Consider the following 481287-nt stretch of genomic DNA (forward strand, 5'->3'; position numbering starts at 1 on the left):
TATTATATGTGGCATGATGCTTGTGGTATCTGAATAGCATAGAAGAAATACATACAAAACATTAAAAATTATTTTATAAAATATCATATATATACACCTTGAAACAGATATGTTATTTTATTGAAAAACATTTACGTTTCAAAATTTATTTTTAACATCTTTATTTATGTCATAAAATTAATTTTTATTCCCATGACATATTTGAGTTTGATAAACATATTTTCTTCTTTCCTTCCAAATAAGGAAGATAAATTTGTCAGTAGCATTCATTAAAGTATAACTGATGAAATGATCTAAAACAGTATTTATTTTATTATTCAATCTCACCCTCTTGAAATGGGTAATTTTTTATTTATTCAAGGCACTCAAGTCTCATTCATGAATTATTTATTAACTGCAGTTGTATCTGAAATACTAATTTTAGGGTTTCTACTATTTAATGCAAAGGCTAACCGATCCAAATGGCTAAAAGAATTTTTATTATGAATGTCTTCAGTCTGCTTTCAAATTGAGATCAAATGATACTAATATCTAGAAATAATATTAATTAGAAATTAAAAAATTTTATTTTATTTTATTTTATTTATTTATTTCTACCCATGGTATTCTTTGTCATATTAGTAAGTGGGGAATCTTAGCAGAAATTAATGAAAGGGAAAATATTGAAACTTTAAAAAGAAAATCAGGTACCTTTGCTCATTTTTGCTAGTCATCAGTTTTGTTGTGGAGAAGGAGGCTGGCTAATTCTCAGCTTTTCTGGATTCTGCTCAGTTCCAAGAAAACTGATCACCATTTAAAAACCACCTTAATAAAAGCAGAACATGTTTTTGATAGTAAGATATTTGAGACATATTAACAGGATTTCTGTAGATATGGTTTAGGGGTTTCCTGTAGGTATGGTGAAGGGAGGACGGTTAGACTAGATGATCTTATAGGTCCTTACCAACCTTGTGATTCTATGATTCTCTTCCATTGACCAACACAGGAGAATGCTGGTATTTATTTAAAGAAAAGAAAAGAAAAGAAAAGAAAAGAAAAGAAAAGAAAAGAAAAGAAAAGAAAAGAAAAGAAAAGAAAAGAAAAGAAAAGAAAAGAAAAGAAAAGAAAAGAAAAGAAAAGAAAAGAAAAGAAAAGATTTCAGAAATGTAAATTCTCTTTCTTTCATAATGATTTTAATACCTTCAGAAATCCATTTGAAAAGATGAACCTACAGATAGATATTTAATAGCCTTTTCTCTATTAAGAGCCTGTCAAAATGCCTCATATTAAATACAGTAGAGTATTTACCATTGCAAGTTTAAATAAAATATAAATCAGTGCTAATATCAGCTGATAGTAGTAAAATAGAAGTAGTAAAATAGAACTACTTTAAATGTCAAGGACAAGACTATCACACTGACCAGTATTCTATTCACATTACCATAAAGACTCATAATCTTCTCTCAGTAGATTATTTAATGACGAGTTGCTAGTATGAAGCAGCAGTAGATTTTCTGATATTACATTTTAAAGCAATTGTCCATATGCCAAATATTCTTCCATAATGATTAAAACGTGAAAATAAAAAGTAAAATGAATGCAAAAAGGCAAGCTGTGGGGTTTTGTGTGTGTTTGTTTGTTGGCTTGTTTCTTTTAGTTCTTCAGTATAATTCCCACAGGATAGAAAGGTGAACTGTCTGATTATAAACCTCCAGACTAAAATCATTCTTTGCCAGTATAGCCTCGATAATATTGATATCATTAAATAAAATAAGCAAAGTGAAAAGTGGTCTTCAACATTTTTAAACAACCTGCTAAAGTTGAGCTCTCTGATGACCATATTTCAGAGACAGTGTTTCTCAACTGCTTCAATCACCAGAATTCTTAACATCTATTTCACTGACTTTGCATCCTGACTTATCCCGTGTTGTTTAAGTAGTTGAATTCATTTCTCTAAAAGGCTGACACTGAATATCTTTAAAGTCTGACATGAGCAATCAATGAATAGTTAGATAACAGCATAGAAGTTGAAAACAAAACAAAGCATATCAATCATAAGAAATAATGTGAACTTAAAAGGACGAATGGCCTTGATGATGGCCACATGAATAATCAATGATATTTTATTAGAAAATATTAATCATAATGTGAATGAACATGCTTTGGAACATGTATCACGTGCAAGTCCTTACAGTTTTATGTGTAATTAGGAGGCAATTTCTTCTGCACTAGTGCTTGTCACATCATTGTATGTATATATTTTTTGTAGTTAGCCAGCACCCTAATGACCCATAATGATGAAAGATACCTTTCTACCGCCTTTCTCCAGAAAAACTCGAAGAGAAACAATACAACTTCCTGCTGTTCTGGAAAGAAAGAAAAGAAGGAGAGAAGTTCGTGATTTTGCTAATGGCATAGAGAAGCAATAAAAGAAACTCTCTTTTTACCTGGAAGTTCAGCTGTGAAAGCTAGAAGATTAATGAAGATGAGATAGCATTTCAGCCACTGAAATCAGAAAGCACAGAAGAGGTTGTTCTTCCTTCTCCTTACATCCCACACTGGAATTAAAACCAGAGGAAAACAAATTACTATGTCCTCAAAGACGATGAACAGAAAATTATAGACCTCTGACATATGCTTTTACACTCTGGCTCTTATTTTCATTCTCTTATAATGAAATAAATGATGTGGATATTTTCTTTTAATTACTTTTTTTTTTTTTCTTTTAAAGATACATTCCAAGTGAGTGACAAGATAAGAAAAGCTTCCCTAGATAAATATTATCATGTGTTTGTCAGATAGTACTTTATCTCAGAATACTCTAAGAAAATGACATAATTAACTCAGCAAGAATTTTGTTAGGATATTTTGTTGAAAGACAGGAAGTGAGAATGCTACACAGAGAGAGCAATGGGAGCACACTGCCTACCTGTCACCTGCTAGATTGGCGATCTCTCTCCTGAATGATCAATGCTCTTTGATCCACAGCCAAGCAATGACCTGGCATTACTGTGTAAACTCAGCACAAACAAAAGAGAAAAGCTTAAGAAAACTATTCCTGCTGAGGACACAGTAAGAAAAGATACTAATGAAAACCCAGTGAGGTAAGTAAAACTGCAAGCAAACATAAGCCAGTCAATGTAAGATTGCAGTTCAGGGATTCAAGCGTTAAATAGAAAGGAAGTGGGAAAGTATCCAAAAACTAAAGGGAGACCTGTGGAGCTGGAAGATCTTTTCAGCAACACTGATGGTGAGTACATTCTAAAGAGCAGCTCTTGCTGACCTGCCTCCACCTCATTTGGGCTGCTGGGCTTACAGAGACTTGACGGCAGAGCCGCACATTACATTAAGTTTTCGGAGCTGTGCAGGTGATTAAAGCTACCCTTAAACTGCCTACACAGCCTTTTTGTGTGTGGTAGCCATTGCCCCAACAAAGGGACCAAAAGGGAGAGATCTACAGGTTTTTGCTTATCCAAATGTCTTTCAAGAAAACAAATGAGCCCATGTAAAATCTAACATTTTGCTACATTTGAATGGGAATGGTAATCTTGGTGAACAGCCTCTCCCTTTCTTTATGAATGATTTATCTCAAAGTGATCCGTATAATATTTATCCTGAGTCATGCCGCATTTTTTTACTTTGAAAATGGGCTGGCAGTGACTGGAGTTAAAGCTTGTCAGACTAAGTATTGCTGTTTCATTTGTTACTACTGCACAAGATTTCTTTGCAAGTGCTGCTGAGTGTTGTTACAGACATTTCACTAAGTTTTAGCAAGTTCATTTAGGTAACTAGAGTCAAGAATTATTTACTGCTACCTGTGATGATTTTTTATATCAGATAAGAATAGTACTAAAGAAAGTTTTTCTCTGACAAATCAACAAAAGGTCTGTACAATAAAAGGCCTCATGATCCTCACTACTAATTACTGGCCCGTTGGTACAGACTGTACATAATCTTGTGATTTTGACATTTTTGCACATCCAGGCTCCATTGAAAATAAATAACAGCATGAATTAAACTTAGTCTTATAAAAATACATGTAGTGTTATTTTTCCAAGAGAAACCTTTAGTAGCACCTGGTAAAAGAAATTGAGATAAATCTATTTACTACAATATCTGATTGCCAATTTCAATGAAGGTTGGATAGAAGTAAAGACTAACTCTGTCCTAACAGGGTAGAGGTCTATCACAACAATGAGAGGCAAGTGGCTGAGTGGCATTTGGAAACAATGCAGAGTCTCCACCCCTGCCACAAGAAAGTCCAGGGACAAGGACAGTCGTTAATTTATTGCTACATTCTGTTCTCACTGTGCAATCAGCTAAGAGTATGTCTGGATCGTGCTTTGTTTTGGTTTGGTTTTTTGGCCATAGTCTTCTATTTACTGAATATATTCTGCATATCTGACTCTGGCATTATTTGTCTTGAGATTTGAACTGGCAAATAACAAAATTATTACTGCTTAGATGTTCTTTGCCCAACAAATAGTAACAGATGCTCATCTGCAATAAAATAACTTGAGACTTTACATGATTTAAGATATTTGAAGAAGAAAAATCTGTGAATTTTTTAGTTTTATTAGTAGTTACATACTCCTTGCAAAATAATCATATTCTATAACACAGTATAATTTACAAGGCATCTTAAAATTAGTGAGAAACTAGATTCTTGCCTGTTTTCTCTTTAACGCTTTTTACCAATCATTTGATTAAACTCCTTCAATACTATTTGAATAATCTCCACAGTATTTTTCTAATGCAGCATTGCCCCAGTTTTAGAAATGACCTACTTGATGCAAAGAGACATTTTAAAGTAAGTTTTCCAAGCTTATCTTTCTAAAATCACATTACTTACCCATGGATATAATCAGTTAGTACGTTGTTAAAATACTTCCTGCACATGTTTTAATTTCATCAAATTCAGTAACAGTATATTTGACATTCAGAGTCTGTAAATTCAGGTCATATTCTGGTGAAGGAATGTGCATCAGATAAATGGAACAAAGCACAGCATCTCCTCCTAGATCCTCCTAAATCCTCCTAGACTCCTAATTTAGTTGCTTGTTTAACATTGGGTTTAAAGCTCTCTCATGAAGACTTCACACTTACTTGAGAAAAATCATATTTTTTTCTTAATACTATGCTAAAACCCAATTTCCAAAGAGGTGTTAATCATTTTTCATACATGAAGCAGTCATTTAAAAGTGATATTAAAGTAGAAATTGAACAATCTTTGCATATTTATCATTATTCCTATCAAATATTTACTAAAAGAAACCAACACAAAAAAAAAGATAATTATTAGTTGGTTTCCAAAAACAATTTTATTGCTGGAAGCCATTTCCTCTTTAAGGGAAGGCAGTGAACTGTGACAGTGAATGTGCCACATGTGTAGCATGGAAGGACATGATTGTGGGTGATCAACAGTGGTGACATCCAGGGGAGACTTACTTCTCAGATCAGGATAGAAATCCTTGGTGAAAAGGCCTGCACATACTACAGCAGTGCAGTTCTAATTTCTAAATGAAGGACATATTGAGCACAGAATATGTAGGCAGTATTCATCATTTGAATTAATCTTCACTTGGTTGACTCCTAAAGCTGAGGTGACAGCACACAGGCCAAGAATGAGTTTTCCTTTTGCCAGCCTTGGCTGATCCCCTTGTCACTCACACAAAAAGCAGGTGTCACATCAGTCAATAGCCTCCTCCATCCAGCAAGCTTCACGGCAACAATGGAACAACTGTCCAGCTAGAAGAGAGAAAGAACAAGGCAATTTAATATATTCTTCTGTTTGTAACGCCAGTTTTCTTTGCTATTTCACTGAGACAATGAACATGATAAATATTGTACATTTTGGTGCATGTAACCTTGGAGATTTTATTCAAACTATGCAGACAGTAAAGGTAACATTCCTATCCTCTACTAGCTCTCTAAATAAATCTGTTTCTATTTATTAAATTAGTTACTTAGAGCCAACAGTTGTCTTCTCAGAAATCCAACTAGGCAGAAGCAGCAAATTCATTCAAGTGCAGTACATTTGGGCAAATCTGAACCAGAACTGATACCACCCCAGATGATCTAACAGCATGACAACTTTACATTTTGCAGAGGTCATTCAACTGGTGCTGTTGCAGCTGAGACAGTGATACAAAAAAAAGTTTTTTTCATTGGACACTAAAAGATTCTGTTCTTTTTCTAAACTTGCACATAGACATACATGTTCAATGAAAAATAACACTTAAACCACATACAAATAAAAAATGTAAATACATTTGTTTCTATTTCGTGTTCATCTTCAAATGTCACAAGGTCTCTCACCCAACCACAATAAAAAAAGGTTTTTTTAGTTTTGTTTTTGACAACTACACTATGCGGTATATACTTTTAGCAGCTATCAGTTACAAGAGCAGCAAGGAGTTTCATGTAACAGATTTATTCAGACTAAATTTGTGATCACAGAGATAGAATGAAATACAAATGCTAACAAGAGTAATAACAGCATAGCTGGATGTCAAGCAAGTTTTCTGTAAAGTGGCCACTCATTCATCTCAGATAGTTTAGTTATGATTGATGGGACCGTCAGACCTGAAAAAAGAATAAATCACTGCAACGTCACTGGCCACTGAGCTTGACGCAAGTCAGATCAGCTTTTGTCAGAGAATAGGTATTTGTAGAGTTCAGCTTCTTTCTAGTGGAGTAAGCAAACCATAAGTCAATTCTTACAGTTCACAAGGTGAATGAACAAATTGAGGAGAAGTGCACTTGTTTCAAGCCAGGGCAGACTCTCTAAGCCAAAACAGCACTTTTCACTTGTGACAGTACCCAGATAATCCAGTACTTTATTTTATTTATTATATGCTGGAACATTAACTTACTGTTTTGGTTAGATCTTCAAAAACAGCAAACTGTAGCATTACTGTGCACCTTATACCAAAGATGTGCAGTATGATAAGAATCAGAGAACAACATGTGGTCAGGACTCAGGACAAAAGAGAAAGTGTGTAGTTTTCTGAATGCCTCTGCAGTTCCATAAAATCTTACTTTGACTATATTGGATACCAGGTCATCATTTTTATTTTTATTTTTTTTTAATTTTTCCTTCCCAATATACAGACTTGTAAAGGACCTACAAGAAAGATGGGTTTACATATACCCTCAGAAAGCTGATCTGACATTTTAGAGAAAAAGTGTGAAGAAGGATAGGCTTGAAAAAGTATCTGTAGGGAAAGAAGAAGGTGTCATAAGAGGGTAAACTGAATGACCTTCTGAGGGTGTTCCTAGCTGATATGGAGAAAAAAGTTAATTTACTCAGAAAGTAATAATAAACTGACCTGAGATTTGGTTGGGATTCTCTTTAGATGTCCTTTGCAGTGTTCCCTTCTGTCTCCACCCAACTGTCAGAAGTTAAGAAGGGACTCTAAATTCCAGACCCCCTTCTTCCAGTTATAGTTGAATCCAATATAAATACTTAAATGGGAAAACCCACAGAGGCAGGTGCCTTTCTCATTGACCTCTAAGTTCCATGAAAACTTAGGGTATGTCTTCCTGTTCATTCTGTTTTCCTCTCTTTTCCCCATTTTAGTAGATTCAGCTGTTTTCCTCCAGAGGATGTTGATGATATGTCCTCGTCCCAGCCTGACAACCATGAATTCACTTTCCATAGGGTATGCTGCACAAGCAGAAGCTTCTGTCTGTATGGTACTCCTGCAGCCACTAGCAACCATTTCTGTAAGCTTACTCATTCCTCCATTTGTGCTGTCCAAATGTGAGCTTTACTTATTTCTCTTTAGCTCACACTGCAGATTCTAATATCCACTCTTCACATGTAGAAGACCAGAATGCTGGAGTTTAAAAAACAATCTTCTCGCTACACATCTGAGACAGGCCTTCATCATGCATTTGTTACATATGAACATGAAAAGACCTTTCTAATCACGTAAGAATCTATACCTTGGAGGTAAGACATACCTTGTGTGTTGCAATCTCCACATTTCTTTCAGAAGTTTCAAAACTTATCTTCCATGTTTGTAATGAGGATGCATAGGAAATTAATCAATAATTATTATAAAAAATATAATGAAATAAACTCCATGCTCAGTAAAAGTGAAATGCCAAACATGCAAAAAATATAGATGCATTCCACTTAAGCAGAAAACAAAATAGATGAAAAGAGGGAGAACACTTTCAGATTGAAGTCAGCCACTAAAGCTTCTATATCACAGACACTTTAAGTTTTAATTTTTATTTTCTGACTACAACAAAAAAAGAAGGTTACATCTACATATTAGAACAGCCTTAGTAATTTCAAGGATCCCAGTCAAGCTCTAAGTACACCACAATAAATAATTCATATATAGTTGTATTAAAAGTTAAATTCAAATCTTATTTTCATAACACAGAAGGGAGAAATAAAACGTGATTCTTCTGCATAAGTTAAATATCTCTCTTGCCCACTTCAGTCTGTGGTTAAGCTAACATAAACATCTAATACCAAGCATTTAATTTAATGTTAAAAACCTTAGGATACTCAATAGGATCTGTACTTGAAGAACTGATAGAAAACAAGAAAACAAACAAACAAAACTTGGTCTAATTTTCTTTAAAGTTGAGGAAAAAGAAATAAGCTTTAACATCACTTCTCTGAGAGACCAAAATGCTACTGCTGCACACTGCCAAGGAAGAATGGTACTTCAGCAAATGCAATAAATCATAGCTGGATAAAAGCAGAGTTTTTCATTTTTCTTTTTTTTTTTTTCCTTCCATGTTTTTTTCTCCCATTAATTTCCTGAGGAAAGAAAGAAGAAATCACAGCATCCAAGAAGTTAACAATGCTACATACTACTGGAATAAAGTTCTGCAACCTGCTGTTTAAGTAAATTCACTAACCATATGTTATTTTTCTTCTCTTTGTTTTTGATGTTTCATAAACTATTCCTCCCTAGCCTTTTGGCATAAGCCAAAGGAGGAATGATTCATATGTTCTGGGATTTAAAAGGTATATTTTGAAAGCACAGTTAGTGAGTCTTACCTGCCAAAAATAAAGCTCTCTGAAGTTTCTTCAGAGATGAGTTGTCCAGTATCACTTAATCTCCTGACTTCAATCGTAGAACTAGTATTTTCTTTTACTTGTTTTTGAGCTTCTTTTGAACTGGTGCCACAGAGAAACCACTGTGTCGTGCCTACTACCACCACTGTAGGAGGTAACCTAGAAAGAAATCAATGACATAGCAATAAATGCTAACCCATGAAAAAACAGAGAATAATTGAAGCAGTGTGTGAAATAGAACATGATGAAAAGCAGTGAATGTGCAGTTGTTCAGCATTACTGATTCTGAAGGAAAAACATTTTTAAAGCATTTGATACTATGTGCCTGCATGCTGTTTCCATAACCAGATGAATAGGTAATAACTTCTCACTGCTGACTCAGAAGCAAAAGACCTCAAAATTTCACTTGATGCAACACTAATAAAGAGAAAACGTTGGGCTTCACCCATCACTTTTAATATTTTCTTCCCTGAGCCTTGAAATTCCTACTTTGATACGTGAAAAGAAAGTTTGTCTGTCATGTGGTAATACACAACAATGGAAAAGGTGTTAACTGAGATAAATGGGATATAATCTCATCAGAGCACACTGCATTTCACCCTGTGTAAATTGGCATCCACTTCAGAGCATGGAAATCTGTTGTTTGATTAGGCATATGTGTGAGAAAAAACATGTAACTCTGAGTACAATCAACAGGAGACTACAAAAGGCATCAATCACTAAGCAAAGGAGAACGGGGTAGGCAAGCTTCTTTCAAAGTGGAAACTAAGAAATGTTTTCAGTGGAAAAAAAAGGTAAAGTCATTCAAATGGTGGTATTATCACATGTTTATATTTCATCTGATTTGTTGAAAACATGCCCAGTTTTTCTCCTACACTGGGGAAGAACTACAGTTGTGAATAGAATAATTACAACAATACAACAATGATATACACTTGCCAGTGTTCAGAAGGAGAGAAAGGAAATACGACAGACAAGAATAATAGTTTAGGGTAAGGTTAGTGCAAATTTATTTATCCTGCTGTTCTACACCTGAATCCTCTTCTGTTCAAAACTGACCTGACTATTCAATTCCAATAACAGAAGTTCAGCAACAGCAGGTATTTTCTTAATTGAGATCTAGTGGGTATTCATAGTCAGCTGAGGACTTATCCATTTACTCACTTTTTTTTTCTTTTTTTTTTTTTTTCCCAATTAGCCGTTTTTTCTAGAAACTTGGAATATTCCTTTTGTTCCAGAAAGTTTGCTTCTGTGCACCGAGTTGCGCAAAGATACTGTCATACAGAAATCACCAGGCAGCTTTGGCTTAATGTCCTGTGGAAATACTGAAATGAAAGAGAAATCCAACAAGAAAGCATGGTAGACTCAGCTACAATGTCATTCCTCATTCCTTTGGATGACACATAAAATGACTACGCAAATGTTAGTTTTGATGTATATTTTTTGCATATGAGAAAGCATTTGGCCATGACCCCTCAATTTCTCATGAGCAGTTTTGGGAAAGAAACAATTACAGATATAAGTTCAGGTAGGTTTCCCTCTAATGGACAGACAAAAGAAAGGAAAAAAAAGCGACATGGAACTTATACATAATACCAAACTGGATCTCACTCCTACTTATTAAATGCTGAATGGCTACATGACAGTAAGCAGAACATATTAGATCCTACATCAGTGAGAGGGACAGCATTTTTTTGTGTCTGTTTATGTTCAGAATACTATTCTGAGGCTTTCCCTGCAAGGTCAGTCACTGCTATATGTCACGTCTTTAGTCACAAGACGAATCCCAGAAAACAGAGAGTTATAGAAATTCTTTGCTATGTTGTGACATAAAGGTATTTACAACACATGTCTTCTAGAACAGGTCTTGGATTAAAGGTGAGAGCACAAGGTATGTTTTTAAAAAGCTATTGCCAATTATTTCACAAATATTTCAGGATTATTGCACAGTACTTGGAAAACTCTCTGTAAGATATCAACTATAATCACACACAGAACATCACGCAGCTTCTGAAAACAGATGGTATTTTGGACCTTGGCTGACTTTTTGACTAGAATTTAGACATTCCTTGATCATTCCAACTCATAGTAAAAAATGAACAGGATTTTTAATTTTGTGTGATGCAGTGCAATCAAAATGAAGGATAATGTGTTTTGTCTCTCAGTATTAACTGTTAGACCACCGTGAATTACTCTTAAAGCAAGAATCTACACATTTTACAGGTATACTCTAAGACATGCCTATGATTAGATTTTAGTAATAGCAGTTTTGGACTTTCCAAAGCAGGCTTGCTATGTTTTCTCAGCTCCTTTTCAGGTCAACATGCAGAAATTCCTAGGTTCATAGACATTAGGCTAAGTATAAGGTCTAAGTTTTAATCATATTTCTTTGGGCTGTCACATGATGGAGAGAGTTGGTTGTAACAATCTGAGACAGTGGATGACCTAATTACTATGAATCACAGATGTTTGTGCTTGCTATTTAATCTTTGTTTTACTTAGCAGCACAGATGAGTCTTTAAATCATGCAACTATATAACAATAGTCTCCTGGCTATCTTTCTGCTTTCACTGTGTTTTTTTTTTGTTTTTTTGTTTTTTGTTTGGTTGGTTGGTTGGTTGGGTTTTTTTTAGCACTGCGATCCAATTATCATTCATCATTCAAAGATAACTTGGCAGGAATTTGTGGAAGGGAGATAGTTACAATAGCAAATAAAGGAAAATGAGAACACTTGTTAAGCAAAATTATTTCCTTTACCTGTCAAATAAAGAGAAAAAGCAGACAAAATTTAAAACTGACACTTGGATGTATTCTTTAAAATATAAATCTTTCCTAATACAGACAAATTACATACTTAGGTTTTTGTAACACTGCAGGTATAACTTGATACCTGAAGGGCAAGTACTGTAGAAGAACTTCATTTATTTTGACTTCTACAGTAATAACTATCAGCACCCCTTTCTCAGCTTTTTTATTTATATACAATCCCCTTATTAATTCTGGATTGTTCCCTCATTTGAAAGATGTAATTTTCTTTGCCATTCCTATAACTGGTAGAAACCTGATTTTCTTTTGAGATATCTTAGCTGTTTAGACCCAGGGGGGAGTAGGAAAAAACAACCCATGATTTCCTTGTCACTGTTTCCTCACTAGAATCCATGTTGAACTGAGACTTCCCAGGCACATGAAAACCTCCAGACTCCATAAATTTGTTACTGTTTTCTAACAGTTTCAGTATATACCAATAAAGATTCAGAAGTTCACTAAGCTGTTGGTTTCTTTGTCTGGGCTATTTCTTGCAAATACAACAGTTATAATACCTGAAAGACAATATTCTGTGATACAGTATTTTAAAAAATGACATACCCAGCCTGACCTAACACAAACATGAAAATCTTCTGTAACTAATCTGATGCTAAGAACTTTCCACAGTTCTTTGCTGATTATTTTTAGCTTCACCATAATGTATGTACCATAATGTAACACGGATTCTTTGGCATAAGAATAAAATTTGTTTCAGAGGTTTTATGTCTTGGAGCTGATACTGTGGAGGATTTCACATCATCTCGCAGAATAATCGTCCATATGTTTTATTTTAGAGGGTCTCTGCAAAAAAGCAAACAAATTGAAAGCCTCATAGAAAAAGAAATTCTGGAATCCTTTCCAGAATCATAGCTCCCATTGTGGATTGATACTATTTCCTCCTCAAAGGGAAAGTTTTAATTAAAGGTGAACATGCTGGGATGTTACTCACAGAGCAAAATTCATTCAGAATGTACTGTGGATAAATTCCCAAACTGTCAAAACTTTGAAAAGTTGTATTACATATTCTTTTGGGTGGATAAAATGAACATTATCCTCTGAGAAAACGAATGATACTTTCTACTGCGTTATACTTTGGAAAACATTTTTCTAATGGTAAAAATAAGTTAAAACAACCACATTTTCATTAATTTAAAGAAATGGAACTGAATGGAACTGGAAAATACTCTGCTTATAACTTGTTCAGTGGGGAATCTATAAGTAATAAATGAAATGGGCTCATAATAGATGCTTGAGCAGATCATTTATTTAGATCTCAAGAAAATGGATTAAGCCATTATAATGAAATAAAAGTGCAGAAAAGGTGAGTTTAGAACTTCAGGCAGACTTCAAGTTAAGAGAGTTAATCTAAGTACTCAATGATATAATTCTTCACAGATCAGCAATGAGAACACAGTAACTCACATTCTGACTTTTACACTCCAACACATTAATTGTACAGAGCCCACTCAAGGTGGTCTAAAATTGGTACAAATGACTGTTAAAAAAAAAAAAAAATTAAAAATCTATTTTTAACTACCAAAAGTGAGCAGCACCCACTAGGAGCACTTGCCTCTCTAGTCTTCTATACTTATATAATTTAGAACACATCCATCCTACAATTACACACATTCAAGTTCAATACGTTCTTCACTTGCAAAACTACAAGCAACAGATCAGGACTTAAGAAAGAAAGACTGATTTGTAATTTTGACTTAATCTTCTTTGTTTCCTAGGTCTGTAGCTAGGTGTCTCAATAATATAAAATATTTTAAGTATTACATTTCTGACTGAATTATATTATACTGAAGTATAAGATACTGTTTAAAGCATGTGCTGCAGCAAAGCATAAGTTTTGGTTTTATTTGTCTTCAGCTCAAGCTAGAGAATCTGCTCCAAAAAAAAAAGTTTACTAAATCAGATGCGATCTATAGGAACAGTAAAAAAATTTCTCCTTTGTTTATGACCTTCAAGTACTAAGGCACTATCTAAACACCTGTTTAGTGTTAAAGAATTTCTGTACATGGGACTCAGATTGCCCAGAAAGATAACTAAGGAATATCTGAATGCCCAAGATACCTTTTATGTCTGATTAGTTACCTTTGTATACAGAACTCAATGCTTAAGTTGTCAAGGACTTGATCTTAACAGTTGTCTTTTTATGACTGCACAATAGGATGCATAATGTGGAAAAGGTCACCTGTAACAGGATGAGCTGCACACTGTGCTCTCAGTACAGTCTTTGCAGTTAACACAATGGTTTTATTCCTGCTCTACTCCATGCAGTGGTTCGGGACTAGCATGAATGCCTCCATGAGGGACCTAACAGAAAGCTACTTTCCTTAGCAAGGCAGCTTTTTGACACAGTAATTCTTCATGTTAAAATTCAGTGACTATTGAGAGGAAAAGTATTGCCTTAGTTAATTAATAGTAAATGCCCTGACAAATATCCAATGAGATTTTAAAGAAATTACTATGAGCAAGTGCCAAGGACAAAATTCTACTCTTCTTACCTTTAATAATTCCTTACTCCAGACTCACTGCTATAATTCACTCCTTTTATTCATACAATTGATATTTCCTATGAAAATACACATGCAAAATATAAATGTATTTAAATAATATACATTCAATTTTTATACCCAAATAACATTTCTTCTGATACTGTAACATAGCTTGTATAAAACCTTGATAACAGCAGATTTTTTTTTTTAAAGAAAAAATATGAATAAGCAGCAAGATGCATAAAAACAAAGAAATACATCTATAATACAAAAAGGCCAAGCACAGTATAGAATGCTGTCCTGGCTCCTACAGATCACAAACCAGCATTACAACAATGCTGAAAAGTCTAAACAATATAAGGTCAAGACCTTTGTTCTTTTTCCTAAGAAAATATAGAGATCTTTCCTCTCTCCCACCCCACAGGATGCTACCAAATTATATGCTGAACAGAATCCAGGCTGCTACAAAGAAAGCATCCCATGGTGTATTACTGTCAACTTACTTTCACTGTGTTTGGTTGTATACAATTTGATTAGCAGCCATCAGACTGCAGGTAGAAGTAGGCATCTTTCACACTTTTTACTGTCTGGTGCACATGTGGCCAGAGAAGTCAATTGTTTCATTAACCCTTATTATATCAACTCCAGTTCTCACATTGTATTGAATTGCACCTCATTCTGCCATTCTGATCTCAAATCATTTAATAGACACCTTAAAGTTAATGGAAAAAGAAGAACAATGGCTGATAAATGTTAATCTTGTCATTTAATGTGAATAAAAGGCATTCATTATATTAATGAATGGGTTCTTAAGAATTTTATGCAGAACCATAACTTCCCAGGTCTAGAGACTGATAGTTTGAAGAATTTATTATCCTACCAAGTGATAACTGAAATAGAAGATAATCTCAAATTATCTCACAGGGCTTCTTATATGATAGCACCAATTCTGAATAATTTTTACAGAAAACAAGGAATTTAAGAAGAGTAAAAATTAGTATTTTGGAGCACTTTCTAGAAAGTAATGCGGGAAATATTCCCAGCAAACCACTACATCTCACTGAAAACACCAAGATGGTGCTGGCATTCTACTAATAATTTTCCTCTTCAAAACTCTAAATACCATGGTCAAGATGTGTTCAAATTCATCTCTTCGCTTATCCAGCATTTTTAAAAATGCTTTAAGTGGAAAAATTGAAGTTCAGCACTAGAAGATTCCATGGCTCACTGGCAATTTTTGAACTTGCCATGTGTGCCATAGTATTTTTGAATACTAGCCATGGGAATCTTTTGACTATTCCATAATGTAAAATTTCTGATGTAAAGTACAACAGATGTCCATAACATAGCACCACTGTGCTCCATTTGGATTGATTTTCCTGAGTTTCCTTTTTTGGCTGCTTTTGAGGGCAGAAAACGAAAATTTAAAGAGCATTTGGAATTGCAACTCCAGAACATAAAAACAGATCATAGATCTAACACTTTGCTTGGTCATTCATATGCCAAACAGCGTATACGGTACATGAGAACTGTCATTCAAGGATAACATTAACTCTGTTAATTTTGTAGTTTTCAAGAGAGCTGTGTCAAGAAGAGTTTCACAGTTTTGAAAAATGTTGCCACCTAAAAATTGTTTAAATACACTGCAGAGTGAGAAGGGAATAGTTTTCATTTTTTATTTGCTTGTTGAGTCAGCAACACTTGTTTATCTACTTCTCACTTCTATTGTTTATCCTTGGATGAGTGCAACATCACACTAAGTCTCTGAATATCAAAGTGTCAGTAGAAAAAGATAGCATAAACTTCATAGAAATTAAACTAAGAAAACCTTTCACATCTAGTCTTGTACCATCAATAAAAAAAAAAAAGAGAGAGAGAGAGAGAGAAAGAGAGAGAGAGATAATTAGAAAACAAATGGAAAATACTCACCTGTGTAGGCTCACAGGGAAAACTCCCAGAGAAGCAATCTCCAGAAACAGATCCTTCCCTGGTGGCAGTCAGTCCTTAAATGGGTCTAGGAGAGGTGAGCCAGGCTGTGCCATCTGGTCACACAAGTGAATTGCCTTCACCTGTGCTCCCACAGCTGACTCACTGCTCACCTCGGGTGGCCAGTCAGAGGTTCAGGCCATGATACATCAGTTCCCAGACAAGTCTTCATATGGATGTTCAGGCAATTGCTTTTACTGCAAGTGTGGGGGAAGATGTAACTGTGAGCAAGTCACCAAAGAGCTTATCAGATTCTTTAGTAGACCTTATCACTGTGAAACCCTGGAAGACCGGAGTGTGAGACAAGAGCAACCAGTGTCTGTTTGCATCTAAAGTGTAGACAGGAGGTTCCATTGATATGCATTGTTAATCCTGTTACTTTGGAGAAACCTTTCATCCTTTATCACTGTTGTCTGGGAGAATTTAAGACCAATTAACTGATTAGAGGAACTGTTAGATGAACAGGAATGTCTTGCTTGTAAGTGAATGGTATATAAGATATACATTGAACACAATAAAGACACACTGTTCTGATGCTACAAGAAACTAAGAGAGCTCTCTAACTCAACTGAGCACTGACATTCAAGTTCTCCCTAGCACTGCCCCCCTTCAAACATTATGTCATGGTTTTGTAATTTTGATATTGGTTTTCCACATCATAACATCACATGCAGTGTGGGTAATTAAAGAATTAATACTCCAGTTCCATGGACTAACAAGAACTACATATCCCAGAGGACCTCACGGTCAGAGCAGGAAGATACATCATGGAAGTCATGGGATCTCTTTCTCTTGCTGGCTGGCAGTGGGTGTGGTTGTGTTTCCAAGCTGCATGCCTTCATTCAAGTTGGTCTTTCGGTTTCAGAAACTCTCTCTCTTATTTTATTTGCCTCAATTTCAATTAGATCATATTATATTGTGTTATCTTGCATTCCAATATCATAGTTAGTAAAATAAGTTTTCCTCCTTAGATCGTTGTCACTGCTCTGTTTGTTTTCCTTGAGTCCAGCTCCCATCTCCCTACTCCTTTCCCTTTTCATTCTTTTCTGGGGCTGGCAGGCCCATGGGTTTACTGCCACCCTATCAAGGTCATTGATTGATCTAGATAACTCTGACACATTAATGGACCCATCTTCACTAGCCCCTTGCAAGGCAGGAGAAAATAGAGTATACCAAGTTGGAAGGGACCCATGAGGATTGCCAAGTCCAATTCTTGGCTCCACACAGCACCACTCGAAATCCAAGCCCTATGTTTGAAAGCATCATCCAAACAATCCTTGAACTCCAGCACTTTGGCCTTCACCACTGCTCTGGCCAACCTGTTCCACAATGACAGCCTTCTGCTGATTCCTGGCACCTGACCTGGCTCCCTCCTAACTCAGTTCCATGCTATTCCCTCAGGTCCTATTGCTGTTATCAGAGAGCACTATCAGTGCCTACTGCTCAATATTTGGCTATGGCAAATGTAGCAGAGACCGAAACTGAACCCAGACCTTTCATATCTCAGAGTACCATCCTCAGAGCAAACAGATCAGATTTGATTTTCCAGGAAATTTATTAGGCATTATACTTCTGGTAACCTTGTAGTGCTCCTGCTGTAATTCACTGCCTCAAAGGCATGACTGTGCAGTAATCTCACTCTAAACAAATACTGTCCTCATGGAGTTTGCGTATTTGATACAACAAAAGATAATTTCTTCTCCAAAGAGATAACATTTTAGTCAAATTGCTCCATAAGTTCACCTGTTAGTCAGCAAACTACCACATTATACTGTTAAGTACTTTTTTTTTAGAACCATTTGTCACCAAAGTTATATAAACACATTTACAGGAGTATTTTGAGTGACATTTTTAGACGTTAACATAAACTCTGATTTTTTGATTTCTAAGTCTACTCCATGGTTTCATCTAACAGCAATGGTAAACTGAGATGAACTGCACAGGTTTGATGAGTATGAACTGCAAATGCCATTCTGTTAGTTCTGACTACAAGAGAGGCACTTACAGTTTATACTTACAAGACCAAGGATTCCATACCTAAAAAGAAAGAATGTGTTGAAGGGATAGTACAGTCATACAATAGCTAAATTAATGACTCATTTTCTATTATCAGTGCGCATAAGGATATTCATATTTAAACAAATCATTCTGCATTTGGTATATTGCAGAGTAAGCAATCATCCCCATGTTTAATGACTCATTTTAGAAGAAGGTAAAATGAGCAGTTAAGAAAGAGCTCTCAAAGTTTTAAGAAAAGAGAGAGGAAGAAACCACTGAAAAAAAGTCAGAAGAAAAATTGAAAGGGGTGATGCTTCAAAGTCAGAAACAGCATGGACAACAGGGAAAGTGCAGACAAAGTAGTGGACGTAGGATTAAACTAAAAGAAAAGACCCTTAAAACTCAAACAGGTATAGTTACGATCAGGAGAAATGGGAGTTTAGTGGGTAAAAGCATACAGAGTGTATAAGACTGGTTAGCTAGGGATTCCCAAAATAAGCAGTAGGAAATAAGGTTCAATAATAAATAACAGAATACGGAGGCTCTTCTTAACTCTACCTTAAACAACTGTGCATATGTTTCAATGCAGCAGTTTTGGGCTTAGCATTGGCAAACAAATTCAGTTCAATTCATGATATTAGCTGAAAATATTTTTTACTGACATTGTAAAGCAGAAGAATGACTTTTCCACTTTTACTGAGGATCCTTTGTCAAAGCACTCAGTGCAAGTGCAGTTGTCAGCTCCTACACTTCCCAGATTGGAAAGGCTTTGGGTGGCATTTCTAAGCTGACAGAGATTCTGCTCTGGAGAGAGAAGAGATCTGAACTTTCCTGTTTTGCTTTCACATGAATAAGCAATGAAACAGTACTTGAAATACAATATATAAGTAACTATGAGTTCATACGCCTATATCTGCATACATAGATATAGACTTATGCATACATACATGTTTATATATACACATAGTCTAAAAATTAATAATTGCTGCAGTGCAAATCTAAATTATCTTCACCATGGTCCTGTGCACAATGTGTCGCAGTATGACTTATTAAGCTTTTAGAGCAAGGAAGAGCTATAACTCACTTCTTTTAGAAAGCTCACATATTTACTTGGCTTTTCAAGTTAAACAGAACACTTCATATTAAACTAAGTGCTTTTTCTCATGATTTTTCTTCAAAAAGAAGAAAATATTTTTGATTAGAGTAATTTTGTTTATTGTTATTTTGGTTTTACAGCAGAAATTCAAAATCTGCATTTTCACAGGCTCATTTATAATTGTAGAAAGTGGTCAAGTGCTAGCAATAATGAACAATGAACAATCCACCCACAAAACCAAATAGAAAAACTAATAAAAAGAGGCAGTAATCTATCACACTGAACAAGAAAGTCTCCTTAAGTGAAAGTGGGCAAACAATCAATCCAGTGGAAGTGTAAGATGTTGCATGACATTTAATTGGAAGGTTAGTGAAAGGATTGACTAAATTAATAGAAAGCAGTAGTCAGTAAGTCAGACTGCAGCAGCACTTCAGATAGGATGATGTTTGTGGGGGCAACAAAAAGAGAAGTTCTCTTAGGAGGAATAATACCTCTGGTGTGCAGAGGTGCTAAGAGAGAAACCTGCTGCAGGGAAGGCTGGACAACTAAGAAAAGGAGCTTTGCACAAGGTTGTTACTGACCTTTTGTCAGCATATTGAGAACAATCTCTTAAAAAAATAACTACAGAATTGGTGACTAAATTTTTTTTTCATGAACTCTGAGACACTAAGCATGACTTTTAAACAGAGAAACAACAAATGTAAAGATATATTCCCTTCTTCTCAACAAGCAATCCAGGGAGAATTTGTTATTCATGAAAACAGATGCACCTATAGCACAGCTACCACAACAAAAAGATATCTTTAAGTTTTACACAAAGTTTTTTAACACGGTTTCCATCTAATTAGAAAGCTTGTTAAAAATTTATCAGGAAAACACCTAGACTTAGCACAATTTTTAGCAAAGAGTCATTTGGCATGGCAGACTGCACATCCCTAACACAAGGGTACTTGACTCCTATGTGGTAGTGGCTACGACATCTTAAGGAAAAGTCTTGTACCATTTACTTTTATAACAAAAATCTTATATGACTTCAAAAAAATAAAAAAATAATAATCCATAGAAATAATAATTTAAGTCACTCAAAATTCAAAGTTTCATTGTCCTCTCTTCGTTCTTTTTTCTCCACAAGTATAAAAGACAGCATGTAAAGTGCACTCATTTCAAAAAAAATAAGGACAACAATATAAAATGTTTAAATAAATATATTTTCTGAAAGTGGAAATCTTATTTAATATTTTTTGTTCTTACAGTTATCTCATCTTAATACTTCAGGGTTTATTCACTTGTTAGTTCAAAGCACAGAATCCTTAGAGTTGAAAAGGACCTTTTAAAGGTCATCTAGTCTAACTCTCTTTCAATGAACAGGGATGTGCACAGATAGATCACGTTGCCCAAGGCCTGATCCAGTCTCACCTTGAAAGAGCATCCACCACCTCTCTCCTCTCTGGGTGGTGTGTTCCAGTGCCTCACTACCCTCACAGTAAAAGACTTTTTCCTTCTATCTAACCTAAATCTACACTCTTTGAACTTGAAAACCTTTTCCCTTGTTCTGTCATGACAGACCCTGCTAAAGAGTCTGTCCCCTTCTTGCCTGTAGCTCTCCTTTAGAACCTGAAGGACCACTGCAGCTCACCTCAGAGCCTTCTCTACTCCTAGCTGAACAGCCCCAGACCTCCTCTGGATGGACCCTAACAGGTTAATGTCGCCTCAATACTAAGAAATGAAGATTCAGTCAAGTGGAAGACACAAAGTTCTCTTTGTTCTGCAGATTCCTCAGCAAGACTTTCCCCATTCAAATTGTTCTCTAACCTATTTTTGATGTAAGCTCATTCAGGGTATTGACAGCCTCATTCATGAAGCTGAGCTCAACAATTGCAGAAACAGCTTCACTGAGTTCTTTTGGTTTTTCTTTTCAATTATTTTTCATTATTCTTGAAACCACAGATGCTGAAAGGAAAAGATTCAGTGGCTGGCCCAGAGACTCAAAATAAACATTACCTGTAGAAATATTTGAAAACATAAGCCAATTACATCCTTACAATTCTCAAAGGAAATATTAAAAGAATAGGCTGTCATTTATATTATAAGACTCAGCTTTCTAAATTTTGGAATCAAGTACTGAAAAACTACAAGGCACCTGGAAATTAAAGAAAAACCAGCAACCATCAAAAAGTTGTGTTTCTTTTTAAAAGATCATGTCTGGGAAAGGAGGAAACTGCATTCTGTGGCAGCTAAAACATCTGCTTAGTCTCCAGGCACGATTCCACTTAGCCTGGATCAATATAATTTAAAATTGTCCTGCAAATGCATTTAGGAATAAAGAACACTAAACAGCATCAGTATCAAAAGTTATGTTTTTAAAACCGTGTATGTGCCATTTACTCTGAAAAAAATACCTCCTATTTATTTCCATAGAAATTATAACAGACACAGAGAGCATGATAACACTAATTTTTAGAGCAGATTATCATCTACAAAATACTGTTTTTCAATGTAGTCACCATCAGTAGCTATGTGTTCTTGTGGGTGGTAAACAAGACTCCCTATGCCATACTTGAAAAATCAGCACCAGTGGAGGTGACCCACTGTCACTGTCACCACTGCTGAATTGCATCACACACACCATCTCACTACGTTCAAATTCACTCTTCAATCTGTAGAACCATTCAGTATGTGTCAGTGAATGTCAGTAGGTACAACTTTTTTCTGCGTGGAAGAATTAAATTCCATACCTTTGCTGTATACACACTTCCATGTCAAATGCAATTTTGTCCATCTGCTCTTCTGTTGCAATCTGTCACACAGCAATAGGATACTGACAGGAAGGTTCAGCCCACTGAGAAACCACCATCATCCACCTCTGTTGCCATAGACCAACATAATAAAATCTTTTCAGAGCTGCTCTCATACATTTCCTTCTTTGTGATTCACAATTCACATTTGCTGGAAAGAAGAGAAAAAATATGTCTTAGAGTTAGCACAACTGCTGTGTGTACAATTGTTTTAAAAAAATTTAAGCTAACAGAAAGCAAGCCGAGGAAAGTTTTCATCCTGTGGCTTAGCTGTATCCTCACAGCAGACGAACTATTTTCTTCTTGATCTTAGAATTACAGATCTCAGAACTCAGTTGCTGGAGTTACAAAGATGTCAGCGTGAGGTAATAGTCTCCAGCACTCCAGTTCATTACTTCTTTGAGGTAAACCCAAGCTGTTATGGATTCTGTAAGTGTGGATTTTCCACAAAAGACTATGATTTATTTATTTATTTATTTATTTTTTCCATACAGACTAGATCCTGCCTGCATTATAACACCTGAATTCACTTTTCCACAGTTCAAGACACAAAGGTTTTGGTGCCAATATAAATGTAAAGAGCATGTCAGAGAAAAATTGCTCTAACTTTGATTTTCCTTCAACATTTAAGCCTTGTTGTCATTGCATATAGTTTATTGTAAGCAATCCCTTGCTAACAAGATCTGAATGTAAAGAAAGTTCTGGTTTGATAACCTTAGAGTCTCTTCAGATCTTTTTCTGACTCTTGGAAAGAAAAGTAGTCATTATGCCATACAATGTCTTAAGCAAAATATTCCTTATGAATTTATGCAGACCTTGCTTTATAGGATCTAGATACACAAACGAAATTCAGATCTATTTGTACTTCACTGTGCTAAATCATACATTCAGTTTTTCAGGAAGAACAGATAGAACATATAATTTGTTAGCCTTTCTTTGCTCTGCCATGTGCAAGAATCATTAAAAAGTTGATTAAAGTTCTGGTTAAATTTGCCAGTTGACTTTATCAGAAATAAATTTTATAACTAAATTTAGCAACTATATCTTCACTGAAGTACTTGACTAAGTATCCTGAATTTAATACTTAGAGAGAATTTACTATCTGTAAATCATGTTAAGATATGAATATAACTCCAAAATTTTAATATTTAACAAGCTGATAAATCTTGCTGGAGCGCAATCACAGTAATAATTAAATAGAGCAATCACTCAGAAAGACATCAGCTTCTGCATCCCTCTTTTTGGTTTTCTTATATGTAGGTTGACAAAAAACACACAAGGGACAGATTGGAGGACAGGACAAATTTCTCTTTAATTGGTGTTAGCTCTCAAAATGAACTGTCATCTTCTGATCTCTAGCAAATCCTAGATTTAGTATCTGGTGGTGCAGTAAAGGATAAATGAATCCAGCCTTCACACTTTTTTTGAAATACGGAGCAATCAGGACTATGTTAATTATAACTGAGCTCAGTAAATGCAAAATCACAGAAAATGAAGTTTTCCTACTTCCCATCTGATCAAGGTTTCCAACTGTTATTTATAGTACTTATAAAGATGTTAGAAAGTATTTATATAGTTTGATGTGCTAGAATACAGTACAGTGAGTATTTAGCATAAATTGTAGAATTAGAGGTTGGAAAAGACTTTAAAGATCATCAAGTCCAACCATGACTTAACCATACTACCTTAACAATAGAAACTCACTGCTAAACTGTGTCCCTGAACCTTTCTTCCAGATGGTTTTTAAACATATTCAGGGATGGTGACTCAACCACCTCCCTTGGGAGTCTATTCTGGTGCTTAACAACCCTTTATGTTAAGAAGTTTTTCCTGATATCCAACCTAAATTTACCCTGGTGCAACTTGAGGACATTTCCCCTTATCCTGTCACTTGTGAGAAGAGACCAACTCCACTCTTGCTGTAAGCATCTTTCAGGTATTTGAAGAGAGTAATAAAGTCTCCCCTCAGCCTCATTTCCACCAAACTAAACAGCCCCAGTTCCTTCAGTTGCTCCTCACAGGGTATATACTCCAAGCCCTTGGCAAGCTTTGTTGTCCTTCTTTGGAACTGCTTCAGCACTCTAATGTGCTTCCCGTACTGAGGTGCCCAAAAATGAACAGAGTACTCAGGATGGAGCCTCACCAGTGCTGAGTATAGGAGCAGAATTACTTCCATAGTCCTGCTCACTACACCATTCCTGATACAAGCCAGGATGCCACTGGCCTTCTTGGCCACCTGGGCACACAGCCAACTCATATTCAGCCAACTCAGCATCAGTACAGCACTGTCTGCTTCTGTCAGGCAGCTTTTCAGCTACTCTTCACCGAGCCTGTAGGGTTGCCTGAGGTTTTTGTGACCAAAATGCAGGATCTGACACTTAGCCCATTTATCCAGTCTACCCAGGTCCCCCTGTAGTGCCTTTCTTCCCTCAGGCAGATCAACACTCCCTCCCAACTTGGTGTCATCTGCAAACTTACTGAGGATGCACTCAACCCCCTCATCTAGATCACTGATAAATCAAGTAATTTAAAATAATACATTATCTTCAAAGAATCACCAAGGTTGGAAAAGATATTCCAGTCCAACCATCCACATATCACTGATAGTTCTCACTAAACCACGTCCCTTAACATAACATCCAAGTGTTCCTTGAACACCTCCAGGGTCAGTGACTCCACCACCTCCTTGGGTGCCCCATTCCACTGCCTGACCACTGTTCAGAAAAGTAGCATTTCCTAATGTCCAGCCTAAATCTCCCCTGGTGCAGCTTGAAGCCATTCCCTCTAGTCCTATCACCAGTTACACAAGAGAAGAGGCTGACCCCCAGCTCACTACAACCTTCACTCAGGTAGTTACAGAGAGCAATAAGGTCTGCCCTGAGATAGTTAAAGAGCTCCTCCTCCACCTGGAGTGCCACAAGTCCATGGGACCGGATGGGCTTCACCCTTGGGTGCTGAGAGGGTTGATTGCTGAGCTGCCATCTACCAGTGCTCCTGGTTAACTGTAGAGGTCCCAGAGGAATGGAGGCTTGCCAATGTGACTCTCATCTACAAGAAGGGCCGTAAGAGGATCCAGGCAACTACAGGCCTAATAGCCTGACCTCGGTACTGGGGAAAGTTATGGAAAAAATCACCTTGGGTGAGATCACATGGTATGTGCATAGCAACCAGGGAATCAGGCCCAGCCAGCATTGGTTCATGAAGGGCAGGTCATGCTTGACGTACCTCGTTTCCTTCTACAACTGCATGATCAGACTGGTAGATGAGGGAAAGGCGGTTGATGTAGTTTACCTAGACTTCAGCAAAGCCTTTGACACTGTCTCTCACAGTATTCTCTTGTGGAAACTGGCTGCCCATGGCCTGGACATGTATACCCTCCTTTGGGTAAGGAACTGGCTAGAGAGCCATGCCCAATGGGTAGTGGTTAATAAAGTCCTTCTGGCAACCTGTTACAAGTGGTGTCCTCCAGGGGTTGGTACTAGGGCCCATCTTGTTTAATACCTTCCTTGATGACCTAGATGAGGAAACTGAGTGTAAGTTTGCAGATGACACCAAGATGGAAGGTAGTGTTAATCCACCTCAGGGTAGGGAGGCCTTTCAGAGGAATCTGGATAGGCTGGATCACTGGGTTGAGGTGAAAGGAATGCGGTTCAACAAAGCCAAGTTCTGGGTCCTGCACTTTGGCCACAATAACCCCATGCGCTATACACTTGGGGTTGAGTATCTGGATGACTGCAAAGAGAAAAGGGACCTGTGGGTGTTGGTCGATGCTCAGCTGAACATGAGATGACAGCCTTATTGGACTGGTGTCATGTTCACTCAGCCCAAGTGTTTGATAAATTTCACGGATTTCTGAATGTAAAAATTCTGGATAAGATTTTTTACTACTAATAAGTTCCAGGCAAACACTTCAGATGAACTGCAGTGCTCCAAAACATTCTCATTTTAAACATTCATGTTTTCCCTGCCAGAGCTGACCGATTCATATAATCACTTGCAAAAACAAATGGCAGAGCACTCTAGAAACTCTCCAGCATGGACTGAATTAATGATAGTGATGAAAAGAAAGAACTGGAAGTAGGAGACAAGTTACTGAAAGTAACATAATAACAAAAACAAACAAACAAACAAACAAAACCAACAAAACCAACAACAACAAAAACCCTCTAAAGAATAGGGTGGATTTGTTCCTTTGCATTAGAAACAGTTCACTTTTTTATATAATCTGTTAAGTGAACAAATGTTACCTTATGCAATTGGAAACATCCAGGACCACAGGAAGGATGCACCTGTGAAAGTTCCTTTACTTGCAACACAGTAACCACAGTTTTATCACCTAGTACTTAGAACTGCTGAAAACTCAGTTCTAATTTTCTTGGACCTGGATTTATTCACATTTACATTCAGATGGTACTGCTTGTCAACTTTAGGGTCAGATGTAGTTCAACTATTGTTTGCAATCTACAAACTCCTCGGCTTTGAAATTCTCCTATTAAATATAGTGAAAAATATTTTCCCCTAACACTTGATGGAGATGATTCTGTCTTGATCTTGTGTCCCAACAATTAAAGGACTGAGCCCAACTCCTTTATTTTTTTGTATTTTATCACCATCTCTGATTCAATGAAGGGTCATTTCTATAATTCTACTGTATTTTCAACAGTTCTAAGTTCTGTTCTAAAGTGCTATTTGTAAAGCTGAAATTCAGTTTCACTGAAATGTAACATCTCTCAATGTTGTGTTTAATATTTTTTCAGTAGCTATAATGTACACCAGTAAACATCTATGTAAACATTTAGGTGTTCCAAGTACCAAGTATTCAAGGCTGAAATCCTGCATCCAGCCTGCTTCCATGAAATCTGTCATCCCCACAGGCTACCCCACCCTGATTGTTCAACAAATGGCAGCACCTGCATCTCTGCTAACTTGGACCAGCTCACCTTACCAGCCCAAATAGATTGTGTTGCAAAGCACTTCACCAGTGTTACCTGGGACATATCGTATCACTTCAGATTTATTATGTTTTCTTCTTCTTCTTCTTTTTTTCTTCTCAGAATCTCCTCCACATAGGGTTGTATGAACAGGCACAGCAGGCTCTAAACATAAAACCAGAGAAAATCTCTCACAGACTATTAGGGTTTGAATGAGTGAAAAGAAAGCTGACTGGCATGTATCTAGAAATCTGACAAGTTTTCCTTATTCATAGATGAGCACATTTTTCACTCAAAAGGGTTGCTTCAATTAGACCAGTTTGTCTTACCATACATTAAGTCTTTCATTCAGTTCTATACTTTTGGCCCTTAGTAACTTGTATCAGCACAGCTCCAATTTGCCTATAGAAGTGTCATCTCACCTTTTCTCTTTCACTGCTTATTCTGCTTTACTTCCCCTGGAGATCTCTCCAATTTTATTTTGTTTACAACTGGGACTCCCATTTTTGTTCTTGAAATATGTAAGAATTCTTCTCCAAACCACAGAATCTACTCAGTTTTGTTTGTATGGACTGTCAGTTGTCTCAGTATTTTCAGAAATGTACTTTCCTTAAAAATTGCTCTCTATGGTGCATGATAGCATCATCTCCCAATTTTCATTTCCTTGTCATTTTCATTGACAGTTCCTGGTTCTCTTTCTTCTACTTCAGTAGTTTAATTCTTGGTGAAGTTAAATCACAGAATAAATAAAGCATTCTTCCCCCCCCCCCCCCCCCCCCCTCCTTCAGCCTCCCAGAGCTTTGATTTAAATGGTTCACATTAATTAGTTTAGAAGCATAAACATTTTTTATCTTGTTGCAACACATTGGTGACTGCCAGGAAAGGGAATAGATAGAAAAATAATCAGCTGGCCATAGTGAGCAGAATATTTTGAATTTCTGAGTGATCTCAAGCCCCGTATTGTATTAATAATCAGAGTCATGGAGGGTTCTGACAGATGAATCTTGTGAATTTAGGCAAGACAGTTTCAGAGGTTACTCTCCCATCTGTTTACCCTATCTTTCTGCCAAACACTGCTATAATAACAGCAGCAGAAAAAGAAGGGAATGCATTCCCTGTTGACAACTGATCTTTAGCCACCAGCAAGGCTAGTATCACAGCAGTACAACAGACTAAACTGCAGTGATGAAGGCATATACACACATTTTCTTCTCGCTTCCAAAATATCTGTAAACAGTGCTAAGGAGGAAGATGGGTTATTAGAAGATAAGGACTATTTTAAACCATCATGTTTGCTTTCCTGAAGTTGAGTTAAAACATCACCATACTCTCTTTTCAAACCCTTCTCTTCTACTTTTGAAGCTGCATCACGTTGCCTGGGTCAGTTCTGGGGATGAGCACAACTGATGAAGAGACCATCCATGCTCTTTCTCAGAACTGTTTGCAGCCCGCTATCCAGTGAGTGGAGAAATAAATCCATGCTTAAATATTTGACTTTGCAAGACACAGCACTCCCTGCATATTTTGAGTGTATGCAGTGCTCACTGACCTGGGATGACCCAGATGAATCTGCACACTGCCTGAGTTACAGTGTACAGTGATAAGTTGACAGCCTCCCCTAACTAGCAAGATGTGGTCACCACTAGGTTATTAGTACATAAAGTAATTATTTAAGTTGTATATTTTACACTATTTTAAAATGGTAATGACTTGCACAGAGCACTAATTAAACCTAATTTCTTTGTGTTTGCAGTCATTAGTGCTCATTACTGTGGAATCCATTATTTGTCTATTAAAACTGTTCTGTTCTTGGCAAAGAGTAATTCCAGATGAAAGGTTAATTTTTGCATGTTTAAAGTTCAGAGAGGAGAACATAAGCACAGAAACAGATCTCTCCAGTGAGGCACAGAAACGGTACCTAATTCTGTTGCACAGAACTGTCCTTTACTCCCTAGACAAGGAGATATGAGTAATTTCACAGAATGAAATCCATTTCTTGAGTCATTCTTGTCATATTATGTGATATACTCCCATCTGCACACCCACAAAAGAGCAAAGAGTTAAAAGTTTAAAAGTTCTTGAACTGTCATGCTAAAAAAAAATCTGGTACAGAGCAAGCTTCTTCCTGCCTGACATAACTGTTCAGCTTTTTCTGTTGTCATTAACCATTCATTAATGAAGGGAAGGATGAAGCAGGATGGTGGCATCCAGGAAACAGGTTCAGCCACTTAGCGGTCTCCTGATGGCACAAAGTAATTAAACACATGCCACGACAAGGATTTCTCTTTTACATGATTTCTTCAGGATATTGTTCAGCAGTTTTTCTCTGTGGCTCAACAGTTAATTAACCCATTATAAATTAAATGGTTTCCACTCTAGATTTCTGCCTCTGAACCTATTAAACTCAAATTCCTGGTCTGATTCTCCTAGTTCTGCCACTCACACTAGCCTCTTAAGGTTAGAAAATACCCTGACACAGCTAAGACAAACTCTTCTTGTTTGAGTTTGGTAAGTGTACATTGTCCTCCTTGTGGACTGATGAGAAGTCATAGGCTTTTCAGAAAGCATCACAAGAGTATGAGGAGGACTGGTGAACAAGTATAGGGAATGGAAAAAGTCCTAAGAATCCCAGAACAGATGAGATTGATGGCTTGGAAGATCTTGGATTGAGGCTTTTAAAAACTGTAAAGACTGATCACAAAGATGAGTAAAAAAACCTGAGTGCCTGAGTGTGAAGAACAGATAAAACATGAGAAGAACATAGATAAAAATTTGTTAGCCAGACTAGCCCTTTATTTTTTAATGACAATAAAATAAGCAAATCACAAAGCATGAAAAAAAATGGGCTGCTATCAGAGGCTTTCAATTGCTATTCCTTAACGTTGTGTTGGAAGAAGCAAGCCATTGCTGCAGAGATCAAGGCAAGCAATGCATCTGAAAAGGGAAATGTAGAGTTGGTGCATATTTTAAACAGTATTTCTGTTCTCTTTCTACAAATGTGTTATTTTGTGAAGGTGATGGTTTCTGTTTATGCCTCTTTGGTTCATTTTATTTGTATCAACATGGCATTTTCCTCATTTGACATGGTCCATTGTCCATGGACCATTTGACAAGGTCCTCAAACAGATTGTGCAGTTCAAATTCTGAACTTAATAACTCCAAGTAGACAATGGCCTGTGTTTGTCATGATTTCTGAAACTTTGATTTTATTATTATTATTATTATTATTATTATTATTATTTAGTTTTGTTTGTGATCTTAACTGTTATAATTAGGAAAATGAAGAATTTAAGTCAGTGCAACAGCAGACATTTTTTAAGTTCAAAAGCTTTTTGATAAATAATGGAACGAAATATTTATACTACACTGCTATTACATTTCTCCTGGTGACTGACCTGAAGAGATTATTATCTCTAGGCATGCGTACAATCCACTGTGTTGAATTTTCAAAGAAATCTAATTTGATGAAAAGACAACATTACGAACATCAAGACTGGCTGTTTTGCATAAGGAATGCTTGGCAGACATTTTACTTTCATATAATCTAATTTATGAAGCCTCAGAAACATTGAAAGTGATTTCTTTACACATTTACGCTGGTAAAAATGGCAAATTATAATACAACATTGTTAGTGAAAACCTAAGGAATCAAGTAAATAATCAAGCTGTCATTCTACATTTCTTGTTGGAAAACACAAAAAATTTTGTTGACAAAGCACATGAGACTTGAAAACACTTCTGACAGAGGGAGAGTATTTCTTACTTTGATGCTGTATGTGAGTATGTCTAAAATTACACTTAAAACTCAGATGTGCTGCATCAGAAATGTCATGTCCTACGAAGCCAAGATATTGATTTTACTTTCTTAAGTTTTTCAGTTAAAGTCAGATTGACTGAAAAGCATTTTTTCAGGTAAAACCTAAGGTAGTTTAAGTTTAATGTTGTTCTTCAGGACAGAGTTTTAAACCACCATTCCTGTTTCCATCCAGAGTAGAAAATGATCTTAAAGAATTTAAAATAAATGCTTTGCTGCTTAAGAACACGTTCATAAGAATAGTAGTTAATGCCAAAATATCTAGGTTTTCTTCTGTTTTATTTAAAGTCTCTCATTCAGACATATCCCCTAAACAGCTCTTTCTTGTTGGAACAAGTTATGCATTAACATTTTCTCACGCTTTATAAAAGAGTTATATACTCATGAAATCAATAGAAAACAAAGTTTTCTTGTGCTTTAAGTTGTCTTTTAGTGTTCTTATTCTTTGAATTTATTATACCATTGAAATTCTAAGCACAGTCCCTGTAAAACCAGGTATGTATTGGTAAGGTATCTTTTCTTTCCTAAGTAGAACAGCAAATAACTGTATCAATACAAAGCAGTCTTTGAACTTAAAACCAAGGAAAAATAAAACAGTATAACCTTGCACAAAAAAAAGCTTTGATTTCCACTGCATTTCAGTGAGCATGTATTGAACATTATTTTTCTGGCAATTCTATAGAATCTACGTTCTGTGTATGAAGAAAACATTAAGCATTATCAGTAGATACGACATTCTCAGACATTTAATGTTGTGTATTTGGAGAAAAGCTCAGGATCTACTTACCTAACAGAAATAAGCTTTACTCCTGAAAAGTTGATTTCCAGTCTAAATTTTTCTTCTAAAAAACAGAACTAAACAAGAAGCAACCCACATTCTGTCTCATCTCTGAATTTATCTAGAAAAAAAAAAAAAATCAGAATCATATTTTCAATTACCACTTATTGTTCCAGATGTTTTTCATAAGCTATAATCACATTAAGGGTGATATTAATATAGTTTTATTGCATTTTAAATATTTGTTTTTTGTCAGGTTGGCCAGGACATTGTATCATCTATGCCAAATGAACTGTCATCATTTTATTAATAATTGATTTACACCTGGAATTTCTTCCTTTTCTTCTTGGGCTATTTATTAATGTATGCTCCAGTATCAGTTCTCTTTAAGGATAATACAGACATAGAACCACTTTTACAGATGAGAATGAAATATGAGATTGAGTTTAGACCTCCAGCCAGCAAGGGGGTTGCCCCAGGTCAGTTCAGAATTAGATCTGAAGCTTTTAGGGTAAGTTGGAATACTGCCCTTTAAAAATAGCAGACTTTGACTGTACATGCCTCAAATAAGCTATATTTTAGTCACAAGACACCAAGGAATTACTTCTTTTCTACTTTCCAAATCCAAGTCTAACTTTAGCAATCATAAGACAAAAGAAAACAATATAAGGAGTGTAGGATTAAGTTTAGAAAAAACTACTTATGCCAAAGAAAATGCTTAAAATACTAATGAAATATTTTAAAATAAATGACCATATTTGGATAATATATTTTTCTTAACAACTCACACTTTTTGTACATCAGGATTCTTCTTGACACTTATATTCTTAGGCTCATGAAAGGTAAGGCATCTCTTTCCGTCTCTTATCCTAATACACTATCTATTGATATGTCCATCAATCCTGATGTAAGTTTTACATTTTTTAGATACAGTTATTTTGTTAGCTTTTCAACCATCAAAATTAATTGCCTTTCCACTTTGACCATGACTCCTCAGTTGTCTTTCAGGAGTGTTAGAGAGGGTGTTAAAAAATCATGATGATATCTGCAGTGACTGACAAAACCACAGGTTCAGCAGTGTCACAGATTAGCCCCACAGCACTTTTCTCACCTTATCCACACTGAGTCTTAAATAGCTATTCCTTATACCTTCCCCTGCACATTCCAGCACTCTCAGTGATTTAATCATGTCTTTGATAAATTTCAGAGAAAAATATCAAGATGGTTGAGCTTTTAAGTTAAACTGAATGATCACTCTTCATCTAGATACTTTCTAGATGAAAGATTGTTAAATGCCACTGCTGACATACTTCAGTCTTCCAAAACTTTGGTAGTTACATTTTGGGGATAAGCAATATAATCCTTTTTCCTACATGGAATTATTATGCTTCTGACTGGCTCTTTATGTACATAGACACATGCACGCATATATGAATCTAAGTATTACCAGAGATGAGCATGATGGGGAATCAGAGCGAATACAATATTTCTTGCACAGAAACTCATCAAAGACTAGCAATTAAGAAAAAAAGAAACAATATCTATGTCAAAGACAGTTTAAAAGTCATTAGATTATATCCACAAAACACGTACACAACTTGTAGAGCTTGGCTAAATACTCCAGAGCTTTACTTGACAAATCAGTAGGTATTTTCATGCAACTTGAAAAGGACTAGATTTAGCATTGGAGACAATCCACTGAATTAATTAGTCTATGTATATGTAAAGGCACTATAAAGTGTTTGTGATAAAACTGAAAATACACAGTTCTATCCTTCTTTGTTTCTATAAAACATGCTGTTTACTTGAAGAACGTACTTTTTCTTATTGATTATCTTATGCCAATTATTTCCCCTGGGAATTAGTAAATTATTCCCTTCTGATTTTGGAGCTTTGATTATGTCAATTCATACCAAAAATAAGTCAGAATATATCACAAAAATCTGATTGGAAAAATGTTGCTCTTCCTACACGTAGTATTGCAGCTGAATAGTGAATTGATTCAAAAGGATATTTGCAAAAAGTATTACTAGACAACAAAGGAATTGCAAATGTTTCATGGAGTATGTTCTAAAACAACTAAAACTGTCCACAACTTCAGTAAAGTCTAATCCAACAAAATTATATTAAAATCTGTTGTAATTATTTGCAAGGCTGGATCACTATTACTGCTTGTAATTTTGTGCTGAGAAATCCAGCAAACAAAACTCGATCTTCTGAGCAGCAAAGCATTTCCACTAAGTCTGAAACTAAGAATCAGTGTCCTAGATTGAAAAATGGACATATCTGTTAGACAAACTTCTTACACAAGGAAATGTCATTTCCTTTAATATTTTCTAGAAGTATCAGTAATAATTGTCACTTACAAAGCTTGTTTGGTCAAATATTAACAGGAACTTTGCAGTAATTTAAACTCTGTAAACCTTTCCAATTTTCATTGGTCAGCTCCTGAATTCAGATTTGCTCATGGTATTCACTGACATCTTCCTGAAAGAAATCAAAGAAAATGTTAAATAAGCTGTGCTGTAGATATGACTTTGTTACTCATCTTAAATGCTGCATATTGTCATTTTTTTTTTCTAATGAAAAGTTAATGAATTTATAATGAAAGAGCATTATTAATTGTTTCTACATCAGTTTTTGAATATAAATCAGCAGCTTTCAGAGATCATGTTGGAAATATTTTTACTTCTCAATTAAAATTAAAAACTAAGAATTAAAAGTATTAGTTAACCCAGGAATTCTCAGAAAATTCTCTTTCCAATCACAAAATAGTATGGATGTAAGTTTTTATTAACAACAATGGCAATATGCAAGGGAATCTTGATATACATAGAGAAATAACTCCTAATCTTAATATATTTTACAATAAAACATTATAACTCCAGAGAAAGCACCCATTCTGTTAGAATCCTAATTATTTTGTTATAAATCATTATTTATTCAAAATAAATGAGTGCTAGAAAAGAAAATGCATAACCCTGTAGGCCAAAAAAATGTGTTCTAAAAGTTTTTGAAAGGCTATTTTTGAAAGTGAATGACAGAATTATAATGGAAAACTGCATATGGTAAAACATGTAGTAGTTTATATTAAGAAACCATTCAGGATAGAGACTGCACAGAAAATAATGCTCTGGCAGGCAACATGGTTTGTGTTTCCTTAATAATAGAAACAAATATCTATTCTTATAGTTACTTGATTGAAAACATTCCTTTAAAATAGTATCTTGATAATTGTGAGCAGATCCACTTGGTAGCACGAGTGTATGTTCTTTCAAATATGAAAAGGATTTGGCAAATATGCTTATTCTGTTAGTTTACAGTATCTAAATAATTGTGCACTAACCTCAGAGAGAGCAGACTTTGCATTCAAGATGATACAATAAATTCTACCCAAGAGGCAGCATTGATGAGGCTGGTCTTTCATGTTGACACATTTTTCCCATGGACTTGCAAATTTTTCCCTGTGATGTGAATTGTTTTTAAGCTACCCCTTTCTGCCTGGAATGGCCATTAAATTATTAGATAAATAAAAGGAAGAAAAAAGACAAGATTTATTTATTTATTTATTTATTAAGAAAATGATAGATGATAGGAAGAGAATTGCTTGTGTTGCTTGTGAATACAGTTAAACTACAAAAAGACTCTTTTTTTTTTATCTTTTTTTTTTTTTTTTTTTCCTAAGGTAGTTTACATGCTTACCCTAAGCCAACATCACCACACAATTAAGTGACGAAGGTATTAACCATAAATTACTAAGTAACAAACCTATATAAACTCTGATTTTAGGAAATATAGAAGTTTTAAAAAATATATGCATTTTTTCAGTGTAAAGCTACTGTTCTAAATTTGCTGACATTTTCCTTTGAAGTGTCAGAATCTGAAAAACTTCACAATTTACTTACTATTTAGATGAGAAAACTAAGTTCCTTTCTGATGCAAACAAATGTAATTACTTCTACCACTGAGGGTGAAAAGGTAACACTTTCCACATCCAATGAAAACAGTTGGTCTACTGGATACTGTATTATTTTTAACCACAAGTTGTGCCCACTATAAAAGAAAGCAAAGGAAATATTCATTCCCTGCCTCCACCTAAATGCATTTTTTAAATTAATTAATTAATTAATTTAAACTTCCTTAGTTTCTATACACTATGAAACAAATGGCTTATACAGATTTCTGGCAGCACAACTCTGTTCAAAGTGTTTTAAGACAGTAGATATGACAAAAGAAATAGCATGTGCTTGGTAATCTTATTTTTATAAAATTATTTACTTGAAATTCTTAGCCTTTCTACCCTTTAGGAACAGACTAACTATTTGAAGCCTTCTTCTCCCTGCTTCACATGGAAACAGAATTCCAGTTGGAGGATATTTTCTCAGTTCATTTCCTCTCAGTGTAAAGCTGCTATATGTTTTCACTACAATATCTTCCTTCAAGTTATTCTGCTTCCCACACTGACTGAGGAAAGCAGGCTTATATTCTGCTGTCAGTACGACAGCAGATGGCCAGTTAAAAAGACATACAGCCGTGTTCCCATTTTAATTGGTCACATAAAATTTTCTGCTCAATAACAACTATAACAACTTCAAGCTTGTTAATAACCTCACTGATGCCATTCTATAGCCTAAAAGTTAGATATGCTTTATAATATGATTTAAATCTGAGACAAGTATTCAAAATGACCAAGTCTCTGTCATACAATCACAATGAATTAATAAACCCTCTAGACCTCTCCATTTTTAAGTAAATGAACCTTCTTCACTTGTCTGAAACTTTGGATGATTTTCAAGACAAAAATATTTAGTAAAAAAATGTTACACCTGAATGATGAAAAGACTATTTAATAAACAAATAGTCATTAAAAATAATTTAAAAATACTTGCTCTTTCATCAGATACTGACAGAGTTTTGACTGTCTGCCATTTCCTTTTGTTTATGTCCTGCAGGTGACAAAAAGCTTGTCAGCAAAATGGTTAGACAGAGATCCATCTGCAGTTGGTCGCATGTTCTTTTTCCATGTCAGGTGGAGCAGAAGACTGAGAATTACTCTCAGCGGCAGTGGTGTCACAGATGGCTGTGGCCCAAAAAAGCACAAGCATCTTGTGCTGCTAACCCATCCTATCCCATGAGAACACTCTAAACCAAACTTCTCACTCAGTACATCCTCTTGCAACAGTTTATAGAACCATGAGTTAGCAAACTTGAATCATATGATGAGATGGAAGAAAGAGACTGAAATAGATATCTTTAAGTTAGAAAGAAAAAGAAAGTGCTGTAACATCCAGGAGAAAATTTCTTTTCCCAGTTCATGACTATAAAACTTACTAACATGATTTCTGAGACATTACATAACAGAAAAAAAAGCTCATTATCTGTATCAGTGAGCAACAAAAAGTGGGAGATAAAGGTTATTTGGGAGAAAAAAGAAAAAGATGTGCCACTCAGTTTGCTTCACATTACTTTTTATCTTTAAGATCTTGACTTGTCCTCTGGAGTCTTTGCCTGTGTAAGATCCACAAATCACTCTGCATTCCAAAAATCAGAAACAAATGTCTTTTGGGAATAGCCTTTCAAGATTTATGAATGCCAATATGTCTCCAAATAACTCCTGCAGCAGTCAAGCATTGTATTTGCTGTCAGATATCCTTCTAGTCATATTTGTTCAGTTCATGATGTAACACTGCTAAGGTAAGCAAGAAAAGCTACATTCAAGCATCAAGCATTCTCTAAATCTTCAAATAAGAAATCTATCAGCAGTTTCTGAATTTTAACAAACTCCATTAACAAGCATATTCACCTCTACAATGGCTGGAGGGTATCAGAGACAACACAAACTGAGCAAAAAACTATTTCATTAACTTGAAGAAATAGATAAAGGTGTTCTGGGTTATTGTTCTACTACAGTCCTAGTTCTCCTGTTCAGATACAGTGTTGCTGCCTTGTCTTCTCTACTTGAGTCTGATATTGTTTTTATCTATTATACAGTGTTTTATGTCCACACTTAGAGGATGGCCTTTTTTGCAACATTATCTGCCATAGTTGCAATGGATACGTTGTTATTATAGCTATCCACACACGCTTTTATTTTTCCACATGGCTCCTGGAGAAATCCACAAATCTAAGCACAAATGTTTACACAAGAAATTGTACTCAATATTCACTAATCTTTCAGTCAACTATACAGTACTTCAAAAAATAACACAGGAATAAACTCAACAAAACAAAAATTTCATACCTCTTCAGCATACCACTGTATCTTCTGGACTGCAGCCAAACAGGCACAGCTATCAACAAGACAGCAGTAGTCTGTAGAGATATGATAAGACAAAGCACTCACTATTTGAAGATGGTTATCATTAAACAGAAGTGCAAGTAATTCCACTTGAGAGGAGAGGAAGGACATAGTGCCACATTGACACATCCCTAGACAGGTAGCAGAGTAAGATGTACCTGATAACAGCTACCACCTGAGAATAAATGTTCCTCGTCTATGACAACACAGAGTACAGGGTAATTGGAATCTGATCTTGGATGCCTTAATAACTTGTATAAATTCAGTTGAATGAGACTAAGCTATGAGTCTTATTCACAGTTCATTACTGTGTTTCCAGAAATGTTGAAGCTGTGTAGAAACAGTAGCAATCATGGTCCTTCCCACAGACACTTGCGATCGAAGTACAGAACCGTCTGCACAAATGCAGTCAACTTAGCAATGTGACTCACTTCACAATGGAAGGAAATAGCATATGTGAAAATTCAGATGTTTTTAATTGCTAGTAAACTTACATAATCATTCAATCAAGTGATATACTAAATACAAATAAAATTGTAGTTTATGAAGCTAAAAACAAAACTTGAATTTAAGACACTAAACTGGAGGTGTTTAAACCTGTAATATGTTTGCACTTTTAAAAAAAAGTCCATATGCCTTTGCAATTCTTTTCATTTTGCAATCATAAATAATTTTGAAAATTTGAAGAGAGATTTCCTTCCTTCTGCTTGTTTTAGGACTTACAAGCTGTCTAATTCCTTTATCAGTCTGAGTATGCCTTTCCATTTTCTTGAAGTAATATGAGTGACACAGCATTCTTTTATGATGCCCTGTTAAAAATATTTTCTAAAAACAAAAAGTCCAAACTACCATTTAAAAAATTACCTTAAAAAGAAAGTCTACTTGTTGCATAGTCTTCTATCAACTGCATTTTTAAGAAATCTACTTCCTCTGTCAAACCTCTAGGTTTTTCGTTGTTTTTATTCCTCTTTATATGCCTTCCCTAAGAGATGTGTGCTTAGATACACCAGTAAGGAGCAAAGAAGGGGGAGGTTCATTTAAAATCCAATCGCTGCAGCTCCCTGAGATGCCTTATCTCTGATGTCAAATGGAAAGAACATGTATGGCACTTTATCCAGAATAACAATTATAGAATAATTACTCCTGTACAGATATTTGAGATGCTCATAAAAAGTGCTGGGGTTTGTCCAAAGTTGTCCAAAGACATCTTTATTCATTTTCTTTCTCTTTCTCTTCTGTACGTATAGAAGTTTTGCAGAAAAAACAGGTGAGGACCACTGCATCATAACTGTTAGGACACTGAACCTGCAGCATTCATCTCTATTCAAAAATCAAAACATTTTCCAGAATTTGGTTCATTTCTGCAGGAATTTTTATGTCCTCTTAACATCATTATGGTAAGCAACACATTCCTTTAAATGTGACCATTCTATTTCATCAGTGAAGTTTGCTTTTACTATTAGTACCTCATCTCTAATTCTACATCTATTAATGAAACCATTAAAATTCCTTTGGATAGGCATTTCTCCTTACTGAGGAACTGAAATAGGAAGGGCTTTCAGAGAGCAAAAACGGAGACCATATAAATCCATATGTGATTTTGAGGCTTTTTTCCCCTCTGGCTTATCTTCTAAAAGTAAAGAAAATAACCTGTAACATACATTGAACATCTGCATGCAAATTTTCTGTGAATAAATTGTAATTGTACAGAAACTGCCTGCACAATCTTGTGAGATTGATCAATTACTCCCAATAAAATAGTATTCCATGGGAAAGTATCACAGTCAAAACTATATAGAGATCATGATTTTATGTTTAAAGTTAGACAAAAACCATTCAAGCCAGTTATAAGTCTTCAGTAAACATCAAAAAAAGAGGAGTGAATTCATCCAATCTACTTGCAGACTTATTTTCTGCAAGAATTCTAAACCTAAAGCAACAGGTAAGAGCATGGCTAAACTATGGGGGACATCATGTGGCTAAATGGCAAAACTTCTTGCTTTGCAAAGTACCCATGAGCCTGTTTCCACTGAAACAAGTTGGATTTTAGGTGTTCTCAGAGTTAAGTACTTGCTTGAGTACTTTCCCCAAATGAAGGATTTGAGCTTAACACATAGATGCAGCATTTGAACAGCAGCTTGATTGCTTCTTGTCCTGAAAAGTCAAATCAAATTTACCTGCACTTGAAAAGTAAAAATAAAATATGGAAAAAGCTGAATAGGAGATTTCACAAAAATCATTAGAAAAGGAGAGTGTATACCAAGAATATTACTATACAAGAACTCAAAGCTTTTCCAAAATGAGTACTTCTCTTTGTTTCATGGAATGAGTCACCAAACATAGAAGTACCTGTGTATGTGATAACTGATAACTGATTTAAATATTAGTATGATTTTATGTTAGTTAATGTGATCATGGTTCTGTGGCGCAACTCACCATTTGACATACATATTTCTGTCTGCTAGGAGATCTGCTGTAATTTGAAGTGACGCCCATTCTATATGAAAACTTAAAAGTGGAAGGAAGTAGTGCACATCTTCAGCTGCTTTTTGGTTATCAACTTAAAAAAGACAAATTTTTCTTTCAAAGCAAAATGCTACCTCACAGTAAGCCAGACGCCATAGACAACAGACACATAAAATAGAACAGCTAGCTACTACCCAGTAGACGCAAGTAAGTGTGAACTGTGCAGTCAAATGAGCTACAGCTGGGACTGACCAATCTTTAAATGGGATTGAGGACAAAGGTATGAAATTATTTTCTCTTACCTATGTGACTTACCTTGGTATTCAAAATTCAGCATTACAGCTATAACCAGTAGCAATACTTCTACCCATTTTGGAAGAGCTCATCTTATTCCAAAAAACTTCTCAAACATGACTCAAAGCAGCAAGAATGAAGGAACATTTCCCACTTGGTTTTCAATAGATATTAGCTCAAAATGAAGTGGAAGGAAAGTAACTTTGACAGTACAGTTGCCAGACTGCTCCATACTTGTAGCAATTTATAATATATTGCAGTATATCCTACAGCAATTTTCTCTTTCCTGTAGCTAAGAATCTATTGAAAGATTTCAATACCTTTTTTGGAAGGCCATGGATATAAACAGTTCATCTCAAGAGAAATGTAAGAGATACTAACAGATTAAATGTGAATTAAATATATAAAAACAAATGTATTTTATACATATATATGAACTAATAGGTAGTATTTAAATAATAAAAATATATTTCTCAATACATACTTTCATCAAGATACATACAGAATTTTTCATTAGCACAAATTTAGTTAAACTTTTCAGCACTTCACCTGTATTCAAAAAGGCTTTAAGGACAAATCACTTCCTACAAATAATTAAATCCATGTTCAAATCAAAAAACCAAAAAACTAGCATGAAGTAGTATCATGCTGCTCTCATGATTATAGGGAAATCCTAAGGAAATGCATTTGAAAATTCTCCTTGCAATATGCAGCAGGGGAGCTCAGTAGCAAAACATTTTCTGAATAGCAGTAAAAATAGATACCTTTGTGCTACTCCCAAATATATATTATAACTCAGCTTCTCCTTTCCTTTCAGTAAGCAATTAAGCACATATTACAGTACTTTCTAGGATGTGTATTAAATAATAATAAAAAGAAACAAAACCAGAGTTTAAAGTAGAAGACTTGCCCCTTCCCCCCTTCCTCCCTTCCTTCCTGCCTTCCTGCCTATTTTGACTATCCTAGTTTACAACTTGTAGTTTCTGACTTTACACTGGAAGACAAAATTCAAGACATACAGATAAAGCTCCACATGTCAAAGATGATGTCCTTCCCATACTGAGGTGCCCAAAACTGAACACAGTACTCGAGATGGGGCCTCACCAGTGCTGAGTACAGGGGCAGGATTACTTCCTTAGTCCTGGTCTCCACACCATTCCTGACACAAGCCAGGATGCCATTGGCCTTCTTTTTTTTTTTTCCCCCTTGTAGTCAAAACATTCATTTAAACAACTTCACTGCTTACAAAAGTGATGTGTATGAAATCATCCTCCCTGCTTTCAATTTCTGAAAGAAATTCCTATAGTTTTTCTTTGTTTTCCAAAGAACTGCCTTATTCTAGTTCCCTCAAAGAGAGTGTTTTTCATCCTCTACTGATTCCTAAACATAAGGCTGTTCTTTCATGTCTGGATTTTGTCTCAAACACTAGTCACATCTGAAGCCTTGCTAAGTTATATCTCACTCTTCTTTTTTTTTTTATTAATCAGCATAAATAAATAAATAAAACAGAGTGTTTGACATTCTGATCTTCATGTCCATTAAAAAATTAACTCATATCCATATACTTGTTATCCCAGTGTCAACTACAAGACAGAACAGGATTTTCTCATCTACCCAGTTTAGCAGTGTCTGACTTAGAGTGTGATTACTTCTTCATTGTCAATGGTAGGTCTTATCACACCAGGATGGCGCTGACTGCTGGTTTTATAGTCCACTCAGACACTGTAATGCAGCGAATGTTAGATCCCCTTTTTTATTTTTCCTTTTGCTTTCACTGATTAGTAAACAGGATTAGTAGCTTTGAAAGTGAAGTTCTTAAATTCATAGCCCTCTTGAAAAATCTAAGGAACTAAACAAATGGATCCAACTAACTAGAAAGAAAAAAAAAAATTAAAAAAATGATAACACCTCTCAAATATATATTCCTGTTTTGTTGAAACTAAAATTCCTTTTCTGTGAAACTGTTGTGTTCTTTAGCTCTCTCACTTTCCTCCAGTTCTAATTAATAGGTACCAACTAATTCAGTGAATGCTTTTCCACACAATTTGGCAATGATCTCTCTCTTCTCTGTGTAGATGGAAGTAACATAAAAGGGAAGACAAAGTAAGAAATTACCACATAGTCTTTTCCTTGATGATTGGAACTATGTTGTTTGCCTTTTTTTCTGTTAGAACAAGCTTTTGAATCCCAACCAGAGGCCTATGGTTGGCACTATGAAGATAACCAGATGAGAGTGAATGCTCCAGAAGGCTTGCCAAACTAGTATACACACATTCTTTTGGCACATGCTCCAGTTAAAAACCTTAACACTCCCAGATGACATCAGTTGGAAGACACTGCTCAGTTCCATCTGCTGACCAGCCTTTCTGAGGCAATCACTCTACAATTTGTTTTACTCAAAATGAGTTATGTTGGTTTAAACAGTCAAGACACAGTATTTATGCAAGCAAAGTCCAATGAATTGGAGCAAGACTGAAATCATATAAGAAATTTCACTGGTATGTGAGGCAAATAATGATTTCTGAAAGAACACTTGTACTGAGCAGTTAAGGCAGTAACAAATTACATGAATGCCACGAGTTTTCGTTTATATAATCATCAGCTGTGAATAATCACAGATAAGGGAATTTATTACCCTTAGAACATGCATGTGGGATTCAGGAGACTGGAGCTATGACCAAAGTGTCACCTTTGCCCCAGAGTGTCCTTGAGATCAGTAATGATCTCATTAGAGGTCATGGGATTAGAGGTCATTAGGGATGAGGCTAATCCCTCTCATCCTAGTGAATATCTGTAAAATCTTAAGTGGTGGTTGTGTTCTAAAACCAGAAATCACTGGGCTCTACCTGTTACACCTGAGATGCACTTACATAGAGCCTGTGAAGGCTGAAATACAGTGCCCTGCACTGATCTCAATTGGGACAGCAATGCAGATCCTCCAGCATGTAGCAGGAGGTGCACCAAGCAAAAACATGGCATGAGAATTAACTGTAACCCTTCATGGTGACTGGCATACTAATTCCATGAAGCACATGAGTTCTCCAAATCAGGGGAACTCCCTCACATAGCACAGAAAAGGCAGAATGACAGCAGAGTTCTGACCCACAATGAACATACACATTCCAGCAATCAAACATGGATTGTAAGTCATGCTTCCTTTGTCTCTGGCTGCTTACATAGGAATGGTGAATGACAGCCTATGGACAGATGTTTGTTATACCAATTATGTTCAAATTGTAGGTTTCTGTGAAAATTCAGTCTGTCATATCAAATTGACTATAGAGAAGATATCATTTGATTTGTAATCTGTGTATTGTTTGATGTATTTGATTTAAAATTTCCAATGCTTAAAACAAAAGGAAAAAAAAAAATAGAGAAACAATATTAGCCCATTCCTTCGTAACTTCTGGCAGCTTTCCGTTGCTTCAACAGCATGAATAAGACAAACTCTGATGAAGCATCACGCAGACAGAGCATTCCAATAAGCCTTATCCACACTATTTTACTATGCTAGTCTGTTTTCAGTAGTATTTTGAATTTGTCAACACTAACCCAGTTATGAATATAGTATATAATCATTTTGCATATGCTGTTCAACATTTTAATCTTTGACCACATCTGCATCAGACAAAGTATTATCTTCATGGGAATTTGAATTTTCCCATATCCTACACAATTTTGTGGTTACTGAAGAAGAATTTGGTATTTATAGAATGAGCAAAGATTCAAAATCATAGTTCAGAACAATTTTTAATTATTGGGGTCAAAGTGATCTGTTGTTTATTCATTCAACCCGACTGCCGAAGTGTGAGCATCTGGCAAATATACGCATTCTTTTCATTTAAATACATATGTGTATATATATGTATATATATAAAATCTTTATGCATATATTCATTTTTTGCTTGTTCAAGACTTAAATGCAGTGTCTGACACTGCTGCCATTCCTCTCTCCTGCTTTCTGTATTTTCAGTTACCAACTCCACTTGCCTTATTTATCCCTGTCCCTTCTTCAGAGTTTTTCCTGGGCTCCTCCTCTTCCCTTGGCCTCAGAATGCATTATTCCTTTCCAGAAGCAGCAACTGTCTTTCGGTGAGCAGGATTTTATTTTTAATGCTGCTGGCCATTTCCTTTTCACTCTGAATTGTTAGTATCTGACCAGACTTGGCTTTCCTACAAAAAGGAAAATAACAAGCAAAGATGAGCTGCTAATTACAGAAATTTAACTTCTCAGAGCCACTTTTAAATTACAACCTTGGGACAGCCCTGTAGCTTGAACACCAACTCCAAGTTGTTTGACTATATGTTCCAGTACAGTTTTTCAACATTTTGATTTTTTCCACATCCTTCTCTGCAAAGATGGTTCTTAATAATTTTAGGACGGGTGATCTCACAAAGCTAAAGAGATCCTTGCAGATGTTAGAAAACAGACTGCCTCCTTATTTTCTAATAGGAAAACAGTCACATAAATTTTTAAAGATCTTGAACTTACTGAAACATAAAAACACACCGTCTGCCAGGATAATGGGGGAGAATTTACCCAAGAGCAATCACAACTGCTTTCTTTACTGACACAGTCCAAGATGGTCTGTGCTGCCAGCCATTCGACAACCTGGTCATGCAGCAGCAGGATCCCACCCTGGCTTTGTACAGAACAGACATAAATCACAAAGAAGGCCAAACACAACTCAAAATAAAACGCTGAATCACTTGCACTATTTCTGAGGTAAATAAACTATGGGTTTTTTTTATAATCATGGTGACACATGGACCAGCCTGGAACTGTGGACAGCACAGCCATGATGTGCAGTAGGCAAAAGAAATTTTTTTAAGCTTATCTTTGCACAGGGGTCTCCATCTTGTAGATGTGTCCTCACAGAGTTGATGTAAGTAACTGTCCAAAACCATTATTTTTCTGTTGTTGTTGTTGTTGTTTTGCTTGTTTGTTTCTTTGTTTAAACTTATATTACCAAAGCAAATCAGTTCCCAGCCATAGTTCTTTCTCTAATAGGCACTGGCACATACGGAAGAGATGAGAGGTAGAGACAGATTATTTTTCTCCAGAGAAACAAGGGTATTAAATCCTACTTATATATAACTCAGTGGGTCACTGACTCAAAATAACTGCTCAGCACAATCAGGTAAGACATCTGGCTATCTGACCTCTATGAGCAGAAAGATGAAGTAGCTAGGGTTTTTTTCTGTTGCCCCCCAGATTTCTTCTCTTTTGAGACTACTATTATGTTCGCAGAAATAGTGAGTGGCCACATTCCAGATCATTTCTCTATTATACCAATATCAATTATGTAGAAGAAAGAAACATTTTCACTATTACTAGCAGAGTGGCAAACCAGAAGAGGTAAAGGAAATGTAATGAAAGCAAATACTAATGCAAAATTAAGGAAAAGTCTGATAAACAATAACAGAAATAACGCTTGATAAAAATTTACCAGTCCTCCAAGCACAGGAAATTTTCTCATAGGTGACAACCTAAATTCAATGGCCTGGATTTCAAATAAAAGACATTGCACTAAATGAAATTTATTTACCACTTACTATATAACCATCTGGTATACCTGAGTAATACATAGCTAGTTCTTTCTCTCAATTTCCTATGCAAGCTTCAATTACTAACTTACCAAGTCTCACATCACAGTCTTTTTATTTCTTAGTTAAGTATCAGGGTGGGTCTTTCATGGTGTATCTGCTAACTGAAGTCCATAGCTGGTAACCTCATTTTGCTCTACCATGCCTGGATTATATATGCAGTGAGTCACTTAAGCTATTCCTTCCTTCCACATTGTCACTGTGCAAAAGATTGTCTGCATGAGAAGGCAGCCCAGAGCTCTGGATATCTTCGCAAGTTTTTGACTCAACTGTTTTCCTGAGATATACAGTCTAGAAGTGCCAGGTGGGATGGGATCCTCATGAAGAGGATGAAAAGAAGACCTTTAATGTGCAGAAGGTAAGGAAAATCATCTCACAGAAAGATGTTTATCTCACACACGTAATTAATAAAGGAGTGTTGCAATATTGTTTCTGCTCACAGAGACCGAATTTCAACTCAGATAGATAAATTAATGAGCATACCTCATCAGATTAAGACCAGATACTTCTTACTCATGGATTCCTTTGACTGCACCCTAGTTAGTACCTTTCTGCATCCAACAGTGACATTTGCTTATGAATTTCTGAAAAAAATGCTCAACTTCAGCAAGAAGCAAACAAGCATACTGCCTGGAAGGAAACAGTAGGATATGGAAAGAGCAGCTTTAGCATATAATAGCAGCTATTTAACTGATAAATCTTTTTATACCCATGACAGTTCCCTCCCTCTTTTCTCCATTCATTCATATTTAAAATGGGAGTAACTTTGAACTGTCTACAAACATCAAAGAATCATCATAAAATATTTTCTCCAATTACTGCAGATAAGTCTCTCTTCTGTCTGCCAATTAATATATCGTTACCAGGTGGACTGTATCTGGGGAATGTGACAGGCAGAGAAGCCAGTGTCCTGATGGCTTAAAACAATGTGAAATGCACAAAGTTTAAGAGAAGCTGTCTCTCCTTAAACATTCTGACAAAGAACAGGCTTTGGAAGCAATGTACCCAAATTATCAAAATCCTGGCAGTCCATCCCAGAAACAAAAGTGACATAATAAACTAATCTTTGATGACATAATTGTACCAGAAGCAAAAAGCATAAAACACAAATAATAAATACTTAACAAATCCCAAGTGCTTTTAATGGGTTATTTTCATATTCTCTTCAGTAACTCATGGCCTGAAAATATTATTTCATTCCAAGTTTTCATTCTATAGCTTTCTCAGCCTTTTTTTTTCTATTAATTCCTACCCTATTCCTAGAATGACCTTTCTCCTGTTTATCTGCATTGTTTGCTATTCAGGGATAGCCTGCGCTTCGGTTCATAATAACTGAATTAAAAATGAAAGCTTGGTTAAATTAAAAATTAATTTGCTGAGAATTAGATTTACTCCTACTCCTGTAGCCTTGCTGAATACTACCAGTACCATAACCCCTCAAGAGCTTGCTCAGCAGTAGCAGTTCCTGTATGGTCTGCTGCCCAGCCCATCACTGGTTACCAAACAAGACTACATCTTGTCTGCTGTACCATAGTTTTTTGCAGCTTCCTTGCTCCCAGCAAGGCTGCTTCACTTCCCTGGTGAGCATTCCCAGGCACTGAGTCCCACCAGTCCTTCTGCGCATACCTCTTCCTCAGGATCTTTTGTGTCCAGCAATAGTAGCTGACAGCCCTTTCTACTCCCAGAAGATATCAGATGATGGAGGTTACAAGATGACGGAAATTTGCAGTTACTTGTAATCATAGCGTGCTTGAGGAATGTGAGCACTCAATTCTTTGGCATTCCAAGAAGAATTTTGTGAAGCAGCTGCCTTTAGATTCAGGGCAGCCTTGTTTTCTTTAATTGCCACCAAAAAAGGCTCCCACTGAACATGCTTTTCTTCCTGAACAAGTTCTAATTAGGACAATCTCTTGAAAACAGTTCCTTGGCAGCATTTGGCACTGTAGCTGTTCAGATTCCCTAACTTAAACTGGAGTGTTATTTTGTCAGTTCCTAGCAGATCCAATTCTCCTCTAGTTACAAATATTAACACAGCTCCAAATCTTGTTTTTTGTCCTCACAGTTGAACTCGGAATGAGCAAAAAATGTCCTCTATATCCAGTTCAGACGCTGTTCAGATTCTGCTCTCTGACAAATAATTCAGAAATCTTGAATCACCTCTACTTTCTCTGCTGGGTAAACAAGAGACAATTGAGTAAAATCAGGGTGTCAGAAAAACAAAACTCAGGGACAGGAAGAAATGGCCCTTGAGAAAATAGAAGCTTTGAATTTCTTTAAGAGAATAGTCTCCAAGCACAACCATCTTCACAGCAAATCCTTTGCTTAAAAGCGCTTTCCATAATTTCTGGTATATTACAAACTGTGATTCACAGCCCTGCTTCAGGAGATTTGACATATTTATAATTTTCTTGTGAGGCTATTGCATGAGAAACATTTTTTGAGTGACTGTTACACAGTTGCAATTTTTCTCATGCAATTAATCAAAATGAATCTTCAAGCACATATTGATATCCCAATTCTTTATATATATATGTACACACACACACACACACACAATTGGGTTTTTTCTTTGTTTGTTTTGTTGTTTTTTCCTATAAGCAGAGTGATAGAGCTTCAATTTGGCAGAAATAACAACCTGCTTTTTCCTTTGAGTGTTTTGGGAAAGGAGTTGCAAAGAGGACTCTGGTTATATCTTCAGCTTACTTTGACAGAAAACACCTTGCCCAAGTGCATTCTTAGTAAGTCAGGTTGCATCACAAAAGGCAGTTTCAAAATGAAAATGAAAAGTGGAAAGAACTAAACTAGTGGGAAGAACTAAGTATATTACCACATATTTTAGTGCAACTCAGAAGCCACAAAATAAAATAAAATTAAATTAAAAAATTTAAAAAAAAATTCATTGTGTAGGTGTTCTAACATACTTCACAATAAGTTTGAATCCATTCTAATTAAAAGTGAAGTCCTCTGAAATCTTTCCTCTTGTATTAGGCGAATCTGTGCTTTTCGAGCTGTGACACATTAGGTCCTTCCCCATGCCATCTAGATATATGATGTGTATGTTCCCAGTGGGCGTACACGAAAGGCATAGGGTATATATATGTGTGTGTTAGCTTCAATAAATCGCCATTTTACTGCTCACCCCATTGGTGTCACTTCAGTGATTGGCCAAGCTGCAATCTTCCAGGGAACTCGGACAGATAAAGGTAACACTTTCCTTACAAAGAGAGTTTCACAATGACAGCTTGTTCCTTGCTTCTCTGAAAGCATTAGAGATATACTCCATTTTTCAATTACACTAGGAAAAAAAAAAAAAATCAATAAGTCAGAGTGTGCTAACTCTTCTACATGGATTTTCAACAAAGGTATTAAATAGCACGAGATTGGTAGCAAATATGGGAGGGCCTGTGATCCCAAATAGTGTGCTCTATGACTAAAATCTGTGTGTTATTATCCACATTGTGTGATCTTAATTTTAATACAAAAAAAGTGCAACCTAAAGGCTTTCAATGAAAGGCAGCCTGAGTATGATCTGATATGCAATCAATTGCCTCTAGAACAGAGCTGTTCTCTTCAGCTCCTGATGAAAAGATGAAAAAAAGTCCAGACCCCATGCAACCTCTAAAATATACACTAGCATACTTAAATTAAAACTATTTTGATGTTGTGTTTTCATAGACTTGAATATAAAAGAAATTTTCGCATGTTATCTAACTGTAAGATATGTCTAGTACGTCCCTCCTCATTTATATGATTAGCAGTCAAGGAGTGTACAGTCTCACTGAAAACATCCATGACACAGAAAGTCAGTGTCCATAATGCATGCTAATGTAACATAAAATGTCTTCAAGTGAATATTTTATACATTAGATTACATGTACAGAGGACTCTATAATCCCCAAGAGCACTCTGATCAGATCATGAAAACATGCCTATTTTTAACCCTGTCACTGTGATTGCAGTGAACAAACTATTGAACCTAAAGTCGAAAGAGCTTATTTGCAAGCTACCGATGTGATATAAAGCATTAGCAGAACGAACGGTGAGGAACTGAAGATATATTAGTATCATATCAGTGGTTTTCCATACTAGGTGTACAGCAATAATTAACACTATTACAATGCATTTTAAAAATATTTCTTACTGTAGAATAAGTTATCCAGAAGCAAAGGTAGATAAAACTGCAACATATTCATTATGACCAGCTAACTTGTTAACAAAAATAGAGCAAAAACCTTTAGAAATATGGTCTGATTTTGAGCGCTGAATATCTAAGATCCAATCATGAATATTTTTCAGCACTTGCTAATTTCAATTTCAGTTATAATTCAGATTTCCATTTTTGTTTCAAAATTTAACTTGGAATTGACTATATAAACAAGCAATGATGGCAATTCTGACATAAATAATTGTGATAAAGCTTGAAGAAGACTCAAGCAGGTTGAATACATGGAGGAAAATCTACAGGATTTATGTTAAACTCTCTGAATTTATGGAATAGTTTTTCCCCATGTGAAATATGCCACAGAGTAATCCTGCCTATATTTTAACCTAAATATGACAGTAAGCACTAAAACCATTCATAAATTTTCATAATAATAATAATAAATATACCAGGAGGGTTGTGGATTCTTCTGTGGAGATGCTCAAGACAAATCTGAATGCCTACCTGAGCACCCTGCTGTAGAGGGCCTACTTTGCAGGGGAGTTGGACTCGATCTCTGGAGATCCCTTTCAGCCCTTACAATTCTGGGATTCTCTAAAATAAATATAAAGCTCATGAGAAAAAAAATATTAAAAAAAAGCTTTACAAAGATTTATGGTGCTCAGTTCTCTAGTTACAGTATTTTTACAGCAAACAACACAAAATGTTTCAGCATAAACTCAATTTCTGAATGCAATGTTTTTATGGTTACAGAAGAAAAGAAGTTTTCCCACATAAACAATAATTATTGTATTTAAAGTTAGTATTTACTAAACGGGGATTATTCCTCCTGCTCATTTGTGTGATTTCCTCTCTGTAAGCAATAGAAAGTTCCAATACTTTTCTTGGTGTGCAACATACCTGGCTGTCAATGGCTTCCAGGGTGGAATTTTGGGCATTAGTTCTTGAGGGAGGGTAAGGGTTTTCCTAGAGGAAGTTGTGATTTTTCCAGATGAGCAGTATTTTTCACTTCCTATGACCTATCCTTGATTTGAATCTGATCAAGGACACTAAACTCCCCACGTGAGTAATGTTTCCAAATTTGAATTCAGATGCATACAAGCATCAGACCTGCACAACAGAAAAATAATAAGAGGAAAATATGAGAAATGCCACTAAGACAATATTCTGTCAACCAAAATAAAGAATGATAAACTGTGTTTTCAAAACTAGTGATTACCATGTATCAGTAAGGTTTATCTTGTTCTTCTCATCCCTAGTTCCTGTAGTTTGTGACTGTTATCACTTACTGACAACAACGAGGTTGTACAGAGCCTGAAGTTTTTTCTTGGCTCACACACTGAGCTGTAGGACACAGTTATTAAAACTCAGCACTCACAAATCTGTTCATTCAAGAAACAGGAATGCTCACAGACGATAACGCATCTGGTAGATTTACACTGAACAAAGTGCAGAATAATTAATTGAAACAACTTCTGAGCTGCTGATGTACAGGTAGTAATCAGTAACTACATTTATTTTAATTCACACTGGCTTATGAATTAATTAACCATGAATGTAGTGAAGAAAAGCCAATTATAAAGATACTATTAAATAAAATAAATCCACAAATCTGTATTCTCTTTCACTGGTTGTGGAATATATGGGATGAAACTACTAAGCTTATGTCAATTAGCATAACACTGAGAAATCGATGGTGTTACGCTAAGTTGCATCATTTGAGACTGGAGTAGCTGACATTTAGCAATGCATTGGAACAAGACATGCTAGCATTAAAAAACATTATTTTTAAAATATATGCTTGTTTTAACATTAACACATTAGAACATTCATTCTTGTTTTATGGATCATAAATTAAATTAGTGATTTAAACTGGAGAAAATTTAAACAAGGATACTTTTCTAGACAATGTCAAGTATAATTGTTTCATTTTAGAAAGGCAAGAAATTATAACGGCAGTTGATCTAGTGCCTGTGACTCTAATAATGTTAAGTAGCTATCAGTGTCTCTCTGCTCTTTTCAGTCTTTACTGTTCTGGGCTGAGTGCGTATCTGTTACATTACATGGTTGAACAATGCACGCTGGAATGTACTTTATAATCTCCTAACAAGATGTGTATAGTTTACCACTAGTGATCATCCGGGGGGAACTAGATAGTCACTTAAGGTATCCAAATGAATATGTTGGGGACGTTATAATTTAAACTGTCTAATTTGACGGTTTGACATAACTGAAGTAACTTTTTTCCCTTAACATTGCTCCAAAGGACAGATCTGGGAACTGTCTGCACTAGCAAAACATTATAACATACAAATTTTCTCCTTCCACACATGGGCTTAAAGAAATGCCACAGTTAGCTCAAATAATATTTGAGGTCAGAGAATATATTTGAGCCTTCTGAAAAACATAGTCTTATTAATGTTAAGTAGCACTTCTTTTCTTTGCACTGTATACAAAATGGAAATATAAATACAAGCATGTTACAGCAGGAATTTTATTCAGATAGTAGGATCACGAAAACTCAGACTACTCCAACAAGAACTTTTTCTCAATCTGATGTTCATCAAACTTCAGATTTTCAGCCAGTGGTAAGATGCGTATTTCAACACTAGCTCTTTGCTTAGACAAAATTTAGAAAAACAATTTTCATATATTAAGACAATTTTGTTTGAATTACACTGAAATGCTTCATTTTAAAAGTGTTGAACAAATGGATGTTCAGTTCAGGACTGATGTACAACATTTCATTTTAACTACATTAAAATGTGGTACATAACATGACTTAAAATTCAAATTACCTCATCAAGCTATATCTTCATAACTGTTCCCATCTCCAAGCATTTTATATAATTTTATTTAGAGGGGATTTCTTCATTGTGTCCTAAACTGTGTAATCCTCCTAAGAGTTCAGCTCACACAGACAAGTGCACTCCCAAACAACACCCTTGGCACTGCTAAGAAATATCATTTAGTTAACTGACCAATTCAAAGCCTTTAGATCTGAGTTGAAACAAAACATTCTGGTTTTATTTTCTCAGCTGAAAAGCAAACACATCAGAAAACTGCTGTTGTTTTTTGTTTGTTTGAAGACAGAGTAACTATCTTTATCTCCTTTCCTCTTAAATTTGAACATTAAATAATATTATGAGGAGTGGAATCATACTAAGTATCTCAAGATCAGTAGATTGTCCTTTATCTTTCCACTATATTATCTTAAAGAAATGCAGCGAAGAGGCAAAGCCTCTTATAGAATGTCCTTCAAATGATGGGGTGGAAAAACTGACTCTTTAAGCTAGTTACTTCCATTAAACATATTCTTAGAGCACAATTCTATATTTTACAGATATTCTTAAAGAATTTTATTCTTTTGCTGCTGAGTCTACAAATTCTATCCTGTTTTGTAAGCAGAAAGAGTTCTGTTTGTTTGTTTGTTTGAAAAGCCTAAGACTTGGCTTTCAATACCTTTCATGGACACTGTAGATCAATAATTCAAACAGTGCAGAGTTTGGTCATCAGAGTTTTTTTCCACCCTCTATAAAAATATCTTGTGACATACAGGAAGTTAATGGCTATGGTCCAATTACCTACCAATATCCAGGGAGAAACTCTGCATAATACTCATTAACACTACAAGTGACACTGATTAACATTAACATCCTTAACAGCACACAGGATCACATGAGTCCCAAGAATGAAACAGCAGTAATTCTCCACCATGAAAGCTGAGCACATACAAACAGGCTAACATGTCACCAGATTTCTTCATTTTTAATGTGCCATGTTGGCAGATATGTTTGCAGCAGTTCTAATTTTCTAAAGTAACACATCTTACTGTGCTTGTGCTTTAAGGCCAGTATATCTTCAAACACGCTTGTACGCTCCAAGTTGAGGCTATTGCTAGTGTCTTTAGTAGACATGTAAGTATACCAGCTCTCCAGAGGATTAAAAGATTTACTTTAGGTATCTTTCAGTAAAAGGAAAGATGCCAAATGAAGGTCCAGTGGAGCTGCAATTATTTCTGCCTTCAGCCCAAGCTAAAATTACCCATCTTAATTTCAGTGAGACAGATACTATCAATCAGCAAACAATTCTGCATAATGGTAAGTGATACTATTCACTTTCTCAAATGGTGAAGATGGAATATGCTCCTCTGTAAAGGTAATGCTGTTGCAGAGCATGATACAGTTTTTTGACACCAAGGAAGATGAAAAATAGCAAGTGATACAAAATAGAACAGAAGCTCTTTATGATTTTTATGTCATCTTTTGTTACTCCGTAATACATATTAACATAAAACATACATTTCTAGATCAGAACTGTCTTTTCATAAAACCAGACTTTCTGATAGATCTAGATTTAATGACTGAAAATGGGGGGTGCATTTTATAGTATGTTCTCATTTCAGAATGCAAATTATACAGATAGGTAGCAATACCAATATCCTTTAACTATTTAAGCATTCTTATTTTGAGATCCCTGCTCTTTTCAAATTATGTACGGATTTAATTGTCCCCGTTTTACAGCTAGCAATGCTGCAGTAAGATGAAATATATATGCATCGAGTAACAGAGATATATTTATGGTTCAGCTATTTTAAATTCCACTGCCGCAGACACTTATTGACACTCATTTCTAACATAAGTAATCCAAATAAGTAACTTTAAATAACTCATCCTCTTAACAAATATTACATTTTATGAAATTATTTAAAGAACCTTTACATTTTAATTATTTCTACCTTATATTTATTTTAAACCAATTCACACATTCCCAGGTAGAGAAGGCAGTTAAAACATTAAATTTAAAATGAACAAAACAATTTCTACTTTGCTGTAATTTTTGACTTCTTACAAATGAGAGTGGAAAATAACAGAAGTTTTTCCCAAACCCTCACATTTCTAAAAATAAGTATATTTCAAATTACAAACCAACCTGCAGATTTGATGAACATTTAAGAAGCTCTTACTAGACTTTCTGACAAAACAAAACCTAAAAATAACCTACACAATATTTTTATCTCTATTTATATTATAGTTGGTGTGGAATAGTTATTAATCTCGCTGCTGAAGAAACATACAAGTACAGAACACAGCAAGAAAATCAGGACAACACAAGGACTGTATGGTAATTTAAAAGGAAAAGAAAAAAATAAATCTGCATTTAGATTTTGTATCTTTTTACACTCTTGACCGCATCTGCAGACCTTTCATTAACAATAAAAATCATTTTGATTGCTTTATGCTGTAGAAACTACCTATATCTGCTCACATGACTGATGCCCTTAATCACAGCCAAATAAAATGAGCAGTACAACCATGTGTACAGTCATTTCTTAAGGTGTTTTGTTGGAATTATGATAGAGTTATGAAAACAACTGTATAAATTATACAGGATAAAATGTGTTTTCTTGCTGAATTTCCTCTTGAGGTCTTAGCTGTAAAGCAGAGGTAGATTTGCTTTATTCTACCATTACTTCCTCAGTTATTTCAACAGAGGAATGAACCCAGAATCTAAACATACCCTTCATTTCATGATATCAGGGCACACAGAGGTCTTGCCATTGCATCTTCATGGCATTGCATAGTGTCTACTTGACACACTGAAAGTATTCAGTTTAAAACAATAAGTGATAAAAGCTATAATCTCTGCTAATGTTGCCTCTTTTGATTTTGAAAGTACTGAAATGATCACTAACATTTAATAGCAATCAGGTGAGGAAGCAGCCTGTGGTGCATTGTTCCAAGAATTGTGTTGTCTTTTATAAGTGAATGTTGCACAAAAATTTCTAGCTGTACCTATCTACAAGATATATCAGGTTGTAGTCTAACAACTATTCAGAGGTGAATTACACAAAATTCTGTTCACTTTATTTCTAAAGGCAATGCATATGTTGCTTGTTAATTCTTTCTCAGTTCTTTATGCCATATAAGAAACAAATGCCCTTTTTTTGCAGAAGTTACATATCTTAGTATTTATTGTCAGCTAGGCACTTTCACTGAGTTAGTGCAAAGTTCTTTAATAGGCTGAATTACAATCTAATGAGCAGTAGAATACTGCTGGATATTAGGTAGATGTACCTTGGCACAACTCCCTCCATTTGATTCACATCATCTAAATTTCTCCTCATATTCTTAAAACAGATGCAAGAATCTGAGAGCATATATCAAGTGCTCTTGTTAAAGTGTGGCTCCACTCCTGATCCCACTGAAGTAGAAGGAGCTTCTGTATCTGTGTTACAAGTTTACTAACATGGCTTTGCAGCTTTGAAAGTATCACTCACGTTATCATTAGAAGCACAATCTTTCTTACAGTACTTAGGAACTTGCTTTGCAAAAGTCAGGAAGGGAGGTGCTATGAAAATGGAAAACAATACAAAATAGGGAAAGTGACTCACAACATACCCAGATCTTAAAAGATCCTAGATGAAATAATAGAAACACCCCACACTTTCAAATAACAGAATGTTGTGGAATTCTGACAACAGAAATCACGAAACCACATCAGAACATCGTGCAGGACAGTGGCAGTTAAAGAGTTCATGTTCTGGTTCTGTGTTACCACCCTTTCAGGCATTTTGAGTTCCTGAAATGGAGGGGCAGCATCCTTGGAGGACTTTGCATGAGGAGAAAGCAGGGTGGGACTCCAGACCGGACCCCAGCTGCTCTCTGCCTCTGTCTGTCATCTCACCATGGAGAAAAGCACGTTCTCCCATCACACTGTCATGGTTTGACTTGTACTTTGGGTACTCTTGTGTCTCTTCTTTTGTTTGATTTGATTACATTTAGTAAATTCCCATTCCTCCTCATATCATTGCCATTTTGTATTCTTTTTGCTATTCTTTTTTATTTTTCCTACCTTCTCTAAAAATTTGTTTCATATATGGCACCCAATTCACTGTGCAGCAAATCTGCATCTAATATCTACCTGAAGAAGTTAATACACTGTGAAAACAATTTCTTGTAGAATTTAGAGTTATAAAGGAAAAATAAACACTTAAGTGTTTATTCCCTTCCCCCCCACCTCTCACCCTCCATACAACACAATGGATGTTTCATTTGGACTTTAAAGCCAATACCTGGTTGTTTTGTTCTCATGTACAACTATGTTGGAAGGATCAAGCTTTTTTAAAAAAAAAAACAAACTATGTCAGCAAGGCTAGAGCCACAGATAGCCAGATGTCATAAAGATGCAACGAAATACAGAAGCTTCAATCATAAGATTTTGTTCTAGACAAGTTTGTTTTGTAACTAGCCACAACAGATGAAGATAAAGCATTGTGCAGCAGTACTATAACACTTGTTGTATTTTTTTCCTAAATGAAATTGTTCTTTCGCATTTGAATAATTCACATGCAGAACTTGAGTCAAGTCTGGTAAAAATGGTAATGGAAGATTTCCAGTGCACTGAAGCCTTCTAAGGAGAAAAATCACCTGTCACCATTACAACAACTTATATTCTATTCTTTCATAAGGAGGCAGATCCAGACAGACTTTTATCCTTGTCTACCATGTTACTTGCTCTTGCCCAAAACACAATTCCCTGGCTTTCACAGATCATTAAGGATTTTAAAGTACTAAACAAGTTCTTTGATTTTGTTCTGTGTAATTCCAACTTACTACTGTAAGGGAACTTAGGATAAATATCCAATCAATTAAGCGTTTGCCTAGTTTAAGTACAAGCCATTGCCTGAATCTAAAGGAACAGGTGGAATAGTTTTACATATAATATATTTATACAGATATACACGCACACATACACACATATGTATTTGTGAGTACCTAAGGATTGAGGACTTGTGATGCGCCTTTTTACCTGTCAGGGACGCATAGGGAAATGCGATTGAGAGTTTGCAATCAACTACTTACTTGAGTGAAAACGACTAATGCACTGAATTATATATCAGCTTGACTTCCTCTGTTGAAATGAAGCCAGAGAAATTAAGAAAGATCTCCAGAACTTTTAATTACAGTTAACCCCAACTCTTGCCGTGTTCCTCTTACAATTAGCTGAGCTACTGCAATAAAGTCAGAGGCCTTCCACTGCAGCAACTATAGAGGAAATGGAGAGAAAGGAGTCTGAGATACGACAAAAAAACATTCGTAATGACTACTGCCGATCTCTCTCCAGCCCTGTCTGATAACAAGGAAACAGTTCCTCCTGGCTTCATGCCAGGCACACTCAGCTTGGCATGGGAAAGGAAAGGTTCAGTGTGATTTGATACAACAGTTAGGGCAGGGCCGGGTGACGCAGATCTGCTGGGATATGGCTGCTCATTTCCCTGTATCAGCTGTACCTGTCAGAGCTCTTGGAAAAACACCAACATATAGAAAACACAGAAATGTCTCCATTTTACAAATTTCTCTAGCAAATTCCACCATTTACTGCCTAAGCCTTAAAAATTTGTTTCTGGTTAAGAAAGAAAACACCTTTACCTGACACTTGAGTCCTTACGAACAGGAATCGGGTCATGAAAAGACAATGTTTTCTTCCCCCTTCTGATTTCTCTTTTGTCAGTCACTGACCATTCCACGCGCAGAGCTGCTTTTTAGCATTAGGGATGGATCCAGTCCTGAAAGAAGGAGTAGGAACTGATACTTGTCACCTGGCTTGTGCAGCTTGCTTTCAGAGGTTGCACTGCAGAGCCCATGACTTTGAGTCACAGATGATGGGATGCACAGAGAGCTCAGATAGCAGGAGTCTTACCAGAATCACATTGCCCTTTCTGTGCTGGTGATTGTGTTACAGAATAAACAATTTCTAATACCATTTTCATAGTTTAATCAATGTTATGATGAATATAAATACAGTTTTATTTTGCAAATATAGCAACAAGTCCTTAGATCTTGGAACAACCTCTAGCTTGGAAAATTAAAGAGTATTGTCAAGTACTCACAAGCAACTGAAACCTGTAATAAAACTCTGCTTCACATGCTTTGTCTTCAAAGCTGCATGTTTTCCTAAAATCAGAATCAGTAACAGAAGAAAATCAGCTGCATTCATTAATTCATTATGGTATCACAGTTCATGAAAGAGATCTGAAATTGCTTCTTAAATATATATATATACACATAGTGAGGTATAGGATAACAGTTATGACAAACAAAAATCATAACAATTACATCTATTATGCTTTACTTTCCATCAGTAGAGTCTGACATTGTTTTCTACATAAGGAAAAGAAGACTGAAGAAGTGACTGCTCAGGTTCCTCTCTCAAGGCTAACACAGCTTCAGAAGTGAAATCCAGGTTTCCTGAATCTCAGCTCAGTTTTCTGCCCTTAGTAGTAAATTAGGGGCTTTCAATAGTTTAACCACCAGAGGACAACTGTACCAAATCATTCATATATGTGACATCAAAGGCTCTCTGGAAAACATAATTTACATCCAGTAGTCTTTGCAGTGTCTGACATTTCCAGTGTCTGCAAAATAATTTTTAAGAGAACTTGGCAATGAGGTGGGGAGAGAAATAGCTGATATCCACGATTATATTGCTGTAACAAAAATCACTGCTCATAATAGATCCTCTCATCTATCTTAATACATTTTTGAATATTTCTCTTTTGAGATTTAGGTATCTAACCATTGATAGCTTACCTTTTATAGGCCAACTTTTAAATCAATAGTAATAACTGAAACAGCAGATCCAGCAAATAAAGCATATGTACAATTTCTCTGTGTATTTTTCACATGGGAAAGGCAAGTCTGAGACTGTCATTGAAGAAATTATGACTGCATGATTCTGAAGAAAGTATTGTAGAATCATTTCAAATGATCTCTCCCTCTTCTTCGTGATAAAAAAGCATCTTGTAGGTAGATGTCACCATATTATGAAAGGCTGTAGACCCAATTACTTTACAGAGTAATTACTAGATAATAAAATTATAATCACTGCCTGGACCATTAATCTTTGGTAAAGGTGGCTGAAATAATCTCAGAGGAACCCTGAGATTGTTCAGAGAGTGGATATTAAACAGCAGTAATTAAGTAACACTGTGGGAGTTTAAGTCCCAGGAGTAAATATGTAACAAAGACAATTTCATTACACTTTCCAGTTACTTCTTACCTTACACTTTCCTGTTTTCTGCAGTAGAAATCCACAACTATTTAATACCCCTAGAAGCCTAAAAACCAACATTGATGCTGAGGTAATGCCAGAGCCCCTTCATTCATCCTCAGACCAGCTGGCATGCTCTGGTCCCATTCGTGCTGTTAGACTTGGCCTGGAATTAGGATACTTACATCCAAACTGCCACAATTGGTAGTTTCTCCACTATTAATTCCTAAACTCTTCCAGGAATTACCTGGCAGACTGTTAGCAAACTAAGTGCAGGACAGTTTGAAGAATTAAGTACAGTGGACAGTGATTTCTGCACTGTCTCCTGTGTGCTGGCACAGGACAAATCCAGTAATGACCACCTACCAAAATGTTTGTCAGATGTAATGGACAATACAAAGCTGAAAGAATGATACTTGGAAAGGGAAGATAGGTCCAAAGCTTTCAAGAGGGAAAGCAGTGGGACTAACTAGTGCAGTGGATAAAAGTAAGCAGAACAGGATGAGCTCTGTCAGACAAAGAGGACAGGATGTTGCAACACACAAGTTTGGAAAGAATGAGGGATGGATCTAATGGAGGGAATGGAACGGTGTCTGCATTTTAGAGCCATTAGGCAAAGAGAATCTTTTAAGTTCAGAGCCAGCCTTCGGCTGAGGCTTGGCTGAAGATGATGCTAAGGATTCCAGGCCTGCATAGTAGATGGGATGGTGAGCTACTCCTGGCAAGCAGAAAGTACTAGAAATGTTGAAGAGATGGTGCAAAGTTGTTACTGGCACCACTGAGCAAGATCCCCAGAACCTAGAGGTAAGTTGTGTGTTTAGCTCTCATACATGAATTAAAATTAATCTACCCCGATTTAGATACTTGAGCGACTGATTACAGATTGTCTCAGAGATGGGGAATCCGAGATCTGGGAAGGAAGCCACCAGACTAATTTTTCAAATCATCCAAATAATACATGCCTCAGTCAGAAAGGAGCCAGAGGGCAAAAGAAAAGTAGAAATGTCTGAAGAAGCTGCCCAGACAATCCAGCAACCTTCATTAAGTTGATTATTGCTGTGTCCTTCCAGTGTACTACCAAGGTGCATTCAAGCTCAGGAACCAATAGCAAGAGCTAGAGTAATTCACACTGCTGTCTTGGCTAAGAAAGTTAGAGTTCATAGTTGTCACAGTTCAGCAAGTCCCTATCCACAGGAACTGTCAGGAACACCTATGGGTATCTGAGCAATGGGCCTCCACCCAGTCATTATCATTGAAGGGATTGTGGGAGACGGGAACAATACTTATTGCAGTAATCTTGCCAGCAGGATTGGTGACCAGAAGAGAGCTTGGGAAACTTAACTATTTTGTCTCACTTTTGAGAGTAGGCAGACCATAAAAATAAAATAATAAAATAAGTTTGTTTTCTTTTCTAAAAAGTAGATTGCAGCACTCTTTGACACATGTACAAGTGAATGTGAACACAAGTGAATGTGTGCACACTCAGATGACTTTTATGTTGGAATTAGCCCAGAATCCTGAAATTGCATTTTCAGAGTAATACAACTCTTACTGGCTATATCTAAATCGGTAAATTCAAAAGTGCCAGCATCATCATATTTAACCATAGTCTCTTTAACTGCATAACCACTGGAAAATTATTAACATGTTTTCAAACTAGCAGCCAAGTAACACAACTCCTGGAGGTGATCTGAGATTTGTCATGGGCCAGAGACATTTCCTACAAGACCATATGGCCACAACCACTCTGTTTTTAATAATAAGGTAGCGTAACAACACCCATTGGTTTCAGAGCTAGACAGTGGGTCCCTGGGATTATTCATTACGCTGGTTTAGATTACCTTGACTTGAATGGGTAGAAGCTTTCCTACCAGCAGTTTTACTGGTAACTTCTCCAACAGAAGTCTGAAGTGTATATACTGCATATTGGTGGCTAGAAGCACCATCTAGGAACATGACATAAGTAGTCAAAAGTAGTGATATGACATTCAGTTCACCAACAGCTGACACTTTTCTGTTCTATGAATACTGCAATATGAATGTAAACATTCGGCAAAGAAAATGTTATGACATTAAACTTTGTCTAGTGAAGCACTATACAATTCAGAGTGTGTCAGCTTCTTTCCCAATATTACCAGATAATCAAATGGATGGACATAGTTCTGGGAATTTATCAAGAACAATTGCCAGGAAAAGAAGTAAGGACTAACAAAACTCCAGAAATCTCTTCCTGATATACGGTGCCAAAAGAAGACTGCATGTTCAACAGCTGGATCCATTAAGGCTTGTTATTATCTTTTCTGTCAGCATAGAGATACAGCTGTTATGCTCTGCTGAACTAGAAGTAATAAGGAGGCACAGTAATATTTGCTTTTAGTAGCTGTCTGCTTATCCTGATGCAGTTGTTCACCAGCAATAGCTGCAAGTATTAACAGGAGTAGCTGTGGTCTAATGCTGTCACAACTAAATGAATGTATCTACAAGTACTTAACAACAGTGATAATGTTTCTGAGGCTGAAAGCTGTTGTTCATATGCACAAATAATGCTTACCAGGTTGTTCCTGCTTGTTGCATCTTTAAACTTTAAAGCACTCTGCTTTCCAGTAGCTATTTTCCATGCCATTCAGAACCAATTGCTCTGCTCTAGAGGAAGAAACAGAAACTCTTTGCTTTCAAGGGCAACTCTGTGCTGTTCTGAAGCAATTCACAGTCTTTCCATATCTCCTGAGAGGAAAAACAATCTGTTTGTTTCTTCTCTCTAGAGAGTTACAATCCAACCTGATGGGCAGACATCCAAATCTCATTGATTGCACTGTTTCTTGGAGCTTACAAATGCAGCTATGAATTTAAAGGTTGGTCTGAGCTTCTTCTCAAAAGCTAGTTAAAACTAGATATAACGTGAATTTTACAATAAATAATGTATTCATCACCCTTTAGGAAAATGGGTGACTTTGATCCTAAAACCTCATATGTGTTATATGTTTGGTCCAGAAAATTCTTATTTATAGGACATTACAAAATAGCGGTAATGCAGATACTTGCAGGTAGCTGAAGAGTGATGTTTATGGCTCCAACTCTTATTCATAATACACATTATTTATTATCCCTATAATAAGTTCTTATGCCATTACCTTGCCTGATATTTCTCAAGGAACAACATAACCATAAATATTTGCTGCATTTTTATGTATTTCTCCAAATGAAAACACTACATTGCACTCAGCATCCTTATGCTCCCCTTGGGTTGTGCCTTCCCATCTCTTGATTCCCCATGGTGCCTGCACAGGACTTTGTGTGTGGGATGATTTAGTCACTGAAGAACACTTCAGAGACATAGAAATACAGGACTGTATTAAAGGGAAGATAGAGGCGAACTAGAAGACAGACCGTAATGTTTAAAGCACAAGAAGTTCCCACACGTGAAGAAAAGACAGTGAAAAAGGTCCTACATCCTTTTTTTAATAAGATAGCCTAGGATTCAATCATAGGAAGTTATTTACCAAAAGGTTCCACTGGCTTTAGGACAGGCTATATAAGAAACTTTGTATTAAATACAACTATTGCTACTACTACTAAAATATAATCATTCTTCATGAATTAACAGGCTGCTAAAAGTCCTCTTATGTTTCCAAAGAAACAAATTTCCTTTTTCAATTAAAGTTCTTTTCTGATGCAGGAGGACATTCCAGTCTTTAGTCCTTTGTTATCTTTCATATAGACATCATGAAAAATGGTATAAATATTCAGAGTTAAAATATGCTGATCCAGATTCTGTACAGAATGACATTCTCTAAAAGCACATTGGCAAGGGAGAAGATAGGGTATATAACTGCTCACCACCTGGAAGAGCTTTTCTCACTGTCTGCATTCAAAGCATAATTTAGAATAAGGAAATCTAGGTCTGCTAATTGCATGTCTGTTTACAGCTCAAGAGTAGCATCGCTGTTAGCCACAGAATAATAGCCAGAGCTTTCCATACATGAACAGCATCCTTGCTTAGAGAGTAGAATCGAAGTAACAGTATCACAGCAGAACAACAAATTCATCCCAAGGCACCAAAAAACATGAGTAATAAAAGGGAGAGAAGTACACAATTTTTGTTTAATCTCCTATGTGACTCACTACTACCTTGGCAAGCCTGCCTTATTTGTTTGTGGTTATTTCTATTTATGACCAGAAATAAATAAAGTATGAAAATGACCTGGGAAGATAGATCTGCAAAAGGTCAAGTGAGTTATTAGGCTTAATCCTCCATGACCACAAAAAAAACGTTATTAAATAACTTATGGGTCACAGTGAACATCTATTCCCCTCAGCTACATACAAAAAACATGATATACTTTTCCAACAGCACGAGAGTCAAACTTTGAGTACCTGCAATATATGAAGGGCAGAGAGATTCAGAGACTGGAATCTGGGCTGCTATCATCTGTAGAGATGAGCCATCATCTCCTTCGAGCACCACAGCTTCCCCAGGCAGGAAGAAAAAGAAACAAACATATATAATGGAAGAAAAGTTGTGTTCTTGAGGACAAATAATAGCTACTGCCATTAATGGAGAGTAGGAATCATAACAGCTTAAGCAGAGACAAGCATTTCAGCATTACTGCATCTAGCATAAGATATAGTCATTACCTAATCATATCCAGCTCAAGATAGGTGTTTCTTTGCCTGCTTATATTTCAAAAAGGCTGAAAAAATCCTTCAGCACCATTTCTTAGTGCTGAAGCATCCAGTTTCTCTTTTCCTTGCCATCAGTCTACGCCACACCTTGTATCACACAAACTTGAAGTACCGATCAGAAGTAGGGTTCTGGTCTGGATCCAGGCTTGAACATACAAGCCACTACAAAAGGTCAAACATAATTCTAAAGCTCAGATTCAGCTCTGAAGGTGAGTCTCTGGGGACACAGTTTAATTTGAAGGTATAAGAAAAATGCCTGCGTTTACCATTTACTGGCTGGCAGCTCCTTCAGCTGCTGGAGATACTAAGAAACTCCAGGAGACTACTGAATGCATCCAGAGTTTGCTTTGAATTTCTCCTCTCTGTCTTGGAGTATTTGGAGAGATCACCACACTAAAGTGACAGACAACATTTTCAAGTGAAAAATCAAAGTAATCCTCTGAAGTCTGAAGATCTCTTTTTGTACTACAGCTACATACAACTGGAGTGTCTCATTTTTCAATGGCCAAGGGAAATTATGCAATTCATGAGCTCTGAGAATTACACCAGGAGTAGCCCAGTAGCACTGGATCTACACTTATAATGATTGCTACTCATAACATTAAAAACAAGAAAGTCATGACTCTACTTTTTGTTTTTATGCATACAATCTGTGAGTATGCAATTGTACATTTCTGAATGCATGAATTAAAGTGGGGACCACACACAGTTAATGATTTGTAATTCCAATCTGTATTCATTTTGCAGTCGTATCCAAAAATGAAGAGGCTTACAGATGTGGTAGCACCTGCTTGCTGATTTCATTTTACAGGGTATACTAAAACCATGCATTAGTGTCTTAATGCATTCCTATTCATACAAGATACTCATTAGTTTGTGCAAAATCCCCTGAAAGATATGCAAATATGGTAAGTAATGCAATGACACTGCTGTCTCATAATTAAAAAAATAAAAAAATAAAAAAATTACTAATGTACTCAAATTACAATACCAGACCCTTTTACCTCTTGCTTTCTAGACACAATAGTTTAAATAAATAAATAGATAAATAAAATCAGTTCAAAAACAACAACAAAAAAAAACCACAAAAACAAACAAACAAAAAAAAACCTATCTCTGATAAGGGAATGCCTCTGCAGGAATAAACAGTAATCATAGCTAATTTATGAGAGCCTTTTCTTTCACATGTGCCAGATTACCTCCTGATCACTGTGACAGTTCCTAGGGGGTTGGAGAGACACATTCTCAAACACATAAATTGCTATTTCTTTCAGCTCAACAGTTTTTTTCTTTACTTGCTTGAACAGAATATTATTCAGTTTAGAGAACGGGGGGAAAGAGAGGAAGAAAGAGATATATGCTTAGAAGACCCAGAAGAAGAAGAGAATGCAAAGAAAAAAGCCTAATTGTAAACCTTTGGGGGTTAATGAGGTGGGAATTAAGAAAACAAAAGCAACAACAAAAACAAAACAACAAAACAACACATTTCTTCTGGAGTAGGGATGTCTCTTTTTTTGCCCAAGACACCACCTTATGGGTGTATATCCGCAGGCATGTTGTGGTGGCACTAAGGAGGCAGCTCATACCAGCTAAGATTCTTTCCAACTTGAGGCAAAGCCAGGAGTTCTGGTCTCAATAGGTTTTTTGAAGGGTTTGAAGTTTTGGATGCTTCAGGGATAAATTCAATCCAAGCTAAAGCAGAGTGGATATCCAACCAGAAGGCTGTAAATGCATTGTTTCATTTTGCACACAGATTTTATTATGTGTCTCTCCAGGACATTTGCCACTGGTTATTTTAGTCTAATATGCTCGCACATAGAATACATGTGTATCTCACTCCGAAAGAAAACACAATAGATACAAAGAGCACAATAGTACTATTTGATATAGCAAATCCTCAGCTACACACAGGATTGTAGGGATTGGAAGTGAACTCTAGAGATCATAGAGTCCAAAATCCCTGCTAAAGCAGGTTCCCTAAAGTAGATTGTACAGGAAAGCATGCAGATGGGTCTTGAATATCTCCAGGAAAAGAGATTCCACAACCACTCTGGGAAGCCTGTTCCAATGCTCTGTCACTCTCACAGTAAAGAAGATTTTCCTTGTGTTTGTATGGAACTTGCTACGTTCCAGTTTTGACATGCTGCCCAATTTTTATATGCCACTGAAAAGAGCCTGCCTCCATCAACTTGATTCCCACACTTTAGATAAACAACTTGTAAGTCTCTCCTCAGCTTTTTCTTCTCCAAGACAGACATTCCCAGGTCTGTCAGCCTTTCCTCATATAGGAGATAATCCAGACCAGTCTTCATCTTTGTGGCTCTCCACTGGAAGTTCTCTGTCTCATTCAAACTGAACATAGTATTTCAGATGTGGCCTTACCAGGGCAGAGTAGAGGGAGAGGACCACCTCCCCTCTGGTCCCCTCAGGGACCTGCTGGATACCTTCCTTTTAATACATCCTATGATCCCACTGGTTTTCTTGACCACAGGTAGACACTACTGACACATGGCCAAACTGTTATCCACCAGGACCCCCAGATCCTTCTCCTAAGAGCTCCTTTTGAGCAGGTCAGACCCTAACCTGTACTGATGTGTTTGGTTATCCCTTCCCAGGAGTAGGATTCTATAGGTACTCTGGTTGAAGTTCATCAGATTCCTCTACACCAAAGTCTCACTTTCCAAGTCTCAGTGAATGGAAGCACAGATCTCTGGTATGGCAGCAACTCCTCCAGGCTTTGTATCATCAGCAAACTTTCTGAGGCTGGATTCTATCCCTTCATCTAGATCATCTACATTAAGTAAACCAAATCAGACTGGACTCAGCACTGACCCTGGGGGAACACAACTAATTACAGGCTTCTAACTAAACTCTGTACCACTGACCATGACCCTCTGAAATTCGTACAACTTAACTTGAAGCACATAGATTACAGGAACTAGCGGTGTAAATCTCAGGTCATATCCTGATTTTTTCTGAAGTACAGCTAGGCTGGACATCAGACTCACACCTTCTGTCTTCTAAATATGTACACTGAAACAGTATAAAGAAATAGTACTTTTTATAAAAGGTAGTGGAAGACAGTAACAGAAGAAAATTACTGCTGATGACAAATAAGGATAAATACTACTAGAAAAAGAATTGTGGTGGAAGAATCTGTGTTGTGTGGGGGAGGTTATCTTAGGTGGAATAAGCTTTATGACAAAAGATGTAAGACTAGGAGGAGATTATATGGACTGATTCATGTGAAACAAATCAGACAAATGGCTTGTTCAAAATATCACAGTGAATCATACCATAATGAGAATGTGTTCAAGAAGAAATAAAGGGCTGAAGTGACTGAAAGTGGAGGATGAGAAAGGGCAGAGGCTTGATAGTATAAGTGCTGGCAACCAGCACATTGAGTGTTGCTGGCAGAGAAGGCACGCACAAGCAGGGCAGTAGATTGGCATTATGAATACATGCAAAGATGAAGTCTGTTTTTTCTAGGTTATTTCTTCACAATAATTGTGTTTCTTTCTTTTACAGCGCTTTTGAGACTACATCTTAATGGTTGTGGGTTAGTTATTTCTCCTGAAATACGTCTCCAAAGCTGTTTAATTTGATTTCACCTATTCTGCATGTTGCATGCTAAAAACAAAATATAACAGAAGAGAGACTGCCTTTAAAAGGAAAGTAGAAACCAGAGAGAAAGAGAACTCAAATAGAAAAGAGAGGCTGTGTCACTGTCAACAAAGAGAGAAAGAAAAAGACATATAGAAAGTTCATTTCTGTTTTATAATGTCTGCATTTTCTAAAGTACTTCCAAATAAACAGTACCCAAGATTTGGTGAGACATTCATACTTAAAAAGCCACTTCATCACATCTAGTAAAAAAGTATCCAGAGGGCAGCATAAAGCCTGTGAAATATAAACCCAGTCATTCAGTTTCCTAGTCAAAGAGGAAAGCTCTCAGATTCTTCTACAATTGTGATCAGTTCAGCTTTAGCTATTTCAGTAGTCCAAATCTGAAAGCAGGATAAAAAAATGCACTAGTAGAGACATCTAGGAAGACACCTAGGATTTATTTCCTCAGGCAAATAAATGTTTAGGTTGCATACAAAGAACTCATACTTCATGAAAATTATTTACTGCCTTTGACAAGTCTGTGACACTTGAATCCAGTGCCTACCTTTATTTTATTAGCGTTCCAAAGTTTACCATATTTGTAACATTTTTACCCTCAGAAAATGTATGAAATACAAAAAAGCAACATACAATCAAAAACTATCAAAAGGAAAAGGGTAAAAATAGAAGGAAGAAAATAAAAATCAGCATTTCCACTGGAAGGAAAAAAAAAAAAAAGTCAATTTGCCAATATCCTCTCCCAAACAATATTCAAGCAGATATCAACACATTAATTTAAATTACCTTTCCAGTTGGTCACACAGGAAATTCTTATTGTTTTTGAATATAAGGAAGGTTATATGAGAGGAAAAAATTAAAAATAGTGATATTTTTGGAACATTTATTTTTGCCACTTTGCCAAGAACTGTATTTGCACTATTCTATTTGAAGTTTCTAAGGAAATATGGGACATTAAATATTCTCTCCAGGGACTATATCAGAATATAACAGCTGCCAGACAGCTTATGCCATTGAAATTTTCTGGTTAGCATACATCTTATATTTACAATGTTACTTCTGTTTAACACATCTAGTCAATGTCACAAGATGTCTCTTTCCAATACAACTTGAGAAACAACCATCTGCGATGCCATATGTAAAAAGTGTCTATAAAATAGCCAAGCTTCATTAATCAATATTGAATGGAATGTCATGATATGTGCATATACTTACCTACAAAGGGAACAAGACACACACCACCTTCTTCAAACTGTTATAGTGTAAGTGTTGTCCTCAAGATTTCAGAGGAAGTTACGATCCAGTACATCAAACAAGCCAGAGATTACTTCCCTGCAACCATCATCTTTATATACCAGTAAAAGTGCACTTTGGTCTGCTCTCATACAATCCTGTGAATATGGAATGAGTTACAGAAAAGGAAGCTCTACCTTTCTGCTCACTATATGATTTTTATTACTCTCACAAAACCTTAATATCTGAACAAAGTTTGTCAAATGTACTCTCGAGACTTTGTTTCAATCTTCAGTGAATTCTTTCTTGACCATGAGAGGCTTCAGCTGCTTTGATAGTCTCACGACTAGTGGTAAGATTTCAGTTCTCCAGCAGAAATAAAGTCCAATCTGTTCTTTTGAAATTGATTTCATTTTTAATGAGGAAAGACATACCAATCTGTTGATGCCAGTTTGTCCTCCACTAAGGGCGAAATGTGGCATAGTGATTGCTAACATGAAATGCTGACATCTCAAGAGATATAATTATTATTTTTTATCGATTCTGTTGTTGAGAACATAAAAATAAACTTCAGTTTGGGATATCCATCTCAGATCAGTAATTGATTCCTTTCATTAATCTTCCGTTTGTATTTTAGAATGGTGAGGCACAGCCTTCTTGGTATTACTTCACAGGAAGAAGAGAGAAAAAGAAATGACTCCAGCGTATTTAGTATTGAATCATACTGAACTATTCCCTCCAGTGTTGAAGTGTTCAGATGTATGAGTGATATTGTTATTTTTCCAGCAGATCTATTAAATGGCCTGCAGCATCTCTAAGCATAGGCAGTTTCCCACCAGGAGACAAGACAGACCAGTAATGCAGTATTGCCAGTGCCAGCTACTGGCCTCAGGCATGTATTGAGTTTGTAAAGCCCTTATTCCAAGGATTGTCAGATTGCTCTGCGCTCATCATGACCTCTCTGCAGCATTGCTGTTGGTTTAGCTGTAACAGCAGTTCATCACATGAAAAATTGACTAAGAATAAATATTTTTTTAAATTTTTCTGGGTTAGAATCACAGTTTCTTGTACAGATAACAACATAGAGTAATTCTTCTGTACAGAATAATGAATTTCTTACAGAAAAAGAAAACTTCAGAGTAAAGAAACAGTGGTCTGGTGTGGTAGGCAAGAGCTAAAGAAGCAGAGAACATGAGGAGCACAAGAACAGGATGGTGGGATATAGGTCACTAAGGGGGCACAACAACAAAATCAGGCCAGACAATAAACTACAGACCTATAGACCAAGAAAAACAATTGTAGAAGCAACGAAGAGAATAAAATATGAATAACTTCTATTAGGAAAACAAACAAACAACAACAAAAAAATTTATAATAAAATTCAAACAGCATAAACTTACAGAACAATGAGGAAAGAATAAGCTGTAAACATGCATTAGCAAATACATAAAATGACTCTAAGCAGATTCCAGAGAAAGGAAGAGGAAAACAACACTATTTTACTTGAAGCAAAGGGCACAGGATGTTAATGACTTATTCTCCCTTTTACACCCTGCCTGCAGCCTTGGAATACAGAGAAGTAGTGGAAAAGTGAAAATAACACCAGGAAAAGGGCAAGATACTAGGAAAATTTAAACTTTATTCTTACTACTATATTTTTTTCCATGCACTAACATCATTCTTCTTTTTCTTTTGCTTAGATATGTTAATAATTTTTTTTTCATATATTAAGGTTCCAATTATAATGCTATCATTCTTAATTTTACATTTAAGATGGTTTTCTTTTTTGATTCTAGAAAAATCCTGCATGTAAAACTAACTAGAAGTGAATTTTCAACTCAAACATACATTAACTGCAATGCAGCAACACATACTCTCACATTTACTGACTTATATAAGCCGTTGTGATGATTAATGCATTAAAATGGCTGTTTTCAACACAAAGATTAGTCTGAACTGCAAGCTTATTTCCAGGATATTCCAGACTGATATGGAGGACACTTCAGTGTGGATCCAAACCACCTGGCTTCAAGAAATGAACTGTTACCTGTCTCAGTCAAACCTGAACTTCACAGTGAACCCTTCCACTCCAAGCTACTTGAAGTAATCATTTCTGAGATTCTGGATGTTCACAGCAATGTTTGTGAGTATATCCTACATTTAAAAAACAAATAAACAAACACAGGTAGGTATTAAGTAATCTTAGCCAAAAATCATATCTCTCTAGCAAACCAGCTTTCCCCAGAAGAGAACATAAGCTCTGAATACTTTCCCACCACTTTTCCAATCTCCTTTGGATAAATCCTGAACTTTGAGTACTATAATTTACTATAATTGAATTGAAGTCCTTTCCTCCTAAAAAAAAAAAAAAAAAAAAAAAGGTGTTAGTTTCTATGTTACATGAAGCGACTCCTTACAGAAACAATTGACAGGCACACGACATTCAGGATCAATGCAATCTTCCCTTTTCTTCTCCCTTTAATTCTCAAGAATGTCTAACAAGGACAGATGCCCTTAGAAATTGGTTAGTAAAACAGCAGGCAGGATGCAGTTGTGTTCTTTCTTAACAATAATCTTTACAGAAATAAATCTTTCATCAGGGAAACCTAACACAAATCCTCTTATTGCAGAGGAAAACCTCAAGGTCTCCTATTCCAGAAAAGGTCACATTCATTCATCCTTCATTCATGCATCCAGGATTTGTCCTACAACCTGAACTTAAGCCAGTAAACTTGACATTAAAAATGCCAGCCTGGAAGAAAATTAAACTCCAAAAATTCTCCCCTGAAGACTTGACATCGTACACCATTGCAGCCTCCAGATTCTATACAGCATAACTACAAATTATACCATTTACCAGCCATATGACAAAACACAGTTGAAAATTTTATCAGGGCACAACATGAACAGTTACCTGCTAGCAGTGTACCCAGTCAAGGGCAACATACCCCACGCACCTGGAGTCCTCACAGTCACTACACCTCTGATCCTATGTGGGAGCAGAGAGCCCCTTCTTATCCTCTCCTTCAAGCTGCATAAGTATCTTTTTCTTGCAAAGGAAGACTTCATGCCCCAAAAGCCATCTCTGAACACCTTCCAGTTCCAAAAATAATGAATTAAATATAACCATTAGGCTGGCACAATATTTATCTAATTATAGTGGTATAAATGTCACTGAAGGCTCTTTTGTTTGAGCATACAGACAAATACTTGGGCTGTAGAGCCTGTTTGGAAGTGATTTCCAAGAGTCAAACATTTGGTTACTTAAGAGTTTTTGGTAATGAAAAGCTTAAAGAAGAATAATATTTACATTGTTAAGAGTATTAGCATCTTAACAACAATAAGAGTGAACAACAAATTCTAATGAAACACAGGGCATCAAGACAGTCCCTATAAAGCAATAAAGAACACAGTTGTTGTCTTGATTTCTTCCACTTAGCTATAGCCATTTACATTAGCATAAGGGAGCCTTTAAAGTTATCCAGTCCAGCTGCCTTCATTGAGCAGGGAACTGTATGGCCAGCACAAGTTCCTCAGAGCCCTGTACAGCCTGACACTGACCATCTCCAGGGACAAAGCAACCTCTCTTGACAACCTGCACCAGGGCCTCACCACACTAATAGTAAAAATCTTCTTCCTTATTCCAATCTAAATCTTCCCTCCTTTAGACTGAAACTGTCTCCCCTTGTCTTGTTAACACAGACACTGCTAAAACGTCTGTCCCCTTCTTTTCTAAAGCCCTGCTTCAGATACTGAGAGGATGGAATCAGGTGTCCCTAAAGCCTTTTTTTTTCTCCAGGCTGAACAGCCCCAGCTCTCTCAGCCTGTCCTCAAAGGGGAGGTGTTCCATCCCTTAGCTCATTTTCGTGGCCTTCCTCTAGATGGCCTCTAACAGGTCTACATCTCTCCTGTATTGAGGACGCCACATTTGGATGCAATAAACTGTTACCAGCTCTTAATTTCTTAGGGCTTCTTGAGTTTCATGCAGATTTTAAGTATTGAGTGTTGTAGAAGTCAAAGCTTCTTGATTTGATTTCTGACGCTACATGTTTTCAGGCCTTGTGCATACTGATCCTTAATTCAGTAATACATAATAATAATACTTGTCTGTAAGAGATTCTGGTGTATATGACAGAGACACCCACTTATTATAACTACACTGGTGATGTCTTTGTACATGGTCTTTTGAAGAGAAATAGCTTAGAAGCAGTGAATATTTTAGAGCAAGTGAGGACTACAGACCAATGAAGTTTTGTAAAGTACATAGGAAAAAGCAGTATCTCTAGTGCTGTAAACAAAAAGATAAGTATTCACTTGACAGGGTCACTTAAATCTACAAAAACATCTTTATATCTAACAAAGCAGCTAAATCAGATGTGTGAATTGAGTTTTAATTGGTTCCAAAACACTAGGTTCTTTACCATTTACCATTACTTTAAATGTAAACAATAATTCTAGGTGAGAAGATATGTTGTGTACAGTTTTTGACATCCTTCTAACACTTTGATTCATTTTCTTGTTATATCTACAATCACTGCAATACAGTCTTTTCTTATGTTTGTTCTGCATTTCTTATAGATGGGGATTCTGCCCATACAGATGCTAAAAACACAGGAAATTACGTAATCCCTACATCTACAAAATGATCATCATTCAACTGGGTCTGAATAACTAGTATTTTTAAAGAGTAAAATAAAATTCACAAAAGACATTTGTAGTAAAAAGTTTCTAACAGATAACTTGAAAGTTTTTTCTGTTCTGATAGCCTTCATCACCAAATGAGCATACCTTAAAAGTTGTGATGAGAATGACATCATGCAAAGGGTGCCCACAACAAGAATTAAATATGCCCAGCCAGAGCCACTAGAATTAACTTCAAAAGTTTACAAGACACACTTCAATGCCATGAGGAGTAAAAAGTGTTAATATACTGATCTGAGGTCTGAATTTTAGGGTGAAAAATTAGAAGTTTTAGTTAGAAACCATAATTTTTTTGGCAGGGTAGTGTCCCAAGTCTTCTGCGCCATATCTTTCTGTCTCTCAATCAATGGAAAGAAAATAACACTCATATACCACACTAAAACATTTCACTTCAAACTGACTGGAATTAGATAGCAGAACACATATACAAACCAGACAAAATGAACACTACCGTTACCATCGTATTAAATGTTTCACAATCCAATTTATTTATACCGGATGAAAATTCATCAATACTAATGAGTTGATTAGCATGTGAAAAAGGTAAGCGATGAGTTTACTAAACCAAACAGCCTAAGATTTTCAAATTGCAGCCTCTGGCCTAGATAAAATAATTTTTACCAGGGGAAAGCTGGTGATGACAATTCTATAAATATGATCACAAGTTTAAATGAAGGAAGGGCTTTGCCCAAGTACAAATTTCCAAAAACAAACAAAAAACTATTGTACCAAATACAGAAAGCTTGATTACGATCACTACCTTACTATTCTGTCACACACCCAGTATTTTGTGATATTTGTATGAAACAGACAGCTTAATTAACCTATTTCTGGTTTCTCTGGTGCAAAGTGAACTTCAGAGATTATAAAACAGCAACAAGGTGCACAACAGCATATAAATACTCTGGTGGCTATTTAAGAAGTTGCAGAATATGGCATAATGCTGTTCCCAGAAATATTAATTAAAAAGATCTGTGTCTCAGACAGCAACCAGCTGTCAGAGAACCATCCAAACTTTCCTTGTCCCACAACACACAGAAAACGAAAATAATGTTTTAATCTATAAATAGATCAGTATTTACTAGCAAGAGACTTCTTGGCATGTAGAACAACACTCAGTTCCCATCACTGTTATTTCCCTATCTCTCAATCTTCAGAAGACCTAGTGCACAATAGAGGTATTTGATCACATACCATATCTTTCCCGGGCAATGTTATTTTTGTTACTCTGCTGTTTTCTTAATTTTATGGAAAGGTACCTTTACACACTACGAAACATAAAAGAACATTCTGAAAATACCTAGCAAGGTGCTAGGTATTTAGAAACACTAAGAATATAATCTTTATACAACCTATAGGTGAATATTTTTAAGTTAGCTGTATAAGCAAAGCCTCTGTTTTTGTTTTAACCTTAAAAAAAAAAAAAAAGTAATAATTTCAAAATGTAACGTCCATTTCAAATCAAGTATTGAATACTTAGCTTGAAAACTGAAAAAAAACTCATCCATTTCTTTTCTTTCTGCCTTCCCCAAAAATATGATGAAGGGAATCCTAGCTCACTGAAACCTCATATTCATTTCTTTATTAGGAAAATGTCACCTTCACTTACTAGTGTTGCAATTTTTCTAGGGAATCTGGTTTTAAATGTCACATAAGTAACTCTGCTGAATACCAAGCTCCATGATGTGGGCTGAGCAGCTAAGAATCTTCCCCCACACAGACAAAGGTGTCAGTGTCTCATATGCCTGTTTTCATCCAAAACTGCTCATACCCTGACTCTCCTGAGCCTTATTAGCAGAACTTTTAGATCAGTTTCAGTACTACCTGCCAGAAAAGCCTCAGCTTTTTCCTCATTCAGTCTGTCAAAAAAAAAAAAAAACAAAAAAAAAACCCAATGCTAAGAATTTCAAGGTTAATTTGAATATTCAAATCCATAGTACTTGGAGAAGTTTTAAAGAAAGAAAAAGAAAAACAAACAAAAAACACCAAAAAAACCGATGTCTGCTTCATATTTTATCATTAAAACAGTGGGGCAGATCTCAGGAGAATAATGTGAAAAAAGCAAAATTTGCCTGACTTAAACAAGGGAGAAACCTTAAAGAAGAGAAAAAAAAGCAGTGCCATGCTCTGAAAAGAGTTACTAAAGAGGATACTTTTTTTTCTTATTTTTTCAAAAGTAAAGATTTTTTTGCAGGTATAAACATTCCTGCAGATAAATAATTGGCTTAATTTTTCTCAGCTCTTTTTTTAGAACCTTTAATAAGCTCTCAAACCAAAGTTTCATTGCTACGCTGGTATTAAACCTTCCATTCCAAATGCCTACACAGATCCAATAGAGAACATAAAGAATTTAACATTACCATTTGGTTTAAGCTCTCCAGTATAGCACCCAGCAGTGAAAGCTGTAAACCACAATTGCTGAAGCAAACACTCCACACAAGAGTAATGGCTGTCATAGAGTACAGGCCTCTTTTAACCTGATAGCTTCTTCCTAAAGATACTTTAATCACTTTCCCATAAAACGGTAGCTTTTTGGAAGCTGCAACATGATAGAAAGCACATCAATAAGAGCAGAGCAGCAAAGTCCCAGGCTACAGAAAGCAGGGATTTGCTCAAATACAACAGCCATGGGCACAGAAACAAAAGAAAGAAACCACTTACCTTCAGAAGGCCTCAAGCACAGAGATCTCCAGCAAAATACCCTCTCTTCCACTGACAACCTCTAAATGAGGTCTAAAAAAGGGTGCATCCTGGCTACACATCTTCTAGTCACTTGGGTAAATTGTATGCACCTGAGCTCCCCGAGGTTAGCTCTGACTTCCTACCATGTGCTAAATCTCTGGTTCAGGCCAAGACTTAGCATTTCTGCTACAGAAGTATTCTCTTTCTGTAAGTTTTTAGAAGTATATCACTAGAGGTTGTCACCTGAAAACTGGAAAACACATTGGAAATACATGATCATCATTAAACATTTAAATAATTTATCTTATAAGTGGCAATCAAATAATTTACTCTTTCATAGATCTAGAAAAACTCAATGTACCTTGTCCTTCTTGCAGGGATAGCTGATACTACAATATATACAATATATTAAAAAAAAAACACCCAGGATGTAACTAGTCCCTATTTACAATTCTTTCTTTTGAGAAGTGCTGATAACTAGTCTACACCAGTAACAGTATTACAGCTGCCTTTTGAAGTAAACCTCATTTTTTTTGCTGGTACTTTACTAATTCCTGGTAAAAATACAGTTAAGTGGCTGTGACATCACCATGGACCAAGTGCTTTTGCCGGTAACTTTTACCTGAAAGGTTTGTGAAGTCCTCAAGTAAATTCCCAAGTTGCAGGACTTTGTGATTAAACCTCAAGAGAAGGAATACTGAGATACCTTTCCTGAGAGAATGCTGCATGGTTAACCAACAGTTATAGTCACTTATAGGGACTGCAAAATCTTGCAGGCGAGAATTTGGTTGTAGCTGAAGATATTTTGCCAATTTTAACAGTCTTGAATCCATTCCATCTGTGTTTCAGTGCATGAGTTCCTCTATTTTACTACTCTGTGGTACAATGATGAGAGAAAATACAAGTTACAGAGTAAATACATCAAAGAGGATGAATCATTCCTTTGACCTGTGACATTTTTTCATTAACCTATATTGCTAATAAATGACTGCATCATCTCTCTGATAGTACACTGTGGCAAAAATAAAAAACACCCAAAATTGCTTTTCTCCATTAATCTGATCATGCAAACTTTGCAGCACCTAAGGGTATCAAAGAATAGTTTCAATAAGAAAACCTCACTATTTCTGCAAAGAATTTTTTGGACCCATCTTCAAGTTAGACTACCAAACTGACCTGGATAAAATCATCAACATAGAAATCTGAAATTATTTATTTGGTTTATTTCAGCAACAGAAACTCAGTCATTTTACATTGCTAACTTCAGTTGCAGGCCTCAGTAAAACTTTAGCAGAAAAAATCACTGCTACTGCTAAAGAAGAAAAAGAGCCCAGTCAGAAAAACACTGAAAGACAGATGATGCCCTGGCTAAAGGCCGTAAGAACCATAACAGTTACTGAGCACAGATCTGTTCCTGCTCTGAGCTCATAGCAACTCTGATCCAAATTGCCATTAGAAGCTCCCCTGTTCTGACAGGGGAAAGTGATAGAGAGGGACATTGTCAAGACCATGAAGGTAACTTAAATGCTGAAATTGTTGTGGTAGATTTGTAATGTGCAATTTACAGAAGCAGGGGGCAGAGGCCTTTTGGGCAGACATCAGTCAGCAAGAACCTGTTCTCAGGGGACCACTCAAAGTATGACATGCATATCAGTACTGCTGTAGGCAGCCAGGCTATAACTGCTTCAGCCTCAGGCTGCACTCACTGTACTCTTTCAACTTTGCTGCAGATCAGCATCTTTCTGCATCTAAACACAGAAGTAAACTCAAGCAGTTCTACAGCCAAGTCAAAAAGACACCAGTGTGGGGCAAGGATCTGCCTGACTCCTTTGCTCAAGCAGGAGTCAAGGCCCTGATACTCCTGTAGCCAGTAGCTTCCCACTCATAACCACACAGATTTGTGCCTGAGGTTTCACCTCTGCAAAGCAGGCTGGATGTTTTCCAGAGCATTCATTGTGTGCATTACAAACCCTGAACTACTGTAAGTGCAAATAAATAGTTTAATCATTTGACATTTTGAGCTTTCAAGTCTGATCAGTGAGCTGTAAAAACACAGGTATTTTATGAATTTTTTGCCGAGAGAATATTAAGCTGATAAATTGACACCTGCAACAACAATAAAATCACTGTAGTGGAAATGCTAAGTCACAACATTCAAAAATGATTTTTAAATAAATTATTTTGAAATAATTTGGGGGCTAATTGTAAGCCATAGCCTAATAAATAATCTTTAATTGTAATCAATCCTGGCATCAGATAAGTGTAAAGATGTCAGTTTTGCACTAAGCTGGCCTTGGTACTCACCAGCAATAGCACAAGGGGCTCTATGTAGATGATGAATTGCTTCATTGCAGAAACTGTACTTCATTTGGAAATGTTACCAAAAGCCTCTGGCATAGATTACATGAAAGGTCTTAGAGCTAATTAATGAGTAATTTTGGCTAATGTCATCTTATGCTGTTAAGTAAGGCTTATGCTGGAGTGAAAGCTCTCTTCAGAAATATCTGTGCACTTTCAGGACATGTCTTAGAGTTTGACAGGCCAGATACTGGGAGGTGGTGGATGCCATGGACTTTTTCAAAAACAGTACAGATAAGACGTTCATTTTCTACAGTTAATATACCTTTGAAGATGTTAAACTTTACTATTTTTGTCTGAATTCACAGAACCTACATTCTACATCAGGTTAAAAATACTTAATTATAGTAAATAGGGTAGAGAAGTGCTATCTAAAAATAATTAAGCAGCTGTATAATAAGCAGGTTGCACTGAATTTCAGGACCATATACTTGTTCTTCTAACAAACTTAGTGATAACTTTGTGTTCGGTTCTGGGTTCCCTAGTTTGACAAAGATGGGCATCTCCTAGAAGGAATCCTACAGAGGGCTACAAAGGTGAGCAAGATCCTAGGAGCATTTGCCTTATGAGAAAATGCTAACCTGGGTCTGTTCAGCCTTGGGAGAGGAAGAGGTGGGATCTGATAAATTTTATAGATATTTAAAGGAATTCAGGAAGGATGAAACCAGACTCCTTTCAGTGCTGCATAGTGAAAGGACAATGAGTAAAGGCCTAAAACTTGAACATAGGAAGTTTCATACTAACATGCAGAACTTCTTTACAGTAAGAGTGAAGGAGTTCTGCAACAGGCTGCCCAGATTGGTTACTGAGTCTCCTTCTATGGAGATATTCAAGACCCAGCTGATGACCTACCTGTGTGACCTCTTGTAGGGTACCTGCTTTAGCAGAGATCTGGACTTGATGATCTCTTGAGGTCCCTTCCAACCCCTGCAATTCTGTGTGATAATCATTCTGGGAAATGGGTACACATCACATCTGACACCAAACTTCTATTGTTACAACTACCATAGCAAGGAACTGGAGAATTGTATGCTTTCATAATGTGCACAAGATTTTTAATCCAAGTTAATTGACAGTCTTAATTTAAATTTAGCCTCCTGTAAGCCACATTTAAAACCTGCCTATGGCAGAATCACATATTGATAGAGATGTCCAGACAGGGTTGTAAACAGATTTCTCAGAGGCCACCTAATGTGAATTTTCAGCATCTTTGTGACCCCTGAACACAATGACAAGGCATCAGCCATTTTCCATACAATATGCTCTGTGAACTACAGACACCGACATACATTTATAGAAATTCACTGGGCATTCAGTAGCTTCAATGTGAAAATCAGTAACTGGCTTCTTGACAATGTCAGATACTAAGCAGAATTATGGCCCATTTAATAGAGGAAAAAGAACTGAAGGATCAGCATGGATTTGAATAGTCAAAAAAATTAAGCATGACAGCACAGACTTGCCAGAGTATTCTTGCATTCTAGTCCAGCTTACACAACAAACATACCTGCAGGAGCTGTCAGCTCATCACCAGAGGGAAAACAGCAACATCCAGGAGACTGCCCTCCATTTTCAGTAATAACTTCAGGATTTTTGTTTGTTAGACTGTTTCTGGTTTTTAAATTACTTCCTGAAATACTTAACCAGAAGTATTAAATTATCTTTTTCCCAAGAATTAGTCCACAACTATGTTTTAGAAAGAAACACACATCTGAAATGGGTCAAAACACACAGTGACTCATGATGACTAACATCATGGTACATATACTCAGAGAAAGAATCAGTGCATTCAGTCCATGCTTCTGGTGTTATAGAATGTCAAATAAATGAGTCAACCACTTACTTCAAGTAAAATGGGGAAAAAATATTAGCAACACAAAGTTGTGCATCAGTTCCAGCAAAATGTTCAAGTTAACACAAAGCAATACATTCAGTCTCCTGAAATCATTTCCCAGGTTTAACACTGCTGCTTCAGACTGTACATTTGCTGCACCATGAGGAAAGTAGCACACAGTTTGCTTTCCTGTCCCCAAAGTGAGATATGTACCTTGATAGAGAATGGCTGCTTGCGCATTTCACATTCTCTTTGTCATTATCATTAAGGAGATTTTTAGCATCAGCTTGTAGCAACTGCAAAGGATTCTAGGCCAAACTCTTTGACCTGTGCTTTTCAAAAAGACTCCAAGGGCTGATTATTGATCAAGCAATGGATATGTACAACAGAGTCAAATTACATTCTGAAATTCTGGTATTTTATTCCTGTTCAGCTCTAGAGTTTAGTCTCCTTTGAACATCTTTTTTGGAACAGTGATCTGTTTTCCTTTTCTTCATGTAACTAGAATATTTCTGTTTATGATCAAAATTTTTTTTAAATGTTATTTTTGGGTACTTACCATTCCAGAAAGAGTTTCATATCCCACAAGTAACTTTTACCCCTTCCAGGTCTATATTTTCTATGTGCACAGGAGACTTTTCATGAATATTGCTCTGCAGCTGAGCACTGAAATTGCATATCATCATGGTGATTCATCCATATAAAATTACTTCCAAAAAAAGGGAATGGAAATCCTCACTGCAGGTAAGAGACCCACAGGTCTGTTGGAAGAGAGATTTATAGAAGACTATTTTTACCCTACCTCTGTTCATGATATAATTCACTGTGTTTTTAACTTGCAGCATAGTGCAATGATAACAGTTATGCCAGAAATCCAACTCCTGAAACTCCTCAACTTCTGTGCTCCAATATCAGAATTAATAGCTTTTTATGTCAAGCTACTTAAAAGTTGTGGCAGAAGCTGCTGCATAAAAGCATTCAAGAATGGATTTTAAAAAATAAAATGCAACAAAGAAAGTATCTGTTGTGTAAAGCTGGAGAATTGATTATGATCTCACTTGCATTGGAAGAGTTTTAAGAAGGTGCCAGGAGCATCAATGGGATGTTTCTAATAAAGAGACAGTTTTTCCTTTGAGTTTCCAGATGATATCAGTTCCTCATGTGCTCTTGTAAAGGATAGTAGCGGCCCAGTAGTGAAAACCAGGAAAAAATTGTAAAATAAAAATGCATATTTTTCACCAGAGGATGATCTCAAAATCTACAGTGCACTTCATTAATTAACTGGAAGATTAAAATATATATTAATTTACATTAGAAAGGCGAACATTTTGGGGCTTTGATTGCTGCCATACACTGTCATATGCATTCAAAGACTTCTTTTAATTTTGTGATTTAAGTGATACTATATCTTGACTTGCTGTTCCTCAGAGTATCTTAGAGAAGCATAAAGAAATCCAACTTTTGTCTTCCGGGAATGCACAACCAAATTCTAGCACAGGTTCCACTCTCAAATTGTCCTAGTATCTTATTTGAAGGACATTCCTTATTTTTAGGGACACTTCTCTTTCCATTCCTTTAACATGTAATGGGAATATACAATAATATGTTTGCAGAGTCAGTGGAGTAGTCATTGATCTTTGTAATTTTTTTCCCCACAGAGCATTCAGTCTGAAGAAACCTGGTATTTCAACAAAAGGAAACAACTGGAGATTAGAAGTAAATACTCATCCTAACAAGAGCATCATCTGCTGACCTCCTTCACATTTCAAATTCCCACAATTGTGAATCACAGGAGTCCCACTCTAACTTCTTACACCATCCACAACTACAATTTTATTCCATTTCAATGAACTGTTATTTATTTAAAAATCAAAACAACAATGCACTGAAATAAAGAAAAAAAACAAAAAACAGTAAGTCCCATTTGGCAGAATGAATAAGGTTTGTGGTAATTGTACACTTAAGAATACTGAAGATACTTTGAGAGGGAAATAAAAGTGTTCGTGTCACTTCAAGTAAGATGTTTTCCTGTACTTTTGATTTTATTTCATAGCTCTTATTCTATGGATATTTTCTTTCTGTGTAGCCAGTTTTTTTTGTTCCAAAGGACCCTGAGAATCTCTAAGGTGGTGCTATCTCATGCCTACCATGCCACAGGGACACACAGAGACATGCCAGAGGTATAAAAAATATATCATGAGGGGCTATCTGCAATTGGCATTAAAAGGGAGTCCTTTTTCATGATAAAATTTCTGAATAATACCTCTATGGGTGTAATTATTCTTCTACCCTGAAGAGCAGGGAATCATGCAGAATTTATTCTCATTACAGAACATGAAAGATCTTGATCTTTCAGTTGCTGCTTTCTTTGGTTGTATTTGCTGTTCATTCTTCCAGCAGTCCTAATGCTCCATCTTTGGATTCTGTTGAGTAAAATACCCTGCAACAAAGGAAAACAATATTTTGTTTTAGTACAGGAATTATCTGCTCCCCCTTGTGGTCAATTAATGATATACTGCTAAATACATAATAATATTTCATTTAGAAAGCACTAGCTGAACACAAGGGCTTAATACTTAATGACCCCTGAAGAACTTGACACCTACCCTTGCTCTTTTCTTGTGCCTTTTGGCATTTGCAATCAATATTTGTCTTGTTTGTCAGCCCACTGCCATCAAGGTCAACCATTACAAATCCACCTTGTAAAGAAATATTATGTGACAGGATTTGCTCTAAGTCGTGTTTTACCTAGCAGTAATTAGGTAAAACAGAAAAGATGGAAGGGATACTAAGCGATACTTTCCCTGCTGATTCAAAAATGAAAAATAAATAATGAAAGAAATTGAAACTTTTCTGTTCCCCCCCCCCGTCCCCTCCCATCCCCTTTCTGTCATCCTTTCATCCTTTGTTCCTAGTAAAGGCATAGACGTGCCCAAACTTTTGTCCAGCATCTTCCTCTTACCTTCTAACAGGGCCATTCAAGGAGGGTACATCACTGCAAACTTCAGACTTGTGACTAGATATATGCTTGTCCCAGTGTTGATAGGCACATTTTCTAGAAATTCATCTGTCAAGAGCTATTATCCAGTGGGTAATCATCTCTCAATAGTACACCAGCAGTGTGGTCAGGGAGAGGCGTATGTATTGGGTCATACTGCTGAAGACCACTCAGGAAATAGGGCAGAAATAGTCAACTATCAGAGAGGTGGACTGTTTGTATAGTTTGGCTTTGGCACATAGGCAGATGTTGACCACTCTTTCTAGTTTATCTGTTCCCAGTATTGCAAGAGAAGAATATTTATGTTCTTAAGAAATCAAGTTTTAGCCTCTCTGGTTTCCTTGTTAGACTGCTTGAAGAATGTTTGTAAAGCTTGTGATCTGAATATATAAGGGTTATTTTTGCAGCACAGGGGGAGGTTCAGCTATTGAAAATAAAATCATAAAAACTGAGTAAATCCTAAGAAGAGGAAGATGTAGAACTGCAATAGAGAATAATTTAAACACATTTTCTTATACTAAGAAGCCCACATCTATTTTTATTAAAACTATGAAATAAAATAAAATAAAAATAAAGGAACAAATTATCTCCTACTCTAGATAAAAATAGAACCATTGAGGTTTCCATTCCTATTCTTGTTGCATGAATACATCTTGAAAACTGTCCTTATTTCTCTACTTCACCCCCATACACTCAGAATAGCACTTGTTTCTTACATCCTCCCATTAGTCAGTTTGTTCTATTTGAAAATTTATCACTCTCACCTGCAATGTGTAACAATTAATACAATCTTACTTCATCAGTAAAACCCTTTGAACCAAACACTCCTTCCTCCAAGACCTGAAATTTTGCTTTAATAACATTCACTAATAACATGTATCGGAAAGTGATCTCTGGAAACAGAAAAACCAAATACATTAATGTAGCAATTCACCTGTGCATTGCTTTCGACAGAAATTACCTAATTCTTAGAACTGGTACAAACTGCACATGAATCCAAATGTACAACAGTTAGGAGCACATAGTAGGAACTTCCGCTGTAAGCTGCATCCTTGGCAACTGGCAATGATAAAAGAGGAAGATGAACTCTGTATATAGTAGTCATGAATAGAATAATAATTAAAAAAAAAAGGCTTCAATGTAGTACGAAATTGGAAAGATCAGTTTTAAAAGCTATTTCCAGAGATACAGGAAATTACTTGAGTCCCTGGTGAGGCTTCTTCAGGGAAACTATTTACAATTCTTATCACCTATCCACAGCAAAGAGGAACGTAGACTAGAAAAAAGATATAGGGGCATGTAGAATAAAGACATGGGTAACAGCTTTAAATTCTCCCTGAAATTTGAAAGCTTTTCCTGTGTGCTGACATTTTGGTATAATGTTTCAGTTGAATTTGCAAAGGTGAAAAAGAAATAAAATAAGGTTTCTTAAAATAAATAAATAAATAAATAACACTCCATGGGGTGTTATGTGTATTATCAAAAGACAACTTTTTCCACAAGCACCTTTAAAGAGAGTGGGAATTACTCAGTTACACACTTGCTGAAATCAGTGAAGTCCTTCTTAGCTCAGCCCCTTAGTCCCTTTGTGCTGTAGATCTATCAAATGAGGCACCTGGAATGCAGAGGGACTGCCAAAAGTCCATGCTTTTGAAAACCTGAGGGGACCAATGATGTGAAATCTCAAATTCGGAAGTGTCAGGCTAGGGCAGGCTCCTTATCAAGACAGAGAGACAGTTATGGATAAAAATTAAGTTGCATATTTATTGATCACTGCAATACTGCTGTATTATTTTTAATTACTGCACTTCTCTATAGTCATACTCATCAGAGATATAAGAATATAGCTCAGTAAAGCTGGTAACACCAATTCAACTAATTGATGTTTAAATTAGTTCTCTCTCCTCATCTTCTGCAGTTATTTATCTCTAAAATACCTACAACAATAAAATCATATTTAATCCATGAATCACACTGGATTATCTAGTGATAATCACAACAATAAAGAAAAATGATACTCAGTAGAAACTTGGTTCTCAGTACCAAACAAGATATCAGCAATAAAATACTAATGAATAATACACTTCATTACAGCCAAAATACTGCTCCTCATCAAAAAGACCATTAAATTATATGACATTACTGGCTATGGTATTTGAAATAACATAATGAACAAGAAATTCCAAGAAAAATGTTGTCTCTTTATCTGTATATTACTGCTGAAATACAACCATTCCATCTTTATAATGCTGAGCTCTATAGGAGAAAGAGCAAAAATTCTTCCTACATGCAGGAAGACAAGTATTAGCAAAACAGTAGCTGATAAGTGTCAGCATGTCATGCTGCTTTTTCTCTTCCATTCCTATTTAATTTTTCCTTTAACTTTAGAATAAGTCAGGCTTCTTATAGATTTTCATTTTTTTTTCTGTGAGCATATAAGCCAAAAAATATCCCTGCTGGAGACTAAACTAATCACCTGACCAGAGAGTCAGGCTCTATTTAGTTTGTTATCCAACAAGTCTCATTATTTAGTAATTTGAGATAACAGTGCTATATCTTCAGCTGGACAATATAAAAGTACTCTGATGCCTTATCCCCAGCTTTTCTGCCTGAACATTAGGGTATTTTCAACAATGAAGACATTTAAACCTCTCTGGGCTGGAAAACCTGAATCACCCTTATTTCTATTTAGCAGCTGAGATTATTACTGTATACAATTTTCATTTCCACACTGGGCATTTAAGTCTACTCATGCACATTCTAAGAAGACAAAAACACTTTCAGAGGAGTTGGTTAAGTCGCCTCTCTTCCTGTGATTTTCCCAGTGGCTGCTGGGTTAAGATGAACTCCTTATTAAGCATACTGCTTTAGCTCACCTTTCTGAAAGGCCTAATTTTTCAGATGCATCACACAGAGCTTTGCACAGTCTGGGCTATGAACTCTTCACGAGTACAAAAGGATTAGGTATCTTTTGCTCCATTCAAAAATACACTACAATGGACTACAAAGCAAATACAAGGCATTGCTTTCCTAAAATGTATAACTGACATTTTATGACAAGCTAGGAAATGAGCAACATATCACTTTCTGGATAGCTTGCTAAGCTAGTGATGGAGTAAACTCTGTGCTTATAAGCAGAGTTTGACCTCAATTAATGAATTATACTTCAGGCCATAAGAGAACACATCTCACACTGTGAAGTACCAAAGTAATGAGGTGCAAAAGTGACAAAATCTTAATTATCCCAAAAGCTGTGACAATTTTAATACAGCAAACTGAACACGGAGGAGAAGGCAATATCATTTCTTTCCTTGTTCCTGTGGGAATTACATTTTTCAGAATTTGGTGTGAGAAGAGTGATTGTGCAGATCGTTGGCTTACATTCTCTAATCACAGTGTGCACTTGTAGGAAGTAAAATTCAGTGTAACATAACATAAATGCTGCCCATGAGGAAAATGGCTACAGTTCACTTCGTGTAGGAGTAGAGAGGAATTAGCACTGAAAGTACTCTGTATATAAAATGTCTCTACTGAACAGCCTGGAGGTCTGAGAGTTGAAGAAACCAACCCTTGGAATGTCTGACTTCACTGACCAACACAGTGATCACAAAATAGCAGAAAGTGATGACACTCATCAGGTTCTGAAGCTTCACAAAAAGACACGGGTCACCTGTGTAACTGGAAAATGACAGCTTATATCCTGTTTTCTCCTGGCTTATGAATTGGGTGAGTATCTTTCAATGGCATGTGGCTGCAGGGGAGATGTGTGTTGCGGTGGCTAAATATCAACAAGCTGAAAAAATATTAATCATTGTGCTGGGTAAACCACTCTCCTAACTAGGACATATCATGAAAATCTGAACTACTATAGAAAGTGACTTGTTTGGCAAAACTGGAATGTTTTGAGGCAATAGGGCAGTTTTGATGAAAGGAGATTTTTCAGGTTCAGTAGTAGAATTTCAAGAGGGAATGAAGGCAGAACCCAACTCAAGCAGTGAAAATTTAGAGCTGACTTCCATGACAAACAGGGCTGTATCCCTGCTGCAGGTCTCTTGAAAACCTTATTTGAATACAAACACATCTTTCTCCATTCATTCTAATACAAGCTTGTGCCAATCTTCAAGTATTCTTTGTTTTTCAAAGTGCTTGCTTTGTGCTATATGATAATCAGAATCCTAAATTTCTTTTATTTTTTAGGGCTGTTAACATCATATTTTATTGAACTAAAATACCAAATTTGGAAAGAACAACCTCCAAAAAAGAAAGATGCTGGATTGGTTCCTGTACATGGACAAGAAAAGAGTGGTTTTGGACATGATGTGTTACATAATAAATTAACAAAATGTTTCACCATATGATTACACTAAAGAAAGTAGCCTACAAAGAACTTCTGTATTGATTACTGAACAAAAAATATTTTTCACATGTTTCCTATAGAAACAAAATATCTTTATGTCTCATTCCATTATTTGAAAATTGAAATGTTTTGTAATTTATATTTACTATCTCTGAGGATTTAACAAGACTCTCAATTGTGAGTTTCCTTTGATATAATTTTTAAAACCTGCACATATACACAGAATTTATTTTTAGAACTTCTAGGGTCAAACATACTTTTTCAAATGAATTAATTATTGCATACAGAAAAAAGGGAAAACTCAGTTGCTGACAGCCATCACTTGGATAGCAGATTTCAGCCCTGTCATTTTTGCTAATGGTTCTTGCAGTACCTTGCACAAAAGGGCAGATAAATGACAGATGTTTAGATAAATATTCTTCTATTAGAATAAAAGCTTTACCATTGAACTCAATTTGAAAGAAAAAGTGTCCTAAAATTCACTCAGAAAAACAGAACTAAATATTAAAAATACATCTCATCCAAGGAAAGAGACTTAATTCACTGCTTGATTTAGTTTTCTTTTATTATTCTGGTTTGCTTTAACTATAACAAAAGAATTTAAAAATCTTGAAAAATGAACTAAGTTGGAAAACCATCAAGTAATAAAAGAAACAGAAAAATAAAATAAAACACCCAACTCATTCTACTCGACTAAATCTTTTCTGAATATTGCAAAAAAGACAAACAAAAATGATACCCACTAAGTCTCCTTGCAGTCTCAAAGAAGATGCACTTCAAAAATAAAGGTCATCCTTAATCTTCACAACGAAGTTTCCAAAGTCTTATTATTCATGCTTAGGCAATTCCGTACTTCCTTTGATTCTCCTGAAACATTAGGGAGAAAGCTTAAGATACTTCCTTCAATATCAAGAAAGAATTAAAGTGTAATTTTCTTGATCAATTGTGAGCTCTTTGGGAATCATTGGTATAGTTCTTCATGGAACACATAATTTTATAGAGAACAGTCATTTTGCATCAGAAATTAACAACGAAAAAATAAAGGAGGGCATTTCACCACATTTTGTTGTTTCAGAACCAGCAAGAAGCTCAGACCTAATGCCTTGCCCTTATTTTTCTAACTTGCTGTGAAAAAAATAATTGCTATGCCAGGCAACCAAGCTACTCCCTGGTCACAGTCACAGGTGCTCCGCAGGGTGCAGAATCTGTGGCACAGGCTAGGCTGCTGCCTCCTGTTTCTTCAGCAGCCCACCTGGCTGGAAGCAGCCGAGCAGGGGCTCAACGCATTTCCCTAGATGGGCAGAAGTGGAGAGGAAAGCCTGGGAAAGAAAACATGTGAAGTGGAGGGACAAAAAAAAAAAAAAAAAAAAAAAAAAAAAATCAACCAAAACAAACAAACAAAAAAAACCAACAAAAAAAACAGTTGCCCCACCTTACTGACTGGCTTTATTGGAAAGTTAGGACAGAATTGGAATTGATACATTGTCACAAAACACTTTGGTTTTGTCAGATTGGTACTTCCCAGTGAGCATTGCTGGGATAGGGATAATACACAGAGTTTGTGTAATGCTTTAAATAGCTTGGAGGGAGCATGATCTAACATAGCTGCTTTAACTTGAGTCTCCAAATGAAATTACATACATCTGATCACATTCATTTTGACCTCACTTCGTGGTGTGAATAGCAGGGTAAGGACCAGGTAGGAGGAGATGCATGTGCTATCACACCAATATGCATAAGATAAGCTGGCCACTGCTTATTTGGGGCCTTTCACATTGGCATGAATGTCAGTTCTCAACTTCCCCAGGGAAGAGAGAGAGGGTGAGAAAGAAAAAGAGAGACAAAGGTGCCTATCATGTCATTTCCTCTTTTTGTAACGCTAGAAGCAAAGCAAGATGAATAATTTATGCTGGTGATGATTGCTGGAGCTCTCCTCTGCCAGTAACCTGACCTTCTAAAGCCTGTCAGCTTTGGCAGGAGCAAAATATCTCCAGGATATGTCTGCAGCCTGTCATGGCAGAGCGTTCCTACTGAGCCATGGGAGGAAGTGAAAATGAGCTCCAGGTCTCCTAGTAATGTAATGAGATATGCCCTGACCTGCAACCACACAGAAAGTGGGCTAATGCAGGCTTATCCAGTGCCAAGAGAAAACTAAGCATATACCACCACCAAGGTGTTCAAGTTGATGATGACTTGAGATATCCTGTAGGCAGCCAAGACTGGTCAAGCAGCAATTTCGCCTGCCATGTAGTTAGAGGGGAGCAGGCCTTGTTGAACAGCATTCTTTAAGCTGCCCTGAAGACACTCTCAGTCCATGCAGGTGTGGATGAAGAGAAACCCTGGATAACTGAACAAAAGGCCTAGATACAAAGGACCCAGTGTCCTCAAGAAGGAAGGAAGGGAAGAAAGAGAAGGAAGATAGGGGCTCAAATTCTGAATCAAATGTGATCTCTTATGAACTCCTACTTTTGTAATGCATTTACCTATTTTTGTAGCTTTTTATTTTTTTGAATTCAGCATAGTAATGAAGATTTAAAATTAGTGTCTGTAATAATTATGAGCAATAAGTAGGAATGAAGGAAAGATTTGAAGTTAGATAACCATTTTAACTATGGGTTTTGATCTAGCCTACCTCCTTTCTTGGCTTTCAGCTCTAGTTCTGAGCTGTCAGATTATTGAAGTTTGTTGGAAAATGGAGGTCTGGGGTCCAGTTTATGAAATGGGGAAGACAGTGGAGACCAGCAGGCTAAACTTGCTGGCTGTAGTTCTCTTCCCCCATAATATCCACTTCCCTTATCTCTGTCCTGCAAAGGAAAAGGATCATAAACTGAGGTACAGTAACAAGAGATATAGAATTTTTCCTTTTTTCTTTTTCTTTTTTTTTTTTTTTTAATTCCTCTTGCCTTCCAGGCAAGGAGAAAACTGCTTTCATTTTCTTCAAGAAAATAAAACTGCTGCATGAACCCAAGAGATAAAAGATTTGTCTGGGTTACAGTGTAAAAAATACAATGGACAAAGTAGCTGTCAAGAAAGAGTGAGAAAGACTCTTGGGTTCTTTTCTTGACACAAAATGGTAGGATTTTGTTTGTTTGTTTATTCCATTACCTTTTTTTTTTCTTTTTTTTTTTCCCCCACTCAAAGTTAATGAAAAACTTCTCTCATACAGTTCATTCTCAGCTGTGATCTGGAGAAGCTCCAGCTGAAATTAATACTGTGGCTATATTCCCAGAAACTAGGTTCTAAATAGAAAACAGCCAAAGAAAGGCATAACCACCCAGGACTTGTAAGATAACTGCATCTACCTGAGATGGCAACAGGACACTTGTTTTACATTAAAACTGTGTTACTTTCAAGCAGTTATATCACTAGGCATGTAAAAATATATAAAAATTATTCCTCAAATATAACTATATTCCTTGCTACAGTCAGGAAGCTTAAAAATTTGTTAAACATTTTGACGTTCTGTTTGAAAACAGTTATTATTCATAGACATAAAAGAAGTTTGAGCAAAAACAGAGTTATCTAAATAAAATTCAGTACCAACTATGCTGTTTACAATTGGAAGACAATATGTTCTACTGTAATTGCAAATAACTGTAATTATGCCTTCAGGTTACAGATTAAGGTATTTCCACAGGAAGATACAGTGAACTTAAGCTAGATGCATACTAGCTTACTAGAGGAGTCATGATTTTGTTTTCCTTTTAAATCAACATAGTACACTGTACTTTAACAGGAATAATAGTTAAAAAAATAATATTTCATACAGTGAAAGCATAATTCAGTTTGGAAAGCATATGAATCATCTAGAAATAACAAACTTTTTGACTTCAGTACAGGCCTACCATATAGGAAAGATATGGGAAATCACATGCCCTCTCTTCCAGTGCAGAGGCTGGAGAACATGTAGGATGCCTTAAAGCAATTAGGGTGGCACAAAACACTTTTAAGCATACCATGTCACAAAGTGTAGCCACTGACTTGAGTGGGAAGGTGTACTTTACTTAAAATATATTATCTTTAGTTTGGTCTGTAATAAATAATAAAGGATATTAAAAGCCCGTTACAAATGAATCGGTGGCTTTTTATTGACCTGAAGATGCAGAGCATCCATCTCATTAAAGTTTGTACTAGGCAGTATTCCGACTTAGCTTCTTTGATTTGTCAGTAGAATATAGCCCTTTGTCTATGTTTCAATGAGTCATTTCTTCAGCTAAGTAACAAACAAAAACCGGAAATAAATAAATAAATAAATAAATAAACAGTCTATCCAGTGAAGATGCCTTCATCATCATGAGAGTTGTAAGAAATAAGCCCATTTTTCTCAGAAGAAATGACATGTCAATGAGTGATAGATTGTTTAACCAATACTTCTACTTCCCATGGATACTTAGGATTAAATATACTCCAAAAACTGTCCTTCTGATATATTACTTGAATTGTCACAGCAACAAATGTCCATGGCTGTGGGGTCATAGATAGTAATATGGTCACAACTGACTTTCTGAAACATAGGCCTTAAATGCTGAACTGCAGGAACACATGGAAAAGACAGTAAGAGTGTTCCAGAAACCTCATTTTTTCCATTTGTTCAAAGAATACACAGACTTAATATTTATAAATTTTGGGGTGTGAGAGCCCTTCTTTGTTTTCTGGCTCAAAGCTTGTTTCCTGAGTTATTTCTTGTGATAAGACTCTCACAGATTTATGGAGGAGGCAAGCGATTGGTGCTACCATGTGACAATCTACATCACTTTATGGGCATTTGAAAGCACCTCCTTTCAGAGCTGTTTGCCTCTGGAAGAGAGTGCTCAGGAGTGTTTACTGGCAGAAGATCTGGCCTGGGACTAAATAGCTCCAGCTTGGTATGGAAAAATTGGGGAGTTATACCATTGTGTTAATATATCAAAGAACTTCCCCACTCTCCTATATCCCTATATCCCTCTCGCTCCCATATTGGAGTGCGACGTGTAGGAAGATTAGTGACTTGAGAACAGTCTATTAAAAAGCATGGCTACCAGATCGTGCAATCAATTTTCAGTTACTCACACTAATGAACAAAGCAAATTGACCAAATTTAGATTTCTTTAACACTTTTGTAGGAATATTTGAATGAAGGTTAAGAAGAGCAACTAGTTCACCAAGTCAACTTTTTCATAGATATAATAAGTAAAAAATCAGTTCTTATTCAGTAGTCCTACCTCCTTATGCCACCATTCATTTGTTTAATACAGGAAAAATCATTATATATGCCCGCTATAAACTGACATAAAAAATAATTTATTAATGATGAGAAACATTGAAAAACTATTTTTTTCAATTTTTTTTTTCCATATACAAATGGAAAAAAAAATAAACTAACAGTAAAAAAGGCTACAAAAAAGTCTGTTACAAATTTTCACATCTTTTACTCTGGTACGTTTTCTGCAATACTGTTCATTTCTAAACATTGAAAAGATTGTACACAACAAGCCTGGAACTTCAAAATTCATATGTCTTATTTTATTTAAAATAGATTATTTTAAACTATTCCTTGATCTAATTTTAAAGTCATTGATTTGACAAGCGAGTTTCATTCTGCCATGTTTCTTAATCTGAGCTCTAAATCCTAGAAGAACTGTTAGCCATTAGACATACATGCACATGCCTGAGAATAGATTAAGTACACCTTTCAGAAAGGATGGGAAAAAAAATCCTATCACCTGGGTGGTTTGATATTGATGAGTACAAGTGACAAAACAAATGGGAAAACAATAACACTTGGCTCAGTGCATGTCTTCTTTGCCCTTAGAACTGCAGGATTATTATCTTGACCGAAAAAAACCCAAACATTGAAAGTGATCCACTCATTATAGACAACATAAGGTATTGAGCAAAACATGGATAGATGGCATTCTGAAGAAATATGGAGTAATTTCTCTGTAAGTAAAATTTGATTATAACTTTATTTTCAACTAACTCAGAAAAAAAAAAAATATTGAAATTATCTATGCCCTGAAGACAGGAATCTCTTTTCAAAAAATGTGGACTTATTTTGTTCTTGTGACTAAAATAGTGAGATGTAATTATAGGCAATCTATGAATGCCCATTTTGTATTTTCCATTGTTCTTAGGAAAAATAGTGTTTTTCCCTGCCAAGTTTTCCTGCTAAATGTGAAGAGATTATGATTCCACAATTGAGACCACTTAGCTCATGATGTAGTGAATATATTACATTAAGACAGAGATTGACAGGAGCTGATTGATACAGGGCAAAATAGATTAGAAGGTACATTTAAAAAATCATTAAATGTCAGTAAAAAGCTTTACAGGTGAAGGATCTTTGCATTATTTTTCTAATGAGTTATGAACAGTGAATTTCTACCAAATATCTGTTGCATGTTTCAATAATGGCATGCAAAAAAAGTATAGTGCTCTAAAACATTGGCCTATGGCCTTTCTTACTCAGGAGATGAATCTTTTTTCATTACTCAGCCTTGTCCTCAGAATCCCTTGGACCTGAGCTCAGAGTGCTCTCTGTTTAATTTCAGTTTTCAGTTAACATACCTTGATGTGTTCTTCACAAAAGCTCCAGTGAGTACAGTTAAGTAATTCTACAAAAAAAGAAAAGAAAGACCCTTCACAGAGTATACAACTGCTAAAAAAACTTATTTCTGGCTTCAGCTTTTCACAGTATGATGCCCTGGGGATTAGTTGTTTTCTGTAAGACTTAACTGGGGTGAAAGATATAGCTTAATAGATTTGTGAGAAAGTTAACCATGACATCCCAGACAGTCACCCTGGACTTCGCAAGCACTTTAACTTTCTTTTTCCTTCCAGGTTTCATTTTAAAACTGCATTTAGGCTCCGAATGTTCTGAAATTCCATGTCAAGCTGCTTGTGACATCATCCATCTTTTGCTCACCAACCTTCTAGTTCAAATTTTCTGCTAATATTAACTATTTTTACAGTAGGAAATCAATATGATCTGCAGAGAGCAATTGCAAACAGCTACTACATTCATCTCAGGCTCGGGTTCCACTTCAGAAAATATTTATTCCTTCTATTGACCAACTATGCGATGCTTAGGATAATTAACCAAACTACTTAGCCAACAATAGGATGGTTGATGCAAATACACACAGATCATTTACATCTTCTGTATGCACTCGATAGCACTGATAAGAACACTGTAGGAATCTGAATCACCCTGAAAAGGAATGAGAGAAAAACACAATATGATCATAGACCGACACTCTGCTCTGAACCCTTGTACAGAATGGAAGTCTTAGTGGTTAGAAAAATTCCTAATAATTTCTTCTTCATTAATCATTCTCGTCATGCAAAATAAACCAGAGTTTATTCTTTTACCTCTTTCTATGATATCATGGATGTAAGATGGATTTACTGCTCGCAATAAGACTAAGGAAAGTCCAGACTAAGCCAGACCCTTATCAGACTTTCACTAATAATACAAATTCATTTTAGAAGGCCACAGTTCCAGTACAATTCCTCTAAATGCAATCTATAAAAGGATTCATTATCATAAATTAGCCAGTCAAGAAAAATGCAGCCTTGTCTGGACTAATGGCTGGTGGGAGCAGTCCTGGACATAATGGAAATATTGAATATCAGCTCACATATAGTATCTTTGCCCTTGCTGCTAGTAAAAATGATGTCTAACATATTTAAGTTGTTACATAAAAAGAAATCTGAATCAAGAAAAGCATTAAGAGAGACTTTTGCAAATTAGTATTTGGCAAAATTAATATCTAATTTATCATCGCAATTTCAAGTTACTGGAACCCTATCTGTTCTCTGTGGGTTGTGTTACATGGTATTAAGAATATAATTACTTTCTGCACGTAGTATTTTTGGTAGTTTTAAAATAATGACATAGCAAGTAGGGAAATGCTTTATGGCATGCAGTCAAAATTCAGTTGGTTTATTCTTCTTCAATGAATATTTAATTTATATGTAATAATGGCTTTATTAAATCCTAACGAAGAATTAGTGGGTTATAGCTTTACCAACACACAAGCTAATTTAACTGCATGATTCTGAAATTATCTAACACTTTTTTTTCTTTTTTTTTTTTTTTCAATTTGGAGAGCTTGTTTATCAGTAGAGAGAGATTTTTTTCCTTAAAGCTTATTGTCATCCAACTTCAGTATTATATGTTGTCCCCACAGATTTCACAGACAGTGTGTCCCTGTGGTATTATACTCAAGTAAATCCCCTTTTTGAGAGGCACTGGAGATTTCCTCTGCATTCACACTGATCTTTCTGCACTAATAAGCTCATGACAGCTGTGTTCAATAGAGGAAATCATAGCAGAGACTTCTGGCACAGCAGAAAAGCATTTTGCAAAAGATGTGAAAAATCCAAAAGAATAACTAGATAAGTGACACATTGGAGAACATTACAAAGTAAAGTTCTTACCTTTGGCTTGGGGCTGCTGTAGTCCATTAAGAATGACAGGGAGCTGTCCCTTGCCAGTGAGAATTTTGAGGCCAAGCATAGCACCTGAGCAGAAAGCTTTTGCTGTTCAGTGACTGTTAGCTGTCTGCCAGAAAAAAAGAAATAAAATACTTGCAGCATTAATTCAATCTCTCCCTATGGTACAGAAAATCCTCAAAAATATAGCATCAAAACTGAGGAAAAATGGAAATGTTCCTATTCAGCATCAGGGCAATGGCTTTTCTTCCCTGTTACTGCCTTTCTTAGTCATGTATATGTAAGAATGCAACTCCACCAAAAAGGACTGAGAAAATCCAGGACTAAGCCAAATGAATACTTCAGCTAGGCTAAATTATTTATCTCTCTTTTATTAGTAATACCTCCAAAAGGAAAATCTGAGCAGTTCAATATTTGTCAAGTCTCAACAACATACTTCTTTCTAACCACCATCACCTGTTAAAAGAGATAAGTGAACTTGACCACAGTGTAAGAGGCCATGCTTTTGCACTATTGCCTAGAAGTTTGCTGAGGATGAATAAGTCCAAGCAAGTCCTGGGCAAGGGTTGAGGGGGACACAGATGGAAAAGGCCAGGGGCAACGAGAGAAGTAAGCTGCAGATGAATGGCCATGAAGTGGTCTTCTGTGTGGGCTTATCTCCAGGAAGATGGCCGTCTCAGGGGGTGCTGCATATGACTCTTACCCAAGCACCCAGGAATGTCATGTAGGCAGGAGAAAGGAGGATAAGAGGGATCAGCAACCATGGTTAGATTTTCTGACATCAGATTCCTCACAATGTGAACAAGGAGGTTTTCTGACATTAGATTCCTCATGACCTGACATCTGCATGCTGAAGAAGATGCCTCCATGCTGAAGAACAAGATAGGTCTCTGGCTTCAGATCCCTCACTGCTGCTCTGCTGCTGCCAACAGACTCTCCTTCACCTGCTGCATGAGACCCTGCTGCTTCCACAACCTTGCTGCTTGTGGCCAGACACTCTGATGCTGCTCCCTTCTGCTGCTGCTCTCGCCTGCACTTTTGCCTTGGTCCAACAGAATGACGTGATGGGATGCTGCTGCATCCAGGTGGTGACTATCCCTGCTTTATGCAATTCTTGCTTTCTTCCTACCTTTCCTATAGCCCGCTTTCCCCTCCCCATCACCCTAATTCTTAGTAGTCACCACTCTCCCTTCCCCATCTTCTCTGCTGATTATTATTTGTAATAAACTGGTTGGACCACTTAATCTCATGCCAGGTATAATATATCAAAGAACCTTGCCTCCCTCATATAAATTGGAGCGAGTCACACAAGCATAGATATTTACGGAAGATTAATTAAAAGTGTACAAGAAAAGGTGTAATAAAATACATGTTCTATTCTGGATATTCTGAAGAAAATATATAGGATTTCTTTTCATATCTTCAAAAGTATTCTTGTCTGTAGAGCATTAATTTCTTTGCAGTTATAATTGGACAACACCACACATATGTCAGCATACAAAAGTTTCCTAAGCAGTGCTATAAAGACAATGGATTTAGCAACATCTCAGCTGTTACTTTGTGAGATAGTTAATATAGACTATTCAGTTTGAGATTAAGACTTTTTACACAGAATAATTTTGCCAGATGGTTTATCGTTATTCCAATTAAAAATTCAAAGTTTATTTATCCTAGACTTTCACAACACTTATAATTAGGTTTCCTGACAGCTCTCATTGTAGAGCTTTGTTTTCAGGTATTTGTCTTCTCCACATTTTGGCATTCAAATTAAATATCTTCTGTTAGATTAAGATTTTATGAAAAGATTAAACTAATTTCATTTAGCAATTTTTGAGGAAATGTATGTGTTTTTTGTTTCGTTTTTAATATATTTGCCTTTAATAATACTTTAATAATACTAACTAACAACCCTCTGCTAAATCATATCCCCGAGTACCACATCCAAAAGGTTTTTAAACACATCCAGGGATGGTACTCAACTACCTCCCTAGGTAGCCTGTTCCAGTGCTTAAATTGAAGAGTCCCTGCCTTTAGAAAGACTCTGTTTTACCTCAACATTTGTGAGACATTGCTTTACTTCAGCATCCTGAATTGCTGTGTTAATTTTTTACCAATTTATTAGTGGGAATTAAAGAAGAAGCTGACATGAGTTATTTCAACTGAATGTTAAATTCTACTTGGAATTGTATATTATTCATTATTATTATTAACCTCACAACTTTTAAAATATTTGCAGAAACTGCTTCTTTGTGATTTGCTAGTTTATTACCGTGATTTTAATACCAAGAGATCTCAATTGTACATAAATTTCATTATGCTTACAGTTACTAAAAAACTTGAAAAATACATTTGCTAATGTGAATAAAAACAAATACACACACACTGAAAAACAAAAAATCTGGTAGATGAAGAGGTAGCATGTTCTTCTTTGGTCATATGAGTTTGTAGTGTACTTTTGCTCTATTTCAGTTTATTGAGCACTAACCAACTTTGACTATATTGAAAACATTAGCCTAAGTCTTAGAGTCTTGGATTCCTATGGCATTTTGCACCTTCATTATAAAATCTGACTTTAGTTAACAAGTTTTGTATACAGTTCCCTTATTGACTGACATCAGGAGTTTCTACAAAGTGAACAAGAGGGAAGAAAATGGGCTGCTATGCTTCAAAAAGATTCACCATGAAGATTAAAGTACCGCCTTTTTGCAGTCACATACTTTCTGTTTTCTCAGCAGCTTGAATAGCTTCTACGGTGGATAGCAAATTCATGCTAAGATTAAGCTAAGGGCAGATTCATGATTTTATTTGTAGTGTTTAGTGCCTGAAGCTAAACATCAACCTAATTTAAGTATTTGAGAACAACCCAGGATATCTTTTCAGTAAAACAAAAGAGCTTGTATGTAACAAGCTCTTTGCCTTTTTCTTTTTCTTTTTTTTTCTTTTTTTTTTTTTTTTTTTTTGTGTATGTATTTGTATTCCTGCAGATGGTGAAGGAATCACCACTCTAATGCATAAATAGGCACCATTAAATCACTTCTTTTCTATATTATTTGGATTGTCTGACCAGTAAAAATCTTGGTGATTTGTTTCTCTGTTCTTCTTTTGGTATGCTTGGTTCATTTTCAGATCTGCCAAGCCAATCACACAGGAATGTGCCCTCCCATCCTTCATTTACACTGTTGAAAGCAGACTTCAGGTCAGCTCCCCAGTCAGCATCACCAGCTGTTCATTAATTCATACTTGCTAAGGTTAAAGCTCTTAGTTTCCATTCCTTTTCAGGAAGAGAAAGGAACTTGGTTTTGTTTTCAGAAAGAAAAAATTCCAACTATAACAATACTGACTTACTTTGAAACTGACATGCTCTACCAATCGCAGCATATTCTTCCCTCTCTACTGCTAGATGATGTTAATTTGCTGCTGAAGTCTTACACACAGAAGAATAAAGCAATATTTTTTAAATGCATATTGCAAAAGCACAAGAAGCAGTGAGCAACCTGAAAAATAAAAATAATCATAATTTTAAACACAGGCTGAATTTTTCACTCAGAGAGTGTTCTCTGACAATCTGTGGTCTCACCTGTGATCTCTACTCTCGTTAGGAGTTCTGCATGAACTCGTATGAAAACTGTAAGATAGATACAAAAATACAAAAGGTAGAGTGGAAAATGTGATCACAAGTGAAAAATTAAGTGACTCCCTCTTGACTCTAGTAATTCAGGATTAGCCCGAGGGGAAGCATTCACAATTTGCTTGTCTTGCAGCTGGCTGGGCATTTTATGGAATATAGTCAGGGACAGATGACCACTATGGGAACCAAAAGATTTGAACTACAGCAAATCAGAGCTGAAATTTGAGTCCTAAGGGAAGCTCTGATATTTCAAGTTTTGCTTTGTCCTGCAGAGAAAGAAAAAGCTACCATTGTAAATCTATTTGGTGGCAGATTAACAGCCAGCTAGTGTTAGACTGGAATGTTGTTGGATATTGGCTAAGCTATTTCCCTCAATTGTTCAAAACATTACAAGTCCCCTGTTAAGTTCCACTGATGTCTGTTAAACATTTACAATTCTTCAGTGTCCCTAAAATAACAACAATGAAAACTGTAATACCTGCTTTCTTAAATATTATGAAATAAATTTTAAATATAATTATTCATAGAAACTGAGGAGTAAATTAAACATTTTCACACTCTAAAATCAGAACAGAAATCAAAATATAACGCAGCAGTACGGGGATATGTAAAAAAATAATAATATTTTAAACACAGAGCCAGGTTTTTGTCTTACCTGTTATATGCCAGTGAGGAAACCAAAGACTGAAAAAAAAGAGCATATTTTGCCATGAGCATTTGAATACCGAGTGAAGGTCTATCACAAAGATAATTGAGAACATATCAGCAAATGGTTTGTCACTCAAGCTTGAATATAAGGCCTCAGCATCAGTAGCAAAAACTTGAAGAAAGTTGAAAAAATTTCCTTGAATGTGAGCACGAAAAGGCAAGCCAGCTGAAGAAGGAAGATATTAAAGGTCTACTTTTGAAGAATAAAGTGGACAGATCCTGTTCTCCACAAGTTAGTTCTCACACTCTTAGAGCTAGATCTGCTTCTAGAGCCCTCAGAGCTACATTCAGAGTCTGCCTGATATGATGGGCAATGAGGTTCAAGAAGACTGTCCCGACTTACAGGAGAAAGGAGACAAAGTATATACATGAATAAGGGACTCTGTCTGAGAAAATTAATTATCAAATACAGCAACAAATATTGTTTTAAAATGTTTTTACTGAAAGAAAAACTTTCTCTCTGTCTTTCCTTCTTTTGTCATTTGAAGATTAAAAAGGGAATGGGGAGGGGATAAGGTGGGGGGGGGGGGGGGGGGGAGGGGGGAGCAGAGCAGAAGGGGAAAAGAAGAAAAATGAAAATTGAGAAGAAATGTGTTTCATTTTGTTGCAAACACACAGTATAGCATTCCTTTGTTCTTAGTGCTAATGGTGTGAAAGGGAAAAAAATATTTTTTCTGCCTGCATACAGCTGTGCAGCCTATTTTTTCCATGGGCCAAGAGTCATCACCATTGTATGAAATGAATGAAACAGGGTAGGTCAGGACAAACACATAATCATAATCAGATGCTTCAGGGATCTAGACCATCAGGGGAAAGGCTTCATCACACTTCAAGAAAGCAGACAGTAATGTGAAACAGGAGAGGAATAAGATGATGTCTTTCCCAGGAGCCTCAGAAAAGCAACTAGAAAAATAATAGGCAGGAAATAAGGAAGACCAAAGTCAGAGAAGAACAAAGATGATACTGAATCAGGAAAAGAAGGAAATGGATCAGGGATAGGAGATGCTCGCTAGCTACGGAAAGATCATCGGGGGAAATCACTTATTTGGTGCTAAGAAGAAAAAATAAAATCAAACTAAAGAAAAGAAAAAGCAGTGAACCACTGAGTCACACAAGTAGTGCAGAGTAAGTAGCATGCTGTTTCAACGTGATCAGGCAAATACGGTGATAGACAAGAATCCATTGGTATAAGAGATGGCAAGAGTCCCTTGGAGAGGGGATATGTGGATGCAAACATGTCACTGCTATGAAAGCAAAAAGCTTGTAGTGGTTCAGTTGCATTGTTGAAACATCTAGAGCTACGGCTAGAGATATATGCAATGCAAGATGTAAACAGCCACAAGTCTTTAAGTAATAAATCAAGTCACTGACCCGACTTTCAGCATGAAATATATATATACACATGTATATATATGATGGTACTATGCATGTACTGACTGCACAATCAACAGCTGCAGATCTAGATATTTAGTGTGCTACATAATCATTCCCCTGCATCAGTCAATTAAAGAATCCCTAAGTTCACATTAACATAGAATGCACTAACTGCACCCAAGGAACCACTAGAAATGCATCACATTAATATGAAAGAGTCTAATGTCTCCCAAAACAGACATTGTCAGGATACACCCAAAGGGCCACAGTGAAGTTGTTACAGCATACTACATCCAAAATTTGTGGATCAAATGCTTGTTTAATAGGCTGCAATGTGAAAGAATATAGGAGGTATTTCCCATAATACCAGGCATCCATGGATAATAGGAAAAACTAATAAACTTCCAGAAGGAATGACAGATTAGATTTAAACTGAGAACATGCCAACATGATGTTTTCTTGGGAAAATTTGTACTCTTCTTTCATATTGTACTCTTCTTTCATATTTTCAAATGTGAAAGGTTTACTGGTGGTAGAAGAGTTGAAGCTGTATAATTTCATAGGAGGGATCACAGGATTGTTCAAATTGGAAGGGACTCTTTAAAGACCATCTAGTCCAACTCCTTCATAATGAGCAGAGATACCTACAGGTAGATCAGGTTTCTCAGAGCCCAGCCCAGCCTGACCTTAGCCATTTCTTGGGATGGGGCATCATCCGGGCACACCTGTTCCAGTGCCACAATAAAATTTCCCCAATACACATTCATTTTCATTCAAAAGCATGTACAGTTTCACTCAGAAGTTGTTTAACTCATAATAATGCTTTTTCAATATCTTCTGGGTCTGTCCCTGTAAGAAGACGCTATTTGATATCATATAGAAATTGCACAATTGCAAATACCTAAAAATACAGTTTGAATCCTTCTGCTTTCCACTGTTAATAATTTAGGTATCTCTGAAGGACTTTGAAAAATTTGCTGTTCCTTTGGTTATACACAGTGACTTAATATTGCGACAAGATACTGCATCATCTTATGTTGATGAAAGTAAATGATTTTTCTAAACACCATTCGGAAACTTCATAGAAGTATCTTGAAAGGAAAAAATGAGGGGAAAAAAACATGAAAAGGGGAACAGTCCTTCTCCCTAACAAAACTTGACCTTAATGAAATAGCTGGATGCTACAATACAAACCTAAAAACTGCATTCAGTTACTGTAACTGATCTCAGCCTACTCCAGCAATCTTACTACTAATCAAACTGCAGAAATTGTTCGAACTGAAAAGTATGTTTCCAGAGCTCTCTTTGTTCGTGAGCTGACTGCTTAAGTTTTATTTTTGCTTATTGTCAAGGACCATGTTTCTGGTGTAAACTAGTTAAGGCCTTCTAGCACAGCAATGTAAGCAAATCCACATAACAGAGGTGGAATTAATTCTGACCAAAAAGTGCTTTTGCTTACAATGATTTATAACAACCTATTGAGACAAATCTGTTATCTCAAGAAAAATAATGGCAGCAAAGAAAAGATTTGTTACCATGTCACATAAAACAGCAAGGCTTCTAGAATGGAAATGTCTTTAGTAAAGCTTCAGCCTCAGGATAGTAATTTCAAATGATTACAGTAATTTAAATAATTTCTTCTTCAGGAATAGAGAGTTGCTATCCTAATTATTCTTTTAAACCTTTGACAGATGTACTTTGGGGCAGGGGAAGAAGGAATTACTAAATTTAAGTTAATGTACATGCTGAAACTGGTTTCCTACTTTTTCTCACTGGTTTGATATAAAGCTTTGCCAGCAAAGGCACTTTGATGTCAGGATCTTTTTCCTGTATCTGTTCAAGTATACATCAACAAGCCAAGCAAAGAAACAAACAAACAAAAACAGAAAAGAAAAAAAAAAAACAAAAACATGGAAGAATACCCTGTAGATTCCTTCCAAAGATAAACTGCCCGAGGTGATAAGTACAGCCAAAGAATCCAGCTGATTTGCAAATGATAAACTTTTTTTCAAAAGTGCATAAATAATTTAGAAGCCTAAGTTACATATTTAAAAGAAAAATAATTTTCTTGGTCCCACTGACCTCTGTTGAAATCTGTGATATATATTTCTAAATTACTGGTACTGAAAATAGAAATAGCATCTTGGTGAATCTTCATTCTGCCCATCTGGCCCTGCCTCTGATCATACTGCTTTTCTTAGCTGGATATCCTTCTTTAGAAATCCCTAAGCAAAGCCCTACTTTCACCTTCTCTAAAAACTCTGGAAGCCTGACATTTTGTCCAGAAAAATTCAAGGTATAACAAACCACTACAGACAATTAAGTGTTTACAAACACTTATGCATAATTTGGCTTGACACATCCCAAGCCATACCTGAGCTAAAGCCCATGAGCATTCAGTGCCATGTAGATATTTTAAATGAGGTCTGGAAGCAGAACCTTTTCTTGGTTACTCTGCACTGGGAGGGAGGGAGTATTGATCTACCAGAGGGAAGAAGGGCACTACAGAGGAACCTGGATAGACTGAATCGATGGGCCAGGGTTAACGGCATGATTTTCAATTGGGCCAAGTGTCAGGTCCTGCATTTTGGTCACAACAAACCCAGGCAACCCTACAGACTTGGGGAGGTGTGGCTGGAAAGCTGCCTGATGGAAAGGGACCTTGCTGTGCTGATGGACAGTTGGCTGAATATCAGCCAGCAGTGTGCCCAGGTGGCCAAGAAGGCCAGTGGTATCCTGGAATGGTGTGGTGAGCAGGACTAGGGAAGTCATCCTGCCCCTGTACTCGGCATTGGTGAGGCCTCACCTCAAGTACTGTGTTCAGTTTTGGGCACCTCAGTACAAAAAGAACATGGAGGTACTGGAGCAGATCCAGAGAAGGGCAATGAGGATTGTAAAGAGCTTGGAAAATTAGCCCTATGAGGAGAGGCTGAGGGAGCTGGGGCTATTTAGTCTGGGGGAAAAGGAGGCTGAGGGGGAGACCATATTGCTTTCTTCCAGTATCTGAAAGGTGCTTACAGTGAGAGTGGGGCAAGTCTCTACTCACTGGTGACAAGTGACAAGATGAGGGGAAACAGCCTCAAATTGAGCCAAGGTAAGATTAGGTTGGATGTTAGAAAACATTTCTTTACAGAAAGAGTAGTTAAACCCTGGAATAGGCTGCCCAGGAAGGTGGTTGAGTCACCGTCCCTGGATGTGTTTAAGAGCCATTTGGATGTGGTGCTCAGAGATATGATTTAGCAGAGGGTTGTTAGAATTAGGGTACTATGGCTAGGCTGTAGATGGACTTGATCTTTGAGGTCTTTTCCAACCTGAGTTATTCTATGTTTCTATGATTAGAATTTGTATGTGGAACTGTTTTGATAACAGTCCTATTCCAGAATCTGTTTGCATAGCCCTTCTTCCATGATTTGGATATGCCTTGAGAAAGAAAATACTTCTAAATAAAAATGCTTCAATGTACCAGGAGGTAAGAGTGGTTTGTTTGTTGTTTTTTCTTTGCTTTCTTTCTTTTCTTTTTTTTTTTAATACATTGTTGCAGAAAACATTAGAGCAGCTGTCTGAGGGATACTAGACAAATTCAACACTGTATAACAGCCAAAAGGCACCTTAATTACTTGGAGAGTCAGGACTCCATAACAGAAAGAAGTGGCTTTCATCTTGTGACATCAAGGAATAGCCTTTTGCAGAAGACTGCAAAGATTTTACAAGTGCAAAGAAAATAAACCTCAATTCCCAGCATGCGTCCCCTCTCAGCCACATACTTACTTCTTATATCTCCACAGGGATACCAAAAGCCAGCACAGTTAATACTCAAACACAGCTACTGAATCTTCTTTAGAAGCATTGCTTGAACTTTATTTTCTGCAAAATGTCTTAAAACAAACACTTTAGGTCTGTCAGTATGCAAAAACCTGCCTGACATCAATAGTGAGACTATACAAGCTGGAGGCACAGAAATGTTTGTGTAACTATCATTTCTTTCATGTTGTACACAGGGGTTACTTCTTTTGAACTTAAGGTCTCAGTTCAGGCCCTCCTAGGGCAGCCAGCCTGTCATGTGGTTGAGGGTCATGCAAAGCAAACCCACAGAGCTGTCACTGTTTAAAAGTCCCTAGTATTTTCCAGTACACACCCCAGGCTAAGTTCTACAGCTATGCTAGCACAGATGCTTAAGTAACAGGAATAGAAGAAGGCGAAAATAAAAGACATACTTTTCTACACAGTGAAAACTGAATAATTTGGGTTCATCATAAGGCAATAACATCACTGACTCCAGCACAGACTTCCACTGTCACCAGCTGAGAAAACAGACAAGGCCACATCTGAAAGAATACAGAAAAGGAAATGGTCTTTGTATACACCTACTAATATCTACTTAAATACTTTTTACTTCTCCATTATTTCCAAAGGAAAGAGAAGAAAACAGGAAGAAAACAGAAAGAGTTGCTCACCTTCAGTACTTAGTCTAGCTATTCTTGCTTATCTTTTCCTGGTTAAAATTTCAAGAACAGAAAATTTGATTTTAAAACATTTTTGTTTTACCCTTACCACATTAAATACTGAGAAGTGAGGATATAAAGCAAGGAAATTAATAGATTAATGGATTAATCTATATCTTAATTAGAACAGTTGCATGATGGAGAGCTAGGTACATATCACCTGTTTCAGTGACATTCAATATAATCAAATTTTCAATAATGCTGAACTTTGATCATTAGACATTGAAATTCTCAAATTTCCACAAAGTTATCAAGATAAATGAGCTAAAAATGCTTCAGAGGAAAAAACAAAAAACAAACAAACAAACAAACAAACAAAAAACTAAAACAAACAAACAAAAAAAACAATAACAACCCAAAACTATCTATCTTTAAGCATCAAACAGGAGCTTTGGTGCCAGGTTCACTTCCCACAGCTTTCATCTTCTCTGTGCTTAAAATTGGCTGCTAATATTTTTTTTCTACTCATCTTTTTCCTCCATGTAGAATTTAAATTTACAACTCTGAGGGAAAAAATCTACTGCCTTATTAAATATTTCTACATCATGCACATTATAGGTCTATAATAGTTTTGAGAATTTGTGCAATAATAAAAAAGCTTGGAGTCTTCAGAATGTTAAAGTACCTGTATGTTTTCCTTCTACCACATGAACCCATCATTATTTCTTTCTGAAAAATAGGGCAGAAATGTAGAATTGAGCATTTGGATTTAACTGTGAACGGACAAAGTCCAGATCATACAACAAAACCCAGTGACGTCACTGATTTACACAGCATGGGTACAGCTATGATTACCTAAAATTCTAAAAGACAAAATGATTCATCAATGACTTTCATTCAAAAATGGAAGGACCTGATCTGTACTTCTAAGAGAGCAGCCCTTCACAATCCTGTAGGGTGACACTCTGGATTGTGTCAGACACTGCAGGAGTTTTGTCAGGAATAAATTACCCAAGGGACTAGGCACAAAAACTTTTCATAGAAGACATCAAAGGATAAGTACTTTATAGTGAATTTTGACTATTATGCATGCAAAATGAATCTAAGCAGCAATTCCGATAGTAAAATACTCCAAAACTTGTTTCAAAGCTCTGAACTGAACTCGTCTTTCACTCCTCTTTAGAATGACACCCTATATTCAACAAAGTATGCAAATAAATAATGAATATTGTGAAATCCTCCTGTATGCCTATATAACTTCTAAAATATGTTCAGGGAATAAAATCTTTACTTAATTCAGCAGCAGACAAATAAATAAATAAATAAATAAATAAATAAATAAAAATCTGAATTCGTAGTAAAAATTCAAGGTTAATATACAAACACATCATGGTAAAATACCCTTAAAAAGAGGAAGCCACAAGACAGCACATTATCAGGATCAAGCACTGAGCTGTAGCAGAGAGCAGCCAAGGCTGACACTTCCCCACCTGGCTGATGGCTGCCTTCCCAGCAGGATCTTGCACTGGGGTTGTGTGCACAGCAGTGTTTCAGTCTCAGCCAGTCACTGTCATCCTGTGTGCTGGTCAGGAAAAATACTTCTCTGTGTGCTTGTAGTTGGAGTATGATCCTGTTTGGAAGTTTCCACAAATCTGGAAAATGCCCAGAGAAGTGTGTTCTAAAGAGCTATAAATGAACAAAAGGCAACAAATGAACAAAAATCCATGCATTCAGAATTCTTATATTTTACTTAGACAACCATGGCTACTGTTCATTTTTCATCACATGAAAAGGGTTGGATCCTATACAGTGCTTATTGTTCTGGCCGCAATCCAGTAAAGCACTCAAAGGAGTGCTGGGCTTAAGTCTACGAGTAATCTACAAGGGAACTATTTACAAACTTACAGCAAGTAGGTGGCTAAGTGAATTGCTTGATAAAGGTAACAGTCATTGGTGATTCTTTACTGGCAGGTTTTAGTACATTATGTTTCCCATCAGTCTCACTTAGCCTTTTAGCTTAAAAGGAATAAAAAATATTAGAAGAAAATATAAGATCTTTCTGAATAATCAGGAGATGTACTTTTTCTTAGATTTTCTACATGAATTATACGCATCATCTTCATGGTAACCTTTTCAGGGAGAAGAAATAAAGAAAATTATGTCTATGTCCTTTGCTATCCTCTAGTTATACCTCCATTCCATTCAGTTCTGTTTGTCCCCTCTGGTACTATAGCAATCCAAAGAGAAATACAGTACACATAGAAATTATAATAACATTATCTGTGATCTAACAAGCTGCAGAGCTGTAGTCACTTGGACCTGATCAGCTAACATTAAGAGGATAAGAAATATTTATGAAATCATTCCTACAGAAATATCACTGTGGTGGCAGTATTTGTTGTTACAAGACATTTCCAAAAGAGGTCTCTGTTTCACATACTAGGAAGAACACCAGAGATATAGGAAAGAACGTATAGCCCAATTCAGTATCTGGTTTAAGCAGGGCTTTCAGCTTCCTTGAATGAGAAAGCAGCACAAATATGCACACCAACTGTACTGGTGGAGGGACTGATGATATATCCCAATGTGAAACAAGAGTCAGGCCCTGTATGTTCTTACTTTTATTTAAAAGTTGATTTGGCAATGGAATTATCTCATTCTTATTTTTATGTATTATTTTTCTCTTTTTCTTTTCTTCACATATATTATATTTCTCTGACGGTAAGAAGAGTCTGAAGTTTTGGTTCCCAAAATTAGAATTAATGGAAAAACTCCAGTTGCACTTAATAGAGATTTCCTCAGAAATGCAACAAGCACCTCAGAAAAATCATGCTAAGCTTTCCCAAATATCTACAGATTGTTTCTTCTTCAAATCTTCATTCCTAGATCATTTGTATTTCAAGTATGAATGATGCTTTATAGGTAAGCATGTGAGAGCTTGAAAGAAAGACTAGAAATCCTGCCTAAAAATATATCATTTATGTCTTAAGTTCTAAATCATTTTTATTTATTTATTTATTTTTAATGTTAAATCAGTTACATACAAACTCATAATGAACTCAACACAAACTGCTGCCAGTTTTTCTTCATTTATACCAGAGTGCAATTTCAGAGATGCCAAAGCAAAAAGCTAGTATGTACTTCTAAATAGAATCAAAGACTTACTCAGTTCAGGCTCTAAGTGAGTTCACATTCAAAGTGCCAGTTTTGCACATTTGATTATAACTGCAATGTCCATAGATAATTGGACTGCAAAGTCATAAATAATTTGTCTCATCTGTTTCTATGTCAGATTTATTCAATTATAAATAGAATAATTTATTTTGCAACCCCTACAAAATTAACACTCTTGCAAAAAAAAAAAAAAAAAAGTCAAGGCACTCTCATTTCTGGCTGGTTAACAAAGCAGTGAGATCCTGAGGTTCGAGGTAAAAATTCATTTCATTATACAAAGGTTCAAATTCAATTCTTTTTCTACTTTTTCTAGACCTGTACTGTCTCTACTGATCCAGTCAGAATGTTTATTTTTTGTCTGTTAACAATTGTTTTTTTTCGTTAGAAGAGAAATGTGAAAGATTTTCACAGATCTGCTGAAGGGAGAATTTAATTGTTTAATCAATGAATTTTTGACCTTGAATACCAATAACGAAAATTTTTTTCCTAAGTGACCAAGTTTTTTTTTAATCTGTAATTGGATAAGCAGGGGAGGCAATGATGCAAGGGAAAAAGACGGTCCCTTTTAGAGTTTGCTTTTCATGTGGGGTATTTCAGTGTCTTGGAAAAAAAACCCTCAAACAGCAAAAATTTTACACGGCTGATTTTGACTTCAAACTCACACTGAGTTAATGGGACACCAAAACTAATGTTCCATGTCCTACAAAATGAATAACTGTGAACACATGTTAAGGGTGTAATGTTAGATAAATTAAAGACGATTTTCATTAATGGATAGCTGAGATGACAAAAACCTTTTTATGCTAAGTGTAAGAAATAGAAATGTGTTGAAAATCTTCTTGGTCCTCTATTCTGTTACAAAAAGCAAAAACAAAAACAAATGAAATCAAGGGGATTTCTGATTTTGATGAGCATTCTTTGATTATGTACGTAGTGACTCAATGAATTACCATTTGTGATTTGATCATTGCTACAGTATGACATTGAAAATACTCATCCAGATACATAATTACTTATTAGTTTATAAACACTATATAAATTACAAACATGGTCAAAAAGATCTGAAGTATTTGTTGAATACCTCACTTAATATATTTAGGTTGGATATATGTGTGTACATAATTGTATATACAATATTGTATACAATACCTTATTGTATAAAATATTTATCTTATATTCAACTTAAATCTCCCCTCTTTTAGTTCATAGCCATTTTGCCTTGTCCTATCACTATTAGACTGTGTAAAATGTCAATACTGGAAGACTGCAATGTGGTCTCCCCAGAGCCTTACCTTCTCCAGGCTGAAAAAGTCCAACTCCCTCAACCTTTCATCATAGAAGAAGTGCTCCAGCCCTCAGATCATCCTTGTGGCCACCCTCTGAATCCACTCCAATATTCTGATCTATTCCAATTAAGTTTCTACATACAACACCAGCTTTGTAAAGATGAGTTGTGGTGTCAAAGCCAATAACCTCTTATTTCAATGCCTTAGGAGCTGAAATACTGATTACTGAAGTCTGAGGGAAAAGTGGAACTGTGCTTCAAGAAAATGCAATTTGAACCCGTCTCCTCTCCAAGGAGAAATTATATGATGGAATGTTTCTCCACAAATGAGAGAACGTGAGGTATGAGAATAAGTATTATTGCATGAGCTGACACTAGCCAATTCTAAACTGCAGATATCTGCTTGCTGTGCATGGATATCAAATAGACACTTATACCACAAAACATCCGGATAACATTGAGAAGTACTGATTCTGCTGAAACTACAACTTTTCCTCCTGACTTGGCAGGAAGGGCTGAAATAATTTATCTTAAAAGAGCTGAACCAGCATAATATAGCTCTGTCCTTCATTTCAAAACATGGGGAGAAAAAGTAATGGACAGAAATAGCCCTAATAGTGCTGGCACACAATTGGCCATATTCATTAAGGATGCAGATGAAATCTCAGGTTACTTTCAGCTCTTTAGATCTTTTCAGTTGTAAGGACTATTGCTATATTTACTTAATAAAGAAGGCTTATTAATCTCTTGATTCTTGTAAAATAAATACTTTTTTATGTTTGTTGATGTTCAAAAGCAGAAATGAATGTAAATGTAGAAAATTTAATCTGCAGCACATACTGTTTAGCTCAAAACTGTATTAAGACTACCCTGAAATTACTTTTTATGTGTTTGAATAATAATAAACCTTTGCAATGCACAATTAATACTCATTATAACTGGCTAATACAGTAACAGAAATAAAACCTGCTTAATGAATTTATATCACTGGGCTTTATCAGCAAAGGAATTGTAGCACTTCTACATATGTCTGTAGTATCTACTCTGCAATCTGCAAACATTTTCCAAGTATGATCTTTAAGTCTATCTTTAAGGTATCTTTAAGTCTATAAATCAAAGTGACCCTCACAGTTCAGTATCTTCCCACTGTCCCATTTAGAGAAATAATTTGGCCCATATTTGCTACTGGGTGAGAATTTTGTATAACCAGAGTCCAAAGTGAAGAAGCTTTAGCAGATGAGAAGAGGTATGTTTGCTGCATGAATTCCAGTCTAGTACTGCCATAGTAGTTATGGCTTTACACTTTGTGGTAATACTTACTGAGAGTAGTTCAAGTCCTTGGACAGGATTGTCTGCTGCTGTATTTTATTCATTGAACAAGATCTTCGTCTGGGGACACAGTTGCTTTTGTCTAATTGCTTTGTAACTTCTCACACTTGACATTCCCCGAAGACATTCACATAATCTATCACTTACCTGAAAATAAACAAAAAAAAATCTCCTGAAAGCTAAGACAATAGCTCATGATACTTAATTAAAACCTCTACATTAATTAAACTCTTGGTTTAAAGATTCCTCTAGATGGAAGTTTCTTACTTCAGTACATCACGCAAAACTAGTGTTTCATATTAACAAATTCATGCAGAAGGTACATTTAGTATTTTTCATTTATAAATTTCATAGGCAGCCATGAATTGTGTTAATTGTTAGTTCTCTACATGGAATAGTTATGAAGGCAGCTCCTAACATCAGGGATTAAAATAGTGCTTGGTGAAATCGGTAGAGAAAATGAAGTAAAATGTGGTACTTTACACAAGAGAAAAGAGATCTGTAAACTAAAGATGAATTGGTTATTTTCATGACACACAACAGAGTCAGGAAGAGAGCACAAATGTCCTGAGTTTGAGACCTATTTCTTAAAAGATAAAAAAAAAAAAAGTCTTTCAAAGAATAACAGTGTACTTGCTTTCAGAAATCTATCTCATATTACTAATGTTCACCAAAGAATGCAAACAAAATATAGGAACTCTTTATTGAAAACTGGCATTTTAGTCATAATGAGCTCCTTAACCATCTCAACAAATTAAGGGTAACAACCTTTTCTTCTGGTTCAGCTAACCTGTTCTCAAGAACAGTCCTCTATTCCCAGATAAGCAAGGAAAAGGTAACAGATTTTTCCTTCATGCAGTTCAACAGTATGAACTCACAGTACATACTGCTTACCCATGGAATTACTTCCATTATTCATTCTCTTAAACTTTCATTTACATAACTGCTTATAATTTTATTCCACAAATTCAATTTTTACCAAACTCTATCCAGAATGCACTAAAAATAATGAAATCTTTGATTAATCTAGTGCCAGCAAGAATGATATACTCTTCCTCATTTCTTAGAACCATTAATTCGTCTTTGCACTAGCCAAGATAATTAGCAAATCTTTCTTTTTCCATATGCATTCAGTCCCTGGTGATGCCAATAAAGCTTCAAATTTGAAACTCTTTCTGTCAGAAAATCCTATATTTTCACTTTCTAATATGCCCTTTTTATTCCTCTAATTCAGATTTGATAGGCCCTGGATCTCAAATCCAAGGCTTCAACCTGGGGTTAATAGGAATGAACAGTTGGCTCATAACTGCAATTTTTGCATTATGTTGCCAAATTTATTTTTAGAGTCCTGTTGACTTCAAGGGGACTTTCCTCAATGAATCAGTCCCTCCTCTCTCTTGACAGATTTCGTTCTCGAGTCAAAGTTCTAAATTTCATCAGTATGTATTACTTCTCTTCATCACCTTAACAAGAAGATGGTAATTAGTGTTGGCAATTTTTCCATCTTAAATCACACGGGAGCAGGAAGTCATTCATTGTAATTCAGGTGTTGTTGCAGGATCACTGCTGAAATGATTTATTTTACTTTATTTTACTTTGTATTTAAAGTTGGTATAATCTTTGCTGAGCAGAGATCTGACTGAAGTGAGTCACTTCAGTGCAGATGTGCTGAATTTTTATTCTGGCTTCCATCAGCCACCTGTTTAGCCATTCTTAATGTGTTTCAAAACTGACCACTCTAGCTTGCCATAGAATCATCACAAACCTTTGTTTGCCATCTTGTGCGGGACTCAGAGATGGAAAGTTGTATAAGAAGTATGTTTTGATTTCAACAGATACATTAAGATATACAGAAGCAAATCTTCACCTCCAGTACTACACAAAACATACAGCTGGAGATGTTGCTAGTGTTCTGATAATGACCCTGTCCCCTCTACACACTGGAAGTATTCCCACTTCAGAGAGAGTTAAAGGTGGAGCTGAAGAACTCAGCAAGAGTGGCATTTTAGGAAAAACTATAGCCATTATAATTTTTTTCTGCTCTAATTCGTGACTTGGATCCACTCATTTCCAGTATAAGGAAAGGTAGCACTAGACTGCATTTTGCTCTCTGCCATTCACATATGATCTGGCTGCTACTTGTAACATCACGGAAGAGTCTAAGGTTAGAAATATAAACATCCTGTTCAACTCAGCAGGCCATAAACAGAGCTCATTAGAGTAGTGTCAACAGGTTACACTTGTACAGGACATCAGTTCTTCATTAAAATTAATAGAGCCAAAAGCCAGGAGGGAACAATGTTATTTAAAAACTCTGGCCTTGCATGTAACACTTGACCTTTGCCTGCATTCATCTAGGTGTCAAATCCAATCCGAGCTTTGAACTTAATTTTCAAATTTCCACTGACAAAGAATCCATCAAAAACCTATGTAAGCTGTTCCGATGCTTAAGCAACTTCTCAGCTAAAGATAATATCTGACTTTGTCTAATTTCAGCTTCCCCATACTGGATCATCTATTAGCCACTTTCCTGCTTTCCAGAATGGCCTGTGCCATTATCAAATTACCACTGAAACTGACTTCTTGAAAGCTTCATTTATTTAAGTCCTCTAGTTTGTCATGTTAAGGCATACTGTCTATGCTACATTTAGCATGTTGGTCTCTCATGCAGTTTCCCATTTAAACTTATCCTGTTTTTTGTTTTTGTTTTTGTTTTTGTTTTGAAATGGTAAAACCAGAGCTGTGCACAGATTTTAGTAGCTTAAATACAAGAAGGACCAGAGCCCTCTGCTCCACACTGCACTCTACTCCTGGAGATGATTCTGACCTTTAACACTTACCAGAGGTATCTTCATTCCCATTGCTGTGATATAAAGAGGGAAGTCAAACACACTGAAGTTTGATTCCATAACTTGTCACACTATATGCCTTCAGTTCCACATGGCCTTTTAACCAGCAATGGTTAAGCTGATTTGACAGACTTAGATATGTAAAGATTTACACACCTCAGGACCTTGTGTCCAGATTACAGATGAGGTGCTCTAGGCAATGTCATTAAACATGACTTCAACCTTGCTTCCACCAGGAGGGAATCTACATCAGCTATGCACATGGGGTAAATTCACACCTAAAGTGTACCTGGTTATTTGTAGAAAGGTAGTGCATAGTCAAAAGAATTCCTAAAAGACACCTAGTTCTTGGCTTACATAGTCTTAGCAGATTGACAACTGACAATTTTATTTTTTAACAAAAAAAGAAAAAAGAAAACAAGAGAAAAAAAGAAGACAAATGTTGGACTCTCTTGTCTACATCATTCATCTAACCCTACGCTGCTCACTTATGAGCTATAACCCTACAGAAGTTTTACAGAAGGGTTATTCTTTTACCTTTGGCATAGTTTGCATAGTTATTCTTTTCTCCAAGGCTAGGCCCCACACAAATTTTGTCTTTTGTTCTGTTAACAAAAGAGAAATAAATCACATGATAAAAATGTTCATGTTGTCTTATTCCTTATATAGAGTTTTAACATTCCAAAGCAAGTTTAGTTTCCAACAGAAATAACTAAAAGCATAAATCAGTAAGCATAATGTTTGACTGCTTCTTCAGGGACAGTTCATGTTTCATGCTCATTCAGGTTCAAAAAATGTGTCTAAAGCAACAATTACTTTATTTCATGCTGTGTAAGAGCTAATCACAGACACCAGCCCTTTCTACAACAAGGTACTGTGGGGGTAACTGGTGGTACTTTAAAATAGCTAAATAAGAAGTTTGAACATTTTTTTTTAAACATAAAATTCAGATTTATACTACTCGTTAGTTTAGAAATTCTTTGGTGAAATAATGACATATAGGCTAGTATTTTAAAATAATAATTTTAGAAAGTGAGGGAATCTTACATATTTAGTATCTCCCATTTTCACTTCTCATATGGAGTAAGAGGCTGTTGCTGTAGCACCCAAATCTAACACTCGGTCACACCATACATTATGCAGCAGATAGTGCTGCCCTGCTATGCAACCATGTGCAGAACAAGACAGACATTTTTCATAATTTGCTTAATTTTAAGCTTCAAGGTATAATTAGCTATTTTCTCATAGTCACAATGCTATAGTTTTCTTCACACTACTTTAACATATCAGCTGCAAACTGTTTATCTATAATGCAAGCAGTGACAAAATAATTATTTTTCTTAGACATCTGTTACCAAATTACTAAAAATTCACTAAAGAAAGTAGTAAAATACTCTTTCTTAAAAATGTACTAATCATTATATATTTTCATACATAAATATTATTGCTTTTGTTTGAAATTTCAAGCAGACAATATGCAATCATAAATGTAAGGCAGCATGGTTACTTAAATAATCAGTGGGATGGGAGGTGTTGAGGAGACATTTTGTTTCTTAAAATGTGATCAGCAAATTATTGAATAGCTTATTGCTCTTGCCATGAAGTTGAATTTGTCTCATCATAGTCATATCTAGAGCAATAGATGCTCTCACAAATGTGGAATGATGACTGAAGGAGCAGGCAAAAGCTGGGCTGTGAGTGGTATTATGAGAAATGACTGCTGGGCGCTGCAATAATACTAACAATGACTGCTTCAGGGAAATCACTTTCTATAATCATATTTTCTCACTGTAAGATTACTGTACCATGAAAGTATTCTTTTCAAGTAGCAGGGCATAGTCAGCAATTTTTTGCCTTGGGTAAAAGCTGCATCCTATCACTAAACTCTACGGCAATACTGATGTCAACAGGACCATTTCCAGCATAGCTTTCTAGAGTTAAAGTATCTGAAGGAATGCAGGAGAAGTAAAAGAGGATAAACACTAGAGAATCAAATTCTCCCTTATTTTGTTGGCACACTTATTGACATATCTAAGACTTTTATAAATTGTGACTGAGCACTTGCATTTATCTTTGAAATAAATAACTTTCAGCACATGTTTGAGGGGGTCTGCTCAGAGAAGGAGGAATGGGCAAGAAACTGGGACAAATATAAGAACTTCTAGCTAGCACAGAGAGACAATTTCTTTCTGGCAGGGATCATTATCTCAGTAATCTGGCATGACTTTATCATACTTTAAGTATTATCACACAGCCTCCAAATGAAATTTTTCCTTAATGGTATCTTGTGAATAATAGGGGAGGAGGGAAGACATCTGGGATGCCTATGGTGATAGCCATAAGTATAGTAAAATCATCAAAATCATAGCTAGAACAGATGTTGTATTTGCCAAAATATTTCATAACAGTGCTCTCTGCCATTGTATTTAAAGCAGCAAGGAAAAAAAGATAGTATTTTTCAGCAACAGCGGCTGGGGATGCGTATTAAGAAAGATGGGGAAAGAAACACAAAACATCTGTACTAATGCCAGCCTTAGCAGATTGAAGTTCTTCTTCTCTTTGGGCTGGTAAGAGGACTTCGAGACAGTTCAGCTAAAAGAGGACTATTAGGAAATATTTTAGTATTGAATACTACTGCTGTTGTTTTAAAATATATAGCCAGAATATATCTGTCCTGTCCATCAGGACAGCATATAGAAATGATTCTTGTATTTCATCAATAATCAGGAAAAGCAAAATTCACATACATAAAAGATCATCTGTAGGTAATAATATACCATCTCAGTTTCGCACAGCAATAATCTTTCAGCTTTCTCATTTTCTTGATTTTACTTTTAGTAGAATCTCTTCATTTCATCTGGTACACCAAAATAATATCAACCTATGAAAGTTCCCTAACCTTTGTAATCACAAGAGGAATCACATGCCACTGATCTTCTCTGAATGGCAATCCTACTAATGTTCCAGTACTCTGAATATTATCTGAAGTTCCTTTAATTCTTCATCTAAAAAGATTCCTGGGTTTAGAGAACCTATAAGGCAGAATTGGGAAAAAAAATATACTCCAAGTGTTTTCAGTTGGTTGTTTGTTTTAGGTTTTGGTTTTGGTTTTTAATCCTACAAAATGTGGAGCCAATGCAATCATTTATATTTGTATAAAGTTCAATCACATTTCTTCATCTGTTTGTATATATCAAAGTAGTCAGATCAAGATGAATGTCAGTCATTTGTGTGTATGTCTAACTCATATCAGTTCCTCAGTAGAGGTTCTTACAAATGAATTGACCAGAGCCTAATTTAGAAAGACTGATATTAGGGAGTTTCAATATTTTATCTTTTTGAAATTTCTGAACTCAACAATGTGTATACATACAAAACAAGTTCCATTTTATACTGAGAATTCCCCAAAATTATCTTCAGTGACAGACAGAAATCTTTCCCTTCCTCAAGAAGCTCTTGTTTCAACCTGATAGCTGTCCTGAAAATAAATAAATAAATAAATAAATTTACCTTCATTCTAGAAAAACATTTGTGAAAAAAAACAGCCATAGTCACATGGACAGAAAACAGATCCCAACAGTAAGTATAAAATATTACTTCAGAAATAAACAAGTCTAAAAGAAAGGAAGTGTCCTTTAAAAACCTTAGTAGTAACAATACCATTTGCCACCATAAAATTTTCTCTGCTCTTTGGTAAATAATGCAGCTGTTATTCTCTCACTAGTAGCAATCTGAGTTGCTTTTAAAACTGTCAAAGGAAATGCTACTGCTCAACTAAGCAACATCCACAAGTGCATCTATTACTGTATGCTGATTCTCTGCAACAAGGGAAATTTTGAGTAGCTTTAATCATGGTTTAAATGCAGAAGAGTGATTCCTGAAAACAGAAAATTCTTTATATATTTAATTCTCTATGCTATACATATATCTCTGTTGCTTGACAAAGTTGCTTTGCCACCATAACCAGACAAGAACCAAATTTCTTCCAGAACTCTCCTGAAATATCCAGTGCAGTTGTACTGTACGTGTACAGATGGAAAACAGTGACTGATGAAACTATTAAGAACTCATATGCCATTGCATGGCGACACCATTAAGCCAGATATAATACTATACAATAGAAACATGCTGGTCTAGTGGAGCACAGCAAAAGGATTGGCAGAATACCCAGGGGAAGGGGGAAAGAGACCACGTGTGGTATATATGCATTTTTGACTGATTTCTATGATTTAAAACAATAAATTAATTTTATTATGAATACAGTTATCATAATTAGAATAAAAATATTTCTTTGAAAATATTTAAGCCATGAATAGTTTTATATGATATTTTTTTCATTTTGAATGGTCCTCTAAATTAAATAGTCCTAAACCACTGTTGTAATTCTCATTATTGTGGAGCACTTTCCCTCACTCTAAGCAACTGCTCTCTCATTACTGTACAGTACTTTCCCTCTCCCTACACCATTCGTTGTTATCAACTCCACTAGGCTGATATATTCAGACATTTTAGTCTGTAGCTATGGCAGGCAGAGAAGTAATAATTAAATTAAGCCACAGTGTCATTTTTCTTTACAAAGTCTTTGAAATGAGAGCAAGTACAAGTCAAACCCCAAGAACTTTTTCAAATTCACATCCAAATCCAGATCACACTACTGAAGACAATATCTCAGTTTGAAAAAGGTGCTTGCACAAGCAATGTAGAAGGTGTTGGCAAATGAAGAACGAAGTATATCATTCAGCCATAATAGAAGGTAAAAGCCACATTAACATTCATGATGCTTTAATGGAAGGATGCATAGCAAAAAACTGAGACATAAGTTCACATGACTGAAATAAATTGTTCTCTGCTGTACATCCATCTGTTATTGCAGGGAAGAAAAAAGCATCACTTTCATCACTTTAATAACGCAAAGGCATTTCATGATTGCTCAGCACTTAGAATGGAAACCCTGACCAATCAGTCCCTCTCACAAAAATGAAGCTGAGAAGTACCACCTCATATAATAATTTCATCAAGATGACTGAACTGACCTCTATTCTGAAGTAAAAAAAAAAAAAAAAAAAAAAAAGAAAGAAAGAAACAATGGGCCATTACAGTTCCTCAGCATCACATCTAAAATCCAAATACCAGATCCAAGCAATGTGAAATGAATTAATATAGGCTTATATGCATTAATATAGGAGAATATATCTGCTCCATGACTATAATTTATACATGTGCCTACAAAGTCTTTTACCTAGACATTGGTTGAGCTTGACTTTGCTTATTTAGGTCACTACTACAGCATTATGAAAATTAAATAAAACAGGAGACACATGCAGAAATCTCATCAAGGAAGCTGTATTGTTGCAATGTCCTTACAACTTTAGAGTAACCCATGATTGTTTCATATATTTCTCACCCTTTTCTTCCCCTTCATTTTTCTTCGGCTTTATCATTTTTATCACTTTATCATTTTTCATTTCTACTAGTAGCATTTACAGAATAATCTGATAAGAGACAGTCCTACAAACTGCACAAAAATTTAAATGCAACCTTGATATAACATTTATTGATATAACTATTGGAAGGCACATATAGCTGCATCTCAGGACCTTGCAGGGCAGTCTAATCAGTGGGTATACTTCTTGTCTCCAGTAAAGGAATACTTCATACTGGGAAGGAAGGTAACAACACTCGTCTACACCATTCATCTAACCCATAACATAAACTGACAGTGAGACTTTTCTTGACTTCTCAGTTTCTCTTCTGAAGTGTAATGCTTGATTTCCTTTATTCTATTCTGGATAATATTTTGCCACTTTTACAAATCTGTTATAAGAAATATTTGGTGACCTCCAATGGAAATGTATTCCAGAGTTTTCTCACTGTGTGAAAAAAACAGAGCTTGGTAAGATGGTGCATTTGTTACACATACATCCATACAGATGGAATGTAACCCTACAATACAGTTCACAGATATGATTCAATAATATGCATTATATCACTTTTATCCTCTCAGCTCCTTTCTCTGGCAACAAAGCTTACCAATATATCTCTGATATTCCAAATGATGGACAACTTCAAAGAATCACCTTTAAAAATATCTCTCTGATGTAAGTTTTCCCCCTTCCTCAATATCTTTGCATACTATTATGCATATGTATGCTGAAAAGGGGAAAATAATACATGCACTTCATATCTACCAGTTACTAAAGCAGCATACTATCATGGGATAGAGTCAACTTTCATCCCAGTAGCTGGTATGGTAATGTGTTTTAAGAAAAAAAAAATGATTTAGGATGAGAATAATTCTGATAATATACCAAGGATTCAGCTGTTGCTGAGCAGTACTGCACAAAGTCAAGGTCTTTCCTTTTTCTTACTCTTCCCTGCCAGTGAGGAGGCTGGGGCTGCACACAGAGCTGGGAGGGGGGCAGAGCCGGGCAGCTAACCTAAACAGGTCAAAGGGATTTTCCAACACCATATGGCTTCATGATGAACTAATGAAGATAAGGGGAGTTGGCCGGGCATTGGTCTGAAGGTGGGGAGAAACTGCACTGTGTATCATTTTTTTTTGTTGTTCGTTTACATTACTTTATTATCATTCTTATTTTCATTTATTTATCTGTCTTTGCAACAGTCTTTATCTCAACCCACAAGATTAATCATTTTTCCATATCATCTCCCCCATCCCACTCTGAGGAAGCAGTTGAACAAACAGCTGTGTAATGCTGAGCTGCCTGCAGGATTCAATCACAACATTTAGTTACTTTAACATCTTCAGTTTCACACACCATAAAGCTGATATTGCTACCACAGCGCATGTTAAAAACACTGGTATGACACCCTTAAAAAACTAACATAAGGAAGCTAACAGCAAATGAAGTCTACTTAAGGTATTTAAAAATAAACTTTGCTCCTGAGTTTGTGGTTGCTACAGAAAAAGATGCTCAGGCTTTTATACTTATTTCCATCCTTCATTGATTCAATGATTAAACACTTCTGCTGACACACCTCAGGACATGTGATAATAAAAAAAAATCTTCCCTGTCCAAGGTCACAAAAGACTTCACAGTTTTGGAAAAAGTCTTTGTCAGGGACATCTGCATTCCCCAATTTCCCTACCATTCCACAATTTCTATGCAAATTAGAAATAGGGTTTCAGTTTATTAGCTGAAAAAGGTCTGAAATTCTCTTGCATAAGTTCCGATGAGATGTGTCATACTCAATAAACAGGGAGAAGGAGGTTTCTCTGAAGTTTTGCAATCTTTTGCCCTCATTCAGTAGGGCAAATCTTGCACTTTTCATGCTTTATTTCTCCCCCTACCCATAGTCCATAAGAAGTAAGTGAAAATACTATTAAATAACCCAATGCTCATTACTGTGCTTCAGAAAATAAACAATTACAATATCTAAAGCCTTAGAGAATTAAGACAATTTGTCTATAGAAACTATGAAAGAAATATCTACTGATTATTAATATTTCTTACATATTTAGAGGAGACAAGTTACATTTTCACACTTACGTTTTCTTTATAGAACTATACCTCCTTTAAGCCACTACATTGTGGAAAAATGGAATATGTTTTCTAGCAAATAACTATATAAACAAGACGTTATTTCCACTTGCAAGAGTAATAGGTTTGTTGTTAGAGCAAAGAGTATAAAAAAAAAAAAAGAAAAAAAAGAAAATAAATGGTAATTATAGACTTGAATCAGTCAGGAGCTGCAGAATATTAATGGTTTTATGCCAGGAGTAATTTTTAAGCTGACAACTATACCTGCAGGCACTCTCTATCACTCCTGTTTCAATCTGTTGAAAGTGCATCCATCATCTGATAAAATTGCTATAATTCTATATGCCTATTCTTCCAATTTACCCCAAAGCAAATAAGAGACAGCTGGTAAATCATATTGAAACCCAATAGTACTGATTCAACTCCTTAAATGCTAACAGTCTGGAGCATTCTGAGTTCACATAGCTAACTTTAGCAATAGAGAAAGTTATAAGAGAAAGGCCTGCAACAAACATTCTTGAAAAATATTTGTGGGAGCATCTGTACAGTTTTAATTGATTTGAATGTAACTATTCAAGAAAACTAACTTTACTTCCTTGCTTGACCTTTATTACAGCAGATGTATGAACTCAAGTTGCAAATCCAAAAGAGTACTCAATTCTTTACCTATGAAGAGAATGACTCTCTATCACAAACACAGCGAGGCTCATCATCTCAATTTATCATACTGGCTGAAAAACCTCCACAGTCAACATGTGCACAAATGGGAACTCACACTTTGCAATAATTAAAGAGCTACCTAGAAGAAGTTTCCTGGTACTGTGATACTGAAAATGTAATTTGATGAAGATTTGCCAAACCTAATAATGAAAATGATAAGGGTGAGAAGCAACATCTCTTCAGCTTTGCCCAGCTTAGTTTGTCCAGAAGAGAGGAATTAAGAATGTAGCAGTATTTCTTAATATTCATATACATATTCAGAGCAGAAAAAGATCCTGAATAATTCTTTGCTTTCTCACGTTAAGCAAAACAGCAGCGTGTGCTGAAAAACTTCGTTTTCTACAGATTTAGTGTAATGCCACCTAAGCTGTCTCTACTATCATAGTAATGCAGCTTCTGCACATACTGTGTATGTCTCCATCCAACACAGAGACACAGCCTGCCCCAGCACTATTTCCACTTTCCTCTTTGTTCAACCAAGACCCACGAGCAAGATCCAGCAAACCCGTGCGCTTGCATAGGGCATCATGCCACGCCCCAGTGCCAACTGAGCACAGCAGACTAGGAAAGAACAGTGATGACTGATCTTATCATTCAGCCTCTTGATTAGCATGGGTGTGAATTGTCGTCTCTAATCTACATAAGATGCAGCTTGTGGAAGCTTGGAAGCTTACTACCCTTTATTAAATGCAGCAGAATAGGTTGGAGGGCCATTAAGATTATTATCAAAGGAGCAACAGATCCAACCAGCCAGTCTGGTGGGCAGAGATGTGAGCAAACAATCTGCAACAGGCAGACTGAACAGAGATAATGACAACATCAGATAGAAAAATTTTCATAATGTGACACTCTTCCAGTATCAGGGGATGATTCGCTACTAGCGCTCTTCATGCTTTATCTGACTTCTTAAAGAAATAAATGGACACTAAGGAGAATTTAATATTTATATTCCTTTAAATGAGGAAATTAGAGGAAGCTTCTTAAATGTGCTTATATATGATCTTCCACCTAGAAAATAAAATAAACAAGGTCTAAAAACTGAAGATCAATCTTTCAGACTTGAAGATCTTCAGAAAATTTAGGTCAAAAGCAAGACTTCTAGAACTATTATAATTTAGTTCCAGAAAAACTTACTTAGGGAAGGGAGCAGTAGAAAAAAGTGGGTTGCTAGGGGGAAGAAAGGTGGAATTTGGTAATTATTTCATTCTCTTATTTTCTATTCTAGGGGGATAATGATATTTTGAGGAACAAACTGAATTATTAAATAGAGTATATTGATTCCACCTGCCAAAAAGACATTGCAATATTCATTATTCATTAACAGCTTTTTTAATATACTGCATGATATATCCCAACAAAGGTGTTTATCAAATCAGTGCCAATGTGGGGGATTTTAATAAGGTAAGCCTTTACTATTGCATAGATTACATCCATTTATTATCTAGTATCTCAGCCAATTTTAGTCTCAGTTCCCAAAACAATTTGCCTCCAGCTGTTATCCAAATTCGTCCTTGTAAAATGTTTTCATGGATCCTAAAAAATTTTGAAAAATAAAGGGAAAAGAATGCTGTATCGGAAAGATAGATGTGTTGGGGACAAGTGAAAAAACACAATTGTACCATATAGGCGGTAGTTCACTCCTGAAGACTCTTGCACAGATACTGACATCCTTTAGTTTAATTGTAAGCACATTATCATATCCTAATGACTTCTGCGGGTCTTAATAGGCAACTTACGGTTAACCATTCTTCAGAGCACAACTAATTTTGGTTATGTACTATGACGCTTTAACTGAATCAGGAGTGTAGTGCCTCTATGTGTTCATAAAGGAAATGTTCAAGTAAATACTACTGGCCATGACTTTCCATTCCACGAAAGTGAAGCCATGGTAGCCAAAATATCAAACAACAACATCAAGAGAAGTAACCTCTCCACTCTCATCCCTTCCTGGCAAGACTTACCCTATATGATTCCTACAGCTTCAAGTGAAGAATTAATAGCTGCATGTTTTGAGATATGGGTAATGAATTGGTCTAATCACCCCTTGCCAAGACATCTTTCTTTTCTGTTTCCCCATTTTTCCTTCATGTGTATAGATTTTTAAAAGGATCGAATAAACTAAAATTTGGAGCATTTCCCATGTCTTCTTTTCCTTTGTTCTCAACAGGAATTTGATCTGGGTCATGCAAGCTACAGCTATCACTTCTGGCTACTGCAATAATTCCCGCCTTTGTAGTGCTTTGATGTTATTTTGAAACAATTAGGTGTAAACATAAGAAGCTGGAAGGCTCCATGAAAGCTTCTTTTTTTGGCTAAGTTCACAAGAAAGGCAAATTTCAAAGGCTGCTTAATTTCCAGCCCACGATGAATGAATATTTTATGACAGGACCTATGCAGTGGCTGACTTACCAAACTGAACCCTTCATACTGTTTTTTGAGATTCTACCGTCGTTGTCTTCAGCACACACTACAGATTATTTGCCACAGAGGTCACAAATTCCCTTCAACTCTGATGAGCAGCAAGGAGGACCTCCCATCTACATCATTTAGTTACAGAGTTGATTACTGTTAATTACAAGTAAATCTAGACTCTCACTTTAAATCATATTTGTTAAAGGGGAAACATATAAAAAGATGAAGCTAAATGAAGGCTGACAACTTCTCCTATAATAAAATTTTACTAATTGCAAATACATGCTGATTGCAGCTGGATATCTTCTCTCCTCTTCATAATACAATGACACACTGAGTTCACCTTTTTGCAGTTAGTTGAAATGTTGATTTTGCACTTTATAAGGAAGGGTAAAGGGACAAAAACAATGAATGTGAAAATATAGCTCACAGCATGAATTCCTCTTGTAGGGAAGAAGAAATCCCCATGCCTCCACTGAATGAGAGGCCAGTCTATGTGCTAGTGGTACTTATAACACTGTCAACAGTAAGAGAACATGGAAAAAGGACATTAAAAAGCATTAAAAACAAAAGGAAAACAAACAAACAAAAAAAAATCCCCAAAACATCAGCTTTAAGAGCGATTGTGCTGTGTTGATTTACTACATTTGTGTTTATGTGCTGCTATGGTTCTTATTTCCATCATCCTACAATTTTTTTCCTTGAGGCTTTTTTTGCATGTGATGGTACTCACAGAGTGAGCAGCTATAATGTATTTTGATTAAACGTGGTGGTTCAATGTGCTCCTTTCTATACATCATACTCAGGCCCTGCTCCTTAAACAGAAGCATTCAACACAAGTTTTCCTGGGGCAATCTCATATAACATTATTTTTGTTAAGTTTGGTTATTTCCACAGCAAACATCCAACAGTTGTCTTGGGGGAAGAAACTAATTTCATCTCTTAACTTTTTGTTGTCTGGATTGGCTCTGTAAGTCCATTTTCTTCCAAATTTTTTTTCAAACAACTCTATTCCAGAGGTATCTTTTTGGATGGAAAAGCATTTTCTATATCATCTTTTTTTGAAGTAACTAGAAATATTAAAAACATTTTCATAAACTGCCTTGCCTTGAATTGTCACTTAGCTGGAAAACTTCAGTTCAAATAGCTTAAATCCTATTAAGTTATATACACCATAAAAATGCATTAATGCAGTATATGTAGTACATAGGTTGCTTAAGTCTCATTATGTGACTATTTTTGAATCAAATGTTTGACCATTAATAACTGCTGCTCCACAGAAATGTGCTGATGAGAGTACTGCACTGTACTCTCATCTTACCATATGAAGCCAGTGTTCTACCATGTGGTCAGCTGATATTTCTTTTGTTGTTCAAAACAAGTTTGAAATTAAATTTCAAGAAGTTAAAGAACATATATAGATAATTTCTAAAAGAACTATTATTGTTTTTTGTGGTGTTTTTTTGTTGTTTTTTTTTTTTTCATTTGTTTGGTTTGTTCTTTTCCCCCCTATACAAGATTTCACGGACCTTTAATTTCCTAGTACTTAATAACTTCCTTCTGTGGTAAAGAGTTCTTTAAAAGTGGTCTAGTTTAACCATTTTACTCTGAGATTCTCTTTCATTTAACTGTTGCAATGGAAAAATTGATATATTTTTTGTTAATTTTTTGAAAAGTTTACACACAGATTGTTATATATATCTGCTTCTTCCATAGATAAATTAATATATTCCATTTCTGAAAAAATGTATTGTAGGTGGCATTGTTCATAAGGTACTTTTTTGATCTGGCAAAATTTTGTTCTGAATCTTTTTACATAAAGACCGTAATGTTACCCACATTTTAACATATATCTCAGGAAGGGTTTTCAATGTTTTATAAATTGCTCTATGAATATGTGTGGAACTGTGTGGAAACCTAATGTCGTTATCAGAAAACAGATGCTTCAGCACTGAAAATAAATAAATAAATTAAAAGGGTAGAAAGGAAAAAAAGGAGACTGGAAGGACAAGATCTCTAATATTTCAATATACTACATCCAAGGGCAATGCACTGTAGTTACACAAGTAAGGCCACAATTACAGCTGGGCATCATTTCAATGGATTTGCACCACTAGCTGGGCTCAGGTGAAGCTCAGTTCTGAATTTCTCTCCAATTTCTCTCCAGCATTACAGTCTGATGTCAGAAACAGTAAACCAAACTTTGTGATGAAAAAAGTTTTCAAAGGTATCCAAGAGATAATGCAAGGAGAGATAATATTTACACAGACCCATACATCTTCATATCTACCTGTTTATCTGTGTGTCTTTCTATATTTCTCTGCTCTATAGAAATTTAGTTTCCAAAGTTTAAATATATCAAGTTAAAACAATTTTCTTTCTTTCTTTTTTTTTTTTTTTCCCCACACATTTTTAATACCTAATTAAATAAGTAAACATAGTAATGTCTTTCTTGAACTTGTGTTCGTAGTGGTCATGATGAAAGCCCCAGAAGAAAGCAAACTGTTCTCTCAACACAGATCATGGTCCCTGGTTAAGAATAGAATGCTGTAAAACAAATGATACCAGAAATTCACCAGTGAAAGACTGAAGCTTTAATTTCTGTTGGCTAAACTAACAGGCAATTCTGCCTTCAGTTTGTTCACTGTAACACCAACAAAGACCTTAGCAATTATAGGAAGATAATTAAAAATAGGTTTATGATCTGGTACTTTAAATAGAACAGATTATACATAGCACTGCTCTTAAAGCATTTAACATTTCTAAAAAGGAGATAAATACTTTTCTTTAAATAAGCATGCTCTAATCAAGAGTTCCATTGGTCAGCTATCCTGAGCAATTAATGAGAAGGTAGGAGACAATTTTTGTCTCTATATCTAAACGTGATTCTATGGTAGTTAAATTACCATCAAATGATCTTCTGCTTTCCAGCAGAGGGTATAATTTTTTTTCTATTGAAATCAATGCCAGCGTGACAACCCTTCCCTGTAGATTATCAAGGCTTGGAACCAGTGAAATGTGCAATCAGGTGATTAGAAAATTTTGTCTTTGAACACCTGTGGAGTCACTGTCATTTTCTTTATAATTAAGAGAATTAAGACTGCATTTTAATGAACATAAGAATGTCATGAACACATACGTCTGGGAAACAAGGTACTTGTCTGAGTTAATAGTATCTTTTAAGATTCTTAATAAATAGAACCTAAAGTCTTGAGATCACAAAAATCTTAGTAAAGAAGCATTAATATAACACTGACTGAAATAACCAAAAATGAAATTCAAGTTTTATACCACTTCCTTATAGTTGTGCATATGGTGCACATATCCTCACTGAGATCAACTACAACACAGTGTATGGTCAGCATCAGACACTGAACGCTTAAAACAGGATATTTGGGGGAGTTATGCTTTTGGTGCTGGGAATTAAGATTTATGAGGCATAAATGCTGCAATTTAAAAAAAGCCTGATAAACATTTGTTCATAATTTCCTTGTACATTAAAGATCTTTGTCACAATGACATTGAACCAGTGAGCTTTTGACAGGGTGAAGGCAGTAGGCAACCACTGGATAAATTAGAAGAGTATTACAATTAAGGGCATTTTGGGCTTCACTAATCGCAATAGCTAGAGTACTTGCATTACAATTGCTCTGAATAGCTAGAGTACTTGCATTACAATTATGTATTTCCATACAAGGTGAAAATAAGAACTTCTTTAGAATTCTGTAATGTAATTAATGACTTAATGCCAGCTAACTCCTGCCTGAAGAAATAAATTACCAACAATAAATGGAAAAGGAGCTACATTTGGCTGGAGACAGGTGGGGTGGCAAGAATAGTAGTAGAAGGAAAAATATTTTAAAAAGGATGTTTAATCTGGAACAGAAAGGATAGACTTTCTGACCTCTCTGAATAGAGCAGACTTCAGATCATGAGGAGAAAAAACATTTTCCTCAGAAAGAGATGCCAGCCTACCAAGGAACACTGAAAGAAAGAAAAAAACAAAAAAAACCCCAAATACCCAAAAAACTAGTTTTTTCACAATCCATCATTCATTAGCACTGGATTTTGAACAAATTTCAGTGACCACTCTGCCTGCATTTGTAGCCAGATGACCATGACATGATGCATGGAATTTTTCTCTAATTGCTTGCTTTTTTCAGTTCTGGATTCTCCAGCACAAACTGTCTTCCAGTTATTGATGATGTACTACTCCTTGCACTCTAAGTCGTTACTATGTTTTATTCATGAGCTGAAATAACAAAATTACTTATTGTATTTGCTTATTTTACATACTATTAAAGTAGCAATAGAGAAAACTATTATTTAAATGACCTCAATTTTTTTTTTCCCCATGACAATAACTTCTTTGAGTCCAAGTGATATTGATATTTTGAATCGTACAAAGAAAAAAAAAATCTGTCAAAAGACTCACAAAAATATAACTAGTATGATCCTCTCAGAATAATTACCTGGTTGCATATAGTAACTGATTTCACACAGACTCTCTTTTTTTCTTCCTCCAGGCATACATCTAATAGCAATATTAACAACATAAATACACTTTTTATCGAGCTGCAGTCCATCTCTACATCTGAATTTCCATAGAATTCCCATAAACTTGCTTTAGCATGAAAATCTGGAAAATAGCTCTTTGCTTCTGAAATTGATATGCACAATTTTATTTCTAGAGTTTAAATAATGCATGGATTGCTCCAAAAGTAATGCCTCGTCTTTATGTCACTGGAAACATAAACAGATAAAAAAGCATGATAACTCTATTAGATAGAGCAAATTTTCAGCTACAAAGCACTATTTTTCCCCATAGTGACCTCCATTAGAAATGCATTTTTGCCAGCAAAGAAAAGAGCCTGCATGCCTCACTCATAAAATTATACATGGCCATATGAAACATCTTTTGTCTTTCACATTGCTGTTGTTGCTTGTGAAGTATACTACTCAGAACCTCACTGTGCTCACTGTTTGGTCTCCAGAAACATTCACCAAGCATTGATGTATGTAAATGGGCACAATTATTTCCACACGGAGGAATTCTGTTCCACACTTTTGTTTCATAGAAAATTCCATGTCAGGTCAGATGGCATTCTGTCAGACAGTCCTTCTTCTGCTATCAGTTGCACAGCAACAAAATATAACAGATTATTGGCAGAAAGGTTTAACCTCTACTACTATATCACCAATGTCTGCCTCTGACATTATGCTACGGGACAACATAATAAAACAGGAAGCATTGCTTTCAGAGCAGCCATCATGCTATTTCAAATTATTTCAAATCATTTCCATACTATCAGTCATGACCTTGAGACATCATATTGAAGATAAATCATTGGGTTCACTTCTTATACGTCAAATAAATATTACAAGTAAATTATATACATGACTAGATGTCCAACAATCAGCAGCCCTGAGGCCAAAGCTGAGGAAGGTAACAAATCAATACAGCCCATAAAATTTCCAGACATGCTATATGCAATATGCTACAAGTAGACCAAGGTGCTACTCTCATGCCATGTAGTCCCCACATTGTGCAGCCACATTCTGGGTTCTGCCTTTGAACAACTGTTTTGCCTGTGTTTTTTGTAGTTTCAGTTCTAGTGAAAATGGACGCAAAAGTATGTATTCAGGGCACAGCTGGTTTTCCTTCACAAAGCAGCTCAGGTTTACAAAAGAGGCAAGTTCCTTGCTGCCAGTCCAAGCTCCCTCTCTCTCCAAAACCTGTGCTCTCCTCTTTTGAGTCAAAGACACTCTTATTCCCACAGAGGCAGATGAAGCAGCCAGGCAGCATGTATTTTTCAGCCTGCTCCAAGAACATCACAGTTCAGAGGCCTTATAGATTTATATACAGATATAGAACTTTAAAGGCAGGTGCAAGCTAAAGAGATACTGAAAGCAGCAGTTTTTAAGTAAACAAGGGGCAAAATATTGATAGCATCAGGTATTTCTGGGGGTTCTGTAAAATGGTTGAGGATTTTTTTTAAACTGTATGTCTAAGTTTGTTAATTTATTGAGTCTACAGTTTCACTTAATATTTACAAAATTTGCTTTTATAAATATAAAAAGAAATTTTTATTCAACTTTAACCACTGAGTCTACAGTAAAACAGCTTTCTGCTATAGAACAAAAATCTGTTCTTCCATCTGCTTAGCAGCTCTCAGATCAGTTTTCTCATCCCTAGCCCTGTAGTTATGGATGGTACTATCTTACCTCTTCAGACCAGAACAAAATAATCAAGAGCAGCTACAAGAACAAAAACCCCCTACCTACTGCATAGATTAATCAGCAGAAATGTATTCTCCTATTGTTTACCTGCAGCAGTTTCTCCAATTTCCCTATAGCAGCAGGCAAGGGCAGAACAATGGAAATTGACAGCAATATTCCACTGGGACTCAACGTTACATCAGCAAGCAGACAAATCACAAAGTGAAGGCAAGAGAAATGGAATTAAAACTAATCTCTGTAAAATTAGAAAAGTAGATCTTAAGCACGTCAATTACCTTATCTCTTCTGATAATGGCTTTTTTTTTTTTTTTCTTTCTTGGTGCAGGGTAAGCATGGTTTCCTTTTCCAAAACAGGTTTTGTCTTAGTATTAGCCACCACACACATTTATTAGGTTAATTCTCCTAACAGGTATTTTCACCAAACAATCTCATTACAAGCAGAAACAGAGTATAACCAGAATTGTATTTTGCAACACTTCAATGCCCTAAACCAATTTCAATCTCTTTCTACTTTTCTTGTTTAATAAGACTTACTAAAATATGTCATTTTAAAATATGTATATATTTATCTAATGCCCAAAGATCTGCATGAACCTTGGCACTGATAAGCACTTCAGCATGTCTCTATGGAATAATTTCTTACTACAGGTAAGATCCTCCACAATAATTGGTTTAAGGAAGAGAGGCTGTTACCACTGCTGCAGCCTTCACAGGTGAGCAGTTAGTCTTCCTCAACAAATGGAGAGAAGTCTTGAGCATATCCATAGAACAAATGTCATAGCCATTACCTACTCGGTTACTGGGCTGCTCTTTCCCTGTTCAAGCTTCCATTTTATCTACCTCATTTTGTATTTACTAGACTAGTAAGAGAGAAAAGTTAGAACTGAGACATTACAGTCTAGTACTGAGGCAAAAAGGAAAGATTTTCTCAGAGGATTATCTTTCTTTCCCCAGTGGCTCAACAGTAAATGTTGAACTAACATTTCCTTAGTGGAACTGAAATTATTTAGGAAAAACGTAGATAAAAAACAGTTCCCACTTGAGGGATTTGAAACAAGATTGTATGTTTCACCTTTGGTCACTGACCACAGCAGGATATCAAATAGAAACTGGCCAGCAAAAATAAGCATCAAACCTTACAAAGTACCACACACAAATTATAGCATGTTGTCATTATATTTTAGCACAAAATTACAATTGTTTCCAAACATACAGGTCCAAAGTTGCCCCTACTTTAACTGCACTGAATTCTACAAATTTAGACTGAGAATGAGCTAAATTAATTGAAATAAAAAATAATTTCAGTTGTGAAACAAATATTTTTCTTACCTTTAACCTTTCTAAAAACTTCCAACATATGACACAGCTTTCAGCAGACATTTTTCTTCTTTCCTTTGCATGGAAATACAATGAACACAGGATTGACTCAGTGATGGGTAGGGGTAGCTAGCACTGGAGAATCTAGAAGACAAACATCTTGCTATGTCTTCATAGCTCTAGGATTAAACACAGTTTTATGCTAAATGCAAACTATTTGAATTCATTAGTTTCAATATCTAAATAACAAAAAATTCCAGTGTCTTCCAATGATTCCAAAAATAATTATTAAGAAAATAAATTCAGGGAGATGGGTAAGGTAGGAAGAGTTGTAAAAACTTGAGCATCAGCAAGTCATTTAACAAACTTAACCATTAAGAATTTCATTCCTTATGAAAGCTTGTAAACACTGGTTTAACAACATGAACTCACTAAGGAAAATCAATCTAAATGCACTGAAGTTTTTTCCCTAGTTGTGCATATACGCCATGTTAAAGGCTAATTCAGAATAGAACTAGACAATTAAACCTAGTCTAATTCTTTCCAAAGTCAATTAAAGTAAGTAGAATTATAATAATTTCTGGTTTGACTTGGATCATGTATACAACCATTCAGCATTGCTTAACTAATCCACTTTAAAAAACTTGTTAGGTTTAATTTTTCTGAGCCTTCTCAAGTAGATAGTACCAACTATATCACACCTCAGTATAAGACATCAGAGTGAAGATACAAGAACAAAAATGCTTACACCATGTTCTGTCACAGGAAAGAAATTAGGGATTAATCACTGAAATGAGCAGTCAAGAGGCAAGCATTCTTTCCAGTTCTCCTTCAGGGATATATTATTCTAAGTTAATAGGACTAGTTCTAGTGGAAAGGACAAGTATATAATCTTCTAAATGCAGAAGTCAACTTCAAGCTGAAAAATGTTCATCTTATATAAATCTATTCTGACAATGTCAGAAGACCAGGGCTCCTAGTGATACTTCAGACACAGAGAAACAAGTAGAGTGGTGAAGAACAGCAGTTTTCACAGACTTCAATCATCCTTTTCCAAAATCAGCAAAAATTGTTGCCATGATTTTAGACCTCTGTATTCCTGCTCTCTCTCCCCTGGTAGGAACAGCTCAGCATTAACACCTCACGTGTGGGGAAGAAAAATTCATTTTGCTCACTTTGTTGAGAAGCCTCAAGCTGGATCTCATTCTGAAGTTCTGGATCTCATCTTGAAGTAAGAATGATTGTTGTTTCATGCTGCACTGTGGGTCAGCTTCTGGCATGAAAGTGAAAGCAGGTGTGAAAGGAAAAACACAACTAATGGTATCATCCATCCTCATAATACAACTGTCAAGTGAAACTGCATTTTGCTAGCCTGAAGTTTATTGAACTCCTATTACTGCTTTGAGGGTCTTAAAAATAATCTTTGATGTACTTCCTTTCAGCTTCTCACAATTTAGTCTACAGGATCCAAATGCAAAATGATGAGTAAAATATTGTATGATGCAAAATTCAGTAATGTCATTTAAAGTTCCTAAAATCTCATTTAGTATACGCTCACTGCAGCCATTTTCCATCATGGATCTGGATGTCTCTAATAAGCATTTGTATGCTGCTATATGAATACGAATACATATGAATACACATATTACAGAATTGCTGATATTAAGATATCTGTTACATCTTGAAGTAATAAGATAATGAAACCAACAAGTACCAGAAAATGAGCAAATGGAAAAACAGCAAGAAAAGAGGAAGGTGGAAAGACCTCCTCCTCTATGCAGCATAAAGTGAGGTCCAAACTATACAGATCAGGGGATGGCTTTAGGTGGAAGGAATGTTCATTAGGACAACATCACATTGTGAATCTTCTGAGGACAATGGATACAAGATAATAGGATGGAGCTAAAAGATTATTTCTAAAAGTCAGTTCTGTTGAGCCAGTTCATACTGTCTGTGGCTCCTCACATCCTTCTGTCAGAAAAACAGTTGGAAATTTTGAAACTTCTAACCAGTTTCATTAGTAAGGAGGAACTGCTGTAAGGAAAGGTAAAAACAAAATAAAATAGTTTCAGAAAAGGTGGTAAGCATGAACTGACATTAAGATAGATCTGTCTTCTAATAAAATAGATGATAAATTTATTTACCAAAAAGGTAATCATAGGATGGACTAGATTTTCTGAGGCAAGTAACAGAAAATCATTTCTGAATAAAACGTGGGGAAAAAAAAAAAAGGGGGGGAGGGAGGAGGGGGGAAGCACATGTCAAGAGACACGAGATTTAGAAACCTGTAGCGATCTGGATTTTGGTAGATTATGTGAACTCCTATTGACTTCAAAAGCTAATTTTTTGAATAAACAGACAGACAGACAGAGAATACTGCACTAAGCAGACATAAAGTTTGCCTAGAGGGAGTTTGGGCGGGTGGGGGAGAGGAGTGAGGAAGGGGGAGAGAAGACAATGCTAACTAAAGCAGTCTACAGTCAATGGAACAGAGTGAATAAAGGACATACATTTAACATTAACATACATTAGTGCTGAGACCTAGGGATGAGTTGTCTTATGACTATTTGAAAACAGATCTGTAGAAATTTTATTTATTTTCTGCATTTTGAAATATTTTGCTTATTTGAAAGAAATATTACTATTCTCGTAGACCAACTGTCATATGCTGTAGGATAAAATGGAATATGCGGAAACTTTGGAGTAAAACTGAAAAAATAAATAAATAAATAAATAAATAGTAAAAAAATCCTGTGCACCCTGGATATAGTATACAGTTTTTCTCCCACAATTTGCACTCTGGCTTTCATCATTTCCATGTTTTGTGAAACTTTGACAGTATATTATAAGTCCTTGTCATGGTTTTGTAATTTTGCTATCAGTATCAGTATTCCACATCATAACATCATGTAAAGTATGGATACTTCTATTGAATGTGCAGTCCACAGAAGAAGACTACATATCCCAGAGAACAACAGGGTTAATGATAAGTCACGGGACCAGGACGCTGTATAATCTCGTTCCCAGGCTGGAGTGCCCTCCTTCTTCTTCTCTCGAACTTCTCGGAGAGTGGGAAGCGTTCCAGCCGTGTCGCCTAGAGTTCACAGTAGGCCTCTCGGTTTTCGGGGACTCTCTCTCTCTGTTTCGTTCAATTTGTTAGCCTCAATTATATTATATTGTGTTATCTTGTATTTCGGTATCATATTTAGTAAAATAAGTTTTTCCTCCTTAGATTGTCGCTGTTTTATCCCACTCCCTTTTTCCCCCTCCTTTCCAGGCCCCGGGAGGGGGGCCCACGGGGTGGCTTCCCCTGTCACGGGCATAGGTAAATCTAAGTAACCCGTGACAGTCCTAAATTGGTGTTTTAGATTTCTTTATCCTCAGTGGGATTCCTGCATACAAGTTTAGGTACTGTGACCTAGTTACCAAAATCAGCCAGACAGTTACAAATTACAGTAGACCTAAAAGTGAGGAATAAATAAATTATCTAAAATACTAAAAACAAATGTAGAAGGTTTTTTTTCCAATATCAGTCTGCAAATATAATTAATGAAACTGAAGGCAGCAACAAAAGGTATTGTGTGTGTGTGTACATACATATATATCTGTCATTAAAGTATTACAGTATTCCATCAGAAAACATTTTTACCCTTCCTAGTGTAAAGTGTGAACACAGTGAAGTGTGTGATCATTTGTTGCACTGGCTTCCATTCGGTTGCTTTTAGGCTCCTCCAAATAAAAGAATTCAGACCTCAGACACCAGAAGAAACAATCAAAAGTAGTCCAGCTCAGAAAATGATCAGTTGTTTCAAAACTCAGTGTAATCCTAATAAATAATCTGAGCTATCAAAAGGGAATGCACAGTCTTTGGAGCAGATGCTGACTGAGAGCTTTCTGCAATCTAAAAAACTATTAATACACAGGCTCATTGCATTTCCACGAATAACGAGATGCCTGAGAAAGCAGTACCTGAAAGGATAGAACATGAGTTTGGAACAGGCTTCAGAGTGAAAGGAGCCTGTTCTTATCATAAGTTAAGGGCTTTAAAACTATTAATAAATGAATCTGCTATTAAAACAGAAAAGGCAGGTGGCAAGAAGAAGCACTACAATGCATCCACTGAGGAAATGGAAGATGAAAGAAATGTTATCCTATAAAGAGCAAGAAAGCTATCCGGTACATAATAAGGTACTTATCCATAATGATTATAAGGTTAAGGACAGAAAGTTGAAAAGAGAATGAGATTTTTCCATAGTACAATTAAAATGGAATAAAAATAATTAGTTAATTACTCAGAAGAGATGACGATTGAGATCTTGATGCTTCACTAAAGAGAACACATATGGCTACTTAGAAATTACTCATAGGTCATTATCAAACATAATAGTGAATGGCTACATTACATTATGCTATGAAGTGCGCTACTACTTGCCTATAGCATAATGATTCAAAATGAAAGAGATGTATAAGATGTGAACACAGAATATTTAGCAAAATTGAACAGTTAAAATTCTAACAAGAATTGGAGCAAGCAGTACCAAGAGATTACATTAGAAAGTGTTAATAATCTTTAATGACTACTATGACTTATATAAGGATTAAAAATTATAGGACTTCTTCTCAGTTTTGAAAATGAAATGCAGGAACTACTGGGGCTCCAGATGGAAATCAGCCAAATTTTAGATGATTATTTCATGCAGTCTAAGACATAAATGGACAAAGAAAAAAACAACAAAACACTTCAAAAATAAAATATTGAAAACTTACTGAAGTAAGATGAGTGAGTATCTATATTGAAAAGAAATACTGTAAGAAATCCTGAACATTCTATGAAGAGTCAGAGTCATGTCCTACAACCAGCACTATAAGTAGCTATTTGACTGCATGTCCAGATATAGCCTCTCCCAACACAAGAAGCATAACAGGATGATGTCCGTTTACAGTAGTGCTCACGTGCACATATTTCTTCTCTCACTGACTATGTCTATGTTTATTATCATTAGTGGAAAAACTTCATCCTTAAAAAAGCAATGACTCCAATCTGTAAGGACTGGGCTTTGAATTCACATACCAGAATAATATCTGAGTTTACTATCAATGATGGGTCTGTGGGCTTTACACATCTCCACCCATTGGCAAAAAGTTCATAGAAATAAAGCAAGATGCATTCCCATTGGGAACAGAATCAAGTAATGGTTACTACCACATACCTACTTTAAATCTTAAGGAAAAGCATGGTAACATTTTTTATTTTCATTATTGCACTGCTTCCTTTGTGTGCCTCACACTGGTTTACAATGCTAAAATAAAATATCATTCAATGTAATGTGATGAAAAATCACGATTTTCAGCTTCTTTATTTCAGATAGGGATCTGTATTTATAACTTCATTATCCTTCAGTTACACATTTACACATTTTAAGTTAAAAGAAACAAATCTGGGCTTACATGAATACTGATGAGAACATTTTGTCAAATGACAAAAACAAATGAGAAGTCAAGAGTTCTCTGAAAGACACACTGGCAAAGAAATTTGGGATCTTCAAGACTTGAGAAGACAGAAAATTTACACATATTTAGTACATACCCATCAAATTGCAACATTCCATTGACACCACTCCTGTGTAAATAAGCAAACACATCAGGATGAAGCACGAGGAGATGAGAGGTCCTGTTTCAAGACATCTTCCTGATAGGAAACACCTGAGAAGGTATTGGATTTAATAGATAAAATTGGAGTTGCACTGCCTATTGGTAAGCAATATGTAACGAGTTTGCTAGCAACTTTCAGTCAAAAATACTGTTCACATTCTGCACAACATCCAACTCTCATAGGAGAGAGACACTACATTTTACACACCCTAGGAGGATTCCATGGGCACATGCTGCCAAGATCACATCAGCCAATAGCCAGAAAGAAAGCAAGTGACAATATAATCTGCTTCCAGATGAGTTTAACTGTGATGTATAATACATTAAAAATCATAGGAAGCTGAGCACCCTGCGCTCTTTCTTAGCCACAAAACTTAACTACAAACTAGTCGGCCTTAAATTTTTCCTGCTTGAACTAATACCTTACTATCTGGAGAAAAGCTAAAATGCATTCCAAACGGATAACAATATTTTTTAAGCCATTATATCACAGATGAGCAGCTATTATCCAGACAAAAATGAAAGACAACATGCAAGAATTACTTTAAATCTCCTCAGAGTCACAGGTAGAGAAGTATTTAGAAATAAAACAGAGAAATACAATCTTTTCCAGAAACATTCACTTTCATTCATTTCTCTGCAAGTTTTTTCCTTAACAAGGTAAGTCTGAGGCAAATTCACAATGAGATCAGAGGCTTAACACAAGTCACCTAAGCTCTTTAAAATCATATTGACAGAAAGGGAAGCGTATTTTAAAAAGGGGGTATTAAAACAGCTTCTAGGATTTTATCATCAATATATATAAGATTCCCAAGGCCAGCTGGTTTTAAGAAGAAGCATTTTTCCAGTAGACATTCCTCTACTCTTTAAGGCTAATTGGCAGTATGCATAGAAGAATTATCAAATCTTGAATTAGCCAGTTCAGATAGAGCATCACATCTGTTTGTCTGTCATTCTGGTGATACACTGGGGCTGTTGAATAATCTGTTTACAAATAGGGGAACAATCACTGCTGAAAGTTTTGCAGATGAATAAGTACATCTAGAGAACAGCAACATTGCACTGATTGCCTCAGAGTGGCCTGGGCATACTGAAAAACATCTTTTGCAGGTCATTAATCAACAATACAGTTTATCTTCATAGCTCTGTTAGCTCAAGCAATAATTCAAATCTTGACTCTAATCGAGTAATGGTGCTTCTCCCCCTGTCCCATTTAAAATTAGTGACCATTGTAGAGTCAGTATACATCTTTTCCCTGTAAATCTAACATTACTCCTCAATTGCACTGTTTTGCAGCACACCAACACTAGCCATTACCATTCCTGACCACATTATACGCAGGTTGCTACATTATATGGTTGGTTTCCTTTGCTTTCACATGTCTAAATACTGTGTTTTTACTAATACATATAAAAATATGTTGAGCTCCAATTTCACTGCTGCTGACAGGAACAAAGCTTCAGAGTATTAAAAATTTACAGAGCAGAAATGGAGAAGAAAGTAAACAAAGGGAGAGACTTGGGTATTCTGACGATGTGATATCACAGGCCAGAAACAGGGAGCTGCTTGATAACATGAGCAGGTGAGAATAAGGAAATGACTGGAATAATGATCTGAGGCTCCACAGACCAACTTCACACATTAAAACAAGCACAGTACAAAGGAATTCCTATCAAATAAAATGTAAAAGAGAAAACCTCTCTCTTGAGTAGCTTGTCCAAATCCTAATTACAGTCAAAGCAAATGAGCTCTTGTTCAACATAGAGATAATAAGCACATCCCTTATTTTAAAAAGATATGAGTCAACCAGAGCCACAGGTACTAATGTCTAGCACCATGTCACTAATCAGCATCCTCATTTCAGACACATAATCAGAAAATGTTGGGGGGGGGGGGGTGGGGGAGAAGAAAGGAGATAAAAAAAAAAAATGATGTTGATTTTTTTTGCTCTAAGCGCATTTTAAACACTCAGAAAATAATTAGCCTTACATTGATTGATGCACAAAACAAAGCAAGGACAAAGAAGCAAGCAGACAGATGTGAGAGAAAAGATAATGTATAATTCATATATGTCAACCTGATCCATAGAAAGTAGCACGACTAAGGCAGTTATGGAAAAGTAATTTTACATAAACTAAGGGGTCTTGCAAATAAAGTACAACAAATTCTCTGCTGGAAGGACATTGCTGGAAGTAGAGGTAAAATCAACATAAAGGAATGTAAATAGAAGGGGGGAAGAACAAAGTGAAAAGTAAGAACTCAGGTTTAGTAGCAGCAGCTAATATGAATAAAGGAAAGATTCAAAGGTAGCAAGCAGTAGGATCTTGAAGACTATCCTCAGTGAAGCTACACTGAAGTTCACAATACAGCAGAGTGAGCTGCAGGACGCTGCAGAGGTAGCCAAGTTAGTACTGGAAAGAGATCAACAAGTTTTCATTGAGGATGTCCTCATCCTGAGGATGTCCTCAGAGGACATCTGACCAAAGCGACCTGAGCATAACATGCTCATTACATGCAGCATTGCAGAAGTGTCAACAGCAGAGGACAGAGCTGGAGGATGACTTCAGCAGAGATGGGCACAAAGTAGGGCTATCCCAACATGTCATTCAAGCTGCTGACCTAGTTTCTGCATGCCCTGATCGCAAAATACGTGCCTTTCTCTCCTTATACATTTGCACTTTACATGTGACTGCTACACTGTCAAGCTTTAAGCATTGCACCAGCTCTCCATGTGCTGACAAAATCTGGAGCAAGTGGCTACATCCTTGCCATGGGCCTTGCAGAAGCCAGTTTCTCCAGCAGCCAGCACAGACCTGAGTGAGCAAACCACAAGAATTTTTTGGGACAGATTAACATAACAAAAACACATAGAAGAGAATAATCTTACCTATTATAGGGTTGTGTTATGGACTTAAAACTTTCCACAACTGCACATATATACCATAAGGTATAATACAGAAAAGTACTGCATTCCCTGTATTTTTTTTTAATTTTTTTTTTCCCTGTTTTGATCTATTATTTACCACTGAGTTAAAATCCTATGAGGAAAATACTAGCAATTTGAGGATAAGCACATGGACTGAAGAGTCCATAAAACCACAATCATAACATACTGTCTTTCTTAGAACAGATCAGATAATCTAAAGGAAGCTCCACAGGCAAAGTCTATCAAGACTGCTTGGCTTCTATCACCTCAGTTAATGATTAAAAGTTAAGCAATCTGAATTGCTTTCAACATGAATAATGTTTGGAAAAATTCATTTAAGTTGCAGGGTTTGGAGTCCTAGTTTTAGTGTGCAATACTATAATGCAATTCCAGAAGAGTCTGAAGTACCTGAATTATTGTTCCATTAGCATGTTCTAGCTTTTATCTTGGCACAAAAGTAGGTTTTTAACTGATCCCACTGAGTTCAGTGGATGACCAGGAGAACAAACACCTAAAATCTTATGTCACACTTCACTGATATCTGGTTGCATGCTTAGGTATAGTTTTACATACCGAAATACATTTTTAAAATGTTGGCCTTTACCTTCCCTTACTAACAGCCTTGAAATTGAAATAACAATTATCTTTCTTTCAAATACTTTCCTGTTCTTGGACAAAAATTTTTTATGAAATAAAAATTCTTCACATTTCTCAATTCTTATGCCATTGAAAGTAAGTATAAATCCCCTAGGAGCAATCGCCCTCATGTTTCGTGATACATCAAATTAATATTTCTATTCAACTTACACAAGTCTGTGATTTGTATTTTAAATGGATTCCACCCCCACATACCTGGTATCAACCATATGGTAGCAAGGCAACAATTACTGTTTATTAAGCCTGCATTAAACTTTTCAGAGACTAATTTTATGAGATCCCATAAGGTCTTATACTTACTGCAGTCATTAATCTTCTCTGGGAATCTTTAATCAAGTAGGTCTGTCAGAATCATTAAATGATGTTAGGCCTCAGATCTTTAATTATTATGCAAGATTTAATTTTAAGAACCGATACATTACAGGATTATTTTGACACATAAAATTGCTTTCTTTCCAGCACTGGATGACCCTTAGAATTAGGTTATCTTATTTATAAACATAATGAAGATATTTAAAACTATTTCGTAGTCAAATGGAAACACCATTTGGGTTACGACATTCTTGCTTTAGAATTACAGTGAAGTGCTCACGTCAAGTGGTCAGAAAATAAATACCACATTTCTAAAAGAAAAACAACAGAAATGAAATACTTGATACATTTAAAGTTCATAGCCAAAGTTCACAGAGCAATATAAAATGTTTAGAAGAATAGCTTTAGAATGTAGAGCAGAAAAATTTAGGTGTAATTGGGATTGTTGCATGATACTTACAAAAGGAGCCAGATGAATGGTCCACTAGTTGGCTAACATAATCTTTTCCATTCATTATGGATTCTCTGAAATTAATGCTAGGTTGCTGCTGTAAGTTATGCACACATACAATTTATTGTCCCATATTAAATACTGCAGATCCAAAATAGTCTCTGTCACATAAATCAAAAAGTACTCAGTGAGAAGCAATTTCCTTCTAATTACAATTTGAAAATAAAATACATACCTTACTTTATAACTCAACTGAATATTACAGAATAGCAAAGGAACTAAACAAATATAGAAAGACCCAAACTACAGCAAATAAATCCAAGATATATTTTCAAGAAGAATTTTTAAAAGGTTTAATATTCTTGAAGTATGAGGAAGAAAATGATATTAATAATGATTTTTAGGAAGTAGACACTTTCAATGAATTGTAAACACCAACAATATTAAAATATTGAGAAAACCCATTATATTCCAACTCTGCTTTAAAAGTTGAATGTTTGCCATACTACATTATAATGAATGAACATTGACACTCATTATTTTTCCAAGTGCAGGGGAAAAACAGAATTTGTATTAATGTTACCAGCACATGAGTTCAGTTGTTAATTTTGCTGATGCAAAATACAACTGTTTATAAACATAGGATCCAGGATGTGCATGCTGGTGATATTCTCTCTATATTATTTTTAACAGATCTTTTTAAATTATCCAAGCCCATTAAAAGTAAAAGTCTTCCTAGCAACAAGAATATTAGAATATATTCAGTACATATTCACACTTTAAGACACGAAGATATTAACATCTACATCTCCAGAAGGGAAATTTGGCAGAAGGTGGTATTGTTACGATTTTCACAAGCATAATACAGCTTACGTGGTCTAGTGGTAAGATAGCCCAGGGAAGGCAGGTAATCCTGGCATTTGGCCATTTGCTTTATCCCATATACAGTACAGCATTTTCTGAACATGTCATTGCAGCTACAAGGCTTCAATGGGGGGAATTCATCTGATAGTCTGAAATAACAGTCAAAATACCAGCAAAACTAAATACAAAAGAATTAATTTGGATGGAAATATGAATAACAGGAATGAAAACCTAAGAACAAATTAAATAAGTAAAAAAAAAACCTGCCTTCCAAATGTCATCTAAAATGTCTTTTCCTCATGGATTTCTAAACATTCTGAGAAGAATTCAGAAAAGTAAATAACATATGTCAATGGAAAGACCAACTACTTTGAAGATAAAGTGTCATCCACCGAAAGAGATGACTAATGCCTCCAATTCATTAAATGACTTTGGAAAAGACATTTCTCAGAAATCTCAATTCTAAATACCCCTACTATTTTAATGAAGTTCTTAGGGTAACATCTCTGTCATTACCAAAATGTCCTCCAAATGAGGTACAAAGGCAGTAAAAAAGAGCAAGTTTTCCCTGTTTGAGAAGAACTTCCTAGAAAGCAAATGCTTACTCTTCTCAGAGGCATGGCCTTGAACAAAGAGGAAGCATAAGCTGTTCACAGTTTTGATAAACTTACCCAGGGCATATTCTTGCAATATTTTTGAAGATCTTAAAGTGAAAATATCTGTAAGGGGTTCTACACGAACTGGCTTTAGGTTTGTTAGCCAGCAATGGAAATTACTTTTAAAATCACAATCAGAGGCCACACAGCTGAAAAACCCTTAAATCTGCAGTAACAATGAAAGGACAGTCATACAAAGTTTTAGCTCTTTGACAATTTGGTCATCAAATACTCTTATGTTTACAATCTAATTAACAGTGAATACAATCTCACCTCATCCTGGAAAAGAGTGTCTCTGGAAAACATGCAGATATCATGCTTTTCAAGAAGATACATTCATATTTTCAGCATGTCTCTTCAATAAAATCAATTTAAATCTAGCAGCATATATAATCCATACATATGCCCATCTGATTCAGTCTATATAAACTAAATAGAGATACACTAAAATGCTTCTACAAAACATATGCTTCTGCTGCCCACATTATATGCTTTTCAAAATCCACAGTTAATAAGGTCTGAATAAATGATCTAACAGAAAAAGATGTGAAGATCTTAGTGAACTTTGCTGATCTAAAGAAAATTGAGAGATGACTCAATAGAGCATAAGTACCTTCGTGGGCATGAAAAACAGGATATGAGAAGGTGCTTTAGATAAGCACAGAAAAAAAATACTTTTTTACTATTCTTGATGCTGTAACATTATGAATAAGAATTTAATTTCCCTAACTAAGCATAGGTCTATGCTATACAGAAAATAGTCCCAGAATCTAAATTTTATCATGATTTATGATTTCTTCTGTGATTTCAGAAGTTTTTCATATCAAGAACTTGGATTTCAGTTCCATGCACGAAAGAGTTCAAATCCATTTCACACCAACACCTGGAACATTTCTAAGAGGATTAAATGAATATTAAATAAGCATTTATTGCTTTTATACTACATAACCATCAGTATTAGTGAGTGAAATCAACCACCAAAAAAAAAAAAAAAAAAAAGTAGTAAACAAAATAAGCAGGTTTTTATGTTCCTCTTCATTCTTCTCTCTTGCCTCCCCTAATGTGTGAACAGAATCCAACAGAAACAAATATGTTTATTATTTGGGTTATATTTGAAGATTTATGTGTAAGTACTGTATAAATAACCTTACACATAGTTGACATTAACTGAGCAGGAACATTATGCTGTATTGGAGATGTATTTTTATTATAGCTGTAAGTATGTAATAACAATCAAACTTAAGTGGTTGCTAGAAGTAATAAAGAATTAGGAGTGGTGTTGGATTTTTAATTTACTTTAAATTACTTTCTTTTCTGTCATATATGATTTGCATTACAGTGGAGCGTATGTTATTCTGAAATGTTTGTTTAGCCTCCAAAGAGACTCCACAGATTAAAAAAATAAAATAAAATTGGTAGAGAAGTATGGTATAAAGAATACAGTACTTTCTAATAATATTTGTTCCAGTCATATCCCCAAATAAATAAAACTTTAAGAGACGTACAAAAAATTTATATATAAAAGTGAGAAAAAAGAAATTTTCAGCTAAAATGTTGGAATTCAGTCTTTCATGAAAACAGCTGAATAACTTTGAAATTGATGGAAGCTTCAGCACGAAACGTTTGAGCACTAACAAGAAAAATGAATAAAGGAAAAAAAATATAACATATGAAACAAAAATTGATGAGAAAAGGAAGTATGTGATGCTGATTCAAGGAAATTCACTTCAGCTTTTTTATTTTATTTTTTTCCCAAGAAAAATATGGAGTACTCAATAGGAACTTTTCCCCCATTTCAATAACTAAGATATTATTTAGCAAAATTCTAACATCAGTTTAAAACCACAAATCAACAAACTGGAAAAAAAAAAAAAATGTAAAATGACTTTGCAGAGCATGTAAACCATAGAAAAGGGTTTCTAATCTGTCTTTTAAAAAAAACCAAACTAACAGAGAGGAAGTAAGTATTGTGTAGCAACTCAGACTACACAGCTTTAGAGTTCAGTGGTTCCCTACATATTTAAATTGATGTTAACTTCCATTAAGCTTTAGATGGCATTTATTTTCTGGTCTGTAATACCAGTGCTACCTGTTTTGAATGATCCATATGGGATTCATAAACACATTACTCTAAAATTACTACATCAGGTATGCTATTGCCATAATATAACACAGCTGAGTGCTTCTCTGTGTAAAGCCATTTTAATTGCATGGATCAAAAAAGAAAAAACACTCAAAAAGCCTCTTAAGCAACCAGCACTAAAATTAGTCAAGAGACAATAAAATTGGTTGCTTTAGAGGCACTGCACAAAAATGCTAACAACTAATATCTGAACACTGAAAGCACATGAGAATGTGTTTGTCGTTAATACCAAAGCACCAGACCTTAGCAGATGATGGCAGGCCCACATTCCTTGATGTCATGAACTCTACCAGAGCATGGTCAATGTAGTCCAAGCTGCCTTTGATCTTAACCTCCTGTGCACTGGTGAGCACCAGGTCCAGTAAAACTTCAGTAACCAACATGCACTTCACATGGATTTGCTGGAAATTCATGGAGGAATGCGACCTGTTAAACTATGCAGGTCCTGAATTGCTGCAGAATTTGTAGGCATACTAGAAAACTGCCACACAAAATGCACTCCACCAAATTCAGTCATTTCTAGAATTGTTGAAACTAATAATTTTTCATTGCGTTTCATTTTTATTTTGCAAGTGTCCCTGCAGGTTGCTCCCTATTCTTCTTACAAAAAAACTATTCCAGAAAAGTGTCACATCTTAACATTATTTTTCCTACAGGCAACAATTATATTTCAGAACATACTTTGTAAATGAGCTTTCAGTTTTGATTGCTTTTCAGTACTTCTACAGGAGACAACTAATTACCCACGTCATTAAATATGTGTCTCCTAAAGTCATTCCCTTCTTCCCTAAGAAAGTTTTGATCATAATTGCTGATCATCTTTCCTACACTGATTATGATTATCAGACAGAATAGGTTTTACTGAGTTCACCTATTTATTTTTGTGATCACATGGCTGCTTAGATTGCCAATCAAGAGAACCAGTCACTATCACATAAACTCTTGTAAATTTTGACTACTCACTGCAACAAATCCCTCTCTGAGCTAGTACCATTATGAAACACTTTTCTGAAAGCCTCTTAAAAATACTAATAGCTTGAAACTGAAGAATAGGTGGAGAAAATGTATGTACTAATATGTCTTCTCTATAATTATTATCCATTAATTTCATATTTGAAGAAAAATTAATATTTCTTATGGAAAATAAATTCTGATCTGCTATGACATGACTAATAAGGATGACAGTGTAGCAGTCCTTTCATTTTTTGAGCAGATTACACTGTCAGGAATAAACAAAAAGTAAGGCCTCAATAATGCTACCTATCAAAGTATTTTTGCCAGGGATGAACAGGAGCCTGCATGCTGTGTTCAGAAAAATGTGCACCAGCAGAGAAGTTCCACAGTCACTGCTGCCATGGCAGAAAGGCACCATCTACTGCCTCATTGTACTCACATCCACTGTTTGGTCTCCACTGATGTTCAGCAAGTGTTGATGAAGGTCAATGGGTGCCAGTTTTTTTGCATAGAGGAATTCAGTTCCACAGCATTACTTCACATGCACTTCCATGTCAGTCTGCACCTCTGCTGGCATCTATCACAAAGCAACAAATTGAGATGGAATACTGGTTAGAAGGTTCATCTTCTACTACATATCACCAACATCTGCCTCTAGTGCTGTAGGTCAACAGAATAAAGTAGGAGACATTACTTTTACAGCCCTCGTACAACAAGTAACCATAATCTTATTTTGCTTTAAAATAAATAAATAAAGTTAACATTTCTGTCCATAAAACAACTCTATACTTTGAAACAGCTTACTCTTCTCACTTCTCACTTTATAATACTACTGTACAGGTTACAAAATCAAAACATCAATTTAACTGAGAGTGTATTAGTGTTATGTGGTAGCCATTCCATGGGTGCCACCTAAGAACAACTCTAAATGGATTTCCTATGAGAAACTCAGGCATTTTCCTTCTAATAAAGTAGATCGATCTGAGTTTCTCAAGTTAATGCTGAAGTTGTGATACTGAAAACTGGCAACAACCATACTTACAGAACACACATGGGATTAGAACAGTGACAAAGTAATGGTATAAATGATGTTTTTTGCTACAAATCAGAAACTCATTTCAACTTAAGAAACACAAAACCAGGTGAGTAATGCCTACTTAGTCAGTGCCATATTTTCTATCAACACAATTTTTATATGATCTTGTTGGTGCAATAGATGCAACAGTGTGACTGAAATCTCATGTTCTCTGAACTGCTATAAGCACCCAATTAAAATGAATGAAAACGTTTTCCAGAGATTAAAAGCAAGCATACCCTCCAAATGCCATACACTAAGTGGATATTGATAACAAATGGAACAAAACAGCAACAATAAAAATATAACAATTTAAAAAAAAAAACTGTACTGAAATAGGGATTGAGGGATATTATGAAGTGGCAACTTAATGAAGGAAGAAAAAATAATAGGAAAAATTTACTGTGAATAAGGCCAAGTGGCTTTTTTCCAGAAGTGTAATAAGTTTAATAATCAGGCAGGAGGCAATAAGGCAGATTTTTTCACAGTTACCTGTTGTATTCATGACATTATCCCACACTTACCTTGACCTTTCATATACATATGCTGTATCTGTATTTTCTCCCATCTTTTGTTCAGGCTTTCTGTTTTCAAGTCTAGATACCATTGCTTCATTACAAACATATATTGTGGCTGACACCATCAGGCCTTATATCATGATCGGGATGATGAAGCTCAGTTACAGGGCAAAATAGTTTTAAAATAATTCATGAAAGCCTTAAAAATGAGACTCTGTACCTACACCAAAAAGGTGCTTTATAAAAATTTTACTTTTCAATCCTTTTTACTTATAGACCAATTTTCAGAAAAACTGTTAGCTGTAAATTTTGCATAGAATCACAGAATCACCATGGTTGGGAAAGACTTCCAAGATCATTTTGTCCAAATGCTCACCTACCACCAGTATTTCCCACTAAACCATGTACCTCAGTGTAACATCTAAATACTTCTTGAACACCTTCAGGGTTAATGATTCCACTACCTCCCTGGGCAGTCCATTCCACCGCTGTTTGACTCTTAGAGAAGTTTTTCCCAACATCCAAACTGAATCTTTGCTGGTGTGACTTGAGTCCATTCCCTTTAGTCCTATCACTAGTTACATGGGAGAAGAGGCTGATCTCCGCCTCACCACAGCCTCCATTCAGGCAGTTGTAGAGAGTTGTGAGAGGCCCCTGGGCCTCCTCTTCTCCAAACTGAACCATCCCAGCTCCCTCAGCTGCACATCATAAGACTTGTGCTCCAGACACCTCACCAGCTTTGTTGCCCTTCTCTGACCACCCTTGAGGGTCTCAGTGTCTTTCTTGTATTGAGGGACCAAAACTGAAGACAGTACTTGAGGTGCAGCCTCAGCAGGGCTGAGTATAGGGCAAAGATTACCACCCTGCTCCTGCTGGAAACACTATTTCTGATACAAGCCAGAATGCCATTGGATTTCTTCATCACCTGGGCACACTGCTAGCTCGTGTTCAGACAAGCACCAACCTACATCCTCAGGTCTTCTACACAGTCTTCCAGCCACTCAGCCCCAAGCCCGTAGCATTGCCTGGGGTTTTTGTGGCCAAAGTGCAGGGCACGGTACCTGGTCTTGTTGAACTTCATCCCACTGGCCTCAACCCAGCAATTTAGCCTGGGCTTCCTAGCCCCAGGTTGATCAGTACTTTCTGCCAACTTGCTGTCATTTGTGAACTTACTGAGGGAGCACTTAGTGCCCTCATCCAGATAATCAATTAAGAAATTGAACAGGACAGACCCCAGTAATGACTCTTGGCAAATACCAATTGTGACCTGTCACCAGCTGGATTCAGCTCCATTCCTCACTACTGTCTGGGCCCAGCCACGTAGCCAGTTCTTTACCTAATGAAGAGTGTATTTGTCCAAGCCATGGGCTGCCAGCTTCTCCAGGAGGATACTAGGTGAGACAGTGTTGAAGGCATTGCTAAAGTCTAGAGAGAGACTGTAAACACAGCCTTCCATCCTCCACCAGGTTGGTCAAAAAGGATCTGCCTTCCACGAACCCATGCTGGCTAGGCTGGATCCTCTGGTTGTCCCACACATGCTATGTTATCTCCCTCAAGATGATCTGCTCCATAACCTTACCTGGCACTGAGGTCAGGCTGATAGGCATGCAGTCCTCTGGATCCTCCTTATAGCCTTTCTTAGATTGGCAAGCCTCCAACCCTCTGGGACATCTCTGGTTGACCAGAAACGCTGATAGATGATGGAAAGTGGCTTGGCTATCAGCTCCACCAGCTCTCTGAGCTGGTGGATCCTATTTGACACCATGGACTTGTAGCAATAGTCTAGGTGGAGCAGTAAGTCTCTGTTTCCACCTGAATAGTGGGGGGTTTATTCTGCTGCCCATTCAAGACTTCCAGATCAGGGGGTAGAGTACCCTAAAAAAAAAACTGGGCTGGCTTTTAAAGACAGATGTAAAGATGGCATTGAGAATCTCAGCCATTTCCTTATCCTCAGTGGCTATATTCCTTATTGCATCCAGTAGATGATGAAAATTTGTAAAAAAACTTTTTTTGTTCTCTTCTATCCCAAAGGGCAAGTTGAGTTCAAGATGGACTTTTGCCTTTCTAATTTTCTCCCTGCACAGACCAACAAATTCTCTGTACTCTCCCCAAGTTGCCCATCCCCCTATCTTCCACAGGAGGTACTTTCTCTTTTTCTCCTGGAGCCTCAGGAAAAGCTCCTAGTTTATTCATGCTTGTCTTCTTCCCTGCCAGCTCATCTTGCAGCTCAGCCTGCTCCCATGCCATTAAGACTTCCTTCCTGAGCAGTGACCAGCCTTCCTGGACACCTTTTGCCATTTCTGGACTGAATCTAAAGGGACTCTCCATACCAGTATCCTGAACAGTTCAAAGTCCACCTTCCGGAAGTCCAAGGTAGCAGTTTTGCTGTCCCTCCACTTGGCTCCACCAAGAATAGATAGATGATAGATTCAGTCTCTCCAAGATAGCTTCCAGTATCCACATCTCCCACTAGACCTACTGTGTTTGTTAACAGCAGGTTTACTAGGGGACCTTCCCTGGAAGGCTCTCTAACCAGCTGTGTCAGGCAGTTATTTTCTGTATACTCTAGAAACCTCCTAGATGATCTAATATATCAGAAGAATACTAACAGTTTTTAAAGAGTTTGATCAAATCAGTGTAAAAGCAGAACTACTGAAGGTTTCATGACCAAATCCCACTTCTCAGAAGTTAAAATCTTTCATATTCTGTTATTCTTTTTACTTCTACTTCAGAACTTTCTATGCTCTAATACCCTGTATTGTTTTGTGCTGGTTTTCTTTGTGTTTTTTTGTTTGTTTGTTTGTTTTCCTTCCCAGAGTATATTTCATGCAGATTCCTTCTATTCCACTAGCGCTGCATAAGAAACAATTAATAAAAACCTATATATTCAGTATAGGTATATATTCAGTAGAGATATGTAACTGCAAATTCTACAAAGCATCACAGCAATCGCATCTTCAAACTTGGGACATTTACATCATGGACAGACAGCAAAGACTTTCTATTTCTTTACAGTTCTTTTCACTTTTTTTTTTTTTTTTTTTTTTTTAAATTCTAAACAAACAGTACTGACTGATATCTCAGTCTAAATCATGTACCAGGTGACCTGCCTGAGTAGTATTACCCTGAGTAAACATGGATGGCCATCAGGGTAAGAAATCATATGAATTACAGGAAATACCTACTTTCAAAATGAACTGTTTTCCTATGTCACGTACTCTAAATTTCAAAGCAAGTTTCTTATCTTGAATTGGACATATTAGGCATAAAGAAAGGAGAAAAGCTTCTAATAGCAACTTTTTGTGCATTGAATCAAAGAGGAAAGGCCTTGCATCAGGAATCCAAAATTCCAGTTATTCCACATGGGGCTGCAGGACCGGGCTCCAAGGTTCTGCTAAAGCCAATTCACAACCACTTTCAGCAAGCAACACTCATCTTGCAAACTCTAACAAACCAGTTCTTAGTTGCTGGAAGTCCCTTCTGTGAAAGCTATTAATTAGCTTCATTCAATAAATACTTTTAATACTGACAAGGAAACATCTGTCTCACCAAATAATCGGTAGAAGCCGTACTGAAATAGTGCAGTGCTTAATTGTTACTTTAAATGTATTTATCTCACATTACACAGCATTCAGAAGCAGTATGTTCCAGAAGCCTTGAGACACAGAAGTTCCAGTGTTGGGGCCCCCGAGAGAGGAAAGATATAGAGCTTTTGGAGAGAGTCCAGAGGAGGGCCTCTCCTCCAAGGAGAGAGATCCAAGGGCTGGAACACCTCTCCTGAGAAGACAGGCTAACAGTACCAAGCTTGTTCAGCCTGCAAAAGAGAAGTCTGTAGACCTCAGTGCACCTTTCCAATATTTAAAAGGAGTTTATAAACTTGAGGAAAATTAACTTTTTACGAGGCTAGATAGTGATAGGACAAGTGGGAATGGTTTGAAACTAAAGGAAGGTAGATTTAGATTAGATGTTGGGGGAGGGTTTTTTTTCTGAGAAAGTGGTGAGGTGCTGGAACAGGTCTTTAAGGCCAGGTTGGAAGGATCCCTGGGCAACCTGATCTAGTTCTTGATCCAGCAGCTGGCACACCTACCTGTGGCAAGGGGCTTAGAACTCAATGATCCTTGAGGTCCCCTTCAACCGAAGACATTCTATGATTCCCTGAAACAGAAGCTTAGGCCTGTGTCAAAGTGGGTGCAATTAATACAGGGATTAATAAGAAGACTCAATAAGAAAAACCTCAAATGCTCCCAAGACCATCTTGTTTCCATTCTGAATCTCTTTTTTTATTTGTAAAGACTGGCATTACAGTTGAAAAGGACTCAAAATGGAGTGACGTACACATCATTGGTGTTTTATGATGCAATTGATGGGATCCCTGAATGGATATTGCTTCAGCTTTGATTTTAAAAAATAATTTAACAAGAATATCTTCAACTCCACTATCAATCACAGGTGGCAGAAATGAAAGAAAGAAAAACAAAAGAAACCAAAACTACGATCAGATTCATAACATATACATTGTTGGCTGATGACACTTTTTTCAGATGTACAATAAAGCCCACAACACTTTATTACTATGGAGATAATTATTGTGAATGTTTTTTTTTTTCATGTTAATCAACGTACTTTTGAAGGTTGTTTCTTTGATTGTTTTAAACTTGCATAATAAACATGCAATGAAACATTTCTTGTTAAAGTGTTTTGTGTTTTTTTTGTTTTTTGTTTTTTGTTTTTTTGCAGTCTTCTCATCTTCATACAAAGATTTCATAAAGTTGCAGTGTTGTATCAGAGCATTACCAAAATAAGAGCAAAAGCTAAAGAGGAAGGTAAATGTGAACTGAACTCAATGAGAATAACCTAATCTTGTCCTGAGACACTCCAGTCTTGATAAAAAGATGTGCACAATCAAGTCCCTTCCTCCCAAACTCACCAAAATCACAAAATAAATATTAACTAGGAAGAAAAGGAAGACAGAAAGAAAAATAAAAATACAATGTCATCATGCACTCATCTTCTGCATAGCTCAACCCACATATAGTAAGGCACTATTTCCCAACAACTTTGTGTCCACAACAATCTTTTACAGTGCTCTGTGAACTACATATAGTTCCTTCCAGGATGATGAAATAAATAGATTGAATGAGTGTTGCTACTGTGTCACCCCATGTGAGACTTTATAGATAAGGGCATAATCTGGCAGTTTCAGAAAGAAGCTGACTCAAGTCTCTTCTTATGTGTGCATGTTATCTAGACGGATATTGTTTGTCTGTGCAAGTGGTTGATCTGTTTTCCAGAGTTGCTGTTGTTTTAAATTGTTCTTTACTCCAGTATTCTCAAAGCAAATACACAAGAAAATAAAAGCGCAGTTGGGTCATTAAAAACAGAGCTTTGGTGCTCCAAAACCACAGAGCTTTGGGGATTTAAGAAATCCATTGGACATTCCCAAAGGACTTGGAAAACACAAGGAAATCCTTGTCTTTGCTTAGTTAAGCTGGTCTTCATACTGTTTTCGGAAACAATCGCCAGCAGGAAAAAACTCCCAGCATCGTTCCTGATACATTTTCCACACATAGGATTCCTGAAAAAAAACAAAATTTAAGCAACTTAAATTGATTCAGTGTGAAGGAATCAAGCGTGCCCCTTCAAAAACAAACAAACAAAACAAAATATATTGCTTCCCTTACTTGATTCTTTGGTTTCTATACATCAGTTTATAAAATCATGTTAATTTTCAGATGAGTTTAGAGTAGATTTTACATATAGTCACCTAGTCAAAAAAAAATGGAAAACACGTAGAAGACGATCAGGTCATTTCACACCCAGGAGCACTGCAAAGCTTAAGTAAAACAGGTTACAAGATCAGATACTAGCATAATATTTTCCATCACAGAAATGTGACTGAATTTCTGCATCTGTCCTTATAAAGCATGAAAAAAAAAAAAAAAAAAAAAGCATAAAATAAAATGGACTTAAAGATTTGAAAGAATATTAAACAGCAATGAAAAAAAAATTCCTCTTATTCCCAGCTTTCATTTCAAATATATGTGTAAGTTCTTTCATATTGATCTAACTAGACATGTGGATACAGAAGACCATATAACTGATTAATATTACTAAAGGTCAAATACAATAATGAGAGATTCAACAGGGGAAAAAAATGCTAATTTCACAGAGTGCTTAAATGTTTCTCATTATTTCTGTTTATAGATTCTATTTATTTTTTGTGAAAGTAATACTTCAAAAAGTTGGATCAGATAACAAAAGCATTAGAGAATTGATAATCTAAAATTAAGCAACCAAGGCCCAATAAATGTTCAGAAGAATACAATTAAGTTACTTACCACATAGAGTGCTATTCATTAGAATACTCTTAGTCATGGCAAGCCTGAATGTTTTTTATTTTAGAATCAGTTTCATTTATTAACTGTTGGTATTCAAAGAGTTGTTCACTTACCTGTCCTGTATGCTCTGTTTCATCTTTGTTAATAAGATACATCAGAAAAAATCTACAAGGGAAAAAAAAAAAGAGTTGTGAATACAGTATTTGGACGCACTAGGCATTCTACAGATGCAAGGGAATTTCTCAACATGTCATGTACAGTGAAAAAAAAGCTGTTCCTGGGTTTACAAGTTCCTAAATTATACTTATGATGATATCCTCAGACATATTAAATATACTTTCCCCGCACTTATAAAACACACTTATCATTCAATGAAAAATACGCCAAAATGCACAAGATTTCATTTGACTTGCAATAAATAACTACTTACCTTATATGAAGAATTCCTAAGCTTTCTGTAAGAAAATTTCTAGACTTTTCTTGCCTACAAACACTAACTTGGAGGTAAAGAATAGTAATCGGATTATTTTTTAAAAAATAACTAATAAAGCCATAATATAACTAAGAAATTGGGGATATTTACTAGTCACATATCAGATTTTCAGTTTTTATCTCCGAGCTCACACAAAATGGGTGTTTCACAATCAAATTGGAAAAAAATATATTGAAGTTTGTAAAGTTCCTGCTCCTACCTCCACAGAAATTCTCTCACTTCAGTAAGGAAGAGAAAAACTCAACTCTGCTAATAGCAAAAAATTTCTCTCTCACAGACTCTACTAATGGAATTTAAAGGTCTTTTCAAATCTATGAATGCAAAAAGAAAAAAATAAAATTAAATAAAAAAAAAAAAAGGAAATATCTCTGTTGTTCATTAAGGCAACATGAGTGCACATCAAAGCCAATCTATAATGAATCTTCTTTATGTAATAGAGTTAATCAGGGGCTTGCAGAGTTAAGAAGTTCATTTTTACTGTACTTACAAATAATTGGCCAAGTTGTGCTCCTGCAGTGTATGAGTTTCAAAGCCATGAGGCACTGTATCAAAATAGTCATTTCCTATTCCACATATAAAGCACTTTGTCTAAAAGAAAGAACACAGAACACACCAACACTTATTTATAATGCCTCTCTGCACTCCTTTGAGAAAAGACACCCCAAATGCAATAATTTTCTTCAAAATACCAATGCATCAACTATACTATAATATGCACTAAACAGAAAAACTTCTCTTTTGATGATTGAGGCTGGGTCCTTCACCTAAAATGCCCAAAGATAAAATTAACTGCTTTCAAAGTAACATATTAATGTTCAATCAACCAATAAATCCTGATACCAGTAGGTGACCAGGTATAAGGAGAATGAATGGCACTGAACAGCCAAAGCCAATTTTTTTTTTCCTTTTAACACTGTCAGCAATACTCATTGTAGTGCAAGGCAGTATCTACCTTAGTGCTTGAGTTTTTAAGCTGAATATACTTTTATATTACACAACACATTAGCTCTCAACATATTTCTGATTTCTTATATTCACACTTAAATGGCAGAACAGAAAACCAGCAAGTACTGGACATTTGCACATATAGATAATCGAAGAAAAACTACACCTGAGATGAACTGTATTATCATAGTGTTAATGATGTTAGACACCTCTAGTCACAAGATTCAAAAGACTTAAATAGTCATGGATATGGAATCCATTATACTGAACAACAACAAATATTTTTTGTTGTTTATACAAGTGAAAATACACAATCTAAAGCTTAAAAGGTCATGAAAAAAATAAAAATGATGACTTTTTATTGATTTATCAGCAAAAAGCTGGCTATACTTACAAAAGGTATTAAAGAACACTAGGAACTGGCAGATAAAGCCAAAATATGCTAAGAGCAGAATTACTGTGCAGACAGAGTTTTTGCCCCATACAAGTTAAGAGCTGTCAACAGCATGCCTCTTTCATGGCGTAGACCAAAGAATGGTAAATGTTATTCAGAACCTGCATTCTAGCAGAGTTTTCTCATCAAAAGAAGTATGACCATCAGAACAAGTAATTCTGCTCCTCTATTCTGCTCTAATGAGACCACAGCTAGAGTACTGCATCCAGTTTCAGAGAACCAACATAATGAAGACATGGAGCCATTGGAGTGGGTCCATAGAAGGGCCACAAAAATGATCAGAGGGCTGTAGCACCTCCCCTGTGAGGAGAGACTGAGAGAGCTGAGGCTCTTCAGCCTACAGAAGAGAAGGCTCCTAGAAGATCTTACAGTGATCTTCCAGTACCTGAAGGGAGCCTACAGGAAAGCTGGGGAGGGACTTATTATAGTGACAGGATAAGGAGAAATGGTTTTAAACTGGAAGAGGGTAGATTTAAACTAGATATTAGGAAGAAATTCTTTACTGTGAGGGTGGTGTGACACTGGAACACGTTGCCCAGAGAGGTTGTGGATGCCCCCTCCCTGGAAGCATTCAAGGCCAGTCTGGATGGGACTCTTAACAATCTGGTCTGGAGGGAGGTGCCCCCAGCCTGTAGTAGAGGGGTTAGAACAAGATGATCTTAAAGATCCCTTTTGACCCAAACCATTCTACGATTTTAGGATGAGTACTTACAACAATTAAATAAAACGGAAAATAAAAACAATAAGTAAATTCTCTCTCATTTACTTTTTCCATCAGATGAATTGAGATTTAAGAGCACTAGATTCTGTACAGAATCATGTATTTACTCTCCTTTCAGTATCACCCTTAGACTGAACACAGATGTTCAGAAAACCTGAAAAGAAGGATATAGCTCAGAAATCACATATTATTACCTCCATGTCTTCCTTAACTTGCTCTTGCTGATCTCTTAACTCACCAAAAGCATCAATGATTAACCCTAGAAATTAAGATACAATAATAATTAATGTTAGTCACTGTTAGTTGACAGAAGATAATTCTTTTTAATCACTTCTCTTGTAACATCAGTACAGGGGTATTTTAGAAGGGAAAAAGAGAAAATAGGAACTCAACTGACATCAGTGTTCTTATGTTTTTTCTGTTTCTTCTGATCCAAGCAGAGCCATCTTGGTGTGATTTACCTTATAAATCTGATTTTTGATCTGCCCTAGTGTCCCGATTTAAACTTACACATGCAATATCTGCAGCACTAAAATCTGTGTACTGTTAAATTGCGCTTTCACTCACTGCAAGCTACAAACTTATACCTTGAATAATGGCAAGCAGGATGACAATCACAAAGAAGAAGAAAGTGATGTCAAAGATAATTCGATAGATTTCATATTCATCTCCTGCTGGATCCTCTATTTCATCACCAATGCCTCCACCTGCACGCACTCCAACATACATGTGAAACATGTAGCACTAAAAAAAAAAAAAAGAAAAAGAAAAAAGGCTAAAAAGTTTTCTTCATCTGCAATTTAAAACATCCACTATAGCAAATTCAGTAATTAGCAGAACTGTTGAACATTTTAGCATTTTAACTCATGTCCCAATTCAAAAAGGTTTCAGCATGCAGTAATGTAGTACATATCACTGCCATCAAATTCACCCCCTTTTTCCACCCCTAGGACTAGAATGAGTGGTCTGAAGTCGCACTGGGGGAGGTTCAGGTTGGATAGCTGTAAAAATTTCTTCTCTGACAGAGTGGTCAGGCCCTGGAATGGGCTGCCGAGGGATGTGGTAGAGATACCATCCCTGGAGGTGTTCCAGAAACATTTAGATGTTGTATTGAGGGACACAGTTTAATGGGAAATATTGCTGGTAGGTGGATGGATGGATGGACTGAATGACCTTGGAGGTCTTTTCCAACCTTGTTGTTCCTATGAAATTCCCAGGAAGTAGTTCAGTTTGCATTACATTAAACATACATTTGATTTTGTTCTAGGTTACTTTTAGACTGATCTTAATAGTAATACATCTTAGATATCTGTGAGGTTTAAGCTCTAATTACTGTCCAAAGCCTGGCACCATCTCAGAATGTAAGAAGTAATTTTCAGTAACAGAATAGTGAAATGAAGATAATCTCAATGACTCCTGGTAAAAGAAAGTACTGGATTTTAAAAATTAAACCATAATTTCAGAATTTAAATTACTTATGAAATTCCTTGCCTGTAACTGATCATCCTCCTGAATGACCTACAGAACCTAAAGATTCAGCTCTTTAACTGACTGAGATTGTGGCTTTAATTGGTTTTCATTTTTGAAGAAACTATGATAAAGAATACTATCATGTTTATATCATCAGTTTAAAGAAGCATTTGTTTAACATGCACAAGGAATATCTGGTTGTTCAAGGGATGTTCATTAATTTATTTACTTCGCTTACATTTGTCTTTCTGTTGATGGCCAATAATAATGTAATATTGTTCTATGAACAGGAATTACATAAAGGAGAAAGACAAAAAAAAAAAAAAAAAAAAAAGTAGAAAGCAAACTAAGACTTACTGTCAGCATATCATCGCATTTCATATCTGGCATATCACCATCTTCACTTTTGTTGTAGAACTTTCGGAAAAAATTGAATGCCACTACTGTGTACAAGTAAACCACTACAGCCAGTAATCCCACTGTTAGGACAAGCTGGAAAAAAGTACAATTATAGTTGTCTTCCTAGAAGGTCTTCTGAACAGACCAATGAAAAAAAGATGACACTTGATACCTGTTTGCCATTGTGGGTCACTGATGAGAGAATAGTTCGTAATGTCTTGAATCCCATTGCAATGTCAAGGAGATGAGCAGCAAAGAAAAAATTGTTGTAATGGCCAAGGACTGACATGGTCATGTACCAAGCTAGGTAAAGGAAAGACTAACAGAAAAAACAACTACATTACAGAATAAAATGACGATCATGTCTAACTTATTTCACAGTGCTAATGAAAAGAAAAAATTGCTTGAACATGCTTTCCAACTAAATAGAAAATTGTGACTCTTACAGAATTTTGAGAAATTTTCTTTTGTTCAAAAATATGATATCTGCTAATGCAGAGTCAAGAAAAGGTCAAAATCGACAAATTCCACATTTCAATTTTGAAAAATTCATTTTGACATGATTTTTTTTATTTTAAATTGTTTACCTTTAAATATAGTTACACTAAGGAGGTTACTGACACACAAAAGAATAAAAGGTAATTCCCAAACCAATTCAAAACACTAAAACTGCTACTTAACTGTGTAATACAATTTATTGTTTACTACTCCCACAAATGTTCATTTCACTTTTTCTTCTATCATTTCATTTTTATTGGACTAAAAGCCAAGTATGTACTTACAAGAGAAATTTCAGACACTCTGCTAGAGGAAACATAATCCTGAACAAACTCAAACTCTTTACAGGTCATGCATTCTGTGGACTTGGTGAATTCCCATCCCAACTTCAAACTGCAAATTTCAGTCTTCCTGACTGAAGACAGATTACATCTTCATTCTCCAGCAGTCCTTGTTCCAAAATTTGTTACCCAACAATTTTTGCACCAGAAAAATTAGCTGAGACAGGTGAACCACGATCATGAGACCGTTTGCATTCATAAGATGAGCAATATTTTAAACCGTGAGATATTTAAATGGCCTTGTTTATCATTCCTTTTTTAAGACTCATTTTTCGAATGAGTAAAATCATTTGCCTCATTCTGCGTCAAATCCTACTAACAGCTTCAGTGATATAAATTACAGTAATTCCACAAACATTAACTATACTGATATGACTGGTCCAGAAATATTCAAGTGACTTCAGGTGTAAAGATTATGAACAGCATGAAAAAATTTAATTGGAACGTATACAGATATTTTCCCAATTTTACAGCACAATACTTGCTTATTCCTCATGAATAAATAAATAGTTCAAAATGGTAGAAGCAGGAGGGAGTAAAACAAACTGAGATTCTTAATACTAAAGTAAACAGGGTAAAGATTTGGACATTCTCCTTTCAAACATCCCAGATCTTTACGTAGTCAATTAAATATAATTCAGAATATTTCATATGCTCTCTGAAGCACTTCAAGTTAGGATGGGTATATTTTTAAGAAGGTATAAGTGTGTGCATTTATACACATTTATATACTGATAAACTTACATTATCAGTGAAAACAACTCCTAATTTCCACATCTGATACTTAACATCAATGGAGTTTAGCCTGTAAAAATAAATCAATCACATTTTATATAAGAACAATATAAGAATTTATGCAACGCAATCTACAGGAAGAGTATTATAAACACAGGACATTTCAGCTGATTTATTTCTCTCAAGCTGAAATACATAAGAACCTTTTCCTACTTTACTTTGACTCTGGAACGAACCTACTTGAAACAAAAGCAGAAAAAAAAAATACTTCACACTATTTTAGAGTCATCAGACCTGGAACTGATCAATGTCTGCATTGCAAAGTCATTCTGTCATAGAGGAACTTATCTGCTAACACTGAACCCAACTGAGCTTGAGGACTGCTTCTACTGATTCTACACTCTTCATTCTGCTGTAAATATTTAAATGCTGGATCTACTGGATGCTTGAGTTTGGGTAGATTCATACATGTTCAGTTTTTAACCTGGTATAAAGTAGATAAATGTAAATTTCTGAAGAATGTGATTTTCTGCAAATCTCTGTCACAGCTGTTTATCTTCTCACAGCACATTCAGCTGCTACAAGTATAGAAAGATTTCTCCAAGGAGGGTATGAAAGATGCCATTAAATCATAATTTATTTTTCTTGCTGTTAATGTATACGACATAAAACAGACATTCAGAATCTAACAGAAAGGTATAATTCTAAAAGAAGCATTTAATCAGTCTCCTCCCACTACCTCATTCTGGTCTCTCTTTTTCCAAGAATATCAATAGAATTATTATTTTAATTTTCTTCCTAAGTAAGAGTCATGAATACACAGGGAAGATTAGGCAGTTTCACTGTCTTTTTCAATCAATAATAACAAACCAAAACAACAACAACAAAAATCAAAAAGAAAAAAAGAATGAAAGAATATTTTCTAAATCCAAATATGCGTTCTCCTGCTGAACAGTAAAAAGGCAGGAAAGAAAGTTTTCTGAAAAGTAATTCTGCCACATGATTAAATTGTATTGCTATGCCACAGAGCCTTTGGATCCCAACACTACAGTTTTGATTGTTTAGTGGGAGTCCTCTTTCTTGCTTTTACTCTTCCAGGTTTATTCTTCAGTTTCATCTTTACAAAAACAGCCCTTTCCAGAAAGCAATTCTTATCTACTAGCAGCCCTGCTATTTCATATGATTTTTGTAAATACATTGGTAAGTGCTACTATTACAGAATAAATTTGTCCTTACATTATAATCTCTATAGCGTTAAAAGTGTTCTACAAAAACTGAGGGTATCTCTTCATCTCTTCTGTAAGAATGCAAATGATTACTATTACTCTGACTACTTCAATGTCTGGGAGACTCTTCTCATGTCTGGCAAGTACAGACAAGTATGTAGTTTAGGGAAAACAAATTATGAGAAGATGTGCAAACTAATAATCATCGAACTTCCAAGATTTTACTAGTCACAATCAACATCACTTTAATATATTCCACCATTTCCTTGAAACCAAAATGTATAGTGTCAATTTTCTCCTTTCATTCTATATTAGCTGAAAAATAAAAAATGTGAGTTTCTAGTCCAGCTAGATCAACACTATTAGAACAGAAATAATGTGATGCTTTCAAGAAGCTGTGCATTAGCTTGAATCTTCATACATAAGAGGATTCTTTTTTATAAAAACTCTATAATGAATTATTTCACAATTAATGAATAATTTCACAAATTAATTCAATTTGCAAATTGTTCTATCTTATATAGCCATTTTTTTAATACAGAAGTCATGCAGTAAGGAAATTAAAACTTAAATGACAAACTTTGAGTTCACAGTTTTAACCACCTACAAAAAACACCACAAAAAGCCCTCAAAACACATCAAAATAAACAAACAAAAACCAAACAAATCCAAACAAGAAGCAAATACTTACACAGCAGATAAGGAGCTATCCTTCTTTGGTTTCTTCTTTTCTCTAGCATCGCTAAAATCGAGAGCAGCTTTGTCCATTCCTAGTAACTCACTGATTCTGTCTCGGCCATAGAACTCACCGTATTTATCCATGACCTAAAGTTAGGAGGAACATTCAAGAGAAGCAGTGGGTAGAAGTTTGGTTTCTGAAGACAAGAAATTTAACACGCATCATCTTTTTCATTTGTTTGTTTCTATCTATCATATAATTTAGTAATATTTCCTGCTTAATATCAATCACTTCGATAGATCCAGGAAGGCTTGACAAAAATGAGATGTTTCATTTAATGAATACAGGAAAACAACTCAGCAGAAACAGAATAACTAAATTGTCACTGGCAAATAAAAAAAACCAAACACATCAAAACACATATTTAGCTCACACAGGCAAAAGATGTTTTGACTATTCATGAAAAACTCATTAAAGTAAGATTTCTTGTCGGAAGTATTTGACCTTTACACATTATTTTAAGATACAAAGTACAGAAAAAATATCATTTAAATTTTCTTTAAATAGCTTAAATATCCCTGATTTTTCTTTAAGGGAAATACTTCAAAAGTGAAAAAGATATGATAAATGTCCTCACTTACTAACTAGTAACATTGCATAATTTTACAATTTGATGATAGTTAGTAATGCAACAAATAAAATAATATAGATAGAGTATGTAGGAATCAGAAGATCTCTAACAAAAAGATTATAACTGAATGACTCCCAAAGGTGAGAGATGATATTTTACCAGAATTGTGTGTATAATTAGAATGGTTTATATGGAAATACATATACTGAATCAAAATTTTATTTGAAGAAATGTGGAGTACACACACACAAAAAAAAAAAAAAATAATAATAATAAGCCTCACCTTTCTTTTCACAAATTTGTCCCAATAGTTGTTTGGAAAAGACCTGAAAAACACATGTGAAAAAAAGAGCACATTTTAGATGGCTCTGAAGAGATAGGTTACTTACTGTGATACAGAAATTATATACTGATTTTTTTTCGAAGACTGTTGTTACTATCACCTGGCAATCCAGGTAGTCACTGCAATGAAAGGCACTAAATGGTGCTGAGCCTATCACACTAGCATGTCTGCAAAAAGACAACTGAGCTGATGGCAACCAGACAAGTCTCCAAAGCATTTGGAGTCACATAATTACAAGAGGCAAAGAGTCAGACTTTTAAATATATTCCCAAAAGAGAGACTTCAAGAGCCAATAAAAGTATCCAAGCCATAGCTCACTCGAACTGACAGCAATAAACAATCATCACTGTGCTTGTCAAAACAAATTACTTGGTATTTTCTTCTCCTTAATATGTAAGCTGCTCCAAGACAGAGAAAAATAAAGGGTGACGATTACCTCCCTTGTTGTGCTGGTCACTCCTTTCTTCATGCAGCTCAAAAGTAAATAACAATAAAAAAGAATAATTCCTTACAAAACTATAGACTAAGCAAAAACTCACTGTGTGTTGATTACAAGTCTATCCCACTGTCCTTTAATATCATCTTCTGAGGGCTGTTCAGTGATATATAGCCCATCAAATTCCAGCTTCCTTGCTACTTCCTTTTCTCTCTTAAAAATTACCAGTGGGACCTGCAGTTGAAAAACGTATCAGAAAATAGTAAAAAATGCAATGAGATATCTGAAAACTCAGATAAAAGGCTGTTTCTTTAGAAAAATTAAATATGCAAACTGAACATGTATAAAATAATAGTCCAAAAAATTAAAAGAATTGACAACTGCCCAGAACACTCTGAGGTAAAGATGCACATGGACCAGTTAGTTCAAGAATCACTGAATTAAGAATCTTTGCACAGCTATAATAAGATGGCAAAAAAAAAGTGAATGTCCTTCCAATAAAAATGGTTGCATGATTCCACAGAACTATTAGAATTACTAATACAAAAAGAGAGATAAAATAAATATAACAAATTATATATCCTAAAATCCCTAGAAATTCTAGTTCTAAAATATTAATTTGGGATCAGACTTTTGGATTGCATTCTGGCACCTGAAGGTGTTAGACATTTCCTTTCATTTGTTAAAGAATTCTTGAAGTTTCACAGCACAGAGAACAGATTGTGAGCAGTTAAAATTAAAATCCTTAAACACTGTTCACATTCTGTGCATTTGATTTGTTATCTGTGCTTCTTTGCCAGGAAAGACACCTGAACAGCAAGGATCAAGCTTTTCTTACAACTCATTGTTGTGTTCTGGATGACAATCAAAAGTACATTCTGAGAAGGGAGATGTAACTAGCGGTCTCGGTAGAGCGTTTTTTACTTAGAAGTCTGTTTCCAATGGAAATGCATGCTTTACTTTGTTAACACTTATAGTGGATTGTTTCATTGGGTTTTTATTTTGAAAATAAATACTGCTGTAATTACTTAACAGGTTTTCAAAATGCATCCACGTTGCAATGACCAGTATGACTGTTCACAGCTATACTGAAAAAATAACAATGAAAAGTAGACTAAATTAAGATTATCATTGTATTACATACAATAACAACAGTACTGATCTTATTTTCATAGAACTAATTGAGAAAACTATAGCAGATTTCAAGTGGAACACTCTCCAGAAACAAATGTACATAGAATTGCAGTTAAAAATATTTTTAATACCGAAATCAATGCATCTCCAAAGACAGAGACTGAAACCACATTTGGTCCTTTCCTCATTTTCAGATTTGGAAAGAATGTAATTATTATCATTATTTGTTATAAAGAATGCTCATCACTTCCAGTCAAAAAATAAATGCAGTTGTAAAGAACACTGTGGGACAAGAGGATAATAAGCTGTGAAGTAGAAGAGGACATCTCCATACCCAGAAATCTGAGACTTCACTGTTCATGCTAACCAGTGAAACATGAAAATGTTTTTAGAATTTACTGATCTGCAGAGAAACTTAGAGTGGAAAATCAAACAATGCTAGACAGTCACAAGAATTTCCTGCTACACTTGCTGGCCTGATGTGGTAACTGTGGAAACACTGAACTTATGATCCAATGCCAGACCAGCAATTTAGGCTCTGGCCTGGAATCTTCTGAATTCACAATTCACCTAATTCAGTTGTTGTTGTAGATTACAATAGCAGAACAGTATTCATATGATTTCTCAACTTGTTTAAGAAAAGGAGCTACAACTTTGTTTCAACCTATGCTACTCAGTGGATAAAAAGTTGGCAGCTAGCAGAAAACACAGTGATTAGTTTTTCTTACTTTCAAACAGTAGTATCCAATGATGCAGAAGAATGAGATGACTGTGTGCAAGATGGCCAAAATTCGCAGTGTGGGCTCCATGTAGCCACTGCTTTCTTCCAGGACATAATGCACGGCAATGACCCTCTGGCTGTCACTCGCCAAGCTGTCCAACTTCATACTTTCTCCAGTAGACACTACAGGAATTTCCTTTTCTTCTGTCACAGCAGAGGTGGAGACCTGTTTAAATCACTTAAATCTTAATATTACAGGTGTATTCCTTTGACAGATGTTTCATACTACTACAAGCTAAATAGTACAACTGAAAACAATCCCATTAAGGACAACAGAATTGTGAGGAAATCTTCCCACCCGCCTTCCCTCCCCTCCCCCCCCCCCCCCAAAAAAAAAAAAAAATGTTCACAGATAATATTTCACAGAGACCACTTTATCTTGTTACACTAACCTATGACAACGTTGATTTTCTTTTACACTTTTCCCTTTGCAAGTGTGGGCCATGCTGAATTTATCACCTTGAATTCAAGAAAGGGCATGGTCCACCTGGAAAAAACTCCATGAACTCCTGACACTGCTGCGTGCAATCTTTATAAGCAGAGTTGTTCCAAGAACTGAAAAATCTTGATTTCTATAATATTTACTACAGGCCTTGACAAAGGTTATCCATGACATTCTACACAGCTGTACTCACTCTCTCAGGGGAGCGTGAGGACACAGGAAGACATCTCAGCTGAGGTGTATTAAACTAAGTTGCCAGTGAAAATTGGAGTTGGCTGAGTCACTGTACACATGTATGAAATGGAGCATCTGAGGCAGAGATACTTTTACTCTGCTGCATTTGTCACAGCACAGAACTCAGGAAATAGCCATTTCCGTGTTTCATGCAAACACATCGCTGTTAGATCTCTGAAGTATCAGTCTGAAGAAGGTATTTACTCTGTTAGGTTGGCAGTTTTTGGTGGTTTTTTTTTGTTTGTTTTTTACAGTAGGACACAGTCTAAAAAGCCTGAATGTTTTTCAGAATGCAGCTTTAAAAGCAACAGCGTGATGAACATACCTTATAGAAAAGCAGGATGAAGTTGATGGCAAAGGCAACAAATAACGCCAACATCCTCATGTTATAAAAGTTTCGAGCAAAATAGTTCTGAAAACATAAATAAAGCTGAAATACACCCTTGCCTCATAATGATACCACAGTCCTGAATTTCATTTTTAAGCATTATTTTAGGGAAATTAAGCTACACAACTAATACAATATCAATAGTGTAATGAACGTTCAGTCCCACTCTGAAAAAGAAATTATTTTTTCACACTGCTTCAGAATTTCCCATGATTTCAGCCAGACTATACTAGTATGTAGGATATGAGCCATGCTCATTTTCTTTAGTGCCTTCCATGTCAGAAGACTGGAAAATTATGCATTAAGTAAACTTTCCATGTTTTTCTATCCCTTCTGATTTTAAAAACATCAAAAATTAAAGTTGAAGCACATGAAACAGTGAGAAAAATCTCGTTCCAGTGAGCAAATTCTTGCTTAAACCTATGTTCTATGGTGGACTGAATATTTAAGTTTCAAAACAATATCTAAATTTATAGTCATTTCATCTTGTCAATTGGGCCACTTCGTTTTAAAGAAGTTTCACAAAATACATCATGAATCACCTTCAAAGTTTCTAACTTTACCTTTCCAATTGTCTATAAAATAACAGTTTAAAAAATGAATAAATTAACAGTTTAAAAAAAGCAAAAATCTCAAGGGTTCAAAATAGTGCTATTAGAAAACCAGAAAAAAATTGAAGAAAATGTACTCATAATTTTGCAAATGCATTTCCTTTACCCACATAACTCTTACCACTTACTTCTCATCATATAATTAGTTAACACTAAGAAGTCTGCACATAAACAAGCACTTTTAAAAGAAGGCGACATTATCTTTCTGAGAGGTTATCTTTGCCAGTTGTAACATTTTTTTGATGTAGGTCACTGCATATTCCCAGTATACTAATATTCTTCCATTTGCTTTTTACAACCTGGGAAATGGCTATTTTTCACGGTTTTGACTGGGATTTCAGAGATTCTTAAGATGCTCTATTCAGTATATTTTTACTAAAATAGTGGTGACAGAACACTGATGTTTTTAGCTGTTCGTAAGCAGCGCTTGCCCTGAGCCAAGGACTCTTCTATTTCTTCTGCTGCCCTGTGAACAAGGAGCTTGGAGTGTACAAGGAGCTGAGAGGGGACACAGCCAGAACAGCTGGCCAAAGCTGGAATAAATACTATACATGCCACACACCCAACAGTAAGTGTTAGGGAAATAGGGAGGAAGCAAGCAAGGGATATTCAGATTGATGGCATCTGTCTTCCCAAGCACCCATTAAATATGATTTGCCCAGCTTTTCCGGGAGTGGCTGAACACCTAGCTGCCTGTGGAAGACAGGAAATGAATTCCTTGTTTTGCTTTGCTTTGCTTGCATGTGTTGCTTTCGCTTTGCTAGTGAACTGTCTTTATCTCAGACCGAGTTCTCACTATTTGGCGCTTCCAACAATCTTCCTGGCCTTATCTGGGGGCAGTGGGTGCGCAGCTGCTTTTTTTCTGTTGTTGTTGTGTTTGTGCTTTTGTTTTTCACTTATCAATCCAAATAAACCTTTGCCTTTATATCTAATTTATGGATGATTGTGGAAAGAAGAATGAATGAGACTTATCAGATGTAAATATGTCTTTTTCAGTTTGGTAGAATAATTTTGTGGTACATCAGTCTCATAATATGTAAGTCACCGTGTAGAAAACAACTTACAAGAAGCTTCTGTTGATATGCAATGATTTTCTTCCAGAAAGCTGATTCCTGAATTTCTGGTTCTCCATATCTGTGAGTATGAAGCTGTCTTAACTTCTGTTTTACTTTGTCTTCCTTTGCTTTCTCTTCTTTTTCTCCATCCTCTCCTCTTAGGATATGATTAAAATGAAAATAACATAATTTAATAAAATTGACAAAAAACTGACACTGTATCATTCCATTCAAGTAGTCGTGATTCATGCAGTGCATACAAATTGGTAATAAGTATAGATATCCATCTTCAGCATAAAGCACTAGCAATTGTGACATTCTTGTTAAATCTACAGATAATTGAATTTACTGGTTTGTCACCTTGAAGTTATAATTGCTAACTGGTAGAGGCAAGTAACCAAGAATCTTCCAACCTTATTACCTGAAGCTCCTCTTCATAATTGTGCAGTTCATATTTGCCTTGGCAAATGTCTGCCCAACTGCCTCTGTATGTCCAAGCACTCTCATCCAACCTCATGCACTTGAACAATCTGATTTTCACACAAACTGAAAAATACTGTTTTTTTCTTATATTTACAAACCAAGATTAATGTTTTAACTTCTGCTTTTCTGTCCAGTCAAGGATGATGTAAGTACTCCCTCCAGGAGGAGAGAGGAATAAGGAAGCTTGACAGCATTTCAATCTGTGATTATCACCATGATGCTTATAAAAAGTCATAGCCAGTGGGCTGCCTTCTTGAAGCACAACATCTTAGGAATTATTCTCAGAATTATTTTGGAAGCTAATGAGATTTGACATCGTGATAGATGAAAGGATTACAGAAGACCGTTTGAGGCCAAATCAGAGTGAGAGGCAACTTATATGTTACATTATTAATCCATCTATCTACAGACAGAATAACTGATGTCCTAAGCTGCTTCATAGTAGAATATTTTCAGCAAACTTTCACTTGAAAGTTTAACATACACTGGGGGTGGCTTCAGGGCAGGTAGCAGCATCAGACACTTGCACTCTTTGCAAAGAATACAGGCATCGCTGCAACTCACATAGCCAAGCAGTGCAATCGACAGTGAACTTCAATAGTCAGAAAGACTCGCCTTTAATCCAGACAGTACGAATTTGTAGAAATTTGCTGTACTGATTACAAAGAAGAGTATTAATTACTGGCAAGAATTTACCATACCATGAGGGCAACATGGAGATAGCTTGAGAGTAAGGGATGCACTCAGAATTTGGTAGTGATATATCAACGACAGGAACCATACACTTAGCAAGAACCACAGAAAAGGGGGATAGAGTGCCATGTTTTCACTGGTTAAAACAAAGTCCTATGTTTTGCTTTTTTATTCTCAATAATCTCATTAACATTAGATTTTATTGTGTCTTAAAAGGCCTCAAATTATTATTTATGAAATACAAATGATCTCCATAAAAACGTGCAAGTATTCAGTAATTCATTAAAACCATAATGGAACAATAAGCTTCTGCAAAATCCAAATAGCTCTAAGTATGAGACAGTAAATAGGATGAGCAAAACAGATTCAGTCTCTACCACTGATAGATAACCACTCTGAAACACAAATGCTCTTAAAATTTTTCCAAGAAATTTTCTTCTCATTTTCATACTTGCCAAGAAAACATTAAATGAATAGATGAAATTAAGCCCAATTAAAACAGACCTGTATAAAATGATTTGTCAGATTCAAGATATTTTCTACAAGTGTATTCATTTCAGTGAAACCTATATTTATAAAATCTTGGGGTGAAATTATTTATATGGGCTTCGCTTGTAAATGTGTCTTGATGATGAAGATGGATTAAAAAAAAACAACTGTGGTATTTGAATGGAAATAAAATTAAAGGCAAAGGAGTAACTATAAATCAAGTTGATTTTTCAGTGAAACAAATCTATTTGCAAGATCAGTGGTTAGAGTTATACATACTCTGCTTTTTCAGGTTCAGATTTTGTTTCTTCTTTCTCTTCCTTTTCATCTTCTTTCACCTGTTCCTAAAGATAGTCAGATATAATTTTTAATGTATCTAAACACTATTATACAGAACAAAGTTAGTTAAAAAATATACAGAGTGAAAAATTCTAACTTTGGGAGGTTTTTTTTTAACAGTTGAAGCTCTGAGAAAAAAAAAAAAAGAAAGAAAAAAAAAAAAAGATCCTTCATTTTAGCCCTGAATTATAAGCAAACCAAATTACCAAGTACTTAAAGAAAGCTACAATCATTTCAGTTTATGATGTCAGTAAAGACAAACTTTACAAACAAAAAAGCCACACAAAAATAGTTGCGAGTTTTGTTTCAAGACTATACTTTACATATGAAAAAGAGAAATGTACAGCACAAATAAAAGGTATGGTTACCTGGACTTTTTCCTGTGCCTCAGGCATTGGTGCTACAGAAGGACTGCTCAGTAAATCACTCAAACCAGCATTTGGGTTGTGAGGGATCAATTTATACTGTCCACCTTCTCGTTTCAAATCCAAACCAAATATATCTGAGAGCAGATCACTTTCCTCTGATAAAGTTCTCAAATCAGTCAAGTCTTCAGTAGGCAGTGCAGTTTCTGCTGGCTTCCTCTCCCCCTCTTCTCCTTCCCCACGCACCTCATCCTGAGTGGGATCTGGCATATTAGCTAATAGCTCAGCCACTTTGATTTTCTTTGCTCCTTCTACTAGGCTTCCTCCAAGCAGCAAACTGCAAATGATGCGAAAGAAGCCCCGGAAGACGCTATAGGCAAAATGCAGTAAACCCATTAAAATGCTCCAGTAGGAAGAAAATAAAGCCATAACCATGTCCTTCATGGTCATTTTCTTCACTTTTTTCATCTGTTTCTTTAGGCTCTTCATGCTGAGCATTTTCATAAGAGTCATTAAATTATACTTGAGCGCTATTAATGCTGACTTCATAGTTACAAGTGAGAAGAAACCCATTCCAGGATCCTGTTCCTCAGGCTTATCTTTCTCATTGTCCTCTTTATTTGCTGACCTTTCATTCAGATCTGACTCAGAGATTTGGGCAGCCAGTTGCATTTCAAAGATGGTATCTTCACAGAAATTAACAAAAAGCTCCATCTTTTCTTTCTCCCCACCTTCATTTACAACATCAAATATAAACTGTCTCTTTGACTCTTTTACCTGAGGTTTTTCCCACTGAGTCCGACTTGACTCACTTATTTCAAAATACACTCGTTCAATGCGCTTTGCACTGCCCATAATTTCTATACGTCCGAGAAAAGGCTGAAAGTAATTCAGCACACTTTCTGACAGTTCAAGAAAAGTTTGCAAGCGAGTATCATGGGGCATGTGTTCGGAAAGGTTGGTCAGGAGAACAGCAACATTGAAACCAATGTCTTTGGCAGGCTCATGGAATCGTTTCACAAACTCCTCGTAGTCCAGAGTCTCATTCTCATCCGTTTCAGCACACGATAGCAAAAATTCAGTTTCAGACTGGGTGTAATGCTTATGGCTTTCCATTGCTTTGTGGAAATCCCTTTTTGAAATTATGCCTTTGCCATCAGGATCATACTCTTTGAACGCATCAGAAGAAGTCAGATCCTTCAGTTTTAAGAACATATCAAAAAACTTCAGAATCATCTCCACATTGTTGGACGATTCCACAAGCATATCAACCATTTGCTTGCCAATAGTTCCATTCACAACATTACCTAGATGTAACAACATATTACATGAAGATCGAGATATTCATAACAGCAAACATTTTGGCAAAGAGGAAGATTGGTAAAGCATTGGCAAACACACTCTTATATGGAAACCAGCTGTAAAATCAGAAAACTTTTACAAATACCACTACCCTAAGACTTGGGAGAAAATACGACTGAATATTTGCAAACAGAGAAAGAAAGAACAAAAATGCCACAGAGAGATACATTTGTTACATTTAATAAAGTGTTAGACAGGGGCAGATTTTCAATACTAACACTACACATTTTACTGTGGTGCCAGACAGAATTAGCGTCACATTAGTGAGGATGACTAGTTCAGCAGGTCCCTCATAGAGTGCTGTCTACATGTACTAACAATTCACATTGCTTATCAGTTACTTCATTTGAGGAAACCGTAGCAACCCAGGTTACACTGCAATTTAGGCTTCATTTGCCCTTCTAGTTCTTTCAAGGCAATAAATGTACATGAAAGAAGCAAAAAAAACCCCTATCTTTCAATTGTCTATGTTTGTGTATTTCTAAGCAGAATACTACTGATAGCCTCTAGACAGGAACTACGTAAATGTATTCCTTGACACTGATCACGTTCTCTGTGGAATGATAATTTTCAATTATTAGTTTTAAAGGACTTTGAACTAAGTTACTAGAGGAGTTGAAGCCTATTATTTATGGCCAAGATGGCTATAAAAATAATTGAAACCTATTAAAGCTGTTAATGAAATAATAATTTGTTCAATTCATTGAATTCAGGATTTCAACTCCAACAGTAAAATTTCTCACTTAAAGCCAAAAGATAAGCCAAGTTCACAGAAACAAAACATAACTTCTGTTATAGCTGGATTTTATGCAATTATGTCATGAGGAAGCAATATAAATGATATCAAACACACTATAGAAATCTCTCACACAATTTATGACCTAAGACCTCTCACAATTGTCTCATTAAAGTTAAAAACCTAATCATTAACAAAATAACTGTAAAAGAAAACAAACATTAAATTTTATCTACCTTCCAGCATAGACAGCAACATTACAACCATATCCTTCTGAAGATCCATTAATTCTTTCAGTAATTCAATTTGACTGGAATCCTAAATAATGGACACAAACATATAAATAAGATGTCTATCAACTTTCTTATCATTCATACATGTTTATGCAGATGCAACACTGTAAAAATAAGACTTAAAAATTAAGAAGCTATTAGTATTGAGAGTGGTAATAAAGGAATAAAGCAATAACTGAGTACGTCAAGCCCATAGGTGATGCTTCTGTAATGATTAATGACATCTGAAATAGCATTACTGTTGATGTAATCAAATTCACAGCCTAGAAGCCTTGCAAAAAACAACCATGGCAGCAGCATATAGGGCTCCAAGTGAAACGTGATTATAAAAGGAACTAAACAAACTCCCAAAAGCTACGAGTTTGAGCTCCACACAAGAGAAAGGCACTGTCTCTACTTATCATACATTCAGAGCAAGCTGTTTATGTCATTGTGCAGAACAGCATGAGAAACTCCACACACTGCAGTGGATCTTTTTGAGCAAAGGTTCTTGGCTTTGTCTGAAGCAGCATAGTATCATCATTTTCTAGATGTACTAGCTAAAAGACAGTTTGAATTCATGCTGGAACAGCTCAAATCATATTCTTGTCATTGCTGTGAAACCAGATCTTGCTCATAATCAAATCAGGTTTCTTAATCAACAATTAGCTTACATGTGTTTGCCTGGCTGTCTGTAACTACTTATGTATTACTTTCCACACTGCTTTAGTGGTTCACGAAGAAAGAACAGTAGTCACTACTGTGGACTACACAATCACAGACTTTTTTTTTTCTATTCTGAATATAATAAAGATAATCCAAAATCATTATAGTATGCATGAAGATTGGAAATAAATAAATAAATAAGGAAATCGTAGTTCCCTTCAGAGTTAAATTGCTTAACAACTGAAACTTATTCATAATTATGACACTATTCTCAGAAAACATCAAATTATTTCAAAAAATTGAGAATTATTACATTTGATTAAAAATGTGTAATGTAAAGTGAACTGCATTATTTTAAAAAAATTAAGAAGCTGAAAAACACAGTGTTTAAGGATAGGATTCTTCTTCTCTAACTTTAGTCCTCATCAGAACTGTCTGCGCTAGTCTCCCATATGTTCTGTAGTTCATGAAAGGAGTACTCACATCCAAAAGCAATTAACTCATTCTAAAGATTAGAGTTTTTCCCCACTGAGAACAGAAAAGGCTTAGATGTCCGCTTTGAACTAGGCACCTAAATGGGGAAGATAGTTCCTGCATAAAAGGCTTTTGCAAAATTGCAGAAAACAAGGAGGCATAACTTTGATAGGCAACACTTGAGCTGGCTAAGTTGTTTTTTTGTTTTGTTTTGTTTTTCTGATTTCAGGTGATAGGCTTCATTTTCAGCTTCATTTAATCAGCTTTGAGATCGTGGACAGTAATTCTTTTATAGGCCTGCTATTCACATGCACTGCAATTCCATAGTTTACGCCTTGAAATGCTTTTTTATTATTTCACCTCTTCCTTATTTTTCCTCTTGCCTCCAACATCAACTGTTGTTATTATTTACTCACAGTAACAAATACAGTTAATCTTTGGTAAAAAGTCATTAACTTTAAAAGGAAGAACAAAAAGATACCTGAGACAGCTTCATCTGCATGTGAGCAAATACATGAAGAAAACCAACTACAGCATCCCATAGCCTGCTGTGTGCCAGGCTTTGCTGATTCCCAGTACATGGCCCCTGTTTTTTAACATCGCAATAAGAGAAAAAAAAAAAAAAAAAGAAAAAAAAAAAAGCAGGTTTTAACTAATAGAAACTCAATTTAAAAAACAAACAAACAAACAAATAGAGAGGTATAGTATTGCCCTTTAAAAATGCTTTGAAAAAAGAAACATAAACATAATTACCTAATTCATAAGCACCACCAACCATGAGCAATGCCAATTGCTAATAGCCATTCCAACCCTGCTTTAGCCAAGAGTCAATTAACAAAAGAACATAAAGTAGGGGTTAGCTATTCAGAACTTTAAACTACACATGTTAGAGGAGCACAGATCTTCAAGCTGATGCACATGTAAATTAGAAATAACCATACGCAGTACAGATGCAAAATTGTTATAAGAGATTTGAGACTAGGATTCCTGATTTGTTGGTTTAGCTTTCTTTCCAGTATATCTACTTGTAGAACACGGAGTTAAAAAAATATTATTCTAAAAAAAAAAAAAAAAAATCCAATTTCCAAAAAGCAATATTATAAAATCTTTTCAAACCTCAGACAAAAGCACATTAAATATTTACTAGCTAACAATATTTCTTGTGATTTGCCATATAAGTATACAATAAACACGTGTATGCACATGTATATAAGTTGCTGCTACTTGTACTTATTCAGCAGTTATTACACTTCAGTATAATACATTTGGAGATTAATCATTTAGTGAAACATTCCATTTTTCATTTTTTGTGAGGAAATGAATGTTGCCTCAGAAATAATTAACTAAAAAGTCCACCCTACTATCACAGAATTGCTTCGGCTGAAAGGGACCTCAAAGATCAACAAGTCCCCAGCTCCTCTGCTACAGTATCTGTAATTTGTAAACAACCGAAGGACAATTATTTACTAATAGCTGTAAATTAGCCTGCATTATTAAGGCCCTGAAAGAGCAGTGCCAGTAACACAAAACTTCACTTCCTATTTGAATTAATGCACTAAAATCATTTTTGAAGTACAGTTCCATCTATTTTATATCCCTAACTATACCTCATTTTCCCTGCGTTATTTTCATATTTGAAGTATTACTCATTTTCTTGCAAATCCATAAGATTACAATGAAATATTTTACCTGGATATACTCCGTGAGTGTATTGAAAACTTGTTTTGCAACCTGGATGGCTTTGGAAAAATTTCGTTGCCCTTGTTCATCAATAACATCCTTCCCAGAATAATACCAATAGAAATCACTAATGGACTCCTAAAAACAGTTGTGAGAAGCACAGAGATTACACAATTCGTTTCTTTAATAAATTTTTCATCAAGAAAAACATTTGCTAGGAATATAGTTTCAAAAATTAATTAGCTTATGTTTTTAAATGATCCCTCACAGTTTGTCAAGTATTACTTCAAGGATTCTCATCTCAAGGGAAATGATAGGAACAATAATGAACTGGCAAAAAGAAAAAAAAAAAATTAAAAAAAGGAAAAAAAAAAAAGGAAAAAAAGAATGAGATTGGTTGCCATCTGCTCTTAGAGATGAAACTGTTTGCATTCTGTGCAGGACACAATATTACTGTGATGTTGCAAGCTGATCATGAAAGAATCTCTCTTTGTACTCTGTGCTTGATACCCATTCAGTAGTGGGAACAAAGGCAGTTTTTTATGCAAGATGCCTGTTTCCGTCTTCCCCGAAGGAAATATCATAAAAGTTTCAACAAAGTAAGCAATGGAATAGAAATTTCTGTATTACCCCTAAAACTTCTACAGAATGTGTAAAGATAAATAGCAATATTGATAACAGCAGCAACTTAAAGAATACTTATTTTAATAGCCTGGAATTCATAGTCACAATACATAAATGGTTAAGAGAAAATTTTGCTAAATAAATAAAAATGAAATGAAACTGATTGAGTATCATGTACAGTGATTAATTGTTACTGGTAATAATTGTAAGCTTTCATATTTAAAGACTAAGGATAATCTTCAAAGTAGAGGCTTGAAAGGCTTTTAAATCAGCCTTCTGTTTTCCCTCCTCCCCTTTACCCCAACATATATCCATTAGGAAATACTAGCCATCTTTGTCATCTAATTAATTTGTACAGGAGTTAACCTACCTGAACTCTCAATAAGTAATCCACAGTGGAAATGATAATATTAACAGTTGTGTTGTTACCAGTCTGAGTTCTCAGGTAATTCTGAAAATCTAAAATTTCAAATAAAAGATTTAGTCTAAATTAAAGTACAAAATTATTTCTAATTAAATTCTGAATAAACACGATCTAGGAAAGTGTATCTTAAAGGAATGGATTTTTATTATTTCACTAATTCTATTTGAGAATTTCATCATTTTATTGCAAAGATCATATCAATTTATCAGCAAAGCATGAGCCAGGAATTTGATTTTTATTTATTTCTTTTTTTATTTTTTCTCATCTGTAGAAGTTGAACTCGGCCATATTTATGACTAATTTCACATCCTGAGAATTCCATCAATACTAAGAGAATGATGCATAATACATATTTTCCAAAGTGACAATGAAATCAAGTCTCAGATTTACACAATTCCTAACTGCACCGTCATATATACGACCAGTGGTTAATGTAAATTTTTTTCTTCTCTCAATCACTGGCCAGAAGTTATAAATCATGTGCATTTTCCAATGCCGTTTATCTTTTCCAGTCCAGTCATGACTGAAAATTCATCAGTTTGGAAACCAGAACCTTTTCTACAAAGCTTAAAGAGATTAAATGGCCTGACAATTTATCACATATAAATATATTTATTTTTTATTTTTAGCAGCTTCAATACATTCTATAATATTTCAGGAAGACTGCCCAACTTACAGCAATGAAGAGCTTTTATCATTAGTTATCTTACAATTAGTGCCACCTTGGCTTATCTGGAAGGCTGCCCACAAACCTGAATTGTGTCCTTCACAAAGCAATTGAAGAAAGCGAAAGAGGTCACAGGTGAACTCATCATCCTGCATCACCTTTTCTCCTGCAGAAAGTCCAGATGGAAGCACAGATTATCACAGGCTGACAGCTAATACTGCATGCCCCCTGCTGAAAATCTCCATATTTAATTTTAAGGAAGATGGAAAGAGAAAATTTATAGCCTACAATCTACCTGAAGCACATATGACTTGTGCTTGACAGATAGTTTGTTTCAAAAAGTCTTAATTAAAAATAAATAAATAACTTTGGATTTATAAGTATGGTGACATGAGCATGGCAACATTTTAGAAATAATCCATGATTTACATTCTTGTTTGAGTATTCTAGGCATGAACGCTGTATGACAAACAAAGGTTAGGATAAGATGAATTTTGTTACCGTCCGCAAAACACAGTACTTAAAAAGAGGATTAATTGAATGGTAATGAAAATCATTCCTCAAGTAAATGATAGGATTTTAAAATATCTTCAAATAACCCAGGATTTATAGCTATCTGCGTTCTCAATAATCAATTAGACAGGATTTAGTACCTGTTTGCTGCCAACATAAAATGGATCTTGGGCTTTTGTTTCCCTTGACAAAATAAAGCAATAAACTTAAGATGAACTAGAACAAATGCCAGTGGGCTTCACTGACCTAGGTTCATTTTTTGGTAGACAAATAAAATCGTGAAGTATAAATCTTAAAACAATTTTCATGATCCTTCAATAGACAACAGTATACTAGTAAGCCTCGTATTAAAACAATGCTATTTCAATTATTTCAACACCTACACTTAACTGCACATGCTGAACTGAGATGAGAAGAAACAAACATTCATTAGTGAAAACAGTCAAAACTGCGAAAAAGATAGAACAGCAGCCAATAAAAGTTAATAATAAGATAATAATACTGGTGATTAAAACAAATAAAGGGTCTACAGAAAATTCCCCTTTTAGGACTTTGGACAATTATTTGGAATGGAAATAAAAATGGAAACCACAAAACTTAATTTCTTTGAGAATATACATCATTTGAATATGTGGCTAGGTGTTATTTTTAGACAGCAAAGGGGAAGAATGAAAATATGTAGGACAACTGTAGAGAAAATGGTTTATATACTACAGCTTGTGAAATCAAGTTCATGAAGGGCCCAACTATGTGTTTTTTACATATCAAGACATCACTGAATCAAAGCCATTTGCATGAATAAGACTACAAAGTAAGTTAAAATATTTTTAAATCCCTTCTGGCTTTTAGTTCACCCACTGATATTTATAAATGTTATAAAACAAATCCCAATTTTAATATTTTAATGGTTGGGGAGGGCACTTTATTCAGCTATACCATACAGGAATTATAAAACGAATACAAGTTATGGGACAGTTCTGCAAAATAAAATTGTATGCATGTATGCAATCTCACATATGCTGAAAAAGTTAATCCTTTTGAAAATAATCTTTTTCTCTATTTTAAAGTAAATAATAAATAAAAAGCACTGCTTCCAACAGCTCGGACATGCAAAGATTTTAAATAATGCTAGTTATCCATTTCTACAGCTGACTAAAATCTGACTAAAACCAATGCTGGTATTGTCAGGAGTTTTATTTTTCAGATGTTACTGAAAGAGATGCCTAGTTGGAAACTACAGAATTGAAGTGCAGATTGATTTCTTTCTATAAAATCTAATACAACCTTTGCTGTTGCACACACATATTCATGCCACTTCACAAAAACTTTAATTGAGAAAATGTACTTAGAAATATGCAAACCACATACAACATGGCTCAGTTTGTCCTGACACTGTCCCCTTTGGCTTTTGTTGTTATGATGTATATTCTGGCACATATTTGCTTACACACATGTAACAATAGTCAAAATGCTGCCATTGCTCATGTTGGATGTAAATGGTACGACCACACACATGAAAAATTTATGTGTGTAGTTTTGGAAAAACTGATATCCTGTGTTTATGATGTATAAGAACAGAAGTATAACTATACAGGAAATGAAAATAAGTTTGATTGAAAAAAATGAAATATGTCTGTTTCCTTGAAAGTGCACGTGTCCAAGTTTGATAATTCTCTGTTTTGTTGTTGCCTGATTGTTTATAATAAATATCCATTGTGGAATACGTTTGACTTCTATTACTCAGAAATACTGATACATTAATCTTCCAGAAAGGATCAGGAATTCATTTAAGGCAGCTAAGCAAGAGCAAAGATCTCTCATAGTAAATTTATTCTTACTGCATGCCTTTGACGTTTCAAGAATCTGATTCAAAGAAGAAAAGCACAGATTTCCAAATTCAAGCTTCTTAAGTACCCCTTATAAATGCAAACACTGATTCAAAAACAGTAATATAAATGTAGAAAACATCACTGAAATGTGGGCTACAGAGAATTACAATGGACTTAGAGAACCACATTAAGTGGGACTATGTCAGAGAATGACAAAAACTTATACACTGATTTCACATAATCACTGTCTTCATTACAAAACATTTGCATAATTCCCAGTTTAATAACACATCCTTTGCTATCAGATTAAATTCAAATGCTAAAATTATATTATTATATTTTATTACAAATAAGCTTTCTGAGAACTTATGAAGGAACAAAAAATGCCACAATATAATATTAATAGCTAAAAATAAAAAGAGTTTTCCTAAAAAAAAAAAAAAAAGAAAGAAAGAAAAGAAAAACAATTTACTGACACTATAGCCCTATTCAGGAAAGATGTGTATCTTACCAGTATTAATTATAAATAAAGAGTTTTGCCATAAGATAGTATTACAGTAGTAAGCTAACACTTGCAGTTTAAATGTTCTTTCTCTGTCTGAATTCTGGACTGTTTTCTGAAGGATGAAATCAACTAGCCCGATCCCTTAGGTGACACAATAGCACGTGACAAAGACTGTCAAATATGATGCAAAACATTATAAATGGTCCTCTTGAAATTTCCATTTGCATGTTAATATTTTAAAGATGTCTCACACATTCAGTACCAGTTAAATGCAATAGAATTTTATCCTTACATTAATTTAGACAGATAAAAAGATTAGACTAAAAACAGTCTAAAACTTCAGAAGTTTGTAGTTCAATATACTAGCATGAACATAACACTGAAGACAGTGTTTTCTGAGAACAGTAAAAACATTAGTACAAATTTTATCAACATGAAAGACTGGTACATTATGTTTCCATAGATATGCTAGCGAAGTTCTCTTTTAGATAAAGCAGAAGAAAATGGGATGGCAAATCAAAATGAGTGAAATTTCAGGTGCAAAATTTCCCTATCAACTCTCACATTGCTCACATGGGAACTTATTCATCTTTCTACATGTCAAAGAATAAGCTGGCATAATTATATCTATTAAAGAGAACTACCTTGTTTAGCTATATTACATTTCTTTAGATTAAAAAAAACTTGGAGAAATACTTTTCATTACAATACCTAAAAGACTGGAAAGGTATTACTGTTTCAGCTAGAAGCTATTGTTTTGTAGAAATTCTAGCTGAGTTTTAGTGATCACACAGTGATAGAGTGGTTTGAGTTGCAAGCAATCGTCAAAGGTCATCTGGTCCAACTCCTGAGCAGAGTCTGTCCCAACTATCCTTACTATCATTTTCTATCTGTACAATTGGCCAGATGTATTTAGCACATTTCATTGAAAACAGCAATTTAAAGCAAACTTTCTCCTAAGTATTCAGAAAACAAGAAATTTCAAACTACAAGTGTGCAGAAGTAGGATTATCCTGATTGTGAATTACAATTGGAAGAAAAATAATTTCATCCTAATATACATAAGTGTATTTATGAATTCTTAAAACAATTAGAAATTAAAAATAGCTTTCTGGAATATTGCCTACCAAATGTAAGATTAACTAAGCATAAGCTTTCCACATGATATGAGACATAAAGCAAGGCACTTAAAAAACACTGCACTTTCAAGAATATTTTGACTCACAGTGAAATGACAGAGTGAGTTTTAAATGAAGAATGAAAAACCATCACAAAATAGTAAGCATTTATACACTGGTTTGGTTTAGAATCCTTCTTTTTTTTTTTTTCTTTTCTTTTTTTCCCAGAAAGGAAATGAACAATCAAATCAAAACAGCATACGTACAGAAGAAACAACATCGAGTACATCACAAGAACAAGAAAGAAACACATTTGCGAAAGAACCATTGATGTTTTTACCAGTGGGGGTTCCAGGGTTTGGAAAGGGAAGGTAGTACCAGTCTGAGGAATACCAGGACAAGGAGCTTAAAATGTGGACAGCACAAAGAAACAGTTGGAATAGAGCAATGAATCTCAAATTCATGTTGACTAAGTATAGGGCTTTCTGCCTATTGCTGAAGTTGATGTGGGACCAGAAACAAACTTATATAGCACTGGCCTTCATGAAAACATGAATGTACTCTCACAAGAGTCAAGAGAAGTCTTTCTTTGAATTTGGCAAGAATAATTTGACTTACATGTAGTAAACTCACTTATAGTTAGTCATTAATATGCTTCTCTGCCAGATTCAGAAGACATGAAAAACAGGCTACAATGTACATTTTATATTATGCCATTCCCATGGGAATCAATAAAATGATTGTTAATGAGTAGTAATTTGTTACTCATAGAATAAGTATCTCCCTTGAAGAAAAAGAATGGGAGAAAGTTCCACATCTGTCATTGGTACTTCCTTGGAGGTATTTTTACAGGTGGCTACTCATACAATTGCAAACAGACATATAATGTCATGTATCCCATAAAATCTAGGATACCTGAAAAATGTTCATCTAAGGATTTCCTCAAACAGGCACTGGCTTGGCTCTCATAATGCTATCAGGTTTTAATACCAGCAGCTAGACAGCTCTTTTGTATATTTCTTTTCAGTGAATTGAGAAACGTGTGCTTTATAATACAGAAAACACTATAATTTGAAGGGATCATAATCTCATAGAATAAAGTAACTCTAAGAAGAAAATGAGAAACCTTTCTTTTGTTTGGCTTAGTGTAATTACTCTATCTTGACAATGCTGTCACTGCTTGTCAATAACAAAGAAAACCAAAACACATGATCCTAACTGTAGAATTCTCTTAGTTTGCTAAATGGAAATTTTGACTGAGAATACAAGCAAAAATTGAGATTTTCACTTTCCTCCTTCAACATTTTGCTAATCAAAAGACGTCTCCTGTGTTTGAGCTTAGTGTTTCTCTGAAAGGTATATCCATTTTTTATTTTTAATTCTTAGTTCTTGAGGTTGATGGTAACATATCATGGCAACTACTCTTACAAGACATTTTACAGTATTTTAGAGTACTGTTGAGGTATAGGAACATTTAAACGTCAAGTAGTTTTCAGAGCAAAGACGAGCCACCCATAAACATTTATACCTCTATATTAGAGAAGAACCATCTCTCCCCTGGTATCAACTCCTGACCACATTAGATAAACCTAGCCAGTGGCTGGTCCTCTCCTCACTAACCACCCTCAAATCCTCACTGGATCCACCACTGATTTCCTGTGTTTGCACAAACCAATGCAGCAATAAAGCTACATTCAAAACACAACATAAATACTACAGGAGGACTATAGCACAAGACTTGGTGTATGTAGAGGTACACTTTTTTTGTTGTTGTTGTTGTATTTATTTTTTAAACAAATACTGGGAACACTAAAATAAAAAGAAATAAAAAGGAAAAAAAAATTTTAAAAAGCTTGCTGCTCTTACATCTAGCATGCCAGTTACTGTGCAAATCCTGAGAAAGGAAGGAAGAACAAAGCAGGGAGAGTTGACGCAAAAAATCAAGAAGTTTAGAATACATAATTATAATAGGAGAGAACCACTGGTTTAACACTCTTACAGAAACAAAAAATTCTAATGGTGTTCAGGAGCTGTACAGTGCTGACACAAAGCTAACAACAGAAAAAAATAAAGAAAAGGCAGATGTGTTTAATAATTACCGCGCTCATTAGTGATGACTGAGGAAGGGAGGACATTTAGTTCAACGAAAAGGAAACAGGAAAAAAAAGATAAAATTGATAAATTGTTTTCAGCAAACACAGAATTGATTTAGTATTGCTTTTGGCAAAATTAATACTATACTAAAATATAAGGACCAAATAAATGGAAAACAAACAAACAAACAAAAATTCCCTGAAATGAGGAAGAAAATACTTCAGCATCAGTAGAGTTAATTATGCAATGCTCAAATAATTGTTTTTATCTGCATTCAATAGCAGGAATTTCTCGAAACAGAGGTAGCTGTTCATCTTAAAAATCAAATTATAAACAAATATTTAGTAACAGAAATATTGTCCAAAATCTTAAAAGATTGTGCAAAATAGTTTTCAGTAAAATAGTAAAGTAATGGTTAAAAAACTTGTGTGACAGATAATTGTATCAGTGTTCAATTTACAATCATGTGACCAAAGTTTAGCCATTAGAGTTCACTGTATTATTATTATTATTTTTTTACTCACTTAAATCTAGCTGTCTATATTTAACTTATAATTTTACTGTGCAGCACTTTTGGAGAAACAGCATTTCATTATCAGTTTTGAAGCAATCCAGCCAAATTTAATATTCTATTGTACTGATTTGATACAAGTAATTCAATAGTCAGGAAATAAGCTACATAAAAGATTTACAGACACAATAGCTAATGAGATATGAAGTGTTGCAGGTATGATCTATGAGCCCCAAAATGCAATGATGATTATGCAGTCAAGCTTTTTTACCTGGTTTTTAAGATAAAAACATGTTAAAAGATTTGGTCACTGTAGGATTCAAACACAAAAATACACTGTAAAAAATATTGTACATAAGGGGAGAAACTGTGCTTTGGTAGCCTAATAGTCATGTAAAAATGAGACTAACCATTGCAGACAACATAGGAAGGTAATCAAAGCACTTACTGTCAAACAGAAGAAAGAAACTGACAGTGAACTGACAACACAGGGGGTAGAAAGCTGAAGTTGTACAAAGTCAAAAGTGAAGCACTTTTTTATTTTATATTTTACAGATAAACATAAATGCTTATTTCAAAGAAGCAGCTTTCCCAGAAGACCTTTCTCCAAACATCAAATAGAGTTTTTTCTTGAACTTCACTATTTAACCTATTGTTTAACTAAATTGTCTGATTTAAAGTCTGGCCAAATCACGTGGGAGCTTTTAAGTTCATTTTATGCTGAAACCGGTTAAGGACTTCTGAAATGCTATAAATGTATAAACATTGTTTGTAACTAGAACCTGCTTTCAATTTTACATGCAGTCTCTTCTTCACTTCTTCAAAATGATGGGTAAGCCTCCTTTGAGACAGTTCTGAAACTTATTTACTATTGACAAGTATGGGCTTAAGTAGATCAATTACATATAAGACACTTCCAGATATCATATCTTAGCTTCAGACTCTAGATACATATTTAAAGGTTTCTTTCAAATTTTCTTCTACAAAATGTAAACGAGAAATGTTTGGATATCATTTCAATTAAATTATTACCTGATCCCTCTTCAGTCACCATGCCAAGGCCTTCTGCTTTGTTTTGACGTTCAAATGCATTTAGATCAAGAACACTGAAATGAAAAAAAAAAATAATTGTATTTTTGAAAGGTAGAGAAGGATTTGTGATTTCATTTAAGCATATAATCATACTAGTGTCAAAGCAATATATTTCAGTGGCATACTATACCCATCTGAATTTTTAAAGTAGATATTTTCTTACCTACAGGACTGCATAAGACCAGCAAGACTCTGAAAGAAACCCACATCTTTCTTATCCTTGAGGTAGTCAAGCATTTTCTGCAGTAAAAACAGATCACATGTTCAGAGAATTAATATTTACACTACACGTTATTCTAGTTTTCATAATACTATACCAATCCTAAATTACTAATGATATTGGTGTTTCAAAATATCTCTAATATTTACAAATTATAATGAGAAAAGTGGAGGTGTCAAAAATAAAAAGAACAATTAAAGCCCATATCCTTGAAAGAAAATGCATCTATTTTGTTTGCTTCTCCTTAAAACATGGAAAATAATTAAAGTCAACTTAGTCAGCAGAATTTTAATGTTTAAAATACATAGGATGTAACTACTACTCAGCAATGCATTTCTATTCACTTCTATTTCAGCACGAGCCTGAGATTTTCATGGCTTTAATTTATTTTAGCTTATTTTAGATGCAATAGCATGTCAGTAGTCAGAGGAGTGTTTTTACATTTGTTTTAGCTGCAGTGTAATCAGTATTACTTTTCTGATAATAAATTACAATAACAAGAAGTTATTCACTGGAGTGAACTCTGATTCTAGAACGAATATGCTGTCAAGTGAAGATACAGGATCAAACCAGAGGCCCAGATGCAAAAAAAAATCACAGTGGTCAAAGATCATTTTCAGCTGGAATGCTGTAAGAATTCACTTTGTGAATGAGATAAAGCTCTTTTTACTTTTACAAGTAATAAAAAGAATAGGAAAAAAAGGTAATAAGCAAATTCCAAAATGAGAAAGAAAAAAATCAGACACTGTTAACAGAACGTATTTTCACAACCTTACACAGATCCAAGATGGTGGAAAAAGAACCCACACCATCAACAGAAAACTAATTGTAGTAAAGAATGCCAAATGATGATGACTTTTCAAAATTGCTTCCACATTTCTTCCTCTGCCTTTGCCATTATTCCCAAGGAAGACTGAGGAGTTCATGCTAGGGCCCCAAAAAATTGGAAAGGTGAATATAACACCTGAGAAAAGGAGTAGAAATGAGGCAATTGAAAAATAGCAATTCTTACTATACTAGTGATGCTTTTATTTTATATATATGTAATTTAGACTACAAGGATTAATATATTAACCAGATTCATAATTGTCCTGCATTCTGTTTAAAAATTTTAACTTTTTTTTTTTATTATTATTATTTTAAAAAACTACATTGTTGCATTACAAATTCAGATTAAATAACTATATACACATCATATAAGTCCCTTTTTGTCAGGACAACACAAAGAACTGGCAAACATTCAAGTGGATACTTCTCTAGATAATTTGTGTACTTTCAGGTCACTTACTAGAAACTGGCTGTCCTCAACTTCTTCAATGGCTAGTTAACAGAGGAGCCTAACTATTCCCAGTTTCCTGTAAATGTAGTAATGGCATGTCTGAAACCTTCCCGACTCAGGAATCTTGAACTACTACAGAACACTGAATGCAGTCTGTATGAGGCAGACAAGTAATAATCAACAGTGTAGAATACCATCAAAATACCAGACGTGCCCTCTGCTCACTACATTATGTCACCATAAACTAAAAAATCAAGTTTGAGTTCTCCAGTTTTATCACAAAGACTGTCCACAGTATAAACTAGGGACTTCTGATGTGTAAAAATTTCTCTGTGAATACCGAGACCAGTGATTTTTCCCTGTTGTCTACGAGACACCTCCCAGAAATTATTTCGCAAAATTTTCACAGGATATAACAATTTAACATAATTTTTCTCCATTCCAGATATACTGAAAAACATTTTATTCTTTCATGGTTTTATGATTTCTGGTTATTGGTACTTCACATCATAACATTATGTAGTACACTGGGAGATAAAAAGTTAATGCTCCAGTTCTGGGCACCTGTCCAGAATAGAATAACTATGTTCCTCGGAAGACTGTTTGCTGTTCTGTTAGCAATCCTGCTCAGAGAGAATGCATATAATATCTCTGTAGGTCACCTGACAACCCTCTTTTCAATAGTCAGGCTCTCTCACTGCTGTTTGTCCCGACTGCACACTATTAGTATAAGGACTTCTGTGGTGGTTTGGTTTTTTTTTGTTTTTGTTTTTTTTGTTTTTTTGGTTTTTTTTTGTTTTTGGACACTCTCTCATTATATCTGGTTTATTAGCTCCAATTCTAATTATATTGTATAATAGTGTGTCATTTTGAATTTCTGGTGCTATATCTAGTAAATTAGTCTGTTTCTCCTCAGATCATTGCCACTGTTTTTAATTATTTGGGGTTCCCTGTCTTTCTTTTTCTACAGGTACGTATCTGCAGATCTGTCCACCCTGCTAGTCAAGGGAATCAGGCCAAACCAACTCATAAATTGTCAACAAGCCTTGCATTCTACAGATTAATTATATGTAGAGATAAAAATAATATATCTAACAAAAAAGGTATTATTTTGTAATCTGTTTTCTTTTGGGGATGATATTAAGAGTATAAATAACACTTGAAAATAGTCTTACTACATAATTAATTACAATAATAAAGACTTAATTATAAAGTTCTGTACCAACTAGAATAAGTGAAAATAGACAAATACTGTACCTGCTGAACAGTAGAATTTCCTCCATTTAAAATGGCAATTCCTAGCTTCAGGGTAGCTGCAACCATTGGCCCCATCTCACCTTAAAATAATAAAAGATATTTTTAGATCACACTTTAAAACAAGAATATTCTATTAACTTACCCATGCATTGACATAACTGGCAGTTATCAGGAGGGGCATTTCTGTTTCTCATGTAAAATAGTATGTTTCATGATAGCTAGCTTGAGTTAATACCTTTGTGAGCACTTTAAGTTCATCAGAAATAACATGAAATCAATTTTAAAAGAAAAAATTACCTTTACTAGCACTGATTGTCTGAAGAACCATCTCAGCAGCACCCCGGTCATGCAGTCTGGCTTGCTGATACAGAAGTTTTTGCTTCTCCATTTCTTTTTCCTGAATAAAAGTTTTAGTCATTTAAGATGAAGACTTCAGTTACTACCAGTTCTCCAAAGGTTTTCTCTTAGTATATGGGCTCTATGGCAACATCATGGACCAACTTAATACAGACAGTGCTATTCAACAGATATTTAACATAGTCAAGAAATATTATCCCCTTGGTATTTTTCTTTAGTATGTTTTTAGTAGTTTATCTGAAAAGAGTTATTTCAATTGTAAATAATTAGGTTAGTTCGAAGCCCATATTAATTATATATATATGTATATATATAACGTATAAAAATCTTGCACTTTTGTGCAACAGTTGACTCTCAATTATCTTCTACAGTGGGACCATAACTTAATACTGCTCAGTATTTGGCTCTTGAGTTGCAAGTTCTTGATGAATACCAGAGTAACCGAAGCATTTCCCCCCCCCCCTTTTTTTTTTTTACAACTCATTACAATACAATAATACAATACAGATTGCCCACCCTACCAACAGAGTATTTGACAGAACGTACTGTGCTTTTATATTTCACATCCTATAGCGGCAACAAACAATACTGCATGGCACTGCTTGAGCAATGGTGAAGTTTGTTCTTTATAATTTAAACTACTACTAAAAAAAACAAAGAAGAGCATAAGGAGCAAACATAAAGGCACAGTTAACTCCAGATGAATTTAAAGTTTCACAAAATTAATTGAAGTCTGCTGGAGAATTGAGGATGACTAAGCAGTATAAGTTGCAAAATGGACGTTGCATAGAGCCCTATGACAGTGAGTCCATCAGATGGCGTGGTAGAAAGCTTACTCAAAAGGAACATGACACAGTCAGTTAGTATCATGTCCAAAAACACAACGCCCAAAACATGTATGACCTAAAAGCAGGAACAGCTGCAGCAGAAGTAGCCGGAATGACAGCTTTGCTGCCATAAACTTTCCATCGAAGTTACAGAAAAAAAGACATTGGAAGATGGAAGAGGTTTAAAAAATGAAGGCTTGCTATATAGAGAATATGAATAATAAAAGAAAAAAAGAGGGAAAAAGATAAATGCATTTAAATGAATGAAGAAAACCTTTAACTCAAAAGCAAACCAACACAGACATTTATGCTGTTACCAGAGAGTTCTCGCCGAGGCTGGCAAATTTGTTTCTTAAATCTTTGATATTATCGTGCTGCGGAAACAAAATTCATCAGGGTTTTTTTTTTTCACACTATTAGCTCTCCTATGGTTAAATTGTATCTTTTTTCCTTAAATTACGTGACAGTGCTAGATGGAGTCGCAAAAAAGGAAAAAATAAAAATAAAAATATGGCAGCTTTGCTTTATATTTAGCCATGCTAAACTTTGAAAGTTTTGCCTTCATGTTTAAACCTCTTCCTGGGAGTTCAACAAAAACAAAACAGAAACATACACACATATACACCTATATGTGCTCACACACACACACACACTATCATAAAACTGTGACATCATGGATTCAATATACCTACAATAAAATATTTTCCTTTGCTTCAATCAGTGTTTAGTTAAAAAAACAAAAAAATAAAAAAAAAATCCTATTTCTTATTCATAGTTACTTTTTGTTTTAGACCCAACAATCTTTCAAGTTGTCTTTCATTGCAAGCTTTATTATTCACAAGCCTTCTACCAGCTATACTACTTTCATTATACAATATTTTTGAGGTGTTAAAAATGGGTACACTAAAGACATACTGGTAGTCTGGTACACTCCAGACTAAAAAAGTAGGTATGCACAATGCTGGCAATGGCACTACAGAAGAACGGAAGAAAGAGATATTGCTGAGGAACTTAAAGTTAGAAGGATGGTATTTCCCATGACACAACAAGCTGTTTAGGTAGCCAGAGTAGACAAAAACAACACAAAACACACACACAAAATAAACACTTCTTCCTAAAGCCATTTGGTGATAAGTCCCACCAAATAGCATGTTGCCTTCTTCAGCTTGACAATGCATTTTCACTATAGATTTCCCTATGCAACATTAATACATAAACATATAAGTCCGGCTGGGAAAGTAGAGTGGTATAAATTCTGCTACCTGGCAGCACTGATTTTTAGTGAGTCATCCATAATACACAAGGTATGCAACATTAATAGAGCTGCTGGCTGCTCAGGTTATACATTTTTCCAGAGGGTATACTTTTTGCTAATAGCTACCTGCGATAACAGGTTGGGGTTTTGTGCTTTACTGTGTCTGTCAGTTAACATCAAGAAAACTACCAAAATAACAAACCAGTGGCTTGAATTTCCTGGCATTCACTGAAATCATGACAACAGTAAGTAAAAATGTTTCATGTGACCTGAAATACTTAAAGCAATTAACCCAAATAAATAAATAAATAATTTTAAAACAAATCTTATGTTTCTTGAGAGCATTACATCTGTATGGAAAAAAGCTGATCACTTAGATATGTATTCACACATTACAAATGTTCTCCAGCAAACTCCCATGACAAAGAGGTATTTTCATCACGCTCTGAAAGCAGAGACTCAAACTACAGGCAAAAAATACAAATTGGGGAAAATGAAAATAAATTCTTTTAAAGTACAGATGACAAAATGTAGTAACAAGATAGAAAGAAAATTACTAAATTCCTAGAAGAGAAAATTATCCTTAAGGTAATTTTTAGTAAAACTGTTCTTTACAATTCTAAAGCCATTTGTCTGTCATCTGCTGTACTTTCTTCCTCTATGTATTTTTCCATAGTTAGAGAATACTGATATATCACAATACCAGACATTTCTATCATTTCTATCATTCTATCAGTAATAACCTTCTATCTAGTAAAATATCAGTAAATACTTTGAAAACCTTTGAAAATGCTCTTCAAGCATCATCACTAAAAGTGATAAACAACTTTACAAATTAACTGCCATTTTCTTAGATACATGCAGCCTGAAGCAATTTTTTAATTTCCTCAAAACTAAATCTATTCAATTTGGATGTAGTAATTCTGGTAGAATTCCTGCAGTAGGGTGTTTATTAAATATTACTAAGCAAACATGCTTTGATCTACTCTATCTTAATACCTTATAGATTCAAAAATATTCCATACAATCCCTCACTATTCATTTCCTTTTTGTAAAAATTTCTCCATTTCAGCTTGCAGCAGTATCCTTACTAATGTCATCCCGTTTACCTTGTCATTCAATTGTATTTTCCTTTCTTGCAAAGAAATTTTCTTTCATACAATACTGCTACCATATTCTTGCTGTACCAATAACGATATCTCTCATCACATTGATTCCCATTTGGTTAGGTAGGAATTAATATTGTTATGAGTCTTCAAGAGGAAAAATACTATATTTAGGGACTTTCAAAATCTGTGTGTTCTCAGCTTCCTGTTGTTTGGTTTTTTTTTCCTGTTGACACAAATCATAGATATGTAACTACGCATTACTTTCAAACTGTGTGGGTAACAAACCCAATGTACTTGGAATAGTTGAAACAGATTTTAAAATATATATGTGAATTAAAAATGAAAAAAAAAACCAAAATTAGTGGATCATTTAGAATATTTTACTATGACTGGATCTGAATTCTGAATTCAGCATATCTGCCAAAATAATCACTGAACCATGTGGCATGCTGGGAAGTACTTTTGCAGAGTACCACACCAATGCAGCTGGACCATGGTAGCATGAAGCAATGCTGATAGACACAGAAGACAAAAGCAGGCAGAAAGCATGAATTATCTTAATGAGTATCCTCAAATCATCATTTATCACCATGTTCCTGATTCCAGGACCTCACGGTCAGAGAGGGAAAAACGTCATCGAAGTGACTCTCACTCTCTCTCTCACTGCCTGGCAGCGGGTGTGGGTCAGTTGCCAAGCTGTGTGCCTTAAAATTCAAAGTAGACTTCTTGGTCTTTGGAAAACTCTCTTTCTCTTATTTTACTTAATTTATTAGCCTCGATTTCAATTAGATTGTATTATATTGTGTCATCTTGTGTTCCAATATCAAAGTTAGTAAAATAAGTTTTCCTCCTTAGATAGTTGCCGCTGCTCTCTTTGTTCCTACAGTCCATTTCCCATCTCCCTACGCCTTCTCTTTTTCCCTTCCCATTTTTGGGGTCAGAGGCCCCACAGCCTACTGCCCCCCCTGTCACAGACATAGATTGATCTAGGTAACTCCATGACAATTGTTTAATTCCTAAGATTTGACAAATTGATCCTAACATTCTTCAAAAGAAACACTAGTAACACTGCGTATGGCACTCACTTTACGCAGGCTTTGTGACAAAGAAAGGTAATAGTGGCTATCTCTGGTAGGCTAGATCCTCCATTAAGAGCCTGCGTTATTTTTAAGTACAGGGGCCTGAAATAAGTGACAGAATAATATATAATTTTTACAAAAATTTACAAAGTTGCTACCAGTAACTGAAATTAAGCTCTTACTGCCCTGTATCTTCATGGAATTAACCAATTAATTTTGAAAAGATAAACTAGGTTTGATTCTTTTTCTTGAGTCACATATTTAGAGCACACTAATATGTAGCAAACCACATGAATTAGTGACTCAAATGTAGAAATCAATTTGCACTCAATTAGTAAACAAACTTCAATTTGAAATAATTTCCTGTCAGATAGAATCAAGGAAGACGCATTCATTCTACAAGGAGTTATTTGCGCAACTGTTCAGAAGGGTAGAAAGTTAACTTAATGACCAAATCTTGGGTAAAGATTTAGTACTTTAAACATCTTTCACATTCTTGAAGTGTAGAGGACTTGTAGAGCTTTATTTCCAGTCTTTTTTACTTGCATATGAAGCATGGAATAAAATATAATCATAGAACCACCAAGGTTGGAAGAGACTTCCAAGACCATCCAGTCCAACTGCCCACCAACCACCAATATTTCCCACTAAGCTATGTCCCTCAGTACAACATTTAAACATTTTTTGAATACCTTCAGGATCAGTGATTCCCCCACCTCCCTGGAAGTCCATTCCACCGCTGGTTGGCTCTTTTGGAGATTTCTCTAACACCCAAACTGAATCTCTGCTGGTGTGACTTGAGGTCATTCCTTCTAGTCCTATCTCTAGTTACGTGGCAGAAGAGGCTGACCACCTCACCACCACCTTCCTTCAGGGAGCTGCAGAAAGTAATAAGGTCTCCCCAAGTCTCCTCTTGTCCAATCACAGTTTCCTCAGCCACTCCTCACAAGGCTTGCACTCCAGACCCCTTACCAGCTTCGTGGCTCTTTTTTGAACACGCCACCCCAGGGCCGCCTCAGTGTCTTTCTTGCAGTGAGGAGACCAAAATGAAACACAGTACTTGAGGTGCAGCCTCACTGGGGCTGAGTATAGAAGGACAACCACTTCCCTGTTCCTGCTGGAAACACCATTTGTTACAATCCAGAATGCCACTGACATTCATGCCCACCTGGGCACAACTGCTGGCTCATGTTCAGACAAGCATCAATCATCATCGCTAGGTCCATTTCCTATGCACAGTCACTCTGCCCCAAGCCTGTAGACCGGCATAGGGTTGTTGTGGCCAAAGTGTAGGACTCAGCACTTGATCTTGTTGAACTCTCAATGGGCTCAACTCAGTAATCTAGCCTGCCCAGATCCCTTTCTATAGGGCCTTCCTACCTCCAGGCTGATCAGCACATCCTGCCAAGTTGGTGTGATCTGCAAACTTACTGAGAGTGTACTCAATACCCTCATCCAAGTCATCAGTAAAAATACCAGACAGGACAGGACCCAGTACAGACTTAACTTTGTACTTCAAGATAGGCAGGCAGGCAGACAAACACAAAGGCACACAAAGGCATATATGGTCTTTACAACAGTTTCCTGTCAAGCATGAAGGAAGCAATAATTAGTATCTTTTTCCTTCTGAAAGCACTTCTCCATCAGAAAGACAGGCTAATTTCTAAGGAACGTATAGCATTTAGCATATGGAAACCATGTAGGGAAAGAGCTAGACAAGTGGTGTTTGAATAACTCAGCAGAAGAAATAAAGATAAGACTGTACTTTATAGACTGACTGCATACTTTCTTTTGGACTTTTTTTTAGTATGTATGATGCGGTTGTAGCAGTTAGAATACTTCTTAAACAATTCTTTGCAGTTCTGGATGAGTACACTCACCTTCTAGATTAATGCTTTTAATGTATGAAGGTGTAACAGAACTGAAGAAACTTTTGATGGAGTGAGAATGAAATAGACTTTGAAGTGTATCTTCTCTTTCTGAAGTTCTGTGGGAAACTCTTTCTTTTGGAAGCTGAATGTTAGTAAGTGCTAGCACCCAAAGCCACAAAGATCTTGATATTTTTTCAAGGTAGAAGTCTAGATCCCCATATTGCCATATGCACAGAATTTTGAAACCACTTAGAATCACAGATTCACAAGGTTGGAAAGGACCTACAAGATCATCTAGTCCAACCTTCCTCCCTTTACCATACCTACAGAAAACCCCTAAACCATATCTCCTAGCTCCCTATGCAGACTCCTCTTGAACACTGCCAGGGATGGCTGCTCCACCACCTCCCTGGGCAGGCCATTCCAGTGCCTGACCACTCTCTGAGAAAAAGTTCCTTCTTATGTCCATTCTAAACCTCATCTGATACACTTCTTGGAACCTGACCGTTAGGCAAATCTGAGCATTCTTATCTCAAGTAAGTCATCTCTACTTAGTTTAGCCTCCATTAGCCTCAAACCAATTAACTACATTTAAAAGTTTAAGAACCAAAAATTATCTACCACACATGCTACAGCTCTGCTCAAAGCATCAACTTTGCAGTATTATCAGCAAGGAGTTTGATTCAGCATTGGAAACTGAGTCCTCTACATGCATGAAGTACGCTGTTAAGTTGGTGCTTAAACTATGTGCCAATTTTTTGTTGAGAGTCATATAAGATTAGGTAAGAAATTGAGTCACTGTACTAATTAAAGCTGCAAAATTTTACACCAATTGCCTCTAAGTTTTTAGGGAAAGCATGGAACAATAAGAAATCATTGCAGTTATGGAGGAGTTTCTATCAAGAAAGACTAACATCTCCATCTGCTCCAATGATTTAAACCATAAATAAGCTACCATAAAACTGTGACAAATATCGAATGAACAATTCTACTATGGTATCATAAATGTGTATCTGCTAACATACAGAAGAAAAGTCCCTTCAGAGCCATATATATCAGTTAAATCATCCAAATTAAGTTATAAACAGAAGGTAGATAACTAAAGTACAGAAAGCAAGAAAAATAATATGAACAAGCCAAGTGACACTCAGTTTTCCCCAAAATGGCAATGTGTTTTTGTATGAACTTTTCCTAAGTATTTCTTGCTGTCTTTAATAAGATTCCGCGCACAAGAAGGGTTTGGTGGAGAGATGTCATGCTAGAACAAAAGCGTTAGAAATGTTTTCAAGAACTTTTAGATGAATTATTCAAGATGTTGGGCCTAAAAGCCACAAAACTAGACCCAGACAAATACACACATATTTTTTTTTTGTTTTACCTTGCTGCGTTGGGATCCTGTGACCTTAAGGAAGGGCAAGGACAAGAAGCGAAATAGCAATAAGAAAAAGAAGTCCAAAATTTTTTTCTGCAGGTGACTGACCAAATACATACACAGAATTGTTTTTTGAAGAGCTAATGCATTATTTGAGTAGAAATTTCATAGCTACAGAAAAAAATAATGTAAAAAAAACAAGAATAATCTTTCAAAGGATAAATTCGAATACTAAACAAGGAACTCAGTATAACTCAGATAAGGAGAACTAATAAAACCCTTGCTGGTAATGTTGTACATTCAACTCAATGACTTTCCATTTATGTACTTCTGCATTTACACACATAACTCTTTTAAATATCTAATAAGCACGTATGAGCATACTGACAAAAACCTACAGAAAGATTCTTTGTTTAGTCAATGATAATGTCATACGTTGCATTTCCAAAAATAAAACTAAAAAAATGGAGCATGGAAATTTGGAATCAGACTTAGTTATTTATCACAAAACAGAAAATAACTTATTACTTTAGTTTGTAATTCAGCTGTTCTACAATTCCTGAGGGACTAAAAGGAACTGGTGTTCTGTATACTGGAAAACAGGGAACATACACTACAGTAGTTCCTTACTATCTCATACAGCATTTAGAAAACAAACATCATTTGATATGTACAAAACAATAAGAGTTAGTTGTAAGCATGCCCCAAATCCTTCCTCAAAAATCAAAACCACATAAGTAGTTTCATATCAGATAAATAATTAATTTATTGTAAATATTAAAAAAGAATATCATCATGCATTGCCTGTTTCTGTGCTTTAGTAAATGCACTAAATACAGGTATTAATTGATTAGCAAATACAAGACATCTTTTAATGCTAGGATCTATATCCTCACAGTTTTCACAACCTAACTCTCATCACTGTCCTTCAGAATAGCAAATTTCTCTTGATTTTCATTTTCTTGGTGGAAAAAGAGAGACAGATCACAGAGCAAATACATAACAAGGGCTCACATCTCTTACTGTTGCAATAAACTCATGTATTTGTGTTTCCTCTTACAGAGGATAGCACTAAAAGCTCTATATTAATCCACAATAAATACAGCTTTCCTACTTTCAAGATAAGAAAATGCTTGGCAGTGTTAATTTAAAAAATAATAAACAACAACAAAAACAAAAACAAACAAACAAAAAAAATCTTTTATTAAAAAGTACTGATGTATATACAAAAATAAAAATATATGTAAAAACTGAAGTTGAATCTGATACCTTGCAAGATAGTCTGTTAGTATCAGACTTCTAAAATAAAATACCATAATATTTCTCCTCAGTAACTAGACAATTAAAGTCAATCAACTAAACATGCAAGATGTATTAAGCTACTACATATATAGAAAACCTTTTGTGACAAAACATGTTTTTGTTTCACTGCTGTGAGTCTGATGACTCATTTTTGCCAATTCAGTTTCTGACTTTTTCATAAGCTGCAATAAGCAATAAACCAAGAAACATAAATGTCAATTGGAAGCTATGAAAAATATCTATTATGAGGGGAAAAAAAATACAGGAAAAAAAAAAAAATCCCAAACATCAACAAGAAAAATACTACCAAGGAAAAAGAAGTATAATCTTACTTCAAAGCTCTTCACTTCTTCTTCACCATCATCATCTTCTTCATCATGGCAACTCTGATAACATATGAAAAGAAAACAGTTACTAACAATCTCACGAAAGGATAAGGATTAGTTGACTTAATACAGAATTTCTCTTGATCTTCATCAATAATGTTATTAAAACAGAAAAAACGAAAGAGGTAATGAAAAAGTTACCTTTGCCATAATGTCAGCATAAGCCATATAGAGAAAATCTTCCTCCAATTTGCTGGGTAATGAAGGAAAGAGAAAAGAAAGAATCTTAGAGCAATAATAGTAGAACTTGCACTCCAAAATATTTTTCAGCACCTTAAAAATCACTTAAAGTATTTCCATACTCATAATTACAAAAACCTGTTTTGAAAATGAGGACTTAATTAACTAATATAAAATGGAAAGTAAGGCTACCTACAAACACAGTGCCCAGATATTAAAAAGCAGATTCCAATGAGGACAGCGTGGTTAATTTTTTAATTATTTCTAGAAGTATAATTAATAATTAGAGTATCATTTTCAATAAGGAAGTCAGATAGAAGAGATAATAATTCCAGAGCACTGCCAGAAGTACAGCATCCACATCTATGAAAAAGTTTCTGAGTCATCTGCATGTCTCTGTAAAACTTATTAAATGTTATTATCAGTCATGTTATAATCTCTCCTATGTATACATATTCACACGTTCTGCCCTAAACCATGCAATCTGAATTACATACACAGATAACTTCAAACACAGACGTAATCTGAAACTATGCATACACTCTGCAGAGCATTTCACACTATTCCTACCATTTTTCAGTTAAGGCTGTTCGACTGAATAGCAGAATAAGTTGATGTAATGGGTCCACTCTTTTAAGGCTTTCATCTTCTTCTGGTGGCTCCTCTCCAGGTTTCTTTAGAGAAAAACAAGATAAAGAAAACAAAAAAAAAGAAAAAAGAAAAAAGAAAGAAAAAAAAAGTATATTAAATTATCCATTGTGAAAATTATTTTTCTCTTCCCTAAGTATTAAACACTTGTGTACATTATCTTGACATGGACAGTCAGGAGAAGACAAGCAACTACACCATGAAGCCTGTATTATGTGCAAAGCTTGGGAACTCCTCTCTTCATAAAGATCAACTCTCGTTTTCAAATTCATAGTCCCTCTCTATGTTAACAAGCTTAATCAGTGACAAGTTAAAATCCATTGTCTGAATTGCTATTCCATGTATAATGTTCCCTGAGGAACAATATTCAAACTCAAAGCTCACCAACAGCTTTGGCCAGAAGGACCAATGTCTACCAACAACAAGAGGGTGATGAAACAATAATGTATAATAAATGATTTATATTAATCAATTTTTATATATGTATACAAATACATACAAATGACTGTTTCACAAACTATCATACTTCTATTATTAGTAAAGACAGTTATGCTGCGTATGTTAAGTTCACTTCAGATGACAATATTTTCAGTATCAATAGCAAAATCTGAATACAGCAAAATAGAGTTGAAATTATGTCTTACCATTATGGGGGATGCTCTCCTGCTCTTTATTTCAATTTCATTTGGGATCCTAATCTTTCTCTTTAATTACATGGCAGCATTCCATAACGCTAACATTCATAAAACCTCTAATATAACCAACATTGATGAAGCAAATAGCAAAAGTTCCATTAATATTTCATGAAAGTTATTAGTTTCCAGAGATTTAATTCAAATTAAACGGAGGATAAAATTCACCACTGACTAAGTTAAAGCATTTCCTGGCATTTCTGAGAAAATAAGCTTTCTCAAATTTTAGTGTTTTGAGACATTTTTCCTATAGTTATTTAAATTCAAAAAGTTTAAAGCAAACTTAAAATAAAAAGGAAATAAAAACAACACTGTTGCAGTTTTATTTGCCCTTTCTAAACATTAAGATCTAAAAGAGTTACTTTAATGAAATCTCATTATTAATCGTCTATTAAACACATTGTTTCCATAAGTCATTACGGTTCAGTAAAGCTTACCAACAAACTACTAATAAATTTATCACATTAGTTCAAATTTTCCTAAAACCACTGTAAACAAAATAATTTAAATTTCTTTTTATGATTTTAAATTTCCAACTCTGAAATCCTAGCTTCATTAGAGGCTTGATCTGTTGAATCAGAATTAAGAACAAGCAGAATTAAACTCCTTAAATAGATTCAGGAAGTATATCTATATCAACCTAGTCATTTACTTAAATGCTCATCTCCTACATCCAGAAAATGCCCTTTACACCAGCCTGGATGGTCTGAATTTGGCAAATTCAGGAAGTAGAGAGTTTTTGTAAAGTTTTCATTGCATTTCTTCTTTTAAATTATTTACTCTTAGCTGAAAAGAGAGTCAAAATTTCTAAGTACTGTGAAACAATGTACTAAGGCATAGTACATTATGTTTGCTGACTACAGAGATCTAAAGAATGAGAATTCTTGGCTACACTCTCTGAGCCCTAGATTGTTTCTGTTTCGTACTTGAGTTCAGAAACACCAGGCCTTTTAACTTCAAGAACAATCCAAGGCTCTTTCTCCCCTTCCTGATGAGCCTGGCCCTCCTCATTGTAAGAAGACTGACTTGGCCCTGACAGAGACGGAAAAAAAAAACCCCAAACAAACAAAAAAAAAAACTTCCTAGCACAATCATTCCTTATCCTAGGTCCTATCCAACCCTCACAAAAAACTAGCTTTCTGAGAGACAATTATAGAAGGATGAGGACACAAGCCTCTACTGAAAACCATCCAAGGGATTATCAGGCATTGAGTCTAACACTTGACTGCTGATAAAAATCCTTATTTCCATGACCAGCATTCCAATAGGATTCTTAGGCACTGGTAAGTCCCAGTGAACAACCTTTTCATGTCTACATCTGAGGAACTGTCTCATCTATGAACTAGAACTCCTCTGGTTTCCTATTCTAACCTTTTGACTTAAATGGTTTTAACAGGGGTTATAATATCTTCAGAAACATAAAAATTAATGGCGAAGAAAGAAGGCAACAAACTGTTCCCATTCTGCACAGGGCAGGTGAAGAAAGGGAACGTCATATGCTGGCAAAGACAAGAAGTTTAATAACAATGGTACTCTGAAGCCCTGAGGCAGATTGCCTAAGGAAATTTGGTAATCTCCTGGGTGTTCTTTTTTGTGATTTTTAATACCTATCAGAATGTCTTTGTTGTAGCTCACATTTTTAAGTAGAGATAGCTCAGATAATCTCTTACATGACTCAGAGGCTTATGATTATACAATATGAACGTTAAACCATAATACATTCCCACAACCCTTTGCACCCACACATACTGCTAAATCTTCTATCAGTTTGTCTTCAAAATAGTGCTCTTCTGTTTCAATCCAAGATTTATCATATCCTTGAAGAAAGAGATTGACAGCTCGGTGCCTAAAAGGGATAGTTAAAAGTTATAAATTCATAAAGAGAAGATCTGTTCAATATAAATTTCATTTTGCTTGAATAACAGTCCATACATTATGGTTACCATTTTAAAAGGAAGCAGAATTTCCATTGGAAACCATGTCCAAAGCAATTATTTTAAAATTGATCTTTACATTCAAATTTTCTATTCAAAATAGTTACACATTAATATTTGTTAATTTTATGTTAAAAAATAATAACAACATTTTCTGTAATTAATAATAACAAATTGAACTTGAAAGAAATAAATTGTTTTGCCGCATTAGTGAATTTTATTTTAAAATGAAATATTATTTTAATTTCAATATTAAGATAACAGCAATGGACAGCACTGGATTGTGCTCAAGAACTTTTGTAAATGTTCAAGATTAGACTCACACATTTAAAATCCTAAATTGTTTGATTTTGAATGAGCTGTTTCTTTTACCCTCTCCCCCCCCTCCCTGGTTTCAATACTAAGCAGACCACGTGATAAAGAAGTATCCGTGAAGAATTTCATTGATATACTTATCTAAAACAACTCTCGGTCTCACATACTGAAAAGGAGGATGTACAACTGAAGTATATACAAAAGCTAGTTTTGTACAGGTGCTCTATTTGAAATGCTCTTCCTCAAAGTTCAGGGTAGACTAATTTTCAGATAAATAATATCAGTTTATTTCCTGTGTATAGAACACATAGCATCAAATAATAGAGGCAATTCAATAGTTATCACAGAATTGCAAGGAATGGATGAGTGAAAATTGGGGACCAGACTAATAAAGGACATCTGATGGCTGGGGTCTATTACAGGTCGCCTGACTAGGAAGAGGCTGTACATGAGGCCTTCTAGCTTCAATTACAAGAAATGTCGCATTCATGGGCTCTTATCTTGATGGAGGACTTCAAACACCCGGATGACTTCTGGAAATGCAATACAGTGGGCTGCAAGCAATTCCAGAGGCTAATAGAGTGTGTTGGGAGCAACTTACTCATCTAACTATTAGATAAACCAACCAGAAGAGGAGTGTTACTGGACCTGCTTTTCACTAATTCAGAGGAGCTCAAGGAAGACGTTAATATTGGAGACTCTTTAGGCTGTAGTGACCATGGCCTGGCTGAGTTTGTGATATTGAGGAACATGGGCCTGCCAAAAAGCAAAGTCAGGACCCTGAACTTCAGGAGAGCAAATTTCAGTCTGTATAAGGAATTTCCAGATGAGACCTCTGGAGAAGCTGTCCTTAGAGAAAGAGGAGCAGAGCAGAGCAGGCAACTCTTTAAGAACACTCTTCTGATAATACAAGAGCTCTCTTTTCCCACAGAGAAAATAAGCAGAGAAGAAAAAAAAAAAAGAAAAAAAAAAGCAACAAAAAACCAGCATGGCTGAGAAAGGACTTGCTGGTCAAACGGAGATAAAGAATGACACATACAGGCAGTGCAAGCACGGATGGGCATCCAGGAAGAATATGTATTGCTGTCCGCACATGCAGAGCTAGGACCCAGAGAGCAAAAACAAAACGGAACTGAATTTAGCAAGTGATACGAAAAATAACAAAAAGGGATTCTACAGGTACACTTATCAGAAGATGCTGGCCAAAGAGAATGTAACTCCTCTCATAAATGAGAAGGGAAAACTGACTATAACAGACATGGAAATGGCTGAGGTACTAAAGTTCTTTGCCTCAGTCTTCAGTGGCAGTCAGGATTCTCATTTCTCTCACATTCCCTGGCCGCACATCTGTGAACCCCTAGGTGGAACTGTGGGTGTAAAATCTCTCCCACTGTAAGAGAAGAGTAAGTCCAATATACCACCTCCCAAAACTGAATGGGCAAAAGTCTACAAGGCCCGGTGACATGCACCCTGGAATTCTGAAAGAACTGGCAGATGTGGTTGCCAAGAGATTCTCCATCATATTTGAAAAGTTGCAGCTGTCAGGCGAAGTCCCTGTTGACTGGAAAGACAGCCCATTTTTAAAAAAGGGAGAAAGAAAGACCCAGGGAATTACAGACCAGTGAGCCCCTCCTCTGTGCCTGCAACAGATCCTCCTGAAAGACACATCATAGAATCATAGGATTTCAACTGGAGATCACCAAGTCCAAATCTTCTGCTAAAAGCAGGTTTCCTACAGTATATTGAAGAAGGAAAGGGTTCAGGCAAGTCTTGAATATCTAAAGAGAAGGAGCCTCCATAATCTTCCTGGACAGCCTGCTCCAGTGCTCCATCACCCTCACAGTAAAGTTCTTCCTTGTCTTTGTATGGAAATTCCTGCATTCCAGTTTGTGTTGACTGTCCCATCAGTGAAAAGAGCTTGGCCCCATCCATTTGACTCTCACACTTCAGATATTTATAAACGCTGATGACATCACCTCTCAGCCTTCTCTTTTCTAGGCTAAACAGACTCAGGTTTCTCAGTGATCCCTCATAAAAAAAATGATCCATGCCCCTCATCATCTTTGTGGCCCTCCACTGGACTCTTTCTAGATGATCCCAAATTTTTTTGAATTAGGGAAGCCAGAACTGGACACAGTACTCCAGATGTAGCTTCATCAGGGTAGGGTAGAGGGGGAAGATTAATTCCCCAACACGTTGACCATTTTCTTCTTAATGTACCCTAAGATACCACTGGCCTGCTTGGCCATAAGTGCCCACTGGTGGCTCATGGCCAGCCTGCTGTCCACCAGGGCACCCAAGTCCTTCTCTGTAGAGGTCCTTCCCAGCAGGTCAGTCAACGTGGTTATTTGTATCTATGTGAGGACTCTGCACTTCCTCTTGTTGAACCTCAGCATGTTCCTCTTTACTCAGCTCCCCAACCTGCCTACATCTTGTGGAAAGCAGCACTGCACTCTGGCATGTCAGCCACTCCTTCCAGCTTTGTATCATCAGCAAACATGCTGAGGGTGGACTCTGTGCCTTTACCCAGATCATTGATGAAGATGTTGAACTAGGCCAGACCTAGAAGCAACTCTTAAGGAACACCACTAGCTACCAGCCTCCAACCAGACTGCCCTGCCTACCAAAACACTCTGAGCTCTGCCATTCAACCAGTTCTCAATCCACCTCACTGTCCACTCATCTATCCCACACAACCTAAGCTTCATTACTAGGATGTTGTGGGAGACAATTTCAATTTCCTTGCTGAAGTCGAAATATACACAACATTCACTGTTCTCCATGCCTCTTCCCTGCCGGTGATAACATCACAGGCTACCAGGTCAGTTAGCATGATTTTCCTTTGGTGAATCTGTATTGACCACTCCTCGTAACCTTATTCTCTTCCAGTTTCTTGGAGATGACATCCAGAACAAGTAGTTCCATCTCCTTTCCAGGGATGTAGGTGAAGCTGACTGGCCTGTAGTTTCCTGGTTCCTTCTTGCCCTTTTTGAAGACTGGTGTGACACTGGCTATCCTTCAGTCTTCAGGCACATCTCCCATTTTCCAAGACCTTTCAAAGATGACTGAGAGCAGTTTGGCAGTCACTTCTGTCAGCTCCCTCAGCACACATGGGTATATCTCATCAGGGCCCATGGATTTTTATGTGTTGATTTTGGCTAGACACTTTCTGATGAGATCCTTCTTAACCAAGTGGAAGACTTCAACATCCCAGACTCTCTCTTATCTTGAGGATCTGGGATTCTCAAGGGACTGTCTTAGTAGCAAAAAAGATGTTGAATAACTCTGGCTTTTCAGTGCCCACAACCAGGGCACCCACCTCATTCAGCAGCAGATTCACATTTTCCCTAGTTTTCCTTTTACTACTGTCATACTTAAAGAAGCCTTTCTCATTTCCTTGACCTCCCTTGCCAGACTTAATTCCAAGTGGACCATAGCCTTCCTTGTGGCATCCCCCTATGGTCCTATATGGCTCCCAAGAGGCCAGACCCTTTTTCCACATTCTGTAGAATTGCTTTTTTCATTTGAGATTTTCCATGAACTCCTTGCTACTCCATGTGAGTCTCCTGGCACCTCTTCCTGATTTCTTATTCTTAGAGATGCACCAGTCTTGAGCTTGGAAGGAGTGGTACTTGAACATTAACCAACTCTCTTGGGTCCCTTACCTTACCAGGCTCTTACCCATGGGATACCTCCAAGTAAGTCAAATTCATCTCTTCTGAAGTCCAGGGTTCCAGTCCTACCTATTGCTTTGTTTCTTCAACCCAAGATCCTGAACTCAACTGTATCATGGTAGCTACATCCCAAACTGCCCCCAACCTTTACATCCCCACCCAGACCTTCCTTGTTAGTAAGAACAAGGTCCAGCAGCACACCTCTCCTTGTTGGCTTCTCCACCACCTGCATCAGAAAGTTATCTTCAGCACACTGTAGGAACTTCCTGGACTGTGTGTGCTTGGCAGTGTTGCTTATCCAACAAATATCAGGATCACTGAAGTCCCCCATAAGAACCAGTGCCCGGGATCATGAGGCTGCTTTCAGTTGTCTGTAGAAGGGCTCATCAACTCCTCCTCTTGATCAGGCAGCCTGTAGTAAACACCCACAATGGTGTCACCCGTATTAGCCTTGCCCTTTATTTTCACCCATAAGCTCTCAACTTGTTGATCATTCATCCCTTGGCAGAGCTTGATTCATTCCAACTGCTCTCTCAAATAAAGAGCACATCAACCATCTTGCATGTCAAACCTGTCTTTCCTAAAAATTGCATAACCAGAGTTATACTACATTTTAGGAGGAAATTCAACTCCTTAGATTATAATACAGTGACCATTTTCTTATTTATCTCCTGTGAAAGGCACCCACCTTTCAAAAAAGAGACCATAACAAGACAAAAAGATGGAATGAGAGTAGAGAACCACAAATTAAAAATGATGGGTTTTGTCATTTTTTTCACAATGCGTATTAGAAGAAAAAAATGAGATCTATTAAAAGAAAGCAACATAAAACATACATTACTATGTAGTTTCTCAGGCATCGGTTTGCATATTTTTATTCCTTTAGATCACACCAAATAGCATTTTATATACATAAACACATTTGGTCATGATAGAACAGATATAGCTTTTACCTTGGCAGGTTATACAATGGTGCCATTCTAAAGCAAGCCACTACTGCTCTTTTCCTCTGTTTAGACAGCAGCTTATGCCAAACTGCTTTTTTGGATCGCTGAGGATGTTCAACCTGTTATATAAAATATATATGAAAAAATAAACAACGTCACAGTATCTCTACTCCCTGAGCATAGTAATAACAACAAAAATGTTAGATAACAAATCAACAGGAAAGATAACAGAAAAATTATACATAGGAAAATGTGTTCTAGACAGAGTTCAAGTGATGAAACAAATTAAAGAGAAATAAACAAAACAACCCAAACAACATAAAATCAAACTCTCTCTTCCCTTTTATGGCATAGATATTCCCTTTTTTTACTTAACCCTAATTCTTAGATATTTCAGATAGAGTATTATCATTAACCCCACCTGTTAGGAAATCTTACATTTTAGTACAAAGAAACTTCACTATTTCTTTCTTTTGTATGCAACTCTTTACACACTTGGAGCGCACACCTCCACATTGGCCCAGAGGGATTTTTTCTAAATGCAATCAAGCTTTCATTTGTAATGTTTATCAGGACCAGTTACAATGGAAAGGAATTATATTGTAAAATGAGATATTGGTATAGCTATTTACTTAGAACTAAATCACTTTCATGAATATAAATACCATTGAAAACCACACGTTGCAGCTGCCATCACTGAAACCTGGTGGGATGATTTCCATGAGTGGAATGTGGCTATTAGTAGCTACAAGTTGTTCAAAAGGGACAGACGTAGAAGAAGAGAAGAGAGAGAAAGGAAGAAGAGTTGTCCCTGAAGAATGGCCATGAGCAAGTCAAATGCCACTGGGTAAGAGTTAGAGACTGAGGCAACAAAGGGAGCCTTGAGAATGGTGTATACTACAGGCTGCTCAATCAAGCAGAGCCTGTTGACAAATAGAAGAGCCTTCATCCTCCAGCTACCAGTGGCATTGCAATAGCAGGTTCTCATCCTGCTGGAGGATTTCAGCCACTCAGACATTTGCTGGAAAATCAGCATGAGCATGTTGAGCTGTAGACAATCCATGTGGCTCCTGGAAGGCACTGAGGAGAACTTCTGGGACCCAGTAGTAGACAGCCCCAACAGGAGAGGTGCAGTGATGGACCTGTTTCTCACTGTGGTCCAGAAGACCAACAGCACGCTAAAGTGCATAGTCTGATATGCTGTGGATAACTGGGAACAATGACTGCAGGGAATGCAATCCTTTTGAATGGTCTACTCTTATTTTTTGTGATTTATTTCATATCTGCTTAATAAAAATTGATTAGATGTAACCTTCACAAATCCAATAAGGTGAGAAATTGATAGAGGATTGTTTTGTTGTGGGATTTTATTTTTAAGACAGTTCTGCTAGTGGAACATTAGCTTTTCTGACTCCCAGCAACATCAGAATGGTCAATGGAAATTAGCATTAGCTGAAAGATCTGGTGATTCTCACTGGTAATAAAATGAAACATTTTGTCTTATATGTAAGTAGTGATGACGTTTATGAACACTAAATATTCAGACAGGAAAACATAGTTATCAAAGATAACTTCACTAGTTTAGTGAAATACAAAAAATAATTCACAATTACACAATAAACATTTAATTAAACAGACTAAAAGTGCCACAAAGCATTCAATAAAACTGGGGAACTGCACTTGAAAGATTAAATGGTGACATTCTAAAATAACTTCCTTTCAAAAGATAGAAAGCAAGTTATGAGTTTGTTATGAGAAAACATAGAATAGTAATCACTGCAAACACACAATTAAGTCAGTACTAGCAATTTAGAAGTCAGACAAATCTAAATGTGTAAGTTAGATAATTAGTAATGTCTTCACAAACAACTATAAAATTCTCTATACTTTCCCAGAAGAAATAGCCTCGGCCTACACAAGCAGATCTCTGAAAACAATAAAAACAAATAAATTAATAGTTCATGGAAAGAAAACACAAATAGCTGAAGTACTGATCTTTGCAAGTACCATAAGGTCAGAGTGATTGTATGTGGAGAACAAAGGATTACCTCAGATTATCATAAAAACACTCGCAGTGTTTATTATAATAAATATTATAAAGGCATAGGATTATTGATTTTGGTAAGAGAATAAAGAAAATAAAACAAAACTTAAAAAACTATGCCTGGGCAATTGTGTACAGAAGAGAAGTAAGACTATGGGACAAAAAGAACCAAAACAAAACAACAACAACAACAACCACCACAAAAAAACAAAACCAAAAAAAAAAAGAAAAAGAAAAAACACACAGAAAAAGGAATAGTAAACAAAGTACTAAAAACAAAAACAAAAAAAAGCCAACAAAATATTGAAATCACAGAAAAGTGAAAAATACATAGCAATTCAGTAAGTAAATTGTGAAAACTAAACTTCTCAAGTAGTCTTTGATTTGTAGTATGCAATTAGATTTTTTTCTAATTGGTATGTAGTAAATAGCTCTCTAAAGTTATCAAAATAAAAGTTGTATATCAATAACTTCATATAGTTAAAATATGCAACTTCAAACTGTGCAGATAGTTTAAGTTTCTTGTTATTTCATAACTGAAAAATCTCAAAGGAAGAGAAAGGATCTTGGAAACAAATACATTTTTAACTTGCATTTCTTTGTTCTGGGACAATTTAGTGATCACTTGCTGTTAAGTGCAACATACCAGAAAGAAACTGAAAAATAGATGTTTAACTAGACTATTTCCAAAGTTTGGATTGTTGGAGCTGCTGAAAAATCATTACATGATTAATATGACCACAAGATTCTGCATTAAAAACTACAAGGGAAAGTATGTTAACAGTAGCAACCAAACAAAAGAAACAAGAATATAAAATTTAACATTTCAGGTGAACGTTCAACATTTCTGTTTAGAATAAGAAGCAGTCAAACTGGGAAAATATCCCTAACCTGCTCCAGATGAAACAGTACATTCGCTATATCAAGAACTCTTTCCACAGTCTTCTCTGGATCTGATGAATCTTCAGTCCTGTTAGGTAAATCTTTGTAAAGTGCCATCTGCCATCTAATGGCAGGATCCTCAAGCTGCAGGGGGAAAAAACAAACAAACAAACAAACAAACAAACAAAAAACCAACAAATCACATGTATCCAAGGCAAAGTGTTCAAAATAGAGGGATAGCCAGTTGATGGAAGTTGATTCCAAAGGCAAAAGAAACACTTTATATTGCTGAACCATACCGTTACAGGACTAATCCACACCACGCCCATTATTCTGACTGGGAGAACAGAAGTAACAAAACTATAGACTAATGTGTGCAATATTTTTAACAGCTTCTAAGGAACTAAAATTATTAGAATTATATAAAAAGCAAATGATCATGGACCAACTATTATCAGTGATTAATATACTATCTAAGGAAAAGTACTGAATATGAGACATACAGGCAGAAGTTTATAGACTGACTTTTCAGTTATAAAAGGAAATAACAATGAAATTGTTCCTTTGTTATTTGTAACTACTTAGCTTTCAGTTATGAGTATTAGTCATGAAAATAAGTCTTATTTCTACCTGAGTTTTTTTTTTGTTTTGTTTTGTTTATTTTGCATTTAAACTATTTTCAGTTATTAGGAAATCCTATTTTTACTGATGATAAAAAATTGTATGTTAATTTATGAAAAATGAATTGAAGATGCTTGTGCTGATTGGCATACAAATTATAAAAAGCAGTATAAAGTAAAGCACTTTCTAATTTTTCTCTTTATATTTAATTTTCTACATTTTAGTGATCTTTGATTCTCAATTTTATCATTATCCATTTCTGTTCTTGAATATTTTGTATTCTCAGTGCTCCTGCTATAAAACAACAATGAAACACACATGGAAAGAACTATTTTTTGGGCCAATGGCACTGAAGACAAACTGAATGCATTAACCATTTTTTATGTATTACAGATTAGCTAAGATTGGAATTCAGTAAAAAATATTAACCTATACTGCTTCAAAAAGGCTTTCTTTTTCATGAGCTGAAAAACAGGGGCAGAACATAGTGATTTTTTACTTCACAGAATATGCAAAAGTGGTAGCTTCCCTTCCCCTTTCACTTCAAACTGATATAAGGTAACATCATCTCAAATAATTAGAAAGTAGAGTTTAAACTGTGATAGACCTTGTTTAGATATTAATTGTGTTCATAGGGATTCAAAAGGATAGAGGCTATATTACAAAATGCATACATAAACACCTAGATAACTAACATTTAAATATTGAAATTTAAAAGTTACCTGACAGAAGAGAAAAAGAGGTGACAAATTATCCTAAATAATTGAGGCAGGTTGTCATCATATGGTACCGATAAATTAATTCAATGGAAGAAAGAATGTATCTTTAAAAACTACATATAAATTACCTTGCCCTGGAGATGAAGATTACTGCGAATGATATCTCGTACCTCATCCTCGGTATCTTTCTGTCAAGAAATCATAAATGATGTGAATCACGCATAGAAGGCAGTACTATATAAACATTAAGCTTGGGTTTGGCCCAGATTATAATTAAAAATTGACAATGATGAAAAAAAAAAGAGGAAAATTTCATTGGAGATATGTCTTTTTGTATGAGGCAGCCATATTCAAAACTCACAGGTGCAAGTTTTAGATGCCACCATTCATATTTATTCATATTAACTCAACAGACTAAATATGCATTTGAATTAAAAAATCCTCTTTTATACATAAGTACATATATACAAATATAAGCACTACAACTTTGAACAAAGCTTGACCAAATGAAATTGACATTTATTTCTTACATGCATTTCCAAATGTAAGCTTCACAAAACATAACAAACAATTTAGCATTAAAAGTTAAGAGAATGGTTTAAGAAGCTTTAAGAATATTATCTCTGCCAATTTATCAATAATTTGGAAATAAAACATGCACAAGGTCAAGTATTTTTTGCCTCCAATATGAGAACTTTGCATAGATTACTACTATCATCACCCACTGTGCCTTTATACAGCAAAATTAGTCTTGATTATGAATAAGAATTCTAACTACATATTTTCACAGCAACATTAAAATGAAAAAGATTACATATCAAGCAGAATTAATATGAGTGTTCCACTTGTATTTCTAGCCTTAATTTTTCACTTTCTAGGCTGAAGACACTGGAAAATTGCAAGGGAAGACATTTTGTCCAGGAAGATGAAAGTCAGAAGAGCAATGTCAAACAACACTTAGAGAATCCTGGAATATTTTCCTTATTGCCTTGTTTATCATGAAACATGATTAAGCATTTCCTGATCAAAGTGCTCTTGTAGGAAAACAAATATTGCATAGTATTTGTGCCATACTGTAAAAATGAGAGTGATGGAAAGAACTAAAAAAAAATTGTTGGTAAAATATTTCTTTTAGAAATGCTCCATGAGCACGTACCATGCTGAATCGGTTTTTGGCCAGTGCAATTAGATCTTGGTCTCCAGGAGCACAAATATTTAGGCCAATAGGAAGTAATCTCTTCAGTGCTGCCACAATGAGAGAGGTCTGCATAGAGTACCGGTCACCTTTCCGCTTCATCTTCTTCCTCTCTTGATCAGAAACGGCTGCCTACAGCATAAAACAGAGACGGAAAATAAAATACAACAGATCAAATATTAAATTAATCCATCATTAAACAGTTAGTTAACAGCTTCATACTTATTTCTGGCTTAACAAACTAAATTCCTTACATCCTTTGCAGCTAAATAGCTATTACTGCAAATATTTTGCACCAGTATCCTCAAAGTCCAACTGTATTTCTTAGAAGACTACCTATTGCTTCTCAACAACTGTTTTAATGTCTTATAAGTGTTCAAAAATAACATTAAAAATAATAATAATAACAATGTTTCTCTGGAGTCCTTTTGTCTCCTTCTACTTTGCAAAGAGAACAAATATTTACGCTACCTTGGACATCTTAGATTTGGTGTCACTGATAAGGAAGGACATATTGTTGATTTCATTTTGTACCACAAAGTTCTGCTCTTCCCTTTTGAAATTCTGAAACACATAGAAGATCTCAGCTAAAAGCACAGATACCATGTGAGGAGAGTATTGAAATAAAATTAAAAATGTAGATGAACTAGAAATTCATAAAATTCACAAAAATAAGACAAGGACAGAAAAATGATCAAGAACAGCATTGAACTCTAGTTTTATTTATGTTACATGACTCAGGGTTTTGTATTGTTATTGTGCTTTTTCTACACAAGAGAAAAGGAAATATTTATCTGGGTATGAAACAGACATGATAAAAATCTCTAATTCACTATAAAAAATTTGTTTATGTTTTCCCTTACTAACAAACCATCCATTCCAATTTTTGGCATTATAAGATCCAATATTACTTACATAGACAAGTTTAAATTGAACTCTGAACTTACAAATACAACTGGCAGAAAAGAAATTCGGTGCTGACAACAGACCACAGCAAGATGAAATGCCTGAAATTGTTTTACTTTCTCAATTTTGCATTTTTTATTCTTTTTGCTCCAGTAACTTCATGAATCATACTTTATCCTTCATTTATGTACCATCAGTGATAGTGCCAGACTAGGTCTCAATCTGAACTCCTTGGTTCTTGGATGACAGAAATCAGACTTGAGAACCAAGGATTCTATGTTTGATAGAAGTGCAGTTAAGAGACACTTAACTCTATCAAACGTTATATGGTATCATGTAGGAAAAATATTTTATTTGGAGATTGCTTTTAAGATGTGCTTGCTACTTGCTCTTAGAATGCCAACTTTTTAGCTTCTGTTTATGTAATTCAGCTACAGACCTACGCTTAATAATTGAATTACATACCTTTAATATTTATTATAATCTGTGCTGCAACACAAATTAAATCACTATAGGTCTATAGGTACTTCCTTCAGTACACTGTAGTGCACTTCCTTTAGAAAACCTTTCTAGTAGCACTGTTGAGGATCTTTTCAAACTAACTTTAACTCTCACTAGAGGCTCAAAAGTGTAGGTAGTACAATATAGCAAAAAGCCCTTTTTTTTTTTTTTTTTTTCCTTAATGAGATAACTATCTCTAATGTAGCAGTCATTTATTCAGGTTATAAAACAGTTTTGAAGCTGATAAAAAATATGGTAAGGACACAAGCATGAATGAGCTTAGCAGTAATTATACAATAATACAATACACAAAAAACATTCAGTCACTGTTATTATGCTACAGAAACACCCATTAACTTCCCCACCCACCCCCCCCCCAGACATTTAAGACATTTAAGAAGCATCTAAAAAATACAGCCAAGACTACCTTCACAGCTACATTTTCAACTCTGTTTTCCCAAATAAAATGACTAATACCTTAAAATATATTTACCAAGGAATTACTTACATGAGACTTTGACCAGTAAATAAAGACTTCAGCCACCATGCGGAACAATTCCTCAGCCTCAGGGTTGGGCTCTTTCAGCCATTTTGCCCTAAAATTTGGTAAAAGGGCAGAAATGCTGATGATCCTTATTGGCTTTAAAATTGAACATTCTTTTCATCATTTTACATGGACGTAAACCAACAATCATATCGCAGCTTACTGTGATATGCATGCATATCCTTTCTAGTAGCAGTGGCTTTTTGATGTCCTATTTCAGAATTCTTAAAATTATTATAAACCTTCTTGTATCTCATCACATTTATATTGAACCTACTATTTTTTCCTCATCTGAAAAAGGCTCTAGTTCATTCTGTGCTGTAAAGCATTAGCTCGATCAACTTTAAGATTTGCAGGCTGAGTAAAAGCTACTTTAATTCAGTAGTGGGCATACCAAGGAATAAGATATGGTATCAGTAAACAAATTTTATGAGATTTATTAACCTATTCCTCTCCACATACCTGTTATAGTCCACAAATCTAATCAACAAAGGGTAGAAGGCATAGAGGTCCCGTGCCAAAGTGGTGAACTCATCTAGGATGAGCAGTTCAGCCTCCGACATGTCACCTCTGCCTTCTGCTCTTAGATGCTCTTCATCCGATACAACCACTGCTGCTTTTTTCTTTAGCTTATCCATCAGTGGCAGGAAGTGTGTCTTTAAGAGTTGTGGCTTCGCTTTGCTTATGATGGGCTGGGAAAACACTATTTAAGGCAATCAATATTATAATGTACAGCTGGCCACAAAATACGAACAAAACTTTTACTTTTCCCTCCTTCTTGTGTCTTATTTCTAGAGTAGAGGGTAAAATCCTGCCCCCATTGAAATCAGCAGAAGTTTTGCCAAGAATTAAATGTGGTCAGGATTTCGTGCGGTCAACTCCCTTTGTAACTGTGGGGGCAAAAACAATTTAACAGATCAATCTTGCAAGATCATAAATCTTGAGGTGCCTATTTACAAATATTTTAGCAACATATTGATATTTACCTGCATAATTTTGTTGAACAATGTGGAAATTGTTTAATGGTATGCACAGGTAGGTACCTATATAGCTAAAGGTTGTTCCCACAAATTTTATGAGTCACTGCTCCTCTTTTGCATCTTGTTTTCAGCTTCAATAAAGTAGGGCTGGAAAGGACGCTCTAGGTATTTACAATGCTACTCAAGCAGCCTGCTTATATTTCTCATGTACAGTAGGACAATGGAAGTTTTGCATAGACAGAAATGAGACAGATTCAACTATCCATCAACCCATCACTTGAGACTTGTTAGCAAAATTTTGTGCAAATCCATTCATAAAAATTACAGTGTAAATTAGCCTTTCATCTGGATCCATTAGTGCAAAAACATTTTTAACATATCTATTAGATTACAGAGAATTTTAGGCAGTTCCAACTTATCATTAGAGTTCATTATGTTACTAGTCCTCAGTAGACTAGGAATCCAGACTGTTACCAGCTACTACAATAAGTATTCAAAAATCACATGAAAGGCTATTTGAAAACCTGAAATCACAACACTGAAGTACTGTGACTTCTATTTTAAGACTGCAACATTGATTAATAAACTGTATTAAGTTAAATGTCTTATCACAATGAAGTAATGCCATATTTAAAAAATGACTTGCATCTCCACATTTCATTGTAACAGAAATGCTGGAAGACGTTGCTTCAGAACAGCTTTATAAGGATCCAGCTCTCATAAAGAACAATAAACTTCCCAATGACTGCAAGTGGTAAATTGGTATGTAATGAAAATGGGTTAACAACTACAGTCCTTTCATTCAACATGCCACTAAAAGTGTACGTGTATATTTTGGAGAAAAATATACAGTTTAATGTACTTTGTAAATTATTTATTAAGAGATTAATACATACTGCTTATGCTATTCTCCCCTTACGCTTAGTAGTTCTAATTTTATATTTCATAATTATTTCTTTTTTTTTTTTTTAAATCAAATATATAAGTGTTATTCTAAACCAACTTCAACAGGGTAAATGCAGAGTAATTCAGTGTATACATAGACATATATTCCAATTATATATACATGTTTATTTATCTTTTTGTTTTTACATCTTACCTGCTAACCTCTTCATCCAGGCTCCTTCATCAATACCAAGGTTGTTATAGATGATTTTCAATATGTTACCCAACAGAGTGTTCATGTGCTCTGATGTCAAGGCTGTACAACACACTTCAGCTTTGTCAGGATTGTTTTCTGGCCCATGCTCCCACCAGTGTGACATGTAACTACATAACATAGGCAGTATCACTTCCATTATATGTGGCATTTGTGTGTAGCGAATACCAGATTCTGCCAATTCCACAATTTCTTCCATTAGCTTCACCAAGGACGGAATATTTGGGCAAACTTCTTCTACGCTAGTAGGTAAATTAAGAACTATTAAAAAAAAAAAAAAAAATCCCAAAATTAACATACTAAGTCATAGAAAGAAAATAATTCCCTCCAGGTGATACTCAATACCACCTTTTCATTTATTTTTTTTTCCCCATTTGTATTTATGTCCTTCTGATCCAAGAGAAAAATTAAAAAATAAAATAACATGAAAGGTGCTTTCACACCACTTAGCAGCTTCCATAACAAATCATTCTTTAATAAAAACAATTTCTTTATGGAAGCTTGAACAATGAAACAAAGATTAAATTTAAAAATTCCAACCACAACACATATGATGAGACACGACTTTATTAACAGAAAAACGAAAAGCATTCCCTGAAATAATGAATAGAAAAGATTTTAGGAAACTGACTTTGGAAGAGAATTTCTGATTGTAATGGTAGACTTTTCAGGGTCCTTGAATTGTCAGTACTTTCCTCTGAAAGGGAACTGCAATTTCCTTTTTTTCTTTTTTTCCTGCTGACAATTTCTTTTATGTACAGTTAAATTTAAGTACATCCATTAACTCATGAGTTTCTGACATCCTGACATACATGTGCAGTGAGAAAGATAAATGTCCATATATTGAAAATATAGCATACAATTAAGGGTAGTTATAGTATTTTTTTCCAAAAACACTGTTTTCTCTCAGCTAGGCTCAAATAGATTTTACACACTCATTTTAGTGTCCTTAGAGCTCAATGCAATTTTGGAAAATAAATTTAAATATCTTTTAAAATCAAAGAAATCGCAGCTTACTGTCTTTCCACATACATATGAAGAGCTAGAACATACATGGTCAGTTAGCATGGGTGTTCATACTTGAAAAATAAGATACTATAACACTTCCAAGAATGTCTCATATCTGGCGAAATCATAAAAGGTATGCCATTATAAACGTCCATTTTATGCACTGTCATTATACAAATCTGTGTTACAATTCACACTCAGCATACATAACATACATTATTATCTATCATGACTTCTATTTACCTCTGGAAAAAAATGGCACATAAGTGCTTATTCTACAACTCCTTTAGCATGAGAAATATCAAGAGTTTCAAACGTGAAACATAGAGATATGCACAAAATAAATATATTTAGTGCTACTGGAATGTATCTATTCTGAGTCTCGTATTTGCAACAAGGAAAGGACAGCTTATATATTTTGCTGTACTACATCTATTTTATATTTTTTATGTATACAGGAAAAGCTATTTCACTTCAATGGCAAGTATTTTAGGGACTCAAAATTGCATACAGAAACTGAGCTACTAGTGTTACTGATTAGAATATATAATTTCATGACCAAATACACTATATCTGCACTGCTAACAATGCATAAAGACCGATGGCAAATAGACTCTGAAGTCATATTTTGAGTATAGCACCTCAAAATGAAAATATGAGTATGCTTAAAATCTAAAATAAATAGTCTTACTAAAATTTTCCCATTCATTTATGAAAGAAGAACACAAATAAGAGAAAAAAATAAAATTCCTGCATTACAAATTGTATGTAAAAATACTTTTATTAAGGAAAGAAACATTCATAGTGAAATTCATGTTTTGTAACTATCACATGAGATTCTGGAAATACCTGCTCTGTCTCTTGCATTCTTGGTATTGTATATTGAGTAGATATTATGTTTGTTCAAATGAGTTTCCAAAAAAGCCACTGGAAAGGCACCCGAGAAAGCAGCCAAGCATTCTCCTAGTGCTGATCGTTGCCTGTTAATTAATAAACATCATTAAAGCTACACCCTGTTGTAGTTCTGAATCAGTCTTCAGTTTATTCTAAGGTGTTCATCTCAAAATGTTTGTATATTATTGTATATTATTATCAACACAAGAAAAGGTAATAGGAAATGAAATTACGGCAAGCTCTGCTAACAGATGAATTAAATGCCATGACATAAAATGTCAAGGATGGACTACTTTGTTGAAAGCAAGTGAGGAATATGCAAGGAAAACACAAAGTCATCATAATCATGACATCTGTTCTTTTATGTTCCTATCAGCTTTGCTGATTTTATAGTTACGAAAAAGTTCAGTGAATAGACTGATGCGTCAAGAAATCAAGTAGGACTGATAAAATTAACTTTTTCTGAGACATAATAAAAGCTATAATTGAACTGAGTGTCACATTTTTACAGTTCCCCAGTTAGACCTTAAAACATATGATGCTTTTAATTAAACTGGACTATTTTGTCTATAATTTTTTGGTTGAATTAAGTAATACATTTTGACAAGTGTATAATATACCGTTTTAAGTGTAAGGCAATAACTTCTGCAGGATTCTGCTTAACATCTGAGCACATTTTTTTTTTTTTCTGTCAAGGTGTGTTTCCAAAAACCACATAACCACATCTCCCTGTATTCTTTTCACATATTCACATATTCATTACCCAGAATATAAATACAGATAATAAAAACAGATGAAAAAAGTTTCCATCTTACCGCTCTACATATATACTTTTGCTGGTTCCCAGAGCATACAGACTGGATAGTATTCTATAACAAGAAACTTGAACATCTTCCACTAAAGAAATGAAAACATGATAGGTACCAAGCGAAAACTTCATTAAAATTCTTTTGTCAACAACTGCATTAGTGACCTTAAGCTATCAAGGACAGTCTATAGCAATCATTCTCTAAACAGAAAAACAGTCTTCTGAACATTCAGTGCCGCAGAAGAAATTAACAGCATAGCTGTAGGAACAACTTCTAATGGCATAATCATTAATTGCAATAAAAAATGTATCAATTATCTTTTCTAATTATTTCTGGGCATTTTCACTTTGAAAAATTTCATGGCAAATAAAGTTTCTGAGAGTGTAAAAAAAAAAATAGTAATTTTAAGATTCATTTACAAAATTGATGTCAGTGTACTTAATACACCACAGAGTAAATGTAATTGCATTAAATATGTATTTAATTGTTTTAATCACAGTTCATATATATATATATATATTTATACATATATATATATATATGATTCTGAATACTTCACCAAATTGTGTTTCAAAACTAAAAACATTTCAATCACAGAAACGTGAGGTTCATCTTAACATCTATTTGAAAAAAAGAGTTTCCTGTATAATATGTAATTTTAGTCTCACAAAGGTATAAATGCCATAAAGAAGGACAATGTTCCCATTCTTTACATATTTTTATTTTGCAACTTTTCTATTCCCTCCCACAGTGCTATAATTTTTACCTACAATGCAATGAAATTTTGGAACTAAAATAGAACCCATATATAATGGACTGGGAAAGCCTAAAAGATGGTGCATCAAAGCACCACAGACTGATTCTGTACTATAGTATGTCTATAGTTATGCTCATCTTTTAGAGCTGAGTATTCTTATACAGTAATAATTACCTTAGGTACACTAATCTACCTTTGTACATGATCATGCTCTGTACTACTCAGTAAATGTAATGCAAGCACCAGGTCTAGATGCCTGACATCAGAATATTACAAATAAAATAATCTTACAGTTGGGCATAAATTAAACTGTTTTCTGAGTTTAAGAATACAAATACTGGGAGCTTAACACTAATGTGAGATATATGGAATAACTGATAAAGAAAATTTCACTGCTAAGAAGTATGAAAGACTTATCATTAAGTTCCGAAACACAAAATTTCGTGCCCGAAGAATCACTGAATCACCAGAGTTGGGAAAGATCTCCAAGATCATCCAGTCCAACCACCTGCCTATCACCAATATTTCCCACTAAACAATGTCCTTCAGCACAACAGATAAACACTTCCAGGGTTGGTGTCCACCATCTCCTGGTGTTGTAGAATAAAAAATCTTGCCCTGAAGAGACTGGGTTTGGGAAAATGAATAACATTGAATCTGCTACAACTAGAATATCTATAGAAATGAAATTACATACATTCCCTTCTTTAGTGACTGAATTATTCACTTCCACTTTTCCTTACAATCTGATATACACCTACACACAGTCACTAACTGGGGCACATATTACAGGAAACCATTGCTTGTGCAGCGTATCCTCAGTTATGAACAAAGCAAAGAACGTAACATCAAGTAACTTTTCTCAGTGATAAAATAACAGTGAATCTATACTAGAGACAATACCAAAACTAAGCCTTCATTGCCACATCTTTAACAGTTACAGAAAGTCCACTAAAACCTGCAGAATGTTCTAGATCATTTACCACAAATGTTTAATCAAAATTTTGCCCTTCTCTAATTGAAATGAGAGCCTATTAATACTTACTCTATGATATTATGAATATATTACTAGCATAGCATTTCTAAATTACACGTACATATCAAATCTTCACCAAATTGGTGCTGTCCAATATGCTCAAATAATGAAGACAGCACTGGCAGGAGAGCCACTGTGGTATAATTAATGATTTGTGTAACTCCCTTGGGCTGGTTTCTGCTGTGTGTAAACTGGCCTTGCTTAAGATTTTCCATTGTTTTCTCCAGATCCTCAGCAGCATTATCCAAAAATGCTCTCAATGCCATCTTAACAGACTCCAGACCAGTTTTCATCACAGTTCTGTATATAATATGCAAAGAAAATGAAACAGAATATTCCATTAGACAAGCATGGAATAAAGTCTAGTCTTGTTTTCTATACAATAGATAGATTACAAAGAAGAAAAATCTTTCATCTTCCAAGATTATAAAAACCCCTTGCAGCAGAATAAACTGATGAAAAAAATATGTTTCATAGGTACACAATGTAAGGATTTTTATTTGGTTTTCCACTGTAAATTCAGATCCTTTTTAAGACAGGTAATAATTTGCTCAAAATACAACCTGGATTAATTTTGCAATGAAGACGCTCAGAAACAGATTCACTGCACTCTAGGTGCTCTCAACTCCTGGTTTACTTATTTTTTAATAAGCAGCATAAACAAAGGAATGTTTTTAACGCGATTGTGTTTTTGAGACAATCACATGATTATAAGCAGATGCAAGAACAGTCAGCAGCTCCTTGGCACCATTGATCTGGACTGAAACTTGAAGCGTAAATTACAAATACTGTTCTGCAGAAATCTAAACAGGTAAAATAAGTAATTAACCTATTTTGAAGTGGGAATTATTTTCAGAACTATAACATCTTTCTTGACTATAGAAATGCTGTAGACTTACACAAATCTGACTGGATATTGTTCTCTTTTAGGTTATATTCTTTGTACTTTAGGAAATATATTCAGTATTACCTGGCATCCAAGGTCTGGCCCAGTATGTGAAGACAGTTGACTATTGATGTTGCATCATTTCCTAAACAGAAAGGAAAATTACCCACCAATTTAGCTAAGCATACTTTAGAGCATATCTACAGTCTGCTAACCATGTCTTTGGTTTTAATGAAAGAGTAAATTATACAGCAGAAGAGTAATTGAACTTTTGTAAAATTTTGACAGGCAAGTTAAAAAACATGCAGTTTGTTGTCTTATCCTCATTTGCACAAATTCAGTAACTAGAGGCAGTTAAGCATCTCTCATCAAACAGCTGAGGCAATCAAGAAAGAAGCACTTAAATGTGGGGTTAATTAGAGCTACAGTGTACTGTCTGGTTTTTGTTTAATTTTATAAACTTTGCTTTAATTGATCCAAGTTTATCAGAACATTTATCTTCCCTCTCTCAGGAAAATAAAAGCTATTTAAAATCTGCTTCTGCAACACTGAAGCGAAGAGAAGATTTATATAAAACATCACCAAAAAGGTTAGCTCCCTGGTGTTACCAATAGTATGTAACTATTTATAGAAGAAGCAGATCTGTTCTCTTCATGAGTAACAGTCTCTGCCATCATATACTTTACAATTATGGATGTAAAAATAGAACTTACACACATGCCTTGTATGAATATGCACAGCCTCTGATGTTTGCATCTATATGTCACCCCTAAGATCACATTTTAAATCTAGATTTAGGCTTAAAAAATTTGACCCACTAATTACATATATATATTTTAATGCAAATCATTGCAAAAATGAAAATAGTTTTTCTTCCTTCCCTATATTTCTACCTTCTCTATTAAAAATAATAAATGAAACAGACTGAAAGCTTAAGAAAATACTGTCAGCTGCATACAGTGTATACTATATCACAAGTGGTTATTTCACTTGAAAATATCAGCAAACAAAATATTTAAAGTAGCAGCTGTTTCACTGAAATAAAGATTTTAATAGCTAAGTTGTAAGGAAGGAGTGTGAGGATTATTGCTGTACTGTGAACGCTGTTCCATGTTACCAAACTTAGGGGGTACTGTTGCAGAGTAGACCCACGATAGATTAAAAAATCCTGAACCACAGTTTCTATAGCTGCTTTCGTCAGAGCGGCCCCATCCTCTTTGCACTGGCTCGCATGGTCATGCAATGAGGTAACAACCAGATGATAAAGCTGAGAAGTCATAAATGAATTCTGCACAAAAGAAAGTAACTATGCCCATAAAGATTAAGGTTTTTGTCAGCTCCTATTTTTGACAATCCCTATGTTTTCTCCTTACTATTTTACTGCTCACTTGAAAAGAATGTGAGCATTGACAAAGAAAAGACTTCAGGACCGTGGTAATGACAGCGAAGATAGAGGGAAGCAATCAAGGCAAACCTAGCACAGACTGTGCGTTAAGCTGTCATGCAAAGTGTGCATATTCTGTGAGCCACAGTGCAGTACAGAAATGTTCATTCCATTTCCCTGAAAAGTAACATTATTGATCTGTTTATACCATGTAGGCACAACAGCCATATGTTAATGAGGAATCGGGTACATTCTATGATGCAACCAGGTGGAAGATTAAAAAATTCAACCAGTTATTTTGAAAACACTTTTCCCTATTTAAGAAGAATGTGCAAACTTTGGAGACTTAAAAATGAATCAGTTTGAGAGGTAGGTTTACATAGTTGAAAGTTGCTAGGAATTTTAGAAGCTAGTCAGGTATAGGCAAACTAATGAGACAATGCTACATTTCATTTACTGAAACAAGAAGTGAGGGCAACCAGTTAACCCACTGTAAAAGAAACAAATCGAAAAACATTTTTCATGGGGATAAATAGACACTGTGCTCAGCAATGTGTTCATCTCGGATATCAGAGTAGAATTCTGTGACCATGAAAATTGATACAATACAGTTTAGCCATTTTTATCAACATCACCCTGAAATCAGCCTTTCTAAACTATCATGAAAGTTCCTTTATGGAGTGTTTCCTTTTGTTTACAATCTCAGACAGAATTTATTATAAAATCTTAGAAAATAAAATTTGCTATGAAATGTAGGTTTAGATTCTGTGGCAATTCTGAGTCTTACTTTTGTTTGATGTCATGCATTTACTTATTTTCATCAAAGCAAACAACAACAAAATGTTATAGGTTCTTTCCATATTTTACATAAAACATTTACAATTCACTTAAAAAAAAAAAGTATAAATTAATCCTTTTAAATTTAACATTTCAAGAAACAGTTTGCTTCTAAGCTGAGCTTAGAAGTCAACATCAGAAGGCAGCACTTTTTTTTGGAACTTGAGTTACAAGATCTGAAAGTAGGGGTTTTCTAATGAAAAATAGTTTCGTTAGTACTGCCAATATTTAAGTGTATATACATACCTTCATTAAATCAACATTATTTTTAATAAACACATTGTTATTTTTCAGAAGCCTGAAAGCTTGGTAGGAAATACTCCAATTGCAGAAATGAATATGTAGTATATAAAATTCCTTTCAATCATGAAAAGAGGATAAGTACAATTCAGAGGATAAAAGTTTAAACAGGAGCTGTCTTTAATGTAAATCTTCATATGACTGAATGTTCACAAAAATCAATGGAGAGTGGATAAATGCAAATACTAGAATATAATTTCCAGAGGTTGAGGTTAAATGTATCTATCTAGCTACTATCAACGTTGATCCCAAGAACTGCACCACTGTGCAGTATCTGAAGTGATATTCTTAATATATCAGGAAGGAAGAATTTTTACTTTACTGTGAAAATGTCATGGTTATTGATGTCAGAATCGAAAGGACCCTTATAAATTCAGGATGTAATTAAGCCGAGAAAGCCTTCTGTCTTTTCTTTGGAGCTTTTCTGATTAATTTCTGAAGTTAGCCAAAATGAGGAGGCAAAAGCAGGCCATTCTTAGCTTATTGAACAATTTTTTTCTTCCACATAACATAGCACTGCAGTAGTTATATGTAGATATTTTTAATTACAAATTCATACAGAAATGATGTGTTACCAGTGGTTTAAACAATAGAGAAAGTGAATCAAGCCACTCAAAGAAATCTGCTTTTTAAATTGAGAAAATATAAATTCAAATTCTCAGATGCAAATCCTACTGATGCAGAAATGCAGATCTCAAACAGTAAATTACAGGGGGCAGATTCTACTTTCAAAATCTAATTTAAACTTTCAAAAAATAAGTCCATGCTGAATTACAGTTCTGTAATCTTAGTAACAATTTTAGATATAATTCAATTAACTGCTTAAATTCAATCTAGTAGGTTTTTATTTATTTTTTTATTTTAATCAAGACTTACACAGATTTTACAGGGCAGGACTTTTACTAATGACTTTAACATATGCAGCTGTATCTTCAGAATTCACAATAAAGATAAAACACTTGTATGGAACACCAACAAAATAGCAAATTCCACAATAAGGTTCAAAAACCTTATTACCAAGCAATTCTTGTTCATTTAAGGAGCCTCTAGGCTCCATCTGAATTCTGAGTTGTCCTCATAAGCATTTTCCCCTGTTCTGCACAGGCCTCCCATCTCTTAAATAAGTGCAATCTTTTTGATCCAGTCCGGTTTTCTAGCATGATTTAATTAATTGTCAAAGTAAGGCAAGCTGTAAGATGACACTGACTTGAGTTAGTTGGTTCACAGTTGCAACTATGCTCCAGAGTCTTACTGTAATCTTGTCATAACTAATGGGAAAACTATATTTCTGTGTTGGCATAAAGATTTTGTATTCACTTAGATACTGCATACTAGGAAACTTAGGTTGAAAACCAAACAATAGCCATCATGCACCATCTGACACCATCTGACCTAACTCCTCTTACTATGTAAATCCAGCCCAAGAACAGAAATTCAGTAAGCTGAAAGGTGAAACAGCCTTTCCTTTATTACCCAAAGAAATTAGGTTAAATCCAATGTTGTACTTGAATTGTGATTCATTTTAGGAGAAAAAAAATAATCAGAAAAACAAATTCACACAGCAACAACTACAAAAGAAAAGCTTGATAAAAAAAAAAACCTTAATATTATACCTGAACTACTTCATTCTTTGAAGAAATAAACTTGTATATAAACCATAGCTTATGCACAGGCTGGTTACATATTTCATCCTTCAGTTAAAGCTATACCACCACACAGCTGCACAAATAATTCTTTTTATGATCTTTTGTCTTAACAGGAAAAAACACTCTATTCATCCCAAAACATACTTAAAAGCAATATCCACAAATAACTTCTACACTTTCTTCTGAGGTTAATGATCTGTAAGCTTTTTATACACCACACTGCTGCATCATATTAGCTTCTTCTGTTCATTTTTTGATGAAAGTGAATGAAACACGTAGAAATTGGGTTAGATGCATGTTATCTTAATCAAATTTTAGTCAGATAGATGATTACCCATTTAGATATATGCAAGAATACTCTATTTGGCAGTGCACTCATTAATTGCAGAATCTACATGCCATAAGATGCACTATTTTGACTATCCAATTATCATGACACAAGAAAAATTTGCAGAGTAAATGATTGTGCCATACATTGCACGTGCTACTTATACTATATGGCAACTTCAAATTAACTTCAATTAAGTGATTTTCATATGAAGTAAGACAAACACTCAGCCCCTGATAAATTCACATAGTACCAGAGATATAGTAGACATGCGTATGTGGAGTAAAAGCACATCTCGGAATGTTTAAGATTTCCACAGAACATCACTAAGCATTTCAGACCACTACTAATTTTCATTAATGAGTTTCGAATACAAATGTGAAGTTCTGACACTCTGCTTTTTCCAAGTGAGTTATAAGAAAATAACTAATATGTAACCATAATTAACTCGATTTATTTTTTATTTTTTTAAGAATAATAAAATCCAGATATTAAGTCATACAGAACACAAAATACCCCTCCACCTCAAGAAAGTGGTAACTACAAAAGCTTTTTGATTTCATCTAATAAATTCTGTGATCTACCAGCCTAAACAATTAGTGGTCTGTGAAGACCATGCATTTCAGCCATGCAGCATGCAACAAAGCAGCACATAACGCAATGCAAAAACGGCAAATAAAATCAAGAGATGGCCATGCTAGTATTTGTCAAGGGTCTCCTTACCAAACAGTGAAATCCTATGCCTGACAAGAACTCCAAGTTTGCAGAACAGGCTGAAGACAAAAGAAAAAATAAAAGAGAAGGAAAAAAAGAAGATAAAAGGAGGGGGAGGGGGAAGAAAGAAAAAATAACAGCTGATATATGAGCAGGAAAAGCAACATGATGTCACGCAGAAAGAATCAATTATCTGAGCAGAATGTGGGACAGAGTATTAAAGAAAGGTCTTAAGTGCATATCCTTAACAAACATGGTTAAATAAGCACATATTTTAATTAAAGAAATAAAAAAAAACTAAATCAAATTAAAAGCAAAGCTAACTAATATAAAAGCGTATTATACAAAAACCCGCAAGGAAATTACCATTAAAGCTTTCAGAAGTAAAATATGGTAGGATGCTGTTCAGGTTGTCACTGACATTTTGAAAATGAAAGGTAAAGAAATCAAATTAATTGAGTTGTTTGATGGCAAATGTTTAACTATTCCAACTTGGATCTCGCCATCTTGAGGTCACAGCATGAATCTTTTAAATACAATGCTTTTCAACACATGACTTAATGCAAGAAGCAACATAAATTAATGTGAAAAATAGCCTCTTAAATGGTCAAAAGTAAACACAAATGAATATCATCAATGATTTAATTTCACATGTGTAGAATACTTTTTTGCGTTGATGAGAAGGGTCCTGTTATGAACAATAAGGAATGAAGTTTTGCATTAATTCACAGAAGCAAGAGCACACTGCCCTACCCATATTAAGCTGGCCTCCAAATATGGGGGAGACCCAGTCCACCCTGAGAAGTTTCTCCAGCAGTGATAAATTACAACCCTAATTTTGTGCTGTAAAAACCCTCATTTGGTAGAATAACATTAACAATACTTTGTTTATAAAGGTGTCTCCAAAAGTAATGACCCCTATTTCATTACGTTGTTCATGACATCAGAGGCAGATGGTGGTGTTACATCTGTACAGGCTGAAACTTCCACCAGTATTCCATTAGACTTTATTTGCTGTGAAGCAGGACAGTCTGTCTCATGGCATCTGACTTGCATATATAAAGCAACTGCATACAATTGAATTCCCCCATGCACAATGCTGACATTCATCAATGCCTGCTGAACGTTTCAGGAAACCAAACAGTGGATGTGAGTACAGCGAGGTGGTGGGTTAGTGCATTTCATCAGCAGTGATGGTGACAGAGTGTCACTTTGCAGGTGCAGATCTTTATAAGCACAGTATGAAGGTTCCTGTTCATCCCTGGAGAAAAAGCATAGCTAATGATGGTGAGCAAGCTGAAAAATAGTGTTTTGTAGCTGAGAATGTGCTCTATAAACTAGTGTTATTGTGCTCTTTGTATCTGCTGTAGCTTACAGAGAAATAAGTAGGAGGCATTACTTTTGGAGCAATCTACATATTAAGCTATTTTAGTTATTATTTAATTATTTTATAATTGCAGGCATATGGGCCAGTTAGCAACCTCTAATTTAAAAGCAAAAGATACATAAGTATGTTTGCAATCTTTGGATAAGACCTGAACATGTCATTCCATTGACAGATGAGAGCTCTGTGACAAACGCAAACATTAGTGTCCAGTATCAGAATGGTCAGGTTAATGTGCTGTTGAATGCACCTTATTAGCCAGTGCATAGTGGTCCATTATAGCAACAGTGACTGCCCTGGTTTAGAAAAGATTCTGATTGGTGCATGGTGCAGGCTTTCTGTTCACTTATACCATGAGGCAGACATATACTACGCATTTTTTTATAAGAGTACTGGTTCATCTAGTCCAACAAGAGAAGAAGTACAGAGGCATATTACCATTGCACAAATCCTATTTCCATTCCCATAATGACATTAATCAGCCTTCAAAATCTATCTTCTCTTCCAGCACACTAATGCTACTCAACTTACTGTAACATTCAGCAGATGCTGTTTCCACAAAATCAAACTGAATCTGTTATCTCCAGTGTAACAAGTGTAAGTTCAAGGGGAAAAAAAAAAAAAAAGTACAAAAATCTAGAATTTCCAAATGGTTCGTACTTAGACTCATGTCCAGAACAAATTTAACACAACTGAAAAAATGCAAGGATTCAAAGATAATATAATGGAAAAGAAATGAAAACGAATTCAATCCTGAAAAGGCTGGCTAAAATATATAAAAGATAATTCCATGATATTTCAGGAAGAGTTCTGACCCGTGTGTTCTCTTAGAACTGGTCTAGATTTAATGTGTTTGCTAAACAAAGAATGGTTGTTGCACTTGCTGGCAATCAAAATGACACTACTTTGTGGTTAAAGAATATCAGTTTATCTTCATTGGAAAATGACTGCAGTCAGAAACTGCCCTTAATTCAAAGGAAAGTCTAAGTAAGATTTTCACCCAAGCAAAAACTTCACAGAAGACCCAAAACTCAGTCTTGAAATATCTCCTACAAACTGGAGAGTGTGGGAGAAACAAAAACTTTGTGAATCAAAGCAGCCCAAAACAGTACTTTAAAAAATGGATCACATAATGCAGTTGTATTAGCCTAACAGTTAAGAAATAAACTGCACGCTAGCACCACCTGTAGCCAAGATTTATCCAGATTTGCATGTGTTTCTTCTTCCATCACTTTTAGATGAAAAAAAATAATAAAATAAAAATTAAAAAAAAGTGTTTGGCAGCACTTCCAATCCTTTTGATGAGCTACATGTTTGGGAATGTTATGCATACACCTAGACAGCATATGTATATAATTCCTGAATTCATACAGCATGTGGTGATACTTGCTTATTTGACATCGGTTTGATTGAAGAGTCCTTACTTAGCGACTGCTAAAATGATCTTATTCAGGATATTACAGGATAGCAGCACTAGACGCGTGCATTTCAAAATAATCGTTCAGTTCTGTGAGAAAGGCCATTCAGCCAAGCGACCAGACCAAATCAGCTCATGAGATGTCAGAGTCAAGAGCAACTATTTATGCTCAATATGTCTGTTAGAAACTCTATTCAATATTCATACAGTCTTGCAAACTGTCTCATATATGTATGATGATCAACTGCCTACCTACTTCTAAGAGCTACAATTTAGTTTTGCCTGGTTTAGTACCCAAGATCAACTACAGGGACATCCACGACACCTGTACTACACAGGTAAGCAGATGGTCCTGTGCTAAATTTGTAGTCCTCATCACTAAATAGGAAACATGGGTTTCTATTCAACCAGAAATGAGATTAAATGAAAATGTTCTGGAAAGGCAGTCTAATCATGGATAACTTCAGAAGATGGATCAAGAGGATATTTCTGTTGTTTTACTACTGTTGTCACCACTTAGGAAACTGAAGAACAGAAAGAACGTAACTGTCATTTTACTTTTTATGGGGACAGTAATAATGATACCTTATTGAAATTCATTTCTTGAAATATTTTCCTTTAAATCTATTTGATTCAGTACATACCTATTTCCAACAGTGAGAACTAATACACTATTATATGTCTCATACAACAGATGTATTGGTGCTCATAAATTAAGTTTCCTGCATTTGAAAATCACCATCACTACCTTTAAAACACCATATAATCTTAACTCTGGACTCTTGTTTCACACAGTGAATTTTCTCAAAAGGAAAAGGAAGCTGTTTCTCAGCTTCCCACAACAAAATGCACATGCACATAAATGCATACAAAGTAATACTACTTTAAAATTTACCTTGTCACCATTTCTTTCTCCTTATTAGAGGCATGGCCTCCACTGCTGAGAGGCCTACTTGCTGCAGATAAGAAATACAAGCGATGATTTTTGAAATACTGATCAATCAAAGGGAGCACAACCTGAAATTACATCAGAAAGAAGCAGTTATCTCATGGCTTTCTTCACTATGTTCTTTGTTACTCTTCATAAGTCACCGCTACAGATGGGAGATTTCAAATGTGTTTTCTCTTTCCAATTACCAATATATTTATTATCTATTTTCTAAAAAAAATTTTCTTTTCTACCCAAGATACTTAAATTATCATCAAGAAAAGAAGCGAAAAATTATTTACATTATCTCTTGCACTAGATCTGTGTTTTCTTTAGGAGAAATATAAAACAGGAAGCATCATTTCATTTTATCTCACAATTAAATATTTGTTTAATACTGCATACCTGGACACAACTATTGCTGTTCATGCCTTTAATGTAGGGAGGTTTCATTTAAAAAAAAATCTCTTAGAACTGTCAGTACACTAATGGCACTTAATACTACATGCTGTCAAATAAAACTCCAAAAACACCCTCGTTCATGAAGGGCTTGGTCCACAGAAGTTTTCATATGATTGCTTCATATGATTGGGTACATTGTTCACAAAAGTGACAATTGTCAATGAGCACAGAAAATAGTACATTATGGAAGCACTGGAAGAGATTACAATTTACAGCAAACATATCTGGGTTAGAAAATGCTGCTAATACCTACCTGTGCCTATTCACTAATGAACTGAAAAGGCACTGTAAACACGCAAGCTCCACACAAGCTTTTTAGTGCCAAAGTGAGAATCAGGCTTTCTTAACTTAAATTCTCTTTGGCATATGAAAGAGAACTGGGCTGTCAGAAGCCTCAAAGATCAACAATGGGATGTGAAAAGTCCTGCAGCTGGAGAGGAATAACCCCCAGGGACCAATACATATTGAGGGCTAACTGCCTGGAAAATAGTTCTGCAGAGGAAGACCTGGGGTCCAGACGGGCATCAAGTTGACCATCAATCAACACCGTCTCTGCTGCAAAGAAGTCAAACCTGAGCTGAGTTTAAAGTTGTAAAGGGTGCAAGATGAAACATAGGAGGTTCTATCCAACCATAAGGAAACACTTTTTTTTTTTTTTTTTAAGCATACAAATCAAACCAAAACAAACAATGTAAAACCACAATTGTGAGGCTGACTAAGCACGAGCATGCATTTCTCTGATAGGAGTCTTCCTCCTTGGAGATACTCAGAAGCCATCTGGACATAGTCCTTACTGTGCAGTAGGCCTAGACTAGATGACTTCTAGAGGTTTCTTCCAACCCTCAACCATTTTGTAACTCTGTGATGATGACACAGGAATTGTTTTAAAACAAGGGAAGAGGTAAGGAAGGTAATACTGAAAGATGCACACAACTGATTGGTTCCAGTAAACGTTGCTCACATCTACCTGCCAAAAGACTGTAAAAGAAACTACTGAACTACATTATCAATAAACAGAAAATGTAGGGTGGTTATAACATCACATGGATTAATTACATATAATGGAATAAGGAAATTAAAGACAGTAAGAATAGATTCCTTTAATTTTTTTCATGATTATACTTCATCCCTAGTATTTTCAAGCTATTTTTATTAGTATGTCTTTCAATTATTAAAACAATGAATTTAACACAGAAGGGTGCAAGTAAAACAATGATAATCATGTTCACTAACATATCCTTTCTCAACTACTTATTATGTTGACAAACAATAAGCAAAGTTATACCATACTTTGGCAAAAAACTTGATTTCTTGTTCATATGGGAAATGTTCTCCTTTGCCTCTGCTGCCACCATCTGAAGAGAGAAGAAAAGTACATTTCATATTACAGATCCTATTTATAGTCCACTCAACAATTTTTATTAGAAAATGTATATTATAGATAAAAATATGAATTGTCTTTAGATATTGATTTAATATATCACAAACAATAAACAAAAGTTAAATAAACACTTTATGACTACCTTATGAGAAGAAAAGTAACAACAAATAAAACGTGCAAATAAAAGCTGTCCAAACATCCATGTGAAGGTATCTCATAGTTTAAAGAGAGACAAAAACTTATACAAGATGAAAATCTGTTTCTATGTTTGTACTTTTCTAGTTATTGGCAACACTTATGGGAGAGTGAATTCTGATTCTATAGGAACACACTTCTCCTGTAGATTCAAGGAGAACCAAAATTAACAAATTTGATTGCATTTTTACAGACAACAAAATTAATTATTAGAATTACGCAACAGAAATTAAAATTACTTCTCTTCCTCCCACTGCTAAAATACTCGCTTATTGTTTTTCAGAGACATCAGTATACAGAAAACACTTATCCTTTACTCAATAGCTTCTTTCTGCTTATCCACAGAAGTAAAAGGAATAGCATTTGTTCCACCAGTGTTTTCCAGCATTCATTCATTTCAACCCTTGCAGTTCTGCCAAATCTATCTAATTAAGTAGAAAACGAAGCTATGATTATTAGGCAGTAACAGTGGAAGCAACCACATGATTTATGAAAGGCAGATTTTTGCTAATATAAACAATCATCGAAGATAAACATTCATAAATTTGATGATTTTCATTTTAAAACCAGACAAGTATTTGGATGAGCACTGATTTATTCAATCTTTTTGCTGCTTCTGCCTTAATATTTTCAATTACAGTATTCATGCCCTGAGTTCAGGTACAAGATGTATCATGTGGGCTTTGCAATTCCAAGGTCAAACAGAACCTCCTTCATGCTTCAGTTCTTTTACTTCCTTTTACTGCTCTGGTAAGAATCTGACCCGGGCCAAACTGTTACTTTGTTATCTTTAAGAAAAACAGATTTTTCCTTCACAGAGGTGTATATACTCCATAAAAATAGTTGAACTTAGTACAAATGACTGGTTTAATTTTCTCTGTGAAAAACAGAATAGATGTGAATAGTAAAAACCTCTCACAGTGAGCATTAGTAATCAATTTGTTTATAAATTCAAGGAAACATTATTTTGTTTTTCCAAGAATGAAAGTTACCATAAATTTTGGTGGAATACTTCCATCTGAAGAATGAATGTGGGAAACTAGAATGAATGTGAAACATATAACTTTCCAAAACTCATTATCACCATCGACTGCAGAAAGTTAGTGGAAAAAGACCTGGTCCAAGAATTTATTTTTTAAAATTTTTATGTTGCTTTTATGATTTCGAACATCTTAGTAATTCTTAGAAAATTATACAAGAAGTACTATACCAAATTCCAAAATGTACTGATGAGCTTCATCTACATATCTTATAAGCTGCTGGAGAAAACTGTAGGCAAAGCGTTTCTCAATGGAAGGTGTGTCCAATTCCAGGTCCTTAAGTCCTCTGAAATAAAAACAAGTCAATTTTTAACCTAGCAGAAGGAATAGAATAAGTCTTACATCATCTGAGGCCATCTTCTCTAGTAATAATAAACTGCTTATTAATATAGGAATTGTTCTGTTTAAATTAATCAATACTTTAACACTTTATTAGGTTTGAAGTAATTTATTAAGTTGTAATTCAAGTTTCCCAGGCAGGAGGCTACAGAAAAAGAGAACTAGTCATTCAGATTAATCTAATATTATTTCAATTACTTTCCCTTGTTTGTAAGGTATTTCCATCTTTAATGTCTTTCAATCTCCTTACAGCAAATCAACAATTAATTAGCGGATAATGACTTTAAGATGTATGCTTTTGTCTTATATCAGTAATCTGGTAACAACATAAGCTTTGATTATGAAGGAACAGCGCTTTAATGACTGAGCGTAAGAAGTTATGCTTTATCATCAAGGTAGTTCGGCACTCCACTGTTAGAGGCATAAGGTTTACAAATAGTTATTTTGCAACTTATAGCATATATACCCATTATATATATATATGTCTTTGCACTGCACATTTCTGGTCTGAAAAAGAACACTATTGATGATGGATAGTTTTATTACCTGGAGACTACATATCCATTAATCTGTAGAAATTTCAGAATATCCTGTGCTTTTTCTCTGTCCTTAGCTTTTTCTTTGGCTGTGAGTGTATCATAAGGAACAAGAAGGGGATGGTTGCCTCCTCCTACTATGGAATATCAAGAGAATTAAAAGGCAGTTTAAGAACATCTGATTACACAATATTTCCCAACATGCAAAAACACTGCTGTAATAACATAAAATTTACAGTACAGTCTAGCCTGAAATACCAACAATTCATTTTACTGTTTCTTTACAAAAAAATAAAAAAAATAAAAAAAATAAAAAGACTACATTTCTTCAAAATATTCAGAGACAAACTTTAGACATGGCTACATACATGCTTTGAACATAAACAGCTGCTGCTAATATCAGAAAAATATATTGGACTTAGAATCTTGGAATTCTTAAAGCTGGAATAGACAATGACAATCTAGTCCAAAGACCTGCCAACTTATTAAAAGAAAAAAAAAAAAAGAAAAAAAAAGTGAAATACGAAAATGTTCTTAACTGTTATGAACATGTATTATATATTATATCATTATATCAGTTGGTTTAATGAAACTGAATATACTTCAATAAATAAGACATAATTTCATAACTAAACTGAGAACTGTCATTCTGACAGCATAGTTATCATTACTATAATTTCAATCCTGTTTTAGTAAAAGCTTTTTATCTCAACCTACAAGTACTACTTTTTCTTTATCATTCTCCCCCAGTCGCATTCGGAGAGAACAAGAGTGACTGAAAGTTTCTGCAGAGCATAGGTAGCTGCTGGGTTAAACCACAAGGATTTATGTAACTTAGCAAAATATATGCACAACTAAAATTTATGAATGTGATCTAGTTCAATTTTTTAGTAAAACATGAAAGACAGAAAAGTAAACAAACTTCTTCATAAAATTGTAATTACCATAAATTTGCTGGAAATTTATAAAGAAAAAAATGCAACACATGAAAATATATATATATATATATATATATATATATATATATATATATATATATATATATTTGTTGCATAATATTAAACTTTGCCCCTTTGGACAACACAAAATCCTACACTCAGACATCTGCAGATTAGAATTTGTTGTTGCAAAAATCTTTAACATATAGTTGAACAAATTTATCTAATACAGAAGAAAGAGAAGTCACACAATATATCATAAAATTAATCATTTGGAAAATAGAAATAACAGATCACAATCAAATTGTTTTATGTGGAATCAAGAATCTACTCTAGATTTATTCATTTGTCAATTCAAAACACACCTCTAGGTCTATCTGCAATTAAAAAAAAAGTACTCCAAAGAAAATCAGAGCTCAATGAGCAATAATCTGACAGATAAAAACTAGAACGAAAATGCATTAATGCATCTTAGAGTTATTTTCAATCTTTGATTCCTTCCTGTATTGCAGTAGAATCAGTAAATCACTTCAGCAGGAACTGTAACACTCAGTATTACAAAAGCTCAGGCAGTCTGTCTCATATATTTTCTCCAGTTTGGGGTTTAAAATAATAAAGCAGAATTTAAAATACAACAAATACTAATAGTTCACATCACCTTTTGCTTCAAGCTCCATTTTCTTTTTCTTTGCCCATATGTTATGGTAGTTTTCAGCCATCATCTCTGCCATAGCCTTAGAAAAATGGAGAACTTAGAATGTGTTGCAACAGTCAGCTCCCAAGAAAGGACAAATTTCTAGTTATTTAATGACAATTTTTGTGTATTGGCAGTTTAAATACAATTACACTGTAATGATTCAATGAAAATAAGAGCTTTTATTGCAAAATCACAATACAGCATTTCCACAGAATAGGCAGGCAGGAATTAGGGACCAGATGCCAAAAAGAGAACTGTTAAAACCAAACAGAAGGAATCACATAGAGAAGGAAGAGTACTGGTATGTCAGATAGGAACTCTATTCTCAAAACAAAGAGAGCAAGAACCCTCAAAAGGACTTCATAAGGGAAACAAAAGACAGCAAACTTCTTATGAAACCTTTTCAGAGCAGTCAATTAAAGTGACACAGAAAAGCTCTCCATTCTGTAAGTACTACTACATAAACTCCTTCACATTCGTGACTTTATACCCACTAAATAATAGAAGGTGTAGAATTTCTCTAAATTTCACTCTTCATATTACATGGACCTATAGTAACAAAATTCTTCAGTATGCAGTTAGCCAATTACTTTACTCCTGCTGATTGTTTCACTGTACTATGCTTCAGAAGTTTTTTTATAACTAGCTTTAAACACCATGTTAACATCACTATACTGGTACCAAAAATCATGCTAATTTAAACTTATCTAGTATATGTCTACATAATAGTGAAACTGTACTTAGCAGTAGATTTTAAAATCTGGCACCATGCTCCATCAAATACCACTACAAAACTTAACTTTCTAAAGGCAGAAACATCATTTGTTTACCAACTACAAGTAATGTTCCAAATAACAGCAAATTAGTGATAGATCTGTAAAAATCCTGCTCATAATCTCTTACTATAAGTCCTATCAATAATTCCCAATTCAATTTAGAGAAATGAGCAATGACAAAATGTTTGAAGAAGCTGATGTGGAAATTACCTGTAAACTGAAAAACAAACAAATAAATAAATATAATGCAGTGGTCCAAACTCTTCCAAATAGAATTCTCTTTAGAATGAAAGATGTTTGCAAACAAGACTTGGAAAAAGTAATCTGGGAGTAAAAGAAATTCCAGAGCCTTTCAGGACTAACTGAACTTTTTTAAAATAAAAGAGAATCAAAGAACAATGATAAAAAAGACCAAAAACAAAAGAATCAGAATATACCAAAATAAATAACAGAATGTACAAAATTTGTTTTCAATAAATTAAAAAAAATGAACCATTTTAACTATCAAAAGTGTTAGTAAGTGCTTCTGACTTACATGCACATCTCTGGAGAGGGTAACATTGCTCATATCAATGGCTCGAGGACTGTAACCATGGGCAGCATCTACAGAGATCTGAATGACAAACAAGCAAAACAATGGAGTTGTTGGAATTGTATATAAACATTTGTAAGTATTTGATATGAAGGAGTTAACAGTAACAAGATATTGAAAGCAATGAAAAGACATAAGAAAAATAATCACTATCTCCAGAGGGCAAAAGGACTCTACACATACCAACAGAAAATATACCACCGGTACTAAATTTAAGTTTGATGTAGAGAAAAGGTGTAAATACTCATTTAAATGCAAATTTCACTGGAAAGCATGTTTAAGATATGAACTCACTGTTCCATACTGAAGTTTTACTTAAATCTCTGCATTTTCAAAGGATTTTTTTTCTTTAAAGAGAGACAAAATAGACCAAACCTCAGATGTTGCATTTCAAGGTAAATTCAGGCAAAAATCCAGCTTTCTGTTTTTCTATTCAAGTCCATTTCCACCTATATTATCCACTAAACAAGATACTTGATTTCTGTCCTGCTCCAAAGTAAACAATAGTTGCACTAACATTACTCATTAAGTATCATTACAATTTTTCAGCTGAACACAGGAAAAGTCTAGATAACGCCTGTGATTGCAGCACATTTTAAACATACAGTGGGTATTAATGTGATAGTATACTCTGAAATGCTCTGGTGTTCTGGATTTCAGAAACTCTCCTGGTATAGTTAATTTTTTATAGTACTGAAAGACTAACTTATCTAACAAAGCTGTTTTTAGAATAATTTGACCCCTATTATTAAGCTTCTAATTCTAAATAGCTCTTTACTCTTGAAGTATATATAAATATCTGTCATTATATTGTTTGGTGGCAACAATACAAAAAAGCAAAATGGAAGAATTTCAGAATGAAATTATTGTTTGTAAACTAAAATTTTACTTTAAGTTTTACTTCATCTTAGTGCTAAATCAAATCCAATAATATTCACTTTCTACTGTCTAGACAGTGGAGGGGCAGGTTCAACTGCTTATTTTCCATAGGTGTACTACCAGTCCTGAATGTGTAAATAGTGCAGAGTGGAGAGTGGGTGAAGAGAAGCAGATTTTTCTCCTCCATTTTATTTCCTTCACTGATCTGGCTCCATGTATATGAATAAAACTGAAAGAGCTACTCTCCACACTCAGTTAAATTTGCAAAGTATATACAGCTGTAATATAATATAATATAATATAATATAATATAATATAATATAATATAATATAATATAATATAATATAATATAATATAATATAATATAATATAATATAATATAATATAATATAATATAATATAATATAATATAATATAATATAATATAATATAATATAATATAATATAATATAATAAATATAGGATTACTCTATTTTATCCTAGCATCATTTTGATTTAAGAAGGCTATCCCAAAGGAAAAAAAAAAGTCTTTAACATTTTCAAAATGGTTTGGCTGTCAGTACATGTCAACATTATGCTTCATTAACATTAATATTAAATATTTGTATCCAATTTCCTTCTTTTAAAATGACAAAATAAAAATCAGTTATATGTATACCTTTGCTTACTTCTTTAGTTATTTGAAGGCATCCAGAACCACAAAAATCCAAAACATCAATAACCAATATAATCATACTCCTAAATAATTTAGCAAATTCTAAATCAAATTTTAAAAATAGTTTAATATTTCGAATTTCTAAGATGTTCGTTAGCTCGGTATTTTGTAACTGTGAAAAAGTGTCAAGCTTCAGTGCACTGACATCCAAACCTATCTTCAGTGTTGTATGATCGCTTGTAAAAAAAATCCTTTTACATATTTTGGCACTACAGGACTATTTCATCACTTGTAAAAATCAAAGAATGAAGGACAAGTTTGGTGTGACTTTTTATTAATTTTTTGGGGGGAGGTAAATTTTCAACAAAATTACTTACTTGACTGGTTTGAGATATGCGACGTGTCCGATTATACAATGCCATGGAATCTCCCTCCCGTGTCCTTTCAATCCGCCATCCCCACGCCAGCATGGTTTTTAGCGATTCTTTGATGGGCCATCGATAAATTTCTTTCTCCTACAAGGATGTACAGGCAACAATTACTTTATTTAACACGTAGCTGTGCAGAGCAAAAAATTAACTATTGTGCTTTTGCTTGATTATAATGAGATGTGCCATGCCTTGAATAATTCCAGTCTACCACTTCTCTAGTCAACAACTCAAGAAATTCTCAAGGAATAAAGGATGTCCAGAAAGCATTTCTGGTGAAGCAACAATACCCCAGTGCCTCACCTTGTCACCATATGTGCCTGTGAAAAAAATAACACTATTTCCTCTGCAATTACATTTTAGGTATTGCAAGACTGAGATTAGACTCTTCTGAGCTTTTCTTAAGAAAACAAATCCAGCTCCTACAAACTTGCTTCATTTTCCAATCTCCTAATCTAATATTGTTGAACTTGATCATCTTGAAGATCTTTTCCAACCAGAGCTATACTATTCTATGATTCTGTGCTGAAGGAGAACAGACAAACACTCAACCTAAATCTAATCTTCACTAAGCATCCCTGGATGACCTTGCTCTAAAAATATATCAGTGTTATGACACTTGAGTTTCAATGTAAATTAGTCCAGTTATGTTCAGCTATGAGAGAAAATTGTTTTGGTAGCCTGTTTAGTGTACAATAAAATACCACTCCTTCTTTCTGAGATTTTGAGGAATACAACAACAAAATATTAGTGGACAGACAAAGTAACTAACTAGCTAAATAACAGTGGTGTAAAAGGAAAAAAAATAAAAAAAAATAAAAAAGAAAGAAAAAAAAAAAGCTCTGCAGTAGCATTGGGATATTTTCGCAATGAAAGATGCAATCCTGGATCAAGAAGAATGAACAAATCCCTCACCTTTTCAGAGAGTAATTTATACTGTTTCATTAATGGTTGCACTTTTGCAGATTCAGAATATGTTTCACCATATGTCCATCCATTGGCAAACTGAAAACAATAATAAAGAGGAAAAAAGTATGAAAAATCCTATTTTTACTTTGTATAAGGAGTGGAAGAATGTTTCTGTCAGTCTGTTCTCTTAGAATGTCCTTTCTACAATTTTCTCAACAAATCTTTATATTATCCACATGCAATGAATTACATAAAAAAGCACCCTTTCTGAAAATTAGCAACTGCTTGCATAAAACAGTTCAAGTTATTTTGTCTTTATTGACTTCCTCTGGATAACTCCACAGAGCAGAATTGAGGAATAGTATTTAATACTTGACACCAGAAACTTCATGAAGTCATACAAATCCAATAAGTGCCTGCATTTTTATAAATTTTATGTTTTTACAATTAAAAAAAAAAAAAATTTAAATCCAGCAAAACTCTCAAACAATTAACCAAATATATTAGCTTAGTAATAAACAACAAAAATAATGAAATGCAGAAAGACTATCCTGAAATATTTCTGTGAACTTACAGAAGTCTTAACCTCCCAAAAACTTAAAGAAAATTTTTATTTCATACCTACTTACTAACTTGGAATATTATGAAAAACAATAACATTCAGATTAAATATTTTTTTCAGAGTAAGTGGTTATAAATTAAGAACAAAAAACAGGATTAATAAAAATTTAGATCTTACCTTTTCCATTGACCATTTATCATGAGAATGTTCCGCATATTTGTTAATGAAATATTCTAGCTTTTCAGGGATTGTAATGCTGAAATTCAAGGGGGGAAAAAGCTAATATATCACACATGTTAAACTAGAAAACTGTTTTGATGATAAGGTTTTGTTGCAAAAAAGTTGCAATGCATACATCAATTCAAAGCAATTTACTGTGCTGTTTTCCTCATATACATTTTCTCCAAGACCCAGCTATATCACAGATGAAATCTGATTTAATAACTGACAAATGAATACTACAGCTATAATAGGATTTTAACTTCTTTGATGCACATGTGTAGGGGAAATTCAGTAACAACATCCCACACTTACTCTTTTTGTTACTTATTTCTATTAATAGTATACTTTTTTGTGTGTGTGATTAAATACAAAAATAGGACCTATAGCTTCAGTAATGCATTAGTTTAATACACATATCCATTTTATAAATTTGAGTATATTATAGTTATCTAAATATTCTACTGAAAGGGTGTCAGAAGTCATATCTCTGATTAATTAACAAATAATATAATATCCTCATTAAATTTTGTTAATTCTTTATACATCATAGATGAATTTGAGTGGTTACAAATGTGATTTCTACATTCCAGTCTATTCTATGGCTTCTGCTATCATAATTCCGTGAGCACACCTGCATCAATATACTATGCATCAAAGATACGAATATAATGACTGCATTTTGTTCTCTGAATGTTAATACAGACAGAAAGTCCACAAGGGCAATTGAAGCAAATTTTCTACCAGTAGTATTTCATGAGTTACAGTGAACAATTATACAACCATAAGACTATTTTAAACAAAGGAAAACATGGTCCCAGCTGTGGTAAAAGAGTAGGACAAAAAAATCTCTTTCCAATGCCTATTGTTTCTGATTCTGAACTTAAAGAGCAGAATCTGACAGTCTGGAGAGAATGAAGATCTGTCTTCCAATTTACTTCTTCATTATTCAGAGTTTAAAAGAGGTAATATGAATGCACGATTGTTATCCTTTTCTGTAGGTACACAGCTATTAACAGGCAATAGAATTAGTATCTTAGCACATGTTCATAATGGCAAGGATAATGTAGAGCTTCCTGCTTCTCCAGTTCCTGAAAACATGCTCAGCTGTCAGCAGCAGATGTACAAATGTAACTGGAGAACTCTATCCTTAGGCTGAAAATGCATTAAAAATCTGCTAAATTTTCCAATAGATTAGTAATGTAAATGGAGATGTATTATTTTTTTATTTTATTAAGAAAATAGAAATAGAATTCAAGGTCTACATTCTATCTAGAAGATGAGAATTCAGAAGAGTCATAACTAATTTCACATCTTACCAACAATGTACTCCTTTAAATAATCACGAAAACAAATAGTTGCAACAAAATAATTTCTTACTTTGAAGTATCAACAGGTTGAGGATTAAAGTTTCCATCCGAATCCATCGAAGATTGTTTTTCCATCATATTGACATAATTTGATTCCATATAATCTGGAGGTAATGCCCCTGCAACTGCACTCAAACAAGGCAAAGCCAGTTTGAACAGTTCCTGTTCATACTTCTGTAGACCACACAAAGGATAGAAAATGAATAGTCAAAGGAAGCAATCATCACCATTGCTAAAACTGATATATGTGAAACCAATCAGCAACAGAATGGCTTCTGTAGTGTGAAATTGATTTTTTTCCCTGAAAATAAAGGCAACTGACTTCCGGAACAAATTATGGAACTACAGCTAAGGCTAGGGCCTTGTTTTGTTGACCTCAGCATGCATTCATGTATCTTTAATATCCATTTTTTACTGTGGAGACCAGAACGGTACACAGCATTCAAGGCGAAGATGCTAAATGAGAAGGAGAATCACCTCTTTTGACCAGCTTGCTATGCTTTGTTTAATGCACCCCAAAATGCAGTTTGTCCTATTGACAGGCAGGGCACACTGCTGGCTCATACTGTGCCTACTGTTGACCAGCACCTGCAGATCCCTCTCTGCAAAGTTGATTTGGAGGGACAGCAACCCTCCTTGAAGAAATTGTAGTGTGTGAGGTGGAAAAGTGCAGCTTTCAGCAACCTGTAGATACCTGAGTTGGTCTTTAGGGCTCTGAAGCATAGTTGACCTATAGATATATATAGATATACTATGTTAGGTATAGATTTTTTTACTTATTTATTTGTAATGAGCAGACAAAACGGTATACCTATCTGAATACATAACAGGAAGATTTAAACTAGAAGACTAAAATTTTACTGTATTACCACTATGTATCATTCACTTTAAGGTGGATAACACTGGGTTAATAGAAGATAGGTAAAAGTTACAGATTATAGAAAGGAAGTTATACATTTTTTACTAATGCCAGATGGATAGTACAATGAATTACCTTTTGAGACAAAGCATCAAAAATACCCCAGAACAACTTTCTGGATAAATGAAGTTCTTCTTCTGAGGCAGCACCGAAGTTACCCCATCCACCTGGTAAACAATAATACTTCCAGCATCTTTCATAATGATTTGTCAGCAACTAAAACAGAACATGTTTTGAAAGCAAATTAAATATAACTTCTGATGTTCTGCAGTTCTGGCACTCAACATGTAAAGGCACTGCACTTAAGAATTTTAACTTTTACAGAGAAGCAACGACGATATTTACATACTATTTAAATTGTGGACAAAGGCACAAGAAAAACAGTTTTTATTTTTAACTTCAATGGCATATGCAAAAAACATGCTCTACAGAGCATCATGTTTCCCATCACCCCAAGAGCCCTGACAGATCAGTTGAAGATAAGAATTCACCTCCATCAGCATTCTGCTATCCCAAACACTGCTGCTAGATGGATAAGATAACAGAATTATGATACAAGCTAGTTCCCAGTTACTCTTTTCATGTCTGAAAGCTATTCAACAGTTAGTACCAGAGTTACTCGGCTCTTCTTTGAGCGGGAAAACCCTGCTACCAGCATACCCTCCTGCATTCTCTTAAAATTGGCAGTGAGCTTTATTCTCTGTAATTCTTTACATGCATGTTTCTTGTTAAGAGGTTACAAAATACCAGATTATTAAGGAGTCAAATGGTGAAAGATATTTGTCAAACCAAAACATCGCAGATTTTACATTTAATGGATCTTGTCCTTGAGTCACAAACAAGAAGAGAAAAAATTAGTTGGACATTTGTAACCAAAGGAAATCCTAAATGATAATGAATGTCTCATATTAGTGAAGTATGAAACCTAGACTAACTTAGGAGTGGATAACAAAACTTTTCCTGAGGCACAGAGCGCGCTTTATGAAAAAATTAGATAGAATTTTAATTCACTGTTAAATTTAACAGTTCCTCAGGAAAAAGAGAAAAACAAAACAAAACAAAAAAAAAAAAACCTGTTTCAACATTAATTTACAAAGCATGTTGGCAAAATATTTTAAGTCACTGCAAGGGTGACACAATCCATATAAGCAATTTCTATGAAGGATATTCTGAAAGCAACACCTCCTATTTTATTATGCCAGCTCAAGAAATCAGAGGCAGATGGTGGTAGTATTGCAGTAGAGGTTGAACGTTCCCACCAATATTCCATTACATTTTGTCGCTGTGCAAGAAATGGCAGCAGAGGGGCAGGCAGTCTGACATGGAAGTGTATATGAGGCAAAGGTGTGCTAGTGAATTCCTCCATGTGGAAAAAATTGCACCCACTGACATTCATAAACTGCACAATTCTAAAGAGTATTATGGCAAACAAAACAGATATATGATACAATGAATCCTGATATGTGGATTTGAAACAGAAAGAAATGTTGAATAAGAAATGATGCCATATCTCATTCAAATTACTGGTGGGAAAGCATTGAATAGTGCTGCTGAAAAACACCAGTATGGCAGTAGTAAATGGTATGTTTCTTACAACCAGCAATGAAATCTGAAGAACCTTTAAAAAGTTTGTCATACTGTAAAAGAAAAAAACACTTTTTCCGTGCACAATTAATCAGAATGAAAATATAGGTGAAATAATCAGAATGAAAACACAGGTGAAAACTTTTAAGGGCTGTAAACAAAAGGCAGATTAATTAAAAACATATACTGCTTAGAGAACAAACCACAGAAAAACAGTCTGTATTCCAAGAGAAACAAATATCAATACAGATGTCAAAAGGAAAGGTACAAGCAAATTACTATCATTGTGCACATACATATACTTCTACATAATTTTTTCCCCCAAAGATTTCTCCATTCTGTTTCCATGTGTTCTTGGAAAAAATAATAAAGGTGGAGAACGGAGGGGAGAGACTTAACAACATTAGATGTATCAGATATGAACTTCATAATTCTACAAGGATGGATGCAAATCAGACTAATTTTCTTAAAAGAGAAGAATACTGCTGAAGATTAAAGTATACATTTACCTTGAGAGGCATCTTTGCATGTTCATTTAATAGGGGAACATCAAATACTAATCTTCTCAGCAAATGCTGCATCATAGAAGGTCTCAACTGCCTAAAAGCAGACAGACAATTCCAATGGGATGTATCACAAAAGTTATAAATAGTTATTTATAAATATATATATATATATAGTTATTTATAAATAAATACATAATAAATACATTAATGCAACCTGCCAATTCTATTCTACATTAAAATTCTTCAGATTCATTAAGTAATGGGATTTTGCTTGCAGGTCCAAAAAGAGAGCAAGGAAGCATGTATCAAAGAAAAACTTCTCATAATGCCATATATCAAATCCTTTAAAGATGCATAGGAAAACATCTGACCTGTAGACAGAGATGTAATAAATCAGGAAAAAAAAAAAAATAAATCTGAATCCTCATACTAAGTATTATGGTCACTCTGTCCACAAGCAGAGGCTATATGAATTTCATACAACATACCTCAATGGCAGTGATAAACAGCTTATCAACTAACAATGGTGCTAAATCTTCTGGTGCATTAACTCAGACACACAGTAGTGGGTGCCACTACTGGAGGGATGGAGGGATGGAGGTAAGATATACAATATGTATTTCAGAATGACAAGGACATTGAACCGTTGCTGGAAAACAGCTAACACTCATTCCCCTTTCATTGGTTCTTTAGAAGGTTTTGTATGAACAACAATAAATGTGAAATATAAAGTATTTTTGTATGGCACTTCTGTTCCTCCCTCTTAGCTTCAAAATGACTACCATAGGAATGTATGCCATTCCTGAACAAATTCATATACTATAAAAAAAAATAATCACAGTAAAGCATTTAAAAGAGCTCTGGTGATCTGAAAGCCTAAATGTTGTTCACTTTCATTAGGGATTGAATTCATCGTGGCACTACAATTAACCTTGTAAGCCTACAAAAACATGCAATTGTAATTAAATGATTTTGAAACTTGTAGATTGAAGATAAAATTCTTCCATCAAGTGTCAGTGTTGAAGTATAACTTTATCAGTCATTGAGTAGGATTACAAATGTAACACAACATACATAAATATCTTCATTGAATTGTATGATCTACTGAACATAAACCACATAGCCAGCCTGTAAGGCTGAGGAAATTCAAATTGTACTTTACTGAATGCACAATTTAACATTTCCAGAGCTTTGTTTTCTGCAGTACATCCTCCATGCCAAAACATTGCCAATGTATAATTTTTAAAAACTCAGTGAAACAAAGCAACTACAGACATACAAGCAATTAACAAAGTAGCAAGCAGAATACAACCATTAGTTTTAAAATATCTTATATCTTATAAGATATATAAGATACATAGATATAAGATATTGTAAGATATATAAGATACATACATGTAAGATATATGTCTTATATCTGCAGAAATTCTTAATTTTGCTACTCATGGCACAGTTCTGCATTCCTATGTTATACGGATGTCACTTTATCAACTCACATTACTGTACAGACAAGAATATTTTCTTACCCACAGATAGAAAGTAAACACTCCTCAATGGAATCTCGCTGAGCTTTGGTAAGAGAGCAGCCCTTTGAAAGTCTGTACACAGTATGTAATAAGGAATCAATAAGGGAAGCATGGTGCTCTGTGCCAGCAAAAAGAGGAGCGCATCTGGTCAACAGAGGCAAGACTGCTGTGCAAAGGTATCGATTCAGAGCTAAAGCCATATCTGTAGCGCTTAAAGCAGCCTACAAAGTAAAGAAGAAAGAAATTAGTTTCATTTTGTCAACGTTGATCTTTCTGTACTAAGCCATCTAAGAAAAATGAGAGGGGAAAAAAAGTTTGCAAAAATATGGAAAGCTATTTTTAGGACAAGGAAAAAAAAAAAAAGTGGTGGTGGGGGGAGGGGTGTTAAAAACAAAGCACGTGTCCGGGGATATTCAAATATTCTCAAAACTGATCAGCAACAGACAGCTCAGTTAGCAACTCAAAAAAGGCAACACAAGAAAAAAAAAAATAATAATAATAATAATAATAATTCTGAGAGGTGAAAAATATCACTAAAATAAAGGAACAAAATCTACAGAAGACACAAAATCTTACTGTATCTAAAGATGCAGCAGCACGGAGATCTGGCAGAAAGCCAACTTCAAGAAGATGCAGAAGAAAATCCTGATCCTCAATTCCATAGACCCTGTCAAGGAACAAAACCATGGCTGCCTTGTGATCTGGGCAAAACCCCGCAGACATGTCAGGTTCCACCACAGTACCATCTAAAAGGAAAAAATGAAACTTCAGTGACAAGGAGCATCCTCGAACAGCAATCTAGGCTGTTTATGCTACTTCTCTGAGGTTTCAAGTCTCTGTAGATATGAAACCATCTTCCTTGTGGTTTTGTTACAAAACAACAACACAATTTGGTTAACTGAAAAATAATGCATAAGGCAAATTCTACTCTGCCAGAACTCAAAGTCCTTGAGTATTTTTCTGTTCATACTTTGTGTATAAAAAGATTCCCAACTGTTAATACACTAATAAGATGAAGAACACTCAGATCATACTAACTAATCTGTAAAACCACCTATGCATCTTATAAGACGCCGTTAGAAAGTAATAGAAAGTAATTCTTTATCAAACATCCCAGGAATGAGAAACTTATAAGCACACCTGTGATGCATGACAATGAATCAACTAACACCTCCCTAAACACCTCCCTATCTGAAAACTTTCAAAATACCTGGAAAAAATTAACAGTATATTTTAAATCTTGATATTTTCCTTTCGAAAACAAAATAAAATTATTTGGTAACCATGAGCAGTTCTCTATGCTACTTAGGTAGTACTCTTAGATCTATAACATATTATTCCTAGTTGGAATACAAATAAATAATTGTATAATAGAATGATTATCTTTTTTTTATCATTTCTATTGTAACTTATTGGGCATTCCTGCGCTGTAAGCTTATAGACAATCCAGGTTTTCTTTAAAGGCATCCAAAAAACCACATGTAATTCCTTTCCATTTTATATTAATGTTCAAATTTTGCCCAAGTATTGCAAGGAAGTCTATGTAAGCAGAATTATATGTATGCTATAACTTCACCATAGTTGCTGAAGAACAACTCTGGTGTCTTAGTAAGACCTGGTAGAAACAATCAGTAGGGTTAGAACAGCAAAAGCAAGGGTTACTGTTTAAAAAATACTTTAGAAGAAAAGTATACATTTGCAGATTATTATTATTAAGTTTTAACAGACTTTCATAAAATCTCTCACAATTTACAGTAGTGATTTAAGCATACACAGAATTATTAACTGTTGCATGCAGAAACATTTTTGAAATGTGTGAAACATGATTCTACTTCTAATATGAATCAAAAATTGCTTCATTTCTAGGTTATTACGGAATACTGAAGGAAATATGTGTATCAATATACTGTCAAATTATAAAATATAAGACTTGGGTGGAAGAAAAACAGTACAATAATCATCTTACCTTTAGCTATGGTTGGCATGTGGAATGGAATGCTAATTACGCCCACCAAATCTTCCAGCGGAATCAAAGACCTGAGAATTGATCTGATTCTTATGGCCTCCCCTTTACCAGCATGTATTAGCTAAGGAAAAGATAAAATATTACACAGTTTGTCTTATCTTGTGGATGTGCTAATAATGTGGAAACTTTGCAAACAATAAATGCACAAGAATGACTGCTCTCAAACTTGTTATATTTTGTATTGCAAATTTCAGAGAATATGTACTTGATATGTTTTGGATTCAGATATGGAAAGTCTAGAAATCTAGAGGCTTTGTTATTAAGTAAGATTAGACCCATTTTCAGAATTGAACGTAAGGAAAAACGAGACTAAGCATCAAAAGTGTAGCACATGGTAGAAGAAAAAATAAAAAACAAAAGCAGACTTTCAGGTGTCAAAATGTTTTTTTTTGTCTCCCATTCCTGGCTGAACAACAATGCTTTCAGGTATCACAGTTGTTGGTTTGATGCTGATTATTTGGGTATCTTATTTTGGTGCTTTCGTTTGTCCTAAAGTTTATATTGCTCTTTTTCAATGTACACATTACCTATACTGAGATACAGTGTAGTATTAAAACTGCTTTGGTACCCAGCTATATGTGTCTCTGTGAAAACACCCAACAGCCCGAAACCAATCAACCAATAGAACCCTCTCTACATTCCAGTACATGAAGACACAAAACTTACATGCATTTCAGGGGCACAGCGTCCCAAGAGATCAATCAGAGCAGCATAAAAGGTCATGATTGCATTCCCCATATGAATAGTGTCATCTTCTTGTTCTTCAATTTCACTGTAATTAATTAATTGATACAACAATTAAACAATGATAAAAACACGAGAAGGTTTTTATATCAGCTTCTTATAGCTTCTTATAGCTGCTATAGCTTATATGCGGTGGCTTCCTCATATCCAGTGGACTTCTAGTGGACTTAGAATGGAATTTGTAGCTCGGAGACTGTAGTGACATCTGCACTGTAATGATTTATCTGTCTCATTGTGAATCACAGGACCAATTCTTAAATGAGCAAACAGAATTCTGAAGAGGACACTGTATTTAGAGAAAGCCATTTAAATGGAACTGCAAGGGAAAAGCAGTATTTGACAGAACATCATTCTCTGCCCTCCATGGAAGAATCTAGTTGATAATTTACATGTAAAAATAAATAAGTCATTTCATGACTAGGATTATGAAACAGATAAATATGATGACAATGTAAGCAATTACACTGCACCTACAGGGTTCTACTAGATCCATTATTTGGGGAAGGTCCATCCCTTGTTGCATCTTCTGATATTTGTATTGCTTCCTCCATGGCAGCAAGTAGACCATTGCCTCCTTCTCCTCTTAGAGCTGGACCAAAACATTCCGGTCGACGAATAAGCAGTCTTACTACAACATTGGCATTCTCCTCCACACTCTCTCCTATCACACAAAACATCGAAATTTAAATTTCTATCTACAGTCAGAAAAAGTTACACAGAAATGCAGGTTGTATGCTTAAGTAGACACTTACATACAAACCTGTTTAAATATCATGACAAAATTGTGTAAACACACAAATATATACCTTTACTTATTATTAGAAGCTATGGAATAGAATACATAGTTTTATTCAAAATTACAAAACACATCTGATTTGAAGTGAGAGTGCTAATGATAGGAGTGCTATATCTGCTAAATACCAGCTGGACTGTCCAAACCTTAAACAAATGATGGGTTTTTGGCTCCACATTTAGCAGTAATTGTATCTTAATTAGATTTAGGAGACTTTGCTCCAGTTCCAATGGAATGGAATAGTCCATTCCAAGGACTAAGGATAAGTCTAACAATCAGGGAGTAGGCTCAAATGAGCCTATCAGATCTGTGAAATGGGCATCTATGCCGTTATATGCCTTGCATAATCTTACTCTAACTGGACGATAAATTTATCTTAATAAGTTTGCTTGCAATGTTATTTTAAATGAAAAATGTACTGCAACTATTTATTCAGACATTACAGGATGCTCTAAAACTGAAAAGCTTTTATACTACCATTGCAAAATACAGCAAAACGAAGAAAATCCAAATATCGCTCTCCTTCAACTGGATTCCATCCAATGTCTGGATAGCCTTTAGAAATCAACAAAGGACAACTCTGCAATCCACATCCAGCCAAGTATCGAACCACCTATTAAGAAAGACACGGTTAAGAAAAAATAAAAAGAATAAGAAAGCGTTCCTTATTAAAACAAAAAACAGAGAGAGAGAAATGTAATGTTTTGAAAGGAAGTCTCCACTTACATTGTCTGGGATTTGACTTCTACATTCTGTTATCCTGAAAAATATTTTTATCCCAAATAATATTTCTAGGCAAGTTAGAAGAGCAACTTCTTTCTTAGCTCACTTTTCCAACTTTTCCCTATTTCTATCAGTACAGACCACAAAGCCTTCACTTTTTCTCTTTGTACATCACTGCTTTGGTCTCTACATCTAACAACTGGATGTTGTGTTGAAGTACATGGTTTAGTGGGAGCTATTGGTAATGGGTGAACAGTCAGACTTGATGATCTTTTAGGTCTTTTCCAACCTTGGTGATACTATGATTCTATGATTTCTCTTCCAATCACGAGCATTAAGAATTAGTCAGCTTGGTGACAGTCTACCCATCTTAGAAAACTTATCGTCATATTTAACTCACAGGTGTGTTCATTTATTTTAAATTTGCTTTTCACTCTTTCTTTCTTTCTTTCTTTCTTACATTTTGAACATGAAGCTGTTTTATACTCAATGTTATTCAGACTGATTGCCACAGTAGTAGTTTTTAATTCTCTCTCGCCTTTTTGAATTTTAAGGTACTATCTACCCTCAGTAATCCCTTCCTGGCTGCTCCCAGTCACCCTTTTGTCTTTCAGATTTTCAGAAATTACTTCTAGTATGACCTGTTCTATAATCTTCCCCAGAGAGAGACATCAGCAAAACAGAAAAACAAATCAAGATTTTATCAACAGTATTGAGGGTGGACTCCACTGTTTCCAAAGTAAGGGTTGCCCTTGAACCAATTCCTGTAAGTTTCACATGCACATATAATAAACCACATACTCAGTCATCCAGAACATCAGCAGAAAGAGCAAACAATCAGATTCTGATAATCTTCCTCCAAAAGTGATTTAAAATTTCCATACAATTTTCTTCATCTTTGATGTTGATTATACCATTCTACTTCTTCTTGTCCTGAGCAAAGGAATCTTTGCCTTTCCAGAGGGTATAAAAATATGTATGGTAAAGTAGCTACAAACCTTCTCCAGATCAGGCTCCCTTAAAGCTAGTGCAAGTTCATTGTTATCCATTACAGATGCTGCTGCAACATCTAAAGGAGTTGATCCTCGCATAGAAGGAGAGGCTGTAGAAATAACGTTAAGTTTCATTAGTAATTTATTAGAAGATAACAATTTAATAGTACAATAATAACAAATAGTTAATCAAACATAACATTCTGTAATTAGTTTGCACATTATTTTAAGCATACAAATTAAACCACACAATGTATAAACATCTTGCATTCATATGAAACATGACATTCAAAATACAACATAGATGTTTACCCTAGATAACCTATCCCACACATTCCTATTCTCATTACAAAGACTGTTTAAAGAACTTATCCTTTACAGTATTCTTAACTGAGATAACTTTGTTTTGAGGAAAATGTAAAGAAACTTTTATGTCCAAAAGAGTGACATTTTATCTAATATACTGAAATTGAATGTATCATTCAGATTCAAAATACTACAACACGTTATTTATTTCTGTTGAAACAGAATATTTATTTCTGTTGAAACAGCAGTCAATACAGTATTAGTAAAAGCTGACATTTTCTTACTAACACTCCAAATGCATTTCACTTGGGCATTCTTTCTTCAAAAGGAATTTTGGTTTATTTTTCTGTCCCATATTTATACCTCAATAAGGACTTTTTAATATTTATTCTGAATGAACACAACTAAATTAAATAAGGGAAGAATGCATCTTCTCTGTAACATATCAGCCCAGGAAAGAAAAGTTAACATTTTAGGAAAAAATGTAAAGTTTAATTCTGGGCACCTATGTACTCACAGTCAACAAAGTGAGCTTCATATTTGTCCCACTGGCATAGAAATATACTGAAAAGTCAAAAGAATTAAATAATAGAGCAAGCCTCAGCAGTGAGAAATGAGCCATAGTGAAAGACTGCCAACATTCATTTACAATCCTCTTTATCAAAATCATGATTTTATTCTCTTCCATAAATGTTGCAACTAAACACCAATTCTTCCTTACTGTCCAGGCATACACTAGCAGGTGTAGACGATATTACCTCAACTCAATGTTAACATTATGGTTTTGCCTGGAGTTAGAGACAAAGCTAATGAAGATATTTTTTTCTTAGATAAAGTAGAAGGTTCAAGACATAAACAAACAAACAAAGTAAAGCACAGATGAATAGAGAAAAAAAATAGAGACAGTGAACAACAGGAGAAGAGAAAAAGAATAGTTTTTGTTCAGAACATCACAAGCCACACACATTACTTACCAAGGCCAACACTGCTATTTTCCAATAAATAGCTAAGATGATCAAACATAGCTTTTTGATTCTGCCTACTAATGCGGCAAAAATAACATAGGAAACGACAGCAGTTTGCCACCATTTTTGGGAAAGTGATTTCCTAAAAATCAAGTGAAAACAGACTAAAGCTCAACCTCTAAAACAAGCATAAAAGTTGCAAAAGATCATTTATATAACAGTCATTTAACATACTAGCATTTATGCATAGAATTCATTGCATACTAGTGGTTTTACCTTGAACTCAACAGATATTTCTTCGCCTCACTAGAAAACACAAATCTGATTTTTAACTTGAAAATAAGAGCTGGATTCACACATAAATTCAAGATTCAAACATGAAACAATGTTAATGTTCAGATTTACAAAGTGATATTTCATCCTTTTTTAATTAATTTTGAAAAAGATCCTTGAAATCCCTTTAAAATCCATTAAGCAGATGAAGTGGTATTCACCTTTTATGGTTGTGGTTTTTTTTTTCCTTAAAGCACACAAATTCAGAGCTAATTCCATCTTTTTCTAGAACAGAAGAATGGAATTTCCTAAAAAACTTGATGATCAATTTCTGTGCTATGGGAAATTAGTAAAAGGTTGTGTTCTCAGTGTCTCCAATGACTGCTTGTCACCTTACACCATAAAGCTTTGAACAGCTATATTTTAAATTCTCTGTCTTTTAACAGTAAATTGCTTTACCTTGGATTCTCCTCCACCAAGTACATTTACCATCACTTCCATGACTGTCTCATGCATGCCTAAAGCTCTCATGAGATTGGGATGTTGATAAAATACTTTATTATTCATGATGTCTCTACAGAAATACAAAAGAAAAAGTCCAATTACATTTTTGAGACTATTTTGTTATTGTGTTATTTGCAAAGTTGACAGATCACAGTGTAATGACAATGAAAATTCTGCACCATCTGAAGTGATACATCATCATGTGAGGTAAAGAATTACCTGGGGAACTTCTGGTTCAGTCTCTCTCTCTCTACTCACCTAACACCTCTGCCTTCCCCCTTTCCCACCATTACAAGATATTGCATTTCTTTACTCACAATAAAGAAGGATCTGACCTTTTATTTTTCCATATTATAGCTAAGCTAGAAGTATGATATAACATCAGCTTCAATTTTATATTCAACTAACTCATATTCTCTGATAAAGTACTCTTTTCAGAATATTTGCAGACTCAGAATGCTTGACATCTGCCTTCAAGGTTAAGAAGATTGCAAAAGAGAGAATGTAGATCCAGCTACCTTCTAAACATAGAAACATTAGCCAATGTTAATGTTAGTTCTTGAATTACAACTCAGAAGGACTATCTTCTACATATTTCAGCAGAATAGATTCACATACTTGGAAATCATTCTTGAGGATTACAATTTCAGTATTTTATACAGATGTGGCATGTCCAATAAAAGTCTGTATTTTAGAAAGTAATTACATTTCTAACAACTGTATTTAGTCATTAAATCATGTGCAACGCAGAAGTAGAAGTAAAAACCAACAGGTCATGGTAGAAAAGGACTAGCAAGTTACTATTAGAAATACTTTTGTCCAAATAGACCAGGGGTGATAAAGGATGGACCTTGATTCCAAAAACTACCAATACCACATTTTCTTTCTGGAATAATATTGAATGCTGTGGAAGAAGAACTCAATGATGGAATTCTGCCAAAGCATACTAAATTCCTATTTGCCTACAGCAGCTCTCTTTCACAGCAATAATTAAGTGCAGAAAGTTGAAATGCCTACGGACTGTCCAGTGGCACTACATTACTATATTAACCTGCTTTGGCAGGGGGGTTGGACTTGATGATCTCTTTTTTTATTCAGTAAACCCCTACAATTCTGTGATTCTGTGACTATTTCATAAAGTACATGCACTTTCATATATATAATTGCTGACTTCACTGTGAACTGTCATACTTCAGAAAACCTCTGAATTTCTGTGGGAACAGTTCTTAAGCAGGAACAAGTGAGTCTTCCATCTCTGAGCTGGAAGAATGGAATGCTTTCCACTCACAATAAAACACGTGGCATTTCTAAATAGCAGCTGGAGCTCAGGTTAGGTTATAAAATAACTAAATGCACAGCTGTGGAACCTAACAGATAAATAAGACTATGATAGAAGCTATTAAGAATGATGAGAGGAACAGGCAGCAAAAAAACTAACTTAACAAAAAAATACCTCCTTATTTTCCTTATATCAAACTTTAACATATCACCAGACTGTTAAGAATTAAATCAGCCCAACTAATAAATTTCTTCACAGAGAAAAATGGTAAGGAAAAATAATGCTAACAAAAAGAATATGAAATGAAAACTACTGAGATTGGCTTCCCGCCCCTCACCCAAGACACAACCATGTCAAAATCTAAAAATCACTCAATCATTTGAGTGTCAGCTTAATGAAACAAAACAACTCAAATGCACAACTACAAAAGCGGACAAAGAAATCCCATTATATTTTGGCTGCGAGCAGGTAAAATGACAAACCTCACATCTAGTACAGTGAACTGAAAATCAACTGGACTTCCTGGCAAGGCATGAAGTAGTTCATAATGGATGAGCAAAAGTTATTTATACAAATTGCTTGCATATTTTAGATTTCCAGTTAGCAGGGGAAAAAAAGGAAAAATTTATTTTGCACAAGCTAAACTTCATGCATTTCTGGCATTCTTTGTAAAATCTTGTCTCTTTTCTTGTCATTGCTACTGTCAATTGTGAATTTCTGAAACATACTGATGTTTAATCTCACCAGATATCACTGATATGAGAACACTTCTTTGGAAAAAAATAAAAAATGAGAAAAAATAAAGCAACTTTGCTTGTAAAGATGATTATGCTTTCTTTATACAGTTACTTCCAATTGCAGTTCATATTAGACTATGTTTTAGTCAAATAATTAAGAAAAGATCATACTGCATGAACTACTTCATAATTCAAGTTGCACCAGCTACATGCAGCACAACAGAAAGATGTCCTGTGTGCAGACATTTGTGTATTCAACTCCATCTGCTGACAGCTGGTAGGATTTGAATGGCTCAATATCTTGCACCTGCATTCACATAAAGACTTCTGTCAAGTAAGCTGTCCATTTTCACAAGCACAGTATTTAAAACATGACAACAAAACTATTTTTGTATATATTTTGTATATTTATTTCTATGTAAGGAAACTACATATGGACCTGAGCGAACAGCATGAAGCTGTGCAGCCATGTGCAGGGAAGTTCAGGCTAGGTCTCCACCAGTCGTCAGGCCCTGGAATAGGCTCCTCACAGTAGTGGTTACAGCACTGAGATGCCAGAATTTGCACAATTATATCTCAGATATAGGGTGAGATTTTGGGGTGGTTCTGTGTGGACCCGAGAATTGAATTCTATTATTCTTAGTGGGTTTCTTTCCAACTTGAGATATTCTACATTTTCATCTCTTCTCACAAGAAAAGCTTGACATATCACTTGCTACTATCCAAAAATAATGCATATGATGCTACAACTGAAGATCCTACACAACTAATGCCAAAGTCTGCATTTACATCTATGTAAGACTACTTACATTCAAGTTTAATAACAAGACAGCAAATAAGTATCTGTACGTTAAGAGACATTACCCACCCTAATCCACGAATCATAAGTTTCTCTTCCTCCTTCCCCATTCTGACACTGAGCAAGGAACGGATTTGTCCAAGGGATGCCAAAAGATTGATTGTATCTTCCACAGACACACTATTTATGGTGTAGGTCTTTGGTAAGGCTCGAACCAAGCCACCAATACCATCATACTGGCGATGGAGCAGTACAAACATGGCTCTGACTAACTCTGGGTCTTCTATTACTGATTCCTGGGCCCAACGCACCATTGTATCTGAAATCAACTGCTGAAGAGTAGCTGTGAAGAAAATAAACAAATCACAAAATTACCATTAGTTTCTCAGATCTCTGAGAGTAGTCCCCTAAGAAGAAGTCGTTGCCCAAAGAGGAGATGGATACCCCATCCCTGTAGACATTCAAAGTCAGGAAGGTCTCTAAGCAACCTGATCTAAATGTAGGCATTCCTGTTCATTGTAGGACTCACATTCCTCAAACAACTGTATGATTCTTTGGTAGTATGATTGTAATAAATGCAAAAAAATAAAAAGAAATCACAATTGACACGTAAAAAAGTTAATAATCTATCATCCTTGGCCACAAGCACAACTTGGACACCACTTCCATAATCCATGTGCCACACACAGAATTTGGATGCCACTCGTAATAATTCTTTTAAAGATGGAAAAGTAGAAAGTGACAGAAAAACTACAAAGCAACAATCACAGTCTTTAATTTTAGGCTGGATGGAGAGACTTTCTCCAAGTATAGCTTTGCAAATTATGGTTTAATTGTGAAATCTTTTTTTCAATTGTCAGCCTTCATGCAAATACTGATTTGCAGCTGCTGCAGATGATTTTATGAGCAAGTTCTTATAATCAGGACCTTGCTACAATTAGTCAGCATGAACTCATCAAAAATCAAGAAATGCTCTACAAAGATTATGAATAAAATGAGGATCAAGTGTGGGGGAAAAAAAACAAACAACCACCCTCAATAGAAGTTTCCAATACATCCCACTGGGGAAGAAAGTCTGCTTAACATAAAATATAAATAAAATATTATTCCAGATGAGCTTGTTTGGAGTCAGAGCTAGAAATATTGAGGTGCACAGATGTTTCACTAAAAATCCACCTAGTTTTTGCTGAAAATAGAACTTTCTTCTCCGCTTCTCTAGCTATTTGGAATTAGGACACATAAACTGCACATAAAGTGTAAACTGTGCTTTAATGCTCCTTACAGGATGTCTTAGCGTCATCATCAACTGGTTTCTCAGCCTGCTTCTTCTTCAGATATGTAACTTTTTCTACCAGGTACAGGAGGCGACCCCTAATAGTTAAATCACTATTTCCATCCAAAGTTCCATCTTCATCCAGTTCAATTCCTGAAATCATAAATATATAACAAATAGTAAAATAATAATTGTAGACAAGTTGCAGCAATGCTTTCTATTCTGTCTGCAGAAACACTCAAACTGAACTATGCTGGTTCTGTTCTACCAGACCTATAAAAACAATTTACATAAGTTTAACCAGAAGTTAGGAAAAATGCAGATCAAGTACATATACAAGGCAAGAAAATGCAGGCAAGGATAATGTTAGTCTATTAACCTACTGTATAAATTGTGTACTGTGATACATAAAATAAATAGCAAATGTATTTCTCTTCTTAACTCACTACAGATGTTTCCAAATTAATATTGATTTCTATGTTTTGGAATTGTGCAGAGAACTGTATATGTACATTGCCTATAGATACAGTAGGACTCAAATGATAGTAAGCCCGGAGTATGAGATTTCTTTAGGTAAAACAAATCAGAAAAACAAAAGAGCTCAAGTTACAAGTATAATTTCTAATGACTAGTCAGGAGAAAGTAGCCACAGTGAACTGCTTCATCGGATATACTTTACACTTCTAGAGCTCGCTGTAAGAAAATAAGAAATTGCACAAGGCTTTACATAACCACAGACTTGCTGAGGTTGAAGCAAGCTCCTGGAGATCCTCTATTCTAGCTCTCTTCTCAAACCAGTGTCAACCAGTTAACTCTGGCAGATTGCTCAGGACCACTTAATTCAGGTTCTGAATCTCTCTTAGTGGAGATGGCACAGCCTTTTTGGACAAACTGTTCTTGAATTCCACCTAATATCCTTACAACAAAAATTAAAATAATGATAATGACGATAATAAATACTTTAGTTTCAAATATAATATTCTGTATTTTAATCTGTGTTGGCTGTCCTTTGTGTTGTCAGTAGACAGCACTAGAAAAGTCTGTCCCGGTCTTCTTTACTCAATCTACCCAACAGGTGTTTTTTATGTACTGATACAATTCCCTCCATAAGCCTTAACTTCACAATAATCAAGCCCTCTTGGCTTCTTATTATATGAAAGATGCTCCAAGATTTCAAACATCTTGGTGGCTCCTCACTGGATTTACTCTCTTGTACAGGAGAGCTCATTATACCACTTTTTAATTTCTGCCTTCATGCATACATTGCAACTGAAACAGAAATTCTGACCTTACATGCTAAAATAAGCTCAAAAGAAAAAATGCCATTCAATTATTTTATTTTATTTTTTAGTCCTAGGAGTGTTACTGATGTTAAACATACCAAGGATTACCAGTAACTTCAAATTTTACATGGAATCACGTTACACAAGAGTTGTGATGGTAATATCTTGAACCAGATCAATAGTAAAGATACTGAGATGTCTTATCAGTTAGAATGCAAAGCTGCTCTGAAATTAGTCATATCAAATGTCTGTTTTCCCATAGTTGCAATGTTCCATAAGCTGTAGTAGTATTTCATCGATTTGCAAACTGTCAGTACAATTGCCACTCAGCCATTTCACTAGATATGAACTCTGTCTAACTAATCCAGCAAATAGGAGACTTGGCATATATAACTGTTATACTTACTTTGTAGTATACTAATTTATTGCACTCAACTGTAACACACTGTCTGACCCATAAAATATATATAAAATTATAATAATCTTCTACTTGTAGGTTATGCAAATTACTAATTCTCCATTAAGAAAAGAAAAACAATGACAAAATTAGACCAAGTAATTCAAAAAAGCATCTTCACATAACTTCACTCTAAGAAATACAGAAAAATCAAGAGAACAATGAAGTTCACTCTCCTTTCCTATTATTATTTTTTTTTCCTACATGAAGCAAACATACTGCATTCTATTCTAGTTTGATAGTTTGACCACATTTGAGGATAAGAATTCATGTACATTTTTAACTGTGCATTCTGTATTTTTATTTTTCAGCATTTATTGTTGTTATAATGCAACCTCTAGACTAGTTAATTCCTTTTATTTCCCTAAAATCATCTAGAAAGACAGTTTCTAAAGGTACTATAATTTTAAAAGGAAAAGCACTCAATAACAGGACTTACCACAGTGTGTCATTAGGTCTTCATGAAAATCCAAGAGTTGATCCCGAATTTCTTCAGGGCAAGGACAATCGGTTTTATCATCTTTAAAGTTCAGCAGCATGTTAATCTTAAGACAGAAAACATAAAGGAAAGGCAAACCATGGTTATTTCTAAAGGGTAGTCTTGGAAATAAAAAGGAACTCTGCTACACATGGATGAAACAAAAAAAATTACAGTCTGTTGTAAACTACCTGCTCCTGAGGTGGGGATCGAAATTCCTTTGTTTTTCTAGCTGTCAAGGCAGCAGACATGTTCAAGGCCTGCATCACCTCATTGTACCGGAAGCGCTGATTCTCTTGAAGCTTGGCCACAAAATCATCTGAAAATGCTACAATGGCTTCTATCCGGTGTCGTACCTGGCAATCACACAGGTACTGAAGTAGATGACACATCTGAAAAAACAGTATCATAAAAGTCAAGAAAAGAAGACTTCTCTGTAAATTAATGTGAATAAGGATAAATTCCTTGCAGAAGCAGTTACTGTCAAACAAATTGTTTGAAATTTTCATTTTAGTCACTTACTGCATCTGAAGTGATCAGCAATACATCCTACACCAGAAATATCTGCCATCTGCAAGAGATTTATGTGCCTTGGACACAGAAAATATACATATACAAAGAACAACGGATTTACACCTTGTCGCACATGCACTTCTTTTCTGTCTGAATGAACAAACATGAAGAAATCCCTGTTGACTTCATTAAGAAAGTAATTCCATTTCACAAAACAGATGTTTGATCCACTGTGAATAAGTTCATGAAATCAGAAAGATAATAAATCTTGTCATTTCCTTTGAGGAAATAAATTCTCTATTTAACCACCATTAGATTGCTCTATTCCTTGAAATGTAAATTACCAGGGAAAGAAACAGGGAGCTGAGAAACATGAACAACCATTAACACAGCAGTTACCTGTAGTTTAACAGGTTCAGGAAGTTTCATCTGAAGGAGTCCTTCCTTTGGCACTTGCTCCCCTCTCGTTTCTTCCTCTCCTTCTGACTTGAGCTCATTCGAACTCAGGTCCTTCTCTGAGAGTTCCTTTTCCTCCTCCAGACTCGCAGCTTCTTTGAAAACACGTGGCTCAATCAACTGCAAGATGTGTTTCAGATCTGCGTTGTGGAAGATTCCCATAATTAGGAGGGTGTAAAAGAGCTTGATGAGAGGGACAAACAAAAATTCTGTCGAACCTCCAACTGGGTCTCTGACATGGAGGCTGCCCTCCTGAACAGCTTCAGTCAGCATCTCTATTGTTTTGGCCTTTAAGATTTCTAGCGGGAATTCAGGACTGAACTGAAAGCATTCACTGTTAATGCTTACAAAACTCGGTGAGGAGAACTGCATTCTTGGCCTTAAGGAAGTGCTGAGTCCTATACCAGGGAGGCCATGTTTCTTGTTTTCATCAGGAAACAAGGTAATACTCTTGGTCTCATCAGTCATTGGAACAATAAATTCATTATTCATCATTAACCTGGCAGTTGCATAGGTATTGAGATGAATGTCTATGAGTAAGTCATAATATCCCGCACGTAATAATCCTGGCATATATTTATTCTCAATTGCATATAGAAGCTGAGATTCATCCACATGGCTACACATAGCATGGGCCACTCGGTTGTTCCCTAAAGCACACACAGCTGAATACAATCGGAGAGTATGGTAGTGAAATTTCAGCAGTTCTTCCTGTTCTGTCAGCTCCAAAATATCAATTGTTCTGCAGAGAAAAGAGCAATACAGTATATTTCAGTACAAAAACTCACTTAAGAGAATGAATTCTTCCTTTGGAAATCATTAGCACAGTATCATTTATAGGGTTGGAATAATTCACTTTCCAACTTTCCTAATATGCTGTAAATCTGAGAAGGAAAATGGGTCTTTGCCTACGTTGCAGATTATCTTTAATAATTTATAAACAATATTACTTCTAAGTTGAATAACTACACAATCTGTTAAAGATTTTGGAGGAAAACTAGAAAGATTTATGGTTTAAAACATTGAAAAATAAAATCAGGAAAAAAAATTATTATTATCTAAAATCAAAACACTTTTTTTTTTTTTTTTTTTTCCTCCTCTGTATTTATAACAGTAAATAATGAGAAAAAAGAAAGACTTGGGCTTCTCTTCCAGAAAACTTTATTACATGTCTAACATCATATCCACAATTTAACCCAGACAAACATATTCACGTAAACAATGTTAACCTGTTTTCTTCAGGAATGTGAAGAGCCATGAACTGCAAAGGATTCAGACACTGTATCATCCAGCCTTGACGTTCGCTGATCCTAGACACATCAACTTTCAAGAAGTGGTTTGGCACTCTACTCCAAAGCACATGAGTCAGAAACTGGACATGGAGACGTGGAGGACACTGGGAGACTGGGTTTTTGTGTTCACTTTTGAATAAACCAGCAGATAATGGCATTACATTCTAGAGAATTCCAATATAAGAGACGATTAGTTTCATCATCTTTACCAAACAAGGAATACATAATATTTCTCAAGAAATGTATTCAACATATAGTACAGTGCAACATGAAATTTTCATTATCTTGTATAGTCAGTTGGTAACTCAAAACTCTTCTAAGACTCCTAACATAACTCCTCCAACCTAACCTGCAGATAAGATTGGTCATTTTCTGTTTACAGAATAAAATATCTGCCTTCCTGATCCAAGTGATTTCACTTCATCATGAAGGATGAGATTTAGAAACATCAACAGGACTCTGCAATATCTTCTTCCAAAGCTAATCAGTTAGTCCTTTTCATCTAATGTACTATATTTTAAATGAACGAATTAAGAATAGAAATAACAGCAGAGTAAACACTCAGAATAATAAATATCAGCTCAATATCATGAACACACTGAATGAAACATTTATGAAAAAAAAAAAAAGCAGAAAATAGAATCTGATATACTTTTTATTTCTAAACCTGCAAAAAACACGACAAACCAGAATCCTAACATTATTTACCTTTATTCTACCCAACTCAAACTGGAAAACATTGGGACTTGTAGCTTGAGCAAATACAGCAGGAAATAACTTTGTACTTGGTTCAACCTACAACAAAAAAATCAAAAGCATTTAATTACTTAAGAAAACAAAAACTGTTATATCTAAGTACTTATATATATCAGGAAAAACAAAACAAAACAAAAAAAAACAAAAACAAAAAACCCTATATTGAAAGTCAGCAAATGAAAATCTTCAAATAAAACTCCAAAAAACACAAATAGAAGGGGAAAATGACTATTTCAACAATGGTAATTACTTTTTCTTCCGATCTAGTAACAAACTGTCTAATAAAATGCAATCTGAGGACTTAGTTTCTAAGATACCATCGAAAAATACTGACCTGATAGTATGTGCCCAGTTCTTTGCCATTAGCCGTGAAGGTCAGCAGGCCACTGGCAGCATCAACTAAGCAACCAATCTCCAGACCATTATTATTACGTCCTTGCCCAGGGCTCATGCTCTCTCCAGCGCATACCATATAGCAGTTGCTGCGTTTTATGCTGAATGTCAAAAAAACAAATAAATCTATAGATGGAGATACAGACTATAGATCCTTCGGCCTAAGAAGAACTTTATAGCCATATAATCAAGAAACAGCAGAAAAGAGCAGCCACTCAAATCAAAGCCAAAATTCAATCGAAATTTCACTTGATTATTAAAATGAAGATGACAAAACATGAAGGAGCTCAAATCTGTTCTAAAATTTCAGGAGACAAAATTAATTTTGAAAATTCATGGTTTAAATTGTTCAGTTCACTGCAAACTGTTAGGTGTAACAGTTTCTGATACAGAACACAAGCTGAAATGCTGAGAGGCATATTGATACTAATTCTTACTTTCTCAAAATCAAAATAAATAATCCAAAAATAAGGCCATTTTGCTTTACTTTGTATCACTTCAAAAGCCTGAAGTAACAGGAACATTGTCTGAATGACTCAAACTACATATAAAAGCCACATTACTCTTCTACTTTTCAGTGTCTATTGATTTGATTAGACCATTATTCCTCCATTTCCTCACAAGCAATAGAACTCCATAAAGTTAAAAGAAAAAAAGGCAACAATAAAAAAGCCCCCATCAACTCAGTTACATTAAATTCAGTGTATTTATAGCTTATAAATTGTTAAATACCTTTATGGATGATAAAATCAGTATCCTTTTAAGAAAATTGTAACTAACCTCTCATGGACCTTTCCTTTTTCATCTCCCAGAGTTACTGTAACTGTACGCACTCTGTCCAAGTCAAAGCTTGTGTCATACTGATGAAAGTCAGATGTAATCCAACCCACCCAAACATTAGCAGGTTCTTGACCAGGAAATATTCTCACTGAATAATAGTACTATCAATAAAAAGAGCAAGTATCAGTATTTGGTTTACTGATATATCACTTTGTTTCACGTTTAGTTATTCTAAAATCCAAAAAAAAAAAAAAAAAAAAAAAAAAAAGTCATCTCTTTAAAAAGAGAATAAGCACACTCAAGTTAATGAAAACATAAATTAATTTATGGTTTTCTCTATGAACAATGTCTTAAATTGACAGTCAAGTCAAACCAAAACAAATATTAAATGCATGCCCAAAAATTAGTTTCTGAATCTCTTACAAGGACATGTAGTTATACAGAAGTCTAAAATACAAATCCTTTGTTACCATACCGTAGACGTTTGCATTAAATATTCATAGTCATCCCTTTCATCTGCTAGCACATCCTCAGTAAGCCTTGCAGAATGGCTTGTACTATAATCTGGTTTTGTCCTCCTAAGCATAAATCTGCAATAAAATAAGTAAAATCAAAATATATATATTAGAAGTTCAATAGATCAGTATATATATACAGCATTTTTGTACTAATACTGTTCCGATAGTGCATTTCATGTAATGATCATAAAAGCATTAAAAATAAACTAAACAATTGGTCCCTAACAGCTGGGGGGGAAAAAAACACAACAATAAACAAGCAAAAAAAAAGCAACAGTTTATGCTTTTTAATCTACACCTTGCTTATGAAGCAACATATGTATATGAACGTTAGTTTTTCCTCTTACTGAGTTGATATTTAAATGCAAGACATAATTAGGGAAAAATCTCAACAGATCCAATTGGCATTTTGTTCAGTGAAGAGCAAGAAAAGAAAAAGAAAAATTTAATGCGCTACAAACCTTTGTTTAAGACGTGAAGGTTTTTCTTGAACATAATCCTTATGGTTATTTAACTCTGGTTTTGTGGCATCTTTTTCTCTTTCTGTCCGGTCAGCCGCTAGATGACCATGAGCAGTTTTCATTAGAACCTCAAAATCAGAATCAGCATCATAATCGTCCAAATCATTCTTCGGGCCAAAAAGACCTGTGCCTGGTAACCCTCCTGCAGCTGTTCTGGAGAACACCTCAGCACATTCAATGGGCATACTTAATCGAAAAAACATGACGTCTGTTTTACTGTTCTGTGAACCAAAGGACTTCTGTGTGACCTTCAGGCAAGGACAAGTGTCTATGGTTCCATCAATTCTCATCACCTATCAAATGTAAAAATGCAGTTGCTTTGAAGCTGATGCATTTCCCCTGGTTAAGCATTCAATTCTTGTGTCTAGAGTACGCACTTTTGACATGCAAAGTTTGCAACCATACACAGTTAACAGTAAAAAGAATTGAGGTTATGCACTCCCATTTCAAGGGGAAATGAATACCTTGAGTTTTTCCTTCATTACAACACAAAATACTTAAGAGGGACTGTTCATAAGTCCAACATTTCCAACAATAATAACAAATCACAACAAACATATGCATGATGAAGAACACAGATTTTTTTTCTTAAAAAACAAAAGGGTGATACTCATTGGCTGCAATTTCATCAATTCATCATCAAGGATTTCATGATAAAAAGACAAATTCAGTTTCATCAAGATGCATAACACTGGGGCATAAATGTTAACCAACTAACTAATAAATATTTATTAAGATAAAACCCAATTAGCAATGGAAAATCACATTATAAAGCATATATATCAGAACAAAGGGTATTCATTTAGCAGAAACACCTACTTTCTGGAACTTTCTCACTTTTTGCTCAAGGAGCCCATCTTGCAGAATTTGTATTTAAGAAACTCAGGTTTACACATGACAGATTTTGTGGATTAAGAAATACTATCAATCAAGTCCACTGAATGTAATAAACTTGTAAGAGATGCAAGGCTTGTACAGAACTGGGACAACATACCAAATTAGAAATCTTGTCTACAAGTGCAAAAGTAGAAATGTTAAGTAAAACAGACTCATAGAAGAAGTGTTCAGAAACATTTTAAAAGAATCACAGACCTCAATATGTTCATGATTTTGCGGAACTGGTAGAAACTGAGGGAGCCTTTTACTGAGCCAAATGGTAATGTCTCTGTTTGTATTAACAGCAAAGGGTTCATACCCTTCCTGTAATCCACAGATAGTGAAATATTTTAGAGTGCTGACATCTTTTCCAAAGTTCATTCTTCCCACTTGAGATGGGCCCAGGCTACACACAGGTAGAAATCCTAAAAAGATGAAGAAAGAAATGCAAGTTGTATATATTACAAACAGATAATTTTTCACTTCCATAAAACAATTAAATGTAATTTTAAAAAGGCACAAATCCAAACAATAAAAAAGCGAGCAGTAACCTGTAGCACATCACCTCCTATATGTCAAGTACCATATCTCAGATATAATTTTAGATATAAAGCTATTATCCAATAATCTCTTCATGCAACTGTTGATTCACCACACAGGAAACTAGGAGTACTTCATCAAGTACTCTTCTCTGCTAAGATGGTAAGGCATCGACAATTTTACTCGCAAATCTAATATTTTTTTATATTACTCATAAAATACCAGTAGCTATGGTATATTGAGAGAAACTGAAAAATTACTACCAAAGCAATGTTTCTTGTCCATACAGTTACATCAGTGGGGAAAAAAAAAAAAAAAAAAAAAAAAGAAGAAGAAGAAGAAATGCATCAGCAGCATGCTGTACATTAAAAGAAATATATATATTAATTAATTTTAAAAATTCATACCACTCTGGTACTGGTTAATTAGAACTAACAATGTGATAATGTTACTTCAATGGACTTAAATTAGGTGTTTTTTCGGTGGTGGTGGGTTTTGTGTTCTGTTATTCATTTGTCATTACTTTTGAATCAACTTCATATTTGCATGTATCTGCATCTCCTTTCCTATTATTTCCCTAGGGAAATTCATTTGTGATTCCTTTGCAGTCTTTAAATAATCTCCTTTACTTATTTTTTGCCCCCCTCAAGTTTCAAATCACTATGAAATTCATTTATTTCTTCTACCATTATTGGTCGCAGCTCATTTGGCCCAGGCACTAGCAGAATGTAACAACAAAGCTTAAAAATAGTAAGTTAAACTCCAGATATTTTCCATTTTATGAACACGAAATATCAAGATCTATTCAATTAGCTTGACACAAATATTATATACTTACATATTTATGTATTTTTCATTTGTCTATGTAAATACATCTTTCATGTTTCTGCACAGATCAAATATTTTATATAAGGGAACAGCAATCTTTTATCTCCCCATACAGTATAGGAAAGAAGCTGATTAGATTTTGTCTTTGAAACCCAGAAAAAAGCCAAGTAGTTAAAATTCCACCAGAGAAATACCTAATTTATAGATACAATGTTTATCTTTCCCCATGAGAATAGGGATCAATAACCCCAAAACATCATAGGAAGCTTTTACTGTTCATTATTTTTCTTTTTCAGACACAGACATATAACTGATGCATAAAATACATGAAAAATATGTACATTTATAAAGTTATATTACTTTGTAAACTGACAAAGTGCAGATGAAGTGTTAAAGCTCATGAATTCAGAGCCCCAATCACATTCCTGCAAATGGGGGTCAGAAAGTCTAATTATAAAAGACAGCTGAAAAAATCACTAGTACAACACCTTTCTAAACGACCAACACCAATCAAACAGTAAAACACAAAAGTTCGTCCAATAGGCCACACAGAAAAAGCCATAAGAGACAAATCTAATAGTGCTGTTGGCTTTCTTAAAATATTACCAAAATATAACAAGGAAGACATTTTAAGGACTAGGACTGTACACTGAACATGTGACAATAAATATATATTTTTTTATAAAATGTGTTTACAAGATATTCAAAAAATGAGTGAAAAAATCCAAAATAATTTATTTTCAGAATCTTGTGACTGCTGATAATTTCACTACCACTGTGTCTCAAAGTGACTCAGACTTGATCTGCATCCACAGTACATAGCATAACAGAAATTCTGAATTGAAAAAGACAAATCAAAGATTTAAATCATTTAAAATGCTATTACTCTGTTTTAAAGCATTTTTCTTCCACATAAGGGCAACTCATCATAATTCTAACAATAGAACAAAAACCACAGAGATATGAAATAGGGACTGTGTCTTCAGTTAATAAATGTCAATTTAACACAACAATCCTAAATAGTTACATTTTAACTTTACAGAAATGGTGAGAGAAGAAAATGAAAAGCAGCACACCACCTTAAAAGGGAGCTGGAACAAAAATTACATTAACAGCACAGTGTATTATGGTACTTACCATCACCAACCTCAAAATCCTTAAATGCAAGTTCTGAACCCGAGTCATCAAGCAGGATTTCACCATTTAAGGTGAACATCATAGTGTGTTCATTCATGTCCACCATACATCCAACAACATCTCCTGCTGACCAGGAGCGGCCAAAATGCTCATTACCTTGATGCCACCGCTGTGCCTGAAAGGAATTTGAAGATTTTCAAAAAATAACAGTGACAATGTGTCTTCTCCCACACAGTGGTACAACTAATAATTATCTGCCTCTAATGACATGGCACTAAAATTAACACTTCCACAGCATATCATTCCCAAACAATGCCTGTGAATACTCCAATTTAACTTTCAAAATGGAAATCCAACAAGTAATCTCCTGTAAAACATCTCTCACACCAGTATTGCAAAATATTGCTAAGTGATCTGACAGGGCAAATCGTACTTCAGTATTTTAATAACAGGTAAGAACTCAGCTTATTTTTATGCAGAAGCTGCATAAAAGCTTATAATGAAAATAACATACTATCAATTATAACACTACATAACAGTTACAAGAACTTATAAAAAACATATGGCTTTTATTCAACTTAGTTGCCTATAAATTCATTGCTTACTTATAATTCTATAAATGGTGTGTATAAAGTAAATTAAACTTGCTGCCATACCATATTTTGGAAGGAATGGAATTGTGTGGATGGGAAGAACTCTCTAAGCTTCTCATAGATACCACCACAGGTCAGGGCATAATTAATGCATAGCAAGACTGACCAAACCAAAGACTGCAGGGTTTTGGATCAGTAGCTTTAGTTGGGGTCTTGGATTGAAACTGAAATAAATGAACATCTAATAACAACTACTATAAATGTTCATACAACAAAGCTGCTAATAACAAATATCTTCCTGATTCATATATTCCATCACTGCTAAATTTTTATCATCTGTATCTGTCCTCAAAATCCTAACAAACCTGTGTATTCTAGAAAGTCAAAATAAGAAGCTCTTCTTGAACCAAGCACAGAAATCACCAAAGTCAGAGACAACAAAATATGTTTGAGGACTCAGATCTAAAAGTCAAAAACCAAGATGCAGAAAGCAAACTACTACTCCACTACTTTAGTTAAGACACAGAAATTCAATAGCTAACAATCCAAATAGGCATTTTATAAAACCAGTTTTTCAGTTTTCTTATTAGGGCATCTCCTTCTATAAAACAAAACCAATGAGGAAAAAAAAAAATAAAAATAAAAAATAAAAAAATTAAAAAAAAGAAAATACATGAGTAAAATACAGTTAGAGAGCTTGACCATGAACAAGCTGTAAAATTCTATCAAGTACTGTAACAATAATAATAAAAAAATAATTCCAACATCAGGTAGAAGGAAAGTAAACATTTTCATTAAGATAGGTGTCATCAGTAGTCTTAATAGCAATTATATGATTTGGATAGAGGGATAGAGGTATCATATGGCTTCATTATGAAATTAAATTTCAAAAAAATCACTTAATCTATTCTGATAAAAATCAGTAACGTAAAATACTTCATTCCCTACATCCTCTTAATACTATATTTCATCCTGTCATAGAATCATAGAATCACCAAGGTTGGAAAAGACCTAAAACATCATCCAGTCCGACTGTTCACCTATTACCAATAGCTCCCACTCCATCATCACTTTGTGTACAATAAGATTTGAGCAAAAACTGCTAATTTATTTATCCTAAATAGCAAGGATTTCCATGAAAAACTAGGCAGTTTCATTCCTATACTGAATCCCTTCATAGTCCTATTACATGTCTTGTACCAAAGTTTGCCTCAGATGCTTACAGTTAATAATCTTAATCATCATTATTCCCTAACAGGTATTTCTCACACAGGGAAGAGTTGACTTGAAATTTAAATAAATGATTCATAGCTAACTACAGCTCATCCAGTATTTTGAATTTGATTAACATTGTTTCAGTGCTTTATATGCATTTTGCTAGTGAAATTCTTTTTGCAAACTGAAAAGAACTCTAGAACTGATTAATTCTGATAATTCTGATAATTCCTTATATGATATTAATTTATAGATTAAGCATTTCTGTATTTCTACACATTCCACACAGACCCTCAAAGAGACAGAGAAATAATGTCACAGACCATAGATGAAAGGAAGCAATTAAAATGAGGGTATTGCACATAGAATAAGATGTAAATTTGACTTTTTCAGTTACTCATTATCGATAAACATCAACAAACCTTAAAGCCATCAAAAACAAAAGCTTCTTCATCTGAGCCAAGTTCCTGATCTGGCAGACAACCAGGCCTTGTCCAGCCAACTCTCATGTCTCCTGCTGTAACTGCCTCAAACTCAAAGTACCACTTTCCAGATTTCACTGCATAAGTTTTCTCTGTGCGAAAGATCCGGAATTTTTCCATTATCCCATTGCTGACATCCAGTCTTGTTGCTGTGAGGTTTAAAAAATAAAAAGTTAAAGGAAAAACAGAATAATAAAAGCAGAAATTACTGCATCCAACTACTGACAAAATGCAAGCAGTTAAAGCAACAAGTAAATGTACAGATGTGACTTCAGAGCATGCTGAAAAGAATTAAGCAGTACCAAAAGAAAATCCTGAGGAACAAACGGCCTATTATCACATCAGTAAAGCAATGAAACAGTAATCCAAATACCTTTCAGGCATGAAAGAATGTAATACATATATTCATGAGGTTTAAAAGAGTGCCTGCTCTTTTTCAAAATACAGTCCACAGATTTTCACATAGGATTCCAGAGGCAAGTTAAAACAGGTGTGACAAAGATATTAATAGTGAGTCTAAAATGGTTTGGTCCTTGTCAGGTGCTCACATTTGTATGTTACAGAGATGTTACCAAGGCTCATCCAATCCTCCAGCTACTAGCCTCTGCTGTTCTTTCATTTCTTCAGGGCCAGGGAATCCAGAAATAATACAGAGTATCTGTCTAGCTTTGCAGGGTAAAGTAAGAGTGCCAATATTGACCTGGCATGGCACTTAGTAAGGAATAGAAAGTCAAAAAAAGATTCTAAAAACACATCAGTATAAGGAAGCCTAAGGAACCTTCAATCCACTTACTGAATTGGGCATGGGGATCAGGTGACAAACGAGACTGAAAAGGCTGGTGTAACTCAATGTCTTTTTTGTCTCCGTATTCACTAGCAAGACTATTTGGGAATCCTAAGCTTCTGAGACAAGAGGGAAGGTCTGGAGCAAGGAAGGTTAAGAAGGTTAAACCATGTTAAGAACCTCACTCTTATTTTTTTTTCAGCCACAAGTTCCAATGTTATCTTGAATGTCCTATAAAATCATATCCCTAAGATCTTACTCAAAATCTTGACCTCAGTGGTCCCAGATTCAGTGTTCTTCCTATAAGCAACTCAGAGCTCTCTGACCAATCATCCCTTTACAGTAAAATTTTCTCTTCAATGGTCTACTCAATCTGAAAGTTTTAAAATAATTTTGAAGACCCTCAATATTTCCTCTATTGAGGAGATTAACCAACATAAAACATGGGAAGTGAAAATTCATCATCTCTTTAGATTCTAAGTAACCTAAGGCTTGCTATACTCTAAGCAATCCCAAACATACTGCTGCTGTGTGTAGCCAGTAAGTAGTATTTACAATAAAGCATAAAAATTATGCCATTTAGTGCTGTAATTCAATGCTAAAAATAAAGTTAATTAATGGAGATAGAGAACACCACTAGATGGCTCTACATATCATTTAATTACAGTATGGATTTTAGCTAACAAATGGGGATTCTTTTGACATGATGTACTACAGATGTTCATAATCTATCAAACTCAAATTTCCCAAATAAATATAAAACATAACTGAATGCAATTCCAGTCTTTCTTTGAATACACTGTTCTGCAGGCCCTTTCCTCTTGGAATATTGCAACAGGATTTATGACACCTTTCAGATGCAAGGACTGCAAACTTAATCTTTTTCATTTTATTAGTAACTGTATGTACTGAGGTAGCTCAAGGATCCTCTTCATAGTTAAGAAATAGAAAAATTTAAAAAAAAAAAAAAAATTAAAAAAAAAAAAAAAGATTTTCTATAGCCCAATCTTTCCTGAGGGAAGACAGGAACATTTGGTTCACATAGCTATAAATACGGAAAGGAGACTGATATTGCTCGTGGAATATGGAGAAGACTGTGTGAAAGGAGAATGCTTTCCTTGTCACCCTCTATCTAGAGAGAGCTCCTTTATCTTCGTAAGAGTCAACCACCTCCTGCAACAGCCAGCTCATCTCAGGGCAATGCTGTGCTCTCCCTCCTGAAGCATTTCCTTCACTCAGCAGAAGTGTGGGAAAAATTTAGACTATATTCCAACTTTAAGCTCTCCAGACTAAACACACCAGATTTAATGGACATGGCATTTTGCCACCAAGGTAATATAATCTGCAAGGCAACAGGTCGTGTTCAGCAATTCCACCTTTTTATGCATTCATGGCAATAGCTAGAGTTTGTACTTAAAAAATGTCATTTAATAGCAACTTCTGAGGATTAGACAACGTACATATTTTGGAAGGAAGCTTATTTTACTTAAGCTTTTAATTTTGACTGCTCTTATAAGTCAAAAAAACACAACAAAGCAACAACAACAACAACAAAAACAATTGTGTGAATTAGAAAGAAATTGTACCACTGACATCAAATGACATATTTTTGCATTTTAAAACTCTCAATTTGATGCTACAGAATGAAAAAGTAAACAATAAAGAATGTATATTCAAAGGGTAATATGAATAACATAAGTCAGAGAAAAGGGGCTTATTAGCTTTGGAGGTACTGTAACTACTTAGATTGTTCCACTGGGTCAAGAAATCAAGTAGCAAAGTGGAATAGTCTCACTTTATGAAAGAAAGAGAGCAGAACAACAAAATTACTCACCATGGTCTTGGTCAGGAGCTTCTAGATTGTAGCCATAGCCTAGAAGGGTGCGGACTGCTTCCCGAAGACTGTCTTTATTTGACTTCTTTGTTCTATCATCCAAAAGGGCATAAGGTACAAGGCGAGGATTTCGTCGATTTTTCACATCCTGTACAAGTATGAAAAAATCAATCAGCAGTCTTAGAAAAGTGAAGCCATACTGTAAGCTCATGGATAAACTTACTCTAGTTCTGAATGTTTTCCATACAACTGTGAAGATTTAGTCACAAATGCATCCTTTCATTCTTCAGAGCTATTTTTCAATCAGCTTATTATGGAAAATGTCTTATCAATGAAATAAATTGTCTGGGAATTACAATAAGATGTAATGTCAAAATCCATACAACTACACTGTCCTACTGAAAAATACTTCTTTGTGATCAGTGTTGTAATAGCTGTCAAGACAGTGCTAGGAACAGGATTTATTAGTTAACTTGTGCTCCCTCTGCTGGCTGGCTGGCTCTGCAGCAGCAGAACATAAATGCTGTTTGTAGTGAAGCACAAACGGCAGCTACCACTAGCAAATAAAAAATTCCTCAGAAGTACTGGTGGATTTAGAGGAAGAAAATATATGGAACTTGGAAGGCATTTTTCCCTAGGATTATAGAACAGGAAAAAGTGAGTCAAATATGAACTACTTTATGAAATCCCTCTATTTTTCATATTTTATAATCAGCAAATCACAAGGGATTCATGATGAAACAGAACTACTAGATCATCTAATCCATATAATGGATTCCATGCATTTCTCCATCTACTTTCAAAGTTCTGAAAGTTGCTTTCTATTAGAAAACCGCTTCACAGCCCTGTATGATTAGTTTATAGTATTATACAGCATACCATCATGCTACTTTATTACAGTATTGTAACATGTCACAGTAATTTTATGGGATGACAACATGTAGCCCTTAAATAAATCCTTGCTGGAGACAAGAAAAAGCACAGAGCAGTGTGGACAGCAGCTAGCAGTTTGCCATTTGTTAAGTATGTCAACTGAAAGAGAAGCATATTTGCACTGCACCCAGAAAGAGGTAGTTTGCTATTTTGTTCTTCACTGTTCACTTCTAATGAATGATATGAATGACACTTGATATCTGGATACTGTATGCACTTTTGGAATTCAGTTCTCTGTTTTTTTCTGTAGAAGACAATAAAATTGATTATTTGAAAAGAGAAAAAGAATTAAGAGCAAATCAGCAACAGTATCTATTTCCATAGGACAGGGTATTGATAGTTTTCAAGGACATCACCAATCTGCCTATACATGAGACTACCCTAATTTATCTTCCAAGCATAGGGGAATGAATCACACCGCTAATCTTGCTTATCTGCTTCCTAAGGTTCACAAACATGTTGAAACTAATTGACACTGCTCACTGCACCACTACAGTAAATGCTCATCAATAGTTTTGCATTAAACACACAAGTCTTCAGCTTGAATGTATCAGATCCAAAACAAACAAACAAACAAACAAACAAAAATACAACACTAATTCAGTTATTTAAAGCAGAAGTATGCAAAATTGAAAATTTGTAACCCAATTAATCAGATTTCCAACCCTAAATGTGATAATCTTCATGGGCTGTTAACTTTTTAATTTTTAAAATTAACCAAGTTCTTCACTGAATGCCTGTAACTATCTTTGTTATGGTAGGGTAAGACTGATCAGTAAGTACAGCTAAGCCCGGTAAAGAATTAGAGCAGAAGGATTTCTTTTAGTTTCTTTTAGAGCAGGACCTGGTTATTAAAAAAAAAAATAAAAAAAAAAAAAAAACAACAAACAGGATACATGGTGTAAATTAAGTGCATTTTTAATGTAGTAGACATACTTATTTTGAGCATTCAGAGAAAAACTGATTCTCGTCCTACACGCAAATTGTGCAGTGCCTCCATAAACACAGGATTAAAAGAGTGGGATCAGTACGAATTAATGTTCTCTGACTAGCTGACAACAGAGGAGAAAACTGTCACTTTCAACACTTTTCATGATTAATATTCTATCAGGAAAGCTAACAGCACTTCAAAGGGCCACCTTCCTTTTTTTTAAAGATGCAGAAATAGGTACAAATTTAATCCTATTTTAAGCAGAAGTGTTGTACCGAGACCAAAAGCTCTTCAATATCTATATAGTAGAGAGTATTATGCACGTTTTAGTCTGCAAAGACAACACTGGCTCACTATCTGCCTTAACAGAAACAGAACAAGGATTTATTAAATAGTTTACAAAGTAACAAAATAATAGCTTCATAGAAAGATATTACAATGGACAGTGCTGAAATGCTATGTGGCACATATTTTGCCCCTTAAAGGTACTTTAATCACTATGGGATCAGTTGAAGCAAGTAATTTAAAATACATAAAAATCAGATTTCTTTTATGCAAAGTTTTTGCAAATAGAATGTCTCAAAATGTCAAAATGTTTTCTGTCTCTGAAAGTATCAAATGTGCTGAACAGAAACGTATAAAAAGGATTTTTGACAAAAACATCGTACGTGGGATGGAAACAGAGTTTAACCCCAAAAAGCGTTTTTCATTTTTGGTGAAAATATGGAAATATGGACAGTGCAAATCCAGAAAACGTTTTTTTTTTCATTTTTCTTTTTCTTTTTTTATTTTTTCCCCCCAGAGTGTGTACTTCACTGTGATATGCCACCACATACTTGTTAACAGAAGCAACGCTGCCTTTCCCCACATAAAAAAAAAAAAAAAATTAGTCTCAAATACATATTAAATATATTTTTTAAGGAAAACAAAGATTATGTGTTTTGTTGTTAACAATCCATCATGCAAAATTTTTATTCCATTCCCTTACAACACATTCTAATAACTACCATATAGCTCTCCTACGCACTGATACAAGAGAAGTAAAGGACTGGGACTTGGAGACTGATTTGCCTGTTCTCAGTTAAACGTAGCCTTTGCCAGAAAGATGTTAGCAAAGTGACTACAAGACATTTACACTCTTTTCAAGAATAAGCAATAACATGAAAACTCCAGAATTACCAACATTTAATGATCCCCCTACTGAAAGTCAATACTGTCATCTTCAGAAATTCCTGCATGAAATTTTCTCACCAAGAGATATAGACAGAATACAAGAATACATGACCATTTTTTTTTTGTTTGTTTGTTTTTTGGTTTTTTTTAGTTCTGCTCATAAAATTCCCATTGCCAGAAGATTTAGCAGAAGGATTGTTTGAAGTGAATATATTTTCTATCTTGACTGACAAACATTCATTAGCTGTTTCCTCTTGCTTTTACGTACCCATTAACAGTAAAATATCTCAATAGATAAGTGGTTTTTTCAAGTGACTGAAAATGGTACTGACCTGCTGGATACCATAGGTCCAGCCTTGCCTGATTCGGTCCCTTGCCCACACATTGTGAGCATTCTCTGCTAATTTATCCACCATAGCTTCTTGAGAGGGGGTCAGTTTGATGAAACTCAGATCCATGGGAGCAGGCTTATATCCACTCAACAACTGGTAGCTGCCAAAAAACAGAACTTGAAGTTATTTTGCAAGAGAAACTGCAAAGTAAAGAAGCTATGTGCATGCAATATATCAATACAAATAATCTGTCTTTTAATGTAAATAATAATAATGTACTGGCATTTATTGTTATATTTTCTTTAAGGTAACTATATCTTGGTGAGATGAAGTAGATGCAGAAACGAGGAAAGCTACACAAAATGATCTGCACTAAAAACATTTTTGAAGTGTTTAAGTACTTTCTCACATTAAATGAGTAGATTCAGATGTTACATATCCATATGCTTTTTATATGAACGTTATTTATTCCCTCTGAACTCTTCATAAATATTGCAGTCTAAAAACCTCCTATTGATGGAAGAAAATATTCTCCATTACATAAGAAGATGTAAGACAGAATAGGTCAAATGGATTTACTCAAGATTACATGAACTCTCTTTATTCTAAGTTTTCTTTTATAATATCTCAATCCTTAGATAACCTTTAAATCTTAGAAGCAAATATTTAAAACTGAAGCATGACTTGAAGAGTTTCCTACCTACTTTTAGCAGTAATAAGAATGAAGCGTTGTTTGCATTTATGAAGTTCTTCCCACAGAATTAGTCATCACTAAGCTTATGACCAGGTTTTCTTCACTAAAGAATACAACACATATGCTAATGCATGCAGCTTATTAGGACTTGACAAATTTAAAGCCAAAAGCTAAGACACTTCAGCTGCAGGATTTACCCACACAAAATACCTCTAAGCCCAACTATCTTTACAAAGAGTTTTCTCAATAAGGGATACTTGCTCAGGATTCAAAAGTTTTTCATTCTTTTTAATGAGTATGCTTAGACATGTTAAAATAAGAGTAACAGTAGTAATGCCAGCAACAAGAACAGAAATTTCTTAGTCTGATCAGCAATTGATTTCTGCCCTCATTCAAATTAAAGAGAGAGAGAGAGAGAGAGAGAGAGAGAGAGAGAGGGAGATGGATCTGGTTGCAAATCTTTGATTCTTTGCAATCAGGTAATGCATATAAGGGCATGTGGAAATATACTGTCTGCTCTTCCATGAGTATTTGGTGCAGAACCTTTTTAGTGCAAAAAGTGCTAACAGGAAAAGGAAGAAATCATAAAGAAAGTCATACAGGAACCTGGCAAGGATGTCAAAGATAACAAATTTGGCTGGACTCACTACCTGGTGAAGGTAGGTATGAGATTTCATCCTCAGTCAGATTATCTAAGGACCTTGTCAAACCAGCATAATAAATAAAAGGAGAGCAAGAGACACAGAGACAGAAATTCTGGCAAGAACTAGAAGCAAACCTGGTCAGTGCTGATAACTGATGGACTATCTAGACGTGGCAGGCAATATGAGACTTTGAAAGTCATAAGAAGATAACCCTTTGAGTCCAGAAAGTTGGAGTGGGTTAGTGAGCCCTGCACCAAATAATGAAGAAACACAGGTAAGGAAAGTGAGGAATAGCAAAGCATAGGGAAGATAGAAAGTGGTAGTATTGTGTCAGTATCCACACACTGGATGTGGGACACAGAGTAAAAAGTAATAATAAGAGGGTGAAACTCTGCATGGCAGAGAGGAACGGGTGAAAAAGAGGAAGAAAAAACAAACAAACAAACAAACAAAAAAACAACCAGCCCTACAAATATTAATCAAAGAAATAGGAAAATAACTGCTCCAAGTGATGGAGAAGGGATTTCTCCTCAATCTTGTGGAATAACCATGGTGGAGCAGGTGTATGTACCCTGAATATCCCTGAGTATTTATCCTCAAGCAAACAGAGAAAGCATTACTTCAGTCGTATAACAACAGGGATCTGCGGCAGAAATACAATGTTCTCTCATTAAAATGTTGGGTCCTTAAAGAACTGTCTAAAAGTGTTCAAAACAACACTGTATTCTCTTCTATTTTATTTATTTGGAGAGACAAAGAAATCTACATAAAGCAACGTTACTTATCCAGTTTTATATTCCACAATATTTTAATACCTCATAAGTCCTAGTTAGCGATCTTCTGTGATTGAAAGCAATAACTGAAAACAAGCAGACATTCAAGCGAGGTTATCTTAAAAACAATGCTAAATCATCTTCAAAACTACTGAGTTTGTTGGTTATTTTTTGTTTTGTTTTTTGTTGTTTTATTTTTATGCTTCAGGACTGCTGTATCAATTTGAGAAGCCAAATCTAAAAAACATTCATATAAGCACCAATTGGAAAATGTATATAAAAAATTAATCAATAATTAATCCATCCTCCAGGAGCTTCTGAATCACTTCAGTGAGATTAGTAATAATGTCAGTTAGTAATGGAAACAGTGCATCATACAGAATTAACATTTTCATCAGATTGGCAATTATTACATTCTTCTTGTCACACTTCCCTACGTAACTGTTCTCCTGTGTTTGAATAGTTAAGATAGGTACAGATAATTCAATGTAATAGCAGAGTAGAAGAACCAGGTGCCTCAAAGGATTTTGCCACAGAAGACGCATACACATTATTTCAAGATGTAAATGGATATTCATTATAATGAATAAGTGTATACTTATCAATGATAAGTATCAATGGATACTTGTGAGAATAATAAAAATACTATGTGCATTCTTTAAAGATTTCCATCATTCTAAGTGAGCTGATTTACATGGGTAGGAAAATAAATAAATAAATAAATAAACTGACCCTTTTTTTTTCTTTCCTATTTCATTTATACTTTTTTATGCCCTACAGAAATAACAAGTATTCAGAATTTATTAAATAAAGACTGAAAATTTCAGAGAAGCATTTTCAAAAAAAGTTTTCACAAGTGAAGGTAGAGTTAAGGAATACAAGAATATACACACTACTGTTGCAAAAGCCAGTTAGGAATTAGAGCAGCTGAGCTAATTGCATTTAAGTGACATCTATTGATTTTGACTTTCATAATAGTAAAATATTTCTGCATGAGGCAGTTATGAAAATTGTCCATAAATAATCATAGGAAAGTTGAGCAAGTGTTGGGAAATATATCTGTATTATTTACAGACTCAGAACTAACACATACAGGAAATCTCCCTTTAAAAATAATTTCTTTTGATGCACTACCTACTGTTATGTTTATATCTACCTTAGCTGCAGATGTGCAACCCTTCTAGTCTGAGGTTGGTATCTCACACACACCAAAAGCAATCCAGCCTTATAAACTACACATTTGTATTCACACGTTGAAACCCATGCTACATATTTATTCAAAACCTATTTAATGCTTTTGGGTATGCTGACTTGTTTGTTGTTTTTTGTTTTCTTCCCTTCTATACATTGAAAATAAAGTATCAAAATTCTTACTTTCTATGTAGTGTAGGACCTCAGACTTCCAAAATTAAGACATTGGTGGCATCAGAAACTTCTATTGCTTTTCATAATAAGGAAACCTGGATTTCTATTTTGAACTTCTCTTACAAAACCTTTTCCATTCTAATTTTACACACTTCACAATTCTTCTTTATACCACTGAAATGTTTAACAGTCTAGACAAACTTACAAACCATGAGCTCAAACATATATGTTAAGACTTAGGGCTTTCATATGCTCATAATCGAAGACAATTCCACTACATTCAACCATGTTACTATTCCCAAATTCTTTATTATCAAACTGGGGGTCACACTAGACCTAAGGAAGAATCCAGAAAATACTAACTGGGCAATGAGAGGTGTTTTCAGAGCTGAGGAAGCTGAGGCCACTATTATCGGCCCAGGCCTAGTCCTACAAATAATGTCAATTTTTATCACATCTTTATCAAATCAGGTAGCTGTAATTGTTCTGTCCAACTCAAATCACTAAATGGCCATTCGAAGACTTTCAAATGGGTTGCTTTAAAAATTTAAAGCATGGCAAAATATATTCAGAAGCTTTCTGTAAATATCCAATAAAAGTTGCTGCACTAGACTCTAAAAATAGCTTTGTAATAATAAATAGAATGCCAGACATCTCAATAAAATCACAGAAAACCTCAATTTTGTCTACACACCAGATTGTAAATATCTAAAGGGAAAGGTAGAAGTGTAGATATGTATAAATTTCTGAACACCTCCAAATGCATACATATATACCCAAATATGTACAAAAGTAGCTATGCAAAATCAAATACTAGAACATAATTTGCTTTACTCATATTGCCTAACAAAACAAAACAAAAAATGCAGCTAGATTTCAACTTACTTCTTTGGAAGTTTCATTTTTTTCACTTTTTCTTCAGCACGTTCATCAGCAATTCCAACATGGCAGCCTAATGCCAGCAGAGTTCTAGAACACAGGAATCACAGAGAAATTACCACCAATCCAGAATTGCTTTGTATGTGAATGACATCATACAACAAATAAAAGTCACCTACAGGAATTTCAAAAAAACATGGAATTTTTATATATTTCTGCTTTATATACCTATTCCTATGGTTTATATACCCATTCATATTGCTGCATATCAAACTTTTTTTTTTTTATGTTACATTATTTACTCCTAAGCTGACGAAAGGAGAAAAGACAGGAAATGTTGCCTGTTATTCTTGGAATGTGTCTTCAGAATGAGATGATGTTATTCAAGGATTTTAATTGGATCTGGTTTTCAGTAGGTCAAACTACTAAAATAAAAGAGCTGACAGCAGAATACACTTCAAGCATTATTCCAAAATGGCCATCGTAATACTTAATATGGATATTCAATATTGACCCAATTCAAAGAAAAGCATTTAGGACAGATTCAGAGTGCTACATACCACAGGGTTTCCAACAGGATCCCTGTAAAATGCAACTAATTTCAAAAAGCAAATGGTCCCTGCCTGCCTCGTAACAGGTTTGACAGTGACTTCTGATAAATTCAAACCTCCTTCTTTCTATACAGTCACATTATCCAGTAGTACAAATCTTTAATTTCCTCTATTACAAGGATTTATATTAATATACGCCTTGATCTGTAAATCATTAACTATTTGTTCCTGCACTTACTTTCAACACTGGATTATCAAAGTTTAATATCTTTAACCTATATGAACTACTGAAATACTGAGAGCAAAATGACAAAATTCAAGAGATAACTTCGAAGTCAGTTCAGAAGTTTCCCAAAATCTGAGGTGTATACTCATATATTTGACTGAAACTAGATATAGAAGACAAATCACAAGTGTGAAGCTTGAGCTCCAGTCCCAATTCCTTCCAACATGTAAGAAAGATAGAATACAAGGTTTTGATTTGTTGTCTACATTTAAAATAATATTTACTGCACTTGTCCTAACTATATTTATTGCTCTTTACATGACTGTGGGGGAAAAATGGACATAAATACTGATCTAGCAATATATCTCCTTACGGGAAAATAAATGTTTCCAGGAGAGTCGTAAAGTGTATTCTTAGTGCTAGCTACATGGAGTAAATGCTATTGTTGTGTGAAACCTTATTTAAATTCAGGTAGTTAAATTAGATACCAAGAAGTCACCATGCGGAGGACAACTCTAGCAAAACACAATCTGAGAAACTGCAACAAAGATAAATTTCATTTAACATAAACAGTATTCAATTCCTAGGTAGCTATCACTAGCATAAGCAAGAGAATATACCTAATGACAGTGCAGAGGAGTTAAGCCCCACCAACCCTAACCTACTTGTAGCATAAGATAGGAGGAAGCTGAACCCTATATCCAGTTGAACACTTCAAATACAAATCAGAAAGCTCAGCAGGATTAAAAGGCAGTTGCGGGCTGAGAGATTTTTAATTCACTTCAATTGACATTTCAGACTCATTAATATAAGTGGAAACAAAAGACCCCTGAAGCACTTCAGAGTGAAAAGTGCTCAAATGCAATGCTTGGCATAATATTGATACATGTAATTATCACACACACAACTGAGAAAATAGGTAGAAAGGAAAAAGTCACAAAAAAGTAAGAATAAAAACAATAAAAGATGAAGATACAGAATAAAAATAAAATTGCACAGAAAAAGTGTAATGCTTTCAAACATTATGTTGAAAACATATTTTCAAAAGTAACTCTTCCTTGCATCTTGATAATTCCTATAGTATATCACTTTTATAGTTCATAAAAGTATTCAATCATACTGAAAAATATACAGAGATCTCAATGTATTGAAATGCTTTGTCACGTAATATGATTCAGAGCTTCCTTGTTTTCTGCCTCTTTGATCCAGTAGAGCTCGCAGCAAAACTGGCAACAAACTAGCAGAATAAACAATTATAGTAAGGAGTTATTCTCGATGCCTTGAATCATCTTCAAGTATGCAAAGCACAGTTTGATGCAAATTATAGTAAATATAGCACATGGCTGATTGAAAGAAGTTTTAAAATGAATATTTTCTTTCACTTTTCTTTTGTTGAAGTTGACTGCTTTATTTGAGATATCAAGCAAAGAATCTGTCAAACTAGCATGCAATTCACATTATCATACTAGGTATTATCTTGAATGGATTAGTGCACTATTTTTTTGCCTTTGCAATCTTGGAGAAATGAAAAAAGTATGATGTTCATTTTTAAGTCCCTAAGCAGCAAATATGTACATAATGAATTCAATATGATACTGCAAAATTAAAACTGTAAACTTCAGAAAAAAAGTAGAGTAATACAAGAACAAAATAAAGAGTAAAATCAGTAAGTATATGAATTTTGAAATCCACAGAAGGACAGAATGCTTCATCTTTTGGATACTCTTCATTTAATGAGAAGGCTCAATATTAAGTAATTCATTAGTAAAATAGAAAATAATCTTATTTCATATGTTTATGCAGTGAAGTGGATTTTGCGTTTTGTCAGGGTTAAACTAGAAGAACTTTAATCTTGAACCAGTAATCAAGTAAGAAACACTAAAATTTGTTTAATATTTAGATAAACATTATGAGTATACCTTCAATACTCAGAATGTTATTAGTGATGCCTGAGTCATATTATATGGATCAATACAACAAAAGATCAATCTGTAAATAAAGATTATAATATATTTTGTAAGTTCAGAGTAGGATAAAATATTCTGCATTTCTAGCCCACTGTCATGTTCACAAAGGACTCAAAAGCTTTTCTTGAAATTCTAGTACCTAGCTGAAGATAAATTTGAAGTTTGCCTACTCCTTTCTGCCTCCATTGGAGATCAATTTGTCTCTGAATGCTTTCTCTCTAAATAATGCAAAAGTATTCTTCCAGAAAATACATAACATTCAGGCTCATGAATATATTTTGGGGGAAGAAGAGGGAATAACTTACTATGGGAATGGTGGATCAGTAAATAGCACAGAGAAACTCACCAGGAAAGGAACCCATTAAAAAACTGTAGGAGCAGTATTTTAGCTAGTTTTCTACTACGAAGATGCATAGCCCTTACATTAGTAATGATTCTAAACACTATACATGGTGAATTTCTGAATAATATACTACAAATCTTCCCAGAAAGGTATTATTATATGCATCCTTTGCTAACATTATATACAGGAAGAAGGAAATACAGTACAAGAAGATGCAAGATCTCAATACATCTATTAACATCCCACTGAAATTTTCTAGAATTCCAGCTGCAGAGCTTCATGAAATTCATATCTCTAACTGCTCAGCTGTAATGCATATTTCTGTTCTATGGCAGTACACACAGAGACAGAAATAGCTCATTGTAAGCCATGTCCTAAAATAAATTGATTGTCATGGTGTTCTTACACTGATGAGAAGCTGAACTCCAACACACCATTCTCCCTCTGCCTCCTCAAAAGACAAAAATTGCTCAAGGGTTGAAATAAAGACAGGGAGATTACTCACCAATTACTATCATAAGAAAAACACAGCACAGAGAGATTTAGTACCTATTACTAACAGACTAAAAGCAAACAGAAAACAATTTCTTCCTACACCCATCTTCTCCCTCCTCCTTTTGAGCAGTACAGGGGAAAGGAGAATGGAGGTTGCAGTCTGTTCATAACATTTTGTCATCTGTCATACCCTCACAATCAATCCAGCATGATCTCCCTCCCACCAGATGCTGGTAATCCAAAACTGATCCTATGTGGGCTTTCCACAGACAACAGCTCTTCAAGAACTGTTCTAATATGGAGTTCACACCACAGAAGTCCATCCTTCAAAACTTTTTCCCACTATCCAACTTAATCCACTCCTGATGCAACTTGAAACTGTTTCCTCTTCCTGCTTGATGCTTTTGGGAAGAGACTGACCCTTACCATGTCATAATTGTGAGTGATATGGTCTCATCTGAATCTACTTTTCTCCAGGCTGAACGACTCCAGTTCCCTTACTCGCTCTTGATAAGTCCTGTGATCCTGATCCTTCACAGCTTCATAGCCCTTATTTGGACATGCTCCAGGACTTCAATGTCTTTCTTGCAGGGAGGAGCCCAAAACTACACACAGTACGCAAGCTGCAGCCTCACCACAGGTGAATACAGGAAAACAATCTCTTCTTTAGTCCTGCTGTGCACACTATTTCTCATACAAGCCAGGACACTGTTGACTGCATGTGGAGATCTGCTCCATGTGGTGCCCAGTGGCTGCAGGGGGACAGCCTTCTCTATAGGCTTTTCTTGGGCTGCAGGGAACTTCTGCTCAGTGTCTGGAGCACTTCCTGTTGCAATGACCTTGGTGTCTGAAGGGCCTTTTCTTACACATTTTCTCATTCTTTTACACGCTCACCTCTGGTCAGGGGCAGATCTGTTTTGGAGCTAGACGGGGCAGCTTTTGGGCCCTTCTCACACAGACCACCTCTCCTTAGTCCCCCCACTACCAAAACCTTGCCACATAATCACAGTGCAATCATTAAAGTAGACTTCATCAACACAGAAAATTAATTAGGCTTAATTGACATAAACCAGACAAGATGTAAATGCTTTTATTTCCAAGCTTGAATTTAGTTCCCTTTCCTCCAGCATAGAGAAAAACTGTCAGAGTTGCCATTTCAGAAACACCATTAACACAGTAATTTTAACAGTTCATTAAAATCTTCCAATGGAAGAAGTGCAGATCAGTATAAAGTTATACCTATGTCACTTATAAAGACTATCAAGTAATAGCAAGAACACCTACTTCAACGTTCGAAACATAATTCATTAACGTACCTGTCTCTCTCACTATCCTATTACTACCAACGCTCAGTAGGAAACATCACATATCAAATCATAATTTTGGAAACTGCAACTCCATAGGTTTGCTGAAAGCTTACTGTAATCATTAGAAGTTTGAGCAACTTACTTCAGTGTTTCAAGTGACATTTGTAAATTATAATTTCTTTCCTGCTCCGGCAATTTTGAGAACTCCACTAAGCATGGGTGTTGTCTTTTGTTGTCATCTCTAACCTGCAAAGGCAGTAAAAATAAATAAATATTTCATTTAAAACTTGCTGAACTCTTGTACTCTCAAAGTACAATCAATCTGTTAAGGTAAGGCAGCATTTGCAAATAAACCTCAGATTTGCAGATCTCAAGTGGAATACACACTGATTTGCACATATCATTATCATGGAAGTTCATAACGAATAAGTAAAGTTCAAAGGACAGTGCAAACTGTTGTGTTTTGATATACAGTCATAAAATATCGTAAGCAAACTGTATGAAAAATTATATATTCAATTCATATAACTGCTGATTAGCCCGTGAATGTAATGATTACAGAATTAAGGATTAATCTATCCTATCCTTTACTTCAGTTAATGTTTATTTTCTCAAAGTTATGTCCAGTGGTATACAAGAAAAATTAAGCAAATGACTGGAGCATTACTTTTACTTCATTAACATCAGTCACCATAATTTAGAAAAACCCATATTTATATCAACTCAAAATCTGATTTTTAAAAAATTTTAACCACCACTTCCCATACACAGTTCTAGCCCAACACTGTTCTGTTTGTAACTGGGAAAGGTAACCTCAGAGGCTGAAATAGCCAAGCATTCTACTGCTCTCAAATTTGCACGTTCAACACTAGAGTTCAGCTAATAAAATCCAATAAACTCTGTCTTACAAGAAGGTTTGATTAAAAATACACTAGTTGCAAATATTAACTAAAAGATTTAAATGAAAATGTTAGTAATAAAGTTATGATTCATGAAAAAAAAAATTGTACAAAAATTTTTGTAAATTTTTTCCATTGCCACTTGTTTTTAGAGCTTCAGTTCAACTAATTCCCAAATTTACAGATTTGAAACTATAATACAACACACTTTAGAGATAATGAACTAAATATAAGGCAGTCACTAGTTTGCAAGGAAGATTTTGTAACTTTTTTTCTTTAAAGGGCCCAAGGGACAGATCTGTGGAGATAAATCCAAGCATGTCTTCCCCCTGACAGACAGAACATGCAGTGTTATTATTCATTTGACAAATGACAACTGCGCTACAGAAAATGATATCGCCTCTGCAGCTTTCAAGGGAGAAAGCCAAGAAGATATCAAAAGTTAACCTGTTTCACTTCGCTAGGTGTAGGATGGGGAACACTTCAACAGTTCTACCCACAGCACGATATGTTGTGAAGAACAGCTCAACAGAGGTGACAACATCACAACCCTACAGAAACACTTTTGTGACTCCTTAGTAGCTCTCAAAAACAATCTGCAGCTTGATAGATCCTGAGGAGAGGTAAGCCTAATCATGGAGTTTCTTGCTTCTGGCAATACCTACTGCTATCTTACTGTACATATACTATTAGAGCAGTTAACTGTACTCATAGCATTCTTGTTTGAGACTCAGAAAATCAACACATATAAATAAGAGTCTTCCATTTTTACAGATTTTAAAAATATGACATACTCCAGCTCGAGACAGAGATGGTACTTAAGAAGTAGAAGGCTCAGCATTTGTTCATTTGAGCAGCATGAAAGTAACACACCAAAGCTAGTCTTCAAGAATGTGCTGCAGTCCTCAAATAGATTTTTCTCTTTCTTCTGTAGTAATTAGAAATAGTCATCTGATTTGCCTCCTGCAGAGTAGGAACTATTATAGAAGTATGTAGCCATGGGCACCTCTGTTGTACAACTAGCCAAGAAAATCAAACACTTATCAAACAGCAACTATAACACCATATTATCAGGGTGTTCTGTAACTCACAGACAACTGGGTCAGCAGCAGTTCCATAGCTTTGAGCTATAGTAACAAGCTACTGCCACAGAGCAGGTTTTCACAGTAATTGACAAAAACTGGAAATATACATTCTGACATGAAAATAACTTTTAACATATTACAATAATGTCATTGTGTGATATTTCTCAGAATCACAGAATTATCAAGGTAGGAAGAGACGTAGAAGATCATCTAGTCCAACCATTACCAATACTTCCTGGCTAAATCATATTCCTCAACACCACAACCAAACGTTTCTTTAACACTCCCATGGTTGGTGACTCCACCACCTCCCTGGGCAGTGCATGCCTGACTACCCTTTCCGAGAAGTAATACTTCCTAATGTTCAGCCTGAATCTCCCCTGGCACAGCTTAAAACCATTCCCTCTAGTTCTATCACTGATTACACGAGAGAAGAGGCCAACCCCCAGCTCAATACAACCTCCCTTTAAGAAGTTATAGAGAGCTATAAGGTCTCCCCTCAACCTCCTCTTCTCCAGGCTGAAGGCTCCTCTTCTCCAGGCTGAAAATATACATTCTGAATGTATTTATAATAAAAATAAATCTTCTTTTACTATTTGAGTTCTAATTTTTTGATATGTTTCCCTTTTTCCAATGGCAAATAATACTGTGGTTTGAATGGCAGACACTCTGCACAGAAAAAAAAGGACATGGACTACCACAGGCAGCATTTCAGCACACAATCTACTTAACAAGATGTTTCGATTGCTCCAAAATTAATGCCTCCTATTTATTTCCACTGAATCTACCACAGCTACAAAGAGCACAGTAACACTATTTAATAGAGCAAATTCTCAACTAAAAAGCACTATTTTCCAGAGCATCTTGAAAATAAATCTGAATGCAATATCTGTGATTATATATAAAATAAAACAATTATAATACTGGCACATAAACACTACAAGTTAGAGCAGGAAATCAAAATTTTCAAACCTTACCTTGTTGATAAATTCTCTGTGATTTCAAGTTCTCCATGTTAATTATCAATGAGTGTTCATAGAGTGAACATGAAGATGGTTCACTCATAATTGAAATCTATTTTCTATCATATTCTATTTTTCAGTTTTATGCTTTTAATAACAATATCTAAAGTAGACATTACTATTCATTCAAGTTTTTTTAATCTTATAAAAAACAAGTTGCACTCCTTTCTAACACTACTAACGCATTTTTCCATTTTCATCTAAGTACAAGATAATTATCAAATTGAACAGCAGGCAGCTGTTTATGTTTTGTTTGAAAAATATTTACAATCTCAATGGGATATTTTTCTGCACTTGATGAAATTAATGTTCTTTGGACAGACAATACAAGCAATTAAACTTTCAAGCTACTTGATCAAAACATTTAGCAAACAAAACAAGAAACATCTTTTAGTATACACTGAAAATGTTACTTGCAAAAAGACCTACAGTAATCTACATTAATAAAAAGTCTCAGAATAGTCTCCAATTAGGAGAACCACTTCAGTTCTGTGTAGCTAATTTCAATACTGGACCTCATTTATTTATTTTTTACTTCCAATATTAGTAGAATTACCTTCCTTTGTATAAACCTTGCCTAAAATACCTTTTCTCAGTGCTTAGTAACTGCAATGCATCAACTCAGGTAACAAAAATTAGCTACATTGGCTTAAACTGGTAAAAACACCTGTGAAAACCAAAATGATTGAGGAGTCAATCCCCAGGAGATAATCAGCATATGTTTTGTTACATTCCCAACTGAATACACTCAACTGCAGAATGGTAAAGCCAGGGAAAGCAGGCAGAACAACGTAAAAGTTTTAGCACCCCACTTGATTCTTCACATAATTACATTTATCATTGCATAACTTAATACTATTTATATAATTAAGTGAAAATAGCATTCAAAATCACAGTCAGATTCTTTTTCAAGTTCAGGCAAAGAGAACCAAGAATTATGGTTTTTATTGACTTTCACTACAAAACAACTAAATGTCTTGCCTGAGAGCAAATATAAGGTATAAAATCCACTGTATGCTTTCTGTGCCATTAGACTGGTAGAAAATGTGAGCAGCAAACAACTTTAATCTCAGAATTTTTGTTCTACAATATACAAGTGTTTTCCAGTGGGGAAAGGGTCTAAAAATTTAACCTTGGAAAGATAATAAAAATAAGTAAAACAGTCCCATTCCCACACTCAAACTGATAGAGTGCAATACAATGTAATTAACAGAAAATAACAGAGAAGGTACATACTGGTCCATACTGCCATCCCAGTTCAATCTTATTCATAACCCAAAGTTCATGGATGTTCTCTGCTAACTTTTCTCTAATTCTTTCCAAGTGGGGAGGCAAAACAATCTAAAGAGAGAAAAGAGAAAGATGTTGTCGTAAAGAAGTTGCTCAACAGGACAATAGACTTCCACAGTTGTCTAACTCTGCATAGGTCACATCCCTCAACTAATCCGAAATAATCATTCATTGTTACTGATATTAAGGGCAAACAACAATAATAAAATAATCAATAATAAAAATAAACAATCATTCCTAAAGTGAGCCAGAATTCTTAGATCAAGAGATACACTAATTTACAAATCCCAGAGTATGACCAGCAAAGGAAAGCAGTTTTATTTCCAGTACCTTCAAATGTCACAGAGTACATTCATTCATGACAGCTGGCTAGAAACAACTCCAACTAGAAGTACTTCTCAGATTAAAAAAGTAAAAATTCAAATAACAGTAATTTTCTTCAAAACACTCCAGACAAATATGAAAGTTTGAGAAGTGCACCACAAAATAAGAGAGATTGTGGTGACATGTGACCGGTAATACTGGGACATCGTCTCCAGCTTTGCAGTTGGATATTAGCACATATTGGCAATGAAGTAGCAGATTTTTCAAGGACAGGTTCCTAAATATGTTAAAACATGATAATACCTTATCCAAAAATCTTATTACCAAGAACACAGGTCAAATATAACGTTTAAAGGTCTTAAATCAAAGCCTACAGTAATTTTAATTAAACTGTAATAAAAATATCTAGCGAAAAAACAAAGCATGAAATTCAAATACTCTTTTTTACATACTCTAGCATCGAAGATAAAACAGTCTTTATTAGAGTGTCTGTGAAGTGAAAATATATTTGAGTACTACAAGGACTTCACAGAACCTATGACTTTTTTTCACTTTTCAATTTCCAGCACTGTAATGCACCAAAAAAAAATTCCGAGAAGATAAAAAACAACTGAGACATTTCAATTCAGTCCTATGAGAAACAACATAGATCTATAGTATCTGTGTTTAAGAAATTAAGTGTAAAGTGTCATCTTTTAGTTTCAATACCTGGCTAGTATCTACAGGAACTGGGGTAAAAGCTGCTTGTGACAGATTGAGAGTGGGACCCAGCAGGTCTCTTGTATAGCTTCGATCCTGCTTGTACTCTCGGCTATGCTCCACTTTTAATTTCTCTTTTGGTAGAACAGCTTCAAAGCAAGGGGCATATCCAGGTGGAGGAAGGAACTTGAATTCTCCATGGCGACCTCCAAGCAAGAAACGTACCCTGTAAAATTAGAGTTAATTTAGATAATTGGGACACTTCTGGTGTCAAACCTGATCAGTTTGTAACCATCACAACTATTGAATGCTACTGGGAAAAAATAGATAAAAAAAATTCAGCTTATTTGCATTGTTCGTGTTTATACTCCAGTAGTGTTGGAGTAGCAAGTGCAAAAAAAGTGAGGAAAACTAAACATTTTTCTTCATTTGGGTTGATTTTCACTTCAATAAAAGCATTCTAAGGGAGGCTGAGATTACGACCTACAATCAGCAACCACTCAGCTCCATTGGGAATTCTCAGTTCTGTATGATTTGCGAAATGAACCTGAAAATGTAGCAGAATATGACTCTTCCTTTTCTCTCACAGAAAAGGAAATGTTTAGGACACAACACAACACTCTTATTTTCTTCCCTAAAACATGCACCTGTCATTTTAGTAGAAACTTAGGAGGAAGCATTCTTTACTTATTAGAAAATGGTGAAATTTGGCTGCTTTTTTTTTTTTTAATTATGAAAACATTATTTTCTTTTTTTGTAATTGAAAAATTCAGTGAATTAAATTATGTACATTTCCAACCAAAAGAAATCAAAGCAAAAAAAAACAACCCAAAAACTGCAGCCTTGCAACAGAATCATGTCCTGTTTTATATTTCCTATATGTTCTCTAAGACTGTTATCAGTACACATCTAAACATTTTCCAAAAGCAGACAAAGCACGTGAATAGTATCTGTCAATTTTTTATTTATCTTTTTTCTTTAATGAAGGAGAAAAAGCATGCAGATGCACAGTTTTGCACTTCATAGCATGCACTTCTATAGTTTTACCACACCTTATCTCCTAAAACTGTATAGGCAAAGTCTAAAGAAGTGCATTTTGCATCTCTTTCCAGCAGAAACCAACTTTCAGCCTCTACTTTTGGCAGCTCTACTGAAGTAAGTCTTCCTGCTGGAACTTCATGCTATCTTTTTTAATACTATTGTCTCAAACTATTTGAAACATGAAAGTAGAAATTCAGCACCTCAGGTATGGATTGACTGAATTTCTGTTAGTCCATTCTGTTGAAAAGAAAGCATACCAACATTCCTTAATGTCAGTGCAGATAGCATACTTGCTCCTAACAAGTGTTTTTGTTTTTTTTTTTAGTCTTCCCATATATCTTCAACACTATTCATAAAGTTAATATCTATCAATGGGCATTGCAGTGAAGATAAAAATGATAAAGCTTCCTGAGTCCTATCTGCAATCTACTTGAATACACCATTTCAAGTGACGAAAAACAACAGATCTCTTCAGGATTCCTTTGTAGTTTCACTAACTAAGAACTGGAGCTTTGCCAAAGAAGCAGATGTCAGAAGGGAAATGAGGGTGAAAGACAGCCAGGGAAATAATTTAGTATATTAAACTCTAACAAAAACAAGAATCCCAAGAAAAAAGACTTGATACTAACTTTATTCCTGCAGAGAAGCTGACAACTGGGAAGAAAAGGCCATCTATGTTGAAATTCTCAAACATTCCTTGAACTGGCTGTCCATTTATCCGAAAAGAGATGCTGGGGGCACTCAGATCCAAACAGCAACTAATAACATCTTCAGTTCTTAATAGATGTTGGTTTGGAGAATTTACTGTTCGAGCTACACAGCCTATAGATATAAAGGAAATACATATAGAAAAACTTCTGAGAATTCTACAGTCATTCTACATATAAGAGAAAGAAAGCAATAGACAGCATATGTGGTAATTCACACAGATATCTAATCTCTACCTTATGATTTTAAGACCTGAATTTTGAGCTTGCAATATGGTGAAGGGAAGCATACAAAGGCATCTACAAAAGCATGAAGCTAATTTAATTATAAAAGATTAAAAACAAATTATAGTTAATATAATTATTTTTAAAAAACCTAAATTTCATTACCCACAAGTAGCATAAGCACAAACTTCAAAACAAATACTACTGTTTAACAGGAAACCTAGCACACTTAGCTAAAGAATATATCATTATTCAAAATAAAGAATATAATTTTACTTGAAATTATTTAAGTAAAGCAAGGTATTTTTTTGCTATTACAGGCCAGATCACGATAACCTTGCAAGCCTGTTTAAGATGATACAACAGAGATTCATAATCAGAACCTGAAACTGCATTTTTCCAGAATATATCAAAGATGCAATGTCTGCATGAGACATCAGTAGACGTAGAAACAGCACATCCTCATCTGCTAGGTCCCTCAGGAAATGGCCTTCTGAGAGGGTTAGTTCCCAGAGTTATGCCTATCTGGTAAGTCTTCTCCAAAACTGCATAATTTATAAGTATCTTGTTAAACGTCACACGTCACATGTACTTAATTTTAGCATAAATCTATTAAACCTGACTCTGAATTTCTGGGATAATCAGTTCCTGCTCATATAGGCAGCTGATCATAGTTTCCACGATTTCTATCATTCAGTCAGAAACACAGTTAAGGAAGAAAAATGTTTTCACATGCTCATGCTACTTTCATCTATGCATTCCATGAGGATATCCTGTCCATCTACCCTTTTGTTTATTTGCTTTAAAAGTAATCTGTTCCATGAATGAGGACTGGAAAGCCTGGAAGATATCTCATACATTGAGAAATTTGCACAAAACACTGCTGAACAATGTAAAAGTCTCATGGTAAGAACTGTCTCACAAAAGAACTATTTTCTATCAGTTCTAGATCTGAAAACTCACAGATCACTGTAGAAAATAGCAGATAAAAACATCACAACAGACAAGAGCTAGTTTTCAAACACATCACAGAAAAATATTTATTTTTTTATGATAAGAATAACTAAGCACTACAAGAACTGTTAGTGAAAAGAGTAAATACTTTATCTCCTTAAGGGGTTCAACTTGAGACTAGATGCCTTTTTAGATATTAGAATTTATACAGATATAAGCTATTGGGTTAAATGAAGCGCTGACTGATAAAATTAACATATAAAGCTATTTGACTTTGTATACAGTCAGACAAAATGGTCTAAGCACCTTTACAAGCATGAGGCATTAAAATTCTATGAGTTCCACATCTTTGCATCTGAGAAGTAATTATCTGACTGAAGAAACAAATGCAAATTAAATAAATATGACTCCGAAAAAGGCCTATTCCAGAGCAGCACCTTAGTGAGTTATTGTTGCTATATGCTATATGGTGTTAATGACATAAATCCTTCTTGTTCCAAGGATTATGAAAATGTTTCAGACTTAGCAAGATACAGGTGAGGATTGTGCAGGAAGAAGAAAAACATGATTTTCAGCAATCAGCAACTTAAATTCTTAAGTTTGAGGTGCATGTGTAAACTTTCCCTTAGAAAATATTAAGAAAGGTGGAAATATCTTCCAGCTAAATTCACAACAAAGATGAATATATAAATAATATGTTTACAAAGGCAGGCTGAATTTTTTGACTGGGATGGATTACAGAATGAAGAGCCACAAATACCTGATTATTAAATCTGTGATATTTCTAATTAAGAATTTACTGCTAGGTAGAAAAATAATTTTGATATTAAGTAACCTTTTGTTTCCTCCTCAAAAGTGAATGTAACTATGCAAGTCAGTTGGGTTGGCTCATAACTGTCTGATTCTTCTTTAATAAGATTCTATCTGATAAATTTAATTGTGACACATCTTTACTGACATCATTAATTATGCAACATTGTTCCAAAGCAATTTTCAGTGTAAATGAGAGCAAAAGTGGCAGCTACATTCCCAAGCAGACACTTTTCTGGATATATTATTACTTGATAATATACTCCTGCTATTTTTGTTGGAAAATTCTTTTGAAGTGTAGAACTGTCTTCTTATCCAAGCATCAAGCCACAGTGCCTCAAATCTTCAAAGACCTAAACCATACAGAGCTGACACATTAAAATGTCTCTCATCTGTTAAGGATCTTCATATCTTCACAGTGGCACAAACTGCCAGTACCATGAGCCTTGCCCAGTCTCCAGACAGCTGTATGGTTCAATAATCTCACAAAATAAATGGGAGAATAATTTTTCCTCAACAAGATTACACTGTAGTAGAAAACTGTTCAATGAGTTTTTGAATTTCTGTGTATATGACTACCTATAAAACATGTATCTTGGAAGAAGATTCATATGAATTTAAAGTCTCATGTTGTTCTCCCACTATCACAGTGGAATTAGAAACCTAGACTTCTGATTGATAGAATTATTTTCTGTACATTTAAAGTCTTAAATAAAAACTGAAGAGGTACCGCTGAAAAAAAAATCCCATGCTGAAACATAAATTGTTATTATGTTACTTTGTAAAAAAACATTTCTTTTCAAGATACAATGTCAACTTGAACCATATTCTGGTGGGATACTGTTTCCGTGTATATCCAGTGCCAACAGTAACATTTGATTCACTACTGAGAAACACTCAGCTCCAAGTAGATAGTAAGCACCAAGCTTAATATCCTTGTATAATATAAGAGAAAATAAAAGAGAGAGAAAGAAAAAAGGTAAATGTACCTGACCATAGATGCAGACCATCAAAGCCATAAGAATACAAGTCATCACCAACACCATTTCCTCCCCATTCTGCTCCTCCCCCAGGATACGGGGAGTAGCCCTCTGTAGAAGCCCAGCCTACTCGTAGGTGAGTTGATTCTGCAGTCACAAAAGGCTCTAGATGGTCCACCATAAGTTCATAGTACCATTTTCTGTACTGGGCAGAGCCTTCACTAATTCCCAAGAAAATATTTGGCCGCATGCTAAAACAGAAAGTACAAATGCGAACGTTAAAACTTCAAAATCAAGAACACAATGCAATACTGCACTTTTCAACTCAAATTTAGAGCTCATTGTGTTTGTTTAAAATGACAATAGTAAAATTAAGTCTACTTTTGTCTCCCTCTTTTCTTTTTTCCTCAAGACAAACATTTAATTTTCTTCTTCAACAACAACAACAAAACTGTCTTCCTAAAAGGTCATATCATTTGCAAATTATTAGGAAAATCACTTTGACTAAACACAGTATCAGCTTTTTTAATATTTAGTTCAGAGTCCACAGTTTAATCAACCTAAACATCCAATTTACTCTTTATTAAATAGAGATTAGCAACTAAAATTTTGCAGTACCTTCAAATAGTTTGTTAAAGAGCAGTACCTTAGAGACCTCTTTTGCCAAGTACTTATGATGCAAAGCAAGTTTCATTTTCTCTAAATGTTCTCAATTTAATTGGTCTTTCTTATCTTTGAAAAACAATTGTTTTTCCTTATCACTGCAAGAATATCCATATTCTGATTCATGACACATTCACAGTTAAGAGCAAAAAAACTGCATTAAGTACAGCAGTTTTTATCTACAGGCATATTTGAGAGAGATAGCTTCACCTCCCCTTTTTAAGATCCAAAGTCATCTCAGAAGTTCAATCAGTTCTCATACCTTTAAAATTTCTTCTCATGCGTTTTTAACACAAGTCTTAATTATTGACTACTCATCAATTGCTCAAGGTTATTGCTGACATGGAACTGTTACTGCTACACCACCTACCATGTTAGTGTGTTATTGTATGTATTGGATCAAGGGGAGGGGGCAAGTTGAGGAAGGGAAAGAAAGGGGGGAAAGAAAAATGTAAGTGAATACATCAGCTAGAAAATGTTTACATTCATTTCACTTTCATATTTGGATTTATTTTTACCTGAAATGGTCTCCTTGTAATATACAATTGTTGAATTTATTTCATTTTTCTGCATCTAATTAATTCTACAAAGTATAATTCCTACAAATAATAATTAATATTCTAATTTACATTCTCAATTGCAGACATTTTTTTAAAATAGGCATAAATTTGAAACAGAGGAAGACAACATTTCTGCACTTGCAGCCAGATTCTTCTGCATCAGTATAAGTTCAAACTCTGGATAAACATTTACCCTATAAATATGTCTTTCTGGTTAAAGATGTTACATTCCAAGTAGTTATTAACATCTGCTGGAAGGTAACTTTCACAAGTCTTCTGCTGGTAAGGAGGCAGAGAGCCCTCCCTAAATTAACAAGATTATTTTAAGACACTGGCAAGGTGTTTGACACCAGATTTCTCTTTTTGGCCAACATTGGTGGAAGAAAGCAACCACAAAACAGTGACTAATGACACTTTAAATGTATAGCTGGATCTAGGTAATAATCTTTTGAATGGACTCTGAATTTCATGTACTGAAGATAGTTTAGAGCAACTTCATCTTGTATCAGCTCTCTGTTATCCATATTTTGATTATAACAAAAATTGAGCAGAGTATTTAAAATCCTAATAAGAGTAAAATATCTTACTAAAAGTTCTGGATGTAAAACAGTTTTTCTGCAGTGGATATTTTTGTCTCTTTTAACTATAAGTTTTGTTCTGATTTGTTCATGCCTACAAGACTTTATTTTTACCTGCTCACGTGGTTGACAAGGCGGGTCTGTAAGAGCAGATCTCTTCCTGGCAGGAGATTATCACAGATTAGATGTTGATTAGACCGCACAGCTACTCCATGACATACACAGAGAGAACATAAGACATCCAAAACCTGTAAAAAAATGAATTCTTTTTCATCTTGAATGCCTTTTTCATGCTAAAGAGAGATCATCATCACTCTGCGTTACTTCTGGCAACATAGACCTCTGCACTGTATTAGTGGAAGACATGTGAGATAAAGTTACTGTGTTGATGAACTTCATAACCTCACAACAGTGAAATTCTTTTAATAATCTTGTTATATTTTTCTTGCTTCCTTTGAAGTTGAGTTAGTATCAATGCTTTCATCAAAAAACTAATAATACCCACCTTTACATCTTCAAACTGCCTACAGGATAAGTTTAATTCATGATTATGAATACTGCTTTAAAGTATTTGAAATCTGATATCTGTACAGAGCATTGTGGTTTATTTGCTCATGAAGGTTCAACTAGGTATGTCCATTTCAATGCATACCTTATGGTTTCTTCCATGTTTGTCCAAAAGACAGATGATTGATTTAATATGTCCTTCCTTAATAATGTTTAGAGCTTCAGGGCTTTCCACCAATACACAGTGTAAAACTTCTAGTATTCCTGGGGAAAAATAAAAAAAAAAAAAAAAAAGGGGGGGGCGGGGGGTTATAATTCAAAGTATACATAAAATTATAACTGCAAATACTGTTTCTTTGTGTAAGCAACAGTTAAGCTGAGGGACAACAGTGGTGTTCTTGAAACAGCAAAATAAAAAGAAAACAACACAAAACTAAAATGTGCAAGCAAAAATGAGTAAATTACCAGTGGCCTCCCAATTAAATGGAATTCTAATATCAATAAAGCAGCAGCCCTTGCCATCAAGAATTATTGGATTTTTATATGTTCCCAGCCATAGGGATGAAGAACAGGTTCCAATATCTGCTGGATAAAATCATTCAGACAAGTATGAATTATGTTCATTATTATCAATTTTCCACAATAAAAAAAAAGTCAGCAAGGGAGAGCTGAGAAGCAGACCTAATTCTTGATATTCTTAACTTCTATTTATGCTACATATCTCGTATAATTCCATCCTCATCCATGTATTTAAACCATGGCTCCACACACTCAGCTTAAATGTTGCAAAGCAGCGTCCATAGCACCAGTCTTCCACCACACTTTAATGAAAGAAAAACATAGCACTGCAGACTCCCCTTGATGTGAAAAGAAGCATCAGACAAAAACATTCCCTTGGTAAGAGCACTCTAGGCTTCTCTCCATCTCAAGTAAGGAAGAGACTACCAAGCCAACAGCTGAGTAATAGCAAGCCCACCTAAGGTGAAGAGACTCCAAAGAACTGCTAACTGAACATAATTTCCTATGAGGCCAGGCTGAGAGAGGCTGTTCAGTCTGGAGAAGACTCTGAAGTAACCTGAGAGCAGCCTTTCAGTATCTGAAAGGGAGCTACAGGAAAGAAGGGGACAGACTTTTAATCAGGGTCTGTGGGGACAGAACAAGGGAAAATAGTTTCAAGCTCAAAAAGGGTAGATTTAGATTAGATAGTAGGGAAAGTCTCTTATAGGCAAGTTAACTATATTTAAAACAGCAAAGTTGTACACGTTATCAAGTCGGCAATGTCAATGCCATATATCACCAAGAGAAATTCTTAACTTATTATTTACATTAATTTAATGAGCAGTGTTCACACAAACTATATCTACACCAGATGACTATTACATTTAGTTGATACAAATGCTGAAACACACGCAGAATTCCAAAGAGAAGGGAAAGGAACATACTAAAATTAGAGAAAGATAACAACTTAATAACTGAAAACACAGAATTATTTCACCAAACCTAAACCAACCATAATCAATATTTTAAAGCATTAAAAATATAAATCTAATGTAGTAATGTATTTGGTATGACATACAAAGAAATTTATTATAACTAATAATAAGTATATCACCAAGTTTAAACTAGTGAAAGACTGGAAAAATAAGTTATAATACTAAAAATCATACCAGAAGAGGCTTCTAGTCTTTCTAATCTGCTGATCAGCCAATCAAGAGATCCAGAAAATTGAGCACAGTTTTTACGATTCCCTCGAATAAGAGCCGCTATGGGAAAGAGGGGGGAAAAAAAACAAAGAATTCACAATTACAAATACACTTGAATTAAAGTAACCCTGATTTTCAAGGATTCTTTATCCTTTGTTATTGATGTTCTTCATGATAAATGTTTTTTACTTTAGTGATTTATAAAATTAAACAATATTCTTAGCAACAAATAAACCTTTAATGCATTTGAATAATAATTCCTGAAGAATATTCTATATGAAGTAGGGAAACCAAGAATGTCACCACAAAAGTCAGCTGCTACCGCTGGAAAAAAAATACATATGTTTAACAGTATTTCCGTAACAATAGGAAACACTGAAAGAAAATGAACATTACATAATGGATGATCAATAACTTTTTACAAGAGTAAGTAGGAACTTAAACAAGATAGATGTCCAGAAACTCATATTTTTACAGAGAACTAAGCAGGAGGTAACTGATTTAGTACTCATGCTTTAAATTGTAGATTGAAGTAGCCGGGACACATGCATTGACTTCATGGGTAAAACTGACTAGAAATCCCTCCAAACTCCACAGGCACTCACTTAAGTACCCTGTACAGGAGTATGTGCATTTGCTGGGATTAATGTACAAATAAGCTCTTAAAAGAAGCATCTGTTCTGCTCGGAAAAAAAATGGTGAGGCATTAATGCTTATTTGGTTTGTGGAATAATGCAAACCACTCTTCATAAGAATGCTGTTCAGTTCTGCTGACAATGTTCTGAATTTTCTATGGCTGTTTTCAGCAGCAGATGTTATTGGCCCTACTAAGTGGCAATAGCGATCAAAATTTCTGCTTATAAATATTGGTTATTCATGCAGTTTTGATTTATGAAAGTTGCTGAACTGTTTTAAACTTATTCCAGCAATACACAGATAAAAGCACACTTATAATTTAATGCTGAAGAAATTCACTGTATTCTATCCCAAATGTGGTTTTATGCTTTTTCATTTAAATAAGGCTGTTGTGAATATGATATGAAAGTGTGCTTTTAAAGTGGAAAAGCACTCTGAGTTCACAGCAAATAAGTCACTGCACTGACAGTTTCACATCATGAGAATAGAGACCAAAATCAAATTACTTTACAGGAAATAAAAAAACCATAATAGCAAAAAAAGAAGGAAAAAAAATCTTCCTAAGTTAGCAGCTGCTTCAATTTAGGGAATGTTATCAGAGCATTCTGCCTCTTATTTTTAGTGCCCAGGTAGTTAAATCATAAATCAGATTTTCTTATAACTGATTTTCTTATGGCCTTATGATTGAAGGGAAATACATTCGAAAATTCCATTATACATTTACTTTTTCACAGTTTCAAGTTCAATTGATACCTTGAAATACTGCATATAAACTGAAGAAAAATTTTCGATCTATTAAATGTATAAATGTGGTATTTCTCACAAAATCTGTCATATATACTTATCTTCATATATTTATCTCAATTCAAGGAAATAGTACTCTTCCCAACTTATGACTGGGGAGGGAAGTAAAAAAATAGAAAGAGCGAAATTAAGCTCTCTTAAACTCAATTAAAATTTCTCATTTCTTCAACAGCATTAAAATTTGCTAGACTCCGTAGTTGGAATAAGAATCTTTCATAGGTTGCTGTTATCTCTCCTGACCGTATGATGTGTGTAACCAGCCTTTCACTTTATTCTTTTTCTCAAGTATTGAATCATGCTGCAAAACTCAAATTTTCTACTAAGATGTCTTGCAATATTACCCTGAAAGTATTAGAATATTATCTTGATGACTTACTACATTTTTTCATGAGGGATGTCACAAAATTAACAAGACACATTAATCATTTTGCATTCATCTGTAAAATAAAATAATTGAGGACCTGACATTCTGGTACACAAAACAGAGGTACATTGAAATAATCAATACAATCCACTCAGTAAGGACTATACCGCGATGTATTACATGATTAATTATTAATTATTTGAAGATAATATGGGGAAAGATAAGAGGAGTAACATATTGTTAAATGTTACCACTAGAGCTCAGGAATACTTGTGTCTACAACAGACTTCTTTATTGACTATAGGCAAGCAATGTAATTGTGCTGGTCTTCAAGTACCCAAATAAAATGAAGGCAATAATAGCTCACTGTTTCACATGGCTTCAATGAACTTCAGTAACAGAAAAGAAGTCATAGATGGTTTCATAAATGTAAAGGGGAAAAAATTTGTGAAAGATTAGTGTTCAGAAGTGAAAGTACAGGTTAAAATGTACATCAATTAAGGCACACAACACTGAGAACAAATTAGTATTCAACACCTAGTTCTTCTTTGCCCACAACTCTGAACAAGACTAGTGTTTGGTTTAAAGGGATGAAAAAACCCAACAACAGGATATTGCCAGTCACATGTTGAAATCACATCATTGTACATATTCTCACACTCTTTGTTAATACAAAGGCTTCAAATACAAATTCAGAATCATAGCGTGCTTTTAGAACACAGGAGGGACAAATGCCAAAGCAGATACGTGGGAATCATTTTTGTATGTGATAGCATCCAGTCTCTACTGGAAGTCTGTAAATGCCTGCACTGTCATCACCGTGAGATGTCAAAAACAATGCCAGTGCTGTGACAGAAGCCATGAGTTGGGACAACATTGCTCTTATTTAAGTGCAGACTCAAAAGCAAAACACTCAGCTGAAGGAAGGAATCTCAATTTGTCATCCATGCAATTACTGCACAGATCCAGGGCTATTCAAAATAAAGCAACATTCGTTATAGCCAAAGCAAGGCCAAACTTCTTAAACATCAGCTGCCAGAATATAATGTAGTTAGGGAAGTAATGTAAAAGCACTGAAGTTTGTGCACATTCTGTTTACAAGCCCCTGGAAATAACCAGCATTTGGTACAGGTCAAGTAGACTTTTCCAGAAGTGATTCTTTGGTCTTGTCAATGGGAAATTTAAGACTTTTACAGAAATTACTGAGCCTCATTTTCTTAGTTTTGCTGCTGAATATTAAGGAAAGGGAAAAAAAAAAAAAAAAAAAAAAAAAAAAAAAAAAAAAAAAGGACTCATAGAGGAATAAGTAAACAAACAAATAAACCACCTTGGTTTTAGGCCAGAGTTCAGTTTCACCTTTGGATTATTTAAGTGAGATTTTATTTAAGTGAGATATGCCATTTAAACTTCTGTGCTTCTGACTTTGGAGGAATACCAATATTTAGTATGCATTATACACATGAAATACTGCTGAATATATATATTAAAAAAAAAAAACCAAAACAAAACAAAAAAAATCCCAAAAAACTAGACCTCACCTCTTTTAATTTTGGAGCCAGAATTATTAGCCTTTTTACTTAATTTTCTCCACCTCTTTTTCTCAGTGAAAGGAAGATAATACCTTCTATTTGCCTTATTATAAAAGTGTTTTCAAGAACACTTATTATAACTCTAATTATTCAGATCACTGATCATAAATGGTACACCAATGAAACTTGCAGATAATAGCTTTATTTTCCAAAAATAATTCAAAAGGCTAACAATAAATAAGACTCAGCACCACATACCTTGTAACAAAGAGAAAATTAAGTAGTAATTATAAATGAAAACTAAGAATGGGTCCAATGGAAAACTAGTACACGATCATTTTTCCCAATGCACATCCACAAGAACCAACTACACACACTACAATCATGTGGGCCCTTCATAACAATTTTACAGTATTCTGTAGTGGAGTTTTCAATTGAGTTGATACATAACAATATTACTTGCATATCTCTGCAATATCATTTTTCTGAGGAGCAGAACTTTATGAGTATAAACAACACACCAAATGCATTCTGCTTTTTTGGAAAGTGAGGTAATAATCTGTTGCAAAGACTTGGACCAAACTCAAGTTTTTGCCAAAACAGGCATGTTTAAAGCAAAGCATGCCCACACAACAGTTTATGTGTAACGCAGAAAGCAGCATAAGCACATGTAAGCAGCCAGCACAAAAGGAATGCTCAGTACCAGGGATACATAACTCTTTAAGGCTCTTTAATGCAAGAATAATAAATCCATAGACCATTGATTCACACATTTTTGGATAGCATACAACACACATCAGCAATACAATGCCATGAAGAAAAAAGAAAATAATAATAATAAAATAAATAAATAAAAATCTTTAATCATTTAAGTGAATTTTTTTTTTTTTAAAAGCACAAAAAACAGACGCTATGTTATCCAAATGCAAGAACGTGAAAAATGCAAAAATTAGTGGGTTTTGTAGGGCATCAACTCATCCCATACTAAAACAGATGCATATTTCTTTTCAACTAATTGTTAATTTGATCTAAAAGAATCGAAGCAACCTACAGAATGTCTTACCTAGTAATTCATACAAGGAATTCAGAATCGATTTCCATGCTTCTCCAGCTTCCTTCCCAGCTACATCAGCAAAATGAGCTGCACTGCTGTATACATTCAAACGATCAATACATTCAAGAACGAGGTTGATCATGCCCTAAAAATTGAAAGGCTTAGATTACGAGAAGGAGAAAATCAAAACAACAACAACACCTTGTCTAGACACAAACTTGTAAGATTTTTCAGTATCTAAGAAAATACAGAAACAACCATGAAAGAAAACAGGTGGAGTCAAAGAAGAAATATCTATGGAAAAGATAACTTTAAAAAACAGCACTGATGCATGTTTTCATCTGCTGTGAAAATAAATCTTTACCAATTGGATGGTCAAAATAAAAAATACACAGTATTCCAGGCATCCTATTCTAGAAGACACTTAAGCATCTGACAAATAACAGGCAACCATCCCTATCAGAGAAGTAATAGAGAACATTAAACATAATAGTTGAAGCATGCCCATTAAACTATAACATTCTGTATCAGAAGAAAAAAAACATAACAGAAGAAACTAATTGACACTAAAGGAGTGAACTATGGTCATATTAATATTATAACTAACTTTTTTTTAAAGGTTTTAATTATATTTCTTTGAATACACAAGAAAATCAACAGATCTTAAAAAATTATAAACGTAGCAAATAGTTTGAGTTATATAGGACAAACCCTGCAAGTATACTCCAGATTAGACATCAATAAAACAGACACCATAAAAGAAAACTTGCAGATAAAACGGGGAGAAAAAGTGAAACAAAGAGCTACCTCTTCCTGGAAGAGGTTCTGTCGATTCTTCAGTGCGCGGAGCCTGTTTTGTTTGTCTTCATGCTCTAAATGTTCATCAGGAGGGTGAAAGTAGCCAATCAAGTCCTGAAGGCTCAGACTGACTGACTCAATAGGTAAATCTACTGTGGAAGACTTCACTTTTTTGCTGAGAACATCAAGGCCCCTAAAATAAGAGGCAAAGTCTCCTGAGTACTGGGAAAGCATTTATTTTACCTTATCAACTCTTCATTAGTTTAAAAGTAATCTCTGTTTAGATTCCATAGCTCAATTTATTTTCAGACAACAACTACTTAACAATGACTTATGTCTTCCCCATTTGCCACTTGTTGATCCACATTTCCCTTCTCAAACAACCCTAGCAAACAATCAAAGCATCATCATCAGTCAGTGCCATGACTGGAAGCATCAAAAATGTTTCCAGAAAACAGATTTTCCTACTAGACCTGTGCATTTAGCATTTTCAGAGGTAGATCAAAAGATAAAGAAAAAACAAGGAGAAGATACTGTAAATATCTCAAGCGCATATCTACTATGTTTTTCAGCAATTTCCAGTGCCAGGAGATCCAGCCCTCCCACAGTCTGTACCAACACTTCATTAGCCTTTAACTGTCTCTGATACAAAATTCAAGCTTAGTCTTTCTCACTCTCTTCAAGAAATGGAGAACAGACCCATTGTCTTCCATGTTTAACTTGCCCCTTGCTTAGCCAAATCCCAGATAAACCCTGTAATCCAATTTCTCTTTGATACTGTGCTCTCCATATCCTCACTCCAAAAAGAAAATAACAAATAAAATCGTTTTCTTCTCCATTTAAAACTTTTTTTGAAACACAGCCATCGCTGCGGAAACATTGTTAGTGCCATACAGACCTTGGATAAGGCAGTGGTGGGCAGCGGGTAAGGTGAGCAGTAGACTCACCAGAACTTTCTGGAACAAACAGAAGGGTTTGCACATAGCACACACCCCCCAAAAAATGGGATACCCTCAGAAAGGAAAGAAAGAAAGAAAGAAAGAAAATATACTTCTGAGGATGCCTATTTAACACTGCAGGATTTATGAGACAACCTGCCTCTCAAACACTGGTTGAGGAGCAGCCCTGAAGAAAAGGGCCCACTTGTTGGCACACAGTGGGGAGAGCAGGAGGGAGCAGATTACTTGACAATCCTGATTTCAGTTTGGACTCATTGTCATTTCTGACACTGTATATAGTTTACTTTGCTAGCTTTCGATTAAGAATAATCTAGCTACAGAACAAAAAGATCCTTTCTGTGTTCATTACTGCTTCCTTTATGATTATCTGAAGTCTGCTGAGCTTCAACTGGCACAGGAGACCCCAAACTTACAGATGTAATCCCCTAGGCCCATTGCAGTATCTCCCCCATTTCTTGGCATTATGAATTAAAGGACCCCGGAAACCTGACTCACAACTGCTGTGGTTTCTTTGCTTGTTTTGGTGTTTGTTTTTTAATTTGAATTTAAAAACAAATAAAAAACAAACAAACAAACAAATAGAAAACAACAACAAAAAGCACACCACTGACATCTTATCTGGTATTTTCATCTCAGATTTTAAACTGGAAAACACGTATATTTGGAAACAAATCTACTAGAAATATTTACTGATGAATAATAAAAATAAAAAAGCTGCAGAAGTTATCTTAAAAACTTAATTTTTATTTTATTGCATTTTATTTGAAACAGTCACCTATTTTTCTCCAGAGCCACACATTTATGGAGAGTAATTTCAACCCTCTCCAATTCACCCTTTTCTTTTTAAAGTAACATTGTGCCAAAACTAAGTTGTTAAACACCATGTGAGATTTCCTATGCATTTTGTATAAATGTCTACTGTAATTTAATAGTACCCTGAATTGTAAAACATCTTCATCACATTGTCTTTCTGTGTCATTACCTTTTATTGCACTCTTAGAAGGTCCTAAGAAAACATTTGCTTTATAAAGCTAACTAGGGTTTCAATTTCTTTTTTATTTTCTCACATGGCACACAACTTTTCTGACAGTTGTTTTTCTCTGTTCTTATGTAAGTATTCAGGTAATCATTTTCTAATAAATTGACACCGGTATCTTCAACTGTGCATTTGTATTAAGTGGTTGCTTTGGGCCATCATCTCCCATAGAGTAGTCTCTGAAAAATGAGTTTCTAAGAAAATCTTTTCATTAAATATAGTCTTATCATCTATCATCGTTTTCCTACTGCCAACCACATTAACAAGTGTGACATTTTTTCCACTACTGGAGTTACAAAGCATTTGAAAAATAATATCCATCAGTATTATTGTAGAAGATTTGGAGTAGGAAAATAAATGCAAATACCATATACTCCTAGAGAGCAACATTAAATATTCCATGAAAGAAACAAGTATTATTTAAAAGGGAGGATATGTGTAGGAGGAGGGTAGAAACAAGGTACAAACTCACACGTTTAAGAGAACATTTGGTGAGACTTTCAATACACCTGTATCACCATGAAAATAATGCCTCCTATTTGTTTCTATGGAAACTACAACAGATAGAAAGAGCAGAATAACACTATTTGATAAAGCAAATTCTTAGCTACAAAACACTATTTTCCAGCAGCCACCATCAGCAGATATGCATTTCTGCCAGGCATGAACAAGAGCCTACATGCTGCACTCAAAAATCTGCACCAGTAGAGGTGATCAACCCACTGTCACTGTCACCACTGGTGCTATACACCAACCTCCATGTCACTGTGCTCACTTTCACTGTTTGGACTCAACAAACAATCAGCAAGAGCTGATGAACGTCAACGGGTATAATTCTTTTCACATGAAGGAATTCAATGATGCACCTTAACTTCATACACACTTCCATGTCAGATACTGTCTTATCAGACTGCCCCCCCCCCCACCACCAGTTGTTGCATGGCAACAAAATGTAATTGTGATACTGACAGGAAGTTTCACTCTCTACTGCCACATCACCAACACGCACTTCTGATTTTGTGGGCCAACATAGAATAGAGGAATACCTTCATATCAGCACCTGCATTTCTCATGTATTTGTATGTAATTGCACAGTTATTACAATTTTCTAGACAAAGGTATCAAGTATTTCAAGCTTACATTATACTTAGGAAAGAAAGAGCTAAAAAATCTAAATGTTGCACTTTGTGGCCTACAGCAAATGCTGCACTTTCTTTCCATTTTCAGTACTTTTATACACTGAAATCAAGACAGAGAAACTGGCCATCGCAGTTACTTTGCTGGTAAAGAACTGTCATAGATTTTAGCCTGAGAATCATTCATCTGTGTTTCCACTGCTGACTTTAAAATACACCATTAATCACTTTGAATACACCAAAAAAAAAAAAAAAAGACAATAAAGTGACTAAATGATCATTTTAAATGTATACCTTATAAACCTGTTGAAAAGGAAGACTGTACTACGGATGACACGTGCTGTACGGGATTCCTCGTGCTGAGATCTGGACAATGTTAAACCATCATCCATGTGACCTTCATGGTGCATTATTGCCTGCAATACAAAATTAAGAAGCTATCACTGCAAAATCAAACGTGTGTCATAAATAAGAGGTATGAAAATTCACACAGCAAGGCAGAGAAGTGAATGACATTGTTTACAATATATTATTCTTATACCCTTTGTATATGTATACATATATATATATATATATGTATTCAATCCAATCAATGTAGTTTAATAATTTAGATAAATTTTTTCATACACAAATTTTTGTTACATAAATTACAGAGTTATTTAAGGTTTCAGAATTATTTAAGATTAACATTATATGCATTAATATTATATGCATATAAAACATTGACTTCCAAACATATATTACTTCTATTGAAGATACTTATAGAATACATAAATACCTGCACGTGGATAGATAAATTAATAGGTATAAATATGTGCATAGATAGACAGATAAAAAGGCATCACACACAAATTTTACATACCTAAATACTATGATAGCAATTTCACTCTAGCTTTGTACTTGCAGCATGTAAAACAGTATCAGAAAATTCTACACTGCACTACTTCTGATAAGAATTCTAACATGTCATTTTATTTCATTTACATAAGAAAGAAGGCAAAAATATTTTTTCCCCATAAAGTTGAACATTTGCAATAATAATACAAATATAGCTTCTGGAATATGTATTAAATACATTAATAATGTATTAAGTTACAGAAAATTGTTTTTCCCACTTCATTATGTTGAGATAATATTCAGCTTAACCAAGGTTATTATTCTTTAGAAGAAAAAATCCCTCAGGACTTGAAACAAGAGTTTAATAACATGGAAAGGCTTCAAACTAAACAGTCCCTTCATTCTAAACTACAGCACATTGAAGAAAGGAATGTCAACATATAATACAGGCTAATACTAGTACTTCAGGTTGTCATCAAATATGTACAGACCTATCAGCCTTTGTGGGTTAATATCAAGAGACAAGCAGACTTTGCTCAGTTTTAAGTTTGGGAATTCAGTAGGTCGTGTAAATCTGACTTCCATTATGCCAAAAACAAACAAACAAACAAAACAAAAACAAAAAACCCCACGCCTTTACACTGAAAGAAACAAATGGTTAAAATATCTGAAGATCCGAAGCCTGGAAATTAGTGCTCTCACATAGTTTTCTTCACTTTCCCCTGCTGCCCAACCAGACCAATTAAATGAAGTGCATTAGTGCATTCCTATTTACAGCCTTACCTTGCGTTGCACAGAACCCATTCTTACAGACTTTGCATCAGCAGACTGGTACGAGAGCCACAAGCCAGTGTCTACATGCTGTATGAAGCATATTGAATCTCCATATTTTATTTCAGGTGCTCCCATTCCATCTACCTCTTTTCTCGTACCTACATCCAGTTTTTCCTGATGGAAAAAAATGTACATGAATAAAATAACTGACATGTTAATATTTGCATCAAATATTTAATACTATGCAAGCTTCAAGTACAGGACCTAAAAGAGCACATGAGATCCTTCATCAAAGAAATGATTAAAAACCAGAACTTCTATTTAAATATTTAGGGAAAAGGTGGAGAGATGGATCCTATTTACATTGAAGTGTAGCTCTTCACACTTTTCTCCTGCCTGGGAAAGAACTAGAATCATAACTGTCAGTACATGTAGTCATTAAAACAAAAAAGTTTATAAAGCAAAGCCAATGACATCAAATCCCCTAGATGAACTGAACACTAAACTACTACAGCAGTCCTTTCTGTTTGGTTTTTTTTGTTGTTGTTTGTTTGTTTTGTTTTGTTGTTTTTTGTTGTTTTTTTTTGTGGGTTGTGTTGGTTCTTTTCGTTTGGTTGATTTGTTGTTTTTTCTTCCTCAGCCTGAGAAGGATGAGCACCAACCTGCAATTAATTTCCAGCTGTCACAGACAGATGGTCTTTAACCACTAACTGCCATTATCCCATTACTGCCTACCAATAGGATCAATATTTCTTGAGAAAAGTAATCCATTCCCAAGTGTTTCTTACTGGTTTGTTGGCATGCTGTAAAAGAAGAATGTCATGCCCATTTATCAATCCAACAGGGTACCTATGAAGACAGCAGTCATTCCAGAAGAAGAAATGTAACATCTAGCTCTTACAAGAATCAAGTTCTTTCCTGTAGACATCAGTTTATAAGACAGACACTCTATGCATTCTTATTCACGTCAAAAGAACTATTTAATCTCTCCAACTGCACTACTGGCTGGTGCTCAATTAATATAGTTATGCTCCAAACTCCTCAAGGATTCTTAATGTTCTTCACTGCAGTCTGAGTCTGAGAATTTGAGGAAAGAGCTTCATTGCAAGAGATGACAAATACTGGGTTTTTGAAATGAAAAGACAATAATCTCTAACTTATTGAAGTATTATTAAAAAAAAAAATAACTAAAAGGGAGATGCCATATAACTATATATTTCAAGATACAATTAAAAAGCATTTTGAAGAAATTTATTTTTTAAAAAAAAAGAAGAAGCTAAAATCAATATTAAGGTAGAATTGTCATAATTTTCATAACATTGCATTCCCAGAAATAATAAATTCATCAATTCAGTGATGTTTAGGGATACGTATGTTGATTTCACTATCTTGTGAATGTCTGACCTCCTTAAGTGCTTGAACACTTGTTACAGCCGGAAATTGAGAAACTTTTTTTGATAGAACGTTTCACGCAAGCAACAATGCAGGAAAAAACACATCAGGTCCTGATATCAGATGAAGAAACGACAGCACAATTTCAACCTTCAGCATTGTGAACCATCTTCTTTACCAGAAGATAGTGTGAAGTTGTGTGTAAATGCTGTACTTCCACACCATAAAACTTTTCTACTACTCTTGTCTTCTTGCAATGGTCAGCAGGTTGAGGGAGGTGATCCTGTCCCTCTACTGTGCACTGGTGAAACCTCAGCTAGAGAACTACATCTAGATGTGGACAGAAGAGGTGGGACCCGTAGAGAGCATCCAGATAAGGACCACAAAGAGATGAAACACCTCCCCTATGAGGACAGGCTGAGATAGCCGAGGCTGTTCAGCCTAGAGAAGAGAAAGCTCCAGGGAGACCTTTGAGTAGCCTTCCAATATCCAAAATGGGGCTATAAGAAAGAAGGGGACAGATGTTTTAGTAGGGTCTGAAGTGACAGAACAAGGGGAAATGATGTCAAACTAAAAATAAGGAGATTTAGATCAGATATAAGAAAAAAAAAAATGCAGTATGAGCAGTGAAACAGAGGAACAGGTTGCCTAGAGAACTGGTGAATGTCCCATCCCCAAAGACATTCAAGGCCTTCACAAATTTTCTAATAAAACAGTGTTGATATGATAAGGGATTAATAGTTTTTAAAATTTCATTAAAAATCTACTACCTATAGTAAAAACTGAAGGGGTTTGATATTGCAATTTTCATTCCAATTAGCATTAATGTTAAATTTATTTAGTACAGAAATTTCAGTGATAACAATTTGCCGAACAAAATCTGTTTTCACATATAGAAGTACACTGATAACTGTGCGTGTCAAGTTTACAGCCCAAAGTGAATTCAATCACATTCATCTGAGCTCCTTCCTGCAAGATAAACAGGGCATTCAGGAAAGCACAGAGCAGAAGGGGAATTTAATGTCGATGGGAAAATGGAAAGCTAGCTGATTGAATAGGGGCAGCAAGCTTTAAAGTATTACTTTGGGATCCTCAAGACATTGTTATTTTAGGGAGAAAACAGAAAAGTCATAAAGCATTCTTTCATCATTTAATAACAGCATACTGGTATAGACCTGAATGCAGGACTGAAGTAAACTATGTTCTTACAATAACCTGTCATGACAGAGCCATATGCAATCTATAGCATATTTAAAAATAAGAAGTTTTATTTACAGTCTAGTCCCATTCTCAGACCATCAACCTTTATTTCTACAGAAATAAAGATCAAAAATCCTCATTTGATACACTGGAATTGTTTTTTTTGCAACAGTCTGCAAACTTCCTCAGTGATGCAAAGCAACAAGAATGTATTGGATAAGAACAGATTTTACTGATTAATGTGACATATTTTCTCCAGATGGACATGCTTGTTATAAATGTAGTTTTTACTGTGTGCATACAAAAATAAGGGCCAATCTCCCCATATTTTTGTGGGCGAAATGGGCAAAATTATTTCATATTATTTTATCTTAATATTGAACAAAATTAATCTGTTAAGTGTAGCTTTACATGTGTTATATGACTCCAGCATTCCTCTGTTATTCCTTACAATGTTCAGAAAAGGTTTCACATGATTAAGGCTTGCCCTTTCAATTTCTTCTCTCTTCATCTGACCCAATATTTACATTCTGGGGCATAAAGTTAAGACTGAAATTCTAGCAGATCTCACTGACTGGAGAGAGATAAATCAGAACTGCTTTTTAAGCTGACAATAATGTATTTCATATTAAATTTTACAAAAGAACAGGTGACAAGAGAAAATACAGATTAACTCCAAGTAACCGCAAGTAAAGGAATTCCTCTTCCACCTAACTTTTTGCTTATTTCGAGCTGTATCACAACAAGCAAGGCATTTATGTACTTTTCAGATTATGTACTTTTCAGATAGTGAAGGAAAGAATTATGAACATGATGTTGAAAGACAAAAATTGCTACAACTTTAGGAAAAATTTATTAATGTTCTGCATTGCATGGAGATTATGAACTGCCTCTTACCCAGGAATTTGGGGTTAATCATTTGCAAAAATAGAAGTAAAAAGTTGTATGTTTTTCCATACATGCTTGGGGGGGAAGAGACCACTACATAGAAAAGTCTTTGTATAGGATGACTACTATATTGTTGAATCTTTTTTATGCATCATTTTGAGCTGTTTGGTTTTGTTGTTGTTGTTTTTTGGGTTTGGTTTTGTTTTAAATTAAGGAACACACATACATTTTTCCAGTGTTAATATCCTAATGAAATAAATTACAGCATTCCTTCAACAATATACAAACTGTCCTCATTCTCAGCAAGAAAGAGAAAACCATCTACTCCCCTATGGTTTTCCAAAATTCCTTCTAAATAACCCTTAATGTCAGTATCTACTAAATCAACACATGTATACTACTTAAAAAATAGAGACCACTCATTCTTCCACGTCAACAAAACATTACTGATATTCTCTGTATTGCTAGAAATGCAATCCTCTATGTTACAAAGTAAAACTGTTTAACAGTAGAGTACGGTATATTGTTCCATTCTTCATGGTGCAACCCCAACTAAAGACTCCATCGTAAGCAGCAGTAAATGAGTTCTTCTATTCTTTTCACTTCAAAGTAGAGTAAATGATGTCATATATAAAAAATGCAATAGGAACTCCCCAGTACAACTGTACTACCTTGTCCTGAAATCTTAATGGATTAACTATGACTCTTCCGTTTCAATATGCACATTCACACACAGGCAGATGTTGGTGGTATGGCAGTAGAAGATGAAACTTCCTGCCAATATTCCATTACATTCTGTTGGTGGAGTGTGACAGAAGGCAGTAGAGGGACAATCTGACATCTGAACTAGAAGTGCATACAATTACACATGTGCCAATGAATTCCTCCAAGGGGAAAAAACTACCCATTCACATCTACTGATGGTTGCTGAATGTTTATGGAGACCAAACATGTATCGCAGTGAAGTGATGGGTGGTGCATTTCATTAATGATGACAGCAACAATGGGTCACCTACACTGGTATAAATTTTTATGAGCGTGGAATGCAGGGTCCTACTCATTGTTGATAAAAAAGAATAATCAATGGTGGTGACTATGTTGGACAGCAGAGTTTTATAGTTGAGAATTTGTTCTATCAACTAGTGCTAGTTTGATATTTGTATCTGTTGTAGTTTCCACAGAAATAAATGAGGCATTATTATCAGAGTTACCTACATATATGGTTTGCATCTCAAAAACATCTGTTTTAAAGTCCTCATTATTAGACTTCAAAGGTCTGTATACTTGCTTCCAGGTATATATTCATTTCTTATCATCCCAAATATATAGTCATTATATATGTTACTGACTCTTAGTATATACTTGAAAGATGATTTTTTTAAAAAATAGCACTGCTACAGTCAAAAATTCAGCATCAGTAAGATAAATCAAAGAATATTAAAGACTTCATCATAGTATTATTTTAAACTGTTTACCCTCTATACAAAGTACTAGCCTGCACTTATAATGAAGGTGTCAAGTGAAAATTCCAACTATGCCAAGTGTAGCTGGGTAGCAAGTGAAAGAAATAACAAATTCCTAATTAAAATTTTAAAAAAACACAATGCTATAAATGCTTCCTATGTCTGTTCACTGACATAAGAGTGAAACATCAGGAAAGTTCATAAGAAAAAATAAATGAGAATTAAATATACCATTCAAAAATGGGCAAGCAGAGGGGAAAAAAAAAAAAAAAAAAAAGAAAAAGAAAAAAAAAAAAAAAGTAGCCTTACCCAATGAAATATGACAAAAAAAGTTTGCTAGATATTAATTACACTCATTTCTTTTACTATTCACTGAAAAGATACTGGGATTACTACACGTTATAATAATGCTGCACTGATTCCATACCTTGGAAGACCGAAAACAGAATGCTGTAGATTTTACATCTGCTTGCTCTTTCTCAGTTAGAAGAAGACTCTTGTCATCCAGGAGACTTAAATATTTTCCTGTTGTTATATGTCTTAGTCTGAATGGCTGGCCCCATCTTATGTGGCTTCCACTCCACCTAGAAAGTTCAATGAAATGTTCTTTTTTAAACAAGACAGAGCGTTTAACTTATGGGGAAAGCATTTTAAAGCATATTATATTGCTTACTAGTCAATAAAAGTGTAAAATGGTAGAACTGTAAAATTCTACGTGTCAGGCTAGAAGCAAGAAAATTACTACTTTATCACTATAAGGGGTTTTTCCCTCTCTATTTTGTTGCTGTCACTTTAGAACTTCCAGGTTTTTTAAACGGCACAACTTCTGTCATTCCAATGCTCTTACAAAGTAGTCTTTCTGTAATCTAAACATCTTAACTTAGGAATGACCTGTAAATTTGAATCAGAACTAATTTTCTGTGTCACATATTTGTATAAAAACAGAAAATCATGAGTTCAATGATAGCTACGGCAACTGAAATGAAAAAAAAAAAAAACACACAGCAAGTGTATTAACAAAAACTGCAATATTAACATATGGTTTCTACAAGAAGGTCATTTTTCATGAGAGCAATGTAACATTTTTCGAGAAAAAAAAAATATTATCAATCTGATTTTACAGCTATTAATATGATGTAATAGTACTACTCTCGTTGTACTAAAAATACCCAGTCAAATGGAGTATTCTTCTGTGACAGCTTTTACTTACGCAACTCTCAGAGTTTCTAATCGCCAAAGGGAACGAGCATGAATTGACACTGCACCACCTTCATAATGGACAGTTCTGAAAAACAAGCAAAAGCAAGCACTAATTCATCTATGTGGTAAAAATTCATTATATTTTCTTGTATATTTAACTGCATCTCTCATGCTAAGGTAGCAGAGGCAGCTACTGTAACTGTCAAATTCCAAAGGTTATCATACTCAAAATCAGCTCTAATCAAACAAACCTTGAGATCTAATTATTCAAGCAATTTTTATCTGGTTGCCTTTAGCATCCACTACTGTGATATTCAGAATAATGAAATCTATATGGTGTTCACTGTATCTTACAGTTTTTATTAAGGACAGAGATTCCATGGGGAAGAAAAAAATAATAATAATTATTATTATAAGGGTTAATTATCACTGCAAATTATTCTAAAGAAAGGCAGTATTTTCACAGAACTTACTTTATAAAAATAACTATTCAATCTATTGCATTGAATTATGTACCTATTTGTGCTGTATTTTATCTTATCATGGCACCCAAGACAATGCAGTCTTCACGCATCTCAGCAATTAATAACTTCCTATTTTGAAATTTTAACATACCCCTCTCATTCCTAGCACATATGTTGAGAAATCAGAGTGCTTTTAAAAGTCAGTGAAGTGAAACTAAAAAATGCATTATCCATGCACAGAAGAAAAAGCCCAAAACCATAAGCACACACTTCATGTACTAAAAAGAAATTGTAAGTATATGTGCAAATCTGTACAAAATCATCCCTTGGATTTCACAGAAAGTATTTTCTCCAAATATTATCATAAGTCATTTGCTGCTCTGGTTACAGTGCTAATAGCAGTCAACAGATTAAGGCCTGTAAGCCTCTCGTATTTCTTTCATAGAAGGGAACAAAAGTCGGTCCTACTTTTTAGAGAAATGGACCTTCATAAGTGCAGTAAAATGAAAATGATAAACAATCTTCTATTCAGACATTTTTGTTTTCAGTTACTCTCTTCTCACCTGGCGTTCATTCTAATTATCATTCTGCAACTAAGGAGATTGCTTTCTGTAACATTCAAACAATAGGGGATCGAATCCATCTTTGTTCTGTGCTAACCATATTCTGATTACATCCTGTTTTCTTTTAATATGAACCTCTCTGACAAAAACGCCTTCAGAATTCTTGCACTCACCACAATACAAGATTTTCCAGCTTTATTCAGCACTTTTTCTGTCATTGCAAATACAAGAAATCTGGTGAAAGCACAGGCTTAAATTAATCAGAGTATTTCATTCTTAAATTGACACTTTGTTACTTTTCAGGAAACATTTTTTTTTTCCACATTGAAAACACAGAAGCTATCACCACTTTCTGTATTTGAGTACTCTCTTGAAAATAGCTTTGGATTATACATAGCAGTTGAATCACTGTAATTGTAAATACCTAAAAAACCTCCTGTTGTGAACCTAAATTCATCCCTTAATCATTCTATATTATTTCCAAGGGGACTTACAAGTATCGGAATGGTAATGTAAGACAAAAACAAACAAACAAAATAAATAAAAAAGGAGGTGCGGGGTGAAGAAGGGATGGGAAACACAGCAGAGGGGAAAAAAGAAACCAAGCAGGCCATTTGCTTATCAAAGAAGAAAGAAAAAAAAAAATCCCAAAAATATTTCTTACATTGATATGAATAAAGGGCTATAAGAGTATAAAGACAGTCGCTCTTCACAAAAGAATCAGTTATATCAATCAGAATATGGACGGAGAAAGCTAGAATTAAGGACCACTGCAAGGAAGCAAAAGTAAAAGCTCAGACACTTGGGTCAAGAATGAAGCAGCAGTACTTTCTATAAGCAAGACTGAAGATATAAAAAGAACTAGAATTTAATTTCTAGCTGTTAGGTTTGTATAGAAGATCTCAATTTTTAATCACGCTGCCTTTACCAAAACAACATTCATACTAACTCTTACCCCAGAGCACTTGAATAAATTCCTAATCTGGGCACGCCTTTTTCTTTCATATAAGAAATCTAATATTCACTTTTTACTCCTTCCATGAAAATGAATGCCTAAAAATGCTCTGAGATTGTTCGAACTGACCTCCTTACTACTTGCTCTGAATAAGAATTGCAATTGATAGGATACGCCATATTTCTTTTAATATAACCTTGAGAAAAAAATATGTTCCGAAAAGGAAGTATGATTCCTAACACATTTATCCTTCCTGAAACTGACACTAGTAAAACCATATCAGATTGTATTACCAGGATAAATGCAACATTGTTATTAATGACATGTGAATAACCAACAAAAATTCCCATTTGCTATCAGAGTTAGCAGAGATTCACAGTGTTAGGGTGGAGAAAATATCTAGGTGTCAAAGTGCACAGAAGATGCTCATGAGTGGGTAGAAGCAGAAAATTCTTTTAATTACAAAACCTTACAATGCAAAAAAAAAAAAAAAAAAAAAAAAAAAAGCAAAAAGTTAATACCCAAAGTTCACCTCAGCATTTCTTCTTGTGAATGATTGACCTCATCAAAATATCCTTCCAAAATTTATACTTTGAATGACATTCAATATTGAAGTAGTAATTTCCATTACTATTCTATTCTAAGTTGGAATCCTACCTTCTTTGTTCTTCTCCATGTTCACCAGAAGGGACTGTCAAGCATTCATCCATGTGACCATGCAATAACCTCAGAACATCCCCACCTATCAGATATCCTTTAATTAAGAAAAGAAAATAAAGTGAATCAGCACATCAAAATTAAAGCACAGCATCTCAACATTTGAAGCCAGGAACTGAAAATAAATTCATAATTCTAACCAGTAAAAATGTTAAGTGCAACTAAAGTGTTTTTTTCCACGGCTGAATAAGTGCTTACAGTACACAGAATTTCAAAATTCATCTTACCTTCCTGCTAGAACTGTTTCCAATTAAATTCCACAACTTAACAAGATTTGGAAATATAATTCCTTTGATTTTGTATTATAGCAAAAACATTAAAAATATATTTCATTGGAATAATGATTTGAAGCTATTTCTATGTAAAACAATATGTAAGTTAGAGATCCACCCAGTTAGACGGAGATGTAGGGGAAAACAGTGTTGAAGACAGCACACACAACAGTCCAATTTTATAGGCTTATTTTGATGCTAATGCACAGTCACAAGATATTTTTCCCCAAATGTATGTCTGGAAACACATCTGGATGTTTTTATTTTATTTTTTTTTTTAACTTTTAATATCAGTGTCAGATTGATATCCATATGGTTAACTTCAGCACTGAACTTTTCAACTTTAAACTCTTGATATGATACCGAGGGCTTTATTCAGATAGCAGCAATAATATTTAATAACATCTTTTTAAAAACAATAAAATTTATATTTAATATTGCATTTATCAGAATAATCAGGATTAACAATTGAAACCAGGACAAAAAGAAATCTTTTAAAGACCAGTATGAATATAACTTTAGTAAAGTTACATTTGAAACAGCTGTTCAGTATTTAGAAACAATGATGTAGAAAACAGCCTGTATGCTTTCCAGCATAATTCTCCCTCCCTGTTGTTAGAATATTTGTATTTAAATACTCATTTCCAATCAATAATTGTTGACTGGCAGAAAAATTTGATTCTTCATTTACCATCAGTCTTTAAACAACTAGAGTAAAACTTACCTTGGGCAAATTCACTTCCTGAACTGATTGGTGCTACACTCCAAAGAGTTTGCTGGAAAGCTGCATCAACATGTAAGCTACCATTGCCATAGGAGAGATGCTAAAAACAGGAAAGGAGAGACTTTTACTGGGGGTTTAGTTACAAATCTCACTGCAATCACAATAATAGTATTAAACAATTTCTTTGCTATATCACATTTTTCCTATTTACTAAAAATCAGTCACAAAGACAGACCTTTGTGCTCTTCAGGAGACATTGGAAAAAAAGCTAGAAAACTAGTACAGTATATTTGCACCCAAATAACATACACAGATTACACAGAACAGTCAACACTTCGCGGGTCTTAGACAAATGCAAACACTCTGAAGAACCAATTGTTAAATGCTGCAGGAATCTTACACCAGTGCTCCACCTTTTGTACATCAAGGGATTTTCCATTAAGTTTAAATACTGTGAGGTGACATTAATCTGTACTTTGGGTGTAACTGAGCACTTAAAGATTTTTTTTGGCCACTGGCTTCCTCAAGTCATTAGATAAAAGAAAAAAAATAATGGAATTTGTAGGGCACTTGAGGGAGTTTCCAAAATAAATTCCTGCATAAATATTTTATAATACAAGCTAATCTGAAAATATCTTTCCCTGAAAGATTTTCTTACTGCCTAAGCATTCAATGGGTACATTTCTTTTTCTAAGAACTCTCTTCTAACAATCTTGTTTGTTTTAAGCTTCCATGTGATTTTCATCTCCTGCAATGGCATTGCTGTCTAAGAAATTCTAAGCTCAACGCCTATTAGCATATTATACACCACATCTATGCAAAGCCTTTGTCCTACACCATTCTACTGATATACCATAAGAATAGTAGTATTTGTCTCTACTTCTGTATGCTTATGACCAATATTAATAGGACTGAAGTGGCTATAGAGGTCAGAAAGAAGTAGATTCCCAACAATACGCATAGTATCCATTCTCCTGGCTGCATGCCGCATGAGATATCACAACAGCTCACTCATGTCTACGCCCATAACAGTTATGGACATACAAAGTAACAGAACTCACAAAAGCCATTTTTTCTACCACACCAGTGTCACTCAGCATATGCAATAGAGGATGTTTATTGAGCAAACAACCACTTTCACACTACCACAATTATCTAACTTAATCAGTAGCAGAATATGCTGTGAAATTGCAGTCCTCAGCACACCTCCAATCTCATTCCTGCCCTACTGACTTTAATTTTATTGTTAGATTTCATCTAACTTAGCTCACGTCACAGAATCCATTTAGGGACAATGAGCAATTCATCACAACCAAGCAAGGGCATTACTTTTTGTGGAGAATATATTACTCCAGGTAAGCAGAAGAGTAAAATCACCATGTCACTTCGATCTGTCATCAACAGAGCAGTTATTGTAACTTTTTACTGTTAATTAACTTATTTTCACACACTGTGGTATCAACTGAATTAACGCTAAAGGTTGTAGATAGAACACTGAACAAAAATTCATCACTGACTTCTCTCATCAGAGTATCATTTATTTTTAACAGTTATTTTCCCTCCAATTACAGCTCTACTGATAACACAAAGGTCTTAAGTGAAGAATTTTAAAGTTTGGAATACGAACACATTTCCTAACACACTACCACCACAGCAGATTAGAGAGTCTGTATTTGCAGTTCTTTCCCTCATGTCCCCAGATTGGTTGGTGAATTCTTCAATTTGCAAATGAAGACATAAGAAGATTTCTTTAACTATGAAGTTCTAAATTTGCTGCCTAAATCACCATCCACAGCTAACTACGAAATGAAGCCCTGACCCTCTAGAGGAAGTAATTTGTCAATGAATAATCAAGGAGTCAATTAGGTCACTTATATAGAGAAGGGGAGGGGAAAAGGAAAAAAAAAAGGAACAAGGAAAAAAGGATGCTGAGCTCTTTGTCATTGCCTAAATTTTCAGTGCTATATTTCAGAATCCCAGCATTGTTGTAAAGCAATCTGCAGCCCAAATAATTTAATACATAATTTATTCGGAGCTTATCGGCTTGGTTTGCTACTTTCAGCAGAATAAAATGGTCTAAAAGAAACAAATTCTGTAATGCAAAAATCACAATGTGGATGCGACACTCCATGTGACGTTGAGAAGCCTCCATGCCTTGTAGCAGCTTGCTGTCATCTATGAGGACAGCTTCTGGCATGTCTTTCAGGTATGAAGGAATAATATTTTCAGTGCAGAAATTTTTGGCATGTGTATATGCTAATACTGCCAGACATCACTCTTCTCCTGCATCATTTCTCTCCAGTATTGTTCTCTCTGCACTAATGTCCAAGCTTAGCCAAAAAGCTAGATTTGTCTTTCCAAACAGTGTGCAAATAATCTCCAAAAACAGCATTTAACCTGCCACAGGTTTCCAATCATGTTTCAAAAATAAATTACAATATTTTATGAGCACAAATAAACACTATAGTATAAGTGCAGTTTTTCACATTTAAACTCAAAGACTAAAATCTCCCAGAATAATACAGGTTTCCCAGCTGAACTGGCTGTCATATTCAGAACTCTATGCTGCTCTGTAGAAAAGTAACAAATCATCTCTCTGTTCCAAAGCCTTCAAGAAGAGCTCAGCAAAATCCAGCTCTCCAAGGAGCAAAGAAACCAAGATAATTTCCACAAGAACCCTTCAGCGGTGATTGCAGCAGTGCAACTGCATCTACATCTGCAAATAAGAAGATGATGTATTTTTAATTTTGCTGTCAGTACGCACAAGAGGAATACACAGATGCCATGGAGAAAAGATGCAGGCTGTACTTTGGAGATACAAATTGTTTCAACTTTTTTTTATGCAAGGAAAAAAAACAACTTAATATTCTCTCTCCAAAACATATACGTGTGAAGAGAAAAAAAAAAAAAAGACAGCCAATCAGTCTTCCTCTTAGTTAATGTGTGTTGATATCAACATGTCATCTAGTAGTATTTTTTTCAGCCTGCACATTATATTATTATGCCTTCAGCTTCATTCTCAGACAATGTGAGAATAGCAAAAGAAAAATAATAATTGAGAAAGCTTCTTCTCTGGCACAATTTGAGAACTGAATAAAAGGCAGAACACTTCCCAGAATGCCTCACTACTGCACACAACAGTGGCAATGACCATATTGCTTCATAAGAGTAAGCATAAGCTGGTACAGAGATGGAGACTGCAGATGTGTAGCCAAGAAAAGGATAAAATTTAATCTATTTCTTCTCTGTACTCAGAGGTTTTGACAGCCTTTGCTGTTCTCACTTTCTCTGTCTTAAAGTGACAGCAGCGATCAGGACACAGACTTCATTTTTCCACCATATAAGTGCCTTTTCTCAGTGCATCTGAGATGCATCCAAGAGCATCTGAGATGTTACAAGTTTTGAACTGATACATTCCCATAATAGGTAAACAAACAAGAATGCATTTATCAGAGTGAGGGAAAATACTTCACTGGTATCTCTGCTTTTTTTAGACAGCCTGAAAGCAAGCAAAGCTACAGAAAGAGATATCTACCTGAGAGATATTTATATCTTGGCAAAGAAGATAAAACATACATCACTGTATCTATAACAAAAAAAAACAAAAAAAACCAAAAAAAAACAAAAAAAAACAAGAATTTATTTCCCTTTTTTATTAGAAAAGGAAAAAAGTCTTCAAACAAAGAATAAAAAAAGAGGATTTAGTAAGCTTCAGCAAAAATCACCTACAACCCTTCCAAATTATTATCATGTATTATGATTAGAAACAAGTGCTTTCATTAACTAAATATTATTAATTTTGCAGAAGCAAGCATCGAAAGTTAAGAAAACAAATTAGTCTATAGAAACTCAAGGTGTTCTGGTATTTACAAAATACTACATTCTCCAATGACATGATCCCATATAACTTTTTTCAAGGAAGTGCTGTCCCATAGAATTAATGAGGAATACAGGATAAAGGGGCTCGTTTCATAAATAGTTGTTCAGCATTTTGTATCCTCCTCGATCTTCAGTCTGTAGCCTCATGCTTAATTCAACACAGTCAACATTTTAAAGTCTTGAGAAGAGAATTATAAATTTCCTCATAGGCATTTCCCTTGCTACAATAAATTACAGCATTTCAAAAACAAAACAAATACTAATGAAATAATTTTCTCAAAACCTTAAAGGAGTAGCATGACAGCACCATTTCCCAATGAGGAGTGGATGCACATAGCTTACAGTAAGAAATTGTCATTAACCTCGAATACCCCAAATAGAGATTGCAAAAAACAGTTTATTCCCACCATAAATTGCATTCTGTGCAGACCTAATGCTTAAGGCAAAGTTTTCCTTCTCATTTGTGGCAGACATCATGACTGAGAAACTCTAGGACCTTGAGCAGAAGAACAAGACCCCAAAGCCATGATTCAGGTACCCAGCTGGCAAGAGAAAAAAGATTCAGTGTCCATTTAAAAACAAGACTGCTATAAATGACAATCTGCTCAGCAAATTCCACAGCAAAGTCTGACAGAGAATCTAACTCTCCACTAAAACAATCAGCTAAGCATCATAATGCTCACTTCCAACTTCAATTCTCAACTTAATATTTTGTCTTGAAAGTCTTTTGTTCTATGGCCTCTGACACAGTCTTTCTGCTTCAATTATTAGCACTAAGATAGTGTTCCATACAAAGCTACTGTGACTGTACATTCAAGTGATTACATAACACATATTAGTTCTGGGTATTTTTACATTTTCTAACACCTACAACTTTTTGAAAGTGTAAGAAAATTATTTTTATGGTGTACTTTGTGTATCATTTTCCATTTATTTTATCTTTTTTTATCTTATCATTTATTTTTATCTTTTTTTTTTACTTAAACCACAGTTGCCATAGGTGGCATTATACTAACACCCACATGAATGAGATGTAGAGAAGAAACTTTTAAAACAACTTTCTAGGCACATATCACCTAAACTAACAGAAAATCACCAGAAGTAGTAGGCTGTCAGCGCTACCGTGGATGACAGGTGTTCTTTAATACAGTGGGTTTCGTAGACAGCTGTTGAAAAGGCAGCTTTCCAGTCTAATTGTTCCAGGCCTCTCCCACTTTCTTTCCTCTCCAAATCCTCATCCCAATCCCCTATCTCCCACCTAGCTAAACCAGCTTCTCAACCAAGTTGAGCCTAGCCTGCTAACATAATAAATATTTTCTTCTTCATCAAAAAGTTACCATCCTCAGCTTTTAACTGTAAATACACAGTGTATATAAATCTAACCCTCGGAAACTTACCAAACTTCACTCTTTGTCAAGAAATCTGAAGAATACCTCACCATCAGAAAAATAAAAATCCTTAATTGGACCTGATTAAAACTACTTGGTCTCAGCATCGAGTTGGATTCATAAGCTTTGTATGTCCACAATCCTAGCTATTGTGAAAGGTATTTGTTGCTACATTCCTTTAAGTGGCATAGAAAATAGGAGTTATTCAGCTCCACTACACTTCAAATGAATATACTGTGATTACTTTGTAACTTTCTTTTTTGTTCCATACACAGTGAGTTATCTTTACAATTCTGGGAAAGATTAAATGTGATATTGTTGGAAGGGTTACATTTTTCTGAAGTATGTGTCCAAAATACTGTTACTAATTTTCAGGTGTTCCAATAAAGTTACACTGATGAAGCAAGATTTTTATGAAATAGCCCTGTAGTAATTTAATGTAGCTGTGGGAAATAAAAATGGACTACAAGGGTGCTGTGTGCTCTGGAGGAAACCACAACATGCCCATTCAGTCTATACCTTTGAGTTCACAATTTCTAGATTTGAGATCTGTAGACCTGCAGCCCAATGGATTAAGTCTAATTCGCTAAGATAAAGAGACAACTTTCATGAAAAGTACTCACTAAATGGTAACTGGGTACTTCAGTCTTCATCATCTTTTAATTGTCTACTGCTAATAAAATTACTAAGTAGGTAGTAAAATCATAAATATTCAGATGACTGTGAAGCTTTATATTTCATCAGCTCTTCATTTGTCTGGAAACTCACATTTATAAAAATGTGGGAGTGAGCATAAAAGCAAATTTAATTTTGCTCAGTCCTTCCGTTTTACTATTAAATCACAATTGAATAACTGAAATTGCTTTAATAATATTCATTAAAATTTTGCTATAAATCTTTTTAAGATTATAATACAGATAAAAATACAAACAACATAGACTTGTGTAATTTCTCTCTACAGTGAAAATATAATTTGAGTATGCTGATATTTTGCATTGAAAATGCAGTATGGATATTAACCCCATGGGAGTTGTTAAAATTTATTGTATTGAAGGAAATCAGTCTCTGCAGCAATCATTTTGAGTATCAGGTCTCTACTTGTAAATGTACATGTGATAGCCTTGAGAATTAACAGCTACCACTCATGAGCCAACTAAAAAGATGATAAAGCTGAGAGGATTTACTAATTTAGAGTGTAGAGAGTACAATTCAGGCACATCCCTACATAGAAAAATGATCTGGAACAAAACTGAACTCCAGAAAGTAATTCACTCACTATGTAACTCACCATGCTTTTACTTAGGAGCTAAAATTACAGTACAATTCTATCCCTCTTTTCTATGTCTTCTCAAAAGAAGGGAGAACATGTTTAATTTTATCAAAAAGAGAAAAAACACATTATTTCTCGTTAAATTCTTCATTTCTTTTACTACATACCATAGAAACTATTCATGCAATAGTATTTCATAACGTAAGAATGAAATAAAGGCCACAGAATAAACATTAATGTTACAGAGTAAACAGTAACAGTTTTCTTGACAGTGCTAAAAATGAGCCCTCTTAAAAGTTCCTTTTTCATTTGTAACTACATTTACCAAATTACTGGGGCTGTTTTTTACTTTCAGATATTTTTTCATAGTTGTTGTTGGGTTTAGTTTGCTGATTTGTTTGGTTTGCTGATTTGTTTGGTTTGCTGATTTGTTTGGTTTCTGTTGTTGGGTTTTTTGTTTTAAGATAAAATAGCTTAGGTGCTTGCAATCCTATGCATAAATAAATAAATAAATGTCAAAGTGACAATGAGATACGTTGATGAGAAACTGAGGAACAGAGTTAATTAAACCACTGATAAAAGGCTGCTAACTCAAAGATTTAAAATATTTCCATTATATTGAATTAAGTATTCATTCAAGGAACAATTTAAGTACTTCATTTATGGCATGTCAGTAGCATCAAACGCTATACTATTCATAATCCTAAGAGCATACAATCCTTTTCAAAACCATTCCAAACATTCGAAAAAATTTAGCATAGAGTTTTAAGTCATATGACAGTAGTAGGAACTTCAGAACTTTAATAGGGACTACTAACATTTCAGTTATGTAACTCAGGAATATTCCTCTGAGTTTTCTTCTTCATTAGAAAAAATTTCAATTTGCATCCATTTTTTAAACAAACACAAATCCAATCAGTGGCTTACTGCATTCTCTGCATTTTTTTTAATGTGTTTTCAAATGCTAGTTTAGAATCCTTAATCTATACTTTTGTGGAGATTAAAATCTAAATAAGATTTTAATGTAATGTCTTTATTAACTTCTATAGAGAAGGCACCATTCAAATATTCTTACACTACTTACCAAGTATCTTTCAGAAGAGACACTGACTAAAATAAGGTCATCTCCAACACGCACTTTTTCTCCTTCTGATCGCTGCTTAGAAGCAGGATGGATAGTCCACCAGCACGCTTCACCTGTATCATTAAGTAACAAGAGAGAAAGAAATTGGCAAGAAAGTCCAAGGGTATCATCATTACATTTACAGTCACCTCAGTCCAAAAGTTCTCACCCAGTTTTCAGCTGGATAAAACAAGCTTTCATGCGTTTTCAATAACTAACATCATTCCTGTACCATCAAAGTGCTGGAAACTCAAGGTCAAGAAAAATGCAGAACAAGTCTTAAAATAGTCTTAATTTTTATATTGATACATATTTTTATAGGCCTCTATTCTGATTTTTAGACTGATTGTATTCCTGATTATACAGTCTTTTTAAACTAGTATTTACCTGTGGTGTCCTCTTGCAATCCTACATCAAATGCCAGCTTATCCATTGAAGATCGAGATGTTGAGAGGCAGCACAGATACTAAAAGAAAAAAAATCGCACATCATTTGTTATGCCTGCACTTGTGTCTGATAACACACTGGAATATAAAAATCTGCTTACACAACAGCAATTATTAAATTATCCCAATTAGTTACTGTCACAAACATAAATAAATGCTTGCCAATCTATATGGCTCTCAAGGAGACTTGATCAAGGTACAAGGTCTAAAATAAGCTCTCAGACTTTACCCACTTTCCACTGAGATAGGAATAGCAGTAATGGAAATAGGAGCTGATTATGTCCAAGTTCAGCTCCATGAAGACTCATCTATAGCTAAGCAGTTCTGAACCTGTATAATTGTTTAGGGAACTGAAAAGTAAGGCAAAATATGTGAACAAAGGAATTTCTTTTCCCACTCTGTTTCCAATAGGTTGCTATCTAGCTGCTGATTCAGTCACAGCTTATGCAATATGTAATATCCAAGGGAAAAGCACTGGGATATTATCAATTCAGCATAGACTGATGAGCAGAGAACTCAACAGTACGAAGCCAGACTTTATTTCTGCACTTACAGAGAAACGACTTCAGTTCATACTTCTAGGCATCTATACTTTTACTAAAATGTCCATAAACCTAGGGTAAAAAGATATTAATAGTTCTCCCAATATCAGTAAATGGCAACAGTCTAGGTACAGTCAAACACTGCTTTCATACATTAAATAAATTATTACTGCTATCAAATCCTGTTACATACCATGCCACTGTAGGAATGGCGCAGCAGGATTGCATGTCCATAGAGGAGTGTTCGATGACCACCACCTTGTGCAGACTGAAAAAGAAACAGTATACTGGTATGTTGGAAAAAAGGTCAGGCCTTTTGCAAAATAAACAAAAATAAATTTAAAAAATAAAATAAAATCACTGGACGGTTTTTATTTACCTGTCACAGAGAAGTATATTTCTTGAAAAAATTCTGCTCAGGTATTAGTTCAAGTACGTGACTTTGAATGCTTTCACCTTAGTTTTAATTGCCTCTGAATATAGTGAGTTTTAGTTAGAATAAAAAGAGTCCTTAGGACAAATCCTAGGTAGAATCTGGAGAAGCATATCTAAAAGCTCTTGACTTCTTCCATTTAGAGTTCCTCAAGTTACTAATGATGGAAAATGCTGTATTTTGTGCTCAGTCACAAGTCAGGTATAAAATATATTGCATAAAATCTGAATCCTTCTTCCTTGGGCTGAAAGCAGAAGGACCCCAGAGAACTGCAGCTCTGTTGTACTTCGTACTATCCTCTACACTGTTATATAACCTTAAAATCGCTTATTATTTCCTCATTTTTATATGTAAGAGATCTTCCAAGGGAGCTTCTTGTTTATTGTTCCCATCTTTACTAGAAAATACTAATTATTTATCAATCACGTTTAAGAGCAGCATTTTCAAGACTGCTTGCACTTCAGCATTTTAATACTAATGGACAGAATCCTTACATTCTTTAATCACAATCCTTACATACATTCATCATGGTTTCTGTTTATCTACCATCAGCTTAAACACTTGAAAGAACAAATAATCTCACTAAAGCACAAACAACCTTCCAGCTTTTGCTGAAGATCAACAAATTCCTTAACCTGAGATGCAGATGACTGACACCAATCAGGAGTAGAGACTGCCTGACAACACACTGTTAAGAGCTTAAACACACATTTATCTGACCGCCGCACACAGCATTATACACATATGGTCCTAGAAATCCATACGTAACTATTTCAAAATCTACTTGCAAGGAATATTCTTTCATGTAAGACACCTAACTTAGCATCTTTCATGAAGCATTCATACCCTTTATTTACCATAGTAGGCTGACCTCATGTTTAAATGAAGCATCAGATTCATTATAGAATAAACTGGAAAGAGACATCCTATGCAACCTCTACAGCACCTTCATTTCAGTGCTGAAGATCGATCTCACTGAATGGCTCTGCGGACAACCCATGGTTATTTTTCCTCATTTACTGATCATCCTTCCTTAACTTTTATCAATGAATATAGAGATTCACTGATCTCTGAGTTATTCAGTTATATCTATCAATTGTGAAAAAGCTAGTAGTTTAAAAATAAAAAATAAAAAGAGAGATAGAAAGCAGCTGCCAAGAATTCATGGCTTTTATCTTTAAAGAGAAGAGATTATCCTGATGGTCATTAAGTATTCTTTGTGTCTGAACAAACTGCAATGCCAGTTAAAATGCATGGAGATGCTTCAGCAGTCTCTCTGGAAGAGTGACTGACATGATTTTTATTAAGAAGGAATATAAGTCAAAGTCTTTGTCATAAACACAGTCTTGACAGTAAGACTTGAAGATTTAGCTTTGAACTACCAATACTACTGCTGCTTTTTCTACAAGGATGGACAGAGACATTTGATAATGTCAAGACCATAATGCCAAAGAAGAAAGCTGAATGACTGCTACATAACACATGATGAAGTGGAGAAAAACCATTCTGAATTTATTGTCTTATCAACACTTCAGATTTACCCATATATTTTAACAACATCCAGCATAGCCATCCAACTAATAAAATAACTAATATGGACAAAAGTCTGAAACCTCAATAACACTTTGCAGTAAATTGTTCTCCGTTAGCCGTAAAATTGACATAATACAAATAGATTTTGCTGCCAGCTGTACAAAATTGAAGAGGAATGCAGAAAAATCACAGTTGTGTTAACTTGCCCTTATTTGGGGCATATCCCTTATCCCTGTTAAGGTTATCCCTTAGTAACTGTTTTGATAAACACTCCGTTTCTACACAAACAGAAGAAAGACTGGCTCAAAAACTGCCAGTTACTGGGGGGCTGCTTTTTGTTTTTTGTTTTGTATTTTTAAAGATATTATTTTAGTCCTCTTAAAAAAAGTTATCTAAAAAAAAAAAAAATTATTTTGCTCATTAAAAAAATATAAGGGAGTTTGCTGTTCCTGTTTCTTAGCCAGAAAACAAAGAGTTGCAAGATCTTCCACATAAACACTTCTGAAAGGCAATTATCATCAAGCCAGACAGATGCAGGGAGAATGAAAAATTGAAACACAAAAAAATACAGGACAGAATGGAAGAGCAAGACGATGAAACTGTCTTCCATTTCAAACATTACCAGGTTACATACATGCTTGTAAGTCAATTTCGTATTTTAAAAGCTCATTTTGTACATACTTATTATTTAGCAGTTATTTTCATGCCTGAAAGTATGTAGTAAGTAGCTATTGGGCCACAGTTGTCAACTGAATGTGTCTTTGATTTCCAAAAGAATCCATTCTTACCTATAATGCTACAGAACTGAATTTTCTATAACTGTAAACAGTAAACTTCTAAAATAAAATTTCATTTAATTAAACTGAAATGAAACTAAATTGAAAACCAAAATAAAATCTAATGAATGGATTTCTATTGCAAAGATGCAGAATTACAAAACAAAGCAAATGGTTTGAATTTTAGGTACTCCTTTATGAAGCCAAAAGTTGGAATCAATTATCCTTTTTGCCCCCTTTCAACTTGGAATATTCTATGACCCTAAAGTGCACCAATAAGGTTTTATCAAATTTTTAGTAGCATTCAAAATCTGAAATTTCAGATTACATTGAAAATAAGACTTGCTGGAAGCAAATAAATGATATTTAAAACAATATTTTGTTTTACAAGTTTTTTTTTTTGTGGACTGCTTATGTAAAAGCCTTTCAGATCTTTCAGACATACATTAAAATGACTTTCACCTGCAACCATAGATGACTTTCATTTCTATCAAACAACTCCTAAAATTATCCTGGACAGACTACTACAAGTAGGTAATTCCACATTATCTACCATGAGTGTGATTTCATTTATGCTTTTAATTCATAGCATTCAGTCATTTCTATGTTGGACAACACAGTCCCTGAATAAAAGCAGGATGTAGAAAAACATATTTAGGTTCAAGGACTGAACCCGCTGAATTTTTAGAAGCTATGCCTCTCAGAAATATCAATCACATGAATGCTCTTCTTGGGATGTTATCCTCCAATAATTTGAAAATTAGAGTATAATGGTTTTGTACACATCAGACATATGTACAGACATTATCACCTGACAAATTAAAACAGACACTTCAGTGAAATTAATTCTCATAGTTGCAATTACACCACTGTACCTACTGTTGCATTAGTACACATGGTTCCATATATGCAAAGGTGCAGGAAATTATTCAGAGTATATATTCAGAGATGGAAAGAAATCACGAGGAATGAGATGGAAGAAAAAAAAAAAAAAAAACATGTTAAAGAAAATACTCAAGTTAGTTCTGACTGAGGAAACTAAAGAATTAGTGGAAAGAAAAAAAGTGTTTTGGACAGTAATTCAATTTACCTAAAGTATATCGCACACTGACAACAACTATGATTTTCACACTTGCAAAAGCAATGCTAGGAAATTACATCTCCAGCAGCACTGGAAAACTTGAAAATGATACAAGAAGAAAAGATTGCAAACAAAGCTATGGAGTGTGAGCTGAGGAGTCTTCCACAGTCTTCTTGCATGTAGAAAGATCTGTTTTCTTAAAAATATTTGGAGAGGAGAAGATGACAATCTCCTTTCCAAAGTAACAACATCCAGGCACAGATACTAGCATAAAAACATAAATGCTAATGAGACCCTTTTGTAATTACTATGTTCTTAGGACTGCCATTTACTGGCCCCAAACCCACAGTATGAAGCTACTTAGATTTTAAATATGCCAAGAGAATCAATTCACTTACATAAAGCATTGTGCTAACATATTCCTTTACCTCTCTTAACTAACAACAGCGCTGAAGGGCATATTCAACACCATTTAAAACCTCTTTCCATGTCTCACTGTAGCCTATATCCCATGTTGAAATGAAATAACAGGAAGTTCAGTAAGGCATTATATACACACATTATCCTATATGCATTGTAGTCTCCACATCTTTCTTTAAAATTGGTATTTCATTATGCTACATTTATTCAAGGAATTCACTACAAAACAGTAAGTGCTGCAAAAATTCAGGAGATAAGTATAGCTGATGGCTCTGCTGGCACCTGCTCTTCAATAAAGAAGGCCTCTATGACACACAAAATCAAAAGACGCTCCACACTTCTTTTTCAGTATGATTGGCACTTACCTCCTATTTTATAATACACCAAGCCAAAGAACAGAAATGGAGCTACATTAAATTATAGGTTTTCAATATTTACCTTGACTGAAAAGTACAGCATGTAATTATACTTCATATAAATATCACTTGAATAAATAAACAGGCCAATAAAAATCTTACTCAAGAGTAAAAAAAAGATTTAGAAGATTGGAACAATTGGTAATGATGACAAAGACTTCTGCCAGCACCGTGCTAAATGATCTCAATTTCAATAATATTGACTTCCTGGAAAGAAGATTAAACAGTCACATAATTAGAAACACTTCAAATGCACCTTGTGTTTAATATTTCCAGCACTAGATTTATGTTACCCTTCTCCAAAAGTGACGAACTTCACATCTGTGAAAAGCCAACACGGTAGCGGAAATGAATAAAAAATAAATAATATTGATCATCTGTTTTGAGCCCTCTATGTAAAACAAGCATTGATATTTCTGGCTGAGGTAATGCTTCTATTAAAAACTCCTACTTTCAAGCACTTACAGCAATTTAGGAGAAAATTGCCCAAAAGGAAATTTATTGATTTCTCCCTTGGTCTAGTTAAGATTTCTCTTCCCACTTCCTCCCCCTCTTTCTCTGCAGAGGAGATGGAAGAAATTATTAAAAATCTGCCTGGTTATTTTAGAGCTAACTAAGTGGAGGAGAGAGGCATTTTTTCACAGGGTAAGGACTTTTTTAAGCTTTTTCTGTTACTGTATGATACGAGGAATATGAGTCATCCTTGTCACTTGAGAAAGAAGCTCACAGATAAAGAATAAGACAGACAACCAAGTGGGAAGAAAAGATGGATCAGCAGAGGAGTCATATTAAGAAAACTCCTCTGACGTCATTAAATTTAGTGCCTGAAATAGCACTGCTTATCTAGACCCAAATTCCTCCCCAGCTCAGAATGACAACGAAGCAAGCAAGACTGTATCACAGAAGTGTGGGTTCACAGGAGATGAAAATCCTAAGTAAATCATTCTAGAACGCAAAAAGTAAAAAGTGTATAGCCAGCACATCTTGGATAAATCACATTCAACTATTCCAAATGAAAGTTATTTAGAATGCCTGGAAGCTCTCCAAACAACTTGTCTTATACTTAAAGAGGAAATAAATAAATAAATAAATAAATAAATAAATAAATAAATAAAGGAGGAAAGAAAAAAGGAAAAGAAAACACAGAGAGGAAGCAGACCTCTTGCTCACTGACCTGAGACCCAGTGGGCTGACCATTCACAACAATAGCCCTGTCACAGAAGAAAGAGCATACTGACCCTGCTCTGCCAAATGCCCAAGTGATCTTCAGGGAATTCTGCTGTTTACTCATTGTCTCAAGGCTCCTTGTTCAGCAGACAGTGTTTCATTCTCACAGAAAGGGTAACAATGAACTGAGAACTACAGGTATTGGCCCAGTACTCTGTCTCCACAGAGACAGATACCTGTCTTTCAGACCTTTGTGATCTGAAGAAGTCATCCTCAATTCAATCTAGAATCACTACGGTTTCTAAATCCATAGTTTTATAAAATTCAATATGTTCTTTTTCAGTGAAGGAAAGTTAGAATCTGATGTGTAAAATAAAAATAATGAATTAAATGACACCGGGAATTGACAGAGAATATAGTACTAAATGTTTTACTTGCTTACCTTCATCATAAATTTCTGTAGAGCCATGAGAGGGGGAGAAAAGAGAAAACGTGAAATGAACATTTGCTTTTCACGTGTTTAAAAATGGGATTTGTTCTCTCTAAAATAGTGAGTTGGATACACAGAACTACAAATCACATTTAAAAGGAACATTTATCATTGTAATTAGTGTAATTATAGCTTGTGCTGGAAAGCAAAACAGCTGCTCAGAACAGGGCTTCATCATTTTTTAAGATTTTTTTTTTGCTTTAAATAATATACCATATTATGTACTTATGGCTTAAAGATAAAACACTACAGGCAAAATAGATGCCATACCTGATCATCTTTAAATACTTGGTCTGCATAACAATTCAATGCATGTTATAAAGTCTTGCATTCAAAGAGTAGTGCTGGGAAGAAACACTACCACTGTAACAATTTATAACACGCAAATGCAGACAAAGTTAGGAAAATGAAAGTATTAATAATATTTCATGCATTTAATTTAAAAAAAAAAAAATGAAGTGCCACACTACTGATGTTAAAGGAATGTTGGGGTTAATTTTCACAGATGTGCTTAAGAGTACAAGGAGAGGTTACTTGCAGTGATCCTGCTTACTCTGCAAAAGATCTACGGTCACTTTTTCCTCTGTTGCTCTAACTATTTCATGCTTTGATATCTGAAATTTTGAAGCTAGGGAACGAAGTCCAACAGTAAACTTCTATCTCACATTGAAAAGAGTCTAAGTTGGTAGCCTCCAGGAAACACTGTGTGCTTTCACTTCATACAGGCTTTTAAAACAGAAATGTCTGTTCTCAGAGATGCAAAAGATTTTCTAGATAAATATTAAATAAATAGGAAGAAGAGTACAGTATGAAATGATGATGTCAAAGCGTTCCTCTCTTTTGGAAAATCTCCACTAAATCTGGAATTTAGTGTTCAGGTATTTGGAAACAAATTGAGCAAAACTAAATACTAGGAACATTGACTACCATCCTCATAAAATGATTACTCAAAATATAAACATAGATCAGCAGTACAATCATTTGGGGACTATTTTCCATCCCATTTCTTGCCCCAATATTTTGTCTGCTATTGATGAGTGACTCCAGAAGCTAACCAGAAGTCCTTGCTCAGCTCAGCACATTAATTTCTCATAAAACGTTTGCAACTCAACATGTTGTCATGGTTTTCATACTTGAAAATTAAACAGTGAGAACAGACCTGTAACTTGAAATTTCTTACTGTCATTCCAGTATCCACTACTCTTGAAAGGTTTTGTTCACCAAAGACTGATACCAAAATGTTAAAGTTATACATACTGATACAGTCACCACATACAACAAAGGATTGTTGTACACTAGAAGGCAATAATCATCTCAAAGGAAGAGATCAAACTGTGATGACTTTAGTTATACACAAATCCCTTACTCTATCTGTGAAGCTGAACTCCTGACAGTAGATGTTGGTCATGTTTATGTTTGAAATTCTGTGTTATATACACCCTTACTAAGCACACAGATGTATGCAATATCCAGTATGCCATGCAAGAATAGAAACCTAAGTCTTAAGAATTAACAAGGATGTGATTTATCTGCACTACACTGCTTCCAGCTAGTTAAGGAAGAGAGGTGTGCCTAAAATTAATCTGATTAAGATATATTAAGCTGCCATTCTACTTAGAGTGAAAATAAATATACAATAGAAGCTCTGTCTTGACTACAATTATCAGCTTAAGAAACTTTCTAATTCTACACCGTCTACAGTGAATTCAAGAATCCATCTGGGGTTCTCAACTGAGCGCCCAGAAGCGAAGGAGCAAGGTAATAATGAACTACTGACATCTTTTTGGACTACAGATAAAAACTGCTGTGCTGAACGCAAACTGAAATCAGCGCGGCTCTGATGATGGAAGTCATCAAAGACAGCATTAAACTTCTATAACAAACATGTTTCTCTAACATTAAAATCTTCTCAAAAGTTATCCTGAGAGAGCTAGAACTGGTAACTAAATCCAACTGACAACTCTATACCCATATTTCAATAACTTTTTAGCTGAATAATAATTTGGGCACAAAAGATAGCGTGAGTGGTTAGTGTTATAGAAATACCATAATTGCAAAGGAATGAACTCTGAGCATACAGCAAGAGGATTAACTCCATGCCTTGCACCATGACTTAAATAATGAACAAAGCTTCATTGGAGACAAGTAGTTACTTTAACATATCTTCAGTGCCATTTAGAGTAATTCATTGCATGTCCATGATTATTAATCAGAGTGACCTTCAACCATTAATTACCTAATAAATTGAATATATTCTCTGAGAATTTTTTATTCACACTGAGTTCTTTCACCTAAAAAGTTGCAAAATGAACCACTTTTTGCAGAAACATTTTCTCTTCCGTAAAGAATTTGGGTTCAAACTTTAAATATGACTGAGTGTAGAAGGAAGTCAATGTAGGAAATCATTTATTTATTCTCATACAGATCTTGAAAAAAAATTGAGAATGGGAGAAGATAGCACTTTATGACATTAAAATGATCAATCATAGGAAGTGCAGCAACTATGGAAAGACTACTTAAAAAACTACACCTACTGCTGTATTTTCAATTACATCTGCATTTCCAAACTTAGTATACCCTGCGTTTTAGTAGATGCCGATTGCAGTCCAGGTCTAATTCATAAAACCAAGAGAAAGTGATACAAACATTTTTTTTTTAAAAACTTTCTTCTTTCCATAGCAAAACTCTGTGTAAATCTGACCACATTTTTCCTTTAACAGAATGGTAGGATTTCTAACTGCATCTCTAACTGCATAGCCTTGGCAGTTCTCCTGCAGCTTGTTTTACAGATCTGAGAATTTCAAGCTATGTTCTGGGTATCAGTAGTACTGTAAACTGAAGCTAAATGTCTACACTTTCAGTTTACATGTTTTCTGTATTTTTTAATAGCTTTGAGTGAAAGTTTAACACTTCTTTGTAAGTAAACTTCTACAACAATAGTACAAAAGAGAATCTTTAAAAACTAAGAGGCATTAACCTCTAAGTGCCTAAGAGGCACTAACCTTAGCAGCTTAGGATTAATCACATTATTCTTATTATGCTCTTTCCATGTAGCCAAGAAGTCCAGGAATGGAGCTGAAATTCATTTTTGAAGTGCAAACCAAAAATCTAAGGAGTCAAATTGTATAATAGCCCCCAACTTTTGTGAATAGTTTTATTAACACCACATCCTTAGTGTCCTCAAAAGAGACTTAAATAGCTTATTTATTTGGGAGTGAGTGATAAAGTTAGGATGATGGAAAGAATAATGGATGTCACATGCCTATGATCTAATCTAAAACTGTCAAACTTACCACACTATAAGTATCAGAAACCAATGGCTCTATGTCCAGTCACAACTGCTGCTCCCCAGGGGCCTGTCTTGGGACTAGTATTCTTTAGCATCTTTATCAAGATGCCTTATGGGAAAGAGTTCATCCCTCAGCAAGTTTGCAGATGAATGGAGCTGAATGGTGCAGTAGACACAATGATGGAAAGGGACATCACCCAAAGGGACCTGGACAGGCTTTAGGAGTGGGCCCACAAGAATCTAATGAGATTCAACATTGCCAAGTGCAAGATGTTGCACATGGGTCAAGGCAATCCCAGATATGTGTGCAGCCAGGGAAAATAACTGATTAAGAACAGCCCTACAGATAAGGACTTGAGGTGGATGAAAGGTGTGACATAAGCCAGCAATCTGCATTGTAGCCCAGAACACCAACAGTATGATGGCTGCATCAAAAAAGGGGCTTAGAGCTTTAAGACATAAAGATCAACTTGTACATGGTTTGATGAGGATAGGACAAAGGAGGAATTGTTTTAAATGGAAAGAGTAGATTTATATTAGATGTTAGGAGGAAATTTTTACTCAGAGGGCAGTGAGACGTTGGAACAGGTTGCCCAGAGATGCTGTGAATGCCTCATCCTTGGAGATGTTCAAGGTCAGCATGGATGGGGTACTGGGCAGGTTTACAACCCTGCCCACGGTTGTAACTGGATGATCTTTAAGTTCTCTTCTGAACCAAGACATTCTATGCTTCTATGATTGATTCTGCACTGAAGCAGATCTATGCTCCTTACAGTCATGCCAACAGAGATACAATAGGAAAAAAAAGTTCAAGGAATACCTCAAGCTCACTTAGTTCTTACCTAAAATATCTTCAATAATCTTAAAGTGTAATAAAGATCTGGGGACAAAATTAAAACAATAATAGTAATTGAAGTGTTGAATAGTAGGACTGGAATCATTCATTAAAAAATTTCACTAGCAGACTTTATAGGCTCAAACAGTCCAAAAGTGAATAAATTAAGCTTAACTACATGAAACTGCTTCCAATAAGTTCAGTTATTAATCTTGTCACTAAGTTGGCATGAAGTTTGCTTAACTTAGGCTCTGGGATTGGACTCCAGGTTGTCTATAGATACACAGACATAAGTGAACAGACCTTGAACACTGGAAGATGTCTTATGGAGAGCTGCATATGTTAAAATGAGGTACTTAACCTCAGTGACCAGAAATCACATGTTCTATCATCTGTGCAACTGACAGCATTCTGCTGCCATTTAAATAATTTCTATTAAAATGCATCTTTATGTTTTGTGTGTCCCTTTAATGCATTCTGGATTAATTCAGAATGTACATCTGTAAGCTACCAGGGAATCATCTGGAATTACAGAGAGTGCTAAAAGCTGCCTTGCAGGGCAAATGAGGGATGACCTGAAATGAGATCATTTCATATTTGAAGTAAAGCCAGCACTCACTTCAGCTGCATCAGATAGGAGGCTGTCTGGATTACTGAACTGATCTACTAAGAAAAGGCTCCAGCTCACGCAAGTTGCAAAGAAACATTTAGCTCTGTTGTCATGGGAAACATTTCATTTTATCATGGTTAAAGAACATACTTCTGCAAAGCAGCCTTTCTTAAAGATAAGATTCTGATGTTTCTAAATTCTGAAATTTAATTTAAAAAAAAAAAGGGGGGGGGGGGGGGGCGGGCGCAAATCTCACTGTATTTTCCAAGAATACACTCTTCAAATACTTCAGTCAAAAATCAAGCTATATTAGAGCATGAGGATTGTATATACAGATACCTGTATACTATTCAACTTCTCTATTACACTGTTTTTCTCTTTACAGCAAACCTGTTCCTAGGAATAAATTCCCAGAATCCAAAGATACAGAATCAAGTCCTCTAAGGTGTAATTAAAATGTTGGAAAAAATGAGAAGGCAATATAGCCACAACTATAGCTTTACAAATAATAATAATAATAATAAAATAAAAAAAAAAATTCAAGTTACTTCATACTGGTTTTGAAAAATATCCGATTCATTGACCATGAATAATGCCAGCATACCGATATAATGAACAGAAATTAACTTAACTGCATTTACTCATTAATAAACACTACAAGCATTTTTATATGTAGTGATATAGATAATTGGAAATACATTAGTAGAAAGTGAGCTGAAAGTCTTAAGGCACCATTTAAAATATGCACTTACCTACAGGCATGTCAAGCAAGCTATAACTTAATTCACTACTTGCTATAAACATGTAATTGCCAGAGATTAAAATTCTATAAACTCTAGCTGAAAGAAAGTAAGACCAGTGCTCTAGCAATGAAATTGGCCACAATCCAAAGGATGTCTGAATAATTTTTGATCATGTGCTGTGCAAATTAAATACAAAGAAATTATAGAGGTCTTTTAGGGTCCAAGCTTTCAGAGAGGCTTCTATCTTTTTTTTTTTTTTTTCCTTTTTTTAAGTGAACAAACAATTTTACACACAATTTTATGACCAGTAACTCATACATCTGCACATTATGATTACACTCAAAAGAAACATATGCAAACACGTCCCAAATTGGGGATTTATATTGGATGTCCACACAAATATGCATGGCATACACAGACACATTAGGAGAGGTCTTAGCAAAACATCCAGCTGAGAACTGTGCTTTGACTTCATTTGTTGTGAACTGTGATTTTTTTAAAATTCTGTAGCAGCTGTTCTCCATCTGAAATACTTAGTACATATAATAGATGCAGTTAGAAACAGTATCACCCGTTATTTATTAGTATTAATTATTGTCATGCATTTTAGGATTATGTTGTCTGTTGTCTGTATTGGAAAAGACAAGGTGGGTAACAGAATGGAGTAAAAACACTAGACAGCAAGGCTCAAAACTAAGAGACAATAACCACAAGAGTGCATTGCACAGTTCTAAGATCTAACTTAAAGGGAGAGATCATTGAGTTAACATGAAATTTGGTATGAAAATTCAGGAATGATCAGATCTTATATGGCCTTGTATTTGCCTCTCTTTTTGAGCCAAGCAAGTTGGAGATTCATGAGCACACAGGGTATAAGAACAGACAGCTTAGACTCAGTGGTAACATGAAACATTTGGGATCAAGTGAATAAAAGACAGAATCACATACCCATTTTTCCACATCAACTAGCTGTAGGAAGAAAAAGCAAGAAATCAGTAAATCTCTTTCTTTAAATACACCATATCAAAGTATATTTTGAACTTAATGTTTCACTTCCTTGGAAATGTATCTAGCATTAAAGAAAATGTATGAATAGAAGCTATTGTTTTGGCATCTTCTCTTTAAAATATCAGAGGCTCAATTTTTTTTCTCTTTATTTTATGAGAAACACTTAAAATTCTAGTTGTTCAAAATGTCCACTAAAATTTCAGATCACAGATAGTAAATGAAGACTGATGATGAATTAGTCGCACATTTTATTCTCTAGCAACTGGACAAAACTACAAAACAATTCCTCAAAAAAAAAACCAAAACATTTCTCCATGTACTCTTGAGTAAAGCTTTGTTCTAAGTGAATATTTTAGGTGTGAAAAGATTTAGTGATGGCTATTAAAGGTTTGTGATTTTAATGAAAGCTAAAAGTATGAAACCTACAACTATGGGACAAACATCAAACCTGGACCCAAGAGACTGAAGCACAAGAAAATAGAAGAAAAGAGAACTGAAACCAAAATGTCATTTTCCCACAGACAATAACAGAGAACCATTCTGAAAGCTTAAGCTTTTCTGATAAACAGCCTTTTTTTACACTAATTAAATAAACTAATTTAAAATTGCTCTCTCCAAAATTATCTGGATTATCATATAGTATCGGGAAAGTTAAACAAAACTAGAACAGATTTCAGCGGATTTGTTCTAAATACTAAAAATTGATAAATTTCTGAGGTAGATTTTTCTCTAGATTTAATACAGAAAACACTGCAGCATATCAAGCCTTCAGTGGTTTTGCTACAGGTACATATGGACCTTCTGTGAGCACGTTAAACACAACATTTGGAACTATTCAAAAAGATAACATAGTACAAATTTTGACTAATTTCTGAAACCAGTAGCAAACTATTTGGATTCCAGATGCTTCTGAAATTACTGTAATGGAAAACAATGAATTCAGTTCTTATCTTTAAAAATGATATTATTCAGAGCATATTTCCTCATTTTTCAATATTTTAATTTTAATTAAAATGGTTTTTCATTTTATATTTTAAAGCATTTATATATCAGCACGTTCTGCTCATACACAGAGATTTGAAACCACATCTGAACTGTGTGCTAATTAATATCAACTTGTAAGGATTTTTAATTTGATCATTCCTATCTCTCCTGTGAGATGTAGACTGCATCTAGATTTTTAATAGGAGTTCCATGAGCTTAGTAACCAACTTCAACTGCAGAAATTTCTTTCTTGCTTTTCATACATCTTTTTTCACATTATATATGCATTATGAACTCAACCATCACAAGCAATTTGACAGTGCAATGCTACTGTTCCAAAATTTAAATGAACAATTCAATCTATATCAGTTTCAGAAAGATCTCTCAAAGCTCATTGAGCATTGAGTTGTACAACCAATTATCTTATAACCACTGGATTGACTGCTCACTTTAATGGGCACTATCTAGGTTCAAAAGTCAAGTAATTATAAACCATGCATGCTACATCTATATTTGTATACCCATCTTCAAAAGGAAGCAACAATAGTCTTTGACATGTGCCAAAGGCACCTTCACTCTGTAGTTCTTGAGGACAATCACATGAACCAATTTTGTACAGTTGTCAAATCCTACAGTAATTATGAAAATAGAATACTACGAATGAATCCAAAGGAATCTGCTTCTGAAAGTATGGTCTTCCACTTAACACAATGCACACCACAATAAAATATTACATTTTCAGTTCTCAGCACATTCCATCCTTTTGCTGTGTTCCTCTGCAGAGACCTCCCAAACCAGATGTGCTCACTTTTCTCTACCCATCTGCAAGAGTGCTTTTCTAACTGCTCAAGTTATGAGAAGACATTTCTTCCCTATAGGTCACTTTGTCCAAAGTTTTAAACTTTCCTGTGTAATATATGGAATTAAAATTTTCTTAGCTTTTACTCTGTGGAACTTATACTGGAAGACAACTTCAAGGTATTTGGAATTCAATTTTAACAGTGGAAAATGTCACAAGCATGACTAGATAAATATACTTACTTGCCCTGAAATTCCTGCTGAAGTACATTCAACTAAAAGTAACTACAAGAACTCTTAACCAAGATCTAATGCAGATAAAATAAGTGTAAAGCTTACATGAATAGAAACAAAAAGGTACAATAATCACCTCATCCTAGTACTGTGTTAGTCTAATTTGTGTTAGACTTAACCTATAATTCAGATAGCAAGGAAAAAGATATCTCACAGCATCTCTAAATACAGATTCAGTTTCACACTGATAACTGCCTTCAGCTGAGAGAGCTGGGGCTGTTCATCCTGGAGAAGAGAAGGCTCCAGGGAGATGAGACGGCAGCTTTCAGTATCTAACATGTGGCTATAAGAAAGAAGCAGATGGTCTAGCATGGTCTGTTGTGATAGGACAAGGAGAAAAGATTTCAAACTAAAACAGGGGAGATTTAGACTGGATATAAGGAAGACATTTTAGACAATAAGAGCAGTGAGGTACTGGAACAGGTCTCCCATAAAGGAAGTGGATATCCCATTCTTGGGGACAGTCAAGGTCAGACTAGATAGGGCTTTAGGCAACCTGTGCTAGCTGTAGGTGTCCCTGTTCACTGAAGGGGAATTGGACTCTAAGGGTCTCTCTTCCAACTCAAATGATTCTATTTTATTCTATTTACAGACTAAAATCCATTTGTTCCCTTCTCTCAGTACACATTCAACAAATGTGTACAAAAATCAGGAAAAACAAATGTTCTAAGTTTAAAATTCTTTTAGCTACATACACTCATAAGTACTTCAACGATCTGCATTTGCAGCCCCAGTCTTCCAGCCAAGAGTTCATCTTATATTCATTTAATCCAATCTGGAAGACTGGTTTTCCAACAGTTTTTACTGCCAGATGCAGATCTCCACTGTTACATTACACAGACATAAAAGCCAGTTAAAACAGCAGGAATGTAGTTCTTTTACCTCTCTTTTCTACTGTCTAAGGATCTATGAACAAAACAGAGAGAAGTAGAGGTACTGTTCCACCACTATGGGGCATCGTTCACAAACTCACCTTTTACATTTCGACATGAAGCAAGATTACACAGAACCGCACTGACAAATACAGCACCCTTCATTATCAGTGCACAAAGCTGGAAAGTCAGCTACTTTAAACTTTACACAGCAGCCTACCATTCAGTTCTGACTTGAACACTGTCTACTTTCATCTTGCTGAGCAGCATACAAAAATATGAAACTTTGTTCTATACTATATAGGAGAACCTTAGCTGAGCAGGGTTAATAACATTACCCACTGTTTGTAAAAATGTAACATACATTATCGTGATCCACAGATTGGATTGTAACCTGAAATAATCTCACTGAATCAATGCATTCCAGCTAGTGCACACTGCATCTTCTTCCACAATTACATTCATTTTTCTGAACAGGAATAGGAACATCTTATGAGATAAGTAATGTATTTGGGGGTTTGTTGTTATTCTGTTGTTGGTTGGGACTTCTTTTTTGTTTAATTGTTGTTTGTTTCTTTTGGGTTTTTGCTTGTTTGTTTGCTTTTTTCATTTCTCAGTTGAGGAAACTGAGCACTATAATCCTCTAACCAGAATTAAGCAAGATGAAATAAGGTCTTCTTTTCTGCTACAATACTTGATTATCTTCACTGTTCACCTTGATTTCCTGCATTTAATATTCAACAAGGTAACTGATGATGAGCATTCTCTTCTCTGGACTGTCTTCCATTTTAGATTTGTATACGAAATACTTCTAGTGCTGTGCTTATATACCTGTTAGGTATAGATCCATCTCCATACACAACACTCATCAGAGAGAACTAAATTTGTCTTTCTCACAGAGTCAGTTTCTACTGACCATCATCCTGGGAAGAAAAACTTAAGTACATTACAGATCCAACAATTACATTAACCCTGGGAAAAGGCCTACCATCTATCTCCAAAACAGCAAACTAGTCTCAGATGATAAAAGTGCTCATCTTTCTGGCATCCTCATTCCAAATACACTCTCATTCCAAATACAGCACACTCAAAAGGGGAGTATATCTATCAGGCTAGAAATATTTGCTTGTCACAATTCTTTGAGATGAAATAGATAATGATTATTTTTTTCCTGTTCTTGCCTTTTCCTAAGGATTTACATAATGCAAAAATACTGCGCACGCACTCCTTGATTTCTTACAGTACTTACATTTGATCAAAGTGCAGCAGATCAAAGCCAAGTCTTATTCTTTTTGTGCCTCCTTTGAAATGGTTTGCTAACAGTCACGTCTGATGTTAAATAAGCTACACTGAGTAGAAAATGACAGTATTTGCTTTATCTAGAAAACTTTTATTCCTGTTAGCTCTGCAGCATCTCTATAATATCCAAGAAAAATCCAGACTTTAAGTAGAATGAGCTTCTAAATTACATTATCTTTTCATAAAGTTTTCTACTTCTATCTGATTCATCCATCTGCTTGATACAAAGACTCAGACGCATAAAGTGATTTGACCTTCATTTCGTTCTTTCCTTTCTTCTCCTCTTCTTTCTTTGCACTACGAATTTATGTTACACAAATTCAAAGTTTAGAAGGGCAAACCTTGCAATAAGACTATGCAGCCTTTGTCTGCCAGACATAACAGCTCCAACTCACTTCAGGACTCACCGCTGACTGGAGAAGACTTATCCTAAGAATTTCTGAGGAGAAGTGCTACTGCACTGATTTGTTACTTCAGTGAATTATGTCTGTCACCTGTAGACAAAACTAACCCCAATAAAAATTATCTAACTGCAGAAATAGTAAGATATTATTCATATGTTTTGCTTAAAAGTTTCATTAAAAAAATAATGTTTACCCACTAAGCCATGCCACTCAGTACAACATCTGAACATTTCTTGAACACCTTCGAGGTGCTGACTCCACCACCTCTCCCTGGGCAACCCAATGCATCATATGACCACTGTTTCAGAGTAGAAATTTTTCCTGATGTCCAACATGAAACTCCCTTGACACAGCTTGAGGCTGTTCCCTCTAATCCTATCATTAGTTACACAGAAGAGGCTGATCCTTACCTCACCACAACATCCTTTCAGGGAGTTATAGAGTGCAACAAGATATCTTCTGAGCCTCCTCTTCTCCAGACTAAACAATCCCAGATCTCTCAGTTACTCCTAACAAGGCTCGTTTGCCAGACCCTCACCAGCTTTGTTGCCCTTCTCTGGACATGCTCCAGGGCATCAAAATCTTTCTTCCAGTGAGGGGCTCAGAACTGAACACTGAACAGTACACAAGAACTCAGCCGTGGCTGAGTACAGAGGGACTGTCACCTCCCTGCTCCTGCTGTCGGCTCTATTTCTGATACAAGCCAGGATGCCATTGGTCTTCTTGACCACCTGTGCACACTGTTGGCTCATATTCAGCTGAGCACTGACTAGTACCTCCTGGTCTGTTTCCCCAACACATTCTTCCTGTCACTCTGTCTCAAGCCTGTAGAAGTGCATGAGGTTGTTGTAGCCAGAATTCAGGACCTCAGCACTCTGTCTCATTGAACTTCATCCTATTGGCCTCAGCCCAGCTATACAGATTGCCCAGATCCCTCTGTAAGGCCTTCCTACCCTGCAGGCAAATCAACACTTCCTGACAACCTGGTGTCACCTTAAACATAGTGAAGGTACAGTCAAACTTCTAGTCATGCTAGCAAACTTTAAAACATTTTGAGCCCATCTCAAACAGTTTTCAGATTTCAGAGACTTTATTAACTAATCTCTTGGTGAACTAGAGAGCTTTAATTGGTAGGAGCACATTTAACTACTAATTTTCAGCATTTTTCGGAGAAGTATTCAAGAAATCAGCTCATCAACACCTATTAAGAGAAAAGGAGGTTTACCATTTTCTATCTTAATGAGAGATGGATTCACTCTCCACACCATTCTACAAAAATAAAGCTGCCAGCAATGTGTGTTTTATCTTGCACTTACTAAGCAATTAACAAAGTCAAAGCTCCACAATTGGAGATGATCTGACTTATTCTAAAATCCACCAGCCACAGTTACTCTCCCTTCCAAAAATGCATCCAACTCCTTTCCTGCAGCACAGAAAACATAATCAGTTCTGCGAGGGAGCACAGATTTTCCCTGTTTCTTGAACACAAAAACAGAATTACAGATGCAAGGCACTTGTATGTGATGATTCCTTCATACAAGGCCATTCAGATTTGTGGAGAACGGCTGTATTCTGATCCTTCGGCAAAGACTACACCACATACAACACTAGACAGCAGCTTGCTGGTCAGCAGCATAGAAAAATAGTTTTATTAAAATATGGCACCAGGAGAAATGATTAATCAGCCATGACTGGATGATTAGATGGGAGTTAATAAGCTCAAGATGTAATTTACCTGGAACTGTGCTGTAACTGATGGGTATCTGCAGACCACACTTTCCTGAAAAATGAAGCTGTCAAGTACTGGCTTAGAGGTTGCAAAATATTATTTATTTATTTTAAATACAGATATGGTTTAGATAGAACAGGCACGTAACGCATGCAACCAAATGGTTGTGTTCTGTTAATAAGATCTGGCATGGATTTAACGAATGCAGAAATCTGAAGAACTCGTAGCATTTAATTACAGTGTTTTAGTACAATATTACTGAGATGTTTCACTAACAATTAATGGATGCACTTTTCTACGGTTATTTTCTCATGTTGTCTGGAAACAATTTTTTGTCTTTTTTTTTCCCCCTCACATTGTCCTAATGTAATTATTTTGGATCTGGAATTTTATTTTGGAAAGGAAAAAAAGTGGAAAGGCAGGCATGCTGTGACATCTAGAGCAAAACAAGGACATTCCAGAACATTACTAACAGAAGAAAGAAAAGCCAAACACTACTGGTGTCAGTAACGAGCCTGAACACTGATCATGCAGCCCTGCTCTGAAGTTAAGGTTTCTGTCAGCAACAATAATGAGAAAAAAAAAAAAAGAAAAACACTATCAATCTGGCAGCCATGGAAAGCACGCAGCAGATCAAAAGTTACAGCATAAATGAAGGATATGAGGTTTATCAAAAGAAATTTGGAACAGAATAAAAATAACCTCGAATAAGAATAAGATAAATATTCCAATGAAAAAGAAACTGAAAATTGTCTTTCATTATCACAATTTGAAATCCACACACACACACATATATATATATATATATATATATATATATATATATATATAAATCCACAGATTTATATTGGAAAGAACAAATCATTCAATATGCAACACTTCATATACTAACAACCTGATTAAATATGCATAGAGGCAACAGGAGTTGCTAACATCAAGCTGCAAAACAGATTAAGCTTTTAGCTAGTAATTTGCTTAAGTATCCATGTAGAGACAAGTGAATGTCATGACTCTGTGTTACTCCCTTAAATCATCACCTTCCCAGCCTCCTTTTAGTGGGAAGTGCTTATTTCTCTCTGAATCTCAAGGCTGTCAAGGACAGGTACAACAGAGTCCTGAGCAGCCTGATCTAGTGGGTGGCAATTCTACCCACAGCATTTGTTTGGAACTGGATGATCTTTAAGATCCTTTCCAACCCAAACTCTTCTGATTCTATGATTAGTCCAGTCGTGCTCATAGTCTGGACAGAACCAATAAGCCAAAATCAAACTGATGGAAAAGAAAACAGTCTGCTCAGAGCTAAGAAGTAAAAGGGTTGAAAGTTCATTTCAAGGGAAGCATCTAAACCTATAATACATTGGTTTAAATACACTCCAAATAATTATGAAAAAAGAATTTAGTAAATGCTTTCCCATGTACTCAAATACAACAATGGTTGTATTTGTAGCCTCCAAATCCTCAGGATGTTTGCAAAGTGGTCTGTGCTGAAAGACTTCCTGAGCAAGAGAATCTAAGAGGAGGAAGAGAGAAGAAAGAAACAAATGTCAAAAATGAATCCTTAAATGGTTTACCACACAAGGTCAGAATTTTTGTGCTGCACCATAAGACTCGAGAAATTATTATCTTTTTACCATGAAGAGTACCAAGTCAGTTTATTCCATAAATCCCTAGCTTGAGCTATTAAATATCCTAAAGGGATACAGTAAGGCATTATTTTGTCTACTGTTTTACATTAAGCCAAAAAAATTCCTTAAATCACCTATGAAGTGATTAGGATTTCATGAGGGGAAAAAAAATAGTAATAGAAATCACTGGGATTTCAAAAGATATCTCACTAATCCACCATATGCACTCTTTCTCCTCTCAATCCATGCCAGCGTATTTATGACAGAGAATGGATTGGGTAAGTGGGCTTCATCCCTAGTTGCCTTTACTGCAAGAAGTGTTTCCTATATTTCCTGTTTCTCAGGAATCCTCTCTAAAATCCTAATCTCTAATCCTCTCTAAAAACAGAGATTTAAATTTCACTTAGAAAACCGACTGACATAAATAAGTACTGATAGCTCAGAAAGGTCACTAACACACACACCTGCTTGTGAGGCTGTTGGCTTTAGCATAGCTACTAAAAGAAAATATTTGATGGCTCAGAAGCACTACTACCTACCATAATCTGAAAGCAAACCTTTTCAGCAAAACAACACTGCCTAGTCATCAAGGAATGGCTGAGCACCATGTCATTTTTCCATAGACAGTTTTCAGGCTTAACATTCATTAACATTCTCACTGGACCTGACACTTTAGCTGATATGTTTAAGATTCATCTAGTGACATAGCAAACATGGATTCAAATTTCTTATTGTCACTGGGAGCTGCACACATACACACATGTGAATTCTCATGACTACAGTGCCTGTCCTGTCCAGCAGTAACTGTCCAGGAAACCATACAGGTTTATCACCAAATCTGATGCTTAACACAAGCAATGCGGACATGATCCCTGCTTCTTCCAAAACTCAGCTGCGTCCCATTCTCTATTTAGGATTATAAAGGATTAATAAGAAAGAAGGGGACAGACTCTTCACTCTGTCAGAATACAACAAGAGAAAATAACGTCAGATTAAAAGATTGGAGGTGCAGATTGGATATGAGGAAGAAGTTTTATATAATAAGGTTGGCAAGGTATAAAAATAGGTTGCCCAGAGAGATGGTGGATATCCTATTCTTGGAAGCATTCAAAATCAGTCTGGACAGAGCTCTGGACAACCTATGCCATCTTTATCCATTTCTGTTAATTACAGGGGAGTTGGACTAAATGACCTTTAAAAGGTCCTTTCCAATACAAATGATTCTTTCTGTCCAGTACTATTCACATTCACAGACTTAGCTCCACCACTTCTTTCAAATGGTTCACATGTATCTGGCATTCAAATACAGCCCCTATGGGGAGGGCCATATAAACCTGAACAGCATGTAAGCCAATGATGCCTGTAGAGCATCATTATCACTAAAAGCACCCCAAGGTGTAGAACTCTGCAGAGAAAAAGAGTTAGAAACAAAGCTACATTAGGAAAACCTACTAATCACCACAGAAGGTATTGGTATGATATATCCTGGAGGATCAGCCCCCTGACACATTTCAAGAGAAGAAATTAATGCCCTGTCTAATCTTCCAGATGCAGTTGTTCTGAAGTCCTATGGAGTTGCCTGACAGCAGACGACTTTCTTGTTACGCAGCACTGCAGACACCATTAACGTTTCCCATACTCCCAGCCCATGTAACACTGACATGCAGTTCCTACACTGACAGCATTTTATACCAACCATCTGAATATACATTAAACTCACCACTATAAGCCTCAAAAAAGAGACAAAGGATCCCTCCATTTATGAAATTTTTCACACACATTTAGCTAAGTACTCCAGAAAGCTAAAGTCTGCAAAAAGTTTTTATACCACAAATGCAAATACTGATCTTTTCTCATATGTAATTTGAGGTGTTAAACACAGCATTTTAAATCAGTTCAAAAATAGCGTGGTTTAAACAAACAACTGTGAGCACTACAAAATGAGGAAAATATGATGCCTGAGTATCACGCTATCCAGATTTGAGCCCAGCTGTGAGCTCATCTGGTAATTAATGAAAAGTTGTACTAATATTACACATAAAGCAATATCAGAAAATTATCATATACAACCACAAGCAATTTCAATTCAAAAATCTTTTCTTCTATAAAGCATCAGGCTTGTCATTTTCAAGAGAATTATGCTAAGTTTTACAAAATGATATTAGCAATAAAGCAAACATTAACAAGATAGAAAATGACATTTTACCTATAAACCTTAATTTCAATCAATTCATAATATTATTTCATAACGTACTCTTCCACAGTACGTCATTACACTTTTGATATGAACTCTGCCTCATTCAAGATGCAAAACAGAAAGGTTAGTTATTATTATTTTTTTTTATTTAATCCCAGTTCCATATGCAACCAGTGTACTGGATATACAGTGTACTGGACTCAAGGGGAGACCTTATTGCTCTCTATAACTTCCTGAAGGGAGGTTGTAGTCGGCCTTTTTTCTCATGTAGACAGTGATAGAACTAGAGGGAATGGTTCCAGGCTGCAGCAGAGGAGATTCAGGCTGGACATTAGGAAATATAACTTTCGGAAAAGGTAGTCAGGCACTGGAACGCACTGCCCAGGAAGATGGTGGAGACACCGACCATGGGAGTGTTCAAGAAACGTTTGGATGTTGTACTGGGGGATATGATTTAGATGGGAAGTATTGGTGATGGTTGGACTGGATGAACTTCTAGGTCTTTTCCAACCTTGATAATTCTGTGATTCTGTGATATTCATCATAATTAAATGTCATCAAATCACAGTGCTAATTACTGTTATACTAATCTCACAGTCAGTCATTCAATTTTTACAATATTCCAGACTAAATTTCAATACACCGAGGACTAAAAAACAGATTTACTAAAATGAAAATATATGCAAATCTGACAGTCAAGTTTAAGATGTCTGAGACTTGATCCGAACATTATTTCACATTCTGTGTATAACTTCCACCAGCTGCATGCACATCTCTAAGACCTCTGTACCTGGACAAGTTAGTCGTGAGGTATCAAAACATACAAAACTAGGAATAATACAATGGTCAATTACAATTCATATGCTTGGGCAGTAATTTTGTAGCAAGACTGACCTAGTGTTTTGACTTCTCTAGAGAATTATCCGGTAGCTTTAAGAAAATAACTCTGGCTTTACATAGGATTGTTCAGCACACTGGAACAGCACCAAAATATGGGGATTTGAGGAGGCTTGTCTTTTATTTTGTCAAATGCAATTCAGAACAGTACTGCTGCAATAACTTGTGTGGTTCTCTATGAAAAATGTAACCACCCTATTTACAGTTTCTCTGTGCTTAAAATTTGTATCTTAAGGAAAAAAAAAAAAACAAAAACAAAAACAAAAAAAAACACCACCAACTCCACAACTTCACAGGGAATCTTTTCTTTACTGAATGCTGAATGTTGCAATCATTTACACTAACTAGCTAGTGATTATATAGATGGCAAGGGGATAATACCTAAGAGAACTGACTGGTAAAAAACAGAAGCAGACAATCCATTTATTTTCTCACCCAAACCGAGAGACTCACTGCAAACCTTGAGCTACCCCTACTAATCTCTCTGCCAATATTTCTCAGCAGCCTTCATGGCAGCTCACTACATCAAACTGGCAGTTTCATGTACTCCATTCAATTTCATCTGGGTGCTTTTTGTACAGATATTCTCAATTTCTTTCCCAGGTGCACTTGGAACCCAAAGCAACTCTAACTTCAATTTCTGTGCCTCATCTCTTGAAGCTACATAAAACTGCAGTTCCTGGGAAAGGCTGGTGGGGGTCATCTTCATACCAGTGTCCACCTGTCTAACTACAGAGCTTTCCCATTCTACCCCCTTGGCAGAACTGAACTGGTTGCAGTTTTCTTCGCATTCAAACCCACTGCAAAGTTCAGATGTTCCAATATGATTATTTTGTACATCCGTTTTCTGATTTCAGGACTGATACTCATAATCAAGAGGGCTTCTGGAGCAATCAAAATTTGCAAAGAAAGTCAACTTACAGTTCTGTGCTACTATCTCCATGAAAATTGTCACAGTGAAGTCAATCAGAAAAAGAGTAAAATGTGAAACTGCAGCAAATTCATCTGGTACAAAGTCATCACGTAACACTCATTAAAAGCATTTACGTTTCTTCACTGAGGTAGAAAATGTGAAATAAGATATATTCACATTTTTCTAATACTGCCCCCAAAATCATGTAGGAGTATTTCTCAGGAATTAATACCAGCACTGACAGTGCTTTACATCTTCATTACCAGGTAATGACTGGAAAGCATAGGAAACCTCAGTGGCCTGAAGCTGCTAGGAATAGCTGCTATACAAATATTCAAGGTAAAAATGCAAAAAGAAACAAACCAAAAACACATAGAAGAGTTCAGAAGTCAATATGACAACTAAGATCAACCAGTGGGAAAGTAATAGAGGATTAAACGCTACCTTTTATTTTGAATACCTTTAAACGAAATTCAGGCAGTGAGCTCACATCAAGTCTTTGGTCTTCACAATGTTCAGCAAGTATCAGTGAATGCCAGTGGGTGCCATGTTTTTCCACATGGGAGAATTCCACACATTCAATTTCACACATCCAAGCTTTGTGCTTGAGTGGCAGATGTAATTTTGTCAAACTGCATCTCTGCTGCTATCTGTCATGTGGCAACAAAATGTAACAGAATACCGGTAGGGAGATATAACCTCCACTGCCATACCACCACCATCTGCCTCTGACATCATGGGACACTATAATACAATAGGAGACTAAATTACTTTCAGATCAGCCCTTATACATAGCATATGGTGTCATTCAAAATCGTAATTACTTATACATTCACTTTCTTGCTACAAATGACATGCAATGAGATTCATATTATCAGCAGTATGCCTAATAAGTTATCAAAAGCCGTTGTTTGATGCAATTGGCCACAGAAACAACAGAGAGAAAAACAACTCTGGCTCAATGTAGAATAAGCAAATTTGGAACATCTCTCCTGCAAAAGTCATTAAAACACCATTCCCACACAGAAATACAACATTCCAACATGTGTAGCTGACTGTTATAAGTAATCAACACATGTAGTACAAAGCTTGTCCCTTAGCAGAGGAACTGAAGATCACACAAAATTTGCTGCTAAAATTGAAAAGAAAGAAAAAAGATATAAAAAACCTATAGTCTCATACTCTTCTATGTATGCCTGAGCAAGAAAAGACCATGTGCATGTTTCACATTGGCAGGACACAGCACAAAGCAGCAATGAAGTAACTTAACTCATGAACCTCTCAACCAGATGGGCTTCTCCTACCCTCTGTGCTCCTACTATATGCAACAAGAAAATCAAGATGATTTGGCACCCACTGGTCTTTTGGTAGACCAAAGTGAAACAAGAACTGGCAGAAAGTTTCTGTGAATGAACAAATTTACCATGAGTTCTCTGTCACTTCAGTGAAAACGTAATATAACATCTCTTGTGCAAACTAAGGCACATAACATTAATAAAAGTTAAAGTAAACTACATACCATGTGTATTTATATATGTCAGATACAGTGAGTCTTTTTACTAGCTGTTGGCACTTAACATACAACCCAGAGTGAGAATAGATCACCCAGGGTGAGAATAGATGGCCTAGGGATTTTCCGGTCTTAAATTCTTTATAAAACCTATGGGTTTCCATTTTCACATTTCACCTGCTTTCTTATTAATAAAAAGTTGTCCCCAAAAGCTAAGTCAAAATAATAAAATAATAACAATAATAATACCTGGATAGTAGCCCCTTCTAGGACAGAGCACACATAATGTGTAATAAACATAGAAACACTCACCTCCTGTAACTCCTACCCCCACCCTCCCCCTCTCCCCCCCCTCCCCAAAAAAAGGCAGAAAGATAATTTTTGAACACATCAGCCTGACTGATTTATATCGTAAAGAAAATGAAGGACTGAAAATACATTCCTTTGCAGAATTATCTTCACTAGAAAACTGAATTCATAGTGAATTCAGATTGCAGTAATAATTCTTCAAGGAGCTGCTATACTTTTTTCTCCTAAGTGATAGAAAGTAGTGTTGGTCTAAATAAAAATTGACACTTCCTAAAAGGTACAGCACTACAGATATGTTCACAAATTACTTCTCTCAAAACTTAAAGTAACCACATCAGTCATCAGATGTTAAATCAGATATGAAGCTGTCTACATAAGTATCTACCCTATGAAAAATACCAATTCACATTTACATATTTTTTATAGAAAGCACAAATCATTTACATTCAGTAACTCCAGTATTACCATTATTTCTGGCTTCCAGAGACTTACTAGGAAGATAAATAATTGCACTGACAATTATTTGACCTTGTCAGTATACAGGCCATGTTTTATGAGGTTATTCTCCTCTAATATCAATACATCAGTATGCAAGGCACACACAGGCAAATTGCTAATGTACTTGTACAGAAGCTAGGCAAAATCTGCCGTATAAACCTATTCATCATTCAGTGAACATCAACTATCTGGGTTGGTATAGCTGTAGCTGTATCTTCTGCTAGCGCTGGGTGTTGAGAGCACGGTAAACTACTCTGTAAAAAGGTAATAAACGAATGCAGAGACTTTGCTTAATCTTTCCTATGTGTTTTTCAGAAGACCAGCAAGCACATCTATCATTCAGTTACAACTGCCATTTCCAAACACATAAAGAGGGATACTAATTTAGAAGTATCAATCTGCATACTCTGAGACCACCTCTTCTTTAAATGTGCTTCTCATTCCCCTGTTAAAGTCAGTCTTTTTGGAGAACAAATTCCCAAGGACAGTACACATTTTGGATCATCCATTAGATTTCCTTTTCCAAATTCATTGATTTCCATATACCCTTTTCAGTTTCAGTACCTGGCATTTTACGACTATAGTATATTAAAGTTTGTTTCTCAAGGCATTCCCAGAAACCAGAGGCAAGCTCCTCTCCCGTCAGCTTTCTTGAGTGAAAGAAAAATTCTTGTGCCTACAGCCAAAACTCCCATGTCATTCTTCCCTACTTACCTGTTTAAAGAATTTGGGTTGGAGCATAGCATTCTCATTAGTACTATAGCTCATATGTGAAACGGTAAACCACATCATAGCTAATAAAATGAATTACACAAGAGAACAAAAAATAATACTAATATGATTTATTCATAAACATCTATTTGCTAGTCAAAAATAATTATCATTATTCCTATATTTTTCTTCCTGCAGAGTGCAAAAACATGTCAGTTTCCACTGAGACTCACTAACAGTACATTTTCAGCTGTAAACCTGTGTTACGGCATATACCAAAAGTCATTTTAAAACCACCTCACAGTCTCACTTGATACAGTTAGAAGTCATCAAAAGTCTTAACTGTTCTAAACAAATGATCCACCTTCATATTTCTCATAACGTAGGACACTGAATCGAAACATTCCCATATATCTAGACTGATCTGCAACACGCTGAAAAGGTAAGGTATTTATGAACCTGGCAAGCTCCATTGCAAACTGCAAATGTTCAGAATTTTACAAAATTATACTACTTCTGTAGCAAAGGAAGTTTAAATGTAAGCAATTCATTACACTCGAAGCTTGTATCAGTCACTACAAAAAATGCATTACAGTGGGGAAAAAAAGTTGTACTTTACAAGATGAAGGAAGAAGTGAAGATTTAACAGCTTACCCCTTCTGCCTTCTCCTCTGTGTTAGCCAGCATTTCCTGCAGGGCTCGTACTGACAGAGACTGCTCAAGCACAAAGGTGCAGATGGACAAATCAGGCGGCACATTCTAGATGGAACAAAAATGTAAGATCACATTAGTGACAGGTCTGCTGAACCTTGAATTTCTCTAAATTTCAGCAAATACAAGAGATCTGCTGTATCTGAGGCCAGCATCACATCCTGGGCTGCATCAGCTAATACCAGCCAGCAAGTCAGAAGCAATTCTTCCCCTCTGAGGTGCTGTATCCTGTTTGGGTCCTCCTGACATGAGACAGACACCAGCAAGCTGCACTGAGTTCCACAGAGGATCACCAAGACAGTCATAGTTGTAGGACCCATACCAAAAGGAGAGGCTGAGGAAGCTTGAATGGAAGGAAAGGGGACTCTTGCAGATCTTTGCCAGTCTATGGGTGTTTATAGGGAAAATGGAGCCAAACTCTTCTTGGAGATGTTCATGAAAGGAAAAGGAGCAGAGAAAGAAGATGTACCAAAGAAAATTACAATTAGATATTAGGGGAAGAAAAAAATTCATCCTGAGAGTAGAAAACATTGTCAAAGGCCATTTCAACCCACAGTGGCATTCAAAACTTATCTGAGAAAGTTCCAAAAACAGTCTTAACTAACTTCAGAGCTCAAATAATTAGTCATTTATATTCCTCAGCTTAGAAGGTTACCTGCGCTGATCAGGGGGCAGGACCTCTCCAAGATTCATTTCAACCCAATTTGTTTGCATGATTGCACCAGAGAGGCACTGTTATTGTATAATGGAAGTAAGATAAGAAGAAACACATTTCTATCTTTAGAAATCTTTTAGAAGGCAGACAGTAGTGAATGCAAATCACAACATAGACAACAGCAGAAATTGAGAACAAGATAACAGTGAAAATATTGAAAACTCAACCACTAGGTGGTTGACAAGGTAGGTAGGTAAACAAGCACCACTTTGTATGTCTGCAAGCCTCTCACTTCAGATGTTTGCTGAACTCAAAAGATCTTCCTCAGAAGAGGAAGCCTTAATTATTTTCTTCATTTTTGCTTCTTTTTTTTTGTTCTCCTATTTTTTCTCAGCCACTAAATAAGTTAGACTGTGGAGACAATATTCAATCTTTGAGCTACTGGTAGTCGCAAGATTTCATCCTTATGATGGTTTCCAGGTCAAAATGAATTTTCTGTAGCAGAAACATAAGTCACTGAGTGTCAAGGCTAAACCACTGTCTTCACAACCTTTCAGGATTGTATGCTTCTCCATATTCTATTCTACCTGGGCTAAAACAGGAGTCTTGTAAAATCCTATAAAATAAAAACAGGCTCTTGTGGTTAGGAAAAAAAAAAAAAAAATACTATTCAAAGCCTAATCATCCAGACAAACATAGAAATTACTACTAAAATTCTAACAGGCTTGTAATGCGGGAATGCCCAAGTTACAAAAGAACAAAGGAAAAAATTAGACTGTATGTATCAGGGACTAAAGTTGTAAACATGCACATTTATTCAAACTGTGCAGTTTGAAGAAGCCTCTTCCAAAGCCTTTAACACAAAACTGTAAAAGGTAATTCTAAATGTAATTCCATTCCTTTATACATATATATATATATACATATATATATAATTACAAAAAGAAAAAAAAAGTTTATTTAAATTACTTGGTTTATTTATATTAACTGCAGCTTCTTCGGTTGTAGTTCATTTGTCCTAACTTTACAGCAATTTAAGTCTGTTTAGTAATTAATAAACATTTCCTTACCTTCCACTATTTATATTTCAGTAAAAAAAAAATTTAAAACAAAGCTTAAATTTAGTCACATCAAAAACATTAAAAATCACCCTCTTTTGCATGGGAGTTCTACTTATTCATTCAGTGATACTTGTACATAAAATCTTTTTAATCTGACTCTTCCAGGAATCAGGTCCCAGCTTACTTTTAAGTGTTCTTGTTGCCATTCTTTTTTTTTAGTGTTTACTTAGATATCTTAACAGTCCTCTCAATAATAGCAGTAAGACAACAGACAACTCATCAGATTAATAAGAACTACCTTAATCCCATGTTTTACGAAGTGGGAAAGAGGACATTCAAACTTTGCAGGTTACAGTGTGTTGTTTCTGCTCAATAAACGTGAATACAACTCTCCATTGCAGAAAGTCTCCCAGAAATTAACAGTGTAACGGCCCAGCTCACCTCAAGTTCTCCTTGGTGAGAACTGATCGACAAGGTTTAAAAACATACTGCTCAGAAATGAGCCAGGGCTCTATTTTCTGTAAGTGTTTGGTTTTAATTTATACACTGTAGCAATGCTCCTGTTATTGCTATCATTTACAGTAAGATTTTTCCTGGCATAATATGCATCTCACATAAAATTCCATAAACTACTAACTTTCCCTACATCTTATATCTGCTAAAAGATGGAAAAATCCTCCATCGTTGCACTCAGTGATCAAACCATCACAACCAGGCCACTCCCCCTTCATCAATTCCATTCTCCTTTACATTCAACAAAGCCACAAGCATTAAATCTGAGAAATGAAGTCCCAGAGAACATTTTGCCGCTAGCCTCCTGGCAGGTAACACACACTTTGAACAGCCAGAGAGCAATAAAGGAAAAGCATATTAAATTGTTTTGCTTTAATGAAGTGAAAGAGGCACCTTCTTATAGTCTAGCAAAATGTTAGAGACGGTTCCTTTTTCCCCAGGCAAGGAGCAGTGCCTCAGCTCTACTGTAAGCACACCCAGCCACATTGTGGCCCCTCAGGAGCAACATGGACACATATCTTCCAAGATCTCAGGGCTGATGCACTTACTGACACTTGCAGTGAGCACATGAATCATACTTCTCCTGTCTGGCAGCTCCCCACCCACAACCTCTCTATGGAGGATCCAAGGCATGGCTGCATTCTGCATACAGTAATTACAGTACAGGCCTAGCTGGGACAGAAGCACCACATGTGGAACTGACAACATATTTAATATAAAGGCATGCTGTGGTGCATATTGCTGCCTAACATTTCTGATAGAGAAAATATCTTCATAAAAATCATGCAGACTTCGTTTCCAGTCCTGAAAGTGACCACACAGTATAACGACTGCAATGGGAAGCTATAGTAACAAAGTTGCAGTAACAGGCTTTACTCAGATGCGCAGACAAGATTAATGACTAATTAAGTAATTAAGTACTTTGCTTTATAATTTCTTTGATAGACTATAAATACACCGTCAAATTATCAAAAGATTTAAAATATTTTGGTGTGTGTCGAGCAATCAGGCACTGATGCATGCTTTTAATGAATACCAAAGCAACCTGTAACCAGCTGGAAATTTTCAGCAGTTTAATAATAATAATTAATCATTAATTTTGAGTAGAAAATAATGCAAACTGAAAACATGATCAAATGAAAAGAGATCAACAGATATAAATAAGCATACTGATAAACATTTACATTGTCATCCTCTTCTTCTATCTTCTTTATCAAGCAAACAGCTTGATAAAAAATAAGTTATGAAACAAACTAGGAACTCAATTCAAAAGTAGAGTCGGGACAGCTAGAAGAAAAATAATTAATATTAACTGTTTCTATTGACACTTCATCTCTGCATGTAGCAGCACCTTACAATCTGAAAAACTAAAAAAAATAGTAAAATAATCCTCACATTAAATGTTTAAAGCTTTTATATTACTGAAGTAATTACTAGATTATTTAGAGAATTTTAGATTTCTTTATTCTTCCTGTGTACACTCATTTTCCATACTAATATTTGCTTAGTAAATTGTGTTTTCCTCCATGGAAGGTAGATTTGCAAATTAGATAATCATAACCTTTATTAAAAAGGTGTTATATGCGAAGCTTGTGAAATGCTATTTTAAGATATTTGTAACTGTAGTCCAACCCACAAATGAATCATGGATGCTGGATGCCTTCAATTATGCACTTTTCCAGATTTCAGTGAATTAGCATTTACAAGCAAAATATAGTATGATGACTAAAAAACTAAGAGGCTGTTTTAAAATGCAGTCTCCCTACCATTACCATGAGCACCACACAATGCTAACCCAGAATAACATATGACTTGCTCATAAAATATGGTACATACAATCCTGCAAATGTAAACAGAATTTCTGCCACATGAAGATTAGTACAGAACTGAAGAATATTATATATTGTCAGCAAACATGATTCCATCCCTAGAAATAAGCAACGTTACTTTCAGCTTTATTTCTTTACCTAGTTATTTGAAAATTTCCAAGTTGCTTTTCTAGGTTCATAGCTGCTTTTATTTCTACTCTGACCTCAATAGTCATCATCACCCTTCAATAAAATCATTAGTATTTCATGAGATGGATGAGAAGAAAATCATTTTGCAATGACATATTACATCTGTGAGGCTGAATTGAACAAATTTAATCTACTGAGATTTCATATAAATAAAAAAAAGTAAATTCATAGCAGGAATTATTATCTTCAACATGCTGCATGCTTTCCAAGTCTCCCATCAAAAGCAACCTACATCTTTTCTCTCAAATTAACCATTCTGTATCGTCAAGTTTTCAAGGCTGTCTTCAACTGACATATAATACGTAACCAACAAGCAATGTTGTTCTCAAAGATAGCCACGTGCTTTTTCATTGCAATTTATTGTCTCTACCAAATTTAATTATTCTAAAATTACTCTACTTAAAGGCAAAAAGCTCCAAACAGTATGCAGGAAAGAAGTTCAACTGAACTGTCAGTGAATTTAACAGACACTTCTTGCACAGGAAGAATACACTGCGTAAGTAGTCACAAAGAAAGACTTGTGTATTTGTGTTCCTAGGAAGAGCTTTCAAATAATGAAATTATTGAGAAATAATTACAAGGATTAAAAATCAATATTTGTATAGCAATACTACAGGTGTTTTTAATTAGCTAACCAATTTCATCATTCTCTTCCATGGCTTTGATAAGGTAACTTTTAATGAAGTAGCCTCTGGCATGAAAGAATAGGATGAAGCTTTTTTTTCAATTCCATATGCATAGCTGATCACAGTAACAACTGAGCTTGTTTTGTACACAATGGGCACTCAAATGATTTCTTAGCAGATCCTCTTAGACTTATAAGGAATAGTATGTTTGCTTTCTATGACCTCCATCTATTCTTCTCATGAAGTCCCTATACTCTATATTTTTCTTTTTAACTAGCTCTCCCATAGTAATCAAAATATCACAGAGCTTTGGCACTTTTCCTCATATGCACAGAAACAACTTGTCCCTGCTGTGTCTGTTAATGATCAGTACACACCTTGATGGTTTTAATGTTTGCTGAACTATCCCAAGCAATTCATCCTATGTAACCTAAAGACATTTGAATGATGGCTGTGAAGATTTTTATTCATATTTCCCTGGATAATTGCCTTATTTATCACAAGGTGCAAACACTGAACTGTGCAACTAGAACTGACACTCAGAGAAGTGCCAAGAAAACCTCAAACTCCTTACTAGCTGTTAGCATTAAAAGACATACAGATGTGAGACAAAAGTAGAGTTTACAGGATTGTTAAGAGAAGATTTTATCAGGCTCTTGAAATCAGCCTAGTGACATTCAAATTATATATTTATTTTAATGGTGTTTAAGAAGCCAGTTCTCATAGAAAGGCAATGTTTTTTATGGATGACATCTCTGTAAACATTTCAAGAAAAGAGTACAAATACCTGGAAACTTAATGTATTCTTTATAACTAGTTGGGAGTTAAGACAGGACCTAAGGAGCAAAATCCAAAAAGCACTCCAAGAACTCATCATATTTGCAAGATTATCTTCCTGTGAGACATGAAGAGCTGTCCCACTCAGTTAAGAAAAACTTTTGCTTCAGCCCTTCCAGCTCACCCAGCTATCCAGCCAGCAAGCAGAGGTAGCAAAGAAGTAGACCCACACAACCCTGCTTTATCAAATACTTCTGCTGAAGCACAGGGAACTATAAAACTTCTTTTAGCCTGTAAAGGGTATTTGGAAGAGCCATGACAAAAAAAGAGAGAGAGAAAGCACATCTTAAGCTAATTAATTGTAAGAAATATTACATAGGATGGGAATATGCAACTATACATCATATGTGATTTCCCATAGCATTTTGCCTGTCCTCCAGGTATTGGCTAAGTGTTGATTCCCATGAGAGAACATGGACCGGAGGTGTCAAAGTGGTTTGTTGTCAGCATCAAGTCCACCACTTATACCCATGGACTTTTAAACAAACAGCAAACGTCCAAAAATTATCATGGAAAATTAAGTAAAATCCAGGAAAAGCATCCCAAACTCTGACCTTCTGCGTTTATGCACACCGTTTGAACATGCAATTATTTGTTACTGTCTGGTGACTTTATTTTTCTTAAATACTAAAAAGAGATAATGCACTTTTGCTTAAGAAATTAAAGTTATGCCCGTGTTTGTTTATCCCAACACTTCTGCCACCATTTAGAGAGTTATGAAATCCTACTAGTATTTTATTAACACAGTATTTGACTTTTAAGCATGAAGGCAAAAAACATTCAACTTCTCATCCCTTTCAAATTGCTCAGTTTCCTCCTTTCAATCCAGAGTATCGATAAACTAGCACCCTGAATTGAATGGTGCAATTACTCTCTTGGTAGCAAGTTATGGCATCCATCGGCGTGAAAGGACAAATATTTCTCCTCAGTTTTCATGGGAAAGTCACATGGCAGAAAGACAAGAGTCTTGCAGATCAGCACATAAAAAACAGATGGCTGGCTACTCTTTTGTTTCACTCATTTTCCCAAAAGCATTTCAAGCATTCAGTATTGGTTGCATAGCCAACTTGACACTTCTAGTTTACACACTTGTCTAAAGGGCTTGAAATAAGCATTTGTACTTTCATGTGTTCTTAGCCTGAAGAGTAAGGAATCTTACTGTCTGTTAATTATTTCTGATTTTCAGATTCTCAACCAAATATCAGCACAATTAAAACCTGCTTTGCTACTGTTCCACTTATGCAACCAAAAAACATGCTGCTGTAAAGCCCATCAGAGAATATATTTGAATGCATCATAATGTCAGCTAGGCAAGACAATGCAGCAAGCTTCGAGATGCTGTGGTCATGCTCACATTGGACATCTACTGCCTGTGCCTGTCCTCGAACAAGAAACATATACAACAAATGAGAACTCCCATCAAAAGAAGTCCAAATATTCCGGCTTTCTTCTTTAATTACTTTATTAACCTTTCTAGGGCTTACAATTTATTGTAAAATTAGAATGATGTGGTGGAAAAAATAATCTGCTTCCAACCTTCAGTGCTTATTCTATACAGGTTGACCAAGAAATTATCCAGATAATTAAGAGTTGGAAGACTTCAATACTATTTGGAAACAGATAAAGCCAGCATGCAATTATAAGATAACTTCTTTTTCATAGGAAAAGTACTAAAAAGAGCAGGATTCTGAAACTAAATCTTAGCGAACTGATAAGTCTTTAGCAGCTTGCAAAACACTCACTAAATCAATTACAGGATTGCACACCACATATCTGACCTTCTTACATTATGTTTCTATTTTCATAGCAGTATCTCTGCTGAGATTGCCCAGCTTAATATCTGCTTTTTATGTATTCATCCTCAAAAAATGAGAGGCTTGAAAATTTAGCAGAAATATATAGTCATAAAGGGAAACTGATTTAATGGGATCTTCAGATCTTATTCACTCTATGTCACAAGTTGAATTCCATACATCTCTACATTAAATAAAAACACCCACCATGCACACCACCCTCATCACGTTTCTGTAAATACTTCAATACTATTGTTTTGTGGTTTTTTTCTAATAAGAGATAAACACTGAAGTAAGTCACAAATTAAATTTTAGACTAAAGTTACAACTCATGATTTGTTTCTGAAATTTCAGAAACCACACAGCTTTGGTTTACTTTTCTTGTTGGATATTTTATGTTCCAAACAGCCTGAAAAATATATCAAGAGAATTAAAAGTAAAAAGAGCATTTGAAATTTGTCTTGTATTGATTAGCTGATAACAGATACAATGTATGCAACCATTATCATACATACTATGTTTTTATACAGTGGAATCACTTGGAATATTAAGATCATCTAATTCTTAACTGTAAAATTAATCAGATTGTGTCTTTCAGTTTTTGTGGTTGTTTTTTTGTTTTGGTTTGGTTTTTTAATAAATCTTCAATATTTCTGAAATATAAAAGAAAAAAGTGCACGCAAAATACAGTACTAATAAAGCATCTGATATGCCCCTAGAAGTCACATGCTGAAGGATGGTTAAGAAAAGCAGGGGTCCGTATTAGGAATTCGCAAAAATATAAGTCTAGGACAATAGCTGATGTCCATTACACGTATTTGACCTCAGACTGGTACTCTGCCCTTGATATCTAGCTACGATTCATATGCAGCACTACTGCTTGCATTAAAGTGGACCACAACCCATTATAAATAGAAAATATTCTTCAGGACGTGAGAGGAAATTTTTAACTGGCTTAAAAATTCTGCTGGTTCCCCTAATTACCATATGTCTCCTGTAATATTTTCTATGCTGTCTCTTCAATAATGCAACAGTAACATTGCATGGCCAAAGACATTAGGGAGAAAAACATCTTTATTTACTCCTATTTACCAAATCCTTAAAGCAAAGTTGATTGCAGTTTTACGGCTCCCTCAGTAGTTACTTCTCCTAACGCTTTAAATGATCTCATCCTAGGAACAGTCAGCATTTAAAAAATTTAGCAAGAATGAGCTCCTTGGGTTTTCTTTTGCTTACTTCTTTTCCCCAGGCTCCTGAAGAATGAGTAGAATACTGCTTCACCAAATGCCAGGAAAAGACTGCATGAGCAAGTAAGCACAGGAAACTGATATGAAATTTACACTGTATTTCTTAAAGTCAAGAACGTTCATGAGTTTTATATAGTGTGAGAGAGACTGTAGATTTAATATCCAAATTTACAGATAATAAATTCAATAAATAGATTTTTCTGAACTTGCAGGCAACTAGCACCACAACCTCTTCCATCCCTGCACATTTTTATTGTTTAAAAGATCCACTTAAAACAGGGTAGCATGAATGATTTTATCAAGATCTCTGCTATTACAATGAATCATTAATATCCTACTGAAAAATTTATTGTGATGAATAATACATTCAAAATGATGAGACAGAAAATGAAGCATTACTCTGCAATGTACCGGGGAACCAAAGGGATGTTATGGAAGTTGTCAAGCTAAAAAAAACATCACTCCTGGAACTAAATCTTTCTAGATGCCATTTCGAATGCTTTACCTTTATTTCATCCTCTCCCCAAATATTTTTATTGTAATTGAAGAAAAAGCAAACACATTAAGAAACATTCCTGCAATGTTTCTTCCCATTCTAAAGTTATTAAGTCCAGGAATAACCTTTTGGTCACTAAACCAGCTCTTATCCTAAAGTGACACTTCTCTGTATTCTTTGAAATTTATTTGAGCATGCATAATTGTGAAATACAAACCCTCGTTATGCCTTTTTTTAAATTTATTTATTTTTTTCCAAAATACTTTATCTGTTGCATATACAGCAGAGTTAGCAGGATTGGGTAATAAACTGATTAAACAGCTTTGATACTTGCAACATTACTCTACTAGGTTAGGGAGTTAGAAGGGCTTAAAGTAATAATAAAGTCAATGTAAATGGTTTAGAATGAAAACTTACACAAGCAGAATAATGACTCTTTCCTGTGGCCTAAAAAATTAGCATAACCAAACATGCCTTTCTATTGCAGAACCTAACAGTTGCACTGCAGTACTCTACTGAGTTCTGGCAAACAAAATAGCAAGCACACTGATAAGGTGGACTTCTGATGCTAAACAAAAATCACAGCACTAGGATACAGGCAAAGAGCTGTCATGAAGAGTTGATTCAATTTTGAAAGGGAATGAAATATGCATTACACAATTGATAGATTTGTTTTGTCCATTCTGGTATACAGATTTTTTTATAGTAAATCAAAGCTGGCAACATTACAAACATTCTTGCTCCAAGAACAACATATAAAATAGTAAGCAGTACCTTAGAATTTGATGTGGATTCCAAAAAGCAAAGCCTGTTGCCAAATCCTTCTGCAGCAAGACACAATTTCTGTTGCTCCTTGTGAACTGTTGCAGTGCACTGCAGAACCACTTCATCATCCTTCCAAAATAAAAACAAACCATACGGAACAGTGGTTATACTTCTGACATGGGAAAGCATGTACAAATTTACCCATGATTACAAGTAGAATTGAATCTCAGCATATTTTAATTCTCTGATTAGAGAAAGTGGGCAAAACAATGAAAATAATTGTAATTCCTATACATGAGTTTTTTCTGTTTTCCTATCATTGTAATAAAAAACAGTAAGTATAAAATATAAATGTTAAAGCAATAAATCTTCGCAGCGATTTAGTCATAGAAGATGTTAAATCCTGATAGATATATATAAATTCTATTTATATTCCAGTTTCATAATGAAATATATCCACAAGCTGGAGAATCCCTTTTCAGAAACAACATTGTACTTCCATAGACAGAGACTGACAGCAGAGCAAGACTACCACATTTACTACATAAATTTCTATCAGTTTAATTATGTACCACCTATTCTTGTTCTTTCTTTTTTTAAAGGAAGTTTGGAATGAGTTCTACACAGCCTACCTGCAAAAATCACTGACAGCTTCAAAAGTATAATTCAGTTTTGAATTAAGTCTCTGACAAACTTAATTTTATTTAACCATCTAATACACCATAACCTTGCGTGTTCAAGCTGACTGCAACACAATTACACACTATCACCACACACACATACATTATGTAGACAACAATTGCTGAAGGACTAAGAAAAAGAATAGAGCAACTGCTAAATTCCCTGAAGCACAAATATTCCCAATTTGTTTTCCTAACATTTTTTCTTCTTTTGCGTTACAGTAAAACACGTTAATAATAAAGGCAAATTATATGGAATACAGCATATTTAAAAGAATAGGAGTTTGGAAGAAAGGGCAAGGGCAGAGAGCTAAAAGCCCTTCAGATGTTAGCATGGACTGACAGAACATTCTATTATTCTTATTCCGCTGAATACTCATCACTTTGATACACATCTGCCAGTTTCCTCCATGGAAACTGGAAAATTTGATATTATTTCCACAGTAATTTGCTAAAACCACAGCAGCCTTCATTACTAAGCTCAAAGATGCTGCCTTTTTGTTTTGCTGTTTTCAGATACAGGAAAAATGGGATCAAAAGAGTAAGAGAAATTAAGTGCCAGTAACCACAAGTTCTGTGTAGAAAGTGGTGCTGTCATTTATTATCAGATGTGGAAGATATTTACTATAACAGCAAGATAGTCTAGAGACTGATATATCTCCACTTACTTCAAATAAGAAGAAGTCCCCCCTGAAAAGCTACCCACTTAGCGTAGGTACTTCATTGGATGGCTCTTTCAACCATTCCCATTTTTCTCCTGGTCTGGATTTGAACTTCTTCAAACCACGCTTCAGAACCTGGAAGTACAGTCGTCTCCATTCCACAAATGGAAAGTAAGGAGCAAGGATGATTGCCTACCCAAAGTAACAGAGTTTGCTGAAGGGATAGCAGAATCATTACTTAGATTTCTAAACTGACAATCTGAGTCAGAAAGCTATTCTCCCACCCAAGCACCATCTTGGTTAAAATCCATTAATTTTAGTAAATCCTTCAGTCTCGGCCAATACATCAGTTCATAATTTTAAGGATCCCATATCTTCCAGCAAAAAGGCATTCTGCTGCTTGCAATAAGTCAGATATCTGCACTAACTCAAACAGCATGAGCTTTTGATCATCACACAACTATGTTTGTCATTTTGATTCTCAGAGACGTTTTGAACAAGTAGCTAGATTCTGTGTATATTACAAAACCCTAATAGTTTTCAGACATCCAGTTTTGAAAAGCAAGGAGAGTCGCTGAAGAAAGAACAGCTCCTATCAGCCTAGCAGATTCTTATTATATATATTCTCTATGGGTTACATAATTATTTTCACTAAATGTATATACTCATTTAAAAAAAAAAAATGAAATGACTTAATAGAGATGATATCATAAATAAATTTATAAATAAATTTATAAATAAATATATAAATAAATAAATTGCCCACATCACAGTAGTGTCTACTGCTAAAAACACATCCTGAAAATCAAAGCAACAGCAGCAGCAGCCATAAGCTGGTAAAGTGCACACTCAGAACTGCATTCCAGAAGATCAGACTACTGAGGGAAGAATATGAAGTTGCTGCCAGTACATGATATTAAGACAGCAATTTCTCAAAGCTCCTTAGTAACATTTACTTTCATCTCCTGTGGTTATTCAACATTCCTGTAAAATCCATTCAAATCTTCCAAGATTACATTAAACACACATTACCCAGTCAAGGAAAAGGTTAGTTTCATGCAGAACAAAGCATGCCCTCATCTTCACAACAGATGTTTTGACATGGTACATTTTTACAGGATTGGCAATTTCAGTCCAGTTATGACTGAACACAATATATTTCCTTGTAATACACAGTGTGCCTCTTTGCCCTATTAAAGCTTGAAAACTTCTACTTCCTCTATGGTCAGTTTTGACTAATGTTTAAGCTTCTCAAGATGTCAGTCTTATTCAAGGACCTAAACTGAGTGCCACAGGTAGGCATTATCCAGTATTATCTGTGCTAGTACTACTTTGATATGGATAGGCATATTTGATGGTAACATCTGTGCATTTTGATTACTTTTCTGAAATCTGCTTGGATTTGTTGGGTTTTTTTTCTCCCTTTCTACATATTCTAATATCTTAAACTTTCAATAATTATGCATATTTTTTAAACTTCGGAATTCTGAGCTTCAACTCATTACATCATGACCTTGTCAGCTGCAATTTGCTTCCAATTCACAACAAAAATAGGCATTATTTTTTTGCTACTTTATTTGATTTATCATCTAATTTTTATTTTTATTTTTTAATAATTTTATACTTTTCTCCTTCACAGGAGGATGAAGTAAATCATGGACTACTACTAATTTAAATGATTTGTTGTACTTTTCCTTATCTGACCCATTAAACAATTACCTCCCTTTAAGATGTAACACTTTGTTCTTCTACTTCTCTGTTAGATTATACCAATTCTGAAATAGCATACAGGACACTGAATGTCACATTTGCAAAATAAAGTATTCAAAAGTTGAAACTATTAAGTTATGTTTGCATGTTCAAACTTGCTTCTAGTGCTGTTTTATATGGCAAATACTGCGATCAGTGGAACACTTCCATCAATTTATACACGCAATAAATCAAGATCTCAGCACAGACTTTAATAGCTCAATCTCTAATAGCTTCCTCAAACTCCACATATGCAGTGTTCTGCTTCACCACATCCCATTTAATGTTCAGCTGTGCAGCTGTACTTTGCAATGAACTTCAGTGCCAAAAACAATTTAAAAGTAGGTTACAGTTAGAAATAAAGCCTGTACAAACTGCTTTCCACCAATGAAAAGCATACTGTCCTCCTCTTTCACTTAAAAACTTTACTTCAGCTTCCCTTTGTTGTGTTGGAGTAAGGATTAAATTATAAAACAGAATAAATGATTCTAAGACCCACAGGCCATCGAGGACAAGGCTTCCACAATTACTGGAAAGAATATGCTATAGCAGGACCTACTAGTCAGTCCCCCTGAAATGACCCCTGTGATATGACCTACAACAACAACACGATCTCTTGTTTAATGTTAAGCCTCTGAATAGTATGCACTTGAGACAACTTCCAGCATTTATGGGAGCTTTAATACTAATTGCCCAAGTGTTTTATTCTGTGTGTGATTTTGAAGAGGGTAAAATGCAGCAAAGCAGAAGATAAGTAGCACATTCAGATGGAGCTTTTCTTTCTCAAAATCCCTTCTGACGTGGAACAGAAGCCTAGATGCACAGGCTTCATTAACTACTCCATTTTTAATGTGTAAGGATCACTATCAACATAGACTAACTAGCTTGTGAACAATCCCACGAGAGGTACCAAGAAAACAAACACTCAAAGCTTAATACTACTTACTTTTAATTCCATTCTTGACTGACCAACTAATGTCAAACTATTATCAAGTTCTTCTTTGAAATACCATCTAATTAGCATGGTGGTTCTGGCATCTGAATGCAAATGAAGGCCACGATAGAGGTAAGAAAAGGGCCCAAATTTTTAATTGCCATATTCTTTAAACCACAATACTACAACCCTCTCAGTAGCAGTAGGCCAAGTGTTGTTAGTAAAAACAATCATCGTAATCATATTGGCCATCAGGAATTAGTGTTAAAACACAGTTCAGAACAGTTCTCATCCTCTACATGGGAATGCAAGATATAAAGCAGTACAAAGACAACACTGCATTGGAAAAGAATCTGGTGGTCATGATGAATCAAATGTTGATCAGTAGTCAATGCTGTTAGGCAGCAAACGGTTGTCAGCATAAAGGACAGGTAAAACTATTCTTCATTTTATGAGAACAATTAGTATAGGAGAGCTGGTAAGTTTTCTGAGGACAGCAAAGAATTTTCACTACCAATTTAGAAACTTCATCATTAAAGGATTTTGAGAAGTACACTGGAGGATGTATGCATAGCTGAACTCACTGTAGGATGAGAAGGAAGAGAGTAGACTCTTCCAATCAGATGATTCTAATTAATACGGATGCATTTTATGTTACATGTTTTAGTTTTATCCCGTAGGAGGAGTAATTTCATAAGAATTCAGCATTACCCTAAAGGAAATAACCTTCAAGACAGGAAATCCCACACAAAATAGATGGAGTTCTAGAGGACCAAAGTAGCTGATAGCTCTTGCTACAGAAAGCAGGCTACTAGTACAGTAGCCACTTTATTTACTCCTTCTTCCCCAGAACTCTAGAACTTACTCATCAAAATAATTTTGCTGGATTCCAGCAATGTCATGTTGATCTGCAGTAATAAAGACGTGGCAGTTTAAAAATACATAGGTAAAAACCTTGAGTCATGTAGATTCACATTCAGCTCTTGTCAGAAAGTTCTCACTATAGAACAGTGATACAAAGAACCTGGCAGAAAGAAATCCCTATCTACAAGGCAAAAATAAAAACTTGTTATGCACTATGTAAATAGAGTGAGATTCTGTGGCAGAGCAGTTTATCTACAACTTGCATATCAACAATGAGCAGATTGTCACTGGCACAGGACCCATCTCAGTCCATGGCTTCCACGGCCACCAGACAGCAATGAAACATTCAATCACAAGGCAAAAGATCAAATCTGAGTTACTCCAGTAGAACTGAGTAATTTGAGCACCTGTGTTCTCTGAACTACTGAACTATGAAACAAATGACTGCATTTGATCTGAGTACTGCAGGGATATGCCAGGTGACTAGAATGCTCAACTGCATGGGCTAAAAACCTTCTCAAATACAGCACCCACTAGTGGTATCAAATGTGCACAGAACTGAAACTGACTTACTATCTATAAAGTGTCAAAGTCTCCTCTTCTGGCTTTGTATTCCACTGGGTCAGCACGGAATACTGTCACAGTTTCTTTCAGTGTGCACTGGCCTTGCCTTTGCACGTGCTACTGTATTTGTTCTTGATTGAGTTCCTCTACCAAAAATACATCTGCAAATGAACATATTTCCAGTCAAGATGACTCATATCATTATTTCTCGCCAATTAGCTCTGCAGTTCTACAATCCTAAAAAATGCCAAGTTCAGCTTTCAGTGCCTAATAATAATCATGTCTGTCTAACAGTAGTTAACATCAGCTAACTCTGTGACAGACAAGAGGGGTTGAAAACATCTGCAGTACAGTATGCTTACCACATTAAACACAACAGCTGGCAGACTGCTTTTAAAAGCTCCAGCATGCCAAATTTCTCTCTGATGTAATTCCACATATTTTAGGAATTTAGTAAGAATGCTGATACATTACAACCTCGCTCACTAGTTCCAAGCTGCCTATTCTGCAATCAAAGGTGTAATGATAGCATGGGACATATCTCTGCTATATTTGATTCTGCTGGTATGAATATCAGTACCAGTAAAGACAGAGGTGAGGGCATGCTAGAAAAGGTGTCCACAAGATTGCACAAGCAAACACAGGAACATTTTATTAATGATCTGAGCCAGGCACTTAGCAAGCCTCCTCTGAACAAGTGGCATATATAATCAAAACATTTTTTTCCAAGGTCACACAATACTCAGACTCAAACTGAACACACTGAACAAAACTTTGCTGTGTTCTTCCTACCCCACTAACAGGTTCCACAGAGCAAGGAGGAGTTGACAACACAGCCTCTAACCCCAACTCACACCATGAATGCATCCCTGCATGATGCCTCTATGCATCATCCATTTTATGCAAGAATACATGAGATAAATTCAGCAGCCTTCAAATTTCTATCTTGTGAGCAGATTCAGGAGGCTAAGACAGTAACACCACCATCTGCTTGATTTTGCACATTCAATCCTAGATCACTTTCTCATCCCTTAATCTTTTTTCAGCAGTATTTCCTGATTAATTCCACTGAAGTGCTCTACCACACTGATATTTCACAGCTCCCTGATTGATTTTCCTCTCTAATTCCCAATCAAATGGCTTACCTGCCACTGTTATCTTTGTTTTCCTGGAGCAATGTTAAAGATTCACTCTAATCTCTCTCTGCTTCTAATTCTCTGTCAGTGTATTTTTACCCACCTTTTATCTTGAAGCTGCTCTAACTTACAAGATTCACCCTCTCACTTCACACATTTCCCATGCGACGTTTTCTTGTCACCATGATAAGTCTACCACCTTTCTGAATTTTTGCTTCCTAGACTTTAATTCCATTTTGAAATACTCTCTCAGACTGCTGTTCTCAACTTCTCTGCTGAGCATCTTTGATTAATAATTGATTTTTTCCCACATACCATAAAGAATTCCAAAAGGTTTATTAACAACATGAATTTTCTACACGGTTTAAAATACCACAGGATTTCCATCAAACTTACACTTGATTTCTTTACCTCAGTGTTCTGGATTCAAAGTGTGTTTTGCTGTGATAATCCAAGCAATAACACTGAAACGACAATTCCCAGATACTTTCACTACTACCTATAAAGGAGATTTTAAACCTCCCACTACAGAGACTGGCCTTCTCAACCATTAAAAGAACCAATCTACCATTGCTGACTTGCTGCACTTTTACATTCAACTTATTGCCCTCATGTTTAAAAGAAAAGAAGTAGAATGCAGTAAGACAAACACAGACTGAGGTGTTCAGAGAGCACCAGTTAGTGATTTTGACTTCTCCACATTGATGCAGGTTATAACTCCATACAGCAGCCATTCATCAGGTACAGACTACCATTCTGTCTTCAGTATGAAACACTTTGTTTCTTGTTTTTCATTTACTGTCAAAGTTACCTCTGAAAAAAATATTCCCTATTTGCCTCTGGCCTTCCAGACATCTCTTCGGAAATAAACCTTCTCAATTGTATTCTCTGTTTTTTCCTCACTTTTATAATCCCACCACTCTCACAATGATCTCTTCCTTCTGCTCCACACAAAATTTTACACACTTTCCAACCTTCTGCCACTCAGTGGTTTAGTTTTTTCAGTCATTTCCTATTTTCAGCCCTTTATTTCCCCATGCTACACACATATTGCTCCTAAACCATACTCAGACACCCTGAGCTGACACCTCTCTCTGTACCTCTCTGCACTCCTCTCACATCTGCTCCTGCTATCATATCTTCTCCCTGGCAATCAGAACTCATGACATGTCCACTGCATAAGCCTTCCTTACAAGGTGAATTTATTTTTATTTTATTAACTTTCTTCCTTCCCTTCTGTTTAGAGAACATAAGCATGTCTTCAAGAAGTGATATCAACTCCACATTCAGGAGAATTTTTAGCCTTTCTGAAGAAACCTACAAGAACAAGGATGTCCATGGAACAGACAAGAGGATGCAGGCCATGGTGTGTGACCTGCTGTAGGACCTGAGGGATGTTTGATGGCTGTATCCGCTCTGTGCCATCTAGGCTTCGGCTCAGTAGATCATGGCAGATAAAGGGAGCATAATTTCACAGAACTGACTGTTCATGCTGAATGGCTGCAATGAAGCACTGAGGACTAAGAAGCAAGAGCATTCATTAAGGGAAAATAAATAAATAAATAAACACTTCTGACAGGCTTTTTCAGCTGAAGAACTCTCTTCTGCCTCATGACCACTCCAGCAAATACTTTGCCACACTAAGCAGTGGGAAGAGGGACAATAGCCATGGTCCTTTCCCACATACCCAGAGATGAGTCAGGATAGCAAGAGTATTTCATTCACTTTTGCAAGTGTCTTCAAAAAACCACACAGCATTCATGAAACAGAAAGCAAAGAAAAAGAAAAATCAAGGGTCTTTTCCCACTAAGTTGCAGTACCAGATTACAGTATACTAACAACATAAGAAAGTCCAAATCTTGATCACATACAGAAACAAATAATTATACCTATAATGTTGCCATTTCTTCACATATTGTGTAACAAAAACAAAACAATTTCCATTTTAGGAGAAAGCATTCTACCCACACCACCAGCTGCCAGTCAGAACAGCACTGGGAGATAGCTGGCAAAGTTAAGCCTCGGGTAAGTCTGGTGAGGGCGCTAGGGTCATGCTTTTGATCCTGGTAATCTCAATTCTGCAAGAGATGTGTTATGAGGAATGCATTCCTCAAGCAAGGAATCACAGAATACATTGGCAATTCTTAATAACTTCACCCATATTTAGAAACAAAGCAGTTTGGCCATACTTATTCTAACAACACTAATCAAATCAGAGTATGACAAAATACACTTTTTTTTAATAAATCCTGCTTTATGAAAAAGGCATTATTAACAATAGTAGCTATGCATTTTATTTAACTTGCCAACTCCATTTCTATCATAAAATAAAACTAAAATTTTTATATTTTGTTTATAAAACTAGGTTTTAAACCACTGTTAAGAAGACCAGAAAGTCTTACTCCAACACTTACAGATGTCTAACCATGTAAATCAGTCACTTATTTTATATCTTGTTTTGTATACAAACCTGTCTTACATCCTACTGCTTTGTGAGATTCCGCTACCTGCCATTCACAGGCTGTAAATCACACCACTGCGTCAACAGTCTTTAGCCCTGACAGGTCCTAGGAAAGATGCAGTGCTACGAACTAACAAATCTTCCTTTTGTTTGACACACCACAAGACATGCCGTGATCATGGGGCTTGCTTGGCAACAGCATCCCCCACAACAATTGTGCCACTTACCTCATATCATTTTTGAAAAGAGCACATCTAGAGGGTATAAAGAGGCAGAAGTGTTTTCCAAAAAAAGCAGGTGCACCAGGCAAGGTGCTATAACCCAAAAATACTTTGTCAGGTGCCAAGTGTTCTAGCTGGCTCCTAAGCGGTTTCTGAGACCAAAGGTTTATTCTCAGCAACAACTAAACATTTCCAGAACAAAGTTTACATGTAGCAGCCTGAAACAGGCACATCTCTAAGCAAACATCAGTACATGCAGTATCAAAACTCTTGAACAGGTCTTAACCTGACTAGATTATTTCCAACTCAAAAAGATCGTATAAAATGTCAAATTTTGTATGTTATGCTGTTGCCGTCACACAGGATCCGCCAATATTCAAATTCCTGGTGCAGATTTCAGGTTCATACCATCAAGCAAACACAGCTTCCAGTCAGCAGAGTATACATTCCTGTACTTTACTAAGTGCTGCAGCTGACAACCACTCAATCAGTTCCTGATAATATCAAAAAATGCCCCCTCTCAAAAAAAGGTACTACAAAAATAGGTAGCAATATTAACAGTTGTTGCTTTGCAATATTTTTCATAGAATGAAAAACAACACTAGCTTAAAACAATGTAAACCTTCAGCACGGCAACAAAGTTGGTTGCTCTGAAGCTTTCTGCATAAGAAAGCAGAGCGCACTGCAGTAAAAGATTTAGTTATTAAAAACTGCTGATATTTACAGAGCTGTAAATAGATCCTGGTGCAACTGTACTAGCCTGTCTTTTGAAATAATAAAAATGTCTGATTTACAAAGATTTTTCCTTTACCCTAGCTTGAAGTGTACTATTTCATTTTTAGCCATTTATCTGAAGTCCTTCAGAGCCTTACTGTAATGCTGAAAAGCTGTGAGATTCAACTGGCACAATACATTTTGCATTAGCAACAAAGAAAACAAAGAAAAAAAAAAGAAAAAAAAAGAAATCTTCAAATATGTAGTAAAAAGGCTGCCACCAGGTTCTCACACCAGCAGGTGATTCTTCTCAGATTTTAATCAGGTGGAGTAACAGAAGGCCACAGTGAACAGAGTCCCAAAAATACCTTAATAAGCAAGTGCAAAAATATACTTCTGAGCTCACATACGTCACAGCATTACGTTCAGTCTAAATTTATTTCCTGTTTCTTACTCAGAACAAACTCACCAGCTACCATAAATGAATGAATAATATTTTAACAGCAGGTGCATCTTTCAACTGTTTTACCCTAAATTTCATAAGGAAATTCTTAAAGATTATACACAAGCACAAACTCAAACATCATAAATCACAAATTCCTATTTGTATATTCATTTTTAGTATACAAAAATACTCACTGTATGCACATTTTCTATTGACCTCTATATATTCTGATGACACAGAATTAAGGTGGGATTCACTTTATTTCCAACTAAGTAAAAAGTAAATGTATATACATATATAAACGTGTATATATATATATATATACACACACATACACGCAAACAAAATTATGAAGTGGAATTAGTGGTCTTGCATTACATTTAAAACTACATTCAGCAAACAATAACTGGAATGTATGATAAACACAGATGAAAATACAAATTCTCAAATACTGAATTCATGATCATGCACTAATCTCATTTTTCCTCACTCTTTTTTTTAATAAATTATACATAATAATAAATATTTCATATATATATATATATATATATATAGAATGTATATACATGAAATTGCTATTGCTTCCACTGTTCTTTGAGAGTTCTGAGTCAATGAACAGTATCATGACATCATATGAGCTACATTTTAAGGTTTTCATAAATAAACTACAAGAAGGCTTCCAAGAATCTGTCAGAATTGCCACACTAATGGAAAGATCAAAATTTAAACTTTTATTCCCCCATGAAACTTTCATGGGCTGCCTTTTACCAACTGCCGCTCTTACTAAAAATTCCACTGTTACCCTAACCAGAAATCAAAGAAATATGAGATTAAGGAAAACAACATTTCATCAAGAAAAGTGGATTCAGAATAGTAGTTTCATCTGGCCAAATGAAATCAAGGTTTGAAATTTTTTTATGCCATATTATTTTGGTAATTTTCTGCATATGTTAATGACTAAAACACCTTATTTACAAAAACAAAACAAAACAAAACAAACAAACAAAAACACCTTTTGAATATGTCCAAATTATTTAACTGAGCATATTCTGTGTAAAAATTCAGCACATTAATATCAGTATTTCCATCTAATTCCTTCATGTATGCTGATGACTAACACATACCATTAGATTAACACAGGTTAATTTAATATCTCATAAAAGCCGTCACATGTCCCTGAAACATAGTTATAACTTCACATAACTTGGATCATAATTATATTTCAACATTTGCCTTCTTGATCCACAAATTTTAGGGTCAATTTAAACAACTATTAGGTACAGCAGCAAAGCTAGGCAGATAACAAGCCCTATATTAAAGAGGCTAAGAAACACAAGCCCTTATTCGTATTTTTGACTGCACTAAGTCCCCTTGGCTGGCTGAGCTCCTGCATACCACTTAGATTACAATTCATCACACTGAACTTAAGGCATTTAAAATTCACTCAAGTAAATCTACTTAGCTACAATCATTAGTCATTTAGCTATTTATTTACATCTACTCTAATTTACCTTTACAGCCAATGGTGGGAGACTGGTTTTCCAAAAAGACAGGCACTGTCTCACAAAATTATTATCTCAGACAAACATGAGTGCCCACTGCAAGTATTTGCTCTCACCCAAGGTGCTCTACAATAATCAACATAAATCAGGATGACCACTGCATAAATGGTCCAGTTCAAGTGATATTAATTTCAGCCTCAGCATGCTTGCAGCAGCTTCTCTAAACAGTAAAAACTGAAATTAATACTACAGAATTTCCCCCATGCTTTCAGTGAAGCAGCAACAGCACGAAGACTAACTCAAAATAGATTAGAGTATCTAATTTAAAAAAAAAATAAAAATGATAGAAGCTTTGCATAATTACTTAAAGTTATGCTATAAATGACAACAAGTAAATCAAATACACTAAGATTGAGGCCTCACATAACCAGAACTGCCCTCTGCCTAGCTAAATTACATAAAAGCTGAGGAAAAGAGTATGCTTTCATGTGTGAATTTCATTCCAAATGACATGGGACACTTCACAATCACAAAAAATTCTCAACTGGTCACTTCTGCTCACAACCTGAAGACTTGAAGTCATTAGCTACAACAAATTTTTGTATTAACTTAAAATTGCACACATGCAGCACTATCAGCCCCCAGATGAGGAGCAGGAGATGGTCAGCCACAGAGATCTCAAATGAAACAAGTTGTGAGCAGGACATCTCTTAAATGTTCAGCTATGTACTCCAAAGCATTTAAATGGAGCAGGAAGAACTGAAGAAAACAAAGGGAAGAAAACTGGTGAAGTCTTGGGAGCAGGGCTTCCACGCACTCAGGTGTCCTAGGAAGAGGAGTGGGATTGCTGCAAGCTTTAGACATCCCAAAGCTTAACTGCAGCAATCCAAAGAGATGGCGCTCTCTTTGGGTTCTGTTTATGGTCAGAAGAGAGGGCCTGTTCGGGAACTTTCTTGACTACAAAAAGTCAGATGACTACATCAAACATAGACTTCTAGATCAGATTAATTATATCCTAAGAAGCAGTTTAATATGTCCCTAAGTGCAACAAGAAGGAAAATATTAAGAATAGGAATAGCCATCAAAAGTACCGCTATGCTTCTCATAAGCAGTATTATCATACAACTGCCTAAACTGGAAAGAATCATCTATTCCAAACCCTGACTTCACACAAGAAGCACCTAAAACTCAAACCCTTTGTCAGAGAGCATTGTCCAGCTATTGACACAGATTTAAACTGCTGCCAACCAGAACCTCCAGATCCCCTCCTGCAGGGCTGCTCTCCAGCCTCTCATGCCCCATTCCATACATATTTGTTCAAAATGCACAATCTGGCATTTATTCTTTGTTGAACTTCATTTGTTTGGTGACTGCCCAGCCCAATAATTTGTTGAGATCTCTCTGCAAAGCCTGCCTACCCTCAAGCTCCTCCCTGTGTGGTGTCATCTGCAAATTTAATAAGTATGCATTTGAGTCACACATCCTACTCATTAGTAAGAACACTAAAGAGAACCAGCTTAAAATGTAGCCTTGTGGAACCCCTCTAGTGATCCCTGTTATTTTCTTCATATACAGTTTTTATGGACAAATGTAAGACAATAAACCTTAAATAACAGTTGCAAAGTACAGATCAGAAAACATTGATTCTTACAGTAATTCACGCAGAAGCATATTTAACAAAAAAGCATACCAGAGCACATTGCTAGAAATACAGCATCCGGATAATAGAGCTAGATTTATGCATACATATATTTGTGCGTCCATTTATCAGTAATAAATCAGCATTACTGTAGTTAATAGCTTCTGGTTTTACTTAGTCTTCGGCCCCCCAGAATTCATCTCAAATAACAACTAGACTGTCATAAAATTTCATAACCCTTGCTCAGCAGGCCATTGATTTCAATACTGTAAACGCAAAACAAAATGAAATACATATATATGTATATATATCTTTGTAAAGAATGACATGGGGAGATACATTTTTCATGAACTTTGCTTGCATAAACAACATATTCACAGCTTCACTACTGACTGGTCATTTCAGGTTCATCCTAACGCCTACTACAAAAATAGAAAGATGTTGAAAATCAAGGGAGACTTAAGCCTACAGAATGAAAGGAGGTGGGCCTCTTACTGCTTCAGAAAGTAAATGCTTCAAGTTAATTGACAAAATAATTGCAACGGTTAATATAAACCCATGAATCATGGAAGTAGAATCTGACACCACTAAATAAGAAAATTTTCTTTCTCTCAGTCCCTCTCCTTTTAAGACATTTAAACATTTACATGCTACAGAAATATCTGAAAGAAAATGAAAAAGACTCATGCCCAGGGAACCATCACAGAAGCAAAAAAAAATGTTGTTATTAACAGTACAAATGTCTGGTAATAAAAACATTTAACATTTATTCAGTAAGTATTTAGCAGAGAGCCAGATTATTTGCTATGAATGAAGGGTTAAACAGTCTTGACAGGGACTCTTGAAGTGACAACTGCCAAGGAAATTAAAAATGGATCTACACCATTTAATGGAGGTATTATCTCCTCTACTTCAACCTCTCCAACTTTGAATGAGTAAATCCTCCTGAATCTGCAGCCCTGGTTGTTTGCTTCACTATCTCTGAAACAATAACCTGAATTACAAATTTGTATAGCTTCTCACCCCCATTGCTGCAGCTAAGGATGCAAACCTGTCTATTTATATTTGAATTATTTCAGAACAAGTCAACTCTGAGCAGATTCAGTATTATTGCCCGCACTTAGAACAAAACAGAAGAATAACTTTGCCTTGATTTAGAAGCTTGGAATTACTTATTATGTAAATAACAAAGTAAAAGAGATCTCACCAAAAAAGATAAGCTTAGACTACACAATTCAAGAAATCATTTGCAAATCTAGGGAAGTTTCTGTGTTTCATAGTTCTCACACAGCTCAGTGCTTCCCAGATGATTGAGACCTGAAAGCCTGGAGTCTTTTACACACACTAGAAACTGAGAAGTTAAAAGATACACAGATGCAGTGATAAGAATACAGAGGCAGAATCACAAACTGACAAAAATTGTTAACCGCACATATGTTCTAGTCCTCATTTTTGGCATTCTCAAGAAATATATTATTAATATACCATTCTAAGACTGATCATATTTACTTCAACGACATGCTGAGAGCATTCTGGAAGGTGCTTATTTTGGCAGAAATGTACAGCACTGTAACATATTGCTACTGGTTGGCAAAATGTAACAAAATCAGATTTAAATCATTACTAAAGTGGCAATACCAAGTTGAAGTTGGTAAAGGTGCATTTTAACAAGATAATTTTACTCAAAAAGATAGTACAAAAACATGTTTATTTTGCAGCCTGGAAAATATCTTCTGGTAAATGCATCTGTTCCATTTACCCAGATGGACATGCACATCTGTTCAGTTCTGTTTAGCAGTTTGAAAAATTGAAGTAAAATCAACAACAGAAAAAAAATCTTAAGAGATTCTGGGGTCTCTCTCAATTCGTGGTCTATATACAGTCAAACATTGCCTTTCTGCATGAATGCGCACAAGAACTTCATTGTGGTGAGGGTGACGGAGCACTGGAACAGGCTGCCCTGGGGGTTGTGGAGTCTCCTTCTCTGGAGATATTCAAGACCTGCCTGGTTGCCTACCGGTGCAAACCAGCGTAGGGAATCTGCTTTGGCAGGGGGGTTGGACTCAACCTCTGGAGGTCCCTTCGAAACCCTATGATTTTGTGATTCAGTGGTAGACTACAGTTTGCCAAGTAAAATATAATCCACCATGCTTGAAATAAATGTATATATAGTGTTTTGTTTGCCATCTTTTGTTTTTGTTTAAAAAAATAAAAATGGAAAACTATATACAGTATAAAAATTTCTTGCATCAAAGCTCCATCAGTTATTCACATCCTTATCATTTACTGAAAGCATTTTGGATTCAAAAGTAAATATATTCCTATTTAAAACAATTCCTGTTTAAAAAGAAAGGGTTATGGGCAAATATAGCACTAACCACTTTATTTGTCATTTTTGCTGGCTGTTTCCTAAGAATCAGAACACTTACTTCAAAGTTCTTCTTCTAAAAATGTCTGCTTAATCACCCCAGCAGAGAAAGAAAACCAGCTACTTCTCCAAAAACCATCATGACCAAGTAAAAAGTGTTTCAGAGGGATTAAGATCTCTAAGAATTACGTAAACTTTAAAAAGATATCTTTTTAACATGAAAATAAATATTTACAAAAATATTATACTAATGGTTTGTGTTTATGTAAAATTTTCATCAGAATTATAACCAAACTTGCAAAAAACATATCCAAAAATGGAGGAAGGCCTAGAACTCCAAATTGTTGAAAAACATTTTCACCAGCTTCATGCACACAAAGAGAAGCATGCATTCAAAATTAACAGATGCTTCCCAAACAGTTGTTAATGATCTTGGACCAATCAAATAGCATATACAGTTAGTATACAAACTGAGGCAAATACTCAAACTTTTATAGAGAACAAACAAGGAAGTTACACAAGCACCATGCTTCCCACCTCCCTGTTTCAGGAGCACATCTTGCTCAAATTCCTTATTTCATCTCAGCCTGCATTTCTCCTCTTTAAGGCAGCAAGCACACACAAGGACACAGAGGGCAATGCACATGCTGCTCAGCAAAGCACCAGCAGCTCAGCTTATAAGATCCTTGCAGATTCCACACCAAATGTGAGAGAAAGGCAGCTGGAAGGCTGGCTGAACTACATTTATTTATTTAATGAAATGAACAGAGTGATATTTGGTGGTGATGCACTGGAACAGGTTGCCTAAGGAGGCTGTAGATGCCCCATCCCTGGAGGCAATCAAGGCCAGGCTGGATGTGGCTCTGGGCAGTCTGGTCTGGTGGTTGGTGACTGCACATAGCGGGATGGTTGAAACTCGATGATCATTGTGGTCTTTTTAAACCCAGGCCATCTGACCAGGATTTACCCAAGATAAATTGCAGATGATTCACCTTTTGTTATGTTAAATTCCTTAACTTCTTTACAAATAATTTTGGTATTTGGCTTTGTTTTTTTATTCTGTTTTTCAGTTTTGTTTTTTAATGATACACAGAAACAGTACTCACTATTTACTTAGAAAAATATACACCAGCCTTGTCTTACCTGCTCTAAATCCCGCAGACAGAAGTTCTCAATTAACACAAAAAGCTCTCTTAAAGTATATAGAAGCAGCTGTAAAACAACATATTTCTTGTTTGGGTGGCAAGGAAAGAGTTCTCCCTCTGTTCTTTTCAGTAGCCATGGTATTGAGCTTGTTTTGCTCATTTTTAATCTTAGAGTACCCTAAAAATTTTTTTTTAGTTCATTGTGACCTAATTAATTGGGGCTAATATTTCCTGAAGGTCATTAAGGAAAACATATATTAAGATCTGGTCTATCACTCCCTGTTATCATAATGCAAGGGTATTTTTTAAAAAAAAAAATAAATAAATAAAATAAAAGCCATTTTACATAACCTTCTGTCATACAATTATTTTATTTTTTTAAATATAGAAATACTTAATACAAAAAAAAAATCAAAACAAAATTTCTTCTTGTGCTAAAATGTCTTCACAGATATTTTCAATGAGCTCTTTATATTATTATAGTTATATTACTGACCTCCAGTTGAAAGAAAAAAATTTTCCGTCTGGTTTTGAAGAACCAGAGATGATTCATTTTTGCCTCACCACTGCCGCTGTCTTTTGGCATATTTTCCTATACACAAGCCCATTTTAGCAAATCTTTCTGATGCCAGAAAATGACTGATGATTGAATTTTGATTTCCCCATTTGTGCCATATTTTTACCTGCTACGGGTAAAATACAGCCATTTGGTAAAAATGTATACAGTGAGTCAGGTAGTTTAATTTGCATCTGCAAAGAGCATAAGTTTTCTTACTGTTGCAGCTGTCCATTTTTTGTCCTGTAAATAGACCAAATAGTGCTTTTGGGGGCTGTTCATTGTGTGGGGTTTTTTTGGTGGTGGTGGTGTGTGTTGTTTTTGTCTTGAATTAAGATATTTTCATGAGCTCTACTAGCTACAGAAATACTTTATAGGATAAACTGCCATCAGACATCAGATGAATTGCTTCTTCCTTTCTCTTTTAACAAATCCCTAGGTCATCTCAAAGACACTCTTCAACAGGAACACAAAGCGAAATCATAGAATCACAGAATGGTTTGAGTTGGAAGAGATCTTAAAGGTCATACAGTTCCAACCCACTGCTGTGGGCTAGATCCCCAGGGTCCTATTTGAGATTAAACACTTCAGGTTCTGGGGCATCCACAACTTTCTCAGGCAATCTCCATCTCCACCATAGCATATTCAAGACCAACCTGCTGACAGTCATTCCTGCAAAAAAACCTCATTACAGCTGTCTACCTGACCTTAGAGAGTAGGCCAGTGACCAAATCAGCACTGACACTCAGCTCCTCTGGTACCTTGAAAGCAGGCACTATCAGTCAGGGCAGACGCTCCTGGTAGGCAGGAGTACCATGGCAAAGTTGGCACCAACATTTCCAAGTTTTCCAGACTCAGTTCTATGGGTCAATTGCCTCCGTTATTAGAATTTTAGCACAGAAACACTCATGTGAACATGAGCTACGTTACTGTAACAAATAATCCACATAATTTTTCCCATTAAATTTCTGGTTTTCCTAATTCACTTTATACTGCTAAAATAATGTGTGGACTTTTAGGATTAACAGAAACAACACTCAAACATGCAGCGTACTGTTCTCACGTCCTTCCAATTCACTTCCTACAGCACTTGCTATTTAAGGCTCAAAAAATATCTGGAAGTTGCAAAATTATCCCTTCTGCAAATCTGCATATACAACCACTTATTTAGATGAAAGCCAAAGTAATCACAAAAAGCAGCAACTTCCTCAGTCACAGTGGTTTCCTTGCAGTTTGTTACACTTCAAGTTGTCCTAGTTCAAATAATCTCTTTCATATTTTAACTAATATTAAGTAGACCTCAAGGAAATAATATTAAGAAAAAAAAATCCATTTATCTTCCCTTGTTGACTCACTAGGTAGAAAAGCACAAGGGCAAGATAAGAGAGAAAACATAAAGAAAAATGGAGGAGGAGACAAAGGACACAGCAGAAAGAAAGAGAAACATATTATAATGCAGTGATACAAAATAACCATAATGGCTAAAAGATTTTCAACTTGTGAGGACTACACAACTACAGTCCCACAACTATAGCTATATTCCACAAATTCAGATCAGCAAGCTACAGATATCTTATATTCAGGGCCCTTACCAAAAAATGCTATGGACCTATTGACAATCAAGGATCCTCCATTATGACATTACGAAGAGCCTTGTACAAAGCAAGGAAAGAAAGCAATCACTTAGATACTAAGAATATTTGAAGCAAAGGCAACAGATTTAAAAAAAAAAAAAAAAAAAAAAATGCAGAAAGGAAAGAATATTTTTGTGTCTGCTGCCTAGTCTGGAGCAACTAAACCACAAAATAGAGCACGCACAGAATTAAGTTATGAAAGACTTTCAAGTGTGCTAGTAGAAACTTCTAAGGTTCAGCATAAAAGATTATGGAGAAATAATTTATTAATTCTTTCCACAAAAGCAAAAAATTATCTGAACAGTCTCCTGGTAAACCTAGCACTTGAGAATTGCTGAAACTCATACAAAGGCTTATAGATTTGTTAGGGCAAAAGTTAATAAGATAAACTTTTAATTTTGAAATTGCATATCATTTATGTTTATTCCATCATTTCTGTCTCCTAGCATAAAGGAGATTAGAATAATACCTCCAGACTTTTAAACATGGTTACTTTTTAATGGCATTCTGTGTCTTCTGCTATAGCAAAACACGAAAGTACCCTTACTAGTGGCAAAGTAAAGATACTGAGTCAATTTGAATGTTCTTGATATCGTGTTACATTTCCTATGCCTCCACACACGTAAGAAATCACATCTCCTCCTTCTTGAAATGAAAGCGCTTAAACTCATTCTTGCCATTATGCAAATTTAACATTAAACTGTTAATACTTAACTGCCAAACAACAGACAAACCAAAGAAATCAAAACAGTATCCATCAGCCAAAAAACTGGCAAGAGAAATGAGAACATTTAAACACAGAGGCCAAGTATGGATTAAAAACGCAAGTATCTCTGAAAAGCAAAGCCTACTATAAACATGACTGTTAAAACAGCACAGACGAAAGAACAGAGACAGACTTGGAGAGGAAATAATTCTGAATTTTTAGATGACAATCTTAACAGTGGTTACTCATCTATAGGTCCAAGGGGATAAGTTTTAACAATCAAGAACAAATTTCTCTCTTTAAAAGATGTGTAACAGTCTGCTGAAGTTAAATATGCCTACTATCCCTCCGAATCTTTGCCTCCCTGATCCTACTGAGAGGATCTTCCTCTCTTTTCTACATTGGAGGCGAGACAAATAAATAAATAAACAAACCATTTACTCATTGAGAGCAGTCCTGTGGAGAAGGCTTTGTGGGTTCTGGTGGATGACGACTTTGACACAAGCCAGAAGTGTTCTGTCAGCCCAGAAAGCCAGAAGCATCCTGGGCTGCATCAGAAGACAGGTGGCCAGCAGGGAGAGGGAGATGATTGTCCCCCTGTTCACTGCCCCTGTACTGTGTCCAGGCCAGGGGTCCGCAGGACAAGAAAGACATGAAACAGCCGGAGAAGGCACAAGGGGGGCCACAAAGATTATTAGAGGGCTGAAACACTTTTCCTATGAAGAAAGGCTAAGGGAAATGCCCTTGTTCAGCATGAAGAAAATAAAGCTTTAGAGAGAGCTCACCACAGCCTTCCTGTACTTACAGGAAGCTTATAAACAGGAGGGAGACTTATTCATGTGATCTGATAGTAACAGAATGAGAAGAAATGGATTTAAGCTAGAAGACAGAAGATTTAGGTTGGATGTTAGGAGGAAAGTCTTTTCTTAGAGGGTGCTGAAGCACTGGCACAGCTGCCCAGAGAAGCTGTGGGTGCCCCATGCCTGGAGGTGCTGAAGACCAGGTTGGATGGGATCCTAGGCAGCCTGAGCTGGTGGGGGCAGCCCTTCCCAACAGCAGCAAATTGGAACTGGATGATCTTTAAGGTTCCTTCCAATCCAAGCCATTCTATGATTCACTGATTCTGTTACAGCGTTGTCCAATGAACAGTGCTGAATTAAGACTTTAAATGTGTTTCACTTGTGATTTCAGACACAGAATAGCAAAAAGAAAAATTATATTTAAGACAGCAAAGTCATTCTAATAGAAGTCTCTGATATGTAGGCATTACTAATGCAGATAATTTTTTCTCTGTTCATGACAGCCCAGTCATCAGCTCTTTATTAAGTACAATTTTTAAGTAATGAACTTACTAAACTAAAATTTAAACCTGGAAGTTAAATGCTGTGAAGCACGGAGGAATTGAAATACAGAAGTAAATTAAATTATTTCTAATAATGAATAATAGTTTAAATAAAAATAACGATTAAAAAAAAACAGCTTTATACTGTTTTATATATTTATATATATAAATAAGATATATATATAATATATAAAGAAAGTAAAGCAAGATTTTTTTCCCCTAAAGCAAGCTAACTTTTCTTTTTTCACTCTTCTCTCCCAGAGAAAACGTAACCAGACTCACACAAACAGTGCTAGATAAAATGAAAACTACAGATGATATATTTAACTCCCTCACTCCTTACCTAATTTTGGTATTTTACTGAAACTTTTACACATTTCTCTTCTCACATTTGACCTAATATGCTCACAAGAAAATGCACTTTCTGAGGGGTTCCTTTTTCATCTTCTGGCTGATTTTTCCACTTAAGAAAATAGTGTCTTGGCTTAACAGAAAGATTCAACCAATTCATTATGCAATTCAGAAAAAAACAAAGAAAAAATCTTCATTTGACATTTCCACACTCAGCATTAAATAAGGTGCTGGAATTAGCAATATCATGAAGAAATGATCATTATTGGAGTATCTAAATGTATTATCATATAGCAGCAGCAAACAGAAGAAATTATCTGGGTTTTAAAACAAAAGAATGACAAATACACTGAATCAGAACAAGTGATGTTGGCATAAGTTAAAAATGCTCCTTGAATTCATCAAAGTGTCAAGATTTATTAGAAAAGAATACATTTTAAATATTCAGAAGTTCAGACCTATGTCAAACTTGATACTACACTAAACCTTTCTTCAGTGCAAAAGCAGAGCTATCTCATCTAATTTTGTATGAATAGTTAATGCAAAAGAATTACAAAGCGCATAAATCCTTTACACAGTGATCACCTTCATTTGTCATTGTTCCAATTAATGTACTGTTAGAAGCCAAAAAAAAAAGTCCAGATCACATTCTGAATAGCGATATCTATCTTGTCCCTTGCGTATTTACTTTAGCACCTTTTATTATGCAGAAGCCCATATATGAAGTTCAGCAGAATGCCATGACAGCAGCAGTGCTGGGCTGAGAACTGGTGTCACAGCATCTCTTTGTAACAAGGAGGCTCATGAAACTCTGTGAATCTGCTATAATAGGTAAATGCTTGTGATGGCAACAGCAGATTCAGTAATCAGGCAGATATCACTTGCAAAGTCCAAGGTGTCTGGCATATAACTAATTTAGCACGTACAAAGAATGAAGAGCTTGTCAGATAGATGGGCATGGAGAGATAGAGAAACATTCGTGACCATCAGGCCTGTTGGTACTCTCAGGAAGAGGGCAAGTCTAAAAGATATGTTTTGAAGGTTACGTTCAGTTTCTTATGTAGGAAACTGCAGTCAAGAAGTTTCACGTTAACATTCTGGAACAGGCTGCCTAGTGAGGTTGTGAACATCCCCTCCCTGAAAGTATTCAAGGCCAGGCTGGGGGCTTTGAGCAACCTGGTCACACCTTAGGAGGCATCCTGCCTATAGAAGGGGGGTTGTAACTAGGTGATCTTAAAGATCCCTACCAACCCAAACCATTCTATGATTGTATGAAATACTACCAAATCCACATGAGGCACAAGAAATGTTGTGTCTCAAGTTGTTCAATAAGTTTTCTTGAAAAAAATAAATAAAAATAAAAGCAAATTGAGTGGCCTTGAAAACAAGAAAGTTATCCACCAGCCTGTTTAAGAATCATTCTATTAAACATGCAAATAAAACCACCTACCACAAGTACCACAAGCACACAGACACCTTCCAAGGTCAAAGACAAAAATAAAGGAGACAAGCTCTGAAAGCTCATCTAAATAACACAAGAGCATGACAGATCAAATATGCCATAAACCAAAGCAAAGAGGGAAGCAGAAATCTGAAGAAATCCTTGTAATATATGTAAGAGATAGAAAAAATAAGTATTTCCCCTCACTTTATTTTGAGTCTTTGTTTTCTGAAGTTTCCTTTGCTTGGTTTTGGGTTTTTTGGGTGTTGTTTTTTTTTTTTTGTTGTTGTTGTTGTTGTTGTTTTGGTTTGGTTTTTTTTTTGTTTTGTTTTTTAAACACAGTTTATAGCTGCTTCCGAAATTTCTCACTGGGTGCTGTGTAAGTAGATAGTGTCTGTGGGAACAAACGAGGATTACAGAAGCTGATGGTCAGTAATTTCCCCTCAAACACTGAGGAGAACACTCACACATGCTCCCTTCTAACGCTTCCAGCAAAACATCTATGGATGCTGAAGATATATGAGGGCAGCAGACTGCAGAAAGTGCCCAGTCTCACGTACCACTCTGAATTACTTTCTTCTGCTGTCAGTGTCAGAATATGGGGCTAGATGGACCAGTGTGGTCTGACTCAGTAGGGCACTTACTATATTATTCTGAAAATATTTAAAAATAAAATATATATATATCCTAAACCAATTAAAAAATAAAAGAATGAAAGTTAAGAGGCCACAGGCCACAGTTAGTATGTTTAGAGTATAAATTTAACTAGAAGGGTACAGCCAGTCCCTGAAAATCCTGCTGGTATAAGAGGTTTCCCTTCAGCACCAGGTTTTGCAAATGCTTCTAGTCATATTTCTTTCTCAGCTTCAGCATTTTTTTGGAACAAGAAGATAGAATGAAGAGAAAATCAACCACATGTACATTTTCACTCCATGGTGGCAGACAAGCTGTGGGAGATAACTGTCAGCTCTAATCTCATTTTAAGTACAGAACAAATTGGACAGGGAAATAATATCATGAAAAATAAAAGTAATACCATTTAGATTTTCCAAAACATTATATTCAAATAAGAAAGCATGTAGGCATTCCTTGCTGTTAATTTTTCCATGAATAAACAATTTAGGTTGCAAGTAGATTGCTGTGCAGTTGGGCAAAGAAAGGGAATATCTGAAGCATTTCCTGAACAAAGAACAATTTGATGCTAGGAACATAACTGGGGACTGTCATGCTTAGTAATAAAAATGAAGATATTAGTTGGCTTGTATTATATATAATTTTCAAAACAACGGTCTCTCCAGAAGGTCAGCAATGCTCCAAGATGTAAAGGATTTCTCCCTGACAACAACTATTCCCAGTGACAAGCATTAGAATTATTCTCATGAAGTCTGTACTATCCTTATGTAACTAACACAAAATCAGATGGCCCAGTTAAATGAAAACAGACTACTGTAGATGCTGCATTGCTTCAAAATTATCACTGATCATCCTACCCTTGAAAGGAGACAGACATATATGTCAAAATTATTATCTTCCATTGTAGCATGCACTCCTTCCCTGGACAGTCACAACAGCAAGAAAATCAAAAGGACAATTTTGATGTTTATATCTTCCCTCTGTTCACTTGTCTGCACCTTGCTTGACTCCAGAATCCATCTTTCCTTATGAATTGAACAAAAACTAGCTTGATGCTGTCCTCATTCACTACTCAGATAAAGTAACAGGAAAAGTGCTGTATGAGAGGAAAAGAGAGTGTATGCTCATCCGCTCTCAAATACTACCGTTAACTGAAACACAAAACACACACAAAAAGAACTATGGCTTTTGGTCTAAGGCAATAAACTAAATATTTTCACTTTTCTGATAACAGTTGTATTTGGGCAAACATTCTGTCTCTTGCTTATCCCTGAAAATGAGGATAGTAACAGGGTACTTCTACAGATCGTAACTCTCCATGTAAATACAGAAAATACTTCTAGAAGATGATGCTACAGGGTAAAAATAAAATAAAACAAAACAAAACAAACAAAACATAGCAAGCTATCCATAACTTAACAAGAACTCAGAAGTCAGGACTACATTTCACACCTCTCAACCCAAGTATTGGCCATCTAGGACAAATAATAAATGAAAGAACAAAAAAAATGAGGGACACAAAGGAAGGGGATATGATTCTATAATTCAGGTGTTTCTTTTCCTTTCTTCTGACCATCTTTAGCACTTGGACCTCATAATACAAAGCAAATAAAACTTCTCAATCATTCTGAACAGGGAATTATATTAAAGAAATCATACTAACTGCAGATCTAACACTACGTCTGTTTAGACACAAGAAAATCTGCCAGATTTGGGTCACTGAACAACACTGCTCATTTTGAAATTCCCAAGAACTAAGACTATCACATAGCACTCTGCTCAGCTCAGACCTGGTGAGTCATTGCTTAATGACTTCTTTGCTTTTACTGGTGTTGTTTTATGCTTTTATCAGAGGTTTTTCAGTTTTTCTGGCAGTGTTTAGTGACAGCCTAGTGCAGTGTAGAGTTACCCCAGATATACAAAACCCCCAAGTGGATCGCCTCCCTGGCAGCAGAAACACCAAGACTTGCCTATTGTGTCATGAAGACTGTTCTAACACTCCCTGTGAATTTGCAGAGAAGCAATGGTCAGCACCACTCAGAAGTTGCTCACTTTTTGGCAGAAGAAAAAGTCATTGCCTTACAGACAGCCAAGGCAGGAAAATTTGTGTGACTTCATTAAGCACTCAGGAACTTATCTCCTCATGAATCCTGTGGAAATACTACATTTAAATCACAGCTATGAAAAAAAAAAATAATAATAATTTAGAAGTCGTAGTTGTTGTCAGCATGGGAAATTGAGAACTGGGTGAAATATTGGAATACTATGGCAAAGCCACTAACGTAATAGAAGATTTTCGGAAATTATTGCTACTGCCTAAAGTACCACGACACTTTTTCACCATCAAAAACAAATCCTAAGTTCTATACAGGCTCTAGAATAGAGAAGCTTATCATTTTTGAAGATAACATGCAAAGGATTTCCTGGGAAAATGCGTAAGCCCCCTGCTACCAAAGATAACACAACATGCTGTTCCCTTAAATTCCACCCATCTTAGGTGCATTTACTTTCTCTTACACTAATCTGGACAGGGAGGCTACTCAAATCTTCTATTGATTTATTTTTACTTCTGCCCTACATTTTACTTTTGTCTAATGCATGTGTTCGCATACCAAAATACCAAGCTTCTATAATTCCGATATGTTATTACACTCAAAGCAATTACACTCCATTTTAGCCCTAAAAACTCCTAAGTTAAAAAAGCCACCATCTTCTAATTTACCTCATAAAATAATTTCTCAATTATACTTTTCACTGCCTGTGCTCCACTTTGATTTCATTTTTTCCTAAACAGATGGAATTTTGCTAGCAATCTGCACAACAGCATCAATATTCCTCTACTGGGAAATTAATAGTTTGAACAGAATATATACAACACATGATTTGCAGCTTAAAAACTGCAAAATAGATCATTCTTAATAGATTGTTGATCATCTTTGAGATTTCTTTTAATTTCATATAGTAAAGAAGACTTTCTCTTAATATTTAATATAATTTCATAATTTAAAACCTATGTGAATAACCAGTATCACAATCAGCACTTTTCTGCTTTCTGATACCTGGCCAAATCTATGGTCCCGTTTGAAAATCAAGTAAGAGACAGAATGACTTCAACTATAAAATCTGTGTGAAAGTAACACAATCACTACTTTGAAATGGAAATCCTTCAGATAACTTTTTTTCTAGAAAAATCTGATATCGGTAACACATTTTCTAGCATCAGTTACAATGATGAACTTTGTATCTTTTAAAGAAATGGTATCCTGACATCATACTGTTTTATACTGAAAGTTACCTCATATAACATGACAACGATGGATAGGCTTTTGGAAAGAAATTGACTGTTAAAGAAATATTTTTTCACTTCATCTAGGGAGAAAATAATGATTTTTTTCTGCCTGGCACAAGAGGCTCAATGAACTTTCAATCTTTCATATTTTTGGCTCCCCATCTTCTAATTTCACACATTTTCAAAGGCAAGCTATTTAAGAGACACCCATAGACTACTACATATAAACCAACCTGGAGAGCATTATGCATAGAAACAGTACAGAGGCATTCCATCTCAACAGACCAGTGACTGCATAAGAGTATTTACTGAACATTCCTCACAGTCATTTTTAAAGGGATAAGGGGAACAAACAACAGCAGTCAATAGCCATAACATATGTCATACAGGGAAGTCAGATTAATTCACTGGAAAAATTGCAAGGTAAAAGCTAGATTCAGAAATATCCCATTTCCTTCTAAATATTACGATTTTTCACATACATATTTATTTAATGAACATGTATAAAAGATCTGAAAAAGAATACCAGAATGCCAACACAGAAAATTGTTTCCAGCCTCATGAAAAAAACCAATATATATTAGAAAAATACAAATAGTACACTCTCCTGCAGATGTGCATAAGGCATACAAATAAGTGGTAAGATTCTGTGAAGTATTACAAGCCTGTTTTTTAGTTCATAAATTATGTATTTCATTTCAGTGCTGAAGTGTGAGAGCACAAAGGTTTTACCAGACATTTCAAGGAAAACAAAACATTGTCTGGATTCCATGTAGAAAATAAAAACACATTTTTTTCAAGAAGATTTAAAGTAAACATTTAGCTCCATAAGTAGCAACAGAAAACTGCAATATCCAACAGGGCATAAAAATATACTGTATAGGTATCCACAGGTTGGGACTGGGAGCAGGAAGGGTTGCTTAGTTTTTCAGTTGAAGGAGCATTACTAATTTTGGCCAAAGGCAAAATAAATTCCCTGTCTCAATAAAAAAATAAAATAAAACAACTGTCATTAATACAACAAATCCAAGAAGCAGATACTTTACAAAGTAATAGTATATGCTCCTTCATGAAGGTACATAGAAATAATCAAGGTATGAAGCTGTTATATTTCTACATTGAAATGTTGTACTGATTTCCATGAGGTACCAGTCAGAAATAAATGAAAGTTATTATTTCTGAACTATTTTCAAACTTCTAAAACTCCAGGAGAGTTAGAGACATATGGCTCCATCTGGGGAGGGAGAAGAACACAAGAATTTCATGTCATCCCTCTCGAAGATACTAGGTACAAAAGACAGGATGTGCACACATTCAGTGCTTCTGAAGAGAATTGAAAAGCATGAACAAACAAACAGAACAGAGCATAGAATTTAGAAGCAGAATTGCAAAAAATGCTCTGTCTTTGCTTAGTGGTGAAATGGGTTGATCTGATCTGGGACCCTGATCTGAGCTGGGAAGCACTATTTCATCTAGATCTCGGAACATTTACAGTTCTTCCACAGCTCAGCTACCTGCAATGCACAGTAGTGAGGTGAATACAGATTTTTGAGACTGTAATCCCAGCCATCCAAGCACCACAATAACTTTTACCTTCAGCATAGCTTACACAGACATCACCGTGTATGTACTGATGCAAGCATTTCACATAGTACTTATTTATCTCACGAGATTAAGCATATACTGCTAATGTAAAAAGACAGCATGCCTACGTGCAGCAGCTACACTGAGCAGTGTACAAGGAACACTATAAGGGAACAGCCACTGCAATGCCAGCCGAGCCATCCCCCCTGCCCCTGCAGAGGACAGCACTGCTACTTCCCCTTGGCCACTCCTGGAGGCCACAGGCTCACTCCTGGGCACTAAACCCACAGAGCCATTTTCTCAGAGGACAGTTCTAGCTCTGCACAGCACACTCCTTTGATAAACCTACTTGATAAGTAAAACACATCAAATATTTGCCTAATGTATTAACATAATCAAGATGCAATTATTTAAGATTTTATTTGACTGTTGAAAAGTCCAAGACAGAAGGATGTAGTGAGGTTTACATTTCCTAATGAAACAGGTTTCTTCTGGTGTGGGTTCATCAAGGTTAAACTTTCTCATGAAAACAAGGTTCACTGAACAAATGCAAAACAGGCAACCTTGCTTTTATTTCTTCCTAATGTTGGGGATAATTTGAAATTAATTCTAATTAAACACTGAATGCTAACACCTTTGATGAGATGCTAATGTCTTAGAGCAGACAAACAAACAAAGAAAAAAAAACAAGCAACAACAACAACCAATCACCAAGATAAACATGCATCATTCTTACATATGATGTGGTTTCTCAGTGGAAAAGCTGTGGCACGGGAATTTAAAAAAAAAAAAAAAAAAAAGAAGAAGAAGAAGGGGGATGTTGACAGGACTCTGTCAATGAGGATTATTTCCTGAAGTTTTTCATAGAACTCACCTTAAATTTAAAACAGGTAGATGATGTAGGTATTTCTACCTGTAGCACCACTTACATGACAAACTAGGCAGTGAGGTACCATCAAAAGAGAATAATAATTTTTAAAAATATTAACTAATAATTAACTAATCAAAAAGCATTAATGCCTTTTGCTTCTATAGTACTCAGCATTCATGCTTTTCAGTTGTTCCACAAAAAAAAAACAACTCCAGAACTAACCACAGCTGCCCAAAACAGACAGTTGGCACTACTCAGCTGTCAAAAAAAAAAAAAAAAAGAACATGAATAAAAATGATGTCAACACCTTAAAAATAAAGCTGAAGAGGTAGAGAATGAGCATCACATCCAATTAATTCAGTATCTCGCAGATGCTAAAAGAGAAAGCCATAAAGGATGGAAATGCATCACATCTCCATCAATATCAAACATACTTAACCATCCCAATCTAAAACATTTGTCTTTATGTTTTTCACCTCAAACAACTGCCTGGAGGATTCCACTGATAATTTGTATGCAAAGTGTTCTCCATTAAAACTAATCTAAAAATTAATGTAATATCATAATATAACTTGCAGTTGCATAAATTTTCCATCTTGCTGAGTTCCTCAAAAAGAAAATATAATCATCAAAAGATGAAAGATCAAAAGTGATTGCAGTTAAAGGTAATGTCATCATGTACAGCTACACAACAGAAAAAAAATGAGAAAGAAGGACAACTAATCAAGATCTGAGAAGTGGCCTGTTTTCAATAGAAAACTTGAAATATTCTGTAATCACTCCCTAATCTTTTGTCAATGGCCACTGACAAAGAGATGGTTAAAGCTCTTACTCCTTTCTTACTCTTAACTGTCTTAATCAGATGTTCCTTATGATGACAAAGGGGACACTGGAGTAGCTCAGCTGGTACTCCTGGAAATCTCATCATGATTCTGCAATGAGAATTTCCAAAGAATTTACTGAAGAAAAAATACATTATAAATATCTGCATATAAATATCTTGCGTAATAATTCTTGCACGCAACTGAAAGAGAAGAGTTCAAACCATAAAAACTGCAATTAAGAAACTAAATATCTTTCATAAAAGGCCACAGCTGAACAGCTTCTGAAATCATAAAATTCTGATACTAATATGCAGTTCTGTGTGTGTTAAACTCACCTTATGCTAGCAGGTAAAAGTTTTGATTCTTCCAGCTTATCATACTAGGAAAGGAAGAAAGAATCAGAGCTCTTTCCTTTTAAAGATCAGAGAAAATCTTTTTTCTTTTCTTTTTTTCTGCTCCAATCTTTGTTTTCAGATTAAATGACAGAGCAAAACTGTGCATTATAAAGACCACCAGGCTTATTAAACTCCTGAGATTTCATTTCCATATGTTTAATTATTTAAAAGTGTATATTATTATTAAAGTTAAACCTAATTTAAAAGCTTTGGAATGCTTGCATACTCTTATAAAAATTTGAGTTGTGATATTATTTTAGTCTTATATTTGTGTAAGAGATTTTGCAAATGTATCTCAAATATATCCTCTCTCAACTTTGATAAGGCTATCAACAAGATAACTCCAATTTTAAAACATTAAAAGAAATTGCCTTTTTTTACTTAAGATGTTAGTTACACAGCTGTTCCCAGATTTCATGACTAATTCATTCTTTTAGTATAAATGCTAGCTACCATACACTGGAACAGCATAAAGTATATTAACAAGTAATAAAATAATGACATGGTCATCTAGTTGATCACATTCAGGAACTGAACGCAGCAACATGAATGTTTTTAAACCTCCAGAAGTACATTTACACAGAACTTTCAGACTACGTGGTAACTACCCCTCTGACAGACCACAGCTCTTACTTTGGTGCTTTAACGATAGAGTAAAATTGTTTATTTTGCCTTAATTTTTATTTAATTTTTCTTACACTGAAGTACTATATATCATAATATATTGTCCCTTCTCTCCAAAGTAAAGAACACGTCTTAATTTTTCTATCCTAGTTTTATTTTTTTTAAAACACTCCAAGACAAAAAAAAAAGAAAGAAAAAAAAAAAAAAGAAAGAAAGAAAAAAGAAAAAGACAGATTTTCAGATATACTGGGTATGTGGAGGCTGAGCTTAAGCCAGATGTAGGAAGCAAGCACTATCTGAAACTTAAATATGCAGGCCTACAGAAAGCATACACTCTTCTTAACTTCCTGATGCAATGGCAGCTTGAAATAAAGGAATCCTGATAGGAAAACTCAACAAGGAATACAACTTTTTAGCACACTATTAATTCTTTTCTTCACAGCAAGTGAAAAAGGGGAAGTACTACGAAACAAAGCGTGGTAGGGATCTTTTTATGCCCATTAGCCTACTCTCATACTCTATAATTGACTTCTACATTTTGTGCAGGAAAGCAATTTCTGAAAGTCTAATTGTTCTATAGTAGTTATTTACAGTCATAAATAAAATGTAGTTCAAGTCAAAAAACAGCAGCCCTTTTGGAATGGAAGGCCTTGTGGCCAAGAATTTTGGTGGTGTTTAATCTTGACAGAAATGGCCAGCTTTGAGTAGTCTGACATGGTGCCTCATAAAACATTCATCTGAATGCTGATTTGATGGCAGTCAAGCCAAAGTATGTGCTGCTTGTCACTTCTATCTGTAATTGTCATGAGGGGAACACATAGTGAAGCAACTTACAAACAAGATTTTGTAAGACTGTGACATGCTTGCAGGGATAATTACAAGTCTAGCAAAATCAAAAATGTGAAAGTTACATCTTTTACTTCAATTTCATCAAAGCAGATGAAATTATTCTTACAGATTACCACAGCGTAGATACTGACATCCAAGCTCATTAAATGCAGGTAATCTTTTAGTCAGAACTGGGAAAACATGCCCTTGGAAGATACAGTTCATCTGGTTTATTTTAAATGACTGCACACTAACCTCCAAAGGAATATCTTCATAAAAATAGCTTAAAAATAAATAAATAAATAAATAAATGAAGAAAAAAAAACCAACGCATTCAGCAGGATTAGAAGTATTTTAATTCCTCGATAATGTGAATAAAATCTGGAAAATAATCATTCCTTTTTAGCCTGTATCCTCAAAGGCTACTACAGACTGGCCTCAGAACAGGGAAAAATACCATAATCTTCAATCAAGGTCAATACCAAAGTTAACATACATGTCCGGCTTATTTAATATGGCTGCTTTATGCAAGCCACTTTCCTCACCTAAGCAGATGAATAACAGTAAGAATCTTAATATAACACATTTGTTTCATCTCTCTAAAACAAACAAGAACTCAAATAGATGATTGATCTTCACCATCCCTCACATTTGGCCTCCTTACTGCAACACAAACAGGCACAATAGCCACAGAGGTATGCAGGAACTGCAGGCTGACTGCCAAAGTATTTAGTCTGAAGAGAAGTGGTTATGTACATAATGTAATTTGCCTTAACATGTTCCTCTGAAATACTAATTACAACTAAGACTTGGTCTTCTAAACTGTACTCCATAAAACATAACGTGCATTTATTTCTAATTAAATAAAGGTTGACAATTTTAAGGGTTTTACAGTTTTCTTCTGTAACAGATGATTATTTTCAAGAACAGAAGGTTGAAGGCATGATCCTTTTCCCACTGGTATTTTCAAATCTCAATCAAAGCCAGGAGCTGGCACCAAAGAGCAAGATTTAATACGCATTTTTGTGCTCTTAAGTCCACCAACCATACTGAGAAAAAACTCTTGTTACTACCCACCAACCCAAAATAGTATGTTTTTCCTTTCAGGTAGCTGCATAGAACTAGTGCAGGATAAACACACATTATATATACCTTCATATGTCACTGAGAGCCTCAATGGGGGATGACCTGCTGGAGAGGAGCTCTGCAGAAAGGGACCTGGGTGTCCTGGTGGACAACAGGTTGGTCATGAGCCAGCAGTGTGCCCTCATGGCCAAAAAGGCCAATGGCATACTGGGGTGCACTAAAAAGAGCGTGGCCAGCAGGTCAAGGGAAGTGATCCTCCCCCTCTACTCTGTCCTGGTGAGGCCTTATCTGGAGTACTGTGTCCAGTTCTGGACTCCTCAGTACAAAAAAGACAGGGATCTCTTGAAAAGAGTCCAGATGAGGGCCACAAAGATGGTGAAGGGCCTGGAGCATTTCCCCTATGAAGAAAGGCTAAGTTTACTGGGTCTGTTTACCCTTGAGAAAAGAAGACTGAGAGGGAACCTGACACAGGTCTGTAAATATCTAACATGTGGGGGGCAGAGTGGCAAGGCCAGAATCAGCAGTATGTGGAGACAGGACAAGAGGAAAAAGCCAGAAATTGGAGCATATGAAGTTCCACACAAATGTGTGCAAGAACTTCTTTATGGTGAGGATGACAGAGCACTGGAACAGGCTGCCCAAGGGGGCTGTGGTGTCTCCGTCACTGGAGATATTCAAGACCCACCTGGATGCCTACCTGTGCAACCTGGAGTAGGGAACCTACTTTGAGAGGGGAGTTGGACTTGATGATCTCTGGAGATCCCTTCTAACCCCTACGATTCCATGATCCCTTTTCAGGTCTGGAGTGAAAATGAATCATGAAACTGTTTCAGTGAAAATTTCATACAATTCATTTATGAGGTTTGTCAGTTTCTTTATTTCTCACCACTTAAAAAAAAAAAAAAAAAAAAAAATCCAAAGGAGTTACATTCGATCTATTGTCATAAATCTGTAAATCAGTCTCCAAATAAAAGCTATTAACAGAGCAAGTCTATAAACTGGCATATTGACTGATGAAAAAACAGTCTTCCTTTCATACACCCATTTCAATCACAAGATAAATCCTCACTAATATCCTCCAGAATACACATAATGAATATTCAAAGTAAATGTGTATTTTAGGTATGCTAAGAATACATACTTTTTTAATAATTACATTTTATTACAAAAAGACAAAAAAAAAAAAAAAAACAGTTAAGAAATAATTAAGAGGGTTATTCCAGGATTAAAAAAAATAAAAATCCTTCCTTCTTTAATCACATAATTTTCCTTGACAAGAAACATTGGGTAGCAGCCAGAATTTGGAATACGGAAAGTATTTTTTTCTCCTAAACATTGTCAATATTTCTGTTAGCAGCTACTTATAATAGCTGTTAAAATACAAAATAGTATGTCTTTTTACAACTTTATCCTACTATCATCTGAGAAGTAGGTAAGGAAAAAAGAACTGAGGAATACAGATTGTTATGCCAAGTTAGCGTAAAATGTTGGTTCCAAACCAGACTTGAAAGTCACAAAAATAAGTTTTAAAAAATACACCAGTATAACTCAAGCAAGACAACACCTAATTCATAGTTCATTCCCTTTTAATTGTCATGTTGCTGCTATCATCTGCAGCTACTCTCTAACCAGCCACACCTACTAAAAAGCCCAAAAATCTTTAGCAGGACATGCTACCCAACTAGATGATCTTATTTTCAGGCTCAGGAGGAAATTTCACACGCATACTGTGCATTGAAGTGTGTTTCTTCACTTGGCCTCCTCCCTACTGCAATGGAGTCAAAGGCTCACTCAGATCCGAGGAACCAGGAGGCTAAATCCTTAGCAACTGTCAGAAGCTTCATTTGATCAAGACATTGATAAAATCAATTTTTAACTTCTGAAAGCCTTGGCTCTGCAAATTTCATGGTTAGGTACATGGTAAGTTCAAGCATATTAGAAATAAAACTATAAAGGGGGGGCAACATTAAAAAAAAAACAAAAAAAACCTCATTTTATTATCTCTTAGCACAAAACCAAGCTTAGTTGGATTCATCAGATACCAATAATAACGAAGCAGAAATATTTCAAAAAGATACTTCAGATTTTAAAGAACTCCAGATTGCTCCTCTTAACCTGAACACTGCAGACAACCAACTTAATTTACCACCACATTACTCAAGACAGGGGCACGTTCATTTAGAAAAAGTTTGATGCAAAGGAAAATAAAGTTAACTTCACACACACTGACTCAAAGTTTCTGAAGGTGAAAACTAGATGGGTAAAAATACCTTCTTAAGTAGGTAAATTAAACTGTAGTAAGCACCAAACAATGCCTTGTCTCTACTGCTGAGCTACTGATTGAGCACCTGGGAAAAGGACCCAGTTAGCCCTGGGAACATGGGTGAAAGCAACTCAGTTGTGTGACCAGAAGGGGTGGAGCCTGGCTGCACCTCTCTAAGACCTCATTTCAGGGCTGACTGCCTCTGGGGAAGGATCTCTGGTTGGAGATCTCTCCCTTGTGGGGTTTTTCCCTATAAGCCTCGATCAGAGATGAGTGAGTACTCCTGTTTGTCCCTTTTGCTGTTCTACTTTTCCACCACACAAATCTTTCTGATTAGTAACACTCTGACTTTTCTGAATAGAATCAAAAGATCTGGGATATGGAATTAAAAACAATACCTACTGGATCTGTAATAGATTTGTCACTGTAATGGTTTCACTAAAAAGTTTTGCTTCTTCCTACACTTCAGTCTCCTGTAGATTTAATGGGGAAAAAAATGGCAGAAATTCAGCAGATTAAGAAAAAAAAAAAAAAAAAAAAAAAAAGGAAAGACTTCATGAGGCCCACAATTTTTCAAATTAATTGCAAAACCTTATTCTTCATCCAAGAATAAATTCTACTTCAAGATACTTTCTAAAACAAGTACTTTAAAGCTTACAAATTATAATACCCATCCGGTTTCACCATCTTGTAGACAGCACTGCAACAAGAAAGGAACCAAGATGCCTCTCACCACTGAATCTACAGCATAAAACTGACTATGTCACTTTTCCTACAATCAGTCCCAACCTATTTAGTAGCACAAATATCTTCAACATTCAGTTCCTCAAGAGCACGGTTAACAAGTCTATACATGCTATCATCAGTGTTTCTTTACTACAGAGAGTACTTCAGATAGGTTTAAAGAGGATCAGTTAGTATGGAGGATTTAGCTGGGATAGAGCTAGCAGCCAGTATGGTTCTGTGTTTTGGATTCATAACTGGAACTGTGCTAACATATCAGTTTTAGGAAATGTTGAACACTGCCTGCATAGTCCAAGGATTTCTCTGTTTCTCACTTTACCTCTTTGTTGTTTTTGCTTAGAACAGTGTTGCATGACATGGAATATGCCCTTGTTCAGTTTGGTAAAGGATCCCCAGGATGCTCTATGCCTGCTATCTCCCCAAATTAGTCATTCCTTAGAGACTGACTGGGCATTGGTCTACTGATGGGAAGTGGTGACCAACTGCACGTTTAGGGTTTTTGTCCTTCATCCCCTATCACCTCTTTCCTTCCCTCATTAAACAAGATTTTATTTTATTTTCCCTGACAAGCTTTCCTTCCTCTTGTTTTTCTGGTTTTCCACTCCATCCCATTCAGGGTAGGGAGCAACTAAGCAGTTGGCTGGGTGCTTGGGTGCTGACACAAATTAACTGCCCACAGTTAGATCTGGTGTTCATGAAACTGTCCAATGCTTTTTTACATTCCAGACATCACCAGATCTACTGCATCTGCAGCAAGGGTTGCTATTTTTAAAGTCACAACACTTTAATGTTCCACAAATCTTCACCTTCTGATAAGCAACATATCAGAAGTAGTCTCTGATCAACCTTCACTTTATGTTTTAAAAGTGCATCTAAATATAAGTGCAAACCTGCTAAGGAATGCTTGTGCAAAGCATTTTGATTTTATTGTCATCAAGAGAGAAAGGTGCTTAGACCCTTGCCAAACTGCCTTTTATATATCATGCACTTTAATTGCACTTGAAATTCTGTCATGACAGTTGTTTCATATCCTTAAACAAAATTATTTCATTAATGCTGTTCTGCAACGGCAATGACAGCAAATCAGTCTTACTAGTAAAATTGTTTTTCCTGAATGATTATCTATCCCTTTTCTAACATTTCTTGTTTGTTCTTTTATAGTTTCTTGTGTACTAAATAATCTTTAGAAAACTGATGAGGAAAATCTAAAGGATGCTTCCTAAAAAACGTCCTCAGTTAACAGCCCTTAAGCATAAAATTACATCTTCTGAATTGTAAAGAGTCTCTCACTTGTGCTATTAACTTTCATCTGCCATCACACTACTAAACCCCCAGGCTGGTTTAATCCTTGTGAAGATCCAGACAACCCTGCTTTGATTTATCTGGGTTAAACTGAAATCTGCATCACCTGAGAGATTTATCTGTGGATTATACACATTATCTTATCTGGTTTACCTTCTTATAGGTTCTACTTACCTTATTTCAAGGAAAAAAAAAAAAAAAAAGAAAAGAAAAAAAAAAAAAAACCAAGATGTTCATAACAAAACCACCTTCTTACTTGAATATAATGTATTTTCTCAAGATTCACAACACGCAGCAGAACAAATGCTTTATCCTGACTGCATTTGTCCTCAACTGCAAAGATCTTGTCATTTGAAGAATGTTTTTAATAAAAGCTGTATTTCAATATGAAAGATAGAAACTTGTAGAGCAACCTTCATAACATTGTGAGTAAAGACTGAATTTGTTGCAATCCATTTTAAACAGTTCCAGCTCAGAATCTGTTATTAGCAGATTCTTATATGCATTCTATGGTTCTAATTTTAGATGCTGTGCTAAGCCAATTAACAGTTCTCTCATCTATACCTCTGAATCTCTAAGAAATTTTATAGGATTTTTATATATGTAATACAAAATATTTTATTTACAGGTAATTCAGAGATGTATTCAAATTAATATACTAAGCAAATTTTTACACATTATCTGTTGTTTCATCTAAGAGGGTATTAGTGGTACCTGAAGGTTGGGATACATGCGGATGCAGAACATATGTCACTCAAAAAACAAAAACAAACAAAAAGCCTGAATTCTACTTCAGAGTATTCTGGATTAATGGAAGGAGGCAAAACATTAATAATAGGAACAACAAAAACACTAATAGCAGTAAGCAATCACAGAAGACGTTCTGACTAAATAGAGAACTGAAAAATACAGGTATTTAATAAGCACATTACTTCCATACAGCTTCACTGTTTGGGGCTTCTGAAATTAAATAATAAGAACAATCTCACTGTAAATATTAAACCACATGGATATACAGACTTCTATTGGCACCATTATCAGAATTAAGACATGCCACTCAACACAGGGATTTCATATCAGAGATTATATTTCTGTTCACTTCAAAGATTAAAAGCAATTTTGGACAGAGCTCAGACAGCCTTGCTTTATGTTCTTGCTAACCTGGAGGTTAGACAACAAAATCACAATAGACTACATGGCTGGGAGGAACTATGACATCCCAAAATATGTTAGACTGTGCCTTTTGCTCTTTTATTGCTTATCAAGATGTTATGCCTTCTGGATACAGAATTTGAAAGAAAGAAATCTCAGAAACTGGAAAACAGAAAAAGAGCAACTGAGCAGAGAGACTCAGGTAATAAATAAAAATACAGCCCCTGAAACGGCAGCAGAATATCTGCTACATTATCCTTTAAAATGACAACAGAAAAGAACATAAAATCTGAGGTGACCCGTGAACTCTGCTTTTTATTTATAAAAATTTTACTTATGAGCAAAGATAGTAAACTAATAATAGAGTTTAAAATATTGTGTAAAGTATAACATGGTCTCAAATACTTGCAACTAGTAATCTTGTTCCATTTAAGGGCTACATTATTACTTCTTCAAGAAACATATGCTTAGATGTAATAAATGTGAATCTCAAGTGATGAAAAGTAGCCCAGGAGACCTCCAGTGAGCTGTAATATTGCTTTGGTTATTGCTAAAGTGTATCCCCAGATGACTAACAACTCATATACTCGCTTTTCCCAATGAATATATATACAAATGTGTTTGGATTCCTCTGCTTCTATCTCCTTCCACTTCATTATCATGGCAATACCATGAAAAGATCACAAGAACAGAATTTATGTGTTTCTTATGCAAGGAGGAAGTTGTAAGCAAATAGCTGTTTGTGCTGACAATAGGAAGCACCATTAGGAGATGACAGAGTGAGGATTCCAACGAAAGTTAATCTGAGAGGTAAAAGGCTGGTAAACACAATTATGTCCAACAACCAGAAATGAATTGAAATATTAAACAAAGGAAAAACAATCTAAAAAGTCATTTTCATGAAGCCTACCTATAACACTTGTAATTATCCATAGAAAGAACATTACAAGAGGAAAAAAGAAACAGTTCTAACAACATAGCAATTGGATAATGTTCAAGGACAGCCATTAAACAATAAAATCTAATACTCAGACAGGAGCTACTGTTTCTAGATATATTCATCGAGACTGAAACATAGCTCTGAATACCTACGGCTGCTACAGCTGCTACTGCAGGTACAGGTTACTGGATCTGACTTAACAAATTACAAAAGTTCACACCTCAATCTGTTCAGAAATCAAGCCTTTTAGATCCATGCTCTCTGCAAAAGCAACACAGCAACCTGCTAATAAAAGGTCTAAATCCAGAAAGGCCCTTAGATAACTGTGAGCCTCCTCCACACTGCCAAAAAAACTCTGGAAGGAATGCTGAGGTCTCCATACAGAGTCACAACACCTCTGCACACCATCAAATTTTTCTTCAAGAAATATACTGAAATCTTATAAAGTGATAACTGCATCAATACTCAAACAGCTACATAGCCTACACAGATACACCAAGAAGCTAAAGCCAAAATGTTGCTGAAGGCAATTCTAGGCAATTACTCAGCAGAGGGAAAGAGACAAATTAACTTCAGCTTTAATGTTATCCATATTCTAGTAGCTAGCTAATTAAAGTTAGAGTAATTTGCATTATCTTTATTACATAAGGTGTATCAGCTTTTGGACAGATAATATTGGAAAAGGAATTCACAGAACATTCAAAATGGGAACAAAAGGAAAGCACAGTAAAGGATTCACTTATTTCTGTTTCATTCACAAGTACAGCAATTCCGTAGTAACACTGCATCTTTAATGCTCTCAGCCATGACACCCATACCAATAATTGTTGAGGGAGAAAAGGAATAAAATGAAACTGCATAAGATCACAGCAGTATTTCAAAGACTGCAGGCTGGTTTCTTAATTTATGCAAATAATTATGGCTAAAACTATTTGTCGAGCCTTGTTATATAAATTGGCTATTAAAACACTGCTTAAAACTATCATAAAATAATCCTTTTAATGGGATTTCTTCCTTGTAAATCTTTCCAGAACAGTGCAGAAGAGTAAAAAACATTAATTATTTCATGGCAACAAATAGTTCATAGATGTTGGAAACACTGTGAAAAGGCAAGTTTAGACAACAACCTTATCACTGAACCCGAATTAAAGTTGCAAGGAACAGGGGAGGTGGCATTTATTTTCTCACACAAACAATACTCATAAGACACTACCTACTTAGTCGTGGGCCGAAAACCTCTTTCATAAATTGTGCATCCCTGACTTAATCTGGAAGTTAAAACATTGCTCATTTCTGCTGCCTCTAGTCTTTGAACTGCGGCAGTGGAACAAAGCTTGACTTATCAGAGCAAGACTCCCCGAAGACTTCACAATGCAGACTGCATCATCCGCAGCCTATTATTGCTGCAGCCATTTGACAAGAATACATTCAGATGCTGAATGCTCACTGCGGGATTTGGATACAGTTACATGCCCTCTAGAAGGTAAAACGGGAGGAAAACAAGACAAAACACAGGCTTTCCTTTGATGTTTACTGTCATATAGTAAAGGTAAACAGTTTTTGGTGACTGATAGAAATATTTAAATACATATTATAAAACAATATAATCAAATACCAGTGAGAAGAACAGTGATGTAGGTGATGCCTTTATTGCAATTAGATGTTATTTAAATGTTTAATCGTTACCCCCACTAGCATCACTATTTATATGCAGATTTGGACAAGAAATTCTCTACTATGGGATGAGACTGAACCAAAAACAGTGATTGAAAGTCAATGTGACTTGTAACAGTAAATTAATTATCCCACATTCTTTGTTTCTCACTGTACTTTTAATACTGTTGCACAGTATTTCTTTTTCCCTTGACCAAGCAAACATTATTTTAGCAAAAATTATTAAATATTACAGATAACAAATACAGAAAGCACAACTTGCCAAAGATATTTTTGCTTCCAACTCAGGTGAAAAACTAAAACAAACTTCAGAACAGGATGTTAATAGTCTGTAATTTGATGTTAATAGTCAAAATCATTCACAAAATTCACAAAAAAAAATTCACAAAATCAGATTCACATACTGAAAAGAGTTATGATAATATCCAGGGCATATCAAATGTCCTCAACATACAAACACTTTTTCCACTGAAACAAAGGGCTTCAATACAACTAGTGCTGAGACACATTATTCGTTCTGACAGTCAAACAGAACAAGATTTTTACATCAGCTGGCAAAGTAAAGCAGGAACCCTTCCACAAGTACAAGTAAAGCAGTAGGGAAGTTGCATATATACCACACAAGAACAAGACTAACTTGCATACCTTAGGTGGCTCAGGAAGACTATTTTAGTTATTAACTTCTAATGACTTGCATCTTGTGGAAAGAGCAAGTATATAATACCCCAAGTCAGGAATAATGAATAAGTGAAAAAGGAGCCCTGCAGCAATTTCCAACAAAGGATCCCGCTAACATCTGCGAAGGCATTTATACATCACATACATTTATACAATGTATAAAATATATAAATTTTATACATTTATACAACATATACATTTATGCAGTTAGAGCAGCAACACAGAAGCCTCCAGTGCAACAACCTAAGCACAATTAAGCCTCCAAAGGATGAAGTTGGTAACAGGAAAGAAGCATAAATGAAGTGGAGAGCCATGACAGACAAAATCACAGGAACAGAGATTAGAATGACTATTCATGTTGCACAATAAAAACTCCTTTTATACTGATTTATAGAACATAACTACATGTAACATACAGAACGTCTGTAAGAACTGTTCATTCCATGTGAAATAGTGCAATTCTAATCACATCATTAATGTAATTATCCACAGTAAACTACCTATATAAAATCATACAAGTGTTATTTATTTCTGAGACTTTAAGCATAAATTATATTGCTATAAGCCCCTTATTATCACCATAAATGTACACTCATGGAGGAATACACACAAAGGAAAATAAGGGCATATATAGCTAATGGCTATTTAACTTCCAAGGAAAAAAGTTGTTTCTTTTTCAAGCAAATTTCCTTGCTAGTCAGTACCATACACAGTTTCCTAAGCAATACAGTATAAAAAAGGATATATAACTCTGCACTTGAACTTTTCTTTCCTGCTTTGATTTTATTCATGAAATGATAAGAACTTTAAGGGTCTTGCCAAATGCTGATTATCAAAATGAAAGTGAATGTAGTGTTGTGAAAGGTACCACCAAACTACAGACCTTTTTACTCCAGATTTGGAAGGATTTGAAATAATGCTGCAGGAAAAACCTTGGAGGATTTTAAGAACATTTAGATTTTATTTTTTAGTACAAATCTGGGCAAATCACATAAAAGTGATTACTACAATTCACTCCGTTTCTAACTTCTGTTAATTTATGTATAGGTTTATTATTTGTTTGTTTTTAAATGATAAGCAACGTCTGATTGATCAAATTGAAATGGGTCAGAGCCTTCAAGTCTTCTTTATTTGCCATATACATTATTCACATACTGCATATAATTATTTCACATTATAAGGTGCTCTGCTTGCAGATGTATTTAATGTTTATGTATTTTGTTTAATACAGTGTAGCCAGGTCTTTTATATTTAACAGTGAGAACAGAAGCATCTTCTGCATAACTTTCTAAAGCATCATTTACTTCTCAGTGGTTTTGTGAAATAATTGATTTCCAATTATTCTTCCATAGAAAACAGAATTACACTTCAGAAGGAAAAACAGCAAAATCATCTACTGGCTGCAGTAAGCTGAATAACCATAAGACAGACCAGAACCTGAGTTCTTTTCAGTAATCCATCAATCCTTATTTCAAAAATTATTAGAGGTTAATCTGACCACTTAGAAATGTCTCTTGTGCTATTGAGACTCATTAGGTAGAGTCAGGACAATTAAAGCAGAAACATTCTTACTTATACATGCCCTAATTCTCACACACAAATTCTCTGCGTTATATGTATCCAATCTGAAGGGAGAATGCACAAAGGAAATCACTCAATGAACAAAGAGTAGCACATAAAGTATCTGAAGGACACCAACATCTTATCCAAGCAAGTTCAGGTAGTAAACATCTGCCAGCCCAAGAGATTTGGAATCTGTTTGCTGGAGAATGAGCCACCAAATGTTCCTTATTTTAATTGTGAATTAAAAAGACATTAAATGTTAAAACTTAGCAAAAGTTAAATGCATACAAACCACATTAGCAGCTATGCTTAATAGGAATTACTTTACAAATACAGATTTCACTTCAACTTCTGATGCACTCCATAATGCCACTTTAGAATTCATATCAAGTTCTAATAAGATTCTGAAAAAGACCAATTTCTAGCTGTTTCTCCTTTTATTGACCATTGAAAGGAAATCTCCAAAAAATCATTCACAAGTTTTTCTTACGATTAACTGAGAAGTACCTCAGTGTATTGTATCGTGCAAATTCCCATGTATATAAAATAAATAAATAATAGCTGCTTACATATTTGCTCATCAGAATTTCTTTGAAATATTGTCAACAAAGATAATGTTTAACAATTAGAGATTCTGGATAAAGACCTCACAGCATGATCAAAGAAGAGATGGGAGTCAATCCCACAAAGTTAAAACCTGCACATCAGATGAGACAAACACAGATGAAGATGAGCTGGGCTGGAAAGATGAGCAACGGAAAGAGATTTATGAAAGAAATGTACTTTCATTGTTTATCCACACTCTCTCAAAGCTTTAGGGTAAACACATTCAACTTGTTTTGAAATTGTCAAAACATTCAACTACTAAAACATAATTTTTCCACTGAAATACAACCTTATATTTATTTAGCAGAAAATGTGGTATCCTAGAACAATAATAAAATATAAACCTGAAAACTCTGGTTTCAAGTAAAATTTTGATTTTACTTGAAGATCTCTCATTTTTCTTGAGAAACTTGACTTCATGCTCTCTTTGCCCAGTGACAGCCAAGTGACTTAGTTCCCCCACTGCATACCACTCCTCAGGGCCACATGGACTTCCACACTTTCCAAGCCTCCTTCTCCCCACTCTGCAGCCAAGCTGCTGAGCCAGTCTTCCAGCCTCCTGCTGTCCACTGCCTTCAGGGCTGCCAGATTTACCAGACAACCTACCAAGCATTGTGCCACTTAGGCATGATCTGTCACCCACCTGGACACACAACAAGCTGCTCTGACTCTGAGATTTGTTTTTGATTTGTCTGAATGTATTTGGAACTCAAATTCCACAATGAAAGTTATCGAACTTCATCAATAACTTGTCTCCTCATTGTGGAAAAATCTCACCTCCTTGGCAGCTATGCTCATCTTCCTAAGATGTGAATTAAAGACAATTTTCAGACAATTTTTCTCTTTAAATGTGCTTCTGAAACACTGGGGAAGTGTTTATACAAATACAAAAATAACACTTTAATCTCTACATTCCAGGCATCTGCCACTCAGAGTCCCTACTACCTGGCACTCTGCAGGTGAGCTTGTCAGTAACCCGTGAGGAATGGCACTGTGCACAGGGCTTCTGAATCTTGACAATGTGACCTAATGCTAAGGAAGAGCTGTCTCATGTCACCTCACTGGCCACTGTGGTCAGAAACAGCTTTGTCCAGGCATCCCTGATCCCTGTCCAGAGCTGCACCTTGACTGACCGATACTTGAAAATCAGTTTTTCCTGAGTTGTCTGCTTTTGTGCCCATGCTAACCTTGTGCAGGAAAATCTTCTTTCATTTAGCCCATTTCCTTTTTTCCCCCAAATGAAATTCTTCCATTTAACTTTAATTGCATTCTGGAAACACTGCTCATTAACAGAAGTTTAGACATTAAATATAAGCCTACAGAACTGTCTTAGAATCTGCCCACACATGCAGCTCATTGTCCCATATGGAAGAAAATGCTAAACGAAGCATCTGCAAAAGACAACTTCTTATATCCATTATTCATGGAAGCAAAAAGAACATCTCCCTCCGCACAAAGGAAACAGCAGTGAGAGCAGCAGTCAGTGCACACAGCACAGAGAAACTGCATTCAATCTTTAGGAAAAATAATAATAATAATAAAGAAATAAAATACTGCTGCCTCTTCCTTTTATTTGGGTTTTGATGTGTTTTGTTGATTTTTGTCTGCTTTCTTACAACTATTTGTTTTGGGGTTGAGTGGCATTTATTGTTGCTGCTTTGTTTTTCATTTTGTTGGGGTTTTTTGCTCAGCAGCTGCTCTTTTAAACACACCTACAACACTTTAAACTAATACTCCTCTCCCAGCTACACACTTACTGTTCCTCTTTTCATCCTCTCCCTCAACCTTAATCTAGAGAAGATTAACAAAGTAATGTAACAATGAGGTTGTACAGCTTAACCTTTTTTGTACAATGTTAGGGAAAGGAGCTTATAGATGAAGTTTTCGTAGTACCACAATGGATGGCAGTTTGCTCTAAGGTACGTTTTAGGTGACTTACTTAACAAAGGCTGAATAGATCAGATCTCACAAGCTACAAGTAAAGCCCGTGCAGCAGCTTCTCAGCATTTCTCAGCAAGATGGACATGGAGTGGCCATAATAACTAGTAGGATTCATGATTCTGCAAATGGCAGAAATCCCACTGAAACAACACAGATATAATACTCCAAAATAACTTTAGGGAATTTTGAGCTCATGTTTCATTTAAAAATAACACTGCTGATAAGAGCTGCATCTTTTCATGACAGGCATCATATGCTATCTTTCATCAGATAAGTGTTGGTCTTAAATATTATAATGCTAACCTCCCGTTAGCAAACACATTAGGTTATCCCCACTATTCTCTACCACAGCTCTGAGGTGTCAAGACACAAAATAGCATGAAGGTCAGCAGAGCTTTATACAACAGTTATTTGCACTCATGTGCCATGTAAACATATAGCCACAGCTATCAGTTACACATAGAAAGGTAGAGCAAACCAAACCCCATTAAGTTTCAAGAGTTAATAAGCAGCATACACATCAAAAACCAAAGGAGGGTTGCATTCAACTACCAAGTTCTTCCGATGTACTAATGAGGCATTGCTTGCCAATTGAAAAACTCCAAATTAGGTAATTTAGGAAACGAAACTATCAACTCTGTATTTCTTCAATGGCTTGGAACACAAATAGAACAAATAGAGACCTTAGATGAAAAACATTTCCAGAATAAGTAAAGTCCTGCACATTAATTATGGGTAATCACACTCCAGTGAAATAGCAATCTTTCTATGTGCACAGGAAAAGAAATAAAGCTCCCAGCCATTTGTTTCCACTCCTCCTTCTATCTTCACAGACATCATCTGAGAATACCCACCAAGCTACCAGGGTCAAACTTTCAACACATCTCTGCCCCTACTTGCAGCTTGAGATTCCACAGTTTTGTGAATTAAAAACTTCTCTAATTTCCAGACTAAGTTTATTCAGGGTCAGTTTCTACTCTTCTTGTTCTAGTGCCAACACTGTCTTTAAGCCTTACTAATCCTCACTCTTTCCTGTTTCCTATAGGATGCAATATACATTTATATCGTCCTAGGCTAAACAAGCTCATCTCATAGAAGAACCTACAGAACACTCTCACAATTGCTTCAATTTCCTTTCTTTCAGTGGTGTCAATGTAAATACACATTTCAAGAACAATTGGGGAATGTTAAATATGAACTCTCTTCAACTTAGATAATCATATTTATATAACTGTATGTCTACTGGATATATTTTCCCTTACACTGAGTTTAGAGTACATGATCTCCAGAGGTCCCTTCGAACCCCTATGATTCTGAGAATATCCTACACTTTCAATTGCTTTCTTATTAGCTACACATACATCCCATTGCTGGTTTATATTCAGCTTCACTGAATAGGTGATTTACACACCTCATGCTGGTTTTGAAAAAATAAATCATCCAATTTGAAATATTTCTTCTGTACCTACATTGCATGTGCAAGTGTATGAATGGAATTCAATATTTATTCTTATTTTTATCATTACTAAACAAAGAGATATACTTCTCTCTGTACATGCAACACTTCACTTTCCCCCTACTTCAAATAAGTACATCTATTTTTTCCAGTTGTGAAACTTTCAACAATGAGAAACCATTTACACTCTGATCTGGAGCAAAAGGAAAACAATTGAAGTCATCATCCTGAATACACTGATAAACTGAATATTATTTGACCTGCAGTTAAGAAATTTCCAGACAAACTTGTAAGACACAAATTCAAGACTAAATGTTTCAAATAAATGATCTATTTAGAGAGGAAAAAAAGAAAAAGAAACAATTGTATGAATGCTAAGATCGACCATGCAAATCAACTTTTATTGCACTACAGCAACCACATTAATAACTTCAGAATGAAACATAATAAAATGCTATGAGCTTAAATCAATTGTGCAACGTTACACATTGAGGAAAAACAATCCTACTGTCCCCACAAGGTATCAACTCAATCTTCCTAATCCTAAAGAGTGAATGACTGTTTAATTATTATTTTTACCATTACCTCAACTAAAACACACAATAAGGCAAATAGGAGCCAGGGGAACATAGGAACCAAGGGAACAGTTCACTCTTGAGAATTCTTTGCATGAGCTGTGCAGTTAATTCCAAACCTAGTTACCTGAAATAATTAGTATTTAAAAGAAAATGGAATTTCACTATTTCTGCCCTATTTGTGCTCTGCATATACTGCACTTCATTTCTACAGACATTTATTTTTCCTCGCATAATCAAGCAGAGTAGAAGATAATGACCAATTTTCACTGGTATCTTCAGAACTCTGCCTTCAAGTCTACAATTTAAGAAAAAAAAAAAAATCTATTTGTTCCTACTTTCCTTGTTTTTACTTTTCCTCATTTTCTTACCCATATCAAGCTTTGGTTTATGCTTCTGAAGGCAAGGGAACAAAGAGTACAGTCACCTGATGGCTATTATTTAAGCAGACAGGGCATTTCTCATCTGCTTAATAAGATTTCCATTCTTTTGTCTTTCTTGAAGGTTTTGTGCTACTATATTCCAGACCAGCATCTTCACTAGTCCACATGTATTTCCTTAACTAGACAAGTATTCTTGTTGTTTGATCAAAGACTGCAGACAGAGAGAAAGAGTAAGCCATTTTGGATAACATCACACAATACTGGCTATGGAACCACTAAATGGTTACTCACCCTGACTTAGAGTTTCTCTTCTGTGAAAAAACTGGATGGAAATTATAAAGAACACCTTTCCAGCTTATCGTCTTTCTACTATACATCTACTGTACATCCTAAGAAGCATTCCCCACTGGAATGGCATCTTCCAACTTTTCCAGTTTCTGTTCACTTTTTTCTCTATTATTTCATTTTCCAACCCTGTACCTCATACAAAAGATTTCTCATTTCTCTAGTTTCATCAACATTTTTCCATTCTTTTCAGCTTGTTCACTTCCTGTTTCATCACTGACCTTCAAAATCTTACTTCACCCCCCCCCCCCTTTTTTTTCCCTTTCATTTTACTATCTGCTGATGGTGTTCCATGTTCCACTGGTGTCCAGAACTCAAGGACCACAAAGCTAGAGGAAGAACTTTGGATGCCTGAGTCCCCATGACGTAATTCCTTAGCTCTTTAATTCCCAGACTACAGTGAAAGTCATAGAAAAATGAAAAGCCAGTTCAGTGACTGTGATATGATCCTATATAAACTGGACCATTTTCTAATGATTTCAAGTGCATTCATCTCTATAACTTAGCTTCCCTCCCCCCAGGAGTATTTTCTCTACTCTGTTACTAAGCAAAGACTGCCATATACATACGTGCATCTTTATCACAGTTGTCTTATTTTTAAAGTAGAGAACATGAAACTAAGCAGTTTGCTTCTTTACTTTCTTCCAAAGATCTTGCTGTCTCTTTAAAGTATTTAGGACATAGCTCCCTAAGATCATAAAACCAGCTGCGTAAGTGTTGTCATACGCATGACCTGTTTGTGACTGTATTTGCAACAGTTGTGCATAACTGCGCTGTAGGGCTTTAACTCAAGCTGCATTTTATTACTGAATGCAAACACAGCCAAGGGGATGCTCACATGTGTCCTGGCTTGCCCAGGCCACACTGAGCGATGACAAATTGTCCTGGGCTCCATATAAAATATATGCTGTATTATATGCTGTTTTGAAATTTAAAATAAAATTTAAAAAAAAAAAATCCCTTCGTTATTTTTTTAATTAAAACATTATAAAAGGGAGCAATAAAAACAGAACTGTTAGGCTAGATAAGTATGGCATACATTACCCTGTGCATCAGTATCAGCCTCTGATTTCTTGATTCTCTATCCAGGTTTAGACTCTATGAATCATAGAGCGATTCTCCTTGCTCAAAAAAAAATCTCTGCTTGTGTTACAACGGTACCAAGAAGGAACACTCATGCCAGAATGCAAGTTTTAAGCACAGGAAGTGGCAAAACATAGAGATGCAAAATGATGGTTCCTCCACTACATTAAGATTTGCACTAACAGCTAACAACTCAGAAATTTAATATGTAAATATGTGCCATATTTATGCAGCAGAAATATGAGAACCTACCACACACTGTGTAAAACATGAAATTGTTTAACAGAAGAGACACTTTGACTGCTAATTATAAGCATCTTTTTCAAGATCTGCCACCCCAGAAATACTACACTCCTAACACCAGAGATGATTTTACTGCTTTCAAACACAGCATTTTGCTTCTTGAATATGCTTGGTCTTCAGAGATGCAGTATATACTGAATTTCAGAATGAAACGTTGCCTGTGAGGTATTCAAGTTATAATGTTCTCTCCTATGTATCCAAAGTTAACATGGAGAAAAAAACAGCTAGTTTAATATTCAAGCACATGATAGAGAAGGTTCAGTTATGATATTTTCAGCTTCATTAGAATCTAGAAATATGGAATGGCTTGGATTGGAAGTGACATTAAAGATTATCTAGTTCCAAGCTCCTTGCTGTGGGTTGCCAAATCTTTGACTGCAATCTGCTGAACAGAAATTCTACCTGAAAATAATAAGGAACAACAAGGCTCTTTAACAGATGAAATTGCCTTCACCAAAACTATATACAACCTAGCTAACAGCTTAATAAATGCAGCTGTAAAGTTCAAAGTAATACAGTTTTTACTTAAGTGAAAGGGAAAATTATGTAACAATTTTGTTTTTTTAAGTAGTAAACTTTGAATAATAATACAATAATCTGTACAGAATTAGTATAAAATAAACCTCAGGTACAATCACTGAATTTTCATAAAAAGGTAGGAAAAGAAACTATTTAAGCCTCCATACATAGAGCAGGAGAAACACGTGGTTACTGTCACAGCAGCTCTGAGATATCTACAAGGGCTGAGCAGCATTAAGACAAAACTTGTATCACAAAATATTCCAATGATTTAGGAAGTCCCAGAGCTGCACAGGGACCAAAAAACCTCTTCCCTGCCACTAATAGCAAGAGGTTTTCACCTACAGGTATGGCATTGGCTCCACACTCTACTTTTACTGCCTACATGGCCAGCAAACATGAAATTGCCAGAGCAGAATGCTAACATAGATTTCACAAAAACCTTACCATGAAGTTCAACTTTTATTTATCTAATTAAAGCAGAATATGGATTTACCAAAGTTAAACAGTGGAACAGCACCAGCACTGCATTTAACAGTATGCCACCTACTAGCATCTAACATTGGCAGAGGCCAATTGTACAAAACATTTATTTCTTTAGCAAATAACATAGCTCAGTGCTTCAGATGTTCTCCATAGTGATATATGAGTTCTTAGACACTGACAAAGAAAAAAATATATACCTATAAAAGGCAACATCAGACTGGAAAAGTTAGTGGAAATACACTGCAAATGTATTTGAACTTCTAAGAAAAGTCAACTTTTGTTTTGGATTTACCAAACAGGCGCTGAGTGTCTAAAAACAAACAAGTCCAACCAACACATTTAGGAACATCCGATAACAAAAATTAACTTCCCTGGTGTTTCTCATGGTTTAGCATTGTTCTGAATTCTAACACCCTGCTATCTTGAGCAAAGTTCAGTTTACCACTCAGGCAGTAGTCCTCTAGTGAGAGAAGATAAACTGTAGCATGCTTGCTACACGGGAGCCTGGAAATTCTCTAGAACCACCTTCTATTTTTAAACACATTCTTCAGAAGGAACATACTGGTACGCTGTCATATTTTATCCAAAGAAAGGCAGCATCCAGAACATTCTGACTGCCACAAACAAACATGATTTCCCATTTGTGACAACACAGTTGGGAATGTAGCACATAAATTGCTACATCATATGTAGCTCCTGGCAGTAGGCTAGGGAGAATGACTGAAGAAATCAAACACGGTGATTTACTTAGAGAAAAGCTAGCAGAAACTTGAACAAACAAAACAAAACAAAAAATCACAGCTACCAGCATTGTTTCTTGCCTATAGATACCTCAAAAGCATAGATAACAATAAGTGAGTCACATTATTACTTGGATATGGTAAGAAACAGCACCCAGGCTACAGATCCCAATTATCTGAGAGAGTATGTTGCAGCTCTGACATAATGAGCTCACGGAAAAATCAGGCCACTTTAAAAAAAAATAAAAATAAATAGAAAGAACTGCAAAATCCTCTACCCTGTGGGAAAAAAAATGCAGTTCTGACAAAGTACAGTAACACAGGCCAGCTGGCCACATAGCAGTAACAGCAGTAGTGGCTGCTGCAGTGCAGTGGCAGGCAGGTAGGAGCCACCCCACCACATGCTGGCAAAGGGCACTCAGTTCTCAGCCCCAACATCCTGTACCAACTTACCATCAATACCAAAGCTATTGATCAGTTCCCTCTGATAACCAGCATCTTCTCTGACTGACTTAAATTCAGTCCAACCTGTCTTGGTCTGCATGTCCGTCTCACTAACCACAAATCAATGTCAGTGACTGATCAGCCTACACCATAACAGTATCAGAAGCACTGCATAGCATCTGCTTCCTAAACCTCTCATCAGGCAAAGACACACTCTAGAAGTAGGCAGTAAGGATATGTGAAGGTTAACACAAGACTTTAATTACTCTTCCTCATAATCACTACAATCAGATCAGGAAGGTGGCAGTGAGATACTGAAGCCAGGTGTCACTGGGATTTGCAGGGCAGCACAACATACACAGCTGCATCAAAAGGAAACCATCTGAAGATGCAGTCTTTTCCTCTACCAGAAAGCTATCTTCTGCTTCTGGAGAGCATTGGAACAGTTTACAATAAATAAATAAATAAATAAATAAATAAATAAATAAATAAATATATAATAAAAAAATTTAAAAAAACAACAAAAAACCAAAAAAAAAACAGAAATGAATCATTTTCGAATGAGTTCCAGACATTTTCCAGTTCAGGGTGGGAGAGGAATGGGGTGGAAATAATCACAATAATTTAAAAGGTACCTCCTTGCCCCTGTGCTTCTTCCCCAACAAATATTAATCAGAAAACACCAGCCTCAGATTACAGCTTTGGCTGACTTAAAATATTTTAATCATCGTTGAGTTTACACATGTTTACCCTGCATTCTGCTCCAAGCTTGCCTGCCCATAATTTAACCTGCTCAGTGTCATACCCAGAAGCAATAAGATCATTTTAATGAACAAAAGTAGTGTTGCAAGAAGACTTCAATGCTGTCTTGTCCCTGACCGCTATTATCTTCATTGAAACCCAATGCAAACAAGGGAACGAATTCTAAAATAAACCATAAATATTGTCAGGATGGGAATAAAAACCGGATAGTGACTTCATGCTATTATTTAGTCCTAAGGCTGGATGAAGCAACACATCACTGAAAATAGCTGCACCCACAACAGCTTCCTAGGCCTTTATATGACTTCAGGAGCTAAAAGAAGCCATTTGCACAAATGTAAACTGCTGAAACAAAAGTTTGCAGATCTAGTTGGTTAACAACCTTATTGTATTAAGAAACTTACTGCTCTCATTAGCTTGCCAACTGTGTTCTGTTCTGAAAGAGACTAGCACTATAGATTGGATGTAATCACTCTGCAACCTCTTCAGCATTGCTACTCTTGTTTTTTTATCCCTATTGTACGTAAGTCATTAAGGGCGTAATCCATTAACATTTGCTTTTCACAAACTACCAAGATGCTTCCCTTCAGCATTAAGATGTCTTTTACTCTCACAAAAACATTCTTCTGCACTTGCAATGAGAGCTTGAGGGGAAAACGCTGCTTTCTTAAGACCTCAATTCAAGAAAACATTAAAGCACATCCCGACTTAAACATCTTTAATCTGCTGAGCATAAAGTAAGATTCTAAGTATTCTCTGATTCAAGAATCAAGGCTGATATTGAAAGCATCTGTTTAAAACTCATATTTGGAAAAAGAACAACTTCCGTATATTCTTCAGACAACCACTGACCTACTCAAGTTCTTTTGCAATATCAGACACTGAAATATGAAAGTCAGTAAATTTTGTTTGACAGTGTTAAATTATAAGCTTCCTGAACACCATTTAGTGTACAGACCAAAGAACAATAGTATCATACAAGAAATTCTGATTTCTTGCTACTCTGCTGGCCTTACATCTGTACTTGTCTACGTCTATACCTTCCAAATGATTTGAAATACAAGAGGATTGCAGTTGTTGTGTTTTTCTGTTGGGATTTTGCTTGTTTGTTGGGACTTGGGGTTGGTTTGTTTGTTTTCCTCTTCTCTACTCCATCTTATTCAACTTTGCTACGCAGATTTGGAAAAGAAGTGAAAGGTGTTGGATGACAATTTATGTCCTCCATGTGAACTAGAAGACAAGGAAATAATATACTGTCTATTTACCACAACATAAGAGCTGCTGCAATTTCCCTCACAGCACCCACTACGATACAGATCAGAGCTTCTACTATCAAGACACATTTATTATCCACTATGAATTCTTTTTTTCCTATATTATTGGAAGCAGCAACATTTTCCTTTATGTGTGGTTGTTTTTTTGTTTTGTTTTGAGAGGTTATATCAGTACAAGCAAATGAAGGTGCTATTCACATTCTACATGGAATACCATCCTCCAGTTTTTTCACTATTAAGAATTATATTGTCCTGCTGCAAGGCCTTAAAAATTAACTACAGAAAGGAAGAGATATCACAGGATAATCTTTTCCACTGACTGCCTGTATCAGTGATCAGATTCCTGACAAACTCATGTATTAGAGAAGCGTTGGATAAGCAGTACAACCAGTTCAGTCCAGTTTTGTAATTAAGACAGACATGGTCATATTTCCCAATTGATAATGTAAGTACACTGAGATAAGCAGAAGGCAACAAAACTTACTCATGCTTCTGCAAAAAAAAAAAAAAAAAAAAAAAAGATGTTAAATAATATCATTCCAAATAGCCACAGATACCAGTTAAGTCAGCATTTTCCACACCGAAGCAATTTTATTACAGAGAAAACTGTGGTACATTTTGTGTATATATTTCTTCTTGTAAAGAACACGTATTCTATTGTGAAAACCTCTGGTTTTTAATAAGCAGTGAAAATTTAACATCCAGTTTGTGACCATTTCTGGATGCTATAAGTAAGTAAAATATCACAGAAATGTCTTATTTTCTGACTGAACCTCTAATAATCATAAGTAGAAAACAAATGCACTTAGCTAAAATCAGTATGTAAACAATGTAAGAATACAGTGACAATGAGAAGAGTGGTAGCCTGCCCACCTGCTTGATTATTCTAAACCTGGAAATTCCATATATAGAGGGAAATACTTGCCCTGTAAGTAAATAAATATAATTACCATTACTGCTGTTATTTCTCTCCTCTTTTTCTGTCTTAGAAAGTCTTTATCTCAAAGATAAGGTTTGTTTGTTTGTTTTCCCACCCTCCCTGTGGAAGAGGAAAAGTGAGCAAAAGACTGAGTGGTGTTCAGCAGCTTGCTCAGTTAAACCACGAACAGTCATCCAGATGACTTTTTTATTTTTTCCCCCCAAAAAAACAACTAAAACTACCAGCAAATTCTAGTAGCTGCTGCAGTAGCTTTTATCCTTCACTTTTCTCTTGCTGTCTGGTTTGCCAGCGATACTCAAAGCCAGAATAGAGATGGGCAGCAAATGTAGAGTCCACCAAGTGACAGAATGAGAAAACAGAAAACACAGAGTCCAGTTCCCTCTGTGAAACACTATTACAGATTGCAGAAAATTGGGGGGTTTATTTGCTTTTAGTTTTGTTGCTTGTTGGTTTTCATCCTCTATAATTTCTTCAGTGTTGACCAGACTTTGGCTTTTTTTTCCCCTCAGTGTAAAAGCATCATCTGATCAATTAAAGCACTACTTCAGTAAAAAGTTACTTAATGTGTTCTTCTATTTCTTAAAAAAAAAAAAAAAACAAAAAAAAACACTACCTCAGATAGCATTCACTATTAACTGTAGTAGCTCCTATGTGATAATCTGCAACATTTCCTTAGTTCTGCTTTATTAATACTACTTCATCCTTTGCTATATTTAATCCGTTTCATTCTAGCAGTGCACTCCAAAGACTGATTACTAGGTGTTTTTTTTCTAATTTCCTTTGAAAGAAATCATCTAGCACAAAGAGAGCCCAAATCTTCCAGCAGTCACCATTTTAGAGACCGTAATTCCCTGCACATTCCAGATGGCAAGTGTCCCAGTGACAACCAGAGTTCTTTTAACCAGCACACCAGGGTGAATATCACACTCTTGGGAAGAGTTTCCTGTAAGATACTGAGAAGCTGGCAGATTGGATAGAATTTTAAAGACCAACTTTTTGCCATGAGTCAATTTGGAAGATATACAGTTGCTATGAAAGCAAGCTTTCTGGAGGCAGAGAATTTCTAAAGATCTCCTTCTAGAGGCAGCCAAAATAGCCAAGAGTCTGAGGAAAAAATAAAAATAAAACATTGAATTTACGATTTCTCCTATGTTACCCTGTATTTCTCTTTTTCTGGTAGTATTAGAAAGTAAATAAAACAACAGGTTTTGAATTTGATAGCTGTCCAACTGATTCATTATTCACACCCAAGAGGGAGACCTGAAGTAACTATACAGAAACCATGCAATCTAAGACTTCACTGTTGCTAGAATATTAAAAGATACTTAGGTGTAGTGGAGTGCTGGGAATGGAAAACCTGCATGAACTATTCTTCAAAGTCTTTCTTAAGCAGTTACCTGGAAGGAAAAAAGTCTTATCTTGGAATTGAAGGCTTTACTCCTTTAATCCATCTCTCTCAGTTTCTCCTTGCCAAACACAGTTATCAAAACATGAAGGCTGTAAGCACTGTTGGAGGAAGCAATGCAAAGAACCCCTATCCAAGTACTTAAGAATTCACCTAGCGTTTCTGTTGATCCACACCTAAATTTACTTAGCACACATTATAGTTTTCAATCCACATCTGGAGCTCTGTCGCTCCACAAACCAGCAAACTTGTTATTCTAACCTACATCACTTATGCAGTTTTTACCCTGATTTGTGCAAGAAATTTAATAGAACTTTTTCTTTATGTATTCAGGCAGGTAGGACAGCAGGAAGGAAAGCACCAGAGAAGGGCATTAGCGCTGAATTAAATGAAGGAAAACAGGAAGGGTAAATAGTTTCTGATCTTACCCAGGAATCACCCTCAGAGGGCCAAGCTGTGCATAACAGCTGTAATTGCTCCAGTGAACCACTCTATATGCGCACAATTACCATAACATTAGATTATTCCCTTTAGATTTTTCCTGATTTTTATCACTGCAATCCTTTTAACTACCTTACCAGACACGGATTACATAGTAGTTCTTGATAGTTTTATAAGCAGCAATCTATTCCTCCCAGAGAATTAAGTTTTATAACACTGCACAGGATTAAGCATTCAATAGTTAGTCCTTCAGTATTCAATACGTGCCTTGGTGCCTTATATTTATTGCGCCCTACTCCAGCCTAGTGCTCTCTCTATAGGAATGCAAGACTCCAACAACCCACAGCTTCATAGGCATGGAAGAATTCCATGCAGATGAAAGGGAAATGTGTCTGAAGTGTTCCTGCCTTCATCTTACAAAGAGGGAAAAGTAAACATGATTAAGCAAAGGCAAAAGCACCAGACAATTTCAAGCGTCCAAAATGTCCTAAAATCAGCACATTTTAATTACATATAATAACAATATACAAGTTTAAAATGCATCTAATAGGGTTTTCTGTTACACCCATAAGCACATGGCATCTTCCCAAATCAGGTCACACTGGATAGCCAGGAGAACAGGACCATCACAAGAAGCAGCCCCACAATTGCTCTGTTACACAGAAGCAGTGGAACAGCAGCTTATACACAGAGCCCTGAGGTCACAGTTAAGAAATTTCCAGGCCAGCCCTCTAAAATATCAATCAAGCACTTGGATATCCTATTGACAGCTACATAAGACACAATCTGGTACATCTGATTTTAAAAAGCAGAGAAAAAACTGAAGCTGAAAAGCTGCAGTCCAAATCTTCGGATATCAGAAAAATTAATTTAATTTTCCAAGAAAACTACGTGTCAGCCTCACAACAAAGTAAATTAGTAGATATTGCTTACATAAGCAGTTTTATTTTCTTTTTGTAGATGCAAATATAGCTTCTGCTATTAAAAAAAAAAAAAAAAGGAGTTTACAAATCCACGATGCATTTTCATTTTAGCCATTTGAAAAAAAAGAATTTACAGCTTTGATCATACATTTGGATGATTTTTAAAATTAATTCATGGATCGAACTATTCTAACACTGTCAGAAGAATTTGCAAGACAAGCCACAAGAGCTCCCAGATATGCAACACTTGCTTATGTATTCACTGACAGTTTTAAAACTGAATAGTCTATGTGTTATCAGCCTTCTGCAGGATGGGAACACTATTTTTCTACTTGAAATAGCACATTTGAGACAGGCAAGGGCTGAAAAACGGAACTCTACAACTTAAGAAATCTTAAGTTAAAAGACAGAGAAAGCTCAAATCAGTATTGTTCCTCAGTACTTCTGTCAGGCTAAAGTATGGCAGAGTATGTTCAGGTACTACAGAGGCCAAGTCCACACAGCACACATTTGCACCATCCCCCCAGCGGTCTCAACTGAGAATATCTATTTCCCAAATACATTCAGGTCCTTAAATCAAACATTTCAAAATACTTCTTTCCAATAATTAGTCAAACTCAAACTAAAAGCAGACAAGAAAAATACCTGTGTGAGCACTGTTGATCAGGAATTAACAAAAAACTTCATTTATTATTCTTCCTTTCTTACAAGCAGGCAGTAGTTAGGTGTTAATTTATATACATATAAATGTATCTATATATACATATAAGTGTATCTATCTATCTATATATATATATTTAATCTTACATCTACTTAAACAGAAAATCTCTACAATTACTTTGAGAAAAACAAATCTCCTGAAGTTACCAGCAGCATCCATATAAATTCCAGCAGGATTTTCAGATAATTACATCACATCTACGTGGGGTCATAATGACACCAATATAAAGTGGTTTTCTGAGAATGAGTCAGGTTCTGAAATCAAATCTGAATGCCACCAACTCTCATACATCTGCCTCTTACATTCCTGTATCTAAGGAAAAAGTGGAAGATTCAGTCACCTGATTTCATACTTACTGACAGATGGAGAAAAAACGCCATCCTCACTTAAGTTAGCTGTTTGCCAGGTCAGATACTAACAACATAGCTAACAAATATCTGTCTTAAGAAAAATAAGTCTAGATTTTCAGTCAACCCAGAAGAAAAGAAGTTATGTCAAACATACCCTTCACCAAAACCTCCTGGGAATAGTTTTAGACAACACCAGTTTATCACATAAGCAAAAAAAGGTTCTTTATTAAAAAGGCCCACCTTTGTTACTTCAGACAGGAAGAAGCACTACCACAGGTTTAAGTCCAACCTAGAAGCCTCTGAACAAGGCTGTGACAACTAAAGAAGCAAAAATACACAGAACTCCTCAAGCAGGGCAAAGATCAATACCATCTTAAGAAACTGTAAGAAGGGCATTAGGCTATTTCTAACATGTATACCTCAAGTCATGACATTTGTACATGTTCGTGTGCAGACTCTGTATTTTAAGTTGCTCCATATTTTAGGATTGCATATAGCATATATCAGTGGAGGTAGTATATATTTATCTCCCCAGCTGACACAAGCAAGGATTACTAATGCACTCCAGATACCTAAGCATCAAGACAAACTATATGAGATCACCATTATGCAAGTAAAAGCAGAAAACCAAACTCCGTTGTAAATGAATTTATTAAGTCATAAGATTTAATAGCAACTAAACCATGCAATACAAGATAAACTGATAAAAATTATAGTGCTTGAACTCCTAAGAATTGAGACCTCAGCGAATTTCCATTCCTCCTCTGTGCTTTCCTCCCATTAATGCATACTCTTATAAACATGTAACAAACTGCGCTACCTTCAAGTTTACTTGTGATATTAGAAATTAAATTCAACGCTACATGCACTCATGATAGATGGCCTATTCTTCCACTGATCTGCACAAACAGCTTTTGAATCATTTGTGCCAGTACAGAGCAAACACATGTGAATGTAATGGAGAAAAAAAAAAAATCTATAGATGAAGTTTCAAGACTTTAAAACGTTAATTTTTTATTACTATTATTATTTAACTTCCCCCAAAGTGCTGTTTAATAATCTGATACCCACATAAACATCTATATACTTTACACAGAAAAGAGTGCTTTAACCTTTTTCTTTTATTACACTTTTTAAAAGCATTATCCTACCAAATTTCTACTGAATTGCATAAAGAATGATCATTAATGAATCAGCATTACTCTAAAAGTCAAAATATACCTGGCATTTAAAACAGTTGTCAGTAATTAAACTACTAAAATATTAGAACAACACATCAGTGATCCTTACCTAAGAATAAAGAAAAAGGACATGAAATCAGAAATAAACCATTTCCAAATTATCTAAGGAAACTAAGAAGTCAATTGGCCCAATAAAAATGTTACAGAAAAGAAACACCACACAGACTAGAAGATCAAAAGCAGGAATGGTTATGAAGAAGAAACTATTCCTGCAACAAAATCCCAAGGTAGAAAATATTTAATGAAAGCACCTGAGATGTATAAGTAATAAAGGATATAGAAAATTACTGAGTCTATTTGTATGCAACGTTTAAACCACTGTGCAGGAAAGAATCAGCTGTGTATACACACAAAATTAAACCTGAGGAAGGTGTGAACTAGGCTGTAGTCATTTCTAACAGCAGGACTGTAAGCATTTACACTGTGCTAAACTACAGATGCACTCTCAATTTATCCTAAAGTCATTAGACAGCACTGGAGGATGAAGTGGGGAAAAATTTCCAAGAAAAGGACGCGTGTTTTTAACTGAGCATAACTAGCCACAGGAATGTACTGTCAAGGGTAAGTACAGTTCATAGTAGACTATTATCTGTTGAGGTGTTTCAGATTGGTTTTCAGAGATGTGACTTGCTTAACAGTACATTACTGAATTTGGCATGATGAATTCACAAGCACAACATGTATGTCAGAGTCACCAAACATTTGACTTCGGACACATAGAAGATCTCAGTGAGCAGAGTCGCCATCCAAAACCTCAGCTTAAGGTAACATGGAAAGTGGGACCAAAGTGGTCTCATCAAGCTTCAGCAGCCACAGCTAAATCCACCATATGTCACACCATTCAAACACACGTGCTATAATATTTTCAGAAGTGAGACATAAGACAGGAAACAGTCATACCTAAAGACAATACACACAGTTTAGGGAGTGCAGAATGAATCTACATTCACCAATTCAGTAGTTAAGGCTCTAATTAACTTCTATTAGGCTTAGAATAACTTCTTCACAGACTAGACAGCACAAGCCTTTCTCAGCGCAAAATGGTTTCCTTCTAACACAACAATCTGGAAACAGCCCAGTTCAAAACAGAATGTCAAAGTCTGCCTGGGCTATTATCTCATGCTAGTTTCAAATAAAACTGCTAAACTGAACTGAGTAGCACTAGCCTAAGCATACCAGGAAAAGATCGTTAAAGACCACATTTGTATAAAGGCACGACTGACTTCCCACTGGTCATTCATTGAACAATCTTCCCATCAGTCCCAAAAGGACAACAAAAAAAAAAAAAATCAATACTTTATGGCTTTCCCAAAGAAAATTAAATAAATAAATTACACAAAGGGCCCTGAATTTAAAGGGAGGTGTTTCCACTACAGAAACTAGTAGGCAAGTACAGCAGCAGCAGAACAGAGCAGAAAAGAAACCAGTGAGAATTTCTACACAAGCAGACAAAAACCGAGTTAATTACAACCTACATATTGCTAGATTCACCCCACTACGTGAACATTATCTACTTCAAAAATAAACTACAGAAAGGGTTTCACAGTGGTACCTTTTTCTTCACTATTAAAAGCTATTTCCTCGAAATAGCTTTGCACGATAGCCATTTTGTCCCCGAATGAATGACAGAGATGATTTTTTCCACAGAAACAGCAGCACTTTTATGTGGAATCCATGCCTACCTTCTTGAAAACTAGCCAAACCTCTAAATATTGCAGACACCATTTGGGAATAAATCATTTATTTCCTATCTTCAGTTATTCTTTAAATGGAGCAGTAATATAAACTCATCATTGTCCCTTTTAGTCTGAGGACACAGAGTACATCCAGAAAAAGGGTACTTGTGATCCCTCAGGGATACATACATTGTTCCACTTAAAACAAACATGCAGCCCAGTGGCTCAAAAAAAAAGAAAGCCACGTACAGTAAGGAATTAATTTTGTCCTTATTTAATTGCTCATTTTTAAAACTCAAAAATCACAGTCTCTACACATCAAGGCCAAAATACACACTTAAAATCATTAAAAATAATGTTTGTCTTTCCTCATACTTCTGTTTCTGTTGAAATTCATGTTTTTGTCAATAGATACTGCTTTTACGAATAGAGTACAGTTCCTCTAGGATAATTTAATCTTAAATCTTATATTGTCAAACATTAAAAACATGTCTTTATTAAATTCAAAACCAGAAAGAACCCAAAAAACTTAATTTACTCTCTTCTGAAATTAGCAGCATTTTTAACTTACTATGCATTTTTTAATTCTGTCCCTAAGGATCTACAAGCATTAACTGCTACCACTGAAAACCAGGCATTGGAGACCTCCATTTCAGAGCACCAGAAGCCCAAAGACATTTGCTGCTGGGTTTCCATGCAGTGCACCCTCCTACTTACAGATGTTGTCACATGCAGCACACAAGTACCAACAAAAATAGCAGTTGTTTTCTCTTTTCTCCAAGTCTTTGCAGGGAGTGTTACAAACCACATCTGCTATCTGGTTGGGAAGAGAGGTATAGCAGGTTCAACATTGGTTTGTTTGCTGCTAGAAGAAATTCCCCTCACCTCAACATCTTCCCAACCTCAGAATGGGAGCTTCAGGAAGAGCCTGCCTTTGACTACTTGTCTGAGTGGCAGTGAGCTTGTTACCATAATTAATTTTAAGCATATGGAGCAGCAGCAACTATTAATTTTTGTTTGTTTTCATTGGAATTCTTATTTCCTATTACTGTCAAATTCAAGCCAGCAACCCACTTTTAATATTAACCAATCCAGCAGCCTTTCACAGATAAATAAAATCCACTTACAGTTCAACTTGCCCTTCCCAACGAAAATCAAATTGAAAACACCCATACTGTTTCAATTGTTTCTGAATTGCAATGGTTGGAATAAATATTTTCTTCCTCAAAAACTTACTATTTGAACACTGGCATTTACCAGTTGATACTTTCCAGCACTCCAAGAAAAGGCATCTGTAATTGCTAAGTACTGTTAATGAAGGGGGGAAGAAAAAAAAAAAATAAAAAAAGAGGATGCTTAAGAAATTCTACTGCTTTACTCATAAAACATTTAGATTGCAAGTTTGCCCTCAACCTTGATTGAAGGCTGAACATTAGCCATGATGTGCCACAGTAACCCATCCCCTCACTGCACTGAGTAACTGCTGCCTGCTCTGCTCACTTACACATGCACAAAAGCCAGGGGTTGAAACTCCTGCTAGTCCTCACAGTTTCAATGTCAGGGATTCTACTTAGCTGGAGAAGAGCCAACATGCAAGTATATTTACACTGTTAATAGCAGCCCACCAGGCTGCTATTAACTTCCAGATCGTTCCACTGGAAGAGTTGCCCACCACAACTCTAGAATCCTTCAGTCACAGCACAGCCCCATCAGGCTCTTAAAGATACAGATAAAGCAGCAAAACGAGGAAGTAGCAAATGAAAGTTCAGAAAGCAGAGCCCTAAAAACAAAAGACAAAATCCACATACAACAGCACCTGGTTTTGTATCCTGTTCCTCAAGGCTCCTCACCCCTACCCCATAAGATATCTACTGCTGAGAAGGGCCTTGCACATCTTGTCACTGCAGATGCTAGACTTCCCTATCTCAGCAGCAGAAGCCAGCTGAGCAAGGCTACAGTTAGTCCCTCTGTGCCCTCACAGCAATATTTCTGTGGGCTTCACCACACACAGCTCAACCACCCACCAAAATGCACAGATCAAAATGCTTAGCACTGACTCCATGAGAAAAACAGATTTCAGAATGAAAACACAATAAACAAGTAGCAGTGATTTTCTGTCAGGTGAAAATCATGAGCATGTTTGACAGCACTTCCCCAAACATCCTTAACAACCACAGCTAGAGATAAGTGGGCTGCTACTGCTCAAAGGGTCAGGAAGCCACCAGAACGTCAGTCACATGCAGACGTTTAGATCTCCGACTAGAAAAGCCTGGGAATTTGCAACTGTAAATTCTTCCACAGAAGGGCAGACCAAGAATCAGGGGAAAGGTAGATGGGAAATATAGAACTGTAAAAGAAATGCATGAAGAAATAAACTAGGGGGAAAAAAAATATATATATATATATATATATATATATATATATATATGTATATATATTAAAAAAAATTCACTGTTGTACAGCTAAGTAACAAAAAGAGCTTTTGGTTTATAAATATTAATAATCAGAAGTTTTCAACTAATACTGCACCTTCTATATAAGCCTATAAAATAAAAATTACTACAGTAGTTACAAACACATGCAGTAATGTTTTCAGTCATGATTCACTGCCTTTTCAAGTACCACAACTAGGAATCATCAGATGTTGAACACCACAGCTTCAAAAAAGCTGTGCATAGTAGTTTCAAAGCAAAGAACGTTTCTTCATACACTATCCACTTCAGCTGCAGAGCTCATACTGCTACCAATTTCAATGTCACCATTCCTGAGTCTAATTGCTGGGGTCACAAATTACTACAGGCTGATGGCACATAGCAGAGACAAAGTGTACTTTTGCTCTATTTCCCCCCTTTATCTGTTATTAAACACTAGCGGAGATAGTGTACTGAGCTAAATGGACCTACTAGTCTTCAGATAATACTTCCATTATTTTTATCTAATCTATCGTAAATAAATCAGTACAACATATAAAAGCTCTGCAATAAAAATCTAGCTTACTTCATTGGTACACTGATGCCGGGTGAAGTAAACACATTTTTGAATCACATTATGTTAGCAGGAGTTTAAGTCATAGAACAGCCTTTCTTTTAAGGCAACAAACACTGCTTCAGCCTGCTATTTCTAATTCCCAGGCGAGGAGAACTTGTGACATTAAACCATAAACTAAAAGTACCTTCTCACATAACGTGAACTATTCCTTTTAAGTCATTATTTGTATGATTTAAATCCACAGAGGGGATAAAAGCATATATATGCATGAACATAATAGAGGGTCTGACAAACACACCACCATATAAATCAAGCCTCCAGATACAGATTTTATTACTATTTTTATGGTATCTTTCCATCACCTGAAATGAACTAAATACTTGGATAATCTTATGTAAGGCATTTTAGCTGTGAGTCATCCGTAAGTATGCTCTTGCATACTAAATAAGCTGGAAACAGTTGGTACTTCATGCTGAGTGACATCCCCACTTTGCTTAAATCTTCAAATTCGAACTTCATATGGTATTTCTGCTCATTTGAGAAGCAGTGAATTACAGGTTACTTATCTTTGCTTCTAATTGTCTTTTGTGTTCACCAGTACAGATATGCATCCATATTTTGAGTCGTTAAACCCAGGGAAAATGCCAGCCTCAGTTCACAGTGGGATATAACCATAACTATTAAATAACCTTTCATTCTCCCATTTTCCTCCCATCCTACTAACACCTGACATGCCATCTGTGCACTAAGTTAACTTGGAAAAGACAGACAATAGATACAGCTATAAAAGTACAAATTCACTGTGTTCAAAAGCAGAAAATTCTAAACAGTGCAAAAATTACTAAAAAGTAGCTCACAGAAAGAACAAGTTCCATGTATTAAACCAGCACAAGTGCTTTTCCATTTTCTAATATTAAAAAAAAAAAAAAAAAAAAAAGCATTGCCTCTCTTTTCACAGAATACATATTCCTAGCAACATAAACTGCTCCTAAGAATGAATTACCCAAACTTTCCATATTTTAACAAATAAAATCCTACAATAATGATTATATATTGAAGCTCAGGATGGGAGTACAGCAGCTAACTAAAAGAGCTTGCACTCTGGAAGAAAAATCTAAGTTTAAATTACGATAGTATTTCATATGTTTTCATGACTAAGGATAACCATATTCTGTCATAACAAACTGCAGTCTGCTTTGACTTCTTAACCAGAAGCTAACTACAGAATAGAGTTGCAACAACGTAACAGTTAAATAATCCTATTTTTCAAGTACAAATAAAATTCCTAATGACCACATTATTTTAGTACATTTTTAATATACAACGACAAAATGAATCAATAAACATGAAATAAATGCCTTTTTATAGTTGCATAGAAAAAACACAAAGTTACCTTCAAGGCCAACTCATATCTCCTCGAAAACATTTTCAGATGATTCCAATATTGAGTCAGTTGTAATTCTAACTTCTTTGTAGGTTCCAAATCAGCCACGCATTCACCATTTGGAACTTCAAGTTATACAATTCTTTTTTAAATACAATAGACATATTTCTGGTAAAGATCATCCAATAAGTTGCAAATAAATTCACCTTTTTGCATCCAGTCTTCTGTCCACCAGGTCTTGAATCTAATCACTGACATTACATATGCTCGCACATCATATGCATGTCGTGTACTCATCTTCAACAGCACAGTTCTCTAAATTTAAATATCCTAAATCATCATGAGTCTGAAGAGTCCAGGATGAATCTCCAGTAAGTCCTCTGTATCTCTGGACCCACTATTTCAGCTCTTTGCCCCTTAATCCCACCCTCAGTGTTCCTCAATCTTGCCTATTTGAATCTATGTGCTCTCAGGCAGAAATTGTGACTCACTGCACATGAACAGCAGCACAGCGGCATAGAGGGGCCCTAGCCTCAGCCAAGCCCTCTGGGCACTATGTAAGACAATCAATAACAATATTAATAGATTTTGTCCCTTGGTTCCTCTTGCAAATAACAGTTCTAATCGTCCCTCTGCTAACTGAATATGCATATGTTTTGTCTCAGTAGCAACAACGTCCATTCATCCCTTCTGCCATACCTAGATCTTATCCAGTTCTTCAAGAGACACATAGCAATGAATTATTTTCCTTCACAGTCTACCTCAAAATTCATATCCTTCGTATATTCTTTTGTCAATACTTGATTTCAAGACCATAGATTAAGGAAGAAAACACTTGTGTTTCAGAATTGAAATATGGATGCTACACGGAAAGCTACATTTTTCATACGTTTTTATCGATTTTAACTCTTACCAGATTAAAGGGCAGCAAAGAAGCACCAGTCTGTATAGAGGTCAGAGCCATTCTGGAACCTCTCCTAATTATTTGAATTATTTTAATAGACACTAAACACAGGAAAACCATGGGGGGGGATACTTTTTACTGTACTCATACACATAACCAAGAGTCCAACAAAACCTTTCTGAGCTATTGGTCAGAAAGATACTTTTGATAATGTGCTCCATCCACCCCCTTGATATATCTGTTAACTAAGAGTAACAAATATCTGAACATTTGTTGCTTAAAAAAAATACACAAATAAAAATAAAAAACAAATGTATATTCATATGAAATAGGAATAGTTGTAAAAAGTTTCTGATGTTCTACAGTTGTCTTCAAGGAGAAAAAAATACAGATATACGTACAGACACTTTTTCATTCTTGATCTTACAAGGTCCAAGAATATAAAATTAGATGATTCATCTCCTCTGGATAGCTTGGTTGCCAACAACAAAACCTTGCCAGCTGAGCTGTGTAGCTAATGCACTGAAATGTACCAGAACAATGCTACAGAATTTCTAATGCCTCAAGTCTAAAAAGGAAAAAAATAAAAAAAAAACGCAGTTCATGGAAGCCTTCCATGAGGAAGTTCATCAGTTTGATAACAGCTTTTGATAACTTTTCCCTTAAGCAAACTTAGCAACTTAACATGCTCAAAAATATATATATCGCAAAATCTAAAAATAACCCCTTCCCTACAGGGAAAAAAAAAAAAAAAAAAAAAAAAAAAAGTATTTATTTTAAAGCAACTCTGGAAAGAAGGATTCAACACTGAAAGCCATACACAGATGTTACATTGATGAATCAGGTGGGAAAATTACTTCTACTAGCTAATCTTAAATAACATTCTGTTTGTCACCTGCATCATCTCCAAATCTTATAACAACAGCCTCTTTCAATCTCCAGTCAGTTCACGAGCCTCACATTGTAATGCTACAATTATAGTGACACTCACAATTGACACATCCCTGCCCTTAAGTGGGATGACACTTGAAATGATAATAGTGGATTTTGTGCACATTTCAGCCACAAAAATTCCTATCTGCAATTGTTAAGGTCCCACAACAAGAGCCTCATCACAACACAATGCTTTTTGAATTCTCTTTACCTCTGCTCACTAAGTACTTTGAGAGTGCACAGCATGTAGAACTCCCACCCTCAGCACAAACAACTGAATCTGAACATATACCATGCTAAGAACAGCTGAAAGAGCTAACTGTTATCATAGCTAGAGAGGATATTGTAGCATGATGGAAATCACAACAATAACAGCACAGCAGCAAGGTCACAGGCTGCAGAAAGCAAGGATTTGCTCAAATATAACAGCTGTGAGCACAGAAAACAACAGAAGTAATCTGCTTACCTTCAGGAGGCCTTAGGTACACAGGGATCTCCAGCAAGACACCCTTCCCTCTACCGCCAACTCTTAAATGAGGTCTGGTAAGGGGTAGAGCCAGGATCCACCCCTTCCAGTCACCCAGGTACATTGCATGCACCTGAGCTCCCCTGGGTTGACCTGCTTCCCACCAGGTGCCCAATCACTCAGGCTGTAACTCAGCATTCCACTACAGATGTTAAAAGAACTTATTAGTAGAAGAAATTACACAGTCAAAACCTAGAGAACGTTATTGACTGCTCTACACTTCCTCATTTTAATTATCTTATACATCCAGCAACAAAACTATTCCTTGGCTATCAGGTTGTATGAACCTAGAATCTTCTGTTACCAGTGCAATAAACGGTTTAATTTTCCAGCTGAAACAGACAAAAAAATTGTCATATACAATGAGAGCTGCTTTCCATAGACCAAACCATTTAATGGCAGCTTTTTCTCCCTGCTGAGAAAGTACACACTACAGCAATGAAAAGTCAGCACCAAACCTCATAGCCTGATTCTCATCTCCCTCTTTTCTATCTTGCAACCAGGAGAGCAATGACAAAAATCTCTTTTTCAGTTTCCCTCACTTCATAAGGAGTGAAAGGAATAGGTGTTCTGGGCTATTTTCCAAATGAGAAGTATCCACATCCACTATAATTCTTTTTTTGTTCTCTGGCCCAAATACCACTACAGCTTTCAGTTTCCAGTCTTAGAAAACGTATTTATGATTTTTCTACACTGCAGTACCTTCTGAGAAGCACTAATTGCAGAACAGAGGTTGCTTTCTGCCTTGTGGAAAAAAGAAAGAACAATTTTACAGGACAAAATACTGCTACTGCTTGCACAAAGGTTAACTGGAAAGAGGAAAAAAGTCACAAGAATCTGAGATGACAAAGATTAATCCAGGCATAAAAGTAATTTCCATATCTTCTATAAGCATTACAAGTTTATGTATTTCAAAATAATTCTTTATCCATAGCAAGAGAAAGAAGTGTGAAAAAAACAGTTTTAACTATAAAATCAGACTAAGTTTATTACAATAATCTGATCTTTTCAGGATATAAAAATCTTCATTATAAGCATTTTTTCTAGTTAACAGAACACTAAATCCAAATGTAAGAAAAAAAACATATGAGTATTTTTTTATAAACAATTTTTCTCAGCAGTGTCTTTTACATGACAAGACGCTGGTGTGTATTGATCACTCCCATTCATAAAGAGAAGTGTGATTTTTCAACAGCTTAAGGACTGAAAATTTGTTTAGATTCCAATCACAGCTTAGTTTAGACAGATAAAGATGTTATATATTAGTCTCTAAAAGATCAAGAACAATTATAAATTAGCAATAATATACACGGAAGAAAGACAAAAATAATGTGTATTTTCAAGCAAATATCACTATCCGTTATTTTCTTCTTTTTACTCTGTTTCAATTTAATTTTAGTGCTTAAGGAGAATAAAAATGGAAATGTTACACGATATTTTAAATTAATTTTAATAATTGGTTTTATTATTAAACATGAGACCATAAACATCATTTGAAATATTCAGTTCCTAGTAATAGAGAAACCTCTAGACAACAAGAAAGCAACAGGTAGATACAACATACACAAACGTGCACAGAAGATCTAGTTTTATTTAAGGAAAATTCAACAAATGTATACAACTCGCATCCTATTTCAAGAGCAGGAACATGATGGAAAACAAACATTACCACATAATGCCTTACAAAATTATTGCTTACTTTGAAGAGTAATTGAAACTTTCTTCATTAACTAACCAAGAGAAACTCACCTAAAAGTAAAAGCTTCAATACCAGATAGGTCTACAGTTTTATAACACAGAACAGGAAAAAACTATATATTTTTAATTTAAAAAAAGAAAAAAAGTAGAAGAAAAAAAGTTCTAAAGAACCATATGAGACTGAAAGAATAAAAGAAGTGAACATGAACAGTAAGTATTTTAGATGCAATAAGCACCTAAAAAGCAGTACTCCACCATAGCATATATGACTTTCTGACTAAATTAAACTGTATACAGAAACTCAAATCCAAATTAGAGCTGACACAGATAACATAACCAAAATTATGCTGTACACAGTAAAAGTGCATTGCTAACACTAATTAAAGACACTACTCTGTGACAATAATATTTAGCTTATCAATAAAGATTTCAGGAAGATTTGCAAAGTTAGAGCATCTAGCTTTCTTCTCTAAGAGAAACATGACAGATTACTGCCTTTATTGAATTGGACAAGACTGTCTGTATGGCAAAGATGGAACAGTTTACCAAAATGTAGATGTGAATAATTCAAAGGACAGTTAGCAAAGTATATACATCACAAAACTAATTATAGAAAAAACAGACCACACAATTTTGTTACATAAATAAATATAATTTCATTTAAAACTGCAGCTAAAGAGCATAGAAAAGGATGTGCATTCAGATCAGTACGCAATTGTACTTGCTTGTGATGCAGCTCTAATTAAAGTCTAGAAGATGTTTATCAGAACCATAGGGGTTCGAAGGGACCTTGGAAATGACCCAGTTCAACCCCCCTACTACAGCAGGTTGCCTAAAGTAGATTGCACAGTAAAGCATCCAAATGGGTTCTGAATACCTCCAGAGAAGGTGAGTCCACAGTCTCTCTGGGCAGCTTGATCCAGTGCTCCGTACCCCTCAAAGCAAAGAAGTTTTTCCTCCTGTTTGTACAAAGCTTTCTATGTTCCAGCTTGTACCCACTGCCCTTTGTTTCGTCTCTGGGAACCACTGAGAGTGGCCCAATCCACTTGACTACCAGCCATAAATATTTATAAGTACTGACAAAATCCCCTCTTAGCCCTTTCCAGGCTGAACAGTCCCAGGTCTCCTAGCCTTTCCTTGTAAGGAAGATGCTCCAGGCCCCTCATTTCTGTGGCTCTCCTTTGCTCTCTCTCCAGAAGTTCTCTGTATTTTTTGAACTGAAGAGCCCAGAACTGAACACAGAGCTCCAAATGTGGCCTCAACAGGGTAGAACCGAAGGGAAAGATACCAGTGGCCTTCTTGGCCTCAAGGGCACACAGCTGGCTTATGGCCAACCCACTGTTCTCCATTCCAACGGACAGCCGTACTGATACATGTGGCTATTTGTCCCCATGTGCAGGACTCCACACTTCCTTTTGATGAACTACATCAGGTTCACTTCTGCCCAACTCTCCAGCCTGTCCAGGACTCGCTGAACAGCAGCACAGCATCCTGGTGCATCAGCCATTCCTCTCAGCTTCATATCTTCAACAAACTTTCTGAGAGTCCATTCTATTCCTTATCCACGTCATTGGTAAAGTTGTTGAACATCAGTGAGAATAGAAGCAAACTTAAAGAAACATATATATATATCGTTCCCCCTCAAAGATTGGGGCAAGCAAATAGGTTCATAATATGTTTAATCTATACAGAATGTATTATTCTGCTAAACATTAAAATCAATCAACTTACATTATTGATTGTAGTAGAATTTTAGCAAGAGGCAATACAGCCACATTTTTATTTGAGGCAGACTTTGTAAAGCAGTACTTATTTTTAGGCATCTGGCCAAAAAATAAATTCATACCATAATATTTTCTTCTGCCCTTTTGCAAATGAAATAGCCCTTAACAACCTGTTATACCAACCTGCTTGGATTAGGTATTTATTTCATTTAAATGACTTATTATTCCTTAGTCACAGAAAATGAGATCCAGGTAGAAAATCTATAAGGAATGTGAGCATTTTCTTCGGCTGATTATTTTATTTAAACATATACAAAGCTGCTACAAACCAATTTAAACTCTCAGAACAACTTATTTCTCTGCCCCTCCCAGTAGAACAAATGACTAGGGTATAACTTCTAATAGCACGCCATTACTTGCGAATAAGAACTTACTACAACAAAGTGTGCTTCCCAAGCTCTAGATGTGGTTCCAATTGTCAAACTGTAATTCTGTAACAGACATAAATCATAATAAACACTTCACTCATCAGTATGGAATCACATAAATACATAAAGACGTAATTTTGTTAGCACTCATACTCCCACAGTTTGCTACCCAAGTGAATATATGCCTTCAGTGAACATGTGTTGTGTCCCATGTTAGTCTATTCTGTTAGTAAACCAAAAAGTGAAGCAAGGCCTTCCTATGTAAGCAGAAATGCAAGTGCCATGCATGGAAACAAATATCTCCCATCAGGTTCTAAAGACTGAGCATTTCTCACATGCCTTACTAACTGAATGACTTTGCAGCTTCAAAGAAACTGATATTGCTTCTCTCACTTAGCCATTTTCTCAGAGTCAGAATATACCTCTGTGCCAAGTACATGATTCCTTGAAACCAGACTGAGGGGCAACACCTGAAACAAACTGGCTTGGAAGGGAAGAATAATAATTTAAATTTGTAACTTTCAAGTAAAAAATAAATAAACAAACTGCTGTACAGAGAGCTAAATAAAAATAGAGATGAAACAGTTAATGCTTAATTCTACTTTGCTGGTAGATTTAAAGGAATATCCAAGAAGAAAGTCTGCAACCACAGCAGACATCTACACTATAAGCCAAAATTCAACTAAGAAACTCAGAATAAATTTAAAGAAGAAAGCTATACATTTCTTCTGGCAATCAGAACAAACAGAATAGCGATACCTGGAAAATTATCAATAAAATACATCAACATTGCTGCCTAACACGTTCCTCTAATAGTTATATAATTGGTTATCAAGCTACATTCATATAACTGTTATAAGTAAATTATGATCACTGCAGAATGATTGGAACTGGATGATATTTAATGTCCCTTCCAACCCAAACCAGACTATGATTCACATAGCTATGAAGATTGCTAAATTAGAGATGAAAACCAAAAAACAAGAAATCTCCATACTCAGACTGTCGTAGTCAGTAAAGAGACACAACTTCTTCAATTATTAAAAATACAAGTATGTTTTTATTTAATTGAGCCATGTTTCCCCTAGAAAAAGATACCTCCCTTCAGCAAACAGGAAAGTCTAATTCTTATAATTTCTCATATTCCTCCTCCATGACAGAAGAAAGCTTCTACTCATCTCAAATTTGGAATCAAAACACAATTTCTATGCATAAACACGTATTTTACTCTGGGGAAAAGGAAAAAAAAAAAAAAAAAAAAAAAAAAAAGAAGAAGAAAAAAAAGCCAGACTGAAAGGTATAACCTTCAAGAGGATGACAGCAAGAAAATAAAAAATTTTAAAAAATTTAAAAAAAATTAAGAACTGCCTTCAGGATGTGATTCTTCTATTAGTTTGATCTAATGCTTAAATTCATAACTAAAGACAACAGCAAGTTCTGCTATAGACAGGTTGAAGCTGTGTCAAACTTCATAAGAGGAATAGCAATCAAACCTAAAACACAGAGGGCTCGGTACTTCTACCAGTAAAATGGAAGAAAGAGTAAGACTAAAGAAAAAATTCTTCAGATCTTGCATGTTTGAAGAAAAGCAAATGCAATTGAACCTGCAGATAGCATACAATGTACAGAATAAATACAGCATGAGATACAGCTAATGAGATTTTGATAGGGACTTAGAGGCATAACAGCATTTCATGAAATACTTTGAAACTGTATAGAAGGCAAGAGCATTTCTTCCAAAGGGCTGCAGAAACCTTCTCATGTTAAAACCAAAATTTACAGAACATTTTTACGAGTCTCCTGATCAGCTCAGTCCTTCACTTATGACTTGTTTAGCAATTTTTCGCTCTTGCAAGCATTAAAATTCTTCTTCCATCAAAGTACCAGTATTAAAAATAAGTGTTCCCTTCATTTGACATTTTAAGTGTGATTAAAGAGCCAGTAAGGACTGACATAACAGAACAAGCAATCAAACCATCATGCCAGGACTTACTCAAAAACATTTTAGTATGCAAATCATTATTTCACAAGCTTGCTATATAGAAATCAGTCAACAATAATGGAATACTTGGGGCATTTGAGGAGTTTTTAGGTTTTGTCTACATAGCTATCATCTTTCTGCAGCTACTAAATGCTCCTACTTTGCTCACAAGGCTTTCTGAAGGACTGGGCTACATAACTCAAAGTCTAAAAGAAATTAGGCAGACCATACCAACATGCACACACCAAAGAATACAACTCTTATCCTTTTAATCCTTAACATCCCAGCACCATGCTCAGACCTGGAATAGCACTGCTTCACGGGCTGTTTTTTTTGTTTTGCCTTGAAAATCCCATTTCAGGAATGTTAATCAATATATTTGACTACCAAAAAAATCTTACGTGTTATTGGCACACTTTTATCTTCACTCTTTCCTTCACTAGCAGAGTTAGATTTGTTCATTCACATCTGCTATGATAGCACTTAATGAACGAGTCAATGAGGCTTGTGAAGGACTTGGAAAATCAGCCCTATGAGGAGAGGCTGAGGGAGCTGGGGCTATTTAGTCTGGGGAAAAGGAGGCTGAGGGGAGACCTTATCGCTCTCTTCCAGTACCTGAAAGGTGCTTGCAGTGAGAGCGGGGCAGGTCTCTTCTCACTGGTGACATGTGACAGGACAAGGGGAAATGGCATCAAGTTGCACCAAGGTAAGTTTAGGTTGGATGTTAGAAAACACTTCTTTACAGAAAGGGTAGTTAAACACTGGAATAGGCTGCCCAGGAAGGTGGTTGAGTCACCATCCCTGGATGTGTTTAAGAGCCGTTTGGATGTGGTGCTCAGAGATATGATTTAGCAGAGGGTTGTTAGAGGTAGGGTACTATGATTAGGCTGTGGTTGGACTTGATGTCTTTTCCAACCTGAGTCATTCTATGATTTCTTGTCTACATAAATGCAATAGTGAGGGTCTTCCGGCTTCCTGCTGGACTGACTAGTGCACATCAATCCATGAAACATGTATTTGCTTTCCAAAAATTTTTTTTTCTGCCCCAGCTGAGACTTATTTAATACAAACATTTAACTGCTAAAAAGTTGGATTAGTATTATTTTAAGTGGTATCACTTTACTTGTCGTAAGAGGGGAAAGATTTTCCTATTTCCACTTCATTCTTAGGGAGAATTTTCCTGTGCTAGATGTTATGAAATTTTGTTTTTACTTTTCTGTTGAAAAAGGCAGCATATACTTTATCACTGTTGATTCTAAGACAATTGCACAAACACATTACTTTTTATGCACTAGAGTTGCAAAACCTACTCTAAAAACATGTGGAAACAGCTTAAAGAAGAGGAGGGAAGTCGTGTAAATTGTATCTATTTTCAATCTAATAAATCCACTGTATTTTCATGACTGTTGCAGGGTTTGAGGTTTCTCATCCATCTCTGTAGGTATTCAGTTGGCCATTAATGCCAATGGAACTGAGCTGTTTATCAAAGACTGAATTGGGATGAAGACCATGAGTCCATAAGAAAAGGCTTAGCATCTAGCTCATGCTCAGCATGTCTTTACTACTACTAAGAAGATTCCACTTTACAACATAAAAATAAACATACCATAAGTGATTTTTCAATGTTTATTAGTACAGCTACGTTCCTCACGTAGAATGAGGATAAAAACTTTTTAAAACAGTAGCTGCTATATTAAACACATTCATATTTCTGTAAAATTAACCATTGTTGCATTTAAACAGAAATTGCAATTGACAAATAAGTTAATACACTTTGTTATGACATCCTGTCTTATTTTCCATTTTCCAAGCAGTAGACACACAGACATCAACATTTTTTAAGCAATTCTAAATTAAGCAAGGTTTCCACTACATGCCTCAAACACACACCTTTTCTAATTTATAGCCAAATAAGAGATTATCGAGCGGTAGAAGAAACAATATACCTGAATTCAAATAATCTGACAAGTAACACCATCTTTATTAAAGGTAAGGAAAAGAAAGCAAGACTTTGTATGTAAATACATAGCAAATTCAAAAAAAAAAAAAAAAAAAAAAAATCTGGCTTTTTAGAAAGTAATGAAACATAAAGCTATGCTGCTGTACAAGCAGGTGTGAGCTTCTACTAGTTTTTATCAGAAATCTAAAGTGACCTTTTCTGTGCTGATGTTGCAGGCAGTGGTTGACCTCAAGTCGTACAATTTGTTGCAATGACAACAAAGAAATTAATCTTTTTATTCTAAACAAGAAATAGCACAGAAAAGACAGTAAGACTAATAATCTGCTATGATTCTCATTAAAACTGATGATTGTGTTTGGACCTGGATTGTCGTTTCACCTTAATCTAACCAAATGGATTTATGAATCTGGCCACCCCCCTCCCTTCCTTCATTGGCAGGACATGATGCACATATTATTGGAATCATACAATACATTACTTCAGAAGGGACCTTGGAGATTAACTGGCTCCAACCCAACTGCCGTGGGCAGGGCTGCCACCCATCAGATGCGGCTGCCCAGGTTCCCATCCAACCCGACCCTGAGCAACTTCAGGGATAGGGCATCCACAGGTGCTCCAGGCAACATGCTCTAATGCCTCACCCACCTTCTGAGTACAGAATCTTCTCCTAGCATCTAACCTACATCTGCTTTGCTTTAGCCTAAAACCATTCCCCTTTGTCCTATTACAATCAGGCTGCATAAAAAAGTTGCTCTCCATCTTGTTCACAAACTCCCTTTAAGTGCTGGAAGGCTGTAGTGAGCCTCCGTGCAGCCACCTCTTCTCTAGGCTGATGAAGACCAGCTGCCTCAGCTTGTCTTTGCAAGAAACATGCTTCAGATGTCCAGCCATCTTGGTAGTCCTCTTCTGGAGGACTGCGTACTGAATCAGAGTGCCTGGATTATCCACTTACGTAATTCTTGCTTCTATTCACCTGCACTCAAGGCTACAAAATTTAAATCAAGTTGCTCTACCAAGCCAGAGCTCAGCTTCTAGAAGCTTTAGAATACTCCAGTAATAACTCCCACTTAACAATATTTTTGTTCAGAAATGAAGCCAAAAATCCTATTAACAGGAAATCATCATTCATTCACCCCTAGTGAAATATGTCATGACAATTTACTCTAAGGAACTGTCCCCTTGAAGTCAATAGCAAAATTCTTGTTGATTATATACAAAAGAACAAGCCCGTCACCAATAAGAAATGCAAACAGAACTGCTGTACTTTTATTCTCTTTATCATGAAAGAAAAAGTCATCCAAATATTCAGATTTGTCAGATAAGAAGCAAAGAAAGTCTCCTAACAATATCACAGCTAGGAGCAATTCCAGCCAAAGACTGAATCGTTCCTGAGTTTCATAATTTCCAGAAGCAAATCCACATTTACAATGTAACAACACACACACACTTCTAGCCAGTCCACCTGCACTCCAGGTCCGGAGATGAAAACCTGGCTCTATTAAGTCAACAGATCTGCCTTCAACAGGGTCTGAGTTGCGAGACATTCATTAACTCATTGCAATCACAAGATCCATCACAAATCAACAAAAAGTAACATTTTTGTTTGTTTGGACATGCTATAAGAATATTTTGTTCATTTGGCCAATTTATTTAAGCAACTTAACATATAACAAACATATGGCAGCAAACATACATACTGCTAGGCAGATCACTCTATAAGACTTCTTTATAGCATTTCTAAGCAATTATTTGCTAATAACTGAAGAGACAACTCATTCTGAACAGAGAATATCATATATATATATATATATACACACATATATATACATAAACATACACACACACATATATTTAAACAATATGTGAAGTACATTGCTGACCTATTTAATCTTAATCAGAATTCAAATCACATCACACTAAAAATAAATAAACACCTTTCTTTCATTAATCTGTTTAAACTGTGTCCATTTACCAGCTCAGTTAAGAATATTACTTAAGTACTAGCACCATGACATCAAATAATACTGAACAAATTTATGTCAATGAGTTTTTAAATCAGAAAGTAGTATAGAAAACCTCAGTGCCTACATATGCACAGTTTTTAACTTCTCTTTTGCTGTCTATATGTAGCCAACTTTAATTTTATTTTCCTCCTATTTCATAAATTGGAACATATGTTTGTGTGGAATTTGTATTAAAAACAGTGTTGTTTTTTCTCTAAAGTGACCCTAAGTTTAAAGAAAAGCAGTAGGAAAAGTTCCCTGACTTTCACCTTAATTCATGTACTTTCTGGGTGCAGCCCCTTTTCATATAGATAGATATTGATATATTCCCTGGTGAATCCTTGCAAGTCACATACTGATTGTTACAGGGATGGATTATTAATATAAACCAAGGGTAAACAACATGATTTTTAATATTATCTTTTTCTAAAATTGTTCCTAATATCCAAAGTTCTTCTTAGCATTCTCATCACTGTACACTGTCAGCTGTGTTTGTATATTTGATGACTGCAGCCATCAGAACTTTATATATATTATGATAAAATACTTTAAAGATGAGAAGTGTATGAAAAGTGCTAAGGAAAAAAAAAGAAAAGAAAAAGAAAAAAAAAAGAAGAAAAAAAGAAAAAAAAAAAGAAAATTTATTCCTGATGCACATAATGAAATATAAGAATTATTGTTATTTAGAATTTTACAATAACTTTAACATCATCTTTGCCCAGGTTCCTTCTTTGTTCTGTTGTTCCATAACATCTTCATTTCTGATGAGCTAAGCATATGATTTTTAATCACATTTGGAGTGATGTTCCTTGTTTAAATCCTGTTTATAATGAACATCTACAACAGAAGTCATTCTGGAATCACAGAACTCCTGTTCCTCACATGCAATCGCATCTAAACCACATTCTTCAACTCTGAGTGAAGAGAAATCCTCTGCCATGAACTCTATTCTTTTATTATCTGACGTACTACATCCCAGCACTAAGTTAATAAAATCTTTCCCACATCAGACCTAAATAACATTTAACTTAATTTAAAAGTCTATTTCCAGTGTTGGAAAGTACCCTTACACTTTTTACACTTCCCCTTGACAGTGACACTCAAGTCTACGTGGAAAGTAAGGCAGCACAAAATACATTCACAAGGGCAAAAGAAACTATTGAACAGATGGGGGTGAGGAGAAGGAAAAAAAGAAAAAAGAAAGCAGCAGCACAGAGCACAAAGGAGAACATCAGTATTCCAATAGTGACAGTGAAGAAGACCATAACCCTGCCAGCCTCACTTCAACATGCCTTGATGATATCTCCTACCATAAACACCAAGAAGAACACTTGTCTTTAATGCAAGAAATCCCACAGCTCCAGAAAATCATACACACTGCCATCAGGAATGTGACAAGCTTTAATAGCTACATTACAACATTTCTCATCACTTCTAGGTACAGAATAGCTTCCAAAACTCAGGACACCTCAACTAATGAAGGAGACCACTGTCAGTGAAGAAGCATGTAATTCACATGACTATACAAGATTTCCTTAAGGAGAGATGAGTCTATCTGAAGCTGAGTCTATTGGAAGTAATCTCAGCCAATGTAAGGATTGCTTCCAGAAGCCCAGAGCATTAACAAGTTACATTCATTATCCAAAAGTGTCACATCAAACTCAAATTGTTCCAAAGAGAAACATAAAGCACCCAACCAGCAAATTTGTAGGAGGAAACGCATGATACCGCCTCATTAAAAAAATAAGACGAGCACCAAAAGAAGAGGAATCATTAGGCAAAGCAGGAATGCATGAAAACCTAAGTTTTATATGTGTGTATATGTATATGCATACACAAAAATACATCAGCACATAGATGGCAAATACAAATCCAGTTTAATTACTACCTACAATGAAATGAATCTTTTTATTGAAGAAAGTCTCACATTTCTCTTGAAATATTACAAATGACAAATAGTATTTGAATTCCAGAGAAAATTCAAGATATCACAGGCATTTTGAAGTGTCAGAAAAAGACCCATTTTTTCAGAAAGTTTATCCAGACCTGTCAAAAGAAGAAAATTCAAAAAGCACTTTTTATATGTAGCAGGTCCACAGATGTCACGATTAAGGCATTCATTGCACAGAAAGCTTTTTTGCTGGTATAAGATGTTCTTTGTTGTCTTCTATTTTAACTACCAAAACCATTCACAAATCCATCTGTACCCAATTACTTCTTCAAAAATTAATAACTAAAAGGAGAAATCGAGGCAGCTACAAGGTAACATTTGATTTGCAGTGCTTTCTACCAACGCCATTCAGAAAGCCATGTGTACCCAACAGCACTAGAGAATACTAAACCAAACAACTTTAAGGACAGAAGAACTGAAACACTGAGGTTACACCTTAAAGCAACTGACTTCACCTAGTCATGATCATAACTTCAGCAAAGCATAAGGAGAAGTTAAAAATTATTACTTGCATATAACTGCAGGTTAGAGGGTCAAAAACTTCATGTGAAAAGGCTATTTCTCAGGTCTTTCATTATTTCACCACATGAATTCCCTTTCACCTCAGCTTATCACATTCAAGGTCATTTTCCATCAGTACAACATTCTACAGATTCTTTAAGCATGGTCTCAGGCTGCGTTGGCCAGAAATCTGTTAAGCCTGATGCACATTATCAGGAGTGCTGTTTTACGTAATGTGCTGCTGCTGTCAGGCGCTATGGTTCAGCACTACTCTATATGTACGCGGCAGTATTATCATGTCCACAGCTTCGCTTTCCCTATTAAGTATTCAGATAACAGCATATCATGAGCTAAGCCTAACACAGAGACCTGCAGTAAGCCTGTCTGTGACAGCACAAGTATTTCAAAAGCATTTTCCAGTAAGAGGACAAACAATAAAAACTTATACATTGATCTGACACATTTTCTTTCATCCAAGTATTTTCTGGTTTGTCTTCAGGTGTTACACAACATCTCAGTAGGAACCAAATAATACCAAGAGGAAAAGAAAAGTTGACAATTTTCATGCCAGTGTTGCATAACACCCTTATCCCTCCCTGTGTAACACCACAGTTTCCAAGAACTATAAACAAAAATAATAATTATTATTATAACAGAATGTACATTTATTACTTTCCAGCTTCTGATTGGAGAGAAAAAAAAATAAAACCACAAGAAAATTGAGATCTAAGCTCCATAATGCTGCAAATGGCACATGAAGTGCTTTGCACAGGCTGTGCAATTTGCTTTCCCATCCTTTTAAAATACATTTTGTTGCTACACATCTGTCATTAACACTTCTTACATTGGACTGCATTAAAAGGGGGAAAACAAGGGTTACCATGCTATTTCAGCATCTCATTCTCTATCTAACAGACACCTCAGCAATTTTTCCTAGAACTGTGACTGGGTTTGGATACTGCACCGTCTGAATACACCCATCTCCAAAACTTACTAGGACTGCAGTTACAAACAGCACTTGGGAGACGGCCCAGAAGGTGAACAAAGCATTGCACGAAGTAAAATAATCCAGAAAAGCAAGAAGCGCAGCCCTCCAGACAAATGAGCTAAACTCAGAGAAGAAACGCTCTAGCGCCTTTACGTGCTTTGGACTGAGGATGCTCACACCAAGAAAGAAGAGCTGTGTTAGTCCGTGCTCAGCGCGAAGAACGCCTATAAGTTAGCGGGCACCTCGCTGGGGTGGGAGGCGATTCGCTCAGCGCTGCTATTGCAGAAGGAGCGCGGTCGCAGCCCCGTAAGCCAGGAGCGCAGCCTGGTGAGTATCCGCAGTACGCGAGCACAGCGGCGGGTGGGAGCCGCGCTCAGATACTCGCGGGGGCGGCGGGGGCGCCCAGCACGCGCCTCCCCCTCCCGCGTGCCCCCGCACCGCCGCCTCCGCACCGTCCCCCTCTCCTCCCAGCCCGGTTAAGCGGAGCCAGCTGTTACTCGCCCCCCACCACGTTCGCGGGCCCGGGGCACTTGCTCAGCAAAGCCCCGGCAGGGTTCCCCCAGCTGCTCCCTCGCCTCCCCGCCCGTGCACGCGACGTCCCCCATCAGCCCTCCTCAAAGCATCGCCCCCAGCCGCCTTCACCCCGTGAGCCCCCGCCCCGAGCTCGGCGCGGCACTTACAGTTCGCAGGAACTGGATCTCGTCCTCGCCTTCGCCCCCCTCGGCCATAGCTCCCCCTCTCTCTCCTCCTCCCGGACGCTGCTCACAACCGCACCGCTCTGCGGCTGGGAGCGAACGGGCTGCGGGTGCCCGTGCGCCTGCCGCAGGTGGACAGCTCTGCCCGACGCCGCGCCGCCAGTGCCTGCTACGGGCGGACGGGGATGCGATTAACCGCGGGAAGGGGGGAGGAGCTCCCGACCCCCCCCGGCTGCTGCAGGTGATCCGCAGCCCGCTCCCTCCTTGCGCCGAGCCCGCCGCGCAGCGCCCCTTGCTGGCTGCTCCGCGGAGCTACGAATGCGCGGCGCGGATTCGCCGGGCGTCGGCCTCTGAAACGTGCGAGAGTGGTTAAAGCAGGGTCAGTGACAGGCTGTACGACTGTCGTTGTTTTTACCTTCACATTGCTTGAAGGCATTGCGAAAAAGTAATACTTAATTTCTGTCAAGATCGTGGCAGCTGTGGATAAACAGTTCTTCTGTTAGATGAGCAACTGCAAGTGCAGCCATAACCCACAAGGCCAACAGAACAGCATCAGAGGTTCTACAGATGAGCTCCAGGGTTGACAGCTTAATCAGTCCCTTTATAATTTTCTGTTTTCATTGACTTCGAGAGATTTTTACCTCTCAAACTTGTTCCTGTAAAATACTTTTTTTCTAAGTATAAAAAAAATAGTGAAGAAACTACATTTCATATTGTTACAATACACAAACCTCTTAAGTATCCCTTCCTCCACATGATGAAGGATGTGAAATGTTGAAAGATATTTCTTGAAACAGACTCCTGCTAGGAGAAAAGTCTGGAGTCTGAATTTGAAGGTGCACTGAACAAATAACACCTCGATTGCACTTTACCCCACATGCAGAATAAGTCAGTTTCAGAAAACAATTTGCAAACATTTCTTTTCTTATGAATGTAAAGGTCAATTCACTTCATTTTATGGGATGTGGTTCTCGATTCAGTGATAGGAGAATATTTTCCATATCGGTCTGTAGATGAGTGGTGAATGAGATGCCTGCTTTATTTACTGCATGTAAGGCAAGGACATATAAAAGGAAGAAAAGAAAAAGCTATAAATAGTTCCCTGTGACATCACTGGCTGAAACAGTTTGTACAGTTTTCAGTACAACATTATGACATAATGAAATTTGTTCTTGGAACTGGTGATACCTGGTTGCCTACAGACATAGAGTTCATAATCGGGCTGCTTGTTGTTTAGTGAGATGCAAACTCGTCCTGAAAATTCTCATGCTATCAAATTTGTTGGACCTTCCCAGTTAGTTGAAGGATATCATGTGATAGCAAAGACCACATGTGGCTACGTAATTTGCATAAGAAACAAAGCAAAAAGTAGTAAAGATTAGTCTAATGGCTTTCTGAACAGGGTGAAAAAGATCAAATATAGTTGGACGGCGTTACACTATTCATCAAGAACTATTATTTACACATGCACATACAACACACATATATTTTTTAATGCATACATGTACATGTTTCTTATTTAATATAGAGTATGCACAAAATACAAAATCAGTGCATGCACAAAAAGGCCAAAACTAGATTTTTTAGCCATGGACTTCCTCTATGTTACCTTAACCACAACAATCAGCTACAAAGTATGTGTCTCTTTCCACCCAAAACAAGAAGCCTTTTTCTACCCATGTGGAAAGATGAGAAGTGTTCTTAAAACATCCAGGTGATTGGATTGATGAGTTTTAAAGGGAATGTACTTTACCCAGTGTGAGGTTGTAATCAGTAGCTATGTTTAATCAATTGTGTTAAATAATTAAAATCAGCTTCCTCTTTATTGAAGTAGAAATAACATAACAGTTTATGTCATATTGGGAATTTATGTATAGTTCACAAGATTGTTGCTTAGATTAACTGCTGGGAAAAATACAGTAAGAAACAGTAGCAGTTTGCTACAAGACTGTTTGTAACAAATTTCAAGATGCCAATCATTCCTGTGGCAAATAACTTTGTGTTCCCAACTCTCACTTGCTCAATTTTAATCTACATTACATTAGATTATCCTCTTTGTTTTTCACAAGTCTGAGGATTTTTATTAGCACCCACTCGCAAGCAAGCTTTCCACAGAAAAATGCTCACAGAAAAAAAAGACTGCTTCTCCTCCTACTACAATAATTCTGCCAGTTTGAAGACAGGGTTCTTAACAAAACCTCTGAAGATAAGAAAGAGGAAAAAATGTAGCAGGAAAATTGCCACTTCTTGCAATTCTAACATATATTTAGTTGGCTAACCAGTTTTCTTTTAACACACACGTAGTATGTCTGCTCTTTTTTCCTCCAATATAGAAGTAGCCTTTCCAATCTTTGGTCCATAATTTCCCCTACACTGTGTGGCTTGCTGCTCCCCATGTAGTCTTCTATTTGTTGTCTTGTCTTTGCCATGTTTCTTTTACAGTTCCATTCAAGCCTGCCCATCTTTGTACACATTTGTAATTGTCACGGTGACACATAATTTACTTTGTTCATTTTGCTTTTGGAACAAAAGCAAACAGCAAACTGTTCCTACAGTCTTGGTTTATCGAGGAAGCAATAGTGTGACAATATATTGTATGCCTGTACCAGTCTTCCCTGAAAATATGTTTCTTGGAGTGATGCAGCACCAGTGCAACACTGTATCTGAGGTACTCCAGGAGGGTATGGACATAAGTGAACATGCACAGACACTATTATGCACTTTCATTTCACAATTTTTAACCATCTGAATTAGGAAACTTAATATGGTGTTAGGAGAAGGTGCAGAAATATGTTTGTATTTACCCATTCAAAATAGTAATCTATGTAAAATAAATGACGTCTGTTGTCCATTATATAAGTACTGTAAACACTGAGTATGCAGTAACATAGAAAGAAACAGTTGGGAGTTCCCCTTGTTTTCTACCTGTTACAGAGCATAGTACCATGCAAAGTTTACTCTTCCTAGAAGCATAGAATGAGACAATGCCAGAAGGAAAGATATGGGGCAGCTACTGTCCTTCCTCTTCATGCTGTTTGTCACAGCATGTAAGACTTCGAAGTCACCCTTAGACAGATACCAGTCTTGTCTGAAAGCATGTTATTCCATATGGTATAAAACTAAAATGATTGCATCATCTTCTGTCTCATGAATACCACTGAAGAATGAAATACAAGCAGTATAAAATCAATGCCAACTGAGATCCCAGCTGTGACAAGAAAACATGAACAAAATGAGTAAATTTGATTCCACATTGAATTTTAAAATGTCCATTGCAAATTGACAGAGGGTCAATTATCCAACTATCAATTATGTATTCTTATAACTAATACATATTTATATGCTTAATGATATCCCCAGAGTTCAGTAATATGCTGCATTTTTCCTTAGTAGTACTCATCCTGAGCCTACAAAATACAACATAAACTGCATGTCTGTTGTCAAGTATATGTCCTGTACTCAGTATATATCACGGACAAGTGTTCATGTAAGAGTACAATGACAGTGAAGTTCTCATAAAAGAGGAAAAGCTTCAGTTTTAAGCAAATACAAAAGCAAGTCCAAAATTAAGCTCCTGTTTAATTATAGGAAAGTCCTTCCAAAAAGTTGCATTTTGTATTTGGACATGAATAGCCATTTTCTGAGACATTCTGTTACTTTTTCGTGTTGTCAGCTGAACATTGTGAGCTCATTCTGAACTGCAGTGTGGATGGAATGTGCCAGTGGCCAAGCCTAAAAATTTACACTTCTTCCCCTGAACTAAGAAATTACCACTATCTGAAGCATCCATCTTGGCAAAGCTCAAAGCTGTTAGTGTCTTTTTTCATTATGGCATATGAAATCAGTAACATGAAGGAGGAGCTATGAATCTTATTTTTCAGGTCTTGGAGAATTAATTTGCTTGGTTTTTCATGCTCTTGTCTCCATAGAGTCTTCATTACTTTTCAAAGTTTCTGATGTACTCCCCGATCAATGCACTGGAAGCTGCTGGGAGGAACAAAACAAGATTTTTTTGAGTTATTTCCTTTGGTTTGTTTGGAGGCATTAATATATTATATTTACAATAGTATACATCAAAAGTGAACACCAAATACCATCATTAAAACAAATTTTCCTCATGGCTTGCGTGTTCTAACAGGTTCCTTAACTATACAGTATTACTGTATGGTTGTGATTATATACAAGATCATACCCAATACTCAAGTTTTCACTGACTAACTGAGATGTGTTGCTTCTCTCTTCTGTTTGCATTCTTGAAATTAGATTTCCACCATTACTTAGCCAATTAAATAGCAATTGAAAGGTGCTTTTTAACTAATAATTGATGTTATTCACATGTCAGTTTCTTAAAAATCAATGCAGTAGCAAAGAGTTGATATAATAAGCTTTGCAAGATGTTCTAACATATTTTCAAGCAAGCATTTCAGTATTCAGAATTCCTGATTTTTTTCTGAATGAGTTCACATCCAAGTACCTAAATAACAACCTGGAACAAAGTAGGGGAAACCTCTTATTATTATGAATATCCAGGAACCCTGATGAACTCAAATGATTAAGAGATTAGTCAGTCTTAAAGGAAAATTGTTTCAGATGAGGTTTTTTTGTTGTTGTTGTTTTAGTTCCAGCAATACAGCAGGCTTACATTTTGCTCTGAGGAGATGTAGATAAATATTTCCATGGCTGCTAGGACAACTATATGTGCTTATCACTGGGAACAGCATGGAAATTCTGCTAAGGGAAAAGCAGCTCTCTGAATTACATGTATTAATCAGATACCAGCTACCAAAGATGGAACTTACTAGCAAGTAGTTACTAGAAGTAACCAATAATTGTTGTGTCTTGAGATAAAATTAAAATAATATTACTTGTATAGAGAAGTATTTAACTTATTTTAAGTGATCATAAACTAGCGATAAAAGAAATAATAATAATCACCATAAAGTTCAGTTGGACTGCCCATTTTCCAATTTAATATCCTTGATGCCAGCAATTGGAAGGTATTTTTCTCATAGATGTTATGTGACTGTGTAATTTTGGGCTGTATACACTTTTCATTAGTCTGAGAATATTTATGATGTCTATGGTGTCACATAAGTGACAGGGTATTGTTTCTACTTCTTCACTGGGTAGCAAAGTGGGGTGACAGTTAAATATCATCTGTAAGCAAAAACAACTCTTGGTATGCCAGTGCAGATAACTGGAGGGAAAAATAAAAACAAAACACAACATAGATGTTCCCTACACAGTCACGGGAAAAATCTGTCCTGATAATATTTTTTTCCACAGATTTCACAATTTATTATTAGTTTCTTAAATATGTGATAATTTTATAGGGTGCTGCATTTGTTTTCGATTATAATTTTGATTATTTGATTCCAGAATCCTTTGCAGACTTCCATTAAGTTGTTCTAGTGTCCCCTGCATGAGCTACTCTCCCTAGAAGGGAATGTATGAGCTATAATTCGGTTTTGGACATCAAAAGCCGCAAATCTAAACACTGCTGCAGTAATGCAGAGGAAAAAATGCTTAGCTCTTAATTCAAGATTAGACTCTGTAGCTATTAAGAAGTGAAAGAGGTTAAGAATCAAAACCACTGTGCTTACATTCCACTCACAAGAAGCACTTAATTGTTGTAGATATGATATCTGGACAGTGCTATATAGTAAGTAGACAACATTCAATTTCCCCTTTCACTTTTACAATTTTTAAAAATATATATTCATTAACAAATTGGTAAAAAACTAATAAATATTTATTTTAAAATAATAGTTAATGTATATAAGTCATCCCAAAAGTAATGACTTCTTATTTATTTCCATTGAAACTACAACAGATACAAAGAGCAGAATAACACTGTTTGATAGACTGAATTTTGTTTATGCCCTCAGGACTAATAAAACATGTAACATCTAGAAACTGGGAAGTGACTGCTTACTGAATTAAATAAGGAGAAAAGCTGGACACATCTGAATCAAAATATATAGAGCATAATACCCTGGACTCAGAAAATATGTATTTAGGTTTTTCTGTTGTTATTTTAAACACACATACAGTTTCCCATGCTAAACTGGATCTAAAATCCATAAAGACCAGTTTCTTTTCACTTTCTGCAGCAAGCAATGATCTACTGCAAACCATCTAGCTCTCCCCTCCTTTCATCACAAATAATTGATTGTGGTTGACTATCTGATTCAAAATCTTTGTTAGTAGGAAAACCTATTGTTATTAAAAATCTTGTACAAGATTCTATTTTAATCTCACTTAAGACTCAATAACTTAGTATTTGTTAAGTTCAAGAATACACTAATCATTCATCAAATCAAGATATTTTGCACTTCTTAAGTGATAATATTGATCTAGTAAGATAACAGATATATTTAAGTATTTTAGAGGCTTATTCACAATTTTCAGGAGTAATAAATAGTTCTCTCCAGACCTTATTCTTCCTGTTAAACCCTCTCTCCCAGTTCATAGATTCTGCTGATTCATGTAGCTCAGGTTGATGTCACTATCAAAGTTCCAATTCAGTTCAAAGAATATGGGGCTTTAAAAAACAACTGGAACATTCTGATCCATTCTCCTCACATGCAGGCATGCATCAGTAAGGAATCAGAAAAGACCTGGACTATTTTCTACTTGCATCACCCAAAATCCTTAATTGAGGTGTTCCCACTTTCCTGGTTCATAGACAGAGACTGTTTCATGTTCATTCACTGTTTTAATGAATATCACTTAAATCCCATCTTTACTTTTGCTTAGGAAAAAAAAAAATCTTTAAAATCAATGATAACAGTTCATTATCTTCCTTTTTCACTCTTTTTAGTTCACAGCTCTTTTCCCAGTAAGAAAACATCCTGCAGCCTGTTAACTATTTATACAACAATGATTATATGCTTTATGATACAGTAAAACATCACATAAAACCTATATCATGAAGTAACTATTGAAACATTGTCAGTGAGTAACTGTGAACTGAATGGTTTTGCTTCATTAAAGCCTAGAGAATCACACTTTAAGACCATTTTCCTTTAAGGGCACCAAGGTTGTCTCTGTAGCTTTGGAGATTTTATTGGTCTAATTCAGAAGGGTTAACTGCTTCGAAACCACAGCATGAAAAGGCCAACTTAGGGCAGGATGGCTCAATCTGAATAGAATAATTGTTCTCAAATCACAGGAAGAGTGGAGCATCATCCAGCTTCAACATTTCTAACAGGCCAGTGTATCTCTAAGCAAGGAAGGGAAACTGCACTGCAGAGTCACTCACTGAGATATGAGAGGTTTATGAAATTTCCACATTTCATTTCAAGGCAGGCATGTTTTCAGTTGAAACACTCAGCTTTACTTTAAAGCAGAACCCACAAGCTTTTCTGCATATTGTAAATGGAGATTTTAATTGTCCAATTAACATTTGCTTTTTTTAACAATACGTCATGATTTCTGGCATTAACAACAGCTGTGGAGCTCAGCTTTCTCTGACAACTTCACCTAATCTGCTTATTGAACTTTATTTTAAAGGCTTGATTCTGTGCTTGCCTCAAAATATGTGTAGTTACGGATACTAGCAAAAAGTGGGCGTAAAGCTTTCTAACAACAGTTCAGTAACATTTTACACCTACATTACCTAGATGTATATTACTACAAAGCAGCAGAGAATAAAGATTTTATGTTATGGAAAATATTAGTAGTTTTTTAGTTGAATGCTACAGGAAACTTAAAATGAGCTCCCAAGCAATAAGCAATGGCAATTAACAATTCAGATTGTCCAGATTTAGTAGAAGGCAATATTCTTCATCTCTTGTCCTGCTAACAAGATTACAAAATTTGCTAGTGTATTTCAGTCCCTGGCTAGTGATCTTAAAGCATAACACAACATTCTTGACCTACCCTACAATACAAAATAAGTATATTGTGCATTAAGCAAGGATAAAACTATCAGTGCAACTATGCACTGTTCACTGAACTAGACTTTCACAATGAAAGCACCAAAACTGCTTTGGTCCTCTTACAGATATGCACTTTCATTACAGGCCAAGAAAATGAGCTCCCATTTGGGCCACGGAGATCTTGTCTACTCACACTATGTTTATTGCACGTTCAAATCCAGCAGTAACCTAGGGAAGTGAACTGTTCAACAATTTTTGCCTTCATTAGGTATTATTAGCTCTAGCATAGCTATTGTCTGCATTAATAGTGCTATTGTCTACCCTGCTCAAGCCACCCAATTTATATGAGCAATGGTTCTGGGGCTCTTCAGCTGTGTTTTGATGTTATTTGGCTGCAAGGGAAACCACTACCACTTCTCTCCACATTAGCCCCTTCACTTCAGATCTGTTTTCAAAAGTCACAAAAAAAAAAAAAGGTTTGTGGGCTAGATAAAACATTCAAATTACACATGACAGATTAGTCCTAGCAAACAAAAAGAATCACAAAGCAGGACATTTAACGAGTCCTGACCTCCTTTGCCATTCAAGTAGTCACAAGCCTAGTCCTGCACTTCCTCTCCCATCAAGCATGATCTCCCGTTGTCCTTTTAATGTTGTTTTTGTATGATAACTCAGTTCTGCTGCAATTGCTAGTTCCCACAGTCCTTGAAGCTCATTATCTTTCGCTACTGGTGAAAGAAAGAGACAACATGGGAACTAAATATATACTGAATCTCAAGGAGGCAGCTATTTGCAGTGATATTTCTATGCATTTATTTTCCCTTGCAGTGCTTGCATAATCACCTCCTCTGAGCTCTGCCCATTGTAAGTGCAAGTGCAGCTGAAAAGTACTATTTGATCCACTTCAAGTGGCACAGAAAGCGAGATTTATTCACAGAGCAGCACTTATTTGTTTCATGACATATGGCATGATATACAGCTTTAGTTTTCACAAAATTAAAAGCAGAATGTCTCCTCCAATTTATGTAGTATGCTTAGGCCCATACACCAAATGGTGTGGAAAGCTCCTGCTTTAATCTTATGCTCATACTTAAAAAGTCATGCTTTATGTCTGCTCCATTTTGAAAAATACATATTAGAGGATCTTCCTGCAGATAGAAAATATTTTGGTCTCTGATTAGAGTTGGAAAACGTTTATAAGCTTATTTCATTTCTCCTTTCCAAGTTTGTGTATTTGCTGGTATTCAGAAAAAAATTGTTCTTGCTGGCCAAAGATAAAATTTTATGAGAAATTCAGGGTAGGATACCAGTCAGGCAGATGTCCAAATAGTTGGGGCATTCCTCAAATGGTCAAAACAGTTTCTATCAGATGACCAGAGAGAACGTCTTACTTTGTAAAGAAAAGGTGAGTCAAAAGCATCTATTTTAGTATGGCAGTATATAGCATCTGAATTTAGAGCTTAAAAATGACAGTTTGCTTTCACAGAGGAAACACCACTAAGATGCTTTGAATCTTTTTTTTTGAAGAAAAAAAATGGGAAAGATAAAACACTTTGAGCAGAACAGTAAATATATTTTTATTATCCACTGTCTTAACCTACAGTCTTCAGAGTGAGCTTTTATAAATGAAAGCCCATGTACTTTGTACTAAAGAGAGCAGTAACTGAGGGAAGTAACTCAAGAAGAGAAGAAAAGTACAGAAAATGAAAAGAAAGAGCAGCTCACATTTGCAACCGGGAAAGGACAGGCCCAGTGTGTGGTCTTATCAACCACTCCAAAACCTGGCAAACTCCTAGCAGCAGCTGATGATTACAACACTGCTTTTAGCTGCCCTTTTAGTCATGGGTTGCAATGAAACAAGACATGCCACAGTCTTAAACAGTTAAGTCACACCTCCTAGGAAATCACAGACACACAGAGGTCAGAAAAAGACCTTAAGAAAGAGAGAAGGAAAATAGACATGAGATAGGAGGTGATGGTGAAACCTAGCTGTTGTACATTATATACATTCCAGTTGATATCATGGACTGAGCTTAATTCAGAAGGATGACCCTTCTTTCTGTCCTCAGTGCCATCTGTCAGGATCAGATGAGAACAGTCCATCAGTCTCACCTGTACTTTCCTTTAGTTTCAGTGTGCATAGGCCCAAAGAAGCAGCTGGGGGGGGCGGGGAGGGGGGAGTGTATTTACTCCCTATGAATCACTTCAGAAAAAACAGTCATGTCTTGATTTGTTTTTGTGTAACAGTATTTAACACATTCTGCTTCTCCATTATTAGAAAGAAAAAGGTCATTTCTATTCAGACAAGGGAAAAGCAAGCAGATCATTTTTATCATACTAGAGGAAATATTTCAGCAGATATATCGTTTCAACCTTAACTTTTCCTTAAATCTTGCAAGTCAGTGCCTGCATTTCTTCAGAGAAGTGGAAAAGCCTATTTTTCCCTGTTCTTAGACTATCAGATTTGCCCAGTAGTATTAAAAAAAGCTGCTAGTTAAAAGTCCAATTGGGTTTACACTTGATTCATTCTTGATTGCATTGAATCTTGACATATTGAAGATTAAATCTAGAGATAGCGGAGATTTCTACCCAACCCAGTGTTATTGCCAATTGCTGTTTCTGCACCATTTTGTTGAGGTTTATTGGTATCCATCCACTTCCTTCAGGATATTAGTTCATCACACAGAAACCATCATGTATCTTGTAATTTTTTAAAACTAGTTATCAAGCTGAAATGAGTTTGATTTATTAATTTCATTCTTTGTTAACTCTTCTTAGTATGAAGATAATAATTTTCCTTCTAAGTATGCATTATTCAAGATAATATTACCAAGGATTTGGCAGAATGCATATTAGAATTTTGTTTTTATACAGAGGGCCTGCCCCTGCAACTCTAACTCTTCTGGATGCTTTTGACATGATAAAGCTGCAAGAGTGTAACTTTTGCAGAATAAGAAACCAAAAGAATTTTCTGCAACCTTTTGATTGCCATGCAACAGACGAAATATACATGGCAGACTAACTTCATCTTTTTGACCAGAGTGTGAATCACAGGAGCTACATATTTGTGAAAAAGCCCTCTTTAACTACATTTAGTGAAATACACTCAAAGTAGACTTTTCTGGAAGGCTACACTAGCATCTGCAGTGATGTTAGCAGAAAAAAATACTTCTTTGTGTACTTGCTGCCTATTTTCTACAATAAAACAAAATTCAGTGCATACTCACGAAAAGAAAAGCATGACAGTATAAAAAAAAGCAATGCCACAGCTGACTGCAGGGATGGAGCAGAAAGTCACATCTGTGGGGTGAAACGAGTTGATCTGCAGGGAAATGAAGCAATTGGCCCTGCACTGATCCACTGAGAACAAGGCTGGGCAGCAGTGTTCACCAGGTTTATACCACCTGGGGTGTGCAGCATAGCAGCAATAAGTTTATGTTGCAGTGCTTACACAGAGGTCTTGTTCTCAGAGAAGACCAGGATAGGGAAAGTAGTCCTGACTGTGGGGATACTCAGGATGCCAGAGATTTGGTTTTGCATACCATCCAAAATATGCAATGCACGGACTGCAAAATTCCACTACAGGTGATGTAAAAATGCACTGAGTATAAGGGAGAATATGGATACACAGGACAGAGGCATCAAAGGTAGCCAGTGTTGTAAAAGGTTACAGGGGAACAGATACAATCCATGACACTCCCTTCCACCCCCCCCCCTCCTCCCCCTCCCCCCCCACACACACACTGTTGCATAAGTACACTTAAGTGCTCTTTTAGGCTTCTAGTACAAGATAAGAATTTCAGGCATTGCACTGTCACAAGAGAGAAGAGCCAAAAGACCTGAGGGAATATCAGCAATGCATTATTCCCTTTAAAAAAGAGAGAGAGAGAGAGGGAAAGAAAGATGCACTTAAGGCTTTCAAAAACAGTGAAAAATAAACATCTCAGTCTCCTTACCAGTCAGGACCTGGGGAAGTATGAGGAGATGAAAATTTCCTTCCAGATCAAAACTCCATTTGTATTTATTTCGGTTTGATCCTGAGCAGTCACAAAGGACTTTCTTTACAAGTGTCTGATACTTCTTGATATTACCATGGGCAGCAATTCAAACTGCATCTCTCTCATGCACCTAACAACATAATAATGACATAGATTAAGGAAAGTCCAGAACCAAAGAAAAGGGGAGAGAAGGATTTTTTTTCCTACTCAGAAAAAGAAACCCTCAGCACAACATCTAGTAGCGAATACCTGGAAGGTAGAAATCCCTAAGTTTGTATTTATTTCCATTTGGGAGAGAGAGATTCATCCCACGGGAGCAAGAACAAACACATCCATAGGCAGAATTCTGATACAGTAGAAATCTGAGATGCCTCAGTGAAAAATATCTTCCCCGTAGTAATACAGCAATACCTTCCATTGTTATTATTTTACCTGGAGCAAACTGCTTATCTTGGCCAATCAACTGGCATCTCACTTCCACTTTCAGTTTAGTCTACCTATAATTTTTCTTAGAGTGCAGAAAGGACAACACACTTTCCATTTATACTGTTTTGCATAAGGAAACCACACAAATATGTTTGTGTTCTAAAGGTTTGCACTACTGTTTGCATTACAGGCTATGATTTATTGTTCAACTTACAGCTTCTATATGCACCCTGGAATATGAACAGTACATCCCTTTGGTTTCAACCATTGCTTTCTCTCATTCCCTGATTTACCAGAAAAGAAAAATGTCTTTTAACTACCTTAGCTTTGTGTGCTACAGAATTTAATGCACCAAGGCCTCATCCAAGAAGGCTGTCCCCTGCAATGTTTCTATATATGAGTGTTGCCATACAAATTCTGAGCAGTCCCTTTTACATAATATTTCCCATCAACACTGTAGCATCCCAGCATCTCTAAGACGGGTAATAAGATGTTGATTAGTAACTGCCACACTCAGTTCATTTGAGACAGCTAATACTAATGTTGGAAAAACTGCACATGCAATTATTCTGAATAAATCCGACATTTTGTAAATAGCACTGAATTAAGAGAGTGAGTGTGTCATGCACTTGGGCTGAGAAATCGTTGCCTTTGTATCAGCTCCTGCCTCCTGGAAAAGATAAAAGATAGGTATTAGACCAAGAACGTCAAAGTGTCTGGAAACAACGCAGGTCTCTTAAGATGACATTCAAGAAAAAAAAAAAAATCACTATGAAGAACAAAATATTGTATGAGTTAACTAAGTAACAGATTTGTTTGACAAGATTGGGAAGGAAAAGAAAAAAAAAAAAAAGAAGGAAGGAAAAAAAAAGGAGAAGACAACAAAACACAGAAACACAGCAGTTTATATTGATCATTAAGTTCTACAATGATTAACAAACAAGGAGGAAATTCCTTTCCCATAACAGACTCTCGCATTCTCAGTGTTTGCATCAAAAGAAACAACACTGGAACTCGATGCTTCAGCTGTCCTTGAAGCAAAGGACATTTGACAGCAGGAAGGTGTGATGCTGTGCCATTTGACAGACTGGGTCCTGCTTACACCACATATCAAAACAGTGAAGAACAGCTATGATACAGAGACACAACAATAAAATAGAAAGAAAAATGCACAGAAGAAGGTTAGACAGTATCAGTGGACAAAAAAATCCCTGAGATCTGAAACTACATTTTGCTTGCAGAGTAGGTTTCATTATTCATGTGCTTAATACTTTTGTGTCTCAAGGACTGCACTTGTTTACCATACATGATGGTTTCTGCACTAGATATTTTGTTTCTTTACTGCCCTCATAAATAACCCACTTTTCTTTAAGGTGCATTTTAAGATACTTGAGCTTACCTAGCCCTGTCACAGGTGCAGAAACTACAACCAAAATGCAGCTCTTAGCTGTGCTCTCCCCTAGAGAGAGCTCTGACTAGGTAAGAAGTTATAAAACTTCTTTTAGACACACCAGAAATTTTGTACATTTTTTGTGCCTCCTGACTCACAATGTTCTCCACATACTCATGCACATACTTAGGGGTAGCAGTAAACATAGAACTCACAAGATGAAAGCTAGAAGTCTGCTATGCTAACTTGGTGGAAAGTTTCCTTCTTGGTCTGGGTCTGCTGGCTTCTCCTTCCCTTTCTGTGTTACATAAAACAGCCTTAAAGGTCTGATTCCATTTAGTTGTCAGTTAGAGTGGTTATTTTTAGTCCATAATTTTCAACACTATCTTGAAACAGCGTTAAGCTAAGGACAGCCAGTGATATGAGTGAGTGCAACTTGACCCTGTTTTCTAAACAATGTAGATACTGATTCTATTAATTTCTCATCCTGTACCTAACGTCTCTAACTGGAACTTCCAAGCAGAAAATGATTCTGCAACCATTGTCTCTAAGTAATTCCAAGAAACCAGAATCTACTGTAGAGAAGATAACAGGTTTCTTTGACATTTTGAAGAAATCCAGACTTGGAAACCACCTATACTAAGCTGTTTCCAGCTCTAGCACTACTTCTCTCTTTGTCTCAAGTACAATTCTTTTTTTTTCTCATGTTAGCATACAATCATTTCACTTCAGTTGAAAGAAATACATTATTTCACATCAACTATACAACAAAAGGAAAGATACATTTGGAAGAACCACAACAAATACACTAATGTTATTTAGACTTAAGGTTATTTTTATTAAGATGCTTTAACACAGGTGACAGCTATGTCCTGTGTAACTACACAAACGCGTGAACTTGTGAAAAAAATGAGGTCATGTAAAAAAGCAAACTTCATTCTGCATCACTTGAGGAACTGGTGCAGTCTACCTGGATTCCTGCAAGGCCTTTAACATCACATCCTCATCTCTAAATTGGAGAGTTATGGATTTGAAGGTTAGGCTATTTGATGAATAAAGAATTGGTTGGCTGTCCTGTTTATTCCCTTTTTGGTCTTCTTAATAGCTCCACAATATCTCAGTTCTTGTATCTAGTTAATAAGAGCATCTGAGATCCACTTTCAAAATGTACTTAATAGGGCTGCCACTTTGTAATTCCATATACTTAAATGCAGTTCTTGCTTTAAAATGTTTAGTATTTTATGCTAGTTACTGTTCTAGTTTGCCTGCTTTGTTCTCCCACTCAATATCATCACTGATTCCAGTGTAAATTTTACCAGCACAGTCTATTGTTAGCTTTTTCCATCTTAAATTTTATTTCCTAGTTGTCAGTCATACACATGCGCACTACTGAATACTGGAAAATCCATCATTGTCCTTTGCTTATACTAAGAATTGCTTTTAGTTAATAAGATATTTTTAGTGACTGGTTTAATGGTTTCAAAGTCACACTGGGATAATTTTACTAGTATTAGTCACTTGTAATATACTGCATCAACAACCACATTTCTCCAAAATTGAGGTGTCTATATACCCAGCTTTCAAAGTACAAATCCTTTAGTTAGCCTTCAGAACCATTTTTTGTGTCTTTCAAGCAGCTTAGAAAGTGACACATGATCAATGTGAAAATCTAATTTGAAGAGGGGTACCAAAGTTTGCAGGCATTGTCTGAATGAAAAAAAAATTAACAACCAACACCAGAAAAAGAAGAAAAACCCACTAAACTCATGCAAGGAATGCAAGGAAGTGTCAAAAATCCAAATTTTCCAAAACAGCCTGATAACAGCAATTTTTCAGAGTAATAACAATTTCAAAGAATGTGAGAAGTTTATTCTGATCTGGCATACAGAAACAAACTGTAGTAATTTTTACAGGATTTTTTTTTCTACAAAATGAGAAGTGGCCTTAGTGTTATATATATTGTTACTCAGTTTAAATATATTAGTATAGTGCTCAAGTTTGTATTTAAAGATGCCTGGCCTTCACTATTTACTAAAGAGAGCAAATTAATGGAACCTACTCACCAAGAAGGAACTCTAGATTTGCTTGGATTTTAAATCGCATCCCAACTGCTGATGGAAGTACAGTGAAAAGCCACTACAAACATAAATTCTTATAGAAAAAAAAACTAATTCAGTTCTCAAGAATTAATTTAAGAACATGAAATACGAGGTTTCCTTATATCTGCTTTTTTTTTTTTTTCCTTCTAATGTCTTTATAAATCTAATTATTCGGTGGTCTCAGAATGAACCTGAACAGATTCTGATGACTACGAAAGTTAATGAGCAGTCACTAGTGTTATTTGCAGGTCCTGCCTTACTTTCAGATAACAACTTACAGAGAATAAATTGCAGAACTGAATTTCAAGATTCAGGAAGGGAAACAGTTTAGCTGCAGATTTCAATTGTTTTTCAATCTGCAAGAACAGAAAATCGTATTATCTAACTCCCTGTATTCCAGAAAAAAAAAATTATGCATCATCTAAAGACTTATTTTAATCCTGCAGCCTACATAATTTTTTCAGAAGGATGTAATTCAAGGAGCAGGTAAAGGTATTGTACAGAAATAACTGATAAGATTCTATAGCCTATAGGAGAGATTAGAGCAGATGGTTATTTTAATAGTCTTTTTTGAGCTTAAAAACCCCAAAAGCCTTGCTTTGTTGTTTTTTTTTCCTCTCTCTTCTGAAGTCAATCATCATGACTGCAGTGCCTTTTGCCTTTTTTGAACAAGGCCAAAGCTAATTCAGAAAGAAGATAGAAGAATCTTTTCAAAAAATAACAGAACATTTGCCAAAACTTTTGAAAAAAAAGTGGCCTCACAAGAAGTTGAGGGAAAGGAATGTGTATTTTACCAAGATTATTCATGCACGTAGGTTTGTCTGTTATTTTAACGCTAACTCTTAATGTGCCCATCAAGCTGGCACTGCTCGCCAAAACACGTTTTGCAGCAGCTTGGTCTTTATCTGATCCTTGCAGCTTGAGGTACTGGGAGTGCTTCTCTATTTATTTCTCTGCTATAGAACCACCCTGTCTCTTCCAGCATACAGAAACTATTAGGAAGATTAATTATCCATTCCCTTTGCTCCCTGATACAACCACTTCAGTTACTCGTATGACTAAATATTAGTTGTCATCTAACATTTTACTGCGGCCAAAAGTGGCAAAGCAGCAGCACATAAATCAAAAGCCTTAATTTTCCGTTCCATACACCACAGCATATTAAAAGATTCAAAATAGACCGAAGAAGCTGTAAAGAAACACAGATCTTACAGCTCTGTGCAAATGTAGATATTTACCAGACTATTTAATGCTGTAAAGAGTTTCATACAGCTATTTGAGATTTTAAGTGTGTCATTTTTATAACGCTGAATGGAAGAACAGTTCAGCTGCTGCTCTGAGTCTCTCTAAGGAAGGATTTTCTCTCCACAGACCATACAGGGAACCTTGCACAGCTATGTTCCTAAATTAGTCACCCAGACTTACACAATGTGACTGCTCTTGTGCATACGCTAGCATGCACTTACACCCACAACCAGAACAGCCTTTTTGATATTTGAAGCAAATAGAGTGCACTTTACCAGAATTTCTTGCTTCATGCACCGACAGTGTTCTGCATTCAGCTGAAGTCTGTATGAACAGAATGGATCTGACAGAAAGGGTTGTACAGCTGTTACCTTACATGGCTGGCTGGGAGGCCAAAAAGTCACACAGGTTCCAGAGCACAGTACATCTGGGTTATATCCAAAAGTCAATGACCCAGACTTGCATAAAGTTTAGTTATTTAAAATTTATGATTTTCTTTCTACTATTTATGTCTCTCTCCCTTCCCTGCTACTTGGCAATCATTTCAATGCCCGTTGATCTGCAGACTCCTGCAGGCGAGGCCTTGTTCTGCAAGAGGGCCAGGAGGACGTGGGCCCCTCACTGACATGGGATACAAATCCCTGAGCACAGGCATAGCTGCACCAGCAAGCAGCACTTGTAGTGTACAGAGCAGTTCCATTATGCTGCTGTGCAAAGCAGAGCCCTCCAGAACTGAGCAGGGACACAGGTGGTTGATAGCTCACGGGAACATGGTGCAACTGTTTAAGACGTGGGCTGTGGAGTGTTGTGCTGAATTCTGAAAGGATGACTGTTAACCATCATCATCAAAATATAGCTGGTGTTAACATTTTCTTGCTCTTGTGAAAATCACTATACTTGTGGGCTCTTCCACACTTGGGCGGGGCTTTGCCTTAGATCTTACCAGAAAGTCTTTCTTCCCAAAGTAGCGTATTTTGTGGATTCTAAAGAGTTCTTTCTGCATTTCCTCCTTTAAACAGTTCTGAAGCCTCTAGTTTTCATTGCTTAGACTAAGAAGACTGTGACAAAGACCTGTGAAACTAAAATACTTGTTTATGCAGTATTTCACAGAATCGCACTGAATCACAGAATTTCAGGAGTTGGAAGGGACCTCAAGAAATCACTGAGTCCAATAGTCCTGCTAAAGCAGGTAACCTACAATAGGTCGCACAGGTTTGTGTCCAGATGTGTTTTGAATATCTCCACAGGAGACTCCATAACTTCATTTCCCACAGGTATTTTTACTGCATTTTTTAAATTCACTGTGATGCCATAACCGAAAACATAGCCTTGGATGTTCATATTTCAGTACAGAATGAACATCCTTGAATGATAATAATTGTTTTAAGTCAAGTACCCTTTTAGCCAGAAAAAAAAAAAAAAAAAAGAAAGTCAACATTTAAACTACGGACTTCTCAGCTAGATCTCATTACCACACATTTCAATAAAGCATTTCTAAATAATTCAATATCATGAGCAAACAAGGAGTACAAACATCTGCAGGGAACTTAGGCGTCCTTTCAGTAATGTTCTACCTTCAAGTTTAAAAGATGGCTTCTTCTTTACCCTTAACCCATCTTAGCCACAATTACCAGTTAGCAACATACCTGAGCTACGTATTAATGTGTATTTAAGCTGACACTCCTACCAAACAAAAAACAGTCTTCACACCTAACCACCATTCTCTCTGCATGCTTAATTCATATTAAGCAGCCATGTAGTAAAACAAGACAAGGTTATTTTTCAGCTACTCTGGTTTCCCAAGCAGGCTGGGCAGATGGTCAGCTTTGCAGTGCTGGGGCATCGTCCGTCAGCCACAAGCACTGGTGGCAGCATGGATTAGAACTGAGGCTGGAGACAGAGCCAGGCAGTACAGCACAAGCTTCCAGGCACAAGCAGCACCAGTAGGTCACTGGCAGGATTCTGCTTTGCACAACCTACTGTGCATTGGCATGGCCTAAATAAACATTTGGCAAGTTTCATGTCATCTCATGCAAAGCATCTCCCTTCTCAAAGTCATCATTAATCATGTGCTAAGCACTTCTCATTCCAAGTAGGAAACAATAAAGAAGGCAAAATTCTGGAGGCAATGGTGCAGAGGAGGCTTGGGATCTTTGTTGCCAGTTTCTTAAACGTGTTCCTGACAACACAATATACATTTACAGCACATCTAACAACATCAAGGATGATGAAGTAAACGAGACATAGGGTTTCTATCAGTGGAAACTGAGTCTTTTTGCTTGATAGATGATAGGAATTCTTCACTAAGGACCTTGATAATTAATATGTCAACCAAGTTAGATTATTCTTCCTGTACGAATGACATCTCTTGTTAATTGTCCATTCTTTCTATGGCACTTGGATTTTTCAGACAATGAAACATTTGATTAAGTTCTTGCTCCGGTAGAAAAATAAATATTCTTCATTATTTGTTCCAAGAGAGGCTGGTACTCACAGCAACAAAGGTTGATTCCCCCACCCTTCCCCAAATTATGTGAAAACTTAAAAACCATGCTTAGCTATTCTCTAAGGGCACAGCATCTAAGAGTCGTAAACTTCCAAGCTAAATACAGAATTCTCATTCTTTCTAAAGAATGCTTATACTGATCAACATAAGCATTGGTGATTAATTACTCCGTACTCCTCCAGCCCTCCCTTGTGGAGCATAAGGATGTGCTTGTACGAAGGCACAGCTCCTAAATACATATTTATGAAATAAAATCCAATCTGGTAGTCCAGGCTGAACAGAAAGGTATTACTTAAATGATGCTGACAACACTAAGGAGCTGCAATATTTCTGAACCAGAAGGCTGCTTGCTTTTCTCCAAAGCTGACAATCCAAAAGCAACTGTTCCTTTTGTAGTCTACTCTTTTCTCAATGTGCAAACACCATACTTACCTCATCCGCTCATATAAATACTGCCCAGTTATCTTTTTGACAGCAGGAAAGATTTTATGCTTACCCATCATTTTTCTATCAGGAAGTCACTTCCTAAATTATCATGCCTTTAGAAATATAACACGCTTGGTTGTACGTTATGTCTGGTAATCTAACATCCGTGGTTCATGAATTCTAGGATTAAAGAAAACACAGCAGATTTCAAATTTGCGGTTCAGTGTTAATTCCTGTGCTCTCCAGGACAGTGTATCTGGCTTAAGCAGAGTAATCGGGTGTCTGTCTTAAGCAATGTTTCATTTATTGTGAAGGGCCAGCATGGTTACTCTATCAACAGAATATATCATAAAGCCAGGTCAATTGTAATCTAAACCAGATCAGGTTTATATCACAAACTAGAGTTCAGCCACTGTTTGCACTTTGATTAATGGATCTAAAAGATTACACAGACTATATTCCCCATGAATGTTTATTGAATGAATTGTATATATTAGTTAAAAAGGGCTCAGGTTGGAACAAAAAATTGGTGGCTGGCAAGACATCTCAAGAGCCCTGGCATATGGCTCATATGTGCACAGGACTCATATGGCTGGGTCCTCACTCCCTTCACTAGTGGTGTTTCTCTGCATGCTGTGCTGCACTTGTTGCTTCAGCACACAAAACTTGGACAATCACTGCAGTGAGTCTGTCAGCAGCCAGACAGGAATCCCAAGAATGAAGAGTAAAAGTCACACAAACTATTAGAAGGAAATCTGCTTCCATATTGACAATTTAGGATTCACAGCAAATAAGAAGATAGGTCATATGGGAACTGGATTTCACCGATTTCTGGCTGTCAGGCAGGACAAGTCTAAATTGTACATCTGTGCAAAATTTGTCTCTCCTCTCCATGGTCAGGCATACAGCCATAACAAGTCTGAATGGATCAGGATTTCTTTGCCCTGCAGTTGACATTCAGCACATGCTCCCCTATAGCAGCATCATGAGGCAAATATACAGCAGTTTAGTCATGTGTGATATGTAGCTGCATGTGAAAACTATAACAGTTAATTAAAATGTTAGTTAGACTTAACTATGACAGGTTAGCCTGGAATCTACTATTTATAGACTCTTTTTAACTCAAGACTTACAACTATTTAAATGAGTAGGAGCGTAAGCCCGAATGAATTCCATTTTCTCCAAAATACTTGGAACTTTCCATCACATTGAATCAAAACTGAATCCAGAAAGTATTGTGACTGTGAGGATTCTATCTGAAAGATGAAAATATATCTGCCACTCACTAATTCAGTTACAGATTGCCATTCTTAATTAGAAATATTTTCAAACTTACAGGGATGTTTCCAGGGTCTGACAAAGCAGATTACTGACAGGAAACTCTGAATATACAAATCACCAAAATGAGCATGATTGAATGAAATGCATGAAAGTTTAATGGCAGTTTTTGAACTAGCAATAGTAGTTAATATCAGAGCCACCTGAAGATGCTGGAAAAAATGGGCCTTTCTGTTTTGCTTACAGCAAAGGTAGGGATGGGAATTGAGAAAATTCTGTTCTTTCAGCTCAAAGCAATCTCTAGGCAAACAACAAGGGCGTGCTGCTTGCCACCAAGGGAAGGGAGTGAGCAAGAAAACACTGAGTAGGCTGCACTCCCTTGACAGCTGTAATTCTAGTATTTACATAGACATAACCAACATTAAATACTGGCTTCCTCATAATACCCATCAAGCAATATGCATATGCTTTATAGCAATGAAAAGAAACTCCATCACAAAGATTAAAAAGTTTGTGATGGCTTCAACAGAAACAGATATGCAAAGGGTTTCAGTTTCTTATTTGGAGGAATAGATGATGCTGCATCCACAAACCATCCTATATAAGACTTATTTCCAGGAGAAAAACAAAAACACGTGTGATTCTTCTCAATTGTTTTGTACTGTGCATGGCTTCTCAGACTTAATACTGCTAGGGGCTATGTTTAAATTTAATAGCAGTCTCACATTCAATTTCCTCCAATCCTGTAATTATTATTAGCTTTCTAGTTAAGAATTCTTACATCAGAAAGGGACAGAAAGCCAGTCCAAGTGTTTCCAGCAGTCAATGAACACACTACTAAAAGCTTTTGGACAAAGGGCCCCTGTAACTCAGTGGAATAAAATTTTGCATTGTTCACGCACTTACTTTGCCTCCTTTGTTCTTCAGCACCTCCAACTCCTCAGGCAGTGAACAGAGAGGAGGACAACAGTTCTGTTTATGAAAGGTCACTTTTGCAGCTACTTCAGCAGGAACTCCCTGAGTGCTGCTGCTTCTTGTACTTTTGAACGTTTCTCCCCAGCATATGAACTGCCATGGCTGCCTTACAATTGCCTGGCACAGAGCGGTGGTGTTCTTTGTTGTTTGTAGATCTGCACTTGAACTGTGAAACCAAGCTGTAGCCCAGAGACAGGAAATCCTTTTACCATCCTTTACCATGGTGCTTCAAGAAAGAAAATAGTAGTTAATAAAGGCCAAGATGTGCAGTAGGTGGATGGATTGGAAAGATTCCCACAAACAAACAAGCCTGAGTGAAAAAAGGTGTTTCACACATTTCACAACTGGCAGCATTTGCAACAGAAGCTATAAGGATAATGCCTGACTTCTACTCTACTCAGCAAATGAGCAAGGGTAGAAAAGAAGTATGGAAACAGCCTGGAAGCTGAATAAAAACTCTAGTGGTAAGAATGGAAGTAGCAGCAGCAAGAAATGAGTAGCGACCTATTTCCATGAAAGTACATAGCCATTAAAAGTACCATGGGAGAATGAAAGTTCTAAGACTCTACTTATAAGTGGAGCATATTTTACTAATAGATGAAGAGATAGAATGGTAAAACGTTTTACATGTTGCTAAGAACTTCACATCGTTACAGACATAATTTGAACTACAAAAGCAAGACACTTTGTATATTTCATGCTGAGATTTCTGGAAATAAACTATAGCACACTTCTCAAATTTAATGCAGATTGATTAGCAATAGCTATAATGGCAGTTAGCGCCTTGCCATTGCTCAGCACCCTGCAGGCATAAATAGCATGAAAAATCTGATTGTACTGTGATTTTATTTGTATCCTCAGAATTACATAATATGAAATACACAAGGACTGTCCCAAAAGTATGTTGAAAAAAAGTTCTGTAGCTGAGAATTTTCTTTATCAAATAGTGTCACAGTGCTCTGTAGCAGCTTTCTTGGAAATAAGTAGGAGGCATTACTTAAAGAACAACCTACATATACTTCAGAGGAAATATAACAAAGAGGAGCTCTTTTTTTTTTTTTTTTTTTAACCAAACACCAAATGAAGCTCTAACAGCATCTAGAAAGAATAAAATACTTTTCGTGTAAGCATCAAGGACTACGAAGCTCAAACTCTCATTCAACAGTATTTGTTTTAAAGTCACAAGAGATTTAGAATCACAAAACTGTTTTTTGAAGCAAAACGTTAACTGCTTGTGTTTGCCAGTCCTTGTCTGCTGAATCAGGGCACCTTTACACCTTCAATCAATCAGATCTCAAAACAGAATCAATACCCACACCGTTGGTTTTCTTCAGCAATCTCTGTCAAATGTCCTTGAGATGGATAGTTACAATTGATCATACTGGACCCACAGCTGAAAAGCTTATCTGTTCTTGGCCTGACAAGGGACCATTTTCTATCAGGCAAGTGTTCTGGAATGAAAGTAAGAATTACTGTCATAGTCCCAGCCATCTATTTAAATGAGCTAGTTAAGGATTAAAAGCACATCCTGTTAATTCTCAAGTGTTTTTGACATGACTTGAACAATGAATATTCCTTCCAGAATATTGCATTACAACTGATCAAAGTTGTGTTTGTGATAAGTAGAAATTTTTCCACGGACTTCAGTAGCAGCTGGATCAGACACTAGAACTGCTTTGAAGAGGTGCTCACTTCAGCTCCTAGGCAGCCATTATGACAGCAGACATCCGCTAATCAAGAACTGAGAGTAAAAAGCTACCATAAAACCTCCCTTCACTCTTTACTACCTCCCCCAGTGTACTTGGAGCTAGAAAGAAATGCAGCCTATTTGATTCTGTTCCCTAAGTATTAAAAACTCTGTCAGTGACTGGTGACTTCTGAGGCAGTACAAATATTTTAAAGTTCAAGAACTTGAAATGTTCATCTTCTGCATGGCATTATAAAGCCTTTTGGAAAAAAAAAAAAAAAATCTTGAAAGCACACATCCAAATCTTCAACAAAACCCATGTCAAACACTTCTCGTGGAATAACCAGGGATTTAGATATACCAGCAGGATTCTGTTGTGAAGACACTGACAAAAGGTTGAAGCAAAACATGTAGTAATGCCTAAAATGGCATGAAATACTGCTGATCCTGTTGCCGCAAGCCTAAAATCTTGTTAGCCTTAGCTGACTGCTGCCTCCAGTTTTGTAGATTCTTCGCCTAATATTTATTTATTATCATAGTATCATAGTCTCATAGTCTCGTGCGGGTTGGAAGGGACCTTAGAGATCATCGAGTAATATAATAAAATTATATTTTAATAATTATAATTATTATTATTTAGAACAAGATACTGTTCAAGTATTAAATTTTATCATATCATATTAAATTTTAAGTTTGTCTTAGTGTTTCTCAACTTCTTTGTATAATACTGTATAATAATACAGTATTGTAATGCTGAATTAAGGTTTCTATTCCTTCAGCTGCCCTGCAGTTTGAGGAATAGCATCTGGAAGAAAATTAAAATGTAGCATTTCATTTTACCATTTATTTCCTATATGAAGTGTGTAAAGATAGCTGTGTTTTCATAAGCGGCGAACTTCTTGACTAATGAGACTGGCCTACAAACACATGGCCATGGATACAATTGTTCGATCGGGTATTGATAATCAACTCTCATCCTGTGGGCCTTAGAGAAGCAATGTAATTGCTATATAACAGCATTCTAAAGAAAGCAATCTATTTAATTACAGGAGGTTTATGAAAACCCAGAATACAGCAGCAAACAGTTACTGTGAAGCCATTCATCATAAACGCCTGATTAAATGAAGAGAACCTCGTAAAGTATTTCGCAAAGCATGGGGTCTCACAATTAATGATTTCCCGAAATAAAAGCAGATGAGCACAGACAAGATTAAGACAACAGTTGAAAAACATACCTTGATCAATGACAATAGTTACAGCACACATTTTACTGATGTATCTCTCAAGACCAGTTTGCTAAGTAAGTCTTTGCCATTCAGTGCAGCTTCTTACTTTCTGTACCACAGCTGCCCTAATACGAAAAGATATGTGCGTATTTGTTCTCACAAGGTCGTAACAGGATCAAAAGTACAGAAAGATCCACCAACCACAGAGAGCTGACACCTTTCCAGACTCTCTGTTTGTACTTCACTTAGGAAGCTCAACCTAGATTCCCAGATGATGGCTGGATTAAAAGGGAAAAACAGTTACCCATTCACTTTCTGAAATTTAATGACAAAAAAAGTAATATACATTTTCTATTCATTAAAAACCATCATACACACAGACAACATGTGGCATTCGGGGGACGTTAGTAGAGCTGAGTTAGATCTTCACACCTGTACTGTGGGGGAGGAAAAAGGAAAATAGTATAGGCTAAGTACGGGAAAGTAATAAAGAACAAAAGATTCCATGAAGTTGCACTCTTTCACACATTAAAAAACGACATTTAAAACACCTTGAGTAAAGAAAGCAAAGAGTAAAGAGATTTATATTACAGCTTTGATCTGATCTGGGTAAGTAACATCTCCATGCAGATACAGAGCTGATCCTTTGCTACACGTACACATCCTACCTGCACAGCAATTTCTTGAAAACATGGCAAGGCTCCTAAAGATAGAGCTATTAACTCCAATTAATATTAACATCCAATGCTTTCCAGGCAACAATTCTTCTTCCTGGGGCAGGTAACTCGTTCACACTTCGAAACAGACTCTTTAAAAATCATTCTACATTTGAAGTTTGACAGAGTCTACAAAGGGCTCTGTCTGAGGAAACTGGCATTCAGGCTAAGGGGGCTGCTCAAAGGAAAAAGGAAAAGCAGAAGGGGAATGCTAGTTTGATGAAGAAGTAGAAAAGATGATGGGCTAAGAACTAAGGTGAAGTATATCTGAACTTCCATGTTCCGTCCACTTTTTGTAGGACGTTCCATGCTCTTTTAGTAGGAAAGAGCAGCAGACATCGCTGAAGCATGAGATCAGGATCTTTAGGCAAAGGCCATACTGCTGATATGGCATTCAGGCAGAAACTCCTGAAAACAAGGTCTTTAATTTCTCAGTCATCATGGCAGATTAGGGCCACAAGGGATAATTTCTGGCTTGCTTTTAGACATCACCATTCAAGTTGGATCAAAAATCCCCAAACACCAAGTTTGGTAATCTCAGCTGAGCTCTATTTGCACAGCTATTTATATCAGGCATGTTGGCATGGTCAAAAATCTCAAGATATTCAACCACGGTAGTATTAATAGAACAAAAGAACATGGAAGCTTACTGCATTGGTTTTTCAGATCTGTGTTACACTGGACAGCATGCAAATTAAGTGGGAAAGCGGGATAAACATGATTCTATTCTGTTCACAGTATATGTTAATTTTCAAAGAGGCACCTACACAGGACTGATGATCAAATTAAACGACCTTGTAGGAGACTGAACAGGCTTTGCCATGCCAAGAATATGATAACTGAAAACAAAGGAATAATTTCTCTAGTGACTGAGAACACATGCTGCTGCTTCTATATGGAACTAATGTTCTGAACTATAGTTACTTCTTTTGCTCCTCCAGTGCTCCAACAACATTACATCCAGGTTTTCTTTCAAGTCGTGTTCCAGTAAATCAGCCAACGTTTGGATGAATTCTCCATAAACCCAGTCACGGTTATTAGTAAACTAGAGCCTTTCTGAAAAACAGAAATTCTAACAATTAATATTCTTAAAGTCCACCTTCTCACTATTTCCGCTTCTGGAAACCACCTGTGTTTCAGAAAGGAGATTAACTGAAAGGGTGAACAAAGATTCATATTGTTTAACAAGGATGCAAATAATTCTCAAATTTCATCAGCAAGGAGTAAGATATTCTCAAAATACACAGCAAGTCAGGGAGGTGTATAGGGAGGAATACTATCAGCTCACCATTAGTATCACTCCCACACAAAATAAACTGATCTACAATCTCCCCAGGAGTAACAGCAGCACTGAATTAGATCTCATAATGTAGATTCAAGTTTAGGGATAGTATTCCCCCCTCCCTGGAAGCATTCAAGGCCAGGCTGGATGAGGCTTGGAGCAACCTGGTCTACTGGGAAGTATCCCTCCCTATAGCAGGGGGGTTGGGACTGGGTGATCTTAAAAGTCCCTTTCAGTCCAAACCATTCTATGAGTCTCTCCTGACAGTCACCAATAAATTTTATCCGCCTCAAAACTTAATCACCGTGCTGCTGGCCTGACTACAAAATATGAGTATCAAAAGTAAGCGAACATCTCAATTGGTAAAAAAATGTGACCTTTTTCCTTTATAACTTACCTTCTCTTTGGAAAGAAGAACAAAAATATTTCTTACTCAAGATACCAACTGACATTTCAAAACAGTCCCAGTCAAAAATATTGGTATAACAGCAGGAATAACTCTTCCAAACATGCTCTCACAATGGCAGGTTTTGCAGACAAAGATGAAGATCTTTCTCAATGTATGGATAAAGTAAGCGGGACAGCATTTGAAAGCCACTGCTTATAATACAAGGTAACATCTCCACTGGGTTACACAGAAGTGGACCTACTTACCGTGTTACTATGAATCCACTAAAGCTGGAAATTTTTCATATTCAGGAAAATAAATGAACAAACAATATCAAACCATTCAAGTCAAACTCTGGTCGCATTTGCATGTTCCCAATAAGAATTTCAGACTAAAGAGATACTCTCCTTCAAATGCTGAAGATAAGGAGTGGTGGAGAGGACACATCCCAAACATTAACTGAGGCAAAGGTGCACGTGTGAAAAAGAAAACAGAACAGATTTCAGTTGTTACAGGCTCCATACATTAAGGCCAAATTTTCATTACTATGACTTTCTTTCCCCCAAGTATCATGGCAGTATAAAAGAGCATTCTACTAAGATATCACTCCAGCAACAAGAATCAGCTGATCAACAAAAATAATTATGCCTCTTAATATGCAGAGAAAGGAAGATATTATGTTTATAAATCATTAAAGGATGACACATTCCAAAGCACTCAGTTAAGAACACGCTCAGTGGTGTGGTTTAACCCTGGCAGCAGCTCAGCATCACAGAACTGTTTGCTCACTCTCCCAGGGTGAGGAGAAGATTGTAAAGACTCATGGGTTGAGATAAAGACGGTTTACCAGGTAAAGCAAAAATCACACATGCAAGCAAGAAAAAATAAGGAATTCATTCACTACTTGGCATAAGCAGGTAGATAAGATGTTCAGAATCTCCCAGAAAAGCTGGGCTCAGAACATGCAGTGATTTCTTGGGAAGACAAGAGCCATCACTCTGAATGACTCCTCTTCCTCCTCCTTCACCCCAGCTTTTACTGCTG

At 35.5% G+C, this 481287-nt stretch overlaps 1 protein-coding gene and 3 long non-coding RNA genes across 17 annotated transcripts; all 4 read right to left on the reverse strand.

Annotated features, from left to right (window-relative positions):
* Positions 1-14339: 14339 nt before the first annotated feature.
* LOC107311383 (uncharacterized) lies at positions 14340-38142 on the reverse strand. 3 transcript variants are annotated; one of them, XR_014943913.1, is made up of 8 exons: positions 37971-38043; positions 35076-35230; positions 34096-34216; positions 31739-31850; positions 27195-27302; positions 22147-22357; positions 16261-16514; positions 14340-14408 (listed from the first exon to the last, which is right to left on the reverse strand). It is a non-coding gene; the product is annotated as an uncharacterized LOC107311383 (long non-coding RNA). The 3 variants fall into 3 exon arrangements; XR_014943914.1 differs by lacking the exon at positions 35076-35230 and having other exon boundaries at positions 37971-38142; XR_014943915.1 differs by lacking the exons at positions 14340-14408; positions 16261-16514; positions 35076-35230 and having other exon boundaries at positions 27147-27302.
* Positions 38143-89812: 51670 nt separating this feature from the next.
* On the reverse strand, positions 89813-97627 carry LOC107311367 (uncharacterized). Its single transcript, XR_004306736.2, has 5 exons — positions 97501-97627; positions 96202-96268; positions 95626-95672; positions 91712-91883; positions 89813-89946 (listed from the first exon to the last, which is right to left on the reverse strand). It is a non-coding gene; the product is annotated as an uncharacterized LOC107311367 (long non-coding RNA).
* A 57331-nt stretch (positions 97628-154958) lies between these two features.
* RYR2 (ryanodine receptor 2) lies at positions 154959-453013 on the reverse strand. Of its 12 annotated transcripts, none has more exons than XM_085543325.1 (106): positions 452704-453013; positions 369886-370005; positions 359809-359913; positions 344055-344075; positions 337582-337596; positions 331507-331581; positions 330713-330791; positions 330287-330399; positions 322666-322765; positions 321610-321706; positions 318981-319055; positions 318198-318354; positions 312837-313001; positions 311511-311632; positions 308095-308278; positions 307297-307432; positions 302865-302960; positions 301343-301461; positions 300805-300938; positions 298899-299140; positions 295843-296035; positions 294182-294398; positions 293096-293200; positions 288996-289099; positions 283971-284054; positions 279610-279769; positions 276241-276388; positions 273563-273771; positions 271333-271507; positions 269044-269252; positions 267892-268244; positions 267388-267502; positions 266913-267073; positions 266074-266233; positions 265692-265778; positions 264921-265147; positions 263635-264433; positions 262914-263114; positions 262684-262789; positions 260514-260657; positions 259301-259574; positions 256372-256486; positions 255649-255781; positions 254375-254478; positions 253131-253266; positions 252335-252521; positions 251783-251888; positions 251057-251177; positions 249667-249836; positions 249091-249311; positions 247568-247658; positions 245550-245690; positions 244566-244729; positions 243144-243222; positions 242411-242500; positions 241445-241582; positions 239476-239553; positions 238126-238201; positions 236540-236663; positions 235825-235940; positions 234329-234393; positions 232544-232665; positions 228857-228906; positions 223723-223783; positions 222814-223052; positions 220966-221047; positions 220106-220236; positions 218189-218509; positions 216572-216812; positions 216074-216161; positions 214630-214722; positions 214120-214290; positions 213092-213151; positions 211633-211767; positions 210588-210624; positions 208704-208815; positions 203577-203673; positions 201058-201161; positions 200449-200500; positions 200254-200307; positions 198626-198649; positions 191047-191146; positions 190750-190829; positions 188157-188233; positions 187934-188007; positions 180417-180497; positions 179611-179699; positions 178626-178754; positions 177418-177522; positions 175761-175842; positions 173430-174733; positions 173002-173066; positions 171067-171214; positions 169329-169415; positions 168275-168493; positions 166516-166646; positions 165917-165959; positions 165015-165148; positions 163107-163167; positions 161696-161842; positions 161482-161616; positions 160242-160398; positions 159849-159913; positions 158022-158122; positions 157155-157206; positions 154959-156278 (listed from the first exon to the last, which is right to left on the reverse strand). In XM_085543325.1, exons 1-106 carry the CDS (start codon positions 452749-452751, stop codon positions 156183-156185), a joined length of 14925 nt encoding a protein of 4974 aa, XP_085399451.1. In that variant the 5' UTR covers positions 452752-453013; the 3' UTR covers positions 154959-156182. The 12 variants fall into 12 exon arrangements, 10 of the variants coding, with proteins under 10 accessions (XP_085399451.1, XP_085399450.1, XP_085399452.1 ...); XM_085543324.1 differs by having other exon boundaries at positions 236540-236666; XM_085543326.1 differs by lacking the exon at positions 337582-337596 and having other exon boundaries at positions 236540-236666.
* Positions 453014-454965: 1952 nt separating this feature from the next.
* Positions 454966-466720, reverse strand: LOC107311424 (uncharacterized). The gene is made up of 3 exons (XR_001554063.3): positions 466631-466720; positions 464558-464729; positions 454966-456705 (listed from the first exon to the last, which is right to left on the reverse strand). It is a non-coding gene; the product is annotated as an uncharacterized LOC107311424 (long non-coding RNA).
* Positions 466721-481287: the final 14567 nt, after the last annotated feature.

The sequence above is a fragment of the Coturnix japonica genome, chromosome 3 (genome assembly GCF_054131305.1).
Source record: "Coturnix japonica strain WE chromosome 3, WE-NBRP24, whole genome shotgun sequence".
NCBI classification, from domain to species: Eukaryota; Metazoa; Chordata; class Aves; order Galliformes; family Phasianidae; genus Coturnix; species Coturnix japonica.

Bases quoted from the DNA above. Each gene is read 5' to 3' on its own strand.
- RYR2 (XM_085543324.1), bottom strand. From the start codon at position 452,751: ATGGCCGAGGGGGGCGAAGGCGAGGACGAGATCCAGTTCCTGCGAACT. The intron at 267,503-267,891 runs GTTTGTAGCGCA...ATTTTATTGCAG, and splicing joins CCTTCACGTCTTAAACAAAG to ATTTATGCTTAGGAGGACAA. The intron at 254,479-255,648 runs GTAAGTAATGTG...TTATTTCTACAG, and splicing joins AAATAGCAGTGTTGGCCTTG to CCTCTCCTTCTATGCGAGGA.